Source organism: Sparus aurata, chromosome 18 (assembly GCF_900880675.1).
Source record: "Sparus aurata chromosome 18, fSpaAur1.1, whole genome shotgun sequence".
NCBI lineage: Eukaryota > Metazoa > Chordata > Actinopteri > Spariformes > Sparidae > Sparus > Sparus aurata.
The window spans coordinates 34,052,537-34,485,036 of NC_044204.1; the positions used below are offsets into that span (position 1 = coordinate 34,052,537).

The 432,500-nt window shown below is 40.1% G+C and overlaps 1 protein-coding gene and 1 long non-coding RNA gene across 9 annotated transcripts; one reads left to right on the forward strand and one right to left on the reverse strand.

The window, feature by feature from the left end:
- Window positions 1-57,457: 57,457 nt before the first annotated feature.
- On the reverse strand, window positions 57,458-275,131 carry lingo2 (leucine rich repeat and Ig domain containing 2). 6 transcript variants are annotated; one of them, XM_030396896.1, is made up of 6 exons: window positions 274,981-275,131; window positions 274,203-274,338; window positions 229,076-229,148; window positions 197,380-197,478; window positions 144,732-144,811; window positions 57,458-60,439 (listed from the first exon to the last, which is right to left on the reverse strand). In XM_030396896.1, the coding sequence occupies exon 6, from the start codon at window positions 60,425-60,427 to the stop codon at window positions 58,586-58,588; it is 1,842 nt and encodes a 613-aa protein (XP_030252756.1). In that variant the 5' UTR covers window positions 60,428-60,439; window positions 144,732-144,811; window positions 197,380-197,478; window positions 229,076-229,148; window positions 274,203-274,338; window positions 274,981-275,131; the 3' UTR covers window positions 57,458-58,585. The 6 variants fall into 6 exon arrangements, with proteins under 6 accessions (XP_030252756.1, XP_030252755.1, XP_030252757.1 ...); XM_030396895.1 differs by having other exon boundaries at window positions 274,972-275,051; XM_030396897.1 differs by lacking the exons at window positions 274,203-274,338; window positions 274,981-275,131 and adding an exon at window positions 268,620-269,232.
- Window positions 275,059-363,793, forward strand: LOC115569036 (uncharacterized). 3 transcript variants are annotated; one of them, XR_003981477.1, is made up of 6 exons: window positions 275,059-275,318; window positions 276,794-276,958; window positions 295,884-295,982; window positions 298,501-298,561; window positions 363,065-363,179; window positions 363,691-363,793. It is a non-coding gene; the product is annotated as an uncharacterized LOC115569036 (long non-coding RNA). The 3 variants fall into 3 exon arrangements; XR_003981478.1 differs by lacking the exons at window positions 298,501-298,561; window positions 363,065-363,179; window positions 363,691-363,793 and adding an exon at window positions 331,963-332,036; XR_003981476.1 differs by lacking the exons at window positions 295,884-295,982; window positions 298,501-298,561; window positions 363,065-363,179; window positions 363,691-363,793 and adding an exon at window positions 291,588-292,704.
- The last annotated feature ends 68,707 nt before the right edge of the window (window positions 363,794-432,500 follow it).

Sequence of the window (432,500 nt, forward strand, 5' to 3'; positions counted from 1 at the left end):
TGATTTATAACACACTGTTTACTAATATTCTTCAGATCATACTACAAATGTTCTACCTTAATGAAACCTCTACTGATGTTAGCTTTTAAATTTCCATTTTGCCTTCGATCCTCCAAAATTTGCCCCCGGCAAGGTCAGAGAGCTGTTTTCAGATATATTTCAACAAGCGACCTTCAGAAAAAGGCAGAATGTGAGCTCATCGTAACATTTGTCCGTTTAACCTCGGTGATTAAAACAGGAAGTTCGGAGACTCTTTGGAAAGTTTTGAAAGTTGTTCTTGCACACAGGACGTCTCAGCGACTATATGAATCCTCTGGATGCTGTAAACTCCAACCATCTGGGACTTTATGCGCAATGAAGTAAACGCCAGGAATTTATACGCAAGTCCATGCACACATGCAAATACCCTCGTTAAAGAGTGATTTAGCTTTTAATACCTTTGGTTTAATGGTGTTCATATGTCATTGATTGAAACGGCGTACGCTTACAAGCTCTGCCAAACATATTGGTGTAATCGATGCAGTGAATCCTTGGGGTGTCAGAAACTTGTAACCAAGACTCAGACCATCTGCTTCCTCAACAGTAAATGTCAAATGAATGAATAAATATGCTAAATGGCGTAAGAACACTGTTTGTCAACACGACACCCACACAACCAGTGCAGGAGTTATGAGCCGAAGTGTCTGTGTGAGGTATTTAAAACGACACTCAGCTGACCACAGTTTGGGTGGATTTAAAAAATAAAGCATTAACAGAGTATAAAATAAAACTATCCCACCACTAAAATCTGAAAAATAAAGCTGACAAACACGCTGGATAGCCGCAAAATATTACAACAGACAACCATCCTACAGATTATCCTGCAATAAATACAAATATCTGTTTAGACACCATCAAAAATCAAGTTTAACTAAAATAATAGAAGCATAACTAGCAAAATAATTGAGTATATATAAGTCTGCAGTGTCGTACATGATGTGGTACGAGAACACAGGCTGGTTTTCTTCGTATGAAAGTAGAAAATCCGTGCATTTGTCCTTACGAGGCCAAACTGCATGAACTGCCTCCATATTTTCTTCATAACTCATAACTATAAACAGCTGCCATCTCCTGTCATGCAGAAAAATTACGTACATGATTCCTCCAACTTCACTGTCTTTGGTAAGAAAATGGTAATGATCCTGTTTCTGCACACTGTTCGGTTTGCTGTCTTCAGCTGCGTGTTTTAAATCTCTGTCTTGTTTCTTTGTGTGAAACTTTTTGCGCTGCTGTCCTTCAAAGAGATTCAGAATCTCAACGGGAATATTTCTGACAAAATAAAGGTTAAATAGTATTTGCCCATCAGAACGGAGGCATCAGTGTGTAAGATAGTTTTAGTGGCTTTATATACACTTTGGTAGTTTAATTTAATTTTGTACAACCTCTTCTACAGCGTTACAAGTAAATCTGAGAAGATTTATGGGAGATAAGAGGAAGAAAACAAGCACAGAAATCTGTATTCGTATGGCAGACTTTCCTCTTAGCTGTGTTCTTTTGTTAAATATTGGACACGTCTCTCTTTATATTGGACAGTTATTTAATTGAAACCATGTGAGAACTCTAGAGGGAAGACGTGTCTTTGGTGGAACCACTCAGATATCTGAAACATGACGAGGAGCCCCGACACACAGATCTGTATAAGAGGTCAAGTCAGAAAGGTTAAAAAAAGCACTGAAGTAATCTCGTCAAGTGTTGTGTATTTTATAACATCATGCATCTAATGACGGTGGCTGTCAAACACATGTGGTGGATTAGAAAAGAACAATATTCCCCTTTGACCTGCAGTGGAATGAACGTGAAGTTAAGAACCTCACAGCCGGATTTAATGCAGGACGTAGTGTGAAGAAGCTTCACCACGTCCACAGATATTACAGAGTTAAATTTTGGGTTTGCAGGATCGTTAAATATTGATGTTCTTGTCTGGATGAAACGGGCTGGTTGGACTCTTCTCACACTGGTTGTTCTGGTTCTATTTTTCTTCTCATCCGTCATTCATTTATCTAATTAAAGCATTCCGACGTCGTTTCTTTGCCTCATTATCCTTTAAAATAAAAAAGCTCTTAGAAAACAAAACAAAACAATCTCAGTAGAAGCTTTGAATGACTTTAATTAACGTGTCTTCCTTTCAGCTTGCTGGATGTGAAATAACGTCACATGTGAGGAACGAAGATGTGATACGCAGAGACTAAAGGTTGAGCTGCGGCCAACATGCCCGGACAGACAATCTATCATCCATCAACACATCTGTCGACCTCTCTGGTTGCTCTAAAAATACATATAGGCCAGGATGTAATTAGTGTGTTTGAAGAGTAAATGGAAAAAGTCATCTGGATCCAGCCGTGAACAGACACGGCTCACGTTATCAACTCGAGGAGTCGTGAACCTCCACCCAGATCAGTAGATTACACTAAAAACTTTGGTCTTAACTCAGGATCTGTCTCAAATCTAGCTGGTTTAAGACGGGATAGGTCACCATGGTAACATGCTGTGCAGCCGGTCTGCTCCAGAGGAGGTTCAGCTCAGACAGTCTGTGATTGGTTCACTTTGTTGCTCCATCAAATGAGACTCAGTGAGATGATGAGTGAGAAGAAGAAGCTGTAGAACTATGAGAGTAAACATCATCAAGAGGCCAGTTCCAGTAGTGCACTCAAAGAAAACAATAAAAACAGTTAAAGACAGAAGCAGCACGTCTTCTAACTGATCACATTCTGCATTGATTACTGCACAAGTATCAATATTCATTGTGAAGTGGTCGCTGGAAGCTGCAGCTGCTTCAATCATCCCTAAACGTTGTTCTGTCGATGCACTGTCTCATGAAATGTATTTTTTATACTTGCTGCTGCTGTTATGATTTGACGTCACGTCCTTCGTGCTGCTCTCCCAGAGATGTTACTCTCAGTGAGTCTTCGTACTTAAATAAAGGTTATAAAGGGGAGAACGCCTTGAACATACAAGTAGGAATGTCAGGAGCTCAATCATCACCGTCCCTGTGCTGCTGAAATGTCCGTAAATTTAATATTTCTGGCTTGAATTAATGATAGAATAAACATAAAAAATGTTGCTATTACGTCTGTTGTGTGCTCATATTCTTGTTCAGTTCATATCAGTGTAATCCTGCCTAATCAAACACTCGTGACATGATCTTAATATTTCTGTCTGATTGCCGTGACACCATATGTTTCCATTATTGCTGGTAAATTCGAGCATCTTTTACGACCGTCTATAAAATATTTACTGTGACATTTATGTTTGTCTGCTTTGTTTTTAATTGTTTTGTTTTTGTAATTTAAACTGCTGCGTTCTGAATGTGTTTTTTCCTCAGGTTATACATCCACTGACATGATCACTGAGGTTGGAAAACACCTCTGCGAGGGCAAGACGGTGGAATAAAAAGTTGCAGACGAAATGATGTAAAATCGTCAGACAACAGATAAAACAAAAGCAATAACAGGTGCTAACATCAAAATAGAGATCAGAGATGGATTAACGTCCATCTTGTAATGTGTACTTGATATTTTTATGATGCAGACTGTAAACTATTCACATTCCCTGATGAATAGTTTAGACATTCCTGCACAAATCTGTACATCTCTGTGATTTAAATTACATTTCTTGCTATACCTGCTTTTTTTTCTTTCTCATTTTTTCTCACCAAGATAAATTCCTCATACGTGAAAACCTCCTTCACATTAAACCTGACTCTGATTCTGATGGAGTTGTTTACCACAGAGTTTATGATAACCTTGAGTTCTGCCACGGATATCTGATTCATCAGTTTAAATACCTTTTCGAACGCGAGTCCAGATGACGGGAGCAGAAAACACGAAGGCTTTTTTTTTCTTTTCCCACTCGTGCTGCTGGTCAGCTCTGGAATACAAAGCAGGATCGTGTGAGAGGTTTTTAATTCGGTGACACAGTTTTACGTGTTCTGTCAAACACGAGAGCGCAGTCACATCTGGATAAGAAAACAAAAAGGGATTAACAACCGCTTGATAACCAGCTTCTCTCAGATCATCGACATTTGCTTTTAGAAAGCCAGATTACTGAAACGAGGAGGGTGTAAGATGAAGTGGCTTTGTGACGGTGGACCATAAGTCACTTCCCTTCCTTTACGTTGAGCTCCTGCTGATCGCTGCCTCTGAATGACGTCTCCCGGCCCAGTTCATCTACACTTACTGAAGGGTGTCAGCTGGCCCTCATTTGAAATCATCCGGCAATTCTCCTGAAGCATGGGAGATGAGGTTGTCAGAGAGTAGAGATCAGTGCCTGAGCTCGATGAAAGGAGCACTTCCTATCAAACGCTCCCTGAGATTATTGCTGATGACACATCAGGAGGGTCAATAGGAGAAAAGTGTCCTCCGTGGGCCAATTGACTCACTGAATCAGGAGCTGTGTCGCAGCGCCACACTACACGCTGCCGACTCCAGTGATGCAGGAGCGACTCACCTTGGATTTTGCCTTTTTAGAGGTGAACATACTCTTGGCGTAAACTCATTCGAGTATCTCTGAGGGGCAGTTGTGGGCAGATTATTTCAGATCGATGTGGAAAGATCAAATCATCATGTATTCGTCTCTTTCCCACATTACTGGGTGTCACAGTCAGTACGCGGCACACATTTCTCCGCGTGTTGTTTGATAAAATCTAATCTTTAAATCTTTAAATATTGTTTCTTATCACCGGTTCAGAATGTATTTCATCACCACGATCAAAACGACGCTGCAGAAGACAAAGGTAGGCATAGCAGGTTCTTCCACACTTTACATAAGGTTCCTCCGTCCTTTTCAAGCCGACACAAGGAGGTCAAATCTGTGTGCCTCAAAGATTGATAAAATAAGCAGGTTTCTGAGTCTCATTGCAGCCAAAACAGGGACATGACTAAGAGCCTGGAAAGGGATTGTGGGTGTTGGCCAGTGCGCAGCAGGGATGACTCAGAGAAAGGTCATGCAGATCACGGATGTTGACACCTGTGCTCCCTTTGAAAATCAAGGCTGAAATACGGAATTTTCTGTATTTTGTCAAGGCAGTGAGAAGTTACGGAAAAGATTTTTGAGCCACAACAAAGCAAAGCATCATATTCAAACATATATGACTGGATTTCTAGTGCATCTGCAAAATACATTCACCTGCACGAAACGTATACGAGGCTGGAAGGGTTTAATTAAAGGTCTGCTGAGTGATTTAACATAACGTTACCTGCTGTGAGTCTGACTGAGCTGACTGTGCGGGTAATCATCCTGAGTAATGGAAACACTATTGATTACTGTTTACACGTAAACAAGAGACGTTACACATGTTACACAGTTTGTTTATGACATTTTCTCAAATTGCTGCATGGAGATTTTGCAATTATCAGATCTGTTGAAATTGTAAAAATCAGACATTCTCTGTCTGAGCTGTGACATGAAGCAGGTAATTCACATGACTTAGCTGCAGTGTTAAGGATTGAACACCAACAATGTAAAAACATCAGGAATTAGGGCCAAATCAATGCCAAGATTAACCTGATTGATTACCTTCGTCTCTCTTTCATAATGTTCTTTTTATTCTGCTGTGTAGTTGATTCTAACAAGTGTGTATTCATGTAAACACACACCTGCACCCGCATCTTAAACCTTGTTGAAACATTAATATTCCACTGAACTTTAGCAGAGTCCTACTTTGTATTCGGTGTCATGTTTTTGACCTGCTGCATGTGAGCGGCTTGCTGTTGGGCTTGTTAGTTTCTAGTATTTTTCGAAAACACCCAGGCCCTGGTTCCAGATGCATAAAACACACATGCATCTGTTGTAAACAAATATTCAGCTGCAGGATTGCAGAAAGCTGTTTGGTGATCAGAATAGATTTATAAAGGAGAATGTAGGTCAGCATTTAAAAGGAGACATACCGGAGGAAGGCTAAATACAAAGAATGTGGAGGGTAACTAAAATATTAATAGCGTAGGTCACAAGAACTCCTCCGTTTGCTAATTATTTCTGTGGCTGATATGTTGCTTCCCGTCCGCCTGAAGCACAACGATGATGGAATTCACAATGATTTGAAATGCCTGGCAATGCAAATGGTTTGGCTGTGCCGGTCTCCCCACGTACCGATGCCTGCCAGGTCTCTTCACTGTAGTGATAGGAACCCTCCAATGAAAGCCTATCCCTCAATTACATTGACAATAAATCCAGGACAAGGCCAAGCATATAAATATCCGCTCCTCACACCATGAAAGGCCGAATTACTTCATGGAGAAAAATGCCACGGAGAAACAATCTGTGGGGACTCTTAGCTGGATTTGCATCTTTTATTCATTGCAGGTTTTTGCTGTTGAGCTGGAATGACTCTTTATAAATGAGGTTGAGATTAAATGGATATAAGGGATGAATAGAATAAAGAACACAATAGGACCGGCTCATTGGAAATCTTTCCTTTAGCCACACATCTGTTGGTATAAATATTTAAATCATCTCATGGAGCAAATTTGCAAGATATGTAGAGCTAATGGGAGGAAATTAGGCCCAAAGAGTTTCAACCATTATGATATCATCTCTCTTTTGCCAGCATCATGTAGTGTTTTGTGTGATTTGGGGCCCTTCCACCATTTCTGAGAGTCAAAAATACAAATCCTATTTTTCTGAAACAATTTGTCAGATGTAATGTAACGTTACGTGCTAATTGAAGTGTTGCAAACGACCCAGAACATTATGGGTGAAGCTAAACTATACATTCAGGCTCACATCCTGTGTCTGTGAGGAGGGTCGGTTGTGCACGTCCTCAGAACTTAACGCTACACATGCGCAGGATGCAAGTGAGCACATGACCAGTATGGGGCTGTATGAGGAGGTGAACAGGAGTCAGCAACAATGGGACAAAAAGCTAATGTGTCACATCTAGAAGTATCCTATAGTAACACATGTAGTAGGCAGGGATGTATAGCAACTACAGACACGACGCAGCCGGCTGTCTACGCAAAACAAAGCAAACATAACAAAGCAAGCCAGCTAACGTTACTTACTATTCAACAGCAACAAGTCCAGGTCGACGTCCGACGCCCTTAGTCGCTTTCAGGAAAACTCTGTACTCAGGAATCAGAGTTGAGGCAGAGCAGCCGGAGGACATTAGCAGGAAAACCAGATGACAAAATATGATCCAGTTTCACCAAAATCACTGATAGAATGAAGCGCCCGCTAGACGTCAGATCTGTCTCACGAGGTGCGCTCACCAAGTTCATTACGTTTGTCTTACAACCTCTTTATTAGTTCGCTAATTAATGCGATTAGGTAAGTGCACTGTAACACACTGTTTAATATCCACTGGCCTAACTGATTAACATGCTTTTTCCCACTAGTTGGGTTTGGTTTTTTATGAATGTTTTTTATTCACTATGGTACATAAATGAAATTAACCAAATGAATTATCTTCCTAATGTATACCCTTTAACTTGTAATTCTCCCTCTTGAGCACTCTTAAGTTAAATACAAGTATAAACAACACTATTTATAACATGCAAGGAGAAAGAAATAGCCAAAGGCAAGTGTTAATTATTTACTTTAGTAAATATTCAGCAATAAAACAATATTTGAATCAGGGAAAAATAAAAAAACAACTCAAGTCCTGGTGTTTAAGGTAAGTTTCAGTCAATAACCCAAAATAAAAGATATCTCTGACAGTTTCAGTAAACACGTCTCTTCAATATCTCTAATAAATCATTCAATATCAACACCAAACACTCAAAATATCACAACTAAATACTCAATACTTAAATGAAAATAAAATGGGTACCCTTAAATCAGAGGATCGATGCAGGCCTGAGATGTCGTTTGGGTTCATGGGAGCCTTAAAGGCAGGAACACACCGGCCCAACCGTTGGACATCTGAAGCGTTTGGGGAGACTCGGACGAGGTCGGGAACAAATCTGTTCAGTGTGTTCAGCTGTGACGTTGTCTGCTCCGATTCAACATGCCAAGTCTGAGGAGGTTGGCTGTCGGCCGTCTGAGCCATTAGATTCTCTGATTGGTTGTGTGCTAGCAAATCAGCGCAGTGTGTGGGAGGGGCGGAATACTGTGTGCGCTTTGTTTTTCTATACACTCCGTTCTGTCGTTCCCTGTTTTCATGGTTTGGAGTACTGGCACGAGACCAGCTGTTATTATGTCCGTTCAGGACAAATTAATCTGTGTTCATTTGGTAATGCCTCGCTGCATGTTTAGTATACAGCTGTTTTTGTCTGAAATAGTTAAGTTTCATTTTGATCGAAAGTAAAGAGAGTTGTGTGCATAAACCTCTAGTCCAGTGTCTTTTTTATACACAACATTAGCTCCACCCGCATATTGCATCTCGTGCAAGCGCATAACGTACACGCTACTGTGGAGCTGGCAGCACGTCGAAGCGTTGTGTTCAATGCAGCTTTTCTGCCGAACAGGTCAGACGAGAGGCAACAGAGTGGTCAGATAAAGGCTGTTGGCTGTTGGTTTGAGTCTGGGTTGTGTGTGGGGGCCTTAAGCCAACATGGCTGCTTCGCGCCTTGTGCAAAAACAAACAAAACAATAAAAACCCTGGTGATAATGACCTCACTGTAATGCGCCTGGTCCGGCAGCGGGTTGATTGTACGTTGGCCGCAGACGAGTCACTCGAGCTCCAAGTGAAGTCTGTGTCAGACAGTCACACACGGTCTCTCCAGCAGGTGTGTTACACTTTCAGGTGTTGTGTGTTCACACAGCAGGCGAACGTCAGCTTCACTTATGGGAGTGCTGCGTTAGCTGCTCTTTCGTGAAAGACTTCAGGCGAGCTATGCTAACTTCAGCTGTAATCCCTGTGGAACATTTATCTCCAGAGTACGGCTCATTTCAACTCGACAAGAGGTTAAGTTCAATGAACAGTCACAACGATACTCTCTGGCAAATTATCTCGTGTACCTTCCTTAACCAGCATCTTTCTCAACGTCTTCTTTGGGCCGGAGCTCCGCCATGCAGCTCCTCGCATGCTTCTCTCCTTCTTTCACTTCCGCCTCCGCCCGACCTCTCGACCCGCTCTCTCATGGGATCAACTCAGGTAAGTAAAACTTAACCTAATGTATATTTTCACTTTTAAATATTACCCTTACACTCTTCGTAAACAAACCCTAACAAAATGCACTTATTACAGAGAATAAGAAAACAAAACAAAAAATAAAAAGGTAATAAAATGAGTGATTTTTATTCCACTATTTATTTAACTAAGCCTATTACAAAACACTGTACCTTTAACATGACTTTAAATGTTATTCTAAGGTACAATAGGTAGATGATGCTGCTGTAAGGATCACACTGGTGCACATCACAATCCAAAGCCACACTGCAGCATTAAAACATACAGTGGCTGGAGGGAGTAATTCACTAAAATTGATCCTTGCACCAAAGGAAAACTTCCTGGACTTTCTCCAGCTCCTCTGGAGTTTTTCCTGTGGGCACCGCTATTTATTACAGGGGAGAGTTTCGACAGCACTTGTCCTGACCTTCAGCCTGAAAGTGATACCATCATGAGACAGGTCCTTCCCTGTTTAATTAGCCTCAGCTGTGCGATCTCCTCCATCCCTAAATCCAACACCTGAAAGTGTAATTATCACCACAATCATGCATCTGCTGCTTTTGGAAACAAAGTCTTTGTGTGACTGTCAGAGCAGAACTGTTATTGATGATTCCACTGAGGACTCTGACTGCATCCGGGCCGTCACTATGGCGTCAAAACAATGTCAAGGTGTGTCACCTTTGTGCCGGCGAAGAGTCTTTTCCACATAAATCCATACATCAGTAAATACACATAATGATAGACCTCATCAGATGCAACTATTGTGCATTAGTAATTTATGTTCAAAGGCGGTGTTCAGTGCTCCTGCAGGAAGTAATGAGACGGTCATATATCAAAGTGAAGAGTAGCCTGAGGATGAATGTTATCAGGCATCTGCAGCACGTCTCACACTGGCAGTCAGAGCTGACCAGACCAGTGTGCCCGGTTGGATCCGTAAAATACCAACGTTCAGTGCCAAAGCAGGAAAAAGTGCCCGACAGGCTGGTGTGGAGTTCATCAGCATTCACTTTCCTTCTTACTGTATCCACAAACTGTTTCTAACATGAACTACGGTGAGTGTTTCGGTTGCCCCGGGGCGGCTGTAGCTCAGGATACAGAGCGGGTCGTCCACTAACTCGTAGGTCTCTGGTTCGATTCTTGGCTCCGGCTGCATGGCAAAGTGCCCTGGGGCAAGATGCTGAACCCCCCCAATTGCTCCTTATGGCTGTCCCACCGGTGTGTGAGTGTAGGTGTGAATATCGTAGGAAGCTTTGGACAGAAAAGATATACCACTCCAGGAGAGCAGGTCAGCACCAAATGTTGAGTGAGTCAGTCAACTAGATATAACTGCCGTCCAAATAACTATAATATAGTCCCCTCGCTGCATGTAGGAAGCAAAGGTTAGAGCTGACATCATTATTTATCTTCAGAAGGTGTTTTCAGTTGCCTCAACTTAAAAGGTGCCACGTGGAGTTTGTCTCCTACACAAACAGAATGTATATTCACAGTCGAGATGCTTCTCACTGAGTTGTGTTTCCATCTATACATTTAAAGGTGCACCGAGTAGTTTTCGGCTAAAGATATTTTGCTCAGAGGAGAAAGAGGAGACAGTTTCATACTGTTGTACTTTGTTAATATCAGAGATGCACCGATCGATCGGCAACCGATCGCAATCGGCCGATAATGCCCCTATCGGTTTTGATCGGAGTTCTCAAAATAGATCACATCAGGCTGATCAGATGACGTTTAATTATAAAGACAGTGCACTGACTGCATGCAGGGAGGGAATTTCGTGGCCGCCGTTGCCCCGGCCACAGTGGCCTCTGTGCCCCTGGCCCGGTCAACTTAGCGAGCTTGCCTTGAATTACAGCCACCTGAGTGCACAGTAGTCACTCACAGTAACTTCAGTGAGTCCGCGGTTCGCGCAGGTGGAGTCTCATCATCACGATGATCTCACGTGAAAGCCTCTCAAACAGCAGCAGCGGCTCAAAACAGAAGTACGAAACTTACAGCACAGCGAGCGAGCTCAGCCGGTTAACGATGATACGTAACTGACTTATGTGGTAGGATTTAGTCCGGTAAAGTTGGAAATATATTCACAGATTCGAACTTCCCGGATCAATAACTCATAAGTGCAACCTTGTTATAACACAAACAAAGCTCTTTCCACCGTACTACGATAGACAACGAGCTAGTTTATTTTCATCCAAACGAGCGTCTGGACATTAACTCTGTATGGTCAGCCAGCTGTGAGACGAGGGCGCAGGGACCGTCTACAAAGTGCAACACCGAAAAGAGAAACTACAAAAAATTCAATAACTTCACTTTTATTCAGAGTGTAGTGCCACCAAAATCACTCAACACTTCAGTGGTCTCCTGCTGGTTATTCTACATTTTTTTGTTTGGAAAAAATGTGCTTTGCCATAATTTTGGGGAATTTCTATTAGGAGAAATATTCAATAACACTAATATTCAGGGAGGTGTCACAAATACCACCTCACCCTAACCCTACTTAACAAAAAATACTTTCTAATGTAACTTTAACTTGATTTTGGTATTAAAAAATGTTTTAATACACAATCCATGTCTTATTATAAATTAGGATGTTATGGTATCAGTCTGAAAGGTAAATCAACACATTTTACTCAGTGGCCTTTGTGCCCTGTCGTGTGGCCTTGGTGCCCCTGACAAAAAAAAGTGAAGGCCAAATGGACTTGCCCCTAAAATGAGGAAATTCCCACCCTGACTGCATTCCCACTAGTAAGCTACAGTTACTCTGTGTAAGCTGAGTCCAAGTTGTCTCTAAGAGTCTCTAGAGTGTGAAATATTGCACATTGCCTCAGCCTGCAATAAAACGGTGGTCAATTCATGATACTTTCTCATCTCCTAATTTTTATACTTAATAATACAATGTCAATGTTGTGTAAGAAGAATCAATAATTAAATATATGAAAGTTACACAAGACAACAATATAGAAGAATTTATGGATTTGACGCTGTGATCGGTGATCGGCCCCAAAAATCCTGATCGGTGCATCTCTAGTTAATATGTTAATATTGATCTATATAGATATATATATATATCCTTTTATATTATATTCATGTATATTAAGAATGGATGGAACTGAATGACAGAATGAAGCGTTATCTTCAGGTTGGAGGTAAATCACATGATGGCAAACAAAAAATATTAAATCGTAACCTTGTTTACAGTAAACTGAATTATTAAAATGATTTACATGAGATCCAAACAACATAGAGCTTAATTATCAAAACAAATTGTACACACAGCACTTAACAACAACAACACTGACGGTATGAACGTCCTCGATAATGGTATTAAAGAAATGACCAGGCAAAAAACCCTCTAAACCAATCTAAAACTGAATCAACCACGTCTCGGCTTTTACAATCAGACTGCAAAGATGTGCAAATCAAAAGCGAAGCCGCGACACGATAATTCAACTTGTGTGTCTTATATGAGGCTCTCCAGAATCCATTATTTCAAAATGATGAATTTATACCAGTGTCAGTGTAAATGTCAAGAAGATTTTCCAGGTAACAACCGCACATTACATTGACCGAGGAGTACGGCTGTGATTTAATCAGCGCCATTGTTTTTCCAACACAAAGGTTAAGTGACTGCAGGAGATAAAATCTGAACACTCGATACAACCTGACTATTATACAACTTATATTTGTTTCTTTTTCTTATCTCTGTACTTGTAGAAAGTTCTAAAGCCTACATAATGAAATGATTTGTCAAGTAGGCTGCAGAGAAAAGGAGGGGGCCCATTTCCTGGTTCTGTCGCCGCTGGTCTAACCTTCAACTCTGTGTTGTTAGAGATGAGATTTTACGGCTGCTTTTGACCACTTTCTTTATCAAGTGTCATGACGCTGATGGAAAGCAACCTTCTTTGTTTGGTTTGAGGCTTCAGCTTAGGAAAAGGTTGTTTAAGACGTGTGAAAAGCATCAGCGCACCGCAGCACAATGAACACAACGAAACGCCCCCAAATCCTTTTTGTTACTTACATAACGGCAGCGACGTCATCACCAAAAGTCGTGGAAAGCCTTGAGCAAGAAAAGAGGTCGTCAAGTGCAACCCAAGAAAGAGAAATAAATTCACTTTTTGACTGTTGTAAAGAAACTTAAACCATCTGTTGAAACAAAACTGTCAAATAAAAAAATTATTTGAATTTCATAGAGGAACATGTAAAGTGGCCACGTCATCTTTAGCTGGATCTAATTTGTTGTTTAATTAGTCAAACTCAGAGTAAACAGCAGCAGTATAATACATAAATGAATTGCTGCATCTGTGGCCATCGTGGAGCTCCATCTGTGAACTGTCTTCTGAAATATTGTTTCCCTTTATAAATTATTCTGGCTGAATGTTAAAAGCTTTGTTAGAACAATTTCATCAAAGAAAGAGTGTCGATGAAATTAAACTACTTAAAACAGCGAGCAAAGCGCTGCGAATAGATTCCAAAGGGTCGAGTCTGAACAACAAGACTGTGATGATTAATTGATTGGAGAACTGTAATGAGCTGGCTAATTACAAAATCAGTCCGAGTACGGTATGGATCAGTGGCAAAATCGTGCTCGCTCGGAAAAAAAAACAACTCTTGAGTGAACGTGTGGGCGTGTTATGTCACCTGAATGCAGTAAAACAACCTGTGACTAAGAGTTCCCACAGCAGACGTACGTCACTGCTGTTTATGTGTCAGCTCAGGAGGCCGACAGCAAGTTAAACAAACAACCAGCTGAACTTATATGGAACAGAAAACAAGGAGAAACCATAAACGTACACTTATAACTTATAACCCGAACTGTAAACGTCACTCACAGTTTATAGACCGACTGCCTCGTTTCAGTCTGACCATCTGCAGCATGCACAGTTCAGGTTTTATAGCAGATGATCACCAACATTTTCAATGCACCACTTCAGGATTTCTCTTGTGATCATTTGGCTGAATTGACCGATCCAAAGTCCCGCCCCCCCTCAGGTACAGCTGCTGGGTTGGACGAGCTTGACTGTAGCCCGTTTTAGATAGAAAAGTCGGCACATTTGCAGCAAGGTAAAGTCTGCAATGTGTTTCTAAAACGGAGGTGTGATATTCCTTCTTTTCCAAAAAGCCGCCACTGGGGTAGGCGTAAACATGTGACGTGATGTGAAGCAGGAAGTTGGGTGTGAACAGTGAAGCAGGTCGAATTTGTCTTCAAAATAAGAGCTTTACATTGCACCCCATTGGAGTTTAGAACTTTAGCGGGGGGCTTTTAATTTGAAAGTAGCGACCGTTAGTAGCTTGCCGCTACAACAACAACCGGACAGCGAAGACAGCTACAGAGACCGAGGAGACGCTAGCAGCAGCTGTCCAGTTGCTCATCTTAATGTCCGCGGATGAAGTGATGGACTGACTGCTGAGATCAGCTGTTTCCAGGTTTTAAAACTCCCCGACTGTGGATCGCACAACAGTGCACTTCATCCACACCTCCGCCCACCTCACGCAGGGGCCAGCACATCGAAGGCTCGGATTTAAATAGCAATGGAGGTGGAAATAAGTGAACACTCTGAGGCGTCATATTGGCGGACGAGAACAGACCCCCAGTATATCGCCTTCTTCTAAATCAGCGGACGTAGTCACCAAAAGGACGGCCAAAATGGACAGCGACAGCTAATGAGAACAACCTGGTCACCAGAATAAATGTTACGCAATACATTTCTGCGAATCCACAGATGAGTTAAAACTGGACGTTTCTTTATGCTGCAACTTTCATCTGCTTAGGTTGAATTTTCTATTTCTCTCTGGTCACAACAACCACTTGGTTCGGTCAGAACAGATCATGGTTGGACTTTAAATACGACACTAGGACACCTGTTTTTGTTGCCACTAAAACCACTGTAAATGTCTCCAGGTATCCGGTGGTGTAACCCGAACTGTGATTGGCAGCCTCCCTCTTTGAATTTAAAGTCAGTGTCAGTGTTTGGGGCCAAAAAGAGATATTTGTTTTGTCAGAGAGAGAAATATAAAAGTGCGGATCATCACAAAATATGCAGTGTGAGTCCGGCATTGGCGCAGTCTTTCAGTCCACGCTGCATCATTCCTTTTGATTTACTTACACACAATCCACTGACTGTGTTCAGCAGTGCTGTGTTGTGTTCAGTGTCTAGTTTCCCCATCGAGCCACTTTGTAGTTTTGTTGTTTTCATCTTGACTGTATGTTTTATCTTCACTGTTCTCCTTGTTCTTATATTGCCTGTATGTGACTGTACGTATTGTCTTCTGTAAAACAACTTTGTTTCTGTGCTTTGAAACAAATCAAGTGAATATTAATTACAACTGTGCACGGGTCTGATTTTATAACACAGGTATTTGGGCATGTGATGGGAAGGACACCAGAGTGCAGATACTTAATGGGGCAGAAAGCAACCTTATCACGACTCGAAGACTTACTGGAGTTGGCAGCCGATATTGATTTCTCGTCCAAATTATCTCCGTGTTTTCTCCTCGGTCTGTGGTGGAATCTGTGCCAGGCCGGCCAGATGTGGTTTTTCGCTTGAGCACAGACTGATGTTAACTTCCAGTTTGTTCACTTCGTCCGTGGATGAATTACTGTAAGAGAGTCGCTCTGTGTTCGCTTTGCTTTGGAGTTAAGGTACGTTTAATAATGTAATCGCTGCGTAACCTTTACATCTGTGAGCAGGAGCGCTCGTTTCACATGTTTTTGAACTCATTGTGTTTCTTTGTCTTTGTGGTAATTTTGCCACTTTTTTCTGAGCATTTTGTGTCTGTGGTTGTTTTGTCATCATATTTTGTCCTCAACGTGTTTTTGTGTCTCAGTCGTTTATGTTTGTTTTCTGGTTATTTTGTTTTTCTGCTTGCAGTCTGTCTGTGATAGAAAATGAATCTGTGAAATCGACTTACATCCCTCTGGAGTATCTTTGTATCTCCTGGTTGTTGCTTGTTTGCATCGTTCTGTAGTTGTTTTTGTCTCTTTGAAGTCACTTCGTGTCGCTTTGTTTTGTTTTGTGACTCATTTCTTTTTTTTCCTTTGTCGTGGTCGTTTTGTGTGCTGATGTTGTTACGTTGTGTCTCTTTGTGGCTTCATGCTGTAACATTTCTTGTTTTTGTAGTTGTCTGAAAAAGTTTTGTATTTGCTTGATGTGTTTTTTTTTGTTTTGCACCTTTTTGTCATTTCACTTGCCTTTGTAGTCATATTGTGTCTCACTGCAGTCTTTTGTGTCTGTTTGTGATTATTTTGCTTTCTCTCCGTGGTAGAATATGAATGTTTGTAATAGCTCCGCATCCCGTTGTAGTGATTTTGTCCTTTTGTAGCTGCTTGACATGTTTGTCATATTTAAAAAGATTTTTTTGTTATTTTACTTTCACTTTGTTGTTATTTTGTGTCTCTATGTGGTTGTTTGGTGTCTCTTTGTGGTTTGTGTTTTTCTTTTTGCAGTAACTTTTCTTCTTTGTGTTGTTTAGTTTTTCTTTGTTGTTGTTGTTGTTGTTGTTGTGTGTCTCTTTGTGGTCTTCTGATGTCTTGATGTTGTTGTATCGAGTCTCTTTGTGGTCGTTTTGTGTCACTTTGAAGTCATTTTAAGTCTCTTTGTGGTCGTTTGATGTCTTGATGTTGTTGTATTGTGTATGATGGTGTGACTCCTTCAGTAAACCACCCATGAATCCACCTCGTTTCATTTGTGATAACAAAGATACTCTTACATTTATATTTGAATGTATTAATTTGTTATCAGATGCTTTCACTTGTTTATTCTGATTCCTCATGAAAGTATCTTACCTCTCTACTGTCGCACACTTCCTACCTATTTTTTTTTTCATCTCTTATCAATCAAAGTACAACATGCAGCATGCTGTTTCTACACATATTTCATGGCACAGCAAATAAATCTTAACAAGTGATGCCAAGGAGTTGGAAGTCCTTTCTCTTGGCAGACTGTTAGACTCAATCTCTGCCACATGCTGGGTGTCTTTTTGAGATCTTAATGGCCCAATTATCACAGCTCTGGAACAGATCAATGGAGACCTGCCAGCCAGCGCTCGCTTCACAATGGGGGATGGGAAAGGTGTGACAAGATGCACGAAGACCCTTTGAAGAAGGTGACAGGTGCAGCCACTCCGCCAGAAGTCTGTCTTTCTCCAAAAGGTAAAGCTGTGACAGGAAGCTGTCTGTAAAATGGCAGCGCTCCTCTTTTATACATGAGACACAATGGCTGTAATGCATGCAGTAAATCTCTCACGCGACTGTTATATAGCAGCATGTTACTGTATTTCTTGCCGTCGGTGTGGACGCCTGGAAGAGAGTTTACAATATCAAAACCCGGTGGCAAGTCGTAGATAAACTTCTTTATCTCTCGCTATGGAAAAGATAAAAGTGCAGTCACATACTGTGCGACAGAGGAGTTGTATTTTTTTCCTGTCAAGGTCAGCCAGCAGTACAGCAGCAGTATTGTTCTTTAAAAATCCATTTACTTCATTTCCGCTGATAAGATCGTCTCATATGCTTCACACGGACGTCTGTTGTGACGTTGTACTGGTGCTCAGTCTGTATCAAAACGTCTCATTTGTGCCAGGAGAAGCTTCCTTCCTCCAGCTCCTCACCGGTCTGTACCTTCGACTGGAGGCAGGATGTAGCTCTCGATTCATCACGACACCACCTGCAGTGTGTTAAAACAGAATTCCAGATTTGGGCGATCAATAGACATTATTTCACTCAGCTGATAACCCACTTTAGCTTCATCTTGCTGTTGGCTGACAGGAGCAGCGTGGTGTTTGACTGCTGTAAATTCTCACAAAGACACGTGTACTGGGATCAGTTTGCATCCTATCAGGCAGATCAGTAACCTGACCTGACTAACATGCATCAGGACTGAACATTAGTATTGAATTGCTCATTAACTGGTTGGCACGATTGAGTACAGACATTCATGGGCTCCTGAAGACGAATCCTAATGAATGATGAGATCCTCAGAGGTTCACACCTGAGGTTTCAGCTGAAACGTTGTTTTAATTAGAACAAGCCTGTTTTCTACATGCTAGATAAAATAAGTAAGGATTGCAAGCATCATTTAATAATTCATCATTTTTAAGGGCTAGCTGTGATTGTTAATTAGCTAGCAACATTTTCTTGCAACAGGAATATGTCATCCCTTTTGTGTTTGGTCTGCCTGCATGTTAGCATGATAGATGCACAGTGAGCACAGGTGTCTGTCAGGAAGGTTTTTTTGCCCCTTAAAATAATCAAATCCTTTTTCATCTTATGCTCAATTTTCTATAAACTCTTGAAAATTGCAGGAAGGCAGCTGAAGATGCCAGAAACTCCCCAACTGTACACTTTTAAAAACACATAATTGATGTTTCGAGCTCGTTTCATGGAAGGTTTTTTTTTTTAGCGTTCTGTATTTTTTCTCTCTATTAGTGTGTTTTTTTGTTGATGTCTGGTTGTGAGTACAACACCTGCCTTAAACACCTCCCTCCATCTTCTTCACTTTGTGTGTGTGTGTGTGTGTGTGTGTGTGTGTGTGTGTGCGTGATCTATTTCTATCAGGTGTGAAATAACACAGCGGCTCTGATTCAGCCGTGCTGAGCAGATTAATCACACACCATTTTTGTCTGATTCACTAAAGTCAAGGTTTTCACAGATTACCCCGTGTGTTTGTTTATTTTAACGTCCTCTTTTTGGGGAGGAAAAAAATTATGGATAAGAAAATGTCAGCCGCCCTGTTTGACATCATGTGCCTTTTGTCTTGTTAATGATATCCGGCTGCTTAGCTCACACTTGCAAATTACCCAAATACATAATCTGTTCTCTGCGTGCATGCCAGCTCTTTGTTAGAAATAAGCTACATCACTGTAGTACAGTCGGTACTAGCCCGAGGCCTTAGGTGTGCTCTGCAGTTAGCATTGGGAAATCAATGTTCAGTGTGAATCTTATACCTGAGTGCAGAGGAGCCGTCAGAACTGTTGGCCTGCTGCTTCTCTTGAGCTGCGATCACACAGCGACGACCTCTGCCACTGTTTTTCCTCAGATTTGGCTCGAGACCATTAGCAGCTGAACGAGGACGTCTGAACCGAGGACTCTCATGGACTCTGTGTAATGATATCACCTGCTGGTTAGTATTATTGGATTAGCTGAAAAGAGTATAAAGCTGTAATTACTACCTACCTGCTCGTGTTTCAGTGTGTGAGCAGCTTTCTGGAGAACTTTCTCTCCCCCACTGTTTGTCCCGGGAGACTCTTCAGCATTAAGGGGCCGTCCACACGGGCGAAAACGGTCTTTTTTTTCTCTGTCTCCCTCGTCATCGTTTTAAGAATATTTGCGTCCACACGGATCCAGTGAAAACGACCGAAAACGCTGTAGTTCATAGGTGGCTACTCTAGGTGGCGCTTGACATTCACCAAAAACGGAGAAGAAGATATGGGGTATGCGCATTGAGCTTGCTTGACAGTAGACGGAGAAACCGAACACAACAAGAAGAAGAAGAAAATGGCTAGTGCAAGGAAATCAGAATTGTTTGTGTGGACCGTTAATGAGGTCGAACTGCTGCTGCGACTCACACTCAACTACAAGGAGAGTAAGATGCGAGAAAGGCTCAATATCTCCTGCGGCACGAACACGAGCATGTAGGCCGCCATTGTTGTTGTTGTTGTTATGGGACGTCGCGGGGTGGGGCGATGGCGTCATCGTTGTGGAAAGTATGCGGATTCGCCGTCCACATGAAAACGGGATGGCTGCGTTTTCGGATTTCTCCACCCTGAGACCCGTTTTCAAAAAAGTGCGTTTTCAGGATCCGTATGGACGGTCGGCCAAAACGATGCAATACGCGTGCGTTTTCGCAAAAGAACGTTGTCGTCTTGACGAGGCCTAAAACTGTCATCAGAGGTTTTCACCAATCATCAACCTCTTGAGATCAACATGTTCGTCCTCTTTCCTCTGCAGTTGTTCATGTTCAAACACTGGCAGACGTTTTAAAAAGACAGAATGTATGTTGTTGTTTTCAGAATGCACTGATAAACTCAAAACATCTTCATGGCTAAATTCATGAATAGGTCGATTACCAAATAAAGTTTTTTTAATTGAACTGACTGAATTGATTTCCACTCTGACTTTCTCCTTTGATACTTTAAATTGTTACTGCAGCCACTAGAGGTCGCTGCATAGCTTTATCATTAATGTGGGTCGTAATAAGCTGCTTGCAGAGTTGACTTATATGGTTGTTTTAATGGGGGAATCAGATGGAAACGAATGACTGCGGTGCAACTATTTGCTTTAGTTATGTTTCTGCGTTGCAGTGAGAAAAAAGACGCAGAGGAAACAAGTCTGGATGAGAGAAAGGTCAGAGAGGTCAACATGAGACGTCTGCTAGCTAGTGTTAGCCTCACAGGGCTGCGGTTGTCTACTACTGTCTCTGTCATTGGCTGTTGTGAATGTACTGACGTGATGACAGTCATCCAGATTTTAAATGCTAAATATCCAGCTCAGTCGCCAAGAAATCATGTTAGCATGTCACGTTCATGTCATTGAGGTCGAGGCTGCATTGCAAGACACATAGTTACCAAACAGGCGACCAGAGTTCGAGTACGTCCGGATATTACGAGCCATTTTTCACAGGAAGTCAGACAATCGGGACCTGTAAACTCCTCACATTACCTGATAATCTGGGCCAGAATTTTGAGACCAACCGAGCTCCAGGACCAGATTTCTCCTCTTAGTGTCGGTGAATTGGGGTTAAATCCGCCCGATTCTCCTGGAGTGTGTTAATGTGACATCAATTGAGGCAGATTATCAGATTTCCCACAGCTCTCTCCGGAGCCACACAACTTTTCCACAGTCGTAGCTTCTCCCCAGAACCTGTAAACACAGTCGGATGTGTGGCAGCCGAGGAGTTCGCCCTCAAAAGTTTAATAGAATTTAAATGCAGATTTTCTTTTTTTATGCAGTGAAACTTTCATCAGGTGCGGTATGAGCACGAATTATTATTCATCCGGCACAGAAAGTAATGTTCCATATAGTGAGAGCTTTCACCGCCATTTCATTAGCTGCATATCTTTAGGTGTCTTCACAGCAACAATGAGCACATTGAAGCGAACAACTAGCTTTGCCCCGGGCTTTGTCAGAGTCATTCCTCCCATAAGAAGGATGTTAGTGAGTCAAACCTGGGTGAAACGCTTCCACTCTCAGCAAACACAGAATATTGCAGCTCTCTGGAGGCTCAAACACCACCCTTAGACGGCTGATTATAACTACTCGAATTGGATTTTGAGTAAAACATCAATCTGCTTTAGTTCTGCGTAGATCTCATTCTCCCAAAACTTCCACGAGGGACCCGACGCGGTTATAGCGTGAATCTGGAGATTACTTTCCACCATTTTCCCGATTCTCCCTGAATGGGAGTATGTTGCAAATTAAAATGTAATAAAAGACATTATTCATAATTGTGTTCAGATCTTCCGCATCTACTAACACCCACAGTGACAGTTTGTGACGCCTCGTGGGCTCTAAAAGGGTCAATAGTGAGGAAAGGAGGGCTAAAAAGGAATAAAGGCATTTCTAAACGTTGCCTGTCCTCAATGCTAATTTGGCCTTTGTGGCAGAAGAAAACAATGGGGTGAAAATAATTTAACTGGCTGTCTTCAGCCAGAGGAGATGAGAAATAATGAGCAAATAGCAACAATAAAAGTGGAATAATACCAGGATTAGCAGTGGCCTCACAGGCTTCTGTCCAGCTCGGTTTATTATTTACAAGTTGTGTGCTCTGAGGCCTGCAGCTGGAGATAATAATATTGTCTTCGGCAGCAAAAGCAATAAGGGTAAGCAGAAAACTTCAGGCGCACCCCACATCACTCTTCCTCTCCCTGGTGGAATATGTGGAGGAAGGAGAGGAGGATCATGGGTAGTCATTAGTGAGCTGGAGGTGATGCTTTTTTATTGTTTATTGCTAATTCATCTAGTTTCCGCAGAAGATGTATCCTGATGCGATCCTGAGGGGGGGGCAGGAATTTAAGTGGGACTTCCCTGAACAATATGAAGGAAGAAGAACCTCGTTATTTTCTGCATAAATGACTGAAAACTGACGCCGTGTTACCAGCTGCATTTAAGTTTGTTCCACAGAGTTGTGCAGGAGTTTGGACAGATGGAAACTATTTGGGAATAATCAAACAAAACGCACCTCGAAAGATGATTCACAGCTCGTGCGCTGGTGTTTTATACTTCACAGAATACTCTGGACCCATCAATCAGCCGTCTGCTTTGTTCCGGGGAGTGAATGTACTCACACACGTTCCCAAGCTGGTGATCTGAAAGTTAAAAAATGTTCAGACACGCTGCTCCAGTATTTTAGAACACAACAATTCTTCAAAAGCAGGTCAGACGAGGATCTTATGATGAGTGTGTTGCATTGATTTCTCCTCCCATAAGATGTTTTTTAGCTCCACTCGAGTGCCCCGGGTCTCCAGAAGCCCACGAGTGTGGTGATTAGTCTCTCGCAGCACACGCTGCTCCTCTTCTTCTTCTTCTCCTTCGACTGAACCATTGTTTAAACCCCTTTGTGTTGGAGCCTCTGCGTTCACGAGGAGTTCATTGGCTGGCCGGCCCTCAGGGGTCACGCGAACCTTGCCGGCTGCTGAGGGGATTGCTGCAGGGCACAAGGATTAGGGAGAGATCACAGACAAAGTGGGAGGTGCTGGTGGGCTCTCAGAGCTCTGCAGCAAGCAAAATGAGCTCCATGGTGACCCTTTTCTTTCTGTTTCCTTTAGGGACCCTCAAAAGTACGAACAAAGACAGGACTTTATCATTATCAATGTCATTAGCGATAGCAGCAGCAGCAGCAGTGGTAGAAGTTTGTTCCTGTGTTCTTTACAGTAAAGAGTCGTTGGTAAAATTAAAGAGAAATGAATTCTGTCAGGAGCAGAATCTGAGCGCAGCGTGTGACAAAGTGCACGGCAACAACAAACTTAGCAAATGTTTGCGGGCGCTGTAATGAGACTTGTGTTTCCCTGCGAGCTGTCAGGTTAGTAAAAGTATCAGTAAACACATTTCTAATAAATCCACTGTTCCCAAGCAGTGTCTCATTAGTGATATCACAGCTGGAGCCCAAACGCAAAACAAACAAGAAATAAAAAGTATATTTTCTGACAAGTCGTGAATCAATCGAAGCATGTTTTCAGTTCTACCTCTGACTGTGTCATGTGGGGTTGTACAGGTGCACGCTGGTTCTTAATCTGCTCACAGTCACGCAAAGTTTCAGGATCTAATTGCTGCCGTCGGTCTAATTAGCCTAGATGCATTTTAACTTTTCTGTTGGAGCAGCTAAAGCACACAGACTGTATGATGAGAAGAAGGGAAGCAACACAACGGATTATTTATATCATCACTTAAACTGCTGATTATTTCCCCATTAATCATTTAGAGTCTTGGTTCTCAAAATGTTTTAGACCGTGAACCGCCTCAGAAAATATATCAGCCTCCCCGAGTGACGTGGAGTCATTTCTGCTTCCTGTTTTGAGCTGCTAACGTCAGCAGGTTTCCACACTCGCCTCCCTGAAACATCCATCTCACCTGTGTTCACTGTCTCACCATCGCAGTTTGAGTTTAAAGAAGAACTCTCTGCAAAATGCAACCTAGGCTTTTTTTATGAATGTATATGAGTCAAACCTTCATTTAAAAGCATAATTACGATGAAAGAGGCAGTTCAAACTCATTTTCAATCGAGTGCTACGGGCACTTTTATGATAGCATCAAATTATTTTTAGAACACTCCGAAGGCGCGACACAACAACAAATTATCCTGCATTTATATGGAACTAAGCTTTAGGAGCGTTCCACCTTAACTGTCCTCCAGGTTACGTCACATTCTGAGATCGACACTTCTCCACTGGCAGGACGGCGGCGAGCGGAACAAGCTAATGCTAACGTGAGCTGTTCAAAAACCTTCTTTTTAGTAAACTCTGTGTACACAAACAATGTTCTCAATGCTCGTGTTCATGTGTAGAGACCCTGGTGATACTACCAGCAAAGTTTCATGTTGTGTCGAGACTTCTTACTGTTTTAAAAATAGAGATTTTGATGCTAGCGTAAAAGTGCCCGTAGCACTCCCATTGAAAATGAGTTTGACCGGAAAATGAAAATACGGTAAATCTAGCAAGATTCAAAGTCAATAACATTGCGTACGGTTGACAAACAGTAAATATAATTTGACAGTATGTTTAACAATGCTGCGCGTCGTCCATTAACTCCTGATTATGGACACCTCGTCGGGCATCCCTTACTTATGTAATAAAGGAAGGACACGTAAAAAACAAACTGCTGTGTTCAGCTCACAAAAGTGCCAGAAGAAGCCGGACATTTTCTGATGAGGAATTCATCAAAGAGCGTCTGATGGACTGGTGGAAAACTGGAACTACTTTCCAAAATCTGTCTTCCTCGAGACGGAACTGAGCTTCAGAAAAGCAAGACAGAAGAATTTCAGCGTCTTCTCCTTGGCGGTGGATGAGATGCCCAGCTCCTGATCCTCATGAAAGTGATGACCACAGTTTGTGAAATGATGGAGGAATTATGAATGAACAAATCCACAACTGTCTACAGCTGATATCCTCAAAACTTGGCAGCTCACAGAAACAGCACCAAACATGCAGGATTCTTTATTTAATCGAATCTTTTCCACCTCTGCCGTCCTTCTCATACGTCCTGAACGTGGACTAAATAATACGTTGCGTGTCTGACATGACAGCTCTGCCTCCGGTAGTTTATGAATACGTGTCAACGTGAAGCACCGTACCGTTTAAATTCAGCCCATTTTGCATTTATTGTATGAAACGCCAACATCAAGGTCAGACTCAGATTGCCGTTTTCCACCGAGGTCGATTAAAGAACACTAATTTTTTCTCTGTGACACCAGAGCGGAGAGACAAATCACGGACGAAGACGTGACAAAGACCAACACGCAGGACAGCGATATTTCACATTTAGTGCGCGGCGACTGTGATAAACAGCAGCGAGCACATCAGGTATACATTCAGCAGAGTCTTACATCACCTTGGGAATTGATAGAACTTTATCCTCCCATAACTCTTCCCTTAACAACTATATGTAAAGAAGTGTTTTTTATCAGGCGTCTCACAATACCCACATTTGATTCAGCGTGTCTCTGAAGAACACGCCGTTTCTTATCCCTCATCACAACTGACAGACAAAGTAAAAATGCATCTCACTGAAGCAATCCACTCTTGACTGGCTACGGCTCCCATGAGAGAACATTCTCCCCACAACAATGAGCTACTTAGACTGCCAGAGGACACAATGCCTGTGCAAAGAATAGAGATAAAAAGACAAGTTAGATGAAGGAGGAGGAGGAGGAGGAGGAGGAGGAGGTTATGAATTCAACATAGAACAGATGTGAGACATATTGGCACCCTGGAATGAATGAAGAGATCATCCATAGCATCCGATTGCTGAATCAAAGCGCACATGATGGGAATTAAACTGCTAATCTAAAGAGATGATCGGTGCAGCCGAACGTATATAATGACACATGTGGATCACTGGGCTGATGTCAGGTAACAGGCAGGTGTGATGACTCACTCTGCAAACATAAATCTGCTCAGAGACAAACCATCAAATAAAGAAATACTATAACACACACCAGATATTTGTACTGCACTCAAGAAGTCGGATTACTGCATCTCATTTATTACTCTGTCTGTTAGAAACGTTCAGACTTATAATAACTCACCTGTTTTCTATTTATCATTTATTTTTATTTTCCACAACAGGCAGATTCTTCTTCTGCTGTTCTCTTTGTGGTTGTGAAGTAAAGTTAGTAACATACTATGAACAAGACATGTCTTCATGCTACAGGTTTCCAGTAAAAAAAAAAGAAAAAATATATAAAAGAACTGAAGCTGTTAATTATTAAAGGTGCATCATGTAGTTTTATGAGAAGTTTCTTTGCTTGTGTTGTATAAAAAGTGAAGCTTTATTATTTTCACCTTGAACTGGTCGTAAGAGATATTTTAAGTAATTAAATCACAGATTTCTAAATTCTTATTGGTGCCTTTGAAATAATGGATACCACACATGTAAGGTGAGGACAGTTTCAAAGGTGCTCCTGTCATGATTATTACACCTGAGCAGAGAAGGTGGAGCTAAAAGCACGAGACGGCAGGTAGGAACAACAACAGATGAAGCATAATTAGGATCACGGTAATGCAAGGAACAGATAAACATGGAGGAACATCAGGGAACCAGAACAGCAGGATCATGGGAACACAACGGATGACTCGACAACGAGAGGACTGAAATACAAAACAACTCAGGTGCAGGTGGAGTGAGGCGGGAGAAACACAGGTGAGGTGAATAAACAGAAAAACACTGGAAACAGGAAGGAGAGGCAGAGAAGGTGTGGAGAGAAAACAGTCTGAGGAAGAACTCAGGTAACAGCCAATTAAACAGATCCAAGACACGTGTGGCGGGAAAATAAGAAGACAGGAGGGAAAACTGAACACTGGACAGAAGACACCAGAGAAACCTAGAAAACACATAAAACTCACATACAGTGAGACTAAAACAGCAGAATCAAGACACCAGCTGGAGGCTTTGTTAATGGACACAGATGTAGTGTTGGGTCATTTGTTGCCGTTCTACTAAAGGAGACTCATTCAGAGAGGTCAAAAGAAACCAGATTTGTGAGGATTTAGTTTTATTCTTTAATCACATCAGGATCCATCAGATTCATCCGGAGACTTTAAACCATAACTTTGGAGCCATTGGACTCGTTCACAATGACAGAACAAAAGATTAACGAGGTTTGACATCTATTTAAAAAGGTTCTACAGAAGAACAAACATTTTATTTTAATTTAAAAGACGAGGGGCTGGAGACACCGGTGATTAACATCCTGTTTCAGACAAGAAATAAATAAATAAATTACCAAAGTTATAATTAAACTAAATAACAACATAACATATGCATTCATGTGGCTTTCACGTCGTTGCATCAGTACTAACAATGTCATAATATCATATAATCGATATATCTTGTGAAAAGTATCAGAAGGATGTAAAAAACATCCTCCAACACCGAAACTTCAGTCTCTAAATGAAAACCCAGAGAGTCCTCCGTCATTTCCATCCCCTCGTTATGAGATCAGTGGTATGGAAATATTAGAATGAATCAGTGGATCGGAAGTAAAAAGACGACGCAAAGTCTAAAACGTTTCAGTGAGACATCAAAACCTGATGTGATTAAATATGATTCTCCAGCGAGCCACGCGAGGAGACTCTCTGCTTGTCTGAACTGCAGATCTATGGTGACCTTGTGAAGGACTAAGCAAGCAGAGAAAATTAATGAATTCATAGAGGGGCCACGTGTGAAAGGTTGAATCAGCATTTTGTCATTTTATATTGATGTAAATGTTTTAATCCCCTCCCATATATTTTATCTTCCCCTCCGTCGACTATACATCTGCACAAAGGACGGCGCTGGTTTATCTCCTCCGGCCGCTTTCCTTCTCGTCCGACTGAAAATATTTCAGCGGCTCCATTAAAGAACTTCAATTACACAGACATTTCAATGACCTTGACAGACTGAGGTAAAAATCAATAGATGGCCCTGTTTTTATTTTTTCTCCGATCCATACAGGTCACTTCTCTCCCACAGCTCTAATTCTTTGCCTGACAAAGGATCACTGAGCTTTATCATCTCGCTGACAAAAAAAAAAGAAAAAAAAAATGCCCATAAAAGTAGAAGAACAGATTTATTTATCTCTTCCTTGATAATTTGGTCTATATATCAACTCCTCTGGGCGCCACAGCTCTGTGTAACACAGACATCCTGACGATGGAGAAGTGGTTTATTGTCAAGTGCACAATAAGGAGTTTCATTGTTACCGCATCGCTCTCAGCAACACGCGAAGCCGAGTGTCGGAGCGGCACCACCGCCCCACTGTAATGTTTAGGCACTTCATTCAAAATATCCGTCTCTCTGTGTGGGCAGAAGTTCCTGAATGCTGGTGCAAATGGGTCCAGCTGAGTTTAAGTTAGGCCAACAGAACACAACACCATGGAAACAAGCAGCACACAGAGCGGCCAATCATCATCAGACCAGCGACAATCCAAAAGCATCTGTCTGCCAAACCAAACTGCTCTCATTAAAGACATGCAGAATGTGAGACTTGGCCTCAGTCAGCGGGACAAGAAGTCTCTTTCTGGTGAACACGTGCCAATAGTGGAAGATTGGCATTTTCAGACTCATTATCGAAGTCATTACGGAGTCCCGAGACAAACTAACAACGCTGTGACAGACGCTAGCAGCTGCCGGGGTTCTGTCAGCTGGTTCTGGTGACTTCACCTCCGAGGATCATTACAGCTCTGCGTACTTTTCCTCATTTAAACATCTTCATCTTTTAGACCGTCCTCAGAGAGTACTGCTCATTTTGCTCAGAAATGCTTAAAATGACACACGTGACCTCCGTTTCCTGACCGGTGACCTGACGACCTCCTTTAAATGTGCAAACACTGGCCGGCCTGTCCGAGCAGGCGATGTGAGAGCAGCTGTAAAGAGGACGAGAGACTGCGGACGGTCGGTTGCACAAAGTTCATGACATGAATTACTGACAGCCAGCCGGCCTGTGGGCAGCGTTCTCTAACCTTTACCACGTAGCTTAAGCCCCATTTTAAAACCAGAATGAATCAGTATTTTTTATTATGACACTGAGAGAAGAATAGCAAAGAATTGTTGTATCACTCAGCAGCTTCACCGGCGCTGTTAGCCTCTTTGAGTTTAGTTAAAAGTGCACAAAGTAAAGTCGGGGAAGAATTTTGAATCGGAAAAGAAAACAAGAACAGTGTTTTAGGTTGTTTATCTCGACAGGAGCCGTCTGAGCAAACTAATATTCAAACTCTCATTATGGATATGCATTCATCAAATAAATGTCCTGAGCTTGTAAAATTACTTAATTAATGTTGTAAATATCATTCTGAGGTTACATAGTGCCCCTGAAAGTCTGAGCCAACCTGATCGTTGTTCCCAGAGAGCGTTAACAAACCGGCTGTACGTTGCCTGGCCGGCTCCGGACTGCAGACACACACGGTTTAAAAAAGTTGAAGCTAGCAAGCTAAAGATCTAAATGTTTACCTCAGCAGTGGGTGGAGACTGAAACAGAGCTATACGAGCCAACAGGTGGAGAAAAATACAAGTTAAATGGCGTTCAGTAGAGTGCAGACTCCGCCGCGGGCCAACAGTCCCCTTCAGTTCAATCGAGCCTCATCCAATATCAAATAAACCAAGTTTAAATATGTTACATCCAGATCCAGTTGTTCTCACTCATAGACACCAGCCACCTACATACGCCAGATGTGATCAGGATCCATGAATTGTTCCCTGAGAAATGATCTTCCCTGATCCCTTCATCCAGATCCACAACAAAAGCTGACGAGCTCTGTTCTGGGCCGAGATCCGTCCTGAGAACAACAAACAGACACGAGTGAAAACAGAATGTTTGGTGCCTTTGCTGGTTGTGTCAGTTGAAACACTGACGCTGTAAAACCTCGTACGGTGACGATGGTGTTTGGTTTCAGCGTGTTGTTGTAGTTTTTCTGTTTGGACAAAAAATTGTTAAATTCCACTTTATTTATTCATAAATATAAAACCATCACTGCAGAGAATCACAGACACTGATGCAAACATTTTCTGAATAAATAAGGTGTGTGGATCATTTCTGTCTTTTTAACAAACATTTTTTCTCTTGATCTTACAAATAAAACGTGCTCTCAGGCTATCAGGCAGAAATTCACAGGATCTAACCTCAGTGCCGAACCAAGCAGCTTCAAAATGTAACCTAACGAGGAGGACGGAGCTGAAAACATTCCTGCATGTTTATCATGCAAAGTGTCTCCATGTACGTGTTAATGACGCTATGACAGGTGTTTTTTCCTCTGGATTCATATTTAAGGTACGTTATCAAATGAGACCTTCTGTCGTTAAGATGATGTTGGTTAATGAAGTAAATATTAAAACCTAATGAAAATAATATCAAAACAACCAAGTAAGTCTGTCATCCACATGGTACCTTTATTTTCCCTTTGTTGGTATAAAAATCCCACATTTCTTCGTCCTCATATTCACTCTGAAGTTACACGAGGACGTCGACTGTACTTCACCTCCTGTTTATTTAAGCGCTGAGGAAAACACCCAGAGGGAAGAAGAAGAACATGAAGAAGAAGAAGAAGAAGAAGAAGGAATCTGCTGTTTAATTGTTTCGCTTAAAATAACCCAACGACTCACAAACACACACACACACACACACATTGCTTCTTAAAATATTCATGCAGAGGTGGGAACGTACACATTCACACGCTGATAATTATTCAGGCAGTTATTTGCAGAGTCTCATCTGAGGACGTCGTCTAAATGGATCCACACGGTTCGTTTTGTCATCTTCTTCCACTTGTGAGCCAAATCACAGCAGCAGACGCAAAATAATTAGCAACATTATTGGATCGTTTGACAAATGGGGATAGCCGGTTTTTAATTTATGCTACTGTCTGCAGAGTTTACCTGCAGATTAGTCTGAATTTGCTCTCTAATTGCTGTAATTTAACAAAGATGTAAAATATTTCTGGGACGTTTGTTTTCTGGTTGTTAATGTTTCTATATATATTTGAACAAGTTGTTCACATTGGAGAGCTTCTGTTCGGAGCCTAAATTTCCTGGGGACGCCTCTGTTGACTTCCCCGTTTAGTATTCATCTATCTGATGCTCCTTTCATTTGAATACGAGGTGCCATGTGCAGTTCCACTGTTCATGAATAACTCATGTTCTTACCCAGGGTGGTTTTGTCTAATCTTAGACATTTAAGAGGAACACAGCGATACAAAAAAAGTGGATTCAGTCTAATTCAAATGAGCGGCCTCGTTCCTCCGTCTGAATTGTTTCAGAGCAGCTTGAAATTTACAACCCAGACGTGTAATAAGAACATCTAGTTTTATATAATTTGTCTTTAAGTCACCGGACACTGATGTTCATTAAACATCGAGGTGGTTTCTTGATAAACTGTGATGTTAAGAGTCGGGAAGGTTTCCTTAAAGGGTGACGCACTGAAGTGTGAAGAATAGTGTGATGCTTCTCGTGGCTCCAGAAGAAGCTGCATGTAATCTGATAAATGGCCTCCAGTGATGTCACTCATGAGCTGAGTTGAACTGTGGGTAATGTAGACAGAAGGGTTTTGAAAAGGACGAAGCACATGTGAATAAAAAGGGTGATTTCTCTGGTTCTCCTCGATGTATTGATCATTTGTTTTCTAACAGTCAGACAGTATTAAAGGAACAATGCTGGACTAATGGACTGTTTTTTACCCACAATGCAACTCTTCCACTGAGGGACTGGAGGCAGTTTATCAGAATAAAATACTCCACATTTCACAGTTCACTTTGCATATATTGTTAATAGTTTACAGTTTGTTTTCATTCAGGTAATCACACGAGTGTTTTTAACGTGTTAGCCTGTCAGCTAGCTTAGCTGGCTTCCGTAAAAGCTCCATATATACATGTAATAGTAGATTCACCATTCTCTCTATTTTTGATTGAAATCCCTTTTCCAGTGAGGTCGGAGCGTCACAGCTCACTTTCACTTTCATTTTTGGAGAATCTTTCAAGCACGTGTTGTTTGTGGCGACAGAAAAATGATCTTTTCCCAAAGTGTTTTGTGTCCTAACCAAACCAGAACTTACAGTGTTGATTCTTAATGTTAATTCCTCAAACATAATAGACATGTATAGTACCAACATATCTGAAGTTTGCTGAGCTGTACATTGCCAACATTTATTTAAGATCCATCCAACCCCTCTGCCAGAATAAAGTGGTTTTTGCAAATGACTTGTAACTAATGGACGTCCAGAAGCGGCTGAGATCATGTTTGAATGTGCTGTTGGCTCGTCGTGTGATTTGGCAAACAGTCAGAAATAATGAAGGTCAACAGCTACAAACAGTACAAACAGTTGTGCTGCGCGATGCTTTGTGACCGATAAGGAAATCAGAGTTTACCTGTTGACCATAAGGCAGCTTCTCTTATATAAAGGAGTGGTCTCCTCTCTGTGCCCGTCTGTGCCTCTTCCTGCTTCTTCTCTCAGGTTAGGTGGGGATATCCATGCATCAGTCGCTCCTCTGAGGCGCTCATGGCTGCGGTTGCAAGTCTTCCAAACGGGTGCAGCTGTCCTGGCAGGATGCCTGAAAGCGAAGCTCTGATCTGGCTACACGAGAGGCCTTTCTCTCTGCAGTGGGTTCCTTAGGTTTCGGCTCACATGACCTGACACAGTACTGCTCGTTGTCCACGGGGAAATTCAGTCTGAAAAGATTCAGAAGCTGTTTGGTACAGAAACAGTGCAGTGCGTGTCGTACTAAAGAGTGGGCAACAGATGAAAGAGCCACAGATGAGTGAGCGTCTGTGCCGTTGTGATCGCCGCAGCATGAAACACAGCCATAATTTACAAAATACCAACAAAAAGTTAACTTTCTTACTGAACATTCTCTGCATGTTTTTAAATCTTTTATTAATGATAAAGAGAAATACTACATCCAAAAGCACGATGCAGCACAGCTGGAGGTTGGGTGTGATGAGAGCCGTGCGTAGAAAACTGTCGTTTACTGAATTCTTCTCACGCGAAATTCTGCTCTTCTCATTTTCGCAGACATGCAGTTTTATCCGTGGTAGTGTACTAAACTGACAGTTCACACTATAAATCTGTTATAATTGGTTCAGTTTCATCACACAGGGGAGTAAATGTACGTTTGAACTTCCCTGCAAGGTATTTTTTGGATGTGTAAAGTGAGAGTTGAAGCAGGTGTTGCATCAGAACATTTAAATCTGTGACATACCTGGATGTACTGTTCATCCTGTGAATAAATATAACAGTTGGACTAGTTTCATGTGTTTTGTTTTGGCAGCTTCTATTCACGGTTTCCTTTCCTAGAAAAAAAGGAGCGTGTTCGTAATCCTGACAGGAGCTGCAGGAAGGGAATCATTACAACCTTCATTTCAGACATTCAGCTTCTTATGTGAACACATTTCTTATACATGTGTTCACACTGTGTTCATTACAGATGACCTACGGATAAAACAGGTCCGCTTCCTAAAGCAGACGGTGGAGTGATGCTTTGTTTCAGATCATCATGTTAAATCTGTGGCGTTAAATGATTCTGTATGTGAACAGTTGCATTGTTTGAATGTGTAAATAAACCTGATGATGCTGCAGGGAAGATGTTCTTGCACGCTGATGTTTACTGTCGTTAAAAAATCTAACTTTAGAAAACCCTCGAAACGACAGCGAAACTGTGAAGTGACAGCTGTCGGATGATTTAATATAAAGTGATGGGAAACAGCTGCTTCCTGTTACTCAAAACAATTAGATCTTTTTTACATTAGGGGAAAAAGTGTGATGTTAAATACCGAGGATCAACAAAACAACGAGTACATTAATGCATGTGTACAATTTCTGCAGCCAAATGGCAAAATGTGTCATATCATGTTCAGATTACATGTTTATGAACTGCGTATCACATCAGGTTTGAAACTGCGCCTCAACATCGCGCTTGTTTACGGAGAACTCGAAGCAACTTCCACGACAAACAAATATATTTGACTGGAAATCTGAACATCCTCAGGCGTGTGTGTGGCCACCAGAACAGACCAAAACCTGATGTTTGCTTAACCTGAAGCAAGTGTTTTTTTATGCCTTCACCTCACCATATAAATATGTCACAGATAAAATATTCAATCTAAAGAAAATTGCAAATTGAAGAAATGTAAGGTAACTTCAATTCCTTATTTTAACCCAAACCAACCAAAGTAACGCCGGCGCTGAAACCTCACCGGCGTGCGACCGTTTCACAACGTTAACCACACGTTTATTGTCGTTACCGTGACAACAAGGGTCCCCTTGACTATGACGGTCATGTGACATTGTCTCTTCCTGCGCAGTCGTAAAACACAGACAGCGTTAAATAAATGACACATGATTTTTTTTACGGCGTGTCACAAAGTCGCAGTGGATTTATGTGCACACTTCCTCTTCGCAGTCATACAACAGTTCCGTCACGGCGTTCCAGCCTCCAGTTTACCTGCATGGAGGTATTATTTTCTCTTGTACTTGATCTTCCAGCACGGAGCACATCTGTCGAAGACAAGGATCCAGATGAGGTGTGTGTAGGTGTAAGAAACTTGATAATGATAATGTTTCTTTTCACTTCATTTAATTTACAGAAGTCACACCGCAGTCTGCCTTCTTCCACCTGAGACATAAAGAATATGTGAATATATGACGTGTTAAAGACACTTCCAACTATCTCACCACGGGAGGCAAAGATATACCTTTTTCAGCGAGCAGTAAAGAGGTCAGACATGAAGAGCGATCTTAGCAGGAGTTTTGTGACAGATAACAGTTAAAATAGTGAATTAAAGGCAAAGGCAGGTTAACACCCACCTGCCATCTCACCTGTCTAAATATGCATAACGTCACAGCATTCCACCGCTCCGATAAAGATACAATTTAAAAGAGAGAAGTTTGGTTTAAAACAACAATTTATCTATGAAATTATACACACAGTTCCCTGCAAACTGTGTACAATAAATCAAAAAGCAAAGCAAATAGCAGCAGTAATCCTGCAATAACTATTCATTAAACACATAAACGAGGGAAAGGGACAATCCTCTGTAAATAGGCCTGTTATATTAAAAAGCCTGAGATGGTGTAATCCCTGGAGGACCACAGGGCTCCTGGAGCAAACATAAAAACACTATTACAGCCAACAATTTAAAAAGCAGAGAAGTTGATTCAGATTAAAACACACAAAATGCATCACAGCCTGTAGCTCACTCTCCCCTCCAGCTGTGAGCCTGCAAACAAATCAAACCGTTCATGTTAATCACGTTTAAGACTTGATCATTTGTTGCCAACCTGAACTCTGCAGGGAAATGAGAGCCGGAGATGTGATGTGCAGGAACAGGTGCTACTTAAAAGCTTACCGACACTTATGGTCGATGATTTGTTGGCCAATTCGACTTTGATATACATTAAATCCTTTTAAGGAGGATTTAAACTTTGAGTGAATCATGAAAATATACCAAACAAAGTAAAGAAATGCAGCTCGTTTGTGTTTCCTGAAGTGGCATTTACATGAACACCTTTGTATAAATAATCCCCACTGAAACAGTTTTAGATGCAGTGAGAATAAAGAGAAAACAGTCCCTCTTTTCTTGGGGACGATTTCTTGGCAGTTATTCCTCCTCAAACAGACGGCGTGACACATAAACACAGAGACACACATTCAGGGAGTTAAACCAATATCGTCTTGAGGTAAATACTTAGTGGGTTGGCTGCAGGTGCAGATTATCAGGGCTCAGTTTCATCCTGGCAGACGTTCTGCGCACCTTTAAAATAGCACACGTTCTCATGAATTCCTGGGTCAAACCACTTCATTAGAACGAAGGGGGAGACTCATTCAAAATGCATCTGACCTCATAATTCATCCCCTTTAATGAATGAACTGCTCTGCCCTGATAAAACCCTCTGGATAAGATCAGTTGATTTTACGGCGCAGCGTGCGTAACTTGACATGGATGAATTTAACCGCTCCTCGTGAATCACCGCACTGTGCACCCGTCTCGTTGAATATTACAATGGATCGCTCTGCCTGGATGCTCAGCGCACCCACAGATTGGAAGCACGCACAATCGTGCTATTAAACATCAAGGCCTTTGCATTTAGTGGAGAGGAGGACAGCCATCTAAATGTTTAACACAGGACTATAAATTAACTGCAGCGAGCACTTTGACGAGGAAAAAGCTCCGAGTGCCTCTGCAATGCTGTTTGGGCTTTATAAAACAACTGATATACAAATATTTACGACTGAAATCGTTGGAAATGTTGAGTTCCAGTTAGCTTTAGAGATGTAATGTATTCTTATACCCATTTTCCACTGGTCTAAAATCCCATTTAAACCTGCTAACATCAGGGTTTTGTGTACAATAAGAAAGTGTTAACTCTGCATCCACACACGGGTCAATTGGTTCTGCAGTAGATTCGGGTTTTTATCACCTCAGCTCGGCTCGTCTCTGAACGTAAAACATGACTGAACACGTTAATTCCTGCCGCGTGAGGTGATGACACGTTATCAACATTCGATGGTGTCGCGTTATTTAAGAAAGATGCCATCCATCAAGGACCATTTATTACTGGACACAGTGTTGGAGGTGGAGCCACGGTCATGCCATGAAAGATGCTCACTGGTGTTTAGAGGCCTGAAAAGTTTGACTTCCTGGCTGTGAAAAAAAACTGGATCGCCCTCCGAGCCGGCTAACTTCTGGTTTAGCTCCTGGCTAACTTAAAGTGGGATGATGGCTCATATAGACTTTCCCAATGTTACTTGACCAAATGGCTCAACTTATCACACTGAAACGAGTCATGTCTCTGGGGTTGTGACGCTCAAAAAAGTATATCCGGCACATTCATTACGCACAATGTAACGCTTCAGATAAAAACAGATGCTGTCTTGCTTGTGGGAATAGCGTCATTTTTTTTGCAGGTGTAGCCGCGTTTAAAAAATCTGTGCAAACCTGCTAATTTTGGTTAAAAAGTGGTATCACTGCCAGTGTTCCATGTAGAAATGTCAACATGACACGTCCAATTGTGACGGTATCAGAAATGTTTGTAGAAATGTTAGTTGCCAACATTTTATCCTGGTGATCACCTGAACCCATCCCTCCAGGATTTTGCGAATGAAAATGCAGAAATGTGTTCGAAGAACGTCTCACACTTACCGACAACCTCACCGAAAAAGATCGCACAATACAATTACTGCATGAAAGCTTAACTGTTTTGCACGTGATGGAACACAAAGAAAAGTCGTCGCTTGATGAACACTTTGTTGCAGCAAAACGCGGCTGCAGAATTGCTGAAATGCACGAACAATCACTGTGCCAGAGACTGTTTCCTGCAGAGCTATTGCAAGTACTGAAAGAATAGAGGTGAGGAAGTTAATATTTGATGTGCAACACAAGTCAAAGCAAGAGTGATAGAAGCATGTTTGCCTGATTGCTTGATAAACTCTGTGTGTGTGTGTGTGTGAGTGTGTGAGTTAGTATTTATTCTGTTTTGCAGTTCTCACTTGCTCCGGCAACTTCATTGCAAAAATCTGCTGCAACAATTCACAGAATAAGTGTGTGAAACCTTGGACAGACTGCCTGAACACATCCTGTGAAGAGGACTGTAGCTGCTGCTCTGCTCAGCCTTGTTACAAGATGTTAGTTTAAATGTTTGTGGTTCGATGAGAAAATTGCAGAAACTACTTCAGTAGTTGAAGTCGAAAGATTCAACAAACAAAACACCTTTAACTCAATCCAGGTGCATCCTCTGCAGTCAGCTCTGCTCCTCGACGTGTATCAAAGTTACCTTTGCGTCTTTGTTTTGCAGTCAAACAGAATTTTTTCCACACTGCGGTCAAATGTAGATTTTTGAAAGCGAAATAATTTTGCAATTAAAAACAAAAGAAAACAAACAAAGAAAAAAATGTTAAAAATCAGATGACTGAGAGAGTTTGATCAGATCACATTAAATTCAACACCAGACAGAGTTTTCCAAGTTAATGTTGATGATTGAAGACGAAGAAACATTGTTCAGGTTTCATCGTCTCCAGTGGCTGTATCACTTATGACTATGAGGACATATGGGAGGAGGACTGGGTGGATGGATGGATCACCAATAACACTTTCACATTCAAGTCACTTCCTATCTCATACTAACATTGATTGGTTTCTTTCAACCATGACCGAGATCATAACCTCACAGAAAGCAGTTATTTTAACTCAAACGACAACACGTCCCTAAAAAACCCTTTTGACTGTATTCCTGGCAGATGTTTATTTTTCAGCAGTGATTTGTTTGACAGATTCTGAAAGCAGACGCAACAAAGCTGAATGAAGAATCTGATCAGCTGTCACACATGGATTGTTCTGAAGGGGAACTTCTGTACAAATTGTTATTCGTGTTTTATTTCGGGGAACTTGCAGCTCAGTCGCCAGGATAAATGTTGGCAGTTAACTTTCCTGCAACCACAGATTTATCACCATGTTTATTACCTGACTTATAGGTTATATAGGTTGAGTTATAGGTGAGAAGGCTGCCAAGCCAATGACAGCAACTCAACATCTGGAAGTGAGACACCGCTGGATATATTTGACAACGCATTTTTTTAAATATGAAACACACTGGATATTACTAAGGAGGCCTCAGCACCATCTCCTGTTGTGTTAGTGGCTTCAACACACAGGTATTTTAAGCCAAAACATGCATTGTGTCACATTTCATATTCAACTTTAACAGTTTTAAAGTTGGAACATACAGGGACATTTATTTTGTCGGTTGGTCCATAAAAGGGAACAAAAGAGAGCACACGTCGGCTGCTTCTGCACCAATTGTGACCATTTCTGTCACCTGTGAGTCTCGATTATTCAAGTAGAACACTGAGATGCTCGAGTAATGCTTTAAATATAATTAACCTCTTAGTGGAGCAGCACACTGACAACATAGTTCAAATTACTTCCTGCAGTAAACATGAAAAATAATGATGCTGCCATTACCGGTGGTAAAAGTGGTTTAACTCGACCTGAACTGATCTGTGTCATGAACCGCCTCAGAATTCAGAATAAAAAGAGGGAGAGGCTGCACAAGAGGCCGGGGTAAAATTAAAGTGACAATAACAAAACCGAGCAACAGAAAACAACCAAAAACATTAATTAAGAGTGACGGCGGGGAGCAGAGCGAGGAGGAGACGTTGTGTGCAGGCCAATTTTTAGATGCTTCAGGTCATCAAGCACAGGTGATCCTCATCTGACTAATGAGCCGCACTCTGCCAGGTCGTCACAGGAGAGGGGAAGAAAGAAAAACCTCCCATCACAAAGAATGAGCCGTGAGTCGTTTCAAGAGATAAACAGTGGAGAAAGAAAATCTGACTTATTTAATATAATCTTTTTTGTTTGGGATAGATACGATTGTAATGTTTAAAAATCATCTGTGGATCCCTCTTGAGGAGATGAAGGAATCCAAAATAACTTTTCACTTCTTTGATGGCCTTTTAAATAAAATAATCAATCACTGTAGTTTGTTGTGCTCAAGGTTTAAAAACTCAGGTGGAGCTGAACTTCACATCCCCACAGGAAACTGTTTGAAATGCAGGGGAACATTTCAGGAACTACTTTCCTCTGAGGAACTTATTATTTGTGCCGCAGTTTGTTTTTCAAAATGAGCCCTATAAGTGTTCAGCCATTTCACCGTGTCACCAAGAAACCAAAGGCAACACACAGTAAAGTACAGAACGAGTCGAGTTTAGCTTTTCTGCTCTTTCTAATTCAAATGTTTTTCATTCATTTGTGTAAAGCATGTTCGTACGGCACGTTTCAGATTACTGTGTATACGCATCACTGAAATGAACATTTAATCAAAAGTGAATATGTCTGATTTTAATTACCATTTCACTCTGTTTTCTACTTTTCCAAACATCTATATTTGCTGGACTATTAACTAAAATTTGCCTTCCAATTAGCTTTAATCAACCCAAATGTAGTTACATAAATTTTGACATAAATTAGCTGCTTATCAAAAGATCTGATTGCTCCATTTGTTCATTAATTGATAAGGTCTTCTGGGTCTCCCTTCAATCATATATTTTTCTGCTTACGTCTTTTCAAGGGAAACATTCAGGCCTCGTTTCTCTGGCAGCGGCTTTAAAAAAACAAAAAAACAGTTAAATAGGTTGTTTTTCAGTCTTCCATTGAATCATATAAGCGATCTGTCACCTCGATGGTAAAATGGTTAAGTTTAGTCAACTGCTTGGTTGAGGTTAGTTAAACATTGAAAACATGATTAAAACCATTAGGAAACTGCTTGTATTAACCTTCACAAAATCCCTTTATACAGACTAACGTGGAGGAATAAACACCTGGAGTCACTTTGGGTTCTGTTCCGATCAGAACCGTTGAACTTTACAGGATTTATCTTCACTCCTGTTTATCAACCTGACTGCAGCAGCGATCTGAAGAGGTCACCTCCATGGTTCCGAGTTTATGTTTTGTAATGTCGACTGCTGACTGGAGGGGAAACGTCTGAACGGCTCACTGTTTCTTATTTATTATACTTAATATTGTTTTTTCTCTTGTTCATATCATACTTTTCCTTCTTCTTTTGTTCTGCCAGAATTAATAGAATGAACACTACTTAATTGTGCCTCGTGTGATGCAGAACACAGCGCATGGTGCCCCGTGTGAGGCGTTGCAAACCAAAGTGATGTTTAAAGTTCTACTCACGTTATGTTTAGTCATGTTTGCTGACTTCCTTCTGCACTCTCTGAATTAAGATGTAATTATGCTTTAATCACTGGGTCATATGCTGGTTCATCTAACAATGTTTAAATTCAGGATGCAATGAAACTGCGGGACAGTCAGTCCTAAAACTACATTAAGGTGTTGCACATGTTTTGCACAGATGAAAAGACGTGTTGAGCTTGAGATGGCGTTCATGCAGGTTGCAAGCAAACCAACAATAAGTCCACATTAGCTTCCTCTTTTTTTGGAGGTAAAACCAAAATTGGAAACACCTGCAATGCTGCCAGTAGTTGAAACAGGATGTTGAGCTGTAATGTTTGTTTAACCCAGATGTTTGTTTAAACTCATATGATCACTTGACTTCTCGTTCCTGTGGCACAGTTGGATGTCTTTTTAGTTATGTCGATGTGCTCCCAGGTCTCAGATTGTAGTTTCTTTTATCACAATGTCATACAAATTTTTATGAACCATACCCAGCTGGTCTATGCTGGGTTTTCCAGCAGGGTAGTTTACTTGTATGTCCGGGATTTAGTAAATATGTATTTACTTTGGCACCCATTATCATCTACTGTATGTATCCCATACATGACGAGACAATCTGTGTGTATGAACAGCTGTTTTTGGTCACCAGTACAAGACGATGATAATCATTACTGTCAACTGATGCGACTGTACATGTGAGTGTACGAGCTGTTGCCTCAGTCAGGCATCAGATGCTGAACTCAAAAATGCTATTTATAACTTGGTGTCCATGGATTTCTGAATGCTGGCACAATAAATAAGAAATTCAGACGAGTGAGACTATTAATTTAAATGCAGGAGAAAGAACTCTTGACCGTCGATTGCTTCATGTGGGTGTTTTATTTATTTTGTGAATTTCATTCTGTACGCGTGAAATTTTGTGAAATGAGCAGCGTGCTTTAAAATGCAAATAAATGCCTTTCTGTGGCGAGAAAGAAGCGTGTTCTTCCACCACAGATGTGCAGGAGACAAACAGGACCAGGCAGCAGTTTGACACTGAAATGGTGCAGTGGAAAGTGGGAGTGTGGAGGTACAAAGGGCAGGTGGAGAGATACATTTACTTTTAACTACAGAAGCTCAGGTTAAATGTCAGCATGGCGCGGCTGCTCTGTGGTTAGTTCTGTCACCTCGCAGCCGGCAGGTTTCATGTTCTCGGTGCGTGTGCGTGGGTTTCCTGCCACAGACCACAGACAGACAGAATAAGTGAAATGGAGACACACAAATTGCCTGTGGGTGTGAATGTGTTTGTGTGTCTGTGTTTGTTACCTCTGTGACGGACTGGTGACATCTCAGCGAGTCTTTGCCTATTTCTCATGATGAAATAGATGGTTTAGAAAATGGATAGATGGAAGTTGGGTTTGTGGCTCCAGGAGAGCTGCGAAATACCGGACAAATTGCCTGTGACGCCAACGACCAAACCGATAATGGTCAAGGTGCATGATGGGTAACGTAGGCACCACAGAGTGATGTAGAAGAAGAAGGATGTATAGAACAAAAACAAAAAAAGAAAAGAAAATGTTGCTGCATTGATTCAGATCCTACATTTATGTACTTTCAGCTCAGCTGCCAGAATTTGTTGTTGGCAGTTCGTGTTTCTACAAACCGCTGATACACTCACGCACAGTGTCACACATACAATATTGACATTTCCACCAAACATGTGACATAATGTTCACGTTACGACCTGACTTACGGTGGATGAGGGAGGAATTATAGATGAGAAGCCAGTGACCACAGTTCAAGTCTGCGCTTCAAATCTGTAAGTTTTAGTGTGACACCACTGGATACCTCATGACCTCGTGACCTCGTGGTGAACAATATATGATCTAACACTCTAACTTAGTGGTTTTAGCACCTAGACGTAATCAGCCCTTAAGCTTTGTCACAAGATAAAACTGCAAATTACATCCAAAGAAAAGTCTCAACACATCCATGATTTCTGCAAACCACAGATTAAATTCAGAAACTTCTTTTCTGTCAGTGTGAAAATTACTAAGCACTGGGATGAACTTTTGACTTTGACTGTGTTTTATTACATTGCTTTTTTCCCAGTTTTACCTTTTCAGCACAAATTGGATAATTGATGTTAATGTTGCCTTTTAGAGAGAAGATTGTGTTATTATAGTTATTCTTAATGCCCGTCACCGGGTCAGATTCTGACGGATAATGGAGTGTCATAAAATCAAAACAAATTACTACTGGTGGAGTTCTGAGGATGAATTGAGGAAAATAAAGAAGCTGCTCTGTATTCAAACGTTACGGCCAGAATCAACACAAAAAGGTTCCTTGAAGCAGCTTTAAGTGAAAGAACAGAACATTTCTTCCTCCACTGTTAAATCAGGATTTAATCAACTAAAACAAAACCTCAACCACAGACTGTTCATGTAAACTCAGCTGCAGTGTGTGTTGCACTGTGTGTGCTGTGAGGGTCCAAACGGGTCACAGTGTGTAGCGTGAGTCTCTGCTTCTCTGTGATTTAGTCGCACATGACACTTTCTGATTATAGAAATGGGCAATTAAAGGGACTTTGATTCAGAATTGTTTAGGCACAAGCCAAGCATTTGATCCAACCTCAAAAAGCCCTCAGCAGCGTATTATAGTCCGACTGCAAATCCTGAGCTGCTACACTGACCATGCAAAGACAATTGACAGAGGCAGAGACTGAAGACAGTGAAGGACACGTTCACCTTTAAAGCTTTAAGTTCAGAACAAAAGTTTTACCTTCATTAATGTGCTGCCTGAGAGACGATTAATATAAGGGAAAATAATAATGATCAGATTTCAAGAAGGCTTTTTGAGACTCATTGCAGTTACTTTACATAAGGCTCATTATCTATTTTTAGTTTGTATTGATTTTCACCAAAAGAGTCGGATCTAAGCCGACTTTCACAAAATGTTTCTGTGCCCACGTATTGAATAGTTTCCTGCTGCAAGAAGAAACTGATTACTGCGGTGAAGCAAAGTCTCCTGGAAGGTTCACTGTTTGTAAAAAATGATTCTGTTGATAGAAAGCGGGGAGAAAAATGAGAAAGCAGCTGCTGATTATGCACCAGACACTAAGTAAAAAGAACAATAGATAGCTAAACTGCTGTGCACAGTGTTCATGCTGCACATTAACAGTATTTGTAAATTCAGATTTTTACCCAGACTTTTGTTTTTTTTAAACATCAAGGTGAACTCGGTTTAGTTTAAACACTGTGTTCATATTCAAAAGACACAAACTTAAAATAAGGACTAGAAGCAGCACAATAATGACCGTCCAGCACTTTCATTCTAATAATACTCAGTTTTAACATAATTCTGGTTGTTCATCGATCACTGACAAACAGTGCAGAGACAAATGCTCATCCATCTCGTCGAACGCTCGGTCCAAATGTCACAAATGGGATCCATGAAGCAGCAGTCAGACGCTCCGCATTCATTTCTTATCTACGCCGTGAAAAACACTCCGAGCCCAACCTACCCAAAACTTCATCAGGTGACGAAGGATTCAATTCTGGTGTGTATCGTCATGGTAACGGCCTTTGTGGCTCCACGTTGAATCACCTTCTATCCAAACTGTTTCTATGAAAAACACTTTGCAGTCAAACGATCCCTCCCCTCTCTGAGTAAATCAAAATATATCCATGGTAGAATCAATTTTCATGATTTCTCCTTTAATGACACGTGTATTCCTCTTTATTACCATATTGATGTTGTGATAACGCAGCTCGCAAGCTGACATTGATCCAGAGGTCAGTAAATGATTGTACTACTTTAAAACTATAAATTTTCCGGGGGAAATAAAAAAACAATAATATCAGACCATAATTCTGTGTGCGGTGTTGAGGTGAGTAAATCATGATACATTACAATCAGTGATCCTGACATACATGGCACCATCATCATCATCATCATCATGTCTGCACGTCTTATATTTAAATTAATTCCTCATGTTTTGGCTTAAATTACTTGCTTCAGTTGCCACAAACACGGCAAGAAATGTCCCAACTTCCTGTCAGAACAGAAAACTCCCGTCCCAAGTGGTATCGAGTGGTGTTATTGTTGATACCAACAACACAGGACAAAATGTGAGTTTATTCATTTATTTAGTCGATCGTGCAGCAGCCCAGTCGCCAGGATATGATGTCAGCATTAACATTTCTGCAGACCACAGATACGTCCAAGTTTGTACAGTAATCGTCGAAGGCGGTGCATCATGTTGACATGTGTAAAAAACCTGCTGTATGGTATTTATATCATGTTTATTACCTGACTGTCACGTCAGCCTGTGGTGTTGTTACAGGTGAGTTTAAGCCTGCGGTGCTGCACTCTGCAACTGTTTGTGGTGACTAAAGAGGTAATTTAACCCGAGCCAACAGTGTTTCCAAACCCTGATCAAGTGTGTTTTGTGCCTAAAACTAACATTAGTGCAGCATTGTGTCAAAGGACCAACAGAAAATTAAACCTAGACAAACGTAAAGTTGCAACATAGACACGTTCACTTTGAGTTTATATGTGGATTTGCAGAAACATAGTCAGCTAACATTTATTCTGATGATTGAGTTGAATGGAGGCCAGACTGGTTTTTCCAATCTGCTGTTATTTTCCCGGGATATTTTTGTTAAAGCAAAAAACTTTCCAGTTTAACTTCTGTTCACTTTACCCACATTCATCTGTTGAGCTCCACCACGTGCAGTCAGGAAGTATTGACTCAGTCAGACTGTCAGGAGAATCTGAGTGTGTTTGTTTGAACAGAAATATTTGGCACCAGTGTATCGTTACTGTATCACAAGAGGGAGTGATATGATATATTACTGTATTTATGTTTTGTCCCAGCTGTAAACATGCACGTCAATGAAACATCTGACAACAAAACGAATTTTGGGTGGATTGTCACTCCTCCTCGTCTCCGCCAGGATGATTCATTTCACTCCTTTTTGTCAGGCGAGCTGAATCAATCAAAGAGAAGTAAACATGAGAAGAAAAGGTTTTGGAACTGTGCAATTTATACGGAACAATCTGACCTTCAGGTCGTGATAAAACGGGCTCGACACACATCGTGTACCAACATGTATTCAGGCTTGCTTTGCTCTCTCTTCTACTGCCGTGACAAATCTGAAAAGAGGAGATGTTGTGAGAGACCTTGAGGACTCGGCGACAGCCCTGGCGGTATGACGAGCCGTGAAGCGGGCCGCGTTGCTTGGTTTCAGCTCTCGATGCGGTAACAGCCGGCCCTGACGCATTAACAAATGAAGACGGATTGCGTATGATGACACAAGTCGAGTTTAATTCGCTCTTTTGCCAAAAGGGGAAAGAGCTGAGGGAGAGAGATGTATCGTGAGCGTTGGAAGTTAACTCAATATATAACAAAGCCCAGAGGTGTGGCTTTGATCTTCTCTTGCTGAGAGTTGTGACATTCCCTGTTCCGGCGCACATAAACTCAGGTGGCCCTCTCGCACAATAGCACGGGAACATAACTTCATCTCGCAGCCTAAATAAGCAGCTCTTGAAGTCCCTCCAGAATCTGGAAAAGGCAGAAGATGAAGCAACCGGATAACATTGTGTTATTCTTCCCCGATGCTGAATTCATTTTTACACGGGGAAAAGAGCCGCGTGCTGCTGACTGAGACCTGCACGCATTGTAAATCTCTTATCTCTCCGCAGCACAGGTGGGGTCAGCTCGTTCTCAGTGCAATCAATTCAAAATGTCAGCAGAAATTCTGGTTTATTTTCCACAGTTGGAACATTCAGCCTCATTTATTTGTCAGTGGGTTGGATAGATGTCGAGCTGGGATTCCTGTCGCCCTCAAACCACACAACCAGTTCTTCCTGCGGAGCGTTCTATTGTCAACAAGCCTGTTTCCAGCCTTATATTGGCTGACGACGCTCACAGCTCTCAGCAGTATACAAACCACTGTCATCTCATTTCTCGCATCATTTTAACCCCTCTGTCTCTGCCCTCATGAAGATGAACCCTCTTCATCGACTTTTACATACAGAATGTATTTTGAATGAAGACACACTGTGTTACTCATCAACAACCGCTCTGTGAAATAATGTATGTTGTTTCTCGCAGCCTATACACACAACACCATCTCACACTGAACACATCACATTAAATATTTTTTGTTTGCCTGTTTTTTTATGTTGTTTGCTCAAGACTCTATTCTCTGTGTGGGTGTGTACGTGTCAGAGAATAAAGGCAGCATAACGCTGCTTCTCCAGCTGATGGTACCTGTATGTGTGTGTGTGCACACTGAACAGCTTCAGGTCATCATACAAGTTCTGTGGTTATAACACACTCAACATCTGCAGGATTGAGACACTTCAGACAGTCTTTGTATATCATGACGGCGAGCTGCTGTCTTTTAGAAAAATTTAGAAACAATCAGAATGGATGAGGTTTGAAAAAAAGCTTTCAGGCTGTAAGTGCAGTCGTCATTTCTCGTGTTATCTCCTTTTGGTCTGTTCTGTGCGCTGGAAAAAATCTAGCATTCGTCCGCAGCTCGGCTCTGAAAACAGCCATCAAAGACGGAGAATTGTCACACGACTCGAGCCAATCAGCAAAGGAGGAACCAGCTCTTCTAGAACTGAGTAAATAACTTTTTTGGTATCATAATATTTTTCCTGCACTTCCTGTTTCTCCCGTGTGACCTCCACAGACGTACTATCTGGAAGCAGATGCTCTGAATCATATTTCTCTTTTGGTCAGCGCATTTTTTCTGTCCAAACCAGGCCGAGTCCGAGAAAGTACCAGAACATGAACTCGACACGTGTTCTGTTTGTTATGTCTGAAACCAACTCGAGCGCGCCGCACTTGATGTGAGCTGAGTTTGTGTTACTCTTTCACACGGTTGTTTCCTTGGTTACATGTTTAGTAAGCGTCCCGTAGAAAGGCATCGTTGCGCTCACAGAGGATCCGGGCGTTATTTCAGGTCGGGTGATCAAGCTCTCATTTGTTTGGCTGCTGCGTTCAAATATCGTTAGTCTTTCTCCATAATCGCTAAATCCAACTTTAATTATAAAAAAAAAAACAAAAAAACAAACAGTTTTCGCTCCTGAGACACGGGTTTCTTTTTAATCAAAGTGCAGAAATTGAAGATACTTTAAAATCAGCTTCTTCCTCAAACTCTTCGCTCTGCATTTGCACTCGAAAGCTGCAGAAAACAACCGGCGTCGATTGTCATTCGTCGTGATTAAAAAGCAACAAAATTAACATAACACTCCAAACTTTTTGCAATTCAAATGACTCACTGGTTTATGCTTTACAGACGAACATCATGCTCCAATTTGTGTTTAACTTCACTACACATCCTCTCGACTGGAGCCTGTTTGACAACAGCACCTGCAAGAACAAAAAATCAAATGGTTGCAGCTCCACGCTTCAGAATGAGCAGAACTTACAAACTGCAGATATTTCAGTGAACGACCATGTGAGAGCCCTCCAATCTGAGAGCGACAGACGTTTGTGTAATATCTCGTTAGCACGATTTTCCACTGTGTGGAAGTGCTCACAAATTGCTTTCATGAAATGGGCCCTGATAGATGAGACGCCCACACTAAGACCTGACGATTACCACTGACAACACTGCAGTGGAAATGCCAACTCAGACAGCGGTGAACCTCGATGAGTGACCCCGTGAGACGTCACGAGAGAGGAGACGATCCACTTAAAGCATTTGAATAACGCTGGAGATGGTGGTTGAAGGACACATATCCCGTCTCTTCCCCCGGAGAAGCAGACGACTGACGCCCACCAACGCCAATTGGGTGACGCATCTGCCAATCGTGCTACTGCACGAACAAGCGCATATTTGAAATTCACCTCAGCTTCAAAAGTTTTTATGAGTATTTATAGTCAAGTTATGGCTCTCTGGTCATTCATTTCGATAGAGGCCTGGTCTGAACCCAAATGACTGCCTGGCATTGCCAAGATGGCTGCCGAGTGGCAAGACTTGCTAATTCTTATCAACAATCTCCTCCACAGCGACTCCTCCTCCCTGAAGTCTCTGTATCTCCCACAGGCTCTCTGCAGAAAGTCCAGATTGCTCCTTCCTGTCTGGTTCTCCCACACTGACTCTCCCCTCCTGCTGCAATCTGCATTCAGTTCCACACCCTGCTGCTGGTCTACAGGGCACCGAAGGAACCGGCTCCTACTTACAATACCTCCAAGCCAACGTTAGACTCCACACTCCAGCTCAGCCATGGCGCTCCCGCTCCTCTTCTCTGTTCTGACCCTACAGTGGTCAAATAAACTCCACAGTGAAGTCAGCACAGCGGAGTCACCGGCCGTCCACCGCTGCAGGCTGGAAACACACCATTTCAGAAACAACACCTACACGCCACGCAAGCACTTACTAACATCCTGTCATTCCTCACGAACAGAGACAACATTGAGCTCCTGTTCGTGTCACCGTGAGCTACTTCAGACAAGAACAACTCCGAAATAAATACAATGGATTTTCTATTGTTAGTGGCAAGATGAAATAAGGACTCTAAACTAAAATCACCTGAAAGTGACAAATAATTCTAATAAACAGACGGGAGAACTTAGCCGAGTTTGCTGACACAATAAATTGTAAAGAGGCAGCTCCTGAATGACGCTGGCACAGCGATAATGGTCTGCTAATGATATCCCAATACCAGAATCCACTTTAGCAGCGAGTTACAAAGCTGTAAGCAGTGATTAAAAGCATCCCAAGGCCTCTACCGAGCATAAAAGATGAGAGGAGTGCTTAAGGGAGGGATAACCAGATTCCACCGCATCACGGTGGCCGTGAAGTGTGTGGGGAAGAGGACAGAGAGAAGAGGAGCTGTCCATGACTTATGTTCAGTAGGCAGAGATCATTTAAGGATACCACCATGCTGGTGTGATGTCTCAGATATCTCAGTCTAGTTTGAATCTTAGCTTTGTGGCAGATTGTGGTGGATTCTTCAAGGTCGGAGAGCAGCTAACAATCTAGTTAGCATGTGTTCAGTGAGAACAAGGCAGCAGAACAAAAGCAAAAGTGTGACGGTAGAAGTGGCACAGCAAGGAGTCGGAGACATTGCTGGACGGTAGAGAGCGAGAAAAAGGGTTTAAGGAGAGGAGAGAGTTTGTTATGTAGCGGCACAAATTGGCATGGAAATGTGAAGCTATAGGTCAGGATGGTGTTTGTCCACAACGTCTGCATCTGAGAATGGTTCAAACTGAGATGTGTTCAGACTGAACAGAAAGCAGATATTCTGCCGTGCGGTCTAATGACTGCTCGAGCTCTTTACTCTGCAGACGCCCGGTGCTGCTGCATGTATGGACCTTTTATTAAAACGGCCTCATAAGACCTCAAAATGACCAAAACTTTTTTTCACTCGAGATGCAACATTAAACTCTCACTAAACAAGTTTGCCTCAACTTGCATCAGCCAGAGTAAATACAGGCTTTTTGAATCTGCTCCTGTCTTTTTTATATTTACTCTCCATGCTATCATTCCATTTATAAAACATGATTCACGTGCAGTTTGAACAAGTCTTTGCAATTCTTTAAAAGTTCTTTGGCACCGGACTAACTAATGGATCACAGGTGTACACAAGGGGAAAAGTGGGTGAAAGACAAAGACAGGAAGTGGAGAGTAAAGATGACACAGAAGGATTTAATCTACAAAATAAAACAGGAAACAACAAACCAAAAACACAAAAACCCAATACTTATTTGTTTCAGGGCCATAATCACACTGAACCAGTCTTACCTGTCATCTCCTCATAATTGGTAATTAATGTGAAGCTCGTCAGTGATCTCAATCCTGTGCAAATCTGCTCTGGCTGAAATCTGCCACCACAAACGATTTACCATTCTTCACCAAACAGAGGGCGTGTGATGATATTAGTCCCATGTGAACTCGCATCTCTGTGATATTTTGTTTACCATCTGTTCTCTATATTACCAAACCTGATAACAGCTTATAATACGTTGCTCTGCAGTCAGCAGCTGTGGCGTGAGAGCGACTATATCGATGTTTAAACGTGATAACAGAGAATGTTGTCGTATTCAAGTGCAGCCACAAAGCATCTGTACCTCGATCAGAATGAGCTGCGAATGTGTATTTATGCTTCCAACACATGCAGAATGTGATCAAACCAACTTAAAACTTTAATGTGGTTGTTGAAGAGTGCTAATGTTATGTCGATGCCTTGACATCAGATCCAGATAATGTCAGTAAATGTGAGAAACTCCAGGCGTCAGCTGCACTAAAAACTGACACAGGGAGGTAATTTGCGAGAGCACACAACGTCCCCCGGTAACTCTCAGCAGAGCCTCTTAAGAACGAGGTCTCCATGAGGAAATGAGAAGAACTTGAAGTTCCGCTGTAAGAACTGAGCAGACAAAAACAGAGAACATGCAGCAGTGTCGGTGATCGTACAGTCGGCGCCACGAGAGCAGCTCATTAGAGCAGCGTCCTACTGCTGCGCAAAATGAGGTGGGAATGGTTTGACATGACCTCTGATGTTAAAATACATCTTCCATGACAGTCACGCAGATACTAGAGGAGATAATATCAGCCTGTACAGCACAAGAACACACTGATTGTTAACAGTCATTTTATCTTAGCTCCTGTGATCTGTTACTTTAAGTTTGTGCTAAAAGTGAAGATTAATTAGCGAACATGAGCTAGTTAGCGGCCTGTAAATTGATATGACACCTTTTAGTGGTGTGTGTGTGTGTGTGTGCGTTTCTTTTCTTGCAGGTTTATTCCCTCATTTCAGTTTTCTCGGTCTGGTGTTTCCTGAGACTCCGCAGTATCAGCTCGTGTGATATAATGAAACCACGAACATGGACTTTTTAAGGCCACTTTTTAATTACCTTGGTTCCACAGAGAGCGTCTGGCTGAATCCGTGTTCTAATTAAATCATTGTGAAGGTGTTCAAAAGCATGATCTGCCTCTCAGCTGGAGCCACCACACCATAAGACCAATTATCTTTACCGTACCGTCCTCGGTAGACAAATGCTTATGTGACATTTTAAGCTTTTTATGAGGACGAACGTGTTCTTGTGGGCTCAACCTCCACAGAGTTCAGATCACGGCGGTGTGAAGACGCCCGCCCACATCTCTCAATATGATCTCATCTGCTCCGCTTCAGCCGGGACTTTAGCTTCTCACATTATTCAATAAATCATCAAAATATACTGCTGGTAATAAAATGCTTTATGTAAAATTCATACTCGGGGACGACGGTGCCACTTCGACAGAATAAGCAGAATAAATAATTATTATAATTCACCAAGAGGAAATATTGCTCTCCCTTCCGGAGGGGAGGAATGTAAAACTTTCCGTCTCTTTGCTCCGATATATGGCTCCATTCGTCATTAAACAATTGCATAGGCAAAGAATTCAATTTCCCTCCCTTCATTTCTTCTTTCATGACCGTGTTTCCCAGAAAGGGCAGAAACATAATTACAGAATGCAGCAACACGCTAACAAAGAAATATCGACTGTTGGCTTACAGTGTGGATTGTGAGCGGTTTTTGTTTCGCCTCCATTATCCAGGAGGTGTTTTTCACCGCAGCCTTGCAGCGTGAAAGAGTTTTATATTTAAAAAGAAGGCAAGGACTCTTTCTCAATCCCATCAATCTACCTTTGTTTTGTGAGGGAAGACAAAAGAAGCTGCCTTAACGTGCAAATCAACGACGACAGGATGAGTAGGAGGCAGTGTGTGCGTGTGTGTGTGCGTGTGTGTGTGAAAGCCTTTCAACACTGGCCAAAAGAGTGGCGGCGTTGTGTTTCCTTTCACCAGCAGCATACGTTTAATGTGATGTTAGTGAACGCTCAGATGTGTGCAGAGGATGCATAGCAGCGCATGCATGTCCTCCTCTTTTTGCAGCCAGCCACAATTCTTGGACGTCGAGTTGGAACTGCAGTCGGCTCACATGGGAGCTCATTTGGCAGACCAGCCTGTCATCGGGGAGCGTATGAAAGCTAAACCTAATGAAAGCACACACAGCCAAAACCTGCCGGCTAACATCTGCCCCAGACTTCAGCTACAACCGGCTCCACTCTCTCGTCAAAGCGAAACCGCACAGCTCCGTTTGCCAGGCGCTCTTTCTCTCACTTGAGCTGCAGCTCTATATGATCTGTTATGTGAGGCGAGGGGTCCGTCGCCAGCGGGGCTCGGAAATCTATCAAAAACAAGGTGTGTAATTTCAAAACCACAGATCTCAGTAGGCAAATGTAGACTTCTTCATTCCTTGGAGTTGTTTTTCAGATACGTGCATTAATACAGAGTACAAAGATAAACATGAGCTCTCCTCATCCTCAGTTGACAAGTCTTTATTTCTTTATATGAGGCAGCTTATTTATTCTTTCAGTCACAGCCACTCTACCAGGCTCGTATGACTCTTTGTGGGGAGGTGCACTTTGTTTGGTTTCCTCACAGGTTTTTAAACGATTCTTCTGAGGTCCTGAAGAAAGCTTATATAAGTTTACACAAGACGACTGCTACGACTACCGCCTGGAGTCGGATTAAAACTGTTTCTCTGATGGTTGTGGGGCTCTTTGTTGCTTGTTCAGAGTCAAATATGTCTGACATTTATCACACCGTGAAAGTTTTGTTTCTTTGTAAAAATACTTCACAACTATTGGACAGATGGACATTAGATTTAGTGCAGACATGCACATTCTCCCCCAGGAAGAACTGAGGAGTCTGCTCGTGTGGCTGTTGACTCTGAGCCCTATTTGCATTCACATTTACATTTAAGGGCATTCAGCAGATGCTTTTGTCAAAAGCGACTTACAGTAATTTATACATACATGGGACTACTTTTACTTTGGGACCTCTACTTGTAATAATTGCAGAGGACATCTGTGATCTTTATCCCTGTGTGAATATGCCATGGCCTTAAATTTGTACAGTAAGAGTTCGTCTGATAATATTAGTCCCGCGAGAGTTTTCTGACTTCAGACAACTAAACAAGTATCTGATATAAATGATGATATACGGCTCACAATATGCTGAACAGCAGCGAACAGCTGTGCTGTGAGATTCTCTGTATCGACGTTTAAAATGAGCGGCAGAGAAGAAAAGGTTTTCATACTCAAGTTCAGCCACAAAGCATCTGTTACTTAATCTTCTAACACATGCAGAACGTGGCTGAAACAACTTTAAACTTCTATATTAACTTGGCAGCTGAAGAACAGACGCTCTGCCTCTGAACGCTGATGTTAGACAGAGCTTTGGCATCATATCCAGGAGACAGAGAACAAAGTCCACAGAGTGCACAAGTAAATCACATCCTCTGGTAAAACTGTGTCAAAGCTTTAGTGTTGTCCTCTCCTTACTAGATTACTTTCATATTTATTGCCACATTTGTATGTAACAATTCTGCATTAAAATGTCTCAAAACGATTGGTTGCCTTTTTTTAATATATTTTGTTGAGTTGTGTACTGACTTTTTATGAAACCAAAAGAAACGGTGAGATTCTGTTGGACAGTGAGGAAGAAGTCAGCGATAGATTTTCCTCAGATATGATCAGATGGATCTATAACAATGATAAGAGACCTCTAGCTGCAGAAATTATGTATGAATTACTGTCAGTCGCTTTGGACAGAAACATCGGATAAATGCCGTGAACGTAAATGAAATATAGGATTTCCAAACTGTGGCTGGAGGATATTTGACTGACTCTTGACTTTTACAACATGTCAAAGCTCTGGACATTGTGATTTACTGCTTTAACTCATCAAGTACTGATTCTTTGGGATGGCGGACGACTTGACCCACAATCCTGAAGCTTCAGTACTTGACAAGTCGGGAATGAGACTCAAAAATCTGCTTTCTTACAAATTGGACATTCAAAGAACAGCATCAGTTTGAAGTCATACTTGGCTGTTGATGGACTTTAAAAATGCTTTGAAGTGTCACAAAAACATGTTATTTTCATGGCCGGCTTGAGCCAAGAACGTTTCTCTGTTAACAGGAACAGTATTAGTCATTTGAGTCGGAGGGACTCCCATCTGTTTTACTAAATAATCCTCACTAATTATACTGAAAGTTAGAGTGGTCAGATCAGTCAATAACTGATAAGAGGGGAACAAACAGCCACGCGGCACTAACAGCTTTTCAGCTGCAATCCAAACGCAGCAGACCAATCAGAACGCAGTCAATTAGTATAAAGAGATCTGCATAACACAAAATGATAATTCTGGATATCAACATGGATTCATTCAATTTACACAGGCTCCGAAAACCAACAGCTCTGTTCGCACATCGATACTCAGAATAATGTCTGTCTACTCCGGCTGTCAGATGTCTTTTCCATCATGTATCTGAGTTTCCATAGAAACATGTTAGCGATGTAACCATTACTGAACATTATTACTTATCATTGGTAGATGTGTAAAACATGTTTTCCTACAAAGATGGATGCCAGTTTCCCATCATTTAGGATGGAATGTTGGTACTGAGGTATCTTAAGAAGAGGAAAGTACCAGAATCTTTCTAACAGGGCTTCTGGGACGTATCATGAACCCTGTGAGTCTGTACAAGCTGTTCTTTAAGGGCCTCATTTGTGCAGGACTGCAGTTGTTCTCACAGGTTAAGTGAGGAAACTATTTTTAATGCAATTTGACTAAACAAACGTGGACACGAGGCATCGCTGACCCACAAAGTTAACCTTGTTTCTTTTGTATTTTTGGAGTAGCTGTAGCATTTGGTGCTCTGATTTCTGGAGCAGCCCTGGGGACCGCGGGCTCAGAAACCACAGACGCAGTGGATTTTAATGAGAGTGCACAAATGAGGGACAGCATGAGAGAAAAAAAAAATAGTCCAAGAAAGTGAAGAAGAGGCCAATAATTTCTGATGTGTCATACACAGATTCACTTGTTAATGTCAGCAGAAAGTAATTAGTGTGTATCATCACATCAGTTCATGTTTATATTAATACCATATCTATTAATCATAGTATGTTAATCAGCAGCTGAAGCAGAGCAGCTATAGACTGCATTTCAAGTCAGTGTGTTTATGATGCAGTTACATTTGTGCAGATTTTATAAAATATGGGAATACTTTCTGATCACTTTTGGACGTGGTAATTGCTTCCAGAAACTCATCATAAACCTCAGAGAACCATTCTGTTTAAAAATATCAACATGGAGATTCAGTAGTTAGTTATCAGTTTAGTTAACCTAGTAATTAGTAATTCTACCAGCTCTTTAGCTGCAGTATCAAGAAGTTTATTGGCGATAGCTTAATGAACCAACGCGAGATATTGTTTTCTTTGAGGAGTTCAGATTCACCAAGAATGTGTTTTCTCGTTCCGCACATTTCTTACAAGCGATAGATATTTAATTTATTCCATCGTGGCCAAGAACTCATGGACGAAATGCAGTCGTGAAAAAATAAAACTGAAATCAGTGACCCTGATGACAATGTGTTGGTCATTTTAAATACATATTGCCATGTGAAATAAAAGCATTTTGATTTTGCATAAATCCTAACGTGCCTTGGATTGTTTTGGATTTTTTAAAATATAAATATGTATATTATATACACACATACATATATATACATATATATATGGGAAAGGCAGAACGAGGCTCAAGTTTCCAAAGAGCTGCTGCTGTATGTGATCACCAGCAGCACTTTCAAAAGGATGACTGCAAACGTGAGAACCACAGATTGTAAATCTTGACCAGATTTGGTAAGTTTTGACTTAAATTGGCCTTTTGTGTGCTTTGGTGCCCCCCACAGTCTTCTGAGTGCAACACCACTGTCGTAAACAGAAATCCCAGGTCTGTAACTATTTGTCAGACGTAATGTATGTTTTAACTACAAACAAAACCCTTATGATGAAGTAAACCTGTAGGTAATGCTGTGATCCGACTCTCTCACTGAAGGTAGGTAGTGCAGAAACAAGTGATGGGGGCGGAGTGGCTGAGACAGGGACACCATCATCCTACTACAAGACACTTTACCATCAAAATGATACTGACGCTGTTATTTTAAGGTTAAAAGTAACATCATGTTGCTTTAAATTGAATAAAAACATCCACTAGTAAGGGATACGGTCGGTACCTGGTCAGTTTGATACAAGATGACGCAGCAGTGATTGTGTTGTAAATATTAAACACATTTGGTACATTTTAAGTTAAATCTACCAAAGCTGTCAACAGCACTATTGCAAACATCACCGGTTGGTAATCTACAGTGAGTGGCGACTTAATGGACGAGTCACTGGAGCTTGTGGACGTCTTCATTTTAAAACTGAAAACTGACCAAAATCTAACTTTTCAGAAAACGGGAGAAGCATAAAGTTAAAAGTAGCCTCCAGTATGATTTTCTGGATTGTTTCACTGTTATATTGTTATTAAGAATATTCTGTTTCTGTATAAGAAACTGAATTGGAAACATTCTCAATGTAATGTAAGCGTCATTCATTTACAGTCATTTTTGATACATTTAAGGAGAAAACAGTTGTATAAATATGAGTAAAACACTAAAATATGGTTGTAGTCATTCAACAACTTATATCAATACAGAATGTATGTTGTAGCTGGAAGAGTTTGTAAGAGGTCACAACTAAATACATTTTCAAAACAAACAAACAATTGACTGTTCATTTCCTCTTCAGAGAAATTATATTCGTAGCTTCACTGAGGCAACTAGGCCTTCTGTACTGCATTCGAGGGAAGTGAAGGGAAACGAATTAACATGTTCGTACATGGTGTAATTTCAGTACAGTTGTACCGTACAACAGTAAATGATTGGTTATTTAATATACGTCCTGTACATTATGGGAATGTCCAAATAATATTGTCCCATGTTTGTGTTGTTTATTATATTGCCATTGAAGTTTGGTATATGTAAGTTATAACATAGGTTGCATATTTTTAAACTCGTGCTGTGGCACATGGTGGATATGTTTCCACAGATGTGAGTGTTTTTATTCTGCTGCAATGTAACAGGATAATGTTATTTACAGAGAGAAGACTGTGACGTCCATCAGTAAGGCTGAAGAGAAGAAGATTTCATTAGTTTTTTTAGCCATTTAGTCAGACTCATCGGTACAAATACATCTTCATTTATTTCACATACATTTTTTTTACTTTTACTTTGAAGTTTTCACAATCTAAATGATTCAACAACAAAATGAGGAACTACCACAACAAAGTCCAAATTTCCTACTGGGGAAAATTATGCAAATGTCACTGTAGTAAAATTGACACATGTAATTTGCCAACCAGCAAAGGTACAGTTAAAGTAATAAAAAGAGACAAAATAGGACAAAAAGGTGGTTCATGTCGGTTCTCCGACCAGTACTGGGTCAACTTTCTGATAATCGAAGTGTTATGATAGATCCTGAACATCATTTGAGGACTGATTTTTGTCAAATGCTCGGCATTCTTTTTTTTTTATAAATAAAGTCTTTTTTCTTCATTTTTTATTGATAAATAATATATATTTATTAATATCTAGGAGTCAATTGGGGGAGCAGGGACGTATAATCACCCTTAGAAGCCCTTCCTGAATCCATGGAAACTTCAAAAGTCTGAAGAATGTTCTTGTTGAACATGTGGGGTATATCAATTTTGGCTAATGCATCCCATGAATATTGCTATGAGTAGTTCTTTTGAATGAATATGTACATACATGTACATAATGAAGCATTAGGTACACATATGCAAAGTATTGAACATAGGAAATCATGGTCTGTTTCATTGACTTGTTCTGTGAATAAGCATGGCGCAAGACTAAACAAAGTAGGTTAATAGCTTAGATACAAATTTGTACTGTACATGGTTCAGCTCAGTCTTTAGATCCAACCCAAAACTGAAGTCCTCTTTTTTGGGCATATAAATTTCAAAAAGCTGATAAATGACACATATTCCTTTTAGGTCCCCTTGGCGGCAACAGTTTTCACTTCTCGTCCACGTTGAAGAACTTGTTCTTCGGCTGTCCCATTACGACTCGGTATTTTAAACACAGTATCCAAGCATTATGTTAAAATCCACTGTTTTACGGTGCTGCTTATCTTGGTATGACGCCCCAAATGTTTTTACTACTATTCTCCCTGCAGTAGTGGGAAGTTCAGTAGTCCAATTCTCAAAAAAATACATTGTGCAGTGCATTTCCACAATCCAGAATCTTGGACTTATGAAGAATGTCACATCATTTTCATGTTAAAACGACGAGGTCCAGCTTGTCCCTCTGCCGAGTCAACGTTAGTGCCGTTAGACTTTGACCGAGGCACATACTCAACATCTATGTTGTTTTTATGTTTTCCTTTTCCTCTGCTCCAAACGAAAAGGAGCAGGAAACAAAACAAGACCACTCCCAAGAACGTGAAACAACCCATTGCCGTTGACACTAAAATAGTCTTTAGGTCTAAACCGAGGGTCACGCCGGCTGTCCCATTGGCAGTGGTATTGCTGGGATCTGTGTAGTACTGGGTCCTGTTGGCGTACAGCGATCCCAGACTTTTCACCGCCAATGAGGTCATCAGGGTGTCATTCCCAGCAGTGTTAGAGGCATGGCAAAGGTACACTCCGCTGTCTTGTACCTCTGCTGACTTGATCTCCAGTGTGCCATTATTGTGGACGGTAACTCTACCATGGCTCCTACTTGTATATATTTTTCTACGTGGGGACGTCCAGGACACGGAGGGCCTTGGTGTCCCCTCAGCACTGCAGCGCAACATCGCCTGCTGGCCTTCATCCACAGTGATCGTCTGAGTTTTATTCTCACGGATTTTTGGCTTGGTACATGTCACGTAATAAGACAGGAGAGTCTCCTTAAACTCCTTAAAAGGCCTGCCACGAATACCTTCAGGTGTGCTGCACTCTGGCTGCGATTCCCCAAAGAAAATGGAATGCCTTTTCTGAAGGATCCACATGAGACGGCAGTCGCACACTAGGGGATTGTTGTCAATCAGAAGAACCTCCAGAGCCTCAGGAGACTGAAAAACACCCTTCTCAAGTGTATCCAGTCGGTTGTGAGAAACATTGAGGACTTTTAGCCCCCGCAGGCCCTGGAAGGCATACGGTTCAATGGCGGTTAGCTGAGCTCCGACCAGATGGAGCTCCTGAAGCCGAACCAGTTCCATCAGCATCCCTCCTTCAATGTGCCTGATGCGGTTGTAGGACAGGTTGAGGTGTGTCAGGTAGGGCAGATGCTTCAAGGCTTGGTAAGGGAAGGAGGACAGGTTGGTGCTGGTTATGAACAGAGTGGTCAGGTTGAGGCCATGCAGGGTATTGGCTGGCACGTGGTCTAGTGAGGGCCAATTATCAATTTCTAAATTCCGCAGCCGAAACAGCTTTTTGAAAGAGTAAGGATGCAAAGTGCTGATGCTGAGGTATCGTAGATGGAGGCTGACAAGGTTGTGCAGGTGGGAGAGGGCCTCAGTGGGTACAACTGTTAGGTTGCACCTTTCCAAGGTTAGAATCTCCAGGCTTAAGAGTCCACTGAATGCACGGTGAGAAATGTAAACCAGATCATTGTCACCCACTTCCAAAAACTTTAGATTGTGCAGGTCCTGGAACATGTAATCCAGGAGGATGACGATCTTGTTGTCACTTATATCCAGCCGGGTAAGGTTTGCTAAGCCTGCAAAGACGCCCAGAGGTATGAGTTTGATACGATTGCTCTTGAGACTGAGCGAGTGCATGTTAAACAGGGCGTTGAAAGCTCCAGGTTCAACATAACTGATGATATTTCCACTAAGGTCAAGTTCTTCAAGCCCAGGAAAGTTGATAAAGTCATCAGGGTTGATCATTGTCAGCTTGTTCTTACTCAGGTCCAGGATCCGGGTCTCTGTTGGGACGCCGTCCGGGATGGTGGGCATGCGCTTGCGGTGACAGACAACTGCCTTGCTCTGCGCCGAACACTCGCAGCGCGAGGGACATCCTAGGGTAGAGCCCACAAAGACAGCCACAAGGGCCAGTCCCAGGAATGGTTGCCAGCATGAGACGACCGTGTGCAGCATGACTTTGCTCATACAGTCGATCATTCTGTCACGGTTCTGCAAGAAAGAGAAGGAGAGAACAAAGAGAGAGAGAAAAAGGCCAGTTAGTCACTCAGGATACAACATGTTGTAGTTGTATTCCTGTAGAATAACTTTATTATACAAAATGGTTCTGAGTAAAGTAGCCTCAGGTGCACTTTCTGCTGTAATATTTGTCTTGACTTCGCTACACACAAATGTTTTATTCTTGCAACCCTTTTCCCATCTACTTATTTATCTAAAAAAAGGCTCCAAATATTTTGAATTTAAGTAATTATTTCTCTCCTCTTTTCCACCATCATTTTAATCTGTCTGCCGCCTTTGTTTTTCTTTCATCCTCAGGATACTGATCAAGGCACAACAGTGCTGGTTAAAGTGCTTCCCTGGTGAGCGTTGACAGTTAATTTGATTCCCACTGAAATGAAATTAACCGTCGAATAAATAAAAAGTGCTGCTTTTGAAGCCCATTGTTTCACCCCACTTTATGTGTTTTAACAATATCACAAAAAAACTTTTCTTTCACTGTAACATTTACTGCAAATCAAAGTAAGAAAGACAGCTGAGGATGACTTTGTATGTTCTGGCAAAACATGTTATCTGATCATTTAGAAAATACACAAAATCAAGAAAACAAAAATTAAACAAAATCACAAAACAGCTTAACTCCTGAAAGAAATAACCCCAAACATGTGAGCAGGATGAGCGAAATGCATCTGTATAACCAGAATCACTGAGCGTTGAATGAATATTATGCGGTTACAAACATTAGGACAAAGATCGCAAACCCCTCAAAAACCCAAATGTGTATATAGTAAGTAGTAATTAAAAAATGACAGAACGTGAAAAATTTTACTCAGCTGTTATACTGTTTTACACTCAATTAATTTCATCATCCACTCAATAATTGTCATGTTATTATGCAGTACTGCTACATTACAGTGTGACGATACACCTGATCATTTGTGTGTTCATTATAGTGCAGTATATATTATTATATATTTCTGCCTTTTGTGTACATACATACATTAGATGAGAAAAATCTGACATTTGAGTACATGTGACTCAAGTATTTATCTTTTCATGTAGCCACTGCCATAAATTTACATTAAAACATAACCTAGTCCATCTGTTACTTACTTGTTATGCCGTTTTTTTTTTTTTTTTTGATGTTCATGGACCTACTCATATATATCATATAAGCACCTACTCATACATAACACATGAGCACGTGCAGATAAGCAGATATATGACCTGGATTGCCACAAACAGACTGGGTGACAGGTTGCAAAGACTGCAAACCATTCCTGCCTCATTTGGTGTGTCATGGGCTGTGCTAAATTTAAACGATGGGTGGAACAATCTGAATTTCTCCCCAGGCTCTTAATATGCTAACAGATTATGGTGCAAAGATAATATGATGACATACCGATCTAAGGAGAAACATTATGTAAACCTTAGAAATCACGTCAAATGGTCAAAATAAGGAAGATCTGAAGCTCATGTGTCGGCTCAGAGTGACACAATCAAAATCTTCACACTCAACATCAAGTGCAACAACGTGCACCAAAGACACGGCGTGTCATTGTTTTCATCCTTAACAATGACCAATTTGAAACATGTTTTTTTTTATTTTCATATAAACCAAAATGCAGCATGACATATATTTATATTATATTTTTGTTATATAGAATAAAGATGGTGAAGTTCTGATTCTCAAAGCTGTCATGTTTGTTAGTTGCCTATTTTATTTATTCATTTTTTAATTAGAAATTAATAAATATTTATTTAGATATTTATCTTTGTGTTGTGTCTTTACTTTCCCTTGCCTCCAGTTTGCTATAAAGCTTTATTGCCACGGTTAGTGGGAGCCATATGGCTGGCTCTCCACTGCTGCTGAGTTGAAAAACATTGCCAAATGTGCATTGGCCTGTTCAAGCGTTCAACAGCTTTCTAATAGTTTCTTTGAAATGTAAAGCTATAACCTTACTCCCCACATTAAAAACATTACCCCTACGTATTATGCTCAATATTCATGCTAACATGAGTAAACTTAATTTGCCCTTACAAAACACCTTGGTTATTGCTGTAGTTATTGCTGTCTTCCATTTTTTGAACCAATGTGGGAAACATGTATAAATTGTTATTGTTTTGTTATGTTTCATAAATTGCTGCATAACATTTTGAAAGAAAAACATCTTGGTACTGTTTTTACGTCCAACAAACACAAAACTCCAAACAAATAGGGTACAACATATCACCAGAGTAAACGTGAAGTGCTGCTAACTGTAGCTGCGGTTAGCTACTTAGCCAAGTTAGCTCGCTGTCTCTGAAAGTACCAGGCGAATGTCTGTGTGGTTAACACCACTAGGACCAGTGGGGAATGATAGCAGGGAGCAACACAAGGATAGGTGCCGGAACCAGAGCGTGTAGAGTGGGCAGTAAACATTGACTGGACCGGGACGGAACACAGGCTCCACAGTGTACAGATGCCAAACAAGTAATACAGTACAGAGGCGATTTACAACGGCTGTGACCGGAACAGGTGACTCTGCGGAAGATGTAAAATGAAAGACGAGTGAAAGGGAGTTAGCCCCAAGCTCAGATTACCGCTTTAAGTTACAAAGTGGTTTGTGAGACAGGACAGGCTGGTGCTAGCTGGTTAGCATGCTAACCTCATAGACTACAGAAAACATGGCTGTCTTTCACGTAACATTAAAACTGTTATTTCCACAAATTGTGTTGATAACTTTGACTTCTTTTTGGATGTCTAATTTCTTAAACTAGTATCTGGGCAGTTAGCTCCTGTGGCAGTGAATTGGCATAAAAATAATATCCAATCCCAGTATTTAATACAGTAGTCAGTAAATTAAGTCAGTAAATTACATTTGTTAATCTCAGTGTTCAATTTAACATTACATATAGTTGACTGCAACACATACAGATCTCTAGACAGGAGATTTTCTTGCCTCCTTGTGTTCTTCTCTTCCAACAAAATTGCCACTTTATGGACACACACTGGCCACATGAATTGCGGCACCATATGATTTGATGGTTTACTAAGAGGGTATCTAATCAGTATAATCACTGGATGTCTTCGGAACAGTGTGTAATCAGAGTAAGAGAGAGCCTGTGATGTAACCCTCTCACCTGGACGCTGCTCATTGAGAGAACCATAATGCAAATGCATCATCAGTAGCACCTGTGAAGTGTCCTGTGCAGGAGCAAATGCTGCACAGAATTAGGCAGAAGCCCTGGGGCAACATCTGCAAATAAAATCCTAAGTATGTGCTCAGTGACTGAGTGAGCTGAGTGTTTGCTGATGTTCTCATCAAAAGAAAAGACAAAATACAGGATGGTACATTTTGTGACCTATAAAATTCAGCAGGCGTAGAAAAAAATATCTATTTGCCTGAATTTATTTTGGCTTTATGCCTCGAGGGAGAACATTATTTTCAGTGTACATTTTTTGGTTAATATGGATAACTGGCACGATGCGGACGATCTGACTTTGAGGTGAGAGTATGTTGGTGGTGAGAATATATCTCCTCCCTAAACCATCAGTGGCTTTTCTCTAGATTAAACATTTTATATTGATGTTCATCTGTCACATGGACAAAGCAAGAACAGCCAAAGTGATCTCAGGTGACCGAAAATATATTGTAGCCATGAAATTAAATGAAAATTCCTTCACAAAACTCAATAATAGTTTTACACAGTCAAATGCAAAAATATCTGAACTTTGTCAAAAATAACTCCTGGAATACTATTAATAACAAAAGTTTTGATCTGAGAGTTAATGTTTTCTTCTTAACATCTTCACGACAACTTTCATCTTATCTTCCGGTGCCATTCAGTAACAGTGCTGTTACTGAAATCCTGCGGCGCACACTATGAGATAAGACTGTATGGTGAAGGTGTTTCTATAATGTGGCCCCTGACCCACATTAGTGCAGGGTTGGATCCTGAGAGGGGGAGGATAACAGCTAATGGTGTCTGACTCAGCATAAATCAGTGAACAGCCATTTCGCAGGGGTGCTGAGGTCGCTTGGGCAATGCCATCATCCCTGGCATACGTACACAAGTGGCTCCATGTGAGTTTCAAACTTATGCAACACTCCAGATTGTTAAGTAATGATTTACTCCTCCGCTATGACAAGTGTATGAGACGTATTTGTCTTAGCTCATTTCAGTTTTCTATTACCGTCACAAACTAATCTCCACATGAATCGCATGAAAACATGCAGAGCTCTTACATCCCATGATGCCCCGCTTTACTTTTCAACACAGCCCGTGGCGAACTAGTAAGAGGATGAGTAGGGATGACGTCTGTCTTTACTAGAGTGGCAAAACACAGCCATGCATGCGCTGCTAGTCATGATTCCACTGACATGTCTCTCCCGCATTGATTTGGTCCAGGATTATAATACCTCATCTAGCAAACCACTCTGATACATATTCAAGAGAAATGCAATTATATTTGCTACATCTCTTGTCAGACTAAAAGAACTCTGACCTCTGAACTCCAGACTTAACATCCATATCAGCTCACAGTGCGAAAGGATTTATCAGGCAGGAATCCAGAGGTGAGAGTGGAGCTACTGTAAACAGATTGCGATCGCTCCCCCGGCAGGCGACTGATATCTTCCCCCCGGGTTGCAGCTGAAGCTCGATCTCTTTCTCACCCATACTCTTTTATTTTGTTCACAGATTTTCACTTCCTGTGTGTGAACCTCAACTAATTGATATGCATTATGTAGTTCCACGTCTTGATTAAACATGTGCTGTGGTTATTGTTACTTAACTTGAATGTTTGAGCTTCACTTTGAAGACAGTTTTACACGCAGACTTTAACACTTGAAGGCTGTTTTCACATTCATCTATTGAAGAGGGGAAGTGGATACAATTTTAGAGAAATTGTTAACAAGGAAATTGAATGTTTTAGTGGAAAAACCACATCAGACACAATATATTAATCAAAGCTTAGTATTTTTAAATATCTTCAAATAGCTTTAAATCATAGCTGGATGGTTGTATCGACTGTGTTGTAGTTTTCACTACTAGAAACATAATCAGGCACAGATGGTGATAATTCTCTACTTGCATCGTATACAGTGATTTAAACATTTATGATCATTATATAATCAGGTAGGTGTTCTTAACTAGCGAGAGTAGCCTGACAGTTAGCCTAGCTGGCTGCTAAAATGAAGAAAGGCCTTTGTGATGGATGATGTAGCTGGACACAGAATTTAAATCCCACATCCAGTAACGAGGTCGGAGCTTTACCGTTCGCTTTCACAAGAAAGCCGCTAATGCCGCTAACAGATACCTGTCCATCTAAAGGATGAAAACTAAATGGTGAACTATTCACAATTTATCCAAAGTGAACTGTGAGAAGTGAAGTATTTTAACTAAGTTATGGCTGAAAAAGCACTGAGATGACTGTTGATGTAGTGTAGAGCTGTTTTAAAGTTTGAAAGTCTGGTCAGTAATATTTCATTTAAAAAGATGATCGTGGTTATGACTCTTTTTTACTAAATGTGAGAAAACAATTCTTACATTGTTAAAAAACCCTGTTCTTACAAAAACAACATCTAAACAAAGAAACCAAAAAAAAGATGAGAGATGAATATTTAGTGTTTGAATTCTGTTGCTCATTCTTTGAGACGACTTTGAGACATTTTGTGTCACAACATTGTGACAACGCAGACCAGAATAATGACCTTATGCTGAAAAGTCCTGCCGCCGGGACATGAAATGTGTTTAATAAACAATATGCGGTGATTTCAAAAGGAAAGCTTGACATTTATTTATTCATTTATTCTCTTTCATGGGAAACATTGACAACAAAGATCTCAAGTTTCAGTTCATGTCCTGCAGCAATACACAGACATGGTGATTTTAGATACGGCACATACAGAATACCGCCGCTCCTCTGAGATACAGTAGCCAGGAACTCCACAGAAACATGGCACTTAATTTTATTTTAATTGGAGCAAATTGAATCAAGTAATCACGGGTCAGTTTGCTCATCAGTATCTCCCCCCCCCGATGGGCAGAGTGGACTCCCACTATCCGCGTTTGATTTCAAATTATTTATCAACTAATTAGCCCAACAGCTCCAATATGGACAATTAAGCTAAATGATAAATTAAGTCCCTCAATGGTAAACCTTACTGTACAGGAGGTCGGCTTGTTAGACTGCGGCAGAATCTTGGCAACAGAGTTTAAATTCTGACCTAATTTAAAAAAAAAAACCTGGTTAAACTCTATGTAACCTATCTGTAGTCTGAAAATACATTTGAATCTGAATGCGAGCTGTAGGGGCCTGAAACCTGTTCATCCGTCAAAAGAATATACAAGCCGTCAGTTCAAGTGAAAAACACAAAAATCAAAGTTGACATAATGCGTTTTTTACGCACCAGCAATGAATGTTTGTCACTGGTCGATTTTGTAACCTCTACATTCTGTTCACACTTACTCTCTTAATCCATAATCCTGGCAAACTATTGGTTGTAAACATTTTGCTTTGGCTTTCATCAGAGGGGCGCGTTTGCACACCCTGAAAGCTCACAAGGCACTTCTTATTTTGCCCAAGTAGTTTGCGGATTTAGATAACAACTTGGCCTCTGTGCAATCAACCAATAAAAAGCCACTTGTGAAATTGGCCTGCCTCTATCTCCTCTGGAAAGGTTTTTCAGACTATGTTTGATGTGGCCCCCAGGCACTGATCATTGCACATAATGTGATTCCTCTTCACACAGAAAAGCCTCCCTGCGTTTATGGCGGATGGTGGGAGACAGTTGCTTTCTTTACCCGGCAATTATCAACGCCCCTTAAAAAGCATAATCAAAGCGTCAAATTTTGATATTTTGACTTAGACGGCTGCTCTGGAGAAAGAGCCACTTTGAAAAGGCAGGAAAAAGGAGGAAAATTAACTCTCCGAGTTTGAGCAAAGCCGCAGAGGAACGCGGCTGTGTGAGGAATAAAGCAATAATGAAAGCAGCATTATGTGTAATCATGCAGGGAGAGAATGTGCTACATACTGGGTGCTGCAGTTATACAGCCAGCTCTCTTGTACATTAGCATCTGACATGGCTGCCCTCACGTCACTGGGTCCATCTCATCATAATGTAAGTGGTTATAACGGGGACGGAAAAGGCGACTCTTTCAGAAAGCGCCAAAAAAGGAAAGAAAAACCTGCATACATATAATATTCCTAAATATCACTGTTATATCAAACTATGTACAAAAACTGTTATTCTCAATTGACAAAGGGAGGGTTCACTGAAGGTTTCAGTGGTCAAGAGAAGGTTAATTCTTGTTTTGCAGAGGACAGCACAAGACATGCAGCAGTGCCGTGTTTGATGTCTTAATTTCCCAGATAACTACAAAATAACCGTACATGCTCATAAGGGTCATTTTAAGGGAAAGTTATTAAATCATCATTTTATTTTAATGAGGCTTATATCTTATAATGATGCTACCCCGAAGGAAAGATGTTATTAACTTGCAGGTTAGTTCACAGTCAGAGTGCGCAATTAACCCACCTTTTCCAAAGAGCAGAGACGAGTAATCAAATGGGATCATAATGAGTGGGAAGAGACTGCGATGCTCTTCGCCTTATCCATTATTGAAAGGATCTTTGTAAAGGGCAGCGAGGCTTTAAGGTGAGCCTGCCAACATGCAAAATGACACTGTACTTCTTTAATAAACCTCTGTCGATCTGACTTGTCATGCAACACAATGCCTGCTTGGAACGTGACCTGCGTACGATTAAATTTTTTCCAACACAAATAATTAACAGGAGAGCGAAGCAGTATTTCTATTGGCTGAGGGAGCAGAATAAGAAAAAGAACAATAGCAGCGGCAGCAACCTTGATTGTTCTTCACACAGATGAAAGCAAAATGCTAAAACTGTTGGTAATTGTTCAATTTTCAACCATTTAAATAAACTAGATTCAGTGTAGCAAACTGTGTAATTCATTAACACACACACACACACACACACACACACACACACACACACTGCAACAGCAACATGATCATGGTCATGTTACCGAGGGTTTTTGGACCTCGAGCCCTTAACAGCGAGGATCAACCGCCTCGAGGCAATAATAGGCTTCCATGCACAAATTGCCCTTCTGCTTGGCTTGCAGAGCGAAGTCAAAGCTCAATTAATCCGTGTTAATTAGAGATAAACTTGGTAGATTGAGTCAGTTGCTCTCTTCTATGCGTGATAACCCTTGGTTTGGGAAGGAGTCAAAATGGCCGCATCACACAGTCCGATCTAGAAACACCCCACAAGAAAAAGCCTCTCAGAGACGATTGTTAATCCTGTGTTTAAGAGCTATTAAAAAATTCTGAACTTTGGAGACAAGAAGGAGCTTGTAAAGAAGGTAACAAAAGTGTGTGATTAACTGTGTGGGGATAAAAGTACAACAGTGACAATAGCAGAGAACTTAATAAGGTCTGGTTGAATGGAGCAATGTTATTTCATTACATTTACAAAGTGACAAGCGGAAAAAAAAGAGAGAAAAATCAACCAATTTGTCAGTTCATTAGGGACTAATGTGTAATGCAGTAAGAGTTTTATTGCAGTGTATTTTTCTAAGTTAAAATGACACCCACTCTCTCTCCCATTATAGCTATAAAATATAAACATTAATGCACCTTTATATTGATACTGAGGTGATGTTATTGTGCTTTTTAGCACCACTTAAGCAGGTCACAATGCTGTGCAGAGAGAAGTCTGTGTTCCTTCGTTATGATTAGGACATTCAGGACACATACTTAATCCCACATTAACAGGGCAAATAGTCTAAATAGGTTTGGACAGCCCACAGAATACTACAGATGGTTTTTCCAAAGGATGTGGAGCTTCACACTGTTTTTATCTGATAAAACAATCTAGAGAGAAATAAAGAGAGACAGTCAGTCAGTGTTCAGTATTGACTTTTACCTTATTCAATGTTTGGTAGTATTGTTCATTTTCAAAACTGCCTGAAATCATCAGGTATCTGATTTGACTGGAGACACATGACTATGAAACCAACCTGCAGATATATCATTATTGGCATACATATATATATGTCAGCCAGTCAAAACACAGTTCAATAAATAACACATGAATTCCCCTGTATTGAGGCATCTCTTGGTATATGTTAACAAAAAAAAAGCCAATCAAATAGCAGTTTTTTGATATTATAGAGAACTAAAACACCACTCAGTAGAGTGCATACCTCCACCATGGTCATCACCTTTAATTAAATCAAGCCTAATTCATGTGAAAAAAATAAGGCATTAAAAATCAAAATCCACTTGGTCTGATTTGGATCCGCATCAAATCTTACTTTATCAGGATATGTGAATTATTCCTTGAGAAACTAATGAAAATGTCAAATCTATCTCACACTGTCAGAGAATAAATTCCTGGATTCGTCTTTTTATCTCGATCAGCACGGAAAGATAATCAGATCTGTTCTGGGCCGAGACCCATCCTCCTTCCAAGATTAGTGGAAATCCGTTCGGTAGTTTTTGTGTGATCCTGCTGACAAACCAACCAACCAATGAAGGGACAAGGCTGAAAACCCTCCTCGTGGTGGTAAATATCATGATCATAATTGGACGTTTTGTAAGCTAATGATGCTTCAGATTCACTTAATTTAAAAGGCTCCTTCTCAAAGTCATTTCCTTATAATAAACTTCATGTGGAAAAATTAATCAGGCAATAAAACGTTATCTTGAGTGTCACTATACGCCTCAAAAATCCAGCATTGGCTGGGCAGTAAAAAGTCAACTGTACGCTTAAATGTTATAATTTATAATAATCTATATAAATCATACACATTCACCTGTTTATTATCTTGTGTAACGTGACATGCAGATGATAAACACCTGTGTTGTTTTCAATACCCAGAACATATAAATAATCCACTTCAGTAAAGACAGCAGGACCCCACACTCATTCATCATCTTAACTAGCGATATTTTTAGAAAATGAAAACAGATCTTTGACCATCTGAACCCTGAACACCACTTGGACCGATAATGTATAGTGCATATGTGCTATGAAACATATCTGCTACTACACAAACACTAAATATAACATAAAGCTCACTCGGCTACTCTATCTGTATCGAGTGAGAAATCAATAACGGCATCAGAGACCAGAATCCCTGTCACTTGAGCATTATGTGGACATTTATATGGATGTGTGCAGGTATGTCATTGATGAATTATAATAACAACCCAACAATAACTGGGACTTAACTAGAATAAGATATATGATGATACAATACAACTAACACAAAGCGCGATTCAGGTTTGACATTTTTCATTTCACATCTCAGGCGATGCTGCAGTGAGAAGTCAGTGAAGCCTAGAGGGATTTTCTTTTTCCACCTGCTGCCCCCACAGAGAGATTAGCCCACAACAGCACCCCTGAAGCTGCGAGGGATGCTGTGTCTTGCTCATGGGTACAACCAACAGTGTGTGTACACGCATGCCAACAGAAAGACGTGAACCTGAGTGCCGCAGGTCTTAAAGTACTGCTGCCTGAATCATAGTAGACCGCTGCCAGTAGCAGCTAAAGAAAGGAAAAGAGACGGGAGGTGAAGACAGAAGCTCCTCTTGTGTCCTCTTTTTAATCTTCTCTTTCCTTAATGACTTCCATCATAAACTTGCATAACCAGCAACCCTCTCCCATTTTTTTTGTCACTGATCTCTTATAGTTTCACTGACCTAGACTGTATTCTTTTATTCAGCCTCGCGTCTAAAGAGCATTTTTAAAAGGGTAAGCAGAACCTCGAGTGAATTTCTTCCTTCTGTGGCTTTGAACTGAACAGCCTTGTGAGATAAATTGTGTGGACTGATTAAAATGCATCTGCAGCAGCCGTTAACACATTGTGTGGGCTCCTGAGAGCCCTTGTGGATTCGCTTCTTGCACCCCACCAACCCCCACCCCTCTGTGTCTGGACAGCCTACATCAGGTCTGAGTCAGGGGGTGTTTCATCAGTGCTGTGACTCAACCACAGGGGCAGTTAAAGGTGCTTGGCAAGCCCCTTTACCCCTCCACCCCCACACTTCATTCTGGCCTATATTTACATCTAAACGTTAGTATACATACTGCATGTACAGCCTGAGCCCATGCGTGCTGCATGCTTAAAAAAAACAAAGCATCCACACCAACAATCAGCTATAATAAAGGAGGACATGTGCAGCTGACTCCATAAATGCCTTTAGCAAGAATTCTGAAAACAACAAACAGTATTACTGCAGCATAATGAAAGCGTCATGCTTCCTATTGCCAAAAATGCATCAGCTTAGACTCAGCGCTGTGCTGAGAGGATGCTTTTCAGTAGTACAATGAGGCACTGCAAGCATCTCACACTCATACTGATAAGAAATGACTCCATATTCATTTAGAGCGTGACATTTCCACATTTTACACAAGCTTTAAGAATATATCAAAGAAACCACTGCTGTCATTTGTGCATTAAACATCATTCTGCACACACTACCTTCAGCACACCCCTGAGAGACGAGTGGGCAACAAGTACTATATGCCCCGAAAAACAAACAAGCAAATGCAAAGACACATTCCTTCTTTGTAAATTACAGACGTTAGCTGAAAGGAAGACATGCAGCTCTGACATACCCATGTATCTCCGTGATGTCCCAACAGTGTTTCAGTAAATTTGGCAGGAAATCTTGTACAAATATCTGCGAGACATCTCTCCATCTCTTCCTCTAATTCAAAATGGATTCACAACTTCTCGTTATGAATCTCACTCTCTTGTGCTATCATTTTCTGAGTGTGTGATGCTTGTTCCTCTGTGTCTCCCTCTTTGTCGTCCCTTCTCCCCCTCCTCTTTTCTCTCTCTTCACCCAATCAACAGATCTGACCTCCGACCCCGCAGCTCAATGCCATTAAACTCCTTTCAATTCTGCAGCTTGTAGCTCCTCAGAAAAGACAATGCAGCCCTGTGCAGTACTTAATATCAGCATGTATTTTTTTCGCCCTTGTATAGTCTCAGTCACCTTCCTTCGTGTTAGAAATAACACAAAGGAAGGAAAAATCTTGAGACCTAAGAGATATATTTTGTGTATGATTGTTTTGCTTTAAACTGGTCAGGGGAAAGGTAATGATCTTATTGACTGACTGTAGTATTTCACACCCTACATCCAAATCAGATGAATGAACAAAAAGCATTAGCAAAGGTTCAAAGGATCATATAGTGTGCACAATGCCAGTGAAGGGTGATCTCTTCATTGTTGCTCGTCCTGAGGCTTCTCAGGTTTCTTCCTCAGGTTCTTGCTTTAAGGTTAAAATTACAGATGCAAATTTTAGTAGTCAACTGTCTTAACAATTGATTATATATGGCGGAATCTTTTCTATTGACTATCGACAGTCTATCGACGACTGTTTGAGCGCAGACAGTGCAAAAACAGAGTAGACTACAGTCAGAGTTAAAGGAGCAGAAACACCAAACTACTTGAATTATAAACTAAATAACAAAATAAATGACTTCATTGTAAAAGGGAAGCTCACGTTTGTTGCAAATCAACAGCTGGCTAAACAAAATCCAACGTATACTGCAGCTAATGATCTGTAAAACATAATATTATCAGCTTCAGTAGAATGTCTCTCTGTATTTTGAAGATAACAAATTAGTTTCATATTAATTAAACACATTTTCTCACAGCTATTTCTTTTTAAGAGCTTGTTTTTTGTATTTAACCTCTCTGGTGGTCTGGTACATTTTTAATCATCTAAATTCTTAATGGTGATTCATTAACAATTAATCATTAATCATAAACATAGTTTTGCTCACGCTGTGTCTGTTTGTTTCTTTTGTGTTTGAGGGTGGAGAGAGTTCACTTACTACAAACACACTGATATTGAGTTACGTTTCTGTTCATACTTTAGTAACGTATTTATGTATTTATTTTATTCATCTGGTTTTAGCTTATCTGTGTATTTTATGAGTGACTGGTTCACTTGTTTGTGTTCTGCTCAGCTCACCAAGACAGATTCCATGTAATCATGTTGATATGGCAATAAAGCACTGAGTCTTGAATTAACATCCATAGTTGAAATATGAATGGAGATGACTTGACTTTGACCTGGGTTTTGTGTTTAAAATAGAGACCAGTGCAGCGCCATTTACTAAAAAGAGTATATAAATGTAAATTCCCCCTTGACATTATCCAAACTGCTTCCTTTAGATATACAATTTACAGCAATAAACAGTGGTATATATGGTATAATGGTATATATTCATGATCACATGTTTCTAATATCAAGATGGAAAGCTCGGCCACCTCTGCAGGTACGGAGAATGAAAAGCGTGGACAATAAACAAATGGTTTCAGAGTTGATTCCACTTGACTGATCTGAAGTTTCTAGTTCAGTACATAATTTAGTGTCAGGTGAAATAACAAGGCAATTGGAAATGATAGTGCTAATGTTGTTAATGCTTATGTTATTGCTGCAGGTTGCACTTCATTGCATACCACTGCGTTCCATACAGATTTAATACACACAACAATTGTTTTACAATGGCTAAATGCAACATTGCTGCCGATTCAAGTTAAACACTGCATGTACAAAAGGCAGCGTTGCCTCAAGACCTCACAGTGTGATCACTTCCTGTGGGAATTCACACAGCTGAGCTAATCTGACTGCAGTTATGGCTACTTTACAAAGGGTTAATGAACTGTCCAGGGATAAATCAAAGCAAGGCGTTTGAGTGACTGTTTTTTATAGCTTGCTGTAATCAGCTATACAATATGTCTCTCCCGTGGGATTACAGTCCATACAAGGATCACAAAGAGTTATTGGATATTGATCAGATCACGTGATTCAATTGTGGTAGAACAACAGCAGCAAAATAAAATAAAAGATGCAGCGGGAGGTCGAAGATAATGTCCAAAATGACCATCCTGCTGATTCTTGTCTGGAGCGTCTCAGTCAATATTGCATTTATGGTGCTTCATGCTGCTCGTGTTCACTTCAAACACTGCGGGACAGGTTTCCTAAAGCTTGCAGCGCATTACGAATATCTGTGAAATTTTGTGTCATCATATTTCCCTTCCTTATTCGTTCTTGGTTTCCTACGAGCAGTTATAAAGAGGTCTAATGCTCAAGATATAAAATGGTGGAACATATAGCGAATTGGTCGTTCTTTATCAGAAGAAATGACAGTGTAGTATAAGGTGTAGCATGTGTGAGGATATTCAAAATTACATGGTTTCGCTTTGCAAAATTATATATTCAGATCAGAAGGTTGATGTGCACAGTGTTATACTTTCTTTTCCGTTCTTATATATAATTAAACCTCAGCATGACCTTTTATAGTCTGGCACTTTATGTAAGGATACAGCTGGCATTTATCATCACATTCAGATGGATGAAATGAAGGAAAGTGTTTTTATGTTCTGTCCTGGTTCTGTCGTGCTCTGTCTTCACTGACAATGAGCAATGACAAATGTATTTTTCTTACTTTGAAAAAATCTTTTAAGAAATATAAAAAAAATATCTTAAGTGTTAACGTAAAAAGCAAAAAAAAGAATACGAAAACAAAATTGATAATCTATAATCCATATATGTTCAATAGCTGAATTAAGGACAGACCCTGAACCAGAAATAATAACTCAATCAGCGGCACTGAAACAAAAGACACATTTTTCTATGAGGAATTGTACAACATATATGGAACTCTAATTTAATATAACACCCAAACAATGAGAACAGCCTTTCTCTTGATTCATCTTTAAATTAATGTCTACAAGCTGCATTTAAGAAGTGACATACATTCTGCAGTGTATATGTCACATATTAAGTAATTTAAATAAGCTACAGTACAGTAATGAACCAAACCTGAGCAACAAAACACAGCCTTCATCTATATTTAGTTGTAAGATTAATTATCCGACCATGATACTTTCACATCTCACATTTTGAATTATTCATGGGGAGAGTCGTTGGTGGTCTCCATGTTTCCTTCATATACCTCTCATTTGGAGCAATGTGGGGAAAGCAAGTGGTGGGAGTGAAATGAAAGCAAACCAGGAGAAATATGGATCTTTGAATTTGAATCCTGATCTGTCAGAGCTGCTTGTCAAAGGCAATAGCCACAGGCTGCATTGTGTCTGCGTCGCCGGTGGGCGCTCCGGTAATGTCACTGCTCAAACAATGTTGACTTGTGAAAAAAGTGGAACACAATGAAGCAAGAATTCAATCAAAAAACAAACATGTTCAAGTTTAATTAAATTGCAGTCTCTGTTGCAGATGGCCCCCAGTACAAACACTGGAATAAGATTACCAGACACTACCAGCTCAAGAAACTTTGGAAACATTCAAATTGAAGAAGTTTGTGAAAGTGCAATACTGTAAAAGAAAAAAAAAATCTCAGCTGTTTTAAATTACTTTTGTTTCTAAGTATCTGAGCTCAATATAATGATCTTCCTCAGGTGGCTGCCGTTGATATAAACTGAAACACATTTCCTGCTCCGCTGGCTCCCTTGGGTGTTTGGTGAACACGACAGGGGAAACACCCTCAGTACTAATCACTGAACCACACTCAGCCCCTCGAGGATCTCACAGAGTTTGTGTTATCATAGCAGCCAGAATGACTAGATCTTTGGTAATGTTTCCCACTTAAAAGTTAAATCTGAGGCCGTTTTTGTGTTATTGTGCAATAAAACTTTAGCGAGTCATCTGTAAAAAGAAATCTGTGATTGTATTGAGATGTAACTGATCATAATAAAAATGTATAATTCCAGTGGGAGTAAAAATGAGCCAGTGCTTTTCAGATGACCAAACTTATGTGCAACAAAAACTAAAACTCAAAGTCCCTTTAGAGCTCAACAACTAACTGTTTCTCATAGTTATTGTTACAGCTCGTGTGATTATGTATATAGTCCATCAAATAAACAGCCCGAAATGGCCTCCACTCTCTCTCACTGCCGCCTTTTCCCCACTTCATTCTGTTCGGTGTCTTCTCAAAGTTGCTTGATTAGTAATGGAGGAGCAGTGAGAGAGCATTTGGATCCACCCAGGGACTCTGTAGCTCACTACACAGTTTAGCTAACAATAGCCCTGGGTTATTGGTTTAAGCACTAGGAATGAAGCTGGTGTGGGAAGCTAATATTTTAACAGTCTACCAAAGCAGTATGTTGAAGGTAGCTAGAGTGACTGGAAATGTCTGATGAGTACTTCTGCCTCATATTGTCAATAAGTCAAATTGATCAATGTCTTAGTGGCACACTGACCTGGGACAACAGACAGGTAGAATATGCTCAGCATGTAAAAGCAAGTCTTTGATATTATTTAAGATTGTTTAAAAGATCAGAGAAAAGATTCTGATTACTCAAAAGTACCTGAGTGAAGTTGTATACAAGTTGTTTTTTTTATCATGTTGGACAGCTGAATAGACATGAGTATTAGACAAGTTAAGTAAACCTTTTGAGCACTTAAAGCATTCGATTAAGATGACAGAGGGCAGAATCAAGATAACAACACAGGACAGGATGATGACAGAATAATGGCACGTTATAGCAGAAAACGTTTCTGTTGCCAGTTCAAATAGTAACTTTAAGGCACATTAAGCAATCAACTTAAAGGGGACACGACATTCTTAATCAGTTATTAATTGGAGGTGTACCATAAATACGTACATACACATCCGTCATTATCTACTAAGAAATGGCAAACAAAGTTTGAGGTAATTAAGAAACGGCATCGTCACCAGAGAGCACCGATGAGGTTAATTTTCTGTAGTTTTTTCTACTTACTACATGTTTCAGTCATAATAATTAAAAGGAAAATCTAAGAAGTTTGGATCAGCACTGATTGTTTATGTCACTCTTAATCAATGTCAGTTTGGGCCTCAAAGATCCAGGATCGGTTTGGCAATACTAATAAACTATTCCTGAAATAGCCTTCTTGATTTTATGTTAATTTACGACCAGAAAAAAAACAGTATCGATGTCTCTAAAAGTAAAGAAAGAACCATTTTACATTAACCATACAGCAGTGAAGTGAAGATAATTTGCTGAACAATTTTGCTCAGCAAACACACCTCGACAAACCTGGATTTATACAGTAGATGCTTTGTGCTTTTTTTTTTACCTCTCAAAACCACTTCCTCACATTAAAAGTTTGTTTCCACCTGGAGACCTAGGGCGGGTTTCATCAAGGGTCTGTTTGCCGAAGATAAGCCCCAAATGAAACTCCACTGCAGACGGACCCTTTTGCAAAGAAATCATTAACATGGCCATTTCTCATGGCACTTCACCGGATTCTCCCACCATCTTGAGCACCCTGAACACTGACAGTGTCTACTTAACTTAATGACTTTCTTGACTGCTTGCAGGTAAGTGATTGGGAAGTGTATAATCTTTTAAGAGGGCTGAAAGGTAACGCTTAGAGGAGGGAACGGCTAATAATGTTTTATTATGAAAACAGATTAAATTAATCTTTGGATTAATCAGTTGCTCTGTGGACTTCCCTTGGAAAATCTTATTATACTCCTCTCACCACACTGCAGTCTTGGTGAGACGCTCAGCTTGCAAACTGCTGGCCACACTGCCTTCTTTAAATCACTGCCATTTCTACACGTTTTTTGTTAACGCAAATCCTCAGTTGTGTTTAGGTCGTGATGTTTCTGGCTAAGAAATGATTTAAATGTATTTATGTAAAATACTTAGATGCATTAGATACTGAAGGACGTTGATTCAAGGTAAACTGCAGCTGAGGAAGGACATTAAGCCTGAGTTCTGAGCTTATCTGCCGTGGCAGCTGTTTTATAAAGGCTGCCACACCGTCAAGCCGCTGCCTGGCCAACCCTCACAGACCATCTGCTAACGTCTGCGGACAATATCAGTGTTGCACACACTCACACTATATTTACACCTGTTCATTCGTATTACGTTAGGCTCAAACAGATTCAGAAGTAACAGAGACAAACAGGCATATTTACACAAGATATTCTAAAATTCTTCACTCTTGGAAAGTTTGTCTCGCCAGAAACTTCAGACATGGACCTATGAACAAATTCAGCAAGCCTCCAAACAGCTCAGGAATATGCCACTAACCAAACACGGTGATGACTTTGGCATCTCTTTCCTCTGTGATTAAAGGGCCAAGTGCCGAGGGGAAATGTTCCTGACATGAAGAAAAGTTCTCTCTTTCTTTGTGTCTGCGACTCTCTTACAAAACATTACAGAAAATATTTACAAATCTAGTATCAGTCTCGTGTTTTTCAGCAGCCTGAACTGCAATGATTAACAAAATAATCCCATAGTTGATCGAAAGAAAATTAATCACCAACTATTCTGATAATTAACTGATTGTCATCTATTTCTTTCTACATTTGTGAAAAAAGCACTGAACAGATTAGATGTAAAAGTTGGGTAACGGCCCAATTCCTCATCAGTTGAAGTACCTAACATGTTTCCTCAGGAGACAGAAAAAAACAGGCACAAGCGGGAAAGTAAGTTCACCAACCAAATGAATTTTAGGTCTTACTAATGCTAGCAGAAGCCACAAATACATCACAACAATAGTTACAACAGAATGACAGAAAACAGCTGGCAGTAACGCAGTACAATTCTGAAAACATAAAGATGAAACATAAAATTGAGTCTACTGGTGCAGCAACACAATATTAACATGCAAGTAGTGAGCCAAAATCTAGTACAAACTGCTTTTGTGAAAAGTTTTTAAAAAGAGATGATAAATAAAGAAAAAAACCACCTGGTACAACACCTAACTGAGGTGCTGAAGATATACACTTTCAAAGTTAATGAAAGAAAGCGTCCCCACACTCAAGTTTGTTCAAAAACCCTTTTAATTAGCAGCTTTCAATCAGAAACAGTCTTCAAGGCATGGACAGGTGTAAAACAGAGACAATGCCAGCAGATGTAATAATAAAGATGAGACTGTTTCATCTGAGTCACTCATAGCAGATGTTTGGTAACCAATTGTTTTCTTTTTTAACTGAAACTGAGGCACAAGGCCAGATGACCTTAATAAGCAGACCTAAGGGGAGGAAGTTAAAATGTCACCAATGCAATCAGGGACCACTATTAATGTGATTAAGATTGCTTTGACACAGTGGAGTCATAACTGGCCAACACTTCAAAAACTCAGACTTGGTGTGAATTGATGTGTAAAAATTGGTCAATAGCTGGGTTGCAAAAATAAGCACAGATTGAAGCTGAATTACACGTCTTATATCAGTAATGTGGAGGTTGAGCCTTCTCAGTCTGTGCTGCTTCATCACCAGGACACTCACATCACACATATCTAAGAATGCAGCAATGACCTTGAATATTATCTAGTTTCCTTCCTGACCCTTTTCCAACCTTTTTCATTAAGGTTTCATTGTGAGTGGCCACAAAACCAATGCCAAAAGCAACACTACATTGCACTACTTGTTCCAAGGTGCCCCTAAGGGTTACTTCTAAGGACGCTGTGTCGTGATGGTGAAAAAGGTTCAGGGAGAAAGGTTATTGCTTCCAATCTGGCGGTGGGGAAAACATGATGAGTCTAAGCTAGAGGGCACTACTGTGGCCTAATTATAGTCCAGATGGTCTGAATAGGTAGGACTTCCAACAATTAATTACTGAATGCCCATGTGCTACACACGGCCAGGATCTCTCCAAAAGAGTGAGCAGAGAGAGGTTCAGTGCTGTTTAAACAAAATAATTGAGATTGATTATTTTCATCCTTGAAATTATGATTTTTTAATTTTTTTTTTTATATACGTCAAGTATACTTTGATGTTACATCTTAAAACATGTCTTTACTGCTTATGTCACGCTAAATGTGTCTATAAACACATCCTCCCTCTTCCCTGATGTAATTTATGACCTTCCTCATAGCAACTGTGTGTCTACATTTCATCTCAATACTAACACAGATGCTTCATTGATGACGTGAAACTCAAAAAGAACAATCACTTCCCCTGATCATGACCAAACCGTACCAAATTCAAAGCACTAAAGATGGGACGACACAGCAACTGTAACTGATGGGCTGCAATATCTAGGGGGCTTCAGCCAAGAAAATTCAAGATCCTTCAGGGTAAATTTATAAGTACATGGTTGTGATTTAAAATCGGGGTTGCTGTGAGTTTCTGGCACCTTATCTGCAAAAACAAAAACAGAAAACAGAGCTCTGCTATTCCCGACAGACTTCTGACCGGTCAAATGATGGGAAGTGTTATCTCCCACTTCAGACAGAGTTGGACAACTTCCTTTCCCAGCAATATGAAGATGATGTGTGGTTTCGTCTTGGCCACTGGCCACCGTTTTTTCTGTGTGACAATTAACTTGATATATATCATGTATGACAAAGCCCATGGGCCCCATTATAGGATCCAGGATATCCAAAGGGTCGTGTGAAGAACACTTCAAACCTTCTCTCGACAGATACAGTGCACTCCGTCTGCTTTAATAAGACAGAAGAGTGGCCTGTGTCCTCCCATACAGATGCCTGCTTTTACAAGTTGGTAGCATGCTTCAGGTTTGAGAATATCGAGAGCACTTTTTCGAGAGGCGTGGAGTGCAGCGTGGCAGGAGAAAGGGAGGACGCATTATGGAAATTAGATGTAATTAAAGAGGAGAGTCAAAACAGCACAACAAGGCACAATCAGGGAGCTTGTGTGATCACAAAGTTAGAGGTGCGCGATAGGACAACCATCTGCAGATATAACAAAGAGGAAACATAAAGGGTTTGTAGTATACAGTGATGAGGGGGAACTCGCTTTGATGTAGTACATTTTGTGCAGGGGGCGTGTTAGTGTAATGCTAATGACTTGTCAGTACAAAGGACCTATTAGGCGGTGTCTCCGGCCGTTGTAGACCAATCAGAGAAGTGGACATCTGGTACAGCCGAGGCTATTTTATTTCCTCAACAAAACCTTCTGATTTCAAAGGGATGCAGCGATTGTGTTTCACATCCATCCAACGACAGTTATGTTGATTCAGAAATGCCACAGAGGGCCGCAGGAGCAAGTCCCAAAACCGGAAATTATTTCCATTTTTGTACAAGTCAATGGGTTTTTTTGAAAACTCAAGAGATTTCAGATTTTCAGAGATTTGCTCTACAACATAGAAAACATCTGCAAGTACCCCGCTTATACATTTTGAAGCATTACCTGTATTTAAAAGAGATTATCTAACAAGTGGCTAAATGAGACTACAGAGCTTGTCACGGACATTAAACGTCATCGCGCAACTACTCACTAACTGTCTTCATAGAGCCAACACAACATAGCACTATTTGGTTTGAAACATCACTTGAATGTTAGTTCTAAATGTGTTAGTTCTTCAAAACTTCCCTTCGGATAAATACATAATCTATCCGTCTATGCAGTTCATGTATCACAGATCTGCTAGTGGATGAGATTATGTGAAATTAGGAAACAGAAACAAAAAGACATCTCTTCGATTCACCTGCAAATCAGATTAAAAACGACCTTCAAGACCAATCACACTCTCAAATCATCAGATCGCCCACCACTTAATGCAATACTTCCACAGCACTGTTATCACAGAATTGGTGTTGCTCTTAGAAAAAGTAATGAAGGTACTGCAAGAGCAGGCATTTTTATTTTGTTTCATTAAAGCACATAACAGCAATTATGTATGTGAACACATTCAGGGAGCCCTGGTGTCTAATGTGTTAAAGTTTGCTTACACCCCGTGGCCCTCACTTTTGTGCTTCCACAGTGATGCTGTGATAATTCACTTTCGCTGCAAGAGTTCCATTTTTGCTCAGTCACTCAAACAGTAGTCTTGACTTGACTCATCAAATTCTCAAGGTGCAGCCGAAAGCAATTACAGAGCCTCTGGGTGGAGGAGCTACAGCCAAGGCCTTCTTCTTACTTTACCCCTAATAAAGGCTTGCCTTACAAACAAGATGAATCATGTTCCTCTTTTCCTTTAGCCTCAGCACTTTGGTGAAACCTCTCAGACGAGCACTGTATGCTCATTACACGAACACCTCACTGCTGAAAACAATAATGGCTCCGATTTTCACACCATTTTAGCAGGAGGAAGATTATGCCGACAGTATGGCTCCGCCGGAAGAACCATGCATAAGATGTCTGTGCAAGGCTTCTGTGCCTGAGCTCTGCCTCGGTTTCCAAATGCATATAGCTGCGATTTGTAGCTCAGGGTAAGAGTCATTTATTATTTCCCTTTGTCACACTGTGCGTGCAAGTGAAATGGTAATAGGTGTGATTTTGACACACGATAGTAATACAGGAATTGCAGGTTCCAATGTATGTGGGTTCCTGTTATAATTGGGGACTCATGTAGAAAAGATGCATTCATCACTCACTGTACCATTCTCCCCTGCTGCGGCATCCTATTACTCATCTGCTCATGTGGAGCAGATGAGTAATAGGATAATAGGCTGGGCAGTATACACAAAAGTTCTGTTGTAAGATGGATGCAGCTCAGTAAGGCAACTCAGAAATACACAAGCTGCTCTGATTTTCCACAAGGGCATCTGGCATCATGATGTTTCTGTAAAGTTTGGTGGCACTGGCACTGATGTTATAGGATGACATGGATTTTACTCCCATCTGTGTAAGAGTCAAAAATAATCATTTGTCTGAAGGCAGACACAATCTCAGTGTGGCACACATGAACTATTTCAGGCAGCAAGGGAAGGAATCCAAAATCCAACTTTAAGTATCATAAATTATGACAGCTATATTATGTTTCACTTTAAACACAGAAACCAGGGATTGTATAACCAAAAGCATCTATATTAGGATGCAGAATGTTTCTAGCAGCTGACCTAATGTGGGCATGTGTACACTCTAATTAAAATATACATACATTAAGATTAATAAATTAAAGAGGATTACTCGGAGCTGAATGCAGATACGGCTCCCTCTGCTTCTTGTTTTCCCTTTTCCATTTAGAGATTATCAACTCACAAATTAATCCATTCAAGGTATTGTGCTGATAATAAAAATGTGAAATATAAATATCAAATGAAAATACAGTGTTTCTATAAATTAACCTTAATGATCGTGACCGATTAGAGAGATGCGCATTTAATACGTATCTGAAGTAAAGCTGTCTTACCACAGTCAGTCAGAGAGCGGCCCAGTGATGCTACTACGCTGCAGAAAAAGCAAAGCGAGCCAAAAAACAGTCCCTTAGAAAGCAGAATCCACATCCGCATTGTGCGTCCGTCTCGATCTCCCACTAGAAATCTCTCCAGAGTATCACAGCTACAGGAAACTACAACTCCAGACCAGGCTGGGCATTCTCCACGCACGGAGGAATTTTGTGCTGTTGTTCTTCATTTTCCCAAATTTTCAAGGTAAAATCCGGTCAACTTTGTGAACAACACTGTCTCATATGAGCTGGACACAGACAAAGAAGATGCAATAGGTCTGTTTGTCTGCTAATGCAATCTGAGGCTGCTAGCTAGTTACCTAGTCTGGTTAATTAACCCCCGGAGGTTTGGAGAGAGCAGAGGCTGCGATCTCGATGGGTCTACTGGGCTCAATCAGGACCACAAACTGAACAATGTATATGGCATAAAAGTGTTGTAGTAAACACATTCTCTTCCCTCTGGCAAACCCGTGGGAGCTCTTAATCAAACCACAGTACACACATGATGGTGTCTCCACACAAAATGAAGAGGAGAAAAGACAGAAAAGTGTGTGAACCCTTGGCCTTTTATCTGAGCTCCTCTGTGACAATTTAACTCTGCTGCTCTCTGTGGACACAGTTTCAGAAATCACATTGTATTGTAGAGAATGATGCCTTGTCTTTGATTATGTGCTTCACCTTGCATGGTTTTGTTTCTCATGCAAAAGTGATTCAGCATAATGCAGTTAGAGTCATTTAATTGATCTATGTTTTGTTATTCAATACAGAATGTGATCATTAGCAATCTGTTGTGATGTAACAGTTCTCCCATTCAGTCTAATGGCAGAGACATTACGCGTGTAATCTGTCCAAACAGCATTTTTCTTCTCATGCGATTAGAGTGGATGTCACTGTTGTTGCTTAAAACTGCATTTTCTTACGGAAGATTGGGAAGATTTGTTATTTACAAATGTGTTCAGGGATCACTGGGCCATTTTATGACATCTGGTTAATTCATACCATGTTAAAGGGTTTTAAAACTTCTAAATGACATGAATTCCACTCAGGAAATTATAATTTTCTGAGAATGTTTTTTTCTGCAGATGCTTGTTCTCACCCTGCACCTGTGAGGGAAACTTGATTATTCAGGAAGGAGTGAAGACTGATGAAAAAAAGAATAATGAATAATGTGTGTTCATTAAAAGACATCTTGACAACATCTTGACTCTCTAATTTGATACTGTATTTATTCAATCAGGGTTTCGTAGTGAGACATACTGTAACATGGCAGGAGACGGGGAAGTTCGAGCGTTGTGCTTGGGTGTAACTTCTGTTAGGGTGCATTGGGAAGACAGTCCCTAAAATATCCCGAAAAATACATTTTGTTTCGATGGTACATTTAAAACGAACTGGCAGTTGGAGGACGGTAAAGGTTCCAATCATATCACCAGGGAAGAACATTTATCATCCTTTGAGGCCTTCTTGTAAATTGCCACAAGGTCTTGCCCCCAAATTACCCCGGACACAGCCAGAAAATAAATAATTAAAAGCCCATTTTCTGATGGGAGCTTCCTGAATGATAAATGATGAGGCTTGGATGGTGAGCATGACGAGCCAAGTTCTCCAGACCTTCACTTGGTGGGGGGAGGTGAACAAACGGTTTCAGTGGTATAGATATTGACTGTTAAAATCTGGTATTGTGAGATTTAACACTTTTAGAGACGGCAACACAAAAGAATAAAATAGAATATAATTAAAACAGCAGGAAAGTCAAAACAGTTCAGGAAAAGGAACTTTGAAATCAAGTTCCCTCCGAGTATACATACCGTACATTCACAGCAGGATACACTAATATGGATATTATATAAACAGGACATCATCTACGATAAAAATGTATTTTTTGTCTGAAAGCTTCAGCAGACTGTTTATCAGACCATCCCATGTTTCCTGTGTGATAGTTCTCCCTGTGAATCATATCAGATATTAGATTAGTCATCTCTTATTTGAGGGCAAAAGCAGCTATGTCTGGTTTTTATCTCTCAAGTGCTGCCCCAGAAATTACCCGCCTATCTCACATCTTTATAAAAAAAGATAACAGCAGAACGAAACAAGGTTCAGGTTGTTACTAACAGAACATCCCTTGTGAGCACACAGACCTGGTACATCTGCCCTTTAGATTGCATGTAGCCAAAAAGTGGCTAGTTTTTAGGCTGCAGAGGCGTTTGTGGGATGTTTCTTTGCTCATGGGTGACTTGACTTTGCTTTTGTACTTGAAATCCTGATATTTTACATGTTAAATTAGCAAAATAACTGCTAACCTATTTCACAGCACCAATATTAATTGCTAATTGTACCCATATAATTATCAACCATTTGACTGATAAAAACACTGCATTAAAACAGGAGGCAGAATAATTACACGCACGGCAAAACAAAGAGGCAAACGTGAATGTTGAGTTAATTTGAAGAACAAAATAACAATCACAAGAAATACCCAGAGAATAACTGATGAAAACATATTAACACAACAGGAAAATCTGAGCCTGAAAGGTTACTTTTAAGCTCTATTTCTTCTAATCCTCAGAGGCATTTCTGATGGTTTCTGTTCTGCATTTTGGCATAGTTTAAAGGCGACTCCCAGGAGACCTGAGAGACGACTGGTTGTGGTTGGTAAGCCATTTTCACTACTTTTAAAGTGCAACATCAAACAAGGCTTTTCTTAATTCACCCATGAGGATTTATCATCTCATCTTAGAAGAATCTAAAAACAGATTTGTCAGATTTTATGAAGCCAGTCAGAGTTGGAAAGCCAAATACTGACAAAAAGGTTATTATCAATAAATAAAAAGTTATAATTCAGTGATGGACAATTGAAGCAAGAGGCCACACTAAGAAATGACACCAGCTGCAGGTCCAACTCCTGTCATAAGTATAATTACAGTCCCGTTAGCACAGAGACAAAACTGATAAAAGCCTTTGTGACAAAGCAAAAAGATTGTCCTTTAATGGCTCGTCTAAATAGAGATGGATAAAAAATGAAGACAAGTTTGGTCCAGTAGAATCTGAATTACAACAACTTCATATTCCAAGTGAAAATCCCTGATGTCTTCAATAACTTTGCCGACAGCTGTGCAGGTACTCAGAAGACACATGTGGTATATTTGGCTTTGTCATAAAAAAAACCCTGAATTTTTTAAGGATTTGAATGTTTTCTTTTTAGAAACATTATTTCTTTCTAGGTGGGAGAGGATTGGAAAGACTAGACCACTGAGGAATAATAAAACCCTCCATTAAAACACATGCTAATGAAATCCGCACTAGGTTTAGCAGCTCCCAAAGCAGGGTGAGGCAGGGTTCACTGCAGTTTATAGAGCCCAGAAGCTGTTGAGGAAAATCACGTCTTCATCTCCATCAAGGACTGACAGACCAATATCAGATGCTGATACTGCCTTGATATACAGTACTGGCTTACACATGCACACACACGGACTGAGACACAAACCCTGGATTATGAGATTGTAGGCAAAACATGCTTCAGGCCTCAGTCTTCAGCCACCTTCTATTCTCACTCTGTGATACTGTGGCTTAGTTATCATGTCTCACACGGACACCTTCAGGTTCAAGGGTGCAGCTCAGCATGCCCAACTGACATTTCCACATAAAATGTTTCCCACAAGCTCAAGTTTAAAATTGCTTTCTTCCTCCCTGTGAGCACAAACCTCCCAATCAGATTTGACTAGTCACACCTTTCCTATCTGCAAAAACATTCATGTGATTTCTGCCACGGTAGACACTGTTCAAGCCTTCACATTTGTTCTCACCAATAACCACTGGATCTCAGTCTAATAAGAGAGCAGCTCATTGTCTTTGCTTTTGGCTATTCTATGTTCAAGTCAGAACAGTTTATTTTCAGTTTTGTGAAAGGGGAACAGCATAGTCTTTTGGCAAAATTAGAGTCTATATCTTTCACAAACATGTAATAATAAAGGCAAAACACGAAAGTGCCTCAAAACATGGTGAAAGAAAACTTGAGTATTTAAACAGACTTTACAGAACGAGCAACAACACAGAAACATCTGCAGGTATCGTTTTGCACTAAATATAAATAAAACCCAGGTTCATCAGGCCTGTGTGGGTGCTCTTTGATTAGATTGGGCTGACTCACATTTGATTTAAATATTGCTGAATTCTGATTGGTGCTCAGGAGCACATGATATCACATTTTCTACCACAGCAACGCCTACTTCAAACCAGTGATCCAAGCACACAAGTAACACAGTTCCGAAGTGCAACAAACTGAACTGAACAAAACCGGACCGCTCTGTGAAAACGGACTTTAATGTGATCAGCAAATGCCTGAACACTGTGTAACACGGTCCATTGCTGCTAAAGGGCTTACATTCTGTTTAGATGGCACATAACTTTTTGGCTTCTTATGCATTGATGAAGCTGTTAATTAAGATGCCCTAGATCTGCTAATTATGTCAAGTGTAAATTGTAATGTAAAGAGTATAACATGAGAATCATACATCTACACGGGCAGATACAACACATACACAGAAGCCTCACCTTTTTATTGCGTACCCACTGTCTAGAACTCCAGTTCTTGAGCTGTGGATGCGAGTTCTCTCTTCCCTCTGACAGATCTGGGATCATAACATATTGTAATGTAAACTCAGATAAAATGAACCTCAATTTGCCTGTCTTAGTGGCCCTGCTGAATGTGATTCCATCAGCCGTGGCAGGGAACATTGTACCGTGTTCGCTCCTACAGATGAGATTAGGTCGGCACTGAAATGCGCACTCATCCACACGCAACCTTTCTCAATGTGTCACTGTGACACGAGTGAAACTCAAAAACCTTGGAATGTTAAGGACTTTGTTGTGAGATTTTGCTCTGAAAAGCTTTCTCATTACTTTACAGTACTGAGAGAATTCAAAGGTAAGGTTTGGGGTGTTTGTTCACGTTGTGGTGAACTGCTTGACGACTCAGTAAATGAATCAATGCCTGGAAAGGCCAGAAAAGAATTGGTGATAATCCCCATTCATACAGAAAATGGTTGGCCTAGATAATTTGAGCGTCTGCATGAAGTGACAAGGTTTTGTCGTTCACTTGGAGTAGAACACATATATGCACAGACACAGACTCTCAAACAACTGTTGGATCAATACTACTTATTATATTTAGACAAAGTTATGAGCTCAATGCTTGAAATCAAAATGCAAATGCAGCACAAATCTGTGAAATAATTCCTCCACCACTGCTACTGTGAAACCACAACGGATAATGAAGTTGGCCGTGAGTACATACTGTGTCAGATCAGGTAGTGAACTATGAATTGTATGCATAATTATATTATGATCTATCCTCGACATACATATCACTGAGATGTCAATTCCTTGTTCACCTATGCATAGAGAAGCTATAAATATCTTCTTTTTTTTTTTTTTTACCAAATAATGAAGAAGTTCCTATGAGTGGAAGCTGAGATGCAGCTGGTGCTCTCAGAAGAAACTGTCAGAGGCGTATGCAGGATTGCAGTAAGTAGGATGAAAAGGCAATAACGTGGATCTGTATTAGTCTCAGTTTAGGTCCCTGTGGCACTAATGCAGTACACAAAATGAACAATTTTTGTAATTGTTGAATTTCAAAAGTTGTGCTTGTACACCAGAGAGTTTTGTTACTAAAGAAAAAAAGAACTAAACTGTAGGTAACTTAAGTTCAGGGTTGACTATAAGATGATTCAACACTTACTGAAAGACTTATCTATAGTCCATTATGGGGGTTTTCATACTGAATTATAATGCACTCACAATGCCTCCTGGCTACACTCTACTAGAGTACTAGAGGTAGGAAAGTTTCCATCATTGTTGTGGCGTTTCCTGGCGTTGTGGCGTTTCCTGACAACATCTGAATGCATGCTTTCCTGAGAAGTAAACACTTATCTGCTTTTACCTTTACTTTCTATATAATGTTAGTTTTGACAGCTTGGACAGAAATCCAAGAAATCTGGAGGAACCTGTGCAGTTCTCAGCTGCTCCGGCAGTCGTGGCAAAACGAGACTTATGAACAGTGTCAGAGACAATACACTTTACACAGAGTCGCTGATCAGGCAGAGGAACAAGATGTTCACCAGAAGTAAAACAGAAATATTCTAATTATTATTGATTAATTCATGAGATTATAATTGTATTTATGACCCTATATGACTGATCTGTGGGCCTAGTTGGCATTTTGTATTTCTAAATGTTTTAGCAGTTGTCATTTGAGGATGCTTGCTATCTAGTTCAGTTATTAACTAACTGTTATCTATCAGTTGAAGTGTAGTGGGTGGTCAGGTTTCTTCTCATTTTCTCTAATATCTGTCTGGGCTAAATTGTGGTGAAGATGCACAGAAATGCTCCTGAGGAATGAGGATAAGGGACTCTGGAAACTCTGGCTGGCTGTGTTTGTTTGTTAAAGTTGAACTCTTGTTCTTCCACAAGCATGCTCGCAAACATTTAGGACCACGGGTACAGCTTTAGAGATGGACTAGTAGAGTAGAAAACAAAGAGAAGGTGAAAGACCAGGCAGGAAGATATTTTCAATGCTTCCTTCATCATAAAAAAAACGAACTTATTATAAGTGTAAATGTTTCATGGATCTTCTTGAGTAGTTACACAATAGTAGTTGACTGATGGGGTTTATAATACCTTATGACTATCAATGCTCACTAGACATACTTCAACTTTCGACTGAGGTAAGGACTCACAGTTTACTTAAGTCTCACACGATATCATAAATTGTCACCAAATGTGTTCAGTCAAGTGCATTTTGATGCATCTACTATAATGCTTGCTTCATCATAATGTTTCATTCTTGATGGTTTCATCATAATCATGAGTGATTATTATGTAAAATGCCTAAAAGGAGAGAATTCCAAGTAAGATTTGCCTGTCTTTAGAAATGGTACTTATGGTATAAAACCTGTATTATATATCTAAAGTAAGAAAAATACAAAATTCTTTCTGTCAAGCTTTAATTTCACATCTAAAATGTTTTATGACAGTTTAGATGAGAGAAAGCATGAGAAAACATTGTGTGTTTGAGTGTCGTCTTAAAGCATTATACATACAGTATGAATGCCCTTTAAAATGGAACTGCTAATCTAAATACTGAATGGTACATACTTCACATAATCTGCTGAATGAGTAATTCTTTACACATAATCAGGGAATGACACATGCTACAAACGTGATTTATCTGTTAGAGATTCATTTAATTAACCATATTTGTGGGTACTATGTTTTCTCTTTGAATCAGCAAGTCCTTTTATAGTGCTTGATTGTGGAAGCAGAACAAAACAGCTAAATATACCAACTGAGATAACAGAATATTATAAAAACATCATGTTCAGGTGCTGTTAGCGCTCAGTGGCATTTATGTGATTAGTAGACGTTGAAATTATCAACTCTGCCCGCTGCCAGAGAGCCGCGCCCTGTCTTAAAGATCTTTCCCGTTCAATTTAACGGCATGTTGCACCCGTCCTCCTTAACTATTTGCCTGTGCCGTTCCGAGGCAGTGCATCACTTCTGCTTTCTCATTGGACAGGACACTCCACAGTCCTTGCAGAAGATGGGTGACCATTACCTCCCGCCTAACTCTGCCGCATCACTTAGCTCAGATTTAATTAACTCCAACCAGCCTTACTCCTGGAGTGATGGCCGCAGAGGACTGCCCACTGAGGGTTTCTGATCAAGAGGTGGACAGGAATACAAACTAGGACTTCAAGCTGAAGGAAAACAGAATCACAAGCTGGTGATCGTGACGCCACGGCTTGCAGAGTACTGTAAGGATTGTGCTCTGTGCTGATGCTTTTCCCTCAACAGTCAACCCTTTATTCTACTGGTATCCCCGACCTCCTTCCTCCCAGCTCCCTCTCTGATTTTTCACTCCTGTGCTTAATTAGGCCCTACAGTTAAACAATGCTTTCAGCTTCCGAGGGTCTTACTTTACAAGCAAGGAAGAGGAAGAGTAGAGATGGGAAGATTTATATTCAACTCACATAAAACTGCAAGAAAAAACTCTGCTGACAAGCCATAATTCACCCGGTGCTCTGTAGCTGCACTTAAGTATAGAAACAAGCTAACAGACGCACACATGCACACATCACAGCTGATTATATGTATAGTATATTCTACGCAGCTTGACATAGCGGGGTGGTCTGACGCTTTATGTGAAGGAGTGCGAGAGCAGCATCTCCATTTAAAACGACTCCGTCCGTCTGTTCTGGCCCACGTTCTTCCTGGATACCAAGTGATCCATGAGGACTCCTGCACAACAGTGTCAGCAGCGCTTGATAAATGTTCTAGCCCTGCAAAACGCTTGTACAAGCACAAACATATCTGGACTATTTATCTTCCTGCTGGAAAATTTATCAGAATATGAAAGCATATCAACCGCATCCATTCTGTCTGGAATCAAATCTGACAATAACAGGCAGACATGGGGCAGATGATAGATGGCAAAATGTAGAAGAAAACAGAAAATAGCAATTTCACACTAAAATTATTTCATGTTTAATATCCGGTTGGTTTCCTTCCAGCTATTCACATTTTAGATGTGAAGAAGCAATTCTGAAGTTTGATGTGCCTTGAAATAACTGTGGTCAGAGATACATCACCATCTCAAACTGAGTAAAAAATATTTTGCCCTATGGATCACCTATTGTTAGGCCGTTCATACATAGTGTTCTCTTTTTTTGACCGGCTCTTCCCACGGATGAAATGTATATATGTCTTATTATTTGTGACTGGAACATTTCCTGGCCTGTTGCCCTGCCTACATAGCTGGTGCTGGTGTACATACCTGGTTCTCATGACCTTGATGGAATGTAACTTTGTGTATTTACTCGAGTACTGTAGTTAAAGTGCAATTTTGTGGTACTTTTCTGCTACATTCATGCTTCAGAGCCAAAGCAAGCAGCAATTACTTTTGCCTGTATTTTTGACACGAGAGCCGATCTTTTCATGAAAATTACATTTGATATTTAAGTCCATTCAGTATTACACAGTGACAATTAAGTATATATTGTGATGTTTATTCCTAATATGATAAAAATGTTACGATTTTAAATATCTGAAAAATAAAATGTGTATTTGATGATATAGAAATATATCATCATTTTGGGGTGCTGCAATACCATGGAGTGTTGAAGCACTTTGGGACATAGACTTTCAGATCTGCACAGTGGATATAAGGCTGGAGTCTGATGCCACTTTGCTTAGCTTAGCGTAAAGACTAAGAGAAATAGGTCTTTAGATGTGCTGGAAGGCAGATTTTGTTCCCTCTGGAGTGCTCAAGTTAACCATTTCTCCCATTTTCCACTCTTTGTGGCAGGCTAAGCTGAGCAGCTGCTGGTCGTACATTCGTATTTACTGCACAGGGGTGAGACCTGATCATTCTTAAGTGAAAATATCTGACAACTCCTTTAAGAGTTATCAAGTATTTTATCAGGTTTTGAGATTTCTGCTTCCATTCTTTTTTTTTCTCGGCTCATTGTCTTTTACAACAAAACCTGTCCAGACAATGACCCGTTCAAACATGTCCAGCTGTAATTTCCTTACAAAGAGTAACATCGAGGTAATTTTAGGTTGCATGTGACAAGTAGAGATTTTTGAGCACGCACAAATTCATAATTATGCCCTTTTGTGACCTACTAATTTACTTGATCAATTTTAAGTAGACCCATTCCCTGGACTTTAGTGAAATGTGTGCAGGTAGCAATTATCTGACTTGATTAATATGTTTCATTACTTCACAGTTCTGCACATTATGTTTAATCTCACCTTGGCACTAACTGTGGTAGCTCCAGCGCCCTGAACACAGAGCTGACTCATGAATGACAAAAGAAACAGGATTCCTAAAAGAGCTGTTCCAACATTTACTGTCACTGTATCACTGCACTGTACGGAGTCAATGGCACATTTCTCACTGTGTCTACTTTCAGCGAGCAGCTTGAAGCCTTGCCGAGCACATTAATCCTCTGGGATGGGGCCCTTTAGAATCATTTATTCACAGTTGGGGGTAAAACGCAGAGGAGTCAAAGGTCACCACTTGGTCATTCATATCACCATAACCCTGGGGCTTTTCCATCAATGTTCACTCTCCATCTGGGTGAGACACCACAAAGGTCGAGGCACACATTGTTGGGAGTAGTACTTTCTCCAATTTTCTGGTCAATGGTATCTCAAGCAATCCTGTCACAGTTGGGTTAGCATATGCCATCTGGTGCACATTTTCATCCAGAATTGCTGACAGTAACATGAGCAGACACAATGGATTTGTTGGTCATTTATAAAATGTAAGGGACATGTTAAAGTCGCAGCAAATTCAATTCTCACATCAGAAAAATCAATATATAACTCACAATATATATTCAATATAAGTACAAATGACAGAAAATGCAGAATCACACTTAAGGAGGTTAACACAAATAAGATACAAACAGCACATTTAAAAATAGCATGTGCGTGGGCTGTTACAGTAAACATCAATAGCCTTCAGCAGCAGCAGAAATTCTATCGGCATGCAATCATATTTTTCCATGGGTCAACCACTGTCATACCCAATGACTCTAAGGCTAAACTCTCATTGGGTTTCCATGGCCAGGGAGCTGCCTGTTCATAAACAGAGAAACAATAACAGTATGACCCAGTAGCTGAATATTTAAATAGCCTCAAGAACAACTCACATGATTTCACAAATTACTATACGAGGCTGTCTATTCAACACAGGAGCAAATGACTGCTCTCGGCAGAACATGAGGGGGGAAATGAACTGCAGATTTTTTCTCTACAAAGACTGGAACTTTCGTGGCACAACACTGTTTTGTATAACTGTGGTCGAATGGATGCACAAACTAATATACTGCTATACTGCATCATTCCCCACAGTTTTCGTACATAGTATGTTTGTGATGTGAGTGATTTATTTATAGATACAAATAATGCAGTTTTAATTAATGGTAAGTTGTGCTGTTAATGTGCGCCAACTGCTGCAAACTGATCCAAAGTCTCTGAAATACACCTGATGGGTCCTAATGGAGAGTTTGACAGGGATAAAGAGATATTGGCACAATGCTAACAGGACCTTGGTAGGCTGCCATTCTGTGTTCTACATGTAACCTTTCATTGCGATTCGAGACGCACTCCACAGCACTCTTGTCGAAAGCAACCACATCAGTGGTGCTGTTTTCAGGACTTTCGTCCTCTGTTCACCCAGTGCTGTGGTGCATCATCAAATTGGCAATTCGGTCGTCACCCATCTTTCAGCTTTGGCAGTGTTTGTGCTTTCATTATAACAACTCATCTTCATGTAGTTTCAGTAATTTGCCATTGGTGGTCTCCTATGGGGCCATAAAGCAGAAACAATGATGGAAATAGACAATGATAACTATGGCGAGCATTGTGCAGTGAGGCACATAAAAGGATATGTTTTATCCTTAAAGCAATTCTGACTGAAACTGTGCTTCCAAATGAGTGAACGAATCTTGTGGGGATGGCTTTAACACAATTCGTAATGAGTGCACATATATAATATGTTTAATGTTTTTTTCTAACCTTTTCTTTTCAAGTTTATTTTATGAATTTTTGCTTTGGTAGAGGAATAAAAGGAGGAACGAAAAGAAGGAAGGCAATTTACATGTGAGAAGTGTCTTGGGGTGAATGTAAACTGAGATTAACTCACTCAGCCCATCAGAACACCAAAGTCTTTACGTCCCTGCTCAACCCAGTTGCCAGAATAAATGTTAGGCAAGCACATTTCTGCAACTTTCCGTTTGTTTAGGTTGAATTTTGCTATTCTAGTGCTTATGATCTGTTCAGGTTTAGGCACTAAAACCACTTGGGCAAGGTCAGGAAAGCATCATGATTTTGGCCTAAAACACTTGTTTTTGTAGCCATGCTCAGGGATGGTCCATCTCCCTGTGAAAAATACCTGGTTTGGTCACCACAGAAATTGCTCGTAACTGCAAAAAACACCTCCTCAAAAATATCCATTGGTAGTTTGATCTTTGGTTGCCCTTTTGGTGGCTTTGTTGGCTTGTAATAACACCACCACCTTCCCCACCATCTCCTGCTGCGACCGTTGGCATACAAGCATAAAATGTGCACGTGATATGCCACCTTTGGCACTAACGTCAACCTTGGACGTTACTCTGATTTGCAGAAATGTTTGCTGCTAACATCATATCGTCATGACTGGGCTGTCCTGTGAGAAATATCGTCATTGAAATCAGAAGAAGTGTAGACAGGGTCAGTCTTTACGTCGCACAGTCACAGGTGCCTCTCCCACAAACATTTCCAGCCTGATGGCTGATTGAAACTGAGCTGCAAGTTATTCTTGGAGAGGCTGCATGGTAAAAAGAACCCAGCAATTTCACACCCAGTTATTTCATCAAACATCAGGGCCAAAGACTCATGAACTACAGTATAGCAGATTATTTTTATTCAAAAGCGATATAGTAAGAGTGTAGGAGGATACTACAGGACGGTTGAAAGGTTCTTTAGTCAACAGACCATGTGTTATTTTACATAAAATAAAATAAATCTGTGCCAGTTGTCCTTGTAAAAATATTTTGCTTTTATAGTACTTTAAAGAGACTTTGCGGTGTAAGTGGTCGTGATTCTTAAGTGCTATGATGAGCCCCATATTCCTCACATCTAACCCTGAGATACAACATAAAAAGGTCTCTCTGGATGTTTCATGCACTTGAACTGTACCCTTAACTTTAGAACCAATGCTTTAAAAAAAAACCTCATTCTTGCAGAGGTCAGGACTCCAGAGAATGCAGACTTTATCTGAAAAGTTTTTTTTTTATTTTTTTTTATTCAGGTGTAAATGCAGCCACATCTCTGTCATTGCACGGCACCTCAGGCAACATCACCACTCTCTCTCCATTTGAGCGCAGTAGAAACTTTAAGTGCCAGAGGACTATTTGGAAATCTTAAAAGCACCCATTCCTGCCTTTGTCTCCGTGTCACTTGCTTACCCTCTTTTATGTAATCGTTGAACCTTCATTCCTCTGTGCAAAAGAAAAAAACAAGCAAACAGAAACACGGGAATTGTTTTAACTTAATCCGCCACAAATGCTTCAACTGAATATGAGCCTTTCGGTATCATAAAGAATCAAAGGCTGATATTTCTGACACAGTTATTACCAGGGGGCAACTGAGAGGTGGGTGTGGGTAGGCAAAGATGAATGTACTCATTCAGCACTCCACCCCACCATTCAATTCAGTGGAAGTGTCCTCGTATGTGTAGCCGCTCTTGAAGGGTATGCTTGTCTGAGCTCTGAGGCTATGCACTGAAGGAACAGGCAGCCAGCAGACAATCACAGAGGAGCTCAGTGCGTCCATTAAGGCTGTCAGTTAGCAAGGGCCTTGATTAATTGCACACTGCATACTGGCAAATTAAGGCAGGTCCCAAGCCCCCCCCCTCCTCTAATAATTAGGTAAGAATAGATTGCCAGAGAGAGGAGGGTGAATACTGGGTGCCTGGCGTCACTCAGTCTGTCTTACATGTAATAAAAGGTCTCACACTGTGTAAGCATGGGCAATAATCGTGTGTGTGTGTGTGTGTGTGTGTGTGTGTGTATGTGTATGTGAGGAGTATATTTGCATGCATGACTGTGGTTTGTGTGAATGACTGAGGAAGTAATGATGGCGCTGATGGTGCATACTTTTATGCCTGCCCTCTGGCTTTTGCCTGTAATCTTGGATTTGTGTTGTGTAAGGTGTGTGCATGGAATGTGTATGACTGGCTGCGGTAGACTTTGATTGCTTGTGAATGTCACGTGTGTGTGTGTGTGTGTGTGTAGCTACAGTATGTATGAGTAGAGCAATGCAAATATAGCTGTACATCACAGGTGACTGTCCAATGCAGCCAACACAGCATTGTGTGTCTTCACCACCTGCCTTTTTGTGTAACATCAATGCAGCTGTGGCTACACCTGTCTCTTCGGTGTAAACGTTATTATCTGATCATGCCAGGGTGCATTAGCTGACAGGTTCAACTGTTGCTGGAGAGGATTTTAAACCCAACCAGCAAAGCCACATTCTGAATTCCACTAACATCAGACTCTGGGGAAAGGCGAACACAATTTAAGCACAATCGAGACATTTTTGTTGTTGCTTCAGCAAAGCAATACCCCAGAGTCAGTCCAAACACTCTGCAACAAGTCCCCAGTGGTGACACAATCTCACCAGGTATTGCCTTGATCTCGGACCCACGATCTACTATCTCACTTCAGTGATACTAAAAAAAGTGTGGTTCTTTCCACTGATCCACTGGTGTGGTTCACAGCGATTATTTTGAAAACATAATCACTAGAGATGACGATAAAATATGGTTTTTTTTTGGAACAGGATGAAAACACTCATAGTTGATCACGGTGAATTTTCATACCCAAGATACTTGGGAATATCCTCACATGAATGACATGATACAGTCTAATATTGCTTCCCTGATTTGTTTTAAAGTCCTAAAGCATTGTTTGCATATGGTATCCCCCACAAAAAAACCTTTAGATAAGATGTATAAATACTAGATTCTAAAAAACATAATGGAAATTAGGTTACCACCATTTATTTATCCATTTTTTCTGGTGCACATGATGTGCGATTACTCATTTGAGAATTTTTGCTGTTTTTTTTACTTGAAACATTGTGTGTCACATCTGTGATGCAGTAAAATTATTTGTTTTCTCAAATGTCGGGTTATGTTTATTGAATTTTCAAGTTTTAGGAATATTTTGATGAAAATTGGGATAATATCGTGGATCCAAATTATGCTGGACAGGATTCAATTTTCAGATCACCCAAAAGCTAATTATCACTTAGCCGAACACATATGACACATTTCTGCCGCATTCTCAGCCTCCTGTCCATCTGATGGAACTAATGTGCTTCACTTTTAATCAGTGCAGCCGTATAAATTGGCCTCCGAACAACTAATTCTGCATTTCCGTTTATGCATGTAACTTCAACCCAAATCATGTTTGTAGGATTCAAGTCTACAATATTCTAACTTACATGCTTGAGTTAATACATTGTGTATTTGTCTGCAAGCATTTACAAAACACCTCTGGATGTACAACTGTACTCAGGGTAAATGGATTAATATAGATACTGACAGACAGTTACTGCTGTTGCGCTGCTGACAAGGTGCTGAATATCATGTATACACACAACCATTTTACAGTTGTTGCATCTGCTTTTCCTTTGCTGAGTCCTTTTTGTGTGATCTGCTTATGTGGCTTGACTAACTGTGAACATGAATCTCTAGATCTGAGTAACCAAGCTGAAGTGCAGATGCCCATATAGCTATGAAAAAAATAAACAGCATGATGGAAAACAAGGTTGAGTTCTGTACAGTTGTATACAACATCCAGCATACACAGATATGAGTTTGTTGGGACTGTCGCGGTAAACAGACAACGTTGCCGAAGGTCTACAGTGTGAGGACTGGTCAGTGGCCTTTACATATTGTTCAACAGTGAAACGGCCCGAGGGAAGATGAGTTCTTTTATGTGTTGATCCTGCGGGGAAGGACACCAAGACTTCTCTCAGTCAGTAGGAGCTTAATCCTCTTACAGGCAGACTGTGCCTGAGTCTATTAAAACCGTCTCGCCTCTCTAACAGGCCGTTTCTTCTAACTTCACCCATTTTAACCAGAGGTGGGTTTTGTATGTGTGTTAGAGTAATAAAAAAACTGCCCTGCTAGGTGCAGTGCTGATCAGACAGGGGCAGAGCCTGACAGAGTCCTGGGACAAAGACAGTCAACTCGCTCATAGCTGTCTGTTTGGATAAACTGCTTAGTAAAAGTGGACAGGATGAGTGCTACCTGCTATATTGTAGAAGAGTTCATTCTGATTAACATGCCCAGACGATAATGAGTGCAAAAGATGCAAATAATGTGTAGCCATGCTGCATGAAATGGTATAGCCTGGTTATTTTCCCAGAGGTTAAACACAGGGCTAAGTATTAATATCATAATCTCTTCAGCAAAAAAGGAACAGTCTAGATGGGTCTGTCTGGAGAAGTGCAAGAACCTGAACTACATGTCGAGGAGGTTCACTTATCCTGCCATTGTGTGACCTTCATGGTAAAGATACTTTACACCCAGCATCAAATATGCTGGCTCTGATTCTTTTACTTCAAAAGGTACATAATATGTTGATGCCCTCAATTCTAATGCCTGAAATGTGCTTCTCTGGGATGCATGTCTGTGAATGTCTAAGGGATGTTAAGAGTTGTTCATTTATACTTTTCTGGGTAGGTTCTTTGAGATGTTTCCTGTATAAGTAAATTCACAGGAGCTTACTTCCAAAAAGTCTGGATAAGTTATTAAAGGTTACAGTGGTGGTGCAACATGACAGATGCTGTGGAAAAGGACTTGCTCTCACTGAGGATATAAAAAGCTTAAGGTCACAGAAAAACAACAATTCAAAGTTTCAGGCGATTTTACACAAAGAGAATCATGATAATGAAATCATATTCCATTCAATCATTAAATGAGAGGCTAGTCTGAATTAACTTGATGTTCAGTAAAATGTGACTCCTGTTAGTTGATATCAAAACATTGTGTTCCATCCAACGAGCAAAATGGAGGCAGCCTAGATGCCTCAATTTGCGTCCAATAAAACAACTTTAATCCTTAAAATCATGTGCAATAAATATGCCAAACTGATGCGTCCAAAAAATATAACAAATGAGATAGACCACTTATCAGTCAAGCCCATTAGCGGGGCTGATATTCAGCATCTTTCCAGTTTTCAGTATCTGTTTTTTAGTGTCCAATTGCCAATTAAGTTTAAAAATGCACTACTTTGGCTCTGATGCAGCATCCTTTCTTTGTCTGCAGTCACTACTCTGAGATCTGACTCAGTGCCCAGCCCACAACACAGTCTGATTGGTTGCACTGATTAATCGGAACCTGCAGAATAACTAGTAACTAAAAATATCAAATAAATGTATGAAGTGGATTTGACAAGTAGTAGTAAAGGGAAATACTCAAGTAAGCTCCTCAAAATTGTACTGTAACCAAGTACAGCACTACAGTAATTTGTACCTCGTTACATTCTATCACTAATGATTATACGCTTTGACAATAAGATTTTAATTTTAACTGTAAATGTATATCAGTTCCAAATATCTATTACTGGTCTCACTGATTACTAATAAACGGTATCAGCCCTGGAAAAACAATATCGGTTCAACCCTGATAAAAATGTCAAGTGATAAGGTTTAAAAAGTGAGAAATAACAAACCCAGGAGATGACTGTACATGTCCTGTGTGACCAAAAGTCCATGTTTACCTCTTCTAACTTACATATTTTTATAACCATGATAACAAAGGTCACTTTACTATGGATCAGCTGTCCAGCGAAGTTAATGGGAAGTATATGAACTATGCGATGCACACGCACAAAAAAATGTGTAAGTGTAAAGCCATATTATTTGTACACTGACTGATGAGATGGGATGAAATTGAGGTCTTACAAATATGGAGGTTTTCCCTGCAGCAATGACATGAAAAGAATAAATAAAACTGAGGCTGTTTGCATCACAGTTGGGAAGAATATTTTACGGTTGAGAGGCCTGGCTTTCTATCAAATATCGAGCATAGTGACTACCCCTTAAAAACCATACTGATAAGAGTCAGACCTGCCGTACGTCACGGGCTATTGAATAGGGACTGTCTGTGTCACTCTCCGAGGTCTCTTCCACTTACTCATAAAACAACAAGCTATTTGCTACGCAGCCAAAGCGTAAACATCGTTGTCAACAGATCTCAGCATGTGTCTTTCAAACACTGATCAAATGGGTTTTGAGATGTGGATTCCCTAGGAAGTGTTCATTGTTTTTTGTTATCCAATTTGAGCAGTGGGAGTAATACACCTCAGTATAAAATTGGAATTATCAATATCATCAGAAAAAAGAAAAAAAAGGAATCTCATATCGTGCTGTAGAAACGGTGTTTGAAGGCGAGTGGGCTGAAAGTGATGTAGTGTGACAAAACAAATACAGAAGATATGCCACAAGGGAGCACTATAATAAAAGAACTGCTGAGGAGAGGGGAAGAATATGGTTTAGCTTGAGCATACCACAATAAGAAGGTTGTGTGTGTGAGCGCGTTTCGTGCTTGCATGCGTGAGGCGAGTGTGTGCGTGTGTTGTGTGCTGCTTACAGGGCCTGAGCCAATGAAGATGCAGCCTGAATTCGTGTTGCTCGATCAAAGTCCCTGGAGTAATCTCTCATAAGAACAGAGCACGGACAGGCAGGAGGATGCCCATTTCATTCTGAAGTGTATTAAATCCCCACACTCACAAACCAGTGTACCCCAGCGTGGCAATGTAATTTTCAAAGGGATGTGGGTACAACAAGCGAAGAAGAAGAAGAAGAAGAAAAAAAAAAAGGTATTCATAAGGCTGGTGTTGACACTAAACCAAGATTGGAATGGAGAATAAAGGATAGCAACACGCCTCAGTGATTGGCCAGTGGAGGAACTCCCCTGTGTCCGAGCAGATATGTCTCTCCTTCTCATCATGGCGGGGCAATTTTGTCCCGGTTATAGCTCCTCCATCTTCTCCCAAGCTACTCCTTATTTCAGCATTTCAATTTCCTCCCTCGTGCAAGCGCTGAGTGCTAACCTACTTCAGAGTTTCTCTCAGACGAGAGAGAAGCAGAAAAGACGAGAGAGAGAGATCGAGCAGAGACTAGGAACTGCTGCTCAGTTCAGTCCTGCTTCCGGTTTCCCCAAGGTGTGGGAATGCAGATTCAAAGAGCCCGAGATGATGCAGTGGTTAAGATCTCTGCGTCATGAGCTGCATATATCCGTGTTGGCAAGAGACTGCCTACTGAGAGAACTTCCTCCCTGTGTCTCACTATTTGAGGTACTCTCAGCTAAATCTAAACCTCGATAAAACCGGTCTGGTCAACTCTAAATTGAATACAAATAAGAGTAATTACGTCAGGGCCTAATGGTGCCTCTGTGCTATAGTGATAGTAATTTAAGGCCAAGATACTTTAATTGTCATTAATTATCATTTCCTTGGCACTAAGTAAATTAATTGCCCCACAACGATAAGGAAGTCAAACATGCGTTTGAGCGTGATCCATCTGTTGTGAGTGTAATTGAGTTTGTTGACATCATCAATAAACATGTGCTGTTGTCTGCAACTGCACTGTCACATCAACACATGGTACCAGTCACAGATGAAACATCCGTGATGTAGATACAGTAAGAATCCTGTAGACTCAGAGCATGAGGAAACTTTATACCAAGTGTTACTGTGCACATTAATCATTTTCCTTTTCATTCATCTCCCTTTGCACAATATGCTTGTCCGTTTCGCTATGATCCCTGCCTTCCCACCTCTATTTGTTTTCATCTTTCATACTTCTCATTTCCGCACCCCACTCCACACTATCTTTGCATCATTCTCTCTTTATTTCCATTTTTTTCTGACTGTTTGCAATGCATCATATCTTATTTCCCCTCATTTCATTCACCCCCCCAATGCTTTCTCTTCCACCTCAACACCCAGGAAAATCTCTTTTTCCCTGTTACCCGATGGCAATGAAACATTTATCCACTTCAGAGATGTCTCCCCCCTGAGGTCCCCCTGAAATTGTCCTTCAAAGGTCTCTGCACGAGCTCTTTGTACAGTTTTATGTTTCCCCTAAATGACAATAACTAACTTAAGAATGAAGGCACATTTGAAAAGAAAGATACAATCTAAAGCTTATTTGAGTGTGCTATACCAGTGAGGACTGAACCTCTAGCTGTTTGTGCTATTCTCCACATATTAATGAAGACATATAGCCCTAACATATGCTTAATACTCCCAGTAGTTCTCTGCAAGCCGAGAGAAAGTTAAACCAGTTTAACATGATTTGTAAGCATTTTTATACAATTTAAGGCTGCACATCGTATTGTTGAGAAACATCAAAGACACCAGATCCAGCGAATCACTATGTAAAAGTTCACCCAAAAATGAAATTCAGTCATTATCTACTCAACCCCATGCTGATGGTTCATTGGGTGAAGTTTTGCAGTCTACACAACTTCCACAGAATAACAGTGTTGCACCCTTCTCCTTAACAACTGAAGTAACTAGGCACATGTTTTAAAACCTCACGTTGTATGAAGGAACCGTTTTTTGACTTGAGTCAAGTCATGTGAATCGAGTCTATGACATCTGGTCAAAAGCGTAAGCATGCACCGCATCTGAAGTGTGTTCACAAGTTCCATAATATATTGAGGGTGTAAATAACGTCTTGGGGTCTCAGAGACTTTGATTACTTCAGGCAAACTCTATGGAACCATTTGATGTTTTACATCTACACGTTGTTTGTTTAGGAGAATGCTGCAACGCTGTTTTGCTGTGAAGCTTCAGAATTCTTTTTAGACTGTGAAACTACATCTGACTTTCCATCATCTGACTTTCCTGTGGGTGGTGAGTAGAACATGACTGAATTTTCATGTAGGTGAACTGTTCCTTTAACACAACCACTTGTAGGATGTCATTCAACTGTCATAAATAAAAAATATTAACAAATCACATTTTCACAAAAAATGATGATTCATTAAACATGAATGTGCTTATTGTTGCTGTGCAGTGCTGCTGTAAAGGCAACACAATGCTGGATGTCAGCCAGCACCTTGTATTCTGGACTGAAATCCCTCTGGATCCAACCCCTCGCCTCCATCACTTCATAAGTGTGATGCATGAGACGGGAGGCAGTGAGATGGAGGCCACTTCTCCGCATTCACAAAACCATTTGGGACCATGAATGTCCTCATACCTGCTGCCACAGCCTCCAAGTGATGCCTGAAGTGACGAGAAGGTACTCTCACCCCTTTCCTGAAAGTGGGACATTGCTTTTCCCCAGAGAAGGTAAGCTCCGAGCAAGTGCCTGCTTCTTTTCCTGAGCTGTAGTGTCTCTCAAAGTCTGCCCGACATTTAAAGGATTTGGACCTACGACTATCGAAGGGTGGCATTGCAGGGACTGTGGAGAGAGATGTAGCTTCAGCTCTAAGTTTGATCTAGCCTGGGGCAGTATGGGTCAGCTTCCCAGATTAGGCCTGCTTTGGGGAGCAATGGGAGACGATAAACCCATAGAAATTCAGGTATAGCAAATAAGTCCCTTCTAGCAATTTCTTGGCCTAGATAGACAGCTTTGGGGCAAGGGTCTGTATTCATTACTGTCTAACAGATGCTATCTGCTAGTATTATGCTCACTGTGGGTGTAAGCATTGATGCCGAAATTGTAAACTTGATCTCCTTCCATCATTTCCGTCTTAGGCTTATTCCCACAATTTGAAAAAAAATGCACTGCATGTAGAGTACAAGGGATTTTAGCTGTTTTTATTTTACTGAACAAGTACAGCATGTGCTAAAGCTTATTTAATTATGAGCAATCCATAAATGGAGAGAATACTCAAGTGTTCCCTTAGTCATAAGGTGCTGTATATGACAGGAGACTGCAGTAAAACATATGAACTGGGTGAGAGAAAAGGCATAACGGTATTGTTGTCTATCCTTGAAAAGCCCGGTCTCAACCCTGGCTTATAGAACAACATGAGAACAACTCCAACATCCACCCTTCTCTCTAGTACACAGTGGAACACGCTGCAGCCTCCCGGATCCTAACTGCATGGAATCTTAATGACCTCTCAGAACTGTACTGGTGTGAATCCCACTGAAACTACGCTACAGCACTCATCTGAGTTACGAGTGAGTAAATCCTCACCTCAAACTCCTCACCAGCGTCATCCTGCAGGAATCAGGAGTCAAACACTTTCCACGTCAAACAGATTCATTTAACTTTAAAGTGAGCGAGCGCTTGTGTGTGTGTTGGCTTTTCAGTACAAACAGACAAAGAATACCACCTCTGTACCATTTATCTTCTATAGGTTACAGCATGCCTAGATAGAAAAAAAATCTTTATTTTGTTTTAACTCAAATCAAATCAGGGAATCAAAACTGAATCCAACACACATCCCTGAATAATTTAGTTATCAATACTCCTATTCATACAAAGAAAAAAAAACAACTCAACAGTGCATCATCAGAGCTGTTAGGGGATCTAAACACCGACTGTGGCTGCACTTAGAACAAATACAACAGTCTCCATGGCAACAGACGACCATGTTGTTCTCCTATTCTGCCAAACAGCAGTGAGCCAGAGAAGAAGCACGGACGATGAAGTTCTTTCATTAAGGTTTAACGAAGATGCCATTGACATTTAACACACAGTCCATGTCAATGATCACATACTAATGTTGTGTAGAGGGAAATAAGGCTTCATTCTTTAACACACAGAGATAGAAACACAAATGAATTTCTTTATAGTTCACCAAGGTCTATGTAATAGAAGTATAATTTTTTGGTCTTTGACTGAACGTTAACCAAATGTAAATGTAAAGTTGACTCAAACTTTCTCTGTCATTTGTTTTGTGCTTCCTTTTTGCCGAGAGCTATTAGGATGAAATGGAGTGGATGAACACTAAGGTACATACAGCAGCATTAATAATACGAAAACAAATACACTTACCTACATCAAGGGCAGTGAAGGAAGAGAAGAAGAGAGAGAGAATAATATTAAGGCCCTTGGGAAAATATTAAAAGCAGCACAAATATATATTAGTGCTACTTTTGGTCAACAAAGTCACTTTTCTTACTTCACTTCATTCATTTATGCTTTAACCCTGCAGGGAAAATAAATCATTTTGGCATCACAGAATGCAGACAATAACCACACATACAGGTTTCAATTATTAGTTTGTGAGTTAACACCTCTGGAACAAAGTAAAATGAGCATCAAGGTTTTATCATTGGTAGCACACTGATATTAGTTCTGGTTAAGTGTTAATTAACCAGTCTTATGGGAGTTGACTCCTAATTGCAAGTTGTTAATTATGACCCAAACCCATCTGTAGGTGGATGCACATTTTCACAATGAACACTGGAACTAAAGACATTTTTCTTCTTCTTCTTTTCTAGGGTAAAGCCCTCAAATTAGCAATCAAATGATTTACAGGCTCCTTACATGACAATGGTGGATCTCTTCAAACAGCTTTAGCCTGCAGGGAGCGTATACATCATGTGGATTTACTCTCAACCATTAAAAATATGGATGCAGGGGATCACATTTTACAGCCTGATAGGATCCCTGGCCCAGTCAGCCTAGCAGGGCAACCAGCAGCCAACGTGGGGAGAAAAAAGTGAGCGGATAGGGTGAAAAATGACATCCGCATACCTGTTCTCACCCATACATCATTCAGAGGGCAGTTTTTCGATGGAGTGTGAAAAGAGGGAATGGAGACATTGGATGAAGGCGGTGTGAAGGTGTGTATGTGGGTTGGTAGATTGCAGAGGTTCTGCAGTGTGCTTCTCTTTAAGGTCTGGGACCTTCCACGAATCACTGTACTGATACCTGTTCTACCCAGATGAGACGTGATTACTATTCATTACTGAATTTTCTTAGCTACTTTTCCTAGAACTCCAAGCCAGGTGGCACAGAACATTACCTTCAAAGGTCATAAAGATAAGCCTGAGTAATTATGGGTTTATGGGTGATAAGCACCTTGAATGTGACTCAAGAAACAAATTCAATCAAACCAATCATAGACAATAACATAACAATAACAACAATTAATCAGTAGAGTTATTTTGCATACATATGACATTGCAGTAGTCATTAATTGTTTGTAGGTCGTGCATCTTAATGAGGCTGAACAGGACTTGGGCTAGCTGAAAAAAACATCCACATAACAAACAAATAACACAAATAGTTTAGTGAAAAATCAACTGGGTTCTTCTTGGTGCTGTATCTACCAAATTCATCTCACAATGCCCGGGGATATTTGCACATCTTTTGCATTTAAATAAAATCATTTATTTGAATCCACATCACACCCCTAAGACTTCAGTTTATGATCATTTTTGAAATATATTTTCTCCTCAAATGAGTTAATGCTTTCTGTTTCAATTCGATATGGAATCATTACCTCCTGATGTGGTTGACTTTACAGGTCTTCTCCATTCAAAAAAAGGCAATAAAACACAGCATGCTACTCAGAGAGGCAATACACAATTCATGATTGCACGAAGGGGAAAACAATAATAATAGAAGTGATTTGCCCTCTAATACCACGTGTAAAGCAGCTTTGCCAAACAATAAAATATACAGTACATGTTAAGTTGTTGCGAGCAAAATGATTTAGCACCAACTGACTATGTGATCAGAAAACGAGAGCAGGCTGCGGTGATTTCCAGCCATACAGCACCAGCTCAACTGAGGAATTGCCTTCCATAAAAAGCCTCCTGTGGTCTAAGACGGAACACGACAGAGCGTTAATTATCCAGCCAACACTGGAGAACAAGGTAAAAGGCGTGTTAATGAAATACTAATAAGGTTCCAATTTGAGTCCTTCGGCTTTGCCATCCTCTAAAGTGATCTCAAGGACTTCAGTTCCTTCCACAGCTAGTCTCTGTTATTGCTAATTACCATCGCTCACATGACAGAAGGCAGTTTATAAACCATTATTTCTGGGGAATGAATCCTTTGTGTGTTGTCCTTTGATGGAGGACACCCAGGCTGGTTTACTGGATGTCAGAATTGAGGGACAGGGGAAAAAAAATTGCTTAAACCCTGAAAACTCCTAAAGAGAGAATGAGTTCATTGTCTGCCAGACTTTCTGCCTTTTCCATTCTGTCATTTAACAGTTGGAGAACAACCTAGTTTGGGTTCTCAAGAGGGATAATGTTTTTAAAAGTCTGAGTAATGTTCTAATTTAGCTACACTGGAAAGCTGCAGCAATTAGTTGAAAAGTTCAGTCAAGTGTCCAATTTCCTTACAACTAAAAGAAATACTGGAGTTGAGTTAGTGCTGTTAGGTCTTCAGAGTTGTCTGGTAACCACAAATCTTTGGTTAGGATCTTCGGGAAAGGTAATGGAATTTCCACTACGGGGATCCTGCAGGACCAAACAGCCATTTCACGAGACTGTGCACAGCACTGAAGCACAAACTGATAACATAAGTCAAAAGGAAACTCTTCAGCTGTTGGCGAGTAGAAAGTAGAGGGAAAGCAGACAGGGATGGGAGATATTCTCAAAGACATTTGAAGATACAGCAATTTCTCTGAGGCAATCATTTGATGCTCTCATTGCGTGATGGCTGAGTGTCACTACTTTTGCGCTCCCATCACTCAAGTGCATCCAGCACTCCAAGAAATTGATTGTTGGAGGATAGCACTGGAACAGTGCACACATACAAAAGTACACATCTAGCCTGGAATAAAACTGTTTCTTTCAGTACTCAAAGCAGTCCATGCAACTCTGTCTGAAAATGGATTTCTTGTTGATGGTGTAGTTTTAGCTCAGCACTGATTACGACTGAAAATACAGTCAGTCCATACTATGACCACTTGAGAAAGCTGAAAAAATTACCACTGACTTGATGTCACATTTAACCCAGAGAAACACAGACAAGTAGCGCCTTGGTAACCGAATATCTTCCACACAACACCACATGGATGCTTGTGTTTTGTAGCGACGCTGATACGATTCCAGCTCGCAACATTTGCTGCATGTCACAACTTTCTCTCTCTCTCTCCCTCTCTTTCCTGTCTGCTTCTGCTGTCTTATAAGGAAAAAAAGCCCAAATCTTTAAAACAAAGTACAGACTGAGAGCTACTGAGATACATTTGGTGAAGAAAAGTTGTGCTTATATTGTTGTTTTACATCTAAACTGAAAGACTACATCCGATTTCTTCAGACAGATTCTGAGATACAGATATTGATTTTTATGTGTATATTCTCAAATCTGGCCGCCCTAACAGCTGTCATAGTGTCTGCTCATATCACACAGGAGCCAAGCTGAGTACAACTCCTTGATATCAGGTATAGAAACAGATTAGTTTAGCATATTATTTGCCTCCCCTGAGCAGGTCCCCTATGATAATTTCAGGCACCACTGTAGCTTTTATTCTTTCCCTAGTTTCACTTGAGACTTTCAAAGCATCACTCTGTATTGTAATGATTGAAGGTCAGTAGAGGTTTAGTGTTAATGAACAATTACTACTAAAGTCCTATCACAAAATTGCTTTAAATATATTAATTCCTCCGAAGCATCACACAGAAAGGGTATTAGCATTCAGACTAAAACAGCAAATCCAGAACTTTAACAACCTCTAACAATCGCTGAATGTCACGATCAATGCCGGCGCATCACAGTGTTAGAATATTCTACTGATTTTCTGTCAAAAACAGAGGACTAACTCCTGAGACATTTTAGCACTGTGCATCACTTACAAAGAATATGTACTGCAGTGAGACGTAGCTAAAAGCAAAAGATCCTTTCTTCTGCCTCTGTTGTTTGTTAGCATGACTTGTGTTTCTTCTTCCCATCAAACAAAAATGGCAGGCTCGGTGTTTGCATATGATTGCATCCCAAGTGGTAGGTGGGTACTTCATTTTGTCTCCATGCTACTTTAAGAAGTCTAATAAAACCTTTCTTTCTTCTGAAAGTACAAACTCTTTTCAACACACTCCTTTGTCTTGGAGTTATGACGAGATATTTGATAATTACGAAGACTCTAAAAGGCTTATAGTAAAAGCCAAGCAAACCTCTTCTTCTGTCAGTCTCGTTTCTCTTCCCCTCGTTACATCTGGCTGAGAGTATGACTCTTACACCGCCACTAAGACTGTGTAGAGCTTGCACAGCAGTGGTCGATAATAACTATGATGATAATGGGATTCTGGCCAGTATCACATTACCCACAGCTGATGGCATAAAATGTGATTATCATGTGCTATTTTTTTGTATGGCAAATGATAACGCTGCCAGTACAGCTGTCTGTGTTATCATTAGTAATGTAGAGCGTTAAGCGTCGTGCTGGATGGCTTATCATCCCTCTGTGTTTTGAAAAGTTAGAAAAAGATCTGGCACAATTACATTATCAGACTCATGATGGTATTTGGGGAGACATATTGAATCCTGGACAGTTTGTGCTGGATAGAAAATGGCTCTGTATAGCCAAGAGTAGTTTGGTACACTTGATCTTATTTACTTATGCATTTGACTAGAGCTGACCCACACCCACAAAATAATAATTCAAGGTCTTCCCTGCTTTATCAGACCAACTAAACAATCAGCCAGAATTGATGGATTGATTACCACCACTTAGCCCTATCCCTCCATTGTTGCATGATCAGGCCCTCTTCTTATAGAGCAGGGTTCTTTTGTATTTGTGGACTTGATTGATAGTGTGAAGTTATGAATGAATTGTGAAAGTCCATGCTTTTCTATCTCCATTCGGTAAATGGCAGATGGCCTTGTGATAAAACCAGGATTGTAAAACTAACACAAGAGAAATCACGAAAGCTGTAGATGGCATATTGGAAATGTCCATTTTGCTTGTGTTTAAGTAAAAGCCATAGAAGAATACTAATGACGGATGAGGGTATTGAAAGGATGTCCCACTTCAAAGAGGGAGATTTCAACCACTTCCCTTTGTAACCCTGCTGTGAGGGGCGAACAGGAACTCAAAAACTAGGAGTGGGGGTAAAATTTGAAATGGGATTAAGCCTAACATTCAAGTACTCAGGGAACACGATCGACGCTGATCAACTTTTAATGCCTTTCTTTGCATTTTTCAGGGCAAAAAGTCAATAAAACTTCTCAAATCAATTATAACAAAGATGCAGCGGCTGGTAGTTTCTCAAAATTATGCTCAATTTGTGTTTTTCTGACTGTTATTTTTTGGCTTTATTGCTGAAACACATACTGCCCATGGTAGAAATACTATCATCATCATCATTAATTTAGAGAAAATGCTTTACTTTGTTATGAAACTACTCCTTTGATGTGTGAAACTAATTCTGTAATTGTGAGTTTACATAAACATGGTATTTGTCCGATGTATGACCCTGACCAGAGGGAGGTTGTAAAACTCGCCAGACAAAGTTGAATGAAGCACCACCTTTAATGAAACAGCTTACACAAGGCTTTTTAGTTCAGTGACACGCTATCTTTATCGTGCTTGCTTTCTATTCTTAAATCATTGCTGAACCATTGGACACATAAGACAAGCCTCTGTTCTTATTCCGAGGAATGGCGATAGACAGCATTTTGCATTATTGAACTGACACTGCCCAAATTGTTTATCAAGGCAAGCAGGGTTTGGATGGTTTGCTCTCTGAAGCATTTCTCTTGTGCTCTTCCAGGAGGATATCTACACAACACTCCCTGCTGCATGACATTGGGCTTTCTGGATTTAAATGTCTGCAAAATCTCCTTCAGGGTGGAGGGGAAAAAGAGGCTTCTGTATGTTCCCTTCTGAACAGCAATTAAATAAAGGATATTTGGCAAAATGAAGAAGCGGTCACACCTACAACTACATGTATTATCTGTTAAACCATCTGTAATTAAACTAAACTGAGAGCTTAAAATTACTATCAGAGACCACATTCTATCACTGAAATAGGCACTCAAAAAAGGTACATGTTGTTATCTGTCAGCTTGTGCTGTGAAATTCCACACCATATTTGTGCAATAGGCTCCATTTTGAGTGTAGTCTTATCTTGGAAACTCATGTTTACTCTGAGAGCTCTTTAGAAATTGCACGAGAACTGCTACTGCATCCTAAATGTGGCATCTATGTTTTTTTTCTCCTTCCTAGAGAGTTGAGAAGGAAGAGACGGGCATCCGCCTAGTTTGCATTCTGCACAGGCTGGACGATTCAGGGCCTGTCAGGCTAGAGCTCTCTTCATCTGAGGTGCCTTTGAGAGCTTGGGAGAAAGAGATGCATGTGAGGAGTTCTGAAGGAGGGTGAACTTCACACTCGCCTAATCTCTACTCTGGATCTATCTGTCGTTCAGCGGAAGCACCAGCGAGCGGACCTGGCACTAATTCAATCACCGATTCTTGATTGGCAGGGGAGCGTGCCGCAGCCCTGGGGGAGTGAAAAAAAGTCCCTTTTGTCCTTAAAGAAAGATAGGAGGGAGAAAGACTGTCTCCCTTTGGACTGAACCAGACCAGTGAGTGCCATCTGTTGGAGCCTGAACTCCAAAGATCAAACAAGGCTACAGGACGAATGAGACTGCAAGACTCACCACAATCTTCAGAATGTCAAAGAATTCAGATAAAACTATACTAACTCTTCCATCCAAATGTATCAGTACATGTCTTTTCTTTATCTAGGTTACACCGAAATGCTTTAACCTTTTTATGTAACTTTGTTGGACAAACAAGGTATATTTTGCAGTATTTCTCAATTTATTCAAGAAAAAAACAACCTGATATCAATGAATCGTGTTTACATACAACTAATTTTCTTTGCATAGTATTTTTTAGGGACTCTTGACTGATGAATGGATTATGTACCCTGGCAGGTGAAGGAAGTGTTTAGTATCACATGAAATTGTAGAAAGGTGGTTGGGTGTAGAAAACTGTGTGACTCTGACTTGAGAGATTGGTGTTTTTTGCTGAAAGCTGATATTGTATAGAAAACAAAAAAACAAAAGGCTTTGTGGGAGTGTTTATTAGAAATGTATCGTATTTGTGTTGACTATTTGTAATGTACTTAAACACCAACCTTTAAGTGTATATGCTGTTCTTAATAGTAGTGTGTATATATATATATATTTATGTGTATATATATATATATATATATATATATATATATATATATATATATATATATATATATATATATATATATATATATATATATATATATTCCTTATTTGATTAAGAAGTCACATTGAGATTACATTTCCTTTTACAAGCGAGAGTTTGCCAAGACAGGGTCAAACAGCAGGATCAAGAACAAGACAAGACAACAACAATATCTAATTAAAGCAATCATGTCAAACACTGAGACTGATTTTTGATCAGTGGCCAACATTCCAAAGAGAACTGGAAGAAAACAAGTGTCTGCTTGAAAAGAAAATGTTCACGTTTGCCTTTAAGGTTCAGGTAAATTCCTTTAAAGTCATACATAACATAGTATACAGTAGAATAGACAAAAAATAAAACAAAAAATGCATATAATTCATTACCTTGTTCCTTTTTTGCTCACATATTGGTCAAAATAGAGCTTCATGGTTACCAGTTACTAATACATATAATACTTTTTAATGACTATTTGTGTATTTCATTGTTATACAAGAAAACACACACACAAACACAAAGAACCAGGTGGGAGCAATACAAACACAAGGTCATAAAATAAAACCCAGTCCTCCAAATACTTACAGACACTGAATTAAGCCAAATGGTTATCACTTGCTCCACTATTAAATTTAAATGACGCCTCTCCAGAGAGTGACAATATTATGAGAGGAATAATTCCATCCGTATGAATAATTAAAAATAAAGTTATCAAACTTTTTTTTCTCTCTCAGTTCTTTAATATCATAAAATCTGAATTATAAATCAGAGAGGCTGTCACGCTGCTCATATGCATACTGTGCAGTCTTTATCATTTGTCTGAAATACTTAATTAGGCTGATTGGTTGGAAACTATAATCATATACCTATACCAACATCTGAGTGTGAATATTAGAACAGAGATGATTAGATAGAAGTGAAATGAAGAAAATATCATACATACTAGCATGTAATAATGACATATTTATCCAACAACATCTACAGATGAACTCAGTGTTCCTCACCTGATTGAAACCTGTCTAAAAGCCATAGGTTTATCAAGCATAACTATTAATAATAATAATAATGTATTCATGAGATACATTACACATTAAGGTGATATGTAGGTGAAAATTGAATGTAAAAGTAGAATGTGTCTGAGGTTGTGTCACAGTAAAACTGATGCACATCGTGCTGTACGTCACATGAAATCTCTAAAAAAGGGACATATACTGCTTTAAATCAATCAGTCAATCAATCAATCAATCAACTTTATTTATAAAGCACTTTTCATACATGAGTATGTAGCACAAAGTGCTTTACACAGGAAACATAAAACAATAATAAAGAAAGCCCCTCCCTCCCACCCTCCGTACTATATACATGCACACACACACACACACACACACACACACACACACACACACACACACACACACACACACACTCTTACTACAGGAAATAACGAGACACACAGAGTGTTGTCTTGATTGCTAAACAACCATCGTTGTTGATGAAATTATATCTATGTGACTCAGGCAGAAATGTCTGAGGTAATGTTTTAACCTCATTGTTGCTGACTAGCTTTCTCCCTCTCTGACTCATCTTCTAGAAGTGAGAGCAAAAGGCGACCAAATAATACGCACTATGACCTTTAAGAAAATTAGGGATTTCTCTGGGTTTGGACACTGTTGAAAACACATAAATACAACATAAATACACAACTCAACTTCTAGACATTTTAATGCAGATGTACATATCTACAGATCTTGTTTGAGTGTAACATATTTTCTGTCTCCACAAACAAATTCAGCGCTCTACAAGACATTTCTATGAATGTCACTTAGGTACTAGCCAAACAGAGTTGACGAATAAACAATGCTGCTTATTTTCAACTACCTGTCGTACCTGATCCTGTTGCTTTGTGATGCTTTTTGAGCTATCGCTGTCAAGTCTTATCTGACAAGCGTATTTGTATGGAGGAGAAATGTGTTATATATGGTTCAAATGAACACACAGAGCATGTCTGAATTTGACATCATCAGAAGATGTAACCTATTTTTCAAAAGTCAAGGCATATATTTCCCTATTTATTTCTCTATTATTTCTCTAGTCTTATTGTGAGATTGTTTAAGATCTTCATTTCTGGGGTCTTATATAATATTGTTCTCAAGACAACAATACTTCCTCAGTACTGAACATTTTTCTCATAAGAGACACACTTGCTGGCAGTGCTTCCACACATTATATGTGCCCTTGATACAGTAGAAACTGCAGTAAAATCAGCAAGCTGCGCAACCAAAACTGTTTATATTGAAACAAACAAATTGTGTTTTGGACAAAGCATATGCTGTTCCATCAGGTGAATGACAATAAATGAAAACAACTCCATCTATGCACTAGACTGAGATAAGATGGTTGACTGAATGAGAGGAGGAGAGACAGAGCGAGCTTGTGCAGCAGCTAGATGAAAAACCACGTTAGACAGAAAGGTTCAAACAGGAAGTGAATGAATGCGAGAGGACCTGCTTGTGCCAGTAATTGTCTTGTGCTTTTGGTGAGAAGTGAATGGTCAGTCGAAACAGCTAAGAAGTTACCCTATCAGTGATGCAGAGTGTCACCTCTATCAGCAGACCTGGAGAAGCAGCTTCCTGGCTCATAATGGGCTCTGGGATTGGTGATAAAACAAGCATCAATACCCTGGGACTCTTAATGACAGAGGCCTTTGATCCGAAAAGAGGAAGATTGATGAAGATTCATACCGATGGACGGCAGCCTTCTCAGGGTGTTGCCATTAGCACTAGTTTCAATTAAATCATTTTTTATGGGTCCTCAGATAGAGTCAAAGCCAGAGTGATTTATATGCTGGATCTTGCAAGTATTTTCATACTAAAGTCATTTTTCATTATGTTGCAATTAATCTGGTCTGTTAAAGTTTTTCAGCCAAGGCTGTAGTTTATTGAGGGCACTGACTTAGTTTCAGGGTGCTACATGTATTTCTTTGTAAGATGGCAGCTTGTGGAATAATAACAATACAAAAGAAAAAAAAGAAATCAGACATTGCGCTCAATTAAAATGTTTTTCAGCAAAATCTCCTGTTCAACTGCAGAATCCACATCTTCCTGTAATAAATACTCATCACTAATCTCCAAGCACTATGTCCAATCCTAATCTGCCAGTCACTGGCTATTACAGCCCACATCTTATAGGCCTACTTCATGTTCACAAGCTGATGCTAAGACTATAACAGCTACATTGATGGCACTTCAGGTGACTGCTAAAACAATGCCTATCCTTTGAGGACTTTCACCTCTGTTGACGAGGGAAGTTGACTCACCTGACTCCCTTACACAGTAAGTAAAGCTGAGCTAGAAACACCAGGTGGACACTGAAAACAAAGACAAGTGTGTCCAGTGTGTGCTATAGTTAGGTTTCATCACTTGTGCTACCTACAGAGATTAAATGTGTCTGTTAATATATCCTGCTGTAATTTCCAGCAAACGTTCAGTTTAAATCTATACAGAAACAGCCTGGTACATCTGTTTGGAAGCAAATACCCAGAAAAAGGAATATGATGTGTTGGATTCTCAAATATGTACTCAAGCACTGGATTTATGCAGAATGCATTGCCAGTGTTGCATAATGTATTGCGCTTGTCTAGTTTAAGAAATGCAAATCACCTCAAGTTGATGGAATCCACTCACATTGATGGAAACCTTCCACCGGCATGGCTATGAAATATTTGTGATTCTTCAAATGTTATTGATGCAGCGAAGGTAAAAGACACACAGAAAGATAGATGCAGGGGGAGAGTGGGGTAGTCAAGGATAAAGGAGGAGGAGGGGTACGAAAGAGTGAAATGAGTATAAACTTTGCCTTGCAGAATATGACACCAGCTGTTACTGGCTTTCTCTCCCACTGCTATTAAACAAGGGATAAAAGATGTTGTGTCCCGCCATGTGTACACTTTAAATGAGCTCAAAGAAGCCATTATGCAGCCATTGTGCAGGGTAATATCCCATTCACACAGGGTACCATTCAGATGTCTTTTAGAAGCTTGTTTTTTGTAACAAATGCCAAGTCATATAAAGTAAAAAATAATCCTCTCTGAGCTTTGGTTGGCTTCTAAAGCCCCCAAACCGTGAGTGCAGATTGGAATGCTTGTTGGAATACTTTTATCCCTGTAGCGATGGACTGGACTGAAAGGAATCTGGGAGGAATAAGAGGGAGGAAGTGATTATATTACAGAGCTACTATGCCCCAGTTAAACATAGGATGTTCTGTATTTTTGGGCAACAAAATATCAAAACACCCTGAACATCATTTCCTACAATAAGAATCTTCTCTTTTTAAGATGTAGATACATTTCAGTAAATCAAAACAAGCATTAAAAAGCTTGTTTTTTTGTTTCTACTACCTAAACCCATTTAAAGTGCTGTTCACTGCTTTTTTCCTGACATGTATATCAAAGTGCAGCTATTTTTCATTGTTCCTTCTTCTTCTTATGCTTAAAGCTATCAAGCATCTTCATCGATCAGAGGCCATAATCCATCATAGGCTATTTGGTATTGTCTGCTTTCTGCAGGCAGTGCCGAGGCTCACTTGTTATTTCAGTCAATAACTTTTATAAGAGGTGGTAAGCTTCAGTTTGTATTTGTATCAATATTTGTGGAAAAACATTATACAGTACATTGTTTGGTGAATCAATGGCTTTAAGCTTTTATCCCGAGACACTTTACTCACGTTTCTCAGTTCATATGTGGATTGCATTAAACATTTTTTTCCAAAAAGGTAACCTGAAAGAACTTCAGTATAATAGAGACGTATAAGAGGTAGAAAATAAACAGGATTTTCTCTAGCAACCCCAGAAATAGAGTGTTTTATATGATGAGTTGACAGTTGCTTGACAATTTCTGCAGGAATCCCCAAGGTATTTCACTTTTCAATTTCCCACTAACTGGACATTCGGATAGAGATGACAGGGTGCGACAGATATCACTTTGAATAAAGACTTGGTGACAGTGCTTTCCTTTGAACCTCAGCCCCGGCTCCTCCTAGACTCTTAACCTCCTGGAAAAAAAAGGTTCAAACAACTGAATCGATAACAATTTAGGGCAACACTCTTGTCACTTCCTCCTCCTTCTTCTTCATCTCCCACCACCCGGACTGCACCCTGGGAGACAATTTGCTGTGCGACACTGCTCTGATAGGACAACAAAGAAGGCCCCAGACAAATGGCTCTTTGGAGGGGATTGATGGGCCTCTGATCAGACAGCTCTGCTGATAAACATGTTCCATACCAGTAAGTCTCAACTGCCCTGTTTTCTTTCTGTACTCACACATTGCTTTTAAAGGTGACAGTACAAATACAAAGTATTTCTTTCCACCTGTATAGTAGAAATATAAGTAATGAATACTGAACACCAGACCTTTGTATTTGCTATTTGTGGATGACCTTAATGAAAGCTATGGTAAATCATATGCATAGGACACAAGCGTTTCTCTATCCTTCTTATACTCGTTAAAATGCACTATGACACAATTTGATCAGGGCTTTAAGTATTGAATGATGCACAGCCCATAGACAGGCTGACAACATAGTCAGTGATGTCATCTCCTTCTGTGTTTTATATAAGTTCTTATATTTGTAAAAGATCTTGAAAGTTAAAATCCAAACTAACAGGAGCTCCTCTCTCCCACAGAAAACACTGTTCCTGAAACGCCTTGTCAGTACCCCAGTGTTTAATCCTGTCACATGATGACATCACACTACGTTACCATTTCACACATTTGCATAATGTCTGCCTAACGGCTAGTTTGGTTCGTTAGAATGAATTCAGCATAGCTGCTCTGTTCAAGCTTGTGGTGCTGGCTCGGGCGTCTGTGGGCCGACCAATTAGAGCAGACTGGGTATTTGGGAGGGGAGCACTGGACAGTATGAGAAAACGTATCCATTTCTTGAGCATTAAAGCATATAAACCTGATCCAGTAGTAAACCAAAACAAAATGATGAAGCTGAAAATGAGCATAATATGTCTCCTTTAAAGACGTAGTGGATTCACCCAGCTCTTCCTGGTTGTGTACTTCACATAGACGTTTAAATCTGATAGTGTATAAACCATACAGAGGTGGACCAACTGATGGCTTTTTAATATCAATTTCCCAAAGATGACACAAATACAACTAAACCCAATGTTGTCTGACGTTTCAAGATCAAGCAAGAAAATGATGGTAATTACAAGGCCTTCAGGGGGTTATGAAGCTTTTGTTGTGTTTTTTTTTTCCTTTCTTCGACCTCCGTTGTACTCTTCCTGCCATATTTCCACCACACCCTTTATCTGTTTAACATTGTCTGAACTTAAACATGAAAATCATGTCATTTTGTATTCATACATTTCAAATGCCACTGTGTCGTGAAATCTTGTTGAACCATTCCAACTTTCTTTCTGCAGTCAGCTGGTGGATGCTGATATTTAAGTATCATTGTTGAACCTGCCATTCTGTCTTACAGAGCAGAGCACAGCCCACCTCCTCCTAATCCATCACCACCATTATCTTCAAAGTGTCCTGAGAGAATTAGCTGAGAATGAGGTCTCATCATTCACCTGCTGTCTGTCCACCACCATCTGCAATCTGCACTCCAGGGGGCATCCTGTACTTATTCCTCTACCGTTATGTGGGCGGTATAATTTAAAGTAGTATCACAAAAGCCTTTTCTAAATTATAGGTTCATGATGAATACTATTTTCCTCCTTATGTCAAAGTATTTATTCTGAGTGTGTCACTACTGATTCATGGATTAGCTGATTATGGCATGAAAAGGTCAATGACATGAAACTGTGTTGCTGGATATAACCATACACACTGTACAGTACAGTCTGCATACTGTGTCACTGTATGGCATCTTGACAAAAGCAGCAGAAGCAGCTCTTTGAGCAAACTTGCATCATAGCTGTTGGATAGATTTCCTGTGACACTGATGCTTCTCGTGATTGCTCACCATCTACCAATTCTTTGCAGATGGCCATCTGAACATTTTCATCATAACCATGTTAAATAAACCAGCAGACACACACGTATGAAGTTATTGCATTCTGATACATACCAAGTTTAGTATTCAAGGCTATTTTTCTCCTTACTGTGTTCCCATTTTTTGTTTTTGTTATTTTGTATTTCAAAGCAATATTCATAAAAGAGATTACCATTTAGAACTGCAGAATTAAAATCTTGGTTTGCTCTGTTGGCACTGAACTAGAGGCTCTGTGGGCTGCAAATGTTACAAAATTGTGGCTCCAGTGTCCTGTGGACTGGCCTGTTGAGAGCTAATTGAAAGCTACTATCCTCTTGAAAAAGGCCATTATTTGTCTCAACATTTGGAGCTGCTATGTCTGAACAGCCTTAAAGGTCAGCCAAATGATCTAAGCTGTCACTTTGGGTTTATACCACTTCAGATGATCAGTGGCAAATGTTACAATGTGGAGAGACTACAAGGAAAAGACTGTCCCTGCTTTAAATACATTGTTTTTACGAGAAATAAATAAATAAAAACTGTCAGTCGGACCAGTATTTCCTGGAAATCCAGAACACAGTCAGTCTTATTTCACAATCTTGAAGCAATAAATTGGATGTAAAAAAAAAATAAAATAAAAAAAAAATAAACTTGTTGTAAGACTAATGTGAGAAAATGTGGAGCTATATTCTCACATCGGTACTTGTACCAAGCAAGATTTGATTCAATATTCCAAATGTTTTAATAACACATGCTCACAGCATGGACTGCAACAGGAAAGTAAGTCCCGTTATCCTGAATTCAGACCCTAAAGATAAGTGTTTATTGTCCAGATGAAATGTTGTCACTTGGTGCGTTCACATTTCCATCCACAGGACCAAAACACATTTAGAGTTTACAATTTATTCTAAACAGTCTACAAAACCTTAACACACCATTACGTCATTTGAGCGTCTCGTCCGCTTTGATTGAAAGCATCAGACGGTAAAGTGTGTAATCATGAGAATGGTGTTTGAAGTTTACTGCTAAATACTGAACTTTTGATACCTCTTACTGTCATGAGAGCAGGCAGTGTGAAGTTGAACTGTGCCGCTTTAAAACATTTAAATATGCCCTGGAAAAAAAAAGTAACAATGTCATAAAATTCTCTAACTTAACTTAAGTCTAAGCTTTTTCCTGTAATTTAATTGATCAGGAAGATTACAGTAGCTGTCAGAGACTGCAATAACCTCCAGACAACACAGCATAACAAATCTATTTCAGCACATTAAATCTAAAAAAATAGGAGAAAAAACATTGTTGTAGCATAACACAGGGTCTCTGTCGGCTTATGTTTGAACTACAAATATGGGGATCCTTTTTAGAGTGCATTAAAAGAAGAGGAAGCTGAGGAAGAAAAAGGCAATCAAATATTGAAGACTCTCTTGGGCACTGGCACGCAACAGCCCTGTTAACCTGACCCAACTCCTTGGCTGTCGCCAAATGCAGCTCCACTGCACTGAAATATTAACTGCCTGCAATCTGTGACACACATGGGTACTGAGAAGCCTTGGCGGGGCCTCCCAGCTGAACTACATGTGAAGGAAATGTAGACGTCCAAACATGCAGGAATTCCTTGCTAACATATACATTTAGTTTATGGTGCATTTAAACTATAATATGAAACATACAAGACACACTGTGTATGAATACTGTATGCAATGTACAAAGCATGTAATATTGGATGCAGTGTTTTCTCATACACAAATATATAATAACTCATAGACATAATATACTTCAAATACACACATTACTGATTATGTTGTCTGCCATATAGGCTGCACATCATTTGATACTTACAGCACTGATCAAAATGTGTCATAGAGCATTCTAATGAGCAAAAGGCATACAAGAATAATGTCTATAGCATTCAGAGTTTATGTGTCAGCTACAGGGGTTAAAGTACGTTAGTTTTGCCATTTTCAAAATACCGCCATTATCTCATTCTACACGCAGAAAAGCTGAATATGGATCCTAAATTATAGGCAATGATGAAGCTAGATTCATTTCTATTTGCATGACTTCACAAAAGGGATTCATGTCAGGTTTAGATGACAGGATGGAAAGAGTATCAGGTAGATATGAAGAGTGTCTTGTGGTTCTTGAAAATCTGCATTTAGAACGAGCTTGTTAATGGATATCTGAAAACTCTTGACCGTGAAAATCTCTAACAGTCTGCTAAGATGTAGAAGGAACATAAAATACAATAAAAGGCACAATACTGTAAAGACTGATGTATTTAGAGTTAACAATAGAACCATGTGAGACTCTGTTAGTCAAAGTCAAAAGGATTTAACACCTGTAAATTGGAACCAATTAAATGAGACATCCTTTCAGCCTCCAAACTTTACTTTACTGAACAGGATTTATGTTATTTGCAATTATGTGTTTTCCTGAGGTCATTATGGACTTTTTTTCGTCATAACACACTTGATACATATACAATTACACAGAGTATTTAAAAAAGCTCTCTTTATAAAAACAAAAAAAACAAATAACATTTTGCTGTAAAAACAGACAATAAATCCTTACGTGTTGTGTATTGCAAAAAAGGAAATAACAATTGGTTTAACATCAGCTTTCCTCTGTAGCCAAAACATTGTGTCTCTACCAAACAGAGGTTAAAGGTCATTAAACTGTAAGAGGGATCGAAGTCTCTGTGGAGGAGAAAGGACAATGAAGAAAATTTGAAACCGCAAAGTGAACCCTGCACAGATTACCTTCCAACTGTCAGTAGTCAACAATAATTTAACTTTTTAAGAATGAATTAAAAAAGATACCTAGATGTTTGGCAGAATTGGCCTACATATTTAAATAGCAATAAACTGAATGTGAAGTGATATACTTCTGGCTACTTCAGCGTGACAGTTAATACTGTATTTATTCTGGGTAGATGACGCAGTGCCTCTCCGTCTCCCTAACCATGTTCATGCTTCAGTAACAACTAGCTCTGGGGTAAACAGATGATGAAGTCATTGTTGTTGCTGTCATCTGATCATTGCACTGCTTTCACAGCAGATGCAAATCAAAATGTACATTCTTTTAGACCTTTAGTCATATGGCCATTATAGACATTTTCACTCGGAAGTGCGGCTGTATCTATATGTGCGTATTCAAGCAATCTAAAGCATTATTGTATATGTCAGTATATTCTGTTAAATAATGCAAACGACCATGCATGAATCAAAATAGATCTTAAACAGAAGCAGAATAATGTGTCATTTGGGTGATGGTTCAGTTAACATTATTGTTTCACTTCATCCTGAGACAGGAAATTATTGTGGAGCCTCCAGGTGATTTAATGGAGAGGAAAATGTCAAGATGAGGACACGGAGAAGACTTCCTGTGAAGCAGTTTTCATTTTTTTAAATTTTTACTTGCCCTGAGCAAGGCTGACAAGATGAAACCAGACTGGACTCTGAACAACAAGGGCTCCTGTAAGGGGACTGCTCTCTGACTCATCCTCTGCAGCTTTAACAAGCTGTCTGCAAAGGGCCACGTCTTTGTTCAAAGCAAGGCAGCATCCATTGTCTCTATCTCACCTCTCCTCCTCCTCCTCCTCCTCTGCGTCTCCCATCTATGCTTAGTCACATGTTCAAACCACAGATACACATGAAGAACACAGACACACGTGGAAACACAACGTAACTGTATGCTAATCATGTTTGCTGTCTCTCTCGCTGTACTGTTTAGAGTGTAGCCTTGTGATTATTTTGATCCACACCATCCTTTTACAGAACACAACATACAAAAGTCTACATATGTATGTAAGGCTTAATAAGTAACACATGGCCATAATTCAAATGCAGCTCCAGAAATATTGGAGGACTGCAGTTGTTTGCTTATTATCACCATGGCTATCATCTTGCTATTGTTTGCCAATTGCTGCTGCTTAGTTCGTTGTGGAGGTAGTGGCCCTATTAACTGACTGATGCTTGACTGGATCTGAAGGATTTCTTTTAACCAAACCAGAGGTGATTGTGGAAAGACAAACCAAGACTAAGCAGGTAAACTCATCTTCAGTTCAGTAAAAAAGAGAGACCTGAATTCAGAAGGTGTATGGTTGTATCTTTATGTTCAGAAGGTTAATGACTACTTCTTTATTAATCACATTAAAAGCTAAGAGTGCCTATTAAATGTAGCAAACTCGGCACTCATATATATCTTACAGCAAAGGCTGCAGGAGGGTATCAAGGCTACTGCGTGAGGTTCAGTAGAATGTCAGTAGACATGTCTGCAACACAGTACACAAACGCAAGTATTGTTTCTTCACGTTCTGTTTAAAATTATTTTACTAATGTTGTAAACAAGAATTTGGGCCATATCTTACACATTGCCCCTATTTTATTTTTTATTTTACATTTCATGAAAGAAAACAACAAATTTTCCCTGTGATGTCTGTACAAATTGACTAGGAAGACTGTTTTTAAAGCATATTAATTGTTGCAAATTTGATATGAACACTGACTTTAAAGTTGCTAATTCGATGGTGGGAGAGCTTTATTTGGTTCGTTGCTCAGTGTTGCCTGGCATCTCGTTGTGGTATGGCCAGCACCCCTAGTCAGCCACAGTCACTAGTAATCTGTTAGGGTTTTACACTTCCATGTTGGCTGGACAGAAACATTATCACAGTTTGCATTCATAGCTGGTCCATGTGGATGACTGATAATCCTGTAAACAATGCATTAAATCCTGCCGAATACACAAAGATAAACAACAAGCGGTCGCAATGACACAGCACGAGGTCAAGTTGGGCTTCTTTCCTCGGTTTCCATTTTCCTTTTCCTCTCCCGTAAATATAGTTAGAGACACTGAGATGTGCTGCCAAAAGCCTTCATTTGCAAGGGAAGGGATTTCACTCGACAGTGCCAAAAAGCCTCTCCCCCAGAACTCATTATCTTGTCCTCTTTGTCACAAGGAGCAAAAAAAAGCCACATTTGTGAGCACTGTTTAATCTCTGACTAGAGGTCGTGTTTTCCTAACAGGTCGGTCATACAAGGGGGAACAAGCACACTTTACATCAGTACAAATGGGATGGAGTAATTATCAGCTGAACAAGTTTGTAATGCTTCCCTGTGCAACTGACAGAGTGAGACTGTACCTTGGAGTACCTTGCAAGCATTGATTGTTTTCATATAAATCGCTGTTTATTGACAGAGTGATGAGGGTCACAATTTAATCAACTGCACTGCATAAGGAACAAACAGCAGCCGAGATAAATGGATGTTTCCTTCAAAACAACTGTGCAGGATAATTCATCTCAAGCTGTCTGGTATCTGCTTTTAAAAAATGAACTAATTTCATCAACAGCATCCTCATATAGAGCCTGAGATTCACTGTCATTACTGCTCGCTTTCAGGTCCAGTGAGATTCTGTCCCTCATTTCAACATAAAAACTAAAAATCAGGATAATGCAAAGTATGTATGTATGTATGTATGTATGTATGTATGTATGTATGTATGTATGTACTGTGCCAGATGTTTTGGTTACAATTTGAAACACACCATTCAAAAAGATAGTTGATTGTTCAGAAGCATTCCCATATTGTCCAAAACAAACACTCTGAGTTTGCTGGTCATTGGGATTGTTGGAATTCGAAGACCTGGGAATGAGACTGAATAATCAATTATCTTTTTCCAGAATCATTGATGCCCAGAGGCCTCCATAACATGGCACAATAATAAGGAAGTATCTTAGAAGAGACAGAGGGCAGGGTCTCTGCAAAAACAGATGGCGCCACAAACTTCTGGTGGGTCACAAGTGATGATGTGCAACCCAATCTCCAGAATAAAGGTTTAAAATTTTTGCATTTTAAGAAACACTGTGCTTATGCTCTGTGTTGGTTTAAGCAAAACATCCACAAGGTTAGGGTTAGGAAAATATCATGGTTGGGCAAGAAATACCTAACTATGGTCACACAGCAGTTCAAGTTCTGCCCACTCACTACCATCAAATGTCTGTTACCAATGATCCTGACCCTTCCACTTTGACGTGGATCACTTCCGTCTTTGCTGAATCATTTAAAGCACTTGAAATGTTCCTTGCTGAGCTACCGTCTCACTTGGACAATGAAAATCTGTTTGTGAGCAAATACTTATTCTTGAATCAATACAGCAGGAAATTAAACATGTTTGTCTTTTATCCCTTCCTTTCTTCCAATGTGATCCGATTTCTCTTTACAATGAATGGAAATGTCTGGCTTAGAACATTCTCCTACACTTTACAACCCGTTTCCCCACATATCAATGTACACCAGGGTTCGGGCTGTCACAGGGGTAATGAATAGCAGCAATGAATAGCAGCAGAAGTAAGATAAATAAAATAAAATATTGCCCTGGAACCAGCTTCGTTCAAACTACTTTAACTGACACACACATCTTACTGCTGTCAGCACAATATCTGAGCGAGGAGCGCAGGTAAGCTGCATCATCAAGATATTCATCATCAGTTTGGACCTTAAAGCGCGTTGAAGCAATCTCCATTTTGCACCGCTGGCCTTTAAGAATTCCTTGGAAAGGTCTCTGCTTATCTGAAAAAAACTATTTCTGTTTGTTTAATTATTATTTTCCACCCAGTGTAATTGCTTGTCACCCCGTTCGTATTCAATTAAAGGCAGCTGCAGCAAAAGCACATTGCCATATCATCAGCATTATCTTTATTATGTCCAAGTCCCATAAAAACACGCCTCACCAGCTTGAATGTTCCATGGAGTGCTAACATGTAAAATTAAGGCTTTGTAAGCTCCGATTTCATGCTGCATTGCTTTTCTTAACGAGCTTTCGAAGAAAACAAAGGTGAATCTGTTTCCCATCAGTTCTGTTTTTAAATATAGTGCCATGTTTTAACTCATCTGATGTGACCGTACCGCAAAGTGCAATGTTGAGGGAAATATTTTGGGTCAGTGGTGCAGGATCTGCAGAGCCGTTGAAGTCTGCACGTTGTGACCGATGTTTAACTGAGGCAAAACACCTCAAGAGGCAGATTTCACAGACCTGAATTAAAGATAAATATGCCAAGTAAGCCACCTTAAATGTGATACATAGACTGGAGTTAAAAGAGCTATTCTGAGTTCATGTCGGTGCAGTTTTCCAGCTAACACAGCATGATTTCCCTTTGGGGTTCTATACCGGAAGAGCTGCTCAGGGGTGTATTGTTCTTTGAATAAAAACTGGGTTGATCTACATTATAATGAATCCCCCTCACATCAATTCAAATGAAAATACCGTGCAGCTTTAGTATCAAACTAAGAAATAGTCATGTGGACTGTTAACTCATCTGGCGCCCCTCCAACACAACTGACTACGGCCTCCAGTTACAAAGACATCCTGTGCTATTGTGTCTTTGAGGTTGTCGTACAATGTCCTGGGTTTGAAAAAAGGTATGCCTGGTCAAATGAGTTGTAAGACTTGATGGATCAGCACCCACTGCACTGGAGCAAGAGCTAAAATATGGCTCCCCATTTCTTTTTATTGAATCAGCAATTGCCTTGAATCAAGCATTGATTCTTTAACAATTTGTGACACCAAGAATAATCAGATCGTAAGACTGCCAAAGACTCCCACCCCTATTGACAAGAATTCATTCAGATGTTACAACAGATAATGTAGGACGTTCAGGCAATATATCTTAACAATTTTGAACCAAATATTATTGAGAATTACTGAGTAAAACAGCATGGGTCTGTGTGACAATGATTTTCCATTCAAAGCAGATTTTTGCTTTGATTCCTTTTAAATAAAGAGCTTAAACATTGCATCCTTAAAGAAACAAACACATGGGACTAACTGATGTTTGCACATCTTCCTAATAGCACAGCTTTCATACCCTCGAGGTGCTTACCGTACATCTGCCAGCTGATAAATAGCCAAATAACAAAAATCACTGATCTAGACATGATCTGTCATGACAGGCACTTTGCTCACAGTGATGTGTCATGAGTGCATTCTTGGAGTTTAAACTTACTCAAGCTTGCTAATTACGTATAATTGTCACGCTTAATCAGATCATTTATCACTCGTAAAGAAGCAGGTGGGTGGAAAAAGGAAATGTTCAATTGTTGAAGAAGGATTGTCAGGGACAACGAAAAAGCTAACAAGTCAATGGTATCTTTCAATTGAAATATTTGAGAAAAAAATACTTTCTTTGCTTTTGTTAAAGTCAAACAAGGGTAAACTTGCTGCTTCATAAACACACTTTAGCCAATGAGTCACCTTAAAATTGTCAATGCCAATACATTTGCATGATGTTTGACCCAAGCACAGTTTGAGCAATCTAAGCAGCCTGGCAGAGAAACCTTGGCAGCATTTGAGCTTCCAAAAAAAAAAAAAAGAGGTCTGCACACAATGGCTCAGGCACTGGCCCAGGCCTGCAGCTCCTCCCCAGGGGTACAGAGAACTTTTAATCTAATTAAAACAAGACTGGGAAAGACAACTTGAAAGATAAGGGTGCCACAGAGAGTCAGCTGCCTGGCACCACTGCCATTCATCCTTCTCAGTAGCGACTACAGCTAGTTATTAAGACCTTGAGGGCAACAAGGGTGCTGCCAGGAACAGTCTACCATGTGACAGTATTAAATAGAAGCCTGGTTTGACAGCTGCAGTCTTGTTGAGAATGACAACACAATCACAACAGTGAGGCTAACAAAAACAGGCAGAAGCAATTCATCTTTTTGGGCTTTTCTTTTTCACAATGGAGTAGAGTGGACAACAGAAACATAAACAACCAAAACTGCACAGACAATGCAGAAAGAAGCTGTCCTGTTAAGATATCCCTGGGGCACGTTGGAAACATAACAAGAGTGGAATACAACAACTATTGCATGAGATGGAAGTAAATAGGTATCCACTGTTGTCTAGGATGCAAAATGCAATTTGTATATTAATGAAATAGTATACTTATAAAATATAAGTAGAATTCTGTGCATATGTTTTTTAGATTTGCTTTTCTGGCTCAATTTTGCATTCACTTGAATATGTTTGGTTGTGATGAATGAAGTGAAATAGATGGAAAAGGCAGAGAGGGGTTTTAACTACTGTATATGGTATTCCATTCCCTCCTGAAGCTGAACTGGCATCATCAGTTTTTCTTGTGGCTCAGAAAATCTATTTTATTTGAGTTATTATTATTTATGCCTGATGAGTCAACAGGGTCCAAAATGAATCTGTGAGTTTGTGATGGACTGTTTTTATATGCAGAATATAAAAAAAAGTGTAATCTGAGAGAAGATGTGTAGCTGCGACATTGTTAAAACCCCCATGATTCCAGTCCTAATAGTGCCTGCATGATTAAACAAGGGACAGAACGTACTGAACAAAGCAATGTGTGGAGAAGGTATGTATTCTGTTCAACATAGATGAGAACATTAAGACTTTATCACCACATATGAAGTTAAAAATTGATACCAGCAGGCACACTGTAATTAGTTATGGGCGAGCAAGCATTGTGTTTCTGGTCTAAACAGTAGCTTAGAGGTTAGGTTACATCTTAATGACACGTGGCGTGTGACAGTGTCTTAATTAAGTCAGCAATGCTTGGATGAATGTCAAAGATGGACCAGAAATACAATCTGAATGTATGGTTTTAATTATGGTTTATATTAATTAATTGTCAGTGACTGGTTCCAAGACTTGTCCTATACTTTTGAAGTAGAGGATGAATAAATTGGGTGCGATCAACCCAAAGCTTCGTTATTTGTCAGGTTGGACATGAGACACATCAATCAAATATCTCACAAATCGGACCTCTTAAATCAGTAAATTGATGATTTCTTCAATCTGCAGCATGGACTTACTTTTAATTCATTTAATTTTCCAAAACTGTGTGTAAAAACTACTCCCATCCAAACATTTACAAATGTGCGTGTAGCTCTAAGTTTTAAAACCTCCGTCCCTAATCGTGCCTGCATGACTAAACAGAGGGACAGAAAGTACTGAACAAAGCTATGTGTGAAGTACGTGTTGTATGCTTCGAAACGTGGGCGAGGACATTAAGAGTAAATCACTGTATGTGAACTTAAAAATTAATATTCAAAGGTACAGCTCTATAATTAGTTATGCGCTGTCAAGCAATTTATTTCTGGTCTAAGGTTAGGTTGCATTTAGTGACACTGCACATAGGTTTACTGTGGGTACCTGTTTTAATTAAGTCAGTAATGCAAGGATGACAACATTAAAGATAGACGAAAAAATAGGTCAGTCTCTGGTACCATGTATTGTGCTGTGCTGTACTTTAGAAGTACAAGATCAATAAATTCTATGCTGTAAATCAGTAAATTATGATTTCTTCAATCTGTAACATGGACTTTGTGATAATAATTGAATTTTCCTGCATCCCATGTAAAACCTTCACATTTATACATTTAAAGTAAAAATAACATTAAACTGTCAAAAAAAGAAGATGATTTAGATATTTTCCCACGAGATGACACACACTATAACTTAAAACGGTACTTAAAATGCACAACAATAGTTGGCAGGACAAATTCTGAGAACAAAGACTCGTCTTTCACTTCATTTCTCCAGACTCGAAGATAGTTCCAAGCTGTGAAAGTAGCTTTCATGTATTACTTGCCAGGAGGGTCATTCACAGCAGGTAATAATTCCTCTACAGTGTGTGGTAATAATTAGTAATCTTCATTGTGCAGCTGTAGGGATGTTTGCTGTCCCATCAAAAGACCCTCCTGCTTTCTGACACATCTCATTATGGTGCTCCTACAAGTTTGTGAAAACAATAGTGACAAGAGCAATATACTGCAGCATACAAACGCTGTGTGCATGAATATAAATAAGCTCAGTGGTCACTTATGGAAGTGTCTTTAATTGTAATGTGACATGCACTATGATTTTATTACAATTCTATTTTTCTATTACTGTAGTTGAGCACTCACCATGTATTCCTCAATATATGAATGGAATGCGTGTGTATAAAAGCAATTAAGTTCTATCTCAAATGCATTCATTCAAGCATTGCAAACTTAATTAAGAAGGCTACCCACAGCTGTGCGTATATGCCACATGCCAGTAAGATGCCGCAAATTTAACCTTTTAGCTGTGGCTTAGGCCAGAAACAAAGCGCTTATCATCCCATAAATACTGATATTGTAATACCCTCTCATGTTCATTTTAAGTCCATGCACAGTGATTAACTCTTAATCTCATTCTTACCCAAATTAAACAGCATGTACATGGAGCACTCCTCAAAGCAGCTTCTGGGGGAGTTTATTTGCCCTTTGACACATCTCCTGCTGTTTGCAGGCCGTTGTGTCTTAATTATGATGATGGCACTGATGATGATGTTCATTTGTTTGGAAATGAGATAACATCATTATAAGTTCCAATGCTTTTTATTTGAGCCACTATTAGCTATAACACCCCAACCGCAGTCAATTACTGAGCCGTTTGCGAGTAACGTAGTGACCTTATCCAAGCTGACAAATGGCCAATTTCTTCACACCCCTCTGCATCCCAGCATGCTTTGCCTTCTCTTATTTACTGCCTACTTTCTAAATGCCAATTTTTTTTTTCCTGTTTATTCCCAAAGAGGCTTCTGTTGTTACATTTTTCTTTTTCATTAAGGCAGCTGTCTCAAAAGTATTGTTGATACAGATTTCATTAATCTTTACTGCCCAAAAAAATTGTCCATCAAAAATGTCTTAAAAGCAAGCAAAATACTGTGTAGATGTTTTTGTGATTTGGGTGAACTGTCTCTTTGAATATAAATGGAAACTGACTCATAAACATAAACATTATATCTGTTAATACAGCAGGTGAACTAAATATAGTTTAGGATGAGTGCACTATATGATTTTTATGGTACAGTAAACCACAATCACCTGTACCAACAAAGTGATAATGGCCTCGGCCTGGCAGTGTTCCTAGCACATCTCCTTGGGGTAATGACCCCTCTGAGCCACTGAACTTGCTGTGTATGCTGATGCTACACTGCTTGGTGTTTTACCATCCTTCCAGCCCACACGAGAGGTCAGGTTCACCTTCAGTCAGGCGTTAAAATGAAGTCCACTCCCTCATCGAGCCCATCACTCACGACCATTCCGACTCCCAATTGAACACATAAAATGTAGTCTTATGAGCTACCAGCATCGTATATTTCCCTGTAAATGGCTGACGACTAAGCCCATCTAAAAAGGAAGAGGACTCATCATGTAAAATAGGGTGGTGGGAGAAAGAGGTTCCTCCTCCTGTTTTGAAGATATAATATTACAAAGCACCAATATTGGCTCATTTACCCCGGCTAGATACAGCATAGTCTTTGTAAGCAGTTGGGTGTGTCTGCTTGCGGAGATCGAATTGTGTGTAGGCTCATTTCAGCACAAAGTATTCATCAATTCTGATTTTGTTGCAGTTCAAGGATCAATGTCTTTGCATAGCTAAGTTATATATACAAATGAATATGTATTCAAGCAGAGGGATGAGAGCACAGGGTCAGTCAGAGACCAGTGCCCTTGGAGCAAATGTGGGGTTCAGTCTAGTCACTTGCTCAAAGGCACTTGGGGGTGGATGATGCCATCAAAGATGCAAAGGCCTCCAGTTAAGAGTGCACCCTTCTGTCACTGATAGAGATCAAACTAGCTACCCTTCGGCTACTGGTTGGCAAGTGATCTTCTCTGCTTTCCAGCCTCGAGAAAGTAGTAGTCCATTAGTTGGTTCTAATAAGTTATGTTTTATTGATCTGCTCTATTTAACCATCCTAAGTATTAGCGGCAGTGGAAAGTGACTGTGCAGCACCCGGGGACCAACATCAGCTTTAAGCCAGCTCTCAAAACTTGGAAGGACATGCCAACTCCCCAGGGAAAGATCTTGCCTGGACTATGACTTGAACCCAGGACCTTCTTGCTGTGCGATGACAGTGCTGACAATGAGCCACTGTGCCAATAATCGTAACACGTCATAGACACTAATCTGGTAGTTTATGAAACAGATTTAGTTTCAATGGAAAAGTTTCAAAGGTATAAAAGGTATAAAGTTTGTAAAATACTGACCCTTTGAGACAGTGGCTGACCTGATCTACAATCTCCAAGCATCAGTCGGTGACAATTTTGGAAACTGAAAATGTCAGAATTTGACGAGTTGGGAATGAGAAATCTACTTTTTTACAAAGTGGACCTTTACCATTTGTATCAGAGCTGAAAGGGTTATTCTATTAATTGTTTTGTCAATCTATGGAATATTTATTAGCAGCAATTTCGAAAATGGTTCAAGCTTTTTGATGTGAAATTGTGCTGCTTTGGCTCTCCTTTTCCTTGCTTTCTTACAAAACAGTTAACAAAATTTAGACTTTGGAATCAGAAATAAGCAATGGCTATTCACCTGTCATCCACCGATCAGAGGGTCAGTGTTTCAATTCTCGCTCTTGTGGTCTACATAAAAAAAAATATCATTGGGCAAGATACTGAACCCTTGAACGCTCCCAGTCGCTCTTCCATCGGTGTGTTAGTGCCTATGAATTGCTCCCGACAAGCAAGTAGTGCCTTGCATAGTAGCCTGAATGTGAGCTTGAATGGGTGAATGCTGTCTTGTGTTGTAAAGTGCTTTGAGTGGTTGGTAAGACTAACTGCTATATTAATACAGTCAGTTTACCATATTTACTTGCAGCTTGCAAGTTAGACAGCTTGAATGAGGCAGAGAATTACTAGTGTTAGTGTGACTGGCGGAGGCAACTATCAATAAAGCAAACATGGTCGGAATCACTTTTATCTTTAAGCTTCATGCTAATACTATTTGGCTTATATGTACTGTATTGTCGAGCTGGAGGAATTACTCCAAGCTTAACTTGTGCTCTGATCGTATTGTGAGAAGCACGCAAGGACACAAATTGCGATGATATGGTGCTGTCAATGGGGTGAAAAGTACAAACTACTTACAATTACTATTACTTACAGCTCTTATCAGGAATCTTCCATTTGAAAATCTGGTTACGTACTTTCTCATCTAGGACATTCAGTTTGCAGTACAACCCTTTTTTTTCTGTTGGATACCGAGCAGCTCCAGTGAAGCAAAGGCCCTTAAGTGCCTCGTCTCACCTTGTTGTGTGTGTGTGTGTAATTCTTGGACAAGGGCCATAGGATATGTGAGACTGAAGGTTGATGGTCCGGTGCTCCTGCCCGGAAAACTGCCTCCCTCTCAATCACCTTATTCAAAGTGCTGTAAGCTTGTTAGGTGCAGTATTGCTCCTCTCAGTTTAATTTCCTGCATGACATAGGCTTGTTTGTTTCATTGCGGTTGCTCTATTGGACATTTACCTATCAGCACTTCCAGCCAGTCATAGTGTTTTCACCAACACTCCTTCTTCACATAAGACTTACAGTGGGAATCTCTTTTATGGGGTAAACCCTATCGTGTAGTTTTATTCAACATCGTGTCTATTCTTATAATCTCCTATTGAGAAATACACTGTCCATGTTTTCCAACGTGCTGCTGTAAATGTAAATCACTCACTGTGCTGTCAGCATTGTATATGCTGACCAAGCATGGACACTGTAATCTGCATTATTGCTTCACTCTTCCGGCTAAAGACCCGCTCTGCTCTGATGCCTGTGTTTGGCTGGGAGTGCTCTGTGGTCAACAACTGCACAACATGGATTGATTGCTGTGATATGCTTGTAATCTTCTTTGCTTCATTCTGCCGATATAATCCATGACATTATGCCTTACAAGCTAGTTAGCTAATGACAGCTAATTGGCAGTGATGGGACAGGTCGACTAACTATTTTCACTGCGGACCAGTTTTTCTTAAACTAATGGAAAAACATTTTCAGAACCGTAAGCTTTATTGAAACAAAGGCTGGAGGAGTTAGTTTATATTACTGTATAAATCACGAGGCATTCTAGATTTTCTTATCATCTTAAGCCTGCGCTGTAGCTTGGGGTGGCTGTAGCTCAGGAGGTAGAGCAGGTTGGTAGGTCATGGTTCGAATCCCCAGCTCCCCAAGCAGCATGTCGAAGTATCCTTGAGCAACGCACTGAACCCCAAATTGCTCCTGATGAACAGCTGGCCCCTGGCATGGCCATCAGTGTATGAATGTGTGTCTGAATGGGTGAATATGAAAAGTGTAAAGCAGTCTTGACAGTCACTAGACAGGAAAAGCACTATTGAAATGCCCAAAAGCTCAAATTCGTACCCTTGGTATTTGAAGTTGTATTACCCTCCCTCAGTAACTGTATCTGTGCATAGCCAGATCCTTTACTACTATTGATCTGTATCCCCACTCCTTTTCAACTGTATTGTGAGAGAATGTTCCATGCAATATTTATTTTCCCTGCAATTCCCCTTCTTCAAATCCAGGCTATCCTTTCCAGTCACACCTGCTGATCCAAGGCATTTTTTAAAGGCGTGGATTTAGCCCTGCCAATAATATTCAGTGGGCTAGAGCCGCATCGCTGCACATTAAAGGCTGAAGTGGAGGGTACGTAAAAACACGGCCCCTTGGCCATTGTAGGCTGCAGTGTCACGGGTGTTTTTACCCTGTCCACCTTCTTGACCCTGATATAGTTGGTAGAGACAGGGCTTTAGAGGATGTGTGTGGAAGAAGGAGACATTGTAGTGAATGTGTCTCCATTACATATGTATCTTTTTTTTTCCTCCCTAGTATCAGTATCAGCATCAGCCCAGAAAGTCCAGTAAAATACCGGTCGGGCTCTGAGAGGTCGTGTTTCAATTTAGGATCGTTTTGCTGAGAATGCACATATTGGGTGTGTGAATGTGTTTACATACTACATCTGTACATGGGAAAGCATTTCTGTAAAGTGCAGTGAATTCAAAATTTAGTAAGTGAGGATGTAAATGGAGACATGGAAACAGATGAACTCTAGGGCACACCACATTTACAATGACCTCACTATATTTCAGCCGGCTACACACTCAGTATTCTGCTTCACATTTTAGATTCCGTCTTTCATTCTTTGTCCCACACTCACAAACAGTGCACGGACCCAGAGTTTGCATAAAGGCCCCATATACACACAGATCACGGCATCCATAAATAATACAGCACACATAAATTAAACATAGAAGTTGAGTTTGCGATAGCCGCTCACAGTTGGCCGACTAAGACGCTTCATCCTCCCCCTCCAAGACTTAATTAGAAGCCTTGCGTTTCCTGTATGGAAAACAACAGACAAAAAAAAAAAAAAACACAAACAAACACAAGGGGAAGAAAGCCACAGGGAGCATAGCCTTTGATTTCCCACAATTCACACTGTTATTATGCTTTGCAATAATTGTGGGCTATATGAGAGGACAAAGCCTTGAACAGGAACATCTAATAAACACCTGCTTTCCACCCTCTTTTATTCACCTCTGGTATCTTCAAAGGTGAGCTCTCTCTACAGTTTCCTCACAAGCCTCCTGTTCATCACAACATGCATATCAGTTTGCATTTGTTGAGGCTGTGCAGATGCAGCAAAAAATGCCTGGTAACCTTATCTAGTGCCAACATGGATGCCCAGTGGAGAGTTTGTTGTGTGCAAACAATGTCCAAATACATAAATAACAAGGAATGAAAAAGGAATATGCACGAAAAATGATAACTGTGATGCAGGTGCAGGTCTATTCAGTGATAAAATACAGGCTGCAACTTATGACTATGTTACTAATGAATACAGAAGCGAGAAATCTATTGTTTGACCAGTCAAAACATGTATTTATTGATTGAATAATCACAACTAAGAAGCTTGGATCTTAAAAAAGTACACACATATTTACAGAAATTTTGATTCGAGGCCTGGTTACAGATGTATAAATGTAGCTGAGTTTATATAATATAATACATCAGGTACATCTTTTAATAATTTCATGACTCCTGTTAGTATGATGATATTAGCCCCACTGAAAAACAAACCAGACTTTTTCCGTACTATTTTTGTGCTGGACTCATTTGAGGTTTGGGTATAAACCTGTGTTCTGCCCTGATATGAGGCAATCCATCTCTCAATGGCACAGAAGTGAACGTCCTTCTCCTTGCTCATTCTTAATTATGGCTTCTTTGATATTGAGACTGACATTTAAGATCCCTTCACGCCTGTGTTTTTGTGAAAGACCTGAATGAGGCCCATCTGGTCTAAGTAGGGCACCAGGGATGACAGCGTGCCAGCATGTTAATATGTTCTCTCAGAGAAGAGGGGGCCGCAGTGTTACCGAGATGATGATGATGGCGTTCCCAGTCACGTTCACTCACTTAGCAAACCTTGTCTCCTCTTGATCATTCTTGACAGTAACAAAAGGGGTGAATATTCTCTAATCAAGGCCAAAAATTCTGATCACTGCTGGCATTTCCCTCATCAGCCAATAATAGCATTTTGAGGACAGTGTCAGTGGATAATGGAAGGTTAGCCACACTAAACAATAAGTGATGACGACTTTCTATTGCAAATCCAGCCTCTAGGAAATCAGACACGTGCCCCGAAGATGCCAGTGGCACAAAATAAGCTGACATTTGAGCAACTGGGGAACTCCTGATGAGAACTGAGAAAATACTGCAAGTTAACATACTCAACTCAACAAGTAACTCGACAAGTGACGGGTAGTTATTCCTTTAAGCGGAGAAGCAATGCACATGAGAATGAACACTACTTTGACTGGCAACATATGCTAAAATGTTTAAGCAAACAACTAGAAAACATTTAATTATTATCTCTACTTACTATTCTTTTGTTTATACTAGGGTTGTCACAAGAACCGATACTTCGATACCAATTCAATGCCGACACGAAAAAAATAACTTGATACTTGCTTTTTTCTGGTACCGTCAGAACCGAATATACAAGTTTTCACTCGGCGAGCCGTGTCGATTCTTGGTTGAACTGACGGGGGCAGTATACGCGTGTGAGCAGCACAGAGCAGTCAGCGGTGCTGAAGAAGAAAACCTGCCGTCTTAGAAAAAAATGGCTTCAGCAAGAGTGAGGAGTGAGAGTGAAAGCACAACACATCGGCTCGTCGACAAGACAGGTACTAAGAGTCGCGTGTGGAAATATTTTGCATTCGAAGCGGATAAATACGGAGCAATTCTAGACTCAAACAAGCCGACATGCAAACAGTGCCTCAGAAGTTTTCAAACGAAAGGAGGAAGCAGGTCAAACCTGGCCAAACACCTGAAAGACAGGCACCCCGACTTGTTTAGAGAATTCAATTCGTGGTATCAAATTAGTATCGAGAATCGTGGAAATTCACAGGTATTGGTATCGACTACTGAAATTCTGGTATCGTGACAACCCTAGTTTATACTGAGTCTCTTTGATAATGCATGTTTTTATTTGGACAGGTTTTGGATCTTTGTGTTATAGATTTGCTACTGATTTATCATCTATAAATGATGGAGAGATTTAAGTGGTACAATTGTTTAATTGCAAAAAACTTTTTGCTCTTCAGTCTGTTACTTTCTTTGTCTAGTTGCAGTAATGGACAAACATACTACATTTATACATGACTATGATATTAATAGTAGTGATGTTAAAATGAGTAATGCAGGATATGGATGTTTAAGACTTGTAGGGTTCATACTAACTAACTGGGGTTGTTAATTTAAACCTGATATTGATATGAGTGGATCAGAAGTTGCTTTATTCATTATTTATTAGAAAACTAATTACAGCACAGCATCAGAATTGAACTCAGGACGTGTTTTTGATCACATCAGAGTTTACAGAGTTAATTAACTTGAATGAATAAACTTCAGTTAGCTATGTAATAAAGAAAATGACATCATCTGTACCGGATGGTGTTTTAAGCCAAGTAATAGCTCAACTCTAGTTTTTATTTTATTTTGCCCCTATCATTCCAAAATCAAAAATCATAAAATACTAGAGGTAGAACTGAATATGATGTGGATCCACACAACAACAACAAGCACGATTTGGCATAATTTTCTAAGTAATTGCCAGACTTCAAATGATATGTTTGGAAGGAAGGGTTGAGAAAGCAATAATGAATCAATAGACTTGGTGGAGATATGACTCTATTACCAAGAATAATGAGGCATGTGGGCAGCACAGAATTATAATAGACTAAGAACGATGCTGTTTTCCATTACCATGAATGTGTCTTTCACAAAATGGGTAAGAATGCCTCAAGTCTATGTCATTATGAAGAAAAAAATGTCATATCTACACAGAAAAAAATATGTATAGTTCATGCCGTCTCATATTAATCACTGTGAAATTAAATACTAGCACAAAAAGTGTGTATTTCTTTTATTTACTATTTGTTATCTGCCCTGCATCCCTCACTGAATTACACATGTCCTAGAATCAGTAGGGAGCCTCTGCTTTCAAGCTACAAGAAAAGAGCTTGTGGAAAAAGATCATATCCATAATAAATCAGAACTGTAGGTAAAGTAAAGTAAATTGAGCATCCTTGCTGGTTTATTCTTGTCGTTTTTTTGCAGCGAGCAAGCTTCCTCCTCTAAACCAGTCTTCTTACTATGTTCTCCCTTTGAAACAGCAGCCAGGCTTTCCATTACATCTCAGTGTGCTGTCAGAGCCTACCTCTCTCAGAGAGATTATTTTCCCCTTTCATATCTGAAAGTGTGCAGCCAGATCTAATAATACCATATCCAATTGATGTTGGGGAAAATGTAGCACTTCATTGGAGAGAAAAAAACAACAGCAACAAATAAAAAAAACACAAATCATGTCCTCTATCCGCAAATGTCAGCACCAGAATCTCTTATCCCTCTGGATAAACAGTTGTGTTTTTGCGCGAAACATAATTAAAAGCTCTGTCACACTTTTTTTGGTGTCATTTCACAGGAAATGGAGTGTGTCGGGTGAGAATTTTGAGGGGTAACCCCCGAAGCCATCTTGAAATGAAACGTGCCCTGACTACCACTCACCCTTTTCTCCCAACTGAGAAGATGGGAAGGTGGTGCAGAGGTGCGGACCGTTTCCTGCTGATAGAGGATGTGGAGGAAGCACACCTCAGTGCGATAAGGGCCTGGTGGTGTGTGTTTACTCTTTATCTGTTCTTTTCCTGAGAAACTGAACATTTGCCAAGAAATGACAAAAGACAATACTGCCGGTGAAAGAACTGATTTAAGAAGGTGGAATATGAGGAAAGTTTAGGTCAAAACAAAACGAAGCTAATGGGATTGAACACGCCTTGACTGATGTACTGCATTGGGTCAATCAATCACACTAAGGGGGGATGTTTACAGGGGGATGAGTCAGTTAAACACAGTACAAAAACCTTAAAACCTGCACTGGTGCTGGACAGCATTAGCCATAAGCACCATCAGCGGGACTGCATCAGTATCAGCCTATTACTGGACATGAAAAGTGTCATTTAAATTTCTAGCACTCTCAAAACATGACTGATGGGAGTAATGACTACTCTTTAAAAGGTTAAATATCTGATATGTTGATTATTAATAATGAGACTTTCTCTGTTTCTCCGACAAAAATAAGTAATGGCGTCTTAAGCTGAGCATGACGTCACATTCCCTCTGTGTGTGTTCTGATCTGAGCTTCTCTGTTCTTTGTTTTGGTAGCCGGGGTGGCTGCTCATGCTTGTTAGTGCATGTGTGTCCCTCTCTGTTCAACCCGCATCCATTTTAAACATGGCTGACTGGAAAGACATTTTCTCACATCATAGCTAAACAATAAACTAGAATATGTCTGAATATGTCTTAGGCAAAAATTAGACTATGCAGGAAGAGAGTATTGATTCTTTTTTTCGATCAGCACTGCCTCATTTTCACAGTTTGATCTGAGATATGTGAGCCTCCATTTCAAAGCAGGACACAAAATGGTGGTCGACCTTCTCGTTTTAAAGCTAAATTGCACACTTAAATATGGTTCTGAAAAAAGTGAGATTATGTTGTAGAGAACCTTGATTCATATTTGATCAGCACTGTCTTATTTTACAGTTTGACCTGATTTTAATGAGCAGTGTGTGTCTTCAGAAGCTGCTTTCTTTGTTTATTCCAACTCTCCATTTGTTCTGGTTTGAGTCGCTGATGCTGTTTAATTTTTGTGGAAATCCACTCAGTAGTTTTTGTGTAATCCTCCTGACAAACCAACCAACGAACCGACCAACACAAAACTTAAAACGTAACCTTCAGGGTGATGAAATGGTTAAACACTACCAACTATTTAAGAGCTATATCAACCGTTAACTGCTCAGTACTTAACTTTATTTGACTGTATTCTTCCAATTACCCAGTGATGTGCACTTTGTTCAGTATGAATGATAAAGAATCAAGATAATGTTGAGCTTGTCTTCAGGGGCAGATTAAAGTCAATGCCCTTATCATTTAAAAGTTCTCTGATTACAAAAGTGGATTTTCCACTAAATCTGTAATTTCTAGGATCATCGGCAGCATTATATTTTTGCAGCATTAACTAAAAGGCCCAAAATTTCAAGTCGTAAAAATCCCGTGCGTCATAACAGCAGACTTAATGAAACAGATAATATTAGTTCAACCAATATTTGTGCAATTTCTAGTACATTCTATAAACTGATCAGCAAGTAAATATGTTGAATGCTTTTAATCAGTGCTCATTAGGGAAAAAAATAAAGTATGTAATTACAGCTTCTGGTTTTGGCTAGTGGTAATGACTGCCATCACCCCCATGATGCAACCTGCTGTAACGTCCTCACAGTGGTTGATGACTAAACTACCCTATCGCAATAGTTTTGTGTTCTCACCCCATCTTTTTTAATTGACTAGAGATGTTAGACTTAGAAGGCAATTGAATTTTACAAGTCTTTAGTACAAACAGCAGCATCTGGATGATCAGCCTGTGCATCTAGACGTATGTGGAGTCGAGAACAGACACATCAAACTTTGTCTCAATAAAGCCCTCTCTGAAGGAACACGACGTCTTGATTTAGATGCAAAACACAATCCCATGCTCGGCTGGCTCCTCCCATGAGGGGCCAGGAGATTAAGATTTAATGGTGATACTGAAGGAACGACACTATCTGTCTGCAGCCTCCCGTCTCTTCACACAACATCACCTCTGTTGCTTTTCTATCTCTTTCCCTTCCTCCCCCAAACAGATGCACACACACTTGCCAACACAGTCATGCGTATACTGAAGTTTGGGCACACAAACATACGTGCAAGAATTTCTGTGCTCCCCACAGATGCCCACACACACATTTAGACACTCTCACATGCAATTTAAAATCTGACAAAAGCGTGGCTGCTGGCAAATGAAGCCAACTGGAGTTTGACTTGTAAATTAAAAGTCTTGTCAAGACGATCTTTTTGTTGCATGAATGCTGGAATTGGCTTCAGAAATGATGGATCTGCACTCATCATGCCTGGCAAAACAAACATGCTTGAAGGGGATGTGATTTCATGTGATGTTTAACAGCATAATGCACAGTACAGATGTCAACAAGACACTGCTATTTAGATTATATGTGACATTTAAGAATGGCAACCACTGCCATTCACACAGTTTCCATTATCTATATCCTCAGTCAGTAGAAACTGTCAAACTAAATTACTACATGACAAGAACAGTTATTTTATATCTCTGTCTTGTACTAACCAGTGTCTTCAGTGTGTGCTGCCTTATAGGTTAAGTCCACAAATGTGACATTTTAAATTGTATTAACTGGGTTTTTAGTATTTATTTACATGTTTTGGTGAGTACTACTGTATATGTGAAAAAAGTAAAATAAAGCCATTTTTGGCTCCAGTGGAAGCTGCATGTAATCTGATAAACTACCTCCTGTGATGTCTAGTGATTGGCTAATGTGCTACATTGTGGCTTATGTAGGCGCCAGGCTCTGAATAGCTGTTAAGATTTGCGTTTCGCGTTGCACTCCAATGTCGTTATTGGAGCCATTATAGAGAGTTCAGAAACAAATGATCAAAACCGATATGGCAGAAAAAAAGATATACATTTTTTTCTTTGTTCTTTTCAGAACCTGGTGCCTCCATTACCCACAATGCAACTTATCTATTGAGTGACATCACTGGAGGCAATTCTGAGATTGCATGCAGCCTCTTTTGGAATCACACAAGGCTTTAAACTACGTGTTTCACATTTGGACTAGTGCTGCCTAATGCTTGTTAAGACACTATAATGTGTAAACTTGGTGGAGTCACCCTTTAAGGAGGGAGTTACTTATTCTGAAGAGTATAGTACAGTGCAGCAACTTTGCATCAACACAAGAAAGTCACATATAGATTGTACATCCTAAAACACGAAGAGTACTTTTCGAATATTCAGCTGCAACCACTTTTGCAAAATTCATGTCTAATCTTATCTGAGTTCACAATGTATCTGTAATGGCTTCCTTCCTCCCCTCAACCACTATGCCTTATCCCTTAATATTTGAAGAGGCTTTGAGAACTGAAATTACCAAGGGATCGACTTTCACCTGGATTCACAGTGTCAGGCTATTTCATGAAAAGTGAGTAGGTTATCTCATGTTTTATACACGCATATCAAACTCTTCCTTGGTTTAGAATACCCCTGTGCATCTCTGACATGTCACGCATACACATTATCATTACATGATATTAACATACAGTAAGGCCATGGGATGAACTAAACAACTGTTGTAACTTCTACGGCAAACTCAATTATGAGACACACATGAGTAAGTACATAATAATCCACCGCTTACCTCAGAATTACTTCTTGTTATAATCTGAACGCAACACATGAAGTGTTATACACTGCACCCTCTGTACTTTGCAATCCATAATGTTAAATTATTTATCAATCATAGGTGCTTTCTTTAGAAGGTGTGAAGAGTTCATGGACTCATTGTAAATTTAAAGGATACTCCCGGTGCGACAAAAAATCTAGGGTGACAATGTGAACCCTTATTCTTAGGAGGCACACATCCTGCTGATCTGACCTGCTTGTCCTGGCTGCATTGATGAGGGATCAAGGCATTATTCTACAATGATTTGTGTGTCAGCGGTCAGAGAGGCTACAAAAGGGGACAGTGACTCGACAATGCAACTGTGTGACACGCAGAACATAAAGCCAGTGACGCTGGAAAGGAACAGGCCCAGTGTCGTATAGTTAAAGGTGCACATCTGGATTAAACTGGAGTCCAACAAAGCCCTTTGCAATAAATTACCCTGGTTTATGAGATGATGGCATGTCTCACAAAAGGTTGTTGATTGGAACAATAATATTGAGACTTTTCTCACTGCTGGCTTTTACCACAAAGGAGGAAAGAAAAGTGTAATAAAGGAAAAAAGAAGGCAGAAATAGTTGAATGAGAACCACACACTAAAACTCTGTAGTTGCAGGTACTGAGTAACATAATCGTGTCACGCTGACCAAACAGACCACAGAGTAAAGCTTTTTTGACTCTTGTTATTTGTCTGTTTCTCTGCACCACAAAGGCACCAGGACTGACGCAAAAGTAATGAAATCGTCCAAAATGAACACACAACTCACTGGAACAAAACAGCTAAGAGACTGTAAATGTCTGATGCTTACCACTTTGAGAAGCAATCATCCCCTCAGCCATGGCCTGTTCTTTTCTCTCTTCTTTTGCTGTGGTCCTCCTTATTTTCAGGCTTTTATGTCGAAGGAGAGGAGAGGAGTAGAGAGGGAAGAAGTAGAAATAAGAAGAGAAATTACGGGTAAGCTTAAAAGCCACAATCAGAATCAATACATAAGGATTACAATTTCAAACATCTTGAGAACACAATGCTTGGAAATTAGATGGACACAGGAGAGACACGAAATCAATAGAAGAAACGATGACAGCACATCAGTTTTCAAACCACATGAAGTAAATCACATTTTATATATCTACTCTATTTCATTTTGACCTTATCGAGGCTCACAGTGTCAGTATTGAGAGTCCATGGTAAGATTTTTTCGTATAAAGAGATTTTTTTAGCCGAGGTTCCTGATCTTTTTCTCTCTTAGCAAACAGTGTGACCTACGCAATGCACACTGGCCCCGGCCTTCTACTCTCTCTACTATAATGAGTCCCCTTATCCAGACTGCAGGAGGAAACGCAGAGGATGGTGATTATGCAAAAGGCGTGCCTGAGTTCGTAATGCGATGATGAGAGAGAGAGAGAGAGAGAGAGAGCGAGAGAGAGAGAGAGAGAGAAAGAGAAAGAGAGCGAGAGAGAGAGGAGACGGTTATCTCCTCCAAGTCCAAAGGCAGAGAGATTAAAAAAAAAAAAAAAAAGTTAGACTCAGGACGCTCTTGTTAAAATCACTCTTGACACCCTGCGCTATTAGTACGCCATTAAGAGTTCAAGGACAATAGCTGTGCTGTTTTTTGATCATTTATCTGTTGGATCCCCTCGTTAAGCCAGAACCAAGTTCTTCACAATGGCCACAGAATATTGATGTACTTTGAAGGGGTGATTTTACTGAATTCATAATAATCCTCTTTTTGTCTGCCCTTGATATTACAGATGGACCAAATGTCTTTGACATTTCAGATCCAAAAATGAATTCCTTGATGTTAATGCAGTTTTCCAAATAATGCCAATGAAAGATGCTCAATCTCAGCACAGCTTCTTTGCCACATTAGTGTTGAGAGAGACAGTTGATGGCAGTGTCAACTATTGGATGGATTTTCCCCACATAATGAATCCAGATGATTTAACCGTTCAGGTCAAAGTATCTTAGCAACTGCAGGAAAGATTGACTTTGTACACACACACACACACACACACACACACACACACACACACACACACACACACACACACACACACACACACACACACTCATATACTGATGGTGGTGGCTGCTATGCAAGATTGTGGGGGAGCTGCCCAATAGAAACTGCCGCCCAATAGAAATGCACGTCGGTTTACTTTGTACACACATTCATGTTGCCTCAAAAACTTATTCTTTTGTCAAGAACTATTGAATTGATGTCTGTTGTGCCCTTTGTTTTGGAGAATTCAGCTTTGTTTTAGTAAAGTTTGGATTTCTTTTTCAACCTTCTGATCTCTGAGTGTTGGTTCTGGGGCCTTTTGCAGTTTTGTGTCCTTTTTTTTTCTTTTTTGTCTTGCTATCGCGACAAATTCCAGTGTATCTGTTGCTCTCACAAAACAAAGTTGATGCTGATTCAGCTTGAAAACAGTCTATCATTGCACAAAATGTGACAACCTTTCATTGACAATCTGTCATATGCTTGCCACAGAAAAATGTCATCAATTCCCCGCCTGCCACAAGCTTGGGCTTGATTTCCAAAGATGCATTATCAAGCCATTTTGCCACCTGGAATCAAGACGCACACCAATAAGACAATAGTGTCTCTCCTTAATTATGTGACCATAAAGGGTCTTAATATGCACGAGCACCTGGATGCTGTTATAGACATCAGAGCTTCATCAGCATTTGTTTTTAACTACCACAGCCCAAACCCACTTAATTGGTTCTTTATTTTGTAGAATGGAGAATGGTGGGGGACATACTGAGATATGGGATGTGTTTTTCTTCCCATTTCACTGATCTGCTGAAATCGAGAAGAGATTGCAGTTTCCTTTTTTTTTTCTTTTTCTCTCATCTGCTGATTATTTCTTTGGAAGCAAACAATGAGCTCATAGTTTAAAGGCTGCATGTATATAGAGAAGAGGAGGTGATTTCTAAGGTCACAAGTATCCTTGAAAAAGAAAACTGCATTCAGTTTTAGTTGTAAAAACATGATTTGCTTTCTATAGAATGTAGTTGTATTTGTCAATAGTATATAACTACATAAATACAGCATTTCAAATTATGATAAGAATAAAAAGGGAATTGCTGTGCAGCTTGATGTTGACATTGAAAAGTAGAGCCATTTGAATAATGCAAATTAATTTAAATGTGATTTCAATAACATACAGACTGACCCTTATTAGCCAAACAACCTCTGTCATTTGACTGAACTTGGGGATGTCAATGTCTGTTTTTAACAGTTTTTCAAGCAGTTTGATAAAGCGTGTTTAAAATGAACATAGTTTTGTTTATCCAACCTATTTGAGGAATCTAAATTTATATCTTTCCCGATACTGTTGCACTACAGAGGACAATTAGGTCACTTTGTTTCAGGAAAAGAAAAAAAAATGTTAATACAGTCCTATACAAATTAACGTTTTCTACCACATTTAGGAGGAAATTGGAATTTCAATCTTTACGCTAAAATGAGAAAAATTCCCAAATAACTCATCCCCCAGATCCAAATGTCTTTCCTTTCAACTAATAAAAAGGAGCTAATAAAGCAGAACCAATTACTCTGCACAGCTGGGCATCTTTTATATGTTCCTTTTTCGATCGTGAGCATTCGATTGCTTGTAAATACACGCCTGATTTACACTTCTTTACAGTGTAAAACTCAGTGGGCCCAATGACAAGAAAGCAATTAATCACATTATTATGCCAATTAAGAAGTTGATTTGCTTCAGTGAAGGTGGAGAAAAACAAGGGAGTTAAAGATGTGAGAGTGAGGCCCTCCAGGAAGTTAATGCGAGACATTAAATTAAATCCATCAATCCCACTCTTCCACATGGTTCACATGCTACTGCTAAAGTGATGTTTATATATGAGGATTTAAATCCATTGGCCACAATTCTGTCAATTTTTTTCCCTTTGCGTTCAACAATGTGTGTATAATTCTCATTGTCTAACAAACAATTAATAACAGTGAATGCTGCTGCTAAGATAATAATATATATTTGTACATGATATAGCTCAAATATGAGCTTATAATACAGATATACACATTAAGAAATACGTTTTGTTTTACATAACATGTACACATACAGCATTTATAGTACTCTGCAGCAGTTGATTCAAACCCCCCAAAACACCACTGTTACCCATCCTTCGAGAATAGGTGATATCATCAGGGTTTCCCCTACATGTAATTGACTGTGGCGCACCGCCACGGCAAAATAAAAGCTGCCACACCATCAAAATTCAGGCATAAATAAATCCAGTGTCAGAGAAAGGAAATATTTTACCGTCGTCTTCCACCGCAGTCTTTGACGTTAACTAGCATGTTGGATATTTCGCTTGATAATTAGCTAGAGGATTAAAATGGTCACTTAGATCGGAGTCCTGCACGGGTCACCACATCCAACCAGTTTTCCGACACAACTTACATTCCGCACCCGAGCCGACCCGGTATAAATTGATACCGACGCCCGAAGGAATATTGGACGGACGCAATTTTTAAAAGTGAAAGTAAGACAGCGTAGAGGGAATGAGTTCTGGGAGGGCGCAAGCACGCATGAATGAGCTCATATGAAATATAAATGCTTATCATTTGTGTCGCTAATAATGACTGATGATAAGTGACGCCTTGAAAATGGCAATCGTAAAACGCGACCCACCTCTCCAGGCGTCCGCCTGTCCTGCATCTGTGTCCGACACAGTAGCCTACATTATTGTTCACCCGTGCAGGACTCTGACTTAGATAACTCCTCTCTTGAAACAAATAATAAAAATATTATTTCTTTACAATATTAGAGTTCATGATGGCTGTGTGAGAGCATTATAACCAGAGAAAAAAAAAGAAATTCCCTAAGTAGCCTATGAAATAAGTATAAATATTACAGTATGATGACCCCCCCGCGCCACAGTCTCAGAAAATACTGGGGGAAACGCTGTATTATGAAGGTACTTTCAGAGATCCCAAATGGTTTTAAAAGACAACTGTAAACTCGACCACAGTTTGTTCACAATGGTGCCTTCTGGCAAAAGATACAGAAGTATCCACTGCTGTACTGCCTCCACCAGGTTACCAAGCAGCCTCTCAAAGTATCCCCCGCAATCCACTTTCAATAATAGTTTATTTATTAGACCTATTCACCCATGCACTTACATAATTTTTAAAGATATATAATTTCTGGAAGAGCTTCGATGTGACAGCAGGGACTAGTCTGAGAAATCATTACTTGCATATTGAGTCTTAAATCTAATGATTCAAGAGTTCAAATGAAACATTAAGATTTGAAAACTTAACTTTTTACTTGGCTTTATCCTTTTCACTTAAAATAATGAAGAAAATGTGCCACTATAGGCCATTTTCCTCTTGTAGCTCTTTGAGCAGGCTTAGAATTGTGCATACTCTGAAATGAGACACAACTAGAGGCTGTTAATTAGGCAAAACTGTGGCAAAAAAGTAATGTGAAATAAGCACTGAGCTATAGATAGTGTAGAAGTGGAGGTTGTTGCATGACTGGATTGAGTAAAAAGATTGATCTTTGGAGTCTTGCTGGAAGCTAACATGGAGCTAAGTATCTTTGCTAACATGAAATCAATGAGTCCTGCATACAGTCAATGTGATGAGAGGTTCTTTGATTTCAAGAATTGGTGGCCTTGCAAAATCAATAACTAATCAGCTATGTCTAATACTAGCCATCTGAAATTGATGGAAAGTAGCCTGTTGTTAGTGCTGTTTCTAAAACTACTGTCACAAGTTAACAGCAGCTAATTGTCTTTCTCTCCCCCCTCAACTTCAGTTACAGATGTTTTTTTGTTTTTTTTCTGTGTATGTTTTAATTTTACCCACGCAGCAAAAATTCAAACCCCTGGTCTTAAACTCATCCTACATGAGGCATGTACATTACCAGCTGAGCTATTTATCAGCTTAATTAAGTACCAAGTTTTGGTCATCCAACCGTGGAACATTAGCGGACTTGATGAAGCTTGGATGATCGCATTAGGATATGTAATGAAATAGTTACATAGCTCACCTGGTAAAGTTCATACCTTATTTAGACTACTGAGTTTGAGACCAGAGGATCAAATCCAGCCCGTAGCTTTCGCTGCATGGAGTAAAATTTGGTTGTCATCAAACTTTTACTTTTGACCCACAATAAATTATTCAGACTTGTAATTGAAATTGACAAGATCTCTAAAATAACATTGTAAAAACTTAGACATCAAACGTTGAGAAGACATCGAAGAAAAAAGACTTTAAAAAAGACTTTCCAATGTGCCTTTGAATGTGTTTTTGCCTTGTGGGTAATTGTGTTTAAAATGTTGTTTTCTTCTCAACTGTTTCACATCCTCCTCCCATCCTTGAGGGAAAATGCAAACTCTAAGCAAAAAGCAAGAACATCATATTTTTTCACCCTAACAACATCCAAACAGCAAAGAAACAAGCCTTCATTAACTTTTCAATTGACCTATCAACTAAAACATATGCATATTGTGACTTTATACGTGTTACTTTAAGGAACATGAACTGGACTACTGAGGAATCTGATGCAGCTTTCAAGTTCTATCAGACGTTCTGTAGAAAAAAACACTCTTCACATCAATCTTTGATGCGTAGTTTGAAGGGTCTGTTGGATTTTTACAGGCCTGTTATCAACCACCTGGCCTCACAAATTGTATATGTGTCATCAAAAGCAGCAGTACAAGGTGTTGCAAATAAATTATCTGTGAATTTTCCAATAACTTCATCAACTCTACTTGAAAATGAAAGCTGCTGTAGCTCTTTCACAAAGAAAACATTGGGCCTTCATAAAAGTGAAATAAAGCAAAACACCTTCAGGCTGATCCAATGGCACTCGTTTGCTCAATCTACAGTGGATGACTGGCAGCCATTAAAATGAACGACATAGTGTCTGAGCAACGTTTATCAAGTATCAATGGACTTGTATAACTGACATGTCGAGATAATTGTCCAATTATAGCCTACTTCTGTTAAGATCTTTAAAGGTGCTTTTTTATGGTGTTTTACGGTGTGTTTATCGTTGAAAAGACCATTTTCAACAATTTGTGGGTAACACCATTAAAGTTTGCTTTGGCCTCTTAGTGTGTGCTAGAAATATCAGAAAAATTAAGTAATAAAAGGTTCTACGATGAAGTTACTAATGAAAGCTGAAAAGCATAACACAATCTGTATTTTTATAGTAGCAAAAATGGGAAAAATGACTCCCATGCTATAGCTGTCTAGATATTTGTCACCATCACATCACAATGTTCAGTGATGTGTGATGTTCATATAACCACATGTATTGATATTCAAATTTTTCATAAGAGAAATCTGCCCATTTCCTCTTCCATCAAAGATTCCAATTTACTGTAATAACAACACTCCATGTGTGCATTTGTACACATTCTGTATGAGTGCATCTGCTCGATGTGTTACGCTATATGCATTTACACACACAAAAGATTGTATTTTGTGCCTGTGTGCGTTCATTTTGACTGTGGGCTCCTTGAGGGCCTTTGCATCAAGTGGAACCATTTTGACTGGCCTTGGCTCCAGGGGCCTCAGCTTGACTCCTGAAAGGAAGAGAAAGCTCAGAGCGGCTGAGTTTGTGGTAAAGGAAACTACACCGCCACATGCTCCCTTTCTGTTCCTCTTAGCCGGCTCAGTGGCCCATACCTCGCCTTAATGAGATGCGGCACACACACAAGACACATGTAACACGTCTGCTCTAATTATACTCGAAGGTTCTGCCGTTTCCTGCACCCTGTGGTGGCATCATGCAATTGACTCCAAAGGGTTGTTTTTTAAAAAGGTGAAAGAGAAAATAAAACTCTGTCTGTCATGTACAATGGCAGTTACAACAGAGAGAAAGAAGCCAGCAGCAGCAGATCACACAGCATAAGCGGTGGTTGAGGAGAAGCATTTGTTGCATCGGTTATTTTCGTATAGTTCGACTCCTGCTGCTTGACATAATGTACTTTGAGAGACAGATACACTTTGTGTCTCTCTTTATCTGCGTCTTACATGGCATTTTGAGCATCTGTCACTGTGGGGGACTACTTTATATTCCAAGTTCATAAACTTTGCAAGTGACTGAGGAGTTTTATGTACTAATGTTTAAAAGGACATTGCTCAGGCATTGGATTTAAAAAAAACGTCCAAGTGCCTTCAAGGTTTGAAAGCATGCCTACGGTCCTGCTTAATGCAGCTATTGCACAGATTTGTTTGATTGATTCCTCCACCAGTGGCACTTTCATTGCTTGGTTATCGTCTATGTTGGTTCATATAAAACTTTATACAGTATGTCACAGACATCTTTGTTATAACGTAATTGTAAGTTGGGTATAGTATAAATATGTGTGGGTTTCTCTTGTTATGTACGTTGCCAGATATGCTTGGCTGGCTTGAATGCAGGTAAGTACACTTGCCTTGTATGAATGATCACTCTCGCTTAAATATCACAAAGTAGTTTTGTGATGAATTATTGTTGATTAAATTATAGATGCATGGAATAATTAATGGGATATTTAACACATGTGTATGTAATATGCACAGATTAGCTTATTTATCTTTTTTAATAGCTAGTTCTTAAAACATCTTGTGAAATGTTGATTAGATCTGCAATTTATTATTCAATGTCACTACTCTGCTTTGTCATGCCTTAATTACTAAATGAGTAAATAATTATTAAAATTATGTTTTTGAGAAATTTCAACTGGACTTTGTGTTACACCATTAACTTTTGGACTACATTTTATTTGTCTTTGCTCTGCCCAAAAAACACTGGCTTACTACTTAGCCTGCTTTACACTGCCCTGGCTTGCTTACTGCTTCTGTAGCCTTCACTGGTTGGCAAGTAAGATGGCCATTTTCCTATAGAATGAACTAGATTTCTGTCTTTTACCCTTGCTGCATTATGTTTAATTAAAAGCCTGTAAGTTAAACATGGCCCACATTGCTGAGTTGCGAGATGGAAAAAAGCTATGATAATTAATCTGTTACACTGGAGCTTCCACAGAGCTTCTTTTTAAACATGCTATGTTGCTTTGTTGTATTCCCCACTGCTTATTATGTTACATCATGTGCTTCAATTCTTGTGAGATTCTGTGCTGAAACATTTTGTTATATATCTGATTGTGGATCAGTTTCATGTTCCGAGGCCTGCTTTCTGTGGTCCCTTTCGGGCATTAATTAGTAGTGAAGATCTCTGTCTCCAAAAGGGTTGATTTTAATACCATACTGAGATGGACTGCATAAAAGAAAATGTTATACAGTGTATGAAACCATCAACTACGAGGTGAAGTATAAATAAACTGCCATAAACTGGGTTACATATGCAGATGAAATGTTTCAATCAAAACTGTTAAAGCTCAAACCTCGGACAAGAATTAAAATTGTCACCATTTTGAAAGGAAGAATTTCTCCCCAAGAACACTGTTGTAGAACAATAGAATCCGATGCCATTTTATAAGTACTTCAGACCAAGCTATAAATAGACTGTCAGGTACACAGCAGCCAAGGCACCTCCACCCCCCCAAGGGAAGCTCTCTACATTTGTTCCACCCTCAAGCTACTGTACACCATTTCTACAATCTTCTACTGCTGAGCAATTGTCATCATGTGGACTTCTTTTTCTCTTAAGATCACTGCAGTTGTGAAATGAAGCATGTCTTTACAATGCCTTTTCTTTCGCCCCCACTCACGGATGTACATTTTGGTGATAAAATGATGTAGGGGATGAATTAGTGTGGGATAAATATGGGCTTTTATGAAGTACCAATCATCATTCGACACTAGCCAACTGACAGTTTGGCAGGTGCAGCCAAAGTGCTCTTACTGCCTCCCCTTGAGCTATCCATAGTGGTGACTATGAAATATGGACAGCAGCAAATTGAGATTCATCAGGCAAGCCTGCCTTGCTCACTGAAATCTATATTCAATTTTGGAGCATCTGTCATGGCAGTGGCAGGCTGAGGCATGCTGGGATTGAGAATCACTTAAGTGTTTTGAAATTGTACGTAGTAGAAAAAGGCTCTCTGTCTTTCTCTCTGCGTAAATGCCTGCCCCCTTTTTTTCTTTGTATTTGCAGGTGAATACACATAGCGCACACACACATACAATTGTTTTTTTCTCCTGCACGGCAATGCTTGTTTCCTTGTAGATCTAATTAATATATTTATTCACAAACACTTATTTGCTGCGTTGTTTAGTTAAATAATCAGCGCATTGTCACTTTAGTATTAAGTGTTACCACTAGGAATTCTGAGAGCATCGTTAAAATCTTAATGCTAAAGCAGCAGATAGATAAGCTATGCTGACAATCAGAAGAATAAAGTGATATTCACGAAATACAACGTGAGATCAGGCAAATGTGATACATATGCATAGATTATATAGTGTTTTACTTTACATATTCAAATATTCTACTGACTGAAATTTTCTAAAACATCACAGTCCTGGTCTGAGAAATATGTCCTTAAAATAATATTTTAATATTCATTGGATATATTGCAATATAAGATATATATCATTATTTTCTATAACATCTGACAGGATGGATGCACAGACAAGGCGTCAGAGAGGGCGAGAGCATGAAATCCTTCACTCTATTGCAACGGTCAGACTTAATTTCCCTTTTTCTCATGCTTATAAGAGTTTAAGCAATTAGCTAATTATCTTCAGAGGACAGGAGCAGAAGGGTCAAAGCTTTATCTCAGGGCTGGTTTCTGCTCTCTGTAGAGCGGGTCAAAGTAAAAATTCTCATTACAGACCATTAATCTGTCAGTGGGCGTGCAGGTGGAGCTCAGTGTCTACCTCGAGGACACTGACATGAGAGTCAACCCGTGGCTTTTTTCGCTAAGGACCTGCACTCTCACCAGCTGGCCCCCTTGATTCCACAAACTCCTTGTGTTGAGGATTCAGTAAATAGAAAGGCGATCAGAAGCTGTTGTGCTCATCCTCTGACCTCATGTGCTTGATTCAACACATCAAAACTGCAGCTCACTTCCCCCATGAAACTACCATTTGCTATGTCGTGACCCTGATGCTGGTTGTAGAGTCTAGAGGGGCTGCACGGAACACATTTTAGGCAGGAAAAGTCAGATTCAAAGGAGGTATACAGAAATATGATACAGACTAAATATTAAAATACATTTTTACACTGTAGCCTGTGTCTACGAATATGAAGCATAATAAATTCATTATATTCTTCCGCAGCTGTGCAATTTTCGTAAAACTTAAAAAACAACACTCACAGTTTATATGTAAGCTCTGTACAGATAAATGAATATGTATATGTGGTAAGCCTGTTTGCAATATAAATGAAACCACATACCACACATGCATATATAATGGCTTCCATGCTATTTGAAATAATATAACATGCAGGTTTATGTCTGCAGAGGCAGTTCAGTAAGTGAGGCCCTCCATCTGTTATTGTTTAAATGTGAAATGGCTTCCATCTTTAAGGCTAGTCATCAGCCTGTCACTAGCCACAGAGAATGCATAATGGCACCAGTAAAGCTCTTTATTAGTCCGTTGTGAACAATGAGCCGTGTCAGCTGATAGAAGGAGACTCCCCTTCTCCTTCCCAAACAGTGGATTCCAAGGAAGTGACAATCAATAGAAATGCTTCATTTGGTTTATGTGTAGTGCTGAACGCACCACGGCAGAAATAGATTGTTTTCGCCCCATGTTATGTTAGCACATTTCCACCCACTCGTTGTCTCTACAGGCTTGTTATATAGGCCAGGTCCAAACTATTAGAAGAACTATGCATTCTGATTTGCATTCTGATTTTATATCATGCATGCAATTTTCACTACCAATACTTTAAATAATTAGAAGATTAATACTCATGACTAAAGTCAAAGGATAAGCATGTTCACGAATTTCATATTTCACCAAGCAAGCCTGCAGGTTTTAAACAACCTTAATTGCAGTGTGTCAGTCAAAAGACAAGCATGGCAATGACAGATGTTACACTGATGTCTATTTTTCCGCCAACAGCTCATTTTAACAAATGACACAACTGAAAAGTACCATTCTTATCAGTGCCAGGCAATGTCATGCCACATCCAATCTCACAAAACACCTTGCACTCTCTGTCACTCATCTCTCCATCAAAGCGCCGACCATACACGGCTGAAATATCTGACCACAAAGAAGCAGAAACAGAGTGTTCTTGGCGAAAATGTAGGAGGAGGGCAAATCTGGAAGGAAAGCATTTCTGAATGCAAAAAATAAAGAAAACATGTCTTGAAAGACAACGTAAAATATAAAGACACATTTTAAAATCTGTCTGTCCATCATTATTAGTCTGTCTTTAAATAATGATTACACTTTCTAGCTTGTGTGTTTATCTGTGTGTGTGTGTGTGTGTGTGTGTGTTTATCTGTGTGTGTGTGTGTGTGTGTGTGTGTGTGTGTGTGCCATGCGCACTACCCAAAGCCCATAATCCCCTGTTTGTTGACAAGTTCGTGGTGGCAGGTTTTAGAAATGGGTGCGCTATCTGTCTATATGGAGATTATTTCAGCATCAACGTGTGAAAGATAATCAAACCGTCATTTATGAACTTTGAACAGATCAATCTTTTGACTGTTACGCTTGTTAAGGCATGGGGTAGGTCAAAGAATATGTCTGAAGCAATTATCCCAGGGGGGAGGGAAGATATTGTACCACTCACCGCTTTTTGAGTGGTGTCTTTTGCGATTCGGCAGACAAAGAACTGCAGCCCCTCATTGAGTATGCATGCGATGCATCAAATAAAGCTGGAGGTATTTTTGTCATAACTTATTTATTTCCTAAGTGACTATGTGGGGCTGCAATATTTACAAGCCACTATGTTACATCATGTGTTGATCTTTCAAATTATTTGCTACAGTGCTTAAGGCATTGTCTAAATTTGGCTAAATCTGCGTGAGGAGGTAAGTTGATCTGAATTCTGTTAGAAGACGTAATACTGTAGCTATAGCACTAAAGATAACATGTTATTTTTCCGATGGCAAGACCGACCACTTAATGACGACCAGTGATCTTTAAGAAAGCTCATTTGCTATTTCTACGCTTTTAGCCATTGAATAGCGATTATATTGCTTGAAGAAAAAAATAGTAATAAAATATCATTAAACTCAGACTGCACAGACTGTACTGTATCAGTTTGCTTACTTTGGTGTGGTATAATCAAGTGAAAGCTCCTGTCTACAACCTCTTCCACTGCTCTGCTTTGACTGTAAATGAAGGAAAAACATTATGCTGCGATCTCTTTACTGTTCTCCCCTTTCTCAAGTGACTGCTCCGGGATCAGTGCAGTCCCTGAGCAGAAGAGAGCTAAAAAAGGTCACAACGGGGGAATGAGAGAATGGTGCGAGCCAAAGAAGCTACATTTCTTCATTCAGCGGGCTGCTTAGAGATTGAGTTACAAGGGTACATTACCGTCTCCCAGAGCTATCCCGGTCGCTGGGTTTATGTCCCCACATCTGGCTGAGAAGGGCTTTTTTCTTTTTTTGTTACAAAACAAAAAGGATATGCCTGCTTTGTCTCCAAAAACACAACACGGACTAACACATAAATATGATTTACCAGGAATGCGGTATGTTTTATAAACTATACCTGTGCAACTGTAGGATTTTATGGCTAGCTCTGTTTGTAATGGAGACAAATGCAGAGAGGCAGGTGTAAGCAGGAAACACTCAAGTCTGCAGTGCACAGTCATCTAAAGGCTGTAGATTCCAATCCAAGCCAAAAAACTAACTCTGTGTTTCATTAGCCTGTATTGAATAAACCACTTCAATAGCTGTTTCTACTGTCGGCAGACTAGTGGAGAGTCAGTAACTTTGTAATGTGGAGTAAAGACTGTGCAGGTTAATCGTTTAGGTTAAGAGTTAGAAACTAAAACAAAATGGTAAAGTAGTAAGAACACAGTTTATTAGCAAATTATTGCATTATATATTTCTTTGTGTTTTTACACAGTGTCCCACCTTTTTTTGAATCAGGCTTATACAAATAAAGTCCCCAGATATAAAAATGCAGAAATAAAATCCAAGCGTTCTACAGTACTGTAAAGAGCAAACGCCTCTAATGTAGTCTTTACACCCACCTTCGCTATTTACAATTAAGACAACATGAAGATCGCAGGGGGCGGTTTAATTTCCCGCCTCTGCCACAGTGGTATTGTTGGACAGCAAATGGTGTCAGAAGGTTAATGCTGATTTAATCAGCAATTAATTTTAAGCTTCTGTCTTAAACATAATAAAAGATTAAAATCATCTTCCATTGCACTTAACTGAGACGAGACGTCGAAGTACACAGAGACAAGGTAGTGGAAAGAGGAGTTTATTTGTTCACTGCATTGCCAGAAGTCAGGCAGCTGGTTAATTGGCTCAGCATTCTCCTAAGCACTAAGCACTAAGTGCCCTAATGATGTCAGTCTGGATCTCTACAAAAGGTACATGTGAGCGCTGACAAATCAGAAACACTTAACCAGTGCAATAAATGTGCAGTTCAGTAGTGCGTCTTCGTGATGTATTCCAACTTTCAGAACAAACACTGAGCAAACATTGTACAAAGACAGAACCACATGCAGTGCAAAGGAACAACACACAGGACACTATGGACGTTAGCTTTCATGATAATGTGCAATGGTTCGCGCCTACAATAAGTTCAGCTATTTTGGACATACAGATTCCCACACATTCCATGCTCTGCTCATGAGTTATACAGTGTTTTGCTGCTTGTTAGCACTGAAAGCCTGTCAATTACAGGCCAGTGCACTGACAACACAAACGTCTTGTTTATTATCTATAGAAAGATGCTAATAATGCATGTCAGAGACATGCTAATCCACTCATCACAGATTCCCCATGAGACTCTACATGTACAGTCGAAACTGCTTGACTCAGCCCACCCTTCACTATCCTGACATGCATGAGGGGGTCACTCTGAATCTATTACCATTCTGCACACTGTAACTCCTCAACATAAAGTAATAATTATTTGACCACGTAAAAATAAGAACTGAATATGCCTCGGATCTGATATCAAATCATGATTCATACATTGAAATATGCAATGATTTGAGGGGTCTGACTTTGAATCGTATTTTTCTTGTCACATCAATGTATTACTTCATTGTATATCCTCTATGGCTAAATCCTCTACTGTATAATCTTTATTTACTCTATGTTTGTCTCATTGTATTGTATACTGTGGTGGAAGGAGTTTATTATGTGGTGATATTCCAAACACATAAAATGAGTTACCAGATTACACACAATGTTATTTAAGATGTAGAGAACAAAGTATTATAAAACAGATACATATCAAATGTGTAAAACTGGTTACAGCTTTCTTTTATCCACCGGTGCATAAACTCTATCTGTCCTGTATTTTAACTCCATAGACAGAAAACAGTTACTTTGCTGCCACAAGTAAATCTCTAAGACATAGGGAAAGTGCAGATCTGCCCCTGCAGGTCACTAAGTCTGGAGTCTACTGCTCAACATTACAGAGTGGCTACTCAATTAAGGAACGCAAGAAAACCACAAGCTTTACAAAGCAAGAGTCTAAGGTACTGACATACAGCTCCCCTTTCAATGCACGACCAAACACACACAGACACACAGCAGATAAATCACACAAGATCAGATGACCTACCTGTCTCTCCCGGTAGTTTGACCTTGCCACTAACAGCTACTCTTGTTCGACCGTTGCAAAGGTAGCGGCGTGCTAACTATGTTTCCCTCTCGGGAGTTGTAGCGACAACTTTGCAGTGTCTTGGACCTTAAACCTAAGCGTTCCCTAAATTGTTAAACAAACGTCCCTATAAATTAAGGCTCTCACAATTAAAAGCCCAAGAGGAACAAATTTGTACAAACCTATGAGCTAATCCAACATGCAATGTGTCTTATTATGTCTTTCCGGAGGATTGAGGAGTTTTTTTTTCCAAACTGCACATTACGAGGGAATCAATTTGTCAATGAGCAACAGGAAGGGGAGGGGGTGTCATGGAGCATGGCATCGCTATGGGGGTGGAGAGTTGCACTCTAGATATCAGGTGTCTCCTGCACTTTTCTAGGGAGATGGTAATGCCAGCGTGTGAGGCCTGCGTGCAAATTAAATGGAGAGACAGAAAAATGCATTATTGATCAGGATGATGCCAAAGTGTCTCGCTCACAGCAGGGGATCAGGTTTAGGTACAGGGTAATTAATCCACAGGCCTGAATAAAAGCACAGGAACTGATCTGCACCCCTCCTCCCTCCCCGTCTCTCTCTGCCTCTCTCTTTGTTCAAATGTCTACTTCAGTCAACGCCGAGAAAAATAGGTCGCTGGCTTGTAGGCAAAACCGGTGCAAGGCACCGCTGGGATAGCTAGAGCACACAGAAATTAACACACATGCTGTTTCCTCTGCATAAACACTCACTCACAGACACACTCGAACACACACAGCCAGAGGAATAGAAAGGGAGGTGAAAGACACAGAGAGCACCTGGGTGTTTTTTTGTTTTGTTTTTGTTTTTTCAAGCTGAACAGAGCAGGTGTCAGTTTGAGTCTTGCTCTATCACATACTGTAATTTCGTACTGCAACATGTTAATGCTGTGATCATCAACAACAAAGAAAAAATACATGTTTGAGATATGTTTAAAGTCCACCTACTGAATTTTTATTTTCTCTTGGCCAAAGCTGTTCTCAGCAGACAGCTAGAGTTGTCAGATATGTAAAGATGCTACATAAACATCTTACATGACATAGATAATCATCAGCTGACTCTGAGACAGTCTTCTTTCAGCTCATTGTTTTGGTTTAACTAAGGCTGTGAATCGGTTAAACACGTTTGATACCTTGACTTTGATACTTGATACTTGATAGTTTTTTGCTACCGTTTTTATGAAATCCTTCTAAACAAAACAGTAATTGACATGAACCCTGTCTCCCAGTGTGCCTCGAAACAGAACAACTAGATCGCGGCACAACAAGCATGCTACAGGCTCACTGATGCTAATGAGATTGATATTTGGTGTCGAATGGCAAGATGTTTTTTCAAAATTTGATAATATTAAGGCAATTTGGTCGGTGCCATAAAAGTATCAAGCAAGCAGCTGCCCAAAGCAAAAGAAAAGGTTCGGTTAACCAACTGTAGATGACCTGCCAAGGATACTTTGACAAACAAAGTTAGCATTTAGTTGGTGAACATGGTGGAGCTTTTGGCGTCTAGACTTCCAGATATTTCCCTCAGGAGTTAGATATCAAAGCTAATAGCAGCATGAACACTGGGTTTTAATTAGTGAACTGGACAGAGAATAAACTCATATTTGCTGGATACATAATATGCAACACACTTTTTTTGCTATGCTTGATGTAAAAAGTGTTAACATGTACATTTTTTGTTAACAGTTTCAGTTAATGTTTTTAGTTTTCTTGAATTAATGGAAAGATTTTTTTTGTTTTGTTTTGTTTTATCTTTAACTGAATCTTAAAGCTATACTCCCTCTTTATCTGCCTTAACCTACCTCCAGATTCCTGCACCAGACCATTTTTAAAAATGTTTCTCAACAAACTGTACAGAAATAGAACTGCCATAGGCAAAGAAGACTGGGACTTAATTCAACAGAAGGCTAAAGTAGGTCTTGTTCTGTATCGACGCAATAACCAGATAGGCTGAGTTACCTGCAGACCTTATGTAACATCCTTTTTTAAGTTTTCTACAGGGTTGTTTGGTTATTTTGTCCCTTAAGGCTTCACACACAAAGAGAAGTTTACAACAAGCCCAAAGGGACAACATTACCAAGCACAAAAAATACAAGAAACTTGCACCATGAACTTTGTCTTTTAAAACGTCCATTAAACAGATTTTCATCCAGCAGGAACAAAGCAGGTACAAACATACACAGTAAAAACAGCAATGCACTGCTGGTTTTAACCGCAGAGGGAGAATTCTGCAAACACACATTGTGTTGAATCTCTATAAAGAGCGATTAAGCAGTGGCGTGAGTGCACAGTCTCACACAACGACTGTGGGTACAGGATGTGCAAGTCTTGTTTTGAGAGTAATAAAAGGCAACAGAGTGTGTAATTTCTTTACATTCCCAAAGCAAATCTGTACCAGAAAAAAAGGATGCGCAAAGCGGATTCCACTGAAGTCAAAGTACTGCTATAAAATAAATACAAGTAATGATTTATTTTAAGGCCTAAAAGGTAAACACAACCTTTGTTTGTGTTGCTGACACACATTTCGGTGTGTTTTTTTTACACTCAGTGGATGATACCAAGCAGCCGACATTCAAATCTCAATAAAAGCATCTCACCTGCTGCCCCCAAGCAGGTAGGTTTAACCCTCTTTCTACATGTTCTGTTTGTGTTTATTTGAAAAAAAACTAACATAACATGATTTATGAGTGATATAATGTGGCTTGCACTTTCTTCAGTAGTGTATTTTGTCGTAATTTTAGTTACATGCACACATCTTTATTTAAAAAACACAGATTGTTGCTGTTCGCCAAAGCTTCAAATCCAAGCCCCTGTTGTTTTAATGTGAATTTTTGGTTGGTAGCAACCATTAATAGTATAAAACAGAGACAAAGTTCCTAAGTGAACAAAATGTTTTGCTTTTTTGTAATTCAATAATTCGATGTGTTTTTTGCTTTTTTCCCGGGTCTGTCATTCGTGAAATTGTCGAAAGTCTATTTATGCCAGCTGCCAAAGCTGGTCTTTTAAATACAGCCTCTGACGTTTTAGTGTGAATAGATAAAAATAGATCAACCAGTGTCACTGGGGAAGACATATCATCATTAAAGTAATAGGTGGCGCGTGAATAGAAGGTTTAACACTTCTCCTCAACATCTGCCGTGATAATGGCCTCACTTATGAAAATGGAAAAACATAATTATTCCTTCTTTATCTCCAAAACAATTGACTGGAGAAGCAGTTCTGAATACCTATCGTCACAGTGATTTGCCATTTCAATTATTCAGGCCAAAAATGAGCTGAAACAAATAAACAAACATTTCTTGTCACATACAAGCTCCTGTATTTCCACAGACACAGAGTGACGTCTGTCATATGTGATTTCCAATATTCGCAAATGAAACCCTTGGGTTATAGTGCCTTCTAAATACAGTGCCGCTTGATGATTGGACACCAAGGTGATGCTTTGATTGTAAGAATAAATTTGCAAGTCATTATTTTCCTTGCATATACTGCTATGGAGAAAATTGGACATCTCGATACATTTATGAGTTATAACACGAACAAGATAATTTCCTTTAGCACGTTTGGTCCTCATCCACCAATCACTACAACATGTGTGGGCTGCTGCTCTGTATCTTTGTCTCTCTGAATGCTCAGCACCCACATCTAGCATCTCTGCCAAGCACACGCTTGTGTTTTAAGTCCATGGTGTCTTTACAAAGGCAGACACTTTCTTGTGTATCACAGCAGTACTCATCCCAAAAAATTCTTTGTGCATGTAATGTGCCCTATTAACATAATCTCTCTCAAGCCTCTACTCTATGTAACACAGACACACACAAATCACACAAAGCGATCCACCTCCAATACCTCTTTATTATTTATTTTTTTCCCAGGACAACTGATCCATCCATCTTTCAATGTGTCACCCAATTAAAGCTTTTTGGCCATGATGAAATGAACCAATTAAGCAGCGCACTTCTGCTTGGGCAGAGATGCAGCTCTTAATGGGTGAGACTCACTCACAAGAATGCCATGTCCTATCCACCTCATTATCATGCAGCTATTAGCCATCACTCATTTCAACTGGGGCTCACACTCACACTCTGCAAACGGGCGTTCATCCATGCGCTTTGGTGAATCATAATGCATTTACACTTGAGTAACTGGAACACAACAGGCTACAATCCGCCACTTTCTACAGATAGTCTCTCTATAAAACTGGATTGCAGTAGTTAAAATTAGATGGTCTGTGTCAAGATCAGGAGCATAAAAGACCACACATACTCAGAAAGTATACAATATATGGTATATAATATGGAAGGCAATCTGGTGACTAATAGGTGTTTCTCTTCTCACTATACATTAGACATTTTGTTTGAAATTTTCACATTTAACAACAATCCCTCTTGAGCCATGGTTTTAAGCTTGCAGATATTATCAGTGTCTGTAAACTCATGAGGATTATTATGGGTATCGTTCAGCATCACGCATTAAAAATCTCAGAGGATATCAACATTGTTTAGGTAGAGCAGTAATGATACTTCAGGGGTTGAGATATTGTTTTACCTGCCAGGATGACAGAGAGTCTGTATGTAGCAATGGTTTTGATTTTACTCCAAAATGGAAATGGTGTCTATAACTTTGAAGTCATTTCATTTAGAGTTTGCATCAAGGGAGCCTGGGCAGAAACCTGAGATGCAAAATTAAAATAAGTAGGGGACCTATAATGCAAAGTCTTTACAGCACATTCATCATAACATAATGAGAGGGACTAAACAATATTGCTGCACATCAGATTGCCAATTCTGTGGCACCAGGATAATGTCAGTTCAGTTTCGGCTCAATCAGCTTTGCCCAAGTCAGCTGATATGCATGAATAGAAAATGACTTCTGTTGTAAGCTGGAATCTGTCCTTTTTTGGGAGAAAAGGGACAGAAAAAGGGCACTTCATGTTCTCACCCTCCCGTTTCTGCACTGCCTTCTCAGATTTCCACTGCTGATACTGATCGCTTCTTCAGAACAAAAACGTGTCTTATCAGTTTTTACACAGTCTTTTATCAATTTTCTTGTTATACATGAATGTGTCTTTACATGTATTGTCAGACGACCTGCGGATTTATGTTGACACTTCATTTGCTGACCTGTTTGTGATATTGGTGATCAAAGAATTTTAAGTTAATGCAATTCAAAAAATGAATAGTATGTTCTGTCTTTTTATGGCTCAGAAAATTCAGTTTCTCACAATTGTATAGTGGAGTCCTGACTTGTGATAACACTGTTACGTAGATAACATCAAGAGGCCCCTTGTGACGGCCAATATCAACACCTATTAATTACTGTCGAACAGAGAGATGAACCTGAAATCTTGTGTAAGTTTCCTTCACATCTCCATGTAGTCCCATTTCTCAATTATTTAAAGAATGTGCATTCTAAAACTTACATTGAAACTGTTTACATTTGTTTACTCACTGCCTTAACTGCAGAAGCACTACATTATCCATAATTTACAGGGTATGCATGATTGCCCGCTAAATATTTTATTACAGAGGGTTGAACTGTGGCCTGAAGATTCAGAATGCACTGCAAACACAGTTTGTGCCTATGGCCTTTTTCATGTTTTTTTGCACAAGAGACGTTTCACTTGAAACACTTACAAGTTACTAAAAATGGTGGCGTGGTTATCATGGCAGTCTAGAGCAGAGTAATACAGTACAATAAATATGTATATTAGCAATCAAAATATTCTTAGTAGCTTCATTGCACACATTCTGTTTTCATGTTTTATTTCATTTTAATGGGAATTGCTAACCAGACATAAGGACGGCGTTGTCATAGCATAATTGGTTAAATATTAGGTGTTAGAATTAAAATACCTGCTTACTGCCACAAACACAGCTGGAAAAATGTCCCTGTGTCTTGTTAAAAACATACAGTGGTTTAAAGAAAACAAATGTTGAAACACTGTCTTGAACAGTGGTCTCTTGTTTGACACCCGTCTGGCCCAGCTTGTCTGGCCCCGGCTGTAACACCATCTACATCCACTCCACCTGTGGACATGTTAATACAGTACGTATGGCGCTTACAAATTATAACATATTCAGGTTTGCAGAAATGTAAAACGGCAACGATTTATTTGACTTATGCTCATTTGGAGCTTCCTGAGATCACAAACATATAGGTGCGACTTTATCCCAAATAGTGATTCAATGGTAAAATGATCAGTAACACATAAGAGAATTCACTCCAACCTGTAAATCTCATCCACTTGCAGGCATTACTGAATGAAATTTCTGCTTCACAACCTGTAATGGAATAATAAAGCCAAAAATCTGCCAACTGATCTCCTCCTTTGTGTCTTTGAGGTTTGAAAATAGCCCTCTCTCTTCCTCTCTGTGTGATCGGAGCCTGCATGGCTAAGATTAGCAGATCCCCCCTCCCAGCTCCTTGTATCTGACCCCCTGGATGTAGCTCCAGGGGGTCGTAGCTACTGTAGCCTCTGACAATGTGGAGGAAAAAAGAAGGGAGAAAAGGGTACCTGAGAAGAGATTGCCTCTTCACTCCCCTTTCATTGATTCCTCACCATAAAAAAGATAAACAGTGTCCCAGTGTCTTGGTGTCAACACTGAGATACAGCATACATTCGCACTCAACTGTCAAATAAACACCTGAGATTCAAAAAAAGCCTTTTGTTCCCCCGAGATAATTCCTCTCCCCCATGTATGATTAAAGTACATGGTTTCCATGTAGTCAGAGCTGACATTTGTTCACCAGAATAAAAATAGTCACACAACTTCCCGTTTACTCCTACTTTCTATCGAGCCACCTTCCTCTCCACAGGCCACATGCAGCTCTGAGGACTCTTTGTAAAGGCTTCTTTCTTTTTTTTCCTCTCCTAACAAAATAAATGGTCACATGCCTTTTAGCTCCCATTTCATTTTCCCACCAGATGGCAGGTTGGAGACAGACACTTTACACGGGGTACACAACGACGTGCTCATCTATCCATCAGGCTCATTTCAATGTTAATGGGCGAAGTATCACTTAATTTGTCTCTGGCGAGGACGTACTCAAAACGCTGACATTGTGTTCTCATTATATCATCAGAGAGCCATCGGCTTAGGTCACAAAATAATGGATCTTGAAAATAATAAAGGAAATTCAGTCTTATTTCTGGAGATCAATCATTTGGGAGATGAAGGCATATTTTTCAAGTCAAGGCACAGTGACAGTCAATAACATGGATCTAAACCTCTCCTGTACATAGGAACTTGATTTGAGAGGATGATTAAGTCCCCGTAGAAAATGTTAAAGAGATACATATTAAATTGTAAAGGTATTCAGGGTTTTTTAAATCCCAATTGAGGGATGAAGGATGTGTTGTATTCTGCATATTTTTTGAATCCCTGCATATAGATTATGTTTCAGTAAATGAAGACTGAATATGAATCAAATTCTTAAAATTAGGCTGTTCATGTTTTCCTCATATATTAGCACACAGTAGATTTTTAGTTGCTGTTAATGTCACTTGACCTTTACAAGATCGTTCTGACTCACATGTCTAAGTGGAGGGATTTCTCCAAAGGAAACTGATGTTTTGAAATAGAGAAATAATTAATAGAAACAGATTAATTAGCAAATTCCTATTAGTTTGGTCCCTCTTACTGTAATTCGTTTTCAATTATGAAGAGGCGTTATCAACCAATATTTCACTGGACTCGACTGGATAAAACGACAACCAATCAGAGCAATGAAACCTGCACTGTAGCGTTGGGTGACAAATGCAACTTTCGGCTGTTTTCAGGTCTTTTTTCACTCATTTTGAGTGTCATATAGGTGATGCAATAACCGAATCATTAGTCATATTTGATTAGCAGTATCTATTTGACAATTTGACCTGAGTTTCATGAGATTGGACGATCTTGCAGACTGGATGCTACTAGATAGACCTACAACCAACCAAGGCAGCGATCAGTGATCAGTGAGACAAAAAACAAAAACAAACAATAAAAGGAGTACACACTATAAAAAGGAGTTTCACAGCGAGGAGTCGTTGTTGCAAAAGCCTGTTTCACCTGTTTAAAAGGAGGGACTGAGGAATCAACAGGAGGAACGCTGCTGAGGATCTGAGGTTGTGTTCAGGTTCACAGGGAACCAGCAAGTCAGAGACGTATCGGGTGCCAAAACCCTGCACAGCTTTAAAAATGAATAATTACATTTTAAAATCTTATCTGGAACAGAGATGCTCTTCAGTCAGTCATCAGCTCAAACCTGTCCAATATCAGAGAAAATGTCCAGGTTGGGAGAAATTTGCCTGAATATCATCTGGTTCCCAGGCCAATACATTGTCTTAGTCTCCCATGATTCAACCTTATGTGTGATGCCTACATATATCTAATATAAACTTCAGGGTCAGGGTATATTACTTATACATTCATCTTCACAATATCGTCATTGCCTTGACTGACATTAAAATTTGAGCACAAGGATAAAGTAATGTCATCAGCAGGAATACAATTTCACACAATGATTTTGTGAAAAAATGCCTTTGTTTCAACTCTGACCTTTACAATGAAGGAGACGGGCAGACGTATTGAATAATGTTGTATTCGGATGTCACATGCATGCATACTGCTTTGGATGAACAGAACACATTGACTATTCATACAAAATAGCGTATGACCTTGAAACAATTACTGCTTCCGTGGCCTATTTATAAATGTTTCCTTTCACCTACTAGTTTGACATTTCACATACATCTTATGCATACAGGTGTATGTAAGCAGCCATCTCGCATGTGTCCTACAAATGTACAGTGAGCATAATGCAAATTCGTATAACAGGTGAATCAATTGATTTCTCTTGTGTTGACTATGGTGCCATGTGTAGCAGTACAATAGAAAATAGTAAAAAAGCTATGATTGTTTTTCCGAGGCATTTCAGAATACCTCAATCATAACACCAAGACAGCGTAACTGAAATGTCTTCCTTCCCCCCCAAGACACAAACGTATGCATTTCACCAGAAGAGTCAAAGCACACAGTCTCTAATAAGCAGCACACCTGGAGCTGGTCATGATTCAGTCTTTTGCTCAAGGGTGTTTCATAAGAGATGGCTATATTTTGGATCAAACGTCTGACATTCCAATCAGGAGATGGTTCTGCTAAACACCAAGCCATACATACCTGCTGCCCCTGTGTGATTAATCAAAAATATTTGACACATACAGGTTATTCAATTATCCCTCATGCCAGTGAGCAGGGGAAGTTTCCAAGAACCCTGGGGCAGAGAAGTTTTTGCTTCAAGGATTCAAAATCAACCAGAAGTGCAGTTAAATAGGGCAGCACAACAGCTGGCTGTTCTCAGCAGAGATTTGAATAAATATTTTATGATGGTATAGTATCTGGGATAGCGCACACACACACACACTTTGGCAGTACTGCATGGTTTTGCCATCACAATAGCTATTGTGTGAGGCAAACAAAGACGCGTGCACACATTAGCGCATATCTTGGTAGAGCTGGTGCAGTTTGGAAAAACGCCTTTGAATGGGGTGCACAACGTCTGCTGCTAAAGCATACGCCAGTGCATCTGGGCGCTAACATCTGGACACGATTCTGTTGAAATTGGGCAACAAACGTTCAATGTTTTCACCTCAATTAACATAAAGTGATGCATTTAGTGGTCGGTAAAGCATAAGGTGGCGACTGTGTTCTGCATGTTGGCTAGAAAACAGCTTCAGAGCTCCAAGACCATTGGAAAACAAAAGTAGCATAGGGGCTTTGATGGATATTCACATTTAAAGAACCTTTCAGCCCAACAAGTGCACATTTGTGGGAACATGGTTGACCTATGTAGTATATCAACCCCTAATCTACACCTCTTTAGCCATAGAGAAGCGCAATTTGTACCCTGGTTTCTTGCATTAGTGAATTCCAGAACATGTACATTTCTTTTAGTGAGTTTGTTTGTACATTAACACTGCTATATATATTAGGTTTGTTTACACATGAATCATATATATATATCACCAGGACTATTACATACACTTGTAATAGTCCCAGGGATATATATATGATAGAAGAACTGACATGAAAGTGTAAATCAAGTATTCTGAAGTGTAGTAAAGAGAGCAATAAGAAGATGAATATTATATTTGTCTCAAATTGTGATCTTAAACACGTGTATTTATTCTAGTTTGATTTTGTTTACAACGTGGCCGTTAATCATTATTGCTTAAACATTATTTTAACTTCATCAATTTGAATTAATTTGTTTGGAAAAATTGAAATTTGTTTTGTTTTCAGCCGTCTAAATGAGCAAAGAATAATGTGGCAGCACATTGATTATGATGGACCGCTTTTGTTTTGTGTTGCATTACAAACGTTGATACAGCAAAATTCATTTTAATCATCTCATTAATCACCTCTGACTTGGTTCATGTTTCATACAGAATATGTAAAATAAATGAATAAATAAACAATGAAATACGGATCTTACTGAGGTAACAGACATTTTAATGATCAGTTTCTTGAAGTAAAATGTTGAGTATTCATATTGCATCAAACTATTCACTCCGCTGTGTATATATCACTAAAAACACTATGTGTCATCCACTGCTGTGTAAGATGAACTTTTTCACAGAAAAAGTGGAAAACAGCATTTTTCTCCCACTTATCTTCCCATACTTGCCTCATCTTAATGTCTTGAGTCTTTCTCCTGAGTTCAAATAATATTACTTAGTAGATTCCTCTACCATTGCTTTCCAAACAGAAGTGCAAAACGTATTAAGAATACTTCAGTTGTCTAGCAGTATAAAAGATGCTCAGGCAGCATCAAAGGATCGTCAACAGATTAAGATCTTTAAGTCATCCGTTGTTTAACTGAAGTCTACTGCTTGTTTGTATTTAAATTAATACAGATTGAATGTGCTGACTACCGTTCGTTAATGCTATCATGATGCGATACGTTATAATTTTGATGTAAGAGCCAAGCTATCTTTAGTTCTCCCATGCCTGCAGCAGGAATTCATGCTCTCTTGTAATGATGGATGCAATTGACTGCAAACTGCCTCCATTGCCATCTAATGGTTTGTAATCAGAGATGTCGAGCTGCAGCTTTATCATCTGCAACAGTTAGGGAGTGCCTCACCTGTTGTATTTCTCTCTCATTACTCATGCAAATATTCATAATGATTACAAATGAATAGTGACACAATGCATCCCAGTTAATTGTATGGAAAGGTGGAAACTATAATGGCTTCTTATATCTGCTCCTTCTTTTAAGCGGGTTCGCGGTGAGGAATGGGCATACATTATTTGAAAAGAGGGCAGATGACTAGTGGTGCTGTAATGCTGTTGTTTCACACACCAGGAAGCCAAAAGTGTTGTTATGGATGTGCTCACTGCTTGTTTTTCTTTGAGTTGAGGTCACAAGCGCAGATTGTTCCAGACCTCCTGTGTAGCACCACATGAGGTCCGGCTTACAGAGTGGTGGAAAAAAAAAAGAAAGAAAGAAAGAAAAAACCCTATCCTGAAACTCTCCTTCTTCAAACAATATACTCTAATGGTTTTAGCTCAATTAAGTTCAACAGATCCACAATTATCAGAGCGACTCTGGAAATGGCAAGTAAGAGAAACTATTAAAACCATTTAATCTTACATTAGTGCTGAGATCCAGTCCTCACCTGGTGCTGGTTTAATAAAAGAATAATGATTTTTTTTTTTTTTTTTTATTACTATTATTATTTGCCCATGTAGATACAAGTAAAAAATGTGACATTGTAATGGATTCTATAATTTCCTCTCTAATCGTGGGTTAAAAGAAATTGATCTTTTTGAAAACAAAATGTGATGTGTTCATCCAAAGTACATCAAATATTGAGGGCTAAAATCTAAAATGCTCAACAGGGAACATTTTAACATCAGCTAAAAATCATAATGCAGTAAACTGGATAAGGTGGAGGGGATGGTGAGTGGAAGTCTCCCAAGTGGGCGACTGCATGTCAACTATATGGGATATTTCTAGTCCTTTTTGTGGCGACCAAAGACAGCTCTTTTCCACAGGGAGTAAGCCCAACCCCAACCCTTGCAAAGAGGCCTTGTAACATTTGCAGAGATTTTTGGGATGGTCAGATCAGATATTTTAAGCAAAACCATGATGTTTTTTTAACCAAGTGGTTGTCATGGCAAACAGCGTGTGACAAGGGAAAATAGAAAACTGAATCTTACCAAACATAATGTAGCAGCATAAAGAAATGTTATTATTGTAATTTAACTGTGGTTTTGCATTAACAAACTTAGCTAACATTCATTCTGTACAACTTCTCTGTTTGAACTCAAAAGTAAACATAAGAAGACATAATCCTTTAATCTACACAACAGCTTAGAGTCACTGGTTTTCTTAAATGACCATGATGTCTTGTGCTGAACTACTTTCACTGAATTTGGATTTCAAATCAGACCTCAGTTATACGGACACACAGCTGCTAGAAAGGAAATAAGAAAATCAAAGAGATCCATCACTGACCCCAATTTTCCAGGGCTACTTCATAATTCAGTTTGATCTGAATAGAATTTTTTTTCTCGCCGTCGTTGCATACCCCACTGATTTACCACCAAATCATAGTCAGTACTAATGAGATGTGGAAGACTAGAACTCCTTTAAAGTCCTTACCATACATTATAGACGATAACTTTTACAGGCTATTTCTTCATGCAAAGGTTAGGTAAGGTAACTGCTAAAACTGTAAATGCTAATTTTGTAGGTAATTCTGCTTTAAATTAGATGACAACTTTAAAAAAACTCCTGCATCTGTAATAAAGGTTAGTTCAAATGCTTCATAAATCCTTTATGAGCAAATATGCCTTTCAGAGGTTAGCATCATGGGTTTTGTATTTTTTGGCCTAACTCCAGATGTATGGACGGGCCGCTTCACCTTTTTATATTTACTGTATGAATTAACTCATGAATGATTCACAAAGCATCTATGAAGGAGCAGGACCAACACATAAATAAATAATCTCCCTATGCCAGGCCTTTGGGCATGGGGATCTAGCAAATTGTGATTTTTTGATTTTTTTTGTCCTCCATTTCACAAAACCCTGAGACTGCTGGGCTATGTCTCCTTCAATCCTTGAGACAGACAGACGCACAAACTGGTGCATGCTGCTTCTCTCCCTCTGTCTCGATGCATTTTGCCAAGAGTGAGTTGGATGCTAAAGGTGTGCAGAAATGATCATTACTATCTAGTGAGCTCTGCCTGCAATACCATGGCAACCGAAGGCAAATGTGACCAAAAGATGTGTTCAAGTAGCTGGCAAACTCAAAAGCACAGCCCTTCAAGGACTTGGAGTAAACAGGCACATTTGCCCAATGGAGTGGAGCTGATAGGTGTTCCATGTTCAGGGTTTATAACTCATTTCAATGCTCTTCCACATTTTTCCTCCTCTTTTGGGAACTCAATGTCATTCTACAATCCCTAGTTGGGTGACACACTATTCTGGAGAGTTGATCTGAACTCAATTCCCACCGGACATAATTAGGGAAGAACTTTCTTTAAGAATAAAACACAGAAAGATTGATGGAGGACATTCTTAGACAATAATGTGCACGTTTTTTTTGTTCACGTTATGGCCTAGGAGAGTAAATTTCTTTCACTGACTGACTGAACAAAGCCAACTGAAGTATGCATTCAAGGTAACAAAATCAGGCATCATGGCAACCAACCCAGTAAGTGGTTCACGTTCAAAAAAGAGCCTTACACACATATCCAGCTTTTTTTTTGGAAAAAACATTAGGGTGCGTAAAGAGATGCAGCTCCAGAGAAAAGAAGCAGTGGGATATCAGTTATTTTTGATGGAAAGGAAGTGCTACAGTGGCATCAGAGGTACAAAGATGGAAAGTGGCAACAAGCTGCGCAAAAGCTGGCAAAGAAAAGAGCAACTTTATACAAATGTCCTCTGGCGCGTGGAAACAGAACAATAACACTTGTGTTGATTCCCGCAGAGAACACAAAAAAAGAACAGGAGACAGCCACTTGGAGGCTGAATATGGGATTTAGGATTAATTTTGGCCTGTCAAAAGTCTTAATTTTTAAAACAAATGTGTAAATTTGTATGTAAACTTATATTAGGAATTTCTATCTTGATAGTTAATCTTATAAAAGCATGCCCCAAACATTTCATATGTGGATTCCTTATACATGCTTTTGAAAAGATGTTTCTTATTGCATTTCACTTTTCTTTAAGTCATACTCATGTTTCAAAAGGACTGTGAACTCGGAGCTCTGGCACTATTTGTGTGGAGGTATGCAAAGCAGGATCATCTTGATATGAATAAATTATATAAATGCAGGTGAAGTCAACCTTCATATGACTCAAAGTGATTATACAATCAGGGCTTATTATTGTATTCAGTTATTATAGATCGTGAACTAATGACTATATAGTGCAGTTCAATGGATTTGGAAGACTGAAATTTCCATCCATCAGATTTTAATTGTTTTTTGCAATGTAGCTTGTCTTCTATATTTGAATTATGTGATGAGTTATTTTGACATGTACCAGCATAGTGCACGACATAAATGTCAAGCCTGAACCTCAACCGGGACATGATGTCATGACCGTCTGGGATTTGATTTGGTATTCTGCATATCAGAGTCGAGAGATAAATGACTGCATAATTCCAAACATTAAAATCAATGAAAATACGTCAGCTCTTTAAATTATCACCTTTAGCAATTTATTTTCAATTATTGAACTGATTCTGAAATATGTAAAGCATTCTAATCATGTTGCTAATCATTATTTATATTACAATAATCTATGTGTGAGTTCATTTCTCAAAATTTGATTAATTTCACTTGATGACTTTTCAAAGAGGGGAGGTGAACTTGGACGTCCTCCCGCAGGTCGAGGTCTCAGCTAAGTCCCTCTTGCCTCCTAAATCATTTTTTGCTGAAGGGCAGCAAGGTTAAGCAGGTTCAACAGAGCAAATAAATAATGAATTCAATAAGGGTAATTAAGCAAGCACATCAGAGGAGCAGCACATGACCTCACGGCCCCGGACTTTAAACCCACGTGCAAGCCCTTTTCTTCTTTAAACTACAGCTTCATGGCTGCTGCTAGGACTCTAATTTTAGGTCATTTTCAGAGGTTATTAAATCTTCAATCTCAAATCATCCTAATCATCTCACATTATGATGATACAAACTGCCACTATTTATCACTATCAGTCTTTCTTGTCAAGGGGACATCGCAAATTGTTGATGTTGACACTGGGAGGGTAACACTTGTCACCCCAGCACAACCATGTCAAGAAAAGGCTTAATAGTCATCCCGTGGGTCTTGTCGTATTGATTCAGTTTAAGAGGCAAGCTATGAGCCACAAATTAGAGTGTACCAAAACGAAAGATAATCCTTAAATAACAATGCCAAAAGCATAATGACTGATGCAAATGACTAAATCCATTTCTTCAAGGCTCAGACAGCTTGATTTGGCTAATTGATCCCTGAGCATCTACAAATCTGTATGCCCAAGTTCTTTAAAAAAAAATAAAAATAATACCACATACTGTATATGAACTGCAAAATGTTGTATCCATTTTTATTTCTTTTTATGAGTAAATACATATAAACAACAAATACTGCATAATTTTTCGAATGGATGTGGTTAAATTCTCTAAAACATCATGTTTCATTTATACTTTGCATGTTGAGTGTTCTTGTTATACCAGATCTCTACTACATCACCCCCATGGGTCATGTAGAACACAAGCTGTTTCTAAGAATACAAAGTGGGTTTGAGAAGGCTCCAGAGACCAACTTTAAAAACTTTTGATAACAAATGTGCAAATGTAAAACAGCAAAATTGCAGTTGAGTATTTTCCATTACAGCAGCATAATGCTTTTCATTTGGTGGGCAGATAGAAGCACATTTACACACTAGATGTGGCTCTAAATCCCACGATGCCTCAATGCTCAAAGTCACACCCCACAATATCACTGTACAGGCTCACACACACAAGCCAACTGACTCTTCTGACTTACAGATGATAGAGGATGGTCTCAGCACTTAAAAGGCATTGTTGCAGATCCAAGTCGTAATTAACTAAATGACAATCAGATTTGGTTAACTGCGCCGGTTGCCATTTATCTCCAGAAGGCAACAGATTTAATCGATCCACAACTGCTGTGTACATGCTGCATCTAGGAGCTCTGACTAATTACATGATCACACTACATGTTTGGTGTTACACACATGAGGGCATGTGAAAGAAAAAGACCAATATAGAGGGAGAGAGATACACAGAGAGATACAAAAGAGAGATAATGAGACAAAAGAGGAGAAACTCAGATATGGATCAAAAGACACATAAATACATTGGCAGCCAGATGGGTTTGCTGTTTGGTAGGCCGGTGTGCCGGCTGGTCATTTCCCCTCAGGGACTTAATATGATCGAGTACATATTTCATGTATAACAGACACATCTCATGGGTCTCTCCAGTATGAGTGTATGTTCTATTATAGATGTCAAAGAAAAAAGTTTAACAGAAAGAAAAAGAGCTCTTCAGTTAGTAGTTTTAGTTGTAGCTTAGGTTGAGTAAGGTTGCATTTAAACTCTTCGATAACCAGCAAAACATACCATGACTAAGAGGCAACAATTCCAAAACGTTCAAACCCAACACAAAGAGACAATGCGAGGAATGTCAGCAAAAAGTACACAACACAATAACACAACCTTGTCCATGTAATTTCTTTATAACAAAGAATATGTCGATGAATGTGATGCTTGCACAATAGTGATTTTCTGCAGAAAGGGTAAGATTCTTGCCCAGTGCTCATAAAATAGCAGCAATCCATACAGACATAAGATCTATATACAGAAGATTTAGCAGGAGTTGAGAGATCTCTTCAAACTCAGTTGTAATTTAAATTGAGATTAAGACTTAAAATATTGATTTTACTTTCTCTTTGGCAGGAAAAAAAAAAAAAGAAAGAAAGAAAACCTCACCTAGATCAGCTTTAAGTGACTCTCAATAGGAATGCAGTGTGAAATGTAACTAAGAACTCAGCAGGCTCAATGACATTTAATTGTCTATTACATAGACTCAGCTCAAAGTGCATAGACAGGCAAGTTATAGTTTTCAATATGCAAATTCTGCATTAAATTATATAAAGGTGGCCGATAGTGATAGCTGGTTTTCACCGTAGAACAGCAAGCAATTTGTGTCAGAAAACAGTGAATTGTCATGGGGGTGAACACAAAAGTGTGTGATAGTGATTGGGTGTCTCTCTCCTCAGCTCTACTGTCTATAACTTGCCTCCCGGAGGGAAGTCATGCAAACATGAATGACGATGGTTCCTGTGAAGGTGAGCTCTGCCTGGTGTACGACTCGATGCATCTTGGGGTCCTTGACAGTGGAACAGACACTCGAAAGACAGAAAGGACAAACCAAAAGGAACACAGTGCTTTTGTCAAGATGATGTACAGAATATTTATTTTAGACCATGCTAAGAGGATTGTGGGAGGTGTGTGAAAAGCCACAGCTAAGGTGTAAAGATATCGTTAAAATTTCACAATATATGTCACCCTGTTTTTTAAATTATTAACACACATGAAAATAAAGATGAGCGCTTTTCAGACAGGCGCTAAAAAGCTAAAGAAGTCACACGGTGGAAGAGAACTCTCACTCAACTGCCTCTGGAGCCCAATGATCATTACGATATTATAGATTATTAAAGGCTCACACTTCATGAAGAATATGAACATCAGAGACCCAACTGACGAAAACAGCACGGAATGAATAGCATGTTTGGTTTCAACAGACATTCAGTCAATACAGTAACTGAATGACCAAACCGATGAGTAAAATTTTAAAGAGATCTCAGTGATTACAATGCATCATTAAGTCAATGAAACAAATCATTTTATTTCTGGAGCCTTTTATTGCATCAAAACACTACATCAATGTGTTCCGCTCATTGCTGGAATGAGGCGATGCCACTATTTGCATAGCCCTGATAAAGACATCACAGGCAGAGTCAGCCTGCACACAGATCTCTCCCACTCCTTGCAATACATTTTCATAGCGTTGACTCCGCTTGGCAGCAGTGATCAAATCCTTTTTCAGTGGAGAGGGGAATGTGTGGGCGATCCCACTTTAGCGAGGGATAGCCAGATGAAAGTGCGCAAACATGCTTTTGTTGCTGGAAGCACGTCCCTTGCAAGAAGAGAAACACGACTAATTTTGAGGGTGAATCATTGCAATCAGAATTCATTGTGACGGCGCCGTTCACGGGAAAACACACCATTGGCTTCAGCTTCAACATTAAAATGAGCGGTTGTGTAACCGGAGCACATTCATTTCAGATGATTCGCAGATGCCGGAGCTTAAAGGCAAAGCACTCTGTGTTCTGACCCTAATAATCACAACCTAACACTTTGCATTTCAAAACAATTCTACCAAGGCTTGCTATTCAACCTGACGAGTGCTAGCATCAAAAGCACAAAGTCTATTCCATATATTTTTACATAACTAAAGACAAAGTTGAAATACATTTTCAAAGTTTATGCAGCTTTAACTTTCACTCTATCAGTGCTAATCCACACATGGACAAGTATCTGGAAGCTGCTCAGTACAAGCAGTTGTCTTCTATTGCTGTATCACAGCTTGGCTCCCCTCACCACAGACTTTGCCCGTCCATCCAAAGAAGCTTTACAAAGCTCAGCGTTGGCATAGATCAGGCTCTTTAGTGAGTGATTCAATAGAAAAAGCTTATGCACAGTTCTCTAATACTGAACAATTCTATGTGACAACAGAAGAGATTTATTTAGAAAGTAGAAATGTTATAGGAAAGATTATCCTGTAAACATATTAAAATAAACATTCCATTAAAGTCCGACCTACATATCGGTTGGCTGATACCTGCTGTTATTGGCTTATAGCTGTATCAATATTGGTGTATATGTTGTCTGACTTGTATTCATCCCACATCGGGGGAATTCACTTGTGACAGTAGCAGGTAAAGACATACAGACATACAATAAGTACAAGACTTAAAAATACTAAAAATACTAAAAAAAATTTAGATAAGAGAGTAAAGATAAGATATAGAAAGGACTATAAGTTATGTGCATTATATACAGGAGGCAAAAATGTGCATTATCTAAAGTGTCTGATATGCACTGACATGAAAACTGTTTTCAGTGGTAATAATGCAGAAACACGGATGACACAAGCTTATTGCTGCATTTCTTCGTCACAAGAATTTGATGGATTATTGAAAAAAGTATGTGTTGGAGGCTGTATATCTACATTTTGTATTCAATAATATCAGTAAAACAGAATATGCATAATTCTTATCTAAAGAACAGTCTACTCCAACTCAATATTGCAAACTTGGATTTTAAATTTGTATCCGGCTAATGTAATACCTTGTAAAGAATAGAAGACTAAATGTGGAAAATTCAACTGAAAATAAATCATTTTCTAATCATTTTCATTTGCTAGGATTTGAATTCTACACTGACTGAAGTGATTTTGCTTGTTTGAGATGACATCCTCCTATGATATGACACAGGAATGAGAAAGGAACATAAAAAAACAACGAGTTTATCTGGGAGCTTTGACTTAGCAACATGCTGACACTATGATGGACGGGGATTTTTAAAAGTCTGCCTTGCTGAGCACAAAGATGGGAGCATAAAGATGACAGTTGTCAAGATTAGATAATTAATACAAACAAAACATGTTACCATCAATTTAAACTCAGCATGAAGTTGGTGCAGTGAAGAATATTGTAATATTATTTTTTTCCCTGACATGTTCAGTCTTATGGAATCACAAGTGCACATACAACATGTTTTGACAGCAGTGATATGACACATCCTCTAATGACTTATTTAACGGAGCAGACCGGACTGAGAAATGTATGCAAACTGACCTGTAAGAGAATGTTGCAGAAAAAGTAATAACACCTAAACACCTAAATAACACCTAAAAAGACACATCACATACAGTGAAGAGACATTTAATGAACTGGTGTTGTGTGCTGTGTAATTAAACATAGGAACTCTTAAGTGAGAGCGACAGGACATACTTTAAAGAAATGTATTAAATTTAGCTTTAACAAACACAAATCTAAACCTCATCATTGAAGTCACGCTCATCAGCTGAATGTATTTGAAATGAGCATATTGCCAAGGCACTCACTTAACAAGCCACTCATAGAGTAATTAACAGATGGAAGAGCAGCCTGTGGTGTATTTTCAACAAGAAGTTCTGATGTACATTTTAATTACTGACAATTTTCCTCCTATTAGTTGTGTTTCGGTTTGAACAGATTTTGATTGGAATATGTAGGTCTGCTGTGTCCTCAAGAGATGACTGCAGTGTTAGCTCGATTCACAAAGCCTTGTTCTCAGTCGTGTTATTGTATGATGACTTTGTGCTCTACAGCTTGAGGCTTTTCCATTCCAGTCTAAACCAAATTTTAGTTTCAAAATGTGGCTTCAAAATGCAGCGACCACTAAAAAGCAATTTTATCTTGCAGCACCGCAGTAATGGACCCCATACTTCTGTAGCCATTACCAGTGTCTACTGCCTTTAAATCTACAGTCTTCTTTTTATCTCAAATCTGAACATGGAACCCTGACTGACAGTACTTTCAAGCTGCAGAGCGGTAAAACAGCTGAATTGTGCGCTATTTCCTCTTCTTTCATCTATTATAGATTGTTTGCTGGTGTGTCAGCTCTCTATCAAATCAGGTCTTAGTTAAACAGGTAAGACAATCCACATATTTTTGTATGCGCATGCATGCTAACAACTTACAAACATTTGGTGTAGAAGTTTGTTTTTTATAGTCTTTTCAGTTCCAATTGTGTTTCTAAGATTTTATTATTCTGGCAGGTGAAATGAACCTCTGGCTTTGCTGGGAACAGCCGGTCAGAATCCTAAACACACCACCTTCAGTACCTATGTGCAAAAGCTTGAGCAGATGATAGCAGACATGCTGGATTACAGATACAATAAAGCCAAACACAACATGAGTCAATCGCTATAGGCTACTAGTCTCACACCACAGAATCCTAGACCGCGAAGAACCCACAAACAGCTTCCTTGACTGTTTTCACACTGGGTTTGTTTATGTCTAAACCTGAGGTCAACCGTCCCCCTCTAACCCCACTGGCCTGCTATCAAACTTGTTATGCTGCTGTTCCAATTCATGGTATGTTTGTGTGATGCTCTTGCTTTCAGAATGGAGATCTTGACCTCTGCTTCTAGGAAACAATAACATCTGTAGGAAAAGAACAAACAGAGCACTGTTTGGACTCTTCCAACACTCTTCTGGCATCAAGTTTTTCAAGGTTTTGCATGTGTCCATGTATCTCTCCCATCTTCTATACAAAAAGGAAGGGCTACAACTAATGGCTGGGGATTAGTTTCAGTATAAATGTATACACACTTGGTCAATTATTGGAACATTATTTTGTCTGTAACAATCAGACAAAAGGGGAAACATGTCAGTCTGTATTTACCAAAGCCTAATGTCAAATATTAGTTATTACATACAAATATACTTTTTCAAACAGTCAATAACCCAAATGGATTTAACTTGCTTTGCAAAAGATTATTTAAACAATAAAATATTTATATGAGTAGCTAGAGCTGGTGAAAATTTTACATTACTGCTGAAAAAAGAGGCATGCGTGATATTTGTCGTACAGATAAATTACTAGCCCACTAAGGGAAAATGTACATGACAGCATTCCTGCCATTGAAACAATGTATCATCAAATGTATTTATTTATTTTTTTCCGGTAAAGTAAGTTACATAATGTTGCTTTAAGGACAAAAGCTAATATTAGTCACTGTTGACTTTTGGTTTTACACAGGACACTAAATGGTATCGTCCTGTTTTCTCGAGCCATCAGTCCACAAACTACTTCATCTTCGGACTCAGTTGACCCTATACTAAGTGACCCGACTATGTCCTTTTCTCCTATCATTATTACTAAGGCCAGTAGAGGTCAACACCAAACAGTAGACATAATAACAGGCCATATTAAGCTGCCTGCACAGACAAGCTGTCATTGTGGCCAGACTGGTTGGTTTGCTTTCCATAAACGCTCAAAGATTCTGTAGGCGAAAGCAATCCTAAGATGTTGCTGTATCTAATTCCTCTTCTGCCATATGTTAAACGATTACAAGTGAGACATTCAATTAGTAAGAAAACATTCGGCAAGCCTGAATCCCTTTCTCCAGTAAAGCTTTGCTTCACAGTCATACGGTTAAACACATTTACACTTGAGAGCTCCACAGAGAAGACACCATTTTTTTGGAGCTCACCACTGAGCAGCTTCACCGGAGCATCCGGAGGCTGATTGCTTAATCCAAGTGCACCTCAGCAGTAGTTGCTGAGGAAAGTGATAGTCTGTTTACCTCACTTCACCGACTAATAATCCTGTGCGATATCTGAGTCGGCCACTGTCCAGTCACAAGCTTCCCAGCAAATATCCACCTTATGCGTTTTTGTACTTGCCCCGTTACCTTCCATCCCCGTCTGTCCTCCGCTGACCAGAGGGGGGCAAGAGGCGATGGCAGGGATCATTACATCACAAAACACCCGCAGGCCATTGTCCTCAGTAACTGCCACACAACATTTCCACAACGCTCTCTACAAGCAAGTGGACAGGTCCTGTGCACCACATTGCAGACATAGGCAGGGAAAGAGAACATGGGAAAGAGAGGTAGAGGTGAGCATAAGAGAGGAAGGCATGAGAAACAGGAGGAGGAAAAGAAGGAATGGGAAATCTGAAGTAATATGGGTAAGCTGAAAGAAAAAACAAACGGCTGGGCCATGTTTGCCCCAAGGGTCCAAATCACAACTATTCTCATGCGGAAATACTTGACATTTGTATTTCCATGACCCAGATAATGTTTGCTTGAACATGGAAAGATTGCATAAAGTCAAAGGTCGAGGAAGTATGGTGGATGTCAGACTGGTCATCGCCACCTCAGAGCTTTCTCTTATTACCAGGGTGGCCTGGCATTTCTGTCTTCATGTGATTGCAATGACTCCCTCACCCACACACAAACACACACACACCCACCCACACAGATTCTTTTATACAAACATGACCCCTTTGTTGGTTCAGAGGAGGACAAGGCCTCGCTTGTCTTATTGCTTGCACGCCAACATTTTGCTTAGTATGCTCTCAACCTTTGTGGCTCCACAGGGGGCTGGGACATCATAAACAACTCACTGTGCGCACACAGATTTCTAAATACAAATCATTATGTTCTCTCATGTAGATTGTAATCTGATAACTGGATTCATAACATTGCAGGGGGAATATTCCTGGTGGAGATATAAACACAAACAGGCCTGCGGCGTGTGCACATGTATCGACATATTTATTGGTATCACCATGAATATAAATTAATACATCACTTTAGAGCTGTGATATGTAAGTGGCTAAAGGATATGTGAAAATACCCAAATGAAAAACAAACATCCCATTATGTCTGACTCAGTTGACTTTATTAATACTTCTTCTGTCTATTTTCAAGCTGCAAAAATAATTTTCTTCTCACAGTGACAATCCTGGTTATCCCAGTACACAAGCTACTAGATCTGTAGTGCTTTTATTTTGAAGTAAGCAGGTCACAGGAAATGCAGTGTGTTCAGTTAGTGCCAGCAGCGTTAATCCAAAATGTGTCCACAAAGCAAAACGATGCTAATCTTTGACATTTGTTGACATGGATCAATTTTAAATATGTCTGGAAGTAGCTTCATTCTGTATGTGGGACTAAAGGAACAAGAAGGAGCTGTTAGATGAAAAGCTGCACAGCTCCAACTTATCAACTCTTAACCACCTCATGCTCCCTCCTACACATAATCAGGTTCCCTATTCGCATTGGGTTTGAAACTGAGAAATTACCAAATGGGTGATTTGCTTTTTGCTTTAGCACTAAATGACGTCTCGTCAGTCAACTGTCCTTACTCTCCTCTCTGAAATGTGAAAATGTACTTTTCTGATTCTGCTGCTGGCACCGTTGCTGTGCAGAGTAGATGCCTGTGGTAGTTTGTAACTGCAGCATCTGTCGTCTGACTAGGTATTGAAAAGCATAAAAGCACAAAAGCTAAATGGTGGTGAGGGCAGTGGGCAAGTCATGTAATTGGTGTGTGCCGGGCCGCCGTGTCACATCGGGAACACCGACCACTAGAGCAACCCTACTGACTGCTAACAATTTATTTATTTCGGCTTGTGTGTGCACAGAAGATACAATATGAAAATGAACTATTTGCCTCTGAGAACCTTTGATGTTATTTTTACTCATTGTTCTTTTGTGTTATTTAGATGTTAAAAATCAATCAATTGTTTAAAAAATATTATTAAAAATCTCTTTACAAAGATATAACTGATCAATAAATTACTTACATTAGCCTACAATTCAACATCACACTGCCATACATGACGTGGTTATACACTGTCACAATATTCAACTCGGAAATATAACTATAACTATCAAAAGTAGCTGTTAATAAAGAACTATTGTATAGAATAACATTTTAGGATTTGTTGTTATTTTGCCCACATTCTGTGGAAGAGCTATGGGTTAATATTTGTTCTCAGGAAACATACACCTCTCAGTGGAGCTCCACAGAATATATGAGCGGGTGAACGTGTTCGGGGATGCACAGCTCCTCTCTCTGGTTTCGTCTCTACAAGCGCAGAAGCTGAAAACCTCCTCACTAAACAGCAAAAGCAAACAAGAGAGGGCAAATACATCTTTGCTCTCTGTAAACATTAAGACAAATACAACGGCAGACAAACACAGAGTTGAACAAACTGGGTATGACAACAAACAAGTTGACCAAATAATGTCAAATACAGAGCAAAAGAAATAAAGGGCAGGGAACAAACAAGGGTGAGCCATACCAGCCAGAAAATGGAGTCCATTTTTTATTCTGCACAGCCGCTAATGCAAATAACGTGTCTCATACAAATTCCAGACATATAAATGCAGGGAAATTGAGGAAATAAATAAATAAATGGGGGAATAAATTGAGAACTGGCAAGACACAGAAAAACTTAAAATGGAGGAAGAACTGGGGAAAAGCAGAGCATAAATATCTGCAGTCTGGATGGATTATTGTAAACATGTTCTTTTTTTCCACGGGAATACTTATTCACATCATTGTGTCCTGTCACGAGTGGTGCTTTGTTTCCTCATGAGAAAAGATTCTCTTGAGCTATTATGGTTATTCGATTGGTTATCTCTGTTGTTTTTAGATATTTTTTGCATGTCATTCCAAAAGAAAACAGGTTATAATATTGTGTGAAGCTTAGATGAAAGATATTGCATACTGCAAAATAACATCTCATGTATGTCACTCAGTAAATCAGGGAAAGCACAGGTAGTAAGAAGATGGAGATCGTGATGGCCTAGTGAAGTGGTTCGTATCACGGGGGTTGGGACCCTTCGATGGAGAAGATAAATCAACGGGCTTGTGAGATGTTGACAGGAACAAAAAGAAGGCAAACACGTTGCTACACGTGTGGGTTTTCCTTGATGATTGACAATGGTGATAAATAGGCACTGCTATATTTTCAGGTCCTTTTAGAGACAATTTCCTCAAGAGAACGTGGCATTATATTATAATTCAATGCCATGTGCAGTTTGTTAAAGTAGTCTAGTAAGTATGTAGTGAACAACTGATAAATTAAATAAAGTACATTTCTATATTTCTATATTTAATATCAGATTCTCATTGAACTGGAGGGATTATAGATTGTATATCTGCTGTGCCCTTAGTTTGGATTTGAGCGCTTAACCTCAAAGTGGCACTAAACATTGTGGTTTTTACGAATTGCCATGCTCAAAGAACATAAGAGATATGAGCTACTGGTTTTGAACTGCCAGTTGGAAGAAGCAACACGTCAAAGTCTGTCCATTGTTCATTAAAAGTTCTGTCTCTGTTATTCACTTTTTTCTTTTGAGAGCACACCATGTGAAGTACCTGCTCTCTGACTCATCAATGTCTCATCTTTCATCTTTCCCTCACGTATGTCTCATCACACACTGATGAGACATGTGGTGTGACGTAGGGGAGGGGGATTGCTAATTGCTAAGCAGACAGGAGGTTAGCTAAAATGACGACGAAGCATACAGCAGCTTTAACTGTCAACTTACTATCTTGATAGAGATACTAAACCTCCAGAAAATTATTCAATATTCACGATCAATGCTCGCAAACATTCACTGCACTGTCAAAGACAGCTGAGGAAAATACAGTCTGAACTGTTTGTACTTTGTAAAGCCTACACAGCTGTGCATAGGAGAAAAATTTATTGCACATCTATTAATATTGCATAAGCCAAACCATCATCCCACCTATGACGGCTTCAAAGTCAAAGATGGCTTGAAAAATATGTACATCGAACACCTAAACAACACTTCCCACTCCTCCTGCCTGCACCCCATAGCAGTGGTTAAGGTGGAGTCACACGTTCTGTCTCAGCAGCCTTCTTGCACAGATGGGTTACCACACAGTCAATATCAAAATGAGTATAGCAGAGGAATTAGGCTGCCACTGTTTATGGTATCCTGACATATTATGTCACATGACTTTTACCAACAAACATTACGTCCGATTTCAGTTATTACTAAATCTAATTACTAAAACTATTTCATAAATGTTACCAACTGCAGCTTTAAACTCTAACCACAGAAAAAGCAAAAACCGGGAACATTGTGATCTTATATGGAGACAGTATTGACATGGTAGCAATGTATACTTGTGTACTCCCTTCCCTTATTCCAGTAATTGTTGAAACCAGACTAGGCTTGTATTTATAGCAAAAGTATAAAGAAAATCAATGCAGCAAATAGTCCCATCTCTTTCATTTATAAACCCTCCATGTAGTCCTAACTGTGGAACAATTTGTCACCACCAAATGCCTCAGTACAACCTATCAATAAACCATCCGTTGTCACATGCTGTGCCATGTTATTAAGACCCATCTTCATGGTAATCTCTCAAAGACATCATTGATGGGGCGCTCTTTATTTCTTTACAGTCTGACCTGCGGGAGACATCCTACAGCGAATGAGAGACAGCTCTCCCACCTCACTCTATATCTCTTCCTTGTGCCCAAGATAAGAGAAGAATTGAGTTATTGAGCAGACAGTTTAAGATATAAGCTCTTGCTAAAGGGCCGCTCAAAAGACTCACAATGAGAAAAGATTGAATGTTTTTTCTTTACGTGGAGGCCCATCTAATCCTCACCATTTGTCTACTGCTGTGCTCTGATTAACCCATGGTGAAAAGGCCACAGTAGGGGATAGAACCACTACAGCTGGTTCTGGCAGATGCCGCAGGTGAGGATGTGAAGTCTGAAGTTAACTTTCATTATACAATGTGTACCAGTCTAACCTTTTTATTTTTTCATATTAATTGACCTGGAACCTTGTACAGACCCCCATTAGCCACAGTACATTGATGCAGAGGCCCCATAAAATAATGTAAACACCTCAAGGAATAGGGCCAAAACAAGCTTAATCACAATTACAAACATGGCTTCAGAGGTGGGTCATATTTGGTTAAATGGTAATTAGCGGTGCTTGTCAGCAATAAAGAAGGGTTAGCAATCAGTGCTATGGTATGTGGGATTTCTACACAATATCAGCGGAATCCAAAGAAGCCAAACTATCTGGTCTAACACTGCAGGGGCATCAGCCGAAGAAACTGCTGGGATAGATTATCAAATATGTGAAGGAGAGCAGTCTTAAAATTCAAGACTAGATATTGCAAACACTATCCACATGGCTGTACAGTTAAAACACAATGTAATACTTGTAGATCATATGGAGCAGGGGCTTGTGATATTGTTAAACAGCCTGTAATCCCTTTGAGCTGAAAATGATGATTACTTTCATTGTCATTATTTGTATTTATTGGATGTATTTATTTTTCTTTATCTATAGGGTGATTGATTAACAGTTTCCTAGGGCAAACAATAAAATCTTCAAATTACTAGTTTGTCCAACCAGGAGTCCAAACGCAAATGTATGGCATCTATTATCATGGATGATTACAAAAAACAGCAAATATTAACATTTGATTTAGATATTTCTGCTTAAAACTGGGTTTTTAACTATCAAAATTATTTTCAATACATTTTTGGCCAATGGATTAATTGTTTAAGACTTTTAGCTCCAAAAATACTAAAGTTTTGTTTTCCTACTTTAATTACACAATGAAATATAAACTATAGTTAGTTGCTGCACTGTCCCTCTGCATCTAATGCTTCGCCCTGTTGACCGTGTGGAATTCCAAAGAACAGTGACAGTCTCGTCACTGCCTGTTTCAACCAAAGTCACAATGACAAAAATCTCTACATGTATTGTTTATGCTGTTGACTGGATTCTGACTTGAAACAGTATTTGATGGTATAGAACAGCAATTAGATATCGAGAAAACTGGCCCCAAAGTATTCTGTAAATTTGTTCAAGTTAATTATATTTCAACTGTGCTAATATTCATGTTTTATTACCTTTTTAATACAAATGAATTAGTAAGCATAGTAGTCGTAGAAATACAGTCTGGCCTGCGTTTTAAATATACATTTCAATTGAACTCTGTATGAATAAAGTAAAAAAAATTCCTAAGCTCAACCTGCAGCAGTTATATCACCCTTAATTAAGAAACCATTGTACAATACGTTAAATAATAAACTTGAATAATTAGATTTGAAATTCATAATCAAGAGCCATGCAACAAAAGGTCTGTCTGGCTCTCCAGTCACTCACAGAAACAAGGTAATAGCAGCCTAAATGTTCTGACTTCCCAAAAAAGCTTCAAAGAGGTAGGTTAAGCACATCTGGAATTCTCAGATAGACCCACAATGTTGGAGGTTGTAAAAACAAAACTGGTGTACTGGGTGCACGAATCACATTTAGCCAGAGAGAGAGAGAGAGAGTGAGAGTGAGAGAAAGAGAGGGAGACAAAAATCCCTGGCAGGTGTGAAAACAGCCTTCTGTAGTGAAGATGAAGAAGACAGAACGGGGTGATGCTGGCTCCGGTAGATGGGTTATGCCTTGATGTGTTACAGTCAAAGCATGATGGAAGCTCACATTCGCCATTTCCGGCATCCATAAACATGAATGTGCAGTGAGGAATTTAGATCACAGTTTGCTTTTGAAGATTATAAGATGTGCTTAATACAGCCAGGAAAGAGGATATTCACTCAATGGTCTGGTCATGAATGTGATTCTTTCTGAGGACCAAGTGCAAGTATGACGACTACATAGTTTTAAGCCCTACAAACTAAATATATAACTAATTAGAGGTGACTAAAAAGTGAGACATGCTGGCCCCACTGGGTAAAGAAGTTTGGAGTTTTAGTAACACAAACATTTTCAAGAGAGGAAAATGGAAGATAAAGCCAGCAAGTCTCATTCTGTAGAAACATGGAACCAAAGTTTCTCTGGTAAGCAATGACTGAAATCCAGTGAGAAAAAGCAAGAACATGTGTAAAAGATGGAGACATGAATCCAAAGTGTCAATCAAACCAGCAACCTGTGTCATTGATGTAACATCTTTACCAACCTTTGCTACAGAATTAAAAAAATAAAATTCAAACAACAAGCATGCATGTTTAGCATCCTGCCAAATTATTACTATTGTGCATAGTGAAAAATAACATATATGTATTGCTAATATGAAGAATCTTACATTCTATTTAGGCCAATTATGGTGATACTGTAATTACAACAGCTGTAAAAGCAGATCCATTCTTCAGGGGTGAAATAAGTCCCAATTTAACAAAATAAATTAGCTGCATGATTAACACATCTAGGACTCCACTATCTCACGTGCGAAAAGAAAAGAGTTCTGCGAAACAACAATGGCATCTGAAGATAAGAAATACATCAGGGGCTTTAAACATTTCACAGGCAATAATGAAGCTGGAAAATGGGGGAATTACACCAATGCTAAAATTGTATAATTACTAAGTATAAGACATTTAATTTCATTAATGCATAACATCAAAGAAAAAAAAAACACTACTGCTCACATTTAGCTTTTTGCTCACAAGATAGATGTGGCAGAAGAAGAGAACATTCGAAATGCATTCCCTCCATAAATTTGAAATGCATTTCCTTTGACATCCGATAACTTTCACCCTCTGGAGGGGTATTTTTAGTCTTTGATACACATCTTTCTTCTTGATCTTTAGTCCCAAGCACTCTGGTGAGAAATGTTTCATCTAATGCAAAGAATTTCCATTACAACCTTCAACAGTGCACAGCATGACTCAGTAAACCCATAGTAAGAGTCTAACTGTATCATAAGTATAAACATGTCGATTGTATGAAAGCAATATTACAGTGACGCAATTCCTCATGCTGTGACTCTCCAATGACTATTTATTCAGAATGAAGTAAACTCACTTGTGTGTGAACAGAAAAACTGGAACAGGAAGCTGACAAATAAAGCCTTCGCCAGCTTTATTCAACCTATTGGTTTTCCAGAACAGCCAGTCTCACCGTGCTTGTAACATTATGTACTCTTTCAACTTCACGAATGTTCTAGGCAAAATTTGATTGTCTTCAAATTCTAGCAATGTCATTTGTAATAAACAGTCACGTACAATGTAGACAGCTCCAGATGAGCCAGTTCGGGATAAGGTGAAATATTGTGCGATCACACTCTGGCTATAAAAGGTTATTCTATTCATGATGATGACCTGATGCTTATCAGGGCTGCAGTAATGAAACATGAAAGCTTTCATTTACATTGAACCAGTCACCGTTTAGGACGCCTGCTTTTTATTCTTGTAAGTGTAGTTTGTTTGTAACAGTGAACTTCAGTTATTGAATTTGTTTTTACCTATCTGTAATCTGTTCATAGAAGTTAGACACTAGGACATGGAAAGAATGCCAAAATCGAGACAATAAAGTGTCAGCTTGTTGCCAAGGGTAGTGTCGCCTGTGACAACGCAAGTTGAGTATTTTTGTGTTGTGTTTTTTATGTGTGCTTGTGTGTGTGTGTGTTTGTCATTTAGAAGTGGACTATCTCTGGTTCCGCTGTATTGTTTTTAATCTTTTATTTTTTAAACTGTCTGCAGAGATTTCAACAGTGTTACGGGAGTACAATGCTAGAACACTGGACTGCTTTTCACAACCTATTGCCAACATTACCCACACTGCAACACAGTCACTGAGTGACATCACTGAAGGCAATTTATCAGATTACTTGCAGATTACTCTGGAGCCACAAAAGACTCCATACTACTTTCACATAGTACACCCCAAACCCTGCAAGCACACTTTAATCTACAAAATGGTTGGAGTTACCCTTTAAATGTGGCTGGTCTGTAGCCATTTTTTGCTCAGAACATACACAGGCATGACTTTATCATGTCATTCTGCAGACAGCTCCCGACTGATGAATTAAATATACAAATAGTAACCATTTTAAATTTCGATACAGCATTTATGCATTTCGGGCTCCCTTGGAACATATCTCCAGACAAATGTGTGACCACTAGGATGGGTTCTGGGACAGTTTGGTAATAGATTACCTCACAAAAAGTGAGTTAATAAGTCGAAAAGCCAACTAAATCTGTTAGAAAAAAGTTTGCTCACTGATCCAATAATCACGAGAAGCAGAGTACCTTGAATTCTTAAAGAATTTGCTGTTGAAGTGAGTACGGACATGAGAAGTAAGGGAAAATGAAAAAGAAAGATACTCGGGTCTTTGCCCCGTAGATAAACTCCAGATGAACTGTCTATGACTGTGGTCAGATCCCTGGGGAGCTGTCCAAGGTCCTTAGGAGAACATGGCACAGAGCGGAGCTGTCCATTGTGCCTACTGCTTTACTCTGCTTTGGCTTTGCAACATTAGTCAGAACAGACAACTCCATAGCTTTCAGACAGTTCTCACCCTGTTTTGTTTGTCTGACACATCCCACTCACTATACCAGTCAAACTGTGCTTTGACAAGGATGTGCGCAGAATGCTTTGAGAAATCCTTGAATCCCCTTGTCGATTATAATTGCCTGCTACCACCAATGCTCAGTGCTTTGGCTGGCTGAATTTTGCCTCAGATTCCCATCATTCCAGCACACAGAATTTTTTTTATCAAACTAATCCATGAGACTCCACTGAATGTCACAGGGAAATGTGTATCGTTACAATTACATTAAAACTGTGTATTATTATAGCGTAAAGTCATGTGCTCAGGTGCTTCTGAGCGTGAAAGCCGGGCAGTAAGTACACTGTTAACCGAAGCAGTTCCTCAGCTTCATACATATTCATGAAACCCACCATCAGGAAAATCGCATTCACTGAACTTCAACAAGTATATATAAAGCTTTAAATATGCTCGATACTCTGTAAGATCTTAGCGCTCTGACGCTAGGCTGCTTCTATAGATACACTCACTGGCTGTAAACATTGCATAAGGATAAGGATTTATATATGACATGTCTTGCAGCAACGATGCGCTTAAAAATCCTTCCGTCACACAGTCACAGTGTGTACTTTTGTATATTATGTACAGGGCAGCAGCTCAGTACAGTCACACTCTTCCTCCTTACATTACTGATCAGCTTCACTGCAGACACCAGACGGCAAAGGGGGAGTGCAGACCGTTCATTTGGCCAGTTCTACTGACTGCAGATTCAAACCAGCAACTCTCAGATGAGGACAAATGCAGTATCTTTCCAGGTTTATCCTTAATTGTTTAAATATGTCTAAATTTATCAGGCTTAAGACAACTCACTTAACACAAAAAACCCACATACTGTAGTCATTTGACAGAAATCAACAGGCTGATCTCTCCTGCGGTCCTCTGGTGGGAAATTAACCAAACAGATTTAGAGGTAAAATCATCCTAGGTTAATTCTTCCCTTGTCAGGCACAAACCTAGCATCAATATGCATGAGGATATACTAATGCATAAGTAGGGAATTATGCATGCAAACTGGAAATCCTTTTGTTAAACATATATTGACAGCATTTACCACCATCATTCGTGGTTTCTATGCTTCAGTGTTGCAAGTTGGTATCCTGTGTGTCAAATTAATCTAAGAGTTCTATTTCCAGTCCCAGTGTTTATGCCAACGGCAGTATTAAAAAAAGAAAATCTCAAGAGGGATTTACCATGAAAAAAGGTCTTTAAAATAGCTTTAAATACACTGATGTAATAAGCTCAGCTGTAATGTCTAAGTATTCCATAAAATGATACTGGTTTTACTGGTATTTGATGTACATGGCAAAAAAAAACCTTCTCTGTGTTAAATGGGTGACACAGGTTGCTGTAATGACACTGAGGAGGTCAGTGCAATTTCTGCGGTGTGCTGGTTTGGCAGAGGTAGACACTGTGGACCACTGGTTACTATTCTCCACAGTGATGTGAGCAGTAGCACTGTGCAACCTCACGGTAATCATTTTTACAGCTCTTGCTTAATCAAAATGTCAGATCCACTGTAGCAATATACAGCCGAGTTCTCAGCAAATTAAAAAGGAATTAGGCTGGCAGATGTGGCCTTAATGGCTTAATCATGCCTTTACGTTCGTTCCAGTAAAATGCGGCCACATATTGTTTCAACTCTCACATTGAAGAGTGATGCCTAAAAAACAATTTGAAATGTAAATTTGGAGACAGCTGCTCTGGTTATGATGAAACATCAGCATCTGACAACAAGTCAGAAAATGGAGCATATACTAGTGTAGAAGCCAGAGAGTAGGTAAAAATACACATTAAATTCAGTAAATGTACACTTTTGGACAGCTGCAACCATACCATACGCTATTCTACTTCAGTGCTTACAGTCAAAACATTCTGAACATTCAGTGTGTTTACCTCCATGGTAGATCTTGCACTGCACCTTTGAAACTGATGTACTGTTAGGGCTGGGCGATATATCGATATAAAACTTATATCGATATATTTTTGAAATGTGATATGGAATTAGACCATATCGCATACATCGATATAGTTCAAATTTGCGCTGTGATCCTTGCTCCGGGCAAACCGCTGACCCGGAGCTCTCTGCACTGCTCCCCCCGCCCCTCCTCCTTGATGCACAGAGAGGGGAGGGGCTGGAACAGACACTCCGGCACTCTTCAACAAACACTTTGGTGGCCGCCGTTGCCCCACACTTTGGCCTTGATACCCCGTGAAAAAATATAATCGCACGGCCACCGGACAGCGTAGCGGGCTTGCCTTTAATTACAGCCACCTGAGTGCACAGTAGTCACTTACAGTAACTTCAGTGAGTCTCTGTACTGTCCATTTACAGTGAAGTATGTAGTATGGCCACATCATCAAGGACAACACAATCCATTGACGTAAAACTATTCACCAACTATTTCTTTTTTGCAAGCATATAAGTAGCATTTCACTATTTATTATGCATTATAAGGCACTTTTTACATTTCCTATTTTGCAAAACCATATTTTTCAACTACTGGGCCATTAATAAAGAGTTTTCCCTCAAGTAAATAAGGAAGCTGCTGTTGATGAATTATGATCTTAATATGCTTTGGTCTGTACGGGCCTCCTGAGGTGGTAGAGCCTCAGCCTCCCTTAATAACACCTCGTAAACATGGTTTATTGTTATGTAACAAAACACAAAACTACAAGAAATGATGCTGATATAACTCTAAATAATTCTTAAGTGAGGTTTTGTCCATAACTAATTTACTAGTATAACCTGTGTGGGTTAATTAATGTCAAACTGCTAGGTTTGGAGTAAAGGAGTAAAAGGAGTAAAAATATTTCTGAGATTTGCTTAAATTTTTCCTGACCCAATGTCAAACCTCCACTTATTTCTCCAACACCGCTGAGGATTGATCAGGGAAGGCGTTTTCAAAAGCAAAGACCTGCTTCAACATTCAGAACTGCAAACACACTCTTCTTTCGTCTCTCAGTTCCTAAACTCGGCATGAGATTTCCATGTACTACTCTCGATTGTTCTACCTAAAAGTATGTTTATCTATCCTCTCCACCACTACAGCCTTTTCCCCTGAAAGTGTAATCCTGAGAATGAATGTAGAGAGACTAAATTAAGGGACCCAATTTGAAGCGGCACCACTTCACTGATAAGCTGTACCAGTGATCTGTGAGAGCACTCAGGGTCTGCTACATTATGACAATACAGAGGAATAAAGCAGATGAAAGAGAATAGCCTGGCAAGAGCAGAAATCAGATGGGCAGAGGGAGAGGAAAAAACAATCTAAAGTCTAATTGTGTTATGCCTCACGGCAGCAAGGGGGTTCACAGACACATTTTCTTTCCACACGTCGTTCAGCACAGTCCCTTCCCCGACGCGATCACATTAATTTCCAACCGGTCGCAGTCTTTTCTTGCCACGTCTTGCCTGGGTGCTTTTATTGAAAATGTGACATGAAAGGAAATCTTAACCAGACATTAGGTCGGACCAGAAACATGCAGCATTGGCATTTGAGCCTGGGCATTTAAGCATGTTGGCTAGATGTGCCTGACACCCTCCAAGTTATTCTGTGTCATCTCTGCCCTTTGGGAAGAAAATGCCACTTTGATGCCTCTAAGCATTAGGAAGCAATGTTAAGGCTGGTGATTCACTTAAGTAAACCACTTGTTTTTCCCCCTTTGTCTTATTTTTTTTTCTCAGACAAAAGAACTGTTCAAACACGGCTGATGACGCAGGTATTCAATGTGCTTTGTAATTCTTGTTTTGATCTTCTGTCTGCATGTATCAGGCACATGCATGTTTTCAAAAAGCAGGTACTTGTGTGCTAGCTAGCTCGCTTGCTTGACTTATAACATGAGAACTTGATGATCAGCAACAAAGTCCTATCAAGGTGAATGTTTATTAGGGAGGTTGAATTCTAAAATTCCCTTCATCTTCACTCATGTGAGTCACAGTAATTTGATTCCCTATATAATTGCTTAAATCATTTTATACTTTCCCAAATAACTGTCATGATACCATCTTCTTATGACTTGTGCTATCTGTCATGTCAAACCTCGATGACTGCAGCAAATGTCTACATTGGCACATTATCATGGGCATACTTCATTTAGCATGGCTGTTTGCTGGAATTTGACATGATTAGCTTTTTACACTGTGGTTATTGAGGCTATTTGAGACACATGATGGGAAAGACAAGAAGGCCTATCTATGTTTACAATTTCCAAAAATAGTAAAATCCCAGGGAGCAGCACAACGGGAACCCTTCTTTTTTCTTTCACATTTGCTGCAGTGCTTTTTCGAAAAACGAGAGCATGGAGGAAAAATCTGACCTGCAATGTTTAATACTCCACAGACACATAGATAATATCTCAATTTAACCACTGACAACAATGTGTTGTAGTAAACTTCAGGGTGTGTGATGCTGAAAATCACATTTAAATGCAAGTAGAGCATTACAAACGTGTTAATTATCTGAGATATATCATAACTGGGGGTAATTGGGCTTTCACTGTCAGGGGATCTACATACTGGAACAGATGGCACAGTGACATCAGGCCTGCAAATTTCTGACACTTGAAAAAAGGTATCAGTTGTGTGAATAGGGCGTAGTTTCAAAATAAATGTAACGGCTTTCAGTGTCTTGCTGCAGGGTGAAAGCGAAGCTAAAGTAGTCAAAGATGAATTACACACTAAACACTAAAAACTATATGTAATCACTCTGATTCTGGTTGGCTCTGATTTTTATACAGATGGGTTTTCAGACGTAATATTGGTTATGTGTTAAAAAAAAATAAAAAAATGAGCTTGTAGCAGCAATGTGTGAGCACTTCCCCAAAGCCACACACACACACACAAAAGAGTCTGTCATGATTGAGCCGCTAGCACTGCTACATCACAGGTACCCACACAGACTGTCTCAAAGGGTCAAAAATATGCTGCCAAAGCTCCACCAGTCCCCTTCTTTCCAGCAGAGAGGAAGTAGCTTTTCATGGCTGGTTAGCTCAGAACACCAGCTACACGTCGATGTTCGTACAACTGTACAGTGGTCAGTTGGTCTCCCCTGTGTCCCCTAATCGCCTGCCTCACATGTTACATTAGGAGGCTACACCTACAGTTGTTGCTCCCTCACTTCTCTACTGCATTTTTCAAATACAGGGGGTAATGCCACCCTTCCCTACCTTGTTTATTATTATGTTCAGATCTGTCCTATAAAGATAATCAGTGTTTCCCAGAATCAGACTTTAATTGTGGCGGTTGCTCTCTAGTTGGGGTGCCATAGAGCATGCGCACTCAAGACTTCCACTGAACGACTCACTTTCGGCCTAGCACGGAGCTAACTTGGATGAAGATGAAATGTAATCCAAATTTTATTGTACCGAATTGCCCAAACTCGGACAGTACACCTAGTCATTTTGCAGGGGTTGTGAGGCTTATATTACCATTCCACAGACGCTTCTTTCACAGTGTTAGCTGTTGGGAAAAAGCCAACAGTACATCACATGGTCTCGACGATGAGGCCATCCGTCTTCTTTGCAGAAGAGAACAAAAAAATGGGAAGTGCAACCCCAAAAACAGCAAATTAATATGTGGTGGCCAATGTTGAAAATGTAGCGGACTACCACAAATTCACTTCAAGAGATGGTATGGGTTTTTCCCAAAATACTGTAGGCTATTGTTAGCCAGATTTGTTTAGCTTCCTTTTCATTCAAAACTGCCCTTTCGTCCAAATCTGACTAAAGAACTGAATAGAGGCCACAGAATCCACAATTACAGGAAGATATGATATATTTTGACATACCTGCTGGGTTTTCCAATGTCAGATGTCCATACACTGCAATAGAAACAAAGAAGTCCTTCCCCCAGTGCACCTCTATACACAGGTCACTTACTCCAGGGTCTGAAAGAAAACAAAAGAAACACAAATCAAAGAAGACATGGAGAGTGAGCTCACGACTTAAACCAACTCACCCACCACAAATGCCCAGCGAACCAGGATAAACCTCCCGGAAGAAATGTCAGTCCGAAGAAGAACATCACCTAAACCACACCAGGGTAGTAGGCAAGAAAATACCCATTCAACATATGCACCACATCTTTCTCCATGCCTGGTCAACTTGATCATTTTTCTGCTTTGGCAGCTGCCAGAGAATGGCTCATTACACCACCATTTGAGTTGGGAAAGACAAGTGAGTAGCATTTGCAAGGCCTATGCCATTCAATTTTGTGGTTCAGACCTAGACAGCCAATGTTTATTACTAGATGACTGGCTGTTGAGATGCATGAGCAACTGTTTACATTTAACTCTATGAACCAACTTTTAGTGCTTTTTTGCCCTTTTATTTCACAGAAGATCATTGCAAAACATATAGCTATTGAGCAAATGTTAGCTACTTTCCAGTACAATTTATCCATACTGCTTGACTGATCTGCAGACGCCTGGGATTGCTATGGCTGCGGTGTTCCGGGTTGACAGCGTTGTTTATTGATTGGGAGAGAGCGGCACGTTCAGTCAACCGTAAAGAATCCAGGATTAAACAAGTAACTGATTGTAAAGCATCCCCACCATACGTAAAACACTGGTTCCCTTGTTCTCGTCACTCAGTGTCTCTTACAAACAGGCTGCATTCATGAACAGTAAAAGTAAACTCACCAAGGCTTGTCATGCCGAGAATGCCAAAACGACATACAAACTACAATGTAATATAGATAAACAAGTCAAGGCAATTCAGTATAAGTGCGTTTTTTCTGTGTACTATGTATATATAAATATGATGTGCATGCAGAACCTGCATGTCACTCACAAACAACATAACCCAAGACCTCTATTGGTTTTATGAAAGAAACAGAGTGCAAAGTCAATGACATGTGAAGACAACCTTTATAGTTTCTCTTATCCATACTGCAGGAATCATAACAGATTATGAAACTGTGAAGGATAAGACAAAAAATGTAGGCACCAAAATCTGTAATGGCTACTGGAATTTATTTCTATCGCAGTTCTGCAAAACTGGCTTACTCAGTGGTTCTTCTTGTTAGGCCATATGCAAGCTGCTTAAATAAGTCATATACTTCATAGCTAGGAATTGAGAATAGTTTAAAATCTATAGCTTCTATCTAGAATTGATTGATGGGCACCACCGGACATGTGAGCTGTTGCTGCTGACACCTTAGAAATGCTCACCTCTCGCACCGTCTCACGAATGCTGCTATTTTCATCCCACCCACTGATCAGCCTAATCCACTGTTGGAGGATTTGTGCAGTGTGGTACGGAACAATTGTGCTGCAGGAAAATGAGTGTGGCTTAATTGGAGCAAAGACTTAATGAGGGTCCCTCGAGGATTATCATCTGTGGCTTAGAAATGGCCCAGGTACCGGAAGACACGGTCAAAAGGATCAGCTCACAGCCTTCTAAATTGGAGTGACGGTGCTGAGCTGCAACTGTGTCAATAGATTCTTTAATTTTTTGCAATTTTTTCCAGTAGGGTCCCTGGAGAGAGGTGAACTAAAGTGAAAAGCTCCACGGAAAATATGGCTGCAGGACCAACAGCTTGAGGAGGCTTGTAGAAAGGATTTATTTATTTATTTTGCCCAATTTGAACTTCTAACCCATAATCTTGTTGTGTTTGTGCAAAACTGATTATAAAGAAAGACTATTTTTCATCATTATTATCTACTAAATCACTTGATCCCATGGTGTGCGAGTTCAGGCGTACCATGTGATTTTGTTACAACTATTGATTATCACGGCAATAAGTGAAGAATATTTTTGTAATCCATATCAGTACTTTGTATGCAGACATCTGCTGCTGAAATGTGACCGCAACTTGTACGAGGAGAAGAGAGGAGAGTAGACACCTGCAAGATATGGTGAGTAAAGCATGGGGACAGAGAGGAGAGGTCTTATAACTTTAGAAACTAACATTATAATATTTTTTGTTTCCACTACTGACGCTCCATATCCAGACCAATTTGTATACCATATAAATGAGGTATCTTGCGCTAACCTGAATATGTTAGCTCAACGATTCTAACAGCAAGCTTCGGGTTCTAATGTTAACACTGAAGCAAGCAATGCTGAATGCCAAGTCAGGATAATTATTCGCAAAAAATGCAATCATTTGTAGGGAATATGACAGTAAACACTAATCTGTGAAATTAACATTTGGAAGATACATGTTGATGAGGACGGGAGGTATTCCACATGAAGCGATGGTTTTCTTCTGCCTGGCTCCAGGCCTTACTGTGCACAAGGAGCTTGTGTCGTGGGACAGCTGTCAATTCACGACAGTTGACAGATTCCCACAGAGATATTAATGATTATTTAGATAGGATTCAGAAAAAGATTAGCATAGATTTAAGAGTTTTTATCACTAATTAGCATATTATTTGGTGTACTCTTCCAGTTGCTCTTGAGAAATTTCTTGTCATTGACTAAAGATAACATTTTTCAGACGAGTGTAAAAGACACCACACATTCTATGTACTTCTTGTGCTTAAGAGTTCCTCTGCTGCTGGCAGACACATTTAAACGGAGTGTGTGACACCTATACTGCTACAACTTCATCCCAGGGGAAATACTGAATCACATACACTAAAAAAAGCTCCTTTAAAATAATTTGTAGAGAGCAATTAGACAGCACGTGTTACACGGGCTATTTTTAATGGATATGAATAAAGATTTGCCTTGAGATCTTGGCTATAGTGTGCCTGGGTCACAACAACTTTAGTGAGAAATGTCAACAGTGAGAAATCACAACAGCAATTCTGTAAAAAGTCCAATTTGATATAATCAAATTACTTGTTCTGTTTGAGTAACAGTTAAAAAAACGTGATCTTAAAAACTTCAAATATTCAGTCTGACATAAAATATAAGAAAGAAATGCAACAAATTCTGCCATTTGAGACTTATCAAACTAGAGAATGTTTAACATTTCCGCTTGATAAATTCAGAACAATCAATTTAATGATAGTTGCAGATTTTTCATTAGATCAACTACATATACTCATTCCTCTCAGCAATTCAACACACATCTTCAGAAATGGAAATGCTGCCGTCGTGGTCAAGAGGTAAAGTAGACCCTTCACTAGCTCTCCAAACAGTTTATTTCTCCGAGGAGCCTGTCTCCACTTGACAGCCACAGATCAGATATGACTGACCAAGATAAATGGTTAGGCTCTAAAGTCAGATCAGTTCAATCTAGCAACTGTCCTCGCCAGGAACAAAAGGGCACTCTGTCAACAAGGCTCAACTCACTTCAATGCTTATTCACTGTCTTTTTGTCCTTGTTACATAAAACCCGGAAACTGTGAATGTCCTATTTTTGTGAGTTAAACAGGTGACATTCATTGAACTCAGCAGCAGTGCAGTTAATCTGCATTTCTGTGACTTGATTTTTAGTTTTTGATGTTGTGTTGATGAAATTTTCTTCAATTCAGCATTGTAGGCTGAAGAGCTTCAAGTTTGCAATGAAATCCCTTCAATTACTGGCCTGTTTCCATAAGTCTAAGCAGCACATCATAGTCTCCATGTTGGATTAATGACCAGACTTAACATCTTCTATCATAAATCATTTCACATTCCAATTCAGCGGGTTTCAAGGTCTGAAGTCAGCCAGACAGAAAACAGGGCTGGAGTCATCATCTGCAACACTGGTAGTCAGACATCACCCCAGGCAGCGATTTCATTATATGCCAAGAAATGAAGGGCAATTCGAACTTTGTGCATTCAATTCGATTGATGTCAAACATGCCAAAAGTGGCTTTTAAGCCCAGTAACAATTACCCAAAGCTCAATGAAATTACACACACAACCAGAAGCACTGACAACAATTATTTCTTGTCTTGCCACTACATGGTGTCCAAGTATTCAAGTCATACATTACTGCTGTCAATACATTACTTAATGGTTGCATGTTTCAAGTGCAAATCAGGATTGATCTTCCTGTGCAACGTTACCATATTTGAAGTAAAGTGTAACAATTAGTTGTATACACCAAGGAAGTTATGATTTCACTTGTGTCTGTTTGTTGGTTGGTTGGTTGGTTGGTTTGTTAAATTATGATGAAGCGGTTACGGGTGAAATTTGGAGTGATGCAGGGCTACCGAGCTTGATATTGGATTAGGCTTGATTGAATTAAAGGGGACTGTAAATAAGGTGATTGAAAGAAAATTAACTGCCAACAATTTTAAAAAATGTCAAACACTTGCTGGTTCCAGCTTCTTGTAATGATTCACTGCTCTCCTTTGTCATTTAAGTTTAGCAAATAAAAAGTTTTTGGATTTTGTTATTTGGGGACATCGATTTGGGCTCTGAAAAATTGTGATGAGCATTTCACACAACTACATTTAACAACATTTTTAGGAGTGTATCAATTAATCAATCAATAGTAACAATATTTGGTGGATCAATCAATTAAAATGATCCTTAATTGGAAATGTGCATTATATATTTTGGATATAGTTTGCTCACAACTTTTCAAACAAATGCAGCTCTCCTTTCAATTTAAATAAACTATTTAACTGTACTAATGAGAATGATGGTGCCAAATTAAAATCAAGAGTCAATTATTAATTTTCTGAATATGATAATCATCTTCCATCATATCATATTGAGTGTTTTGTGTGCACAAAATGAGTTTGACATGTGTTAATGTGTATGTTTGATTTCCATGTTAAAATATGTGTCACTGCAATGGATTTACATTACCCACAGCATAAGGTGCTATTGTAAATTGATTGGTGAAGTGTTTGATGGAAATGGCAACATACTACATACATATTTTGACAGTCTAACTCAGCATGTGCATGTAGAGACATTCCCAGCTTCCAATACATATTGCCTGGAGAAGCTTTGTGAAAAGTATTAACAACCTCCCCCATCCTGCTTTTCATCCGTCTCTCTTCAAAGAGAATAAAACAGAAAGGAGGAAAAGCAAATTCAGCTCTATTATTTTTTAACACTCAAAGGAAAAGTGAATAAGAAAAGACTGTATAGCAGCACGGGGACTATTAGTTCAAAAGGTCACTACAATGTCACAAAGACATTCTGGAAACTTTCAGGTCAGAGGCACATTTGTGGAAATGGATCCATATGCAGATGAAACAAAAAAGGAAACGGTGTCAGGAAAGTGTCAATACTTTAAACAGAAACAGACGGAGAAGAGAGGATGAAAGGAAAAAAAACCTGCCAGACTACATTTGTAAAATATAAAAATAAAAACAAAAACAAAAAAAAAAATATGCATTCTGAAGTAGAAACGGGGACAATGCAATTGCTCAGAAAGCTGTGCAAGAGGCAGTGAACATCAAAAAACAGCCCCTTTGGATAAGATTAAAAAGGCTGGAACAGGAAAATACTTGTGTCTTTGGCCCCATGCTGAGTGACCACCACAGTGTAATGCTGCGTGAGGACTTCCCTATACAAAGGTTTATTGCATCATTGCCTGTAACACACAGTGCCTGAGTCAGACTCCAACAGTGTCTGAACCATGGGACCTTGTTTTATGAGGCCAGTCTTGAACAATTTGCAGCGAAAAGACCAAAGAAGGAGGCTGCCCCCACCCTCTCACACCTACCACCGAGATCACAGAAGGGTATAAAAAGCTTAAGGGAAGCAGTTCAGTCTCAAGAATTTGATGAACACCGTAATATATTTTTGTTCTAAACTGCAGACACAATATTTAAGAAGTTTTGGTGCTGGTCAAACTAGACATTTACCATCTTTTTTATGTGAATGTGTCAAACAGTGGTTTGATCTTAAAATCTGAGGAAACGCCAATTGACTTTTGATTTCTGTTGCCTAGAAAAATCACCACAAATTTCTCTAAGCACAGTATACATAACACAAACTCTGTCTTACACTGACAGTCTCTGAAACTCTCACTCTATTTCTTTTTATCACATGCAGACATGCAATGCTTTATGCAATACATTTAGCTGAGGGAAGTGATTTAAAACTGCTGGCCTGAAGCCCTCACACCCTGCCACACAAGCGCAGATGATGCGAGACTCTGGGAACCCTGATGTGATAGCACATGCCACCAAATCCACAGTTAATTGGACTTTTCCTTCACAACAGGCCTGTGGTAAACAGCAGCGAGCAAATAACAAGGCTAAGACAAGCCTCCAGAATGAACAAGAGGAAAAATCTTAGATAACGAAACCAACGGCAGATGTGTGCTCCACTGCAGTATTTTGTGTTTAGAACAACAACTCTTCTTTGACTGCATAATCCTCAGCATTCTGCTAAACTGATTAGCCTTCCCATGCTTAACAGCTGGTATCTTAGCCCAATTTGTCCAGCTTGGAAATGTTGAGCAGAATCATGTCTGCTGCGTTCTTCGTGCCAAATGGACATTTGTGTGTAGAAAATGGTCAGCAGCCAGGTACTGAGGAGGGATTGCACATGATCAAAAAGGATTTCATGGAAACAGATTGGGGGAAAGAAGACTTATGGAAATATAGCACAGCATTGTGCTGGATGTCTCAATTTTCATGAGCCGGTCCACATGTGGTTGTTTGCTGGAAGATGTGAGGGGTTTAGAGAGCTATCCAGCTCACCAGAAACTCAGAATTCCACCCGAAGTAATGGAGTTGCTGGCAAAAAAATGTCAAACATCGAGCATGCCAATGGGACACAGAGTTGTCTCCTAACGTGGTGGGCTGAAAGGCAAGTGAACATTTGACATATTCAACTACATAGGGGTGCCAATGTTGCAATCCTGCTCCAGTTTGCTGAAATCTGGAATTTCTGGCTCCTGTGAGGGCTGAGATAGCAGCAAGCTATAGACGTGCATCCAAGTTTAAAAACGCCTCTACAGACAGTCCAGAATAGCAACAGACTTTTTTTTTTTTCCCCCGACTATGATGAAACAAGTCCTCGGAAGCAATTAATACTGATGTCATTTCTAGTATGACAAGACCGTCAACTAGAAAAAAAGGAATCTTGAGAAAAGAACTCAGAATTGGTCAGAATTTTCAACCCTTGTGATTTTGTGTCAAATTAAAGTTTGAAAGAAGTTAAGGTAGCATTATGATCTACCAACTTCTGGTTCACAGCACCAGCAAGGGAAAGAGGCATACCTTCTGCCTGTTAGCCAAAATTCTTTATTTGTTTAATGATGAGCTTTAATCATGTGCACAAAACTTCTGATCATTCAGAAGTTTAATCACTCAGTGAGTTAATTTCTTAACAGTGTTATATATATAGATCTGATATAGAGTGACAACCGTCAAAAATCGGGGCACAAAAATGAGCTGCCTGTAAGCAGTTGATGAAAAGCATTGTATTTATTTATGATTAATTGTTATCATTTATCAATAATAATTTATCATTATTTATTGTATTCATTTATTAAAGTGCTCAGTTCTTGTTACCGCTGAATTATCTAGCACAACACATGGAGTTGGTGCATTAGTTTGATCCAGTACTCCATCGCCCTCATTTTAATATTAAGGTTGAGGTTAGCAAGGCAAAATGGACTACATTGGCTCAACAACCTATACAGACCTTGAAGCTTAAAGTTGAAAAAACGAAGCACCTAAATACACATTAAATGTATATTAAATATCACTTAAATATTACATTGTTCCCCCTACATCACGGATGACCACAGTTAAAAGAAATCAAACCAAAAGTTTTCTTGTTTTTTTTTCCCCCTTATTTTTCTGTATCCTTTTGCACCTGAAGCATTTTCTATCAACTCAGAGCTAGTCTTGTGAAAATTTAATTTCATGGGTGACTATGATGCAGATGGGATACTGGTTTCCGGACAATTAGAATTATGTTATTTCTCAAATAAATCTGTCTCTAAGTGACAACCAGATTCTTCCCTTAGGGCTGCGTGTGTGTAAGAGGGTTTGCAACAGACAATTGCAAAAAGTTTGGCTGGCCCAAATAACAATCAACAAATTCAGCATGACATTTTTGCATGTGCATCTGTGTTATTGTGTGCTCAATGCTGCAATGAGTTATTCTTTATCTTAGTGCCTTAGCAAATGTCTGCTTCTGCCCATCTGTGTGACCCATGAACAATTACACACATCTACTATTATAATACTTCTTCTTTTTCATGCAGATCCCCATATTGGTGCATCACAGTGCCCCGAGGAACCCACTACTATTTTATTTTATTCAACTTGCTGAATGTTTCTTTCATTGGACAAAGTCTAACATAATGACTCATGATGAGGCATATGAATTAAGTATTTGTACTTTTGCCTCAACAACAAATGAGAGGAACACTTTGAGTCACGCAATGAAATACAAGTGCATCACACAGTCATTTGTTTCATTGCTTCAATCCTCTTAATTTAAGTTATCTAATTAGTGATCTTTAAACTTTAAACTGAAGAAATGATACTAAGATGCTGAAAAGTTCAATTTAAAGACTATTAGTTGGTAATACTTGGTGCCAAGTTATTATCACATGTGAACATATGTTACATACAAAAAAATAACATACCTACAATTTGGGATTATCTAATGTCAGAGGTCCCATATTATGAAAAACATGTTTTCTCTGGTCTCTACATATAAGCTTGTCTTCCCTGAGCCTGCCCACTCCAAGAAAGAGGAAAGCAAACAAGTCCTGCATGGTCTCTGCAGCCCATCCACTGGTAAAACAGCGCTCCTACAGGCTGTTCAGATTCTGCTCCTTTCGTTATGTAATGAGGAGTCATTTTCATAGACCGGCCTCCGCTGCGCGGTGACAGGAGATATCCAAGAGGGGGGCGTTCATCCCCGAAGTGAAGTTTGGTGTGTCCAGCGGTAAGATAGCAGTGTTTCGCAACGTCGTCGCTCAAAGCTAGATACGCAAATTGCTCTGTTGTTGGTTGTAAAAATCAACATCAGTGCCTATATTCTGTCCCAGCCACAGAACAACAGAAGAGACAGTGGTTGCGTTTCATTTTTAATGACAACGTGCTAGCTGCGGTTCATGCTAGCTTGTATGTGTGTGCTAACCACTTCACGTCGGACTGCTTCAGTAGCGAGGGTCAGTACAAAGATGGCTTTGCCTCGACACTGACCCTCGTAAAAGGATCAGTCCCACCCATACGGGACCCAGCAACTGCACCCGAGCCACAGGTAATGTGCCACGTTTTGATAGTATTTACAGTTGCCTAAGAGTATGGTGAAGTCGGCTGAAAAATGGCTAACTAGTTAGCTCTGCTTCGGTCCACTATGCAATGGTGCTTGAAGCGAGTTTAATGTTGATAATATTATATATATATATATAAAGCCTGGAAACATGTGCAGACTGGAGACAGCGGCATCATCTCCTGAGAGAGGCGTGTAGCAGGCAAGGCAGGCGTTGACAGACGGAGCTCATTAGCATTTAAAGGTGCAGGCTCAGAAACAGCCTGCTCTGAGTAGAGCTCACTTGAGCGACTATTAGACAGCTGAAATTCAGGACCACGGATGGGTTTGGGGCAATGCATGTGTTGTTGGACCTCTGACAGCTGTCAGTATAAAACAGTATAATATGGGACCATGAAAGTTGTACACGAATATAGACCTTATGAATGCCACAACATTGATAACTTTTAGAGGTAGTCTTTGTTTGAGCAATCATAAAAGCAGAAGCTAAATCAAACCAATAATATTAAATAGTAACACAAGAGGCTACATAAGATGCTTTCCTAACAATTAAGTAAAACCTGACCTCTCTGCAGCCCCAGCTGTCAAAAAGGACAGTCCAATCAGACGGTCCCAGCTCAAGCATTCATCTCACAGATAAAAATCTCTTTGGTGCAAGCAGAAATGTCAGTCGTTATCTGCATCCTTTTTAATTGATTTCTGTCTTCCATCTAGACAGGTATTTCCTTGCTACACTCCAGTCTACTTGTTACCACTGATGGCAGCTGCCAGTGTGACTCAATGCATGTGCATCCCTAAGTCAACTAGATACAAAATCAGTCCATTGATTAATGTATGTTCGACATATTTAATGTATTTAATGTTGCTGTTAGACAGACATATTTGCATTTTTTTTCAACTTTTGTGGATGTCAATTTGCTTATCACCATAGGCAACGTGGATTGTATTTGATTAATGTCATAAGAGAAATATGGAGCAGTTATAAGACTTGTGCTACTATTCCTGTCTCTGACTCCTTCAGTATCACACAGCTTAACTGTTTTTTCATGAGTATTCTATATGTGTTTTTTTTTCTTTAAAATGTCCAACAAATTGTCCTGCAGTGTAAATAATATATGTAACACTGTATTTCACTGTATGATTATTAAAGCTATTTATTTTGTAAAAGAGCCATCAGCTTTCATGCATTATATATGTTTATTTTGTTTTCCAACAGATAGACCAAATGTAAAGATTGTGACTTCATTTTGAGGCATTTCTAGCACAGATACAATTATGTTTGACTGTAGAGATATTTTCTGCTCTAGGGTGAAATCAGCTGTTGTTACTGTATGATAGGCATACAGTATTTGACATGTGTGAGAAAGTGTGATTCCCACACAGGGCATATTTAATTATCATTAGGCTACCATACCATGAGGTCATCGTTATTATGCTTCAGTTTTTTGTTTTTTAACACTACTGCATTAAAGTGATAGTAATCTGTCTGGGAATCAATGATTTAACAGGAATTTAAAAAATTGCGTGCGCAGATCTCGTCTCAGTGGCTGACTTTATCTGCACTGATACCAGGATACCATATACACTATTATATTGTAAGAGCTGTTTTCTTGTTTGTTATTTTAGTTATTAAAAATGTCATTTGTCATGTTGTTAGATTTCTGCTAGACCACACCGTCAGGTGTGCATGAGAAATCCAAGAGAGAACCTGTTTTATTTCTCTTGGCCTTCCTTGGCAGGGCGGAGAATGGCATGGGGCGGGGGATAAGGTGGGTCGGGTTCGAACCCTGGGCCTCTCCAGGGTCTCTGTACCTGGGTCACCAGTCTACCTACTAAGCTTTTGGGTGGCCCTGGGAGAATATATTTTAATCAGAACAAAAAGATCTTCACTGACTGATTTTTGTGTGCTTAAACAAGCTAAATAAACATTCTGTCTTTGTTTAAACAAATGGTCAATTTCAGAATAATATACAATAGTATATGCTCTTATAACTATTGATGCATTAATGTGTTCATAAATTTAGGGCTGCTGCAAGTAAAGGACAAACTTATTTTAATGACTGTAAATACTGCTGGGTGGCTTAACCTTACTTTAGATTATTGATGTAAAATATAAATAAAGTAAGTAAAGTAACAAGTAGGGTTAACACTAACTTTAAAATAAATGTAGTGGGATAAAAGTGTAATGTTTGCCACTGAGATGTAATTGGGTAGAAGAATATGGTTTAGGTTTAATGATGTATAAGTTTTTTGTAAAGGAAGTTCCATGTCATGAGGACACCCTGCAATTGAATGAATGGGCTTGTCTACAGTGGAATTTAAGCACCCCCTAGGAGAAGGAGGGGACTGTTAGTGGCTGGGAACCGGCTGGCAGCTGACTGGCAGCTGAAAGATAGTCGAATAGGAGGGGAAAATCGAGTCAGCTGTAACTATATGGACTTAATGTGTAATTTGTACTTCCTTGTTCCTGCATTTGCAAAAAGTGGCATTAAATAACTTAAAAGTGTGATTGTCTTCCCTGCAGGAGTGTGAAAGCTCAGCTGGAATACAGTAAGTGGTGAAATAGCGTTTTGGTCCCCGTGACTGTTCTGTCTGTACTTTTAGTGTTTGCAGTTTGCAAAAGCCTCGGCAATTTGCAAAAGAAGCCACAGAATGAAGCAAGTGTAGGAAACTCAGCCCTGCTAATACGCATTTTTATTATTTCCTTTTCCTTCTTACGTTGCCCTGTTTGATGTCCAGGAGAAATGCAACTATTGTTATGATTTTCTTTTACTACTCAAGATCTGGACATCTTTTCATTTTTAATTTAGTTTTCAACTTTTTTACACGTCCTTTCACACACGTTTGTCAAAAATGTCGTCAATATTTCACAAAATCTTTTGTAAACACATTTTTGTTCAGAAGCTTTTATGCCAAAAGAAATTGGGGCAAGAATAACCATTCAACACAGACAGACAATAGTAAGCAATGACATAAGACTAAAACACCAAATATTCGAGTGGACAGCACAACACAGTGAGAAATCTATGTCAAGCCAAAGCATCAAATCTATTCAAGTTCTTCTCCCTGTAAACTCCTCTATGCCGTATCTCTTATCTCTTATACTTTATTCAGTTCTACTGGGCCAAACATCTGAGCAGCTAGATTCAAATGCAACACTAAAGAAAGCTGCAGGTGATATTGAATTTCTGGAACACTGGCTATAGAAAATTGCTTTAAAGATCTGGGAAGAAAGATTTGCGGTTAAATCAAACCCCCAGGTCTATCCTATCAACACACGAAAAGCCAATGCTAGCTAGTTACTGCACTTCTTTTTGTTCCTATGGTGGCTGGCAACCAGCATAATGTGCATTACCACCACCTGCTATGATAAGGCAAGAATGGAAAGAGAAAGAAATTATTTAAGAGTTAACAGATTATTTAATACAATTAAGGTAATAATATAAATATCATGGTTATTATCACTGTACATATTTTGTAACATCTCTTATTGGCATGCTAAAATCCAAATTCCTTTCTAGTATTTTAAAGGTCAGACTAGAACTGATTTCTCTCAGTTTTGGGGGTTGATTGTATTAGTGTGAACTATTAATCGTGATTTTTCATACCTCAGACCGCTAACACTGATGAAATCACTGCTCATGTTCACTGCTGGTGCTGACACACTTCAACAATTTGTGATGCCAGTTGGAAGGTATCCGCAACCCCACCATATGCTACTTGCAGTTACCACTAGTAGGTTAACATGAACAGTTATTGTAGCAGGCAGTTTATATTTACAGAACATCAGATAACACAGCATCAACAGGCTGCTTGCCAATAACTCATGCTGTCCCAGGCAATGGATTAATGGACATTGAAGGTAGGCAGGTCCCCCTGTAGTGTGAGTGCTGCTCTTTAAAGAAAATATATTTAATATGTTTATTGGTTAAAGACAGTTTATGTAGCTAAATTCTTAAAGCAATATTTGCTCTGGAAAAAAAGAAATGCTCCACATGAATTTACAGAAGGTCCTTAAACAGTACGAGTATGAGATGTTCCCTGGTTAAAATCCTGCAAATCTTAAGTTGCATCCGATGTGAACGTTTTTTACCTGTGCAAAACATTTTGCAACCTGTTCGGTGGGTGCATTTGGAGCACTGAAAGAAATTCAATCATGTTTTATATATTTTTGCAGAACTTAGCATGACCCTGGAAAGGAAGAGCACAGCCACCATCAGTCAGCTAATCAGCTGAGCTGGCATAAAGTTCCCACAGAAGCACAACGGAGTCAGACAGGAAGGTAAAGGTGGAGTAGGGGCCTTAATCTCTCATTCTGGTGAGAATAGAACTGTATCAAATGACGGGTTATGCTTTGAAAAACTGAAAACTTCAATAGTTAACCACAATGTCAACCTTTTGTGTGTCCTCACTGCTCATTTCATTCCAAGTCTGGTGTGGATTTCATCTGATCTTTACTCCTCTCTTTCACTTGTGATCTGTTACTGAATCCAGAAAGTCATTTTACCTGGATGACAGAACAGTCTGTTTGTTGGTGCTTTTCAAACCAACACAAATGACTGTCCCAAACAACACACACAAGTCATCTAATCTAAACCTATGATAAAAGTATGGTAATGATATTATGGACAACTAGAGATTAAGGCCTCAAAGTTACATACCTCAGCCAACATCCATGTCTGTCCAGGCTCATAAATACTAAATATGTAGTGAAGACTTTGAAAATGTGCTATAACTAGAATATGAATACTTGAGTTATGGCCAAAAAAATCTGATCATTTCAGTTCAAGTGAACATTTTTGCTGAATTTAGGTAATCTGGTCGAGGGTTTCCCAAGATATCACCTTCAGGAAAATGGGACAGACAGAACACCCAAAACATGATTATAATAACCTAAACTGTTTGGTTAAGATTAAGGTCAACTGCCCAACCCAATAAAGAGAATATCCAAAAAATCCAACACCGACAGAGAAGTTGCTAATATCCCATTTCACAAGGTTTGATTACTTTTTTTCTGTTTTGTTTTGTTCACCTTGGGTTAATAATTTTAACACAACAATGACGCTGGAGCTTGCAAGACTGATTGACAGAGCGGTCCTGTATATGTGCTGGAAGCAGTAGTAAACAACTCCAAGCTGGAATTGCACCAGAGGATATTTCCATAAGTTTTAGCTTTTCTTAACTTCTCCCTGTAGTGCCAGCTGCAGAGCCATGAGTCCATATGTCTGATTGGCCTGTGAAACGTTCTGGTGGTATAACAATGTGACACTTACGCAATAAACCACACAATCAATGCAGCTGTTTTATTTCTGTTGGTTTGGTATATTAGTGACATTACTTATTCCTTCCATTCCCCACACCTACACACATATGCACTTACAATAGCCCCAGCCTCCCTCTCTCTTTCTCCCTCCCTTGGCTTTGCTCAGACTTATTCTTTGCCCTGCCCAGCATTGCATCAGGAAGTGGTGTAGGCCTCCTTGACAAGAACTTGACACTTTGAGGATCAATAGGGGATTGAATCTTCACTGCAGCAAAAGTCAAGCTACCTCTTAAATCGATGACTGGCAACTGCTAACTGGGGGAGGATCCAGTTATTCTCCTTTTTTGTGTTTGCTGTTTGTTTGTTTTTTGTCAACTATTTTATACAAATTCTTCAGTCTTGCAGAAATAGACTATTTAACATTAACTGTATATCAAATCTACAATTTCCCTTAATCTGTATTGACATAGTCTAGGGCTTGATATTGTCAAACACTACTCATTTGCAGCTGGTCAGCTGCGTTATTACCATATTCAAAATTACTCACATTCAATGAGACGTCAGTGTCAGTGTGGCAGGAAAAATGATGCCAGTTGAAACATCTTTTGTCTACACATTTACATCTTGAAGATGAGAGTGATCAAGCCTGCACAGCTGGCTGAGGCTACAGTTTTCTAACCTTTGTTGTTTATAAATCTTTACAGCTTAACAACATTTCTGCTACTGTAAATATCTATAATCTCATGTACCAGACTACTGCGATTAGGAGTGCATGTGTGTATATACTCTTTCAAGCTGAAACACCTAAATACATACAAGAATAAAATAATATTTATATTTCTGTTGTCTAAACAGCGTAATACCTCTCCTTTCGTCTTCATTAAAACGCAAGCATTTTCGTTCAGCTTGGTTTTTGTTGACAAGAGGTCGCACTTAGTTTGCAGAGGATTAGGCTGTGAGAAATGGCAATCACGTAAGCTTGACCTTTTCTCAAGCTACTCAGTGTGTTATTTGACTGCTGAATGATACATGGGGGCTAAGTCCATCTAGATGAGGACCCTAATTTAATTCCTGATGTGCCGGTGCTCTACTGTTCAGGCTATCAGTTGCCATTTTGGTAGGAGTGCTTTACAGAAAAGAATTGTATTGATTGAAGAACGGATGGCTTTAAGCCTTAACTACCTTTGAATCCATCAGACAGCTGCCAAGGAATGAACCCATTTCTATAGGGTATAATTGAAGTGTTATACTGCACTATGCTCCAGTTTAACATATCTAATGGATTCATGGTGGAGATATAACAGCATGCACAACATTGAAAGTAGTCCTTTCAAAACCCAAGACTTTAACAATAGTGTAGTGCATTGTTATGCACCATTGTTGCATGGTCTGCATGAAGTGCTGTTTGACAGTGCTTACTGCAAACATTTAGATGTGACCATTTGGGCATCAATTATATTGAATTGTTTCTGTGGTTTCAGGTATAGCCACATTTATATGGGCCATTTTGCTGTTATATTAAAGCCGGGGTTGGTAAGAATGAAAAGCAAGTTACACTTTTAATGTATCCAACCAAAAAAAATCCCATCCCCTCCCTTCAGGCCACTCCAGAGCCACTCCTCGAAAACACATGAACACACACTGCCTGATTACACCCACTACCCTGTGGCTGGCCAACTGGGAGTTGTGTGTTAGCTGCTAGTTCACTACATTAAACAGGCTCTCTTAGCTTTTTAGTCCAATAGATACATAAATTAAACAACTCTGAGTAATGCCACATTCATATGAACACAAGCAAAACAGCCATCATGAATCTACCTTGGTCCAAAAAGGATATCATGATTTGCAGCATGCTGTTGTGGATGTGCTTTGTGCTAATTAGATTAGCTGCTGAATGGCAGTTTGCTGCTACCGCTTACTGGATAGGCAACAGATGACAGACTTTTTAAAAAAAAGCCCCTTGCTTTAAGAGTGTCTTCTACACTCATTTCCAATTGACTACCCTCACACTTTGATTTGCTGATATTTGTTCTAACATGATAATTTTTTAACAGGTGAACTATAAGCCACCACTTTAGTATAGTTGGAAGAAACAGATGCAACTTACAAAACAGCTTTTATTAGTAAAGGTTTTGTCCCGTATTTGAAAGAGTTACGCAATATCTATGAAAAGAAGCACACAAAGAGACGTATGAGGACACAGGTGCTAATTTACAAGTTGCCCACAGTTACCTTTACCACTGAGGAGTTGAATTTTCACAAGAAACACTAATAAATGACAGAACTGCATTTCCTGGGCTTCAACCCTAGTTTTTATCAGAAACTCAAATACTTCAAAGCCAAAGAATGTGACAAAACTCCCTTGTATCCCAAAGTGCCTGAGGATAGTCACTGTAGTCCACGAGAACAACTGTGACAGTTATTTAAGGGCGTGTTTACCACAAAATGACTTGCGGGGTGTTGGGGGGTTATATTTGTCACAATTTTCTCTCTCTGAGGGGGTGGGGTCTGTCCTGCTTTAAGAATCATCAAATCACCCACAGTTTACTGAATACACAGTTGCTGGTCCCATCCACCTGTTTGTGATCTTGTGTAATTATTCGGGAAATCCTGATGTGTCTCAGGTGAGTAAATATATCCTGTATTACTTCAGCTTGATCAACTTCAGGTCTCATTTATCAGAGACTGGAGCTGCCTTGTAGTGAATATCAACGGTCAAGGTACAAAACAATCTAACACATTGACACGTGTTCTAGTGGTATCATTTGTGACTTTTTGGTACTGTTTGGCCTTTTGCCATGCTAACCATTAGACCTTTACAAAAATCATTAACCAGGGTGATGTGAAGAGCAATGTTGTAATCTATAATCTCTGTCCCTTTATCTGGCTGCTCAATTTAATGACCATGCAGGTGTTAATGATGATGGAGACCAAGACTGGCTCTGGCCAAAGAGCCATGAGCAGAGCGTAATGGGGTGAAAAGCTTGCTTTGGGACAAAGGTAAATTATGGCCCTCACAATCAATAGTAGGCATGACTGAAAGCCAATGGGGCTTTACTCCAGTGCTCATAATAACAGGGAGGCTATCCATTGATTGGTTCTCTTAAGCAATGTTTTTTTACCTATTGCTATTGAGGTTATAAAACACGGCATTATCAAAGTAATTCTACAGTTACTGCAAAAACGACAACATTGTGTAGGTAAATGAACAGCTAAATAGGTGAGTAAGTAAATGAATAAAGATAAACTTTACAATGCAGATCGACAGGCTGACAAAATATTCTAAATTAACTCTCTTTAATCATAATCTATTAGATGCAATCAACCAAGATGGTGAACTAACAACAGCCGGTACCAGTAAATTAACTACCATATTACATTGTATCAGTACCGCTAGAAATATCTAGTTTAGATATAACAATGAAGAATGAAGCTGATTGGAAAAATGACCACTCGAATCTCATATTTAAGCAATAAACAGATAAAGAACACAACTATCTTTCGTCTTTATTATTGTTTAAAAGGAGGACTTTTCGATGAGGCCATTGTCATTTTTAGCAAATAGTCATTTAGATGATGGAAGTATAAAGAAACCCCTAACCCTACTCATATGGAGGTAAAAATGGCAGTGCAGATTGTTATACATGTCTCCTAGCTCATGTGCAGTATTTAGTCTATCAACAACAAGACATTGTGTGTATATCTTACAGACCACTCAGGCACAGCTGAATCTGACCGGATGATGTGGACACTTAACAGATATCCTGCATGTACTTATAAAATCAACTTAATGCAGAAGCTTAATGGTCAGTTATGAGTAATGTAAGTAAGATGGAATCCATTGAAAAAAAGCATAGGCATTAAGAGGGATAAAAAAGCAGCCTGGCAGAGAGCACTAACATCACTGGCAGACAGCGACATTAGTAGAAGTTGAATGCATTTTGGTTGAAATCATTTGCAGTAGCTTGTAGTGCAGTGTTATTGCTTATCAAAGCCAGTTTTACTCCATACCAAATTTGATTAAACTTTCCTTAAACAACTGTGTTTTCAAGAGAATCAGCTGAGCAATCTTCTGAAATTCTGTAATGTTTAATCATATGAATTTCAAACTAAAAGACAAGTCTGGTAATATCATATGTATTATTTTAATCAAATCCCATTAAAAGACCAGGTGATACTTTTGTCTGACTTTTCTGTTTTGTTTGTGATTTCCATTTTCTCTCTCTTAATCTTGGAGACGATCCTGCAGTTTGCAGGAGGTAACGCTATCAGAGGAACTATTTTACTTGCTTGCGTTTCATTTGGCATCTTAGCATGGCATTTTGCTCTGCCATTAAGGATTGTAACTCATTATTCAGCCAAGGAGTATAATTATTCCTGGCCTTTTTCTTTCATGGAGCATGTTTGTCAGCTAAATTGCTCATAATACTTGTGACTCATGCTACAGCTGCATGAGGATTTGATTCGTAAGAAACCTCTGAATACTGAACTTTCAATAAATCAATAATTAATCTTTTAGAGTTTGCATGACCTGTGAAAGAAGATACAATATTCAGATTTCTTAAGGCAATTTGTTATGGTGGTGTGATGATCCAAGGATCCAAACCAATCTTAAATTTAATACACACCAAAATCGATGAATCATCATGGAAAAACAGCTTCAGGCTTTAGTGCATCAGTGCCCCCAGACACATTTATGACACACATATCTTTCTTTTTGTATACCTGATAATTGCTCTTGCAGCTCGATTCACATATTTTGTTTCCTTCATCTGTTTTCGAGATTTACTTAGTACACAGCGCTCAAAATCCTGTTCTGCCACATACAAAAATCTTTTCACCATTTGCACAAAGTAACAAATTCTCTCGGCATTCCAGTTTTACGTTATCCACTAAGGTTCAAGCTCGATTTGTGGAAGCCTCTTATTGAGTTATTTAATTAGTTATTCATAATCCTTTAGATCGTAGTCCTGATTGAGTTCGTGATGCCTGTGGTTAATGCAGCAAATGTGTTTTGATAATGATCCCAGAGTGCCTTACAAAACGGTAAATGTATTGACCACTGAGGTCAACAAACATCCAATGACTGGATACTCTGTTGGAAAGGCTACAGAAAGATTTTAATTAATATATTTGTTTAATCATTTACTATCGGGTGTTCAGATCAAAAACAGCCTTGTTGGGGTGTTTTTGCCGGAGCCCTTTCCTGTGCTATCTCACCTGTGAAGCAGGCCTGGCCTCATTCTAATGAATGATGGTTGTTTTTTTTGCACTGGACTTAAGGTGGTCTAAACATGGCCTTAGGCATATTTCTGCTTTAAGCTTAAGCTAGCATTACAAAGGCATGCTGGTGTTTAGCAGGCAATTTGAATGGAATTTAACCCAGTTTACCATTTCAGTTTAACTTGCAAACATTTGCTAAATAGCGGCAGACATTTCCAGCAGCCTCAGTTCTACTCTGTGTGATTGCTTCTGCAGGCATTTGGTAATAAACCAATATATCTGAAAATATTTTATGGCACTAGGGTTAAAGTCAGGGGATCACCAAAATGATTACAATTCATAATTGCTGTACCAATTGTTATCGCAATCCATCTTATAGTTGTTGAGACAATTTATTAAAAAACAAAAATGTCAACATCATGGTGGTGGAAATCAGTGTCTTCCAGATTATATGAAATATCACACATAGCCAAATTTGTCCAAAACATCATACCCAGTATAAGCCTGCATCTTTTCTTGTAAGTCCTTTATGTAGATGCACAATTCAGTGAGAAGGCAATTAAATAATGCAAATGCATCGAAGGTCTCATGTACATATACTAATACATACAATAAAGTTAGTGCACTAGTTGAAAGAAAATCACCTGCCAACCACTAATTGATCAATTGTTTCAGTCCTTTTTAGGCACAGATTTGATGGTTCCTGCTTCTTAAATCTAAGGGTTCGCTGCTTTTATTTAACAGTCTTCCGGTTTTGGACTGTTGGACAGACAAAAGAAGCAATCTGAAGACATCAATTTGGGCTCTGGGAAATTGTTGCATTTTCACAATTTATCAATAAGCAATTAAAAGTGAAAAAAAATGCAGGTTTGTCAGTAATTAGCAATACTGAGTTGCAGCCGTATATGCAATGGATATAATTTGCCACTTAACAACATGCGATGTGCCTCTGCATGTATGAGCTAAAGTTGGTTAAATGGAATTTCTAAAATGCACTGTTCAAGGGCCTATTTAAATTTGACTGATTTCAATGCCTATTTTGCTTCCAAATGTGAAATTCAAACAATGACATGAAAACAGTGGAGGTTAGCACTGTCACCTCACAGCAAGACTCTTTTTCTAACCTTAAAAAACAGAGTGCTGCACACAGTGCAGCCTGTACTTCCATAATAGCTCATATGAATATGACCTGTTCTGAAAAGCTCCCTTCATTACCATTTCTACCTTTTGCTATGAATTAAATAATAGAGGTCTTTGTAATAAACAAGGTTATTCCCTGGTAGATCACTAAAGAAACAACAAATCCCAGAGTAACAATGCCATTAGTATTAGATCTTCCAAAACATTGGCTTGATCTTGTAAATGTAAGGTTAGCCCACACAGGAGCCGATAAATGCCTTCCTGTCTCACCTCAAAAGAACATGTTCTTGTAAATCTCTCCAACACAATGTTGGACAAAAACAAAAATAAAGCTTGTGCCTCCATTTTCTGACAGACACGCACACTTTTAGACAAGAAGAACTTCCAGAGGGACTTACTATGGTAATTCAGACTAACATGAACCCTCATTTTGCCGTGAGGCTGTTACTGCTGACACCATCATCAAATGAGGCCCCAAATGCGTCATTGTAATTAGATGCTGCCCACACGACATGCTCATTAATGTGCATATTAAACCCCTCTCCCTCCACCTTAGCCAGTTCTGAGGAAGTAAACATAAACAAATTCTCAAGGTGTTGAGGGGTTAGCTCATTAGCCCAACCATAAATGACAGCAGACATAAATGTTGAGATCAGATAGCTCGTATTTAGACCTTCACAAATATCAGGTTAGATTGCTGCATCGATTAAAAGATAGGTTTTTTTTTTTAAGTTTTTTATTTTTAAGGAAGATATTTCTTGTTTAAATGGGCAAGTTGCCTTCATGTGTTCTCAGAATTCTTCTGACACTATTGGTCTGTTGTTTTTCTTAATTTGGGTTTGTGGAAAACAGGCTTCCTGTTTTCTTGAAAACTCTATTGTCTTCACGCCAGATGGGTTTGTCTCTCTTTACATCTGTATTGTTTTGTAAAATCTAAGCAAATAAAGCGGCAGCTGTGTCATTTTTGGAGATTTCAAAAATCTTGGAATAACTTACTTGGAAGGATTAATTAACAAGACCATAAATGAGAAATGTGGGACAATGAGGGTAGCATAAAGTCAAATATACCTTTGAAATAGCAATCCATGACACTATATTGTCGAGCCTGTACACTGTATCATAGAAAGCCCATTATGGTTGAAGCTATATATTCCTTTCTCGTTGTCTGAAAGAAGAAAGGGGGTGCTATTTCTGCAGGTAATTGCTGATGTTAATCACAGTCATATTTGAGAGAGGGAAGAACCTCTGTCATTCTGTTAAGCAACCAAAGCCAGCGGTCAGCTGCCCCTTAACCACAAAGAGCTTCACTGACTAATTACTGCATTCCAGCTGCCTACACTCTCCAGAGCACTCTCCCAGCTTCTATACTCGGGCACTTCTCTTGCAGACTCTTCTGTAATCACCGTCAGCCCTTAGTCAGTTGGGTAAGACCATTATGTTTTCTTGAGATTGTGCCTCTGCCAGATTGTCTCTGCATGCTTATGAATGTAGATGTTTTGAATTGAATCCAGTAAGAGTGACTGACCAGGTGGTGGGATATTTGTTCTATCCTTGTCTCTGTTAACCTAACATCTGTGCCTCTGTTAAATTACTACTCAAAAATAATGAATCAACTAAAAGAGAAAATCCAATCAATCCACCAGCTCTTACACACCACAGACAGCCATCGAGGTGCAGAATTAATCTGACTTCCTGTTGGAAATCCAAATTACATAATTGTACTTATAAATAGTACATGGCATATAGTAAATACAGGCGTTCATGCATTATGCCTTAACATAATTCTGATTTAAATCAACACTTTCATATTATAATGTTTAAAAACAATCCTACTATAGTCTCAGGGTGTTTCATTTGGTTTTCCGTCACTGCAACTTTCTGGTAAACATTACATGGTAAATGGTACATGGACTTGCATTTCTATAGCGTTTTTACCATCTATTGACCACTCAAAGCACTTTACAACACTTGTCATATTCACCCATTCACACACATTCATACACTGATGGTAGAGGTTAACAGGCAAGGGGCTGACCGGCTAATCAGGAGCAATTTGCGGTTCAGTATCTTGCTTACTTTGGCTTGCAGTTGGGGAGCCAGGGGATCGAACCACCACCAACCTTCCAATTATTGGATTCACGAGATACAGTCAACCCACATGATACGTCAAAGAGTGAGGAAGGATGTCAGGGAATTCAATGAAATAGAAATAGAACATTAAAGCGCACATATTAAGAAAAACTCTCTTTTTCAGTCGATCATATTCCTTCTCTAACATATGCAGGCATGACATTTTTGGTTTAGAACTAACTGGATGTTTAAAAAAAAAAAAAAAAAAAAAAAAAACAAGCAGAGCTGACCAGTCACTTTGAGCAGTGCTGGCCTGTGTCAGCTGACCAATCAGAGCAGAATAGGCTTTTCAGGACCGGGGCCTATGACAGACATGAGGTAAAAATTTTGTTTCAGGCAGAGGGTCCATGGACATTACTGGCATAACCACGTGAGATTTTCATGGGCAATGGCGGTTGTTAGACAATGAGGACGACACAGCCTATGATTTTGTGTTCCTTCACGAAATCATCAAACTAAATCCCTAACAGCAAAAACTACATACTGTGCATTTAATAGGCTACAAGACTGCAGTCAGAGACATTACTTGATTAGCTTCAACAGAAGCACATGAGCCATAAAGTGGCCTGTGAAAGACAAGATTGGTCATCTGACTTAGTTGTCAAACGTGGAGCCAATTTTCATTGAAATTCAATAGAAACCAGTAGAGGTTGACAAAGGAAATACCACTGATCTGAAGGGGGAGGGAGACCCTGGCAGGAGTCCACTGCAGCATTTAAGAGCAGGCCAGCAACACAAAATTGGTTCCCAGTTCCAGTGACTTTCTACACCTATCCATCCAAGCTCTCTATCCAATTCACTTCCCTGCATGGCTATGCTGCAGAACAACAGTATTGATTCTTCTTTTGTTTCCATTTTTTTTTTTTTTCCTTTCACAGTGAACAATCTTTCTCCCTTTTTTTTGTTCTTCTTCTCAAAACAGTGCTTTCTTCTGCGAGGACAAAGCAGTTGTTTGAGTCCACACATCTTCTTAAAGACTACCCTGAATCATTACAGTTTTTTCTTGTGTAAACTGATTGTTTTCCCCAACAGTTATGTAAATATATATTTTTAAAGAGATCCACTAATGATGCCTGAGGGTCATTAATAAAGTAAAAAAAAGTTGCTAAAAAGTCAAGTGCTTCAGAGATTCAAGATTGTCAGGTTTGGTTTGATTAAGATGATATAATGTTCAGCTGAGGGGCAAAAATACATTGAGCAAACTGAGTTTTGTTTCTTGCATGTTGCTCCAGAAAATATGAGTTAAATCAAACAATGTATGTTTTTTTGTTTCCCTTTTCAGGTACAACAGACAGTATCAGTTACCCTCTCATCCAAATATCTTTCACTCCAGTACATTTAAAAAGAATGACCATGGGTCTACTGTTGAGCTACACCAGTCGGCTGTGTCCTAACATCCTGAAAACAATCTATACAGGATCCACTGCCTTCAGGCACTTGGGAAGCTCACTTAAAGACATCAATACTCTGGGAAATGAGACACAGAGCAATGGCTTGAGAGACTGAGAAGTTAGACGGCTGACTGAGATGCCCTTACATCCTACTTAAGGTGTTGCTGCTCAATGCAGTAGAGTTCATTGAGTGAACTGATTTCTCTCTTGTTAAAACATCAAACCGACAAGATGTAAAGCCAAAAGGCAACGATGGGAAATAAGCAAGACAGGTGAACTTATTTTCCCTAAATGAAGTGAATGTTTCTTTTCACTCCAATTACTTTTAGCAAAAATCAGAGATCTTCTAGGTTTCTATATAAAATGTACATTATTCTATGCCTCTAAATCAAAACAATAACAAAAGACAGAGTTTCATGATGTCATGAAGTGACATGGGGTCATGGGAGTTTTTGTCAATATTGTTTAACAGCCACTACTGCCAATGAAAATGAATAATGCCTCTTCAAGATTGAGGGTTTCAAATAATAGTCAACAATTGAGTGGCTAGCTAGCCAGTTATTTGCCTTCTTTACTCTCTGACATTGTGTTGGGTGATTCCCGCGTTTCCCCGCAAGTTATAGCAACTAGATGGGGTGAAGGGGATCTGACGCTATTGACAGGTGACCAAATTAACCCCAATACTTTGAATAAGATTATGGATTTCTCTGGCTTTGAAGATTGTTGGAAATGCAAGTTTATGAATAATTCACTTTTACTTTTGATAGCTGAATACACTTATTGCCTAAAAAATACATTTGATAGTTAAGGACATTTAATATCAGATACTTTAACTTTACTTCAACTTGACTTCTCACTTTTACTAATGTATGTCTTTTGGGTACATTTTACAACACTGTCTAGTAGTTTGTAGACAATATACTTTACTTATTATGCCTTTAATTGGAATGATGTAGCGATTCCAGGGCTGACCTGAATGCTTTTAGGCTTTTAACATTGCAGGCATTAATGTCCAACTACTTCAAATCTGTTGGGATGTTTCTGAGCTCAACCCTCCTACAACAGCTCAATACTTGGTCCCCCGTCAAGTTGCCTTCTGAGAGATTGGAGGCGGAGATGGATTAGACAGTGGCTGATATCTCCCCTGCTGTCCCTTTACTCTCTTACCACTTGTGGTTATTCTAATAGCAGTTAGTAAATAATGATGTAGGTTACCGTATAGCTGTCAAAGCTTTAAATATTTGCAAGAAATACTCACTGAAACTTTGAAGCCCTAACGATATTCAGACAAAACTGAACTTACATTTTGACAAACTCTCAGCATTTTTGATACACAGCCAAAGTTATCCTGGAGTACATGAAGAAACGGATTAATCCGTATGTTAAATATTCAGATAATTTCCCTGCCTCTCTCCTGGAACATTTCACTGTCAATCAAATGTCAGCCATTCTGTCCTTGCCGTCAACCCCTCTTATTGTATTGGAAATAAAATCAACAAATGTACTGATAATACAAGTCAACTGGCTCTAAAAAGACGGAGGAGGGACTTGGAGATAGTCGAACTAGTCAGTGATTAAAGCATCACAGATTAGTCATGACAAATGGCCTACAATCTATCTATTTCCAATTCTAACTAAAATTGATGCAGTTATAAAACACGATGGTGCAAAGGTTGAGCTACTCTGCCTCGATCTGATGAATAGATGTTATATTTTCTCAGAGTAATAACAGACATACAGTTGAAATGTGTCTCAGTGGATGATTGATGATGAGTTCCAACAAAGAATGCATTATCACTGTGTCCACTACAACTCTCTGCAATGATTATGTTGTGACAAAGGCCCAATGTTGTCACTACATGGCTGCACTCTGTCTTAATGCTCAAATGTATGCATTATCTATACAGTCACATGTAACACAGCAGGCAAGAGAGATCTGCTGCACTCTGTCAGTGGTATAGAGAGACACTGCAGCTCCAGCAGCTCTAACATCTGAGAGAAAACAACAGCAAGCATGAGCGTAAATTTCACAGTGCCAGATCGATGAGATCAATAATCACTTCTCTTGCACTTTCACTTCTAAGTTACTGCTGAGAACAGCTGTCAATTGCTCCAACTTGCTCTACACAATCGACACTTTCATGTGTTAAATCTGTTTGGTACACACTGTTATCAGGTGGCTGATGACGCACAGAAGATCTGATAAACATATCAACCACAAATTAAAAAATTAAAAGGTGAATATTCACTTTCACAACTGTAAGTAAAGGCATCTGAGCTGTTTTTAAAGGCGAGGTTTCAAAGGATATTTCTGACTCACTCTCTATGGCTAATGCTAAAATTGTCTATCTCTGCTGTTTACGGAAAGGCAGCAATGTAAATTCTAACCCTATTCAATTTTCCTGTTGATCTATATAGAATCTAATGCCTTTCATGCTCTGCCACCTTTTCACCTGATGGCATGATGCTGCCGACTGTCAGCTCCCTTGAAGAGCCTCTGATGTGGCAACTTATGCTCTACAGCTGCTGCTGGGTGCCTGGTGCTTCTGAGGTTGGGAAGTGATGATGATGTGTTGAGAGAAAGGGACTAACGCAACATGCAGTTTTGCATGAATAGGTATGCAGCAGGTGGCCTCAAACAGATTTGTTGTCAGCACGCCAAGGTAGATTTTAGATGTATTAAAACATGTTAGACGTTACATGCAGCTGTTTCTCGACCCACCAGTATTTCTAAACATTTGTCTGTCTGCTGCTTCCTGTTTACATGTATATTTCTTAACTTTTGCTGCTGCTGTTTAGATTTCCTTGTTTATCTGCTTGCGTTTGTGTGATGTTCTTGTTCCTTCATTCTGTTGTCTTAAACATTTCTCTGCTACAGTAGCTTCAGTATGTGCCTGTTGCTTATGTGCTGGTATGTCATTTATGTAATGCCTGTGCCATGTACTTGTATGCAAGTGGTGTGTGTGTGTTGACATTCTCAAGATGTTTTTCCAGGCATCGACTGTTTAAAGGAATTTCTTTGTGACTTAATTGGTTAATTGAGGCCAAATGAAAATAAACAACATATCAAATGCTTGTTTTTTCTGTTGTAGCTATGCCTAATCCTGACTCTGATCTTTTGATGAAAAACTGAACTGTGAAGGGTCTTATGCATTCTTTTCTTATATTGTCTTCCCCGCAGTACATGGCAAATCCAAGCTGATAAAAACTTGTTTTCTCCAACAGGATTACAACACCAGACAGGCTTGTCTATATCTTGCTGCTGCCTTTTTGCTTGTGCCCAGGGCTTCATTAAAACCTATCTCAAAGAACAAATTTAAGATCTCAGTCATCATTCAGTGCACAAAGCATCTGCGCCAATCTGGAGACAGAGAAACAAGTTGCATCAGCATCATGGCTGAATGGAAACACTTAAGTGGAATGTAGGATATGCAAGCAAATCTTAGACAGGGACACCAAGCATGGTACAGGGTTTGTTTTCACATTTCATTGCTTTTATAAATGGAATCATGTTCAACATACAAAAAAATATACAAAACCCAAAAGATAAAAAAAAAAGAAAAACAAATTTAATGTCTAGGCAAAAACAGATTTCTACAAGGTAATGTCAATTAAAATCTATGAAGAGATGATTACATAAGTATTCCCCCTCTTCATTCAGTACTGAGTATTAAGTATAAAGCTGCGCTATGTTAAATAAACTTAACTTACTTATCTGCCATTTACACTGAAGGTATGATGTATGCTCAGATTTTGTAAATGATGATGTTACTGTTCCATGTATCATATATAATTGTGTACAGACGCCAGTGGACCAAATTGTAAGGTAATTTGTCAAGGTTACTTAAAGTTACTACTGTAATTTTAGACAATATATATAATTATCCCTTTATAGGCAGTCATGATGAGTACTTTCTTTCTTATCAATGGGATTTTGGCTTAAACCCATCATGGCACTGAGAGAGTGAACAAAAGTACTGAAATAATTGCACCTTTGCAGAAGCCACTCTAAAACAGAACTATGGAAACTGAGAGGTAATGGTCCCTAATTGTGTGACTTCTCATATCAGCAATTGTAAATAATTAATCATGCTTCCAAATGTGAAGGATGGTGTGATGGTTATATGAAGCCACATGTACTTCTGCTTTTTATTAGTGTGGGTGGCTTGGGGTGATGCTGTTAATGGTTGATACGGTGGAAATAGTATGAATTGAATAGAAAGCATGAAAAAGAAGTTCAAAGTGACGTAACAGCAATATACTAACATGGCAGGAAAGTGGATGTTTAGGTGATGGGTGGTTGGAATGACCAGAGGGAAAGTCAATACCCCCTCAAGGCTGTTTCATATCATTAATTAAGTCATCACAGAGAATGATGACTAAAATGGGAAGTTCCGGCCAAATGATAAAAGTTAAGCCATTTAGTTTATGTATAAATAGCTGCAAGATGCTAAATGCAGTGAGTGTGATGCTCCTTTGGCCTAAGAGCTAAAGCAATGAGCTGAATGTGTGCTAAAGATAAGCTGTTGAGAACATTGTTGCCTAACATTTGCATTCACATAAAGACTCTAAATTAATTCAACATTCAATTCAACAAAAGTGCTTTTGTTTATTTTGTTTTTTAGTATTAATTTACAATTAGTCACAGCAACTCAGTGTATTGTATATAGTTAAGTTTTCATCAGTGCAGAATGCAGTATGTCATGCAGTTTGTTTGGTATAAATGTATTGTTTTGTTTCAATATTTAAGTAAGAGCAGCAATTAAAAATGTTTCAAAACTTTTCACCTCAGCATATTGTATTTGATTCCCAAACACTACCATGCAGGTGTTCAGCGTAACTAATCTATTAAACAGGATTAACAATTAAGAAAAGAAGCTCCTAACTCCAGGGCAACCGGCTCTTGGCTTTCATGTAAGGTTTGTATAAATTCAAAGTCTTTCCAAGTAAGTGCCATAAATACTAAAACTTCAGCAAATACACTTGACCACATTTCACATTAGCTTGTGTTTGTAAGGCCAGTTTTAACAACTGAAACTGGGAGTATAATGAGGACGTATACTTCCAGGGCAGAGGAAGTATAATGCCAGCCACTGGGGTCAGAGAAGTTAGAGACTATCATGTTACCAAAGCAGAAACCAGAAACATCAGCGAAGGAAACAATCCAAGTCTAATCGTCCAATCTGCAATGATAAATAATGTTCAGTATACAAGTAAGCCAAACTTAGTAAGTTAAATTATATATTGTCATGTTGCTGACCATTCCCTCTATTTTAAAATAGAGCCTGCTTTAATTAGTTGCGTGACGAGATTACAGAAGGTGGATGGCAGCTGCCTGTGGCCTACAGGCTGGTAGCTTCGGTAGCCAGCAGCACCATGCGCCCTGCTGTCTCTCTGTCTGAAAGCACCTTTAATCCCCCCTACAAAGCTCCTTCAAAAGACCTCTTTGTGTTAGCAACTTCTTTTATGCTTTTTTCGACAGTTTATTACGTTAAAAATGTGTTTAAATAATATATTTTCAATTGTGTTCATAAAAGATAAGATGTCTGGTCACCAATGTCTAAGACAATTCAGGTGATATTAGCAAATTGGTATCTTAAAGTTAAGTCACCTTTGGCTCAAGAAATCTTTTAATAGAATCGAAATAGAATAGAATCCTCAAACACTGAAGACTTTGACTTAGACCGCCAAATAAAGAGCATTTCTTTGCCCCAATTGTAAAACCAAAATCCCATTTATTTTATTCAAATCCTCTTTTACATCAAAAAACAAACTTTGTTAGCAATGAACCTCTTTTAAAACCCTTAAAATAACCTACACTGCAACTGTGCTTCAGTCACAGACTGTGGAGGTGAATCTGAGGTCAGTACCCAAAAGATGCTGTAACAATTATATATGTGATTTTCATTTAAAGGTGGCAGATAGATTACAGTTTGCACCTCCATTCTGTCTTCCACACTCAGCATTTTGTATGTCTCCAAAGAATCACAAGCTGCCTGGAAGGCTACAGTTGGTATAGATCATTTTTACTGTCATCACAATACCAGTAACTGCAGGCTAGTAACAGCAATGTCTGCTTTCATTTCGTCACACTCCCAGAGCTATCAGGGTTTTTTTTACCAGATCCTCATATACCTCAGGCAACATTTCCACCATATCTTTGATCAGTCATATTGGCAATTAAAGTAAAACTACCTTCTCATTACTTTAATAAAAACAGCATCAATGTAGTTACAACGTACATGATTTAAATAATCAAAGACAAAAAGATAATTAACATGATACTGGCTAAATCGTGCCTCGTTGGTTTTCCATTTCACTGTGCCATGTCCTCTCCTATAACCTTGCCAGTACAATTTGGGACTGCTGAATGGGCGCAGTAGCTGGCATTGAGCTGTGAGCTGCTCTTATCATTTTAAGCACAATGATAGGGAGTACAAGAGTGCGGCTTTAATGATTCTGGATTTGTTACCCTGGGCTGAAATCACCATAACCAAACCGTAGAAAAACCCATTTTTAGCCCTTGGGCCACAAGCATCTGTGCCTCCATTTTGAGACGGCTCTTGTAAAACAAATATAGCCTTCTTGCATCACTGGGTGCAACACTGGAACCTGACATTTATAAAATGTGTCTTACTGATATGATTATGCAACAATAATTCTACAAACATTTCTTGTGTATTATGAGATACAGAAATTGGGCTACTAGCATATATGTATTTTCACTGCATTTATGGCTGCTAAATATACTGTAGCAGATTCAAAAAAGCTATACATGAAACGAACAGTGCATTCTGTTGGCCTATTTTGAAAAGCCACCCACGGATTCACCTGATATCAATGCACCTGCGGGTGAGTTTGTATATAACTACCACTTTCAAGAGGGAAACCGACATAGCGAAAAGATGCCAGAAGCTCTTTCAATCATGTCACAGTTCCCCCCATGTCCAAAATGCTCTTCCTTACAAAATACGTCATGGTAAACAAGGAGAGGAAGGAAAAATGGTCATATTTGACCATTATGTTGGTTTCCACGTCCATTTCCCTAAATGGAAAGGATTCTTATCCTCATATTACCTTTTCTTTCCAGCAGGTAGGGTCCTCAACCTGTGTCTTTTCATTGCAGTTTCTTAGCCAACACGTTTTTTGTTAAAATCTACAGTACAACAAGTCATGCATGAAGCCCTGCTGTTATTCCCTCAGGAACACATTTATCCCTGCTAATAGAGACACAAAAGATTAACTTACCATACTGGAACAGAGGCAAGGAACATGTCTACTTTCTGCCAGTAGAGTGGATAGGTGCCTACACAGATTCAGCCTGAAACACAGAAAGAGAAGACTTCTGTAAGGACACGCAATAATGACTTACAGTATGTTATTCCACGAGACAGATGCATCAGAAACATTTGGAATGTCAGGTTGCAGGAAGCTTGTGTCATCCACTCATTGTACTCCACGTCACACACAACCACCAGCAGGATGCTGAAATATAGATGTAAATCCTTGACTTTATACAACCCCCATCTGGGCTACCCTGTATATTAAGGGACATTATTCACACAGCACGGTATAATATAAGCTTGCAAATTTACATGTCAGAAAGTTTATTGATTTATTAAGAGACAATATCCTACAGGACTCTACAAGGCTTTTAAAGATAATAAAACATTATTAAATTCTTCAGAACAGGCTGGTGCAGATCAGAGAAACATACGGTAGTCTCATCTTGTAAAATTCAGAGATATGAACATCACTTTGAGTTTGTAGCTTGCTATTCATTTGTGAACCTGTCAACGCTAACATTCTATTTGTGATTGTTTTTAATGAGTTATTTGTAAATCAAAATGGCGTTCCACTGGAATTAGGATGAGGTGATGTGAAGATTTTTTCTTTAAGACAATTACAATTTCTTTACTGGTATATGTTCTTCTGTCATGATAAAAGAAGGTGTAATACCTCAGAGTGTATTGGACCATTGGGGACAATGTTGCAGAAGAATGAGCAGGAGTGCTTATCAGATATACAGAAATCTTGCAACAAAGTGATGAATACCTTGATTTATCTGGCATTTTATTCAATGGATTAGCCTAAAAAGAGATAATGATTAAAACTGTAATATTCCTTGGAGATAGAGTTGTGTTCATTTCGCCCGCCCCTGAAATCATGTCATCAATTCCTTTGTTGAAAGAAGCCAAACACATACAGTTTTGTACACATTCAGTATGTATGTGCATAGGCTGTCAGACGTTTTTAAAAAAACACAAAAAGCACTTGTTGTCATTTCAATTGAATGGTTATGCCATTTTTTTTCCCATAGGAAGACTAGCAGCAGCATGGGTTTCTACTGCTGTCAACCTGAAGCACTTTAAACAATAAGAAATATGCCGCTGTGTAGCAGCATCCAAAATGTCTGTCATTTCTCAATGTTTCAACTATTTACACTGACTATGGAATGTTTAGCTGTTGTTAAGAAAAATGCTTTCCAAAGCTAACGATGATGCAGCCATTGGTTTGTGTCCTCATTTAAATTCCTAGCTTTAATACAGTATTATTCAATATCCTCTGTTGTGTTCTGAAGTGAAGACAAAAATAATAAGCATAGAAAAACTTCAATCTGCCATTCACTGCATCGCTGCAATTCTGACAGCAATGTTTTGAAATAATGAGAGCCCTGGCATGGTTTACCCTTAAAGTATGAGCCAGCAGAAATGAAGATGGCAGGAAAAGTCACAAGCTTTTAACATTTAATGATTACATCTAGGCTTTCTATTGGCTGTAGTCTTTACACTCGAAAGGCTAACCACTGTCCTGTCTGTTTTAATCACAGCATTGTAAGGAATTGTTTAGAAGAAAGAAAGAAAGAACGAAAGAAAGAAAGAAAGAGATGCTGGTCCCCTTTTTCGGATCTGCTGGATGATCCTGGCTCTTCTTCACAAAGGGGGAATAATAGCTCTGTCCTGGAAAAGGATTTGGGTGGAGTAAGGGTGATAGGACATGGAGAAAGAAAAGAAGAAGAGGGGATGAAATCTTGAGAATGCCAAGGTCAGCAGAACTCTGTGAAATGAAAAGCTGCCAAACATGCACACACACGCACGCACAGACACACACACACACACGTATATAGCAACCCACTGTCCATATTAGCTCTTCCCGGAAGACAACCTGCTGAGAAGTGCTAAATTACCACTGGGCTCACTCTTAGCTTTATGTGGCTGCACATCTCCACATACAAACACACACTTTCTCTACATTTCGTTTCCTGTTATTCAGTCTCTGGTCATGTTGAGATTGTCAACTTTTCAATCTCCCATTGCTGCATTGAGATAGGGATATTCCAGCTTTCATGAATGCTAGCTGTCACCACTCAGGACCTTGTTAACTCTACTGCTTTGTCCTGCTAACCGCAGGCGATTCCATATCTGTTGGGGTCATATATGAACTAGGCATGTCAGGTTTGGAAAATTGCTACAGTGTTAATTATTTCACCAAGAACACCAGAGAGTATTGGTGTTACCGACTTTAAAATACATATTTTCTTTGGCTACTTTGAACAAATGCTTTTTATAAAAGCTCTACAGCTCTAAGAAAATGCTTACAATAGGACACATTTCACACATAAAAGCTTTGCATGAACATCATTGGCTACACTGGCTGGAGTCTAAACAAAATAAATGTTTTAACCTCCTGTATACATTCACCAATTGCTTGTCTGTGCACAAGAGCTTTATTAATGCTGTACGTAACATACTGATACACTGGCAAATTTCCATCTTTTTTGGCAACCATACATGCTGCCATTTAGCTAAAACCATAGTTTGTGCTATATATCAGATGACCTACAGTCTAACCCTCCTACTTGCAACTGCTGCTTATTTTTGTGACTACCACTTTTTATTTTCTACTGTGCTACTGACTAAATTGAACTGTATGTCTTGCTTTATGAATTCACATGGTATTTCAGAAAATACTCATCAGCAGTGTGAAGAAAGTTTCTGTCACACTAAAACAACGCTCCTTGCGTGCATCTTAAAGTGTATTTACAAAATGAACTCAAAATCAGTACACAGGTTGTCAAACATCGCTCGATCAGATTGTAATTTCTTCACAGTGTGACACTGTGATGAAATACATTTTACGTCGTGATAAAGTAGCAGTCCACCCTGACCGCATAACAGTAGTCTGGAGGGCATAAGAATAACTGTTACATGCTGAATGAACTATAAAGGGTTTAGAGGCAAATTTATGTTTTGGGGATATACAGAATACAACTTACTTGACATGTGCATGTGTATGAAAAAGAAATGTGAAAAGAAAAAGTGGGAATAAAGAAATTACAATTTCAGAAACGGTGCAGCAGATGTCCACATTCTGCAATATTATCGAGCTGCAGCGCCGTACAGTTCTAGATGTACGCATGTGCGAGTTCCATACCCACCGTTTTAGACATACGCATGTGCAAGAGCCACTGTTTTGGGCATACGCATGTGCGAGTGGAAATAGAACCTTTAAGACTGTGTACTGCGTTGCCTAGATACGAGAGAGCAACGTCATCAGATAGCGCCTTGTATTTGTTGTGCTAGTAGCGCACATGCTACGGACAGATGCCTATTTTTAGATTTTTGTTAATGAATGATAAAAAAGTAGCCGTACAACCGGGCATAGTCAGTTAATGTTTATGTTAGTAATAAACATCAAGCATTTCGGAAACCCCAGTAAGAGTGTTGCGGTACAAACTACCTCAACCAAGAAACAAGTACCCAAACTGTTACACACTTTTACGTCTTGATGAATAAACTGATCTAGATTCAGCAATATGTCCGATAGCTGTTAAGTGTGTTGTGTGGGTTTCTGCACATGCGTACGTCTAAACCGGTGGCAGTCGCGCATGTGTACATCTACAACGGCTGCGTCTAGAACTGGTAGGGCGGGGCCTTCGGGACGCTCCGGTTCTGCAGTTAGTCCCTTCTCGCATTCTGTCCCTGGAACATCTTGTAAAAGGGAAACAAAAACTTTCGGCCAAAGTACAGTAACGTCACGCCACCACACTCGCTTCAGTATGTGGCAAAATAGTGTGTGTGTGTGTGTGTGTGTGTGCGGTTGTATGTCATTCCACAAAGTTTGTTCACGCTACATTTAGTTGAGAAGTTTTGCCTTTTTATATTAAAGACGACTCCCACTGCCACACCCAGTTATAGTCAACAAGTTGACTCGTCTTTCAGTTCATCACAACCCTTTCTTGTGAAAGTATGTGAACAGACCTGCAAACTCCTCAGAGTAAAAAAGGTGACAGTGTCACGGGGGGGGGGAGCTGTTGAAGTATCTATGGTCATATTATGCTATATAAGAAATGAGACTGACAACTTCTCTCATGAAATGTGCAACAGCACACAACTTTAATAGCACAATCTGCTGCAGAATAAAAAAGCAAGTTTTAACAAGATGAATATAGGTTTTGAAAATGTTGCTGTCTCTCTGCTTGGAAGAAAGGTGCTGGCTACACTGTGTTGATGCTACGACCTGCACCTTCTTCTTGTGCACTTCTGTTTGACAGTGTGCCTGCAGTGCATGGCTGCCCTTGTTTGCATAATTAATAGCCGTTTTTATACTGGGCAGCAAGCCGCCAATTTGGCCGTCCTTTTTGCCGCCAGGTCCGCGGATTTAGACAGAGGGCGGTATATTGGGGGTCTGTTCTGGTCCGCCAATTTGACGCCTTGCAGGGTGCACTTTTTTCCACCTCCATTGCAATCTAAATCCGAGACGTCGATATGCCGGAAACTGCATGAGATGGGCGGAGGTGTCAATGATGTGCACTGTTGTGCGACCCACAGCCGGCGAGTTTTAAAACCAGGAAACAGCTGATCACAGCAGTCAGTCCATCACTTCATCCGCGGACGTCAAGATGAGCAACTGGAAAGCCGCTGAGATCCGGGAGATGCTAGCGTCTCCTCGGTCTCTGTAGCTGTTTGGTTGTGTTCGCTTGTTGTTGTAGCGGCAAGCTACGAACCGTCGCTACTTTCAAATTAAAAGCCCCCCGTTAAGAACCCAGTTCTAAACTCCAATGGGGTGCAATGTAAAGCTCTTTTTTTGAAGACAAATTTGTTGCCTCCAGCCTCCAATCAGTCCCCTCACCTCAGCGTCATCGACACGTCTTGAAAATGAGTTGTAGAGATAGAAAAGTTGTTTTTATCGAATTCAAGGCTCCCTTCAGGCGCGCACATGTTCGCAGTTCACTGATAATCTCTGGTACACGTCCATGTCCCGTCCATAACTCCCCCTCCCCCCAAAAAACTCTCCGGTTCTACGCGATTCACATGAATGACCCAATTGACCAAGAAAACGGCGATTGTCGCAGAAAAGCAACAAGTTTGCAGGTATGTGTGAATCAATTTGGAAGTTTAGCGTCTTTTTGTTATACGCCCCTCTCATTGCCACACCCACGTTCAGTAAACTGCCTTCAACACTAACATCCTCACACACACACACATTTACACACACAACCTCGTTCCAAATTTCAGACATCTAGGGCAAAAACTTTGCTTGTTAAAGGAGGGGGAGATTTCTGTTGACTAACCAACAGGAGTGCCAGCACAAAACTAACCAGTACAATGTCTATCAGGGCCTCCATAAATTATCACAAATTATGACATACAGGTTTTAATCACGGCAGTTCAATGCAGGGTTTTCCCTGCCATTATACGGCTTAGGCGCAGCACCCAAGCATTTTTGCCTCCCACCTAATCAGGGTTCTCCCCAGACGGTGGAACAGCGCCACTACGCCGCTATACCGCTAGGTCAGCGCCGCTATACCGCTAGGTCAGCGCCGCTATACTCCACGCGCGACGGTGACGAGCGTCCGTCCCCCGGCTGACGGAGTTGATGACCATCTGTCCGTGTCCCCCGGACTGACGTTAATGAGCGTTCGCACCCCCCCGGACAGACGGTACGCCGCAACACTAAAAATTTCTGGGGAGAACCCTGCAAAGTATATACATTATATATCATCTTTCTCCAGAGAAGCATTGTGAAGTTATGTGAATCATTTTACTGTCATTGAATTGTTACTTCACTTATGATAAAACCTTGTTACACTGATAAATTGCACATGATTCTCTTATCTTCTTTCCCGTCAGCAGGACTATAAAGGATGTGATAGGATGCACACTTCCGACACTCATGTTACTTCCTCCATTGTAGATCATTTGTTTTATTATATCATAAACACAAAGATTTTTCCAATACTGTATACTGCCTTCATGCCTCCGGAAGGAATGTCCTTAACTGTGTTCTAAGAGGTTATTTAGTGTTTCAATATAATCCATATAGTCCATTACACACTTATACTTTCGTCCTCTTGTGAAATTTCAATGAGAAACAAAAACACTGTTCTGGTTCGGCTGCATGTTGAACTAGTTATCAGTCTTAAAACATTCATGCTTATTCATAATAAAGGACTCAGTGCAGACAGGGAGAATAGGGGAAACATTTCAACATCACGTGGTGTATTTACCCACTATAAGAGTGTCTTTTGTAATCTTTTGAAAGACCTCCCTTAACTACCGAAGTGCCTTTTGTGATTGTGCATTGTTTTTGTGTCGATATGGATAGGGAGTTTTGCAAAACATTCCGATTTTTTCACAGCATTTCAATCAATCTCTGCCATTCACTGTCCTCATCAAGATACTAAAACTACCTTGAAAAATATTGTTTTTTTAAATGTATATTTCCTGCCTCCTGATTGCATTCATCGTCGTAATTTCTCAGGGAGTTCCCTGAAGGCAACAGGTGCTAAATAATTGATGGGCCTGAAAGCTGTTTGGCTCTGTGAGGGAGAGCCTGCAACTCCCGTGGGAAACAAAAAGCACCAGCAGCTTTGAAATCAGCGGAAGCAGGCAAGCCATCGTTAGAATTAGTATTGTGTTCTGTCACGCCAAACATTTGGTGTTGAGACAATGCAGTACAGTTTCTCTACAATAACGAAGCCTTGGAGGCAGAAACATCAAAGGCCCAGTTTGTCTCGGCTTTGGTTTACAAAGACAATAGACAGAGATAGATATATAGTTAAGACTAATTTCAAAGAGAACTACTGACAGTTTCATTGCATGTAAAGTGCTACAGCAATACAACAGTATGCATCTTGATGTAGAAAACTACAGGAAACAACACACAGACAAGATAACCTAATCATGTTGGAGCAAGTAAATCAAGAGTATATAATTAATGATGCAACCATTTATTCTTTTTATACAACATAAAAAACAGTGCATGATCATGGCTGGCCCTTAAGCATCTTGAACTGAAGACTTCAATTTGTTTAACGGGGTGAGCATCCTGATTGGTATGATAGTTGTTCAATAAAATATCTGGAGCAGTCTCATAAACAGTGTCACCTTTCCCACTGGGACCTTTGCAGATACCTTTGGGAGGTTTTAAATCTCGAGAATCAGTATGTAGGCCACAGTACAAAGGCTTTGGAACAGAAAGAGAACACAGGATCCATCCAAGGTTTTTAAATGCCACAGCTGAGACAGATAGTGTCAGAGAGATTTACACACTGCTGGAATAAAACTGTTTCATCCAGTAAAGTAAGTATCTAGTACAGTGGTGGCACTTAAATGTACAGTATGTAATTTTCACTGCTAGTGCTCTCTCAATAAAAACAATAATAAAAGTGAAGTAGCATGGGGTCACAAGAGTTTCAGTCTGTATTGTTAAACCACCACCTCTGTTGGTAGAAATCTATCTTCTGTGACTCATGCAGAAATCATGTCAGAGACAAGGTTTCAAAGTTATATTCACATTGCGTTTAGTCATGTTCAGCAACTTCCTTCATCTCTCTTTGATGTATTATCTGGTGTTTACAGCAACTAAAGAGGGTAAAGGGGATAGTTTACATATACTTGGAAAAAACACCATCAAATGCATATAGAGCAGATTTAGTCAGATATTCACTGATAATTAGCTTTCGAAAGAGAGCACTCAAATATTTTAATCACCTTAAATCCAGCCCCCTAGACATCCTCTCAATCCAAAGCTCTCCAAACCCAAAGGCTGAGCTCAGAAAAGAGTCCCCCTATGTCAGTTGATGTGAGGACAAACTGTCGCCTCTCAGACAGACGCTGAGCAGTCTCACATCAACGCTGCGTTCCAAACACCATTCAGAGTAAACCAAATTACAACACAATGTCAAGAAACCTACTCAGAAGACTGGAGAGAAGAAACTAACAGTAAAGTAGATTAGAATGTTATCTGGACATAGAAAGAGATTATGAATGAGCAGAATATCTCAGATTCACTCTCAGCTTTCTGAGATAATCTGCCAATTCACAATCTCCTTCTCAAGAGTAAAAACTCAGTTGCAGCTAAGGTGGAGACAGAAATGCACTTCTTCCTACAATGAACAACATTCAGTAAATTACGGAGCATTTACTCATTGCTACAAGTTAAATTCTGCCATTCTCCAACATGTCTAGTCATTGATCAACGTTTCAATGCTGAAATGTGAAATATTATATCTTGGAATAATCACGGAATTGTATAATAGCCAACCAAAATAAAGATTAATGACAGGAGGTATGCAACAGATGGATTTAAAATGGATACTCACAGAGATGTTGTATTTCTGAATTGCATCATGTATAATATTATGTGCTGTTGTGTTAACTTGTGTTAACGATCTGTCAGAGACTATGATTATCTTTCCCTTATATGATATGAAATACAGAAAGTCGAAAGCATTGATACTCCTTTGGGACTCGTCATTACATAAAAACACAGAAGTACGAGGATGACATTTCTCGAGGCCAGCATGTTTGACTGAGTTGAAGGAAACAGCATTTTTAACGTGACAACTTCGCAGAAGCACAGCAACCAGACCATTATGGAAAAGCTGGACATAGTGCAAGTACAAATCAGTACAATTGTGTGGCATAAAAACAGGATGTTTTTATCTTAATTATCTACAATTCTAACAAATATAGATAGTATAAAGTATATATTGACTACATATAATAAATACAAAGGCAGTAAAAGTCAGAGAGAAAACTGTTTGAGGAATAAATATGTTATGATAATACTAATTTCTTCAGATATGTAATAACCCAAACTAAAAATGTTAAAAGTCTTACTTCTGTATTCCTGCAGAACAGCTCAAATGAAAACTACACTATTTGCAAGCATCAGTGGCAGGCTTTTATTTCAGTGGGTATGGACATGACACTTATTGCATACTGATGTGCTGCCAGCTCAAGCAAGACTATTGTGATGTTTGCATTTAAAATCAATATTTCACACTCCATGAAATCAGCCTCTATACAGTATTAGGCAACTTAATGTCTGAAGAGAAGCTGTATTGAAATGGAAATACTGCACTATCAATACACAACAGATCTGCATAGCCATCAGAGCATAAAGTCTAATCAGATTCATCCTATGCTATGACAAACACACTGTAAATGACTATTTTTCCCTTTGCTCTTGTGAAGATCTTTTATTTTAATGAGATTTGTTGGACTTAATTTCACATGAAAACTATGATGTTAAAAAAAATGCATCACATGTATTTATGTCAATTATTGCTTCTAAAAATAACTGTGGATAAGTTCAAACTTCCAATCTTAGTGTAAATTTAACAGTGTTTCCATCAGAGTCATTTTACTTCAGACAGTTATGGATCAAAGGAAGAATGAATACGATTCATTTTCACCAAAAAAAGATAATATATCCGACACCATTCTCTAGAGTGCTGTGTTTCACTACATAGCCCATACATTTCCTTTTACTTGTTATTCTGACAGAGACCAGGAGTTACGAGATTGCCTCGTCCCTCTATTTAAACTTTTTCTAAAAAAAATAAATAAATACTGTATTGCTAAAAAGTAAGAGCCAGGCTTTACCAACAATACAATAGTTAAATAATACAGACTAAAGCTCTCATGATCCAACGCTACTTCATGACATCACCTGATTATGTCTTTTATTATTGTTTTAATTGAGAGATCACAGTCGGCAGACTGTTATGTTCAAAGTAATTTAGCATTGTTGTGTGCAAGAACATAGTTTGCAGTTTCCAGAATGTTTAAGATTTTCGTGAGGAGTTAAATGGCATAATGCTGAAAATCATGACTAAAATTTCTTAGAAACACCTTCACTGTTCTCAGAACAATCTAAGAACAGTATAACTATGTTCTTTGTGAGAATAAAGGTAATACTTTTTAACATGGTAATTGCTTGTGATTTAAAGCACTTAAGAAGTTCTAAAAGGTTAATTAAACTTTCCATTAAGTTTCAGATAGTTTTACTAAGGAAGTTCTTTCTTCAGTGCATTGGCCAGATTAACTGCCAAGTGTTTCCAGCATATCAGATACTGACTTTTATCACTAAACTACACTGTATTTTGAAAAATGATATGCAGAAGTGCATTATAAAGAACATCCGCTCTATTGGTGAAGACAATATTTGCTCTCCATCCTATGAATATGCTCCTTTTTAAAGTTGGAGAATCTTTATTTCTTACACTCAAAAATTACGTCATAGCCATGACTTCACTTCAGCAAAGACATTCAATCAAAAACAGATCAAAACAGATGTCCACGCCTTATCATGCAGCAAGGCCTATTCTGCCATTATAAAGTAAGGATGTATGTAGTACAGACACAGTAGTATATCAGGGAAGATATATTATCTGCTAATGCCTATGAGTTTTAGGCTTATGGAAGAAATTGCAAAAGCACTTTTATACATATTATTTATTTCTTAATATTGGTACGTGTATACAAAAAAAAGGCTACCAATCCTCCACTGATCACCAGATATGTGTCTGTACACACCGTCAAATAAAGCTAAATGCTTTAATTTTAACCTCTAAGTGATGATTTTATTACAGGTATATTTTCAATGCACATTTTCTACCTTAGGCGAAAAGATAACAGCATTGAATTGCCTTGGTGTTGAACAGCATCACCAATTGAAGTTGTTTTAGCCTTGTCCAACATGAGATGGCTTTTTGACAGGGCAGGAAAATAGCTTTGAACAATACCAGTGAACTCTTTGCTATAAAAAATAAATGATGATGACAATGCTTCCGACAACAGAGATTGGACCATCTGACCCATGTTCAACTGCTGTTCACATGAAACCCTTTGGCCTTCAAAGTTCATGTCTGAATATTTTGAATAAGATCATCCTTACTTTGTTTCAGTTTTCTTTCTCATTAAAGAAACTGAACATAATTACAGAATTTTGTTGCACTTTTCAGCAGTTCTCATACATTTTGCCTGACATGAATAACAATGCTGTGGGTGCTTTTAATAACTCTAATGAGAAATTGTAAATAACAGCTTACACTTCTGTGTTAACTTATTTGAGGATGCAAACACAATCTGACACCGATGCTGAAGCTGCCACTGTAGCTGTTGCCCTTGGTAATGTGGCATATATTTAAGTATGTTGGCACTTCAGTGTCAGTGTTTCTTTCCCACTGCCTCTATGAAGAAACATCTTCAAAGCAGCACCAGAAAGAAACATGTCATGTTTGTGGCAGCAAGTGATGACTGTTTTCACTTTTCACCTTTTCTTCTAATAATATGCATCTCTGTTTATATCTGACATAATTTTCAACTGCAGTTATGTTTCTGCCAGAAATCATTAAATTAGCTACTATATTTCTAATCCCCCGCAAGTGGTGAGGATGCCTTAAAGACGGCTATATTCTGCTGATTGGATAAGACATGCTTTAGGCCCTAATGAGGAAATGCAATGAATTTTATATTGTGTTTTGGCTGTGTTATTTTGTTTGTTTGTTTTGCTTTTGTAATACAATGCATTATCACATTTTGTGTAATGGTCAGAGTTAACAAACAACCAAAATTAATTAAACTATTGGCAATCGAGCAGTCAAACAGTGGAGGGTGCCCCAAGACACAGCGGCTGCCTCTAAAACGTGCACTGTGTGTATAATTGAGGTCTAACAAATTTGTGGAGTTGATTTTGTTTCTCATAAAACATAAACAAAGCAAAGTATTTTCAAGCCTGCATGGTTTACATCCTTGTTTACAAACAAGAAGTCTTCTTCTTTCCTGCCTTAACTGGTGTATCGCTGCATTTCTTGGCACATTACAGCCGCTTGTAGATCAGTGGAATAGTTTGAAGCCATTGGAAGGAATGTGTAAAACGGGGATCGACCCCAAGTTAAGAACAGGTGATTGCCCCACCAGATAAGTGAAGGACAGACAAGATCAATCAAGATCAAGAGTCTCTGAAATGTAGACTGAGACAACCACAGACATGTAAGTAAGAAAGATATCCTACCAAAAAGTTTATGGATAAAGCACACAAGGCAGCTAATTCTGCTAAACTGTCTTCACAGTTGCATAGCCTTTGCCTTATACAAATGACTGGATTTTAAAAAGATGTACAGCTGATCAGTTTGCCTCAGTTCCTGAGTGTGCTGATGTAATGGGCTCAGGCCCTGACCAGGCGCAATTAGACCTCAGCAGCTCAACCTCTACCTTCCCTCAGGAAAAAAAAAGTGACCGCAGCTCGGCTGACTGGGTTAAATAGAACTCAGACAAGACTTTTGGAAAAAATCCAGACTTCAAGGGAAATCCAGGGAAGTAGACTACACCAACTTCTTCATCAGTCACTGTAAAGTGAATGAAGCTCACCTATAAGATAATGATTGATAGAAAACCTGTTTCAGGAGCAAGACAATTTGGATGAACCAATAGATACCCAATTGTCCCAAGGTGCTATAAAGGACAATGCCTCAGTGCATGCAAGACCATGTCCAGACCCAACAGAAGTCATTTACGTCCTCATTTTGAAAATTGTGAACTAGTGGGCAACCTAGAGGAAAAACCGAATTGAAAAATTCACTTCAAAAAGTCACTTCACTCACTCATCAGCAACATTAATATTTATTCTGCTGGTGTCTGCTGCTAGTTGTTTTCACAGAAACTTGCCAATACCATCGGCTGTCCCAGTAGAGCTAATCTAAAAGCAGCTGATTGTCACCAGCAGACCTCTGGAAAACTGCCACATGGGAAAGACATAAGCACTGTGACTGGAAGACAACTGAGGCTCAACTAGTGGAAGACAGAGAGATCAAGGAATAAAGGGAACAGGAATCTGAGGATTTTGCCCAAAGACTGACAACCAATCCAAACACATCAAAAGAATTCAGTTATTTAACCCACTCACGTGAGTTACAACACAGACTGTAACTAACTGCACACTGACGAAATTGAACTAATAAGACATTAAAGATAATGCTTAATGTCCAAAATAACGCATAATAATGAATCTTTCTATTGGATCAAAGGAAGTGGACAATGAGTGACAAAGCATGTATTATCAGAACACTGAGCTTTTAAAGTTCACTGTCTTGGGTTAATGCTGCTGTACAAGCGTGCTTTGTTCACATGTCTTCCTAAAACTGTGGAGAGAGAGTTACTTATTCTCTTGTATACCCTGATTTAGGGATAGGCAATGTATTGATACAATATCATTATTGTGATAAGATACTACACTGTATATCGTCTTAAATTTTGGATATCGCTATACTGTGATATGAAATGAGTGTTGCCTCTTCCTGGTATTAAAGGCTGTATTAGAGTAAAGTGACCAGACTGTTCTGCTTGCTTTAAAATTGCCTTTACCCAAGTTATTCCATTCACGTTACTGATGATTATTTATGAAAATAATCTCAAATAGTCTATCACATATTATCTCTTCAGTACGTGGTCCTATGTGATATTTGTTAAAGCTAGTTAATTAAATGTAGTTCCAAGCTAAGGCTTAGGCTAAGTCCTAACCTACCCAAGATTTCAGATACATTTTACACCAAGTGCTGAATAAAAAAAAAAATCTTTTTTAAAGTTTTTAAAGTTATTAAGCAAGAAGGTCTTTGGTGCAATATTCATAGATAATCAGCTACATTCTCTGTGTATCAGACTTTCCCCTTATCACTGCAAGTGTGAAGGACTTTCCAAGCTTAGTATTATCACTGAATGCACCTCGTGTGCATGGTGATATTACTTTCAAACCATACAGGAGAAATTTTAAATGTCACAGCATAACAGAACAGTGGCTAACACATCCTCCAATTACAGAGCAGCAAGGCTGGTGTAAAGAACATACCATAAATCTAAAGCATGGAAGACCTGAGATTTGTTTTGATATCACCTTTTTTCTCCAACTGTTAATCCTTTATATGATGAGCCATAAAACGTATATATTAAAGAAGAGTGCCAACTAACATATTAGTACATTGTGACTGTGGAGAAGGTCACCCCACATAAAATGATGAATAGTTTTCTCAAAATAAAAAGATTCCATTGAAAAATGTGTGAACTGTGTTATTAGTCTATTACCATAATTGGATGTATTTTTACAAGCACAGCAGACTGTGTCAGATGTGCACGGTATGCCTGCTTTAGCTATCGTATACAACCCCAGTTTGTTTACTGACCCGAGAAAAACTAGCAATGTCCTTGTGCTGGCTGTGTAGGTAGTGGTGCTATGCATGCATGCTCTTAATGCTCCTTGTGTACATATTTGAATGAAAAAGAAATGTCAACCAAAAGAGTTCATTCCACAATGCAAACTCCCCTCCTTTTAAAGTTCTCTGTGGTACTATTTTCTCTTATACACCAGGTTGAAAGTTATTCAGAAGTTAAACATAGCACCAGATAGATTCAGACATATTTAAAAGTTGAACATAGCACCAGATAGATTCAGAGATTTGGTTCTTAATGTGGAGAAACTGGTATGTTAAGTGGCTGATAAGAGATCCACAGAGCTAAAACATTTCAACACCAAATGCAAATACATGGAGACAACCTGCCATAAGCCAGCAAGTGGGGGTAAAAAAACACTTAGATATACAGTATGTGTCAAATAAGTTTCTTTCATTGCTCACTTAACTGTGCAAATCTATTTTTCTCTCATCTAATTGCTACATTACAGTTTGTTTATGGTTTTTACTTTACTAGCATACTCATTTATAATTTAAATGTCAACAGAATATAGAAGATGCTAAACATTAGCACACTCCAAATGGCCTACAGCAGAGAGAGCAACTTAGTTAAACATACTTTACCCTGCTGGGACGGTATCCCATTTACATATAACAGTTCTAACTGGGTATTCCGGACTGCAGTGGTTAATTTAGCTGAATAAAAATGTGGCGACTGTATTGTAATTAAAAGTGTACTGACATATACATAAACATCATTTGACTTCTATTCTGCACCATGTTTTCATTGTTTGACTTGCTAATTAATGTTTTATATAATCTAATATGGTGCATTGTTTACTGCTTAGAAATGTTGCAACTTTTCAGTATTTTTAGTCATCCCCTGAACAGGAACCACAAACACAGGCAAGAATAATGCGAGTAAATTTGCTTAAATCCTTTTTCAGGGTGAAAAAGAGCATCTTGTCTTATTTTCCCTATACCTTTATACTGGAAGCCTTATCTCCCCACTGCAGTGTTTTCTTTTTTTGTTCTCCCAATGTCATGCTACTATTCATCCCCAATCTGCCTCTGTTCTGAACAACAAATCACCGTTTGCCTCTTTTTGTCTTCAGGACAACCAACTGTCTGTTTCTTATTCAGGCTCTCAGCCTCCTTGCCACATTGTCCTCACTTGCTCATTGTCTTTGCCTCCGTCTGCCCCTTGTTATTTATGGAATGCAAAACTGCAGGAGTAGAAAGAAGTAGCCTGGAGCTATACGATGCCCACAGCCAAGCTGCCCGACCACTGCCAAGAGATTATGGAAAGGCCTTGTCAGCGACAGGAAGCATTCTGTCACCTCTGCCACACCACCTTCCCCTGCTAGTCTTCCAGCCTGATTAACACTCCTACGTAAGGATAAAGTGATGACTTGGATCCCATTTACCCCTGGTATTAAAATGTCACCTATATCTGGACATGTTAACCCGGATGAGAAAAAAAACAAGTTAATGCAAGTGGAAATGTGTCGTGATCAGAATGTGATAAGCCTCATCGATCCGGAGGGCATCCATACACATCCTAACATGATACAGATATTTGTCTTTAGTTAACGTAAGATATTTGTTGCTCAAATTTAAAAAACAACAAGTGTTGTTGGCTGAAAGAGACGTGTCTCTTATACATCATGTTAGTACATTCCAGCTGTCATTCAACAAAAATGCGTGAAAATGAAAGCAGTATGGTGACAATGAATGATTTATAGTATAAAAAAATGTGTGTTTGTGTTGCACTCATCTGTGCCGATGATCGGCATATACTTTTTCTAGTCACAGAGAGGCCTACTCGCCAGTACTGAAACACTGTATCTTTATGTATTCAATTTGCTGGATTTATAAGAGGTGATAAAATATTAAGAATTTGTAAGAGACAGTGTTTCACAAGGTCAATAAAGTTTCCCCTGGCTCAACAAGTCACACAATTCTGTGAATTTTAAGAGGGTCTGGGGCAGATTTCAAGCCACCTTAAACTGCTCACATGCAGGTTTTACGCTGAAGGAGGTAGATCTGGTCTCAAAGACAGTAACATGAACGCATTTAAAATACCAGGATGGGATTGTTTATTATCTGAAAAACGTATTTCGGACACAGATTCCATTTCATACCTGCTGCCATAAGGACATATTGAGGGTTTCTTTCGGTGAAAACTACAGTTCTCTTAAATCCTTCCAAGTAGTGGCAGTGATAACAGGGAATTATCTCACACTCAAGGCCAAAGTTGTTTGAGCGCAGCAATAGGCAGCCATGGAGAGCAGATTATTTGTTAACTTATGGATTTGGGATGTTTGCCCTGACCATGTCTTTCCTCTATTCCTGCTATTTTAGCCTCAGATCCAACCTTAAAAAATGCTTAGACACATTTTAGTGTATAAGCTCATAGAGTGATATATATTCCATGCATCAGTCTGATGCAAATTTGTTTGTAATAAACAAGATGTCTATATTTCTATAATTGATTTAGCTGCTGAAATTTAATACAATAAAGATAATTCCTTGACCATCCAGTGGGCATATGTCATCTGAACAAAATTATAGTAAATCAGATTCAATTAAAGAGTTTTTATTTGGGCGTTATCTTTTCTTATCTATAAAATTAATTCATTTGTTCCTTAGCTCTCTTCCTTATTCACATTTTACACTCAAGTTGATAATGCCAGCAGGGTTCTCCCCAGACGGTGGAACAGCGGCGCTGCGCCGCTATACCGCTAGGTCAGCGCCGCTATACTCCGCGCGTGACAGTGACGAGCGTCCGTCCGTCCCCCGGTTGACGGCTAGGAGCTCCCGGCTGACGGCGATGAGCGTCCGTCCGTCCGTCCCCCGGCTGACGGAGTTGATGACCGTCCGTCCGTGTCTCTCCCCCCCCCCCCGACTGACGTTGACGAGCGTTGCCCCCCCGGACAGACGGTGCGCCGCTACACTCAAAATTTCTGGGGAGAACCCTGGCCAGCTTTTGTGAGAGTATTTATTTTGAAGAGCAGATTACGGTAGTCTACTGTGAAAATATAACAGATCCAAAGATGAAGTTGACTCCATTTTCCTCCAAGCTCAAGTAGCTGTCAAGCTGTCAGATTCTTCACTATACAACTCCCCCTAACCCCAGACCCAATCAATTGCAACAAAGGTACAATAGTATCCCACAGCTAGTGTTGGCTTCCCGCTGCTGCTGTACACCAGGTGTTGGATGACTTTGTTGTAAAATTTAAGGAGGGAATTGCCTTACCACCAAGGTCAGGAACAGTGCTTAAACCAGGATGTCACATTCCCCATGTCTGGTGTAAGCCTTCAGAACCAAAAAGCCCCTTCAAACTCTACTGTAAAGCTTGGTTAACCATAAAACCAATTACCATAAAAATCACCTCATGGGTTTCACATAAGAGGATGGTAAACACATGCTGCTGCATACAAAGTAGAGACGGCAGGAGCTCGATGACTGAGGAGCCATTTGAAATCACTGACTTTAGTCCCTTATGTGTTTTCGGTGTCTGTTAGCCCTAAGATAAAAGATCTGAGTAAAATATTGAGGAATGAAAAAGATTGTGGATGAAAGAGTGAGCTCCCAGGAATAACCGAGGAGCCAACATAAGGACATGTATAAATACCTGTAATCATATTCAACATCTCAATTCACGCAAATGTCGTATTCTTTCTGAGCTGTAATGTCCAGATAGCTAGAGGTAGAAACTACTGCCTCGGTCAGCCAGCATCAAAGTGCTGTCTGTCCAGCATCCACTGAGTAACTGAGTGATGGCCTGGGCATAAACCACTTATCTTGTAAAATTAAACCTTCAGAAGTTGGAGTGGATATTAATGTGGTCAGGTACGGCAACACTTATTTCTTGCATTGTGTTTCTAAGATGCATCTGCAATAAAGGTTCAACGAGTCCCAACTGCCAAAGACTCAAGATCCAATAATCATTCATTCTCAATGAACCATTAGGTTTCTGGCTATAACTATCGTCCAGTCTAACAGAAGGCATTTATTGAGCTGCTGCTCTGTTGCGCAGCTAATTAGATAGGCTCTGTTGTTTCAGTACTCTTGACATGTATTAGCTTGTTTGTATGACTGAGTGCACGCCAGACACCTTTTTACATGGTCACTGTGTTCATGCATGCATGTAAAGCCTACGACCAAAGACAGGATCTTAAAGATGCAGAACAGCATGCTAAACAACCCTTTGGTGACGGAGAGCAGAACTGCCTGCTCCTGTAAATGTGTGCCATTGACAACTTAACTGTAAGAGTGTAAGTAACTAGAGTAGATTAAAGATGATGGCAGCATGTCAAAGACAAAGTGTTATCAAGGAAAGACAGCAGTCAAGTTTGTCGAATCAGTCATTAAATGGGCAATATGGAAGAATTTTAGTTGAAAATGTTGAAAAATGAACTACTCCCATGGTCCCTGAGCTCCCAGTTTACTCTTGGCAGAGGTTAGCAGTTACTCTGGTGATATGCGGAAACATTCATATGCTGATGATTTTGACAGAGGGTCGATTCTAACATATCTCACCTTTAAGATTATCATAAACAGTTGATGTGAAGATGGAATGCAAAACACCTGTAGATTCAACAATATATGATCACCACTTGATCATTGCACACTATATACAGCTCAGACTTGAGGTCTGCAACCCATCCAAAACCCAAAAGGGACTTTGTATGGGCCAGTTAGGCCCAAGAGTCTAAATAAACTATTACACTTTTAAATATTACAACTAAATATGAATTCCAATGTTCAAATTAGGGGTGGGCTTAATATTCATATTCATATTCAAATCAATCATTATTTGACTTCTTCAAATATCGAATCGAATCTTGTGATTAAAAATATCATTCAATAACACTCCCTTTTTTATTTGGCAATAAGTCGCTGACAGTGTACGGTACTTTAGAATGTTTTTATTGAAAATATGAGAAGGTATCTACTGATGTATTTACTGTAATATACATTTTTTGCATTTGTCCAATGAGCAATTATTTTCCATACATACAACAATGTCTTACTGTACAGAAAATAAAAAAGCAAAATCTTTCTTTAGAAATTATTTCGAATAGCAGGCATTCGAGATTTGTATTCTTTGTGGAATTCGACACGTGCAACTTGAATTTGTACACAGCTTTAGCGAAGCCTCCTGATTTACTGCAGTAAAGCAAAAGAGACGCTGGTGTGTAAGGCAGCAACTGTACAGCTGTGAGCATTATCCATCCATGATCATATGTTGATCCGAGTGGAGAGGACATGCCCTTGTAAACATCACATCATATTATGTTTATAGCGAACTCCATAACAGTGGATTTAAATTGAGCAATCATTTCTGGAGATGATGCATAGCAGTCTCAGGTGAAGAAACAACATGTCACGGAGTAGTGGTCCTCATCTGCAATCTATTTCATTCATTAACACCCTGTTTTACCATGCAGAAACAGCTGTCTGGCTCAACACTGGTAACAGCTTACCATCGGGAGCCTCAGTTTAACCATTTGGGCTTCTCGCTGGCATTGCACTCGCATTTTAATAACATTCCTATTTAAGAGCCAATCAGTGAAGCCAGAGTTCTGACAGCTGTGGTGGAGCAATAAATCATAAAATGAGGAGAGGCAGAAAAAAAAAACATTTTGCATGTAATTATGACTGTGGTTCTGACAATGTGGCTTGGTTAGCAAATTCATGACTACATAAAGGTCTTTAATTTCTTACCTCACAGCAGGCTAAATATGACCTACTGGGCATGTGTCGGTGGCTGATACAAGCAGCCTTAACCCGGCCTCATTCAGCTTTCCGTCCCTACCATACTTGAGAAGATGTCAATTTAATTGTTCATAAAATAGCAAACCGACAAACAATATACATGTAGAAATAGTGTCATCTTTAGGTGATTAAAACGATCAATTCTAAAACCCTGGTTCCAAAATCATCCTCATGCTCAGTCATTCACAAGCAATGATAGGGCAAAGTTCTTTGTGAAACACATGACTGTATTAAAGATATTACTGCAAGGGCTTGAGGACACTTTGTAAACACAGTTTGTCTGCAAATGATTGCATTTTGTTTTAATATACGTTTTACACAGTGTCACGGATTTCATGGAATTGAAAAAAATTGTGATTTATTGAATTGTCGTATTGCTTTACTGATGTTAAAATGCATCTATAACAGATATTAGGTTGTGCCATGCCCATAGTTGCACTGAGCTTAAATTCCTAGGTCAATATTTGGTACCATCTACACAGCAGTGTTTACAAAATGTATGCTATGTATATGTAATAATCAAAGTTGGCAAGGACTCAAATGATTGCAACAAGTATTTTGACCCTTTTAATGTACAATAAATAATAATCTTCACATTATATATATTTATATAGATTTGTTTAACTGCAATTTTCTTCCCTTGAATCCTTCATCAATCAAGTATGATGTACGATGGCTACCCACTCTATTACTGTGTGTGTGATAAAGATTAATCTCCTTCAGTTTAAAAGCTAGCAATGACACCCTCACGTAAGTAGTTAGTTGTCCTAGAGAGTGAGACAAAAGTGCTGATCAGCATTCACTGAGTAAAAGCAATGTTAAGTGTTGAGTTCACCGAGTGGTTCTTCTCAAATTTCAGATTTTCCTGTGTGTTTAAAAAGTGTCTGATGAAATGAGAAAGCTTCATATACGGCTCAGATAAATTGCACCTTTAGGCAGTAGGCATGAAGTGGAAGTCTCTGGAAATCCAATCACCAGAAAGTGATTAAACAGTATTTGAAGTTCTGAAGGCCAGCTTTTTCACAACGGAACAAAAACAGAAGTGAGGCTTGTGGTCTGAGGTTGGATCTAAGGCGAAAATAGCAGGAATAGAGGAAAGACATGGTCAGGGCAAACATCCCAAATCCATAAGTTAACAAATCATCTGCTCTCCATGGCTGCCTATTGCTGCGCTCAAACAACTTTGGCCTTGAGTGTGAGATAATTCCCTGTTATCACTGCCACTTCTTAAAAGGATTTAAGAGAACTGTAGTTTTCACTGAAGGAAACCCTCAATATGTCCTTAATGGCAGCCTTTGTGAATTGTGCCATAACAAAACAAAACAAACAGTAATTAGCAAATGAAAATAGTTTTACTATTGTCCTGAAAGAAGAAGAATACAAACATTGTCCAATGATTTTCCATTATCTAAATTATGTAAAATATAAATTTTGTTTTCTTTTAAGCTAAATCATTTCCTATATTGTTTTTTTAATGTGTCCTACAGAGTGCTGGTAAGAGGTCGCTGTGACAGGAAGGTTTGCACACATACTGGGGCAACATATCTTTCATCCCTAGCATGAACAAAATACTGTTCAGTACAAATATGGTTTTAAAACAACAGCAGCACCTGACCTGCATGATGCACCCGCAAAAAACATCGGAAATAGAGGCAAAACAATTGTTTTGCTCTGAAGGTTGTTTTCTTCACTTCACTCATTAGAGCTCACTGTCATCAATTATTCATTCGACTATTCTCATTTTCTAATGCAGTATAGTTTGTTCAGTCACAGCACTGCATTGGGTGACATCTATACTGCCTCTGCTACATGTACATACCATGAGTAGACTAGCTGCAAAGTACTTATATCACACCCATCTGGACAGTCTCCACAAGCACTCAGCAGCATCTTAATGTCATTCAATTTCTTAAGAATAGGAAATGGTTACATTAGCTGATTCATTTCTGGTAAATAACCACAGCTCAGAAGTCAGCTCGGATGACCAGCCAGAGAGAAAAGAACAGGCACTCTCTACCAGTTCCATTTCGAATATTGCCCTTCCATCGACAAATCAAATTATCATCTTCCTGCTCGTTTCCGTAATCAATGGAGTAAAGACTTTGGCTAATTGGATGCTGAGAATATTGCACCCTGGTAGTACAAAGTCTTTTCCTGATTACCCGAAATGAAGTTTCCAACTGAACTGATATTTGTTTGTTTAATTATAAGTACAGTACATTATGTGCTCAACTCCAACAGACCAACATAGAGATGCTATGTGCAGGAAGACACATTAAGTCTTACAGGCTTGATAAAAAAGATAAGATCTCCCTAGCCAAATTTTTGCATATAGTCTACAGTCGGCTGTGCCCTAACAAGAGGACAAAAATGCATCCTATGCAGTATGTCAAAGATGCAAAGATGAGTGACAACATGTAGTGTTGTTATGGGAAACCACATGAACAAGACTTATCACACAATATTGTCAAAAAAAAAAAAAAAAAAAGAGAAGGTTTTAGAAAAACTACTGTGGTTTTACACTGAGGTAAGGTAACACCAAATTCAATCCACGTAGAACATTTAATAAGCTTCTGCTGTCTTTATTACTTGTATTATTATATATTATTATATAAGAGCCCACTATGAACTACAGGAGCCTATGGGGAGCGGCGGCAGAGCAAGTTAAAGAGAAAATCGTTTTCCATTTTTTTTAAATCTTCCGAAACCACAAACTCGAATTATTTGACTTTTCCGATTTATCACCCAGCCCTAATCGCTACATTGTTACTGTGAACGATTATTTACAGGTCATGCAGCTACTGGATTCATTAATGCAATTATAATGGGCTCTTATCAGTGACTCTAAGATATTTTTTTTTCCTCATAATCTTACTCCAGAAAAAAAAAGCTGCTTCAAAAGGTCAGCGCTAACCAAATGTCACCACCTCCCAGAGCGGCTGAGAGATCAAAGTTCTTGCTTTAGAGGGTCAGACAGACAGTCTAATACAACCCACAGAGGATCTTTGGAGTAAGCTCCTGAAACCCAAGGGCAATTACTCAGAGCTCTAGCCTACACAGTGGAACTGTCACCTGACCTGACATGTCCTGTGCTCAGACTTGAATCTCTGTACTTTCTGTGTTCTTCCTATGTTAGAATGTGTTTCCAACCTCCAAGCACCAATTTGCTCTCACAGTCTTACAACGTTAAGTTCAAATCGTCTGAAGACTTTCATTAGATGTGACTATGAGTGTAAATGTGTTTGTCTGTGTGCGTGTTAGTCCTGCAACACATTGTTTATCAACCCCATGGGGAGAGGCTCAACCTCTTTCTAATCTTATAGCAATGTGTGAGTATAGAAAAGCATTACAGTGAGTGCACAATATAATTATCACTCAACAACATACCCCTTTCACACTGGGCAAAAACCTGCTTACATCTGGCATGTTTGCAGGCATATACGCGCCTGGCTTTTGTCTTCAGTGGAACAGCTACAATTGGCCTTCATTCTGCAGTAGTTATGGGTAATTTTCGGCTCTAGCTCTGATCTGCAGCAATGGAAATATGACACCTGAGACACCAGCCCTCATACTAGACTCCAAGCTCTACAAAAAGCACCTTAAAAACATTTTCATGGAGGAAGAAAATGCAGCAGAGTTACTGTTTCATACATCTGATTTCATGTAAAGGCACACTCACAGGTAACGTGTAACTCTAAAAACGGAAATCAGCAGTAACATTTCTCTTGGAGCAGACATGCAAATCCATACTGACAAAGATGTTTTGATTCTTTGTTCTGCAGTAGCGACAACGATGCCACAGTTGCCTTTAAGACAGAAATCTTAAATGCAAGTTATTATAACAGGGAGAAAAGATAGGAAACATGATTTGAAGTCATGCCGTCAAATGGAATAAAAAGCAGTATACAGATGACAGCGGGGGATGCACACGGCAGACTGCAGAGAAGCTAAAACACTAAAATATTTCATGAGACATCTGCACACAAACATGGCAATTACCACAAAGGTAATAAAATATCCTAAGTAACTACCTTAGGGTACCAATCCTTGAGTCTCAAATATCTCAATGTCACTTGCTGCCACTTATCTGTAATCCTCTGTGTCGGCTAATAGAACCAACCCGTCGCACAAGTATGCTGAAAATAAGACCTTTCAGAAAAATAATCAAGCTCAGGTAATAACACTGGTCTAGATTAATGTCTTAAATATGATAGAACATAAAGCTTGTGTTCTACTTCCAAGGCCAAGCCCTGTCTCCCAGGTGTACTTCTTGCTAGCAGGCATATAATCTACTGTATCTTGCTCCGGCACAGACAGTGACCTACTTAAAATCTAATGAAAGTTCACCCCCTCTCTCATCAAAGTAGTACACACAAGGTTACCTGAGCTCGGTGTCAACAAGGAGGCATTTTGAACCTTTTCCAAAAGCAGATGAGTAAGCCTGTGAAGCATCAAATGTTCAGTGAAGTACACAGTAAAAATCAGATTAGTGGCTTTTTTTTAGCATGCTCGAGATGAGAACAAACTGAACCCTTTTGCTCTTTTGTTAGCAGGGCTCACACTTACAACCTTATCCGTTTCCTCCTGCATGCTGTACATGGCAAATCTTAGTTTGCTTGACCAAGTGGAGAATAATTTCAACACCTTTTTATTAAAATGTCATCTAAATTTTCCATTTTTGGAGGATTCAAAGATATTGACCCACACATACATGGTGAGTGGCGAATGTGGATCACATGACACACTGCCAATTCAACATGTTGAAAGGTTGACTCCATTACTAAAAGGTGTTCACTCCATTTAATCAGCCAGCATTGACAAGAGGAGACGCTCCTGCCAACACCACAGACTTTTCTAATCAAATCCCAGATGACAGGAGCCAGTCTCATGCTTATCGACTCACAATCTGTGCCGCATTTTCAGTGATCATGCAGACTGTTTTGTCAGTGGTTGATACCGTGGTGTAAATCGAGTGGATACAAACCAAAGCGATTCTTAAAACAGTATTCATTTCTTCAAAATCAGAAACAATACTTGAAACAATAAATCCTCTTTCTGCTGCATATTTACCTTTTTCATTCACCACTCAAAGATGGCATTTGCTTTTCTTAACCTTTCAAGGTTGGGAAAATCGAAATTTATCATCCTTGTTTTTTTTTATGAAAATGATCCGTAAACCAAATTATACTGACATCTGGGAGTACACTAATCCTTTTTAATCATTTATTTAATACATGGATATTATTTATTACATCTAATTATTTATTTTTTCGGCTGTTTTAAATGAGTTTTACTTTTATACTTTTACAAGTCCAAACAGAGTATAGCTGGGAGCACTCTTGCTTCATAAAAGCTGGGGTAACCTAATTCTAGTTTTAGTTTAGTTTGTCATACCAAACATCTGGCTAATCCAACCTAGGAACACAAAACATCACTTTTTCCGAAACAGACATCTTCCATTTACACATATACACAACGTGAGAGCAAAAGTGAGTATACATTTGTCTGAATTCTTCCAAATCATACATTTATGTGAAAAAAATCGAATAAACTGCCAATATTTTCTAATTTAAACATCAAACATTCATTATCCACAGCTACTAGATCAGTATCTGTTTGCACAGTTCCCAGTAAAAAGGATGGTAGAAAACAAAAAGCGGTTTATTGTCTACATCAGTCAGACAGCAATTTGAACAAATCTGCTGGAGCGGCGCTGAAATGTAAGGCTAAATGGTGATCCATGTTTTCTGTTCTCTTTTTCTGTTCTGTTCAAGTTCATTATGTTCAAGTCTCTGTTATCCAGGTACTATCATTCCCTTTTTATTCTGTATGCAAAGATTAATGCACTTTTCACTTTAGTTAAAAAAACAGACAGTGCCCAGTGCCCAGTGTCAGTACAAGCATGGTACAAGATGAAGCAGGTCGAGGTACTGTAAAATAAACTGCAAGTGCAACTGAGGATCTTTCTTATTTGCCAATGTACAAAGAACATTGATCGATGATTGCAGAATAACACTGCAACAGTTTGCTGATTAGCTACACAGTTTTAATCCCTCAAATATTGTCAGGAATATAAATTACACTGATGAAACCAAGATATGCACGCTTTGGGAACTGCACATCAAAAGACGTCTTCTTAGGGAGATCCAGTCATTACCAGCGCTATGACAACTGAGTGACTGAATAGGGATGGCACTACCAGTGCTGGAGCGTGACTTCTGTCCAATGTTTGATGCCTATAGAGTGCAGATCTTTGATCTAATTTTAGGGTGTGCTTTGCCGTTCACACAAATACTCATTACCCATGGCACAGCCGGAGTGGTGGTTCAGTGCCAATCGGATGTACCATCAATTCCTGCACTGTAGGAAATGAAAAAAAATCTGAAAAATTGATTTTCTTTCTTCTATTTCTTCATGGTGAGAATATTGGGCTATGAGCCCAGCCATCTGGGTTAGGGAGAAACAAACCCAGCAAGGGATATGAGAGGGAAAATGAATCTGTGCTTCTGTGGTAAGAACTTTGCTGTCACTTGTTGCTTGGAACATAAAGCTGAATATCAGCTTTTTCAGTGAATTTATTACTGACCTTAGAATTCTTTTGGATCATTCAGTGGTTGTGTTTGTGTTTGTACTAGAATGTTTTTTTTTCCTGTACTTATTCACCTCAGGAACAACAGTAGATTAGCTTGTCAAACTGTATTCATGTCCTCCCTAGGTAGGGGAGTTCATTTGAGTCGCACTCCAGTTCCCACTGATCGGTTAAATGGTATGACCTGCTCTATCAGCTGCTTTGGAAATGATCAAGTGCTATTTAATTTGTCCCTTTTCTTCTGTCATACTGTATGAACACAGCAGAGGCTAGCCTGCTGCCATGCATAAAACTATTTTCCCTGTATCCCTGTGAGTAAAAGGATGCTGCATCACATCATTTTCTTTTCTCCTCTTTCTTTTTCTCCTCCTCCATCTCTATCTAACAGTTCACTATTACCATCCATCTGCTGTTTTCATGTCTCATCAAAGATTTTTCTTTCCCTCACCAACTTTAAATATTCACTTCGTGTTCTTTCAACAATAGCTTACAAACACTTGGAAATAATTGAGTCTCGGCGGGCTGACAAAAAAGGAGCAGCGATTGTGCGCAGTGGAAGTGATCAAATATGGCCTTGAGCCAACCGTCTTTGTAGATGGTCTTTGTATTGCCATTGATCCGGGGGTGGATACACCCAAGGAATACATTATTTATGCACTTTTTTTTCCTCCCGACAGTTGAAAGTAGTGAGTCACAAACAGTAACAGGATTAGATGGGTGATGCACCGGAAGAGAGGAAACCAGGGCCGCCGAGTGTATGGGCAACCCTGTGGACCAAAGGCAGTGGCCACAGTGTGTGTTAGGAGGCTTTCATCTCCTAACAGGACAGTAATTGTCAAGATAATGTACTTCTCAGCCTCACTGTACACAGGGTGCCATGTCATCATTACCATGGCCACAGAAAGTGCTTTTAACAACATCTCAAACCTTGATGAGCCAATCATATACCCCTGCAGTAAGCTGTTAAAGTCATTTATTTTTCTTCCTGCAGGGCAAATAAGTAACTGTGTGATCATCAACTGTGCAATCTGCCTCTGAGTTTACCTCATGTGGAACGTTTATGTGGCCATGGCCTTCATCGTGTATCCATATAAATTGCAAAAGATAAAACAATAAATGCAGTGATTTCATTTTAGCATTTTAAGTGTCTCAGGTCATTAAGTTGCTTATTAGCTGAAAGAAACTCAGTGCTTTGCTTCTCTTAAGTAACACAAACATGTTGAACAGGCTTCCTAAAGCAGTCATGTACAATAATAGTATTACTGTCTGTTGAGTGCTTTTAGAAAGAAGGCAGCTTAACATGTTCATATCCTTTAAATTATTCAAATTTCTGCATCTAAGTGTTTATGTATGTGTGCATGCAAAAGTTTGTGTGGGAGTTTTAAGATGCCTTTAGGGTCCACATACATTATGTCTTAGATAAGATACTACAGCACTTTATTATGTAGTGAACTACATACTATTAACACAGTATAATGGTGAAAATATTAATACAGTATATTGCTACGATAAAAATCCTCCTGCTATTACTGCTATCTTTCCAAATAATTAAAATTTTTCACACTTTTACATACATACTGTGACAATTTCACTGTAAACATACATGTGTTCCATGTCCAAGAAGTACTAATGCAGAAACCAGAATCTAGCTGAGAGTAGGGCTGCAACTAATGATTATTTTCATAACTGATCAATCTTCTATCGATACTTTGGCTTATAAAATATCAAAAACAATGTAAAAAATGCTCATCACTATTCACGGAGCTTCACATGACGACCTCAAATCACCATCGAACAGTCCAACAACAAAAAGCCTCTTCCTTTACTATTATTCCTCTACTGTAATGTATCATACACAACAGAGAAAAGAAGCAAAGCCCTTCATTTAAGAATGGTGAACCAGCAGCTGTTTGACATTATTGCCAGAAACGATTAATCGATTATTAAAGTAGCTTACAACAAATTTTCCCTCACTGACACTAGCCCTTTTCACACAAAGACGCCGCATTATCACCACAGCAGCGGTTTGCCAATTCTCCCCCATTGTTTGTTCAAAGAAAGCTGAGCAACTCTGGTGTAAAGACGGTGTACGTCTGTGTATTTTTTTTGAAGGTGTTTCCCCCGGTGTCCTCTTAATCTAAACATGTATCCGTTGACTGTTTATAATCATATGGATGCTGTTATAATGTCTAGTGATTGAGATCCTGACCCACCAAATATCCTGGAAAGTGACAAAGTTCTTGGCTCTAAATTACATAATTATATAATCGTCATCAGTAAACTGGAAGCTGTCTGACTCACTCGCGGGGATGGAGGCTGTTATTATGGGGGAAAGTTCACTGAAGTCTCGGTCAGGAGGGCTGACCGTCATCGTGATTTTTTTTCAACACAAACACTTGGTGAGTTTTTTTGCCAGTGACAGACTCTGGTTTTTGGGCAGAAATGTGAGGAAGAGTTGGTAGGACGAATAGGGTCACAGACACTTCTCCACATATGACTATACAGTTACACAGTTACTACGTTACTGTTGTTTGGTCCAGTAACGTAGCTTTGTGGGACATTCCTCTTTATTTAGTTGAGTGAAGGAACTGTTTTGTTATCAGACTGTCAGACCGACACGCCCTCGCTCCGTGCCGCCAGCTTATCCATTCACACAGGTTCAGTTTGCCAATCTTGCACCTCTGATACTACCTCCAGAGGCGTATCAGCGTCGGAGCAAAATTTCACCCTTCGCCACCTCTGAGACTTTCACACAGAGGAGGGTGTGGAGAATTGGCACAGGATCCTGCACTCAAAGGGCAGTGTGAATGAGGCTACTGATCAATCGATTAATCGTTGCAGCTCTAAAACCAAGCTAACTGCATGTCAAATTCAAAGCCTCCACTTACTGTATCTCCTACTCTTTCTCTTCTGTTTAACTGAAGACTGAATCAAATGTATTGTGGGTGTTCAAGGACCATGAACTGCTAAGACACAATAAGTGTGGGGCATACTCATACCAAAGAGCTTTTCTACAAACATTTCTCATGCTTGCTGATTAAACAGTCCATCAAAGCCAAAATTCAGTGTTAAACAGCCTTTTTCCATTTTCTTGGCAGAGGGCAGCATCTCTGTTGCTAAGCACCCATTTCTGCATTGTATTTGCATTTCACATCACATAGATCATTTCTTGATAAAGTAGTAGGCCCACTTCCAGTACTGTGATGTCTTTTTTTTTCTTTACTGTGTCTGTTTTGCCTGTAATGACTCCACACATTTGTTGCTGCTGCCACACAAATAACAAAGTGATTTTCAGGAAAAAACAATAACATTGTTTTCAACAATGAATGTGAATGTTGTCATAGTTGACATGGTTAAGATCACTAGTGTACAAAAATGGTCCTATACAAACCGTGTGGATTTCAGTTCAACATTTTATATCATGCAACAGTGCGTTTACCTTTGCTCAACATAATACAGGCTTCAACTATTCTTGAAGCTCCCTGAAGCTGATCAAAACACACACACAAAGAAACACACACTTTTTTCAAACCAGTGCTATGTGAGCCCCCCGTCTCTGTGTATCTATATGGATGAGCTCCAGGCTGTGACCAGCAGACCCAGAGTTGGACAGCCTCGCATCCCCTGAGGTGCCCCTGTTTCCCTGCTATTCATTCTTCCATCACAAGCAAAGCCCCAAGTGCTGGAGGATTTTACACTAATACATGCTCATTGATTTATAATTCACAGTGAGCATGCCGGCATCCAAGGCTGGGAATTACACATGTTGACAATAGCAGTGGTGCTTATATTCTTGGAAGTAAAGGTCAATGTTTAAATTTAGAGGTTTAATTCTTGGCTCATCAAACAGGATCAGCCAGTGCAGTCCGTGCAATATCTAATGTGGCAGGCGAGCTGAATTCGCACTACGTGTGCAGAGTTTTTCTTAGGACATGTACATTTAATCTGTCATGCGTCACCCACATTTTAAAGGTGGCAGAATGCTGTCATCCACAATTTTGTTCAAACAAGCATGTGATGTCATTTATATCTTATTGTTCCATTGATCCAGCTCGCTTCGCATATGTCATTTAGAGGAGACCTTTATACAGTGTGGCATACAGTTCAGTGAATGGATACATACATTTTTAGAACAGAAACACTAAGTGGAATGGATCAACTAATCGTGGCGGTGTTTGGCGTTTCATCATGGACTCCATTATGAAGCACATAGAAAAAAAATCGTGTTATACTGTCTCAGTGCTATGATCTTTCAGCATCTGTTTTTAACTTCATGTCAAATCTTAAAATATCAACTCTACTGTGTGGTTTGTCGCTCCCCATATCTAATCTACTTTACTAATCTACTTCGGATATGAAGGGAATTTAAGTAGACCTTTTAAAATCTGTAAATGCATTTAGAAATCTTATAGTGAAGTACAAGTTCGCTTTCCTAATGTCAATAGCACAAACAAATATCAAAGCGAAGTCGGGTCTTCAATCCAATGAATCAATATGTAAACAAAGCCCATCGTGGGCAGGCAATGTTTTCATAGAAAATGTCATATGGTAATAAACTGCAAATATAAGCAAGAATAACATTTTGTTTGTCACTCATTTCAAAACTATCGTATGGTTGTTTAGACTTGGTACTCACACAGTAGACAGCGAAACATTGTAGCAACTGCACATTCACATAATAAAAACCCTTATCAATACTGATGAAGAGCCCATCTGCAATGGGAAAAAAAAATGTTTTATATATCTAACCTGCAAGTTTATAACATTATTAGTCAGTGCCATTAAATCAGTTTAAAATCTGCAACAGCTGTTGCAATCACTGGCAAAGTAAAAAAATAAATACATATATTTTCAACAATTTTAAACGTAAAGTTTGTAATTTCTTTCACTGTGGGTCTCTGAATCAAAACAAAATAAAAGACAAAGTGCAGAATCATAAGAGTGCTTGTCTTCATTGTTTGACGACTACCATTGCTGATGAAAATCTATCATTGTGAAACAGGACAGCATTTAAAAAACGAGGTAATGTATTAAAGTTGTATTCATGTTGTGTTTTGTCATCTCTCTTCGCACTCTCCGCACTGTCTTTCTCTTGCAAGTTACGGTGACACATGAAATCTTTGAGTAAAATTATGTATTTCTCTGAGTTTGAACAACCTTGGAAAAATTGTGGATAATGTCAGCGCATAACTCAACAAAATATACAACAAAGGTCGACATTTAGATGCAGGAAAGTGTCATGATATATCTTCAAGTAGACACTATGACATTCTGACCTGGAATGACATTGTAAATCCCGACAAACCCTTTCTCCTCCCCATCAACACAAGAACCATACATAAACCAGTAAGCCCATAGTCTCACACACACACACACACACGTATTTGCTCCAGACAAACAACTGAATCATCAGACAACATCCCTCTGTAACCAAAAGGCGAACATGAGTGAGACCGCAGCAGGCAGAAGATTATGTGCTGCCGTCAGAACCTCCATCGCCACCCTGAAAGACTCTAGAATGTCTTGAGCTTCCACTTGACAGTCAAACCTCTGGTAACACACTGAGCTGACTGGGAAGAGGAAAAGAGAGAGCTGGAGTGATAATAAGAGCGGGAGAGAGAAGCTGGGAGAGCAGAAAGAGTTCTTATCTACTCAGTGTGCTACCCAGCCCAGGAGCAACGGCATGACAAAGGTTCTAATGAGTCTCTCGCCCAACTGACAGCTATCTGAGATTATACGACCATAAGAAAGAAGCATGCAATAAATTAAAAGGGCAACACTGAATCACAGCCCCTCCTCCCGATTTATTGGCAGTTTATGCAAAAGCCTGAAATAGAGCAGGAGGTGACTGCAGTATATGCCAGTTCAGGAGCAATGCTGTTATGAAACTGGGTTGGTTCCACTCACTGGATAGCAGCCAACTGTCACTATCTTAATAGAACAGTGCAGGTATAATAGGGACTTTTGTGCCTGTGCAGAAATTAATCTTGTGTCATCTTGCCTTTCTTCTTGAACACCAATAGAAAAGTCAAGATTGACATTTAGCACTGAAACTCAATAAAAGACAGGACCACCAATTATAGGAATGATTAAGTACTGTATATACTATCACCTTCTTTCTGGATTTCCTCTTTTTTCTCTGATGTTCTTTCATCTCTTGTTTCACTCCTAAATTGTGTGTTGAAACCACTTGCTACCTTTAAGGAACCTTTTCCAACCAGGAGATGAAAACTCTTCCCCAAGACCCTGCACAACATTTTTTGAACCTGCAGAAACGAGACACTTCGTTCACACAAAACAACCACAGGTCTTCTGCTCTCAGGGGGGGTTTAAGGTGTGTAGGCGTTCTTACTCTTTCCCCACTGACTCGTTAAAGCATAAGCAACTAACAAACATCCAAGCTATACTTTAGTCTATACGAGCTGTAAGCCCAAAGGAAGCCGGGATCAGTGACCTGAACTAACAAGTGCAGGGCCAGTGTCCTGCTGAGAGCCTTTCATAGTTTGGCAGAAGTGGGGTTATGGGAGCTTGTCCAGTGTAAGACACAAGTGCTGTTGAAGAAACCATAGTCCCCTTAGAGGCAGAGGAAGTATCCATGTACTGACATTTCCACTATTGTTGAAATGAAAAGACGACACCCTGACATGTCTACCTGTGAAACATTTAGTGGGGATACTGCAGTGTGTGTAATAACCTAACCTTTCTGGACACAAGCAAGACCACTCACGGCTTCGAGATACATTTTAAACTGCTGTCTGTTAAATATTATTTGAAAGATCTTTTAAAATGACATTTTTGCTATAAACACGAAAAAGTTGGGATGCTGTGTTAAACAAATAAAATAGCTTGTGCTGACTTGCCAATCATTATTATACAGCATATGTTTTACAAAACTGCACAGACTGAATAAGTATTTTTTTCTAACCTGGATATGCAGCATATGATCTGCTCTGCTTATACATATCACTTGACAGGACTATAGATAAAGCTTAGCAAAACAATGCACATAATAAAGAGTTGAATATGTAAGTAGCCCCTCACCTTGATACAAAAAGACGCAGCATTTCTGTTATCATCCAAAGTGCAAAGCGGTCAATACTCTAAATGCACTGCTTCACGGCTGAAAACTGAGGGTGCAGGGAGAGGATGAAGGTGGCAAAGTCACTGTAAGGACATCCTAAAGTGGCTGATGGAGGCAAAACACAAAATGGATGGTTCCAACATTGGCCTCGCAGAAAACGAACCAGTATTAATCGTTCTTTGCTTTTGGGAAATAGGTAGGTTATTCTAGTGTATGAATATTTAATGATGCTTAATCATTTTTTTATAAAAGGGGGGGATGGTCAGTAATAGCACATAAGTAGTTTGGGTGTTGTGTTTGCATGTTTGTGACTCAAACGACTTCTTGGTTAATTGATAATGGTTAATTGTTTCATTGATTACTGTCTAAATTACATAAGAAACAACATGCATAGTACTAAGACACAGAGGACAATCTCTCTTCACATACTGCAAATGGGCTTTGTAAAACGTCACGGTAAACGATTCTGTAGTAAATGTCACATGTGTACTTTATTTCACTCCTCTGTTCACACAAGAGACTGCAAGTGAACTGGATGTCAGCATATATACCTGTGGTAACTATCTCAGTTATAACAATGTCACCTATAACAATAAGGGATTTGTTTTCTTAAAAAACTTTTTTTGCAAAAACTTATTTTAATTTATTTTAACTTTTTTTATTTAAGCCTCTGAGGTATAATGTTGAAACCTGTCAGATAATAGACATTGAAAATAAAAAGCTTTCAAATCACTTTTTGCTATGATCAAGTGACATTTTGTTACTGAGATCACTTTAAGCAACCTACAATTTTTTAAAACTGAGTATGTCCCATTAACATGTTTTGTCTTCATTCATAAAGAATGATTTAGTTTAAAGGAGAAAACAACCAAATATCCAATGCAACATATATTTTATTTTAATTTATAATGGCTGAGTTTGTAGTAGTGATAACAGTCTCTAATGTCCCATCACTATCAAGGAGGGAATCCACTAGTTTGCAGGTTGTATTCTACACTTGCTAGGTTTAGGGAAAGCTTGTGGATTTACTAGCAGAAGTAAAAGTTCAGCTCAAGTTTAAAATACAAGATGGCTTGATTTAAGCTGTGGGCACTGCCTGAGGACATTTGATCTTTGTTTTCTTTTTCAGTGGACTAACCCAAAAGCCCTTTTCATTTTTTCCTCTTGTTCTATCCCAACTGCCACATGGTGCAGCATCCTCTGCCCCCTTTTCTTAGTCAGCCACGTCACCCCTGACCCTTACTAATGCTCCTTGTCGACACACATGGAAAGGGACTTTTCAAAAGGTGATACAACGCTTATTGCCCTCGGCAGCTTGCCGAGGAAGGTCACACGGTGAAGTGACACAGACAGCAAGGTCACTGTCAATGGAGGTTGTTCGTAGATCACTCCTCATGCCCCGACAGCCACTTCCTGGTTACTGTATCCCAGAAGGGCTACACTGCCACCAGCAGTCACTTAGCACATCACATCTTCAACAGACATCAGACAGAAATCCTTTGTGTTCCGTTTCCTAATCTCTTTTGCCAAGCTTTTCTTTTTTGTAATAAAAGAAACTGTGGCTTAACTTTCTATGCTTTATTTCAGTGTATTTCAGTTACTTTTTCTGATGCTCTTATCTAGATGCCTCAGATATAAACACAAATGTTAAACAAAAAAGGGCGCTACATAGTGACACACACAAATGCCCTTATTGTCAATTATTCAAAGAAGGAAACTATGCTCAATATGCATGGCCAATGTCTCTTATCTTGTCACTATTATCAGATTATGGTGATTTAAATAGCTGTCCTGTCGATCCAAAGATCTTCCCCCAAATGCCTTTTAGAAAAGGGTTGTCGTATTTTTGTAAACTGATAAATGAGCTTCATCTAAAATAATATTTTTTACTTCTGTGAAGCATACTCAATTAAAACTGCATTTTTTTCCTCTCCTTTTAACGGCAGTCTACCATGATGAGTAAGCATATTCCATAAATGACCCAGCTGTTCGAGCATATTGTGTTTCGCCTCATCAGGGATTCAAAGGGGCTGACAACAGATCAGCCCAATCCGTTCACGGCTTGGTCTCCAGCTGACCAGACCTCTATCTAAAATAAGGTCTTTTGTTCTTCTCAGCCAGCTGGTGATATATATGCTACATATGTGTGGCTCATGATCGCTAGCTTCAGAATGTTAATGTGTTTCTAAGTGACAGCAACAATTACACACATACTAGCTTGTAAATCTGAAGCATGTGGTGAAGCAACACAGCTGTGTGATATAAATGTAAAAAAAAAGCTGACTAATAGTATTTCCCATTCACAGGTAAAAAATGAATCTATGCATTAGTTTCCTAATTTCTTTTTTTTTAAAGGAGAAACAAGTGTAATTTCAATGTATCTCTTTCATAAACAAACGACAAAAGACAAAAAGACAAAAGTCTTGTTTCATTTACATTATTAGGTCTCTTTCATTGACCGGGTTAGAATCTGATATTCACAAAGTACATATCCCCAACTGTATCCAAAGGTCATAGCAGGGAAAAAAAACTTAAATTTGAAACCTAGTGTTTCAGTCTGCGATCATTGATTTTTCTTCCATGTCCTTAATGGATAGGCTAAAAATACTGTATGCTGTTCTGCTTCTGGGTACAGGCCCAGCTTTTGACAGAACTCTCTGTACATTTGTCCTCTAACATCAACTTTCCAACATGTATTTCAAAGGAATTTGGCCAAATTAGTTTTATGATATAGAAATGTAACTATTTTCAAGTTAATTATTGTCTTATATATACACTGGAGCAGTAACTGCACCTGAAAGATCTTAACATGGCAAAGATGCTACTTGTATAGCAGCTGATCGTAAAGCTCTGGATCAAAATGAATTTCTATTTCTAGTATCAAATATATTTGACATCCGCCATTTTATGTGCACATTTCAATAAATAGGTATGATATAATCCAACAAAAACAATTGTGAAGCTTGACATACCAAAACTCGATAAAACATAAATATTTATTTTATGGAACAGCCCCCTCAAACATTTTATCTGTCTATGAAAAAAATCCAATTTAGTAATCTGTTCTGTGTCAATTCTTTCAATAACAGAGATCATTTGATGCCTCATTAACATAAGAGATATCTTAATTTATATTCAACATTACAACAAACAACATAATGCATATTTCACAAACCTCGTCTAAACTTTATCTCATCCATATGCTGTTATTTGCAACAGTACTTCACTCCCTTAAAGCTAATCACATAATGAGGTATGGCTTTAGTCATAACAATTAGTGATAGTGATTCATGGAATAATCCTGTTAATGAGCCCTAACTTAATGATGTAAAGATTTGTGGTGCTACTGGGAATCTAAAAACCTAATATTAAAATATAAAGCCTGATTTTCAACTTCTGTAATTGACTGATATTTAGCTGGCACAAAATCTAAAAGGCACACATGATTGCGAATGATTTATCATACTTGGAAGCAGGTGTGTCAGATTTCAGGTGCCTACTGGCGTGCATGCATACTGATTCAAACTCTGTTTCTGAGTAATAAATCAAAACCCCAGCATTTTTGCCATCAAAGTTGTTTCATCTGATTTCTGCCCCATGTGAACATGCTGTCAACAGCACTGAATAATCACAAGGTAGAAGAGGGCTCCTTCCCTCTGTTCCTACCATACCGTGATTCACTCGATGCATAATATCACTGGAAATGGAGGGCCTTGTCTTTGCTGACTTCAGAATGGGAGAAAAACAGATTGCATACTATATATGCCCTTGTACGCAGAGAGAAAGGGATTATAGGCCTATATACACTCACCTGAGCAGACGCACACATGCTGTATACATGTGAGTTTCCTGCTTACGCACATACTATAGACACAGATGTATCAAAGCACACATACACAGCCCTGCACCAATGCACGTATACAGTGCCTGGACCAAATCATTCACCAAATCCAAAGGGCTGAAAGAGACAGACACAGCATTGCTAATTCAGACTTAAAGGAACTACAAGGAAAAGCAAAGTCCGTCTTAGTGCTTTCCTTTAACCATGCTACTCCATATCAGAGGCAGTGCGTCAGTCCTACCATGGTTAACACTCAATAAAACATCAAAAGGGATGAAGCTCAGAGCTCTGGACAAATACACACCCACACAGATACCAGATACACTCAAAAACTCCCTTTCACTCTCATTCGCTCTCTTAGACAAGTATGTGAACACATATGCGCACGTGCATATCTGATATATACATAGTTTAAATGTGGCTCATTAGAATAAATGAATTTCAGCAAGCAGAATAGATGAGAGGTTTGCATCTCTCTCAAGAGGAAGCAATAGCATACAATGCCTTTTCAAGGCTAAATGTGATTTCAATAGAACATTTGTGAAAATCAGCTTCCTGCAATCAGCCCATATATGCAGGGGAACAACTGGCGATTTTAGCAACCTATAAGCCAGTCAACACCAGATACACAGGAGCTGTCATCAACTTCCCATCAGGCTCCACTTCCCCCCAGTGGATGTTCTGCAAGAGGAGAGACACTTCTTTTGAAATTTTTATAACCAGAGGCAAAGGCATTTAATGGTCACTGTTTTGCATGTTACATGAGAATATGGCATCCTAATCATCTGCCCAGGACAAAGTTGGGCTTTGACAGCTCAGACAGGCTATTTAATATTCAATTATTTTAAATATTTCAGGGGACCAACAGGATGCTCATTCAATCATTAATATTTCAACCGCTGCTGTACAAAAGGAGGTAGCCTTGCACTTGTCTGGTATTGATCAAGAGGGCAGCATATTCACTCTTCCCAAAAAAGAGCACAACAGCATACCTTAATGCTACTGTCTGTTGGTCTGTACACTGTCAACTGAAACGGCCCTAATTTCCATCTGAAAAGGAACTTGGCAACCGAAAGACATAAAGAAATTACCCTATCATCACTTCCCCCTTTTGAGGGAAAGACCAAGAAAAACAGAGAGATAAAGAGACACGGAAAGAGATGTATTGCTGAACCACATTCATACCAACAAACTTATACATACATAGAAACTGAAGGTGAAGGTTTAATGTAGGGCGTCTGAGATAGTGTAACACTGGACACAATCAGTTCTCTGCAAGCAGAGATAAAAGGGACATGGCAAGCATTAAAATGCAGAGACACTCACCATTATGAATAAAATGTGGCTACTGTACAAAAGTAATTCCCTGCGCTCACAGATACTAGCTGTTGCAAAGACGAGGACAAACAGCCACCGCAATTATGCCCCTTCCGCTGGCAGCCTCCCCTGGTGATAACCGCTATGTAGCAAGGAAGCAGAGAGATGAATTGCTTTGCAGACAGGCATCTCCCCTCTCAGCAAACACACATGCACAAGTATGCAGATAGACAAAGATAGATTATTCTCTGCAGTGGGGAGTTGCGATCTAACAGCCATAAAAAAATTAGATAAATAAAATAAATAAAAAAAAAACATTCTCTGTAAGCCCTCTGACATTTATTTGTATTATTAATATGCATTATCCCAACTTTGCACTTTCTGTAGAACTGGCGATATACAGTCTAGGATAAGACTCACATACCCTTTCCATCATTCTCTCCCTTTCCCACTTAACTCTATTTTTTTCATGCTGAGCTTTTTGGCACCCTAATCTGCCCTTTTCCCAAAAACCTGGAGGGTGCTATTGATGTACAAGAGCCCGTGGATGTGTCCTTACCTTGAAATACCATCCAGAACCCTATAGTCCACAAGACAAGCTGTCTGAAGCTCGTTGCCTCTCCACAACAAAGAACAAGGGCAAAAATCCTTCAAGTCTCTCAGAATCAGAACCGAATTCAAAGCCTTTTCTGATTAGAACTTACTTTTCATGAACAGGATGTTCTTCATTGATTCTGTATATAATCCGTTCCTCTCGACTTCCCTGGTTCAGGAGAATTTCTTTTTGGTTGCTTCCCCCTGATATTCCACCTTGGCACAGTGAAATAGTGTTATGTATTCTACTGGAAAATGTGTGTGCGAGAGACTGAGCGAGAGAGAGAGAAAGAGGCACTGTAGGATCTCTTCTGGTGCGCACTACCAGCTCCACTGCAAGTGAATCCAGCCGGTCCTCACAGCTTTCCTCCTGCCTTCAGGAATGAAATTCAGCATCCGCTGTTCATCCCCACAACAAGGGGAGGGTATCCCCCCTGGATGGAAACTTTCAGACACCTCTGCCAAAGCTATAGGAGGTGGTAGTGAATGTCCAGTGAGCCCAGATTATGTGTTATTTTCCTCGATATACTCCCTCCTCAATGGATTTTTCCTCCTTTTGCCTCTTCAATTTGCCTGTTATGTAGCTCTCCCCCGCTCCGGAATAGGGTCTCACAGAATGGATGCTGGGAAAGAAGCGGAATGAGGCGAGCCGCTTGTTCTCGCACTCCGTCGCTCTCTCTCTCTCTCCCTCTCTCTTGCCTTCACCCTCCCTCGTACATGCCTCCTCCCTGCTTCCTCACTGCACCTCCCCACCCTTTCATTTTCTCTCTCCTCCTCTCCTTCCCTCTCATATACACACACACACAGACACACACTTCTCTAGCTTGGGCTTTTCACAATTACTGCTGTGCCATTGCCAGCCATGTCAGACAGAAAGATTCACCGCCCATACTCCTCAGAGAAACAAATAATGCTTGATAAACATGTAAAGTTAAATAGATATGAGGCAGCAGCATGGAAAAGAGCACTGGGCCAAGAGGCAATCTAATCACCTTCCCTACATCCTTGTTACCTGCTTAACTAAATATCCCTCGAGTTCACATTTTTTTCCGCATCTCTCTTTTTTTAAGCACATTTTGTTTCTTGAGGGCTGTTCAGCAGTTGATGCTGGCCAACTGTCAAGAGTGACTGAAGAGGAAGACGAAAATAGCCAGCTAGGGAGCTGCACACTGCATAGAAACAAGGACAACACATGTGCAGTAGAAGCCATATAATTATATAATTAGCCGCCTAAACAAATTGCCAGAAATTCTGTTATCATTGTGTGTACATACACAGTGATTACTAGCCCCGAGGTACAGCAGGATAACAAACAATGTGAAGAACAATTCGAAACAAAATACAATTCTAAAACGTTTCTGGAAAAGCCTCCCACACATACAGTATCTCAACTCACCATATGTATTTACAGAGAGACCATTTATGGCATACCCCATTTGTCATGTACTGAGAGCGGTATGTCAACAATGCATCCTGTCGTCACCCACCTACTATGAATAACTAACATTACTAATGCCGAGCAATTATCTTGCCGAGCCTGGAATTCATGGTCTAAGTCAGGCTGCTTGTTTTCTGTTTCTCTACAATGTGTAGCCATTCTGCAGGGCGATTAGGATCGCCCTGCAGAATCCCAATTTAAAGCGAAACTCTCGCCAAAAAGCAACCGAGGCTTTATTTGGGATTGAATATGAGTCAAACCTTCGTGTGAAAGCAACATGAAACTTTGCTCGTAGCATCACTAGGGTCTCTACTCATGAACAAGAGCATTGAGAACATTGTTTGTGTACACAGAGTTTATGAAAAAGAAGGTTTTTGAACTACTCACGTTAGCTGCTGCACCTCCTGCGCGTTGCCGTCATGGCAGGCAAAAAGTGTCGATCCCCGAGTGCGACCTGACAGGCACGCTTGAGGAGCGGTTCACCATTACTCTCATGCCTGTCAGGTCGCACTTGGGGATCGACACTTTTTGTCTGCCTGACGGCGACGCGCAGGAGCGGCAACAGCTAATGTGAGTAGTTCAAAAACCTTCTTTTTCATTCACTCTGTGTACACAAACAATGTTCTCAATGCTCTTGTTCATGAGTAGAGACCCTAGTGATGCTACGAGCAAAGTTTCATGTTGTGTCGAGACTTCTTAGTGTTTTAAAAATAGCGATTTTGATGCTAGCATGTCCTGCCCCATGCACTCCCGTTCAAAATTAACGTGCCCAAAACCGAAACTACGGTAAATCTTAAAAGTGCCTCTTTCGTCCTAATTATGCTTTCACACGAAGGTTTGACTCATATTCAATCCCAAATAAAGCCTTGGTTGCTTTTTGGCGAGAGTTTCGCTTTAACCTGTCAGTCATGTATAACTGTAACCGGAGACAGAGAGTATGTTGATTACATATTGGTTCCATTTGCACTAGGTGTTGATAAGAGGATCCTGACCTTGATATTATCAAGGCAAGGTTGCATCTCATCAGCACCTTGTCATCAAAGCTCTGAGCCAAATGTTAAAGTGCCTCTGGCAGGGTCACTCGCCTACTATATTCCATCCATCATGTGTGTCTACCTTGGGGAGACATGTCAACAATGTCATCACGTTTTTTTGTACCAGAAAAAGTGCAGTTTTGGAATCGAACAAACCGTCTCACACTGGGGTAATGCAGAGAAAGCTCATTATTTTCTCTCACTGCTTTCCATTTTCTCCAAAACCACTGTCTAAAGGGTAACTCGCACTAATGGCATACGATCTGCGTCACCACTTGTTATCATGTGTCACCATGTGAGAATAAGCCACTGTCATATTTCCCAACGTCAAAAATGAGTGAACTCCCCAGAAAAGCAGCATTTTTTTCACTCCCAGAATGACACATCTCTGCTGCTTCACCTTGACTGCTTCTGTCTGGACACACAAGCATCTATTATTGCAGTCATATTTATATATTGTAACGCTTTGTGACTTGGCCAGTGCGTTACACTTAGCTGTATCTGTACAAGACCATTGGCTGCATCAGCTATTACAATGTGTGCATGTATATGACTGATGTAAATTAGCATTACAAAGTCAATTACAAGCCACATGTGATCTGGAATTGGTTAGCTTGACACTGTTGGCTGCATCAAGATTTTTTTGTAGTTTAAGTCTCAGCACTTGTACACAGAATTTGTAGCTGTGCCAATATAAAATGTCTCAGTACAAAAAAGCAACACTGTAAACAGCAACCACATAAATTCTTCAGTTTGTCCCCATTTCTGAACAATTACGTAATTTTCTCCTTTGCATCACAAAACAATAAAATGAAGTGGCAATTTCAATAACATGGACGTCAAGAAATGTGCTACAAAATCTGATTTGAATGGACATTGCTGTTCATTCTATCAAGCATACATATAAGACTATGATATTTTATCAAAATGTAAGTCGGTTCATCACAGTGGTAGAGAGGAGGGCAGTGAGGGTTTGAAATTTGAAAATGATTCAGTGTTTCCTCGTGTTCTAACCACAGGCAACTTTCATTTCATACTGTTTATTTTAATTCCAAGTTAAAATATTTCAATTATGTGTGTCGCATGCCTTCCAACAAGTGACTGGATTTGTTACCCACTGTCAGGGCTGCAAGTTGACAGCTGGAATCAACAAAATAAAAACAGTTTTGAGTGTTTTCCACCACAACATATTTAAAGTCACCAGTCCTGTGGAGCAGCTCCCTCAGCGGCTTGAGCCAAAAACGAATATTCCACTCTTAACAGGGAGACTTTAAGTGTGAAGATAGCAGAGCAATGAAAAACAGTGGGCATTCAAACACTGAACAAAATGGCTCCACATTAGCTCAGTACATGCAGGCATACTGAAAAACATCTCAAACTCGACGTCAAAATAGACTTTAGCGATTCAACATCAATGTTCACAGCCTATACTACACACAAATCTTCTAAAAAAAAACCCTCCCCTTTTTTAAGGGCTGTGCTTGTCAACTGTTTTGACAAACACTGTCAGATGTTTAATTTAAGAATGTTTGAAAACAGCATCACAATTGTTTTATGTTAAAAGGTCTATCATAAGACGCTCCCATTTCCCTTTTGTCCCATTCCCCCCCTCATTCTCACTCTCTCCCCTCTCTGGTACAGCTTGCAGATAAGCCTGGGTAAGCCCTCTGGCTGAGGCACCAGCACGGCCCTTCCTGAATCTCATTATCGAGGTAGCACAGTTTCCAACCAACTGTCCACAGGCCCATGTTCCAAAATAGTCAGCGACTACAACCCATTTGTCGTTCCATCGACTCTGTAACTTCTTTGCAAACTTCTCGAAAATGCTACCAAAAGTTTCTCTTTTGTGCCATATAGATCAATTTTTACAAACTATGACGACATCTTCCTTAATCACCGAACACACCTGAACCATAAAGTAGCTGCTGTGGAATTTTTCTAATTGCCGATGACATGTAATGACTGGCAATAAGGATGCCCTCCCAATTAATCGCAACTCAGGATAAAGACAGAAAGAACGTGAACATGGTCCGACACAATAATAAACTGTTTTCACTCAGCAGAATTTTTGTCCAAAAACTCTAAAAGATTGGAGAATCTGAATAGCGAATTTCTGGCAGATCTTGATTCATCTAACAAATCACCACAGAAACAAACCACACTGCACAATTCAGCATTGCTGCCAAGAGGAGGTGAGCAAATGGCCCGGGTTCAGTCATCTGAGGATAGAGCAACAACACCTCATCATGGATCCCACTGCTTTTCCTGCTTAGAGTCACCTTACTATGCTTCTAATTGGTTGGCCCTGATATTTTTACCCAAACCAATCTTACTCATTGTGCCTAAGGCTAACCAACCCAACCATGAAGGCAAACAATCAGAGGCAGAGTAGGGTAGGTCCTGGATCCACATTAGCGCAGCCATAACGGCCACTAGGGTACATTAATGGCTGTCGATTAACTATCATTTAGGTTTTACAGTATGAGTGTATGGGAAGTTTTGGCCAGTGATAGGGTTTATATGCTGAACAAACACCGTCTACAGCCGCATTTTAAGGCTTCATGTCCCCCCCTAGTGTTGGTGCTACAGGATTTATACAGAAATACATCAGGGAATCGTCGTTACAACTCTTGCTGTCCAAACAGAGATAGAACAAATATATATTTATACCAGGGTTTGACCAATTATCGAGCCCTGGCCATTATCAAGGCCCATATTCAGCATTTTCGATTATCTGTATTTGTAATTTTTCTGTCAGATTACCAATAATTTAAACATGTGCTACTTTGGCTTTGATACAGCCTCGATCCTCACAATGTTCGGCCCACTACACTATCTGATGGGAAACATACTTTATAGACCATTAACACTAAATATCCAATCTTCAAAGTAACTGGTGACTGAATGTTTCAGATAAGATGGAAAGAAAATGGAAATACTCCAAGTAAAGCACTTTTATGTAATGTTACACAATAGTAGTTGAGTAAATTGTACTTCCATCATTGGTTGTTCGAAATTTAGACACACAGAGTTTCATTTTTACTGCAAATGAATATCGGTCCCATATATCGGTTTTGAGTCGCTATGATACTTGGCATTAGTATCAGCCCTGAAAAAGCCATATCTGTCTACCCTTGTTCAAACAGATAATAATCCTCTAAATTGCATATCCCCATTAAAACAGGTTTGGTAAACAAAGGTTCATTTATTTAATCACCAACCTTACAGACGTCAGTACAGCCAGCAATCTCCTGAAGCGTGTTCATGTCAGCGAGGTCCTGAGTGCAGGTTTCGCCTCAGCATTTGGTTGCAGATCGTTCTTCTCTCACTGTCTCTCAAGGTCATATCTTCTCCATCCTTTTCAAACAGACAAGAAAATACACGGTTTATACAATATTTTAGACTTGGCCACACTGCATATACACAAAACATACACAACAAATGTGGACTACTTAATCTCCCATATGTGGAATTTGGATTTGGTGTTATTGATAATAGACTAATCCAGCTTTATAATTCCTCCGCTCTCACTCTTGTTTTAATCATTTCATTATTATAGTTATCTTAATATGTCTTGTCTTTTGACTGCTGTTCCTCATTTTGCTGTAACCATTATCTTTATTCTTTTTTATCACATTTCAGCTGGGCTTTATCATCTCTTGTGCCTGGAATAATACAAAACGAGTTTATACAATTTACTCACTTGAAAATAAAATGGTTTTAACTCTAAAATAGCGTGTTTTATGACTGCAAACAGGGACAACGCAGATTGTTTCGTGTTGAATTGCTAACGTAACCTAGAATAACTTCAGTTAGCGTTAGCTGTCTAGCTAGGTGCTTAGCTAGTTTCTGTCAGTTTATGCGCCGTTTTGAAATACACAAAGGAGAGTTAACGAAGCGAAATACCTCCCGAAAAACTAATATCCAACATGTAAAATTGTAGGCATAAATAAACACATTACATCCGCGTTTAAGCTGTATCCGTCTTACTTTACTTACTGTCAGCTTCATCAGCCGTTAGCTCCTCTGTCACTATCGATACGTTAGTGACGTTACTGACGTCACTCGTGGCAGCGCAGCAGGTGCGTGGCCGTTGATTTTGATCAACTGCGCCATTAACTGACAGTTCAGCATCTTGTCAGGCGCTCTGGAGGTCGCTGTGGTGTATTTACAATAGCAAACGCACTATTTATTGGCACAATGTCGCTAAAATTACTGGAAACAAAAGACCAGAGGGAAAAAAAAACACAGTGAAAGTCTCTGTGGACGCGAACACGACACCTACCGGATATCAGAGGGAAATACACAGACGCAGAACAACGACTACTGAACTTTAGGTAGGCATATATTTTGTTAGGCCTAATTCTTACATAGGTGAGGAAAGATTTTTATTGAAAGACTGGGTAACTTTTTAATTAATAAAGCTACTTCTGGCCAATAGAGGGCGCACTTGTCTTCATAGCCTAATAGTATGGCAGCCTCAATAGGCCATACTTAACCTGAAGTCATGTCCCTTCCTGTTTAATCTCATCGGACCTAATTTTAGAAAAACAGAGAAACACAAATCATTTTTTGATCTTGTTTGAAAATTGCCATGATTTTATTGTATGTCAAATTAAAAGATAATTCTCCAAGTCAAGAAAGTCACAGTTTAGCCATAATTAAAGTAAAATACCATCCAGTTTTGCTTTCTCGTTCAACGCTGGAAAATTATCTTTTTAAATTGACAGACATCTTATGAGTAGTTCATGACATAATTCAAACAGGATTGAAAAATATTTGTCTTTCTCCAAAAGACAAATGACTTTAGCATGACATTGCACATTTTTATTTGCACTTTTGAATATTTACATTGTTGTTAGCAGCTGAGTTATTGGGTGAAAGGTTTTAGCTTTTCTTCCTGATGTTTCATTTAGTGATGCTCAACCTTGAAATCATGTATTTCCAACTACAGACTACCTTATAAGGTACCGCACATAAACATCTTCAAGACAATGTTTACTTGTTAATGTCACCAGTTTATTTTGGCCGTGCTCACCGACATGCTAACGTTTTGGCCTTCATCAGAGCATGGAGAAAAATGGAATTCATGTAATGTATGTGCAGGAGTTGGCAGGTGATTCGGATTAAAGGGTCATGTGGTAATTAATGTCCTTTTACATCATATGTAAGCCAGACTACAACACTGATAGTGTGGAAGCAGAAGCCCTAATGGTGCCTGTAACCCGCCCCAGTAACTCAGTATGACCATCAGTAACCATGCACCTCTTGGTTTTAATCAGTATCATTTTTTTCCCTATATCTTCACATTAAGTCAAAATTGAACAACCCTGTTATAATGTCACATATAGCTACGCTGAGGCAGTCAGTGTTTTTTGGTTTCCCTTCAGTGAGCTCAATCGAAGCTCATTCCAACAGTTGCGTCCGCACTTTGACATGCACTTTTGCCATTAGCATTAATATTTTACCCACATGTTTCTCCGAATCTTTCCACTTTGGTGTGGTCATGAATTCCACGCATCTGTCCCATTAAATAAATAAAACCACACACCTAAAAGAACATTTGGAGCATTAATTGGAGACTTTTCCTGGGTACGAAGCCTCATAGCCAAATAACACTTCATACTTTTACTCTAATCTCGTACGTATTGTTCCTGGTTTTTCTATTAACTCAACTCTCTGAGAATTTTCAAAATGTTGTTCAGGTCAGTGCAGTTTTCCAGTTACTCACCAAAACTACGTTGGTGCCTTTCTACACAGATCTCCAGCCTGAGTTTGAAAATCATCCAGCGATTATTATCCTTTTTTGCAGTACAGAGATGAATCAACCTCACCCATCTCATGAGCTGATCCTAGAGAGCCAGGATTTTTCCAGTCTCAGCGTGTCAGTCCAAGACGCCCCTGGGAATTCTCCGTCCGTTTACAGTCCAACATGTTAGATGAAAGCGACTAGACCAGATTCTCTCTTTGTGATCAGGTGAGCTGGGTTTACGTGACATCTGTAACCCCTCACAGCCTCAGCTTTACCACTTGACACCTTTAGCAAAAAAAGGTATTTGTGTGGATTTAACTGCTGCCCGTGAATCAGCCTGGCCCTCCTCGCAGTCAATGTATCAGTGGCAGAATGCATTTGCTTGTGGCTCTGGATGCTTTCTAGTGGCTCGGGATGCAAAGTCATCACCTGCATTTGGAGTCATTAAAGCTTAGGATTCCAACAAAATGTTGTCTGACACTTTTAGCCTTGAGGTAAATGAAATGGCTCGTCTCCACCCCATTGATCAACACTGGAATTGAAACTCTGACATGTTAAGGGAAACTAATTAGGGGGGAGCATACCTCATTAAGCCTAATTAAAATAAAGATCAGAAAGACACCCAGCACATTCCTGTGATCCAGAAGTTGTATCTGCCCCATTATATGATAATAAATCTCCAATCTAATTGATTCTGAGTTAGATGTCTCCATTTTGACTCAACTTTACACTGCTGCTTTATACCAAGCAGGAAATTCTCCTCGCCCTCCGGTAACAAGCACAGGGATGTCACAGTATATGCTCACAGGATGGGAACTCATAAGGTTCTATTTATACCAATGCCCTTATCGGATCTGCTTATTGGTCCGATTCATTATCGATTCCCTTATTGATTCCTAATCAATTTTAGTTGAGTTGGCTGTAGTTGACTGAGAGCTAGAAATCGTCCGTCATCATCTAAAATGGATGAAATGAGAGAACATTTGAGTGTGGCACTGAATTTATTATAACTCATATATATATGAGATAGGTAACAGGATATTAGCTCTCTAACAGTCTTGCTACTCGGTTTGGAAGCAGTGCCACTCGTACACAAAATATGTGGCAGTTATGGAGTTTAAGCAATTGTTGTATAGAGAGATGTTTCACCATATTTCTGGTGTTGGAAGTGATCATTTTACAGACGTTACCAGCACTGTTGTCACCTCTCGTTGTGAAAGGAAGCTGTATTTTGACACTTTCTTTCCTCGACAACACGATTCCTTCTTGTTGAGCAGCTTAGATTTTTATGATTCCAACTGGATCGTAAAATTTGGAGCCTCAATTCTCAATGATTCCTGTTCTTCAGTTCTATCCCTAATGAACAGGTAGGACCAACATTTGCAATAAACTGCTGTATTTATGCTTGAACAATGAATAATTTGACTGGACAAGAAAAAAATGCTACTTTTAAATTGCTGCACTGTGAAAAGTGGAGATGTAAATTGTGTCAATTTCCAACTTATCAAATATTGACACTTTGGGATTATAGGTCGGGTCAGCTGCCATCCATAACTGTCAGAATTTGTCTGGTTATGAATGAAACCAAGATCAACTTTCTTACAAATTGGACCTTTAACATAAGAAGAGGTAAAGTTTGGCACAGTGGCAGGAAACTAATTTCTGGATTTTTGGAAATGAATCGAACTAGAATGTCACTCAGTAGAACGTATACCTCCGCTAGGGCAAAACAGCCCCATTCAATGAAACCAAGCCTAGTCCAATATCAAATAAAACATATTTTAAAATCCACTCAGCATCCACATTAAATCACACTCACTCATAGATACCAACCAACTCACTGCACCTGTTTTCTTTTTTTACATCAAGATCCATGCCCTACTCCTTGAGATATTAAAGAAAATGTCGAAAACGCCTTGTCTCACAATGTTAAAGAAAGTGGGATCAGCCGGATCAGCACCAAAAGTTAATGGGGTCTATTCTTGTCTGAGACCTGTCCTCCATCCAAGTTTCAAGGAAATCTGTTCCGTAGTTGTTGTGTTATCCAGCTGACAAACCAACCAACAAACAAACAAATGGACACAGGTGAGAACATAACCTCTTTGGCAGAGGGAAAAAAAAACTATTTTCCTGATACAATGAAAAAAAGAGTCAATATTCTTTGTACAATGTAAAAAAAATCTCATATGAATGATCTTACATGTATTATCGCCTGCGTGTTCGGATCAGCAGATAGTCACACATATTAGCAATAAACAAAGGCGTTACTGTCATGTAAATGCTGCTGGGTGTTACTCTGTATCTCTGAGGGAGATTCAGGTGGAGAGAGTGGCCTGTCCAGTGAGTCCAGTCCTCCACAGATTTGGACACTGATGTAATTCGAGTAGCATCTCCATCAGAGTGGCCTCAACTTCAACCTCAGGTTATGTAATCATGTTGATTTTAACTTTAGCTGGAGAGTTGAGTTTTCTGCCTGCTGTCCAGTCGTTTCTAACAGCCTTTCAGCACATATGTGTTACGCTGCTTATTATCCAAATGTGGATTATGATTAGGGCCATTTGTTCGCTCCTGGGGGTTCTGAGAGTTCACATGGGTTTAACATCAATCACCTAAAGAGGAATCAGTTGTACATTAACTGAACTTACCTTCCTCTTTGAGGTTGGCACTACAGAATCATATGTTAATGGAGGGTAATTGTTCGTAATTTAAATTGGAAAATGCTTTTAGAGAAAGTGTCTTTGTGCAAATGCCCCCTGCTGGGCCAATCGTATTTGGCAGAACAGCAACATCATTAAAATATCTTTATTCTCAACCTGTTCTTGTGCAGAATAGAGAAACTGTATTCATGATTTTGGTAGCAGTTTAATGACTCTATGGTCGACATTAGGGAGTATGTAATATACTGGCCCCATCATCTGTAGTCTCCCACTGTGTTCAGAAAGGTCAATAACAGCAAGCCATTGTTGGGTTTGACTCCATTTACATGAGTGTTTATATCACACAGTCATTTATTACTGTGATCCGTTAATGTGCTTCTGATTGAATACAACTGCTTCTTAATTTGTTTTGCAAAAGCTGCACCTTTGTTAATATTGTCAGTACAACAATCCGGTGAAACACATTTGGTGGTTTGTCATCTAATCATGTGACATAATGCATAATAAATCAAACTGCATTTCATATTTTTCACTGAAATGAAAACTATATATATATATATATATATATATATATATATATATATATATATATATATATATATATATATATATATATATATATAACTATTAGTGATCAAATAGCCTTATAGACTATAAGAATATGGATAAAAGGTTTACATATGATTTTAAATTGCTCTCAGTTCTCAGTTTGTTCTCAATTATGATTCTTATTGAGTAAATCACATGCTAATACCTAATTACATTCATTTGAGTAGCTGTAATTAGATACTTTCACTCCTGATAGTAACTGCATTTGATTGGCACACAGCATTTCACCGTCACAACTGTACTGTTCAATAAATGCTCCTAAAACACAAGATACATTTTACTCTATTTTCACTTAAGGTAAAGGAACCGTAAGTCTGAAGGTACGATTCATCTCACAGTCAGGTAATCTCACAGTAGTGCTACTCTGTCGCAGGTTTCCTTTGCAGTTCTAATAGTTTGAACAAATGTGTTAAAGACAACACTTAATGAGATGAATTCCGACATATGCTGCATCGCCTTGTCTGTTACACACGTGCTGTTTTTGAACAAAGAGCACATGTGTTGTTGCGTTTGACACAGATAAACAGAGTAATTTAAAAACATTTATTATTATCATGAAAATACTAAACAGTGCTGCTGAATTAATAAGCTTGTGGTGGTTACTCCTCTACTGTAACGATCTGTATCATTTCTCTGGGTTTGACCTCTTGTTTTTGGGGTGAACAGAGAAAATATTTCAGGGTTGAAAAGAAATGCACCAATGACTTATATGCTTGATACCGTTAAAAATCATTCGCGGATGCTTTGCTTTCAAAGGTCTGATGAATGCAAAAACTCGGCGAGTGAAAACTGCATTAGAGTGAGGCAGCGTCTGAATGCAAAATAGATAGCAGGTGTTTGAACTGGCACACCTTCTTACCAGTTGACTGTGATAGGTGTGACAAAGAAACTTGGAGTGATGAATGACCTTCCTCTGTGTGTGTGTGTGTGTGTGTGTGTGTGTGTGTGTGTGTGTGTGTGTGTGTGTGTGTGTGTGTGTGTGTTGGAGAAGAGAGGTGTTTCATTTCACATCCTGAGCACACTGTAGAATGTGGTCTTGTCATTGTCACAAGGAACCTTTCTCTCTGATAAGCTTGTTCTTATTTTCTGTCTTCTTTTGATGCTTGTTTTATGCAAACAGTGTTTTCTTTTTTAACTTTGCTTCGCTGACAGACATGTGAATGCATTACTTCTTGAAACGAAAAAAGTAAAACAAACACCACAGGCTGTTGGGAGAGGACAAAGAGTAATTTGGCATGGTGTCTAAGATTAATGAATTTACTTCTGGATATTCCTAAGATTTGTTCAAGTGACATATATATATATTTCTATATTTTTTAACGTGCTTTAATGTTTAGGCTTTAGCCTTATCTTATAAGAAGAACAAAGTGTGAGTGATGAACTAATGAGCTCTGAAATTATGCTGGAGTAGTTCTTTGTCAGCAGAGATATGGTAGATTAAGTAGAAGACAATGTCTAATGAGAACTGCTCTGTAACCGGGGTTCATCCAACAATACATATACTGTACTGTTATACGGTTCATATACTCTATCTATCTATCTATCTATCTATCTATCTATCTATCTATCTATCTATCTATCTATCTATCTATCACCGTTTACTTTTGGTTCCATGCTCGTCCCACACAGCCGTCTCCATGGGTGAAGGTCCTGTGCTCGCTCAATCCATCCCTCCGTCACCGACAGCCTCCCCGAAACATCCTCCTTTGTTTCCGGGATCATTACCGGACCACTAAAGGTTGCTGCCTAACAAGAAAACGTCAATATGTGCAGTAATAAGCCTCTTTCAAAGTCAGCCTATTGCCTGTCCACCTGCAACTGAAACATTTTTTTAAGCATCAAGCAAATAAAAATGTAATCACTTGCATTACATTTTTAGTTCTTGTGAGTCAGATGTGAGCAGCCGTTTCTGATGCTGAAGCAGTAACAAAACACGCAGACTAAAAGAGAAATGCCAGACCTTGTGGGCAACCTTTACTCCAATATCCTTCTCTGGGAAGAGGTGAAGCTAGATGCTATCTCTCTAATGCATCAGTTTGTGATTTAGTCTAATTTCTTCCTCTTTCTTACAAAAAAAAAGCATCCTGCCTGATGCGACTTTGAACTACAACAGATGCCGTAAATAACAACCACACTCCGTTGCTAGAGCAAGTTATTTTCATCAAGCTGTCTCCACAGTGGACCTGTACATGATGCGTGTTGCTGTTATTAATTAAATTAGCGTTGGAGCGCTGCAGAACAACTGTTTCAAGACATCGGTCATTCTGATGCACCGCAGCTAAAATAGATTCAAAGCCCTGAGCCATCAGTTACACCGTGTACTGAATATTCAAAGAGTGTTGTATTTAAAAGTCATCCTGCTTATACCGCCTTGGCCCTCAGTCAACATGACCCCGCTGTGACCTCTGCATTAACCACCTGGCACCGGTTGGATCCTGCCCAACTCCCTGACTTACTGTATAATAATCTATAATTATCTCTTAAACCTTGAAAGAGGTTGTCGTACTCTCGTGTGTACGAGATTCCGCCTGAAGTGCTGCGTTAGGCTGTCAACAATTGCTGAGTAAGTGTGTGCTGAAGCTCTGGGTGCTTTGATGTCCTAAGTATGTTTCTTTAATCAAGACTTAACCGAGGAGATAATAGCTTCATAGATAATAAAAGGAATATAATGTGGTGGTCATTAAGGATTAAACATTTAAAATTACAAGTGAATGGACAAGTAAGCCCCGAAGACTGTCCTGTCCTTCACAACTCCCTGCTGTCTGCTCTCAGGCACACATTAATACTGCAATAATCCTCTTTGACTTTTTGCCATTTAATACACACTGTGTGTTTGGAGTATGCATAAATTCACCTCAGGATTGTGATAGCAAAGTCCCTTTATAGGCTGAATGGAGACTATTACCCACTTTCAATTGCAGTTGCATGACTCAGTGATAATGCAGAATATATGCAGAAAAAGTGATACGGAGAGGAAGTGTCGTGCCTGTAATCCATCCTTCACCGAACAGGATGTCTCGCTGCGCAGTTATTTTTCACAAATATTGGCTGTTTGCTGTTAATATTATCAATTCATTTGCCGTTGTTTGGTGAGTTGGGACTCGAGGAAGCGTATTTAACCTCTCAACTAGGAACTCGAGCAAATGGGGCTGTTTCACTGATTGGATGTGGGAAATGCAGAAGTCAGAGTTATAATTGAATTCGGGGTTAATTTATTTTTAATTGTTCCCCGTAGATACTGAATTCTTGCTGTGCTGAAACTGGTAGAACTCATCACAATGACTACATCTTCAAGATTCAGGTGCACTGTACAAGCCAAGGCAGAATAAATATGTGTAACTGTAACTGTGTAATACGTGTACCTTTCGAAATTTGTTTTTATATGCTCTGTATGAGTATTTTTTCTTGAGATCTTGAGTAAACAAGCGTTGATATCCCGAGATACAAGACAAATTAATCTATTAACGAAAGAAAGAAAAGGTTAAAACGTTCATATGGTTTACTTTAAACCTTCCCACAGTGTGTGTGTGTGTGTGTGTGTGTGTGTGTGTGTGAGAGAGTGTGGGTGTGTGTGTGTGTGTGTGTGTGTTATGTTCCACTCTTATCAATCATGTGAAGTTGTTTTCTCTTGATGAATTATCTCGTTATCTCAACAACATAATACAACATTTGTTGTCTCGTGACAATGACGTAAACAACTTTTGTTTTTCTCGAGATCTCGAGAAAATGATCTTATTATCTCAAAAACGGAGGAAATCACTTGTGACTGTTTAGGGCTTCCGTAGTATTCAACCTGTTTTGTGAACCCTTATGTACACTTTGTTATCAAATCTCAAGATTGTTGAGTTTTTAACGAGTGTCAGTCGTGTTTGTAGCAACACGCATCTTTAAGGGACATGTCATGCCGTCCATGATGTCGTAGTTTCTTGATTTGTTCAGAGTTCAGAGAAAGCTCAAACAGGTCCAGTTAGAGACAGTGTGGCCAGAACATCATTATTTTTAGTTTGTGTTATGATTCAGCGCCATGTAAAATATTCTATTTCCTGTGCCCTCACTTTGGATTTAAGGGTACGCATTCTCAAAACATGCTCTTTAATAATTGGTACGGTGTCAGATATGAGTCATACTGATTCAAATCACCTACTGGTCAGGGATAGTTAGGACAGGGAGAGAATGTCTTTATGATTGAATAATGAAATGTTCACACTGACTACTGATGCAACGAGGCGAAGGGAAATTTTATAAAAACACGATTTCACTCATACTTTCCTCTGCACTGAATCACCACAATACATGTTAGCATGTATGTTCCTGCAAACCACAGATATGACGCACATTTGCTTTTCTTTGAGTTCAATTTTCTATGACAACGTTGTGCTTATTATCGGGTTAGCTTTCATCACAAAAGCCCCCTTGGTTAGCGTGAGGAAACGATTGTGTTTTGTCTGAAAATACGCCAGCTGGAGTTGTCCCGACATCTTATCTATGTTTTATCCTTACAAATGTTGGAGAGCCACCTTCGACCACATTCTCTTGCCCTGCAGCCGTCTCGCTCGGCTGTATCGCCACCGCTTCACTTTCTTGTAATTCCGAACACGACATGAGTATTTCGTATTTTTTTTGGAAATGTCAGTTTGAGCATGTACAGATTTGAGGGTATCTGTGGTTAACAGGAACATAAAATGCAAACATTTGGCTCTGGCCGCTGTGTGGAATACATGTACTCACCTCACTGATACTGAGCGCCGCCACTGAACATAATGAGGCAAAATAGTTGTGGATTAATGTAATTCCTGGAACAGTCTCAATAAAGAAAGACCTCTAATTGTAAAGGAGAGCAAGGTAATTTCAACAGTCATCTTCACAGCGTGTGGCACCACTGAAGGTGAACAGTACGTATAGACGGTGAAAGCATATTAAATCTCCATCCAGTCACTGCGAGGATATCTTTTATGAGGTAAATTTTATTATGCAGGAGTCTTCCATAGAATCAAATGGTTGTATGGTACTTTTTAATAAGACATGAGAGGCGCCAAACAGGCCTAGTTTTATTGATGAGAGGAAGGACAAGGACTCTCTTTCTGTCATAACTGTGGACTTGATTCACGGAAAAATAAAGATGTCACACTCACCAAATGATTTGCTAAAAACACAGAAGATTGAAGTAAAAAAGTGTCCACTCATTTGCATTTTTGTAATGAGCTCGCAACCAGTGAAAGACAATATTAAAATATAATTATCATCTCTGTGTGGTGTTGAGACGTGTGAAGTCATCGTAATCCAATAAACAATATAATAAGATTCTTGTCTGACAGTTGTGGGGTTTTCCATGTGACCTGTTATCATGTTGTCCTTTCCATTTTTATTTATTTGCGCTGCTTTGGTTGATTCAATCTGATGTGTATTATATTGTTATCACACCCTGAACACAATCATCTCCGTGGAGCTGCACGGTGTTCCTGATCGGACTGTGTTGTTGTATCGTATCAGCGCCCGGCTGTTTCTACTCGCCTCCTTTTTCCTTTAATTGAAACGATTTTGAGCCGTCGTTCAGCAATTATCATGTGAGGTTTTTTTTTTACCATGAGAGTTTTTCAGCTTTAATGAGGTTCGGCAATTGCATCACAAATCAAACTGTAGAGAAGGGCGGTTGATTTGGGGGAGTAAGAGAATTGGTGACTGACTGAAATAGTATTTAGATTAGATCTCTGCAAGAAATTAAAAACAGGAAATAGACCTACTTCTTCTGGAAGTACTGTGACTGGAGAAGTTGCTCTCTACAGTTTCACTGACAGTGCTTTGGTCTCTGTTGTTCCCCTGTTTTACTGCAGGTGTAACAACACATCCATGTTGGCTAACCTTGTGTGTGTGTGTGTGTGTTCCTTCAGAAATTAAAACCTTTACATCATGATTTGACATTTCCTGTTCCTTTAATGCTACCACTCTTGTAACCCCGGTGATTACGTAAGGCTCATTTGTGCCCATTTCCCTCCAATTACTACATTTATCTCCGAGCTGTCAACAAGGCGGCGAGACCTTCGTTATTGTAAACTGCGGTGATCAGCGTCTTCTTGTAGCGGAGAACATCTTTTGAGTGCAACGGGGACATAAAGTTGAAATTCTGCTCTGCTTGTTTTCCAGAAACTTTACACACTTCCAGACAGTTGTTCTTATTAGTTTTTTTTTCATTACTTTTTGATTGCATTATTATAAACGAGCTTATCATAATGTGTTACTGCTCACTGAGCTTGTTCTGAATCTCAGTAGACACAATGTTACAGGAGTCCTCCATATAAATAGTCCCTATAAGAAAAGTGTTGCTCAAGTTTTTTAAAATGAGCATTGCGGCATTTGTAAGCGCTACACCACTGGCTGTTTTTAATGAGAGTTGGGGATCTTACAAGTCGTGTTTGTGTTGACCAAAACTGTATATATTTCACGGGAAATTGGGTCATTTCCAGCCGTGTTTGTGGCAACAGAAGTCGATGTTTTAAAGGACAACTCTGAAGATTTCCAGCTGCATTTGTTGGGAGCAAAACTGGATATTTTTCAAAGGAAGGCTGGCAATATCAAGCTTGAATTGTGGCAACAGAAGGGAAAGTCTTAAATGAAACCTCGATTGATATTCAGACGTGTTTGTGGTGACAAAACTGAACACTTTTAATGGGAGGTCGGGCCAACTCCAGCTGGTTTTTTATGGCAACAAAATCAGGCGTTTTTAAGTAGTCTCAGGACATTTTCAGCTGTATTATACCAAAACGAAGTATTTTAAGCCAAACCATGATGTTTTCATATCCATTACCAAGTGTTTTTTGTCCTAAGCCTAATCCCTTTTTTCACAGTGTTGTGACAAGAGAGAAATAGAAAACTGAGCCTGAAACAAATGTTAAGTTGCAACATAAGGAAACACACAGCTTGAGCATATCAGTGTTTTGGCATGGAGACCTGCAGGGTAAACTAAAAAGGACTTATTGCAGATAGCAGAGCAGCAACACAAGTGAAAGATGCCAATGAAAAAGGAAAGCAAACTGAAAAGAAAATAGGTAGCCGAAATCTTTAAAGGCAAAAACAGAAAAAGGTTTACGTCATACGAAGTGAACTTTCCTTCCTTGGCATCTGCAATTTCCTGGCACACTCATCTGAGATAGAATCCAGCTCTTCTTAAGAATGTCAGTGGAAACATGAAGCTTTCACAGAAGCTCAGTGCCCCGGCCATGATGGAGAAATGCCAGCAGCTTTACAAATGCCACATCTTCATCAAGGAGACAAAGGTGATCTTTGTTTTCTTGAAGATCTCCCCCCTCGTCTGCTCACCCGAATCTTTCACTCGTTGAGGGGAGCTGACATAGATATTAATCATCACGGTGATCGCGATGAAACCAGCAGCCTCCACTAGAATTACAGCACTAATCCAGGGCTCACTGTAACAGCCTCACATCGGTGTACCAGCAAAACACTGTGAGCAGAATCTTTATGTGGCCTACCTGAGCGTCGCTGCACATGGCATGTAGTTAATTTAAATCTGCACAAGTGCACCGAATAATCAAAGAGGCTCTGGTGAAAAATTGCTCTTTGTGACAGAGAGATTTATGAGGGGGGTAATGTGGGAACGTGTCACTCGAACACGTTATCCCAAAACAAGTAATGGGGAAGAAAAGACACATATATATAGGGAAAGGGTATTCAATTACACAAGTCGACGGATGTATGGTTAACCCCAGCTTATAAATATTAATGCGGACATGTTCCACGTCTTTTGGCAGGAACTATGCTGTGTAATCTGTGGAAAATGGATTCCGTATGCTGGCTATTTCAGGTCTTGTCGTCAGGCGGAATTCAAACAAAAGTATATAGGCAGCCGCTTCTCCTGCCGCACATTCAGTTGTAACAAATTCAATCACAGCTACACTGCCGACTATACATTTTCATTTGCACTATTCATTCATTTAAATATTGTCGGAAATATGTTTTTGAAAAAAGTACAGCATCGGGGTTAAAAATGTTGAATAACCGAATTAATATGCTACACGTTCCCTGTGCACCTTGTGAACACATTAGAGAATGTAATCTCTCGACAGCGGGAATATGCTGTTTGATATTTACAGGCTGCAGACACGGGTCATCATGTTACCACACATATAGAGCAGGGACAGCTGAGCCGCCACACATCGTTTAGAGGCACAAGGTGACAGAGCAGGTTACACAGTGCGGGAGGCTATGCATATAAATTAAGCATATACATTAGGCATCTGGCCACTATGGCAACTCGAGTGGCGTGCGGTATAAGTGCACGTGCACACAAGGGTTAGCGTGTCTCGAGCAGAGCGATGATGGAAGGTGCCATCGGGCAACTTGCTGTGTGGGATGAAATGCCTGAACTAAGTTATGACCACAATTATGGAGGCTGAAGTGGCGCGGTGCACAAAGGTGCCTCTATTACTCATTTCTTCTATTTTGTCCGAGCTGCTAAATGAACGAGCAGCCATCTTGCTATCCGTGTTCGTGCCTTTGATTGCACAAGGCGGATCAAGCGGCGCCGTAAACTGTTGTCTGCTAAACAAGTGAATAATGAAGATTTAGATCACCAATTATGGCCTCAAACATTAACTGCTCTCCTCACGCCACTTGAGCCGATAGATCAAGGTTTTCATGCGAGTTCAGCGCAGCTCCACCGGATGATCAATTGCCAAGCACAAATTCCCCGCTATTATTGAGGCTCATTTGTCAAAGTGAGCTTATACCATGAAAAATGAGATCTGTGCGGCGATGTATCTGTAGATCTGATGCCGTGTGTCCTGTCTTCACCTTTATATGTTACCTTCATATCACGCAGGGATGCCAAAAGATAGAGACAATATTGCGGTTTTCTTATGTGCACTTGTACATTATTTCCACACGCGCTCTCATTCCCACTGCATTCTCATCACCGGTGGCACTCAGGACAGCCTATGGGAGACGTCTGCCGTTATTTATTATGGCTTAATAAGCGCACGCCTGCCAAGTCGGAAAGCGTTCAATAAAAAAAAAAGTAGCAGTGAAAGTGCTTCATATTAAATGTGTCAGTGTTTGTTGAATACAGAGTGTCTCTCGCCACTCTGCGAAGTGAAGAAAAATTGCGTTTGAATCAGGCTCACCTTCAGCCCTTATTTGATCCGTATTAGTGTCTGGGTAGGCAGTGATTAGTCAAAGACTGCTTTTGTTTGGATCAGAACCGACACAGCATGAGTGAAGACCTGCAAGGCTGATAGGAGTTCAGTCAACACGGGTTAAGTTTTGGTTCTTGAGAGATAAACATAAAAAATTAATTATAAAAAAGTACAGCAAGCAAGTTCTATTCTGCTCTCATTTTATTTAATGGCTTGAATATTTTTTGAGAGACGGTACAAAAACATATTCAGTGCCCTTGCAGTTTGTACTCTCAGACCGCCCTGGCAGAGCTGCTGTTTAACTTGGAAAAGGAAGAAAAAATGTTCTGTCAAATTACCGGATTAAACGGAGGCCAGAGTCCTTTATACAACCTGTGAGGAGGAATGCGAGGTCATGGAATACAGAAGAAGAATGAAGTTGATCTGTCAAGTTTCATGGCCGATACTGCACAGCTACTTTAAGTATATGCCTCCTATAAAAGAGCGCCCAGACAAACAAACAGCATATTAACAATCAAAAGCTGTTTTTGCGTGGGGCTAATATTAACTACTGTCCTCTAGTAACTTGTAATAATCGCGGAGGACGTCTGTGATCTTAATCCCAGACAAATCTGCCATGTTTGGAATTATATTACCGACGACATTTCGCAGGTTATGGGATAATATTTTACATTTCGGGACGACTTAAACAATTAAGCAAATTTGATTGCCACCCATACGATGTGGAACAGCGGTCAACAAAAACATTTTTCAAGGGTCTTTAAAATATGCGAGACTGTATGAGGTCAGAGTAGATGATGAAGAAATAAACTGCCGTGTTGTTCTGATGCTGCATTCATTTACGTTGAAATCCAGCTAATGAAGCCAAATGATCAATGTTTGTGAACCTTAGCTCGGTCGCTAGCTAATCAGTCGCTCTCTTCCTGCACATTTTATATGCTAGTTTATATTGTACAGTGCACATTACAAACCACAAGCCACAGCCAGTTTCAACTGCCGATGCTGACGGACAGCAGAGTTTTTTGGTCGGTTAATTCTTCTTACTACAAGTTTATTTATTTTTTTTAACAATTGATGCTTTTAAAAAGTGATGGTGGCAAAAAAGGGCATTTAAAAGAAGTGGTGAGGACCTCCAGCGTCTCCACCAGTCTTGTCTCCAGACCTTTGTGTGCTCTCTGCCTGCTCTGACAGTGAATGGAAGTCGCCCAGATGTCATTACATGAGAGAGGAACTTCAGTCGCATGATTACATGTGGTCACATATGAAAAAGGGAGATCTTAACCCCAATCTTGGTTTCAAGGTTCTGAATGGCGCTGGATGTAAAAGTCGTCAGGGATTTCCTCTCCTGCCATTGATCGACGAGGCATTCATATCAGACGAGACCGTTCTTAAAGAGTGACAGGGTTGTGATCTAACCTCTTACACAGTATGAGGACCTTAAATGATTTGACAGAGTTCCATCCTTCTTTTTCTTTCAATGTTTCCAACCTACACGCGAGCCGTTTTCCACCGTATATTTTTAAACTGCCGGATATGGAACAAAAATTAGCAGTAACAAACGCCTTTCTCTCTCATTTCCCTCATTTTCCCACACTGACAAAACTACACAATCAAGTAAAAATATAAAGTACATCATTATATTTCAATTAAAACGTGACCCAACACAAAAATCATAAGAATCTCACCATATCTTAGATAAAGATAACAGACATTACAAGATTAATATTCTATTTAGATTATATCAGTAACAAACACATGATCAGTTACAGATCAATGCTGTTAAACCTCTATCACTGCACTTTGATGAGAGTACAAACCTTTCCAATTATCCTTTTATATAAATTCAGCTCTGCATTTGCGAATATCTGATTCCTTGAAATGTTAGACTTCCTTAATTACATCCATCAGTGAGGTTCTGTCTTTGTCCATTCGCTGCCTAGTTTGTTGGATGGTTTGTCGGCAGGATTGTAAAAGAACAACTCAACGGATCTCCACAGAACTTGGATGGAGGATGGATCTCAGCCCAGAATAGCTCATGTTAACTTCTGGTGTTGATCCAGAGAAAGGAATGGATCCAGGATTTTTATCTCAAATTCTTTGACTTTTTTTTTTATTATTACTGTCAACAAGGCTGCCAAACAAAGCCAACCACACTAGTGGATAATTTTGATGACATATTTTGTTTTTGTGGTGACCAAAACCGTCTATTTTTGACGTTGTAAGTTGAACCATCTCCATCTGCGATCTAAACAGGTGTTTCAAGCCAAACCAGAATGTTCTCCAAACCTTAACAAATATTTTTTATGCTTAAACCGAAGCAGAGAAATAGAAACATTCACCCTAATCAGATGTAAAGTTGTGACATATAGAAACTTTCAGTTCTGACTTGTTGGTCGTTTTGCCGAAACGTCTTTCTTGATGTTGTTTTTGTTAATTTCACAGGGAATGATGCCTGATGTCGTGATGGAAAACATTCTTGTTGCAGATAAAGGAGACAGTTTGGTCTTCACTGAGTGCCGATCTAGTGTGCTCACATGTATTATCTCTCTGTAAATCATAAACGTTTCATGCCCTTTCTTTGAGTACAGCCTCTGTCGGATGAAATATCGCCCCAAATTGAACTAAAACAAGATAAGTCATTTAGTTTTATGCATGGCCGCTGACTATAATCCTGTCAAATTTAATCTAGATATTTAATTTAGAAGGATTAAAAATCTGTTTCAAAGATGGATTGAACAGCCATTACTGTGAATTGTAGTGACTCAGACTCATTTAACTTTATCAGAAGATCGTCATCAATTAAAAACACATTTGAAAATGCGATGGCAGAAACCCAACAGACGTAAAATGTAGGAAACAAAGAAATCAGCATAAAGTGCCGACATGCATTCCTTTTCTTGTTTTCCCTCGTGATGCAGAAGCATTTTAATTGGCTGACGTGTAGGTAGTGGAAGCTGCATTCCCCTCGGGGTAAAGTGGGTGGATTAACTACTGAAACAAGCCCGTGTACTTTAAGATACTGAAGGAAGATTTCTGAATGGATCCGTCTGAAAATACACTCTTTGAGTTCATGTCCCCCTGCCACACATCCGAGGGGTCAAATTGATGTTTCATGTTATAGAATAATTACTAAGTTTGATGTTAAACGCTTCGGTCATGATTCGTTTCTTTTATTAAAGGTACACCTTCCAAGATCCATGTTTGACAGGCTGTAGTTAGTAAGACCACATAGCTAAGTGCTTTGTTATCCTTGAGCACGTGATGAATTTGACCCCACAGCCCTGGAAGACTGTGATGAGCGAGCTCTTCACTTTGTGTTCAGAGTTTGACGGCTCCTTTGCTGAAATGCAGAATGTGGTCTTTTAGAAAATGCCCATTTGCATTTCTAGAACCATTTGTCATGGCTCACTGGTAGGTGTACAATAGATAATCGGCTCCAAATACAGCCCTTCTAACTCACACGTACGAGCATGTGCGCCTCACGTAAGCGGTGGAGATAGATAATGAAATACACTGAATGTTAAAAATGTCTTTTTTGTGATTCTCCATAAGGCAGAAGCCAAACTGATGTGGGCTTTGAATAAATATTAGATTTAAGCCAACATTAGAAAGCTGCAGCCTCTGATTTTATTATTATAACGCCTTTGGCTATTTCTTCTCTCACACTATGTCAATAATCTTCTAATCAACCAATTTACCCAGTGATTTTTATTACACAGCACTACAGCAATGTGCATTTCCTTTTACCCACATTTCAAGATCCGGAGGCTCAAAGGTACTTCAAACAGTGTCTGGATACACCCTCGTACTTATCACATTTTCTATTTCTATGCACTTCATGGTCTGTTTGATGTTATTCATGAGCTGTAACTGAAAGTAATACAACTGCATGGGGCCAGAAAACGCTTTTGAATACAAAGTGTGGGCTGCTGTGCTGCAGGATCATATACATACCTGCTCTTAATAATGGATTGGAATTAAAAGCCGCCTATCAGGCATTACTGTGCCCTTCTGTTTGTGCCTCGTGAAGACGGGAGCAGAGGTGGGGTTCTCAGCTATCTGTGGGAATGTTATTAAGAGTTTGTTTTTAAATTATGGACGTCATAATGGAGTCGCTGTCATCGTTATGTAAAGAGAAATATGACAGATTTAAAAGAATTATGCCCAGACTTTCTAGGGTCACGACAGTCTGTCTTTTCCTCAGCCTGTCTTTTAAAATATACCTTGCTGACAAATAGCTGACATGTTGTTAATGTTGGTGTGGTTCAGGCACAAAAACTACTTGGTTAGATCTAGGAAATTATCATACTTTAGGTTAAAACTGCATTCAGTCTTGTGATGTGAGCTATGTGAGTTACATTAGAGCTCTGCGATATTAGGATATATATCGTAGTGCGGTATAAAAATGATATAACCCTCTGTTGTTTATATCGTAATTTTACCGTGTAGGCTACTCGATTAGGACTGTTGCTACACTAACGTTCACGTACGCTACGGTTGTAATTTAATACGCCGTCTAAAACACAACTCAACGTCGGAATGACCACTGGATATCCACATTTTGAGTTCAAAACAAGTTCATTGTATGAAAGCGAATGTAACTGCAGCTACTGCTTTGTGGCAGCATTTTTACGTCACCTACAAGGACTCGTTTCAGGCACCGGTCGCTCGGGAGTAAACAGAGGCAAAGCAGCATGGTGGAGATGGAGGAGAGCGCAGTGGAAGACGAAAATAACTTAACTAGTAACGTTACATCAGATGCGGACACAGAAGCAGAACCCCAAGACGATTTGTGCCGAAAAGGGGGAACCGGAATTCCATCGTTTGGCTTTGGTTTGGGTTTAAAAAGTCAGACACCAACCAGACAACGGTAAACTGCAAAACATGCCGCCAACAAGTTGTTACTAGTGACTCGAACACGTCTAATCTGTTCTACCACTTAAAGACACGCCAGGATATATATCGTTATCGGGATATAAAATTAGCTATATCATGATATAACATTTTGTCCATATCGCACAGCACTAAGTTACATCATTTATGTATGTTAACATATTCATGTTACGTAAACTAAAAACAAATAACCCTCGGTCACAAACGGGAGTGAAAGTCCGGTGAATGTCCCGACCATCCCGAGAACAAGCTGAGCGTGACTGGGTATAGCAGAGTCATCCACGAAAGGCTCAGTCATTCACAAGCGAGGACAGGCAAGGTTCACTTCTTTGTGAAATGATTGCATCCTGTTTTATTTATGCTGGACACAGTGTCCCAGCTCTTTTGGGATCGGGGTTGTACCATATATTGAATAAATGAACTCCTTATCAGCAATGTTTCAATAAACCGTTCCTCGCTTTATCATCTCTGGAGGTGGTCCAGAGTCTGCCCGCAGGAAATCACATTCTGTTAACAGATATTTTAATGGCGTGTTGCCCTGTTCAGGTCTTTCTAGTACAGAATCCCTGTTTCCTTCTGTGTGAACTGATGTATTCTATGATTTTACTATATACGTCACATTTCTGCTCCCCCATCCCCTCATTTGTCAGAAGACTGCAGAAATTAAGAAACTGGGTCTTGATATTGATTTGTTCAGCCACGAGGGTTTGTGAGAGTGTGTGCAGATATAAATATATATATATAAATATATATATATGTGCACATACAATATTAATATGTGTTGTCTCAGTTTCAAATACAGCCCAAGAATAAAGAATGCAGTCAAGAGTTGGTTCAGGCAATTTTTGAAGCACTGCTTTGAACCCAGAGCGTCAACTACAGGTTGTATAATACATTCCTCACCAGTCTGTGGGTGGAATAGATTAACCACTACTGCTATGTGAGGTGGCTTTGTCATTTTTCTTAAAAACACCACTGAAGATGTTGAGGATTCTGTCTCATTATCATTGCAACCAAAACAATTCTCCAAACCCTGCTGAGGCTCCTGTGGCTCAGCAAGCTGGGGAGCATACTATATCATGTGCTCATGACAAAGTGGATAAGAATCTGTCTGAAAACCTCTGCTGCATGTGATTTCCCCCTCTTGTTCTGTCATCTCTTGCATCTTTCCACCCTGCACTCTCTCCTCTTAAAGCAGAAATGGCCCATATACTGCCTATTAAACATTGCTTGTGTAGAAAACAACCGGCTGCCTGGGCACTGGCTGCTTTTCAAAATTGGCTGCTGTTCATTTGGTGACTGTTGCGGAGGAGTACATCAGTGCTTCTCATTTCTTGGTAACCATGCCAGCCATTTGTCTACCTGCCTGGAGGGGCGAGCCAGAAGGCAGAACTCCTTGAATGAATCCAGTATCATCCTGGAGCTTTGCAGGATGGACATCAAGTGCCCTCGCTCATTTAATGCATCAAGCCACTCGTAACCAGCTTGTGCTCCCTGACTGTTGCTGAATGCAGATGCCAGTTAGGCACTGCGGGAATGTCTCCCTTTGTGTTCCTCCTCTTGCATTTTTCAAAATCAGCTTTGTGCCAGCGTTGCCAGCATCAAAGTGCAATATGCCTTAACGCTCCGTTCATGTCAACATTACATACAAAGCTGATTATCTCTGGCTGGAGAGTCATTTGGTCTCGTCACTGCGGACCTTACAGCAGCCATATTGTCCTTTATGACATTGTTGGCTGAGCATACTCCAGGCTTGGGGGCTTTATGCTAGCTTGTGCCATAATGAAAGTTGAATCCCCACTACAAATGTCCTTAATTACGATGTTGTTTCCCGCTGTTTGATAGGATGAGCCTCCAATAACACTGCAGAAGGGATAAGTCAGCTGGGACAGTCGGAAGTGCCTGCGCTCCCATTTCAAATCACAGACGGTCCTCACATCAAAGGTACTCAAAGACTGTCTCTCTGGTCAAAGCAAACAACAAACAAACATGTGAGGCAGCCAATCACTGCCGCTCACGCTCCAATGAGAGGAGCTTATTTCTAAAGTTGGGGAAATGGATTGGAACAGACTCGTGGAGACATGAAAGCGGGGATTACACTGCACACCTTTGATACAGCAAAGTTACTGATACCAAGTTTGGTTTTGTTCTTTTTTTTTTTTTTACGCATATGAATTTTAAACGCACCTCACTGTTCTCAGTAATACCTTATGGGACTCCGCTGTTCAAAAGACCCTTTCAGATTGAGCGGTCCCCACAGCGTGTGGCCCACAGAAACTAGCGGTGACTGTAATTTCATGCACTTTTAAAAATGAGCCCTTTGAAAGCTGGAAGTCCCAGACGCTGGCAAAGTGAGATGAGTGCTGATATTTGGACAATTTGATCAATTCCTTGCAGATACCGTATATGTTATAGTTATTTTGAGATTTGGAGGTTTAAAGTTATACTTACACTTATTCTTCTGAGAATACTGAGAATCAAACATTTAATTAGCTTCATTTATTGTTCTTGTCTTGGGAACACCAGCCAGGTGGAATTGGCTTTTGTCTGTGTTTCAAACAACCTCTCCACAGAAATGACCTTAATATTTGATGATGGCCGTGTGCAGTAATGAATAAAAAAACATAAGTTACGAACAGAAAGTTCAGTTGGCGCCGTTTGTTATCTTCCGCTTTGGCTCCTCGTTCCGTTATTGCATCATTTTGTTTTGTGACTGCTGATTATTTAGTGACACAGTCCTCAGAGGAAGGCTTTGAAATGAAGGGCTGAACATAGAGCCAAATAACTTCATTTGCTGCGATGCAAAGTAAAATATGACAAGATTAGGGAGTTGAGATTTCACCATGGCTGTATTATTAGACTCCCATAAACACGTCTTTATCGGCGTGTCCGTGAACAGAAATAACCAACCAATCCTATCTCCTAGACATTTATGTAATACCAAATAGTTTTCCCAATTATGTTGTGATGACAAACCTGGGTTATATTCAGAGGTAATGTGTTTTTTAGTGAATGTATTTACCATAACGGGGTTATAAGGACGTGGCTGGGACAGACTTCCTGACCACCGTCTGGATTTCGATCCCGCCCGGTCGCCAGGCTGACATGTTGGCAGTGAACCTCTCTGCAAACCACAAATTTGTTTAAATTTGTTTATTACCTGGCTTTCAAATCAGGAGGTGGCACAGATGGCGGCAGAGCTACAGGCGGCAATTCTGTCAAGGTGGTGACTGCAGTTGGAGTCTGCATTTAAACATTTGTAAGTGTGAAACCACAGGATATTTTTGACGACAGAGTTTCAACATTTGTAAGCGTGATATCAGTGGGTATTTTTAAGGACAGCTCGGGAAAATTTCCAGCCTTGTTTGATGCAATAATAAAGAGATATTTCTGACAGGAAGTCAAACCATCTCCAGTTATATTTGTGGTGACCAAAACATGATGTTCCCTAAACCCGAAACAAGTGTTTTTCTGTGCCTCTGATAACCAGATCATAAATACAGCATTGTGATGAATATTGTAAGACTGAACCTAAAAGAACTTTACAAAACCAAACATTATCAGTTGTTTTGCAGAAACGTACTGTGCCAACGTTTATTCTGGCGATTGGGTCGGAGCCAACAACAGCACTGCGGTTAAAACAGAGTTTAAGGGAAAGATTACAGTTTAAACGTTAATAAACACAGTTGGTTTGACGTCACTGCTGACTTTTTCTGTTTTAACCCAGACCACAATCATTCCCTAACTTTCTTCACCCTGGAAAGAAGCAGCTCTATTTCTCAGGGCAGCAAGATTCCTGTGCCAAGTTCTTGTCAACTTTTACAGAGGAGCAACCGAAAGCAGTCTGAAAACATCACAAATTGGCTTGTGGTCTGTGGGATGAGTCCAAAGGATACTAAAAGAATACTAAATACTGAGGATACTAAATAACAACACCCGACCCAGTCACAGCCTGTTCACCCTGCTGCTGTCTGCCAAAGGAAACAGAAGCATGTGCAGTCATACCACCAGACTACAGAGCAGCTTCTGTCCTCAGGCTGCCAGACTACAGCACTCAAATATACAAGATAGTTGTATTTTTTATGAATTTTTAATCTTAAATCTATCGTCATACAAACTACATTTATGTTGTGTTGTGCCGCCAGCGTCTGAACATACCTGCAGAAACGTATAATAACGCTGCAGTCACTGGAAACAGATGTGTAGACAGAAACCAAATCAAACATGTTAACAATCAACATTTTGCTGATACATTCGTTATCATCATCTTTATGTTGGTAGAGAACATAATACAGATAGTAGCTGTACTGTTTCAGTTAGTGCTGATTTTTCTGACAGCTGCTAGTTAATGAAAATTGTCCGTGTTCTCCTCAGACCACACAGTGAGAACAACTCCTTTCTGACCCTGTTTTCTGACATATTAAGTGAACAATTCCACAATCTTATCGTTTCACATTTTCAGCACATCGAACCGAGAATCTGAACCCCATATCAGCCCGAACAGCCAAAGAGGAAGCAAAATTGTGAGTACATTAGAAAACAGCGTGCAGTTCTCTTCTGTAAAGACTCTGCAGCTTTACACACTTTGAATCCCCAAATCTTTGACGCATTGACGAAGCTGTGATTAAGTGATATATTCAAGATCCTTACATGTTTTAAATTCCAACTTCAGGATTCATAAATTCATCAAGAGGTAAATCCTGAGTATTACTATTTAGCTGTATATTACAGTGTTGAGGTCCAAAGAGTCCATTTTTTCTTTCCTCTTCGAGTTCCGTTAAAATGAATAATCTGTGTTTAACTTAGATTTCTGTGATGGTAGTTACATATATATAGTATGTATGCTTTGCCTACACTTAAATGATTTATCGTAAAAAACATTAAAATGTGATAGGTTCAGCTTTCTTCTATACATATAAAACTTCATGCATTTATAGACGATCTTGAGTCAATGTACTGAGTTCATCCGCCAGGGAGCTGTCTTGATAAGAGGTTGCCGTGCATAGTCTATATCTGTGACATGTTTTGATGCCCAGACAACGGGAAGGAGAGGTGGGAGTGTGCATCTAACCTCTCCACACAGTCCATTTTAATGAGGCCTCATTGGACTGACAGTCTGAGAGAGGTCAGTCTGACGTTCTGTGAGGTGCAAGGAGAGATCACAGATTTCATGCAAAACTAGGCCAAGGTCAGCAGAGAACCTGAGCGCTGCAGATGCTGAACACAACACTTAAAAATCTGTTTAAAGTCAGATCTGTACAGGATGATCTTGGCAGGAATGCACCTGGGCACCGTCTCAGAGGAAGTGGAGCCAAAATGGAGGATAGTTTCCTTCAAGAATCCTTTTTTTACCAACATGTTTTCCAGCGTGTTTTCTTTAACTTCATTAGTCGGTTTATGTGTTTGTTGTTTCCCGTCATGTCCTCATGGAAAACACCTTGAAATATACAGTACGCGCGCCACATTAACTCCAGTTATTGACAGTATAGCATTTTGTATAATTTTCTCAAAAACCCATTTGCATAATCATTTTCCAGCTTATAGTAAATTTGAATTGGCAGCCCTCCCAAACTTACTGATTAAATTGGACATAGCAGCTCCTTTTCACAAATGATACAAGACTAATTTAATGGTGCATTCTTGACAATGACTGTCAATCTCTCTGCATGTAAATCTTTACTAATGACAGGACAGGTTCATTCAGAGTTTACGTGATAGTGAGTTTTATTTCCTTGTGTCCTTTTCTTTTTTACACGCAAATATGCAATCGACATGCTAAATGCTCACGCTAATTTAGGTGACGAGATTTAAATTGCCACGCCATCCTCCTCCCCATCTTTACATGCATTATGTGCCCTCCTTCTTTAATAACAAGCTCAACAGATTTGGTGGTGCAGAGGAGCAGCACCATCCGTATACATCGGCCTCCTCTTTCTATATAAGCAGTTTGTCAAAAACAAACACTTCCTGGGTTCAGCAAATCCAAATCAAACATGACAGTCACTGCCCTCCGTGGCCTCTGTGGTCGAAAGCTAAGTTTGGTGTGAAGACCTTTGCTTTCTGCCTATGCTAAAAAGATACATCCTTGTCACTCACAGTCTCTTCAATTCAGCAGTTCAACATGACGGCTCCTCATGAGAGCCCTCCGGCCCCCCCTCCAGGCCGGATGCACTCCCATCAATTAAGAAAACATTAGCTCTAGACTAAAAGACAGTGGAAGGCTTCCCAAACCTCTTACCCATTTCAGTCATTTCGAGAGCCAGATGGGAGCATCACATGGTCGGGAGACTTTTGCTAAAGATTTCTTACAGAAATTCCCATTCAGCCCTTTCAGAATGTATTATTTCATGCACTGTTGTGGCTTCTCGGAGTAGTAAAGCATCACTGTCACTTGTCAGATTAAATTACATCAGGATTGCACATCCACACACATGCAAACACAGACTCAGTCCCCTCTTGTGAAAAAAAAGAAAAAAAGGCATCGCTGAGGCATCGCCACCATTTCTTGACAGCATCTGCGCGGCATTCAGCCCTAAATAATACTAATAGTACTTGTGAAACGAGTTTACAGAAGAAAAAACAGTTTGAGTGCCCGACCACTTTCTTCTTGACTGCAGTCAGATGTTTTTCTCTGATGTCCTTTTTAAAAAAAGAACATGACCTTTGAGTGGGGCATCTTCATTTGTTGGCTGTCTTTCAGTATCTGCCTGCTGAAAGGTCACCTTCTCTTTGACAGAATGGAAAAAGGCATCACATGTAGTTGACTAATGGTGAACTAACTTTTAACTGCAGAGGTTTATTTCCCAGCCCACTTTTTATTTGCAATCTGTTGCAGTCAAGAGACTGTTAATATTCGGACTGTTCCTATAGCTGGACGTTCACTCTCCCAGCAGCCCCGTCGGTGGAGAAAAGTGTTGGCAGTTAATGTTTCTGCAAACCACTGAAACCTTCACTTGTATGTGTCATAGGCCTGTGTACCATATTGACATTTCTACACTCCGTGTCATATCACGTCCACGTTACATGATAAGACCTGACTTTCATATCGGTGGGGGTGGAGGTGATGGTGGTGGAGTTACAGGCGAGAAGGCTGCCAGTGGCTGCAGTGTGAGACTGTATTTCAGCATTTGTAAATGTGAAACCACAAGATAGTCGTGACGTCTTGAGCCGCGGTTGTAGCGACCCGAACAGGTTACGTAAGCCAGAACATGATCTTTTCCCAACCGCAGCCGAGAGGGTTTTGAGCCTCACCTAACGAAAACTTGAGTGATGTCATTTTTATGTGTGTAAAATGATTTGGAATATTGTTTTCCACCCCTGTGTGTTACGGTAGCCTTTGTGTCCGGAGTGAGCTAAAGATGCAATAATTTGAATTGATCCACCAATATTTATCTGACTATTTCATGCAACTGTCAACCACAGAAACTGGATTAAATTTACCAGCATGAAGATGTTATGACTTGCAAGCTGTTCTAATTTCTGCCTCGCACCAAACATTAGTGCTGACATCGACAGAGGAGGTTAACTAGACATATGGCAGCGATGTACACAGAAGCCTGACGTTACCTGGAGGAAACACCCACTCACGAACCAACAATGTGTTTTGAATGAAGATGAGTGTCGACCTGCAGATAACAAAACTGCTCACGAGCACCTACAGGATACATCAGTGTTATTTTATTCTATATTCACATGTTTAGAGTGGTTTTAAGAATGATTATAAGGACGAACTTTAAAGCAATCTCTCTATTTTTATTCCTGAAGTTAAGATTTTTATTTTTTCTTGTGCGCGGCTACAAATTGTGGTGCCTAATGGCCGATGATGAATTATACTGTATTACACACATGAGGCTCTTTACATCCCGGCTCAGGCGACCATGTTCTGCCATTTGCAGAGGTTTTGACAATATTCATCGTTAATGTCTCTGAAACACTGACCCGCTCTGACAGCAATAAACGTAACAGTGCTGCACCCTGATGCTGACAGCTGGCGTGCCAAGTTTTCCTGCAACCTCTCCTCATTAATTCAGCTCAGGTCGATGGTCATCCTGAAAAAAACAGAGGCCATGGACTCCCCCGCAGCGTCCTCTGACAGTTACGTTATCATTAAAAATGATTATGATTCTAATAGTGCTTATGTTTTAAAAGATCCGTTAGATATGGGGGAGCAATTAAATTACCTCCTACTAGACATCGTACCTCCCGGACTGTGGATTTCATTGTGCTAATCACAATATAGGTTATTTTCCAAATCAGTAATTTTACCACCTGGCAGTGCAAAAATCCTCCCAGAGGGCACCGGGTTGAATTCATCAAAACTAAAATATACAATACAAGCCTTATTTCAAGAAGAGCAGGAGGAAAACCAGAGAACATCCAGAGTCAGGAACCAGATGATAATGATAAAGTAATATAATTACAAGTCCACTTGTAAGAAAGTAGATTTTTGAGTCTCATTCCCAGCTCGTCAAGAACTGACGCTTTGTGATTGTTGGCTGGTCGGCTGCCAAAACAAAGTGGGAATGAGATTTAGTTAATATTTATCTCGGACTGCAACATATGGTTGAACTGCTGCCGTGATAAAACTGATTGTAATAAAAATAACATGTTGCCACGTTTTTAAATCCTTGCTGTACCCAGACGAAGGGGAAACATTTTTAAATTCTACCACAGAGTAAAGTTATATGTAAATAAATGAAGCTAATGAGCGTTTCTGCAAACACGAATATGTCGTTACTTCACATTTCTTTTATGTTCTCTGCTCCTGTAACTTCACATCCTCCCCCGATACGACACAAGTCATGTCACAAACATATAATGTGAACGTGGTCTGTATAGATAGATAAAAGGACAGAAGGATAGATGGCAGACAGAGCAAAAGATGAAAGCATTGTATTTGCGCATACTGAAATGCTCCGTTCACCAAAGTAAAAGACATCAGAAATGTTCCTTATTTTTCTCATGACAGCAGCACAATAACCCACCTCGGTGATATTTTTCCTTTTGTCGCTCTGATCCAAGGCTGAAGCCTCGCCACCACGTACAATAGCTGTTCTCAAACTATTGTCTGATCATAATACACTAAAAAATGTCACTTTGGTGGATCACTGCGTCTGTCTGCCGTCTGTCTGTCTGCTGTCTGTGCTGCGTGCTAGGATACTCGTCCTTCAAGGTTTTGGGAACAGGTGATGTGGCCAAGGTAAAACAGGTGTGTACGGGAAAGGCTTTCTGTCTTTCTTTCTTGTTTGCACGTGAAGTTTTGCAAGGGCACTTGGAAATGATGAGCATGAAAGAAGTTTTCTCCAAGAACCGTCCACGACTGCAGGATGTGTTCATTGTCCAAGTCTAGGCCTGATGGCAAATGTTTAAAAACGGCTTTTTCTCTGATGTACATTGTATTTTCCTGCACTATATAAAGAAAGTTCTGCTCGCTCGGCTAATATTATCCTGTTAAGCATCGCGTTGAGGGATGAAGGACTGGCAAAGTGCTTTCTCAGGGAATTACCCAGAATAATTGTTGGCTTAAATGTGAGGTCTCAAATCTTTTAAGTTATATTTGCAGAGCATCTATGTGTTCCGGGTACCACACAGACACTTTAAATGCTCCCACAGACAAAAAATAGAGAGAAATCTTTGGCTATGCCTCCTAGTCTCCTATTCATGTAAGGAGCACTACCCCCAGGAAAACCCTGCGCTCTGAAAAGTCTTTGTAAGCTGAATCACTTCCAGACAAGTGGGGCAGAGATTTGCTGCTGTGCACAATGGATGAAATACTCAGTGGGGGATGCGAATTGGATGTTTCTTGAGTACCAGAAATCATGCATTATAAGAAGTACACAAAATGCTTCCCCCCGTCTGCCTTTTTCTCAGCTTCCAAAATGTATTGGTAACATGATTTGGGCTAACATGTGTTGGCATACAGTCGTCTGCATGTTCTTTCACCGCTGTCGACACAAAGTGGCATTTGCTGTGACTTGTACAAATTCACAACAGTCTGACTGAATGCCTCTTTTTTTGTTGGAAGAAAAGATGTTCCCACTAAATTCACGGGTGATCCAGTCATCTCAGCATCTTCCCATCATCATCTTTTTGTCCCCTGCTCCATATTTATTTGCTTTGCCAAGAGTTCCTGTGTGGATTGACATAAAATTCGGCCATTTTCCACTTTGAAAACCACGTACAACATCTTCTAGAAGTCTATTTTTGTCATGCACTTGCAACACTTCTGTGGTTGTGTCTTTGTTGTGGATTTACTTTTAGTGCTCTCTAAATGACTCTCAGGCCGTACGAGGTACACAGCTGAGGTAATTGTGAGCAGCCAAATAAACGCCTGATTTATCAAACCAGCTTCAAATTATCATGCTGCCGGTACAGCGCTGGCTTTGTGTTTACTTTTTCACATCACAGTGTCCTGTGCCTTGTTTACTCCGTTTAGCCCTATTAGGCTTCCTGCCATCTTAATGAAAATGAAAAAAAAAAGCTTCAGTGGACTGTCGGCCTGACAAACAAGTCACACTGTGGCTCCCCGCTGTAGATCAAACAATCTAAAATGAGCTGGGTCACCAAAGCCTGGAGTCAAGACAGATCTGAGTTGCAAATAAGACCAAACAACCTATTTGAATTTATTTAAACAATAATGTTGGATGTCAGCATGTCAGGTATGGTTGTCTGGTCAGTGGCCTTCAGCGGTCAACATCCTGTTAGACTTTCAAAATAAAGCTAGCTGACAGACATGTACTTAGACATGACTTTTGGACTGTTAGTACTCGTGTCCATTTGATTGTTGTTTGTGGCACAAAGGCACATTTCTTTATGGCGATCTGTCAGTGATAAGTCTGCAGCTCCCTGTTCCTGCGTGACCAAGAGAAAAGAAGAAGGACATAAGAAGTCATTATAGGGGCTGCTTTTGTAAAGTGTTCTTTTTACATTCTTAAAGTGGCACTATGTAGTTTTGGAGAAGGAGTTCAAACTCAGAATTTTAATATTCACAATAATATTGAGGTAATAATACAAACTCAGGAATATTTTTTTGTAGATAATGAGTACATTTTCATTGTTGGTTGAAATTCTCCTTTAAATTTGTTTGGCTATGATGACACGAAGGACCTGATAAAATGACTACTGGGCCAAAGTGTTGACAGATTTAAATTACAGCAGGATTTCTAAAAGAGGAACTGGTCGGCTTTGTGCAACATCACATTTTCATTTCATGGGAAATCGAAACACTCCTGCATTAGTTGGTCCTCCTTCTATATATCATTTCAGTGCCACCTGCATTCGGTTTGTTTTGAAGGCCATAATACATGATTATTATTTCTTGTGTGTTGTGTCTGAAGTTTTTGAACTGGCATTAAATCTCCTTTCCAAGTGTGGGATTTGAAAACTTGGTCCCAAGGCAGTTTTTTCTCGTCGCTGTGGCCAAGTGCTTGCTCGCATGGGGAAACGTTGGGTCTCTGTAAATTAATTAGCTAAACAGCGTATGGTTCAGACGTGCTCCAACTGAATAATGTTGTCAGATAACATTTGTCTTGAATTGCACCCAACATAGTTAACATTTTCTTGACTTGACTGCTGGCCGGTGCATGTCTAGATCCATGATTGGCGTTGGGGCGAGACGTGGGCCACAAAACACTGGTCTCCTTTGGAGCTGTGTCTCCCTGAGACGACTGTTTCAAGGAGAACAGAACGATTGTCTTTAAACTGGGGCGCCCACCAAATACCGGCACCAAGATGTCTGAAACTGTAAGTCTCAGTTGTCCTCTGAGCAAACAGCAGTCCCCGGCTTCAGATTAGTTGGCCACAAGACCAACATCTCTAACCTCGGGGGATATTGTGTTACCAAATCCCTGATCAATACATGAGCTACTTAAGAGGTCATGTGACCTTTGTTTGCAATCCTTGCAGGGAATGGTCGTTTATAAACTGTCACAGTGATAATTAAACCCACAAATATGCCAAGGCATGAACTTATCAACTGTTATCCGAGCTAATGATGATGAATTTTTTGCCCGGTTGCACCTTTAAACATCAAATCTCAGGTCACCATTCATCTCAGACATAACAGGCTCATGTGACAGCTTGAAAGTGCAAATTCAGCAGTGCGGGCATCAGGCCTGGTTGAGCATATTAGCTCAAAGACATGCAACAACCTTCAGGGAGAGACAGTAAATATTTAGCTGAAAAAATATCTTGTTATTGGATAAGTAAAACTCTGTAATCTCATTTGCATAGTCCCTCGGGAGAGCTACAGTATATGTGTTTTTTAAACCCCTTTAAACAGCCACTCTTCATGAAAACCCACACTCCACATGCCTCGCAGCTGGGGCGGTCTGCCAACCGAGATTTTTGTAATGACACATTAACAGCCGACAGAACAGATCATTTACATAGCAAGAGGTACGAACATAATAGTTTCTGCTGGCAAGGACTCCTGATACGTAGAGCAGTTCCAACGATTCACCTACCTGTCTTCCTGAAATGTGCAAACTCGTGATGCTTTTTCTTACAAAAATGTCAATTTTGGGAAGATATCATATATTAATGATGCTTGGAATCTTTGAAAGCAGTTTAAAAAAACTGAAACGCTTTTGCGTATCACAGCAAATTAACATTTCTAGTCATCAGAGCTGTGTAGCTTCATGAAGAGCAATTTCAGTTCGACAATCACTTCTCAAGTTTAGTCCACAGAAGGATGAATTGTACGAAATCTGGTGATTTTTTTTACTTATTCTCTTGAAGTCACCGAAGATGAGATCGTTCAGTTATCCCGTTATGTTAGACGGCATATGCTAGTTAGAACTACCAACACATCCTCATGCTAAAATAAGTGAATAGGTTGATTTACAGAGATGCCAAAAGCGACAAATATCGCCGGTCCCAAGACTACATGACCATTACAGTGTCACAGAGACAGGTGAGGCAGACCGCCATCGTACCTTTGGTGAGTTAGATTACAGGTGACAAGTTTGCCAACAGGCGAATGCAGTTTGAGTCTGCGTGGCGGATGTTTTGATGGAGAACTTAGGACATTTACAGCCTTGTTTGGGGCCACCAAAAGAGGTAATTTAAGCCAAAATATGATGTTTTCTTAACTATAACCAAGTGTTTTTTGTACCTAAACCTAACCGGAGCGAGTGACAAAAAAAACTGGACACCAACAACTGTCTCCTGGGTAAAAAAATCCTGTGCTTGTTTTACCCGACCATCCACTAACTCCTACTACATGGAGTCGTCGCTCTGTATACTGCTTCGCCTGACGTCCTCCTTTGCTGCTGTAATAATTAATACGGCCACAAGAGGCTGCTGCCTATCCAGAAAGATAAATATGGGTCGTAATAAGCTGCGTTCACAGTTTAAATTGGCCCTCGACATGCCCATCGGCATTTTTACACTGTTTTTTATCGTAGCTGTAAAACAAAACAGAAATAGTTACAGGAAGAAAAGACAATTGTAAAACAGAAAACGCTTTAAGTTATACAGGCATACACAATCTCGAGATACGCGGGTGTTTTTAACAGGCCTGGATAATAATTATAGTTTGGAGACTATGCTGCTAAAATTGTTGCTCTGTCAATCTGAAGATAGACTTATTAGAGAGAAGAAAATTGGAAATCTTATTGTTAGAATTGGATTCTTCTCCATTTTAATGTGAGGGGAACCAAGTAATGAATCTTCCAAGGGGAGAAAAGAGTTATTGTAACCAAACGTGGCTAATCGTATTATAACCCGGCTGTTCGCTCTGACAAAAACTGTAACACCCCAAAAACTGTTCTGACTTAATAGTGTTTTTCTTTCTTTGAGATGTTTGACTGTTTCTGGTCCGTTTGACTTGAATCCTGGATATCACATAAACTGTTCCTCTATGTTTCGAGCAGCATCTGCAAGTTTTTAACGACGTTATGTTAAGTTGAAGTCAAATGTAACTTCAATCGAAAAGACATTCAACATGTTTCTCCATAGATTGTACTATTGCTTTTGTCTCACATTATCCTTGTGTATAGAGGAAAAAGAAGAAATTATGGCTAATTTGTTAGACAGATTCATTACGTTCATTAGATACAAGCATTTTAAATCAGTGAAGAGGAAAATTAGGCATTTTGTCAGCACCATAATAAGCTTGTATATCACATTAAAGGAACAAACATAGTGGAAAAACTGCAAAATAAACACTCATTTGTACATTCTGGAAAATATTTACGTCATTCAGCCTTTTGAGTGACTTCTTGAATAAAACATGTGAAGTTACCGGTGCTGTCCCGCCAGCTCAGGATACCGGTGTTCCATAATTTTTAAATTTGTCCAGATTAAAGGGATTCCAGGTCAGAATTTCATTAATATCTCAGTGCGACAGGAGCTGGATTTTCATGCACCACCTCCTCTGCGGTCAATCAGTCTGCCGTTATAAACTGAGCGACCGCTGACAACCCATCACATCACTGCAGCCACAGCAGCCAGCAGGTGACGGCAACAACAAGCAGCTGCAAACGGCTTTAAATACGGCTTTGCAAAATGTCAGTTTCCACACATGGCTGAGCAATCTCCACCCCTCTAACCCTGACTAACACGCCCCAAACCTGCCAGGTCTGGTATAGGAGGCACTAAACAGGTCAGACTACAGGAGACTTCCAGTCATCCAGAGGGGAAAGCCAGGTGATATTAAACCGTGAAAGGAAAAGAAAGACTCTTTCTGTGTGTTTGTCCGTCTTTACTGAACTACTTCATGTCACAGTTGGGTTTTTTTAAGCTAGTTTTGGGTTTCAGGGATTTGGCTTGAGGAAATCAGTACCTTTTCAGCTGTGTCCATTGGTTTGAAGATGGGTCCCGGCCCAGAACAGACCCGTGCAGGACTTAGACAGCAGGGATCAGAGTTAGCGTTTTGCAGCCCACTTGGTTTTGAGATCTTTCGGCTAAAACACACTTCTGAGGTAAAAGGTCCATTTTGTAAGAACGTTTTTGAGTCTCATTCCCAACTTGTTGAGACGTCACGTTCACATTTCATATTCATGACCTGACTGTCATATCAACAAGTGGAGGAGATGGTGCTGGAGGTAAACCAGTGACTGCAGCTGTGTTGTCCAAACACTAAAAACATCATTACAACATTTAACGTTACAAACGTAAAGTTACAACCTCTCCTCGGTTTGACACGTACATCGCCAACATTTATTGAGGCATTTGAGTCCAAATTCACATAAAGTGAGTATTTAATACTTCTAACTTCTCCAATCTCACACCACACTCGAATATAACTGTCAGATTGTCGGCTGCTGGCTTGATAGACTTTCAGCTGTTCGCTTGGAAAGATTTTCACGAACTGCAGCAGATGCAGCAGAATGACCAAACACAACGACTCCAGGCTTACTTCTGTGCCAAACTGCAACCTGTTTCAAATAGCTTCATTATCCTTTAAAGAGAGATGAAAGTATCGCTCTCGTTGTCAGAAAAAAGAGAGATCTGTATTTAAAACCCCTCACGGTTGCATCAGGTTTGTAAGGTGAGGCCGTGTGTTCAAAAAATTTATATTTATCAAGACATTCCTGCATGTTATCACACAGATAAGGCACTGGCTGTTCCGCTTTGTACCACTCTACTCAAATGCCTAATTGTATTCCACTTATCCTCAGACCTCCAACAATATGCATACACCTACTCTTCCTGCTTGAATCATTATGTTTTTAAGGGCGCAATTACATCTGCAATGCAAAGCAACAGTGAGAGCGTCGGTGCCAGAGCTCGTTTGCCGTGCTGCCGGTGAAATACTACACAGGGAACGTCTTCTATTTAGCTGCTTCTCTTTGTTATGGGGTTGTTGTGTCTCACAGCTGGGTATCATTGATTTGCATGGCGAGAGATACAGAATGAAGCCACCTAATTCTCCTGTTATCAGCGTTTCTCGGTCACTCAATCAAGTCTTATCGTAGCGCGCTGCTGGTCGTGTAATGACAGTAATAAATTTAAAAAAACAAATCCCCCCCCCTCCCTCGAAGTTTAATTTAAGTTTCGAGAGTTTCCAGGGTAAATTGCTCTCTGCTTAAACACGCTGATCGTGAATATACCTGTGCTGCATGTAGCATGTCAGACGAGAAGGAAAATACACGTCTTTCCTGTTTAAGCCTGCGGTTAAGCCACTTCTTGTATCTTAGCAGCATTCATATTTCAGTGTGTGAAACTGTGCTTTAGTGAAGAGATTACTACATGAGACATTTATAGATACGTTTAACCTCCATCAGACTGTCTTCTTAAATAAACAACATCACCAGCTGTTTCTGCAGATTCTGTAGTGTAATGATATATAGCCACAAAGACAGGAAGTCAGGGTGGGTGAACAAGACTTCGAGCTGCGATGCTGGTTAACCAGAACCACATCGATGAGGAAGATATCGCAAAAACTTTCAAACAGATTTCAACCAGCAGACCGTGGACAGAAGAGTGAACTCAAATCCAAAGCAGGACTTTTAAAATGGATTTCTCAATGCGGCACTCACAGTAACCCTAACCCAACGCAGATCAATGAAGATGCCTGGTTGTATTGTAGCAGCGAGCCCAGGGGGTAAGACGCACTGAAGAGTGGGGTAACACTCTGCTGAGGCTTCATGGGTTTATCGCCCGCCCCCCTGTGGTCCCTGTAATGAGAGAGAAGGAGGACAGAAAGCATAAAAGTGGTTTGGGGAAAGAGAGATAACCAGGAGAGACACCGGGGTTGGATGAACCTTTATATACAGAAGGGAGGTGTTGTTGGATTTGAAAGACACAGACATTCATCAGACATGGAGGATTTAATAGTAGCTGCTATTGGGGTCGCACAATGGGAACGGCAGGATGAAGCATCTTGCTTGAGCTTGACCCGGAGATGGTAGGAACAGAAACCGTGTGTTAATGGATCTCAGCCAACTAAATGTACTCCATACAGTGTGACACGGAAAAAATCCACATACCGTGTTGAAAGGGGACCTAATGCGGATTCCTCCTGTTAGATTGTAGCACAAGTCCCACGTTTTTAGTAGCATCTAGTAACTTCAGCCTCGCCTCAGAAAAGGACCCGAGCACAAAACACTCTGAGGCAGACTGGTGGAAATACAAAACGTCCCAATAAGGTTAATGATTCCCAAAATCCAACAAAAAGGACAAAGACACAGAGAAAGGCGGGAAGTGGAGAGTAAAACATGACACATGAGGATAAACTTTCTGCTGCGCTTTCTTTTTTTGTTAACACTGCCCAGTTTAACAAACGGATACCTGGGAGCTGCTCTCACTACAGTCTGCAATCACTCAGTGCGTTTACACGACACTCAAGAAAACCAAATTACTGTGTTAGTCCGACTATGATCGGATTTCTAAGATGCATGTATACACCTTAGTCTGACTGAAATCGGACCAGATCGGATTTCTCATAGTCGGATTAAAGCACCCAGATTATTCGATTGATAGTCACATTACTCCTGCATGTATACGTTCCATCAGATCGGATCGGATTTTGCGTTCTGCGCAGGCGCGAGATTTCTTTCACCGGGCCGTGAGCCAGAAGTAGAAGGACGGTGGCGGCGGCTTTCCTCCATAATAACCGCAAGAAAGAGCGCCATTGTGCATCTAGTTTGTGTAATTATCATGTACACAATATACGAAATGTACAAAGATGTAGCTTCGTCTCGCTCTTCGGACGCCATCTTTCTGGAATGCCGAGGCAGTTTGTTGTTGCTGGTGACGTAAAGAGGTCAGCCAGAGGTGTTTCTGTTACCACTAGTTGAAATGCGTACAGCGCCACCTAGCGTAGCGGGGGATGACATGCTCTGGACAATAATTCGAATTTCTCACCAGCATGTATACTCGGACAATTGCAGTTGTCTGATTGAGCAGCACAGTCGAGCTATGGCTGTAATCCGACTAAGCTGTGCATGTAAACGTACTGACTGTCATGTGGAACCAATGAGCCTGACTGGCCAAAGTTTTACAGTCAGGTCTCTGGACTTGAACCAGTGACCTCACAATAAGAAATCAATCAATTTCACCTTCTGACTTGATAAAGTTTAATATGCTGTTCCATAACTCCTATGACTTTCCCTCGTGTTCGTCTTCATGTCTCTCTTTCTCTTGAGAGAGTGAGGAATCAAAACAAGAGTAACCACCAGCTCAGTGAAAACAAAAAGCCCAAACTTGAGTGCAGTCCCTCACTTCTAATAAGCTTGTGGACGGAAACGAAAGCTCAGTCTTCAAAGTTAAGTGGTGAGATGCCATTTAATATTTACCAGATTTGAATAATACACCAACGTTGCTGAGCAAAGTTGTCAACATAATCCGCTGCCTATGAAGCACTCCATCTCCAAAACAAATGCTCCATGTCTGAACCCTGTTAGTGAAAATGAACAAATGAGAACAAGCCCTCTACAACAAACAAACAGAAAGAATTCAATTTTTCCAGCTCTTTACAGTTGAGAAGCAAGTCAAAACAAGGCTGAATAGATCTGAATAATTTAAATGTCTTCTTGCAACCATAAACGTCGTGGGCATCTATAATTCGGAGGATGTTTGCTCTTTCAAACTCTTAAACCTCAGTGTGCTTGTCCAGCTTGTTCCCATCCAAAGATCTGTGTTACAATAACATTGTATTCGTGATATATCGGATACATACACATGGGATATATCAGGGCGAGATTCAGAGAGACCTCAGACAAAATGTCTCACAAGACATCTAGAATATTTAAAGTGCAGTCATCAGAAATCTTGGGTTTGAAAATGTGAAGAGCTGAAACATGATGAAACAAAACAGATGAAATTCTTTCAGCCGCTGTGAAACAGGATCATGTTTTTTAACCATAACGTCATCTCAGGGGAAATTAAATGGCGAGATGGATGTTAAAATTGGAGCTTGTCCAAAACTCCATGGTGGCTTTCTCACTTCTGAACATTTGTGCAATCGTGATGTTAAAGGCGAATTCCAGTATTTTATTAAAGTATTTACACGTTTTGGCTGATTTCAGAGTTAGACTTCTCCTCGAACAAGACGTTTTCTTGTTTCTGGTTAGAAAGAGCATCTTCTTATTTAACAAAACAATCTATTTTCAGTTGGAAGCTTTTCCAGAATGTTGTCAGACACAAACAAGAACAACCCCAGACTGAGTGGCAAAGACGAGCATTTTTACTGAATGTAACCTTGACAGTAGAAGTTGCCCTGAAGGATTACACTGCAGCCTCTGGTCCCGACTGCAGGCTGACGCGATCGATTGGAAACTTTTTTATGAATCACCAACACAACAAAAGTTATTCTGGGAGGCTACTCCAGTAGCATGTGGCTAACTGATCCAAATCACCTCTGGTTTATTTTAGAGACTATTCAGCTAGCCTAGCCTCTCTAGACTAGACTTTCAAAATGGTGGTATTTGGATGCATGCAAAATTGGACTTTGCTGTTTTTTACTGCACACAATTTAAATGTGTCATTTTTGCGCAGTTTGTAGCGACGGGGGTAATCCAGCACTTACTTACACGCAAAATATTTGACATTTGATATTTGAAGCAAGCCGTTGTGAAATGAAATGATTTCATTGACTACTGTTTGATAAATCAGGTTTTTCTCTTACGGCTGCTCTTGATTCTTTGGGAAGAACCCAATATGAACAGCACAGGTGGCCGCTGTTTATCTCAATCATTTTATTAATTTTAATAGGGGATCTTCCTCTAACCCACGTCTGTAAAGGTCACCGTAGAGATGATAACAGCGTTGTACTCATTCATCATAAAGACATCTGTTTAATTTTCTTGGAGCAGTTTTTTATCCAGCCTGTGATTAGCAGATAGTAGCTGCTGCATCCATTTGATATGTTTCATAAAAGGGGAGATTGCCAATTTAAACAGCTGCTTGCTCAAGACGTTGCACGTAGGTAACTTAAAATATTTTGCATATCCAGGCTGTATATGACTGCAGATTTATACTTGTTCTCTTTGGCTGGACACTCACGGTCCATATGGAAACTGAAGGGGAATCAGACTCAAGGCTGATTTAAAATAATAATGTAGGACAGTTATTTTGTCTTATTCAACCGGCGGCTGGGTGGCTTTGTCTTTAAGCTCCTTTAGCCTTTTGCAGACGGAGAACAGAAAGTACCAAAGTGATTATAAGACAAAGAAGCGATTTCATTGGATCAAGAGTTTGGACTATCATGAACCTTTCCATTACTCCAGCAATTTTCATCAGAGTGAAGAAAGACTTAGCAGCTCTTTAGAAACATGGTCCACTGGCATGAAACCCACCAGCTGCAAATGGTTTTCAGTCTGGCAGGAAAGACATAATTAATGACGCCCATCTAATGACTATTAGCTGAGTGTGGCCCAGAGCAGAGGGGCAAAATGATGATTTTAATGAAAATCATCAAATTGAACCATTCATTGGACAATTATCTGTGAATTTGTTTAAAGTATTTGATTGAGTGCTAGTGGAGCCAGATATTGGTTAGTTTAGGACTCAGTGGAGAGAAGATTCTTGTGAAGCACTTTGAGGACATGAGTACACACTAAATGCAGCGGTCGTAAGCACATGGCGTTTCCAACAAAAAAAAGTCTATGTCAGGCAACCCAGGGATTGAATGCCTCGCAGCATCCTTCATTTACACTCTCACTATCTATATAATTTATATAAAGTGTCTACTGTCCGTGTCTCCACTGCGTGCAAGTGGCGAGTCACTCTACGAGTCTGACTGGCATCATTTGCTAGAAAACTATTCCTGTTATTTCCTGCTTGCCTCTCTTCTTCTGCACTCATTCTGAACACTGACAAACATGTCAAAGTCAGAGTGCACAATGTAGTTAAGTAGTTCACTTCCCACAAAAAGTGCCCATCTGTCAGTCACATGGAAGCAGACAATTTACATATCTGTACTGCATAAACGGTCGGCCTACTGTATATATTCATGCTGACAATGTGGCTCCAGGTCTGGTAACAACATTAGACTGAAATATCTCAACAGCTATTGGGTGGATTGGCAGGATGGTTGGTACAGGCATTCATTGTCTCCAGACAAACAATTGTAATGACTTTTTCTCCAGTCAGTTTCACACAGGTGGCTCTCAGTGAAAAACCTTAACAGCCACTGGATGATTTTCCGTGAAACAGTCACACTCCGAACAGGATGAATTGCATTAACTGTGGCGATCTCTTGACTTTTGATCTTGTTCAACATTTTAATCCGTCAGATTCTTTGGTTTCTGATGTAACACCCCCAAAACTTACATACATACACATAAGTATCATGTTTACTAATGTTATCAGACTGGCTATGACACCAAATTAAGATATTATGAAATTGTAGGTGTAGGTGTAACCTTTTCGGTACATCTTTCCAATGTTGGATTTAATGTACAATATTAACTTTTACAAAAGACTTATGTTGAGTTTTGTTCTGGGACGGCTGGGTGGAGCCACTGCAGCTGCTCAGAGACGCCCAGAGAGTCCAGTGCTGAGTCAGAACATCTGGAGGAATAAACACTCCGACTCTAATTGGATTCTGCTAAATTCAGTGATTACATTCTAATGTTAGGGAATAAAAAGTTGATTCATCTACACTCCTGTTTATCAACCAGACTGCTGCAGCATCCCGACAGGCTGACTCAGACGGAAGTGTTCACACATGACGTAATGTTTTAAAGTTTTATTCTTGAGTTTCATTCGCTGATTTCCTCATCGCAGAAGTGTCGGAATACACAGAAAGAAACCGAAACACAAGACAGACAAGCCGGCAGGGAGGGAACACAAAGCGAGCTTTAATGATAGTGCTTTTCAAATTAAATACAAAATACAACAGCAGACCACAAAAGCTGAACAGATGACTGGACTTAAATACAAACCAAACTAACAAGGGGATGAGATGCAGGTGGAGTGAGGCGGGCTGAAGAGGGGAGGCCTAATGAGGGAGATGCACTGCAGGTGTGGAGGTAAAGAAAACTGGAGGGAAAACAAAACACTGGGAAAAAGGTAAAAGACAACACAAAACCCAGAAAACGCATAAAACACACACAGAATGAACCTAAAATGACACTGCAGGTCAACATGTGGATTTCTCTGTGTTTGAACACATGTGTGATAATGTAAGCGCACAGTTCATCAACATATATGATAAAGGACTCACTGTTCCAGTCATTTTAATGCAGAATTCATACATATTTTCTATTCAGTGCAAACATTTATTTGAACATCTAAACTGGGTGAAGTCTGTCTGCTGATGATGATCAGACGCTCCATCAGTGAGGCTGTTTCCTCCAAAGTCACAAGTAAACTTTGAACCTCAGCTGCATAAATGTCGTCGCGCTCGTCTTGTTAAAACGCCGACGAGTGTTGTGGAAACTGGACGAGACGCTGATCACAGCGATACACAGAAGATAACAAGGCACGCCCGGCGCCACATATGCTGTATCTATAATGACACTGGCTGCTTTGTAAAACACCGAACACTTCCTCAAATTACCGTCTGAAAAAGTAATGGCAAGGAAATGGAGACGGCAGCCCTTATGTTGTCCAATGGACTTCCATATGGAGATAAAACAATAACATAGACACGAGTAAACCTTCAAGCCAATTAAACATCACCATGAACACATTTGAACCCCTGCTGGCACCTCACTTTGCATTCCTCATAGTGTTTCTAAAAATAACAAACATCACTCATTGATCGCGGCAGATCTGCTCTACATGGCGGCGTTTTAATCCCGCTCCCTCTTGTTTTATGTCCAAAGCTGTTCCATGCAGCACATAGCTTCGGATTTGCAGGCGTTCTGCACGTCCCCTTGCATTGTGTGGGAGAGGAGCGGCGGTGGGGGCAACAGCAAAAAAAAAACGTCACTTCTGCTTCCCCACTGGTGAACAAAGGCGACAAGCAGGCATAGATTTATGAGGTACAAACACATTTATCTGCGACAACTGGGACAGGGCTAGTGTAAGCTGACTCTCAGCTGCCTCTGAAGGAATGGAAGCCAGAGAGAGGGAGGTAAAGACACAGGAAGTGGTGGTGGGGGTGGTGGTGGTGGGGCTCCTGGGGTAGAGAGAGAGAGCACATGAATATGATGCAGTAAGCAGAGTGCAAATTAGTCTGGGGGGGCTTCGGCGGTACAAGTCAAGTGCTGAGTTCTTTGTTTTCCAGTTGCTCACATAGCCTGTAGGAAAACAGGGTGACTAGTCAAATTTTGCAGCCTGTGCCAAGCCCCCCTGTCCTACTTGTTTGTCCCAGATCTGCTGATGCAGTCCTCTCCCTCATTTTTTCTACATTTTTTTTTTTTTCTCCAGCTGTGGGCATTTATTATTCAAACCATTCCTTTTGAATTCTCCCTCCGCCGTGTTTTGCATAAGGATTAGCAATGCAGCACTTGTTATTTTTATTATTTTTTTCAAAGCAATATCCAAATATTTCAGTAACATTACACAGGATTCAAGGTGGAATTCAATTTTTTTTTCCCAACCCTTTCATTTTGGCAGGACAGTATCCCAATTCAGTGCATTTTACAAGCCTTATAGTCTCAGATAAGATCACTCCCCGCAGCTCGGTGTGCTGAGTGGATCTTGGCCTGTCGGAGGATGTGAGAGCTGCTCCCAGAGGGGAAACAAACGCGAACCCTCAGCTGCATCAACGCTGCATGATGAGGGGCAGTTTCCCCATCTTTGATTTTTCTTTCTGCACTCAAGTGAAATGCTTTTTTCTTTAAACTGAATCATTCTATTCCTCAAGTGCTGGGGCTCGAACTGTATCTGCAGCTGAAGCTTTATGTATTCCACTGTCGACCCTGTGACGCCGTGTTCAGACCAAAACGTGACGTTAATTATTCCCGCGACTAGATTACATACAAAGTAAACGATTAGACGCGATTAGATGCAAATTCATTGAATTCAAAAGTTGTTTGCTTGTCGTCTGGAGGATGAATTCAAGCCTTGTGATTGTGTTATTTTGGCGTCCTTCCGATCCATTTATTGCTGTCAGATCACAGAGAAATCTCTTCGTTTTGAGTTCATACTGAGGTGGTTTTGGTTATTTCGCGAGTAACGCAACATAAATATTTTCTTCACGTTTGGTCTGAAGTCAGAAAATACACCGCAGAGTGCCGGAGTAGAAATATAGGGAAGTGACTAAGTCATGCGCTAATTGAAAAAAGGTAATACGCTCTTGTTTATTTTGCATGATCATGTTTTCTCGTCTGATAATTCATTCTCGTGCCCTTGACAGTATTCCCCCGTCCTCCACATCACCGAGCCATCACTGATACTACACTGAACATCATAACACGAAGCCAGTAGGGCTTTCTGAAGTGATTCTCAGAAGTTCATTAAAAATCTTATCTGAAGTAGTTTTAAGTGATGTGATTAGGCTTCTGTAGGACCCCAGAGTTTGTGTGAAGCGTCCCACTGGTTGATATCTCATCCTCTTTATAATTAATTTCTCCCCCACGAAAAAAACCCAGCATCAGATACCGTTCGGATATCCTAAGAGGCATTACGCAACACTTAAACTGAGGATTGAATTATTCAACTGATAATAGTCAATATTTTGAGACTCGGTCCTCATGTGCACTGCAGCAGCGTCACACGGAAACTTCGACATGCTGTGTTTTTTTCTTTTCATAAACTGCTGCTTTTTTGCCAGATATCCTCCAAAACGCGGCCGACTTTTAAATCCTGTTAAGTCACCGTCCAATATGCAGCCTTGTCAACTTCAAAATCTTTATTGCTACAAACACTATTACTGGCCAGAATTCATTACCCTGAGGTTGAATCATGGTTAATTTAAGTTGTCCTTAAATCTTGCAAGAGTAGCCATACCAACCTTTGTAATTTCCTGCAGACCGATTGCATTCTCTCAAAATCCCATCACGTACTACAACAACTTTGCCACTCGCAGTAAATTATTTCCGACTGTCACTGAGCGACTTCAGCATTTTCTACTTGACCCTGCTAAGCAAAGCACTCCTCGCAGCTCTCTCACTCCCGTGTTGGCTAAACTGCACAGTTACTCGTCGCTCTCTCAAAGCCCATTTCTTCCCCTGCCTTCCCAAGGCAATCCATATCACCTGAAAGTAATCCTGCGATATGCACCTGCTGCCATGATCAACAGAAAAGACCGCCACAGGGGAAACGTAAACAGCCAGAAAATCCTTGGGCTATGTGGTTTCCTGTTCTTTGGCAAGTCAATTAAGCAGCAAATGACCCTTAGAATCCACTGTAATAAGCCAAGCACACAGAATTGCCTTTAATATATCATAATGATGACAGTAATTGGATTGGACGGTTGATCGCATTTTCTCAAGCTGTAAAGATACTTCGGTAACAAAACAATAAAAATAAAAGTGCTGCCAATAAAAGGAGTTATAAAATTCATTTGTTTTAGAGGCGACTGCTGTTACTGTCGGCCTCGGTGCTCAGAACAGACCTGGAAGCCTCACAGACCAGCTCGCCTCCTTTCTTGTACGTAGAACACCTGAATTCCACTCGGATCGAAGGGACTAAAGACGAGGATGTGATTCGCCGATTGTAAAGCCCACTGAGGGGCTGTATATGATGTGATTGTTCTTGTGTGAATACAGAATCAAGATAATAATTCAATGTCAATAATTGAAATTACAGCTTCAGGGAACAGCAAGGCAAGTTTATGTAGCACCTTCCAACAAAGTGGCTTCAAAAACGACACAAGAGGCATTTAGACGTACAGTTAAAGGGGCGACACAAATGACACATTTAAATGGGATTTGAAAGAATAAAATTAAAGGATTAAAATAGTTCAAATGCAGCTACAGCAAAACACAAGATGCTCATGAGTAGTCACACTTTTAATTTAGTTAAACGCAGCGACAGCATAACCATCTGGAATTCAGATTTTTCCAGAAATGTGGTGTGTGAAGAACTGAATGCTGCGTCTACATGTTTAGCTTTGTTTAAGTCTGGCGGCAGCAAGCAGAGCTGCACCCGACAGTCTGAGACGTCCGGACAGTTCAGAACAGAACCAACATGTATTTTGGCCTCTCAACCTTTTAGTTACACAGCAGAAATCATTCAGAGTTAATTATTAGGCGAACATGAAGTTAGTGTCATCTGAAAACTGGAGTGATGAGATTCATCCTCCCGGTCGTAGTGAGAACTTGGCTCGACTGTTTAAGATTCAGACTCAACTTTATTAATCCCAGCAGGGTCAGTTTGTTGGAGGAGCTTGCCTTCACACATACTACGCCATAAAGTAACATGTAGACACAGAAATACACAAGTAATAAATAAAATAAAATATGACAAGGAGTTCAGTGAACTGGAGGAATCTATTATTAAAAACAAGAGATTAATAAATAGTTTAATCATCAAGAAAAAACGCAAAACAAAACAGAGCGATTAGTTTTACAAGCAGGTGGAGAGAGATTTAAAGTAGTCGAGCTGACTGAAGATTAACACATGAACAAGACTTTGAAAGTCCTGCTGACACAAACCGATCGATAATCGATATATTCTTAATGTGATAATGTTCTGATGTCATCGCTATTAAAATTTTTGGCTCCAAAAAAGATTTGTTCATTTGGTATCTCAAATTCTTTATTGCTGTATGGGACCACAGTCGCCTGGTGATATGATTATATAAATCATTATATAGATCCGAGTGTCGTCTGCATAATTGTGACAAATCATTTATTAGATTTTTATAACTCGAGCTGGCTGGAGCTGGAAGATTGTGAACAGAAGAGGCTCAAGCACGGAGCCTTGGGGAACTCCACATGTCATTTTTGTATGTTCCAGTCGATGAGGCACAAAATGAAGTTAAATGTGTTGGTAGACCATCCAGGAGGATTTCAGATTTTGCACTATTCCTTCAAAGGTTTTATAGCTGATGGGATCAAAGTGTATCATGTTAATTTAACTGGTTTTAAGGAAACTATACAGAACCAATACATGATATATAGGTGAGGTGAGTTTTGTGAGTGAAGAAGGAGGCAAATTCATGGTGGAGACGTCCAGAGCAGAAGGATCGCAGAAGAAGGTCTGCCTTACATTTATCAGTTCATGCACCTGGAGATTTGTATTTCCTACCTGCGTTCAGCTTATCAACTCTCTTTTTCCACCCCAGTTTTCACCAGCATGGCATTTCTCCATGGTGCTCGTTTCCTGCCGGAGATTACCTTTACCCTAGTGGGGGTAATTGCACTTGAGAAATGGGAATTGTCCACCAGATCAACATGCAGGTGTAGAAGAGAAAGCCGGGTGAAGAATTCACTGGTGATTCGGGTGATATACATTTTCTTGTTTGTGTTTACATGCTCGTTGTCTCAAAGGAAAACACTGGAAATCATTAGGGATGATTAAGCCCAGAATGTAAACCTTTTAGTGTGCGGGCTCCGTCACATGCTGAGTACTGCAGATTACAGCAACAATACTGCACCTCTGAGGGCCGTCTGTGCTGCCATTACAACCATGATGGTGATGTGACTATGTAAAAAGCACAGCTACACTGAGGTAGCTAATGTTGTCCTTTAAAATGGCCAGGGCTTTGATATAGTGGTTACAAATGTTTATTTTCTGTCTAAAAGTAGCGCATATATAACACAATTAATGATTTAAAACACGGGAAGGAAACCAGAAGCTTTTCAGTGTGATGTTGAAGCTCATGCTGTGTACAGCGGCTGGTAAATTAGAGCTACCTGTTCAACACGTTGTTTGGTTTCAATGTGTCACACATGATTTAGGTTTAGTTGCTAGACAGTTTTCATCTTTCACCGTTTCGACTGCACTTTATAGAGGAGCACAGCAACTTTTCTGAGTGATATCATGGCACGGCTGCACAATCATAGCAGCGGCTGAACCCTCTGACTCGCCGCGTTCGGGCCGAACAGGAACAGAGATGAACACTTCTTTTTTTTTTTTGGGTCAAGCAGAAGAAGAAACATTATTAGGCTCACATTTGTGATGCTGTTGCAGCACCCACATAACACATTCTGTCTTAGGGTTAACAAACCCATCTTAGTTTTACTTTCTTGCAACATATCAAAGCCTTAAAGGTCATATTGATATCATTTTTATATAGACGGATCATTTTTGAAAGACAGAGTACAGAACTTGTAACATTTTGCGGAGTCCAGAATGATTATTTTGTTTATGTCTGTCTCACAGAAGATCTCGGTACATTTACACCCGGGGAGTCGAGCCATTTTGCCTAAAAAAAAACTCCACTGAGCAGCTTTTAATGAAACCTCCTTCGTACTGCCTAACATTAGTCTCTTTTAGATAGAAAAGGCAGCACGTTTGCAACAAGGTAAAGGCTGCAATCTATATTGCATATATTCCTTCTTTTTAAAAAAGACTCCACTGGGGTAGGCATAAACAAGTGATTTGACTTTAAGCACGAAGTTGGGCGTGAACAGTGATGTACAGCATTTATGTCAGAAGAATATTTAGCCCCGTGATTCCAGTGTCAGTCAAATTTGCTATGCAGGGGTTCTGTTTAGCTCAGTTGGTAGATCGGGTGCCCCATGTGCCGAGGCTCTGCAGCAGACCTGCGTTCGACTCCCGGCCCGGGTCCTTTTGCTGCATGTCACTCCCCCTCTCTCTCCCCCTGTTTCCTCTTATATCTTCAGCTGTACTTTCAATAAAGCCATAAAAGGCCAAAAAAAAAAAATTGCTATGCAGCTGCTCGCTCAAGGCCGACAGGATGCAGCAGAATCATGAATGGCCGCCGCCTCGTCGTGTGTGGCGCCTCGCCCCCTCCGTTAGCTGCCTCAGTCACCAGACAGCTAACAGGAAACAGGTCGAATTTGTCTTCAAAATAAGAGCTTTAAATTGCACCCCAATGGAGTTTGGTTCTTAGCGAGGGGCTTTTAATTTGAAAGTAGCGACCGTTAGTAGCATGCCGCTACAAAAACAAGCGGACAACGAAGACAGCTACAGAGACTGAGGAGACGCTAGCATCTCCTGGATCTCAGCGGCTGTCCAGTTGTTCATCTTGACGTCCGCGGATGAAATGATGGACTGAGTGCTGTGATCAGCTGTTTCCTGGTTTTAAAACTCCCCGGCTGTGGGTCGCACAACAGTGAACGTCATCGACACCTCCACCCATCTCACGCAACTGACGACACATTGACGGCTCGGATTTACATAGCAATGGAGGTGGAAATAAGTGTACCCTCGAAGGCGTCAAATTGGCAGACCAAAATAGACCCCCAATATACAGCCTTCTGTCTAAATCCCCAGGCCTAGCCGCAAAAAGGACGGCCAAATTGGTGGCTTGCTGCCCAGTATAAAAATGACTAATAACTAGCTAGTGTTAGTAATGTCAACATTAGCTGGCTAGCATCAACAACGTTAGCTACAACAAACTGGCAACCACTCGAGGGGGAAGGCGATTCGAACAACAGCGGCGTTTTGTCCTGACTGCAGTGAAGGAGGCGAGATGGAACGAACCATTGAGCAGCTGAATGTTAGCAGAAACACCTTCACGCCAAAGAAATGCCTTTTTAGTTCTGACACACTAGCCTTCTGTCGGGTGAGAAAAGTAGAGTTTTTAATTAATTTAATTCAACATTCAGAGTTTTTATAGTAATGAGGAAAGACGTTACTGTTGAAAGTGAACTATTCAGAGCGCAGTAGGCGTCGAGCGTGGGCGATCTTTACCTCTAACATGTGATCAGAGACAGAAACACTTTCCACCGTGCTGTCACTGTTGTTAGCATCGGCACTTAGCATGTTTAATGTCTATGACTTAATTAGATTAATTTTACTAGAATGTCATCCAATTAAATTATCTGTCAGTTTTTTAACTTGAGGTAAAATCACTTTACATGTTTGAGACCTTTTTCTACAAACTTTTCTCACTGCAATAATAACAATTTCTTGTGCACCTTGTGTGTTTTATCACTTTCATCAGCATCTTGTTGAGACTTCGGCAGCAGAATTCCTGTAAAAGCTAAATAGCACAACACACTGACTACTTGTATTAAGACTTTAGAAGATTTGATTGAAATAGGAAGTGGTGCTGGAGCGTGCTGAGTCGTCTTGATGATCACATTTGTCAAAGGCCCCACCATTGATTTTGGGAGATAATTATCTTGAGAATGTGACCAAGGTCGTTTCACGGGTTTATTGGAAGTGAGAAAATCTTCAGCTGAAAACTAGCCTGGCTCATTACCAATTCATGAGCTTATAATGACTGAATGATATTATCTTCACCACCAAACCATTTTTCTTCTCCTTCAAGATCTGTTTGATTGATTAATCATTCAAATTTCATTTCCATTGTGTACATTTACAGATGGAAGATGATCAGTTAATAAATATTTATATATCCTTTTTTTTCTGGAAAAAAAAGGATTTTATATCAAGTGCTTAATTAAAAATTCTAATATGATGTAATTCGTAAAAAGTAATTTAAATCCTACTGAACACTCCACATGGGGCTTTTGGTTATGATCACGAATTTGCTCGTACATGTGTGTCTTCAACCTGCTACTGATAAAGTGTACCAGTGTGCTCAGGTACCATTTTCTGAAAAATTACCAAAAAGGAATGCTTTGATAAAATCCCACCTTTACAAAAGTCATGCCACATATTCTAATTTCCAAGTCTGTCACCATGCGCAGATATTTTGTATTACAAGAGAAAACTATGATGGAACATCAAGACATTTCACTTCAAAGCCACGTGAGAATCAGACACCTCATTGTTATGTTTTAGCGATTTAAATACACTCTTTTGATGTACCTTTCAAAACCACTCACACCCGTGATGTGTGTCTTCTGTGTGTGCTCTCCGTGGACTCGACAAAAGGTGGAAAATAGATCTGATTTAATGTGCAAGTCAGAGCAAATAGTCTGTCCCGGTAAATCACTTTGGCAGCAAATAGAAACTCAGATTAATTTCAGTGTCAGTGGTAATAGCGGCTCTGGGTGCTGCCTATGCCTCCAATTTGGAAGATCGAACTTGAATCATGCATGTGGATTTTGTGGGCGTGCTGCAGGTTCTTCAATACAGACGATTGCTTAAACATTTTTGCACTCAGCACTTACATGGCTGACCATTTTCAGTGAACTGTAACAAAGCATTAATAATAGATCTGGAAGTTTTCAGCACGCGCGCCCTGTAGAGATGCATCATAATGCAAAATGTTGTTTTGATGCTGCGCTGCCGTCACTCCTCTCCACGGGTGATTAAGATTGGGTAGCTAATTAAAACAGAGACCTGTGTTACACGACGGCTGCTCTGTCAGTTGGTTTCAGAGTGTCACCGAAACATCTTGCACACCTTTCACACTCTCGGATTTGCGTGGAGTTTTTCTTTAATTAACAACCTTGCCTGCAGGAAATTATGTTTACATGCTTGTTGATTTGCAACAACAGCAAATACGTTGAATGAGAAGGAAACAAAATGCTTCCCAAAACCCTTGTTTTCAATGTAATGTGTAAATGTTAATGCGCTGTTTAAATATTTACTGACAATGTGTGTTACTGCTTTCAGCATCTGCTCACACAATACAATCTCCACACTTTTCTTGTTTGGTTAGATGAAGATCTTCGTCCGGATTTCATGAAGTTTACAGCGCTGATCACCTGTCTGTGACTCCATGACAAGAACGCAGTGTTTCCCTCACACGAATCAAATCTCGCCTGTGAAGACAATCCAGGCAGCCGCTACATTTGTCCCCACATAATTGGGGAAACAAATTAGCACTATATACACATCATTTCTGGGAGACAGGATTGCAAACAAAGACAAAGCAAGAAATTACAATACTCAGCAGGTAAACAAACACATAGAAACAGCCTGACTGCACACAGAAATCACTTGTTCGGAACATTATAGTTATGCAGGAAAGCAACGAATTGGTCCGACATACTTTTGAATTTCTTTTTCAGAGAGCTTCTTCTCAGAAATGTCAGTTTTTCAGCCTGTGCACCGACAGGAACCGACAGAAGCCAACACCCAACATGTCATCAGGAGAACAAGTGTAGTTAGCGGTATTCAAGAGTAAGGACCACACAAGCATCTAACTGCACCGAGGTGACATGCACAGGTCCGTCAGTGATGTTTAGGGTGCTGCAGCTGAGGCGCTTATTAGCTAACCAGCTTTCAAACTGTAGTACTAGCGCACTTCTCCACTGTGAATGTTTGTCTGGTTGCTCCTTTAACAAGCTAATGTGCAGGACAAGACGTGTGTTCATGATTGTAAGTTTAGCTAATGTGGGCTGTTGTGAAGCAGCCTGCTGCTGCCGGGCTCTGTGTGACCTCCTGCTCTGAGACGTGATTGGCGCTGACTTGATTTTAATATTTGGGTGGAACAAAATATGTGTGTGATGCTGGATGATATCGCGACAGAGCGCTGGCTGTCGTTGCTGCACAACTGCATGTTAACTTTCTGGATGCACAGAACCGTAGCTGGAAGACCTCGAGCTTTAATCTACTTTAGCCTGGCTAAGCTACTAACTAGCTTTTCTGTCTGCTGTGAAGAAAGACACCATAGTAATCCTTCATGAACAGGAACTTTTTTGCTTCTCTTCTTTGGCAGCTAACACCAGAGTTTGAGTTACGTGGGAGCTGAGCTTCCATAAAGTAGAATCTAAGCTCCCATGAAAGCAGTAAAATCACACATTTGTGGGGATCCTGAATACACATCACCAACAGCCATTATTTTAATCACAAATAATGAATTTCTAAATGTTACGAGTATTTCTTTTACATTAGTGAGATAAAAGGTTAAACAGGTCGGGACTTAGACGCCGTCATGGAGTAAAGTCACTAGAAATGATTAATGTCCTACTTCCTGAACAAATCCTAAATCATCGGTGCCAAAAAATGCTATTGAATTCCAGTTGGACTTGGCCGTGATGAACCCCAGAATCAAAGCTGTTCCAGCTGTGAGTGAGTCTGAACTATAAAAGGTGTCGTTTCAGTTGTTGTTCTTCCTGCAGATGGAGGATATTTTAAATCCCCAGTTGTGTAAAGTTTGTACAGTTTGGAGAGTCCATTTGAAAGCCTACAATTCTCAGCTGCTGGTCAATTTGTCAAGTCGTTGTTATTGATCAATAACTCTGTGAGCCCCTTCCAGCAGTGCTGCAAGACTGCAGGGCAGCAAGAATATTAGTTATAAACACTTACAATTTAGTCCGATGCGTCTGTCTGTCACTGATTCGTATGTTGGACAACGGAGCAAGTGAAAGTCATCTAAGAGCCGTGCGATCAAATGAGGGTGTCCAGAGCGCTTGATTGGCCTTTGCTGCCTCGGACTATTCATTCAGATGATTGGCTGTCTCTTTGGAAATGTTTACTCGAACTGAAAAGGCCACTTAGCCTGCCACAGAATAAAGGTGAGGAGTGACTGCCAGCATGCAATTTGAGACTGCCCATCACAGCGATGGCAATTTGTGTCACATGATCTGCAAACGGCGAGGCAGATCTAGGGAACAAATCGAATACTGCGGGGGGGTTTTGAGCAGAAGGTTTTTAAAAACGGTGGCGATAAATCTTTGAGTCTCGAAGCAGGAAACCAACGGCAATCAGTTTCAAATAGCAGCGACTTTATTTGCTGCACAAATCTTTCAAATTGTCTCCGTGCATTATCAAAGAGGACATTAAACCCCCCAGAGAGAAGGAGCACAAACACACTCAACTTTAAATTACCTTGAAACCAAAACATGACAAAATGACCAAAGAAATTAGAAGATAGCATTAAACTCTTGGCAGCCAGGACTCCTCCGGGGTTTTTCAGCATAATAGTCGCATTTAGCGCAAATTATCTCTCACTGAAAATACTGTAGCGTGATCTCAAGCAATTTGACTTGCGTGTATCTTCTTCCTTTGATTAAAGGGTGAATTCGGAAGCAACCGGGTACAAAATGAGAGGAAAAAAAAGAAGAGGAAGGCAGAGCAGGGAGCAGAGATCCTCAGGCGAGTGTTTTATGAGGTCTCACAGGTTTATAATGTGTCTGTGTTGCAGATTTTCAGCCTGTAAGAAGGTTTCACAGTTCAGCTGTTGACTGTGATGAATCCAAAGTGTGTTTCATTTATTCCTCCGTCTGTTTTGAGAGAGAGAGAGAGAGAGAAAGAGAACAATAGTGAAATATTCAAGCCAGTAACAAAGGTTACTGAATCAGTATGATGAACATGTGTCATTTTGAAATAACACATTGATTTTGTCTTTAGAGCCTGATTAGATGTTTTGTCTCTTTACTGTTGTATCCGCTGACAACACAGGCTCATCGGCCGCTCACTGATTATGACGTCACTCGTTTAATTTCCACTGCGAACATCAGATATAGGCAACACTTCACAACGCCATCGTTAATAAATGGTAAGTTTATAATTAACTGAACTTCAGTTAATGGTTCGCTCATCGTTAATAATGAAATACTCTTTAAAGCATTTGTTGTTTGCACAGTTGTTTGCTGTAAACATCCAGCAGTTTTTTACCTTAACAATTAAATAAAATAAAACATACAACTCATTCATGGAGGTGATGTTTCCTAAATACTGAATAACTGCAATGCCATGAAACATGCACATTTACAACCCCAGGAGAAACAACCATTCACTCTTTGATACATTATTCTGTTCTGACAATATTCAAAATGTCATTTTTGAAGAGAAATTATAAACCTTCTCCAGCTCCGGATTCAGAAATGTGAGGAGTTTATACTTTTCTCTGTTTCTCTGCTCTCTGTAAATTAAATATCTTTTGGTTTTGGACATTTTTTCCTGCTACACGTTTCTTTTCCTGGGTAGTCTTTCTGATTCTCCCTCCTCGAATCGAGGGTCTAAGCACAGAGGATGCGATTCACTGTACAGACTGTAAAAACCCACTGAAGCGATGTGATTGAGATTCAAGGCGATATGAACTAAATTGACTTAACTTGACAAAATAATCTATTTAAAGAAATCACATGTGGGAATAGGCCCCGTTCAAACTAAAAATTTATCTTCACATTTCTCGATAGTAAAAATAAACATTAATTAATCTCAGATTGGCTTTAAATTAAAGTGATATCATGATTCTCTGGGGATTAACTTATTTTAGTCTTGTAATCACTCCAATCCAACAGTTATGACACAGTTGCCATTTTTGCTCCGTGTGCTTAAAAAGCAGAATCCACTGATTAAAATACAAATGTAGTCAAAACTCAAAACACATTCCCATTATTCCATGATTAAAAATACCTGCTTTGTTCTTTAATGTGTTAATCGGTTCATCGATTTGAACACAGTGTGAAAAGAACGCCTCGTTCTGTCAGCATGCTGTGCTTTTGTAAATAGTTTTTACCCAAATAATTTAACATTCATACTCAAGGAGTTTACTACTAGGTCAACAATTAGAGCCAGTACAATCTGCTGTTGATCACAGCGGGCTTAACGGATATTCTGCACAGCAAGGGGCTGAGTCTTTACCAGAAACTAAAGCAGGCAAACTAGTGGCGTGCACAGTCTTTTTGAAGGGCAGGGGCAAAAAGAAGGGCACTTTAGCATGTGTTTTGGCTCCCAAGAGGGCACTTTAGCACGTGTTTCGGCTCCCAAGAGGGCACTTAAGCATGCGTTTTTGCCACCCAAGAGGGCAGTTTATTATGTTTTAACCAGCCAAGGGGGCAGTTTAGTGTGTTTTGCCAACCAAGAGGGCACTTTAGCGCGCGTTTTGGCTCCCAAAAGGGCACTTAAGCATGCGTTTTTGCCACCCAAGAGGGCAGTTTATTATGTTTTAACAAGCCAAGGGGGCAGTTTAATGTGTTTTGCCAACTAAGAGGGCACTTTAGCGCGCGTTTGGCTCCCAAAAGGGCACTTCAGCACACGTTTTTCAACAATTGGGCCACGCCTTGTGCACACCACTGAGGCAAACCCTCGGCTGACACAGCGTCCAGGGATGTGTTGAAAAAAAAAAATGAACAAAAGCTTTGAGTCGTGATGCTGAAGTACTTGGTGATATAAACCAAGACTGTCACAAGCCTACCTTCATCTTTTGATTCTCTGGAAATAGATTATCAAATGCTACGGCAAGTTTTCACAATGTGGCTGTCCCTTTTCCGCCAGCTGTTGAGCTCGTCCTCCACAGCTGGCCCTTCTCCTCGCTCTCACCTGCTCTCAGAGGGGGAACGATGCAACGTGCTGGTGATGAGAGCCTCCCGTCCCTGTGCAGCTGAGTCACTGCCTTTATGTTACTTGTATTTTCTGCACAACTTGAAGTGTTTGTTCCGAAACAACAATTTTGAAGTGGGGAAAAAAAAGGATGCTGGTGTCACAGAGTTACATTCTGTCATGGCTGACCTTCGCTCCAAACCGATCAGAGAGGAACAGGATGATTTTCATGGGAAAAACGCTGGCAAGATTCTCAGATTCCCCTAGAAGAGGCTGGAAGGTTTTACAGCAGCAGCCCCGTTGATAAGGTGTATTAGAGGAAAAACTTTAAGAGGGTATTTTTTGAACCTCTATCTGTTGTGTCACTTGAAGCCCGAACCCAAGAGCGCTGCGTACTGTACGGCTGCAGGAGGAGATTAAAACATGCACTGATAAGAGATGGGCTGAGATTCTGAAGCACCTGCTAATGGCAGCTCACATATTAAAATACCTGCTCATCAGCGCTCGCCATCCCAGCATGTGTAGTATCAGAGAGTCTTTTGTCTCATGACACCATTTTGGATTAAAGAACTGAACTAAATCTGGAGGATCTCGCTGTTAAATGCAGGAAGAATTCAAATTGAAAAAATGTAAGTATGATTTAATTTTCATTGTTGGTCTTCCGCCTGGTGTGGTGGTGTTGTGGTGCTGAATGGACAGTTCCTGTGGACCTTACAGGACCTGCACAGTCAGCACCGCAAGTGTTGCTGTCAGTGAAGTGGTTTGGATTGTCATATTGCAGGTTAATGATATGATGATGTTGATGACATGAGGGTCAGAGTTGTGTAATCTCTCGCTGCACTGCTGTCACAGCGGGTGTTTGTCTCTGTCTCGTCTCTCTCTGGGGCACTTTCATCTCTCTCTCTCTCTCTCTCTGCATTCATTAACATGCTGTTTTCAGATGCTGTGCTCATAAAACAGGAGTTTCCAGCCATTTAATCCCGCCTCGCCCCATCTGCATAATCTGAGGAGAAGTCTGGTCTGGGTATGACATCCTCACAGCCAAACAACTGAATAGACTTCAGAAACAACATATATCAACGTTCCTGTGACAAATCAACGTTGCAGTGACAAGTTTACAGGACATTTGTCATATGCTCACTGCTTGGCCTTTATATCCTCCCTGCTTTGCAGCCATAATAATGACTACAGCCACTGGAATCCGCTGCCTAACAATACAACATACATATGAATCATAATAAACTGTTTACGGTCTGGGATCAGGGTCGGACATTCAGTGCAGATTACCTGGTAATGTAATAACTTTACAGATCCAGAGTTAAACTCAAACAAACTCACTAGGTCGGCCATGATCATTTTAAAAGATGTTTAACATTTAGGATTAAAATCTAGATGATCACATCAGTGCTTTCCAAGCAGGACCACAGCAGCCAACGAGAGGGACATCCAGGACCAGCGCCTCCAGTCAGCTGTACACAGTCCGGTCCTTGAGGCTGACGTTAGCTAGCACACCACTGCTGACAGAAAACTGAACCTTTGAGAATCTCATCTCCAGTTCTCGCTGAAGAATAGAGAACCCTTGTTGTCCACATCTCCACAAACACTGCTTTTGTTTTGTCTCACATCACAGTATAACAGAGTTATTGCCCCGCCCCCGCTGTGTTTACATCTGCTTCCCCGTGAGGTCATGTGATCATACTGATGTGAGGTGGTGCGTCGCTCCCTCTGGCACAAGACACCAGGATATTAATCAGTTTAATAGTATCTTGTAGTGTGTGATGCTCAAGTGTTTCCAAATCTTGCGTGTATGCATGTTTTCTTCTTTTTAAATGACCTTTTTGGGGCTTTTTAGAGCCTTTTTTCGTTGTAAATATTGAAGGGTCGACAGAAACGGGGGAAAGAAAGAAGTTATGACATGCATGAAGGAGCCGCAGGACGGATTCGAACTCCGGGACGCTGCGGTGAGGACACAACCTCTTTACGTGGGGCGCAGCTCTGCCAACTGAAGGTCTTTCTGAGTTTCTCCTTATGTGGATGATTAAAGCAGATTTTGAAATCTAGCTCCTGTAATCTGAGCCATGCTGAGGTCCATTGATCACTCCGACTCCTTGTCAGATCACACAGTTCCACTTCACCTTCATGGCTACCGAGTCATGCAGTTCTTCTGCCGGTGCTGTTTGTGGGGACATGTTGTCAGCATGTGTTGCTTCTTGATTCTGTTGTAAAACCCGAGTAACATTATGAGCTAACATGCTATCCACATCATGAATGAAAGTCCAGTTCTCACTCACTCATTTGTCGCTCCTGATGGAAATATGTGTCTTTATTTTCACCAGCTGGTTTCTAACTCTGTCGGCCATTTGATGCTGGAAAGGTTTTTTTTGAGCCTTCTTGTTGAGAACAGCGGCAGAAACCTGAGAGTCGACTTGTTGATATCTTATTTAAGAAATGATATTGATTATGTCATGTTTGAATAAGACATTTTGTATACAATGACTGACATTTTATTTATTTAAACATGCTGTTATAAAACTTGTGCTGCCTAACTTTTAAAGTCGGGTTGAGTTTGTACTTCATTTTATCTCTTTTCTGCACGCTTGCACAGGCCAAAGTATCAATTATTTAATGTGATTTATTATTTAATCGTTAGGGTTTTGGCCACCAGAGTACTCACAGTTGGATAGATAGATAGATAGATAGATAGATAGATAGACAGATAGATAGATAGACAGACAGACAGACGACACAATGACGGCTCGATATTAAAAATAATCGTGTCTATCCGATACAATCACGCCTCCCCGACATGTGCAGCTGAGCCCCTCAGTTACATGATATGAAAATGAGACTTTATTAAAGGCTGCACTGACATTATTCTGACTTCATCAATCGCAGTCAGCCTTTAATTATTTAGTGAAAGACCCCCTTTGTATGATCGGAACTATGTTTTTTTTTTTTTTTTTTATTGAGCATGATTAACATGTGTTGATGTGCCTTCCTTTGTTGCGTTTGGCAGCCAGCCTCTCTCTCTGTAGACATGCAAACATTCAGTTCATGTTGAACAAGACACAAGAAAAAGAGTGGGAGCTGTGAGACATGCAATTGCCTGGTAGCTAGGCAACCCTGGAGAGCCGCTCTGGAAGACCTTGGGATGTCTCCCATAATATCGCAGGCAAGTATTACTGTTTGGAAGCTCGCTGGAACTCGGGATCTTTTTTTTTATTTTTTTAACTCGGGGAAGTGTCAGACAGTTGATGGGATGAGTCAGAATTTTTTGGGAGTGAATGAATTTTGGATGGGATTCATAAATAGGCCACATTGGAATTCTCTCTGTGGCAGAAGTAAAGTGATGTGTGTCCCTGAGCTGCAGGGAGACGTTTCATCACGCATTCTGACGGATGTTCATAGTAGTTTTACGATCAGGTTATTTAGAAATACTCAATGTATCTTTATGAAATGCCCGCTAACTATTTCAATGAGCTATTCCTGTTTGAAAAACCTGTTGGAAAGTGTCTTGAATGTCTCCTCTTTGAGTCTACCTCTTATATATCTCACCTCTGTTTCATTATTCATGGCTGTTTGGCTACACAACACGGACATCTGAGACCCTCTGCTCCCGCTCATGCACAAACGTCTGACTTCGTGGGACTCGGTGGCAGCCAGATAAAAGCGAAGCAAAGTGATTCACCTGTGGCAAGAGGAGCCCTTTGCTTTTAGGGGTCGCTCACCCACATACGATGTGGGTTCAAAGCGTCCTTACCGAGAGAAAAGTCCAAATAGAGACACGGAGAGAGAGAGAGAGAGAGAGAGACCTCGGAGAGTGACGTGGGAAGGAGAGAAAATGAAGAAGGGGTGTCGGAGGGGAAAGGGAGGAAGAGAAGATGGGGAAGCAGTGACACAGGAAATGGAGAGAGAGAACGGGGCAGGGAGAGTGCACTGGATGGATTGGGTGGTGTTGGAGGGGGGTATAAGAGCAAGAGCAGCGTGGGCACTCAAGTAGAATATTTTTCCAACATCATGGCAGAAGAGCCTCTGAGTGCCCCTGTTATTAGGTGTGTTTGTGTTGCCGAGCCTTTCTCTTCTCAAAAGGAAACAAGTGGCTCACGGTACAGTACCAGTCGTCTCCACAGATGTCAGAAAAACAGAACGTTAATGAGCATCTGTTCGTTTCTATCAGTCTGTTCTTCATGAAAGATGTTCTGATTGTCATTTCACAATATAGAAATAGCGTGACGTGACTCGCGCTGCTCTTCATATCAACGTATCCTTGTTTATATCATTTAAAGTTACAGGGTAATAATCGCGATGCTCGGTGCGAATTGTTCCCAACATATAAGGAAATGTGTTCTGATGTTACAGACACATTCAGAATTAAAGCTAACAGCCTCAGAATCATGTTGATGGCACAGAGTCAGTGCCACATCACACTAAATCCCAATTTCTGCATGATGTTACTTTAACTGTCAACACGTCATCTTAGTGACTGGACTGAAAAACATCACCATCATAACTAACATGTGAAGCGTGCAGAGGGTCTGAGCAAAAGTCAAAGGTCTCAAAATAACATCAGAAACCATGTTGAGTGTAATCCATAAGTAACCAGGGGCAACAGTGTTGTGAACTGATGTGTTTTCACTTCACCTCGAGTCCACACCGATATCTACTCACTGCTGTTGGACTGGCATGATGCAGAAACTCATTGTCCCCAGAGGATGAATCCGCCTGACCGCTCCTCTTGTGCCATCACCAGGTCAAAATTACAATTTATTTACATTTGGTTTATATATAAAAAATTAAATCCCACAATCTTCGGCTATAGTTTGTGTTCAGTGTGCAGAAACAAATGAAGACGGCGAACGTGATTAACAGCATTCTGTCAGCCGACGTCAAAAGAGCCAATGCTCGTTAGTCGGATCAGATCATTATTGGTTTTGATCTTCTCACTGGATTCGTTGACATTAAGAGAATATAAATTATCACCAGATTAATTCTGTAGCAGAGAGCAGGATGGTGGCATTTAAAGTCAAATTAAATAAATAAACCCTGATGTGAGCTTTTGGCTTCTCACTTGATGAAGTGTATATTTTTCTTCTAGTGCGCTGAAAAGATTTCCGCTTCCTTTCACACACAAAGCCTCAGCATTCGTTTCAGCATGCACGATCACACAACAAAGCTTCTGACTGATACACCATGGTATGTCTTAATTATCAGCCATTCAGCAGAGCTTGTTATGGAGCACAATAGACTATTGATCATTTGGTCTCAATAGTTTGCTGCGACACAATCAACTCGGGGGTTACGGATCATGATAGATGGATCAAGGTAAGAAGGGACTTATTAAACAATGCGACACGGCTACATTATGCACATAATCACAGGCTCGAAGGGTCAAAAGGTTATGAAACACTTCCGATGTGTAAATGACCGTGCAAACTTTTAGTTCAGTCAAGGCAACACTGCAAATATTTCTGCAATATGGAGCAATAAAAAGCTAACGAAATGGAGTTTTAATGCACTGTAAAATATTCACAATGTGTGACTGCGCTGATTTGTTCATGAAAATTAACAACCTCGGTTCGGTTGTTTGTATCAAAGCTGTACAAAGCTTCTGGGACCCTCCGACAGACCGTCTGCACAAGATATAACAAACGTTTTCACTAATTACAGAATTTCTCAACAATCCAGATTAGCCACAATGATGCAACAAAGTTGCAAGAGATCCCAATTAAAAAGAATCCAACAGCAATCATTTCCATGAATCATCCTGTGACTGATTTCATATCTTGAAATAATTCAGCGGAGTCTCTAGAGAGTGCCGACTGTGAGTCAGGTGCCGCCGCGGCAAAACATCCAGCGGAGTCATTTAGTATGAATGTTAACGCCCGACATCACTGCACCTCAGGTGTGACACATGTATTAATGACACACTCTACATGTATGCATTGACAAATACAGTCATGCATCTCTGAAATTACCTCTCACATGCAGCTCCGGAGCAAACTGCTAAGTTTAATGTAGGAGCTCTAATACATTCAGACCATGTGTGATGTGTGGTGTGGATGAAATGTTAAATGCTGTACCAAAACAAATCTTAGTGTCTGATCGAATTAAAAACCATGAGACACTTGCTATTGATCAGCCTCGTCCTCTCATAGTGTCACTGTGCCACTGGTTAATACGCAGCCTCAGACTGAATGCCTGTTTTGTGGCCCAGAGCTTTAGGAATGCTGTGATGTCTGTGTTTTGGTTTCCTGCTCGCTGCCATCTTGGCAGATGTTTGGCACCAGAAAACTCAAAATCTGGGCAGAGTGGTGGATCCTGTGTGAAACCAGTGAGCAGCAGAGTCACAGCACACAGGCAGAGTGGAGCGAAGGTTTAAGTCTCCAACGAGTGCCGAGTGGAAGGAAAGTCTTCATTATCCTACGATCAGAAACCGTTGAATGCATGAAACCTTTTTTTTTTTCTTTTGGTACCATTTCCTTCTTTAACGTGCTTTTCTGGTTGTGTTTGTTTTGATTTCCCCCTCATTGCTTGAGCTTTAAAAGATGCTACAGCCAAGCTAGCAAGCTATCTGGGTTCACACATGAGTTATTCTACGTTTTATTGCAGGAACGTTTGTGTTTTTTCGACTTAATCACACAAGTTTGACCGCGGGTACATTTGTATCTGACAGAATACCTTACTGTACATTTCATAAGAAAGCAAACAACAGCAGGCGTCTAGGGTTTTTGTATAAACTCTGCTCTCCTTGACTCTGTGTTTTTTTTTTTCCTCCAGAAGTTCGCTTCCTCCTCCAACGGTCCTCCAGTGACACTAACAGGGTCGCTGGTTCATCCAACTCACCGGCGTCTGTCTCTCCGTTCCAGTCTGTTCGCACAGAGCTGTCACTCAAAGCAGCAAAATCCTTAATTATACATAAGATTAAGCTTTAAGTTTTAAGTTATATATAAAATTCACCCCCTAGTCACCTGTCATGAACAGTGAAATTTGCTATAGTGAACAAATTTGTTTTTGGTATCAAGCTGTAAACTTTTCTGCTGTTGAGTCGGACATTTTAACATAGGAGCTTATGGGGACTGACTCGCGTATGGAACCAGATTCTAGTGGCCAGTCGAGGAACTGCAGCTGTTGGTTCTAGAGTTCATGTGTGATTCTTGTATTTTTGGGGTTATCATGAATTCAAATAGTCAAAAGCAAAAGTGTTTTTCTCCCATTTCTCCTTTGGCTCCATCATTCAGCAGTGGTGGTTGAAACTCAGCACTCACAATTTTTATAGTGCTTTCAGATAATAATGTCTCTTTGCTGCCTTTATAAGTGGTTAATTATCTCAGCCAGCAGCTGACGACCCCTCACTGCCACAGGACAATATTCTCTATATGTTACAGGCTTTAGTTGGGTGTGCTCATGACTTCCTTTATCCTTCAAGATTATTTCACTAATCGTTTAAGAGCTGAAACATTAGATCAAAACATGATATAACTAATAATTCTTCTAAATGCACATCAGAACAGACGTAGCAGTTATAATAAACAGATTCCCCACTAATGCCTAAAACCATGGTGGACAACAAAGGGAACATGTCTATTTCACTGAATGTTTTGTTCAAAGAATGTTCTTCCTACGCTTTCTTTGAATCTCTGGTCATTTCATGGAGAGCTCGTGATCATGCATGACAAGTACGTCTAGGCGCTCAGTCCGTCACATGGCTCAGGAACGCAAACACACAGGCAGAGCTGACATTTTTTAATAATGCATGCGATTCAGGGTGCCATTCTGCGGGAGCCGTTGTCATTCACCAGTAAACATCCTTCATAACCATCCAGTCGAGCAGGCAGAGTGGGCTCACCAGGAGAAAAGGGTCGGTGAAATATGTATGGACAGTTCTTTTTTTTTTCCCTCCAGAAAAACATCAATGCGCTGCTTTCATCATCTCGCACAATTCTGCAATACTGGCAGCGAGCAGCAAATTTTCCCTTGGGACAATGGAGAGGCGAAGTCGTGACGTCACGTCCGGGCCGGACTCTGCTCCTCTGGGTTCTGTAATTTGGTGCAATCTCTCAGTCAGCATTTCTTTCATCAGTTTCTCAGAAGTAGAATGTTCTTATGTGGTTTAATGATCGTTGCTTCTTCTTTTAATCAAAGAAATTTGCCTCCAACACACATCTTTGCTTTTGTAAACTGAAACCTTGGCGAAACCGTATGCTCACGCTGACTTTGTTCATTGTGCAGAGCAGGTACTTTACATAATTAACATGAGTTATGATTCTTCAGGTGCTTAAAAACTGTTTCAGTCCACACGTCACCGGCTTAACGTTTGAAGGGTCACAAGCGACCAGAGCCAAACCCAGCAAGCGTTGGGCAACAGACAGAGAACGCCTTGGACAGGCTGCCAGTCGGTCACATTCATTCAACCTTTACTTATACTCAAGATCATTCAGGGGTGATCTTCATTTTCAATAACACTGAGTCAATTACAACCCAAAGGAAAGGATGAAGAGCGAGATTCTCACAAAGGAAAGGAGATCCTACATTTAGCTGATTAAACAGCGATTTAAAACTTTCAGAATATAAAAAATAATATAATAAATTAAGATGAGTAAAAGTGCATGAAGTAAGAATCGACCACTTGATGAATTCAAAACAAATAAGGGGTAGTAGCTGTTAGCTAGTTAGCTTAGTTAGCTCAGTTTGCCGTGCAGCTAGCTGTAATGAGTGGGTGCTTGGAGCACCTTAGGTATTTCGAGAATTTTCGTCACTTTCTGAGTGCGTTTGACTCAAAGTTTCACATGTTGCACCTTTAAATTGTAAGATTGAATTATTATATAAAAGCCCCAAGATATTGTAATCAGGGCAGGTTGTCTGACGGCTGCAACAACAATAACATGTATAATAACTTACAGGTATGTAAAACAGTGGTGGTGTAGTTCAGAGTTGCCAATTAACCTGCATGTTTTCAGACTGTGGGAGAAAACCGGAGCACAAGGGCAAAGGGAGAACGTGCAAAAACTCCACAAACTCAAATGCCAGCGTGTTGTTCAGTAGGTCATAACTACAACACTGTGGTGGTAGAATCTTTAATTTAGTTAAAAAAGGACAAAATAAATTCTCTTTCCTAATTCACAAGTTGTTACTCACTCTTCCCTAACTCTCAATCTGCTCCCTCAGGGTGTAATTTTACTCTTCTGGTAGAAGCACAAATAATTCCAAGGTGTATTTATTATCATTTTTAAACACACACAAAAAAAACATGGCTATGCATTACATTAAATGTATAAAATGAAGCGTTGATGATGAACTGAAAGTCTTGCAGCCAGAGGAAAGACTCTCTGTAGTCTGGTGGTTTTGCAGCAGATGCTTCTGTATCTGTTGTCAGGTGTCAGCAGGGTGAGCAGACTGTGGCTGGATGTGTGTTTTAGTTCCAGACATCTCACTTCACCGATGCCACTGATGCTCTGGAGATGGTGCCGGTGATGTTCTGGCCGGTTTTAATCACTTGCTGTGGAGCCGTCCTGTCCTGGGCCGTGCATGAACCACACCAGTTTGTGATGTTTCGAGTCAGGGAAAGCCGAGGCACACCTTACCGACAGGAGCAACAGGAAAAACAAAGGTTACATTTCAGACAGCACACAGCTGCCCCCAACAGAGAGCTCCAACAGAGATCTCCAACATCTAACAATCACCATACTGCATACAAAGAAGGTCAGTGACGCCGGGTCAGGAGGTGAGAGAGAACAAACTCTTCCCCAGCATCACAAGTCAGCCCTGCCTCTGTATATATTCTCATGTTGTCTGGGCAACCAGTGAGCTGCAAGCGCCTCCGGCTAGCGGACCAATTGCCAACTGTCACCCCAGTCAGTCAGAGACCCACACACCTGACAGAAGTCAATCAATAATTACTGGTCTCATAAAAAACACACTCAGCCGATCAAAACACAACAAATCTACAAGGACAGTCGTAACAGCGATGGACTGAGTTATAAAATGAGAGCAACCCACACACACAACAAGTCACAAGTATACTCGAGGCAAGAGGATGGTTTAAGTTCACATAAAGGTACGTTCTGATGCATTTCATCTCCAAGGCGAGCATTGACATACACTAGATTATTATTCAGACTGGACATATGGAGACCTTACTCACATGGGTGGCAGATCAGAAAACACTCACATGGGTTGAATACCTAAAGCACACGAAATGCATTAATACATAAATGAATCAGGGGACTTTGGCGTTGATCCCTGGAATCATCGGGGTAAATGCCTATTAATAGCAGCCATTCAGAGATCTGTACACCGTACAGGGACTTGACAGCGTGGAGGTGGAGACCGTGGGGGAGTGAAGTGGCACTGACTGCAGAGTAGGGATGAGCGAATTCACCATTATCTGTATTTGTTCAACCAACCACTATCTCATCCATATCGGTACTCGGAAGGGGCGACGCTGCATTCAGTGGTCGGAGAAAATTACCTTCAACACGGAAACGTGTGATGCAACTGTCATCCAAGTCGGAAACTCGGACAGGATCAATAAAACATGACTAATTTAGCAGTTATCGGACCTTTGCAGTACACAGTGGTATGAGGAGACAGGTCTGGAATACAGTTCCTTAAGATCTTTAACTTAATCTGTTGTTTCTTCACATTCTGTTAAAGATGTTAGGTCACTTTTTAAATGTTTTAAACAAGTTGAGATTCACATGAACTGACATTAAAAAAAGGAAATATCGGGGCGTCCAGGTGTTGGTGTAGCATCTCTCACTGATTGTAACAAATTTAAAGATGCACAAGAAGAAGATAATGCTGAAGTAAAACACGTGACATTGTGAAAGCCCTATTTAAAAGAATAAAGGTTTCCATATCTTACTAATTGCTCCTTTAAAGTTGCATTAATTCACCACTTTATGTATGAGGATGAGGATTATCTTTAGCTTATGACATGAGAACCCGGTCACTGTTCTGTACTCAGAGATAAAACCTGCGCACATAAAACCTCAATCAAACTCAAAAGACAATCATTTACAGTGTGTTCATGAGCAGCACCGTGTTTTTGTTTCATGTTTAAACTCAGCTGATAAAGCTAATCCTGGCGGTCAGCCAATACTCTCACCTTGGGTGATTAGATGACATTGCGTGACATCAGTTTGTGAGACAGCAGAGCTGGCGGTCCAGGATTTTCACAGAGCCCGGGAACATGCGATGATGCTGGCGAGTGTTGATGATGATGATGGCGATGATGATGATAGTGTCTGTGCCAGTGGCTGTGTGTGTTCTGTTCCAGTGTGATGAATATCCCTCTCCCAGATGGCTGGCTCTCCACGAGACAGAGCGCGTGAACACTCTCAACCAGCGTGAGGCTTCGGCGGCCAGCCTCCGTCTCCCCACCAAGGTCATCGTCAGCAGAAAGGGAGACAGAACCGGGAACGAGTTTAATATCTCCTCTGCTGACAGCTGCAATTTAATTGTTGTACCTGTGAAACAGATACAGCACTTTCAAAGAGGAGGAGACGGAGGCTCTATCTTGATGGCTCTCTTGTGAGTGCCCTAAATCCTTAGGCTTTTTTTTTAATTTAACTTGAAAAGCACTTCTTTAAACGCCGCCTTTTAAACTTGAGGAACGTTTCTTTTAACAGAGTCTTTTAGAGACACTTAGAGGAACCGCACAGGCTGTTTTGAGACTTGTATTCCCAAAGTCCTTTTATCGATGGCTTTAATTCCTCACGCATACATACACGCCTACATGATGATGACCTGATAGATAGATGGCAGTTGTCAGTGTAGTTCACACTATGTCCTCTTCCACATGCATCACTTAAATGACCCAGTTGGTTTCTCAGATGTTGCAGCAGCCTGAAGTGTTAAGGAGCACTCAGTCATTAAACCTCAAGTACAGACTGAGCATGTGCAGAGGGGTTATCTCAGTTCACTGCGGCTTATATCATGATGAGGAAGGCAGGAGCTGTTTGCGACTTGTTTCAAATGCTGAGCAAGAAAACTTGTCACATAATGAAATGCAGCCACTCCGGTTCTGTAAAACGATGCCGGTCTCCTGCAGCAACTACAGTTCTGGTCCGAACGGAGTTATGACTGAAACTCAACCTTCAAATCTCTGTTATATCTGGTGAAAAAGTGTTCTACACTCGATCTTGCTCTGTATTCGAGAGACAAAATCGAACCAAAAACAAACCTTCAGCGCAAATAAAGGAACATTTGTGCTCTCCGGTCTGCTGACCTGATCATAGACGAGTCGCAGGAGAACAGACGCCATGATCCAGTGTTACATTGCACCGTAGGAAGCTAAATTCACATTAATACAACTTCAACTTGTGATCAATACAGCAGGTAGTAACAACAATCGACAGGGTTGATAATAGTATGAACTAACAGGGCAGATGCAAACAAATATTGACATCAAGGGACAGACGGCATGCCGATAACAAAAAAAAATCAGCCATAACGTAATCTGTGAAGTGTGGACAGAGATGAAGCATTTTGAGTTATATACCGTACATCACATCATCCTTTTACACTTTCATCATCACACGAGGGAAAAGCAACAAATCCTCTGGGATTATTCCACGCTGGTATGTAAGGCCTCATCTGAGCATCTTTTTCTTTTACATTTACATAAGCAGAGAGTCGCGGTGACTGTCGCCTTGTCCTCGTCATAATCAAGTTAAGCTGTTTGCGTGTTTGTTTCTATTCCTCACATTTTGTGGAATGTCTGTTCACAACTCGAGCGTGAAGGCCGAGCTCGCTGGCCGTGACCTGTTGATACCTGCTGATAAACACTTTTTTTTTTTTTTTCTGAAGAAACATAAAAGCAGACAACATAACAACTCAGTCAAATTAACTTTAACATCCGAAGAATTCAACAGTCAGACTGTCACAGTCCTTCAAAAGAACTTCATAATGGCTCGCTAAGCCTCGTGCTCCTCGTTGGTATTCTGCACTGTGCCTCAAATGTAAAACTTGTAATTTTCAAAAGTGTGTTCAACCACCGGTAGACGGATCAGACGGGAAAATAGACGCATTGCGTTATGACTAATTCTCATTTACGTATGCTTATTTTCTCTTCATGTGGGAGGCTGCCAAGATGGTCAATTTCGTAAAGCGTCGTTGTGAGGAGGGAGGTTGATTCAGAGGGAACCTTGGGAAATTCAGTATGCAGGACCAAATCATGCACAAGAGAAGCCGCCGCGCATAAAAGGTCATAGAAATTAAGTTACTCGAAGATGAATGCAGAGGCCCTTGCAAGGTTTTTTCCTTATAAAACAACAAAGGACCTTTTTGTGCTTCCTTCAACAGTCACGGTAGCTTTTGCCAGGAAGGAAAGAATGAAGAAACTCTGTTATACCCTTGAGCAAGGCAGCCGGTTCATAAAACACTCTGGTGACAATGAACACCGCAATGTTCTCAACCCTGAAACTCTGTCTGACCCCACAGTGAAACGGCAAGACGATACAAATCTTTGAGGGGACGTATCGTAATTCTTGCGGCCATGAAAGGACTGAATGTGAGAGATGTTCAAGAAGTAAGAGTTTCATAACTCGTCAAATTCATCCGTCTCTTTATCGTTGGACAAACACAATAAACGCAGCGCCTTCAATCAGAGTTAAACTTCGACCGGCGTTAAAGCGTCAGCGCTTCAGTCACGTTCTCTCCAGTTTTAAATATCCCCAAAATTAGATTAGCCACGTCTGTCACTGACATAAAAAAAAGTCATACAGGCTTTTATATTTCCTGTTGTTACTATGACATTTTATTTACAGACGAGGCGCCGCTCAGCGCCGCAGCGGGGCTTTTAATCAGCTCAAAGAGACGGGACCGCATTACTCTTTTTCTGGCATCCCAACATTGGTTGCCTGTCAGTTTCATGATTGATTTTAAAATTTGATTGATAACTTTTAGTGCTTGTCAAGGCCTTGCTCCCAGCTATGTTTTGGAGCTTTTGACCATCTATGAGCCATTGTTCAGCCGCAGAGCCTCAGGCGGGGCTCTACTGATGCCGGCTTTGTTACACCAGCTGAAACAGTGTTCTCCTTCAAATCACCTGTCAAGAAACAACTCTGCTGTAAACACGATTTCACACAGTTTCTCAATCCTCTCACAAAACCCCAAAAAACTGCAGATTGACTGGATTTTTCCACACACTATTGGCGATTTTTGGACGGAAACGATGCTGGTAAATGTAATCCTGAACAACTGACTGCTCCATCAAGTTGATGTTTGTAGTCTTTAGGGGCAGAAATCGATCATAATATTCATAAATGTGTTTTTATCGGTTTAAAATCACCTGAAGCTAAGAACTGAACCTTAAAATTAGCTTCGTATGTCTACAGAGAGAACAGTCATCTTCCGCTGAGTCCACCATGTCGCAACACAAACCCACAGCAGATGAACCGGGGGCGGCTGCGGCTCAGGTGGAGCCAGCGTCTCGTTATCCTGAAGGTCGGTGGTTCGATTCCCCTGGTTTGCATGTCGAAGTATCCTTGGGCAAAATACTGAACCTCAAACTGCTCCTGATGTGCTTTTTGGCACCTTGCATGGCAGCCACCGCCATCAGTGTATGAATGTATGTATGAATTACTGTAAGTCGCTTTGGACAAAAGTGTCTGATAGATATAAAATGTAATGAACCAAACGGTGGTTCTCCAGAAGGCTCAACCTCACCACTCGATGTGACTCAATCCTTCACACTGGGCCTTCTATCAAACCAAAATCTTTATTTATTTTTTTAAGCTGTAGAAAACGACGCGTTTCATCATTTAAACCTGCAAAAAGATACAAAAGATATTTCATAACGCCAACAAACAGTACGTTTAAAAAGACACAGGGTCGATTTTAAATTCTAGTAAACATGTTTTACTTTTGGTTAATGACCCAATGGTAATGTAAATGAAATAAAATCAATACCCACACACACACACACACACAGACACACACACACACACACACACACACACACACACACACACACACACACACACACACACACACACACACACACACACACACACACTCCTCCTCTCCTGGTCGACTTGGTTCTATTCCTTCGTTCTCTCACGTTCACTTCTCAAAATGTTCAGCTTTTTAAGCACAATCAGCTGTTCTGCCTTTTCAGCTTTTTAAATATTCAGCTTTTTTCTGCAGAATCTTGCTCCGTCATTCTTCTGGGGAAATTTTCTACTTTGCTTCAGCAAACGTTCAGCTAGCAAAACCGCTCAGCCATTAAATGTTCAGCTGCTTTAGCCTTTCTGCCTTTTTTCAGCTACTACTACTACTAGTGCTTCTACGAGTACGACTTCTTTACTACTACATGAATGTTTCAGCAGTGTAGTGCTGCATTATAGTTTTATGAATTTCAGGCAATTATTTTCCAGTATATTCAGCGGTTTTCTGGGGAATCACTTCAGCTGTCAGCATTCACACTGTATTTCCGGAGGAAATAAAAATGTTCTAGTTAACAAAATGCTTTTATGCAGACCATTAGCAAAACGTGATGAGGCTTTGTTTGAGGACAAGCAGCAACTTATGAGGGAGAAAATTGGAACTGTGTGATGATCATTAAACATTCTGAGACAATAAAACTGTAAAACTTATGAATGGAATGGAAGACAAGACTCATGCACGCCGATGTCATCGTGTTTTCCAGCCATATTGTTTCCCCTCAGGATGAGATTAAATACATTTGTTGGGCATCGTCATTTTTAAGATGCCCTTCAGGATACAGTTTGATGAAACTGGATCATTACTGCACAATAGTTGTACCATTAATTAAAGAGCATAAACACTTAGTATGTAATACAAACAGTGGAAATCATTAAACTAATAAAACTGATTATTTGCATTTGCAGATGATGAAACAGGTTAAGTGGAGCTAAAGGGGAAATAAAGTGGATATTATACTACCAACTGTTACTTGTTCAGCTGCAGATGTTGCAGTCTCATTTGCTTAATTGTTGGATTTAACACATGTAGCATGTTAGTTCAAACAAAGCACTGTCTCAGCTCACTCATGTTCAAATATTAGCATTAGCATGAGTCAGTGGCAGCAGACTAGACTGCTCTGACAGTCAGAGCTGTATTTAGCTTGAGCTCACCAGGGTTTGATTGTTTCATCTGAGTCTCTCAGACAAATGTCATCTTCCAATGGAACGCCAGCATTTTGTTGCCTGTTACATATTTATAGATCAGCAGTGAGGGATAAAATGGACAATTGCCTGAAGCTAATCCCCTGAGGGGATTTTTGGTTTTGCAGCATTGAAACACATTTCCTCTTATGTCACTTTGAAAGCTGTGAAGCTGCAGGTTTCACAGACTGGCAGTTAATCTTGTGTTAATGCGACTGAATTGGACTTTTCATAGTTTTCATTTCTCTAAATTGTGTTTTCTTCACAATTGTTTTATATTGTACATACTGACAGTGACAGCAACATGTGCCACCGAGGTCAAGAAAGACGTCAAGAACCTTTTGAAAGAATCATTACCATTTACCCTTTCTCCATCTGTCTCTGCGCCACGCAGAGAAAATAAGACTTGAACTCTTTCAAACGCAACTGACATTTTTCACCAAGGTAGACCTTTGATTTCTAATTGTGATATAGATCATAAACGGTGTGCAGTGCACCCACGGGTGTGTTTTGTCTAGTGCTGTAGCTCTTAAAGTGTGAGGTGATTTCTTTTTTCTACTATAATGTCCATGTGAGGGCTTTGGGGGATTTGGATGATAGAAATCAGTGACATTTGGAGTCTCCATAACGACTAAAATGTGAGGATGAAATATGCAACAGGAAGAGATGGCGATAGAGAGAAAGCACTGACACACATGGCTGCAGCCTCCAAGGCTGACCATCCCTCGTTAGGTGTCATCACATGCTGCAGCTGTGGCGGTGCTGGACTGCAGGGGAGGGCTGTTCATTACTTTTAAAGGTGTTTGATCTTCAGTGGAAACTAACGTCGGCCCTATTTTGTTATGTTGCATGTTATAAAAAAGATAATATAGTTGTTTGTTGCTGTAAAACACATATCAAGGTTGTGTGTGAATCACTTCTGTATCCTTGAATGTATTGATTCATGATAATAAACACTCGCAATCAAGCAATCCCAGGCAGATGCAGTGGTAGAGAACTGTAATTCCCATAAAAGACACGTTATTATTGGCAGTAAACGAGCTGTGGACATTACCAGCGGCATCAGTTCCAGGACGGACAGCGAGGACATGACCTGGAAAAAATACAATATGATGAAACACATGTACGCCATTTAAATAATAATTCAAACAGCATGTCGACTCAGTGTGGTTTAAGCCACTGCCACTTTCACTGCATTAAAATAAATGCCACCTTTTATGTTACCTAGCGGGTGGCTGTCATTTGCTCGCTAGCCACAGTCACATCGAGCAGCGTGATGAGATGTTCCTGAGCCGGCAGGTGACCGAGTGTTGGTCAGCCGAGTGTCCCCCTCAGGACTTGCTGCCATCTAATTGTCCCCTACAGAGTTTATATCAGATTGTCGCACTTTTCTACCTTTCTATTTGTCTCACTTTGCTTATTTTTTAGAGCTGTAGGTCAAAAACGTCACACTAATCTTGAAACTCACCTGCTACGGGTGTCTGACAACGTTTTAGCAGCCGGGGGCAAAGGCCGACGTTTGGGGCCTTCCAGCGTCGCCACCTGAGACCCAAAACAAACAACTGATGTGATTTCTCCCTGTCGGTGTTTACGATACGTTTTAAAAAGCTTAATCATCATTAGATGATGGCTGATTGGTTCCCAGATTGTATTTCAGTCAATGCATTCCATTTCTTTTGCGCTCCACGCGGACTGTTTACAGGCAACCACAGCCCACTCAGACGTGACTGGTCGACACTAACTGGACTAAAAACAGAAACCAGAGCACTTTTTTAACCAACTTTGTGTCCTTGCCTACAGATTCACATTCATATGCACTCAAACACACTCAGCTGTCATGAGTTTCTGACCCGTTTTTCGAGTGTTCAGGGGGGAAGAAAAATAACATAATCATAGCATCTCTTAAATTATTCCGATGGCATATGTTTTTGCTGGTAGAAAAATTACACAATCACTTTCAAAACCGCTGCTTTCTGTTTCGCTTTCATCCCATTCGTCTCTGCACTGCTGTTTCTACCATTGCTAACTTTTTTGATACGCTTACTCGGGGGCACCGCCAGCAAAACATTTCAAAGCCTAATAGCGGAAGCTTTGAAGCTGCTATAATCAGTGTTTTTCATTTTAACAATGGACCAAAAGACTGTATATGTGACAGGGGTCGTTTAGTGCCAATCAACTCAGAATTATTACCCAAATCTGGAGTTCCCCTCAGTTCTGCTTCTGCTGCCGGCCTGCATCTTTCAGCTCATTGTTTTGCTGCCAGCTTTTTGTATGCAAAGAATATCTGATAAACCTTTTGTACACTACCTGCCCTTCACCAATCAACACACATGCAAATTAACAACTGGTCTATAAAGTAAGCAGAGCCTTTATCAGCCAAACAAACCAAATATTCCCCTTAAGAGCTGGTGGTGACCAAAAACAGAGCTAAAATAGAGTGAATGTGGGATTTAAATGCTGACTTCACTGTCATATTGAAACAGAACGTGGGTTTTGCATGAAAAAGAAAGTGGGATGACTTTATTTTGCCTTTGCAGAATCCGATTTGTGAGTCAAAAATGAGAGATTTGGTTCGATTTTGGTTGGAATATGTTGATTGCATCCTTTCACACTCTCTCCTGTCCTGGAGACAGACAGATGAGACACCAAAAGAGTGACTGCAGAGGTGAAACACAGGAGGGTGTGAGACAGACAGATGAGACGCAGAGGTTATGAGGCCGATGAGAGCGATGGCACATACAGTTTAGCATATTACCTCTTCATCAACGTCAAGGCTCTTATTTTTCCTTCAGGCTTTAAAACAAACAACAGCGTGCAATGAGTTCTCATTCAGCTCGAGTAATATTTGTATTTTCATTTCATATTGTAAATGCCAGCCGATGAAGTGTCTCACATCTTACATGAATTATACCCTGAAATAACTTTAAATTGTTGCAATTATAAGGCATAAAATTAAAGATTTCTTAAATGATTAAACTTCTAACAGCGCCTCCGGCAGAAAGATACAGTTTTAGTGATTATCAGCGAGGTGTTCGCAATGTCTGTTCCTGCTCCTGTATATGCATCAGTCCTTCTAAACCATGGGAATTAAATAACACACACAATCCTTCGTTAGCTGGAGGCACTGATGTGGGTACTGATGTGCTTTCTTTGCCGAACAGCACAACAACAAGCAGAGTGGAGGGGTGTCAGTAGATGCTGGTTTGGACTCTGGAAGGGAAGAGACAACTGCGATAGCTTCATTTGTTAGCTGACTTCAGTTACAGGCTGCATGCCGGTGGGCGCCTGCTATAAATCCACCTCAGCAGTGCAGGCTCCGATGCCTCACTGTGTGATTTTAAACATTCATGTCTCAAACTAAAATCTGCAGCATGGTGTGTTCTGTATGATAGTCATGCACTGGCTTCAGAACTGACAGGTAGTCTCAATTATAGCCTCCATGTGCTGCAGGAAAGTATTCAGCAGCATTGCAATTACAGCTGGGAAAAAGGAGGATTTGCTTGAATTCGCTTGCCGGTGTTTCCCACATGGTGCGAGATGTGTTGTTTGCAGCGATAACCTCCTCAGACCTCAAACCGCTATGTTCTCGATGTATGCAGTTAGTTGTGTGAATTAATTCAGCTGTGATATAACGGCACCTTTTGTTCGCTGCTAAATTAAACTATTACCACTTCTTGTATTTCATGTCGGTGAGTGTGCGGGAGGTGAGTGAATGTGTTTACATACCAAAGAGACGGACAGACAAATTACAGATTAGGAAGAATGTTCAGTTTTATTTTGCCATCCTGAGATTAATGCAAACTGTATTATCTGTTTATATTCTTGTATTTAATTTAGTTACTCACAAGCAAAAATGGTCAATCACTGCGAACATCACATCTGACTCATGGCACAACTACACTTCTGTACATAAGGTCCAATGAGGTTCACCGAAAGGGGCGGGACTAACAAAGACCACACCTTAAACACATCCCCTCCTCCCCAATCCATTTTTCTTTTCCCTCTCCCTTGTTGCTCTCATGTTATTACCGGAACCACCGGGGGCTCATCCAGAAAACAGATCCAGACATAGAAAGCGGCGGCTCCCCCATCCAGAGCGCTTCCCTTCTCTATTGGACACCAATTCAATCATCGTCCTGCTGCGACCACTCAACCATCCGTCCCTCCACCGTCAATCCATCCCCTTTACCTCACCATATATCCATGACAAACAAATGCAACAAACTTAAAATGCATAACTTTGTTGGCATGTTAGTGAAAACAAATGTAGGCTGAGGGGCTGACGAATGTTTCATCAGTCAGATTTACTGGCACGGTAACCAAAAGAGGCAGAATGAAGTGGTGACTTCCTTCTATGAAGCGTGAATAAAGTCATAATTTAAGTCCTTTTCTTTGATAATTCATTTTCCTTCAGTATGTAAGGAGTTGTTAATATTGTCTGGTGAAGTCCATCATTCGCTGTCTGCCAACCTCGTTCATCAAAGACTTACCTTTTCTTGGCAGGAGATATATTTTTTTAGTTTGCCTTCATTATGTTGCTGCCTACAACATGAAAGCTTCCCCACCACTTCTGGCTTTTTTCTGGTCATTCTTCTTAGGCCCTTTCTCTCTTTCATGTAACATTGCTGCCATGCGGTAGATCAAGCTGTCAACAAATCAATCACCGACCATTGTGGGCCAAGCGTTGTTCCTTTCTGACGGTGTCAGGGTGGATGGTTGGCTGTTCTTACAGAACCTTATCGACTGCTTTAGGGCTCGGTAATAACAGAGTGCAGGTTTTGCAATGAGAGGCGTCTTTTTCCAGTTTTCTTCTAAACACACCTGAACACAAAACACAAGAATAACACTGACGTGTTTTGAAGATAACAAAAGGGTTTTATTGTCAGTAGAGACAATGTTGATCCAAGGCTGTACCTTGGTTACCAGGAAGACAGCATGGGTTACCAGCAATGACAACGTGTCACCGTCTGCAGGGCGAGAACAAAGAACCGTTTGAGGAGACGAGGGTGATCTTACTGTACGTCTTTTCCATGAAGCAGTTAACAAGTCACTTTCTGTGCATTTCATGGTGATCACAGTGGTTTTGATTGCAACTCTCATGCTGGTTGGTGGTTGTCGTTCTTCCATCACCCAGAATTTGACTTCTTAATGGCATCAAATCCAACCATTACGCCAATTTCTTAAAGGGATATTCCGGTGTCAATTTAATCCATGGTCTAAATCACCGTGAAACTGTGTTAGACTCCCTCTCGAGAGATCAAGTTAGCAGACCGCTAATTTACGGAGTTTTATCAACCTCAGAAACGACCGCACAACAACAATACAATGCAGTAAATGGATCCAAATATAAACCGCCACCAAAAAGCCACAAATAATGCTCAGAACAGCACCAAACTTCAGCAACAGTACAAATAGGGTCTCAGCACATAGTCCGGGGCATCTAACCTCCGCTAGCTTAGCTGGATTTCTATTGTGAAGCTAAAAACAGAGTTCAACTTTCCTCCATCAGCTTCCAGGTCGGGGAAGTCCCGACGCGACGATTACCGAGTGTGGTTAGAAATGCTCAATTCCGTTCTTTTCCCTGTCCGCTCTCCATAATAACTGTTATAAACTGGCAGGTAAGACACATATGAACTTTGATTGCTTTTAAATGGAGTCATAATCATACATTTTCATCCATGAGCCGCGGAACTCTACTGCACTCGGTAATCGACTCGTCGGGACTTCCCGTCAACAGGAAGCTGCTGCAGAAGAGTGGTAAATTTAGTCAGCTTTTCAGTAGAAATCCAGCTAAGCTAGCGGAGGTTAGATGCCGCTGACTATGTGCTGAAACCCTATTTGTACTGTTGCTGAAGTTTGGTGCTGTTCTGAGCATTATTTGTGGCTTTTTGGTGGCGGTTTATATTTGGATCCATTTACTGCAGTGTATTGTTGTCGTGCGGTCGTTTCTGAGGTTGATAAAACTCCGTAAATTAGCGGTCTGCTAACTTGATCTCTCGAGAGGGAGTCTAACACAGTTTCACGGTGTGTTAGACCATGGATTAAACTTACACCGGAATATCCCTTTAAGAAATTCGATATTTTGCCTAAATCCTGCCTTAAAGTTTACTTCTGGTACTGTACTGTCCTTACGTAACTCAACTATATACAGTATGCGCTCTGCCAGAGTGCCAATTACTGTATTCACCAGTATTCAGCGTGTTAGACAAGTAATTACATGGTGAGAACTGGAAAATAACATAGTACCAGACCTCTATTCATTTTCAGTGTCACCTTTTATGCACATTAAAAGGTTATTCTGAGTTTTTGTTTCATGTTTGTCTTGTTTAGAAATTGTTGACTGAAAGTAATTAGCTGTTTAAATGAACTATATCAGTGTATTTATTTGGATATTTATTATTAATGTGATTGTTACATTTACTATCACAACTCACTTTACCCATAGCAAGTAAATACTTCACCCTTTGCGCCGAGATCAGTGCGGCACCTATCATTTTAACTTTTGTCATCTACTATTATCATATAATTGCCCAGAAAATAATGATACAGTGCAGTTCTGTCTTGTAAAAGCGCCATCCATTTACATTTAGCCACGCTAGAAACTGCAACAGAGGTGAAAATTATGGTCTGTCCATCACCTTTCTCCATATTGAAATATCTCAAAACTACTGGAGGGATTGCCGCATAATTAAGGGTCAGCAGAGGATGAGTTATACTCACAGTGCAACACATCCTCACATGACGGTTGCAGAGTAGCAGCCACACACATACCAGATCTTTGTCATACGGTTGCAGTTTGGTTAGGTTCAGGAAAACATCCTTGCTCCTTAATAAGTTAAAATAACTCACAGTTGACTTCTCACACAGGCTCCGAACAGCTGTAGACAGATGTTAACCTATTTTTCCGCCACGTTTTTTCCTTCTGCTGTTCGTGTGTTACTGTTTTTAATAATCCCTGTCGCTACAGGAAACAACAACAACCTCCAAACTAGCAACCTGCATTCAAAACTAAAAAAGGCAAGTTACTGTGACACTAACCTCTCTTAGGATGCCAAATGTAAACCAGCTAGCAGCTCTTCCTTTTTTCTTTTTTGCAGGGATTTAGACATTTTGATGCCTTGTCTCGCCTCCCTGTGGGAAAAGCACGATACTCTTTTGCACCCTCAAAGTTCAAATATAGACCTTTGACTACAAATTATCTGACACAGTTGAACTACATTGTAAATCATTTGATACATGTAATATATCTGTATATAGCTATAAGATTATCAAGACAGATTTTTCCAATGTTTTGATATATTAATATCTTACATCAACTTCTGAAGTTACATCTTGATGATGCCAGATGCAGGTTGGAAATTAGAATTACACACAGAAATAACAGCGAGTGTGATTTCTTGCCAACATTTCTTGTCACAAAGTAATAAATTCTCTGCATGAACAGACACGTGCAGACGACGCGCCGACACCAGGGAGCTGTGAAATTTCTCAAATGATGCACTAGTTTAACTTTACTGACCCTCGACAGGTGGTTGTGCATAAAAAACTAAATTACCAACCGTCTGTATGAACGCAGAAGCGTGTACACTACACAGGACAAACCCTGGTCAACAAACTGCTGTTTGAAGTTTACAACAGAAGCATTTCAGCTTCTTTTTTAAAAGGCAGCAAAAGAAATACTGGTTTTTAGAACATTTTCAGTCTCAGAACACTGCAAACCCACACAACATGTTTCACTCCAAACCTTTAGAGACCAGGCTGCAAACAGCAAACAAGCCAGATCTTAATTAATTTGAATCGTCTTAAAGAATTATTCGTTTTTCTGTGACTTTTTCTACATTTCAGTGAAAGGGTGACGGTTTCTTTAAGTCTGCATGCAGTCACAAGAGACGGATATCATTAACAAGTCTCATCTTGTACCTGCCCTGCTGACAGCATCACTACGGCTGCATTGTCAGAGTCGGGCCGCCAGCACTGTGAACATTTCGATAATGACAAGTCTGTTTTTCACACCCTGAGTATGCAAGCTCCAGTCACGTTCTAACAACTTAAATGAAACACCCCTAAATATTCAATAACACGAAGCATAGACAGTGTGTGAGATGGAAACGGTGTTATGAAAACATACCAATGAACAATTTTAACAACTCTGATTAACTTCGAAAATGCATATGAATAAATTACATCATGTTGAGATTCAGATGAGTTTTTGTAAAAAAAAAAAAAAAAAAAAGATTTCAACGCCTCAAGTTCTTTCACGCTGATAAAAGTTACCTTGAGAAAGACACCAGATTTCTTTCCAGCACGACATGACTGTCTGTAACTAAACTGCCAGCCTGGAGGAGACATACTGAATCTACAAGGATCCATAAAATATTACATAACGGACGACAAAACTTCTATGTAGGCTGTTGGAGTCCATTAGATCAACAGAAAACAGTGTTGCGGCACTTTAACATTGAGCTGGCAAAAGGTTTATAGACTTTACCCTCGTATTTAATTGCCATTGCTCAGGGAGTGCTGGTGTAGCCGGGTATGTCAGAACACATCTAGTCTGCTCTGGTGGCGGTGTGATCATGACGTCCACCCCGGTGCACCGCAGCAAATCCACAGCTTTTCTCTGAGACAGGCGGAGTGTGAGGTGCTTGGCAGTTTGCCCTCGCCTGATGAGGTGCCATCAGGAGATTTTGTGTGTGGTTGTGCACCTGGAATTGTGCATGCGGGCACGTACAACACCTGTTTATAGCCCATTTGACTGAGAGTGAGGGATTATGTTGTCTTTTAATAAATAAGAACGATGCATCCGTCTTTTAAAGAGACAGCGAGGAAATGAAATGATCGGATGTATAAAGGAATGAAAAGAAAAGCCACACTCCATTCTAGACAACACATTAAAGCAGTGGTACTGTTTTTTTTTTTTGTGATCCAAGCTCTTTGTGCAGATTGATGTATGAGACTGTGAATAACCGTTCTGACAATGTCACTTAGATTTTTGCACAGCCCATTCTCACTCAACAACACGTAGTTTGACGCTGTAATTACCCCTCTAGTGTCATTTCTGGAAGCACCCGTCTAATGTGGTAGAATAAAGAGCAGGGAAGTCTGAGTCAGGATGCAGACGAGCGCCATTCACAGGACGTTCCCTCTGCAGAACGGGATGTGACAGGGAGCCAAGAGTGATTTATTTTAAAGGTACATAACGTTAAGTAATCGAATGTAAATGATGTTGTCGATGCGTTACGTGAGTGAGGCCGGTCAGATGAGATGTAAAACTCTTCCAGGATCTGGGTCTGACCCAGGTGGTCTTGCCTGGAAAACCCTCAAGGGGAGGTGCACAGGAGGTGTCCTAATCACATGTCCGAACCACCGCCACCTGGCTCCTTTTAACGTGAAGGAGCAGCCACTCCGAGCTCCCGGCGGATATCTGAAATCCTCACACTATCTCCGAGGCTGAGCTAACCAGCCGCCCTGCAGAGGAAACTCATTTTGGCTGCTTTTATCAGCGATCTCAGCTCACGACCGTAGGTGAGGCTTGGAATGTAGATGGACTGGATGGACCGTTTTATTCCCCGTGACGGTCCTGCTAACTAACAAAAGTCATATGTCACACTATGCTATCTACGCATTTTATTTAGTTTAAAGCCGTCTCGTGCAAAACCGATGTTAGAGTGGTTGGTGGTTTGAAGCGTGACCAGGCTGCCGTGTTTGACGAGTTGGGAGTGCGAGCGCTTGGCTTTGGAGACTATTTGTGGCTGTGCTTCTGGGCACTGTGACCTCACTCTTGGTATTCAACGGATATTTTTATCCAAAAGAATCACAGGTGTATACCCCACAGTCCATGTTACAAATAGAAATACAGGCTGAAACCTGCATGCTGCTGCCTTTGGTCTGATTCCCATAAGGTGGAAAATTCTGCTCAGATGACCGACCTAGTGTAGTGAACTAATTGTTGCCTGTAGGCAAAAGGTCGTTTGCACAGCAGACGTTTTGACATGCCGTCACATGAACAAGCAGTAAGACGGTCTGCTGTCCATCGAGCTGTGCCGGTCCAAGCCCCTGATTATGTTCATTCTGTCTCAGTGGGTCTCGCAAATGGAACAAAGCCATTAATTAATGTTATTAGTACCACCTGTGCTTTTCCTACCATGTAACTGCTCTCTCCGTACACGAGTTCAGCAGGTGCGGTTTCAGCATGCAGCACGTTTCACTTGGTTTATGAGGTATCTGATTCTAACTGGACGGTACAGAACATCTCTAACAGAACTTGCCGGTGACTAAAGAGGACAGCTGCATTGTCGTCTGCCACTTGAATCATTTCTAATTTTAATACCGTAATTTCAACCTGACGCACACGTTGAGACAACACGTCAGTTATCAGGGCAGTCGGATGATGACTGTCAACTGAACATTTTAATCACCTTCTAACTTTATGTGAGCAGCGTATAAATAGTAATGTTGAGACACCTCCGTGCAGTCAGTCGTGTTTTACTAGATGTTTTTGTCAGTAACCATGGTTACAGGTGCCATTTTCATCTATCGCAATGTTAAAAGACACAACTCACTCACACACGCCGCGTCGGTCTGCGGTGATACAGACTGCCTCACCAACAGGTAACCATCAGGTCACTATCTCAACTTCTTAGCTTCACCTGAGCTACGATGCAGCTACAACCTAATAACAAAGACGGTATACTATACTATACAACTGTGCTGTTAATAAGAAACTGTCTATTGTTGTTATTCTGCAGATGCATGTTGGATGCTCAATAAGACTTTTTCTGTCTGTTGAAGAAACATTTAATGAGTTCAGTCATAGTTCTTATTAGAAAACATATCATCGACACATGCTAGCTAACATTTGCCGAATGGTGAAGCTGGTTGTCGTGCGTTAATCCTCATTTTACTAATCTGGCCTGTGTAAAGTTATTGATTAAGATTGAAATAAACAAGAAATCTTCTTTCCTCTGTAATGCAGAGCTGAGTACAATGACAGATTCCATCTTGACTCTGTATGAAGAAAAATATCAAATGTATGACAAAAAGGATAATTCTAGTGAGTACGTTATAGCGCTTTCCTGTTAATAATAATACAATAGACTTACGTGGCACTTTTCTAGACTACTTCTCCACTAGATGAGTAACTACAGCATGAAACGTAGAAGCGCAGGGCTGCTGACCAGGCTGCTGTAATGACAGGAGTGAGAACAGGCTGTATTGTACATGACAGCTGATAATTCATCAAGACAACACAAAAAAAAAAACTGAAAGGAAATGGATCACAGTCGCGGACCTGACATGCTGTTTTTGTTTCCTCAAACAACCCTTTCCCAGTGTGATCGGGCATTATGTGTTCCAGAAGTGTGAGGAGAATAATCAACACGCATCGAATTCAGATGAGAGATTTTGCGACATGATGGAAAAAAACAGAACAGTTCTCAAAGATTTTAACAAAAGAAGCTCGACGGGACTGAAAATATTGAGCCTGAAACTGCTTTCCACCTTCATGGAATGCTTTTATTTTCATTCATCAGGAAGAAGAAAAGCATCAATCGATTTACCAACCTCTGAAATCAATCGTGGGAAATATATATGTAGATTGTCTGTGTTTTGGTTTTGTTACCTCTGCTTTTATGGCAGGAAGAAATACTTAGATTCACACGTATAAATGCAAAGGTTGATGCACTGGGATGGATTTGCGCGGAGGGCTGTGCGTCCTCAAGGTCATCCATCACGCTCCTTATCCCACTTGTCAAATCTGCTGAACTGGCTGTTTGCTCTTTTCAAATGCAGCTGAAGGTGTTTTCATGCTACGGAATGCAAAGACTGACTGAATCAGGCGTTTCGGTTTGGATTCTTTATGCAAATGCTTGTGTCAGTCAGTAGTTTCGGGGCTGCACCGTTTGGAAATATAATGAAATGTTCTCTAAAGTTTGTATTTTCAGCGTAAACCAAGTGAAACAAATGATGTCATATTTTTTTTAACAAATCCAAGAGCAGCGGGAGGTTTATTGTGATGAGTGTCAGTACACTGCATCCTCATCCACACTTTGTACTTTGCCCAAGGCTGGAAGCATAAAAGGATTCTCGGTACAAAAGAGACACAACGATGGGCAAAATCAAGTAGGTCCGAAAACCCCACATCAGCAGGGCATCTTATCTTCGGTTAATTAAACACAAAGATTTTACTTTAAAACAAGCTGGACGGCCTCGTGTGCTGACAGAGTGGCTTTTTAGTTTTTTTTTCCAAAATTTAATGAATCCACTTTAGTTTCTGTGAGCATGAATTTATAATGTTCAGTTTCTTCTTCTTGTAATCCATCTAATGATTGTTTTTCACGCAACAACTATGATTAAAGATATATTTAAATCATCTCATTGTTCAAACGACGATGCAACTGATCCCTGTGCAGCCCATAAGAAACTAACAATAGTTATGATTTGTGTTGCTCTGCATGTATTGGTGGTCTTGTGTTTGAAGGATCAAAGATCACATCACACTCCTTTATCACTTGTCCGGTCCTGTAAGGCGTATTCTAATTGCCAGGCCCAGAGATAGAGTTCATCGCTCTGGGCAGTCGTTACTGTCAGGCCCTGCTCCACTGGTGTTAGCTGCAGGGGCGATAAAAGGAGCAGGAATCGAGTCAGACTGCAGAATCTGGATCGGTACGTGGATCCGATCAATCCCAACTCCCACTCTAATATGAGTTTCAGTCAGAAATAATCTTGTCTTGTTCCATTAAGAAGTCACATCCAATCAAAAGCACCAAATCCAAAGGTCACCAGTTTGAGATTGAGGCACTTCCAGAAAGTTAAACATTGCAAAACCAAACAAACCATTTAGATTATTTTTTTTTTAAACCCCGTCTCAATATTCATGCGTTGTTTTCTTTAAGCCCGCTTCAGACAACTGGATGCTCGGATGCTGGAACCGATCATACACAATCAATGCCCATCCTTGCGGGGAGTGAGAGGGTGCAAGGTCAGTCAACAAACATCCTCTGTTCTCTCTGCAACGGGTGTTAGAGCCCATTATGTGTGGAAAGTCCCTTTGGATGTGTCCTGCTGTCCAAGACTCTGCGCCCTCTGGCCCTCATTTGAAAGAGGGACGTGACCTTCAGACTGAGCGCTGAACACCACAGTACTGAGGCTCACATGTTTGAATTATTCAACACAGTGCTGAGACAGAGGAAATGATTCTTTGTAAGAGTAAAACATACAGTGTAAACAAATGAATCGTGAGCTCTGTGTCTGTTGCGTATACTTTTAATTATGACACGGGGACAAAACTCTGCTCACACAGTCACATTTTAGGTAGTCGACCATGACAGTCAGACACATCACGTCTGCTGTAACTGCTTGTTTATCTTCCCATCCAGTATGGACAGAAGATGTGATTGGTGATTCGGTGATTCTGTCATTCACAAACTCAACACCTGCAAATTGAATTTGCAGGTGTTGATTTAAAGGTGTTATTGATAACAATCAGGTGCTAAATGTGCCGATCCATCTTTCCCCCCTTCTGCTGCATTTGTGTCACAACACTGTTATTGTTCCCCCTCTAATGGCTGCTAGTTTGTTACACTAGCTAACGTTGACATCGCTAACACAAGCTAACGTTAATGTCGCTAATTGTAAACAGTCAAATAAATGTAATAACAGTTAGCGGATGATGGGCAATATTGATTTAACCTGTTGATCCCGAGCGGACCACCACTGAGCGCCTTCAGTAACAAATAAGTGAAATATACTTCTTGTACTATATTTACTATAAACTATAGACTTCTTCCTCTGGGATATTCATTCTAAAATTGTGATAAAATAAACAACAACTCATACATCTGAACAAATATTTCTAGTGACGATTATCTAAATAGACCTTGTAGTTGCAGAGATGCGCTCTGTTAATTATCGAGCAGAGACACGCAGGTTAGTCGACACAAATATACACAAATCCATTTTTGGATGCGTCCTTTCAATATAGTATTAATCATGTTGTGAGGAGGAGAGAGAGGAGGACGGAGGTGTCACTTTTTTTTTTTTAAATGATGTAAACCTCTTCACTGAGTCATTCGCACATTTACAAGCAGTGAGTCTGTCAGACGGTTGGTAAGTGAGTTGCTGTTTATCTTGCGTTCTGTTTTATATGCCAGGCACCGCTCTGCGCGGCTTGTGTTCGCAGTTGTGTGTACATTATCTATCAGCTCAACTGAGGCAAGTTATGTTGTGTATTCTGAGCTCGGGAAGTCAAATCATTCTGAATCTGAAATGGAGGAAAAGGGGGGGGAGACGTCCCGGACAGCGAGATCTAATCTAGAGGGCTGACAGGCAAAGCAATCAACCTTCCAAATCATTCAGGATGATGGGCGGCTAATTTTCTTTTTACATCTTAATGATTAATCCCCCCAGCAGTGTATATTTATATTTTTTAACAGCCTTGCAGCATTCATGCTGATGTTGATGGTCTGACTAACAGTGGCACTTATTCAAATTAGCCTTGATGTCCCACTTCGGCACCGGGATCAAAAATAGATGCTCAGGCAATCTGCAGAGGCAATCCAACAAGCTCATGTGCTACAAAACCTACTGAGAGGAGTTACGTTTTCTGCCACTCCAAAGTCACTTCTGGGTATTTTTATTGGCAGAGGCACGAGCATGAAGGCAATTATACAGAGCCTGTGGGGTGAACACTTGGTGTGACCCTGGCTCGATATGAACAAGGTGTTTGTTTAGATTAAACTCCTCTTCTCCTTTCACTGAAGAGTATTCTTGGCCGGCACTCACAAAGGATTGTTGTAAACTAACTGTTGACTGGGATGTTGGAGTCAAGGAAGATATTCTGAAGATTTTCTATAAAGAGCTTAAAAAATGCGCTGCTGAATCGTGATGCGATATGTCAGGAAGTATACAGAGATTAAACTTCCTCTTTCTACAGTTCTGGGGGCCACTCGGGGGGGGAAAACAAGTCGCAAACACAACACTGAAATCTGCTTATAAGTTGATATAGCAGACTAGTTGGCAGCCGGTTGCTTATTTACACATTTAGCCGTTATGTTTGTGTCCACCTGGTGAATGTCAGCTGTTTTCTCAAAGCTAAATTCTCCACTACTTTCACCAGTCAGTGTGTAACTGCGCCTGTCTGCTGTTTGGTTCTGATCCGGTCGTGTACAATGGGCTGTCAGATCTGTCAGTGAACCAAAACAGTAAAGTTGAGGGTCGGGAACCCGAACAATGAGCTGGAACTCAAGGTGAAGCTCTGCAGCTTCTTTTGATAACTTTCTGTAGGTTCATCACGCATAACTACGTCACATTGTTTCCACACGTCAGTTGGTTCATTGTACAGTAATTCTAAAAATAAAATGTGTTGTTTTTCCTGCGCAGCCAGACAACTTGAGAATTATATTTCAGTGACTTGCTGACAGAAGGTTTTCTTTATTAAAGGTGACACCAATCCAACTTCGTTGACAGCCAGCGAAGAACATCACTTTGTACTCTGCGGTTTGTACGCCATCAACACTTTCATCACTGCCATGAAAGATTGGAAACATGTTCGCCAACATGTGGAGGAGCATGAAGGGAGTGTCACCCACGGGACTGGAGCTGAAGTGTACTTTTTAAGGGTCTCCAAGGCAGACATAGTTTGTTAGCTGGCAGTCATATATCCAGTCACAGAGAGCAGATCTGCAAGAGGCGCAAGTTCACACTTCCAACTCATCAAGTACAGCAGCTTGGTCAGCGGCATTCAAGCTTCAAACTGCGACGCTCTAACTGCCCGTCTCGTGCCGGTTTTGCACGTGAAGGACTCCGCGGTCACGTCAGCATTAAAACATAACAGGCTGCAGCGTGCTGGATGTGTTACTGAGCTGCTGCGGATAATACTGTGTGTGACATGATTATCGATAAATATGAGGACGTGATTTTTCCTTTACCTCTGACAGAGCGAGAAAACCGCAGGGGGAAGTGAAAGAAAAGAAAAGAAAACTGCCCCTCACCTGTTGTGTGCGGTTTCTTCCTGTCTGACATGTTTTCTACATACAGACACTAAAGCTGTAGTGAAACGCCCGTATGATGTCGATGTGACCGTCTACAGGTTGTGGTCAGGTCGATTTTTGCGGAGAACCGTGGACATGTCGAGGTCGAAAAAGGTGAGACTCTGATTCTCTAGATGATGCAACGCAGCAGACGCGGTGTGTGAACGCTCAAACCGGTTTACATGAACACTGGCATGAAAAGCGAGAGAGAACGCAGCTCTGCACGCGCGTCCTGTGTGCCTGTAAGATCGGCATCTGGTCAGATTTTTAAAAAACAGTTCACACATTACGACTTTTGTTCGTCTTGGTCTCTTTAGGTTTAGTCCCACCCTGGAGGGAGGATTCCTTAAACCACATTTCTGATTGATGTTTTTTTGATGATTGTTTGCAGACAGCAGTAACGTATCACCAGTACAATAGTTAACAATGGCTGCTGCTTATTTAGATATTATTTATTGATTATAGACCAATAACACCCAGGCACAGTCGTCTGTTCCTCTGCAGCAGGCTGAAGATGAACGTACTTAATTTCTCAATATAAAGCCTAATTTATGGACCAACAAGACACTAACAGAAGTCAACATATAAACCAGCTGTTGTTTGTTTATTTGGAAGGTTATTTTATTGTTAATAGAGCAGGAATAATGTTCTGTACCGCAGCAGGCCTCAAATATACATGAATTATTCTTGTGTTACACTGGAGATATTACTTAAAGTTTGTTTTGTATTGTATTATTAATTATTTACTGCACCTTGTCAGAAGTACAAATGGAAACTCTTCATGTCTGATGTATCGAATTATTTCTTGTTTATACGCCTGCAGTACACGAGCGTGACCCTGAGCAGGAAGTCCTTCATGCTCCAAGGTTGAAATGATCAAATGAGCGATGACATCATCTGTTATTCACTGTGTGGAAATCGTCACGCAGCCTCTCCAGGTACAGAAACTCATCACGACTGCACAGTAGAGAGTACAGCCTGCTAATGAGTGGTGGCAGGACAACTGGTGTGCTGTGAATGGGATATTATGGGCTTCAGTCTCTGTTCTGATTCTTTGTCTGTTTTTTTAAAAACATTTTTTAGCTCTTTTCACTCAGCGTTTAAAGGCAAATAAAAATCAAGTTGTCATGTCAAGATAATTGTTTTCTGACATGCCACAAAATACACAATCTGACAGAAATCTTCTGAACTTCATCTCACTTATTAATGTGCAAAAGTAACGTTAATATGGTGAAAAGCAATAACCTGATTTACGTTAAATTAACAGCTTGCGAAGTTTGAAATCGGACACGATGCCCTCAGATGAAACGATGTCTAGAATCAGATTCACTGTTTAGCTGCTATTGTTTTCAGTCTTCAAGGTGATAAATGAGTGTTTTCTAAAGATCATCGTGTCACAAACTTCACAGTAAACAAAATTAACCTTGTTCTCTCTTTGTGTTTCTACAGTAATGCTTTGAAATTACTGATGCAAGTCTGCAGGGCTCAGCGGTGCAGTGAGATCAGTGTCTGTTAGAAGCATCTGCTGCCGGACCGTCAGACTACAGTGAGCTTCTTTACTCTGACGATGAGTCGCCTGAATTCATCGTCTGCAAACCATTATTAGTGTTATTTAAATTACGTGATCTATTGGTAAATCATCTATTTATATAATTAGTTTTTGCCCACCGAGACAATGTCGTTGTGAGTTTTGGCAATAGAAATAAAATTGATTTGATTTGTTTTTTAAGCAGCAAAAAGGGACAGTATAGTTTTTGTACCATCCTGACTGTATAATGACAAACATGAAAACATTTAAGTTCACTCAACACAGTTTCAACAAATACGGCTTGAGCTCTATAACATATGCTAGCTAGCTAGCGTTAGCAACAAAGTGCTGTAGGGATGAAGTATTTTTTTAGACTAACCTCGAATTTAGCATCGCTCTGGTTCCCTGAACAAAAAGCCTGCAAGAGTTTAAATAAGATTTCTGAATATTGATTTTGATACGTACATTTTTTGTTCAGAAGATATAATCTTCACAGTTAAACTCCACTTTTGTGATTTCTGAAGGTTAAATCACTAAAATTAAAAATCTCATGTTAGACTATAAACACACGACATTATAGTCACATGACTAGAACATCACCACCAGTAAGCGTCTTAACTGTGTAGTGTTGACGCCAGAGTGGGAGCAAAGGGATTTATTTGACAGAGCAAACAGGAGTTAGTGTGAGCCGTTCTAAGGTGAGGTGCAGGAGACACGCTGGCTGAATGTAGGTGGAGAAGCGAGGCGCAGAGGTCCAGCGGTGAGTTGGACGGTGAGGAGGTGCTGCAGCTGGGAGGCAGGTGGAGCTGAGCGCTGATCAGAGCGATGGTCACTGGTGGAGACGCAGAGAAGCAAACATGAGCTCAGGCAAAAACAAGAAACAAGAAACAAGAAAAAAACTCTTCAAGAAACTACTTGCACAAGTAGAGCGGCTACATAACACGTCTACTGACGGAAAATCATCAGGCAGCGAGCAGACTGGTGATCAGGGTACTTGAGCAAGTGCTGATTAACCCAAACTCGCTGCAGGTGTGTGAGTGGAGACAGCAGCAGCTCCAGCACAGAGACAAACTCCACCCAGCCTCCCGCAGCACCTCTGCAACACAACGTACGAAACAAAAACACAACCAGAACATCGAGTATTCTATTAATACAGAAATACTTATACAGGCTTTCAGTATATTGATCAATCTGCAAGTTGTAAAGTTTGTTCCTATGGTAACCACGTGGCATATAACCAGAAAATACAATTTGAAGACCTCGTAGACTTTGAGACGAGGGAACCGGATGTGCAGAAATGCTGACGGGTTTCTGGGTTTCAGGACTGCAAACTCCACCTCTCTGTTAGTTAGTGCAACAACCTGGCAACCGCTTGAGGGAGCAGACGACTTAATCAACATGTTATAGACGAGATATTAACTCTCGTCTCTCGACCAGCTGTCTTCTCGGTGCCTTGACCTGTAGCCTCGTTAACTGTCTGTCACTCACGAGCTTCAGATCCTGTCACTTGGTGCGGTCTGTGTTGACGAGGCTGTGACACTGTCAGATGTTTTAAATAACATCTAAACTCTGCTCACATTCCTCTTCCATTGCCCAGTATATCACCTTGCAGTTATAATTAGTTGTAAAGTATTTAATCCTACATTACAAAGACGAATGCCTTCTCGTAATTACTGTACGCATTAAAATAACAAAGTTAATTAGCTGAGGTCAGGTTGGGAGAATTGCTAGCGAGATGAGTAAATTACATACATTTATAATAAATTGCTGCTGTTTCAGAGGTGATGAACAAAATGATTATTCGTCTGAAAAAAAAAAGTTTCTGTTGTAATCGTCAGGTCTGATCGAGAGAGGAGCCCCCCGTATGTTTTTTGGGTGACAGTTCCCAATACCCAGTTAATGAACCCTCAGAAAACCAATCTTGATGTGAATAAAATTTAGATAGAGCCAACTGTTGTGATATGGGGATCATCATCGGTGTCACTAAGATGCCACACAATCCTGTGCGCCCCGTTGATGAAAATCTCAGAGAAGAAAAACAATATCTAGCAGCTCATTGCCGGGATGATAATTGTTGTTCCTAACAGAATGGACGGCGTGTGGGAGTGTGATTAACCAGCTTGGCTCGAGAGCCGGCAGAAGGGCCAATTTCAACTCAAAAACAAGAGCAATGCAGTGCACCATGGGTAGAAAATGATATCAGTGGAGAGGGCACCTTAGACGAGTTATATACAGATTCTTATAAATCAGCATACAGTAAATAACAGGAAGCTTTTGCCTCTAGCGGTACAATGTGACAGCAGCTGGCTAACGCTTGTTGAATGAAATAATATTCAGGTGAATTCAGGGGGAAGCTGCTCACTCTCATTAAAGGCCTCCTGATGCTTTATAACTTCAGCGCGAATAGTAGGAGGAGGAAACAGGAAGGAGGTCGATTGGCTGCGGCTGCTCTGAGAAACGGCGGTTTGAAACAGCGTTGGACATTTTGTTTCAAGCTGCCGCCAACATCATTGGAGGTAATTATGAGTAAATTGTATTTTACGAACAGGAAACATTAAGTGAGGTATGCTGGTCAACTGTGCTCATCACTGTCGGGAGGGGAACTCAAAACTGTATTTTCACGCTTCCTTAAAAACACAATTTAATGTAATTTCACGAGTTTTGGTTTAATCCGGCAGGAACATTTTAGACCCCCTCTGATTCGTGACATTTTACCTTTGAAGGCTGAAACATTCATATCCCGGCTGCATGAAGCGAACCTTCATGGTAGTCATTTAGAGACTCTTTTCATACCTGCTTGTGACGCAGGTTTCACACGACATGTTTGACTTTCCTCTACCAGCTTCTGTAACCTCGGTAACTTTATCTCAAAGACGGGAATAATTACTTCAGACTGACTGGAAATATGTGAAGCAACACTCAAACCTTTATGAGGTCTTTCAGTGTTGTTCATAAGGATCAAAGCTGTCCTTGGACAAATACTGTGTATTGATACGGGCCTATTACGTTTTTAAGTATGCTCTTTATTGGTTGTGGTTATAGTGACTCATCCCTCCTCCTCCTCACAGCTCTGTTTACCGTAAGTGGTTTCTTTGTAGACAGGATGGTCTTAGACTTGATCTCCCGAGCTGAATATTTTCTCTTCCTGGAAAGATGTGGGACTCTGGCCTGCTTCCCACCTCCTGTAGGAGTGCTGAGAGATGCACAAGGGGAGCCAGGTGAGTCTGGAGAGCCATCTGGAGGAGCCGCTTGGTTTCATAGTGTGAAATCTCTGCTGGACATTAATGACGGCATTGTCTGCAGCCATAATGAGCTCCGGGTCCGGCTACTTTCAAATGTCTTTGGCACAGTCGCCCTTGTAGGTGCAAGCAGATGGAAATAGGGGCATGGACATGCTCGGGGAGAAAAAATAAACACACAGAAAAAAAAAGTGTGTATACATGATTTATGTGAATGCTTCTAATGTTACTACTAATGTCATGGACTGCAGCAGTGAGCTGCTCATCATCAACACACAGATGTGTTATTCTGGAGACAAACACAGTGCAGGGAGTCATTCTGTCTCTGCTGGTGGCAGAGTGGATTTCATGACCGCTGGACTCCACAGCAAACAACCGACAACGTAAAAACTCTGTCGCTGAGTTTCTCTGATGTGTGACTAAGATCAAAGTTGCAGTAATTCTCACTCCATCTTTTTCGGAGAGGTTTATTTTTTTTTTTATTCAGAAGGTTTTTGTGTTGAATGTTAAAGGCATCTTATCGCTTTCTTCAAAAAAGAAAAGAGAAAAGAGTCTTTTTTGTGCGTTATAAAGGGTTTCTACAATGCTCCCACAAAACCTCTCCTCCGAATGGGAGTTCTTAGGGAAGAGTGGTAGTCTCAGACCCCACTGTTGCTATGCAACCACAGAAAACCCAGTTGAAGAACGGCACCTTTACTCAAGTTTGAGTGTTCTGGGGTTTTTTTTTTTGGTTTTTTTTTTAAACTTCATCACCCACTGTGTCGAGTTTTTAAACATGCTCAGCATTGTTAGAAAGTTGCAAGAGAAAATTCATTCAACTGAAAAAATGAAAAGACAGAGAGAGAGAGAGACAGAGAGACAGAGAGAGGAGAGAGAGAGAGAGAGAGAGAGAGGGAGAGAGAGAGAGGAGAGAGAGAGAGAGGAGAGACAGAGAGAGACAGAGAGAGAGAGAGAGACAGAGAGAGAGACAGAGAGAGGGAGAGAGAGAGAGAGAGGGAGAGAGACGAGAGAGAGAGAGAGAGAGAGAGAGAGAGGGAGAGTCTTTGTGCCGTCTTTGTTCTGAGTACCTGAAGTAGCCACAGTGGACGCACGCTGACACCAGTTTAAACTTTCATTCCACTTTCCATCTGTTAGTCAGAGTCGTGAGAAATGGCGGCGACCTTTTTGGACGTCCCGTTGGACAGCAGGTGTCTTTTATTTGGTCCGTCAAAAGTTAGATTAAATTCCCACAAAAGAACCTCAAGGCCCCGATGTTTTTATTCCTCTGAACAATATTAAATTCATGCACCAAACAAACACACTGTGGGTTTTAATATTTGGAGAGCCGTATGAGTGTCGGGGCTGAAAATGTTCATCCTGAGAAAATGATGCATGTAAAGCCTTGATTGTCCATAACGAGCCTCTGAGCCTGCGGGTTTGTTGTTGAATGTCATTTAAAGAAGTTTTTTTGGTTAAGTGGTCATTTTTGGGTCTAATCCCAGTCGCGTTGGAAAGCAGGAAAACCTTTTAGTTCCACTATTGTGCCGACTGTGAGCAGAACTGTCTTCTGTGGATTAGACTGGGGGATCGCAGGGGACAAAACAATCACTTTTACTTGATCCTCATTTGCATGACAATGACAAGCTACTTTTGATTTGGTTGCACTTCAAACACATTTGGCTTTATTCTGCAACACAGTCACCACTAGTGACTCCAGGAGGAAATGAACATGATTGTACAGAACTGACGCAGAAACAGAAACTCTTTCACATTCACAGAAGGCCCAAAACAAACTAAATCACACAGTTTACAACTTGATCAGACCTCTTCTCAGGACTGAGTGGGCATCTACAGACAATGACTGATTGACATTTACATAACTCCCCTTTATAGTGTTGTTGTGCTTGAACAGAGGTTAACAGGCACCTGTGTGGGACTGAACTGTTGAAAGCCCCTTCAGCCTTGTAGTGTAACGTTTATGTTCTGTTTACATACATGTACTGTTGCTGTGCATCAGGAGGGAGGAGCGCCACCTGTTGAGGATACAGTGAAGGTGGACCATCTTTCAAGGACCCACTGTGATGTCAGCCATTGGTTTGTGAACTACCGTTTGAAGGCCTTGAGTTTGGCATGTTGGCCGTCACCATCTTGGCTCTTTGTAGCCAGAAGAGACCATATTTGGACAAGAGGGTGGAGCTTGGGTGAACAGAGCGGTGAGGTCACGCCCCCTTTCTTTCTGTGGCCATGTTGGTGTTGGTGAAATGTGTTGAGCGAGACGATGTAGCTCACTGAGCGCTTTAACACAAAACTACATGAGATTTTACTTTAATTATGACAAACTGCGACTTTCTTGACTTGGAAACTGATCTTTTAGATCGAAGAATGTGTGTGTGAGTCTTGACACAATTCAAGCGGGATCAAAACAATTGATTCGTCTGTCTCCATTATCTACCGGACAATAATAATAATAATACCATGATGTTTTTTTTCCAGTATAACGTCCCATGAGGTCCAACAAAAGACGAATGACTGGTACTCACTCACTGAGAACACGATGGAGCGACTTGTCAATCACAAGGATCGAAATGTTTACTGAGGTAATAAATCAAACAAGAAACTAGCATCTTTTTTTCATTAGCTGACATGGAATTGGACTTATTTTTGTGGGCCCATAGAAAAGAATGCAGGTTTAAAGTTCCACATTTGCCTCACTTTCCAGACCCAGAAGTTGTGTTCAGTATTGGACCACTGCTACGCTAACAATGCTGACGGTGTAACAGCAGCTCGCAGCCTTTGACTGGCTCGCTGCTTCCGCCTTGTCACCAACCAGGAGTTCAAGTGAGAAGAAATTGTACATAGTGAAGTTACACAGTGGAATGTTTTTCCTCTGACCTTGCAGAAGAGTTGGTGCTGTAACCTTTGTGTTGTGGTTAACTTGCACTCTCTTTCTCACACCAGACATGAGGTTAAGCCATTTGATTCAAAGGAATTTAAAATGAATAAGACTATTCACTCCTCAGTCCGACGATGAAGCACGCCACATCTCCTCTGTGGAGCAGTTTATAATCTGTCAGAGGCATCTAAGACATTTGAAGGTGTGACACGGCTGATATGATGGCATCATTTTGGGATCTTCGTGCATCTTGTATCTTGTAATTGGTCAAGGTCAGCGCATGTCAAAGTTCACTAAAGTTAAGCACCACGTGAAAGCACAGAGCAAATGTGTTCAGCCTCTGTTGATTGCAATGATTTCATTATAATGAATTGGTTTTTGGTCCTTACCGTGATAAATGCCGGTGTGTCTGGACTCTGAGGATCTCTCAAGCCTTCGCAATAATTGCAGAGGAACAATGTGTCCTGTATAAATCAGCAGAGACACTCCGCCTGGAATTTGGTGGCATCTGGAATGGGAAACTCTTTCCCCGTGGTGGGTTCCTGCTTCCTTTTCAATCAAAAGCGAAGACCAAACCTGCAATGGAAACTGCGTGAGATTATTCCTCTGACAGTGACTTCCTAATCTCTCTCCACTGGCTTCAGAGGGAGACAGGTAAATGGAGCGTCTCTTTCCGTTTGCCTTTTCCTCTTACAGTGACCCTTTTCCCTAAGACCTCCATGTGCCTCCCTCCTCAGTGTGACAGTGTGAGATGACAGGTGGGCCTGCAGAGCTTAAAACTCCTAACCCCGCTGCACAGCCACTTTCAGAGCATCACTTTTTGTGGCTGGGGGTCGGTGAACCTCTCTTCCTTTGGTCAGACGGGACACTGAGGAGAGGATGTGCACTCAAATTTGGCTGTCAACCTTGTCCCTTATGGGTTTTCTTTCACGCTCTGTCTTCAGCTGGGTTGAGATGGAGGCATACGAGGAAATAGCTTCTCTCCTGAGGAGGAAAGAATCACTGAGATTCCTCCCCTGGAGGTGCTCATGGGATTTTATTCCCTGTACCTGGTCCCATAGAAATCAGCAATTATTGCACTTGCACATTCAGAACTATTATAGTGCTTTTTTACTAGATGATGTAACAGTTGTTTGACTGTAAGACCAGGGGAAAAGTAACCCTTTCCATAACTCTGCTCCCTGTGTGATAGACTGCTAGCAACGATTTGTGATGGCATGACATAAAGCAGTTTTGCATGGAGTGATGCAAACGTGACAAACTGCACATTGAAGTTTATGTGGAGGTCACCGGCTAACATTAACGGTAAATATCTGCCATAATAAGCTGCTTGTCAACTGATGACTGATATGATTGTTTTCCAGATGAGGACGACACTTTTGATGCTACAGTGTCACATGACGGAACGTGGGGAATGACTTTGTTTCACAGTTAGTTTTTTTTTTTTCTTCTTCTGCTCTGGGCTGCTCCGTCACTGAGTCATGTGGAGGCATGCCTATCAAAAAATAAGAGCAGTATAGGATAGGATAGCCTATAATGTTTAATCTTAAGTGATGTCAGCTGAGCTGAACTCCACATTACTAACCAGTTAAACATCCTTTAATACTCTCTAATCTGATAGGGCTAGACAGTCATTCCTATGATGGGAATGATTTTGATTAGAACTTGCTCAGCTAGCTACCCATCGAGTTGTGCGTGTCATCATCTTACCCAAACATTGGAATCTCCGCGCTCAACTAAGGCAGCGCATCTATGCCGGTGAATCTATGCCGGCCACCCGACTGGCCAATAGGAACGTGGCCCCGCCCATGACATTATTTTCACAGCGAGAGCAAAATCCTTCTTATGCACATCCTTGTGTCAAAAGAGGTGTGCTTGACTCTGCAAGACATGTTGAAAATGTTACAAGAATTTCAACTTGATAAAAAGCAGGTGAAGTCTGGAGTGACGGATATGGAGAGTGAATACCCCGCGCTGCAAATTTCTCAGTCTGAAGAGCTCCGGCTTCTTATCAAGACCCCGGACCTTCATTTTTTGTTCTTCAGCTGTTTGAATGAAAGTCCTTGAAGCCTAATCACACACAGCTTACACGGTGAATGAGATGAAAACATGCTTATTGATTCAAAGGAACTATCTGGCTGATACACCTTTTGCTTCCTCCTGGCTGGTCGGCAGAGGTCTGTGGTTGGACAGCAGGTGCCTGTGGCAGGTGATGCTCTGATGTTTAATAATCTTTTTTTTTTCTCTCAGAGCGTTGCTGCATGGCCCTCACATGTCATTGCGTATTCGAGTCCAGCTAGGAGTGCCTTGCATCCCTTATGGCCTTCGCCTCTGGTTACAACTAACAGCAAAATCCATCAGAGGGCAGAGGATGCATGAATGAAAATTTAAAGTGCATGCATCCACCTGATTGGGCAGTCAGTGCATGCATCTTTCTCTGGTTGCTGAGCAGGAACTTATTATTGATGTCTCTTACTGGCTGATGCACATACTGATAAACTGGGCTTACATCAAGGGAATATCCTCTTCATTATTCATTTTATTTAAAAAATATCCCATTTTCATTTTTAATGTGGGTGAAATTCTAATTTACCAAATGTGTGTTCGGCTTAAGAAAACCAGCTTTTTGTTTTCTTAAGCCCGAAAGGAAAGGAAACAATAAGAACGTTTACATACACAGACTATAATATCTGGTGTATTTTGCAGAAATAAGTTTTATTCTGAAAGCTCCCTCATAATGACGCACGCAGGCAGTTGCACACAATGAAGTGATCTTTGAATTAACCCGTCAATCAAATGTACTTTTTGCCTCGTTCAGGATTCATTTCTGCCATCAGTCTGAGGTGAAAGGTCTCATTATGCCATTAAGTTCTGAAAAGCCCTCATATGTGCAGAAATTTAAATCTAACAGGCTTAATAAGGGAAACTGGAGACCACACACTCTGGAAACTGACACACCAACATACGATCCCAAAGCTTTTGGTGCTGAAACCGTAATTAATTGAAAATAATTATTGCTTTCACAGACTGAATTACATTTGAGAATGGTTTCAGAAAGGTCTAAATGACTTGGCCGGAGCTTGGTTTAACTCAACTTGGAATATATTTCCTCTGACTGTTTGCAGATGGGATAAAACTTCTCATCTTCATTCATAATTTCTGAAAAAAGACTCAGCATAACAACCATGTGGGGCTTTTATGAATGATCATAAATGCATGAAAGGGAAATTTAAAGTGACACTTTGTCTCTACCTCTTATTTTCTAAGAGGTAGACGTATTTTCCTTTTTTTTTTTACATTAAGAAAAGCACATTCACTTAAGAACTACAACATCTGTTGTTTGTGCATTTTAGTTTTTACTTTGTCTTCTCATAGATTGTCAGGAAACGGAGCTAATAGGTGAAACAGCAGCAAACAAAATACACCACCAGCATTCTGTGATGAATATAAGAATAGCTTCTGAGAGTAAACAGCTAGAGAAAATACAACAGAGGGTGAGGATGATAGAATAAAACAACAAAACGAAACGTCAGCTACAACAATTACATGCCTGAAAATGTACGCATGTCAAATCCCCAGAGGCCGCGCACGTGGTTACTAATATGCTGATCCTTCATCCTTAAGCGAGCACATACACGCACCTAATTGCACATGGTGTTGACACGAACCACAGCCCTCGCTAAGAAGCTTATTAGTGACAGACTGACATTGGCCCTTGCATGTATAAATAAACACAACTACAAATAAAATAATTAAAAAAAAAACATGTCAGTGCTTCGTAAAGATGAGGAGAAATGATTTCCCTGCAGACGTCTTCACCGGCCTACACCTCCGACCACATCCCGCTGCACCCACCTTCAAGGTTACTTCATCAAGAGCCAATCAACAGACGGAAAGATTCACACTGTAACCAGACGTTCCCACTCCTCGACTCACTTACACGGATTCATAGATGAAGTCTCAGCCCACACTGCGGGTCAGTATGAAAATCCTGTTATGCAAACAATCTTTTAACTCAGATTTGTGCGATCTTATGATGTTTTATTGAAATATAGCCTTGACACGATGCTTCAGACGGATTATGTTTCATCAAAGCTCATGAAACACATTAAAACATCCAAAATCAAGGTGAGTGTTTTTTTCTTGAAGATATTCAAAGACCATGTTTTTATCCGTTTCAGCGGAAGTTAAGTGGTTGAAATGAGATTAACCAAGAGTTTGCTTGCGTAACATTTGGCATCCATTACCACTCAGACTGTCCCAGAGTAGATTTTCCATTTAGCCTCAAAAAAGCTGCAGGAACAAAAGCCTGCTGCGCACTGAAGGAAATTTAAGACTGTGGCACGACCTCAATTAAGATGAAGATCTCCAAGAAGTAGAGAACTCTCACAGAAAAGTGCGAACTCTAAACTACATGCAAATATAACTTACGGAGGATATCTGTGATCGTATTTATATTTTGAAAAGGGTGATGCACAAAATGGTCTATAGACAATATTAAAGCAGCACAAAACATCAAATGTAGATTCGAAAAAAGAGATGAAAATTCATCCCAAACCCCGTTTCACTGCGGCTCTGCACTTATTCTTCCAATTCAGAGTCAGAAAAATCTTATTGTCTGCTGAACAAACCGACAGAAACGAGTCTTTTATGTTGCACAAAAGAAAAACAGACTTAATGCATTCAAACATTTTGGATTAAAAGTATTAAAGTAAAGAGCAAAGGTGTTCCAGTGTCGGTACAGCCAGACATCGATCTTATGCATTTTCTTCTTTTATTAAGAGTGAGAAAGTAAAAGAAGGTGTTGTCTGCAGATATGAGAATAACACTTTGAATCTCTATTTGCAAAACTGCACCAGTGTTCGACACGAAGTATAACCACGACTGAAATTTCTACTTAAAACAACAGTTTTCTGCTTCATGCATCATCAGGAAGTCATTGTTGATTGCAGAATGTGATGGATTTAGAGTAATTAAACTCTAAACTTTGCAATTTAGTCGGCCAAGGAAAGGAAGGTTGCAGTTCCTGATAAAACTACATTAATCCAGTCAGGTTGTCAGAGAGAAGACGAATTGAAATGAATTCAAGAGTGAAAACAAATCCTTTGCTCTTAGATCAGTGTGTACAATTAAAGTGGAAACATAATTTTTTTGAGAATCGATATTAGCGAGGCTTATATTTATTGTATTACTATATTCACCACACGATCATCATTGATTTAATTTAAGAAGGTTCTGTTTAGTTCTCGCTGGTAAATTTAATCTGTGAGCAGGGTCACGTTGGCATTTCAGAATAAACACCGACCCTGTGAAAAGATGATGCTGCCACAGCAACACAACACAAACTACTCGTGCTAACAGCGTAGAAACCTTCTAAAGAAAAAGGAGAACATCACAAGAACATGGTGTTAAAGATACTGGTTGTAGTTTTCAGAACACAGCATTAAAATATGTCTTGCTAAAAGCTTCCTGGCAGACAATATGTAGAAGTGAAAGAGTGTATGAAAACGTGATGCACTACATACTGTCACACTGTAACAGTAATTATAATGGCTGCCAGCTTTCAACAGCTGTCCTTGGAGAGGGTGAGCGTACGTATACGTGGAGGGAGAGTAGGTGTCCTTGTTGTAATAGGACTGACTGAAACATCTTTTGTACTTCTACTTATCTGCCGAACAGAACCATGAAGAGAGAACGCCTTAGGAGGTGTTCTGTTAATGTTTGACAGGTAGATTGGCCCTTACCCCAATCCAGTGATGTGCACAGTCACTCCCCCCCTTGTGGCCCAATTGTTGAAAAAAGTATGCCAAAGTGCCCTCTTGGTTAGCAAACACACTAAACTGCCCCCTTGCTGATTAAAACATGATAAACTGCCCTCTTGGGGGCCAAAAGGCGTGCTAAAGTGCCCTCTTGGGAGCCAAAACATGCTCTAAAGTGCCCTCTTGGGAGCCAAAATGCACACTAAAATGCCCTCTTGGGAGCCAAAACGTGCTCTAAAGTGCTCTCTTGGGAGCCAAAATGCGCGCTAAAGTGCCCTCTTGGGAGCCAAAACGTGCTCTAAAGTGCCCTCTTGGTTGGCAAAACACACTAAACTGCCCCCTTGGCTGGTTTAAACATGATAAACTGCCCTCTTGGGAGCCAAAACGTGCTCTAAAGTGCCCTCTTGATTGGCAAAACACACTAAACTGCCCCCTTGGCTGGTTAAAACATGATAAACTGCCCTCTTGGGAGCCAAAACGGGCGCTAAAGTGCCCTCTTGGGAGCCAAAACATGCACAAAAGTGCCTTCTTGGGAGCCAAAACATGCTCTAAAGTTCCCGTCTTGGTTGGCAAAACACACTAAACTGCCCCCTTGGCTAGTTAAAACATGATAAACTGCCCTCTTGGCAGCCAAAACGGGCGCTAAAGTGCCCTCTTGAGAACCAAAATGCACACTAAAGTGCCCTCTTGGGAGCCAAAACGTGCTCTAAAGTGCCCTCTTGGGAGCCAAAATGTGCGCTAAAGTGCCCTCTTGGTTGGCAAAACACACTATACTGCCCCCTTGGCTGGTTAAAACATGATAAACTGCCCTCTTGGGAGCCAAAACGGGCGCTAAAGTGCCCTCTTGGGAGCCAAAACATGCACAAAAGTGCCTTCTTGGGAGCCAAAACGTGCTCTAAAGTTCCCGTCTTGGTTGGCAAAACACACTAAACTGCCCCCTTGGCTGGTTAAAACATGATAAACTGCCCTCTTGGCAGCCAAAACGGGCGCTAAAGTGCCCTCTTGGGAGCCAAAACATGCACAAAAGTGCCTTCTTGGGAGCCAAAACGTGCTCTAAAGTGCCCTCTTGATTGGCAAAACACACTAAACTGCCCCCTTGGCTAGTTGAAACATGATAAACTGCCCTCTTCGGAGCCAAAACGCTTGCTAAAGTGTCGTCTTGGGAGCCAAAACGGGCGCTAAAGTGTCCTCTTGGGAGCCAAAACATGCACAAAAGTGCCTTCTTGGGAGCCAAAACGTGCTCTAAAGTGCCCTCTTGGGAGCCAAAACGTGCTCTAAAGTGCCCTCTTGGTTGGCAAAACACACTAAACTGCCCCCTTGGCTGGTTAAAACATGATAAACTTCCCTCTTGGGAGCCAAAATATGCACAAAAGTGCCTTCTTGGGAGCCAAAACACACACTAAAGTGCCCTCTTGGGAGCCAAAATGCGCACTCTAGTGCCCTTCTTTTCGCCCCTGCCTTTCAACAAGTCTGTGCACGCCACTGCCCTTTCTTGGGAGCCAAAACACACGCTAAAGTGCACTCTTGGGAGCCAAAACGTGCTCTAAAGTGCCCTCTTGGGAGCCAAAATGTGCTCTAAAGTGCCCTCTTGGGAGCCAAAACGTGCTCTAAAGTGCCCTCTTGGTTGGCAAAACACACTAAACTGCCCCCTTGGCTGGTTAAAACATGATAAACTGCCCTCTTGGGAGCCAAAACGGGCACTAAAGTGCCTTCTTGGGAGCCAAAACATGCACAAAAGTGCCTTCTTGGAAGCCAAAACACACACTAAAGTGCCCTCTTGGGAGCCAAAATGGGTACTATAGTGCCCTTCTTTTCGCCCCTGCCTTTCAAAAAGTCTGTGCACGCCACTGCCCCAATCCTTACCCTCAGATAAAGACTATATCAGCGGTCATTTGCTTGGTCGGGGTTTAAGGGGGGTTTAATTGTCCACCATGATGCACAGGCACTGTCTGCTCTATTCACTTTCTTTCGTCAGCAAAAAATTTGACAAATGACATTTTTTTCAGCCCTGATTCAGTTTTAAGAACAGCAGGTGAGACATGTGGAGAAGCCTCAGCCAATCAGATCTGTCACAACCAACGTGGTACCACATCACAGCAACCAGGTGAAACAAAAGCGTGAGTTGGCTTTTTTTGTGTCTACAGGAGGGATTCAAGACCAAAGAACATCTCCGTCCGTCTCTCTGCTTCTCTGTGTGACTGTCAGCAGAAGGCAGCGGTGGAGCGACAGCACACCGTCCACTAGTTCACTGATTGTGGTCGGATAAAATTGCTACATTGCTACTTGTCACTTTAATCATGAAGGTCACGCTCCTCTGTGGAGATTATAGGCTGCAACATAGTATAGAATTGAGTGTTTATGGTTTAGAAAATATTATCGGTACAAAAGACCTAGGTGACGGACGGCCGCGTTCACAAACCTGTACTCTTCTTCAGCTTCATGGATTCATTCAGACACAGCACAGTCAGGGGATGAAGCCCTTTGTGCAACGAGAGAGAGAGAGAAAAAAAATTGCTTCTTGCTGGTTTTGATTTGAGATTAGCTAACACTCAGTGGGCTGCTCTGTGTCTGTTAGGACGTGTCCACACAGCACTGACTGTGTGCTCAGGAGCGCTGGGAAGAAGAACAATATCTTGACAGTCGGCTGCTGTACGATTGACACTGCCCCTTTGCGGCATTCCGTCCGTTTGTTTGTTTCATTTGGCATGGGGACATCAGAGCAAAGACGATGATGGTGCGTCACGTGATCCATTAGAGACACAAATACGTTGAATATTATCCTCTAGACCAGGAAAAAGAAAAAGAGGGACCAGCAACAATGAGAGGTTTTCAACTCGAGGCAGCCAGCAGCGAGCTTCTCCTGCGTACTCTTGGTTACCAGGGTGATAGGTGATTAAACCCCCCCCCCCGCACGCCCGATCGAATACAAAGTGACGCTAGCAAATGGACACAAGCCTCCAGGTCACTGATATTCAGAGCAGTGGTCGAGGAAATAGACTCTAACCAGCATAAACCTTACATAAAGTCAGGATTTAGACATTTTGCATTCCCCCCTTGAATTGTCTACAGCATAGTTACAACGACAGTGAAGAACCATTATGATAATGTGATAATGTGCTGGCTCTGCCTCTGAAAAAAAGATCAGCGTGATTTGAATCATTCGTCACTTCAGCGGGTCAATGAGAACAGGTAAACATGTCATTACATACCGTCTGCAGGTATGTGTGTGTGTATCTAAGTATGTTGTTACTGACACTTCACTTCAGTGACATGAAAACAAATCTGTGGTATATAAAGAGATGCTGCTGTGTCGAACACTGTCAATGCACTTCAGCTCCCACTCAGATATAAGACAGGTGAAAGCCTCACAACACTTATCTCAACAGTACACAGACCGCACGTTCTGCAGGATGAATAATGAGGATGTTTTCTGGTGGAAACAATGTTTGTCACGCACCACTTTTGGCGCTCTGCGTGTGAGAAACTTAAATTAAGTTCACAGCTGGACCTCTAAATGTGCCCACTTTCAATCAAGGCCTGACAAACATGCACACACACTCACACACGCGCACACACAACACAAGCATCACAATTAAGTGTTACTGTACTGCAAATGAGAATGCAGCGCACTGTAATGTTGTTTGTGTTTTTAGTGTTGCAGAAATTACCAATTAATGCCAGAAAACAAACAGTCTGAGAGGTGAATCAAGTTTTATAAATAAGTAGATTACTGTCGGGGGTTTCAGTACCTGCGTCACTTCACACTATAATGCAACTTTAGAATGCGGAAAATTCACAAAACCAAAACACGTTAGTGAATGAATATTCATTAAAAGCCACATCCAATCTGCATCTTAGCTTCCACACTCGTACAGTTTGTGTGTTTCTCTCTCTTTGTCAGAACAGCACCGGTCAGAACCATGGTTTGGGTTTGGGCTACGGACTCTTCAGTTAGGTTGATCGTTCATGTTCGCTCTAGTTGCTCCGGACACATCGGCGATGGAGCGTCCAGTCGGCAATTCGAGTCAATGAGGAGGTGAGCAGGAAACATGTTGTCCTCGTTGGTCCTGTTTTATCTGTTTAACACGAGGAACTCAAACTATCCATCTTATAATGTCGCTCCTGTCATTGTTCGGGTTTTTAGTTTTGTCATTTCCATTTTATGTTGACAGTTTACCCTCATATATCCACTTCCAGTCTTTGTCTGCTTTCCTGCCCATTTACTTTGTCCACCTGTGCTCCATTAGTAAAGCATTCCTGTGTATTTAAGCCTCGTTCTTTGATTGTCTGTGTCTCCTGCGTTTCCTCCGTCCTGTCTTCATGTCGTGATTCACCTGCATTTTGCTGCGTTTGCCACGTCCTTGTGTTATTCTTTGTTTGTAGTTTTTCTTGTTTGTACTTGATCATTCCTGTTTGGTTGCCAGCCTTTTTACCCGCCTTTTGTTTGGGATTTTTGGACATCAGCTATTATTAAAGCTGGCTTTTAGTTTTTAACCTGCCTGACTAAGAGTTCTTCATTTGGGTCCTCTCTTGATAACCTTCGCAGGCTTTAACAACCTGAGTGCTAGGACTTTATTGTGTGTGTGCGTGTGTGTGTGTAGTGAAGTTGTCGTGCATAATAAACAGAGAAAGCGAGTCTGTTCTGACAGCAGTGATGTCATTATTTATTTCATCTGACAATACAGTTAAAGTAGGGAGGGAATGTTTGTTTTACTCAAACTGAGAATATTGAATGAGGTGGACTCTGGTGACCTTACGTATACATAAAGAACGAGAATGTATAGTTTAGAAATGTGTTGTGTTTACTTGATGTAAAGTTGTTGAATTAAATCCACCTGAGAGAGAATCTGATTGTCTTCGTCGCTCCAGTCGGCTCACAGAGATTGTGCAGTGGTGGCGTTGGCGGCGCTGATCAGGGATCAGAAAACACTACAACAACTCGTTATGCCTTCTGTATGATCACACGAGTGGAAATTGCTGTAGCCAATTCCTTCTTTAATGAGATGGCCAATTACAGTGGCAATTCAGTATTACTTCACATGCCGTTACCACAGGGGACCGACCCTTTAATAGCTACTTCCACAAACCAATTACTGACATACGTTCACTTGGAGGAATACTGTCGATGTGACATAGAGTGTTAAATGCTTCCACACTTTTTCAACATCTGGCTGGAGTGTGTCTCACATGTAAAGTCTGTTTCTGTTGCTCTGACTGAGCCAGCTTCTTGTTATTCCTGTTTTTTCAGTACCTGATTCACCTTCTCTGTGATGCCGCGGTCAGACTGCCGTGTAGCGCATCATAACGGACACCAAACGATGCCACATCTGGGATCCTTACGGGAAAAAACGAGCAGTTCAGAACATTTCTTGCCTTCTCTTTTCTGGTAAAACAAATCCCACGATGTGTTCTGTCATGTTGACCAATCGGAGCCCAGAGAGCTCGTCTGTGCACAACTGTAAACATGGCAAAGCAAAAGAGGAATGATGTCGCTGCTGCCAGGTGCGAACAGGTGAAACAGAGCAAAGGTTGTTTTCCTTTCATCTTTTGGCTTTTTCTTTTTTTTTAGGCATTTTGTCTGTTTATAATCGTGTCAGTCGACAACACATTCTGCCCGATTACATCCCACAGGTCGTTAAGGTCGGCGGGCTACAATTGGTCAGGGACCGACGTGTAGCCTGTCATGTCTTTCGGCCAATTCACGGCAAGAATTTATGACACTGCAATCACCAATTCTGACACCGCGAACGTCTTAACAGACTCAAATATCATGTAGTCTGAACCAGGCGTGAGAGCTTGTTGCTTCTTCTCACCTTGAGTCTGTTCCTGAACTTAGACCTGTTCCTGTCTATTTCAGCTTGTTCCTGTTTCTCTGCCAGAGCTGTCTCTGTTTCTCAGCCTGGGCCCACTGCTGAACCTTTCTCTCATTTTGAAGCTACCCTGCCCCTCTCCATCCTCTCCAGCCTCTCCATCCTCAGTCAGTCTCCTCTCTCTGACATTCATACAGTATACTAATTCCATACAGTATTTACAACTGAGAAAACACACTTTTGTCACATTAATGGGAACGACAGAGCAACATAAGCTATCAATCATGGTGCAACATTGGAACGTTACTGTCGTGTTTCTGCAAAAACGGACCCAAACTCAAGACAAAAACAGAGGCAGGCGGGTAAAGGAACAAAAAGAAAGCTTTAATGCTGGTAACCAAAGTCCAAATCAAAAGCAAGCAACGAAAAGATAACAAGAAGAATCAAAGGAATCAAAAGAGTTACACAAAAACAGACAATAAAACATAAAACCATGCTGAACAAATCAGGCTGAACCAAACCAACAAAGACGATGTGTTCTAATACCTCCTACCATGCAATGATATATATGCCAGAAAAAGATTTAGTATGTTCCATCAGAAGTCTGTGAAATGCAAAGAAATACCAGGATTTCCTACTACGTCGTATTTTGCAGTATGCTTTTCTGGCTTCTCTGACCCACAATCCTCTGCTCAGCGGAAGATACGCCACATAAGTTACGGTGTGTCACGCAGAAATACACCAAGCCGAGAGAGCACAAACATTTGACAGCTAACTGATGGATCGCAGCTCTATTCACACAATAACAGACCCCACCATGACAGATGAAAGCACATCTACACATACAAGTGTAAGTGTTACGCTTCTTTGTGCTCCAGACGGGTCAAAGTTCAAGGCGCACCGTCATGACGAAGTGGTACGTACTTTGTGAGCTGCAGGAGGAACTAAAAGTGAAAAGTACGTTTTGTGAAAACAAACGAAGAGAAGATGTGGAAAGTAAACATGACACGAGAAGATAAACTATCAGAAATAAAAAAGAAATCACAAAACTACACATCCAAACATGACGGTGAAAAAAACATAGAATGATGTGCGTTAAAGAAAGTGTGAGTCTGGTTTGTGATTCCAGAGTGAACACACAACATAACGTGCTTTAATGTATTATGTATTTGGGACACGCCTCTTGTTAAGCCTTATCTGCCCTCTAATCAACCTATTGTAAGTGAATTTCTCACCTCGCCTGTCTGCTCAGCTCTCCCACTTCTCTCATCCACCTCACTGAACAAAGGAAACACTTTTCACTACCACAAGATTACACAAAGCCAAGTCATTCTAACTTGTTATTGTTCTGCCTTCTGATTCGTCTGTTATGAGCTAATTGCTTTGGACTAAAGTTCTTTAAGTGACTGAATTTCACTCTGTGTTTCTCTCTCTCGCACACAGCTGACGCGACCTTCCACCACCCACTACATGAAGAGAGGGTGGTGCTCATGTGCGTGGTTCAGTTTGACCTTCGGGTTCTGCAGAAGCATTGACTCCATGTGTTGATAACTGAGTTGATCTCATTGAAGTAGGCCACCTCTCACCTTGTGGAGCGTTCCCTCAACAGCACTTTTTCCTGAGGCAATTCAAGTGGAGGGCAAGCTAGCAGGGAAAAAAAACTAAGAGAAAACAAAGAAAAAACTTGATTGGTTTTACATTTTGAGTTCGTGTCAGGATGCAAATCAATTGTCCAAAAAGAATCAAATGACTCAAAGGTTTTTGTATATGTGTGTGTGTGTGTTTTTGTTTTAATTGTTGTACAAAATCTGAATGTGGGTATTAACAGAGATGTTGATTACTTAAACGTTTTGTCGTCATGGAGATGCAAACATGCTCGTTTTAAGCAGAAAAGGAGCTTCAGTCATCCTGTTAATAAACCAGCAGTAGTTCGTGTGAAAAAGTCTCCAGCACAACAAGAAGATATTCATTCATTAAAGAAATCTAATAATTTCATAGTAGGACTTGATCACCAGGCGCAGATGGTGCGGCCACTCTTCAGCTCTGTTTCACATCAACACAGGAGTCGCCAGCTTTTTTCAGGTCCTGCTTTCCCCCGAGGGCTACGTCGAACAGCGTCTGCATCGTTGTGTGCTCGTTATTGGGCCATCATCGCTCCATCATCAGCGTGAACTCCCAACCACCCGCAAAACCAAGACAGCCGAACCTTTTAAATCACCTGTTGAACGTGTGCAACAGCCTAATATTAGTCCTGGTGCAGCCAACAAACAGCTTTGATAAGAAACAGGAAATAATGAAAAACTTTTCTCATTTTAGACAAGCAGAGTGTTTTCTGCAGCTGAGAAATGCTGCTAATTGGTAGAATGAGTCACTTTTTATAACGCTGTTTTCAAAGCCTGACGATGTGTTATTCTGTGTACTTCCGGCAATTCTTATACACGTGTGAGATATGACTCATTAGCTAATTTCTGTTTAGGTGTTTATTGAAATACATAACACTTGTCTATCTTAATTTAGCAACAACAAGGGCTGTGGAAAACGTTTTTTTCTCAACTGGACTGAGCTTTGGACGAATGTTTTCACCACCTGAGGCTGGGCACACTGAAACCACTCAATTACTGGAGAACCAGGCAGTTTGTTGGCACTGATAAGCTTGTAAGTAACTATAGAGATGCCCACTTTAACTCAGGAGGGACGATTTTATTGACACTTTCATTGACCACAAGAGAAGGAAGCAAACTGCAGATTAGTGCTGAATTACACCGGTTGAAAGAGAGAGCAGATTCCCTGAAGTGTGCCACCACATGTGGTGAGGGTCAGGACAACTGTACTGTAATTCAACTACAGTGTGAGCCCAGCGAGGAATGGCTGAGAAGAAACTCGATAAAAATAAAATAAAAATGACAGGCAGTTGCAAGTCTTGGCAAAAAAGCTCAGACGACTAGATTCAGATTAAATACCGTCCATATGCTCATACAGAATCAGCGAGAACACCAAAAAAACAGAAGGGCAATAAAACAAGGCCGCACAGCAAATGTCCTGAAATTGCGAGCAGCTGAAGCCAAATGATCCCAGCGAGACCGTGGAACATTCACTTACGCATGTTTACAGATTATCATTAAAGAACTCAACAGTTTCAATCTCCACGAAGCGGTAAATTAAACTTCCAGCGGTAAACACAAGGAAACAGCTCCTGTTTCAAACTTCTACACAAAGTCTGTAACGAGACATCTGCTTTACTCATAAAATCAGTCGCCTAAGTTTAAAATGTAACCGACAACTTAAATATCTTCTGAGTTTGCAATATAAGGCCCAGGAAAGAAATGTGCTGATAACAGCTGTTATAAACGTGAAATCGCTTTTCCAAACTGCTCCTCCTCTGGTGTCAGGGGACTGGAGTCTGTCCCAGCATGAATCTGGTGAGTACACCGTTCACTAGTCGCCAGTCTATCACAAGGCTAACACATCAAGACAAACAAATTCACACTCACATTCACACCTACGGGCAATTTAGTTTCCAACTCACCTAACCTGCAAGTTTGTGGTCTGTGGGAGGAAACTGAAGCACCCAGAGGAAACCTACGCAGACAGGGTGAGAACATGCAGCTCCACACTGTTTTTGGTCCAATGTTGTGTTGAAGCATTAAAGATAAAACTCGTAACTTCATTATTTGAGTCAGCCACTGCAACATTTGAGTATTTTTTTCAGGATGCTGGCTCCAGAGCCGTGAAAAGCCATGATAAGCAAACACAGTACAAACAACGGTTTGCTGTATGAGTCTCCACCAAATGGATGCACATAAAGGAAATAACAGACGTGAGCTTTAAACTAGACAGTTAATTAACAAAAAGTCAAAGAGATTCTATTTTTACTGTAAACAAAGTATCGTCTGCCAGAGCCTGGTGGAGCTCAATCCTGTGTGCAGCAGAGCTCTATTGTTCACAGGTTTCACTGCGCTTACTGTCCCTCCACACCGGTAACATGTCGAAATAATTATAGGCCAATCACTCTGACACCAGTAATGACGGTATGCTTTGAAAAGCTAGTCAAAGCTTTGAGCATTATGTGATATTACACCTGCTTCTTCCTGAGATCCAATACCGTTTGGTTATCAGCCAGGTAGGTCAGTTGGATGTCCCGCACGCTGCCCTTGAACAGCCTGAGGGGAGGAACACCTATGTCGGACTACTTTTTATCGATCGTAGCTATGTATACTAAACCTTCGTGCCAACTAAACTGGGCCGGGTCGTTTCTATCTGTGCTTGGGTGTACGATCTTCTATCTGGACGAGGTAAGGAGACACCCACACCAACACAGCGGCAGCACAGTACTGTTGCCTGAGTTCACTACTCTATTCCTTTATTCCACTGTGTATCCAAACTTATTAACCATTAAATAGTTTAATGTGCAGATGATGAACAAGGACAAGAGGCTGCTTGGCACAGATCATCTGGTAATATGGCGGTTTTAGTCTTAAAGGTTTATTTGTCAGAAAAGTTTTCAGTCTCGTTCCCAACTCGTCCATGCTTTGGAATTATGGTAAACCTACAAGTCAGTACTTGATAAGTTTGGAAGTCCAGTAATTCTTTGACAAGCTGGGAATGAGACTCAAAAATCAACTCTTCACACAAAAAAGACCTTTAAGTCTCCTGAAGTGCTCACATGCCCATTACAGCCAAGCTTACGTTTGTGTAGGTTCAATTTTCTTGTTCTCTCTTGTCACAGTTCTGTTTTTATGCTCTGGTTGGACAAAATCCACTTGTTATGGTTCGGGAAAAAATCATGGTTTGCCTTAAAATACCTGTTTCGGTCGCCACAGTCGTGCATTCAAGTATTCTGACTTCCTGTGAAAAAATAGCCAGCAAAATCCCATAGCTCCTTAAAAATATGCAGCTCTTTGTTGCCACAGAAACAGTGTCAGGTGTCCTCAAAAATATCCAAAGGTGTGACTCAAACTGCAGCAAGTTGTTTTGGCACCTTGTTGGCTTGTAAGACTCTTTTGACCTTCTGCTTTTGCATCTTGTTTTTCTCACTCCAGTGCATTAGTACAAGTTGCTGCGACTCACTAATCTCTACTTTGTTTACATCTGCTTCCTCATCTATTATTGAAGTGAGGTATGAAAATAACATCCAGACTGACAGAGAGTCCTTTCTTTATATAGGAAGGAGGTGAGAAAGCCGTTGATGTGATTTCACTTACTGTAAAACCAAAGTAATTATCATTTGTCTCTGGAGGCGTGATGTCTACCACTTCTGCCTCACTATCAAGTGGATTTAAAGTTTTAGGAATCCGGATCTCCTGCTGTCTGACCTGCATGATAACTACATGCTTCATTTCCTCTGTCGCCTTGAGAGTTTTACCATGTCCTCAGATACCTTTATGAATTTTTACTGCTGCATTAAAAAAGTATTCTTGCAGCCGGCATACGAGCGCGGTTTGGTAACACGTCTCAAAAAATTGGGAAGCGGCTTAACAGCGTTGTTAAACAGGATTTCTTCCAGGATTATAGGCAGACGGCTGCCATACCTGGAAGACAACTTCACCAGCCGCTGAAGGAAGAGTCTACGTGGTGTACTCAAGGACACAACCCAACCGGATCATCACTTATTCACGCTTTTACTAACAGAGCGGCAAAACAGGCACTACTTAACTCATGGACAGGGATGAGCTACAGGAACTAGTGGTGCCCATGAATGAACTACTGCACTTTAAAAAATGACTTTAACTATTCATCGCCCCGGTCCTCAATGTGTGAACATGGGTGAGTTTGGGTTGATGTGCATGTAAGACAGTTGAAGGAATGAATGAAAGTATCAAGAGACCACAGAATTGTTGGTCTTTTTACAGGATTTGTAGACAAGAAGAAAAATAAAGGTCACCATCCGTATCCCTTTTAAAGGAAACCTACCATTTTTCTTACTTTCAGTCAGTGTTATATACGGTATGTTCTTGTGCATGTGAAAGATCTTGAAAGTTAAAAAGTGTGCACCAACAGAAATGTCAGTAGTCCCGCCTTTGATTCCGTAACTTCATGACATCACAGAGTCACACATTTGCATAATTGATGTTTATTGGCTTGTTTGGCATGTAAGGATTTATTTGTCCAAGCTGGGGAGGGCCTTAAAATGACAGACAGCGATACAGCGCAGTACGAGAAAACTGAGGTGTTTTTGAGCATTAGTGCATGTAAACCTTTTCTAGCAGTAACCCAACACCTCTGAGGAGAACGTCGTCACCTCGCTGGAAAACGACAGCGCAAAGTCACAAAGGTACATCCACATGCGTCCATTTTTTGCTAATTGATTGCTAATTTTAATCATAATGTATGCTAATGTATGGCTTCTGCTAAACAATTAAATGTTGTGATCATGGTTAATTGATTAAAATGTGACAGCCGACTGAGAGATGGAACCTGAAACACTCGTGTGGAAGGCAAACACTCATAAACAGGAAGCCAACTGGGCACTTTTAAATATCTGAGTCACAACATAAATCAACACCTAACACCAAGCATTGTTATTTTATTCAAGGTTTAAATGTCAGAGCCGACTATCATGAGATGAAATTCCGAGATGTGTAATTAAATCCAGCCTTCCACACTTCCTTCCACACTCTACTTCTCATGGCTTGAACTTTGCCATCATATCTGAAAATCAGCTGCAGAGTTGTTATAAATAAATGTCATTTTTCGAAGATATGTTTGGTTATTTGTGCACTTTTTATATAATGAGGAAGCTGTTTGTCTGCAGATGTAAGAAAGGGATAGAAGAGGAACTTACCTGTAAAGAGGAACTATGGTGGCTAAATACAACACCAACACCACAGAACTACCATGACAAACAGATAAATTGCGGCTATTATACAAGTGTGCAAAGAAAAAGTGTGAGGATACTTCCTGTCCTAGTACCTAGTTTTTTGGCTAAGAATTCATCCTGGATAAAGAAAATCATTCTGTCAGGGTTTTTCTTCGTCATAAAGTTTCTTCCTCGCTTCCCAGCATTGGCAGCAAACCAGAAATAGCTCATTGGCCGTGCTGTTTCTTTACAAAACCTGAAATTACTTGTAAAATCAGCAAAGTGGCAGATTTTGAGTTTCATCAGCCGCTGTGACACGTTTTTAAAAAAACGTCTTTTGCTCTAACTAGATTGCCAGTGAACTTCACTCAGCCACTTTTCTTGGGCCTGCTTTGAAGTGCTCTCTCTCTCCGCCATATTATTTCTGCATGTTTCAACTATTTTGGCTCCTTCCCGTTTGGGGACAAATTCATAGAGAACACTGTCAGGCTCTTCAACTTCAACAGTGAAGGGGAGAATTAATCTTTGGCTGAGGAGAGCAGATCGGCGGGAGACAAAGCAGCACAGCCATTAGGGCTGTGGAGGAGGCCAAATGCGCTTGTGGTCGTAGATCGACGCAAATGACTGCGCCAGGGGGACAACAATTCCCCTCTGCTGGAGCTTCTGCTAGATGATCATTAGTGTGCTGGGTTTGATTGATATGGCACATTTCCGATGGCAGGTGGACGACTCATCTCGACATGGCAGTCCCCGGTGATTAATCTCATTTTAAGATGCATCTGGAGGAGTGGAGTCATTCTAGATGGGCTGGTGTAAATTAAAGTGTATAATAATGCGGCACAGTTTGAGCTATGTGAGTCGGGCTGAGCTGGAACGTCTGCAATTCTCATCATTCAGATCAACTGCCAGGGCGGATTGCATGTCCTGATGAATGTATACGAAGTGGCACAAAGCGAGTGTCAGATTAATAATTCAGCCCACCATTGTGTCACCGCAGTGTACAGTGTTGAGACAAGCAGGTACAAACAACACCGGGGATGATTAATCACAGTTCTCACACTTGTGGCCGACTGCAGCGACCCTTGCAGCGCCGGCAGCGGATTGATCACCCATTTTGAAATCAAAGCCTTCGAGTATATGTGGTGAAGGAATGAAGCTCGGTACATTTGCTACTGTACTGTATCCAAGTAGTTTAGGTACTTGTACGTCCTTTATATGCTTCTACTGCCATACATCTCAGAGGCAAGTATTTCAGTAAGTCATAAACATGTTGTTTGTGTTTTTGTAACTGCTCTCAGTTCCATGCGGCTGCTGTAAGTACGGCCTTGATTGCGGGACTATTTTTAGCGTGATAAAGCTACTTTAACTTGAGTGTGGTTGAAGGGATTATATGCAGAAGGAAATACTTTTGAACAGTTTGTTCTGTGCATAGATGTGAAGCAGGGTAGTGCTGATAAAGAGCATGTGTTATCAGCCAAACAATTAACCTTGATAAATAAAGGTATTAATACAACAGCACAGGCGTAAGCACCCAAGGTTAATGGTTTGGGAGAAAACGTATTTCTGCCCTCAGGAGATTATTGTAATTATGGGTTCTGGAGGATGTAATTCTACAAGTGAAATTAGATGTTCTTTTCGCCGTGGTCTCCATAATGCATGGGACCGTATAGAGGATAGGACAGAGAATCTCTTGGTATGAAAATCAGCATTCTCATTTCACACAGTCTTAAACGATTGGACTTGTTCTGAAGTCTTATTCAGTTGGGTTCAGTCAAGGGGCTCCAAGGCTGTAGAGTTCAGTGGTAACCATGGATTCTTTCATTCAGTTAATGCCTTTTGCTTGAAAGCGAAACACAGCCCGAGAACTCATTGTCTGCTGCAGATATTTAATTGAAACGGAGTAAGGGGGTTTGTCATTTGCACTCTCATTCTCAACTCTTTTCCAATATTGTAAAACTTTCTGTGGAGGGCTGATGTGAAATGATCTCTTATTCTTTATAACGAAGTCTGCTGCTGGGAGGACTTTATATTGGGCTAACAATCCCGTGTTTTCACTCACATTTCTATCCTTTACTGCAAATAGTGTGATAATGTAGAACTTTTACTGAATTTCAGTATACATAAGAATGGAACAATCAGTTATATATTAACATCAATCAATTTATCCCAGATTGATTGATGAAAATAATTAAAACATGTCCATATTCCACACCTTAAAGGCAGGGGATCATATTGGCTTTTTGTTATAGTGCCTATAAAAAATAATTCACCCTGTCTTATAGAAAGGATTGACTACTTATGAAAAAAAAAGAAATTTGTGTTTTATATTTGTAATTTATTTGAATCACTGTACGTGTAGCCCAGAGCAGTTACACCAGTCAAAAAGAATATACTGTATATTCTGTATTAATATACAGGAATTTATACAGTTTCACTTGAAATAAATACACGGGTCTTTAATATGACATTTATATTTGCAGGGTGCTGAATTTCCATAAGGTCTGAGCTCCCTTGAAAGCGGCATAATCACAATGCTGCGGGGGTTACTGGTACATTACCAACAACCATTATTGTAATCACAAATAATTAATTTTGCAATGTAATGAGCATTCTTTCCATTAATTGTATAAAAAGGTTAAAAGAAACATGCTTTCCAGAGGAACTACACACCATATCTCCTCTAAATGACAGTGATAATTAATGTAAGTCTCTCTCTCCGGGGTGTGAGTTGTCATTCCTTTTCTTATTTAATCTGTGAAACCATGAAAGTCATGGACATGGACCAAGTAATTAAGTCAGCAGTACCGGATATATCTCAGACACCTTTACAAATCAAGTGATTTTAAGACTTGTCGCATCACGAGGAGGAACTTGATAAACTTTGTGAAACAGCTATGGCAAAATTTAAATAATTGGCACCTTCTTGTGAAATCGGCATTAAGTTCGATACAGTAAGATGTTTCTGTTGCTGCCATGTCTGAAGTGTGTCTTACTGTACCGCCCATTTACACCAAATGTATTAAGGAAAATAATCTGTTGACGTTAAATATGTGCAATTTTACAAATCCAGGAAACAGTCACTAATATTGGTTCCTTCTCTGAAGAACAAACCCACTACATTTTGAGACTTGCTGCATTTAGAGAAACTGTTTGAACTTTGAGAAACGCTGTCAACGAAACATTCTTCTCTATTTGCTCTGACTTGTTCTTTCAGCAAATGTTATACATGAATTTATTTCTTTATTTGTGTGGGAAAAAAACAACCTTGCATCTGTTTGTTCCAGTTAGGAAGGTTTATATCTTCTCTCTTTCTCTTACAAAATGCACCTGCTCCATTATCATCTCACGTATCTTCGTCCTGAAGGTTGTTAGGGTTGTAAAGGGACCTGACAGAGTTCATATTATAACTGGAATCCTGGTTCAACAGATGAAAACAAAAAGAGAACGTTTCTGTTGACAAGCTGGACAATTAGCCAATCATTTCAAGCTCACCTTCACTGCGTCCAATGAGAGGCTTCATCCCGCCTCCCGGCTGTCCTGACTGGTCACGTTCTTTAAGGTCAAAGGTCAGTCTGAGCTGACCGTTGAAGAAGACGAAGAAGATATAAAACTGGTAAGAAACTAAACGACTGAGAAACTCTAAAGTCGACTGTTTACGTTGTGTTTTTTGTGTAAATTCGTAGTCTGTGTTGACAATTTAAAACCACAGTGTGGATAAAATCCCATGCTAATGTGCAATACACTGCCCTGGTGAGTAAGCTAACGGCTAGCATGTAGCTAACTAGCGGTTAGTTCCGCTAGCGGCGAAGCTAACTTTTACTGTGGTAAACTCCATTGACGTAGGCTAGAAAAGCTGGCGATCTATAAGTCCGCTAATCGTGATGCTTGTTTTCGCTACGATAAACCCCACTGACTGATGCTAAAAACATTAGCAATCTCAAGGTGTGGTAGCGGCAGTGCTGATGTAAATGACCATTTGTTTATGCTAACAGCGCCTTGAAAGGTATACTTATAATGTGTTTAAGAAATACAGATGATAAGCAGACATGTTCTGCCATTATATTGTGTTAACGTGGTTGCTGTTTGTTGTGTTTTGATGTAATTCTTATATTATTTGTGGTAGTTCTTACATCTCTACAGTAGCATTAACATTTTAAAGGTAAAGCAGTGACTAAATGCATGTAATTGTTTTAGTTGGTTGTAAATTAAATTGTGGTTTTGACACTAAAGTTGAGCTGTACAACAGAAGTGTGTGAATTGGAGCACTAAGTTTAATTCTTAAGCTTTGTCCTAGAATCAGAATTGCTTCAAAAAATTAGCATAGATAAAATGTTATCTTTTCCTTTTTCATAGGTCAGCTTTTTTGTCGGGTGGGAGACCTCTTAAGATGGACCGAGACCTCAGAGGAGATTTCAGAGACTTGAGGAGATTTTAGAGATCCAGGCAGAGAGACTTTTCTGGTACTGGATGCCGAGCCCAGCCCAGCCCATAGAGATACCGAGCCAGCTGCAATTAGCTGGCTGTGAACCAAGCTACCACTCTCTTGTATTCTACGCCTGCATCAAGTGCGGTAGGATTGAACTGTACACACACATACAGCTCTAAAGACAGCATAGATGACTTGCTTCATTGTTCCTGCAGTGGATCTGGAGTTTAAACTGTGACTCTTACAAAGCCCTTCAAAATATACTCGTAGTGACACGTACTGGTTACATAGGTCTTTCCTTTGCTCAGTGTCAGAAAGCCACAACCTTGAATCAATTGTTTCAGCTAATTAAACATGATGACATCTATAGTGGGTCTAGTAGGACCTGATGTGAATGAGACAGCACACACTAATTGAGGAGTCTGGGCTTAAACATTTAATTTGCACAAGGTGTGTACAGGGGCAGTTTGTAAGATATGACTAACTGTGTAAGAAACAGCAGTGCTGACATTATGTCAAAGTCATCTATGTTATAAAGTTAAACAGATATCTATTGAAGTTATCATGCTAACCAGCTAGCCCAGTTTCTTACTCCCAGAGGAGATTATCCGATCACACCTGTAGTTTAAGCTGGGAGGTGTAAATGTGGCAAGTTTGCCAGAAAAAAATCACAAAATGTCAACAAAGGAAGTATCCCATAATATGTCAATATTACATGATAAAATATGTTTCCCCCTTTTTCTGATTCAAAAACTTTAGAATGAGTTTGCATTAAAAGAACTATTCTGTGATAGCAGGTTCAGCTGTTTCTTTGTATTTTGCTGCTGGATTGAAGGGTGTGCTTTTATGTCAAGTGTATGCCAGGTGAAGGTCTTTTCAAATCAGCAGAAACTGCTTCTGTTCGGCCTCCACTTGACCTAGATGTCATGTTTTTACAAAGACAAACATCAAACACAGAAAAAGTCTACTATAGCTATAGCTTTTATAAACACTTCATCTCACCTCTGAATTGTCCCCATCCAAACATCAGAGAGAAAATAAATTACCATACCGTTGACGTTTCCCAAAACTGTCTGGAAAAATGGAACATTTTCAACTTTTTAAGGTTACCGCTTGTTGCAGGGCTATTGTATAGGTTTGCATTAGATTGCATAGGTCTTCACATTCTGCATATTATGATAATATACAGGACACTTAAAGGACTAAATCTGACATAAAGTTGTTGAGGTATTAAGTAACACATTTCTAACTGATGGCCATACATTTCTAGATCAAATGGGCCTTGTGGGCCCAGAGGGCATGAATTCTCTGCAATGCGGTAATGACAACATAAAATTTAAATTTAAACCTACAATATGCAACTTCCCGCCTCCAGGCAGTAAAGTAAAATGGTACCCTTAAACCTCCAACCCTCAGTGGGCCGACTTCATACCCCAAAACATGTCATTCATCCTGATGAGCTGTCGACTTTAAAATTGTATCAAGCCTGAAGCCAAGGTAACTGACACCCTACAGCCACCTCAGGCACCAGGTTGAAAATAGACAATATGCAGAACAAATGCTGCATCTGTGTTTTTTGTAATGGGCGGCGTAGTTGCTGTTATTGTCTTCCTTCATCGTTTGTTGTTGGCGTGACTCTGCTGTAGAGACTAAAATCCAGCTGACCACTGATAACGCCCACAGAAATTGCTGTGATCACAAAAAAACCAGACTCAGACATCATTACTTAAAAATATAATGTAATATAAGAAATAAATCGGTCAGCAATAACAGACAAAGTAGCACTAACGGGATCTTGATTATTGAACTTTCATTTTTACCCATAAGCTAAAAAGTAAGTAAATATTTCTAATTGATTTTAGGGAGCCAACTAAAAACAGTTAGACTTCTCTGCAAGAAAGAGTCAATACAGGCTAAGATGCAAACCAGTGGAGAAAGTGCAGTGTTCATTTCATCACAGAATCCCTTACATCACGGGTCTGGACACAATGCTAATCAATACACGGGGAGTAGGGAAGGTGCCTCTGATTGATTCGGGTCAGAGTGAAGGTAATCAATACAAAAGCAGACTGGATCATGAACTTTGAATGGAATCACAAAAAACTAGGTCATGTATTTGTTCCGCTTGAATACACCAAGGATCAGATATATAATATTTGAATCGACTGCTTTAATTGACCTATACGGCGATTGTTCAGTGATTTACTTTGCTGACATTCGTGTCACATTGACGATTGATATTTCACACTTTGCAAGGACTTCACATGACTTTGACAGACGGTGCAATAAAAGGGCAGGATGACAAAGACTTTAATAAGTGATACTGTCCATGTTATTATTTAGAATCTGCTGATACTGAGTCCCGATCCGATACTTAGCCTTAACTAATATTTTCCTGGATAATACAGCTGCATTAAGAAAAAAGTACCTGCATCCAAGCTGTTCCTTAATAGGTTTTTTTTAATTTTGTTGAAACAAAGTATATACTTTCATATGGCTCTTTCTTACTCTGCATATGCTATTGCAACATTGGCCTCCACCTTCCTTGTGTTAGCAGGTTAGTCTGTGATGCTGCACTGTGACAGCAGAACCTCGAGTACAGCCAGCTGAAGTGTGTGCGAGACGCAGCCCACGCTTGGTACCTCCATATCACCCATTGCCTTTTTTCGTATTCCTTAGGTTGTCACGTAAAATGACGTGGATGCGTTGCTTGTCGATTTCACCCGCGTTCAGCATCTCCACGACTGTCTGCTTTACAAGCTCTGCTGTATGAGACTCACGAAAGTAGTGCGCATACTAGCACGCTGTAACTTGAAAGTGGAATAAATGTAATGTAATGCCAAGATACCCCGGAGATGAGCTGGTTATCCAGAGCCATTCATTTAATTACCTTCTCTGTAATATTTTGTTGTATTAAATGCAGCACTTTTGTTTCCCCCTCACAAAACGGTAATATTGCAGATGTAACATGTTGCCTTTAGACTGCTTTCGCTTTCTTATTTAAGTTTTTTCCACACTGCAGACATTTTATCAACAGGTTTGCTAGAATAACATTACATGCGAGTCTGAGTTCTGTCACAAATTGTGCTCTGACGTAAAAATAAAAATTGGCCTTGGGTCCACGTTCAAAATTGCTGATCCCCGATCAGTGGAAAAATGCCCATATCGGCCCTGATCCCGATCCTGCAGATCGGATCGGGTCATCCCCAGTTCTAAGGATGACTTATACTTGCAATAACCTTACTATTATAACAGTCAGGCCACAGTGGATGCTTGTTCTGTTCGTTGCTGAGCTGCTGCAGCTTGGTTCTTGCCATTGATAATTACCAATATATATGATGGCGTGCTTTGTCTTTATCCCTGTAGCTCACTTAATGTGTGTATATATTTGAATAAGAGTATACTGAACAGGTTTACAATACCTGTTTCAGACAATGCAACAAAAAACAGAAGAAAAAACTCAAATGTATTTAAATTTCCATTACAACTGGGATTATGCAGGTATAAATATCAGAGGTTTTAAGTATGTAACAAAGTAAAGCCTGGGATGCATCACATCTGTTCTTAAACTAGTCTTTATGACGTTCCAGTTTCCTCTATATATACTTCCATGCTTTCAGGTTGGATAACTGACCTGAGGTGTTTTGACCCAGTGCATATTGTATTTGTTCAGTTGGACTGGATGCCTATCAAATTGTGAAATAGGATTTTTGGATCAATAAACAAAATGTTCTCAGTAAGAGTGCACATGACTGTAGCTCCGAGCAACTTTGATTTTCCTCGGAGTTGAGGAGGGGAAGTGTCATCTCTAAGCCGTTTGACTTTTCTCCGCCTCTCTCCTTCTCTCTACATATGACTGTATGGCTCTCTCGCTCTCTCACTTATACACAAATACACACACACTTTACACACAGATAATATGTAGTTACTTTGCAAAGGAGTTTTTTTTTTTTTAATTCCTCTCCATTTCTCTCTGGGTTTCTTCTTTCAAATTTCTCCTGTGTGTTTCCCCTTCTTTCATGGTAGGTTGAGCTTTTCAGGCATTGTCAGACTTGTTTAAATTTTTAACAAGCGGTGGGGAGAAACAAAGAGACTGAGGTCCCTCATCTGAAATCTAAGGTATATTTCCCATGAAATGTTGTGCAGTGACGTGGAAGAGTCTTCGCCTTTGGTGCCTTTCGATGCCGTTGGCCCCTTTTACCCAAATGGTGAACGCAATGCACGCTTCAGCTTTCACAGTCGCGGTTGGTCTACCAAGTGTATCTATGCCCAGGTGGTTTAAACTGAGCATCCTTCTTTAAATATCTTTGAATCCACTCCGAGTTGATTTCATCGCTAGCAGTTTGAGGAGTATTTTGCCTCGGCTCTGGCTATGCATTAAGTTTCGTGAGCTTAGTTTGCTTGTGCTCGAGGGTGATGAAACACAATAAAAAGAATTATGCTAATCAGTAACAATTTTCCGTTATGCCCCACACATGCTTTCCTTGATTGAAATGTAATTGGGTAAAATCATCAGCGGAAGATGTTGATCATGGCTGGCCCAGCAGAAACAGCGTCGTGCTTCATGTTGTCTTCAACAAGGAGTCATCTAATTTTGTGACAGGTGTGAAGGTAATTGAACACTGCCAGACATCAAAAGGCAGAAAGGAACATGAACAACAACAGAAAACAAAGCCAGACAGCCATGCAAACCTGCAAATTGAGTTTAGTGCCAAACACTCTTACAAAGCATAGGTTACTTTGTTTAAGTCTAAGGAAATCAGACATTTCCCAGGAGAGACTACAGTAGCCACCACTGTGGTCATGGTTTTGCTATAATTTGAGGATTTTATCCAGGAGGAGTTTACATTTGTCACTTACAAACATGTCGGTGTCTCCGGACTGAATGCTTCAGAATTATCCCTGGAAATGTAAGCTTTTACTTAGAACTCAATGTTGGGAAATAAAATTTACAACAAAAATAATTGACCAGTTAACTGAATATGAACATGACTTAGAGGCTACATTCATGCCAGCAGCAAAGTAAGGCTTTATTTAGGCGCAAGGGTGCTTTGAGCAAAGAGCTAATGTCAGCATGCTAAAACTACAACTACAACTGAGGCCAAAAGGAATATCATTAATTTGGTAGGGATGTCGTTATAAACCAAAGTGTATTATGTGATATTTTGACCTGATGATGGTACTGGATGAGAAGTCACAGGATCAAGTTATTATAATTCATCCTGCAGGGTCCATGACAAGGCAACAGGCAAAAGCAGCATGTAGAGCTGGAATATTCTCATGTCTTACTCTGTGAATTGAAGATTTATGACTATGCCAGAGGTGATTGAGGAAAGACAACCAGGTCTGTTTTGGTGAGTGTTGTTTTGTTTTGTTTGGTTATGTTGAGTTCGAAGGCTTTACAACGGTGGCACCAAGAGTTACACCACTTGGAAAAGCGAGGGGGCAAAAGTTGTCCGTTGCCACTTCAAGTACTTAAGTACATTTATTTACTGGAAACTTGTTGTGTTGTCACATTAAACTGCAGTTCACTGTTTGACACTTAATGCTAATCTGATGCTCTCCTTTGTCTTTAGCTCTATGAGCTCATTAGCTGTTAGCCAAACACAACGCAAGACTCGGCTGACCACCCACTGCTTAAATCTAACAAGCTCCTGCTGATTTTAATACATATTTGTTGCTCACATTATAGAATTATCAAGGAAAAAACAGGATGCGCCCCCCGTTGATAGTGTAAAACCAGTGACAATATGATGCCTTAAATCCAAAAGGACTCTGTAAAATAACTGGGTAGTCAGGAAATGATAGATACTGAAGTAACAGCATGAGAAAACAATGCTCTGTTGCAGTCAGCGCTTGGTTCAGTTTGTCATTTGTCAAGCAGTTGTTGTACATCCTTGCACTGAAAATACCTCTAATTTGCAAAGCATAGTTGTAAATACAAAAATCCCTTTAATCCCAGAGACGTCCTGCAATGAGCCTGCAATCCCCATGACAGACTGATAGACAGACATTGCCATGCTTGAAGTAAGAATGATAAGAGACGTTTTCTTTTTAATGCACAGTCACATTTTCTAAAGCTGTTGAGGGGCTTGGACCTCTTCACTGGTTCTGCAAATGGTTACAGCCCCTAAAGCACAAAGAAATTCACAGCTATTACATACTCACATGTAAGGTTCAGGGACATTAGGACCTCAGTTGAAGGCAGAGATGGCTGTTACAAAACAAACATCTTCACCGTGCATTGATTTTCAATTATGACTGCTTTCTTGCTGAGGCTTAATTGCAGCTAAAGGATCTGAGAATAGAAATAGAGTAGAAGTCGACGATCCCTATGAGATTCTTTTGAGAGCATGCCAATGTCAAACAGGAAACCAGGGAGAGTTGGCAAACTGGCTCCATCTCCTGGAGGAGACATGCGATGGGGCTCTATTGAATACAACCCCACCTTCACATGTTCACATTAGTCTTTCAGCTGAGTGCTTACGGAAGGCTGTGTATTATTATTATTATTATTATCATTATTATTATTATTATAAACAAGTTATATTTCAGTGACATCATTCAAAAATTCTGCTTCAAAGCATGAACTGCAAATGAATAATAATAAAGCAGAGAACCAGTATGTTTGCTCCATTTGTTCAGGGATGTCTGCAGGTGCAGTAAAGCATGAATTGGCCATCCATGACCAGTAATCATGTCCTGTCTATTAGACTGTACTGCTGGGAAATAACACAAGGAATAGAAAAGAGCTATGAAATTCCTGGAATTACCACAGCTCACTTGTCACAATCCAATTACTTTGTCTATGTTTGCAGCACATCTCCACCCCCTCCTCCCTCAGACTCAGTTCATTTCCCGAGGTTAACCCCTTATTATTTTTGACCACATATTCTGTAACGCGCACCTGCATATGTCTTTACCCTAAAATTGGAGAGGGGAAAAAAATAAATATTAAATTCCAACATGTTAAAATGTCAGCACTTTGATGTCTGAAATGATATATGCTCCACAGTTCATGAATGCAGCGTTGCCCTGTGTGGCTTCCAACATATTGGATTTTCCATTGGGGAAGCAGCAATTATATTCAGCTGTTTGGTGGGGTTTAGAAAACAAGGGCTGATCCTTATTGTGCATCTTAAGCTGGTCCCTCTCCCTTAAATGAATTCGTTTAACAAGCACTTCTTGAGGGTTTGTGTGCCAAGAAGCACTGAGTTACAGCTGTTCCACAATGCCTCTCCGCCACAGTCCAAATTTAGCTGGATGGCTGGAAGGGAAATTGCTCTCCAAGCTGGTTCAGGATCTTACTTGGAGGTGCACCCCACTACATAGTACAACAACATTTTCTATCCTTTAGGAACCAGAAAAATACAATATTTGCTAACCCTTGGCACAGAATGACTGCACTGTGTCTGCAGGGGGTTGAAAGCCTGTTGATCAAGCCATATTGATTCATTTCTTTTCTTTTGTAGTTGAGGTTTGTGATTTTGCTGCCCATGTTTTGTAAGAAAACTCCCACTTTAGTGTCTTGAAGCTCCCAGAGTCCTTTCATTTGGTTACTGATGTCCAATTCACTTGTGTCATGATATGTGAGCATAAAACATAAATTTCCTTTTGTTGTGAAGTGTTTTTAAAAGACCCTTGGGTCTTTGTCTCTCTTGCAAAATTAGCATTTCTTTCATTCTTTCAGTTTCATGTACATGCAAATAAACTGAACTAAATAAATGAAAATGGTAGAAATAAAACCCAAATTTCCCATCAGCACAGAGCACCCGCTGAGTGTTTATTCCCATATGTTGTCTTAACTAGTTTGCTAGTTTGTTGTGTCACAACATTTTCTGAATAAAGTAACAGCTTTTGAACAATAATGAATATGAATTGCCTGAGCCACATGTGCGAAGAAAACATGATGTGGTGTTGTTTCTGAGAAAGTGCAGCCACATGCTGTATGTCCATATGGTTGCACTCTAATGATACTTGCAGAGGTTTGGCTTCAGAGTGAAATTGTAAATGACTGTAAGAGAAACTAGCTTCCTGGCATGCTCACTATGGGGAAATACTTCATTTGTCTCCAGATTTCACTTGAACCCACTCAGCGTTCATGGCTGTCAATGTCAGACAGCCAGTACCATGGCTGTTCACCTTGAGGGGTCCCTGGGAGATTGGCTTCTCTGGAGCTAACAGATATGGACTTGAGCCCAATTTCCTTTTGGCTAATTAGCTTGGCTACAATACCAGTGGCAGTCCTTATCAGCCCCCAAGCCTTCTGCGCTCTGTCTGTTTGTTATTTTCTGGAGAGCAGTAAGATAGCTTGTCCACAAAGTTAACAGTGACAGGTTTCTCTTTGTATTTGCTTGATAGCAAAGGTTATGTGTGTTTGAAAGCATACAAACATGCCGGCATCATGTCAAATTTCAGACACATTTAGTGAAACTATTTTAAAAGGAGATAAACCAGTAAAAGTCTGAATCTCCCTTAACCCTCCAGAGGTTAATTATTTAAATGGAAAATATCAAAGAGATGTTCTTTCAAAACACACTGGAGAATACATATCTAAGAAAAATATCCTTTTCACACTGGCAACAACTTTTGCTGACACAACTAAGTAACTGACCTTTTGTACGTAAGCCTAAATTGATAAAATGGGCAGGTGATGTTTAAAGAATGACTTGAGTTGGCATTCATAAAAATATCATGCATTAGATATATCCAGCACCTGTAACTATAGAGGAAAAATAGTTCAGCATTTTAGGAAAAATTACTTATTCAAATTGTCACATACAAATTATTGAGACAATGGCAGTGTAATGTGTTCCCGCTGTGCGCCCTCCTGTTGTGCAAAGAGTTCCATACAAAATAGTTCAAACAGGGAGATGATTAGAGCAAAAGACTGTGGAATACAAAACAAAACCAGCAATATGTAAGGTTTAAAACTATGAATGAATAATAAAAACATTATAAATGTTATAAACGTAGAATAATAATATCAATACATCTCTTTGCCATTAAGCTACCAACAGCAGCTGGTTAGCTTTAGCTTAGCATAAAGACTAGAAACAAACTGGCTCTGTATGAATCTAACAAAATCAGACTTCACAATGAATTTGCCAGGCAACCAGTTGGATTTTGTCACATCTGTATATTTATCGAACAGGCAATGTATATATCTGCAACTCATGGATATGTTTATACATAGCACTTCTTTATGTTGCAACTTCCCATTTCTTGAGGTTCACATTTCTATTTTATCTTGTATGTTATATGTTTTTCTTATGATCTGGTTAGGTTTATGCACAAAACACACTTGGTTAGGCCGAGACAAAAGATTGTCTTTCAGCTGAAAATATATGTACTCTGCTGCCACGAGCTGAGCTGAAAATGGTGCAGCGTCCTATCAGACATATCCATAGGTTTCACATTTGAATTGCAGTCACTGATCGCAGTCACTGGCATTCTAGCTGTAACACAACCATCTTTGCCCTCCAACTCCCAACATGAAAGTCACATCATATACAGATATCGTGAACAACATATCACACATATAATAGAAATGTACATATGACATCCACAAATACAACATTTCTCAAAATATATTCAATATTACTTAAAGATACTTCACTGTCAGATAACAAAAAACACGTTGGAAACGCATTGCCACACAGTTTGACCTCTGATTAGCTTCTTTAAGCAGAGAGTCGCTTTAGATGTTCTACATTGTTTAACGTCTCATTTGTCTTTCTCCTGACTGCTTGGCATCTATATCGGAAATGCACCCACTCAGCAAAAAACAGTTATTGTTAGAATTTTCTCGTGAGCGGGATATCTTCAGCAAAACCTTATTCTAATTCATGTAATCCTCAGAGATGGCACAGACCCAGGATGCACCCATTCAGAATGCACCAGTGCCCTCAAATGCCTGCTCAGTCCCAGAACACAGACAGTAAAGGGCCTCAGGGTAATTTCACACTCTGTTATGATTTTGTTCAGAAATGATATGGGTTTGGAGAGAAGTTTGGGTGACTTCAGAGAAAAAAACAACATTCTGGTGTTGCTAAAATTGTGAGTCTTGCTTTTATTGCTTGGAAAGCCCTGTACCTGTCAAATAAATGCAAAAGTGTTTGCATATTAAGTAGAAAAATTACAGTGATTATGGCCGTGGAGTGACATTAAAGCTTTGTTCTTAGTATTAACACCTGGAACGAGATAGAAAGAAACCTCGGTGCAGAATCTAATGAAGCTAAAACAAGAGTATTCTTATATAAAGATTCTGTTTCTGTGTTGCATGTTTCATGATGACATGCAAGAAAAATGGACAACAGGCATTTGAAGGAAAGCACCTGGTAAACACAGACTCTCTAATGTCTCCTTAATGTGTTTCTTTGGAACATTTGGCTGCAGGGCATCACAGGGTGACACATGTACACAATAATAGCGGACTAAAAGAAGCATATGACCATATAATAGCTGCCATGACCATTAAGCTTTAATAGGTGCACATAACTAATGCAGTTAAACCTGCTGCAGGTTTTTCCTTGTCCCAGACCACCAGACTCACAGATTACATTTCTAACCTAGATTGATTTGCACAGACATGACCAATGGTTTTAATGTGATAATGCATCGTAGGTCAGCGTACTGTTATGGTGGTGGGGAGAATGATTGTGGTCACAATTACGTGACTAGCTTGCAGCTCTCCTGGCAAACAACACAGAATTACCACCAAGCAGAGGATGTCAAGGCAACCTAATGCTCTGTCATTGAAACCCATCTCAATTAAGCCTCGGTTGGACAGGTGCCTGGGAGTTGACTGATTGGTTATTCCCTTCCCCTCTCAGTGTGGTGATGTTCCTATGTTCCCGGTGGGAAAACTGAGGATGTTAAAGAGCTCTAAATGGAGTTTCTCTGTGTTGTTCAATAAGGGGAAGGCACTTACTAACTCCTGAATGTACGAGTCACGATCTCCCTGTTGTGATAATAGCTTCACTCTGGTCTCTATAGTGCTTAACTGTTATATTAGGCTGTTGACCCATCTCAGAAGCACATAGTTTTTGTTATTACAATGTAATTATACCGAAATTATATACTGTAAATCGTTCTTTAAGTGGGCTACCAATTTTCTCCGTTACTACAAATAATGTGTACATTTTAGATTTAATTAAAAGAAAAAATAGTTTACAGTTGTCATTCTCCTAAAATACAGTTGTGGACAGCAACTAAAAACATTTACCCACCTTGCTATTGTGAACTTTGTGCTTTTTACTCCGCTTCATTGGTTTGATGACTTCACTTCTGCTTCCTTTGCAGATTCCCATCATTAATACAAAATCTAATCAACAAATAGATTATGCTGCATTATCAAAGGTTAAGGAATGATAGGATAAAAACTTTATTGATTCCTGTAGGGGAATTTACAAGCTACATAACAGCATGTAGAGTAATTTGACCTTTAACAGCTGCACCGTTAAAGTGACTTACACATTAATGCCTCAGTAATCATCATCACATACTGTAAATATCCATTGTTCTTCCAACAGTGCTAAAATAAAACGGTGAGAGCACTCAACAGTACAGCTGGTTAAAGTTGAACCTGGAAGTCTGTAAACTGATGGATGTTCGAGATCTTTTCCAAAGATATTTGACCCGTATGATAGCGTGCATTCTTTGGACCTTTCATTTGGCAATTGGTGCTGTAAGATTAACAGTTTCAGAAGTATTTGAGCAGTTTGACAAAAATAACAATCCATGATTTCCCTTTAAGAAATAACCAGTGTAGATCAAAAAGGTCACAACACAATGGCTAAATATCTAATTATTTGGTTGTCTAAATACTGTGTCTAAATATTGCTCAATTTTTGGTATATGACCGTAGTCTCATGTTTCAATGTGGATTATGCTACTTAGGTCACAGCGGCTTGTCAGTAATCAAGCTACAATTATTGACCAGTCATAATTTAGGGTAGTATGCTTCCCAAATGGACTTTAAACGAAACTTTTCAACTTTGTAATTTACTCTACCATTCCAAAATGTATAAGAATTGAAAAAGCTTAAACCATTTCATATTCAAGCTGCAAGTTTGTGTTTTTTGATGATGATCAGAACATTTTAAAAGCCAGACAGTTATTTTAAAATTGTGTTTAGATTTTGTCAAACAATAGAGTCAACTTAAATAGTATGGATGTAACGATAAATCGGTCTGGATAGATACATCAGTTCAAATCAACAAACCAATAGCAGTGATCCAAAGTGAAAACATTGATTCATATTGCAGCCATGGTTAAGATACACCCTTATTTTGAAATTCCCATGGCATGTCTATGCCCCCCCCCCCCTTCTAAACAGTGCTTTTCTTTTTATAAAAACAAATGGATTGTTTTCCATTAAAATTTCTGAGGCCATAAATAAAATAATATTTCCACTGAAGAGTTCAGTAATAAAATGATCAAATCTCATTTTACTTGTTTTCTGTGAGTTGATATAAATGTAACTGACTGTGTTAAATTGGCATTTGTTACAATCTCATATCGATCACAGGCTCCTGTATTGTACCGTATCACCGCAGACTTTGTAATATTGGCAAAAATCATATTGTTGTCCAAAGAATCGATATTATATTGTATCATGATGAAACATTTACATGCGATTTACATCCCCTATTGAATACTAACTGATTCTGCTTCAGCCTGAGGTGCTGAGGCAGGGTGCCCAAACACTGAGGGTGATATGATGATTCAGAGTAGACTTGTATAAACTGTTCTCTCTGTCATGACTCAAAATAGAGGTAAATGGTGTTGGGAGATAGCAGGAACCTCCACATGTGTGACACTCTCCAAGTGAAACTCCCCACTGTCAGGTGAAAAGCTGGTCCGCATGCATTAGAGGAGGCAAATGACAGTCTGCACCCTGCCAAGACTCGCAGAGGGGCTGGCAGTGACAGAGACTGAGCTCCACACTAGGAACTGGTGATATGAATCTTTATCATGTTTTTGGGGACACTGCTCTGTAAATGAGACAAATAGTTGTTTGGTCGCAGCCAGGACAGAGGCACAGAGGTCTTAATGGTGCTGAATATCAACACAATAACTAGCCAGACTTTAAAGGAATAACAGTCAGAAGCCTGTAAGTGATGCCACAGACAGATGCCACGGACGTTAGTTGGCTTCTAGGAGGTACATTTTCCATTTCATGAGTTTTGTCGCTGCAACTGGCTGATGGGTAGACCTTATCAGAACACAGATAAAAGAGGACAGTTTCACACTGTCGGGTCGAGAATCTCAATCACAACCTGGGTGCTGCTGCATTTTCTTCCTCGAGCTGTTGAAGACTCCCTTTGGATAAATGTAATAACTGACAGCTGTTATTCACGCTTGTTTTTGACAGAATGCTAAGAAACCTTAGTACTCCACGTACAGTAATATAGATCTTTGAGGATGCCATACACTGAGATGCATCAAGAATAATTTTGCATTCGAATCGCCGACAGCTGAATCGTAATCAATTGAAATCGTGAGGCCACTGAAGATTCACACTTCTAATAACATCCAGTCAGCCATTTTCTTTCTCCTCCTTACCTTCCCAGTGAAAATCTATCTCTTCCACATTTCACATTTCTGATAAAAATCATTCATTAACATATATATCAAATAGAGGTGGTTAATCAGCTCAATTTCCCGATTCGATTCCAATTATTGAAGTCTCGATTCGATTACAAATTGGTTTTCGATTATTCGCGATTATCGATTCGATTTTCAATTATTAACGATTATTGATCTTCCATTTAACATCAGTCAGCTGCTGAATTATTTTACTTCTCTTTTGAGTAACACGTCGTAGCACCTTCAATATTGTATAGTGTAACTGTAATATCCAAATTATTATTGTTTACTTTGTAGTCTTTCACTGTTAAAAGAAAGTTGGCAAGCTCAGCAGCCGGACTCATGTTAGAAGCATTGTTGGTGACGAGAACCAGGTTGTGTTTCTCTATTCCCCACTCGTCTGCCATTGCTTTAAGAAACTCACAAATATTTGCGCTTGTGTGGCTATCATCCATAACTTTTGTCTGAAGTACATAGGACATTAGCTTCCATTAACTGCTGACATAATGAGCTGTAACGGTCACATATGAGACTGTAGTTCTGGATGTCCAGGCATCGCAGGTTATTGCTACCCTGTGAGCAGAGTTGAGGGACTCTTGCACGGAAAGTTTTGTCTCCTTGTAAAGATTTAGGATCGATTTAAGTGTGAAAAAGCTCCGGGATGGAATAACATATCTTGGCTCCAGACTGTGGACCATGTAGCGGAAGCCAGTAAGAGGAGGACTCCAGTTTGTATTACAATTTAAAAAAAAATGATAAAAAAAATAAAAATAATTCTTCTTTTTTTATTTTTTTTAAATCGATCTTTGGAAATTTAATAATCGATTCATAATCGTCAATATTATAATCACGATTAATCGATTATCGATTTTTTTCACCACCCCTAATATCAAATATATGTCATTGTTATAGGTAGGCGTTTAATACAAATGCAAGCCAGCGCATAAATAGACACCCTGTATGTGTGGTGGCAGCTTGTTTAGACCACGGACAACGCTTTTCTTCACAGCTTCCAGCGTGTCTGTAGTTCTATTCATATCCTTGATCTCCAGTTTGACCTTTTATTGCTGTTGGAACTTTTACAAAATTCTTTCCCAGTCTGATAATAGTTTTTCAATGGAGGCACTGTTGGGGAAAGGGCAGACATTATGCTTCATCCTTAATGGTTCTGTCGGAGAATAAGTGAGGAAGGGTCAGGGGGAGTTTCACTGCTGCTGCTAGTGTACATGTAATATCATCAGGAAGCAAAACAGGCTAATGGGCTTTATGTCTCAGCCAAAAGGCATTGAAAAAAGGGGCTTTTCTCTGTTTCAACAACTGCAGAGAAGCTTCTTTATTTTTACACTCAAGCTCCTTTTATGTTTTATGCTCTTTTCTTGGTCAAAAAGCAACTCATGGATCCAGAGAGTGAGCAATTTACTGTAGATGAAATGTTATTCAGCCAATAACAATATTGGGTTTGAGCGAATGTTAAACTCCACATTGGAGAATAACTTTGGCTCTCAGGATCTTGCCTGCTTGTTTGTACAGCTCAGGTTTAATTTATTTAGACACTACATTGGATTGCTTTATGGTCTTTATTGCATGTAGGGGTTATGACTCATCAGGAAGTAGCGCAGCATGTAATTAAATGTTGTTTCCTCAGTCTGTTGGTTAATCTGTTGTCTCATGTAAATCGAAGAACATTTTATGCTACATTTGTCAGTGTTGCATTAAAATGGTGATAGGAACCTGATCAGAGAGCAGAGTTATGTGGGCATTCAACAAAGATAAAAGCTCTGTTATCGTCACAGCAAATGTGTTCTAATATGTGCAGCTACAAACAAGTGGAACGCTTCAGGCCTGTCCTTGTCAAAATGTCATACATGTAGATTTTTTAGTGACTACATATCTGTTCATTTAGTAGAGCAAGAATAATTTCATATTAAAGAAAAAGTAATTTATATTTCCAAGAATTGTGTTTATTTATAGTCCTCACTAAAAATCTGTTGCGTGACTCAGGAAAGGTTCCCAAACTTTACCCTGTACTCACCTACATCACAAAATACACACAAGAAAAACACACCAACACGCACAAAGAGCTTTGAACTCAAACATGCACATTAAAGAATAAGGCTTGTGGTGTTTGTTGCAGTGCATTAAAGGAAAGTGAGCAACCTCAAGTGGCATGGACCTGTGCACCTGTCATTTCAGTACTGTTCATCCCCTCATGATGGTTTCAGTCCCAGTCTCTTACAATTGTGCCCTCCAGTCAGTCATGAGGTCTTTATCCCCACGGGGCGGCACAGTGACCTGGTGGTTAGAGGCCAACCCATAACTGAAAGTTCAAGCGACTGAGTCGCTGCATCCATCCGTGCCCATGTGTCAAAGTGGACTAGAGTTAGACATTGAAGTATTACTTACTCCTGTGGCCTGGCATCCTGCTGACCCAGCACTGTTCTCCCTGCAATTCTAAACTGCTTTCTGTGTTAACTTTTATTTTGAGGTTTAAAGGAAGTGTTTTAAATTGAGTTTTGTCTCAAGTACATCTGCAGTTCTTTATTAAAAGCTCTAGAATCCATTGTCTTTTTATATCTTTTAAATATAGAAAATAAGCAGCCTGTTCACCTGAACATAAATTTTTGTCTGCAAACCAGAAACGCATTCAAATTTGTGTGTGTCAGACGTACCATATTGAGATATTTGTGTCATATCAGTGCACATTACATGCATTTTGTCTCAGGACGTGGAGTGTACGGCGGTGGCATTACAGCTGTGTAAGACAGTTGCCAAGACAGACATTCAACACTTGGAGGCATGAAGTAGAAAACCAGTCGGAGGCTGGCCCGACCAACCAACCCAAAGTTTGGGAGTTACAAATGAGACTCATTGATCAGCATGCTGTCTTACAAATTTGAGCTTTAAGCCAAAACATAATCATTTCCAAACCCTAACTTAAACCTGACCAGACCATAGGCTCAGTGTTGTGGTAACATGAAATTGAAAATCAAATGTAAGACTTTGGCATGGTTTACAGAAACATACAATGGCGATGTCTATTCTGGTGAATGGGGTTGAAATACAAACACAATAACACCTGAGTCAAATATCTGGTTTTCCACTTCCTCCTTCCCTGCAATTCTTTGTTCTTGCCAATGATGGTAAATTGGACTCTTGATTACAGCAGACTTTCACTGAGTCTTCCACCCCACTAGATTTGTCATAGCACAGCTCAACTATTGCTCCTTTTCAGATTAATTTTGAATTTTGAAAATGAATTAAAGTAGCCTGAATTTGTGCTTTTTCCAACCCGGCATAGTTAGAAAACAAAGATGACCCTGGAGGCAGAGCTTGTGTTGCTTCATGCAAATTCAATAACACTGGCCTAACCAAACAATACAAAGTAAATAAAACCTTGTTGGACTTTAACTAAATTCATACGATTTCATCTGCCCTTTTACCACATCCATTCTGCTAAACTACTGATGATAATGTTTCTGTTTTTCCCTTCATTATCTCTCATTGCTGGTGTTGTCAAGAACGTTTTTCGTGTTTGAACCATAAACTCGGTGGGCTGGGAGGCTCAGCAAATGTTGTCCACCCACCAAAGGTGCCTCTTAATCACGGTAGGAAGTGCAGAAACCGCTTGTGATGCTGTGAGTAGCTACGTGAGACTTTTTCCTTTAGCAGATCTCTTTTAATGAGCGCTTTGGCATTTTTTCTGCTAACTGAGAAAAGCAGTCTACACGACGTACAGTAAGTGTTTTGTGTTAAAGTGGAAAACAAATCTTTGGATTGAGAATAAATAACCTGCTTGAAGTGACATGTATCAGCAGTGACTACAGTGTATTACCCTTAAACTCCACAGCAGATTCAGCACTTAGTGAGTTCTGTATGGCCTTGGGTTCAGTGTCAGAAATAAGGAATAGCACTGTACCTTCCAAGGCCAACACAAGCAGGCATTTTATGCGTGCAGAACAGCCATGATCTGCAGGCATAACCATAACCTTCACCTGTCTGAACGCCTGAGGAGGAAGGATAGTGTTTCATGTTGAGAGCTAAGAGTTCAACTGTATGCCAACTAAAAATCAAAAGACTCAGAATCAGAGCACGTGCAGTCCCCTCTGATATTGACTCGACTGCTCGGGTTCAAAAATGCAAGTGAAACATGAAAATCTTGAAAAAGTGGAAAATAGCGGAAGGAACAAGATGATGATTATATTTTATTGCAGGTTTTAACCTATCACAGTGACAGCTTATCATTGGAAATCTCTTAAAATAACAACAAACACATAATGTTTTACTATTAGATAGTTCAGTTTGAAATTGTGTTTTCTAAAGAAGCTAATGATGTACAAATATCAATAGCACGTCCTGAAACAGTCCCATTGTACATAAATTAAATAGAAAACCTTCTCCTTTAGACACAAATTGCATTCTGGGCGCCTAAATGGATATTTTTCTGATTGATGACAATGTGCCCTATAATGTAATAAAGCTCATTTGGGTGTGAAATACTACACATCATTTCTATGAGTCCACAAATCCTATCTACTGCTTCAGTGAGCTCCATTGCCAATGGAGCAGCTCTGGGTTTTCTCTCTTCATCACATCACGAATTAGAGCCTCAGATCAACTGAAGCTTCAGGAATGAACTGTTTAAGCTCAGAAATAACACAGAAATTCTGCTCGAGGGTTGATGCCTGGCGTCAGATTGCTGCTCTTCAAATATACTGGAAGTGTCAGAGCCACCTGCTCTTGCCATGAAATAGACTGATAAGGTGAAGGTTATGATCTTTAATTGATTTCACTCCCATTTCACTCATGAAGGGAGATGTAGATGGAATCATTTTTAAGCCTGGTGACATGGTGGAAAAGGAGGGCAACGTTAGCGAGATGTGTTAATATTTTGTGTAGTCGGGGTTTGTGAAATGAAATGATTAGACCTGCATGGGAGGAAACTGCTCATGGGAATGATTCCCTATGTTTATGTTATTGGATATGGATTATTCTTTGGGTTATTGCAGCTGTCTGTCTCTGATTCATGTGTGCCAGAACAGAGATGTGCACATCCACAAGACCCTCGATGAAACATCAACTTAAATAAAGTATCAACACGCTGAAACAGATCTCCTTTAAGAATTTATTAGCATGATGGTTCAACCCAACACAGGGATTCCTCAGGAGACACAGGTCACCTTCATCAGAGGAAAACCTGGATTGGTTGGAAACACTTCTAATAAAAGCTTCAGGGAGCTCTGATTCCAGTGTGGGAGTAACTCTCTATGGTATTCTTGCCATACAGTAAGTGTAATAGCATTCATTAGGCATGTAAATAGGACATCTCACTGTAACACATTTATATATTACATTATTCTTGTTTTCATTATTGCTTTATGTTGCTTAAAAATATCACAGTGATTAGATATTACAGGATCCAAACTGAATCTTCAAGCCAAGTCAAACGAGAACTTTCTAGTGCTCAATTAAAGGAAACAACTCCAGTGAGGAAAACTGATTTGCCTGCAGAGACTTCACTTGGATGTTTGACCTTCACTGCGCAGAGTGATGTATGTGCAGAGTTTGACACTAGAAGGTAGTTGTCACATTCATCTGCTGAAGGGAGAAAGTTTCTCGGTGCTCATCATAAATCTGAGTTTAAGACGTGCATCACTATTTTTTTTTTCTGTGAGTTTGGAAGCTAATCATGGACCCAATCCCAGTGTTCACACTCACAGACTTTGAGACTCATTCCTGGTAAGTCTGCGACAGCTTAGGGCTGTCCCGCTGTCAAATCATGGAGTTCATGAGGGCTTTCGCACAGACATTTTGAGCCCGTTATGGCCACTTTGTGTAAGTATGCATTTCTGCAGACCTTGCCTCAGACTCAGGGGAAGCCCAGAAACAATTTAAAAAAAGATAATCCAGATCAATATTGAATATCTTATTAATATCGTTATTCCATTATGCAATGTCTTTTATTCACAGAAATGTCACTACCTACAATCTGACATATTCTCCTGGACCTGATTCTCTACTTATATCACCAAGTTTAGTTTTTAGTCAAAAAGTACTAACCTTTTGAAACAATATGTAATTTTTCTCTTGATACGTCTGAATGAATGTGTTCCTGTTTGTGTCCATGTGCACTCCTTGCGTTTTTGTCAATATATATATTAAAACATTCATATATATACCATTTCAGCCCCTCGCAACCTCTTTCACTGGAACACAGACCAGATGATGTCAGCTAAGTCTGTGAGAGTTCAGGGTTTAAGACCTCGCTGCTCGATGTCTCTGTGAGCTCACATGCGAATGTGGTTCTGTTCTGTTCTGTCCTCGACACATCTTCATACCCCACCAAGAGAGTTTCATGCCTGCCTGATGTTGCCGACTTAATCAGATCATGTTTATTCCATAATTTTTCTTTGATTCTTTTTGTGTTTGTTTTAAATGTGTTGAGATTATATCAGATTACTTTTATTGTCCACCTCAGTGGAATGTTTATTGTTGTCTGCCAGGCTCAATCTGCTCTGCGCAGCTTCGCGTGGCTGTTGTCGGCTTCTGTCATAAATAAACTTGCGCATATTCTCCGCAGAGTTGAACAGAGAGCTGCATCTGAACAGCTGGTGGAACCACAAGCATCGTCTAGAATGGCTGTGATAAACTCTAGCGGTCGAGTTGCTTTAGCTCGACGCAGATGTGCCCATTCTGGTCTGGGCCTGAATTGGGTCAGTCAGCCATCAGTGAGGTGGCGTTTGCACTAGTCATCACTTGTCGGCGGCTTTTTGGCAGATTGAGCAAGTTAATTTTGCAGCAGAGCCCGCCAGTGATGGAAATCCCACTGACAGGATGTTCAGCTAAACAAATCTGTGAACAAGAAGTGAAACAGCAAAAGAAATGGAATGCCCCTTCACCAGTGCCATTTGTAACTTTTATTAGACATATCCTCAATTAGAAGTGGCTATATTGGTGAGACTTTGTGAAAATGATAAGCAGACTCTACTTTATCACAACAAAAGTTTGCATACCCACATTCCTGAGTGTTTTGGTTTTGGTTTTTGAACGACAAAGATTGTTCTGTGTGAGCATCTATGGCTCCAGTGTGCAATCCACAATACACACAAAAATGAGAAGCCAGTTAACTACTTAGTCAGAACATCAGAGAAACTGAATAGATAAACTCGCAACTTGCAGTTCACCCACAAAGTAAACGCAAATTATGTTTCTGTGTCACACAACAATAGATTTATGTAACAGAAAAATAACTAGGAAGCTGTTCAGACCTAAATATGAGATATCTGACTGTGCAACAAAGCTGTGCAACTTAGTATGCTGTATGACATCTTTGTGGACTGCCTCATTATGCCTAATTCATCGCACAAACACAGTGCTTCACATTAAACCTTCCAAAAAGGAAAAAAAAAAAAAAAGATGTAGTGGTTGCCGCACGCAGAGAGGCAGCATGAACAGACTCTTTATACACCAGATGCACCCTCAAGTGAGCTGGGACATAATCAGCGAGATGTCCCACCCCACACACAGTCTCTTTCAACTCGACCATCTGGCTGATGCTACAGGTGGTTCACAGGAAAGTCAAAATATTTCAACCATCACTTCTTTCCCCCAAGCTGCGCCACTCCTCATCTGTCACAGTTAATTTTCATTATCTGTCATATCAACAATAATGACATCATTATAATCATGTGAAATGGTTTATTGTGGTTTTTTTTGTAAGTTAAACTGAAAGGATCACAAGTGCTTACAGGTGCCATATAGAAATATGCACACATTTTACAGAAACAGACTGGTTCTGACTGGTTCCTGGCAGGATGATGTAATGCATCACAATTGAGTGTGTTCATTGTTCATGTAACAGGTGGATTACATTACTTTGGCTCAAGATGTCACAACCCCTGCCAGCTCTTAGATGTGTTATTCATTTTCCTGTTTTTCTATCACATCATTAACTCTCCCTCAAACATCCTAAGTCTGCCACAGGTGCCAACCCTCTCCTCAACCCCCGCAGATCTCAGTTTGTGCCATTTCAGTTGAATTCTCTCTCCTCTGTGTTCTGTTTCTGTTTTCTTCCTGACCGGTTTTTGTCTGTTGGACCCTCACTTGATTACCCAGACTTCTGATTTCTCTGCTCTTTCCTTTTTGGATTTGTTTGCTTGTTGGACTATTTTCCTGCTTTTGACTCTTGCCTGTCTGAACTGAACTGAAGTTTCTTGCATGTGGTTGTTTCTGTGCTGCTTTTGAGTTCAACTCTGCCTCAAGGCGTAACAAAAGTCATACTGGAGACTCAACACAGACCAAGATGTCTCTGGAGAAAGAACTGACTGAGGCTAAAACATAAAGGTCCTGTGTGTAGGATTTAGGGTCAGAAATGGAATGTAATATAGACAGAGATGGAGTATAATATCAATTATTTTGTTTTCCTTTCGTATTATCAGTTCGGAATAAGAATCATTGTGTTTTGGTTACTGTAGATAACCTTCTTCATCTTCAGAGGAAGCTTGCTCTCTTCCTCAGAGTCCCCCATCTTGGTCCACCATTTTTCTACAGTTGCCAAGAACAGATCAACCAAACATCCACCCTAGAGGGGCCTTTTTACTGTTAAAGCGTCCACTGTCGTTCCCAAAACCACATGACTGTTGCAGCCTGCCAACAGCAAGTGTACAGGATCGTCGTCATACGTTATGTTTGGTTAGTTTAAAGAGATAGTTGGGGTTTTTTGAAGTGGGGTCACATAAAGTACATATTTATAGTTGGTCTGTTCCATACTGTAATTGCCGATCAGCGCAGCCTCAGTTTGGAGAAGCAGAGAGCCGCTCCAGCCCAGAAACTCAGCTTTGTACTGCAGTGAGTCCAGATGCAAAGCAAATTTTTTATAAAACAAGCCCCACCTAAAAAAGTCTAAATCAGTTCAAGTGTACATTACACCGCTTTACATCGCCGTCAGACCACCCTTTCTTTTGGCACTACATTTTCTCAACCGTAGAACCTCCATATCTCTACGCATTAGCACAACTGGGCCTTGCACTGTGTTTTGCCGCTCGCAGATAATGTGTAGGGATATGGAGGTTCTACGGTTGAGAAAGTGTGGTGCCAAAAGAAATGGTGGTCTGACGTCAACTACGGGTCAGTTTAGGAAAACGTTCTGGTTTAAGTTAAAATGACCAAATAATGTCTGTAACTGTTACCGACTTACCTATGTACATCTGTGACTTCACTAACATTATACGTGACATAAGTAAACTGCAATAGTAAGTTAAAATAAAAGAACTCATCACTGACAGGTAATGAACGATGATCTTCTGAGTAAAAGTCTGGTGTTTGCTTGTTTGATACCATGCACATGTGGAAGACTGTTCTTTTCCTATCACAAACTGTAAATGAATTTTTCACTCTAGATCTTCTTGATATAAACAATAATATAAATAATAGGAGCATGTGGATGTAGCTTGATCAGATTGGACTGACTGAGATTTTAGATCAAATGTTGTGTACTGAAGTTCACCGCCTAATTCACACCAGTGGAGCACAGGCAAGAAAACAAAAAAAAACTAAAAGATCTGTCTCATGAGATTACCAAAACTCTTCTAACCATGGCAGAAAATCAGTATTACTAAAAGCATGTTTGACTGTACAGCCAAACTGTAGTTGTTACACATGAATAATGCAGGATCCAAGAAGTTTAAAATGTTGGCATTTGACAATACAAATAAAACATATTTTTTGCAATCTTGGCTTTTGCAGGATTATCAGATATCAGCATTTTTCTGCTGAAGACACTGATGTTGTGGATGCACTTTTAAACTCTGGAAAACAGCTGATGTAAACTGGACTGAATCAGCTTATGTTGAGGGAAACAATCAAATATGAAGAGATGTAGAAAAATGCTCAACAGCCCTCTGTGTCATCCTTTTAAACTGTACAGAATATCCATTATAATGTGTTTACAAAAGGTCGAGACATCGTTACACAACAGCGCAGCCCCACACAGAAGATTAGATTGACTGAATAATGTGTCTTAGATTTCTTTAACTGAAGCAAAGTCAGACGAGGGAGGGGTGCAAAGAAAAGAAAGGGAGCTGGACAAAGAGATAGTGAGGGAGAGAAAAGAAGAGGCAATGAGTTTGAGAGAGAGCGAGAGATTTGGAATTGCTGCCCTACTACATTGTGAAAGATATCTCTCTATTAGCATAAAATTACAATGGTGAAGGGTTGCCTCTGCTTGAGGGATTGTCTGAGATCATCTTAATCTCCAAGTGCCAGCAAATCTGATGACTCCCCCAAAGTTTAATCATGCCACCAGGGCAAGAGAGGACCTGATGAGTACCAAATGACACACTGGGGTATCCACTCCAGCGAACCGGTTTCTTTATGAGTACCACATGATCCCACAATGTCCCGCACAACAGGACATCAGAGTTTTAATGTGCCGGCTGGCCACAGACTGCCCCCATAAACGTTCTAGATTCCATGACATCGAGCGACACCTATGAAAATTTATTTTATTTATTTCATCATTATCATGCCTTGCAGTGCTCCTGTCGATGGACAAACGATGGGAAAACGACCCTGATAGAATATATTCTATGTTTCTGTAATAAGTTACAGTGATGGAAGATCTCTTTTGCAGACTGCAGATCAAATAGCTTTTGGCCACCGGTGAGGTCATTTTTCAAGAGCAAGCAAAGGTTTTACACACGGTAACTCTAATTTCAAGGTTGTCCCAGTATACGCAGACATCGACTTGAATAGACCACAAAATGTTATGGTCTGCCACAAACAGGCCATAACAAGGTCAGACGCCAGCCCAGAGCGAACCGAATAATCCAGAACAAGTTTAAGAAGTGTTTTCATTCTATTGTGGTTGGCTGGATCTGGTTTACTCGGTTCCCTCTTTGTCGACAGCATGTGGTTCAGATCTGGAAAACAGGGGCGGACCTCCCAAGTACCATCATTCCATGCTGTATGTGGGCAGGACGAGGTTGTCTGGTACAATTTTACTATCTGGGGGAAATGTAAAGGAGTATATTTGGGGCGACTCTGGCTCAGGTGGTAGAGCGGGTCAGCTTATGTTCAGAGGGGCGGCGGTTTGATCCCCGCCCGGCCAATTGTGTCATGGTCATTGTGTCCTTGAGCAAGACTAATCACCCACCTTGCCTCGTGTGAATGTGTATGGCTGCTGTATGATTGAGGTGGTGGTCGGAGAGGCCGTAGGCGCAGAATGGCAGCCACGCCTCCATCAGTCTGCACCAGGGCGGCTGTGGCTACTGTCGTAGTTTACCACCACCAGTATGACTGTGTGTGAATGAGTGGAACCTGGAATCCTGCACTTTGGGTGTCTTGAAAAGCGCCATACAAATCCAATCCAATCCATTATTTTTCTGCGGGAAAGATGGTCTTTTCATCCAACTAGGCTGTCTAATCAGTAGATCAGCAAAAAAAGCCTACAACAACCAGAATGCACTGGGTTGCAGTGGAACAGGAGAAAATGGCGGCCTGATCACAAACTTAAATTCTGAACAGTAAACTAAAATATGTTTCTGAAAACATATTTTGAAAAGAAGTACTCTTCCATTGAATTACTCCCTCGCCACCAGAGAGTGTCTGAAGAGGCTCCCAATAAGTCACAAAAATGTGAAAATGTTCTTTCTATTTACAAAATTTTGAAATACAAACAACATTCAATAAATGTGTTTCACACATTTGTTAAATGCTGAAAGAACTCCAGTGTACAGTCAATGTGTGAGAAGAACCTGTAGTTCATGTTGAATTATTTGAAGGTCCTATTTGTAAAACAGTAGATTTTTGAGTCCTATTCCCAAATCGCCAAATATTGGCGCTGCACTGCCTGTGAGCCGGAAGAGGGTAAAACTCATACAAGTCCCAGAAAAGAAAGAGTCTATGTTGAAAATAAGCAGGATCACATAAAATAGCACTACTTATGTGAGCCATCATGTAAACTGGCAGCAACAATGATACACATGAAGACTGATATCATCATGGTAAAACCCACAGCACATTAGAGTTTCCCCACATTGAGCTGATAAGTATAAATCCTAATGGAGGAGGCCGTCAGCATCAACAGACGCTAAACTCAGTCATTCACTCTGCATCCTTCCTGCAGGGTTCTTCACATCTATTACATTTAAAAATGAAACACTTCTACAAAAGACATTTTCTGAGTGAATTAGCTGTGGTGAACTCCCTGACGTCTGCATATCACTTCATTATTTTTTCCATATCGCGAGCTTTAATGCCTTATTTGTCGCCCCATAATTGCCTGTGCTTCAACATGCCATTCATGGAAAGGCATAACAGTGCACTGAAGAGAAACTGACATTTACATTTGAGGTATTCGGCTTCTGTATTATTATTTATTTTTCTTACAAAGAGCAGCTTAGAAACTGCGCACATTGTGAATTTATCATATGGCTAATTTTCTCTTTCTCAGTGTCTTGCAGCTCCATTGAACTAGAAGTGGAGTTACATCAGAATTATCTGCAGACAAGTCCTCATGAATTCCTTTTTTCCTCCTTTCTGGCCTGGGGGTTCTTAGTTTGCATTCAAGGTCCAGTAAGACATGTTTGATCTTTACAATACAAGTGCCAGTAAAAGTTAAGCCTAAAGATTTAAATTCACTCTAAAATTCATCCTCTCTCCCCAAGAACAATACCTCCATAAGCCCCAACACTTTGTGAACTTCAAAGGCCTTAAAACTGGAGCTTCTTTGTGCTTAAAACAAAGAAGGCCGTGCTTTCTTTCAGGTTTTGGAGGGCAATATCAACAGAAAACCTCTAAAGAATTACAGAAACTCGCTAGAAAAAAATTCACCTGGAAAAAGTTTTTTTTACCTTTTATTCCTTGAGTTCTATACAGCAAAGTTTTTGAAACAAACGACTGTATGGCTCGAGCCACGACAAAGCTCAGAGAGTAAGCGAATGTGCCCCGTCTTATCATCTGCTGCCACTGCACAGATTAGTGCTGAACGGAATAGAAAAAGGTTGCAAAGGAGGAAAAAAAAGAATAAAAGCTGCTCTCCAGTATTAGAACAGACAGTTGCATTAGCTTTCTAATAAGAAGAGACAGAGCAATACTGAGCCCTGAAAGGGGGGAGAGAGAAGCGTTTCCTCGGTCCTCGCAGCGTCCTCCAGCCCCCCTCGTTCCCACCCACCCACAGTGCTTTGCTCTCCACCCACATTTTCTCCTCCGTCCTTTCTACTTAAATCAGATAGCGGTGGGTAGCAGGAGAAGCATGTCATAGGTTTAACTCATACAGTATTAATTATACTCCCATCCCCTGACCTCGCTTGTACCGATAATCTACTTCCCACAACCCTGCACTCTGAATGGAGGCTCTTATCGTTACTAAAGTTGAACCCTTTAGCATCTGCTGCGCCCTGGTGCCATGTGATCCCCTTTTGTCCTGGAGGCCCCCGATGATTTATGAGGCTTCCAGCTGGTAATATTCCGGATGCGTCAGACAAGGCGAGGAAAAACTCCTCCTCACTTTTCACTTAGCAGACTGACTGTATCATGGTGATGAGTCTGCAGTCCTGCACGAGTGCGTTCATTTGACATACAGTAGCACCACAGAGTAGCTCATTCACAGCGGATTTAGATGAACTGCTGTTGATGTAGTTTTACGGTACACCTCCTATTTACTCAGGATGTGACATCCATCAGAGGTATGAACTTCCAGCTGCTGTATTTTATTTTTGCTTTAAAGGAGTTAATGTAATATTCATCTTCCGCTTCCTCCTCCTGTCACTTAGTCAGCACAACAGTTGCCACTCGTCATGGTGAATTATCAACAGCGAGGTAACATCCATAAAGCCACCACTTCCTATAACGTGTGTCATCCAATGCTCACCGCTGAAACATGCTCGGATAAAGTGCCACATGTTGTCCCCACGTTTGTTTTAAAAAAACACAGAAAAAGCATAATAAAACATAAACGAAGACCAGGGTTGGAATTTCATCATTTTAGGGGCAAGACCATTTGGCCTTCACTTTTTTCTTTTTTTTAGGGGCACCAAGGCCACATGACGGGGCACAAAGGCCATTGAGAAAAATTTGATACCATAACATCCTAATCTATAATAAGACATGGATTATGGATTAAAACATTTTTTAATACCAATATCAAGTTAATGTTAAATTAGAAAACAGTTTTTTTTTAAGTAGGGTTAGGGTTAGGTGATTTTGGTGACACTACACTGAATATTAGTGAAGTTATTGAATAATTCTCCTGGTAGAAATTCCCCAAAATGATAGCAAAGCACATTTTTTCCAAACAAACAGTTGTATAATAACCAGCAGGAGACCATTGATGTGTGGAGTGATTTTGGTGACACTACACTGAATAATAGTGAAGTTATTGAAATATTTTTTGTAGTATCTCTTTTCGGTGTTGCACTTTGTAGATGATCCCTGTGCCCTCGTCTGACAGATGGCTGACCATAGAGACCAATGTTAATGTCCAGCCCGGAGGACCACTTGTTTTGATGAAAATACAGTTGTAGATCGTTGTCTACCTTACTATGGTAGAAAAGAGTCGTTGTTTGTGTTTTAATAATGTTTTGCTTATGAGTTAAGGGGAAGTTCAAATCTGTGGCCGCCGTGAAATACCCACCCTGATGAAGACCCAGTTATCCCAAGCCTTGTGCCCAGTCTAGATGGAGAAAATGCAGCTGAACTAGCTGTGTTGATCTTCAGCCTACAATCTGTAGCACACTAAAAGGCTAAAGGTGTGGAGGTTGGAGTTACCCATGCGTGTAAAGCAAATCCGGCTTCTATGTCAGTCCGCCAGTTCATGTTGTGTTTTGCAAATCCGCTAAGTGAGACTTTTTACTGCTGTCATGTGTGCAGTTGCAACAGAAGGGTAGATTTCTGACCTGCACAGTCTCAGTGAACTAGCTAGTTGATTACTTACCCACTTTACATATTAGTTACTCTTTTTCTGCACCCCTGAACTAAGGTGATAAATTATAGCGAGTAGTTAGTAGTCCCTCATTACCTTATAATTATCTGACCATCACTAACCATTTTAGTGCCCTCTAAAATAAAGTGTCCATCATATTGAGTAATAATTAAGTAGTCCCTCTTTACCTAATGAGGGTGCTTGACTTTGTGGGTATCATCATACAAAACTGAAAGTTGGAAAGTGGATATTGCATTTTTACTGAGGAATCCACAATGATTTCATTCATAATAGAGATGGCAGCCTTCTCAGATTCGTTTAATCATCATGTTCACACTGAGGACACAAAAAAAGGGCAAATACCAGTCAGATAATCATGTGGTAATGAGGCTGTCTTTAGCATCTACTCAGGGGTGCACAAAAAGAGTAACTAATGCTTAATTAATAAATGAGTGGCTGGATCATTGAGTTCAACACATCCTCAGGCCTAAATGACTGAGCAGGTTGATTACCAGTGACTAAAACACCATGTATCATATTCCAAAACGACATCATACCAGCCACAGGTGTACTTTGTCTTTGTGCTACCAAGTAAATGCTGGAATGCTAAACGGCTAACGTGGTCAACATTAGTTCAAAGCATTTCTATGTGTGAGTAAAGCCTCACAGAGCTGCTAGCTTGGTTGTAGTCTCTTAGGCTTTGTAAAATAACCTAGTTTACATGGTCACAAAACGCAGCATTTCTAGTTTGGAGTGCCAACGAGCAACAAAGAAAGGTTCTCTGCACGAACTCCAACGTATGTGCCTGTTTCAAGGATATACTGGAAACCTGATTTTGCTGAAATGACTGCCATGTAGCACAAAGGACTTCACTTGAAGTGTGTCCTTGTTGTCATCTGTCCTTCCCGGAATAAAACAGCCCCACGGCTACATTTGCAGAATGTCAAAAAACACAACATGAAAAACTTTTCAACAAATACCCTTCAATCTCGCACCCAGCGATGTAGGCCTTAAGTTCACAGTGCACTTATGTAAAACATAAACGAGCACATGCATTTTTCCTCGATAGGATGACCAGTAACTGCAGGACGACGAGGCTGAGTGATCGCAAGAGATCTGAGAGCCTTCAATTACTGTCACCACAGGTGTCCACTGGGCTCAGGATGAGAGAAAATGGAGCAAACCACTGTCAGGTCTTAGTGTTAGGCAGCACACACACCCTGCCAAGGAAGGAAAGGGAGGAAAAGTGAGCTGAATCCCAACACCTAGCTCTAATGAGATTGGCATGCACACCCCGCAGCCATTAGCTTCAACCCAGCCGTGTGAAATGTAGATTCCTGAAGATGGCAAAACCAATAGGATTAGCCTCCAAGGTCTTTTGTCCACCTACTGTATTTCTCATCCCTGCAGTGTTATGTCTACCGCACACTCATCAAAACACAAGGCACAAAACAGATGGAACAGTGTGCATGTGTGTTTTTTAAAAGCAGAGGACCCACCCATGTCATTCTGTTAAGAAATGTGGAGGAGTTGACTATTCATGGCCAATTATGCAAAGGAGGCGCTGTGTATTATTTTTGTTTGTGTTCTCTCTGCTCCCTCTGATTCGCAGTGCGCCTAATGGTGAGTCCGCTTTTTTTTTTTTTTTTTTGTCACAAGAATGCCGTGTTAGTCGACATCCAGCAATTAAAACTTTAATTAGGCTGAAATGAGAAACTGTCTCTGATGCTTAATTTCTCATTTACTCATGTAAGAGTGTGGCTATGAAGTTTCATTAAGCTCTATCCACCAGGACAACCAATATAGATCTGCTACAAGAGCTGGAGCGGCTATCTTGCAAAGTCTCTCGTTTATTCAAGCTTTGCAGCGATAAAAAGCATCACAAGTGCGAGCGTTCTGCTGTATCAGTGCCACAAGAATGCCACATCAGACAGCTATTCTCCACTGCGTTGTGATCAAAAAACAGAACATTCATTAAATTATGTAACTATTTAACAATTTTTTAAAATATCTTTCTGACCATACGTGATGTGAATAAAGGCAAACAGACCCTGACAGAAATAGCAAAGCAGCATATTTTGCAGGAAGAACCTGAATTCAAATCCGTTCTGTACATTTTGGTGTGGCAAAATATGCTGTGCCCTAATGCCATAGCTCCCCTTAAATTTCTAAAACCATTAGGGACTTCATGGGGATTTTTACCCATTGATTTTGATCCTTGAAATGCTCTCGAAAAGCCAGACCACACTCTTAATTGCCTGGCCACCTTCAGATAAGGGAAGTGAAAAATTCAGCTCTGGAGTGAAAACAGCCTCTCTGTTCTTTGGCTCTATTTTTTTGCTTTTAAATATAGTAACTGCAATGCAAACCAATTATCTACATAAATGTGCCTGCTTTTAACAATGCATCGACCTGAATATTGATGCAGTCTTGTGCATTTTGAATTTACATTTCCTCGGCGGGGTACTTCGACTGAATACAAAGCAGACAGGATTCTCTCATTTTTTTAAGAGTGGTTCTTGCGACTCAGGTTCAAGGACTGTGCCTACTGTTGCATAGCTTCAAAGATTTTTTTGGGGGGGGATGAAAGTGATAATCTGCTTTCGAGTCACTCCCCAACAGTGCCTGCTTCTTAGGCCACACAGACACCCTTGGAATCAGAAATGAGGGTAGCCTTCTTGTTCATGTCTGCCAGTCAACACGCCAAAGCTCTTTGCCTGATGATGGCTCTTCTTTTTCTTAACGCTGAGCAACTGCAGAGGTGAAACAACCCAACTGCAATGTAAAGAGTCAATGTAAATCAATGTAAATCAGTATTCCTGTCTCATATTAAAAATACAGGAACACAGCACCATGCTTTGCTATTCCCTCTGCCTCTCTCACACTCCCACTGCGCCTCACTGATTGTTTGTGTGCGTGTGTGCTGCAATCTGGTTTGCCATGCATGTCACAGCTGTCGTGTCATCCTGTCATGTCTCTGTGCTCTTGCTGTAGCTAAGACAACTAAATGAAAATGATAATGCTTGCTTTGAAGATTCCCCAATTTCACTACATCTCCTGCTGTCCTTTCTGTTTTCTTTTTCTGATTAGATTTAACATGTTGCCGAAAGACACACGAGTGGTTCTACAGATCAAACCTATGACATTCGCTTTATTGAAGAATCTATGTCATCAGGACCGTGCAGCCTCGGCTTGAGCTGAAATCCATATATTTTTCACACTTTGTTTCCATCTACATCTGTGAAAGCATACAGCAGTTGCTGTTTTATTTAATCAGCCAGTGCACAACATGCACAATTATCCAGGTCATAAAGTGCATCAGTGCTTAATTTTTAGGCAAAAATGCAAATATTTTGTGAAATGTGTCACTTACACTGATATGATATTGGTATGCATGGACTGGTCATAAAGTATGTAGACCGGTGCATTCTCACAGGTTTGCTTTTTTAAAATTAATGATGAACATCAATTACTGTTACAAACAGACAGTTTATATTTGACAGGATTCTACTATCTTATCAGCTCATTCCCCAGGAAAAACATATTGGCAGTTAGCTGTTCTGCAGATCCTTGACACATTCACATTCTTTATCTCATAGGTTGCATACCGTGCCGAAATTTAAAGGCAAAAAGGTATTCCAAGCCAGTGACCACAGTTCGAGACTGTGTTTCAACATTTGTGTGAAATACTGGATATTCTTGACGAGGGACCACGACATTTTAACATTCGTAAGCTAGACACCACTGGATATTTTTTAAGAAAGTCTCAGGACAATCTTCAGCTGTGTTTGTGGTGACAAAACCACAGTATGCTTGACTTGAAGTCGGGATATCTCCAGACATGTCTGTGCCAATAAAACCCGTATTTTAGTTAAAAAAATTATCTTTTGCTTTGTTCTTTATGCCCAAACCTAACCAGAGCATCATCACAGCTTTGTCACATGTTGAAACAGAAAAACAGTATTGTAACATAAAGAAACATAAAGTTAGACCTTATTGTTATAGAAATGTACATGTACAATTTTTCTATTAAGCTTTTAAAGGGAGTGAGGGAGCAAACGTGAGCTTTGTTCAATCAACAAAAGTAGCCACTCTGTGCAGATTGGAGTAGAGTAAAGCTTTAATTTCTGAGTGGAAGTACACAAGTGAATGCCAGCTGTGTTAGCATTGTCATTGAGGCATGGAAAAAATCACCACATTTACAGCTAGTGACAAATGTCTTTTTGTTTAAAAAGCCAATCGCTGATGGAATAGAATTAAACCATGTATGTGTTTGTCTAACCTCTCAGAAAGTAAAACCCAGCTTTGATGGAAGCCAATTAAAAAGTGCGGAGTGTCCAAGAAAATTCACACTTTCACTGTGATCATCGTGGCACACATTTCCAATCTTTGAAAAGTCTTTGTTTTTTTACGCCACGGATAACCAAACCAATAGATCATAGCAAATGTTATAACCGACTGAAAACTTTCTACAGAGGCTTGTCAAATTAAAACTTAAGAGCCTCCTTATTAAAAACAATCTCTCTTGGTTTGCAATCTTATGAATAAAATTAGTGATGTATACTTGTAGTATCAGTAGGAGAAGTAGATCTAGTGCAGAAGTCAATTAATATACTTTTGGATTTAGACTGGCTGTTCACACAAACTGTACTATCACTGGGCCGTGAGTCTGCTCCTCATTATGCCGGAGGCTCAATTATAGATATTATTATTATATCCTCCAGATATGTATGAACATACCTGTCTTTATAATAAGTCCAACAGTGATTTGTATAAAAGACAAATAGAAGCAGGGGAGGGTGAAGCCCTGAGGACATCCTGCATGTGGAAGATGAGACAATACTAGACAGTGAAGTGTTTATCTGAACTCTCTGTTCTCTGTTTGTCCAAAAATCAATTAACAGACAAACAAAAAATTAATTCCAGAATCCAATTTGAAATTTGACAGCAGCTTATGTTCAAGGATGTGGGGTTGAATGCAATTAAAGACTGAAGAGAATGCTGAGAGTTTCCACGTTTATTCATTTTACCCTTACATTCCCTGTCAGTACGGCATCCACTCTGAGTCTAACATACATCTGCATCATTGCTGGTGCATGAAGTGAAGGGGATTTCTGCAAATACTGTACCTGCCAGAGGTATAGGGTGTTTTAACACGGCACATATAAAAGCAAACATTACAGCGACTCTGGCTTTTATTAGTGCACTTACAGAGTCCTTGTTTTAGGTCACTCACATGTGAGTAATGCCAGAAATACAAACATATACAGTACCAGGTGAAGGGCTCTGGTAAAAGACAACATAACCATTGGAGAGACTGAAGAGCTGTTTGTCTGCTTACGATTATTTTTTTTCCTTCATATGAGCACTCAGGAAACAGCTTAATAATCTACTTTCTTTTTTAATAGCAATGTCAGAGGTTCTCTTTGTTGCTGTGAATCATGATATACACCATCCATCTTCAGGAAGGTTTGTAAGTAACGTGGAGTGAAGCTGTATCCAATCCCAGACACCTCCAGTAATCCATAAAATTTATATGAATCTTACACTTCTACATTGCTTTAAGTTCCCTTTTCCTAAATATATAACCCCAGTCCCTAGTCCCTGTTCTTACAAGACAGACTTCTGACTGGGTGAACTTTTTAGATATCTCTGTGACCTAAAATGCTGAGCACTGGTAATGTATCACTTATGATTAGTAATGTATATTCTAGCTTTTAGATTGCCGTGGTTAATCCTCTACCAAATAATTCATGATAATCTTTGTGAACCCTTTCTGCTTTCAGGGCCTGTCACTCCTTTGAAACTACCTTTTCAAAAGTGATTAATGATCTTCTGCTTAATATGGATTCAGATTCCACCTCAGTGCCTCTATTATTTGATATCAGTTTGACTTTCAGCATCACAGATCATTGTATACTCATGGATAATCAGTTTGGTGCATCTGGCTTGGCTCTGCATGGTTAAAGTCCCACTTATCTGAGAGACCACAGTGTGCTTCCTGTAATAATACGGCATCAACAGTATTTAATGTGAAACATGGAGTACCTCATGGATCCGTTGCTAGCCCTCTGCTTTTCCATATTTATATTTCACCCTTTAGCCAAAATATACTCAGTCACAGAATTAATTTCCATTGCTACATTGATGATACCATCTATGTATTCCTGTAGAGGCGGACTGTTATCCCTAAAGTATTCATTATTAACTGGTAATGGATTCCAGATAACTTCCTGCTGCTGGATTCTGATAAAACTGGGATGCTGATGATCGGACCCGCTCAAAATAGACACCGGTTTGATCAAGTTCCACTGACTCTTGACGAATGGGTGATTCCTCGAATTTTCACAGCCAAGAATCTTGGTGTTCGGTTTGGTCCTCCCTCTCTTTTAATCAGCACATTAAAGAAATATCACTAAAATTGTTCCTTTTCTGTCTTGGCTGCTGCACAGAGACACTAATTCTTGCCTTTGTTCGATCCTGATTATTATAATGTTTTGCTGTCTGATGCATTTTAGGACAAACGGTCTTCAAATGGCTCTAAAGGCTGCAGCTCGAGTCTGAACTAAAACTACCACATTTGACCATATTTCATCAATTTTAGCTGCTTCCCTTCACTGGTTCTCCATCCATGTGGGATCAGACTTTAAGGTGCTGCTAATGAGTCAGAAAATGCTGAGTAGATGCTCCCCTTCATACCTGTGTGATCTCTTTGAGCCTTATATTCCATCCCATGCTCTCTGCTCTGCTGTTGTAAGTCAGCAGGCAGCAGGGCCTTTTCCTAACGTGCCCCTTTTCCTCTGTTAAACCTCCCTGCTGACACAAGACAGCCCGACTCTGCTGAAGCCTTTGAATCCCAACTAAAAACTCATCTTTCAGAAAACCACTGTATCTCTCTAACCCTCTGTTTGTTTGTTGTCCCATGAGCACATGAAGGTCTAAGCTGTGTGCCTTCCTCTCTCTCGTCTCGCCTCTTTTCACTCAGGCTTCTCTGTGCTGGATCTCTGGCCATCCTGGGACCCATCTCTCTCTCTCTCTCTCTCTCTCTCTCTCTCTCCACTGGCTTTTTGGGCTTCATTCCAGATGTTTTCAATCTGGATCTTTGTCCTCCAGGGGATTCAGCTTTTCCTCCTTTCTCACTCTTGTTTCCATTCCCCTATCTGTGTAAATGATGTGCTTGAGCTTTGCCTCTTGTGTTTTCGTGTATGCTTTCCTCTTCCTGGGTCTACAGTTCCTATCTGTTTTTGTCACTTCAGAATTGCTTAACCACTTTCCAGATCCACTTTCTTAATATATGTGATTATATATGTATGTTGTCATCCTGATTGTCCATACTGTCATTTTACAATGCCTGTCTATTTTGTCACAGTGACATCTATTGCATCTTCCTCCTGAAAGCAGGATCCCTCCTAAAGCGTTTTTTGGTGTGACGTTTCCCTGTCTGAATCAAGGGTGTTGGACCCTTCGAGCCAAATTTGTGATCTGTTATATCGGGCTATGCAATTAAAATGAACGCAAGTTTCCCATCAATATCTCACGTAGTGAATATTCAGTGAATACTCATAAATGTACTCCTGCCTGCGAGCATGTTGCTATTTCCAGCACTTGCCTGAGGCAAAGAATATAACATACTTACAAACACAGTTGGAGACTACCCAGTGAATTTTCCATCGAGCAGTCAGGGTTAATTGTCTTGCTCAGGGGCAACACAGTTGAGGTAGTTAAGAGCACTTGGTCAGTCTGTTCTCATTAACATCCTTAATGTCAACCACTTACAGTGCAGGTGGATTCAGGATGTCAGTGCATTGAAGTTACAGCTGGTAACGTAACATCTATTTGTGTTGATAATGTTTCCACCTGTATCCTTCTGGATTCTTGTAAAACGATAGAAATGGATGATGGATTCCGCTCTCGATAAATGTTGATTGAAGTCTGTTTGAAACATCTGTGGAACTAAAAGTACATCAGCACAAGCCCAGAAATGATTATTGCACATTCTCTAAGTTTCACAGTCCTGACAGTACAGTTTCTACCATCTTTTTTGTAAACAGCCTCCCACGTCCATTAGAATGCACAGCGCAGAATATTATGAATGGGAGTGTGCAGCTCTGCTTTTCCCAAAGGGATTGGGCTTATTGTGAATAGCCCGTGGTGGTTCATTTTAGCCTACACAAGGCATTAACATTTTATTGCATTTTAAGATCCCTGTCGGGCCTCGCATTGCCAACACATTATTCCACTTTCACTAACCTGAGCAAGCAACAAAAACCTAAAAACAACAACAGAAGAAGAGGTGTTTGAGCTAAATTGGATTAGACTCTGTGTGTGTGTGTCGTTACCTGAATCTTGTGTGTCTAAAGTTGATACTCCTCAGCTTAATGTAATGAATTAGCAAGCATACGTCATAGGCTATGTACCATACTGACATGTCTACAAAGTGTGTCATATTGCAAACACAGTACATTTCTATGACCTTACTTTCATGTTGGGAGTTCGAAGGGATGGTGGTGGAGTTACTAGAGGCACGTCTGCGTTTCATCATATGTAAATGTTAAACCATTAGATATATTTCATGAGGGACGGTGTCTCAGCATTTGTAGGCGTGATACCACGTGATATTTTTAAGGAGACCTCCGGATGATTCGGTCATCACAATCCAGTCATGTTTGTAGTGACAAAACTAGGCACATTTTTCAGTAGACCTCACAACATATCCAGCCGGATTTGTGGTAATAAAACAGGTATTTTAATCAGAAACATGTTTTCCTAACCCTAACCAAGCATGAGCACAAGATTTATTCTGTCGGTTGGATTGTGTTGGTCTATGAAAGACAAGAAGCATATTTTATAGTTGCATTAACCCATACGAAATGCATCGTTTAGACGTAACTAACTATAAGTCCACCTGAAAGCTCATCACAAGCATGCTTTATGAATTCAATAGTCAGCACTGAGACAAGGCAACAATACATACTTAAGGCCGGGTTGTTCCCCTGGGATTTGATATCATACTCAGTCTGTGCTGTGAAAACTAAAATGTAAAGTTTATTTATCTACATCCAAGTTTTTACATGGAAAAACAACCTCTCAAGCCCAGATTTGTCTGTATGCCTCAATTGGTGTTGATAAATCACAGCTGACCCGACATCAACACAATTGTAAAAAACGTTTGAAAATGACTCATATCAAGGTTGAAGCCCACATTTCACAACTTTTATGTGTTACGTATAAAGTTTTATTCAGTAATTTCTCAACCGGCTGTGTTTTCTGTTGCCACGGGCAGCAGCATCATGTCAACGATAACTTTTTTATTGCTGAAGCAAGGTTGTTGTGACAACAATACGTCTGTGCGCACTGTGAGGAGAATATATGGAATTGGGCTGTCAAGACCACTGAAGCAGAATGATAGCTGTGTGTTTCAGAGAGCAGACTGTCTAATAGCCAATTTGTAACTGTGACTGTTGGAGCCCTGCCTGTGGTTTGAGTAAAGAGGGCATTCGGTGTGTATCCCTTCTGGTGCAAGATCACAAATATTGAACTGAAGGCATTTTCTGTAATTAGAACACACATTTATTTACATTAACTGCTCATGAATGGGATTATCCAAGGGATGTGGCCCTCGGTGGCATGTTCAGGAGTGAAAGTCTGGTACTAGAGTACCAGTGGTGAAGTGAATCAGGTTTTATTATAGCAGAACTTACAGTGCAAGCTTGGAAATGTCGCTTCAACACCTGATGGAGAGTGTTTCTCTGTAATTATCATACGCACGCTGCTAAAAACAAAACAGTGGAGTTAAAGTCCGGACGGCTGGTTCTCCATGTTTGATACTTACTTTCTTTTATTGTTCCGTGCAAGTGATCTATTTAAGCAGAGGCAAACAGTGGGAAGCTTTCAAACCATTTGGAGTTCTCAGTTGCTGTGATTTATTAATCTATAATGCAGTTCAGCGATTATCACAGCGTAACATGTATATTGGGTCAGTTGTGAACGATTTAAACCGATACAACAAAGATAGGGCAAGCTTTCTAAAGAGATTCTGTGTTTGTGATTACCACCCTGATGCAAACACTGAAAATATGATGTGCCCATGTGATATTTCCATATTTTTTTTACAAGTTAATTGGCCTTCTTCTAGTGACATTTTGTAGGAGACATAAGCCGCTTTGTGTTTCCAGACTCCTGTTGTTGCGCATGCTGGCTCACTGTCACACTGTCATGGCTTAACGGGACACTTGAATAAAAGGAAGCCATTGTTAATGTTATTAGAAACACCTGTGCTTTTCTTACTATGACAAGCCAAAATGTCTGATCTGAACAGTGTCTACAGGTAGACCTTTTCCATTGCAAATGTTTTGACGTAGCAAGAATTTGACCTATATACAGTAAGCAATTACCTTTAATCTTAGCTGTGTTTTGTACTATAGTATACCAGTAAGATGTTACATCATGAAATCACCATGAATTTTAACACTGCTAGCTGCAAAATCACACTGGGAACAAAGGAAACAAAGACTTCCCAGAAAATCCCAACATCAATGGACCAAATTGGTCCACAGCAGATGGATATTTTAACAAAAGCCGTTTATGTCCAGGAAATGTTTACATCCACTGAACACACTTTCATTCCATCATTTTATACACTGAAACACATTTATTATAGTATTGACTAGAGAACCACAATGGCAATTGCAGTTGCAATGCAATATCTCTGTTTTTGCAAGGATTGTATCTGAAGAGAACAGTGTGTACATTTGGCACCTGTTTTAACTAATTATGTATAATAGGTGTTATTTTGAAATGGCGGAGGAGTCTTGTATCTCAAGAATGTGAGAAAAAACAGCATTAAAGCAGTAATTAGCAACAGCTGCTAACTGAAAATTCATTTGTGGGTTTTGACTTTTCATAGGCAATGAGTGAGAAGGAAGAAACAACAATAGCGCCGATATCATACAATTTATCCAGTAGAATGTATTTAAAACTGTGTTAGGCCCTAGGCTGCCACAGGTTCATATTGCACAGGCCCATTAATCTCTGCTTTGTTTAATTGTTGACACCCTGAGTGGTCAACAGTGTAATGTTCTGCATGTGTTCAAATCCATTTTAAAACTAGTCTCATTTGGGATAAGAATGAATAACAGAGGTCCTAAGGTGTAATTGTGTTTTTTGGAATATGTAGTTGAATCACACATGTTTCAGGGCTATGTAGGGACAATAAAAGCAGAAAATGACCATGTCCACTTAAATTTCAGTGCAGGAACAGGTCCATATTAACATATATCTAGATTCAGGATACGAATACGTGCAAGTAGCAGCCATCAA

Coding starts and splice junctions, on each gene's coding strand:
- lingo2 (XM_030396896.1), bottom strand. CDS start 60,427: ATGATCGACTGTATGAGCAAAGTCATGCTGCACACGGTCGTCTCATGC.